The sequence below is a fragment of the Falco biarmicus genome, chromosome 8 (assembly GCF_023638135.1).
Source record: "Falco biarmicus isolate bFalBia1 chromosome 8, bFalBia1.pri, whole genome shotgun sequence".
Classification (NCBI taxonomy): Eukaryota; Metazoa; Chordata; class Aves; order Falconiformes; family Falconidae; genus Falco; species Falco biarmicus.
In genome coordinates this window covers 28,902,498-29,479,213 of record NC_079295.1, presented here as the reverse complement: position 1 = coordinate 29,479,213, position 576,716 = coordinate 28,902,498, and the positions used below count along the sequence as shown (strand labels likewise).

Sequence of the window (576,716 nt, the reverse complement as noted above, 5' to 3'; positions counted from 1 at the left end):
TAATTGCAGGCTGTTGATGTACTTGTAAGGTCTTGTTTAATCAGGGTTAGTTAATGCTAAATTAAATACAATCAAGAAAATATTAAATTGCTTAAGGTTTAGCTTCCCATCTCCTTCATTTACATAAAACTAGCAGAGTAATGTTTAGTCATTATGCAGCATCTGATCTGAAGGAGGGGGAATTCAGCTGGTACTGTGCCTCTTAAAATTTTACTGTCACATTCAAGTTTATTAATGTTTAGCCTACTTAGGGCACATTAATATGGAGTCATAAGATAACTCTGTCTTGTTAACAAATTAATCAAGCACTAAATATGCCTTAATAAAGGATCCACAAAGAATATATGTGAAAGCCTACTAGGGGCATGAGGTTTGTATAACAGACATACAGGTCCTGAGCAAATGAGGACCATGTTATAATTTTACTGTATGCCTCTCCACCTCGTATACCATGGGTGAGTAACACCCAGGAAAACGAGTGAGCAGCTGCAGGTTGATCAGTGCCCCCTGCATGCCTGGGAGAGTGGAGAATGAATGAGTGGAGCCAAGGCACTGGTGGACCCCAAGGCTCCAGTAAAAAGGCAGCAGAGCTTCCTGGGTTATAAGACAAAAGACCACGGGAAGTGGTCTAGCATAGATGACTTCTTTGTTTTGTCGAACAGAAAGTGAGATTGAAGTATGACAGAGTTTCACATTTTGGTCCATTGTTACATTCCCAAAATGGTTAGAAGTCATTGGGGCAAATTCCAAGAAATATGGTCTAAGATAACAAAGGATCTTGAGAGGAAATTTAAAAAAATCAAACACATAGTGTAAGTTTGAAAAGATGAGCTATTCATACATGTTAATTTTTTTAATATTTTTTTTTTTTTTACACCAGGGAATAAATGTGTCTGAGAAATGAAAGAAAAAAAGGAGAAATGAAAGAAAAAAAGGAGAAATGAAAGTAATTACTTCACCTTTTTTTGCCGTTCTAGCCTCAGACCTATTTATTTTGTGTATAATCTAAGCTATTCTTTGAAAAGTCTTTCACACACCTCACCCTGACATCACTGAACATACTGGCTTAGAAAGGGACACAAGATCAATGTCTGAGTAGTATTAACAAATTAAATAGGAGCACTTACATTTTCCTGACATCTTGAGACCACTTCAAGTTTAAGCTATACTGTGATTAGCACAGTAAAAGAAGAATGGAGATAATATCTCAAAAGAATCTATGTATGAATTCTTACCATACACTTGTTCTTAATCCCATAAACTATTATCAAAATGTTGATATGGACTTTTTTGTACATGATACAACTCAAATCATAAAAGATATGAAACCGATTTCAACCAAGCCAAAGTAAACCACCAAATTATGCAACTCACCACTATCAATCGGGAATCTACAATAAGTCTGAATTTTTAGTCAAATTATAAATTATTGTTTCTTTTTTTATTAAACATTTGTTAAAGAGAAATTTCCTGATGTTCACCACAGTGGAAATAGACTAGCAGTATTTTCTGTTTAATTAATATTTAAGAAATAGTGAAAGACTTCGATGTATAAAAAAAGCAGTGATGGAGTATATGGATTAATATTAGGAGCGGTCAGACATATCTGTGTATCCATGGTGTGTGTATATATATATTAATGACATTTTCCATTTATCATAAATACAAGATCTTTTGACTCAAAATTAAAGGTAGATAAATTTAAGAGAATCTTCTAAGTAATGAAAATTATTAACACGGGGATAATGGCTGATCTTCATCAGTAGCAATTTCTAAAAATCACGATCAGACATCTTAGTTTTCATGGCGGAATTTAATTCAAATAATTAATTTCGGGGTAGTATTGCAACTGGGTTTTCAGGAAAATCAGCTTAGATGACCACAGTGGTTTCTTCTGGCCATAGATTGTATGAGTAGCATTCTGTGAATAACGAAAAGTCGCAGGATTTCTTCAGCATTTTTTCTGAACTTTAGGCAGAGTTGCATTGTTTTCACACGCACTCACTCTAATCATTTGCCAAACAATTACCGTGACATGGCACATAGAGCTCTATGATTGAGCTTCACAGCAGCCAGCAACCAAAGATTCCTTTCGCTTCATAGCAGAGTGTGGTAACAAATAAGCAGTACTTACAAGAGGGAGTATTACAACTTCCCATGCTATTAACTATAGCTCAATCATACACAGACTATTGTAAAAAAATCAATGATACTAGTATCATACAGAAACTGTGTATTGATACTCATTTTCCTCTGGAATATGGCTACATTTTTATTATATTTTCATCATAGGCAGCCAGCTCCTTGGCTTGTGCAGCTCAGAACAGTTTCAGTGAAACTGCAGAGTGATATGTATGTATACATATACACGCAGAGGCAAACACATACATATTTTTATTTTTTTTTTACATTTGGCTAGATTTTTTGTCCTATAAAACTTTTGTAAGCTAATGCTATACACCATATAGCAGAATATCTGAAGGGATAATTTGTATTGTTAAGTGTTCCTAGTCTTATTATGGTCACTACTGTTTCTCTGGGCAGCATCTCCCATGGTGTTTTGGGGTTTTTTTCTTTTTTTTTCAAGCCTATCTGTTCCCTAAAAGCAGAATTTTGCACCCAATTGGCTTTTTAAGAATAAGAGTCAAGTACAAAAGGTCTGGTAAAATGTCAGTGTGCTCTTCATAAACTTTCCATCATTCACCTTTTTCCTTTTTATTGCCTTTTCACTTCTCACTTGTCTTTTCCCAATTCACAGCTCTTTGTTTTTCTCTTGATAACTGGGGTTTTCCAGCCAACACCCAATTCACTTGACAGATGGCTGGCAGGCAGAAACCAGATGTGTAGTGAATCCTTATCCAACATTATGACTTTGGCTCAGCTGCATCCATGGCTTTTCTAGGCAAGGGTCCCAGATTTCAAGAACCCTGCCTTCATCCTCTCTTGGCTTCAAGTATGTTGTACCAGAGGGACTGGCACAGAAAACAGGCTAATGGTGACTGATATAGCATATGTAGAAAGACTTTGAATTGAGAAAAGGGCAGTTTCTGACACACTCACCTCAAGTGGAGTCAGGATTCTCTTTAAACACCCTTAGTCCATATTAGATTTAAAATTTAGAAGCATTAACAGCTTTCAGGAATGTCCAAGCTGGTGAACTGTGTGGCCCTCACCAAACTTTTGTTGGAATACACCCATGACCTTCAGTGCTTGCTATATAGGTTGTAATAAATGGTCTAGTTAGTGTCAGAAATTTTTTTGTTTCTCAAAGCTGGTTTGGAAAAAGCCCTCCCCATGGTTCCCTGCTCTGTCTGATAATTGTAAATGAACAAGAAAAAGGACACAGGTATTAGTATCTAAAAGCAAGTTCATGTAATATAGACCACTTTGCACACCCTCCTTGTGGACCAGAGGAATTTGTTTAAGTTTTGTTTTTGTGTGTGTGTGTGTGTCAAAAGATCCCAACTAGCATAAGTGCCTTTTGCAGCTTATATAAATGATTAGAAACCACTGCCTGGTGGAAACTAAGTGTAAATAGATTGAATGAGGTTGCTGTGAAGTGTTTGTTATGATGTGACAACAATCCCAAAAGACTTGAGACTGATTTTTTTTTTAAAATGTAAATGTCAATTTTTATATTTACCATCACAGCTGCCATGAACATATAAGCCACTTATTATAAATAATTTATTATATATTTTCAGATGTCTTAAAGAAGTCTTAGTTAGGTAGGGACTATTTTGTGGGAACTGCCTAATTTTGCATCAATATACAATTTTCCTGGCCTTTGTCTTTGTTATAAAGTGTCCTCCAGAAAATGTGATTTAATTCATCTTTATTCATCTCTAAAGATATCATAGTTTTCATATCACTGTGAAAGATGATCCTGTCTATTGCCTTTGATCATAACTGAATAATGAAGTCTCTGACACCTCAAGGATGGAAACCTTGCAAGTCTGGGTCTGAATTTGGCAAAGCAAGACCTGAAACGTGTTGACTACTATAGTGGTCATTGCAAACTAGTGATCAGCTAGTGTTATAAAAGACAACAGCAAACTGCTATACTAAATCAAATGCAAAAGGAAGCAGAAAGAAAAAGTAATTTCTTTCATGGAATAAATCAGAGAAGCTTCATTCTCTTCATTAAAGCAATATCAGTCTAAAGGAAGTAGATTGAGTCTGGTGAACGGAACAATCTTTAATGTGTTCCTGGCTGCTCACCAGCCCTTGCCCTGGCTGGTAACTCACTGACTTGCAGGCAGCTCTGTCATGCTGACCTAGCAGAGTGAGAAGGGCCCTAATAAGACAAGTTAAAACTGGTGGATTTCATAAACTGGATTATCAGTGCACAGATGTTTCTCTACAATAAAATATCTACTTTGCATCTGCTGTAATGATTTGAAGATGTTCTCTCTTTTCTTCTGTGACTGGAGAAGCTGGTCATGGTGTGCTATACTTTTCTCTTCTTCCTTGTCTTTCATTTCAACATATCCTCATAACATTGTACTGCTTGATTTTATCACTGTTCCTAACAGCTTCTAGCCCATTGTCACAAGCGGAACGTTCCCCACTAACTTCCAAAAGGTATCCTGTGAAGTACCTCATGGGAAACAACACGTCCCCATTACATCCCAATACAAGACTTCAGTGCAGATCGGAGCAGTTGACAGGTTAGGACCCAAGTAGCCAACAGTACGAGAGAGTTTAATAGATGTACAAGAGGAAACTATGCATTTTTTCCAGCTTTCAGGATTCAAAACCTGCTCATCAGCAGATAAACCTTTTTGACAGAGCAGAACATGATGCCTTCGTATGAATCTTAATGGATTGCATTTGCTCCACAGCAGTGTTTATAGCGAGCATGATTTTATACATGATTTGTTAATTAAGCAAATTGCTGTTAACAGCTTTCTCAAAACCCCATTACCTTTATATCAATTGACTTTTTACAAATTAACATGATTAATTTAAAAAGCATGAAAAATGAGAAACAAGGCTTGAGGTCATTCTTCCTGGATGTGGAAACCGTTTCTTATATGAAATTTTTACTAACTTTACACAACAAAAGGAAAAAATACTGAGAGGGAGTAAAATACAGTCAGCTGTCAACTTACAGTCAGATTTCAGTTGGCTTTAAAATCACCTCAGAAAAATTGGTAAAAAGCCAAAGCTGACCGAGGGCTAAGATTTAAGAACCCCTCCCAAAAAGTATAAAGAAACAAACCACAAAAACTACCCCAAAATGACCACCACCAAAAAAAATTAAAAATCAACACACAAACAATGATCATGGATTCAATTGGGAAATTCAAAAGGTGATGAAACCCAGAGCAGCCTGATCTGGCTTTGAGCTTGGTCCTGCTTAGAGCAGGGCAGGTGGACCCAGGTGTTTTGCACAGGTCACTTCTAGCCACTTCTAAGCAACTATATACTCAATGGTGAGAGTTAACCCTGGGAACACACGTGCAAAAGGAATGGGGCTCTCTTGCATAGCTTCAGTTTGGTAAGGGAGGATTCAACCCTCAGGCACAAATCAGTAGGCTGGAAAAGGGGAGTTAGCCAAGCTTCGGTGATTTCAGCTGGAGGAAATAAAGGACAGAATGGGGAGGTTTTAACTGATAGTGTTATATTTTCAGACCAGCAACTAGCGGACTCTCTGCATCAACTTCTGTATACATTTATAATGTATAAAGATCTCTGCCTTGAAGAGTTTACAATTTAAGTAGATGAACCAGAATGGAAGGGAACAATGCCTGTATTGTCCAGATAACAGAAGTGAAGTAACTTCAGGTTAAACAGGAAGTCAAGAGAACTGAGTTTAGTTGGCAGAATCCATGTCCACCATTTGAAACACAAGAGACAGTCTTTCCACTTCAAGTTTCAACAATCCAATGTATAGGTGATACTAGAGAAAAAAACATAGTTCCTCTGTACCTTTCAGTACATTTCCTTTTTCCATTTGACCTTGTGTTCATTCGGTTTTACACATCCTTTTGTATAATTATCCAGACAACATTCTGTTGTTAGTATGGGTATCTCAGGCAGTCATAGAGGAGAGAAAAAAATGTATGTAATATAAATTACGTGCTTGTCAAAAATTGGCTTGGGGACTCTGGAACCAGCACAAATCCTGAAACTACTTTTAACTTTGATTTTTTTCACTGGCAATGTTTCTCTATATGCATATGCAGAATGAACTGTAAAATTTCAATCTGCTCTGGGTGTTTATTTCTCATTTTATTTTTACAGTGTATTAGAGACAAGTTATGATAGAAAATTCAGTACCACAGGTCAGTATGTTTGTGCTGACCCACTCTTCTTTATGATAGAAATGTCTGACAGCTGAAGCTTTTCTATGTCTTTTAAAAGTCAAGCAGTTAACATCTTTGGTAGGATATGGTACATATTCTGAACACCTATAGGACTTTTTACTTTCAGATTCCAGAGGCAAGTATTGACCTTTTAACAGCATGTCAGTCCTATGTCTCCCTTTGGACTTTGGTAATATCCCTAGATTATTGTTAGCAAAGAATGTAATGCAATGTAGCTGGCAAGTAGCCTAATCCTCTTTGGGTCAACTGAAATAATGACAATAGAGTATTAAACAAATGCAGAAATGAAATACAGGTGTTCCAGACTTTGCTAGTCTCAGCTGCAGATGGCTTTAATTCCCTTTCCTATTTCTAGATACCTTAATTATGGCAGTATTCATGATTATGTAATTTTCTGAATTACAAAAATATATTATCAGATGAACTGAAGCTGCTCAGTCACATTTGTGCTCATATTCCTATTTTACCTTTGTCTTTCCTTCTGTCAGACGTGCATTAGCAGTTTGCACTCATAGTTCCTGCAAAGGTCCTGATACCTTTAGTCTTGCAAGGTAGAAGTCTCATTTCCCCAGTAAGAATTCTCATGTGATTGATCTCATGAGTATATGGTCGAGATTTTGTCCTTTATTTTGAAGTACATATTCTTCTGTATAATGACTATAGATTGTGTTCACAATGAGGTCCAAGTTTCAGTACTAATCGAGATAGCATGGTAACACTTAAAAGTGATCCTGGGAGCAGCATCTCACTAATTTGTGTGTTTGTTTGCATCTCTTCAAATCAGTGAAAATTCAGTTCTTACCAAATGAGCTGAGGCAGGGGCTGTTATTGTTCTGTGTTTATAAATTCTTGATGCCAGCTATGGTTTACAATGAAAAGATCATTCATATCAATGCTCATATGGCTACAAGAAGAAAAAGTTTCATCATATACAAGGAAAGATTATTTTAATGAAGAGCTGACAGTATGATCTGAGATGTATTGTCATTGTCATATTGTAAAGCAGAGAAGTGAAAATGACCCCTAAAGTATTTCAAATACCTCTTTATTTTTTTAAAAAGCAGCTAGTCTGACAGAATAATGTGTATTGGGTTAAAGAGAAGGTATCTTGCCTTTTAATAACTATGGAAGAGCTGAGGTTGGATATGAATTTTATTTTATTTTTTCATTGTTTTATTTAGAAGGCTTCAGTGTACATTCAAATACCCATTGGAACCTCCATCCCACCATATAATATCTGAGTGAAACCCCTACTGGGAAATATCAGGGCTATAGCAACTTCTACTGAGATACTACTCATAGTTACGGTGCTAGTAAAACAGAGCTTTATAAATGCAGTAAATTTTCATTTAAGTGTTTGTGGGTCATATCCGATAAAGGAGAGCACAAAGCAGAATAATCAAGCTGGTATCTAAGGTGAGACAGAAGGAAGAGGCTGACTGCAGCATTCAGCCCCCCTGTGGTACATTGCACAGATCCCTGCTTGCAATGCAACTAGAAGGGCTTTAAACTTCCTGTGAAGTAATTCTTTACAAACAAAGCAACGTAGCGTAAGGAGCAGTTGATTTGTAAGCGCTGATGCAATCTTATTCAAACAGAAATATAAAATAGAAGAAAAATGGACATAATACAGACCAAACAAAACCTTTAATTGTTCTGATTTCTTTGCTGTCATTGAAAATGCCAGTCAATCTGTTGCCTTCCTAAGGACTCTTGTGATGTAGGTCTAATTATAATTTTCTGACAGAAACCTGTCATTTTCAAAACCTTTCTTTGACTGCCCTTCGTTGTTATTTCTGTTTGACAATGTGGATGAAAGGCACCACTTCTCTTCCTTCTCATCATTCCCCCACCAGAGGGGGGTGTCTGTGTGTGTTTGCTTAGCATTAATCCCTCTGTAACCTCCAGAAGTGGAGAGAATTAGCTCATACTGAGCGTTGTGCTACTGCAAGGCAACTGACTCTCAGGATCTAACCTAGCTCATTTGAAGCAACCTCAAGTGTATTCACACAACGCTGCAGACTGCAGTACAGTCATATCCTGAGTAAAGTACCAGGAAAGATTTAAAGAGTTTCTTCATATCTTGTGTCTTGGGAGTTATAAAATGAAAAGAAAAAGGGGTGATCCAGAGGGAAGATGTGTTTCTGGGAATTGCAGCCAGCAGTTTTGTCAGTGAAGTTTTATTTTGTTATTCATGTGTCTTTGTTTCAAATAGTAAATCATGCTCTGAGGCAATGGGCCTTTAAAGGACTTGGTTGTGGTGCTTGCTTCTTTTCCCTATGTTGATGAAACAGCCCCTCCAGTTTAAATGCTACACTTGATCATGCAAATCCAGGCAGATAAAAAGGACCGGAGAACTGAAATACATACTGATGCCTCCAGCCGCATTTTGATGACACTACCTGTAGGGAAAAGATCTTTCAGAAAAGCCGTCACTGCACGTGACCACAGCAGAGTGACCTCAGATTTCCAGCAGTGTAGCTAAAAGCAGTTTGTCCTACTAAAGATATCATCCATACAGGCCAAAATCCTCGTCATTTAGGTGTTTTATAGTATGAATCAGTCCCTGGAAGGATTTTTGTTTTGTCTTCGCTTGTCCAGTTGATTTTACAGGGAGCATGGTCCATGACTGTTTATGAGAATCCTACTAGGTGCTTGTGTCCATTTCCAGATACCTAAACACTTCTGAAAATATGTCCTTAGTCTGGCTAGGGGAGTTTTAAGAGCTTATTTGCCCTTTTCCCCATTCCTCTCCCATCTAAAAGCCCCAAGGAATTAAGGCAGGAAGTCCTTCTTGACAAGTTATTATTGCTTTTGCTGTTAATGACTGCCACAGAACTGGCTTAGGAGCTCAACCGAGCTTCACGGGCCGGTGTCTGGAGAACTAGAGGAAGGGGGATTCTGGGGGGCCCCAGCAGAAAAAAGTAGATGTTTGTTCTGTGATTATGCTTTGGTCTTCAGTTCAGCTCTTCCTCACATTAAGGCAAATGCGTAGTGGTCTTGGAATATACATCTTAGTGGCATGACTGGGCTCAGAGTCTGGTTTCTGATACATATTTTCTGAGAGTAGCTTCCAGAGAAATGGAGATAAAGTGCAGCACAAATTTTTAAAGGATAAAGGGAAATGAAAACAAAATTAACTCTTGTTCCAATTCACTTGCTTTTAAGTCTGTGTTTTCCTTTTGGCTCACTTTGTTGCTGGTGACTATGGAAATACTGCAGGACTGTGGGACTTTTGACTTGAACAGGTGGCCAAAGTTATCAACAAGCCTTAACACAGATCACACTCTTAACACCAAAGAAATGCCAGGGTAGCCCTCAAAGGATGAGTAGAAGAGCAGATGAGAGGGAAGCATGTTGTGCAGCTGATCTTAACAAATTGGGAATATGACAAAGTTAGTAGACAATTGCCCTCTGACAGGTGAGTAAAGGAGGGGAATGGCTGCTTAAAAGCCAGAATGTTTTAGTTCTTCAGAAACATCCTTCCAAATAAAGAATGCCAATACCTATGTTGAGCTAAATAGGTAAATACAACAGCATCAGTTGCTCTCTTTTTTATAATGTTTTGACTATTATTTGGCGGGTAAGCAGTAAGGAAATTTGGGTTCCATGTTAGGGGTTGTGAAAGATTTCCTGTATCACCATGGAAAGCAACTTAGGACACATTTTTAAGATCTAATTTTTTTAGGGGCCTCCATTGTGAAAGCTGAATCCAATAAACTGAATCTAGAAAAAAAGGACCAAAATTATCTAACTTTTTTGAAGACCTTGACCTTAATCTCCCTGTGCTATAGTTTTCTTTGAAATATGATATTTCTGTTTTTCTCAGAGCTGGTCTGCAAATAATATAACTGGCATTCAGAAGGAAGTTAGGCCTTAGATGAAACTATAAATCTGTGTTTGGAAACACCAGGTCTGAAGTACATCTCATTGTTTTGCTTTTGCTGTAATATTTTTGGTGTTCCTACTAATGCTTTTCTGTCTACTGAGTTCTAAAATTATTTCACCAACATCCTGTGCTATCTAGTCAGGGTGGGTAAAACTCTTCAGCCACATTAATGAAAAAACATTCATCTAAAACTGAATCTGAAACAACTGGGAGACAGCAGGAATGTTTTATCCTGAGATTTTGCCAGGGCTGTAAGATAGGAAGTATGGTCAACAATTGTCCTCTTTTGCTTCTACCCCTGAATCCTTTCCTGGCCTTTGTTATACATACAGAGCTTTATGATTCAGATTCATCTATCTGACTTTAGACACATTTTAAATAAGGTGGTATTTAAAATTAGTTCAATCACAGTCTAGGGGTATGCATCTCTCATCATGGACTATACAGCTTGCTTCAGGCATCTAGGTTTCACATTTAGTTGCCTTGCTTAAGCATTTAAAGCTAGATGAAGCTGACTACCTGAAGAGAACATTCTCAAGAGGTTTTCATTAGGGTACATGCATTAAAGTTGTGTATTGAACTTCCTAAGAAGGGCAGGATATGATGGATACCATATGTCATTAATTCTTTTCCTTTCCATGCAAAGAAAAAAAGAAAATCATTTGAACGTTACTATGTAATACGTGTAATTATTTTAATGTGGAATTAGGAATGAATTGACAGGCTGATCCAAAATACTTTGGTGTTTAAAAGCAGTAATACCAGCAGCAATTTACATCACATCAAATGCAAACACCTTATGAATATTCCGTTTTGTGGCTTCTTCTGCCTTACTATTTTCAGTGATTCTGCTTTCTGACAAAGAAATATTTGTTCTACTCAGCATTTCAAAGAGACTCAGGAAAGAAGAAGAAATACTGTAGCTGACTTCTATTGTCATTGTCAGTGGAAAAAACAGGTACCATTATAAAGACATCAAACATTTTTGGGCAAAAAAATCCTAACAGCTGTCTGTTGTCAGTGATATGTCAATAGGAACAGTGTCTTACTTCAGAGCGTGCCTTGGCTGGTTGCAGGAAACTTCATGTTTTAAAATACTTCAGATTTACAATACCCCCAGACATGAAGTCTGGCAAAATAACTTAGGAAGAAAACCCAATGTAGTATTTTTTTTGTTTAGTTATTATGATGCAGGACCCGGAAAACATACCCTGTCAGACCTGTGCTGCCTCTGTGCTGGCCTAGGGTAGCCATTTCTGTAAAAGGCTTTTGAAAGCGTGTATGTTTGCATGATAATTTCTTATATACAGTGTATATTTTTTTTAATTCAGTAATACCCTGCTGATGAGACCAGAAATGAAAAAATCTTAAGATTAGGAATGCTAAGTGATCATAGATATCATGTAATAGAAAATCTGTAACAATACGATTCTCCAATGCAAGCAAAATTAAACTTGAGGTTATTTTTTGAAAATTTCCTATTGATAGATACAGGAACCATTTTTTCCTTATTAATAATTTCATTCACTTGATCTACAGGATGATCCCTCACCCCGTTACTCTTCAGTGACCCCAATGTTAGTGCAAGACCATCTCCAAGGGAAACAGAGATAAAAAAGGAAATGAACAATAATATCATTTCAGAAATAGCAATGAGGTACTAACTGTAAACCAACACAGATGATTGCATCCTTCCAGTCTGCAATGGAATTTACTTGTGTTGATATTTCCTGATCTGAAAGGGAATAAAATTTTAGCTTCTCTTGGTTTTACACCTCTTTGTGGCCTAATTTCACATGCAGTCAAGATGTTCATGTGATGTTTTCAGTCCTAGGTAATTTTTTAATTCATTTTCAATGGGATTAGCATAAAGTACGCCATGTCTTACTTTCAGCTATGAAATTTTAAATGCATATTGATTTGTGCTAGCAAGAGTTCAGCCAGCAGGTGGAGGCGAATGATTGATCCCCTCTATTCAGTGCTTGTGAGACCACATCTGGAGTGTTACGTCCAGTTTGGGTCTTCCCAGTACAGAAAAGATGTTGACTAACTGGAGGGACTTCAGAGGAGAATCACCAAGACCGTTAAGGGCCTGAATGTTCTAGGAGAGATGTTTGTTCAGCCTAGAGAGAAGGCCAAGGGGGGAGTATCTTCTGCCCCTACCTTTTCTATAACTATCTGTTAGGAAGTTAAATCAGACTATTCTCAAATTACAAGAATTTGAGAGGAGCTAGACACAAGTTGCAGAAAGGCAAATTCTGGTTGGATGTGAGGGGAAAAAAATCATGATGAGGGTGGTTCAGGCCTAAGGATGCCCAGAGAAGTTGTAGAATTTTCATCCTTAGAAATATATCAAAAAAAATTAAAATTAACTGGATTGTTTCCAAACACCCGAAGAAAGGGAGGTTTACAGTATTTTGGGTTTGCCTGACTAAAGGAGGGATGAAAAGAGAAATGAAAACCACACAAATATTTTCAGCAAAGGGGGGGGGGGAGTTAAATCATTTTCTAGAGTTTTAACAAGGTTTGTGTAGGTTTTCCCTTGTCTATAAGAACAATGCTGATATGTGGTACATCAGCTGCAATGTCTCCTAACACCTTTCCACCCCAAACTTAGGGCACTAACATTTCATGCTACATATAGATGACACCTAGAACAGAGTTTAAATTTTTTGTTCTTTACAGGAAAGAAATGGAATAACAGATGGTTTCAATTAAAAACCAGCAGGATAACTTTTTTTTTAACTGAGCAATCTGGGTCATGAGCAAATCCTTTTTTTTTTTTCCTCTCCTGCTTCAACTTGAAATTGCAATGAATTCTGAAAAAAAGTCATAACTAGAGATCTGTAAGATAAGACATTTAATTAAACCTAGTAGGAGCCAGGCTGCTCTGTAACACCTTTAAACAGATGGAAGGGTAGAATGAGACCTAAGGTGATATCACAATATCCTTTGGAAAACTGAGGAATTATATTCATTCCTCATTGACCACTGTATTCCACTGTTATCCCTAATGATTTGGATAATCTGGCACTAAATGCAACTATTTTGACATGTGTCCCTATAATTTGTCCAATATAAAGACTTGGTGGAAATTACTATCTTCTATTCCTAAGCAGAACACAAATGAGGTTGCAAGATTTATCAGAACACCCCACAAAGTGCAAGCACACACCAAAGCACAATAAGAATAACTTTTTCACTCTCGGAACTACTCACAGAAATAGTCCTATGATTTATTTTATTATTCATTTTAACATTGTATCAAAGGAGTGTTATCATGACCAAGAGGTGGGTGTAGAGGGGGGAAAAAGGATTCCTGGTGCTATTGGCAAAGTCATCCCAGTTTTGAATGGGGCAGAAATCAGTGCCAAGAGACCTGGATTCAAATTTGATCATTGATGCAATTAATTGTAGCAGCTATTGAATATCCAAGACATCTTGGATAATTAGTATCTGTTTCTTCAATCGAGGGGCAGTATTGGTTTACACAGATGACAGAAACTACTTTCTGCTATCACGTAACAGAGCTGCTTTTAAACTCCAAGGGGCTAAGAATTGTGTCTTGGTATCTAAGATGCCAGGCTTGCAGCTGGGGTCAAGCCAGAATAGCAATCAATCTGGTGTATATATCATTTGCTATGTTCTACTTTTAATGAGAAATGACCCGCTTAACACAGGAAAATAAATACATAGATAAAAGTAGTTACTTAAATTATGAGTAGCACTAGCTGTTCAAAAATGGTGCTTTATGTAATTAGACTTCAGCAGCTAATAAATTTCTTTACTAGTAATTAAACACTAATTAAATAATTTCCTCAGGAATGTATTTACTAATAGTATTTCTGGATATTCCTTTTCCTTCTAAATGTTTCATAACTGTTATTGAGTAATTAATGTTCACTAATTAATTTTGAAGTAAGAGTCCTGACCCTTCAAGCAGTCTAGGAACGGAATTCCCTCAGCTGATGAGTATTCATTTAAAGCAATTCACATTAAGACCAAAAAAATAGTATGAATTATAGGGAACAAAATACCTTAGACTCCTGAAACCTATTGATTCTCCATGAGGTTTGAGCTCCTAGAAGCACGTCTGCAAGGATTCAGGCAGTTGGACATGTGGTCGTGCTGTGAGTGAGTTGGTGATGAGCTACGACTCCAGTGCGTGTCTGTGCAGATATTTTTAGGTTGTTGCAGTTCCCAGGTTAAATAAATTACTGAAAGATTACAGTGTTTCTGAGTTAAATCTCTTAATTTCTCCTAAGTTCAATGGAAACCATTTTGTCTTTCTTTCCTCCCTAGATTCTGGCGGAGTGGGAACTTTCATAAAATTTGGGGGCTGGTCAGTCCAAAGGAGTGTTTGTGGTGCTTGCAGCTACAGACAGATAGTGGTGCAAAGGTAAGGTCTCTGCAGGCAGCCTTGGAGGATTGGTGCGTGCATTTTGAAGTGCCCAGCAACAGGTACATTTAAAAGCTCTCTCTGCTTTGTAAATCAGTATGGACAGATATTTAGTGTATGTGGTACCAGTAGCCTCACTTCCTGGAGAGCTCAGCAAGGCTCTCTTAGACATTGCTCTAGGGTTTAGTAAAACCAAGCTGTTTCAAATGAATTATTTCAGACTTAGAGTATTTTTACAATGAAAATTTGCATTGTTTAAAGGTTTCTGAGCATGTCTGTCTCATCAGGCATGTTTCCTCTGTGGGCTACAGCTTATAAACATTATCTCTGGCTGGATTTTTGGCAGTAGGATTATATATGGATGTTTAAATTTTGAAAGCACAAGCTGAAGCTCAAATTTTACCGGGTCAAATCTCATTTCCATTAACAATGGCTGCAGAAGAGTTAAAAAGCTCCAAGTCAATATTACAAGATCATGAGTAGCACAGTGAATGAGTTATAACTGCTTGAATGCACATGACCTGTGCTCAGTGGTAATTGACTTCAGAGTGACGAATATTTGGGCATTAACTCAAAGCATGTTCTTAGCCCATGGATGTTCGCAGTGGCAGAGTGTTCTCTTTAAAGTGTATTTTTAAGTCCATGTATATCTGGAGTGGTCAGCAACTAATGAGCTACTGAAACCATCCTAAATCTTGAAGAAGTATGAAGAAAATATAAAGTAATGATTCCTTCCTACCATTGGATTGAAAAGCTTGGTTCATTATGGCCCATGACAATCACAGGCAAAATCAGAAAAAGAAATAATCTGAACCTGGTTTGAAAAGCCCAATTCTGCTTTTATTCATGCTGTGGTAAACCTGGAGCCACTCATGTACAGCCTGAGGGTGACCTTTATTCTTAATTGCTGCATTTTAGTGCTATTTATCCAGCACAAAAAGGGAAGGAGTCAACCTGGGAAGTAGAGGTGGTGATATCAGCAAGTTAATACTATACTGTGAAAACCTTGTCTTTATAAAAGTAAAGAAAATATTAATGACTTAGTTGGCAAAATAATTAAGGGATATTGGTGAAATTTTTGTCAATTGAAGACATGTATTTTACTCACTTTCAGTTTATGAAACAATGACAAATTTCAGTAATTAATTGCTCTGATGGAGAACTGTATATTTTAAGTTGACATACCCTTTAATTTTACATTATGCTTCATGAACCTAGTAATTTTAAATTAGTATCATTTAATTCTAAGGACAGTGAATGAAATAAAGGAGACCTGGGAAGTTATGATACAATACAGAGGCATTTTTTCCACTCCAATCAAACCTATATTATTATTTTTCTCCTGGTGTTTTTATAATATCCTATTCCTCAAAAGTCACAGCGAGGTCATTTCTACAAAAGCCTACAAAATCCTCAAATTGCTAGTTGGGAAGTACAGTTCTGCTTACTAATCCTGCCTTAGCTTTGAGTCATCTGTGGACGACTACAGCAAACTATGAATGTTAACTATATAACTCTGCAGTGAGGATGGAGGTAGGTCTGTCACAGTGTCGTTGCTTCTCCCCCAAAGCCCTCTCTGGCATTCACAGTGCAGGGCAGGCAAGTTCTCTGTCTGACACAGAAGGAACTCTGTGCAGAAATGACTGACTGTAAAACAGATAAGGTCACAGCAGCACAAGCAGACCTTTGTTGGGGGACCAGGACCAGGCTGTCTGTTGTGACACCACCAAAGGCAAACTGAATGGCAGAGACTCATCAGATGAGACAGGCAGAGCGTAACTAGAGAAACTGAAATAGTGATAGATGAAGTTGCAGCAAAAGCTAATAACACATATTGGATTACAAATACAGGTTTTCTGAGTCTCAGGTGAGTCTGTTAAATCTAAGATTATCTGCTCATCTAGCCCTCATCTAATTTGACCCCAGTGGGATTCTGTGTGAGAACAAGGAGGGAAGCAGGGAAGGGAAGCAGCAGCTGGTACTCGGGCAAATACTTGATTTTCCTTGTGCCATTTACGCAAGTTTTGGAACCAGCACTGAAAATCCCATGGCAGATTTGCCCAGGAAATTAACCCCTATGACATATTTATTCAAGCCGTGAATATTTTTCAGCTAACTTCCCCTTCCAAAAATCAAGAGATAAATATAAATTTGAATATACGTAAAAGTCACGTAAGGATGTTGTGACTGGGCTTTTATATATTCAAATGAAGAACAGCACAATATACAGCTGAAGTTTTGCTGCTTAATGCTGGAGCTGGGCTGTCAAAGTAACTGAGAGCAAAGTGTGTGTGTTTAACATGCTCCCCTGTGGCTTTTAGGTATGTTCATTTACCACTCCTTCAGGTGGTTATGTGCAAATGAGACCTTCAGCAATGAAGAGTGACTGGGTTTATCTGCGAGGTGTTGGGCACACCATAACCCTGGAAGAACTTGTACTTCCAAAGATGTGCTTTGAGTGAGGGGTTATTTTGCCAGAGCATTAGCCTGCTCTCTAGGTGCTGGATTTCTGTTTTGAGACATACTGCACAGGTGGCATGTTTAGGCTGGATCTGTGTGTGTGTTTGCAGTACACAGCATTTGTTCAAAATAAAATTCTCTGCCCAGAACTGGCCTTGCAGAACCTAGCTGGTTTATGTTGTGTAAGACTCCTTGTTACAGGTGCCTTCAAGGAAGTGTCAGAGAATGAGTGCTTTCCAGATAGCCTGAGCAGTACAGAGGACTTGCAGTAGTAGTAGTAATAGTAATAATAATAACAACAACAATTTTTAGTGGTGAAAAGAGATGACACACAGAAAAAAATTAAGTACCTGTACTTCCTAAATTGTATTATTTTTTTTTGCCGTCTTTACCTTTCAAAATAATAAATTTTCATCTCCATCTGCTTCATGGATATGGAAGATAAGATCAGTCTTTAAATTCAAGAACCAACAGAAGGTCAGTTGTCAAAGCAGTTTTCCAGCCAAGAGGTATGATACTTGATGAGCCAAAAATAATTTGGCACTATTATATCAAAAATACTTGAATTCTGTGCATCAGTTAAATACCATGAAGATTTAACTGAGCAGGGAGAGAAGCACTTCTTGGATCTCCCTGTGTCATGATTAAGGGTTGTCAAGCATTAGAACAGGCTGCCTAGGGAGGTGGTTGAGTCACCATCCCTGGAGGTGTTTAGAAGTCATCTAGGTGTGCCACTTAGGGACATGGTTTAGTGGTGGACTTGGTAGTGTTAGGTTAACAATTGGACTCGATGATAAATGTCTTTTCCAACCTAAATGATTCTATGATTAAAGTGGAGATTATATACTTGTATGATATTCCCATTGCTCTTTAAAGTTTGAATGGGATTCATGGGATTCTCAGATTCATGGGACTACAGAGGTGGTTCAAGCAGGCGATCAGTTCACCAAATTCACTCTTCAAATATTGCTTTGGAGAAAGAAATTATAGTCTTGAGCATAAAGTGGAATTTTATGACACCAAGGAAATTGTCTTGGATCTGTTCTCTGCTATTGAATTTCTTTGCTGGGATGTCCACTTAGTTGACTTGTGTCTCTTGTCTGAAATAAGCTGTAGGTAGCACTTCCAAGTTATTTGAATGGGTGTATAAGCTCTCTTTGAAGTTTAGCACTGCCTACTGCTATTGCTTCTTATAGCCTGGTGCTTTCTTTAGGAGTTCTTCAATTTTGTACAATGATGCACTGCCCTGATGGAGAATGGGAAAGATGAAACCATTCTGCTATGGTCAGGTCTGTTCTAATGCCAGCTTTTTCTGCTTCCAAATTGAGGTAATCAGCTTCTTGATGTTTATGTTTTAGAAATAAACTGTACAATAAAGATGGAGTTAATGAGAACAGATAGTAATGAGGGATGAAAAACATGATACAACTCTGCCTCTCTTGGGAGGGGGAGTTACACAGAGGGCACTGTGTTGTTAACGTATGTACATAAGGAGAGTGGTGAAGAGAAGCAGTTTCAAACAATCTGTGGAAGAAATAGGGTTACTTGAAACGCCTTTGATGTCACAGACTGTACTGCAACTCCTGACCTATAAACGCCTCATTTGACCTTGGACTTCTTATGCATGACCTGCATGTCTGGGCTTCGTGTAGTATAAAACCTTAGGTCTGTAGTAGAGGAAAAGAAAATAAATCTTAGCTGGTTACTGTTTGTTACCAAACACTAGCAGAGACTAGAATGTAGATTTCACAGCATTTGAGAGCTGAGCAATGCGTCTCTGTGAAGCATATTTGATGCCAAAACCTCTGGTTTATCAATGTATAAATACTTCTGGCCTCTGTAAGGCCTTTCTTGCTGGAGAAATGTCACTACCATGCTCCAACATTGCCTGTTGCTTGGTAATTAGCGTGCTCTTCTGGCAGGGAAGATGTGTGAATTTGAACCCTTGTTAGGGAAGGAATTGTGCTTATTTCTTACAATTCTTTTTCTAAATAAGTGGATAAATTTAGGAGAAGCCCATGAAATGGGGAAGGTATCAGTGCCAGCTTGTCTGACAAAGTTTTGTACAGAGCTCAACATATGTTCTGGGTGCACTTACCAGAAGGACAGCTTTTGGAAGAGAAACCACATGTTTAATGTTCCTGAGGATATCTGGGCATCTGGTTCATATTCTATTAGGATGAAGACAGTCCTGTTCATGCTCATCAGTAGAAATCTAAACGGCCAAGAGATCTAAAACTGACCTCTGTGTAAGTTTATAGATGACTGCAGGAAGAAGTGGCAGCTGAAATCAGGGATTTTTGAGGGCTGTGATTCTGTAGTTGGAAGCATCTGTTCCGATATGCTGAGGTACACTCACAGGTCCTTGGTTCAACAAGGCTCGGTGCTGGGTCCTGCACATGGGTCACAATAAACCCACGCAACACTGCAGGCCTGGGGCAGAGTGGCTGGAAAGCTGCCAGGTGGAAAAGGACCTGGGGGTGTTCGTCAACAGCCGGCTGAACATGAGCCAGAAGTGTGCCCAGGTGGCCAGACTCATAATATCCTGGCTTGTACCCAAAACAGTGTGGGCAGCAGGACCAGGGTGGCGATTGTCCCCCATACTCTGCACTGGTGAGGATGCACCTTGAAAACTGTACCTCAAATCCTGTGTTCAGTTTAGGACTCCTCACTGGAAGAGGGACATGGAGGTGCTGGAGCATGCCCAGAGATGGGCCATGGAGCTGGTGAAGGGTCCTGGAGCACAAGTCTAATGAGGAGTGGCTGAGGGAACTGGGGTTTTTTAGTCTGGAGAAAAGGAGACTCAGGGGGGAACTTATTGCTCTCTCCAAGTATCTGAAAGGAGCTTGTAGGCAGGTGGGGGTCAATCTCTTCTCCCAGATAACAAGTGACAGGACAAAAGGAAATGGCACCAGGGCAGATTTGGATTGGATATGAGGAAAAAATTCTTCCCTGGAAGTGTGGTCAAGCATTGGAACAGGCTGTCCAGGGAGGTGGTGGATTCGCCATCCCTGGAAGTGTTGAAAAAATGCATAGATGTGGTTGTGTAGGGACATGTTTTAGTGATGGACTTGGCAGTCCTGGGTTAACGGTTGGGCTCGGTGATCTCAACGGTCTTTTCAAACCTAAATGATTCTATGATTCTGTCCAGCCATCAGCCTTTTACCATGAAAGTGCATCAAAGCAAGATCATTTGGGAGGTATCCATACCTTCTAAAGTCATTTAAGTGCATTACTGCTGGTTTCAGCAGAGTGATTTTCCAATAAGTTGTCAAACTTGCTGGGAATATTCAATTTGACTCTAATCAGAGGCCTTTGGTGAGTAATAGAACCTTACAAAGAGAGTGCTAATTATATGAGGGATGAATGAATCCTGAGTGATAAATGAACGTGTCTGTCAGTGATACCCCGGCACATATCAGCTTGAAGTTCATTTAGATTCCTCATTTATTGTGTTCCCTGGACACTGCTGAATTACAATCTCCTTAGGTTCAGATGTTGTACATGCATTGGGTTTGACAGTGTCACTATGGAATCTTTGTATTTTAAATGTTGCTTTAGGCTTAAAAGAAGAAATATGTCAGTATAAGTCTTTGCAGCTTGGCAGGCAGCTCTGGATTAACCTTGTCAGTCAGGTGTTCCTAACGCGCCCTGCTTTGGAGGAGAGTATCTTCTCAAAGACATACTAGTCTGAGCCCTGCAATCGTGATTTCGTGTGAGAATTCTACATTGCAGTGTCTCATGAGTCATAATGATAATTGAGTAACATCTGACGTGAATCACAATGAGCTTTATGCAACTTCAGATTTCCATTTGGTATGAGTAATATACCATTAGGTGTGCCCTGTAATGATCACAGATATTATTGGGTTTTTTTAAACTTGTTAATTTTACCAAGTTGAAGTTTATCATTAAACAACCACTAAAAGTCACTAGGGTTTCTAGTCCATGAAGCTCAAGTTTATTTTTTCCCCTCTTGGCCATTTTTGAACTAAAATGAAATTTTAACAGGCTCTCTTGAGGTGCAGAAGAGCACATAAAGTTCAGCTGCTCCCTCATGTCCAATTCAAGAATCCCCAGAATAATGCTGTTTGGTAAGCAACACAGTAATTCTTATTCCCTAATTGTACCTGTTCCCTCTTCATATGTCTTGAGGGAAGACTAATCCTTGATGAGTGATAAATTTCCTTTCATGGAGTTTTACTGCATGGTTTAAGGTCCCTCTCGGAGACCTGGTTAATTATAAACCACTTACAATTTCTGGCAAAGTTTAAGAATCTTGACTTAATGATAAGTTCTTGACTTCTTTTAAATCAATGAAAAAGTTGGTAATCAAACACTTTGCAAGATAGAATCAGTGGTATTGTTGATGTCTTATGTAGCCTAAAACTAAGTTGACCTTTCTTTTCTGAGAGCTTTTAGGCTGGAGATAATGTGTGGTGTCAATCAGGATCAGGCATGCCATAATGTTTGGTCTTTAAAATATCTATGGTGTTCTGACAGTTCCATGGGATATATATGCTTTAACAAACAAAGAAAACAGTTTCACATTTATCAATCCAAAGGCCATAGGAAGAGATTCCTCTTCCCAGAAAATCAGCCTCCTTGGGGTGAGGGTGGGAAGCTGCAAAAGAATTCTGATCTTTTTATAAAGATACATGAATGTTCCAGTTCCACTTCATTATGAAGAAGTCATTAAAGTTGAAACTGTCATAGCTATGAAAGAATGCTTGGTTTGACATCCGTGTATGAGAAAGGAAGGAGTGCACTTGTAGATTTAGGGGCAACTTGATAAATAATAGGTCTTGCTTTAACAGTGCTTGCATATGGGAGCAAACAGCAAGTGAATAATGATTAAAATATTTGACAAACAAATATTTCTAAACAAATTTATTCTTTAGAGAGAATGTAGTCATGATATGGAAATCTGTGAGGTAGTTTTGCAATTTGTAATGTAATGTGGCCATGATCTTGTTTTGTTTATTTAAAGTTGCAAGAAAGTTGTTTTACATGGTAAGTACAAGAATTATGATAGCAGATTTATACATAGATTCATTCTATGTAGAATATATCTCAAAAACTTAAAAAAAAATTAATCATTGAAAAAGATATTCTTGTTCAGATTGTAGCCCAACACCCATCATTGAGAAAAAGAAAAGATGAATCAAAAGAGCATCATGTTCCTTAAATAATTCAATATATTTTCTGGTTAATATTAACAATAAATTGGTGTCCATTTAGGGAAGTGGAATTAGCAGGCTTCTTGAAGCAATTATAAAAAGTCAATACATTTGAAGAAATTGAGTAAACGTTCTTATCTTATTTGCCTCTTACAGCACAAAATGTCAGACATTTGAAAAACTCATAAAATGCTTCTCATTTCCTCAGACTTTTTTTAACAACATCTTCCTTTTACAAAAATTTGTGAATATGTTAGCTCAGGTAATGAAATGCAAAATAATTTTAATTTCTGATTTTGCTTTTGCTTGTTTCACGAGTGACTGGCATGAACATTTTAAAAGCTTAAATGTGAGCTTCTGCCAGCCTGCAGACTTACAGTTACTCCTTGTGACTCTGATCTGTTGACCGATTTATTCCTCCCCTTCTCACTTTGATGAGAGTTCAGATTCATTCAAACAGAATTATTTGAAAATGATTAAACTCAGTTTCAAGTACTACAGGTAGACTTTCACCATTTTCTGCTTGGTTAAATTACATTACCTTGAAGTAACTGGCGAGAGAACAAGCTTGTACAACCATTTTGCTACAAGAGGTATTTTACTGATGAAAATAACCACATGGCTGGAAGGAGGAATGTACCAATTGTTGATCTCAGGGGAGTGTCACCAGTTTTGATAAGCTATGTACCTCTAGCTATTTTTCTCCACTTAATATTAATCTCTTTGGGACAGTACTATTAGCTGAGTGGCACTAATACGTGTTGGATAGGAACCAGCTGCTGAACCAGAACTGTGGTTTCTAACACTTAAGACACTTGGGAGCAGGGCAAGTTAGAAGCTGGTGGTCTAAATATTGTTTTTGAAAGTGGCCACTTAAATTTTGCTGAGATAATTTTTTTTTTCAGTAAATGTTAATTTACATCTGCTCTGTTGAGTGATTCTAAAAATACTAAGTTTTCCAAACTAACTTGCCATTAGAGCCTCTCATCTCCAAGGAAATTATGTTATTTTGGTTTGGTTCCTGTCAAACTCTTGTTTTGCTGCAGGGCTGTTCAGTTTTACATCCTTCGCATCTCCTGCATTTAGACAGACATATCATCAGCAATAGGCAGGGGGAGGGGATTTCATCCAGTCTATGGGATTTTTTCAGCTTTGCTAAAACAACTCCCATGTAACCATTCACCCTCATCTCCCAGGCTTTTGGAAAACACCTCAATAGATATTTCACCCCCTGCATCAGCTAATCTCCAAGAGCTCAGTTTTGCTGCAACCTGCCTTGTCTTGGCATACATCTGCCTTATGGTATATAATGTTACTTTTATAAGAGATCCAGCTGCAAATTAGCCTGACACAAGGGAATTCTCTGCTAGTGTCTCATTAGTGTAGCTAGAGCAATGCCGGCAAAATTTACCAGCTTCAAGTATAGGACATACTCGGGTTATATCAGCATTCAAGATGGGCTGTACCCTACTACAAAGCCTTGAGTCCCTTCATGGTGAAATTATTTCTTTGAGATCGCTGCAGCCAGAATTATTTGGGAATATAAGCCTGCTAAACCACAGAACCCATTTACAGGGCTATTTGCCGGTTTTCAACAGCGTAAATCACACTGAAAGCACAGCTCTCATGGGAGCCAGCTGTTGGGTTTGGAGCTTGTTTGGAAAACATCTTACCTAAGAGAGAGGAAAGTTGTGTTTTTCCCTGAGTTACAACTCATCTTTCTGTTTACAGGGCATCTCATACTGCAGAGATCTATGCATTAGAAATTATGAAGGCTGCGTTAAAATTGCCAAAATAACATTTCATTTTAAAACTACTTATGTTCTATATGAATACATTATTTGTATATATGATCTCCTCCAGCTGAGTGAATATGGATACTTCCAAATTTTTTTCTCATGATCTCTGCTGGTTTAAAATTTTTCCCACCTTCTTCTTTCCCACAAAAAGCTATTTCCTTTTTTAATCAAGATCATGTGTTATGGGTATAAGGATAGGGCTTATGAGCAACCTTCTATGATCTATGGGAGCAAGGATATAGAGATAGCTTGAAAGGAACAGCCAGAGCTGAAAGGCAAGAATCAATGAGCTAGTGGGTCAGTGACTGTGAGACTCAAGCAGACGAGAGCCGGTGGGGGTGAAGGACCAGTCAAATGGACAGATTAAATTTAAAAAGCCTATTTTTTCCAATGGCTTATCATACCAATGGCCAGATTTCTTTTTGAGCTGCAAGGACAGTGCGCTGGCTGCACACTCTTAAACCCTGTTTATTTTTTACAATTTCAGACTTGAATTTAGTTAACAGGATAGAGAACTGCAGCAAGTCATGAGAATAAGTATCCTGATAGCCAAACACCAAAGCTAGCTCCTGCCCTTCTCCAGTGACTGTGCATTGATGCCTTCTATGTATCACCCTTTATGTGTACTCATCTCTAGAGTAAGACTCCTTCCCACGCTTCAAAATCTCGGGTGTAAATTGTTTGGTCTGGGAGATCTCATCCCTGGTCAAACAATGATCTTGGTGAATCCTCCTCCCAAACAATGTGGAAGAACATCTATCAGCATGTCAGCAGTGGCTTATCCTGTCATTGTTCTACCCTGCAATAGGCCATGGCCTTAAAACAAAAGGGTGTAATGTAGATTATTGCAGTCAAGGTAACACCATGCCTTTAAACTGTTCCCTTGTGCCTGTCAGAGAAGGAATAAAGAAACCCATTCTGCCCAGCTGACTAAGACCTCACTCAAGAAATAAACCTTTTTCACACCCATGAAATCCTATTTTAGGTCTGAAAATAGTGATGCTGCAGTTTAAATAGCTAAAAAAAAGCTGCTTAAATTTCTTTTGTTGGCATCTGCATTGTTAGCGCCCCTTTTCTGTATCCTTTAGAAGTGCTTTGTTAGAATACTGAAGCATTTACTTTTGCACTGCTAGCTGATCAGTGCTGTGCTATGCATAACACAACTAGTAAATACTCGTGGTATTTAAAAGAAAAAAAAAAAGTAGTTTTGTTCTGGGTTTTGCCAGCTTTCTTATTGAATGACAGATTTCTTTTATCTATCATGCCTCTATAGGAAAAGGGCCTAGATTTGTATTGTTCAACTTTCAGGAGAAAAAAATTAGTCCAATGCTGGCTAAAAAAAGGTTTTAACAAGGTTCTGCTTCATAGAACAGTGTCTGCTTTAAGATTTGTGGGAACTTGCTACTTTTCAAATGACCAAGTTGTGATTATTTTTGGAAATGTAGAGAGTAATGTTGAATGTGTTTTTCAGGCTTATGTGTGAGAATTTTATGGCACATGAATAAAAATGTGTAATAAAGATGATAGTTTTCCCATAGTTATGCATGTCAGTCGCAATACTACCAGCTCATGCATGCTGGCTGCAGGGGGTAAACATAGAACTCCTCAGACCGTGTTTGGCCTCCAGGATGAACCAGAGCAATTTGAATACTGGCCTGAGTTAAGGAGCTGTCAACAACTCTATATATTGCAGTGGCATCTGGGAGATGGCAGCAGATGACAGCAGATGTCTCCTGAATGTTGAAAAAAGGAACCTATTCTGTACCCACTAACACCAAACCTCTGGCTGGTCCTAGATTCTTTTTTTTTTGTAATCAAAGACACCAGCTTTGAATCAGCTGTTGGGAAAGCTGCCCTAATCCATAGACTTGCAGCACTAAGTGAACTTTCTTTAGAGAAACTAAAACGTATTTTAGTCATCAGTTAAGTGTATTAATGTTACAGGAAAAATAAAATTGAGTTTTAACTTCCAAATCCAGAAAAACATGTTCCCTGTTTTTCTCTTCTGTTACCCAGAAAGTTGATATGCTTAAGTCTGAAGGGCAGTAAAACAAATTTTGGTTATTAAAAAATAATAATAATGATAATTTAGACAAAAACAAACACACCAACCGAAAAACTGATGTTTATTCCTCTAAAACTTTCTTAGATACTTTCCTGGGATTTTTCTCCTTTTCTTCATGTAATACAGATGAAGACATGGGTATATATAGTACAAAGTAAAAATTTTATTTTCATATATGAAACAATTTAAAACATCTAAACCAACTTTACTTTTTCAATTCTTATTTTGATGGTTTTGTGCTTCAACTACATTTTGCTTTTGAGGGGAAGTGGCAGGCACAGAAAGGAAAAGGAAAGCTTATCTCAAAAAAACCTTCTGTGGTACTTGTCTTCTAACACAGCAACTTCCAAGATATATGTTTAAAGTAGACTCGCAAAAGTACTACTTAACTCTACAGGTCAGAGCATACAACAACTTTCTCAGGAGAAATTCTTGAAGAGTGTGGACAGTCATGCCAGATGCAGTAAAATTTATTTTGAAGCATGAAAAAGCAACAGGGTTTCCTGGATTGAAACAACCTCTGTAAAATGTTAGTGGTTCAGTAAACTTACCTTCTAAACAAACCAGGAGGTTTTCCCACATCCTTTCAGGCAGTTTGAAAAGATACTGATGTTCAAAGCAGTGATTTAAGCCAAAATGTGTGGAATAGGTAACATAATTGGTAGTGTTAAAGGCAGTGACCTTTATCTGACTTTTTATCATCATGTTCTGACACAGCTCCATCTTTGGTAGAGGCTGTGTTTGAAAGGATCTAAAATTTAATGTGCCTAAAGCTGGTGGTGAGCTGTAGAAAATGCAAAGTAAATACCATTCAGATCTTTACGTTGCAGCTGGCTGCCTCCTATGTTGCTAGTGTAATTCTTGGAACATGGTTTTTTTTTCAGTCTTTTGAATGATGATTGCAGATGATGTTTGGAACCCCACAAATGTGCAATATGCAATTGTATCTCCCCAAAGAGGGAGAAAAAACTAGGGTCTGACAACTTTTAAAAAAGGTACAACATAGAGGAGAGAGAATGCAATAAGCTGGAATGGTGTAACCCAAGTGGGGCTATGAATAAATATACGGGGAGTTGGTTGTTTTTTTTAAAAGATGTGATCAATTGTATTGTTCCTCATCGGACAGCTGTCTTTGGTGGCTACTCAAGATTTATAAAAATGGTCATCTATTGACATAAGTATTGCTTAGGCTACATCTATCATCACTTGAGCTATTAATGAAATGCTGGGTGCTGATTACTCCAAATAACATTTGCAGCTTCAAATCTGTTTGATGGCTCAAAGGAAATTTAAAAAAAATGGTATCTGGAATTGTTTCCAAATGTCTTGTATTTTTTTCAGATCAAAACTTGACTTTATAACTTGGGGAAGAGGTGTAGGCTTGGGAGAGACTGTGATACTGAATGCATGGTTCTGGGAGAAAAAAATCAAATCCTAGCTCAAGTGATTCAAAAAACCACTTTAATTCAGTCTGAGAGAAAAGTGTCATCACTGCTGAGGCCATTGCCTCAACCACAAGGGCACATGTACCTTTTTGGTCATTGGTAGAACATTCTGTGTCTCTCCAGTATGTTTATTTTTTTTGGTAAACAAAAGTGCTATTTGACTGCAAAGTACTTCTGCTGACGTGAAACACCACTAGTTGGAACTGCAGTCAGTCTTCTGAGAATGCCATGTCAGGGGCTTCTCACCAGCACGTGCTGTTTCCCAGTGCCGTGTCATTTCACAGCTGGAAGCTGGCAAATATATTGCGTGTCTAACAGGTATACCCTTGCTTTAATGGCTACAGTGTGAATTAGAACATTCAGTGAAGCCACAGAACTGTCCAGCCAGCTGTCCAGCAAATTTGTCTTTAGGAGTAATAAATGTAGATACTTTGTGCAACTGCACAAAGCTTAAACATTTTCTTATTTTACATGGTGCACATCATAGAAATCCCACTGGTGTGGTGCCTGTTCAATCTCATTCAATTTTATAAGGGGTTTTATTTCTTAACTTTTTTATCTGAGGTATATGTAGCTTTTCTAGATCTTAATCTTTTATACCATTTTTGGTTAGACACATTTCCCGAACTGCTGTAAGTCAAATCTGGTTTTGGCTTAAATGACATGTAACTGTCACTAAAGATATAAGCATAAAACATAGGCTTAAAACAAGACATCAAACCTTTTAATTGTGTGGCTTTGAGTCATGTTGATTTACAATATTACTGCTCTTCCAAGCTAACACAATCCTGAAAAGGAGTCTATCGTGGAGAGAACAGATTAACCATCAGTAAAGGCTGCATCAAGGACAGCCTGTTCCTTTTACCTCATGCAAAGCTTTTTCGAACTGTGATGAGGTGGCCTCCCAGATCTTGGAGGGAAGAGGAAATCAATGTGTATCCTAGCTTTCTGCAATGTATTCACAATGACTGAATGGGCTGATGGATCAGGGATAAAAACCTCCACTTGGTTGCAGGGAAGAGGAGCTCGGACTCCCTGGAATATAGCTTTTTGCAGCTTCTAGCCTCTCTATGAGGAATGGAAGTGATCCATAGGATTTCTAAGAAGGCGGCTGTCCACAGGGAAATAGCTGGACCAAACAAGATAATTGAAGCTGGCTGTCATCACATGCCTTGAAGTGGAAGACAGAGGCCTGTCAGTGGGTGCCAGACTAAAAAGCAGAAGGGGAATGGCCCTGTCTCCCAAGCAGGCTGTGACAGGGATGGAGACAGGTGACCTTTTCAGTTAAATATCTATTGCCATCATAAATGGTTGTTGCTGTGGCTGCTTCATACACTTTGAAAATATTAATTGACTATGGAACAAAGTGGAAAATTCTGTGGTTTTCAATTGCAGAAAACTAAGGAAAAAAAATCAACAAAACATTTCACATTTGTTAATGCTATGTTGAATCTTATGGTAAAAGCTAATATGTCCCAAATAACACTCACGGGTGACACTGCAATCTGAGCAAAGTGAATAGAGCTGAATTTCCACAGAGTACATGGCTGTGCTGGTGGCCCAGAAACTTCTCTTTGGCTGGCAGAGTCTCACCACAGCATAGTGGTGGACAGAGTAACCACTTCGTCTTCCTTATGGATATGCTGGCACATCTCCCTTATGGGCTAAAAGCAGGTGAAAAAAAAAAGAATTTATACACAGGGTTTGAGACTTTCCAGCTTTTTAAAATAAATCAGCCTGTGTTACTGTTGCAGAGAATGCACTCCATTCAGGTAGAGTGGAAATGCATCCTGATTGCCTGTGAAAAATGAAACTGCAGTGCCTGACCTTCATCTAAAGAAAACAAACTCAGGAGTCCATGCCCAGATCTGTGTCCTAGCTAGTTTTTTTTATATCTGTTTGTCAGGATGCAGAGTGTTGAGGCATCTATAAAGCATCACCTTGACTCCAGGAGTGCTAGAGACAAATTAAGCACAGGGACAAGTTTTAAGAAAGCAGGAGATTTCTGCATATAATGCTGAGATTGACTAGTTGGGGTTTTGGAGCGTACTTGTCTGCCACATAGGCTGAGGCACTTCTTTGAGACTCTGCTTCTTTCAAAACAACGCAGGTAATGTGGTGGGCAGAGAGAACATGCAAATAGCTCCTTGATGAGACAGCCCTCTAACGAAGCAAATACTGTGACAGTCTAGCCAGCTTCTTTCTACAGCAATCCCTTCTAATTACTGGGAGAAAACAGGCTGTATCAAGGAAGGAAACATGGGAAAGAACATCCTGAAATAGTAAAGGACATAGGGTGGGAAACAGAGGATGAGGCTTGTGAGGAAGAAGTCTAGTACTAACAGCAGCAAGAGGCTTTCCTAGCGTGTGAAGCTAAGGCACTATACTCTTTACTGGAGAATTAACCAGTGGAAAAAATGCTTCTGGTGCACTCATCAGAATTATTGAAATGCTGAAAAATCCTCTGTTGTTATTTGGTTGACTAATAAAAATTATATTTGTTATGAGCACTGCTATATAGCTTTATGGTTTGAAAAAGGATTCTTTTAATCAAGCGATTAGCCTAGCCAGCTTAAACAGAAGACTAAAATATACGGCTGTGACTCTATTTAACAAGTAGTCTTCTGTTTTCATATAGGTATCAGCTGCGTTATGTTCCTATTGCCTATCTCACTCCTTGGAAAGCAAAACAGAGGTTTGTTTTGCACTTTTTGATGTATCAGTTTTATGCTGCCAGATTAATACAGAGAAAATCTAAATTTACCCTGGTAGATATCATGTGAGACTTGCACTCAAAAAGGATTGATAAGAAACACCTTGGAGCAGAGCAGATATTTCTGTCTTGCTTATACTCTTCTGTGACCATGGAGTCTGCCAAAGCAACTGGCACTTCTTCACTGCAGTCTTCTGTATGCAAGATTATTTCCACAATATCTGCTATATCCATCCAGCCCTGACACATCTTGTTAAAAATTAAGACTCTGTAACTCTTTAGTGGTCTTAGTGGATCTGACTCTGCTTGTATGATTTTGCTTTAGGGACCTTACAGAGAGACTGAGCAAATTATCATACTTTTAATAAATGTCTTACATGACTCTGAACAAATAATTCCAAAATCAAGGTACTGTTTTGGTCTTTGTTCAGCAATAGCAACTACACTGCAGGAATGAGAGCTTTTTAAATCTCTGAGTGGGTGGATATACTCTCAACGCAGGTATCTTCAGATGCTATCCTTGAAACTGAGTAAATAGTTATTTATGCTTAAAGGCTTACTCTGGAAAAATCCTGGGGTCATTTTTCTCTGAGCAGCTGAGGGAGGTCAGGGAAGAAGCTGCCTGTTACGACCTGTCTGACTAGCAATCTTGCAAGGTGATCTGACAGGGACACTGCCATGTTTAGCTCTCTCATCTCTGCTTACTGGAGTTCTTGTAACTATTCTGAGCCATTCAGTGGGTCATGCTGGAAAAGAGAATCAAAATCCCAAAGTGATTTGTGATGCCTTTTGGGGAGAGAAGAGGAGATGGAAATCGCTGACAAGAGCAAGAATTAATTATTTGGATGGTCCTGTGTGAAAGCAGAAGTGTGTTAGAACAGTTTCTTCGTGGTTGTTATTCACTGATTGGTACTTCTGGAACTTTAACAAGTTCTTATGCTGGATAAATCCTGGGTGCTCTGACCCCTACCATGTGCACGAAGGAATACAATAAACATTGCTGCTGCTACTATACTACATAACGCAAGAATAAAGATAGCAATAAAGCCTGATACCTTTGGATCACACCATGCAAGCAAGATCAATTGATCACATAAACGCTGTCTCACTCCTGAAATGCAGCCACTGCTAGGAAAGAATACCACAAGTGTTCTCACACTGCAGAAGAGTTTGAGACAGGAAAGGTAAAAATACAACTGCCTCAGAGCATAAATTCATACATTTGTAATAAATTTATCCACTAGATTTTCTTGCTTAGAAAATTCAGGAGCATATCTGATTAAAAAAAAAAAAAAGGTCAAATCAGTGCATGATTATCCCTCTTTTCCCAATCAATACAATCACCCCAGCAGGGTTACTTATTCAGAAGCACTCATCATATCGGCTTTGTGTGTAGAAAGACTCTTATCACCTCTCTGTGATTTTATAGTAGTGAGCATTTTTCTAATGCTCCTTCCATTTCAGGCACTGAGCTGTGGATCAGGGTCACAGATGTGGCCAGAGAAAAACAAGCATAATCTACTACGTGTTTGTGAAACCGAAAACTTTGAAAGCTATTGTTCTCAAGGCTTACAGCAATAAGTTGAGCCTTCCTAATAAATCACAAGCCTGTGTTTGCCAGCTGTGCGAACAGATCCTTGCCTATTGACATTCTCTGTCCTGCGGTAACTCCTGCTTTCTACAGAACACCCCATTTGCATCTCTCTCAATCTAAAGACTGTACTTTTCTGCTGTCGGGGGACCTCTCCTTCTTCATTATCTTTCTTTCAGGGGCTCTGAGTTTGTCTTTGTGTGGCAGACATGCTTACTTAGGCAAAAAGTATCCGCTAGCAGAGCAGGGTAAGCATACATGTGTACTGTCACTTACACATCCAGTCCTACTGCCAAAATCAGATTTGCCATCCACCTACACTGTTATACTTCAAACCTTGCTAACATACTTTTTTCTGAACTCTTAGTCATTTTTGCATAGAGTCCAGACACAGATGGTGTTTTATTTAGTAAGAGTCTTAACTTTGTTGTGGACAGACAGCTGCCTGTAGCGTGGGCCTATTAATGCCTATGTGAATAAAAAAAAAAAATATTTTCATCTCACAGTTTAACTATGATTCTATAAGCATTTCCCCTCTTCCTTATCCTTTGCCCTGGCTGAGAGCAAATCACTGAAGAGCAAACTCAGTGCCCTCCTGCACAGCTGCAGTGGTTGCTGAGGGTGTAATCAAGGTAGTTTGTAACCAGCTCAATAAAACTCTTGAGCAACCTAGTCTGATCTCATAGCTGATCCCATTTTGAACAGGAGGTTGGACTACAGAACTCCTGAGGTCCACTTCATCCCAGATGATCATCCCATGATCCTGTGATCCTATTCTATGGTTGTAGGATCCTATGCCTCTGTATCAGCCACTGTGGCTTTACCACTGCAATATTCTCTGTCCAGGGTACAGGATCTTAAAGAAAAGACATGCAATATATATTTTTGGCATAGATTAGATACACTGTAAAGCCTGCTCTGGGCTACTTAGGCTTTGGTAGTAGGGTCCCTAAGCCTTGCAAGGACTTTGAAGAGAGGAGAGGAACAATGCAGTTACTTGAACTGCTATGATTTTTTTCCTTGCTACATTTTGGGGCATCTCACTTGGTTCTGCAAGCTTGAAAGCAGATCTGTAAGAAGTCATTAGAGAACTACTAGTATCTGAGTGATATAGCTAGTGTGCTCACCCCAAAATCATCCTTAGTGAAATGGCAAACTGAAATTTAGTCCAGACTGCCTCATGTTTCCTAAGAAGCAATTTCCCTACTATTCACTTAACCCATCGACAGTCTGAAACTTCATTGGCTCAACGTCTTACAATAGTGTGATGTTCTGAAGGACTGTGGTGGCCAGGCCATCCGATGGTGGCCTAATCATGCTTTGCTAATTCTAACTCAAGAGCCAGGACTGCTCATAAATACGTTGTGTGTTTATCAGCAAGGAAAGTATTTTGCTTTTTTGCTTTTTCTGTGGCACACATTTATGGTTGAATTCTGTTGAAAATTCCTTTTAAAATGTAATCAAATAGCTCAAAAATATTATCTGTGGTCACTTCTGAGCTATGATATCCTTTCTGGTGCTGAAGTTATTTGAAAACAATGCTTCATCATACTTCATTATTGAATTTGCATGTGCCTGTCTCGAGGGTGAACTGAAAATAACAGCCACTCTACCTCTAGTGAGTGGCTTAGCCAACGTGAAATCTAAAACCAAGCAAGTAAGATCAGATTGAGTATCATTCTAGTCATATCATTGATTGCTTTCTCTGGCAAAAACAATTCAACACCACAGGTATTGACTAACTAATTAGGGAGAGCAAAGAGATACAAGAAGATGTAAAAAGATAAAGGATTTAAGAAATAATTCCATAAAGTATCTTTTTATATACACTCAGCACTGAATCCCTCTTTCAAATATTCTTGTTAACGAAAAAGGGTTAAAATTAATTATCAGTAGAGCAGCACTGCAGTTCTTCCTATGCAGCCTATGGTCTGGACAAATTGTCGTTTTTAAATATGCCTTTACTATCAGAGTGGCAGCCAGGTACCTTAGCAATCAGATGGAATTACACCAAGAATAATAATGACTATTTATTTTTTTATTATGAATTTAATATTGTTGAAATGCTTAGCTGACAAGTATGTTTCCAGCTCCACATGCAGTGAAATCCATTTTCATCAGCCTCTGCTTTGGGAGATCTATGCACTGTAATACCATCTATTAGAATCTATGTGCTGTATCATTGCACATTATGGATTAACTTACAGATTTTCACCTAATGTTTGGGGTGTCATAAAGAAGGAATAGAAATACAGAAAATGCTATAATCTCTTTACCTCCTTAATACACTTCATTTACAAAAAATCATAAAATGGATAGTAAAATATTTACTAGTACTTTGCAGTTCTCAAATGGCAAAAATTGAATTGTATAGTGTCTCACTCCTGCAGAAAGGCAGCCTGAGTCCCGAGAAGGCAGCCGCTGGAAGAAACCAGTGTATTTTGAGGACTAATACAAATCTCCTACCTGTCCCTGCATGACTGGAACTGGGACTTTTGGTACTTACTGTAGCTTCAGATAAGTCCAGCAGATAGGGAGTGGGGTGTCAACTCAGGTGACAGACAAGATATCTGTTTTGATAGCTGCAAATGATCTAATTGAAGTGATACAAGAAAAAGTAAACAACTGAAAGTTTCAGGTAAGTGATTTGATTTTATATTGTAGCAGACAGTTAGCTCACCTGTAGATGCATGCCTATTGCAGCTCGGCTGAGGAATGCTAACCTTTTCTGTGTGTCTATCACAAAGTATTTTATTAGGAAAGGCTTTGATTCAGTAAAGCTCTTGAACCTCATCAGAGCAACATATTTAAGTGAGGTGTGTGTTTCAAGCTCCACAGCTGAAACATCTCCCAACCTTGTAGTTCCATAAAAGGAAAGATTCTAATGGATTTTGCGTCATATTATAATGTAACGTGCTGGAAACACAACATTACAGTCATCAGTCTGCAAAACACTGTTTCACAGACCTTAGAGTTTCTATCCTTCAGATCAGCCCTTTTCTAATTTCACCTCTACCTTACATGAACCAGTCTGTCCAGTCCAAGCTGTTTTAATTTCAGCTGGTTGAAAAGCAACTCCTGCCTTGATTGTACCATCCACAATAGCAGTGCAGGGATAATCCTCTTTCCAGTGTAAATCATAATCTGAACATAGTTAACTCATGCAATCTGTGTGGATTTTATGGATTTTTTCATCCATTTTATGACACTTCATGATGACTTAATACAGACTTAAGCGCATCCCATTGTTCTAGTATTTTACAAATTGTTTTCTGTATCTTTAGGCAGAAAATCTTTTCTAGTGGTGTTTCAGAGGGCTTAAAGATTCTGTGCTTTTCGTCCTAGCATCTTTCACATGTATTATATTTTCTCTATTATCTTTTTGCCACTAGGCAATATGTTCTTTAGGAAGTGTAAATATATACATCCTGACATTTCATACCTGGGATAATAGTCCAGCATTCTCATTCTGGAACCCAACTCCTTATTCATAAAAGTGTAGAAAACCACAAACAGAAATGAAGTTGAAATGCAAATATAGAACTTGGAATTGCCTGCAGCATGCAAAACAGAGAAAGGTTTTATTTTAATCTTCAATAAGACTTTATCTGAAAAACAAGTTTGTTCAGTGAGGGAGAAAAGCCTTCATTAGCTGCACCTCCTTCCTATTGTGTATTAGGCTAATTTTTGCACTAATTCTTGAATAACCATCACCAGCCTGAGCACTTTTAGTCATAATGAATGAATGCATCCTTGTAAGGAAAGAGAAGCAATGTCCCTTTTTTACCAATAGAGGGTTCTGTTCACCAAGGGGTTTCCCTGCCACACTGCCCATTGTTGGCACCTCCATTTCCAATGTTTCACCTATGGATCCCCAGGGATTCAGCTGTGAGTCCCCAGCTCTTGGTGAATGAGGTGGCAGCTCTGTCCTGGTGGGAAAGGTGGGGAGCACGGCATGGTCTGGCCACAGCATGATGGTCTGATTCCTTCTGACTGGGAAGTCACCTTACCAGCCAAACAAATGCTGGAGAGGATGGCGAGTTCTAAACCCTCTTCCCTTTGTGGGAACCAGGCACCTAAATCAGGTGGAGATATAGGGTTCAAAAGACACTCCTGGATCTGCACAGTTAAACATTTCCTTTAAAAAACTGCATCCACAGGGAGGACCCTAAACACCTGAGTACAATACCGTGTAAAGGAGATACGTTTTCTGTCCCTCGTGTTCAGACTGTGACACTGTGCAAGAAGGAAATGAAGCCTTAGTGAGCCAAAGGAGAGGCTGTGAGAGAGATGCTCACTTCAGAGAGTGAGGTTTGGGTCTAGTTCTGGCTCACCACACCAAGCACAAGGCATAGTTTTTTCATTTAAGAGTCAGAAGCCAGGGCTGTCCACTTCTTACATACTGCCAGTCAGCAAACCAGAAGTGATGAAAGGTCATCTGTAAAGTTATAGTCTTGGTGCAGGTTTTTTTGCTGCATATTAGAGTTTTCAACTCCCCTGGACATGGTCAGGTTTTAGTCATTTTTCTGGAATATATATATTTATTTATATAGCACCTGAATCTCCTCTGGCTTTCTCACATTGCCGTTTGGGTTTTGTTAATAGGCACTTGGAGGTCAAATACAATTTTTGCATATAATACATCATTACAGATAAACATTTGCCCATGAAGAAAATTACCATTCCTGTAAGACATGAATATGCAACTGCTTGAAGTGCAATCAGTGATTAACTTTTACTTTTTGTTGTTATTCTTGCAGTTCTGAAAGCATGCACGTGAGCTCATAGAAACTCTGCTATTCTACAATTACAAATAATAAAACTATCTTGTAGCTGGCAACAGTGGAGTGGCCACAGTAGAGTTAGCAAAATAACTCATAAGAGCTTATGGCTCTTTTATGAATTAGAAGGCAGAAAGCAAAAAGGGATGAATGAAAAGATTTCATAACTACTTTGGCTAATTGATAAGAACTCTGTCAAAATTCTTTGATTTTGTGGCATCATGCCAAAAAAATATATATATCTCCACCTGTGCAAACATGGATATATTAAAACTGAGATCTTAACTGTGGTTCTTCAACTAGATCTTCTCCTTCCACACACTGACAGTTCTAGATAAGAATTCAAGAGGAGCCTGAAGTAAGACTATGCATTGGTTGTAATTTAGCCATGGCAAGGGCAGGTTTTTCAGCTTTTGTGTTTGCTACATATTTTAGTTCCACTGACATAGGAAGGTTTTAAATTGATTCCATTGGAGCTATAGTTTTTACCCATGTTTTGCTACATATGTTGAAGATTGCCAGATCTAGATAATGGACTTGGGCAAATGATTTACTTCAAAATAGTGTTTGAACTAAGTTGGCTGAGTTTGCACTGAAACAGATGAAAAGTGCTCCTAAGATTTTTTCCGCTATTTCAGCTCTACATGGTGTGTTTTGTTTTGAGAAGTGACAATGAACAGCAGTAGGGGGATGGAGGGTTAAAGATAACACCTGTGTTGCTGCAGATATCTTGTCTGATGTCTCCCAAAGAATGTTTCAGTAGCAATTAGCAAACCAAGAAAATCAAGGCTGAGACCCTCCTGCTGCAGTTGCCTGTTGGAGATTTGTCTAGGTCTTTCAGTTCCTCCATGTGTTTAGCAGTGTTTAACATGGCCAAAACTCTGGCAAAAAATGGGCATAGAAATTTGTCTAGATCTACTTTGTATTGGTGAGAGATTAAGTTCAGGCAATGACAAAAGTATATTTTTTTTTTGCTTCATGTTACTCTCCCTATGGAAACGGTATTTTCTTTTAAATGACTTTTCTATTGTTAACGTGTGAAGATATCCAACGTTTATGAAATAATATAGCATGAGGGACAATTGCTTGAACTCCTGTTACAAAAAAAATCAGTCATTTATCATTTATCTGCTTCTCTCAGCTGTCAGTCTAATTTTCCTGCCTCCACTGATCATATTTTTGCTGTCTGTTCCTTAACAGATTTTGTTTTGATTGCTTCTGTTCAGATTCTGTCTGTCATCTCAGTGTCTAAGCCAACCATATGTTAGCTTGACCCACTACCAAAAAAACCTCAGTCTGAGTTCACTTGAGAAGTTACTCTTGTTATTATTTGAAGATTTATTAATTTGTCAACGGCATCTGGTTCTTTACCACCTGCCCTGAAATCTGCTCAGTTTTTTTCACGGCTGGCAAAAAATTAATAATTTCTGACATCAAATATATTCAGCAATAACAACTCTTCCAGTCTTTCTTCCTACCATTAGGTGTATAATAACAAAACAGCATATTTTTGCTACTCAGATGCTTTCTATCTAAGAAACACAGTGGGGAAATAGTACCATTGCCATTTTGTTGCTTCAGAAATTGAGGCACAGATGAACAGTCTGATTCAGTTGACATTAGTCAAAAGGATAGTGGTAAAATGAAGACTGCTTCCGAGCTTATCATTGATGTTGGAGAAAGAATTACACTTTCTCCTTAATGGCTGGGCTTGCAGAAGTCACTCAGAAAGCACAGCCAGCCTTCAAACGCTGCCCTTGCTGACACTCTACTCTTGAGAGAACTCACTACTTCATTTGCCTCTCCTGCAAAAGCAAGAGAGGAGATGCTGAGAAAGGTCTGGAGATGCCATTTTGCTTATCTGTCCCTAGCATTGGCCTTGAGTGGAGTGATGAACTGAGCCACTGCCTCCTGACTTTCCAGCTCATGGCATAATGACAGGACTGTTCACTCTCACTGAACGAAAGAGACACCCAGGAATGAGCTTGTAAACAGTGGGGTGCAACTGTTTTCTTCTGCTTTGGCAATGCCCTAGGCTTTGCATTTTTAGTCATTCAGTGTTGTCATAATAAATCCCTCAAAGCTTACATCTGAGCCTTGTCTTTGTGCATGAAAATGAGACCTCTACAGCTTGTGCCCAAAGATGCTTTCTTTGTAAAGAATTGTCCATCTTCCTTCTTTCATTCCCTGCTGAAACACTGCTAAATATTGTGTTGCATTGCGCTTAGACTTTCAAAGCAAAGTGATATACGAGAGTCATAACTGCTGGAAGATACCCATGGGAACACATTAAAGATACCCCCAGGGAGGCAGAAGGAGAATGCTCTGCTAGAAACAAGTAGTTATTATTTGAATAATGCAGAGATGTAATTTTAAAATTCATTCTCACTGTAGTGTTGACCTGGAGAGAAGTCAGGCCATATATCTCTCTCTTGATCAGGGTTCAATATTAGTTCCTATATTTTTTCTTGACTTTATAATTCCTACCTTTTCCCTTCAACTAGCCAAATGATAAGCAGTACATTTGTGAAACAGTTGTGGTGTTTGTGTTATCTCTCCACTCACTCAGAACTATAAGAGGATGTTTATCTACTGAAGAAAAACCTGTCTCTCATTTACTCTGCTGAGCACTCCACTGCCTTCACAGTAGCTGTAGCTGCAATTATCATTGTTGGCATCCAGACACGCTGATATTTCTATTTACATTTCATGCCTGGCCCTTGTGAAGTTTAATAAATGAAGTCAGCAGTTACATTATCATTTGATAGACTCATCGCCCGATAGTAGCTGCTGAAGTATGCAATAAATAAAGGTCCTAGAGAGAAGGAAAAGGGTTAGAAAAAACGTTATATGTTTTTTTCAAAGACAGTTGCATTTTTTTCTTTTACTTTATGTGAAGAAATTTAATTACAGTTTTTCTGTTCTGTTTAGTCTTTACTTTCTTTTGCTGTTTTACAAGAAGTCACCTTGAGGAAATCATTAATCTAAGTGAAATTTAACTCAAGGCGTGGGACATAAAGCAAAAATCAATAATAGGGAGAGTGGCTGGCATTTTTCTGAGATCTTTGCTGGCAGTAGTTGGGTAGAGCTTGTGGTGTGTTGATAGAGACACATTAATTCAAAATATGCCTCCAGCAGCCTCCACTAGTAGGGCTGTTGTGATGCTCCTTTGGTGGGCCTTAAAACTAACCTCTCCACAGAGCAGGAAACAGCCTGGCCAAGATGAGATAGAAAAGATCCAGCCTGAACAGCAAACACAACCAGACCCTCTGGAGGTAACACTGAAGCAGTCCTTTTGATTGTGAAATCAATAGCAAAAATCCCATTTCAGTACAAGGCTGAAGAAAGCTAAATTTTACCAATTAAACCAAGTATTTGCCTTACTAGGTTTCCTTTTTGAGCCAGACAGCAAACACTGTCGTGACTAGTAGTGTTTGCGTGGTAATAAGTGCTGAGCATAAACTCAAATAGACCATTCACCACTAGGCAAATAGTAATACCCACCTACACACATGTATGTTTATCCTGGTAATCTTTTCATGACATTTTTTAAGTAGACAAGTGACAAAGTCATTGGAATAGTTTAGCTCACTGGGTGTGTTATAGGTTCTCCGTAGTGGGAATTCAGAAAATACTGGTTCTAGTCACCATTAAGATTCTGATCTTAATGAGAAGCGCACATAAGCTAGATGAAAATTGGCTTAAAAAATGTTGATCTGTTTCACTACCAGCAGCTGGAATGGTTGCTATAAAAAAGAAGTATAATACATAAGAACTGCTGTTATTAAAGCCACTAATAATGAGGAAGAATGTAAAATCTTTGCGGAGTTTAATTCTGAATAGTGTCCTTCTCAGAGCTGCTTGATCTTTACCTTCTGTAACATATATTTGACCTCCTGGAGACTTCTGGATTATTTGATGGGGTCCTTGCAAAGCTTTCATTTGGGGAGAAACATGAGTGGATGTGTGTTCTTCCTCTCAGCCCTCCACACAAAGCACAGGGTAAAGAGTTTAGGTGCACATGGATTTAGAATTGTCATTTCTGTTCCTTTCCTTTTGAGACTTTATGTTTGTTTTTCTTCTTCATGGTGTTAAGCTTCTTATTTTCTTTTTGTACCTGCTTCAAGGATACAATGATGAGTATCAATCCAGTATTTTGCTCATTCTTTCTTCAGTTGCAGGCAGGAGCAGCCTCTGCCACAGAACAGGGGTGTTTGGTTCTGAACCCAGGAATTCTTCTGGAGGTGCTTCTGCTGGAAAAGCTTTGCTTCTTCAATGCTCTGAGGATAAAAGCTGCAACTGTGGGCTTAAGCCAAAAATGATCAAACCTAAAGGAAAGGCCTTGATGAACTAATAAATCCTAGGAAAAGTATTGTCTCTTTTCCCAACAGCACACTTAGAGATGACAACAAGATTATCTTTGCAGTTGGGACTAGTAATAAATAAAGCGGTGGTCACCTGTCCCTCTAGTTTGTTCTGATTTTTAAAAAAATGCAGAACCCTGCTCTTCACACAGGTGTCTAATCCTCACTCAACTAGTTAGCCTCCTTGTTGGTAGGACCTTGCTGAGTCCCTTCTTCACCAAAGCAATGCACCAGTTGCCAGTGACTACAAATATGGCTTATAAATAGAAATACATATAAAATATACATATCTTAAATAAGACACATATGACTGTATAAAATTAGAAAATAATAGTAAATATAAAAATGGTCCTGCCAGCATAGGCTTATCACACAGTTGTTTCCAAACTGTGAACTACCTCTGTTTTCATTTTTCTCCTTAATGAAATGGAGAAAAGGTGGAAGGTCTCAGAAAATAAATAAATAGTGCATAGCACTGCCCAGTCACCCAGTTTTGTGCTAATTGTGTGACCCAGAAAAAAAAAGACCAAACTGGTCTGTGTTAGTTTGGATTGCCAGAACTAAAAATACACTTAAATAATAACAATTTAAAAAATCTTCTAAGGCAAAATGTTCACAGCCTATCTTGGGTGAAATATACTTGCAGTTCCATAAAACAATTTGCTTTTTAAATATGCTTTTTAAGCAATGATCCCCACAAGGCATTCCCCAGTAATGGTTCTGTCGGTCTCAGATGAGCTGGGAGCAGACCCAAGCTCACAGGTGAAGGCAGGGAGCACATGGAATGGCTTGTCTCACGCATTAGGCAGCTGGGTGCCAGTTCTGCTTCTAGCCCCGCTAGCTGCCAGGCTGCTTCAGCAGCTGTGCTGTGCTGTGCCACAGAATGGTTAACGGCAGGACAAATGCGACTGGTGTACAGAGATGTATGCCCCTCTGGAGCCAAGATTAATGCTTTCCCATGATACAATATCTGCAGAATTTATTAGTTTCAAATTCATTCCTTTTTATTATTTCCCAATGGAAAAGCTGGACAGAGCAAATATACTTGGAACTATCATAATTAAAATTAGATACTTTTTTTTACTACTATCATGCTACGGTATCTTGTGATCACTAAATAACTACTAAACATGTTTCTCTGTAGAATGAAGTAGGTTTGCATTTTTATTAAAGAGAACTGAGCTGTTACGGAGAAGCAGTATAATTCTGAACAGTGGTCATACTGAATTTTGTCAGTCACCAGAAGTCTACCAAAGCCTGTTGTTTTTCTTACATGAATCTGTTCTTTTTCTTCTGTGAGTTTTGGATCAAGTCTGTTACAAAAATTGTCTACTGACACCTCCTTGTTCCACAGAGAAATGGGCTTCGTGATTAAACAGTCGTTTTCTGCCTCTGAACTGAAACATACATTATGGATGATCTGATTGAAAGTCTTAACATGGAATTCTAGTGACTTTTATATCAATACTAAAGCTGCCACTAAACTCAATAGGGTTAAAATTTCTAACTGGATCCTTCAGGGGACTTTGGATCAGATTGGAACGTTAAATCTAGCCCATGGCCAAAAATGACAGAAAAAACTTGAGAACACACACATGCCAGGAAATTCAGAGTTAACATAACTTTGATGCTTAAGTCACCTTTGGAACCTTTATTTTTAGAAACAACCAAGATAAGGAAAAGATGGTGACTCTTGAGCCCTAAGATGTTTTGTCATTTTGCATTGCAAAGTTACTTAGATCTCAGGATTTATATTGTCTATGAATATCAGTTCCAGGTTTGCAATTCTAAATGCTATAGACCAAGAAAAGCTGCTAAAATATTGCCTGTCTGTATGGTGCTGAAACATGCAAGTGTGTTTCTGAGATGTCAAAAGCAACTCAAACAACACACCAAATCCTAATCAACAGAAGTCATCATAGTTATTTTTTTATTGCTCTCTACATCAGCTTGTTTTCATAACACAGACATTTTACTTTATGCAGGAACAGATGTATTTGTGACTATTTGCACTGAAATATCAAAGCATTACAGTAAAGCAGCAATTTACAGTTGGCTGACTGTGTCTCATCTTTAGTATACAATTAGTGAACAATGAAAAACTCATTATCTTCTTATTTCATTACAGCCAGGGAAGCAAACAATTAAATTTGGTGATTTTAAAAAGATACAAACAAACAAAAAGCATCTTGACTTCCCAGAAAGAACAAAGTGCAAGTCTTTCCATCAACAGCACTTGAGTGAAATTCATCAAAGGGGTGTACTCTTAAACAGAGTTGGTCTTAAACACTTTCTCTTAATTTTCAGGCCGAGATAGAGAATGATAGAAAACAAACTTATACATCCATGACCATCAAGATACTTATGCATATATTACAGGGTGGTTCATGTGCATCTCCACACTCTTTTAAAATATCATTCTTTTCTTTTTTCCTTTCGGACTTGGCTAGTGTTTGACTTAGGCCTTGAAGCATGGATCTTTGTTTCTGTCTCAGCATCTCTAACAGTCGCTGTTTCAATGATCTAATAAATGTCAAAATGTTGTCTGAATCTTGAAAAACTCATGTATGCAGAAATTTTCGTGTTGCAGAAATGCATGAAGATTAATTTTAGCATGGAATATTAACCCAATTTTAAGAGTTTTAAAATACACAATTTCTCATAGTTGCTGGGTATCCACTCCTGCTTACGTTACTAAAAAGAAATAAATAAAAAATCCAGCTCGGTGAAATCTGGGCATACCAAACTGTTACTACATGGAAGTCTGACTGTTTTTTCCTCTTATCTTTAGGTTTCCAGTAATCATTTTGTCCATATTTCCCCTGAAGTCTGACTGTTTTTTCCTCTTATCTTTAGGTTTCCAGTAATCATTTTGTCCATCTTTCCCCTGATAAAAATCAAACACCTAGGAAACTTCACTGCCAGTATCTAGACATTCACATTTTGCTTGTGAGGTACAGCAACTGAGATGATTCCCAGATTCAGAGGTCAGTCTGCACCACTTTGTCAAGTGACAGTACTCTGTTTTTCATTTGTTCTCATAAGTTATACCTAGGGTAGCTTGAATTTAGAATCCCCATGATAGACCAAGAACAGATCCTTCTTATGCAGGTCCATCAACACTGAATTCCACTAAGCTATCCACTCATATAGTTCCATGCTGTGGAATGTCTTCACTTTTTTTTTCCCTTCCTTTCTTCTGCACCATCTGAAAAAAGGTTGATTAATTCATGGGTTTCCTACAGTCCAGACTCTTCTGTAGTATACTAAGCAATACATGTCCTAAATTCCTGATTTGTTAAAAGTTGTTTGACCTCACTGGAACTACTTACATGTTTAACATTGAACAGAGCCAGAGGGTACAAACCTGCTGTAGTTTGCAAGATCTTTTCCTCTATGACTCAGGATGGCAGAGAAAAGGATGTTCAAAAGCAGAATGAGTTGTCAGTTCATGTTGATGTTCACAAAGAATCAAGAAGGCTGGAGGGATCTAACTTTCTTTTATGAATTCAGGCTTACTTCTCCCTTTCACACCTGATGTCATTCCTCAGTTATTGTTTCACCACTTAATATTAACCAATCCTGCTTACTTGTTCCCTTCAGCTTTCATGAACATGCTCTTTTAAAACACTAATTCTGTTATCTTAGGAGGCTTTCTTGTGGGTGGACATCTTGTTAGCATTTCATTATGCACAAGGTGATGCAAGATATTTTAATTCCATTGTCTCCTTCTCCCTTAATTGTCCCTTTCATTGATAACATCAGTGGCAAACGGCTGAAAGTTAGTTAAATTTCATGATGCCATTTCTGTTTAATAATTGGTCTAACTAACTATGAAAGAAAGTAATATCTTACTCCCAGTTCAGGGTTATGAAGCACTAAGAAGTTCTCAGGTGAAAGGAGATACAGAAAGGTAAAAGATGCTAATACAGAATGCCACGGTAAAAGTCACTTCATTCTTTAGTACATAAAATCTGCATGTTAGGTGTAGACCTAAGTGAGAATTAATCTCAAGGCAAGCATCTAATCTCATCTACTTTTCCCATGATAATCAGAGGAGAGAACTAGCATTGGGAAAGTGGGTCCATCTGTGTGTTCTGCAATGGATAAATCTTTCTTTGTCAGTGCCTATTGATACTGAGGGAAGATAGACAACTCTTTTTCTGCTGTGATTATTGACAGAGAATGGCTGATTAATTTCAACTAGATGTCTAACTTTCAGATTAGAAAAGATTAAGTGAGGTGAATCCTTCTTTGGTGATGAAAAAGCAGGTATAAATTCTAGGATGATACACCATGACTCTTTCCAGTCTTGGTAAAAGCAGATGGTTGCGAAGAATAATTTCTGATAACAAAACACGTACATCAGGTTTACATGATACTGAGAACAACAGAGTGGATTAACTCATGAGGTCCCTTATTTATCTCCTAATTCCATGGGTCTTTTTTCCTGAATGATAGAAAACCTGCAGCAGTTGTTTTGAGGACAGATACAAACAGCAGAGCAAAAGCTACTGAAAATGACACTGATTAGAGCTGTTCAAAATCCCTGTCCCATGGGAAAAGTTGATATTTTGACATATGTTTTCTTCCCAAAATGGGATGAGCAAGGTTTAAATATCAGCAATTGTCATGATAATATTTCTTCACAAATGCTGAAATGAAGAACAAATATTTCATTTTGAAATAGCTGCACTGTCATGCTTTAACCCCAGCTGGCTACTAAGCACCACACAGCCACTCACTCACTCCCCTTCCTGGCAGGATAGCGAAGAAAATCAGAACAGTAAAAGTCAGAAAACTCATGGGTTGAGATAAAGACAGTTTAATAGGTAAAAAGAGAAGCTGCACATATGAGCAAAGCAAAATAAGGAATTCATTTACTACTCCCCATTGGTAGGCAGGTGTTCAGTCATCTCCAGGGAAGCAGGGCTCTCCATCACACATAACTATTACTTGGGAAGACAATTGTCATCGCTCTAGATGTCTCCCCTTTCTTCTTCTTATCCCAGTTTTATACACTGAGTGTGACACCACACGGTATGGAATATCCCTTGGGTCCATTGGGGTCAACTGTCCTGGCTGTGTCCCCTCCCAGCTCCCCGTGCACCCCCAGCCTCCTTGCTGGTGGGGCTGGGTGAGGAGCAGGAAAGGCCTTGACCCTGTGTAAGCACTGCTCAGCGATAACGAAAACATCCCTGAATTATCAGTGCTGCTTTCAGCACAAATACATAACATATCCCCATACCAGCTACTGTGAAGAAAATTAACTCCACCCCAGCCAAAACCAGCATACTATACATTCAACATTTCAAAACATCATTTGAAAGGTTTCATTTCAGTTGTGTGTTTTCACATTTTACATACATACATTTGTGTGTGCATATATATATATTTCTGTGTGTATGTATATTTGTTATTGACTTTTTCCTTTCAATAAGAAAATAGTGATTTCAAAGCTTCCTGCATTTTTCCAGGAAACTTCTTTGGTCACTACATTTGGTCAGTCATAGTAATAGCACACTACCCCCTTTCCTAAAGGGAGTATGGACTGTCAAGTCAGTCACCACGATAGAAAGAGAGCTGCCTAAGACACAACTCCACCAAGAAACAATTCACAGTTTGGCTGTGAAGTTCTTTATTGTGATTACATATCACCATCTTTCATTTTACCTACCTAGCAGAGTGCAGGGAATAAGCTAATCAATATCTCATGTGAAAACTTGCTAAGGAAATTATCGTGATAGCCAAAGAAATGCAAATAGCAATTTTATTCATACTGTGTTCTAGCACATTCATGGTGCTTTATACTAAAACAAAACTGCCTGTTATTTCAAGGTAGAGGTAAAGATGTATGTATATATATCTGTGTAGTGCATTCTAAAAATGTTTTTGAATCTTAAATACAATCCAAGGTTTTAAAAAGTTAGTGTAAATAAATAGACAACATTATTAAGGCAATTAATGACCCTTTAGAAATTGCTTTAAATGAAGAAATCTTGGAAGTGTTACTTATGAGAGGAGGAAGTTTTACAGGTCTCTGTGCTAGTGTTAAGTACAAGTTAAGGCTGAATGACCTCAGATACCCACATATACAGTTTATGAAATAGTGGCAGCTTTTCTGAATTAATTTATTGGCTGTGCTCTGAGACACGAGACCCATAATTTGCTTCACCAGTGGCCCAGTTGTTTTTTGAAACCATCAAGGATATTGTCTCTAGGTCTTTGTTTGCAGCTCCTGTGTGGAGCTAAATTCTGGGGTTTATACAAACCTACCAAAGTGAAACTTTGAGAAAGCATTTAAGACATTAATAGAAGTTAAAGACCCACGTTCATTGTAAGTATTTTTGGGGTCTGAAATTTTTGAGTCACTATTATGCTTGAGGTTAAAGAACCCAGAAGATACTTTCTAAGCTTCCTGGCTTTATGTCTGCCTTGTTTATTTGGAGCCTGAGTATTTTAGCATACGCTGTTTCTGTGGCTATTCTTAATACCTAGGCTACCAATGGCCCCTATGGTTTAGGCTACTGGCTGCAGTTGCAAAAAATGTCATTAAAAATACAGCAGGAAATCAATTTGATGACTTTACATTGGTTCGTAATGGACATTTTTGCCTCTAGCTGTGGATTACACTAGAATGTTTCTGAATGAAAGAACACCCTGTGAAACCCAAATTGTAACTGATCCAAAGCCCGTGAATGACAATTAAAAAATTCTTACTATTTTTATTGGGACTTTAATCCACATCTCCATACCTCAGCCTTCACAAATACATTAGGGATTTCTTTATGTTACAAAAGGAAAATACTGTTTTAAAAGTGGTAATTTGAAACAAATGGACAACAAAATTTTAGTATCCTAAGTGAGTTCTACACAGTGATATATGCATGTTTTAAATTAATACAGTAGGATGCTAATTTGTTTGATGCAAAAAACATGTGATGGCACATTGTTACTGCAAGTTTATGTCCCTGAAGCAAAGTATTAACCTGCATTGTGACAATGTAAAGATAGCACCACAAAGTAACACCATGTATATTTTTTCAGTACTTTTTTTTTAGAGAAAATATATGTATAAAGTGGGAATGGACTCACTGGATACATGTTCACCCATCCCACCATTTGCACACCCAGCTCTTGCTGGAGAACCAAGATGGCATAGGAGTAGTAGGCATCTCAGTCTTGTTGGACATAGCTGAATAGTTGCGCAGTGACTCAAAGATTCAAAGCAGTCATTCAAAATGACAAAAACATGACAGCAGACATAATCACAGCACTGATCTGACTCATGGAAGTAAGTTTTGACAGGGACCTCTGCCTAAGAAAATTCAGATGCTTAACAAGTATGTGGACATCAATCAAAAGAGCATTAACAAAATAAAAGGGCATTGTCTTGCTTTATCATTCTGATCCTACTGAAAACATCAGTAATCAAAACATAAAAAATAACTTCTTCTATTATTTCATTGACATTAATTTGCTGAGTTGAATAAAAGCTCACTAGACCTCTAAGAATAGTACTTTTGTGGCAAGAACTGTGCTTTCTTATAAAGAACATGGAGACACTAAGCAAAATTACTTCACTAACTGCTGGCAGCTTAGGAGAAAAGAGAGGCTTGTATACATTTTTAAGGGCTGTGAAAGTCCTGATATGACCATGCAGCTGGTATCCACAGTAGAAGCTGGAATCACAGATCCAGGTACTGCCTGTCCTGTCCCATTCTACAGCAAATGTACTGTGAGTGCTTTTCTAGTGCTCACATGGATCATACACAATGTGAAAACTGTTTTTCTTCTATATACACCACTCACTCAAAGTAGCGTAGCATCCTACCTGCAGCCAAGCTTGAACAAATCAAGGACCAGATTCTTCTTACCCACTACAGTGAAGTCATCTGTGGCATAATCTTTTTCTTAAAATCAAAGAAAATTTTGTTTCTGAGATGGATATACAATGTGCCGATGAAAACTTCTTGGAATAGAGAGCAGTAGTGCAATCTGGTGCAAGGATGTAGAGTCTTAGTTTGTTTTGCTGCAAGAAAAATTACCCCTTAATAAGAACAATATCAAGCAAGGTTCATTATACGTGAATATATATGCATACTGCTTGAATTCAGGCTGTGGGTTTCCAGGTTGAAACCTCTGTTCTGTAGACATTAGACACGTACCAGAACATGTGTCTGATGTCTGGCAAAGTGCTATGGAGGGCTATCACAGATCATAGTGTTTTCACTACTGCACAAAAATAAGGATTTTAAATTTTAGAATATTGTTTACACAAACTCTTTTAGCTATCAGCCTTGGAGATAAAAGCCTGTTCCACAATAGAGGACATGCTTCCCACAGACTGTGGATTACATCCTTCCTATCCTACTAGGCCAGCTGCCTTAGGAGCAGAAGGACTTCTTTGCCTATGGAAGTGGCTGTTCAGCCTGCATGGCTTGCCACGTCACCCCCTGCACAGAAACAGTTAGCTGTGCATCAGCTGGGCTGGCGCTTTGCTCAGAGGCCAGTGTTGAAAATCTCTACTTGGTATTGCTATATGTAGATTTGGTGTGAGAACAAAGAAACAAAAAATGGTAGCAAAATGTAAGGCATCTTAGTTAACAGCACAGATTAAAAAAGGCTATCCGCAAACATTAATTTCCTTCTATTTCTGAATGTGTAAAGACAGTCTCTCCAAAATACAGTATGCAGACATGTCAAGGATATTTGCATATTTAAGAAATATATGCATACCTTTGGTTATGTTTACATATAAGCACAGAATTTCAGTAAAAAAATATATATTTTTTACTATTTTTTCTTTTGTTTTTAACATGTTAAACATTCTTTTTCTCACCAAAATAAAAAGATAAAGGAACTGTAGGAGATAAATCAACGCACAGCAGTAACAAGAATTATATTTTTCTTCACTTTGTAACACAGGTTTTGGTTTTGTCTGTAGCACTTTAGCTCTCATGTCAGTGGATGTTGCTAATCATCACTGTGATCTGAATTGTGGTCTGTGAGTACAAGCAAAGCTGGAGAAACCCACAATGCAGCACCAAGCAAACAAGGACTATCGATGTAATTCTTCTACCAATCAAAAGTGCAACTGTGCAAGCACATATATACAGAAACACTGCCACTCTCTCAGCTGTAAATCCAGGGTTTTTATAATACAATCCTTATTTGTAACAATAGTCATTTCCCCTTCCTATGTGTACTGGCTGTTGCAGCTTATCCTGCCCTGTGTTGCTGATAGAGGTGGTTGAACTGCTTCAGCTGAAACTAGAACTGACCTAGATTTTCACCCCAAGCCTGAAATGCATTTTTATCCATGGCTGAAAAAAAACTTCTGGTATTTTCTCTCTTTTTCTATATTTCCAAGTGGTTGAGGGTGGCAGGGGGAAGAATAAAAAAAAGCAGCAAACACAAAACCTCAGAAGGAAAGAAGCAAAAAAATGCTAGATTTGCAAGATTTCACAGGTTTAATCTGAAAAGATTTTCACAGAAGCATTCAGAATAAAGTTCACCTATCTCTGGAGGGATAAAATTCTTTTGAAATGAATGAATTTGCAAACATTTCTTCCAGACATTAAAAACTTTAACAGTCGGCTTTCCAGTAGCTGATGAGTTTTGGGTTAGGTGTTTCTGGAAATCCAAAAACTGACTCTACAAGTGAAAGAGTAAGCATCCAGCTGTTCCAATCTAGGATGTGAAAGCAATACTTTGCAAAAATGCTTATTGTCAGCTGTGATGCACTTATTTTTAGAAACGAACATTGCTACCAAAGGTTGTTCTCATTCCCAACATTCCCCTGCCTGAGGGTATGCTCGTTCCACATTCCCAAGGTATGTTTGAAGCTCAGGTAGTTATATTTGCTTTAGATCTAATTTAGCAAGTGCAGGTAGCAACAAAAATGAAAGAACTGCACAGTCTGAAAATCAGCACTGGGATTCTGGGTACCTTCTTGGCTTGCTACCACACCACAGCCTGTGCTGCTGTATTGCCATAGCTACTGCTACAAACCATGCAATTCTGAACGGCAGCGTAGGTAGACACCTACTTCTCTGTCTCCCTGGTAAAGCCTATGAGTGATAGTTTTCCCCCATTTCAACAGAATCAGAGATTTAGGGTTGTGGGTGGACTGAATGACCAAGAAACCTACTCAAAATGTATTATCTCATAATCTTTTGACCCACCAACGTGAGCCACAAAGCATCAGAATATGTAACCAGTGGCTGAAATGTGAAAAGATGCAGGTTTTTTCCTGAATGACTTGCTGTAATAAACTGATCAAATCGTGGCTTTTCTCTCTAGCTTAAAATCTAGTGATTTTAAAAGATGGTTTCTCAAAGTCAAGCAAGGAGCAGTCATCTTGCCTAAGAAGGATGTGAAAGAGATTGGTTTCGAGTTCCTGTCCCAGCTAATGGCAAGAGAAGAGCTTGAGAGGGAAAGGCATTTTCACATTTGCTCTGCTTCCTGCAGTTTTCTCTCATCTTCTGTGAAGTGGATATCCTTCCCTGAACTTGGTTCTTTGAAGCTTATTTCAGACATTGCTCTGCTTTTACTAGGAAGAGCTGAGAGCCTATTACTGTCGGGAAGGGTTTCCTCCCACACACTATTAACAAATGTTGCTTCCCGTCTTTCCACTTTGAAAGGATGCACACTATGACCATGGAGCTCATGTTCCAGTTCAGCACTTACATTATACCATGGTGTCACTAAAAACTCTGTGCAGCATCACTGGAAATAAGGAGATCACACTGTCACATTTTTCCCTTCATGTTCCCAGGCCAAAATGATGCAGCAGGTTGGGACATTCCTGAAGGCCAGGAGCCCTTTCCTCTGAAAACAATTGCATGACCCGAAGCTAATTCCTGACTCTTCTTGCTTATGCTTTATGGTTCAGCCTTGTTAATTTAGACTGTAACATTTCCACAGCATTAGTTAGCTCTTATGTCTCATTCCTGGGACAGAGCCACAACACATGGATTAGCTAGGGCCTGAAAGCACTACTCTAATTAACACGCCAGCTGTGTAGAAGGGTGCTTTCATGGGGATGGAGGGAGTCAGATGGCTTTTGTGGAAAGAGATGTGATGTGTTCTTCCAGAGGCAAAAGCTTGTATTAAGGTCCTTTTAAAATGAAGTGTCTCCCTCTCTGCAGTCTCCTTCCTCTTTTCATGCACTGCCAGGTGTTCTTCTGTGCTTCAGTGCTGAGTCACGCAGTCTCTGCCTGCTCCAGAGTGCCAAGTGACATCATCTGACAAAATGACACATCAGAGTTGGACTGAAGATGTCTACTTTTTCTGAGAAACTTAAGAGAGATGGGACACTTATGGCCCAGCTTGGTATTTATAATTCTAACTTGCCATTGACTCCTAAGAAATAGAAGTGCCTGCAACTAAAACTCTGCCGTTTTTTGAGGTGTTACTGGGAACGTGAGCATAGCTGCAATGGAAAAGAAGGATATTTTCTATGTTAGTCACTGGCTTGGGAAATCTGCATTGTATTCTTGACCGGAATCAAGTTGCTAGTGTTACCCTGGGCAGGTCATTCAGCCTCTCAGTGGGTCTGCTCCATGTCTGCGAAATGGCTTCCCAAATATGTTCTCTCTTTTTATCCTGTTTTGGCTATTTAGACTGACAGCCCCTCAGTGGGAAGCCAGGCTATGGCTTAATGTTAGCAAGCACCTAGCTCAGCTGAACTTTATTTCCTACTTCTAGCTGGCACTGCAGTATAAAGCAATAATTAGGTGCCCATGCAAAACCTGTATTAAAATGATGGCTTAAAAAATGAGGACATAAAGTGCTCCTTAAGGATTTAAAACGTGCCCTTTGTTGAAATGCATTGACATGCTGCTTTTAGAGTATCTTTTATTCCTAGAAGACTGCTGTTTTCTTTCACACAGAGAATGAAATGAGCTTAAAGAATGACCCAGCTGATCAATATTTTTTCCAGCCATCGAATCAGCGGATGTTGATTTTGTCTTTTATTTTCTTTTTTCCCCCTTGAAGCCTACCCAGAGCTTGCAAAGAATGAGTGATTGATCTCTTCATACAATTATGAAGTTCTAGGGAACTCTTCAGCAAAACATTAAATTCCTCCAAAAACATGAATTAAATAATGTAAGTCTTATATGCCTTAGTATCAACAGAGGGGGCAAACCTAGTTTTCCATATGAGAGAGAGCACTTACGGCATCATGACAGCTACATAGCAAGTCCTTCTACAGCAGGGCAATAAGGTATGAATAGATGCTCTTTAGTGTGATAAGAAGCAGGATGCACAACACTTTATGGAAATTACATATGCTGCTTAGGAGTATGAAACCTAAGTTACTTTTCCTTTAGCTATGGTTTCTTATGAGCTCTCACATCCTGCTTTACAGGTCACTTGTACTCTAATGTCATATTTTGTGTCTTCTTCTCTCAACTTTTAAAAACACAGGAAGGTATTAATTTAAACGATATGCTCCGATCTCTTCTTCCATCTCTGCTTTGGTTAAGGAAGGATTAGTAGATATTATTACTGATTTCTGGAATCTTCCATTTAACTGAATGGGAATATTTTTTCTCTTCAAGGCATGGTCAGTCTTTCTGCAAACTAATCTGCACTGTGGTTTCCCTCACTTGACACTTTGGAGATTTTTGACCTAGTAACAATTTTGCTTCCTTTGCCTTAGTTTCTTTTTGTTTTCCAGTGAAGATTGAAAACAATTACTAAAGTGATAGCTGGATCTCTTTCCTTCCACTCATTTGATTGCCCTCTTCAATCCTTTCTTCAAGGAGTTGCACACTGGAGCCTGCAAAAATCAAAATATTTAGAACAGGCTTTGAAAAGCATGTATTCATACTTCTTTTTTTTCTCCCGTCTGACTTTATACGATACCTATTGCTTACAAAATATCCCTTAATCCAGGTCATAAATCAAGGGATTATACTATCCTTAACAGCCAAAGCTATTTAATGTTTTCCTAAAAGATAAATGAGGAAATAAATAAATGAACAATGCAGTCAAATTCCCCTTGGGAGGGAATCCAAAATATTGATTTAAATACAAGGAAGGAGAAAAGTCTGTGAACCTGCAAACAACTTCTAAAATCATTTACTAAAGGATCTGCAATTTTTAAAAGAATGAAAAAAACCATGGATGAACAGCCAGGGATCCAATCAGAGGGGGAAGTGGTTTCAGATGCTATTGCAGAAAAGATGAGGTGGGAGATGTTAAAAGTGAGATTAAAAAGCAGGTTTTGATGGCAGGATCTGTGGAGAAGATAGCTGTCTCCTCTATAGCGCTGAGTGACCAGGAGCAATGAGAGTGAGCAGATGAGAGAAAAAGGAAAGAAAAACTTGCCAGATAGGTGAAGTCAGGGCAGGAGAGTTGTGCATGGGAAAGCAGTCCACACGCTGTGCCTTGAAATGCTTGAAATGTGTGTGATACTTGAGAGGCTGACCCAAAACCTGCGTAAGCTGCTTGTTGGCTTGTGGCTAACGGGATGCAGGGAAGCAGGTTGTCTGCTGTTCTACCACAGACTTTTTGTGTGACTTTGTCAGACACGTGATGAACTCTGCACTGTACAGCCAGCTCTTAGGGACCATATTTAGTTTAATTCATCATTTGTTATGAACGTGCATTTTTGTGGCTGCCTACACTTGCTTGTTTAGCTCAGCAGTGTCCTCTAATTCTGAAAGGTGTTCAGCTCAGTAAACGTCTATCATTTACCTAAGTTATAATCTCTGCTACATTTTTTCCTGTATAAAAGCTGACAAAAAGTTGTGATTTGACAGGGAAATTTAGATGGCACTTGCCTACCTTTCTGTTGAAAAACTGAAAGTTTTGTTCCCCTTTCAATTCCTATCAATGTCATCTCCTCTTTGTCTACCAGTACTCTTTTCTGCAGTAAGCTAGCCAGATCTTCACAATGTAACCTTGTTGTGGTATTAGTTTCTAACAGAGAATTAGAATAATTTCTACTGATTCCTTTTGGTCCTAAATTCTTTTGTACCTCTTAAGCCTTCCAGAAATCATTTTTTTTTAATATCCAGCTTCCAGAAATTATTTTAATTTCTCCTAAAGAGCTTAGACTGTTTATTTGTGGGTTTTTTTAGTCTTCTTCCTAGCACAGAAAGATTAGATTCCTAAGATGAAAAAGAAAAAAGAAATAACACATTTTGTAAACACTGACATACTGCTTACAGAAATGCCTTTCACAGCAATTACCTCTCAGCTTCTGGGCCTGCAAGCTCAGGTGACTTGCTAATAGAGATTGCAAATATATCCCTCTAAGGTACCATCCAGCTAAGCTAAGACTCCAGTCCTCACATGAGAGCTACATGTCTCCCACAGCCCCTATAATTGGTATAGCGGAGGTTTTCTATGCAGAAGCATCATTATAATTTTAGTGTCAAAAATCTTAGCATAATCTGGCATGACTGAAAAATATTAACTGTTATTGTTTACAGCCACTGACTTCACTGAAAGTGACATGGCTTTTCCCATTGATTTCCCTTTTGTCCTTGCCTCACAACCATTGATGAAACTATGCAGGCATGGGAGAGCAGAACAGGGATGTACAGAACTGTCCTCCGGTTAAAACTGTTGCTAACAGCACACCTATGTCTGTGGTATGTTCTTGAGGGTCTTTAATATTTTACAGGACAGAATAACAGTTTACCATTTTTTACATCTGCTCTAAGCAAGATCATTTTCTGTAGGGATTGGATTCCAGCTTTTACAGCATCAACAGTGTTAAAAAGCAAAATACTGCAACAGTGGTAAACTGGCAGAAAACATTGGGCACATTTCAGTCACTTGACACCATTCTTCTCACTTGGACAAATGCTTTTCTCCTCCTTCTCTTCCATTTCTCTTTTCCTACCTGACTGCGTATGTAATAATCAGCATGTTCCCACCATCTTTTAGTAATCTTAGTGAGCAGAATTCCTGAATAATCTTCTCCTTCCTCTGGAACTGTTATTTTACTCCTTGCATGTGCCTCTTCTTTCTGTTTGATTACTCTTTTCACTACATAGGTCATCCATCCGTTTGCTTCTTTCCCCCCACTCTAAACGTATTTATTGCTAGGTAGCTCACAGCCCTTTGGGTATACATTAATTTGCCTAGGAACACTTTCCATTTCTCCTCTGTGTCCTTTACCTCTGTAGCCTCATTCCATTGATTTCAGCAAACACTTCTTGCACAAATTATATCCACTGAAATTCAGTGTCTTTATTTATTATATTTTTTTACTCTTTTTATGGCCCCTATCACTTATACCATACATTCTCCTCCTTTCATCTATCATCAATTTGTGTTACAGTAAGCTAATCATGAATTGCCTCCCTCTTACAATTCTTTTTGATCATTTACACACTGCACTGTCTATAGAAAACACTCCCAAGAAGCTGCCTACTAACTACTAGCTTTCTTTACACAGAATTAGGATTGGATTGAAAAATTCTTTTAAGAGGAAGTAGTTTTCTAAAAAAATATGATCTGTTTTCAGAATTCACATACTTAATTTAGGAAGTTTTTGTTTTCTCTTAGAAAACTGAAATCCTTTTAGGACAGTTTACACAAAAAATCAGTGTGCTATGGGAATTGTAAAAAAAATTATCTCAACATCGTAGGAAAAACAATTTTCTGACCAATTCAGTCTCCTCAAACATAAATTGCATTTTCCTGAATACACCAAAACATCCTTATTGAGAATGATTTTATATTTTCATTTATTTATATATTTATATAAATATAAATATTTATACATGATATTGAGAATGATTCAGCTTTTCAGGTAGCATAATTACCAGGGAAGATCCTGACCTGGTGTGAATTTGTTCTGTTAAACAAGTGGAGATTTTGATCAGGGAAGTGTCTGGCTTCTGGTAATCCTAACTGTGAATTTTATTATTCTTGGTTAGACTGATTCTGATATTCTGCCTCATGTGATATAAATCTAACTATTGCCAGTAGGGTAGAAATAAAAAGAATTAGCCATGATGGCTATAGATGAAACTCTTAACTGAAGCTTTCAGTATGTTTGTGAAGCTCCACATATTACAAGAATTGTTTCTTCACATCTAGATGAACTGTCAAGTGATAAGACAAAAAAAAAATTACTCTGTTGTGGATTCTGTTACCCAGCTTGGTTTTTAGCTATTGACAGGCAGCAGATAATTTATCATCAGCAAAGACTGGTGAGACACGATGTTTTTAATGAACTCAATTGATTTCATGCTTATGGGGTTTTACATTAGGTGGCGGTTTAGCTCTCTAACTGTACTTCCACTGACTAAAATGGTGTTACTCTGTGTTATCCCTTTGGATCATAACTTGGACTTGCATTATATATGCCAGATTTTGGTTTGTTTTGGTTTTGTTTTACCCAGTATAATCATAACATTGCAGGCCCACAAGAAGCCAAAGGCCTGCTGCTGGCCTGCAGTGGTTCAGGTAGTTCTTGATTCAAAGGGTGGCAAGAAACACACAGAGCTGAAGCCCACAGTAAATTCACACGGGTAGAAAAAGGTAGCACTCTCTTTTATCTTCTTGAATAAATTAGTCACCTCAGTCATGCCTCTCTGATGCCCCTTTCCAGTTTATTGTTGTTTCTTCCACTGCTTACCCACGAGCACATCTTGGTTGCATTTTCTCTGCCTCCTAGCTACAGAGAGTTGCTCACTTTAGTTGCTTTTTTTTGTCTGCCAGCTCTTGTGTAGATTCTCACTGCAGCTGTATTTTTCTTCTCTCTCACTCTTTGCTTGTGTATGGACTCTCCTAAGGATACTATATATTCATTACGAGCTAGAGTTACCCGTACTGTAACTCTCAATTCTCCAAAGCCCAAATGTATGACTCAGGCTTCTGAAATAAGTGAGAGAGACCTAGGGCAAGGTACACAGCAAAAAGAGCGATGGGAATGATGTGAGATTATTAGATACATATATTCTTTTAATTAGAGATGGTCCCAAACCAAATCAGTCATTCCCAACGCACTGAAGTGTTGGGTGAGTTTGATATGAGATCTGAGTTTGAACTCTGCAGTTCAGCCTCACCTCTAATTTCAATATTTATACAGCTTTCTATAACCTCACCTCTGAAGGTCAGAACTGATAGCCAGTTATCTAAGCAGTGTAGGATTTTACAGCCAGCTTTCGTGGAGCACCGAACAGCTATATGGTAAAAATGATCACTATGTTTTATCTCGCTCACCAAACCAATGAGAGTTTTTAATATGAGCCTCTTATTGGGCTAGACAGTAACGCTATGAGATGCCATGATGAAGAGGCAGCACAAACTGCCCGCAGAGTCCCAGGAATCAGTACATCCAGTTGTGACTTAGAAAAAGTCATAATGAAACCTTTATTTTCTTGCCTGTTCTGCCTGTGCTAGCAGTGAGAAAGTGGAGTCAGACGGTGCGGGAGGAAAGGGTATCTGCTCAACATGAAAAGTAAATAAGAAGCATAGAAGGGTAATCTGGCTTTAGGCTATTCAGGCCAAAATAGATATCTGGGCGGAATATTGTGTCCCTTCACTGTCCTCAGTTACAAAGATGTTATACAGCATCTGGAATAGCTAGAAGTGCTGCTTTCAGCCAACCGGGCTGCAATAAAAAATGAATCAAGTAGCAGTGCTCATTTCTGCTATACTTTCACCATGCCAGCATTATCAATCAGTCCCTGCCAAGGCTGCCCATCTTCAGTTATACATTTCCTGAACACATTAGAATGTATCCAGGCTCTGTTGGAATGTGTAAAACAGAAAGCCTTTCTAGGAACCTATTTGCAGATGTGTTGTTTGTCTTCCTGGGGCTGTCTGTGCTTAGGAACAACTGGAGGAGGAGGCCTGTATTCTGGAAGTTGGAGAGGTGTTATGGGATTGTTCACCCACAACTGCTGCAGGCAGAATTCCTTTGCTTGAAAGTTTGAACATGACATTAAGTTTGAAAAATGAAGGAGTGTGGTGAGAAAGCAAGCTTCATCCCCAGAAGCTCAGCTGAATTGATTTGATTGGGAGATACTGCTTACAGGCTTTGATGGCTTGTAGGTGACCTTAAACTTGACTCAGGTAATCAATTTAGACCTGGCTGTGGCCTCTGCTGCTTGTTTTATTTGTATGTGATGAACCTGCACCCCTTTTTCTCAGAAGATATTGAGAAGATGAACATGCTGAAGATTTTGAGGTATTCAGTTCTCTTACCCATAAACGTAACAGAAGTGCTTTCAAAAGCACTCTAACCTTCTCTGTGCCCTTCTATCAAGATTTTAAAATTACTTTGCAAGTATCAGTATTATGCAGTTGGCATGAAACTGTTATATTCTTACTTTGTTAAAACTCCTTTTGTAGGGTGAGGGCTTCAGAACATGGACCATTAATTTTAAGTAATATCTCTGACATTTTATGGCTCGGTGATAGGGTTTCAGTTTGCTTTCACTTTCCATGTGTATATGTATTTGTATTTGTAAAGTATTTGTATGTACTGCTGTGTATTTGTGCACACACGCTTAAGCATGTGTGTGAGCATCCATGTGCACACATTTTCACAGCAGCTCCAGAAGGAGAATGTGTTCAGTACATTAAACAAAATATGGTACTTCAAGCAACATTTCTTCACTTCATTTAATCTCAATATTTTTCAAAGCCCATTTGTAAAATATCCTTTCTCCTTTGCTTGTATATCTTAATTTCTCTCTCCACCTAATACTGGCTTTATAAACTGTTCAAATACTTTAATATGCCCACCTTGTGGTGTATTCCCAAGACTTGTCTGTGGTTTATAACAGAGATTGCTATTTGTTCTGTGTTATTTAAGGACTCTGAGGTCTGTGTGGCAGGAGAGAATGCAGTTCTCCTGAGAAGTGCATGCTGCTGTCAGCTGAAATCACCACTATTTTAGAAAGAGAATGAATAGAATACAAATGTGTTATAACTAATTGGTAGAACTGAGAAGTCATTTTTCCGGTAACCTGATTAGTGGGTAAGGAAGTTCTTGACAGAGGAAGTGCTATCAGATAAGGACTTTATTCTGAACCTTTTTCAGCTGAGTATTGTAATGGTTCTGCTAATTGAAGTCCAGTAGGATGAGGGCTGTAGGGCCAAGTATAACATTTTGCCTGCAATTTAGAAATAGAATAAGTTTTACAAGTTTGAATTAATTGTTAAATGTATTTGTTTAGCCTGCTGCAAAGACTCTTATTGTCCTCTCTTTGTACATAACATGTGCATGAACACATATATGTGCATACTTGGTGTTTTGTCTTCTGCAGCCTGCAGAAGGATTATCCAAATCTCTGCATGCCAGTCATACGTATATAAAGTCTAGCCAGGGCTATAAACCTGGCCCTTTGGTTTATACACCTAATACAGCATCGAAACGAAATTCGCCAGATAGCTGCAATACCACTTGTATGCAACTTACAGGACTTCAGGGGCTTTTTCAGCCAAAGGAGTGTAAGTTCCCTATACACAATTGCACTAGCAACTTCAACAAAAGAATGGAAGGCATGCTTACGTTGAATTGATATAAATAAAAAGGTCTGATTGCTATGTTGCAGTTTGGTAGGTAACAGGAGAATGCATTTGTTATTAAAAGGGTGAAAACAAGCCATTAGGCTCGTAGTGTTTTTTGGGGTTTTTTAGTTGTTGGTTTTTTGGGGTTTTTTTGTTTGGTTTTTTTTTTTGGAAAGTAATTGCAAAAAGCTTAAAGTAAGAATTCTTGAGCCAGCTCTGAGTTGAAGCGAGGTCTTCCAACAGTGACACAACCCAGAAATCAATCCCTTACGGTCATTGCATTTGCACCACTGCCACACCAGCATAAGAAACGTATGACTTCCATAGTTGTAAAAAAGACAGTTCTGAACACATATGTGCAATGAATCCAGCCATATGTGCCACAAATAATTACCTTTTTACCAGTCTGAGTGAGGTGAGAAAATCTTAATATCCCTAGACTCAAACCTTGATATTCTCACTCACAGCTTGCTCAAGATTTTTTCCAAAGGAAAATAGACTGAAGGATTAAACATTCAAGTTACAATGATTCAATCAGAATCATTTATTTGTGAGTCATTTTGCAAAACACTCAGTGTTATTTTTCCCATCTTTTTCCTTGCCTGTACTTTGAGCCTTCTGGTACTGTAAACACTGTGTGAATTATCATTTAGTACAGAGGAATTTGCAGTGGCTTAATAAGGAAATTGGGAACATATTTTATTTTACCTCTCTAAAAAAGCTGCACAGTGTTTAAAATGCTTGTTAATTATATGTGAAGCAAATCAAAAGTTGACATGTATATACAGTGAGAATGTGTCGCCATTCCAGGATGTCCGAATTTACATAGACTATCCTTCTTCTGTGGTTTATTTTAAGTTTATTGTGAAGAATATCTATATTAAGGCTTCTCCAATCATCATCTGCCTTTTTGCCTGTCAGAAACCTCTCCTGATTGCCTGCCAATCTTTCCCTTGATGTCCTTGAGTGACAAGAACAAATAATGATGTAAAAAACCCTTTCTCTGATGCCTGAGCTAGTTCTACCCTCTCCAGGCCAAAGTCTACCAGGCACCATAAATCCATCAGCATAAGCATTCCTGCTGTGCCTGCTTTGTAGATCACCTGCCTTCCATGGATGATGAGTGGGTTCTCTCCACCACTCTGTCAATTGATTTACTTCCCTTGCAACCACATTCACATCCTCAATTTCTGATGTGTCATAAACTTAAGTCAGGTTTGGGCTTGACCTTGAACCTCTCATCTCAGTCAGTTGCAAGTCTAGCCCTAATCATTCAGTTCTGGATCAGAAGCAACCTTCAGATATGGGGAAGAGAAGGGACTGTCTCCCAGGAACGGCTTTAAGGACGTGTCCCTGGAAAGCAATGCTAATGGCCATAGTTCCTGTCCTCAGATACCCTGTGTTCCTCTTCCCACATTTCCTTTTTGCTGTGCCACAGGAACTTCGTATGGGAACAGGCAGAGAAATAAATCATGAAATTGACCCAAGATAAAACTAAACCTTAAAATAAATAAATAAGTAGATAGGTAACTAGCTAACTAACTAGGGAATGAAACAGAGCAAGGTCTTAAAAAGATTGGTCAGGATGAGTTTGGTACAATGCTCTGGGTGATGCTCTGTGTTGAGAACTACTCTGAATAATTAGAAGAGGTTCCACTGATGATGTTAAAGGAATGTACTTTGAAAAGTGCTCTGAATAAGAAAAGGTTTCACTGAGATGTTAAAATAAAGGAATGCACCACTAACAGTGTTAATGTACTCTGAATAATTAGAAAAGATAAGGTGGGGACCTGAAGGAGATAAGGAGAACATCAAGTCAGGAAATCGTTGAACAAAGAAAGTTGAAAGGTTTACTCCACCTAGATCCAACCTATTATGAATAGAATGATTGGGTGTCAAAATCACATGAATATGTATGTAAAGATTTGTAACCTTTCAGGAAAACTGTATACATTACCTAACTTTTCATTGAAAACCTGGGAGCTAGTTTGTCCGGTGCGAATCGGCTAGCTCCCCAACGTTACACAAAATAAATACCTTTGCTGCTTAAAGACAAAATGCATCTCTGAGCAGTTACTCTGTGCTGTTGAGGCATCAGGAAGAGTATTTTTAACGTGTCTCTCACACTGATTCCCTGCCAGCTTCCAAAAACATCTGTATAATGTGTATATAACAGCACAAAGAATGGGTGGTGCAGGGGTGAGAATAAATGCGCATAAAGTTGTAGAGGAGATGGCACAAGATGGGTGTGAAATACTCTTATGAAAAATGCCCTTGGAGTCATGACTGTACATAAAAAGAAATAAAATACAGAGCTCTGCAAATGTCCTTAAAAAAGTATCATTAAAAATGCAAAGAAAGGAGAAAACCAAATGAGGAGAAGAAATCCGTGGAAAATATACAGTAAAACACTTGAACTTCCACACAGCTCAAGCTCCAGCATTGTGCCTCTGTTTTATTAAAGATTGTAACCAGTCCTGGATTTCCTCTATCGCTAACATGTATCCAGTAACTGCATGGTAGACTGCAAGCAAATGCATTATTGCAACAGCGGTTGAAGCTGGGATTCAGTAAAATATTCAAAGACATAGTTATTTTTTCGGTACTACATTGAAAAAAAAAAAGGAATCAAAATGTGAATATTCAACAGAGAACCCCAAACCTGGACTAAGTTACCTAATAGGTAAAGAAACTAATGTCATCTCATCTACACTGTGTTGGGGTATAGCGTGTGTCTGTCCATCTCACAGGATATAAGCACTGTGGCATCAATATTGGAAAAAACTTTTATTTTGTTTCATCTTCAAAGCTTCAGATCTGAGTGCTACTTCCAGGGTTAATTGCACAGTGAGGGCTTTTGGTGCATGTAAAACCTCTAGTGACTTCTCAGTCAAAGCTAAATGGATATTGTTCATTTAAATATAATGCTGACCAACAGAGAGATGTTGTGTGATCTGTTCTGCTACTCCTATTTGATGACTAACTGGAACAAAGTGAGGATCTGTGGATCAGAGAAGGTGTTCTTGTGATAAACGCAGTCATGATTCACGTCAAAAATAGAATGTACTATGATAAGTGTAATTGTTGTACCCTGTGTAAATCTGGGACCTGTATCGCAGCTGTGGTGAGTGGGCCCGTGTGGTTCTCCTTTAAGACAATGTGATGGCTTCCCCTTCCCCTGAGGCAATCGCTGCCTGGAAAAGCCCACAGAAGGAGATAAGGAAAGCAAAACCACTCCAGAGAAGGCCCACCGAAGGCGACAAAGACCTTGAGATTTGAAAAAGCGCGCCAAAGGAGAGCCAATAGGAGGAGAAGGTGTACCCTAATGACCCAATGGGGAAGGAGCAGGACGAACATCCGGCGAGAAGAGATTGGTCAAGATCCGGGCATAAAAGAAGCTGCTTTTAGGACTCAGGTGTGCGTGTGGTGGAACTAATTGAGTTCTCCACGCACCCAGTGCTGTTTTTGCTTATTGTTTCTCAACCTAAATTGATTGAACCCAAAATAAAATTGTTTTAATTGTTATCGTTTATAACATTCTGGTGCAAAAGAAACTTTTCAATTAAGGTCTTGCTTTGCCTTCTCCATTTCTAGTCTTCTAAGCTTATGAACTAATTTCTCTATTCATCTCATTGTTTAAGAATAATCAGCACCTTCTCCAAGTTATATATTTAATTATAGTTATGAAAACAGCAGGAAAGAGATATTGGCATATTACAATAGGACAGTTTCCTTCTGCTCACCTGTGAATGGAAGTAGTATCCCACCATTGTTGTGCTGATACATGGTTCCTCCTCCAGAGCCTTTCCAGAGCCCTGTTTATGCATTTTGCTCCTCTCAGTGCTGCATTTCCAAGATCCCAGCCAGACTTGTCCTTTAAAGGCTGTACGTTGTACTTGCATTACATACATACAAGAATACATATATGAAATTTTGTATTTATATATAGATAGATCATAGATCCACTAAATAAATTAGGTAGGAAGCTGTGAAGCTGGCCCTGCTTTAAGTGGGGTGGAGTGTGCTGAGTTGACCTTGAGTGTTGGTCAAAGTTAAATGAGTTTACTTAGAGGTACGTTTTGTTTGAAATGTACGCATGTATGGGATACACACCATACATATAAACACACAGTTCTACAGACTTATTAGGGTTTTAGCTATGTGAAAACACCTAGTCCCCAATTTGAACTAGAATCTTGCAGTTCGAAGCAGTACAAGAAGATGATATGTATGTGTGCCATTCACAACCCAACTAAGGTCTTTACTACGCACATACTGATTTTGAGTATAACACATAGCTGTATTAGCTTGAAGAGAAACAGAGCTAAGCTGAGGATTGCAATCTAGTGCTTTCTTGTTTAAAATGTTTACCGGGACTTTTCCTTTAGATTTTTTTGAATGCTTGCTACCTGACTTCACCCAGCTCTCTTTTAGATCTCCAGCTGATAGATACGTAGCAAGGAGAAATGATTTTACATAGAGAGCAAGAACTGCTTAGGTTGCTAATGACTGCATTGATCATAGCAGCTGAATAACATATGTTTACAGCTATTCAGACATTGATAGTTCCTTGCCTTTGTATTAAACGATAGTGTTTATGGACAAATAAGTTTTGAGCTATTGAGGCTTGATTCAGATCTCGTTTCCCTCCAGGACTAAACTGGTATATCCCTATTGGTTGCACAGACTTTTTCCACGTTTACCCCTGTGTGTAAGGAGCCAATCCATCCTTTGTGATTTTTACAGCCACCATATATTAATGTGTGCTATACCTAGTTTGCCATTTTCTTTATCCTTCTTTGCTCTCTGAGTTTATGAGTTAGATGTCTGCATAAAATGTAATCATATAACATTGTGTTTTAAAACGCCTGTTACTTATTAAGGAGTGCGAGTTTACTCTGCTGGGGATGTTTTATTTTCCTACCAGGAGAATGAAAATGTCATTGAGGTCTAACCAGACCCCTGAGCTTTTCAGACAGAAGAAAATTGGTTTTAGGATTCCCTGCAGGACCTGTAGCCTTTGTGCACATGCTGTATGTCTGAAATACAATCTCCCCCTCATTTATCCCTCCCTCTCTTCCTAAAGAAGCAATGACATGATATTGCACATTAAGGTTCCCAGTTCCTCTGTATTACTTTGCTCGTGAAAGATGCGACACTGCAGCTATGTAATTATCCTGGCAGAAGCCATCACTACATTTTGTAGCTGTTGCTCTAAGAGCTAGATTGCAACCCCAGGCACAGCCCTGAGAAAGGGATCATGTATAAAAAGTTCCCATTCCCTGTCCTCAGAGTAACTCAGAGGCACATTGTTGAAATTTGCCAGGATTTTCCCACTCTGTCCCATTCCCACATCTGACACAGCTGACTGTGTTGACATGCGAACCCACTCCAGAACTCTACCACTGACTCTATTTTTCATGCTGCATAAGCCTGGAAGTGGATTTACTTTCAAGGCTGGATTCACCCACCATCCTCAAGACTAACCTTGAGTCCTCTGCTCTTAGGCCAGGTTTCCAAGTTCTGCACTCACTGATGGGAAGGAAGCATTTGGCACTTTACAACTGAGCTTTGGTCATAATTATATGCTCTGGAGACAAAGGATGGCCAGGGGGAGACTGTCAGGTCCACTAGATGATAGTCTGAACTTGGATACTATCCTTGGTTCAGCTAAAATGAAAACCTCAGCACGTGAGGTTTTCAAAAGCCACAGTGAAAGCTGTGGAGGTTGCAATGGCTGAAATACGGAGTTCTTCTTTGGTACCTTCACCAGCTTGGGTCAGAAGACCTGACTTCAGAGGAAAGCCCATGAAATAGTTTAGCTTTACCTGTTGCTGTACCTGAGAGACTCACTGCAATGGTAGATCTCTTGGCCACACAAAGGTGCGTGGATTTGTGAACCAGCGGGGGAAGTGCTGCTGTAGTCCTGCTCAATCACTCAGCCATGCTTAAAGCTGTTCCAAAACCAGTAATGAAGGAATAAGCCAGAATTACTGTACCTGCATTGGGGCTTCTCTTTCCTCATTGCTGAAAATGAAGTGGTCAGTGCACACTGTAATTCAGCTCGTCCCCTCTACAACTGAGTGGTTCCTCTGAGAACCTCTGCCACAAATGCTGGCAACATTTCACTTGCTAAAGACTAAATCATGGGAATGGAGAAGTGGCTCACAGGCATCTTTCTTTTCTCTGAATTTGGCACTAAGAACCTATCCTACAGTGGATATTAATTTCAGAATAAAAAGATGGAGATCACCTGAGTTTGAGCTAGGAGTAGTCCTGGACTGAGCATTTTTTAAAATTTAAAAATGCAGTTTTATATAGTTAATTCTCCATAAAAAACTTTGTTTCTTCTTTGTATTTCCTGATTTAATTAAATTGATTATCGACACATACGTATTATTTTTTTGTTGCTGTTGCTTATTTTGTGTGGGTGTGCAGAAACGGAAACAGTTCCGTGGAAAGATTAAAAAGAGTTTAGAAAATTGTTGCTGATGACATTTCCCACAGAAATTCATGCTATTTCTGGGTAGTTCTCATCTGCGTGTTTTGTATATTATATATACATTTATCAGCAATTTTATTTTTAAATTAAATAATTTTTTCCTTAAGATTGAAGTGAATCTAAATTGAAGCTTAAATGCAAGTTATTAATCTCACTCACCAGAACAGTTAATGTTTTCTAGAAAAAGTAAAAATGTGAGAATTTTCTGAGTTATCCTGGCCTTTCAGGTGTCTTACCAAACCTGAGGCATGTTTCCTATGGATCTACTTGAAACACAGGAATGCAGTGCATCTTGGAGCAAGCAGATAGACATAAGCCTCCAGGCTTTTGCATATGAAGCCAGGATTTAGGAAGCCCTAGAAACTTGGGTCAAACCAAAACTGCAAACCATTGGACTGATCCTGAGAACAGCATTAATTCCAATGGGCAGCTGCAGATCTTGCAGTACGTATACACCTGTTTCCTGAATAAACATTTTCACATTGGTTTATGTTTATTCAAAACTAAGTTAAATAATAATTATAATAAGAACAACAAAACCCTCAAAAAGCTGTTTTCCTTTTTGGCTTGCTTTATGGAGGTTAGTTCAGTGTTACACCATTGCTTACATCATTCAACTGCAATGCAAAGTTGGAGGTACAAACTGAAGCCTCATGCTTTTCCTTCTTTCTAATTCATTAGCAGATGCAATGGGCATTAATATTTATATTAAATAATTCTGTGTTTCCTACTGCCCCCAGATTTAAACAAAGACTGACTTTAGGGGATAGGATCAATTGTTTATGAAACAGAAACGATATGTCAGATCATTTGTGATAACGATGAGTAGTTTAGTGGTTTAGATTTTCTGAAGCAATTTATTTTAGGAACATCTAATGTTTTTATCAGTTTTGTTTTCAAGTTTGTTACCTGCAGGCACAGATTTAGCTAAGCTCACAAAAGATATTATTTCATCTCTACCTAACATAACGATTAGAAAGAAGCAGGTTTGTTTTGTCTTTCTCTTTTGAGAGTACCTGTGTAGTGTAGCTTAAACATAATTTACCAAAAGGACTTGATGTGACCTCATCATATCCTGGTGCTGCCTGGGTTGTCTTCATTTTTGTCGGTGTATGGGTTGAAGCAAACTTGAATCATCACAAGCCTTTTACAGTTGTCCACATAATACAAACTGTAATTCACAACCTGCAATCACAGAGTTTGTTCTAGATTTAAGTAAACAAATTAGAGTTCCCACATCAGAAAGCAAATAGATCAGAATACGTTATCTTAAAAAACAATGAAAGCAGCATACTTTGTGAGCTATGTAAAAATCAAAACTTTCCTTATTTGGTATGGCTGAAGACAAAATTCCCAGGTAAGATCACAAAGAGATGGGTAATATAAGTTTAAATAGCTGGCAGAAAGTAGAATTGGTCACCACTAATCAAAAGAGTATTTGGAAGCTTTCTATAAACCATGATCCCAGCTTTCAGCAATGCTGAACATGTAAGGTAGAATGGTGGTACTGGATTTGTGCTCTTGTTGGCTTCAGCTGCAAGTTTCAAAATTCGTACGAGTGAGCGATAGCGACAAATCCTCACTGGCAGTTTGTCATAAACGAATGCCAGGTTAGAGACCACTACTAAAAGGAATTAAAAGATCATATGAAAGCTTTTTTGGACACATCTCAAAACAAATGTGAATAACATATAAAGTTAATAAAAAGAGATTAAAGCAATGTCTGGAACATGGAAGGTGAACTATGAGCAGCTGAAGAAGCATCTTGAAGCAGAAATCCGTTCCAGGCATAGAGAAATAAACCCATTTAAATTACACAGAGATTTGTGGGATTATACACAGAAACTGTTCAAAACTATCTGGCAAAAACAACTAAAGCAACAAATAGGTTGACTTCTGCAGACAACTGTAGGTTTCTTGGAATTATAAGGTATAGGTCTTGTGCAGTGCGGTACAAGAAGAGAAGACAGAAAGATGAGAAAAAACATTTGAGCAAGAAACTCATGAAAATTTATAGACCATCTGTGGGGTTTGCAGACTGGAAATGTAATAGCAAGATGCTAGGGAATATGGCATGGAAATTTGACATGATAAGTCATATTCAGGAGGAAAACCTGGTATTAATTAAAAATTATCCACTGAATTTAGTTAGTGTTTTCAGGTTTTCATCCTTTATTGAATCAGGCATATTATTTTTAGTAAGGGAGTGTTGCCTATTTCAGAGCCTTACCATTTCCAACTGGTGTCCAGTGTTCTCCCTACCAAGGTCTACAGCAGCATCCACATGGCTCTAATGCCCTCTTCACTGCCTGTTAGGATCATGACTGGTTTTGTTCCTGTAAATACTGTAAAAATGTGATAATTTTAAATGGAAATACTATCTGGGAGATACCTCTAACTTCATGTTAACTTTGTATTCCAAATCAAAGATTAGGAAGATGAACAATGAAAGGGGGTTTCTGTGGAAGATAACCTCAGAAAGGAGTCTCAGCTAACCAGGTAACAACACTTTAATTTTGCCCAGAATGGGTAAGGAAGAGGAAATAATGGGCACAGCAACTGAAGGTATTAATAAGGGAAGGTAAAGATACCAGGAAAATAGTTTTGAGCTGGTCTAGCTTGATACACAAAGAGAGAAATTTTTAGCATATTAGGGAAAAAATATTAATCCTTGAGTAAGACTATTATACCTGCCTCTAATAATGTAGTAATTGTCAATACATTAAAAGGAAAGGTGTTCAATAAATATTTGTGTTCACTATCTGGGAGGAAGGAGGATGTACTTTTAGCAGGTGAAAATAATAAAACAACTCGCGGTCTACTAGTAAATAAGAACTTTAAAATAAACTTTTTCCACAAGGAAAAAATATTTTAAAAGAACAAGCTCAGATGAGTTCACTCAGGAATCCCAGGAGGTTTTGTTGAGAAAATCTTTGGTTAGCCATTAAGTTTGATCCCTGGAGAAAAGCCAAAAGCCTGGAAGGGAATGTAACTGATGTGAGTAGCTGTGGACTGTTAGTCTACCAGCAATCCCACGTAAAATGGAGAACTGATACAGTATTCAATTAAAAAACAATTATGGCCTAGGAATGTAATCAATACCGAAGTTATTTTATGGAAGATAAATCTGCTCAAACAATTTCTTTTCTCTGATGACTTTAGAAGTCTGAGGAGTAATAGAAAAGATGAACTGCTCTTAAACTTTTCTGCGACATTTGATTAAGTACTGCAAAATACCCTGGAAAAAAAAATATTAGTACTATATAATGTTAAAAGGGCATATGTTGAATTGATTAAGAACTGGCTAATTGAATTGCCTCACTGCTGGAAGTAGTGGTAGGCCCGATGTTATTCAGTAATTTTGTCAGTAAGTTGCATGTAATATTACTGCTGCTAAAACTGGCACCTGAGGTGAAGGGTGGTAGAATTACAAGTGATGGCAAAAATGGAGTACATAAAATACATTTTAATAAAGACATATTCAGACTTCCACACCTTGTTGCTGTAACTGGAAGCAATTCTATAGAGTGTGTGGAAAGATACCTGAAAAAAAATCTGTAAGCAAGAAATTCTCCTTAAATTTCTGACACAATGCTGAGCCAAAAATAAAAGTACAATATGATCTTTGGATTTATAAACTGGGAAGCAGTAGCTGTAGAGGAGTTGATTTTTAAGTTTGTATGTCATACCAAAAGACTGATAAATTAAAACTGACTGGTTCTGGTCATATTTTTAATGGGATGTTGCAAAACTGGAGCACATGCAGGAAATAATAAAATTTGTACAAAAAAAAAAAAAAAGGAAAATTTCTTACAGTGAAAGAGCTTTGTGGACCTTGATTTAGCATCTGGTTCAGGGTACAGCCTTTCTGCAAAGGATGCACAACACCAATAGGAATGAGTGTAAAAATGTGCCTTGAGTATTGCAACTGGATGCAGAAACTTGCTTTTCTTAACCCTGTAAAAATCTGAAGTCCAGGCTTATGCTAGTTCTCTAAGTTCTTCCCCACAGACAATAGATATTGGCACCTTTTGAGGAGGACTCATCTATCTTACCTGATGCAATGTTTTAGGTTAGGCTTCTGTCATGCTTCCGTATGCTCCATGGGTCACAGAGAGCCTGGGTAATGAGATGTTTAAGTTTTAGAATGCTAAAATTAAATAGAACAAATTTCACCTGTAGTTCTTCCGTTCAGGATGAGAAAGCATAAGCCCCAAATCTGTCATTTATAGAACCATAGAATCAAAGAATGGTTGGAGCTGGAAAGGAACCTTAAAGATCACCTTGTTCCAACTGCCTTGCCATGGGCAGGGACACCTTCCACTAGACTTGGTTGCTCAAAGCCCATCCAATGTGGCTGGATTTATGCTGGATTTATGCCAAAACTGGTTGAAGAATCATGGATCTCTATTAATTCTGCACGCAGCTGTAATCCTGGCTGAGAGCCTGGGCATGTTAGCTAAAGAAAAAGATGCCTTTCACATGGCTGCACAGCTTTTTGACAGGTTACTGTCCACATGGTTCTGTGTTGGAGGGGAGGGAACTTTCTGTATGCATCCATGCAGCCAGATACTTAACAACTCACATTCCTCATTCACGTTCTTCAAACTCTACATATCCAGGCAAGTTTTTGCAGAATTCTCAACTGCCAGGAATTAAACTATGACGCCATAAAATGCCTTTGCCATCTGTGAGGGAATAAGTCATAGTGAAGTTTACTTCCTCAAAATGTGCCTCCTGGTTACTTTTGTATAGTAGCAATACACTCTGAAATTATGCCAGTTTATTTTAATTACTCCAGCTTATTATTCAGACCACTCTCTGAAGGAAGGCAATTATCTGTAGACACTAATGCAATATTGTAGTAGATGAGCCTTCTGTGATTAGAACAGTAAGAACAATATTAATCATATTATGAGATATTACAATTTCTACTTCCTTGGATCAGAAGAAAAGAGAGACACAATTAAATTTATTACTGTATAAATGTGTTGTGTTTATTCAGCAGCTACATAGGAAATCTCTCATTTTAAACCATCCTGGATTGAAATGCATTATTTTTTTTCCTGAAATGCAAAATTTTTTTTCTTAACACTAATCAGAAAGTGTTTGGAGGCCGCTTTCCTGGCAAGTATCAGAGCAATTTCATTTAAGCTACTGCAGCATCTGTTCCTGTGTTGTGAAAACTATATGGACCTTTTCTTCTGAGAAAAGGAAAGTAACTGTATGGTTAGGAGGGATTTTTCTACACCTATTCAATAAAACAATGTGATCCACTGTTATTTATGAATTTATTCTGTTGAGAATGGAACAAATCCTACCTTTTCAGAAAGAGAAGCAGTTGAGATGAAAAGAGAGCCAAGCCAAGCTTTTGAGTGTTCCCTGAATGTTTTAGATCTTTATCCTTCAAGAATATTTATTGATGACTCAATGGGCTGGAGAGAATTCCTGGAAAAGAGAGAGGCAAAATTAAAATCTGAGATCTAAGGAAACCCCTTCAGGTCTGCAGGTGCAGACGTGCTCCTTAATAGATAGTTCCAGCAGGAACAGGATTGTGATTTCGCCATTTCATATGTCCAACTGTGTCAATCATACATTAAAAATTTATAGCACGTATTATTACTTCCTTATGAGTCAAATTAATATTCCATCCCCCTCCCCCCCGGGCAATGAAACACATCACACATTATCTTCTGTTTCTCCAGACCGATAGGAAAGCATGTCTAGATGTCAAGGGTTTTTTTTTATTTTCTCTACTGATAAATTGCATCTTACATGTAATGTGGTTCAGAAATAAACATAGAATTAGATACAAATATACAAAAGCAAATCTTTTTACATCTTCGAACAAAGAAAAGAGTTTTTTTTAATGTTATTACACTTAAGCAATTAATCCACCTCAGGTCCTGTTTTTGACATGGCTAAGCTTAGAAGGCTGTTCCAGGAGTCCTGTCAGAAAATGTAATAGCTTGTGTCTAAAAAAAAAAAAAAAAAAAGTCACAACCTAGTATCTTTTTGGTATCTTTTGGTATCTTGCTTTCTCTGCCCATTCAGTTTGGAGTTCATGCTGGCACTGCACTGTGAGCTCAGTTTGATCTGTAAGCATGTGAGAATGCATGCAGCGGCACAGCTGAGCATTTTCATTGGAGCTCAATGGCTGAAAGGCCCAAGGATCTTATGGTGTTTGTCAAATAATAATATGGATTTAATAACAAGTCACCAACTTCTAGTTACATACCAGCTAGACATTTTGCTTGAGCTGGTTGTCTAGAATACTTCTTCAATCGGTCAATTAGAGAGGCACAAACCACACTATATTCCAAAACCAGGTACGTGTTGACTCTGTTGGCTGAGCACACAAATGGCATTAACCTCTAGGAGGAATGTGAAATTGAGATGGGTCCCACCAAAGGCTCCAAGATCTCCTATTTATATATTGTTAACTCCTAGAACCAGAGACCAACTGGTTTTATGTAAGATCTGATGTCTCAAAGTTTTGGGGTTTGACCTGGACATGTCATTTATGCCATCATAAAAATTAGTAGTATTGGTAACGGTATTTACAATGAGTTTTGCAAATGTGATTTGTGTAATACATTGCCCTGTGTCTTGGGAATCTGATGCAGCACAGTAAATTTGGGTTGTGCGTGTATTTGTGTTAGTAAAACAGAAAATAAAAAACATATGCCACATCAATAGGATTCTTTTTAACAAATATTTGGTCAATCAGACTGTAGGAACAATATGAACCTGAAAACTTAGATGCCAGAGCACTTAAAGGGATGAATAAATTATCCAAGCAAATTTAGTATGTTAATCCCCAGACTGATATGAAGAGCTCAGAAATGAGGGAATGGATGATAGGAGACAGCTGGTGACAGGAGAATCAATGGGAAGGGTACTCTCTGTTTTAGTTCTGCTTTCTGCTGGTGTAAGACTATTGGTGCCATATTGTGCATTGTACTAGCACATGTGAGATCAGAATTTGACTGTTGTAGAATCATGAAGAGGATTAAAAGAATTGTCAAACGGGATGTCCCATCTGGAAAGAATAATTATGGTATGTGATATTTGAGATCATCATAGATGTCTTTGGTTTATTACCATGGATACATGACTCTTGACATTACAGAAAATATCTATTTCATCTTTTCTTTCTCCCCCCCCCCCCTTTTTTTTTTAATAGGATGTTGCTTTTATTACTTTAGTGATGTTGATACAAAGTAACATTTTATTCCTTTTGTTAATGTACATGGGTAATTAGGGGGTTACATTAGACTACTGTGAGTTCTTGTAGTCTTCTGTGGTTATGATCAACCTTGGCAAAATGAAAATTGTGCTTGCAGATGAGACAACATCTAACAGAAGCCAATGAAAAGGAGAGATAAAGTAATTTAACTGACTAATTAAGAGCCCAATCTGTGTAATGATGGAACAACACTTAGCTCAGAACCACTTAGCCTTTCTGTTTTTGTCCACTTAAGAGTCCATTATACCCTATTCAGCATAGAATTATATACTCCAGGGAATGTACTTGGCTGAAGTACCCACATTTCGTATATCTTCAAGGTACATGGCCTTCATTATACCCCTAGAGTATGTAATTATCTTGTAACAGCTACACACCTTGGTGCATTTTATGATCTCCTTAAAATGTTATATTTATTCTTTTCTTCTAAAGCCCCAGGCAGACCAAAAGTTGGTAACAGAATGATTAAAGTATCTTGTTACAAACCTAGAGATTTGAGTTTCAGCCCACTTGAACTTATGTAGAGAGCTTCCTCCAGCTGGCAATGTTTTAAATGAGAATCTGATCCCCTGTCTCAGGGAAGTGGTTAATATTGAGTCTAATGGGGTGATCTGACCTCCTGCACAGGGTCAACCCACAAAAGAAATTGGCTTGCTTCTACCATAATAGCCCAGCAGACTACTTGAGCTCCTGGGAGGCCTTTAACCTGGTATTATTCAGAGCACAAGTCATCAGCAAATGTATTATCCAAATCTGTCTGATCCTATGACTATTAAAGATAATGAAGGTACTTTCTAATATTTTGAGGGGCGAGGGGTTGAAAAAGCACTTACAGGTTTTTGTTGCCTTCACATATAAAAAAGAACTGTACCATCCTCAATTCCCTTTTTTTCTGGGAGTGCTGTAGTTGAAGTCCTCTGTAAAAAAGATGTTCTTCTAGCATTCGTGCCCAAAAATTTAATCTATATGTAGTCTTTTTTACATCCATATTCTTTCTGGAAAAAAAAAACAAAACTCAGAAAATCCTGTTCCAGTGGCTTAAATTAGTGTGTGCTTAAATGCTTTGCTAAGTAACGATATGGAATGCTCTGTCAGACATTAAATAAAATAAAATTAAAACATGCTACATCAGAAAAAAGCCAGTAATTTCCATCATTCAGTTTTCCTCTATCCATAAAAAGAAAATAATTTATATGACCTTAGAACATAGGAACAGAAGTATTTGCTGAGACAAAGATCCATCTGTGACTGGTAAAAGTGAAACCCGTGAAGACTAGAGCAAATATTTCTCAGAATATTCTCCTGCTCCCCCAGAATGTTCAGCTTAGCTGTGCCTGATACCCCTCAACAGATTTCAGATCCATGAAGGTGTTCAATCTCCTTTTAAACTCCTGGAAAAAATGTTTACCATCCAAAATATTCTGTGTAAGGAGGACCACAGCTTATCCATGCACTGTATAAAGAACCACCTGGGTTTTGTTTGGGGTTTTTTTGGAAACCAGTACCCTGACTTTAACAACCTTTAGTTCTTTACTGGCAGCAACAGTGAAAATGTATTCCTATTTGCTCTCTTCAGTTGTAATTTGTAGCCCTTTATCACTTCTCTCCTTAATTATCTCTTTTTTTGTGTTGACAATTGGATGTAGCTCTTCCTTATTTGGTGGCTGTTCAGCAGTTTTGACCATTCTTGTATCATCTTTCTATGCCTTTACAGTACTGCCATATTCTTTCAGAGACAGTAGACCAAACCTTCCTGTTGTAATTGATTTCTAAAATGTCATCATGATACTATGTTCTGTTCTTTATTTATTTGTTGACACTTGGGTTTTGATCACTACTGAGCACTGAGGTGATATTTTCATCATTATCTGTTACAACATCAGAATCTCAATAGTAAGTAGTAATGGTCAGCTCAGAAATGTCTTTTTATTTGTAAACGTAAGATTTATGCCCCTAAGTACATCACTTTACATTTATCTACACTGAATTAATCTGCCATTTTATTTCTTAATCATCCAGTCTCATTAAGTCCTTCTCCATTTTTCACCATCAACCCTCATCTTTCCTATCCTGAAAATTTCTGAACGATGAGCAAACCTTTACAACCTCACAGATACCTCTCTTTCCCAAATCATCAATGGATGTATTTTACAGAACAGACCTCTGCAAAATCCTACCAGTGACATCCTTTCATTTGCATCCAGTGCTAGTGTTACATTAATTTTGCTTTGTTTTCTCAGGGCAGAAGCATCAAACTGACATAAGAACACTTTGTCAATCACAAAATCTCAGGCAAGTCATTGTTTCCTGGCAAGAAGGGTAAAACACAGCAAGGCTGTACTCTTAAATTTACCTTTGGATTTTTTTCTGTTTTGCATTACCCTCGAAGATAATTCTCATTTCCTCTGGCTGTAAATCTATCATGACTTGTATTTAAATGAATATAGGTTTTTTCTGTGCTCAGATGAGAAACTGGAAAACTTCAGCCATTCGCAGAATTATTTTACAAATCCAGCATTTGTACCACACTAAATACAGAGATTTTACAGTGAATTGCATGGAGTTATTCCAGATTTACATCAGGAGGGCATAGAAAAAATGTTATCCAAGCTCCCACAGCTATTGCCATGCTACTTGGAGTTACTGGCTGCTAAACAGAGGTATCTAACACATGTTTACTTTCTGTATATTCATGTGTTTCTTTTACCAGCACATTTATGGTCAGTCACAATAAGTTCTTGCTGTTAAACTACTGCCAGTTGTTGATTTATGAAAGTAAAGGTGTTCACTGTAATAGTAGAAAAAAAATCCTTCAGATTTTATTCAGTGCTTTTAACTTTTTTAAGGAATTTTCTTTTTTTTTTTCTTGCCTTCTGTATGTATTGATTTTGTGTTTTATAGTGATTAACAAATGTACCCACCTGACAGAATTTTAAAAATCAGAAACTAACAAAATCTACAGAAATCAGCCAGTCCTAAAAACTATAGAAAGAAGAAACCAGCTAGAACACTTGTTGCATTTCCATGTCTTCAACTAAATATTGATTGCTCCTTCATCAATATTTCCCTATACTATGCTGAGAGTAGTTTTAAATGATCCATGCAGAATGGAGACTGCTCTCCAGTCTAAGGGATTTGCCATCTCTAACTTTTCTTGTTACTCACCTTAAATGCTCCTTTTCTGTATCTGATTCCATTAACTCCATTCCTAACTTTTATGTGGATTGCCTAGACACCACAGTGAATGTAATTTCAACTTTAGTAACTAGGATAGTGCCAAGTAACCAGCCACTAATTATTCTTGAACCTCATAGATAAATTCTGATTCACCAAAGATGCACAAAAGTGCAGGTTCTGGTCTACTGATTCAGCTGTAGGGGTGTAACAGATCTGCACCGTATCCAAGTTCATTCATGCTGTTTTGACAGTGCAGGAGTAAGACCTGTGTCCCCGTTGTGCAGTTGGTGTGTATGTGTCACATCGCTGATCAAGGTGACAGAGATTGTAAAGAGTGGCCTAGACCAGCTTTGCCTCACCATCTACACAATCTTTTTCACTTGGTGTAAAATGGCATACTTAAAAAAAAAGCAACAGAGCTATGAATATTTATGACTTAGAGAAAGAAGTCAAGCCCGCAGTGAACATGGAAAAGGGAGCACAAGCCTACAGGAAAGGCCTGGTTTGGTTTTAGTGGTAGATCAGCTAAAGAGTTCATTTAAAATTGCTTTTCAGTGTTCCACTGATTTTGCACTGCTCAAATTCAAGCATTCATTCTTACTTGGATATTTAATGCTTAACCTCATGGGGCCAAAGGTCTGAGCTGGGTTGGTGAGATGCTCAGTAAGGGCTAATTGAAGCCTCAGAGGGGTTCACTAGCAAAGTCAAAATTGCAGTCGTTACCTGCTTGCTTTGGGTCTCTAATGGCTTCTGTGCTTCTGTGCTTTGCAATTAACTCCTTCTAACTGTTGCAGGATCTTGGAATTTTTCTATTTCTAAATCTTCCGTGTTTGTATTTCCTCTTTGCATTAAGAGGTGAAGAATTAGTCTAGTTTCTGTGTGATTGGCATGGAGGCTGTATGTCTATCAGATACTAGTAAGAACTATTAATCTTAATAACAAACCAATCAAGATGATACATTATCTAAAGGAATGTGCTGTACCTGTTACCCACTGATGTGAGATTAAAAATAAGCACTGACAGCTCTGTGATTTAACCTCTTTTAAAAATGACAGCTAGGGACTCATTTTGTATTTTCCCACAAATACCATTCTGGTTGTTCATTCGATATAACTCTAGCATCTGAAAGGTGTGGTACTGCAGTCAGGTGCAGGTGTGTTGCCTTGATGTGTCACGTGAAGCCCTTGCTCATGCAAACCAAACAACTGTGGATCCAAGCCAGAATTTTTCCCTCTGCCGATAGCTGTGGCTAAGGTTGGATGTTTTTCTGAGTCAGGGTCTTACTGTCACATCCTTTTTCAGATTATCTTGTTTTGTTTCTTATTGACCTGTTACAAAATTATTTTGTTTCTATTTAACTTTTTCTGTCATGTCTATGTGGATATTTTCCTTCTGAGAATTCCCATCAACTGAGTATGTATGCGTAAATTTGCTTTTCCTCATCTCATTACCTGCATTTGGTCAAGGTGAAGCCTGTGCTGATCCGTGCTTGTTTTTCTAACCTGTCTCTTTCCCTTTGTATAACTTTCCCTTTCGCAATGATGTTTGCAAAACATCTCAATTTAGTTGGATCCACAGACTTTAATTAATGTCCTATTTGTTTCTTCTTTAAGACCATTAATAATGCTGTTAAGTAAAGGCAGGCCTAGCTCCAGCCCCTTTCTTCCTACTGCATACAGCATCTCATCTTAATGCATGATTATTTATTCTTACCTCCTGTTTGTTTCTTTAGCCAGTTCTCAGTCAACATATTGTTCCTTTTTGAGCTATGATATGAATGATTGTGATTCAAACTTAAAACAATTCCTGGAAGAAAATAAAACAAAACCTAATAAAAATATCCATAAACATTGTTACTGCGAGTTTTATTGCAGGCTTGTGTAAGTCTTATGAAGGAAGTTTATTATCTGTTTTTCTAAGTAGTCTTCTATATTGAGGTCCTGTCTCTGGAATTGTTGCACTGGATTCGTGCCCTTGTAATGAAAGCAATGGTAAAACTGGTACAAATAAACAGAACTACTCCTATCAAATACAAAGCAAACCTGAGTCAAGAGCCAAAAGCACAGCTGGTATTATTTGTTATAGCTCTACTGAAATTAATAATTTTAAGTCACTATTTTTACATCAGGAAATTTAAGCTTTGGTATGGCCCAGTGCGGCATTTGGAAGATTTTTATTTGTGTATCTTTTCATCAGGAACTAGGTATCTTCTTAGAATATGTTTCCTTAACATCTAGCTCAGCCAAAAACTATGGGTCTAGTTGCAAGTGTGTAAGGGCCTTTGCCTTGTACTCTGCAGGCAGTCAGTCAAGATTAACATTTATGATTTCTTTTCACCTTGAAAAGTGATTATTTTATGTTTGTTACCATCTAATGTTCTTATGTAAAGTCTTCTTCATAAATCGAATATATACATATAATTAAAATGCAATTTTCTTTTATATCTCAGCATTACTTTTCCACAATTATTTGGATCAATAGCAGTATAATATGTAAGACCACATGGGGAATAATATGAAACAGTCCTTTCCTTGCTAGCTTTGCTCAATTTTGTAGAATCAACTTTCAAAACATTGCTTCAGCCATTGCATGTTTATTGAAGCAGAACAGAATTTGGGTACCATTTCATATTTGTGTACAACTGCAAGCACAACAGAGTCATTCTCTGTCCCTGGGGCACAGCAATGGAGAAGATGAATAGGATTGTTCTCCCCAAGAAAACCTGACACCAAAAGGGGGGAAAAAATGTCTTTCCTCACCAAGGTCAAAGTGGAGCATGATTTAGAGAGGCATACCATGGCAGAGCATCTAAGTCAGTTTATATGAAATTACCTGTATCTAAGCCCAGCATACTAGTGCAGTGCTGCACCTGACCTAATTAGCTCTGAGTCATATCATTCTGTACGTAGATTTGAATGGACTTTTCCTACACTTTGAGTTCCAGGATTACAAAAGCAGAGCTTGCTTTTTACCAATCCCCATTTATCAGCACAGCTCTACCAATAGTGCCCGTGAATAGGGTAAAGTAGCCTTCATACCGGGCTCTAGAAAGATCTGCCTCGGAAGAAGGTATGATTTGCTGTAGCTGTTGCAGTTGTTGGAATACCTCACTCCTTGGACAATATAAACTGCAGGTCACTGTTAGGGCCAAGAGAGATCTCTGCTCTAGTTTTCAAGAGTACAGCCAAGGCACAGCAAGAATACAGTTGTGACTGCCAACATTGGTGCCTGCACGGATCTGTTCTGACTTCCTGATGTTCTGGGATTATTTGTACACTTAATTAGAAGTACAGGTCTGTACTCAGAGCATGGCAAGGGTTGCTTTGAAACCATCAAGTTTTTTGTCCACAGCTTTGTAGCATCCCAGTAGTACTGGGGGTGGGTTTCTTTTTCGCTTTTTTTCTTGTAATGTAGGACGAAAAACGATGAGGTAATTTGCCAGCCTTTATGCAACTGGCAGATGGGTTATATTAATATCATAAGAACATATTGTTCCCGATGGCTGCTTAAAAGGAGAAATGCTATATCAGGCCTGGATTCAGCACAGCACCAAGGCACGTGCCTGTATTTATTCCTCTTTAGCAAAGTAGTTATGTGCATACCTGATTTAATTGAAAAGGGCATTTTAACTGGTTTTCCTCTGAGCTGAGACACTAGCAGTACATGAGAAAGCTGATTTTCTTTTGCTAATGTTCTTCTGATTGTTTAATAACATTCTTTGACCCAGCATGACCAAGTGGTACGCATGACTTTCCTGAGTAACTACAACAACACTGTCTTGATATTTGGGTACATGAAAGATTATTAAATAAGAGCCAGGACTTGCCAGGATGTGGAAGATTTTTTCAGTTGCTGAACTGTGATCTAAAGTATGTGTAAGACATCTAATAAGGTTGGGTATCTCATACACTGAGAACCCAACTCACTGTGAATATCATCTCGGTTTTGTTGATTATACATAATCACTTTACAGATGTCATTATTGCATACTATCCCTCCACACTTCACATTAAGAGGGTTGTAGGTGGTTAATGAAATCTTAAAATCAGGATAGACATTTTGGTATGCAGTTAACGAACAGTCTGACACACCATTAGTTTTCTTGTAACTGCTATCCTATATAGGCACCTCTAGTATTTTCTACAGGTATCGTTACGTTCATCCATATGTGCTAATAGATCTAAGATACCTATAATATGCTTTGATAGTATATTGCTACTGTACGCCCTCACCTCTACTGTTTAGAGGGACTTAGAATCTGCAGATGATCAAAATGTTTCTTACTCTCTTGATGGGGATCTGCAGAACATTTCTCCTTCTCTTCAATGGCCTTGCTCCAAACAGAGCAAGCAAGATTTCTTCTTTTATCTAAAAATCACACTGCCAACAAGGAAAGTACAAAAGGGAATATTTCTAACTAGATTGTATGTTCCTTAACTTTCCTTCCACCTGTGCAGCAGCAAAAGCATTTCTAAGCTTTGAACAAGCTGCATTAAAATTAAAACTGGTTTATTTAAAAACTTGTTATATTTCAGCAACTCTGGTCAGGACACAGATCATAAGGGACGAGGGGAGAGGTGAAGAGCTTTTCTTATCTCCTGTGAATGTCCTGGGTTTAAAACGTTACTTGTATCGCAAGATGACAATTAAACAACAATACATTAACATACACATAAGTACGGGAGTCGCTCTCTTGTTCTCTGTTTCTCTTTTTTTCTGAAGAGAGGGATTTAACTGTGGTAACAGGCCATTTCTAGAGGATTAGCAACCTGTACCTTTAGACAACCTGTCTGTTCACAGGCTCTGCATTCCATTAAACTCTGTAGGTTTGGCTTGCAAAATGGATTGAAACAAGGAAAAAAGAAAACCACTGTTGCTTTGATTTTTCAGATTGCTCTGCATGGGACATTTTATTGACATATATATATATTTATTTACTTATGCACAGGGTTTGAGCACAGAAAGTCTTTGGCTTCATTATGTCAGGCACTGTATTGACATATAACAAAAAAACCACCACAGTACTTGAAAACTTTAAGGTCTAATCAAAGACCTGTTGTGGTTACCTTGTAACTGTGGGGCTGAAGTACACAACTAAGTGCTGATTTTAGGAAATGTAGGATCCTTTTCCTCCAAATAAAACAGTTTAGGTGAAACAGAAAGGCAGGGAGCTGAGCGCTGTAATTTCATTGCTCCTGCCTTTAGGAGACAGCTAACCTTTCAGAGGCAGAGACTGTGGAGAATATATTCATCAGGGAGGGGAAGAACACTGATGGATTTACTAGTATCTTCTTTTTATTTTATTACCAAAACAAACAGCTGTCTTTTTGATATACAATTCCATAGGCTGGCTCATAGAACATGTAAGGTGAAACACTGTCAGGACTGAAATATAATCACCTTTGACTTCAGCAAGGCCAGGATTTCAATCCAGCTTGGGTTTCAGTCAGTGTTTTAGTTTAGATACTCAAAGGCTGTGCTCTCTATTCATACAGTGTTGTTGTTGGTGGTGATTTTGAATAAATCATTAATCCCAATACCTATTCACTTATTGATGAATTTCAACCAAATATGTCAGGCAGGGAGTTCTCCCTCCTACAGCTTCACAGCCTCTGCTCCTAATTGCAGAAAGTCAGTTCAGTCCATTATCTGCTTCAAGAGAAAGAAGCCAGTAAGCAAGTACATACTGGACACTGTGTACAGCTATACACAGACAGCACTTGAATGTGTATGACTCAGGATCAAATGCAGATCAGATCAGAAACAGAACCGCTGTCATTTTTTCAGCTTAATATATAAAGGATGGGGGAAATTAAAAGAGATTAAGGGGTAATACAGGTACCTGACGTGCAGAGTCAGTTTCAGTTCTCACTGACCTTGTGGCTATAGAAGATTAATAATTCCCTATAACATCTAATCTCTTTCACATTCATTTCATTCTACATGACTTTCATTTGGAAGAACTTAAGCCAAGATTAAGAGAGATTTGAGGAAAGCTACATGTATGTCACATCTAAAAGACATGATGGTCTCACTAACAGATTGGTAACAGGATCTGTACTGAGGAGCTGGCCTTGCTCCTTACCTGGCTGTTGCTCCTGTTGCTCTGTTGACCCGTGTAACACTTTCATAGGATTTTATAATGGCATTTTCAAACAAGGCTGTCTGCAGTAAAGGGAACAGCTTACTGCTAACAGTGAAAAAAATTACAGGTAAATCCACAGTTCCTGAGGAGCCACATACTTAGAGGCTTGGTTGCTGAATAGAATACAGAGCCCTCATCAATGTTATCTACATGTCTGTGGAAGCAGTATCTGCTAAGGAACATTTCTGTCAGTGCCAGCACTGGGAGTGGGCAGGCACCAAAAGTAGCCAAGGGGGGATGCTGAGGAGGGAATGTCCTGAGACATGACTCATATGCCTTCTTCTGACCTGTGGGGAGACAGCAACATTAAAAAAGGAACCAGGTCTGTGGTCCATTTCTCATACTGGCACACTTGGACCGACTCTAGTTTATAAAATATGGCCAGAGAGACCTGCAGTGATGGGCACTGGAAAGGTTGGGTAGTACAGCGACCCAGAGGTACTGATTCAAGCTGAAATACTTTTTCTACTGGAGGAAATCTTAGTACATATGTGTTCTCACTTTCCTAGATTAACTCTTAGAACAACTTGTGAGGTACAGGTTATGGCAGCTGACCTGATGGTAGCCGATGGTGCAGTTCGTGTCATTTCAGAGAGAACTGGAGCGACTGCAGATCCCTATCACATCTGAGTGACTCTTTAACTACATAGCAGCATGACAAAAGGGAACACTGACGTGTCCTTCTAAAATACCTTGTGTAGTGGTGTCCAAACTACTAAATAGGTGTGGAAAATGTGTGCTAGCCTGACTTGCTGCTGAAAGGAGTGCCTCACACTGAAAAATACATAGGTCTTCGGTACTGCCAAGTGTTAAACAGTTTGGCCTTGACACCTTTACTAATAATCATTACTTTAAAAATTCAGGATCTGTAGATGCTCTCTATGTTATAGGGCTTGAGGGCTATAACAGTGAGATTTAGGCATGCACTTTATCTGGTTAATCTAATCTATAGCCTTCCTTCTAGACTGCACATTGCTGGAGTGGAGCAAATCCTTGTACGGTTTAAATCATTATTCACTTCCTTAGCTGTAGTAGGATGCTAAATACTCACATGTACTGTGAAAGGATTAACAATTGCTCAGACATAAGGTGGCAAAAGAGCTGTCGATCCTTAAAGATTCTGTAGCAGCTGCCACAAATCTGGAAAAGTTCCTTCAGGTAAAAGCATAACCCAATCTATTGCCTTATTTCTGGGTTTCCTCAGTCAGCTGGGACTAATTAAGATAACCGGGCTATAAAATGGCAGCGGAAAGCATTTCCTGACTCTTTTGGGTAGCTGGTTTATTGGGGTGGGTTTTGATGCCTTATGAGTGGGGAGAGAAATAGAGCATGTTAATGCTACTTGCCAGGGAGAAGGGGAAGTTGTGGAATTCAGTGCTCTGCTAGAAACTTGCCCTCTTAACGAGGTGATCACAAAATGCCAATTCCCCAAAGCTAGCACATATTTTTGTATAGTATCTCTATTTTTATATGAGGTAGGGGTAGCTATTTTTCCACTTTCTCTGACAGCAGGCTGACCAAATGCTACTCAAAGGAGTATTGTGGCTGCTCTATGCTTTCCTCTTTCCTTTGGCTGTACAGTTCTCAATTAGCTTTTAAGTTGCATTATAGATCTGCTAACAGTTGTGCAGTTAAATCATTAATTACCTTCCCAGTCAGTTGGGAACTCAATTTCACTTTGGTTTGCAGTTTGTGCTCCACAGTAGATTACTTAGCTAATCCATAAACATCTTCAGACAGTATAATTTAAAGAAGTTAATGATGAGGAAGTTTAGACAATTTTATCACAAAATAATTCTTAGTTAGGCATGTGAAATAAAGTGTTTATGAGGGAGGGGATATGTAAATAACAGGCCAGCCATGTAGGGAAATGGAATGACAAATTATGTGAGGTTGTGGGGATTTTTGCTCCAGTGAGTAAGAAAAGTATTATTATTTTCTTTCTAAAAGATTAAAGAAGAAATAAGGGTTCAGCTGAATAACTGGACTGGGAGCCGAAACATTTGAGATTATTTCTAGCTCTGTTCTTGACCTGTGTTCTAAGTGAGTCTCTGTGCTTCTGAGTTCTGGTTTATTTTTCACCCTTTATTTTGTCTATTTAAATTAGAAAATATTCAGCACAATCTGTTTCTGTTGCCAATGTATATTTACACCTACCACAGTGCAGTCTTAATTTCAGTTTGCATGCTAAGGAAATTCTCTATTGATACTAATAAATATACATTCAAATGCAGCAAAGCTTCTAGGTATATTGTGGGGTTTGTCTTGGGATGGGGGTGGAGGCAAGGGTTTCTAATGCAAGCTTTTCAAAGGCTTTGATTTCATAATTAATCTAATTCCTCTAGTGTGTTTCAAGGCTGCCTTAGTCCAAACATTATTTGTTTCAGAGTATGAAGGCCTGGACTTTTTTCTCCAGACAGAAGAACAAAGCCATCTAGAGAGGCTGTTATCACCCTGTCTATATCATAATTAAGAGCAGAAAGAAGCAGAGATTTTTAATAGTGCCTGATGGTCATTTAGCAGGGAACAGGAATTCCAAGAGGAAAATTTGGGGGCTAGTATTAAAGGATGTTTTCTAACATAAATTTTAAAAAGAAACATCCACTAGATAATTATTTTCTGAGAATTGCTAAGGTACTACTGCTAGAGGTGTAAAGCATTTTAAACGAAAGCTGTCACTTTGCCATGTGTTCTTAGATAGGGTCAGTCTTAGCTATCCCTCCCAAACAGACTGAAAATCAAATTGTGAACATGCCTTCAACCCATTTTGCTGTGCTAGTGACAGAAATGTTGTCATGGAGGAATAATTTTTCTCATGAGTTATGAAACTGGAGAGGAGATGAGAGTGGAGAAACTGGGAGTTGAATTCCAGTGAATAGAAATATTCTTGCTTATCCAGGAGAAGATGGGTGAGACCATTGCAGATTCAGCCCCTCTAATACAAAATTGAAATGGAAGATTTCATACCTGGGATGAAAACAATGGGAAGAGAAACAGAAGGACAGGCTGAGCCATGTAGAATTGTTGTAGACAAGTTTACAGGATTTCTGACCATCTCCTTTATGGATCTGAGATTTATTCAGACCAAGCCTGAACAGTTAGCAAAGAGCATTTTAAAGAAAATGGTATGGTATATAAAACTGAATGAAAACACAGAAGTTACACAGAGGACTTTGGCTTCTTTGATGCAGTGCTACTTGATTTTGCATTTGACTTCCTGCTGTTCACTGGGACAGGCCAACGTGTAAAGAGTTCTTTATATTCCTTCATTAATAGTTTGCCTCCACTATGTCAAGCTGTCTTGTTCCTCTTGTGCTGTAAGAGGGTGAAAGAGCTCTATTTTGTAATTATAATCATTTTACTATTGTGCTAAAAAGGAAATGTTTTTTAAGAAATACAGAATTTTCTCAATCTTCTACAGTCCAATTTTGGCCATGACTCTAGATTGTTGACTGATTTATTAACAACTGTGCTGGGCTGACCCGGGCTGGGTGCCAGGTGCCCACCGCAGCCGCTCTGTCACTCCCCTCCTCAGCTGGGCTGGGGAGAGAAAATATAACGAAAGGCTCCTGGGTTGAAATAAGAACAAGGAGATCACTCGGCAATTATTGTCTTGGGCAAAACAGACTTAACTTGGGGGGAAAAAATAATTTAATTTATTACCAATTAAATTAGAGTAAGGTAATGAGTAAATAGAAACTAATCTTAAAGCACTTTCCCCCAACTTCTGCCTTCTTCCCAGGCTTAACTTCACTCCTGATTTTCTCTGCCTCAGAGGGAGGGCTCCGTACACTCTTCCTCTGCTCCAGCATGGGGTACCTCCCACAAGAGACAGTCCTTCATGAACTTCCTCAGTGTGAGTCCCTTCCCACAGGCTGCAGTTACTCAGGCACAGGCTGCTCCAGCTGCGGTCCCCTACAGGGTCACTGCCTCCTTCGGGCATCCACCTGCTCTGGAGTAGGGTCCTCCCCGGGCTGCAGGTGGGGATCTGCTCCACCCTGGACCTCCACAGGCTGCAGGGGCACAGCCTGCCTTGGCATGGGCTTCACCACAGGCTGCAGGAGAACCTTTGCTCGGCACCTGGAGCACCTCCTGCCTGTTCTTCTCCACTGCCTTGGTGTCTGCTGAGTTCACACGTTCTCACTCCTTTCTTTGATTGCAATTGCAGTTGTGGGGGTTATTTTCCTCCTTCTTAAATATGTATCATATAAATATGTTAAAGAACTTGTGGACACTTCATCTCTGGAAGCGTTCAAGGCCAGGTTGGATGCAGCTTTGAGCAACTTGGCCTAGTGGGAGGTATCCCTCCCTCTGGCAGGGGGTTTGGAACTAGGTGATCTTTGAGGTCCCTTCCAACCCAAACCATTTTGTGATTCTATGTTATCTCAGAGGTGCTACCACCATCGCTGATGGGCTCAGCCTTGGCCAGTGGTGGGTCTATCTTAGAGCTGGCTGGTATTGGCCCCATTGGACACAGGAGAAGCAGAATTCTAGCAGCTTCTCACCAAAGTTACCCCTGTATCTCCCTCACTACCAAAAGCTTGCTACACAAACCCAATAAAGTAATGAACTATTAGATATAAGTGAATAAAGGAGAAATACATTTTACAGAAACGGTAAGAAAATGCACATTATTTCACACAAAACTTTCTAATTTTTATTACAGTTCAAAGCTGACATTTCAGTACAGGATAGTACTGAAAAACAAAAAGGGAAAACCTGAAACGTTTTATTAATATTTTGAAGTTTAATATTTTTTTTTTCTGAAAATGCAACGACATAATTTGTATCAGTCTCAGTATGCTGATGATGTCAACCTGCTCAGCAATGTATAGGATAGTATCTGACTTTTTTCCTCCTATTTGCAGATACTTTTTTCATTTTTCCTTTTAGGGAAGGATTTGTGATTTTAAAATATTTGCAAAATTGCTTCCATTCTGGCTGGCCAAGCAACTAAAGGAGCATTGCCACCTTTTTTCCTGAAGGCTGAAGGGAATTGATGCACACCAAATTAATTGTCCAAATAATATCTCTATCCCTCAGCCAAAGTGCAGGGACACGATAGGCATCACTCTGGCTACACTAGTAGTTGCACCTCCTGCACACTCCTGGAGATCTATTGTGAATCCTTTCATCTCACTAAAAGTTGTGTCAGGGGAACCATCTGTATATTGTGTCACCTTTTTTACTATAGCTTTTGGCATTTAAGTGTCTTATAATAAGCCTTGTGACCTACGCCACAGTGTGTTATGCTAACAGAACTGGCCTGTGTGATGTTTGTGAATTGTTTGGATCCTTAATATGTGAGGAAGGGAATCACCTTGACAGGTTCTCCAGTTTCTACTTCCTCAGCAAAGAGAGGGAAGAGTGCACTTTGCATAAAGGAGTTTTTATTTTTCTCAGAAACTTCCAAGGAAAGGGAAATAAATGTACACAGCTTCCTGAAGTCTTTACAAGAGGGTTGGTTTAGCACAATAAACCTAGGACAAAGACAGCTTTATATTACACATGGCAAAGATATTAAATCTACTGGCTTTGCTTTCTTCCTTTTTTTTTTTTTTTTTTTCTCAAAGTAGGTTACAGAAATTAAGCTTTAAAAGAATTCAGAAGGTAAATTCAGTCTGTAGTGGATCTCTTAAACAAACAAGCCCTCCTTTCTCAAGGAGGATTTTCTATCTGAATTGTTTCCTCTTGCTGATGAAGAGTATCTGTAGAATTTGGCTCTCCTACAAGTACAACCATGAATAATGCATGGTGACTAGAAAAGAATGGACAGCAAATAACAACAGGAAACAAATACCACACTTTGCAGGACAAATTTCCAGGTGCACAATAATTCCTTCTAAAATCTGTGAACCTCATGGGATTCTCACATATTTTCATGAACACCTGCAAGCAATAAATATCCTGATGCTGCATACTGCAGCTGAATTTGCTGCCTTCATTTGTGGGGGGGAGAAATCATATTCGTACAACTCATCTATCTCCTGTGTCAAGCTCCTCTGCTCTGCTTCACGGTTCTGCAATTCAATGTAAATAGTGGGATAGTTTGCAGCTACCACACATGCTGAATAGCCTCTTGTGGGGATCATGTCTGTAGGTAGGTAAACTATTGCCACAGGACCTAATTAAGTTTATAGGGAGTAACGCACATGTTGTTGATAGGGGTCAGTTAAGGGACCAATCCTTTCTTCTGTCTCCCATTCAGGTTTCCCACATCCAACTGGCGTAAGGAAGGGCGATATGAGTGAGGCTTTTTGTGTTTACCCTGCAGTGAGGATTTATTTCACCAGCTACTGTAATTTCTCACTCTCTGCCAATACTACAGTCTTATGTTGAGATAACATTGACAAGGACATGGCAGCAGTGGTTCTAGGTGTTAAAACTACCCAGGAGATAACAGGATATTTGTGCATTTGTGGACAGGACCCAAGCATTGGCAAAATGTGTTTGGGACACAAAAAAAGCATTCTTTATGAAGAACTAGTGTCATTTGTGATGTGTGATTTTAGTTAATTCATTTGCAACAAAAACTGTGACATTTTTTCTGTTTGAAAACAGCCTTGAACTGAATAAAATATAAAAAAATAAACAAATAAACTGTGACTTGCAGAGAAGTGCTGTGTTAACAGTGGAATCTGATGGGAAAGTCAGAGAAATGCCTTCCAGGATGGCTGAAGCTGACAATTGAGGGAAGAGAGCCAGGGTCATCAGATAAGCGGGTTGTGATCCAACTCAAGCAGTATTGTTTGACTAATATGAAATCACTTCTGTTAATGTTTTCTCATTTTGCACTTTTGTGACTGTGTTTTCCATTTAGTCAATGAAAATACAACCCTTTACTGAGCTCAGGTGAAGCAATAGCAGGAAAATAAAAGAAGACCCCATTGCTTTTACTTGAAGTGTGTTGAAATAGATTCAAGAGAACCTCAAAGGCACAGGTAATGTGTACCTGCAAATAATGGATCCAAGAAAGTGTCCCAAATACAGGAAATATATGTGAATCCTAGGAGATTTCCATCTTTCTGAGGGATAGTCCAAGTCTATGTACCCCCAAGCACCAGCAAAAAATCCCAAACCCATACCTTTCTGGTTTGTATTTTTCAGTGTCCATGGTTACAACAGAAGAGAAAGATTTGGACACAACTGCGGTATTTCAAAGTCTTGAGGAACAGGACAATACACATTTATAAGTCCTTCTCTATTCAGCTTATTCTGCCCAGACCTTCCAGGAAAAAAAAGAAAAAAAAAAAAAAAAAAAAAGCTTCACTTATTCTTGCTGGAATTCCCATTCCCCTCACCCCAAGGCAGATCAATGCCCCAGCTGATCACTGTAAGAAGCATTTCCCATAAGTATTTAATTTCTGGGTTTGTTGATTTACATTTGTGCCAAGGAGTATTTTCATGAGAAAGTGAATGGGTCAAGGTGGCCTTTGCGGCAGGTCCAGATAGAGCATGTTGGGTTTTTTTCCCATTAAACACTTCAATAAAGAGTGTACACACTTGGACAGTGCAGTGGCTTGATAATCTGTAAATGGAAAACCTGAAGTTCATTAATAAGGCTGCAAACAATGAGAAGGTGAGACTCAGCTTATGGCTTGAAGTTTTGGAACTAAAGCTTGTTGTTAAAATAAGTTGTATATTTTGTGTATTTTACTAGCTAAGAAAGCACTGGTATCAGACTAAGGAATAGTACACAGCTTTTCCTTATTTTATATACTATTCTTTAGTCTGATTTCCCAGACTGAGATAGAAGTTATGTATTATTGCAAGAAAGGCAAAAATACCCAGATGTGAGATAATAAATGACTTAAGAGCAAATGATGGTGCCCAGATTTCCACCTATCCGTCTTTTTCAAGCTTAGCCTTGTTTCATATGAAAAGGCTTCCCTGTACAGACTGTCTCCAGTCCTAGCCACTGGGGATGAGAGGAGAAGGTTATTGTTGTCTTGTTGTCTATTCTTTTTTGCCATCAGTTGCATAAACATTGGCCATGAGGACCTCCTACTCCTTGGACACCTTATTGCAGCTTTTAATTATAAAAAAGAGGGCTTGTAAGAGAGATGGAGAAAGTCTTTTTGCCAGGGTCTGCAGTGACGGGACAAAGTGGGAAGGTTTTAAACTGAAAGAGGGTAGATTTAGTTTGGATATAAGGAAGACTTTTTTACGATGAGGGTGATGAGACAATGGAATGGGCTGCCCAGAGTAGTTGTGGATGTCTCATCATTGGAGTTATTCAGTCTGGCTGGATGAAGCTTTGAGGAACCTGATCTAGTGAAAGATGTTGCTGCCCATCACAGAGAGGTCAGAGTAGCTGATCTTTAAAGGTCCCTTCCAACACAAATAATTCTATGATTCCATAATTCACCTGCTGTGCAGAACATCTGGGTGCTGTGTTGAGGGAAAATAACCTTCTCCACAAAGAAGCAACATCCTCCTGGGAGGTGCTGAGAAGGAAAGGTGACAACTTGTTCTTATACCTTTGAAGCCATTCAGTGACATACTGTCTCTCAGCACAGTAGGATGCCATCTATTCTGTAGTTGGTGACTGCTTCTGTCTTAGAGAGTTTGTAGTTAAAAGGAAGGGAGTAGTATGTGGAATAAACAAAGCAGATGTGGAGAAGGGAAGATACTTGGCAATGAAGACAGATTAATACTGACTAGCTGCAAGCACACTTTGTAGCAGAGCAGTGACTATGATCCCAAATATTTTAAAATTTATTTTCCTTTCTGGTTTGGACAGATGAGATATCAGTTTAACAGGGTGAGATGGATTTTCCACAAGGGAGAGGAGTACCATCGACAGAGCAGGAAGGAGGCTGAGAGGACACGAGGATAAGAAGTCATCTATACAAAGAAGATAACCAGAATTCAGGGACATCATTCTGGCTCTAGACTTTTGATTACATTAAGTTGCAGTAGACCTAGGAGCAGTTTTAATGCACATGGGACCAGCTTAAGATTTGTTCCTGGGAAGGATGAAATACCCTGCCTACCTCCCAGCTGGGTGCCTGCTTCACTACCACCATGTTGAAGTGGCAATAAAAACTGGAAGGAGGGTAGGTGTGTAGTGAGCAAGGCCAGGAAAGGCTGGATCTTTCCTTACAAGTGACACAGGGTGAGAAAGTCATAACAATCTAGAGTTTCAGCCTTGGGATCTAAGATGGGTTAGCAGATGCTCAAGGCAAGGCGCTTCTGCCTCAGTAGGGGTCATGTCAAGCTCCCAAGAAAGGTGGTGCTGCGTGCATGGAAAGGGATGAAGGCTGTGGAAGGGCTGGCACAGAGAAGGAATAAACCTGCTTTTTATGCAGAAAATATGAACACATCAGGATTCTAAAATAATGTATTTAACTTCTCCAAGTTAACTTTATTTTGGTCAATTGCAAGGGTCACAACAGAGCATTACCACTACACTGTATATTGCTGACTGCTGCACTGGAAATTCACTGAGCTACTTGCAGGCTAGTGAAACAAATATCAAAAAAAAAAAAAAAACCCCAAACAGATTAAGGGTTTGTAAACATGACTGCCTCATAATTCATGGATGATTTCCCTCAAAGTATATATTCTTCTAATGAGCCTCCTTTAAATGCAATGATTGTAATTTTTGTAAGCATTTTCCTTTTGAGAAAGCAATAAAATGTAAGTGATAACATCCAAAAAATCCTTATTTCAGTTGCAGTGCACAGTATTTCTGACTATAAGTTAATGGTTTACATATTAATTTTCTCATCTGTCTGATGGGCAGAAAATTGCTTTAATATAAATGCAGTTAAATTTGTCATTTTATATCTACACAGCTTAGGTTTAGAAATTTATTACAAGCAGTATCAAATTGTTTCATAGCAATTTAGCAGCTTTTGTGAAAGAAAAATGTGTCAAGTTGGAGGTTGAGCTAAAATTTTTCTCACATAATTAATGAGCTTTTTATGTTTATCGTCTAATCAATTATTTTAAAGGAGACTTGAGGAAGGTAATAAAAGTGTTTGATTCTTGAAAAAGTTAGGCTGGGTTTCTGAGTGTGCAGAGAAATTATTATTTTTTTTACCACCCAAGTAAAAAGATTGAAAATTCACTTTTTATAAGTAAAAATGACAACAATTTTGGTTTAAAAATACTCCCACTGTTCCAACAAGTGAGAGTATAAGAAGGTAAATAACTTATCTATTTTATCAGCTCATTTTTCCATTTGAAAACCATACTTCCGTTCCACCAATACTGCTAGCGACTCACTCAGCAAGGTAACAAAAGATGGTCTTAATTGGAGAATTATATTATCAGCTTCACTGAGGCCAAAGTGAAGAAGAACCATTCCAATGAAGGGATAAAGTCTGATCTTAATGTGGAGTAGTTCTTGGAGTTCATCCCTGATCCAGAAGTAATTGGTCCTGAAAGCTTTTGTAACTTAAATCATCTGTGTAGAACCAATGCTATCCAAAGGTGTACTCGCTCTTAAGCAGCACTTCAAGGACATTTTTGATTTGGGACTTGAATTCTCCTATGTCAGCTGGAATCAATCCTATCCAATAATAACAACAACAACAACAACAATAATAATAATAATAATAATAATAATAATAACAATTATTATTACTACTGCTACTACTACTATTATTATTATTACTATTACTATTATTATTAACTATTTTGCAACAAAAAACGTCCCTATGCAATGCACTATAAAGGACTATAGTTTAATCTCAAGCCTGAGAAAAGGTTATTACAGCAATTTCCCATACTGGGAAAAGGATCCCTAGAAGGAAAATGTGACTTTCTGTCTGTCTCTTCTCCCCACCCCCTTTTTTGGAAATTGTTCATGGATTTTCACTAGGTCTATTCTCTGTAACATCCACTATAACTAAGTGTACCAGTTACATTGATTTGTGTTCTGCCTGCCTGATTCATGGCATGCCAATGTGGTCATTATAATTGAGTTCCAGAATGAAGATAAGCAAGAGGAAGATAAAGCGATAACCTCCAAAAAGCTGGAGATTAATGAGGAGTACTTTAGTCCTGAAAAAAGCAGTGAATGCATGTGTTTGGGAAAGTTAGGTCTGTGTAGGTAGGGGTAGAAGGTAAATGGCTTTTACTATGTACATATTGGGGAAAAAAAAAAAAAAGTGTGCAATTGTACAGCTTAGGTAAGGTTTGGGGAACAAAGTTAAGTTTCTTCCCTTTCTCTTCCCTTCCCATTTTACAACATCGCTTCCATTACATTTCTTTTTCATTCCTTTCCTTTCTGCTGCAGAGTACCAGCTAATTATCAGAACAGAGTGAAGAGATATAACAGCATTTTAAAAGTCTAGACTTGGTTTCTAAATGCCTATATCAATTTCATAAAATATACTCATTGACGTACTGAGTTTATCTTGCCTTAGCATTGATGAGGCACCCAGATTTAACTCCCATCTACAGGAGAATATAACTTTCAGGGGGAAAAAAATCCAATCTGGATTTAGAATTACCGGTGATGGTGAATCTGTTACAAAACTCCTCAATCTGCTCTTAAATATAGTACTGAGTTCTTTGCATCTTTCACTGTAAGACTCCTGTTCCAGTGAACTTGTTCTTCAGCTTTTCAATATCCTCCTTGAATTTCATCTCCAGATTTGCTATAGGATTCCAGTTACAGCGTAGTGTGGATACCCTGGTCTTTCAGAACTCATGTTTTGTCTTTAGCTTCAGGTCTTGCTCCACCTTTTGGCCGTGGTATTTCATTGGTACCTCATGTTCATTTCATTGCCACCAAAAACTAGAGCCTGTCCCAGAAACTATTTTTCTGAGAAAAACTTTTCAAACACATGCGCAGGAACACCACTGTTCCTAGATGTGTGATTTCAGGTCTGGCCATACTGAAACACAAAATTTTTTGTACTCCTTTTCTAAACTTCATGTATTAAAAATGTAACCACTGAATAATTCACCAATCCCCCAATCTTTGCATTATCTGCACTGTGTCGGTGACAGTTGTATGTTTTCTTACAAGTCAGTGTTCCAAAATGATTCCTGCAGGGTCGTGTCGACCCAGGAGGAGCTGGACTGTTTGCTCCTGACCACTGTTGGGAAGGACACAGGACTGCTGGGCTGACCCAGTATTTCCAACATTTTGTGATGTTATTTTACACCATTTAATAATGAATGTTTATAATCATTCATAAATATAAATTAGCACATTGTATATCCACTGAACACATACTGTGTTGATTGCACATCATTCTTAACAAAGTGGTTGCATGGTACCAAGTGAAATGCCTTACCCAAATGCTACATTTATTAATGGAACTCATAATATCATAGAAAGGTATCACATCTATTTTTAATAAAACTGTTCATTGTCATTAATTATTTCAACTTTTGTTAATTCTTTATTGAGTCCTGCACCACTGTTCTAGTAATTTGCACAGGATCAATGTGAACCTGACAGAACTGTAATTATGCAAGTAATCCCATTTACATTTTTTTAATAATGGCATCCTGCCAGTTTTTTCTTAATAATGGCATCCTACCAGTTTTTTCTAAGTTTGTGGAACTTTATGAGAAATAAAGACGTGTTTTAAAAAGTATGGATGTTTCACAAGTTCCCAGTTTTTTCTGTAACTTTAAAAACAGAAATATTAATATTTTTGTTTATCAAATACACAGGATATATTTCCGTTTTTCCAGTTTTTCCTTTCTTGGCTTTCAGTTCTCCTCCACCTTTTTCTGTTCTTTTTCCTTCCTCTTTTACTGAAATGTTTCCCAGTTTATCATAGAGAATGGACTGGGAAAAGAATAAGCAGGAAATAGCAAAACCTGTAGCATGTATATTAAAAAAAGATCTGATGTGTATTTATTTTTCATTATAAAGATCTTGAGGGTTCTGCTTTTTTTTAATTAAAATCTGGAAAATTAAAATATTAAACATTCACAATGTGAATATAATTTTTAAATTAAAAATTGGCATTAAAATGTCAATTTATTTTTTTTTTTTAATATAAACTTAGAGAACTAGACCTTTCTCTGAACACCACTTTTGTCTGCCTTGCACAAAGAAAAGCATAGCTAGTTTAGTCACTGAGTAGGAGAATTTAGCTCAGCAGTTCTGGAAAGCCTAGAAGGAATGTTCTTTCCCTCATCTAATCCCAAATGTAGTCTGGATAATGATATTTGTCTGGCAGAAACGAGTCAGACTGAAAAACATCTGCTACCTCAGCAATCCTAGTCCCCACATTCTTGGGTCTAACAAGTGTGCATACTGGATGAATGCATGCATCAGGAAGGGGAGGCATCCAGCAAAGTGTTTTGAAAGCAGGAAACCACTTGCCCGCAAAATAAACTGTAAATATTTTAAGACACAGAACCACTCAGATTTCATAGAAGAATCACAGAGACCTATTTGTAATATTTATTCACTAATAAAGTGAGACAATTTACAAGGGTGAGTGAGATTTTAGCAGTTGTGGAAATATATTACCTGGCAACAAGCTGTAATACAAAGTATACACGGGTACAGCCTGTCTCAGAGCTTGCTAAATGCTTTGGTTTTTACGCCATCTGTGTGCTGCTATCTTTATCTAGCTGAGGATTTTGTTTATACATCTATATTTAGCACACTGAAAATAAGAAAAAAAAAAAAGATGATGATTTTGTTTTGTTTTTCAAATGAACCTAGGATAAGATCCAAAGCCTACCAGAGCAGAGCTGGGACAGACCTCAGGGTGAGGTTTGCAATGATTTTTGGGTAAGCACCTGATATTCCTTAAATAGATAGCATTGATGAAAAAATCCTAAGTTCTTTTAAGAATGTCTTTCATAGGATGGATTCAGGTTCCTAAACATATGTGCCTAGGAGACCTAAGCATCTGCTGAAGGTTGGCAGGTACAGTAAAAGACCTATGGGAACTGTGCCCAGGGGTACTGAGGGCTGGAATTAAGGAATAGCTGTATTAGGTTGTGTGCAACAGCACTGAATTCAAACACTATGCAGATGAAGTGTGAGAAATGTGCCTGGGTGGAGGCTAGAAGGCCACGGGGTTGAAAGATCCTCGGGCAAGGATGGCCATGGGACTTGTATCTTGAAAGAGTTGAGTACAGAGGGTTAGAAGGGTGGGAAGACCTGACCTCCAAGATCCTCTACAAACTTTCTGTTGACATTGGATAAATAATTTCAGTTCTCTATGCCTGATTTGTTTGGTGGCACTTGGTAGAGGGAGGAGAAAGGCCCAATAAGGCTTTTAAAAGATGCATGGATTGAACTAACATAATTTTTGCATATGTCCCTGTAATTCTAGTGAAGTCAATATGTCAATTTATATTTACCAAGTGAACAACCCCACATTCTTGTCCCTTTGGAATTTGAAATTTCCTTTTTCTTTCTTCATGTCCCTTAAATCTACATTTTGGTCACAGAGTTTGACAGGATGTACACGCGTTTCTTCTCCTAATTAATGAAAACAAGCACAATTTTGGCTTAAATTGTCCAGGAATAACATTAATCTGGAAATAAGAAAAAGGGTTGAAGAGGCAAGATTTGTACTGTAACCCACAGTCACTTGATCAGTGGAAAGCATTTGTTTCTGTTGTGTGGGTAACTTGAATGCTTGACAGCACATGTGATCAGTTGAGTTAGTTTAGCCTTGAGTTAAGTAAAGTCTGGCCTATGCTGGGATTTTCTGGGGATTTCATTAGCAAATCTTTCTTGCAGGCCATGGCTTTCACCAGTTTTCCACGCTTACATTTGTACCTGGGAGAATAAGTCCCAGAAGACCTGGTTTCTTTCTCCTAAAGTATTATATGCCTTTTTCTAGCAGCAGTATAAAGTAAAAGAGCATTTCATTTGTCTCTCCTCAATAGAAAGGTATCACAGAATGCAAAATGAATGGATTTTTAACACTTTATGGTCTTGATTCTTTGGAAGTTTCTCTGGGAGCGTGCTGGTGCGAGTTACGATGGATCATCATGGTAAGAGCCTGGTCTAACTGTGTTGCTAGGACATATCCCATTAGAGATATTAGAGTGCTCAGTTTTAACTCTGCTGATCTTACTGCCTGATACTGGATCCTAAAAGACCCTGGAGTCATGATGACAGTTGGGATAAGAATAAAGAATGTGACCATATGGTGCTTTTCTATGTTATAGGATGCAATTGTGAAACTTGGCACGGCTCACTTTGTGAACCAAGAATGCTGGAGACAGATATATCATTGGGAGATAAGAAATCTTGCATATCCAACACAAGACTGAGGCTCACATCTCTGCTAGAACTGTTTTGATCTTATCTACAAACTTATCCCCATGCAATGCTACAGAGCTGTCAGTTATCTGTGGCATATCTGCAAAAAAGCTGAAATTTGGGGTTTTAGGCCACCATGAAGTAGAATTTTGCCACTGCTGAGCTGAGTGACAGGTGACTTATTTGGTTCTTTCTACACAGCATGTGCTTGTGACCTCCCGTAGCATGGACAGCTGCCTATCTTTTAAAATTACCAGCCTCTCAAATCTATTTTGTGTGCCTCTGTGTAAAATAGGATTAGATGAGTGGGAAATGCAATGTATTATTTTTGAGAGACCATTTTCAGCATTTAGCTTGTAAGCAGAGCCAGTCATATTTCTTGCTTGACAAATCATTCAGGCTGATAGAGGTGAGCCAACCCCTGAGGGCTGGAAAAAAAAAAAAACCAAGAAAAAAGAAAAGTACTTAAAATTGAGGCTTTTGAAACAGCCCCTTCATAATGACAAACAAACCAGGATCCTGACCTGGAATCAATGAACTGACTTGTTCACCATATTAGCCACATACAACAGAAAGGCATCAAAACAACATCCTGATAAATCATTCATACCTTATAAATGCATTTGCATTGCTTTATGCTGATACATAAATGCACGAGCACTTAATTTAGTCTGATGTCACTCCCCAGCCTTAGTTCTGGTCTCCCATGCTCCTGCAGCTACTGTGAGACAGGGCAAATGCCATCAACCAGGGAAGAACGAGTGGCACAGTGAATTTCTAGAGTAGGTGTAATTACCATTTTGTGTGCCAATTAATATTAGATTAAAAAAAAAGACATCCTCCAAAGGAACCTATTTATTATTTAAAAGCCCCTCAGGGTATCTTCTGACATGGATTGGTGCTATAGCAAAGCAGAGGCATGAAAGCAGCTGAAAGCAGACAAACTGTTAAGCAGCATTTAATCCTTTATGCATGTTTTATACATAAACAAATTGGAATGTGTAGATCAATGTCCTCCAGCTGTTTTTCAAACCCCATTCTGCCTTCATTAAAGATTTAGGGAGGAAGTTTCCATACATAGATATGATATTGGGGAAAAAACAGGATAGGAATTTTTTTTTCTTTTTTTCCTGAGAGGTTTTCTTAAAACCACCACTGCCTTTTGCTCGAGTAGCAGTACATAGTAAAGTATTCCTTTGCCACTGCAGCCTGCACATTAAATCCTCCATACAGTCATGTCTTTTAGTGCTGAATCCCATTAATTAGACAAAAGATATAACTCCCTGATAAAGTGTCCTATGAGAGAGCCAATTTGGCCACATCGAGTTCACACGGGAGCCATAAAGTACCAGGCTCAAGTCAATTCCATGTAAACTCAGCCTATTTTCGATGACGTAGTGCTCTATGGTTCCTTGAACATTTATTCTAACAGCCACAGTGAGAATTCATTGATTTAATCGGGAGGAAGGGTTTTCAATTTACTCCTTCTTGTCATTAGAGGTCTTCACTGAAAGGGAAAGATTTGGTCTCAAGACTGAGGTGGAGCAGAGGGGGATGAAACAAGGATGTTGGTGGCCTGGTCAGCTTTGAAGAGATGGGGTTTGCAGGGACACTGCAGTTCTGTCTCTATTCCTTCCTCTGCTGGGGCTGCACTCCTCACATGCGGGTATCAGAGCAAGAGCTGGTGAGGCCAGGTCTCTATTACAGCTACCAGAAGGTTTTTAGGAATAAACAGCTCTCCTGTATCTTTGACTGTGCTGCCATTGGCTTTACAGGCCGCACGCTGACTGTAAGTCTCCAAAGCTGAATCCTTTCCCATCTGATTGCACAAACATAAAAACACAAACGTGGCGACTTGCTAAGACCTCCTGACAGGGCATATAGTTTTGTTTCCTGGATCCTTTGTCCATTAGCACATACCTCTGCCTTCACCACATCCTATTAACAGTAACTTGAGTTTTCTGTATTAGCTTCCTACGTTTGTGTATGTGAAGACACTAAGCATTGTTCTGAAACCACTGTTAGGAAATACAGAGATTTGAGCTTTGTGCAATGTCATCCCTTCCTTCTGTCATGGAGAGCAGCATCTCTGCCACACTTCAAACCTGGCATGAAATTCAGAGTCAGATCCTTCACCTGGCTACTGCCTGCAGTGAGTTAAATGGGCTGCCACAATGCCAGATGGGTTTGTTTCTTGCTTGGTATTACTTGGCTCCCTCAAACATACAGAACAGAAAAATACCACTTCCACAGCAAAAGATGAGCTGGGATTTCCACTCTGTATGCCTTGAATTTAGATTCCTGGGACCTGATTATTTAGAGGTGTTTGCAGCAGCACTATAAAGTCAGCGACTCTTGCAGATGTTCAAAAGCTGTAACAATCACACACACACACAAGCACCTAGAGACCTGCCAGCTTAAAGCCTTCTCAGCAGCTGCTGTTAGATGCAGTTTTCATTTACCCTTTACTCCTACACTAAGGTTATAACTTTTTAGAGTTAATATACAGCTGCTGTGTCACAGACCTGTGGGGGACACACTTTTGGAGTGGGTGGGTCCTCTACGCAGAAGGCTGGCAGGGCACTGTGAGGTGAATGGCACCACATAAATGTAATAGATTATTAGAGCATGCAGCCTGTATTATGTGTTCCCAGTGCATAAGCACTCCAGCCTTCCTAGCTGGAGAAATTAAAATGTAAACACAAGATGCTGCTTTACTACATTCACATCTGGTGTTGTGGCTGGTGTTTTCCTGTGAATATTTTCAAAACAGCCATATTGTTCAGAACAAAATTGCAAATACCACATCTGCTCCCTGAGGCCTCTGAGAGTCTTGCATCCGGAAGAAGGCAAATAAAAGGAAACTTGGCAGCCCTTGACAACATATCAAGAAATCCAGGAAAATATAGTCATAAGCACTTTGGCTGACTTTAGTAAGATGGTTGCTTTCTGACAGCACAGGTTGCATACCTGAAATCTACAAAGTATGAGATTTCATGACCTTTATTGTATTCCACCTGTGTTTTAATAATATCATTTGCATCTCAATTATCTAACTCCATGTGAGATGTAGACCTGAGGATAAATATTAGCTGGAAATTCTGGAAACATTGTCTTTCACTTCAAGTTGCTTCAGAATATTCTGTGGAGCAGAGGAAAGGTGCATTTCTGTGTACATACATATAGATAGCTACAAGTAATCATCACCAAAGTGGTTTCCTGGTCAGATGTTCCCACTGGCTAAGACAGTGATATTAAATGAGGAATTCACCAGCAAAGAGACCTGTCATTTGTCTTGCATCATTTTCTGCTGACATGAAGTCAATAAGTTGATCTGTCTTCCAAATCGCCTGCAAAGTTGGAATTCCTTCTTTCCTTGTCTTCAGCTTGCTTCCAGGCTACAAGACTCAGCCCTAAAGCCAGGTAATTTATAGATGCCTCTTTCCACTCTTTTCTCAGGTCTCTTTGCAGTATCCTAAAGATCCAAGAATGAAAATGTAATTTCTCACAGATCTCCTAGCAGGATTTTAAAAAAAGAAAATAAAAATAGCTGCCTGCAATTTACGTCCCCACTGTGTGAAATCTTCAACCATATTTACCAGTGATATATCTAGATAATGCTGCTTGCTTGCAGGGCTGTTAATAGAAGTTGGCTTTATTTGAACCTTAGTGAGAAAAATGATAATAGAAAAAATTTGATGTCTAAACAGTACAGTCTGTGACTGCAAAGATCCTTATAAACCCATGTGGGGGGGCTTGAATTCTAAACATCCTCTCAGCACCAGCTAGTGTTAAAGTAGTCAACATCATACCAGCTGCAGCTGAACCCAATAGACCAATGTAGAAATCAGGATGACCATGCTAATGAGGACTCCTACCCACAAGTTGTACAGTGCAGCCAACACTCACCTTGTATTGATTCGGTGTCACCAGAGGACCCTCATCCACCAAAGTGACCCTAAGGTATGATGACTTTAGGGACACTGCTCATGACTGTGAGTGGTTTTAAATTTGGTCCTTGAAATCAACTAAAGACCACTTTGGATACAGTGGACTAATTTTATTACAAAGACTCAGGTTTTCAGTCCATTCTCATAACTGATAAAGAGGGCCTTTCTCCAGCTGGAATGGCTGCAGACCTGCCCTTTATGCTGTCTTCTTGACTCGGTTTTTAGTAGAATCCACTTTCTGGAATCCAAATACACTTGAACAAAAAGATAAAGTGAGAGGAGCCAGGACTGAGATGCTCCATTTTTAATAATTAGCTAACTTCCTTCTCTTAAACCAAACCCTCATTTCTAGCTGTAGGTTTCTGTGACTGATAACTTTTGTTATTACATTATTTCCCAGTGTCATGGTAAAAATCTTGACAAAAATTACTTTGATTCTTTTTGGGATTGGATGCTTTTTGTTGCATGCTAGAAGTAGAGTGTAGCTAGTGCAGTTCCCTTTTTAACAGGCACTAGTTTGCACAGGCTGTTAGCTGTCAGTCTGGCTTTCCAAAGAAACAGAAAATGCAGAAAATGAGTACAAATTATGGTCTCAAGCATTTGTTACCTGAGGTAAATAAACACAAAATGACATGCATATACATATATATATATATATATACACACACCTGACTTTAAAGCCTATCAATAATCAATGACTACAAATGGTCCCCCATCATTACCCAAAATCAAATAAACAAGCAAATTAAAACTGGTTTCTGTACTATTGCTGCAGTAATCTATTTTTCTCTTGCTGGGTAAGATGACAGTTTTTCTAATGGTATTAGAGTGTCTCTTGTGGCAATTTCAAGTAATTATGATTTAGTATGAATGAACTTGAAAAATGCATGGAGATGACCACAAAGTTTAAAAATCTTTGCTGAGAGCAAATGTCATGGGAAGGTGAACAGGCAGATTGTCTCTATTCCTTTGTCTTACCTTCTATCTTATTCAGAGAAAAAGAATGTTAATTGTGAGGGGTTTCTTCAGGTAATTTACAGGCCTCTTCCTTGGGCATTGTCTGAAGGGACAGTCTGCATGAATCTAGGAGCGGATGGACAGCTTTGTGTTTCAGCCACCATATCTCTACAGGGAGTCTTTGGACGGCAAGAAGAACCAAATATGTTGGAAGGTGGTGGCATGCAATATGCAGATGTATATGCAGATAGAGCTATCCACAAAAGAAACCTTTCCTGATTAATGATGGCTCTGCGGCCTTAGGTCCTCTGAAGTCATCTATTGAAGCAATAGTTAACACAAAACCAAAGAGGAAAAACAAAAAGCAGTATGACAACTCTGGCAGATTTATGACAAGAAACCCATCTACCTCTCTGTGAGTCCCCATCTAGCCTAGCCATACAGCTGTTCCTTCCATAAAAAGCATCTTCTGAAATTTCATAAGGTAAACTTCAGTTATTAAAGTTTGATTTTTGTTGATTCTTAACTATTGACATGTAAAAGCCTCGTTGCAGACCTGGGGACTGAAAGGAGTATAAGTCATCATCTGAAGTTCCTTCATTTTGCAGTCAGTCACAGATATCTAACCTCCTTTGGCCACAAGAAGCATATTGTTATCTCTGATGTGTAATTCTACAGTTTCTTTCCCCTTTTTCCTCCGATAATTGTAGTTTTTACTATGAAGGTCATTGTTGTTGCACTGTGCTAAGTGACAGCCAGGAATGAAATGAAAACAAAAGTTACATAAACTTTATAAAAGTAAGAAAACACCTGGTATTATCACATCCTGCTGGAGCTTTACATTCTCTGTCAACAATCCATTAAGCTGCTCATAGTCTGAATAGCAGATTTAAGTATAAGCGCCTTTTAAAGTACATTGTCTGGCAAAACAAACCCAAAAATCTGTATTTCCTGGATTGTTGCAAGGACTAAAATTCTGCAGTAAGATGTAAAGCTTAAAAAACAGAATTTAAGAGTCAAGCCTTGTCAGCAATATATTAAGTATATTTATTCAGTAAACTCAGAGATAATCTACCTTTTGAATAACTGCTGTCAGACACAGATGAAGTAATTTAAATTTAACTTGAATGAACCTCAGGTGCAGGTGTTGAAAGAGAATACAAAAAGCAGAGAGATAAGGTCAGCTAATAAAACTAACCTTTATAACAGCTGTAAAGTAACCATTTCAGTGAATCAATACTAAGACCTGGTATTTATGAGAAGATAATAGTTAACATTTTAAGTTCAATGCACTGTACAGTCAGTAACTGATATTTGAAACAAGGAAGGCAGGAAAACACTTGGGTTTGTGAGTTTTGGAGTTTATAATTAAGGATATGAAGAGATGTAATTGAAGTGATTTGCCCAAACCCAAATAACAACAACAACAACAATAATAATAATAATAATAACAATAATGTCAGTGGAAGAACAAGGTCTAAAACCAGGACTTCATGATTTCTACTTTTGTATTTTTTCTCACAGTCATCTTTACTTATCTTTTAATAGAAAAGATATTATACAATATTGAAGTAGATAGTCACTCTACCTATCCTGTCACATGATTCAGCTCTACATATTCCATGGAGTGCAAACAGTTTAATTTGGAATGCTGGCCTCAGGGAATACCCAGAAAAATTCAGAAATAATCTACCACCATACTATCTATATTGGTGCTTAATAGTTAAGGATTAATCTCACAACTTTTCTTAGCTGCAGTTTTTCTTACTCAGGATTCTAAGTGGCATCACTTGAGTGCCTCTAATGATAAGCAGTATGTTATTTTATTTACCTCCAGTATCAGCTTGTTTTGCCCAGAATTCACCTGCTACTAGATACACTGCTACTAAGTGTGACAGACTTAAAAAGTACCCTATAGCCATGCTCGTGGGGCTTCCTTCAGACTGTAGCAATAGCAATCTCTCTTCTGCATCAATCCTTGCAGCTATTGACCAAGTCCAAGAGGGTGTGAATTTCCCTTCTGGAAATCACTGTGAAGCCACTGAAGGTGAGGAGACATGCAAGCAGCACAGAGAGGCTTTCGCTTACACAGCGAACCCATTGCAATGAACACCAAACCATTGCAATGCGATAAAACCTGGACTCATCCTTCCCTCAGCTCTCTTTATGTGGGCTTCATCTTCCCCCAGGAAGCTTTCCCTAACAGATGTAAGTCCTAGCAGGCACAAGGAGAAATGAGGTCTGGCTACATCTGGACACGATGAATCACATCCAGCCTGAGCCAAAGAGTGGGGGGACTAATCTTGTCTGTTTGAAAGATGTCCAGTCCAAGCCTGTCAAACAGGCTCCTGTTGCAGTCAGTGGAAAGAGAAAGGCATTACCGAAAATGAACCATCACATCTTAAGCTAGGTGTCTACCATCAATGAAAAGACTCTCTGCCATGTCTCAGTTCACTTTCTAAACAATCAGCAGAAAGTGACTATTAACCAGTTGTGTTTAGATGGGGTGAATTCCTACTGCAACATTTGCCATACCACAAAAGACTTCAGCGTTTCCAAAAGAAGTAACCAACAAAAAGTGCTTATACTGGCTTTCTCTACTCTTTGAAGATGTCTGTATCATAAAGCAGATCCACCCCATTCAAAAGGCAAAAGAAAGTTTTGACTCTCAATTTTCTCTGTAGCCTTTAAGAAATATAATTTGGAACTAACTTTGTTGTTTCAAAACATACTTAAAAGATCATCCTCACCTTCCTGCCTTCTCATGCAGTGGCCAAGGTGCCTTCATAGCTCCCAGGCACAAAGCAGTCTGCAGCCTAGTTCTCTGCTTCTTTTAGAAAACATCTCAGAAAATTTTTCCTCCAAACTTCAGTAAAAATTGAGCATGTTCTGGAAGAGGATGTAAGTGGTGAATGTAAGTATAGAATAAACCTTTGCACTGTCCAGCTTAATTCAATCCACCTATTTTCTGGAAGAAGTCTGGCACCAGCAAAAAAACATTAGAAAGACAAATAAATAAACCTTGACTTTGCTTGAATTGTGGAATGATTGTTCTTGTTTTTTATTCTACACCTTTACTGTCATTACCAAACAGGCATAAATTGTATTATGAAATCATCTCGTTCACTCAATAGTCTCATCAGCTTAAGCTTTTTCCATAAGCAATTTCTTAAAGCTAGAGATTACATTTTTTTCCCTTTTCTCTCTCCTGTTTCTTCAGCTGCTTTGAAGGATAAACAGGTTTTAAAATTGAATATATTTTGAAGGCAGAGTTAGGAATTTGCATGTTTATTGGTTTTGTTGTTGTTTGTTCCTATGGTTGTTTCTTCTTCTTCATTATAAATGAATAAGTTTCTTTTATGTAGTAAACATGATTTTTTGCCTGGCTAGCCTGGCTTTTGCCATCACAGAAGAAGAATTTGCAACCTCAGGATTATTTTCCTCTTGCTTTGATCTTTGGTCTTCTAACCTGTTGCATATGGAGATTTTGCAAGTGCTGCTCAACGTGAGAAAAGATTTTTCTTTCACTAAAATACTGCAACTACTAATATACATTCTCTTTTTAACTAGTATTCATTCATATTTGATGAGAAAAAGTGGGAGGAAAAGTATTTCGTGTTTCACATAGAAATGCTGGCAATGAATTGAAAAAAACCCAAACACAACAGGAAGGACATCATGTAGTTCTGTTTCCACTTGTTTCCAGATTTACTTATTAAGGGGAGAATAGAAAATGTCCATGATAACAATACTCTTTTTATGAGAGGTTACAGAGAGTTACAGGTTACTTGACTCTGAAGGATACAAACACTTCGGGAATGAGATTTTCTTTCTGTTACAGGCATTAAGGCATTTCCAATGCCTTATGACTCTGATCTTCTTTTCTGACCCAACCGTTGAGAAACATCAGTATTGTTAGCTCAGGGATCCTTCCATAAAACACCACTGTAGGAGCTCAAAATCTTTACCTTCTGATCAATGCAACATTGATAAGTGGAATAAACGATTGGCCTCAGCCTCATTATTTATGGCCAGTATCCTTAGAACTGACATCACCTGAGTCCAGTGCTCAGCTACATTTGGGATTGAGGTCTTTGCTCATCATTGCAAGCAACAGAGTGGTGCAAGGTATTTCTGCAGGCTGTTGGCTTTTGTCTTAATGTGCAGCTGGTGTCAACTGAAGGGACTATCTCAAAAGGCACACGTATGGCCATATGCCTTAGTCTCTGTGACAAGTAACAGGGAGAAGAGGTAATAAAAGAATAAACATGTTGAAATTAACAAATACTAAACTCTCTGGCATAGTGTCAACCTGAAGATTGAGTGTCAAAATTTCCTTTCTTCCATTGCTGTCCAATAGGACACATAAGAAGTTGCACTGTCCAGTGGTTATCAAAGTGAACTGATTTGGACTTAAGTGGACTTTTATTTCCAGCTTTTACTCTGATTTTCTATATGAACTGAGACAAGCGACTCAACTTCTTCTGTCATTATCTTATTTGGACCATAGGTTAATCAAATCTGGGAATGTCTCATCTGATTATATTCTCAGCTGAGATCTCACCTGAATCCATCTGATTCCAACATGCTAGAAAAAGTAGGGGTGAAAGACAAGATTGTTAGAGCCCTGAATTATCTTAAGACTTGTTGTTGTAACTGTCCACAAAATAGTTGCAATGAATCTCTTGATGTTAGGACCCACAACTGAGTATTCTGGAAAGTGCTTAGGTGGCCTTTCTCAGTGCACACAGCATTGTAGGGCTTTTGAATGTCTGCACAAGCATTTCATCCATTTGCAAACTTTCTTTTCAAGGGTCAAACAAGACTCTTACCTTAGAACTTCCTTATCTCCACTGAGCTGAATGGAAATTTTTTTCCTAAGAAATGCAAAACTGCAAACTTCAGAGGGTTAAATCACCAGTCTCATGAGTGATGGTAGAAAGCAAATAAAGGTTTTACTGCTTGATTATCTACATAAAAGTTTTTGAAAATAAATATCCATGACCTTTTAACTTCAACAGAAATACCACCCATTTAAAAGGACTTATTTGCATTACATGATTGTGTATGGACAGTGAGTGGAGAATAGTATTTCAGATTCAAAATGCAGGGAAAATCAGGTAGCCAGAACATTACTGTCTGGATTAGAATTTGATTCTGTTATCAGTTATTAGCTTTCAATGCCACAAGTTTTAAATGTTTTCACGAACACACACACATACGGAAATATATCTGCTACATTATGAGTCATTTCCTTCATTATTCAGTAACAAAATAATGCATTTGTTCCAAATCCTAACTGCAGAAACAGCCACAAAGCTTCATGAATGCTCCCATTCCCACCCAGAAAGTTTGAATAATTCTGCAAGTAAACTTTACATTGTGAAAGTATTGAAAGTTTGCTCATAGCTGCTGAGAAATTAATAGAGGGGAGAGCAGGCAGCAGATTTTCTTTTTTAACAGGGCGAAGACTGAACAGAGAGAATAAGCAGAGTTGCTGTGTTTGCAGTCTCTCTCAAAGTGCAACAGATTCTGTCCTGACAAATGTGCAAAAGCCTGAAAAAAAAGTTTAAAAAGACATTAGAGTAAAATATTTAACAGATCATTTCAGTCTCACTGTAGGAAATCTTTATATGCACCTCTTGTCTCATATTGCTAGCAATATTATGGCTTTGTTTGTGTATGATGTATTTGCTCGGCTTTTGGGTAATTTTTGTATTCCTATTTTGGAATTTATGATATATGGGTTAGAGTAGTGTCATTCTGAGTTCTTTTACTCATTATTGCATAAAGGAGTCCTGAAAGAGCAGTATATCTCTTGCTTAGTATTTGTTATGACTAAAAAAAATAAATTATGACATTTATTGAATTATTAAAATCATGACATTTTAAGAAACTGAATCTGATTTTCTCCAACATTAGGAAACTGCTCAGGACCCTCAAAGGAATTTATGCTTCTAACTTCTGATTTCACTGGCAGAGCTGGCTAGAAGGGTTTATCTAGCCCAGTTTAAATGAGTAACAGGTTCACAATCACTTTAGTAAATCTAAAACATCAATTAAAATTATTTACTGGTTTTGGGTTTAGTGTTTAACATTCCTCTTAATAGAGGCAGTTTCAGTTAGATTCCTTTGTCTTTATGAATCATGTGTGAGTTTCTGAATATAAATGTTGCTAACCATGAGGCATTGAGCTAAATTATTTCTGCCCATGGAAAAGATTAAACTACCTGAAAAGGTTGGAAAAGGACAAATGTTTCTCTTTATAATTTTTAAAACTTTGTATTTTTTTTAATTTGTGTAATGTTTTCTAAGTCAAATGGGTTTATTTCTCTGATATGACACTATATTTAGAAATTCCTTCAACTGCAGTTTTTAAATAAATGGATGTTCAGAATAGGAAAGTTTTCCTCCAGATCAAGCAAAGCACTTCAGTCTACTCAAAATGTGTATGTGGGAGGAAGAACTGGCTTGCTGGCTGTATTAATTAGATTTCTGAAAACTACTGCAAATCTGTGCTCACTAACGTTGCTTCTGAGGAATGTGGGACTGATTTTTAAGTTTTATTTGAGATAGTTATCCACATGTTAGCACAATATTAATAATAGTATAGCTGAAAGAGTGTGGCATATAGCCTGGGCTGTAAAAAGCACTCAGGATCCTGGGTAATTATGTGGATTTCTAGACCATGTTGACTTCCATGGGCTGTATTAATTTCTTCTATTTTTAAGTCCAGTTTGTCCAAGACTAATATTCTATACAAGCTTCTCTCTGATCTTTACATTATAAGCTTGATTTACATGGGTAGAAAAAATGGACTTGCAGAGCTGAGTTTTATATCTCTTTGCAAGAAATCTTTAATGTCTCATTCCAGCTCTTGTTTTGAAGAAAAGTAGTGGTTTAAAATAATAAATTGCTTCCTGAAACAGCTGAAAAATGTAGTATGTCTGCATTAGGGTCAAGCAGCACAACCCTGTAGCTGACAAAATCAGTGCAGATCAGTTGTCTTCAACAGTGTTGTTCAGGTAATGTCTGCCTCAGGGTTCCCTGGTAGACCTCACATGCTGGCTATTTTATAGCTATTTTTCTGTCCTAACTTTCTCTTTCTCTGTCTGCTGTTCATGTTAAAGAATTAGCTGCTTTCCTAGATAGCTTCAAAAGTTTGGTGAAGTTTAGTCAACCCATGAAAGAAACTAGCGATATGACTTGTCTGTACCAATATAAGGCACTTCAGATTCATTGCTTTGCATTTGGCAATGAGTGCAGCTAAATGCCTACTGGTAACTAGCTGCTCACTCACTAACTGCTCTTCCAGTGTGTGCAAATTATCAGTGAGCATACATGTGTTCCCAATTATGTTATCCACAAAGAAAGGGTGAAAAATGAATCTGTGCAGTAACACATAAATCCCAATCTTTTTATGAAGACCAAGAGGTTTTCCTTCTTGGCCGAGACTAGGGCTGAAGCACTTCAGCATGTGAAGTAAGGAAAGGGCTTTTCCCTCCAGCTGCCAAACTGTATTTTATCACCACATAAATTTTTCATGGAACTGAGGTCTTCCTTTTCCAAAACAAGTTTAATATCACAAAATAGGCTCCTGTTGAATTACTAACATATTAGAACCAATGATTAGAAACAGAAGTAAACCAGGCAATAATAAAAATTAAATACCTCTTCCCTATAACGTAAGAAAAGGGAGCAGTTCAAAACAACTTTTCCAGAGTTAAAATACAGATAGAGCCTACAGCATCCTCTGTTTTATGCTATGTGGTTAGAAAACAGAAAAAATCACCAGAGGAGTGATACCATAAAATAGAAGTTTTCTGAATGTTATAAGCAAATCCCATGATTCCTGACTTTTCCTTGCTCCTACACTTCAAATACACAAATTTGTTTACTGCTTCTTCCACTCCCTGTATGGACAGCAAAGCTAAAGGTCTGATTATACCAATAAAAGCAAAATCATATTCATATTTGCAAACAAGGATTCACGTCCCTTGCACCACACCTTCATCTACAAAAACATTGGTTTAAAGTCTTGGTCTGTGTCTTAAAATATGACTTCTATGATGGAACATTCCTAATACCCTCTCACTGATGAAGGAACACATGCAAACTAGTGAGCCAAAATAATAAAATCCTCTTCCTTTCTTATAAAAGGCCAGAAATCATGACCAGAAAAAAACACCTATTACACTGAATAGATGTCATTGCGTAAGTGTACTTCACTTCATGCCAATAAAACATAATTTTATTCTAGAATTTCATGGTGAATCCTGTTTTCCAGAATTTGTGAATGTTTATCATTACAATCATTCAGAATTTGCAACAATGACAGGGATTACCTTGAAGGGAGGGAATGCCACAAAGATGTTCCTTGTTACAGCTTAATAGCTTCACAGGCAGATACTAAATTTGCTAAGATGAACTGTGAATTTTTTATGGTGCTTCTAAGAAGTCACTTGCCAGAAGCATTGTCCTTGGAAACTCCCTTTATTTGCCTGTCATGCGATTGCACTCTTTGTTCTCCACATGTGGCTTTTATAGGGTAACCTGAAACAAGCCAGCACTGAAGCACTCTGACAGTCTCAGTGTAGGTAAAAGAGCTTGTGATGTGGTGGAACTGGAAGCAGAGGAAACAGAGAGAGGGTAGGGAAGCAGCACTTGTCATTCATATTGCAGAGCGCAGCATGTTCTACACTCGGAGGAGGAAAGCCAATGAACAATGGTTATAAATTAATTAATGCTTCATGGACTCCTAATTTTATATCTTTTGCATTAAATAGTCATGGAATGAAATGCATAAACAGTACTTTTACCGAAGATAGAAACCCACATTTCTCTGTTTCCAGGTGAGTGCCTATCACAGGAACATGGAGTCAGGCTCTGCTGCACTCTGCCATTCCCTCCAGTCTTTTCTGCAATGTGGAATAGGTTTTTACAGGAGAAATTGAAAATGCCAACTCACATTAGCCAGTTGATTAGTAGTTATTGCACTTTCTAGAAGAGTGGATCTGCATCTCAAAAAGAAGAGTTACATCCAGGTCCCCTCCTTCTCAGCTGCATGTTCTAACCGGAAAGCACTTTAGATGGGTGCGTACTGTGTATACTGCTGTGGGGTAGATGTGCCCCAACAACATTTGCTGAATTGGGTGTCTCTGTGATACTTGGAGAAATACCTAATGTGTGGACTGTGATACTCCTTGTGTGAGTCAGACAAGAAGCATTTCTTAGCTTAGCATATGGAGAAACAGAACTTGAGGCAACCAAAGCACTTCACCTCCAAATTTTGGTGTCAGCTAAATGGAAGCTTTTAAGACTTTGCACCCAGGTACTTCAGATATTGCAAAAGTTTCACTTCAGTTTCTAAAATTCAATTGTTTTCAGAGGCATGATACTCCAGAGCTGTCCATAGTAGTATCATAGTTATGGTCTAGGAGAATGGTAGGCTGGATATAGGAAGAGCTTATACTGACTGTCAGAGCTGGACTTCATTGAACTCCTTTCCATAGCTTTATAAACTGCCTGCAGTTTACTTGATTAACATACACAAAACAAAACAACAATAAAAAAACAGGGAGAAACCCCCCCATAACATCCAACAGCCCAAATATTAACAGCATCTTTTGTAGTAACTGTGTAGTGGTACTGATTAATTGGTCCCATCATGCCAGCCAGTATACAGAGGGGAGAGTAAGAGTAGTTCCTGCTTAGTAAAGCAGTAATAAACTTGCTAGAACAAGAGGAAAATGTTTTAGTACAGGTCCCAGCAGCTACAGGACAATAACAAGCAATGAACTGAGGTTTTCTGAATCCCAGGGTAGGACATTGGACTTCATTTATGTGTGGAAATACATTTGGCAGTTAGGGACATCAAGATATCAAATCAGTATTAACTTTTCCGAAATGACTGTCAGGACAGCAGCTTCAATAATGTTGACTTTCCATAGCCTTCACAGTTGCCAGCTATAGCCCTTGGTAATAGGTTTATCATTGCTTTGAGAGAAGTACCCTGATCTCTCTAAGGCAACTGTTGTTTTTTACCCAAACAAAGGGCCATTTTTGTGGAGTAACACATAATTTGTTTAGCATTACCCATAACATTTTATGGTTGCTTTCATAAACCTCCCACTTTTTGGCAGCTTTTCTTACCCAATAAAGTGTGTGAAGGAAGGAAATAGAGCCAAGAATAGTTGCTCTAGCCACCATCAGAGCTCTTGGGATGGAGGAAAGGCTTTAAATATGGGGGACCAACACAGAAGTGGGTGGAAGATAATTTGTGTGAATTTTCCTTTAACAATTTTATTTATCCTGGCTTATTTAGGTCTATTTTTATTTCTCTGTCTCTGGAGAGAGCCTTCTCTCAGCCTATTTTTTTCCTTGCTATTCTTTTTGTAATTTTAAGCTATTTTGTGAGTCAAAAATAGAAGAAAACCCCCAAAACTGTCAGAGCTCTGACAGGTGTCCTATGACTTATCTTTCCTGAGCTTGCTCCTTTCTCTCCTCCCCTACACTATGTAGAAGGCTTGACATAATCCAGAAGGACCCTACATGCCACATTCACTAACTGACAGCCTGACTCAAGAGCTTAACCTCATTTCATCAAGTGTTCAACCTAGAAAGTAAGGCTGGGTACTAAAGTTGATAAACCTCCCATTTGCCTTCTGATTCTGCTCTGGAGGTGATCCTGTCTGGCAGGAGAGCAAGCACAATAACATGTTAAATCACTCCAGCAGTCAGACAGAGGGTGCCTGTCTCAGATCTCAGATCCCTCTATCTAGCTCCCTGCCTCACAGCAACTTTCTGGTATTTTAGAATTTTCTTGTTTCATCCACATCCCTCAGGGAGGCTAATTTCATGGCTCAACGCATCTCCGCTGTCCAGATTATTGTTTTTCCCTTCTGGATACTCAGCCTGAATTTTCCTCTTACACTAACCCCATTAGTTACTTGCATGATTGAACTAAGTGGGTGAGCCTGACAGAATGTGAGGTCCTTGAAAACCCTCCAGTTTTGGAGAGTGTGCATTTGCAATCTCTATTTGACTTGGATAATATTCTTTTGATTAAATGCTCTTCCATTATGTTAATGAATCATTAAAGTTAAAAATAATTGAAATGTATATATAAAAGCAACTACTAAGGTAAAAAGGAATCACGCACAGCTCCTTGTGGAAGTGATCTGGCTGTAAATTGTATATCCCTTGAATAAGTGTCTTCACATTTGTAATATAGGCCATCTTCTGGCATTTCAATGATGGTTCAAAGGATTTAAAATGATTTATTGTCTTAAACAGAAACTGTAGTCCCTCCTTAAACTGCCATGGCAAGAAGAATTTAAGGGCAGAAAAATCTGCTGTTTTCTGTACTTCATTGCTGGAAGTGCCCAACCCTTCCTTCTTCATCATAATGCTTCTCTCTTTCTCAGTTATTCAGCATCCTATCTAGTCTTTAACTAGGTGCAGGGAAAAACAAAGAAACCTAAAAACTTCCACTAAACTCTGCAAAATAAGATTGAATTCTCCTATACATATATCATTAGGTGCTTCATGAGAAAAAGAATAAAAACAAATAAATAATTTATGCAGTTATATCAACATATCTGAAAGTAAAAATAAGTAGTCCTGGAAAAAGAGGCTAATAAAAGAGGATTCTTACCGATGCCTGTCATGAGGCTTGTCCTCTGTAAGTGGGCGATCCTTGGGGCCCAATGTGGTTTAAACTCACGATTGGCATCTTTCTGACAGGAGATATTCATAAGTTCTCGGCTGCATATTCCCTCTTTCTCACAAATCCTGTAAGAACTCAGTATGAGATGATGGACGTACCATGTAAGCAATGGATCTAATCAAGGTTAATAAGCTCAGCTTTATAAATGAGCACATTTTTCAGGACATCTATAATTTTTTCTGCATTTAGCCATCTCATTTTAAAAAATGCCAGCACAATGGTTTTAAATACTACAAATTAAATTTACTACCTAAATGAAGATCATTGATATCACAGACAAGCAGGAATAATTTAGACCTTAATTGGACCTCTAAAGTTAATTAATTTTCCAGAGATGTTTGGTATAAATATTCTCGCCTTAATTTATTGAAGCAGAAATCTGAGATGTTCATGCAACCAAGTATACTCCAGTTATAAATAGAAAAGTTAGGAATGTCCAATACTATCTTTATTCTTTTTTTCTCTGCTGTATCAGCAGACTGTGATATGAAAGTGGTACAAATACGGCAATTATGCCTTAAAGGATTTAATAACTGATGCCCTAATCCATAACCACATATCAGTACGTGCTCACATTTAACATAAGTAGTTATATTTGAAACCAAAGTCATTGAGTATGTTTGCTTAATGGGACATAGCATATTTATTCACTGGGACCTAAACCATTTACTGAACTAAAGCCTAAATGAATTAGAATCAAGGACATGAGGGAAGCGGGTCAGTGTTTTTTGTGTAATATTTCCAAGTGGTTAGTAGTTAGGAAAGTCCAGACTGTGGACAGTAGGCTTGCATTAATTGTTGCAGTTCCACTGGAAATACTTAGAAATCTGCAAGTGAAAAAGGTTTAATACTGTAAGCTATTAATTATGACGTTTCCATAGAAATGTCATAATTCCCTCTTCCTGAGAAATGAGCTAACTTCATGTATTGTGAATGGGAGAACGTAGTTATTGAGAGCTAGCTGTAACTTATTTGTATATCTTTGTATAAAATGAAGTCACGAAAGAAGTGAAATGCAATGATGCATATATCTTTCCCTTTTCCAATTATTGTATGGGATTCTTGTTCTTTTCAATACTTCTGTTAAAGTAGGGGCCCATTGGCCTCTTTAAAGAGATGCAACTTTCAGAAGACTGAGAGATACCAAGGTGGGAAAAATTTCTCGTCAGCTCAGGCATAGGATTTAAAGCTTAGGAAAAAAAGAATAAAAGATTATCGAGAATAAAGACATTCATATTCTGTGGTGGAATCTAAGGCTCTGTGGTGGATTCGAGGTTTGCAGCAGTCAGGGTATGTTTCTACCAGTTGTGGTCACCGTTTGAGTAGGGCCTCAATTTCAGCATTTCTCTACCCTTTGATAACTTGAATGTCCTCTCCAAAATGGAAGCATCATATACTACAGTCTATAAATAGATACAATTTTTCTGGTTTTGGTTCTTCCATTACACTGTGACGGTCTGCTCCTCTCCCCTGTCTTGATGCTAATAGCGGACTGACTTCCCGGCCTCCAGGGGCTGCCCAGCTTCTCTAGCCCTCATGAGGCTTGTGGCCAGCTCACCAGAGTTTACCGCTTTGCTCTTAGCTAATTTAAATCTAAGATGCTTTTTTCTGCCCTTCCTGCTTGCATTAGCACTGGAGTATTTTCCAGAAACTGATCTGGTCAAAGATTAGCATGGTCCAAAAAAGCAATTAATTGTCTCTGTAGGTAGTGACATGCAGAGCAATGGTGTGGAGTTATTCAGGGGGTGGGGGCAGGTAGTTACCCAGAGATGCTGCTGTGTGTTGGTGCTGTGCGTTTTGTGAATAGTTGTAAAAATTAAAGTGTTTTTTGATAATTAGTCAAAACAGATTATAATTTCCCCCAAAACTAACATGCTCATAAATGTTGTATGAAAAGACGCTAGTTCTAATTTCACTTAAATTTCCTATAAGAAGAGGATGAAAGCAGCATTTCCCAAAAGCTCTAGTCTAGCGCTTTTTTTTTTTTCTTTCTATTTTCCTTCAGGTTTCCACTAAGTGAATAATAAATGTGTTTTCCTCAGAAATTACATGCCTACAAGTGAACTTCTTTCCCTATAAGCTATGTAAGAAACCATTTCTCCTATTGTACCTGCATGAATAATATCTAACATCACACAAAACCTCATTAAATGTTTTTTTTCCAAGGCAAACCCTAAGCTGTAGAATGTAATGTAAGGGTTTGACTTAATAGGACAATATGCACTTCCTTTAGGCCTCATATTTTACATGCTTAAAAAATAATAAAATGAGATGTTCAAAGTAAAAATCTTTAAGAACGATAAAGTGGGTACTGGGATGACAAGGACTGATTCTTTAAAGGCATAAAACAGGAATATTTTTCTCCTGATATGAGTATTTCATGTTGGCACTACTTTAAAACCTCACTTTTTAAATAAATAGCAATTTGGAGTTATTTGTCAAGCATTAGATTATCAGACACACTTCCGTTAGAAATCAAATTAAATCAAACTGTCAAATGTACTAAACATCAGTCAAAATTACGAAAAAACCCAACAACAAACCAACAAACCAAACCCAAAGCAAAACCCAAACCCCAAAAATGAAATCTTGGTAAAGAATGCAGAAGTCTAGAAAGAAACATATCATGTCATTTACATTTAAATAATCAAAAGAACACTGTTCTGATCGGGTAAATGCTGTAATAGGATGAATTTTGGCTACTTCAGGAAAAATAGCATATACTCAGATACCAGCGACCTGCTGCACCACCTGAGACCCGTCATCCTATGTCACTGAGTCCATGACAGCAAATGTATCAACTACACAGGGCACTGGGTATACACAAACCATTTACTGTCTTTGGGTATAACTTCACATAGTGTCAATAGTGGTGCAGAGCAGGCAGAGGAGGGACAGGGAAGGCTGTATGGTAGCCCGGGCTCGCTGGGTGGGAGAGCCTTTGCATATAGCTCAGACAGTCCTTAGGGTCTGTGTAAGTCACATTATCCTCTCCCCAGGCTGGGGAGGAGGTTAGAACGATGCCTGAGAGGCCCCTGCCTTCAAAATGTTCTCACTTACTGCCATGCCCTTTTGTACACTCAGCCTCTAAGTGTTTACAACCTGGTCTTCAGGCAAAACAGTTCCTTGCCATGGCTTCCAGATTTTTTCCCACATGTCCATGCGCATCTCCGAAGCCACTTCATGCCATGCGGGACCGTGTCAGGGTTACAGCGTGAGGCAGGATCACATTCACTCTGCCTCATTTTCACAGACAGCCAAAGCGATACCTCCTTTCCTCACCCTCTGACAGCTTCATTTAAAATCTTGGCTTCATTGCAAGTCCATGGCAAGTTTCCCACTGGATACTGAGAGAATATGTTGTCACTACCATCTGCAAAATCATTAGATGATGGAGAAAGAGAATTGATCTCAGCCTAATGATGTGCAGCAGTGCAGGTAATGCTCACTGGGATTGCGAAACAGGCTGGGGACCGTTTCGTCTTTCTAGGAATAATTGGCACATGTGAATCTTCTCAATGGAGCCTGTCATATGTCAGAGGAGGCTCCAGTCCTTCATAACCTTTGTGGTGAAAAACAAGCGATCCAGGAGTCTTGACCAAGGTGGAGAATCACTGGATAACCTTAGTGTTAAACAACTCATCCGTACACTTGCTCAGCAAGTTTGCTGCCTTCAAGACACAGGATGTATGGGGATTTTTGTTCTTGATTTGCAACAGAGCAAATTTCCTAATTCACTGATGCCTGAGGAATAGGAAACAGAATTCAGATGTGTTTAAATAAACATGAATGTCAATTATCAATAGCACATCACTTTGAAGAGGGGACAGGCTGCATAAGCTGCTCAGCCTGTTCATGTGGCTGGAAAGTTTGTCTCACTGATGACAGAATTGACACAATTGCTCAGTTTCTTCCTGCATTTTTTAAAGAAATACAGCAAACACAAATATTTAAAATAAAGTACAAATTTTTCTCAGTGCTCATCCCACTGTAATGTAGAGTTTATTCAGTGGCAAGGAGGTATTCCTCTTAGGATCAGCTTATGAGTTCCTTTTGCTTTCTCTCATGAAGTTGTAGCTGCCCTTACTTGTCAGCATAGCTGGGCAGTTCCTTTCATTAATCCAGTCTAATGATCACAAGGCTCAGGGAAAAAAAAAATGACGTACTGAGGCAACTTCAACCCTGGCATGATCACAGCCAAGTAGATTTGATTTCAGGTATTATCACAAAGACACTCTCAGACTGGAAACTGTCCATTTAAATTTTGCTGTTTTCTCAGGGAAAGGACAGATTCTTAATTCAGCATTCTACTTTCTGTAGACTGGAAAGCTTTTTTCAAATTACTTTGATAGGAAGCAAGAACCATAGCTACTTCTATCTAGTTTGTGCTGCAAAACTAGCCTTTAAATATTCTTAAATACATAACAATGAAATGACCCTTACTGAAGCAGAAAACTCAACTCCAGTCTACCAACTTATCTCTCTGCTGTAATCTAATTGTCTCTTGAGACTTTCTAATTTCATTCAACAAATGCAGATACGATGATGGCAACGGCAATGAAAACTGCAGCTTGGTAAATCAATATAAATTACTGCAGCAACAAAAGCTGTTGCAGTTTTGACTTTTGAGATGCCAGAAAACCAGAGAGTTGCAAAAAAAAAAAAAAAAAAAAAAGTAAATAATTACAATGGATTATTGATATTGCCTTATTTTATGGATTGCATCTTTGCTGTAAAGGAATTCTCTTTCCTTCCTGCCTTCTTTCACAAGGGATTTTGATTTATAAAAGTTCAGGACAACAGAAGATATCAAATTGCAGTTATCAGTGTTTGTTTTGCCTAGGTTCTGGACTGATGCTTTCAGAACCATAGGGTATCTGTTTTTGAAACAAAACTGTAGTCTAGAATGTATGTTAATGGCATTTGACTTGGTGTGTTTGAATTAAAGATTAATATGCATCACAAAATACAAAACAGTCAACAAAAAGAATGTACCATTTCCATGTAAAATATGGTTGCATTCTGAGAAGTCATGTTTATCTCTATTAAGAAACTAAGTTAGTGTAAAAATTAAAAAGGGTTGTACTAATTTATTTACAAGTTGTACATTTTGTAAAGGATACAAAAAAATGACATTAGAGATAGATTTAACAAGTATAAAGAGGAAGAAAATACAATAAATTGAATTATTAAAAATAATAGATATTATTTTCAATTTAAATAAATTTTAATGTATTAAGTGTTAAATATGCAGAGCAATGGCATTTACAGCTCTCTGTGGAAGCTGATGGTTTGCTGATAATGCTACTTGTTCTGTAGTATCAAAATGAGTTAATTAAGAATTGCAAGTCTAGTGTTTAGCATGACCTATGGATCAACTATATATATAGCTTCAGGGCTCAGCCATTTGGGTCTAGAAGTGCTCACAAAGTGAAACTTGCTGAGCTTAAGACAGTTCCAACTGGGAATACTATGAACACAAGCATCATTCAGATATTCAACTGCTCTTCTACCTGGAAAACCATTTGCTCATCTTGCTTCAAATCTAACAGAGACGTCTACTTTATTTTCTCCTGGCATTTGCTAGGGCTTTGAAATTAATATATTAACATACACTCAGTTATAGCTTCCAGTAATCATAACTGCAATGTTCAAAAAGATTCCTACCAAATTGATGTGGATGAAACCTTCTTTGACTTCAGAAGAAATTCTGCTTGATTAAGGACTGAGGTAATTTCTGCCCTTACTCAGAACATACAAAAATATAAGGGGAATCTGCAGGCCAGAACCTCATCTGACACAGCCTGACACCGCTCCTTCGGTTTCCTGCAGCTGGAGACAGGACTCTCCTTTTCTCATGGAATTAAAGGAACCTGGGTTATCCATCCACAAAATGGGAAGAAATTTCCTGCTCAGCACAGTTATGTTTGAAAGACACATGGAAGATTACATTAAACTCTCGGTGATCTCCAGTCAAAAAGCAGTGTCATCTCTGTAACAGCAATGAAAAGAAAACTTACTGGTTGCTTCACTTGGTACTCTGTCTCTGTTCTATAGAAATTGCCAAGATGGTCAAAAGTACCAAGCATTTATCCCACACTGTTTCAGGATGATTTGTTTGTTGTCAGTCCAGTTGAAAAGCAGACCCTAACTAAGGATGCTCAATTGTGAAAATAATCTTTGAAATTACACCTTTAATGCCTCTTTTTATTTCTGCAACTGATCTTAACATCTTTGAATTTTGAGATTACATAAACTGTTTTGCTTTCAATTTTGTAGAGTAGCTCAAAAAATATGGTGGTAAAGGAAGTCTTATATTACATTGCACCCCTTCCAATATTAGTTATTTAACTTTGAGTATGCAAAGAGTATAAATGGATGCATTTTATGATGGTAGTTTAGTTTTGATGTGAATCAAGAAAACATTGTTTAAATTAGGGTAATAGTTGTGAATTTAAATTGCCAGCATTCAGATAGCTGTGGGTTTGAAACACAGATAGATACTCCTTCAAATCTGTGGATCTAACAAGATAATAGGTGTCAGTAGACAGCTTCTCTTTGCACAGAGATTGCATGACAAGGTCTGAATGCCACTGATTTTGAGAATCCTGGGACCCGCATGCCATGCTATACCAATCTAGCCATGTATGACATTCACATCTTCCAGAGTTAGGCATCTAAATTAAGGGGTTTTATTAGGATTGAGCTAATTTATATGAGAAATAGAGAAATCCCCTAGTTTTAGCAAACTGAAAGCTCTGTTGTTCAGGTAGGAAGTACAAATGTCTCATTTAGGTATCAAACCCACGTGTTAAGTTTATAGATCTGTCTGTGTAAGAACACTCTGCTCCACCAGAAGCAGTCACAGGTTTCAGTTTGAGCTGTTTCGATCCAAGTTTCTTTTTTACTCATCAGCTAGACAATGTCCATTACCTTCCAAAGAGCTTTACATTTCCATTTGTTTACCAAAGAAAAGAGCTAGGATCTTTGAAAAGCACCTTTGAATATTTGTTTATACAAAAGTTGCTGTAAAGTGCTAGTTATTAAATGCTTGCTGGGCTTAGTAAAACCCAGATCTCTCAGAATTAAGTAGATATGCCACTAGCAAAAAGACATATTGAATAATAAAATACTCAGTATGCCTAGCATTGTTTTGTGTAACTCCAAATTTATTTATAGATTTTGACTTTATAATAGGCTTCAGTATCTCTACTTTATGGTTTGCCAATGCACCCAGAGGGAAGGTTCATTCTAATCAAATTTAGTATCACAAAAATAAGCACAGGAACAAATCAACAAACCCCTGGCATTGTAAACATTGTAAAAAGACAGATGATTATGTTGCTAAGTTTCTTCTACCTTGAAACTAATTCTCCATGGTTCAGCTGTTGCTTCCCTAACCATGTAGTGCTTCTGTCTCTTGCTGCGGTGCTATCCTTCAAGGGAGATAGATATTGCATGTGGGTAGGAGATAACGGCCAGCTGAGACAGCTCTGCATTATGTTTGTGTCTGGAGTCACTCATTAGGAGACAGGCCAGTGAAAGTCTCACATTATTCAGAAATGGCTGAGAAGAAGTTCTGGAAAATAAACCACTCCTCCATTTTTGCTCATCAAAACCTGTTGAGAGGAATCCTTTTGTAGATAAGGATTAGGGCATGGAATTAATGACTGCCTTTAAAAGTATCTTTGGACTGACTATCTCTGTTTCCTGTCGGAACAACCTTTTAATTCTCTTCAGGCTTTTCTAAGCTGTAATAGCATTATAAATTGTTATTTTCAGGAGTTTCTGTTTTCTCATGTTTAGCAATATTACTAAGTGGTTGGGATGCATGCACAGGTTGCTGCCTTTGCCCTTTGCTATATGTCCTCACTGTGGGAAGCTGTGCTGATGACACAGTGCCCCAAAAAAGGAGAGCTGCCATGCTGCTGGTCAGGCACACCCTGGCATTTTGCTGAAACTCTTAAGTTAACCGAGGACTTTTGTATTTCCAGAAGGTGACTGTAAGATGGGACATGTGAGCAACAGAAATCTGTGTGAAGAAAATTGTAACTAGGTCTAGGTCAATTCTTAATTATAGAGTTCCTTGGAAATTATTTGCTATTTTATATGTAGTAATAGATATGCAATATATATATAAAATAAATATATATGTATGTTTTATAATATTTTAATTTTATGTTCTTTTAGAAATATAATTTTTCAGAGTGGTTGGCTCTCTTAAAAAAGCTAAAAAATGCAGAAAGGAAATACTACCTGCAAAAATGTTAGTTTTAATCAAAACCCATTATCCATTGAAAAATTTCAACAGGAAACACTTACCAGGAGTCATAATTAGTTTTCAGTGTTTTCTCATCTACCCTACCCTCTTTGTTTTATGCTTTCTCTGCCATATTATATTATCTGAGTGATAGACTTTATTAAATAATGTGGGAATACGACTACTCCCTGTCTAACCAGCCAAGCCAATCAAACCTGAGCATTTCAAGAGGTCCTTTCCAACCTAAACGATGTTGTGATTTTGCTACCTTTTCTGAGGGGAAAGCTTCAGTCTGTTCTGACAATTTCCCTGACTATTCTGTGTAAATGGCTTTGCAGTAACAGGGCAAATGAGCAGTTCTTGACAGATGAGTAATGCTTGATCCAGGCAAATTTGCAAACTCCTTTATTCACCATTCTTAGGCCTCCTTTTCTGGTTTCTCAGCTGATCTTACACAGCTGTACCCCAAGAGCTGCCAGGTAACTATATTCATTTGAAACAGGTTAGACCACGATTTGTACCAGAGAATTTTGCTGTACTTGATCTTTGGCTTCATGCATCAACGTGTAATGATGCTCTCATTAATTAATATCTCACTTAAGCAACACAGAGTACATAAGCACACAAACAGGTTTTAGTTACCAACAACACCAGATAGTCCTAAAGACACAAAGTTATTCTTCGGAGTTTGTATTTAAAAGATGACAACCAAATCTCCAGATAAGGACACACATCCACAGTTACTGACACTGGACCAAATTGCTCTCCTTGTAACATTTCAACTTCCCATTTTACTTGGGGCTGAAAATTTCCCATCTGAGAATCTGGCCAAAAATATTGCAAAATTTGATACGCAAAAAGAGACTCAGTCTGCTAAGGAGAAAAAATGAAATGGAATGTGTTACTAGAAAAACTTTTTTTCTTTTCCTTCACAAAATAGAAAATCTGCTCATTTAATTTCATTATGTTGTAAGTCCTTTGAGGCCACTTGATGTTTAGACATCAGGATGACTTCCAGCATCTCTTCTTAAGTGCATTTAGTGAATTTAGTATTTCACTTTTGTCACCAAAAAAATGTCACTGGTGTGAGGTATAGCACAAACCCCATAAACTATGGACAAAGTGAATTTGTTTCTGTCATCTTCATGACCATGATCCCTAAGCCTTAAAAAGTTGCAGCTGGCTTTATTTCACCCTGTGCTCAGTATTGACGAAGCAATAAAAGGTGGGTATTAACATCAAAGAACCAATATTCGAATAATTGTTTAGCTGTGTGGGAGACAGCTAGGCTGCAGTCAGAAGTACATAAATTTGAAAACAGCATGCAAGCCCATGGCTGGCATCTATGGAGAGCTGTCAGAAAGGACAAGTTAGGACAAAAAAAAAATCATGTAGTGTAAACAATCAGAAACTATTATTCTTTCCCATGATTTATCTAGTGTTAAAATTGTGTTCAGTGCTTTACAGACAGGTCTGAAGATACAATAAGAAATCAAAGGGTGAAGAGACTTATGCAGTGCTTAATAATGCAGACATCACCATCTAAGCAAGCTCAGTGGGAATATATTTTGCTCATCCTTTGCTTTTCAGTTTAGGTCATGACACTCGTAAGCCTCTGAAGGGGCACCTAACTTAGCAAGCCAGGCTATAAGCAACGGTGTGGTAACTGATCCATATTAAAACTACCATGTTTGTCTGCTGGGCTAAGCAAGGAAGGTGCCTTTGTGCTCATATATGGCTGTGAGCTAGAGCAGATGAAATGTGGACACATATTATTCCTTTCTGCTGCCTTTGCAGTGAACCTGAATCTTCCACGTCCCCAGACACCACCCTGTCACAAGGGAATACTTCACTGAATGCCATTGCATAATGGATAGAAAAGCAAGTGTTTTCTCACTACTGCTTTGCAGGCTTGTCCAAAGCAAGTAAGTACTGTGCTTTATGATATTTCTACAGAAATGTCATTTCCCTGCATACATGTTTCTGTCCCAGAATTACAAAAATTGATTCACTCCAGCAGATTTAGCCTCAGATTATTAAAAAAGTTTCCTGGAGGCAAGCATCATACCGATTTCCCTGATACCCCAACACTCAGATTTCCTAGAGAAAATCTGGGGCAAATGATTACTCCATCATTAAAAGTCAAAGCAAAGCAGAAGATATATCTCAGAAACCATACCAGCATGAAAGGGTGACAGGCTGACTGTGGCAGTGGGGCTTCCTCTCTAATTCCCTAAGATGAATGAAAGCATAGATTCAGAGTCCTGGGAATCCAAAATTATTTCCTTGGGACTGCTGTTTGTCAGGGACATTTCAGTTGCTTACAAGAGCACTGTCCATTTCACACTCTAGATTACATATGCAGCAAGGTCCACATCACAGCACATCATTTCTCTATCTAGTATAAAGCATCACTGGCTGTAGATAGATGTTAACTTACAGGGATGTCCCATAATTCACAGAAAGATTCAGCTGTTCTGTCTAAGAGGGTCAATTCCTCAGTCTACAGCCTCATTTACAATAGCAATTCTAGCCTGGATGTGGATGCTTAATCTTTTTTTCATTATTATTATTCTTTCTGAACAATATTAATTTCTAGGTTGAGGATACACCACACTAATCCCTTCTTTTCTCAAAGGCTGCATGAATTATTAAGGTTGTATCTTGTTTTGCGGGAACCACTACAGCTGATATCTGACTGATTAAAAAAAAAACAACAAATAACAAAAAGCAAATACCGCACCACACCACCCACCCACCCACAACCCATCCTTTTTTAGCTCAGCTTTAGCCCTCTATTAAATGGCATCAGGGAAAAAAAGGAATATATAAATAATTTCCTGTTACATTCAGCTGCTGGAGAATAACAAGAAGAAAAATGTCTACTGTGACAAAATCTGACCACAAATATGTACATTCTTACCTTATTTTGATCTTTTTATAAAAAAATGTGATTTATGATCTTGATTTCTAAACACCATGGGCAGCTGAATAGGCTAGCCAAGGACAAGTCAAACTACTACAGTCTGAAAGACCTGCAGACATGTCTTGAAAGCCCTGAATAATGAGGTAATCTTACCACAAGAGTGGAAAATTTACATTAAGATAATTTGAGATTGACTTTGACTCTTTGGATTAAAAATCTTCCAAGCATCAGTCCTCTTATCAGTAGAAGTGAATTTGACCACTCCAAAAGAGGAGGTGGGATGACCTTCCTGTGGTGGGAGGGGGAAGGAAGGGGGAGAAGAGTCTCATAGGGCTGAGCTTGCTGTTGAGATTGTCTCTATTTCTCCTCTTCCATCTCATTTTATATGTGTGTCTCATCCTCATCCCTGGTTCAATGACTGCAATATTGTAGAAATATTATACCACTAAGTGCAACGTGCCACAGCCTCCCCCATACCTGGCCTGATGGACCTACAGTGAACACTGCAGATGGGAAGTGGGTACAATAAATATGCTGAAAATGCTCTTTTTTTTGCCATCTCTTTTTGAATCTTTCTGAAGGTGATGGCTACTTACCAGGAGTCAGACTAAGTCCGATACTTGTGTGTACATCAAGCTGATGGCAGCTTGGTATTCCCGTTGTACATTTTTCTGGGGCAAAGTTATGTACAAATGAATGCATTAAAGATCAGTTTGAAATGCAACAGTCCACAGATTGTGTAGAAGCAATAAGGCTTTAAAGGAGAGAAATGGATCTAAAAATGCCAAGGTTCAACTTTTGCAACAGTCCCAGCATGAGCACGAGAGGGCTTCTTAATTAAAGGGAGTGGGGGGTGGGGAGCAACCAGCCTGCAGTCACAGTGTGGGGTCTGGAAGTACTCTGAAGATGGCACTTTACGATCGTGAAATGTGCTCATTTGACAAAGATGCCTGCCTGCCTGCCTGGTTTTAAGAGGTGATTATCTAGCTGGCAAAGGATCATATCAGCAAAACTCCTGGATGCAACTCTCTGCTGAAGCCTGCCCAGATCCCAGAGGGACTGCATAAGGGTAGCATGTATTAAAATAAGGTTGCTCTTGTAGTTTTGGTGGAACAGCTCCCTGACATTGCATTTTGGATCACAGCTTACCCAGTGTAGTTAACTTCTCCTAAAACTGCCAGTGTAAGAAAGGAATTTAAAAAGAGTACAGCTTGGGTTGTAAATAAGATCCATTGTGCCATAACTGGCAAGCAGCAACAGCAAAGAGGCCAGGCTGCCTTTTGAGCATCGTGTGACTGCTTTGTACACGTGTAACAGCGTGGGTCTTGGCACGCGTTTTAAACACCTGTGATGATTTTCAGCTGTTGAGAAAGTGAGACAGTTAAAGAGAGACACTGGGAAGGTAACAACTTAATGAAAAAAAGAGCTCTGTGTGGTACAAATAGCTGTCCCAGCCCCTCTGGAAAGCTTTTTATGGTTAAATTAATTTCTAAAAAAGATGTCTTTTTTTGGTTGTTTTTGTCTTTTTTGATTGCCTCCCCCCACCTTGGAAGTTGCGATGATAAGGGAAAGACACTGAAAAATCTGGGCACAGGCAACATATGTGTTGCTACAGAGGAACACAATTGCAGATCATATTAAACAACCTCTTTCCTGAGGACTGCTGATATTCACACTCTGTGGTCTCCCCTCTCAACACATGAACTGTAATTTGCCTTTGCACATCTGGGAAAACTGTCCTCAGTGATCAGTTTGCTAGAAATACCAGGAGTCAGACAGAGACACAGATGCGTTGCTGAGCCCAGTTTCAAGGGTGAGGCTGAAAGACAGCTTCCAAGGTTTTTGTGGTAAGCAGTCCCAATGAGACTGGTTGTTGAGCAAATCAGGTGCACAACCGTTTCCACCTCTGTAGGACTCGCTACAGGAAAGAAGTAATAGGTATAGGCGTATGGAGGGGAGTATGTTTGTGTGAGTATCTGGGTGTTTACACAGAGGACTAGTTGAATCCCAGAGCTTTTACTTAGCAAGAGCATGGTCTTTTTTTTGAGCAATATTTTCTATTCCATGTTTCTGTGTTATATTTTGGTCATTCCAGTGGAAAGCTATTGCTGTGGCCCAGGTTTGGATTCCTCCCTGAAATATTCATGAGGCCTGAAACTCTTTAGAGGTGAAAGGTACCACTATTCTCTTCTCTGATACTGCTCTGATACTTCCCTAACCTGAGCCCAAAGATGTTATGCCTATGTTCTCTATTCTCTCTGAAAAGACAGTGTTTCCTTATCAGAAATATCTTGAAATCAGTACCATGACTCCAACAGTAATTTAAATGAGCAATAAAGAAGTTTGTTCCAAACACCACAGTGTAAAAAAGATCTCAAAGGAGAGCATTTAAAAAGAAGGTACTGCACAGATATACAGAGATGCAGACATACAGAAAATATTTTATGCAACTGTTTAGACACAAGGTGTGGACAGATTGTGTTCAATCTGTCAAATCATATTTTTGCTGTTTCTGATTAGCTTTATTCTTAAAAGAAGTTTTTGATATAAAATGGAATTGTGAGATCCATGTGTTAATAAAACACTAAAACAGGTGTTTAAACTATAAGAAATAGGGATCAGTAGAATGACTCACCTGTTTAATGTTGAGTATTTAAATGGATTGATAGAGTGAGGTACTTTGTTCTCCAAAGAACAGAACTCTTAATTTCTTTGTTAATCAGTGTTATCTCATTCATTACAGTTACAATGAGTACTCACAAACAGCAAATCCTCTCTTTCTTATCTCTGTCAAAGCATATGGTCCTAGCAAAGGAACCAAGATAACAGTAGCAGAATGCAGATGTCCTCTAAATTCAGGATGCTGAGTGGTTACATCCACAGGAGCTGAAGGGAGCCTTAACAAAACTTAACATTTTATGTACTTTGATATTGTCAAGAGGATTTCATTTCAAAGCACATCTATTCATCCATCCTTAGATAACCTATGGGTAAGTGGACCACTCTTTTAAGGCAAGTGACTTCTGGTCCTCAATAATGCATTTATTCCAAAAGCCACCACCTGTAACAAAGGATAGAACTTGTCAGAAATCTTCCTATAAAAGCTTTTTCATTGGAAAATGCTGGTTAGTAGGAAGCAGTACTTTTAGTGAGTTTCTACTTCAGTGGACCTTTTGGTGTAGTATGTTTTAAAAGAAAAAAATAATATTTTCAAACTAAAGCATTTCATTTTGAAACTATTTCCAGATGAAGCCACTTACTGTTTTAAAATATGAGCTATAATGCATCTCAGAAAGATACAAATTATAAGCATTGAAAAATCATGTATTAGTAATATTTCATTTTTATCAGCTATAATTATTATCAGTTTACTTCTTTTTTTGACAAGTTGAATACTGGGCCTGGATATGAGATAGAGAAACGTTTAAGATTCTCAAAAAATTTAGATGGGTGGAATATATTATTCTTTTAGGATAAAAAACTCTCACTCTTTATAAGTGACATCCTGGTATACAGACAGATCAAAATTCAGATCCCAAAAGATCAGTAGATATGTTTCTCTTGTTGATTTCATTGACACATTAAGTGTTTGTCTTTTGCTTGGTCATAGCATCTGCTTCCATAATAGTGTTATGTGGACCTGAGAGTCTAAATTCCTAATTTAAAGTTCCCTTGATCCTTGCACTTTGAACATTGTTAGTTGTGGTGCTATTTATCAAACATACAATTTTTGAAGTTCCTGCTGAAACTGCTTCCCAAGAGAAGTCTTTCCTTCTTCAGCCCTGACAGTACTATAAATTATTTTAAGATGTTATAACCTTCTATATTTACTAGTGAGTTATACTGCTAGTTAAAAATGTCTCTGTTTCTGAAGTCTCCTATCTGATTGTTTGCTGGGAGCAACACAGTGAAGAGAAAACCCAACCATTGGTCTTGAGCTCTGAAATCATCTCGTAACAAATGGTCTCAATTAAAGGCAATTCAGTGAAGTCTATGGGAACATAGTCAATTATCAAAACCTGTGAAATAAATCTTTTGAGAACACAATATGACTTCATTTTACAAGATATAAAAAGCCATGCAATACAAATACAACAGAAAAATGGTCACACCAGGCAGAAAACAGTGGAATATAATACATAGAAGATGTGTTTTTTCCTGTACTTGAAATGCCTTTCCCAACTTTATTAACAATTTGCAAACTCCTTACATAATTATAGGAAGTACTTGAATGAATGTTCATTTAGGTCTACCCAGTCTGTTTTGTTTCTGTAAAAATCTATACTTAATGCCACCTGAGAAAGAAGTTACAGCAAAGTAAAGAACCTGAAAAATTAAACAATTTACGTCATGAAGGGAAACATCCCTCCTGTCAAAACTCAGCTTGTGTTTGAGGCATGGAAACTGAACATTGCTGCAATTATTATCGTAGCTTCTTTCAGCTCCTTAGGAATCATAAGAAAGCAGATATGATGATATAGAATATATGAATAGATATGATGATATAGACATAAAAAGCAATATTTGCTATAGTTGTAGTCATCCACAATTTAATAGCAGTTACTTAAAAGCTACTTCAGAATCAATGCATGTATTTTGGAGAGAAATTAATGTGTTACATCAGAGGCATTCTTCTTCTGAGTTACTATTATTATAAGTTGGTTTGCTGCTTCCTTCTTATCCACTAAATTTCTGCTATCAGAATCATAGGTCCAAAGAGGTACAAGGGATGTGAAGTCTTAAAAATGCATTAATGGATTGGTGGGGTCTTCTGTGAATGGATTGCAGACCATTGGTGCTGCTCAGAAAGAGGAAGTTTTGTATCAAGCGTTTCTTACTACTCAGGCTGAGAATAGAAGTAAATATGTGTAAACACAATATCAAGATCCATCTGCTGGAAATGCCCCTGTAGGAAAACAATCTGTGAATCTCCATCAAATTTTGCTCCCGTTTTCATTACTACCTAAGGGGAAAGCCTATTGTTCAGTGAAAGGCAAAAGGATGCTTCTAGCCATGGGCCACAACCCCTATCCAGCAAAACTCCTCTTAATTCCTTCCCTACCCAGCAAATAACTTCAGCATGTGCTTAACACCTGCCGTGTAGGATTTGGACATATGGTGAAAAGGACTTCTGTGAATCAAGGCCAAAATATTTAGTGTTGTATTTAAGCACTTCACTTTCAAGCTGGCTGGTTTGAAAATGTTTTTTTTTTATTTTCTCCCCAGCCTGCCTGGCATGATTTTGGCTGCTGCAAGCCAATAAATAACAAAAGTAACAATCTTAATAAATAGTAAATATTTAATATCGTAAGAACAACATTGCTGAGTACACAGCATTTTGAGTGACAGATGTGTATTTGTTAGTGATATTAACTAAATGGAGAGTGCCTTGCAGTTTCTTTAATAGTTGCAGAATTAATCACACAGATTAATAATGCTGCCACTCGCAGAGGGAAAATGATTTCTCCTTAGCACTGCCTTTCTTCTTGCTAAGACTGTTTTCAACCAAAATACATGGTGACACATGAACAAGTACACCAACTTCTTAAAACTGGGGGTTTTTTAAAGTTTTTACACATTCACTTCAGAGATTCAGTTTTTCCATTCAAATAGGATGTGGTCCTTGTGCTGGGAAGCCAAAAACAGTTACTCAGCCCCCTGCCTGGTGCAGTGAGGATTGCTCATCTGATGCTGTACAGAAAGTGGGAGTTTCTCCACCCGAACACGTCCTGGAGTATGTGTAAAACAGCAGTATGTGAAAAGGGATTAAATATTTTTCTCTTGCTCAAGAGAAACACCTCTTGAACATGAAGGTGGTTGAGACTCAGGAAGCACAGCATAGAAATGCCTTAGCTGGCTCTGGCAGTAGGCAGAAAGATTAACACAGCAGTTAGCCAAGGCTGACACAACCCGTCCTTGGGAAGGAGCACTGCACACTGTCCTTTCTCCTGTCTGACTATAAAGGAGACAAACTGACCTATACTGAGCTAAAGCCAAGGGCAGTACTACGCTGAATAACCTTTTACAGTTTCTGTGCTATCCCTGCAATAGCAGCTGGATTCCACGTGAAGCTGATGTGCATTGAACGGATAACTTGGTATCCAGTCAGATTCCAAGAAGTAATGGGTTTAGTAGCATGAAAACAGTAGTTTGAAAAGTCAGGTTGTGTGTCCAAACATCTGTATTTGATGCAGCATTTTCTGGGCCATACAAAGGCCAGTTGGAACTGTATCCAGTAACAACGTTGTATCCCTACAGGATCAAAGTACCATGTAACACCAAGTACTAAATAAATTACAGTTAGAGCGCTGGAAGAGAAAGCAACGCTACCTTTCTATAAGAAAGCTTTACTTTGGAGTTAATAGTCTGCAGTAGCTTGAAATGAGGGATGCAACTAGCTAAATTGAAGCTAGTCTTTTATGCATACATTAGGTGCCTGGAGAGTTTTACATCCACTCAGAGAACCTTGCATTGCCTTTTGAAATGAGGAAAACAAAGTAGATTTCCTTTGAAAACAGAAAGTTTTTTAAAAATACCCTCTTATGCTACAGGTATGATATGAAGCAATTGCTTTGCTGATAAGTCCTTCTAACAACTATATTGAATAGCAAGTCACACATCATGCAGCGTTACATCAAAGTAAAATGCCAGAATTCAGTATCATTCAGCCAGCAAGTACTGATACATTTTGAGATGAGATTTGATCACTAATGAAAGACTGCATTATTCCTCTCAGGAAGTCCTATAATAAACCTTGTTTAAAAGGAAAAAAAAAGAGGGTGGAAAAAGAAAAGAAAGAAGAAAAAAGAATGAATGGTAGCATTTTGTTTGTATTATTCTAATTGGGAAATTATTGTCACTTAAAAGCTACTTCTTATGAAGTATTTTCAACCATAATAAAACTGCATTTTCCCCACATGTAACAATATCATTTTGTTGCCTTTATTTTCCTTCACCAAAACCAGCATACAAAATCTTACCAAAATCTGGATGCTTCCTGACAGAATTTTAGGATCTGAGGAGGGAAAGCAAGCAGACAATACTTTCATTAAAATGAAAAGAAAAAATTTCAGTGGAATTAATATCATTTATTTCTCAGACAAAAAGGAAATAGCCTATCTTTCAGTTTTAAATGGAGATTATATATCTGAAGGTTTGACCAGCAGGAAGAGAGGAACCTTATGTTGCTTCCAGGGCTCAGTAGAAATGTAGATAAACTAAAAGCCTGGTAAAGTATCATTGCAGTAAGTCAGATTTCTTTTATAACAAAGACTGACTGAAGTATCTCTGCCCTCTCCTACGTTCCCTAATCCCTAACATACATGAGCTGCTGCCACAGTACATCAGTGCTGTCTGTCGAAGGTGGGTGTGAACCTGCCTTTGAATCAATGAGCTTTGGAAACAGCTGAAACATTAATTTGTCTAATACATTTTAAAGAGCAGGGGAAAAATAGTTGAGCTGTTGATTACTACAACTCTATGAAGGTGTTATATTCTTTTATGTAATTGTGGAAAAGCCTAGCTGAATAAATCAAAATATTGTTATTATGGTGGAGAGCAGGTGAGTCTGCCTCTATTCACAGGAAGAATCAGTCTTAGATTGCACAGGTCAGACAGTTGTCCAAGTGTAATATCTTCAGGTTTTGTTATTATTTTGAAGGAAGGAAACCTTGTTTCATCCCGTTCAGACTCTAAAAGTTGTAAAAAGTACTTTGAATTTAGATCCATGTAATTAGTCTTTATATTCCTGAAGAAAAAGAAATGGGAGGTGGCTGGGTTCATGTTCCTGACAGACCTTCAGAGGGATGGAAGATGTATGCTAACTTCAGTCCTGTAATGCTTCAGTATCTTGTCTCACCTCCCCCTGTAGTCAATGTAAAGCACAGATTAATCACTCCGGGAGTGATTTTTTCCTATCCAGACACTGATGCATATGGTGATTATAAAGTAGGTAGAGCAAAATCTGCATTGTTTCTTCTTTCCTTGGAATATAGGGGGAGACTAGAAAACTAGATTGGCCTGAACACCTCTGGTTTAGATGGCAAATGTCAAATGAGATGAATACAGCTTTTAGGTTATTAAGTTTTTCTCTGGTCAAATGATCCTTATCACAGAGACTGAATGGCTAGTCACCAGATTTTCAGAAGCCTGAGGTGAGAGACTGGTGAGAGACTGGCAGTGTCTTTACGAAACAGTCAGTGTGGAGGGGATATTCTAAAAAGATCTATCAAGTACTCCAAATCAGAAAACTTCATCATATATCCTTTAAGAGCATACCTAGCCAGGAAAACTCCTAGTATTCGCAGCTCTGGAAGGCAGGATTTCTTTAAGGGATAGCTATTGGAGGCAGAGCAAATATCTGGGACATCACCCATAAAATAGGTGGGAACACAGAAAAATTTGTCAGTGTCTCACGTGTTGACTGGGATGAGAAACTAAAAGTTGTGGAAGAAACAACGAAGTTCTTGGGAACTTGCTTAAAGTCATGTTCTCGGGTCAGCAGTACCAACAGGACTTCGGCTATACTTTTCTTCTGGCTTCAGATTCCTTTAATTGCTCCTTTTCAAATAAACAGTTCATCCTGTTGTCCTTATATAAAAACATGTCTGGTCATATTCCCTGAAGAGAAGATGCAAGTGAAAGACTACCTGCTTGGCACCCTTCCGCTAACAGACAGCATTGATCTGCTAAGGTGACAAAAACCAGAACAGCAACCTAAGGAGAAGCGAACAGAATCAGGATGTGATCAGATACAAAGATCAGGGCATTCCCCTCCATCATTAAATGCTCTGTTAGCAAAACATCAATAAAACTGTGGTGCAGTATGAATCTTCTTTTGTCTTCTTTTTTCAGTTCATTACCATGTTCTTCCTTGTCTTAGCCTGTCTGCTCTTGAGAAAGTTATTAACATTATTATCATCAGTACAGTTCTGCATGGATTCACAACCTCTCCCACAAGTCCATAAACAAACAGATTAAGCTGCTGCAGAATTTCCCTAGGTATGTGAAGAGGGAAAATGCCACAGACCTTTTCTGTTTGCTTGAGAACAGACACACAATATTTGGTTGGCACTTTTCTCTCTGATGGCTTGCAAAAATAATGAGCCCCTTCCATGTAATGTATTTTCCCAGACTATGCAGAGGTAGTAGGTTCCAAGTCCTAGCCCACATATGTCCACTGAAACTAATGGATGTGTGAAAATGTATGTGAGGAGAGCTTCTGAATCCATGGAGATTTGTCCTCCCACACTACCTTAGCTCAGTGGAATTAACATGTCCTTTTTTTATGCAAACTTCATGCTGAGGCAACTCATTTTCAAACTTAAAATGCAAGGTGACTCAGGACAATCACCTTCAAAGAAGACATGATTCACATAAAGAAATAACAGGTTCATATGAATGGCCTGATGTAGAAAGGGTTAAGCTAAGCAGTGGGGTAGCTCAGTATCCTGGTTCTGTCTCCAGGTGTGAATACTTGACAAAAAGTAAAAGAAACAGAAAATCCGAAGTTATTCTACCCTTGCCTCTATCCTTCCAGCCTTCATCAATCAACACTTCAAAGACGTTTTAGCAACAGGTTATGTTTAGACCACTGTGTTTAATAGCAGCTGATGAGTTCAACCTCAATGCATCCGTTTAATCTCTGTTTTTAATTTAGGCTTTAATCCAAAACAGCAAGATAAGCACAAGAAAATCATAGATATCCAGACTGGCCCCTAGCATATCATCATGCAGGTGTATCATACATGATCTGCTTTGCTATGTAGCAGCTCCTTTCAGAGGCTCCTCTGCCTTCAGTTAAGCAATGGCTTCAGCAGAGATTTTTTGGAAGTAGGATCAGTCGCTCTCCTTCTTCAGAGCACAAAGATGCTTTTATGGGCCTGCAGCTAGTTCATGTGCTCACCACCTAAGAAACTCTGAAGTATGAGTGAGGAATTCCAGATCAGGGCATACAGATTGCACAAAGCTCCCTGCCACAGTGGGTTCAGAATATGCTGGAAGCAGTCCTATCATCTGATACTGACTCCATTTTTTGCTTTATTCCTATATCTGAGACATTGTTTTGATTGGGATGGGTATAGAGACTGAAACTCAGAGATTTCACTCCACTCCCTTTCCAGTTCTTCAAAGTGTTGTGATAGGCTCCATGGAAACAAATAGTATCAGTGATGCTCTCCAGAGCTGGAACTAAAAGTTTCTTTGGTTTTTACATTTGGCTTAATGGGGGACTGCACTGTCCTTCATACAGATCCAAACCTAGAGTATCTAGGACATTTTAAGTGGAATTACTCCACTCTTACATTTAGGGAAATTATCTGGCACATTATCTAAAAAAATCCAATAGATCCAAACCTAGAGTATCTAGGACATTTTAAGTGGAATTACTCCACTCTCACATTTAGGGAAATTATCTGGCACATTATCTAAAAAAATCCAATAAATACCTGAAACTCTGTTCTAGATGTTTGAATTTTTTGGTTTATGGCAATGTGTCCAGTTTATGCTCCAGTTTTTCCTGGCATTATAGTGGGGAAGGAAGGGACATTTGAAAACATTTTTCTTGACCTTTTTTTTTGAGGGTCATAAGACAACGGAATCACAAAACATCACTGTGTCTTCATGAGCACTGTTGTTAAAAAGCAATATAGCAGCAAGAGTTACTGCAATCAGGCTCTGTATGCTCAACACTGTGCAAATAAATCCCTTAAGAAAGAACTTAGCTGCACAAATAGGTGACAGGAAAAGAAAACACAGACAGATAGTCAGTGAGTGTATAGTAGAGGAATAAGAGAACCAGGCAGAGGGTACAGAAATCCTGTTTCATAGTCTGCCTCATATGATACTGTAATTTGTCCTAAAATACTCATTTAAGCCTAGACAAAAAGGTCTGATTTTTGAGAGAAGTATCCTCCCAGATTTTTAAACCATCTTTCAAATCCATGAAATTATCTCCAATTTTACTTCCAATGTGACTGACACTGCTTTGGTGTATGTTACTTCAAGCTCTGTTTCTTATGATTATGTAACATATGTAAAAATTGAAAATATACAGTTAAATGCCTGAATGTTCCCTTGATTTTAATAGGACCTAGATTAAATGACAGTAATAAGCAGCCCTTTGTACATGATTCTTCCAGAAGAGTTGCAAAAGCGATACTAAAAAGCCCTCTCAAAACCTGTAACTTCAAAGTAAGGTAGCAGGCTCTTGTGGTTTCATCCTCTTCCAAATGCCCTGTGAACTGTATTAAGCTTGAAACCCCAAATCATTCACTGATTCTGTGATCTGACCAGCCAAAATGTTACTTTTTTTGCTGGCTGGCAGGTAGCTGGCAACTGCTTTTTCCTTTTTGCTACAGTTTTTAATTCCATTTAACCAACACAGTTCAGCATAAAGCAGCAGAAACTGAGTCTTCATCTGCTTTGTTCATCGCCTGCAAAATTGTCAGCCAGTTCCCAAAGCCCTTCTGTTTAAACTAGTTCTTTAAAACAAAGAACTACATAAGATATTTTCTACAGTCATATTTGTTGTGGAGTTGCTGCAGGGTCTCCTATGGGGAAATTGTCCTGACAGCTTTGATGCAGAAATACTGTAATAAAGAGATTATAAAGTTGATACTACAGAACATCAGCTTCTTCTCTAGTGATTATAAAATGTACAGTCTACCAAAGCGTGAGGAATTCCAGAATTCTCCAGTGCTCTTCATGATAGACATAAAATAATCCAGACTGACACAACAAAAAAAAAAAAAAAGAAAAACAAAAAAAGACAAAAAAAAAAAAAAAAGAAGGAAAAAAAGGTAGTAAATCTCTTCACACATTTAATAAAGAAGGGATAAGTCATTAGAGGAAAACACAGGGAATCTGCATGTTCAGGTTTCACTTCCTTCTGTACCTCTTTCTGTACCTCTTTTTTGCCTGATATTCATGTCTGACTATTTGCGTCTCCACTATTTTAATTGATCATTTCAGCTATTAAAAATGTATGGTGTACTTAGTTCAGAATAATTATTTAAAATTATTCTGATTATTCTTATTTAAATTTATTATGATTTTTGCATTTTGATATTTTAGTAGACCAAGTAACATTTTTTTAGTGAAATAATATATATATTCTAATAGAAAAATATTTAAGTATTTTAACACTAATAATTAAGTGAATTTGGTATATGTTTTTGACATGGTCTGTATTTTCCTTGTATCTTTGGATCACAAAAAGCAAAACATTCTCCAGCGATATGTCAATTAAATATTTCAGCTAGTGCTACCACCTATAGGTGGTTGAGTTCAGCCCACTATACCCTTCCTTTACTTTTGTCAGGCTTTTTTCCCCATGTTAATCAGTCTTTGCAGGGTTCCTTGAGCTGTTTGCTGAGTGGTTTCACTTCTTCCTTTCCAATCTTTTCTGCAAACTCATTTAGCTACGCTACTCTCTCACTATAGCTGTCTCCATCAGTACTATCTGCTCCTACTCCTCTGCTAAATCAGTAAATAAGTAAATAGTTGAGAGCTGTGTAAAACAAAAGTTATGTGATCAGCTTTCTGTGAAAAAACAATGATCTCTGCTTGTATTTATTCTCACTTCTCTTAGCTCTGAAAGTCCATTATGGATAATGATAGAAGAAATTGAAATAGGTTAATATTGTTAGTTTAGAGAGAAGCAGAGTTAGAAAAATCACGATATAGAGAGACATGTCCAGAGGAAGGTAAATCTGACATTCTTATTTACTCTCCCAGAACAAAGAAATTATTCTGTCCAGATGTAAAATGCAGAGGATGAATTACTGCTCCACAGAGCACACTCTGGGTCTCACTGCCACGAGATATTGAGGGCAAGATAAAAATGCTGCTTACAGAATTAGCCACTATGAATATAATGCCATGAAAAAGGAGAAATATAGTGGTGAGCAGAACAGCCAGTGAATGCAGGGGACCTCCCTTTATTTATTACAAACCCCTCCAGCCCTGGCAGTTCTGCTTTCCCACCATTGGACTCTGTAACTATGACCAGACAGTATTACCCTTAAGCAGCTCAAATTGCCTAAACCAAGGTGAAATTAAACTGCAGTTTATTGTCTTTGGGATCACTGATTTCCCAAAGAGGTGCAGACATATACTTGGAGACTGGTCCCAACAACCAGACCCACCACTTATTTTTCTAAGCCTCTGACTACGTTTTAAGAAATGGGAACATAAGGAGTTGGAAGGACTGAGATCTCTGGATCCATATCACTGAAACCACCACCAAGTTTAGCATGCACGGGTGCTCCATTGGTCAAGAAACCTAAGAAGACACATAGACCAGCTCATGTATTTGCATCCTGAAGGTGCTTTACCAGCTGAGATACAGCGGGCAGTGACAGAGTATAGAAGACTTTATATGTCTTCCTAACAAATACAGGACACCACCCAGAAAACTGATCAGTACGGTGTGTCTTATGACCGTTAAAGCAATCACAGAAGAAAAAGGCTTTGTGACTGAAATCTGTAATTCATGCACCTCTTTTTAAGATCTGAGCTGGAAGACAGGAATGGGGAGCAGAATGAAGCCCCCATGATCCAAGGGGAAATGGTCAGTGACCTGCCACCCCACTTAGACACACACAATTCTATGGGGCCAGATGCATCCACCCAAGGGTCCTGAGCGAACTGGCAAAACCACTCACTGACCCACTTCCCATCATTTATCAGCAGTCCTGGCTCACCGGGGAGGTCCCAGCAGACTGGAGGTTAGCCAGTGTGACGCCCATCTTAAGAAGGGCGGGAAGGAGCATCCAGGGAGCTACAGGCCTGTCAGCCTGGCCTTGATGCTGGGGTAGGTTATGGAGCAGATCATCTTGAGTGCCATCACATGCACATACAAGACAATCCGGGCATCAGGCCCAGCCAGCATGGGTTTATATAGGGCAGGTCCTGCTTGATGAACCTGATTTCCTTCTATGACAAGGTGACCCACCTTGAGGGAAAGGCTGTGGATGTTGTCTACCTAGACTTTGGTAAAATCTTTGACACCATTTCTGAAAGAATTCTTCTGGAGAAACTGGCTGCTCATGGCTTGGGCAGGTGTACTTTACATTGGGTAAAAAGCTGACTGGACAGCCAAGCCCAAAGAGTGGTGGTGACTGGAGTTACACCCCACTGGGGGCTGGTCACAAGTGGTGTTTCCCAGAGCTCAGTATTGGGGCCAGTCCTGGTTAATATCTTTATCAATGATCTGGGCAAAGGGATCAAGTGCACCCTCAGTCAGTTTGGAGACGGCACCAAGGTGGGAGCGGGCGTTGATCTGCTTGAGGGCAGGAAGGCTTTTCAGAGGGATCTGGACAGGCTGGATCCATGGGCCAAGGTCAATTGCGTGAGGTTCAACAAGGCTCAGTGCTGGGTCCTACACTTGGGTCACAGCAACCCCACACAACACTACAGGCTTGAGGAAGAGTGGCTGGAAAGACTATTATTGTTATTAAACTTAGTAATCTTTAGGCTATTTCTTACAATTTCTGCTTTTCATTTTTTTAAGATTCAAGAAATTGCAATGTTTTACATGTTTTGATAATGAAGAAGCACCAACAATGTACATTGGTGAAGGTTTAAGATACCTATCCAAGAACTAGGCACTGACATCTCATTCATTGATTTGTTAAAATTTTCTTGAAGATGTAGGTGGGATACCATCTCAGCATTCAAAATTAAAAAGGGACAAACATATATAATCTTCTTCTGTGTTAATCTCTCTTTTTTTTTCCCCCCCAAAGAAAAGGTGGGTAACAAGAGGTAACTTTGTCTTACCCTGCTGCAAAACCCCTCCAGAATAGATGTTAGTGGTTTGTGCCCAGAACCAACTCTCCCAGCTTCTACCTACACCCCTGGGTATCGTGGGTAAGCTTGAGATCTGCACTCTTTACCCTTAAAACCATACTCAGTCTATTTGATTTCAAAATTCCTAAGTCACAGTTGTTACAGAGTGCTTTTACTGCAAACCTTAGGTTTCCAGCTATATACATTTGCACTGAGACTCAGACTTAACCATTACTCATCTGCCACTTCCTAACGTACCAGATGACTGCTCCAGTACTTAAAATATGAAGTCTCTGCAGAGTTCCAAACTAACACAAGGGATATTGGAAAAGAGCAATGAGGTGCTCACCTGCAGCTATGCAAATGCCAAAGGCAATGTATCCTTTAACTAACTTAAGTTTGGACAGCCTGTAGAGTTTGGCCAAAAGTTTGCTCATTTCTCTTCTTTCTCCTCTTCTGTCTTTTGTCATACTGACATTAACTGTTTTAACACAGTCAGTATTCATTAGCACAGGAATTATCTGAAAGTTTAGAGCTCAGATTAGCAAATACTCTCTAACAACCTTCGACAGGTTCTTGGAAATGACTAACAACACCCACAAAGGTTTTCCACATGCCTGCAGTTTCTCCTAAGGCAAATGCTTCAAGCTTCAGTTTCAAGTCTGACTGCAAAATGCCTGCCATCTAACTCTAGGTCAGATCTCGGAGCAGAACAAACACATAGCCTGAAAGGCCTTGTACTTCAATACTTTCTCTTTATTTCCATCTTTTCTTACACAGGCCGTATCCTTATCTTAGTTACACTTAAATTCTAGAACACCTCTATGTAGTCAGTGGAATAATCAAAGATCAGTATCACCATAACCAAGAACACAATCTAATTTGTTATTTTCTATTGACAGAAGAAGCACCATGAATATTTACAAAACTGAATAAATACATTGCACTTAGGTAGTGCTACCTTGTATTTCTGAAGTGCACTACACATACATAAATGTGCTCAGCATAATAGTTGTAAAGAACTGCATTCAGTTCTAATGCAAAACAACTCAATATATCAGACTGTTTGGAAAACTGCATGAAAAAATGCAGTTGGATTGTTGGAGAATTCTGGTTTATTAACTGATTTGCTAGACGTGTATAAGCAAATGTAGCCAGGACATTTTGAAGATGAAACCTCCCATGAATTAGTCCAAATTCTTTAATAAGCCTAACAATTTCATGGCTGAATTCTCAGACTGCTAAGGTTCACATTCTTATTTGTTTTTATTCTGGGTATTGGCCTCTTCAATTTTATGCAAATATAGATGATTATAAATACAGACACATACACTTGCACAAAGATTCTTAATAAAAGATGGTGAATAAAAGCTTTTATGAAGGTCTGTGTGTACAATTTCTAGCAATATGCCAAATGAGAAACAAAAAACCTGGCAGGAGTTCCTTCCTTTGTATGTTTTACAAGAGCAAAGGAGATAGCAGAAGATTACACACAAAGGAGATTTTAAATGCAGAGTACAATCTCTAAAACAAATCTTAAAATAACAACTCACTTGTACAAAGGAGACAATTCAAACCTGACTTGAATAAGCAGGTGCTCATTTTAAAGAAGGAGATGGGCATCTAATGATCTTTCTTGCCCTAGCAGATTATCTGACCTCTGTGAAGGGTGATCCTTGGGTTTCTCTACCAAGCTCAACAAGTCATTTACAAATTTTGTTTCTGCATCATAGGCTGTCAAACAGTTCGGCACCTGTGAGATTAAATGTAGGTGTGACTACACCAACCCTATTACAGCCAAAGTCAGGTCTTTTTTCATGCAAAGCTGCTTTTTAACAAATTCCCAAACGAAACTTCTTATTTAATATGCAAAATAGAACATTGAATTTTCTGTTGTTCTCTGCAATGGAAACAGAAGTAAAGCTCAATTTCGGGTGGTCCCAAACCAGCCAAGACGCATCCAGGTCAACACCCTTGTTGACACAAGGACAGAACTACTATGTGACAATGCCAAAAAATATAGGCAATTCCTTTTCTGCCCACAATGGGGGAAAAACAAACAAACAAACACTGTTAAGGTAGAGGGAAATGCCTGTAAGGCACAAGGACAGGACTAGAAGGAGGGGCAGCCAGAGGGGACTTCTCCTTAACCATCTGCTCTGCCTCAGCTTGGCTCTGTTGCAGTCCCACCGTTGCATCTGGGTGAGTTCTTTGAACCCACTGAAACCTCCAAGAGGTTTGAATCCTGGAAAGATCCAAAAAAAGCCCAAGTTTGGCTTTTGATAAAAAACACAGAATGTTTCTAGGTGTCACAGCTGACAGAGTTGACAGGTGTTGAAGGCCATTCTTTGTTCCCCCTCATCCTCCTGGCTCCAATCTGCCCAGCCCCAGAGGACACATCCTTCTCATGCCAGCAGAGCTCTCAGTTCTCTCAGCTTGGGAACGCAGCTTCATTTTCAAGTTTCTAAAGCTGGCAAAAATCTGCCACAGGCTTAAAGTCTCTCCAACTACCTGAAAGGAGGTTGTAATGCGGTGTGTATCTGTCTCTCCTCCCAAGTAACAAGCAATAGGACAAGAGGAAATTACTTCAAGTTGTGCCAGGGGAGATTTAGATTGGATATTAAGAAAAATTTCTTCACCAAAAGGGTTGTCAAGCATTGAAACAGGCTGCCGAGGGAGTGGTTGAATCACTGTCCTGGTTTCAGCTGGGACAGAGTTAATTTTCTTCTTAGTAGCTGGTGCGGTGCTGTGTGTTGGATTTGGTGTGAGAACAGTGTTGAAAGCTCACTGATGGTTTTAGTTGTTGCTGGGTAAGGGTTATACTAAGTCAAGGACCTCCCAGTTTCTCAGGCCCTGCCAGCGAGAGGGCTGGAGGGGCACGGGAAATTGGGAGGGGACAGAGCAGGACGGCTGGCCTGAACTAGCCAAAAGGATATTGCATATCATACAACATCATGCTGAGTATCTAAGCTGGGGGAAGAAGAAGGAATGGGGGACATTTGACATTATGGCATTTGTCTTCCCAAATAACCATTATGCATGATGGAGCCCTGCTTTCCTGGGGATGGCTGAACACCTGCCTGCGATGGGAAGTAGTGAATGGATTCCTTGTTTTGCTTTGCTTGTGTGCGCAGCTTTTGTTTTATGTATTAAGCTGTCTTTATCTCAACCCACGAGTTTTCTCACTTTTATTCTTCTGATCCTCTCCCCCATACCACTGTGGGGGAGTGAGTGAGTGGCTGCGTGGGGCTTAGCCGCTGGCTGGGCTTAAACCATTACAATCACCATGCCTGGAAGTGTTTAAAAAATGTGTAGATGTGGCACTTAGGGACACTCTTTCGTGGTGGATTTGGCAGTGCTAAGCTAACAGTTGGACTTTATGTTCTTAAAAGTCTTTTCCAACCTAAATGATTCTATGATTCTGTGAACTTTGTCCCAAGAAACATGTGAGCATGAGGAGATGCTGTTTACTGACATACTGAGACTGTTTAGGGAGGGAAAAGTTGCTGCAACTTGTTATTTGCTTTGCTTTACCGAGTGGGAAGAGTGTTGGGGGTTGGACTAGATGACTTTTAAAGGTCCCTTCCAACTCAAACCATTCTATGATTCTAAAAGAGTTCTTTGAGTGACTGTATTAATATGTTTCCAGATGTAATGGTAATGTTGGAGAGTCTTATGGAAAACCTTGAAAACATATCTGAGTTTAACTGATATCTTTGAAGAAGCTAGTGAGAACCTGAAACAGCAGCTCTGAATGGGGGGAACTGGTTTTATATAAAACTATTCTTGACTAAAGGAGTTTGCCCAACTCTTGGTGAAATTCTGCCTATTGCGGGATGTGCTGCCCACATTGCTCCCAGCACTGGTACAAGGACTCCCAGGATCTGTAGTCCAAGTAGTCAGGGCTAGGCTTTCTGTCCTCCAGTGTTTTCTCCCTCTTTTTGGAAAGTCTCAGTGACCATTAGAAACCTGTCTTATGAAATATGTGTCATGCAGGCTATGCCAGGTACCTCAGTGCCTTAGTACATCCTGTTGTAAAACATGTCCCAAGCTATACAGCTGGGTAAAAAGCCTAAATCACTTGTTTGATCAAAGGATATGTCATGCCTAAGCTTTTTTTTTGGTTTTAATGTGGTCATAAATAAACATGATCTTCCAGATTTTATAGTGATGTTGGAAGGCTTAGTAACCCCAAATCTGTAGGGAATGGATTAGCATTCCCTAATCCGCTTCAGATGAAATGAGTGGGGTAAACTCAATCCACTTTTCTTAATGGTTTAATAAGTCTGTCTGAAGCAGATTAAGGAGAGGTCATGCTACCTCAGTATCTAGCAAAGGGACAGTAAGTAACATTTAATAATGATTTGCAAAATGAGCATCTATTTAAATGCTGTGCTGATCAGTGACTTCTTTCAGTGAAGAGGATTCAGGATTGTAGTAATTCTCATATTAACAGTTTTAACTGTTTAGTTCAAACTTTTAAGTGTGACATAGTTGTCCCTCTTGTAAAGTCCTTTCCAGTCTGCCCTCCATATTGTATCTCTTACCAACTGAGGAGAGGACAACTCACTGTTCCCACTCTGTCTTGGTACCCATTTTACTCACTTGTTAGATTTTCAAGCAAGCACTTACAATTCTCCTGCCATTCTGTTCTGCTGTCTGGGAGACATTTCCCAGGGAACCCACTAAGCCACGTCATTGTCCTCTCTCAGTTCCTCTGTTAAAACATTTTTCAGATACCCACAAAAAATATTGACAACAGGTAAATTGCCAGACTATGACTTATCCTACTGTCAAACATTTTATTGGATTCTGTTTTGCCATTCACCTGTTTTTTCTTATTTTATTTTTTCATGGACTTGGAATGAGTGCTTTTGTTTGGTTCCATATTTTTATATTGTGTTCACAAAGTCCTGCCTCAAGTCTAAAATTTATGAAGACTATGATAATACCACATAATGATCAGGAGAGCATGAAATACTCCATACCATTTATTCTCCATGCATCTGGGATCTTGCCATGGCAATATCAGAACAGTGCATACATTTCACATACTGTTTGTATTTGATGTTCTAGTAGTTTTTTGTAGAAGCTGGACTGTTCAGAAAGCATTTATGGCAGACTACTAAATTATTCACTGGTCTCTTGATCTAATTCAAATGAACATTTGCAAATTGCTTTCCTTCCCAATTCTAGATGTCAGAGAGGAAATAATAGGTGTATACCGCTTTAATATTTGCTGTGCTACTTCTCTTAAAATACTGTGCATGTATGTGCATTGTAAGTGTACTCCAATTATCAACAGTTAAACAAGGAGTGTCTATAGTGTTAAAATACCAGCCTGCTGATATGCAAAAATTAATTCCTGCAAACATTTTAGTTGCAGAGTTTTTGATACAATTGAAGATTTTCCTGAAACATGAGAATTTGGGATTTTCCTGGTCTTGAGCCTGTATTACACAGTATAGCTTTGTGAAAAGGATGCCAATTAGACAGCTGGACCAGGACTGCTGAAGATGAAGCTTTGGAGCAGCCCAGAAGCATGTTCTTGCTAATTATTTCTTGTTCAATGCTTGTCTGGGATCTCTGCAAGTCTCATATGTAGTTTGGTATCATTGTTTTTCAATCAATAAAACTGTTTATATCAAAGAGCCTCTCCATAGGCAGACTTTATGATCTTACTGAGACTGGAACGAGCAATTGAAGACAACCTATCTTATTGATGATCTCTTGATCTCTGTCATAATTACAAAAGAATAGTAATGAACAAGGAAGCTGCTTTACAAGGTAACATCAGCTTCTGTTGTTTGGATTCCTATTTTGTTTTGGTTTTTATCTTTTCTATATACTTTGGGAAATAAAAAGAAAATATGATATATGAAAGATCTATTCAAAGGGTGAATGGAGTTTCAGTGGAATACCTGAGAACATGAATAAATATAAGCTCATAACTAGTCCTGTTGAGTCATATTCCTGAAGTTATCATGTGGTTAAGTACACGCTCTTAAACTGGGGGTCAAAGAGAAGTTTGTAAGGCAGTCAAGCCGCTGAGGTACTAGACTAGGACTCCAAAGTTCATCATCCAGTTTTTCCTGTGAACAGAGACTGTTACTGCAACTCTGTTCTTGCTTGTTCCATCCTGATCCTATTCCTACTGAAGACAAATTGCCATTTCTGTAGATGAATCCATTGTGAGCTGAATCAGGCCCATTTTAACCATATGCTTCAGTTCCCTGCAGGTAAACTTAAAAGCAGTGATGTTCTCTTTTTAGCTGTGAAGGATGGGTGCAAGAGCTGACAAAGACATATTCAGTTAAACCTTTTATAGGAGACTTGTGACCCCTTAAATTTCAAAATTCTCATTCCTGCATCTATTCTTCTGTTGCATGAGTCAGTAGGCATGTAAATAAATAAACAGATACATAAACCTCTGAAGTTCTAAATAAAATGTAAATTGATAGATTAAATTAAGAACAAACTTCAGACATTAATCACAGAGAGATTAGTGAGTGATGTGCAGTTTCTAATTATAAAATAGAGGAATTATTTTACTAAAAACCCTAAAGACTTAAGAGTTATTAGCGTCCCTCTACTTTAATGCTGAACTTTAGCTGTGTGGTATATACCAGAAAGCTATGCTTTATCAGTCGAGACACACTCTGATTTCCTAATGAACAGCTTGCCACATTGGTTAATTGATTTGCTGATCTAATAACCTGGGGCAGATCAGAATTGTCTTGGCCACATCATGCTTTCAAACTCAAGACCAAATCACATACAGGTTATGTCTTGACTCCATCCTTTTTGACAGCTAGTGAGATAACAGGTATGTTCCTCCAGCATCCTGTTGCTGGTGCCACAGATTGAATGGGACAGTTTCGCTATGCCTGATAGGCAAAGATTTAATGGAGGGTATCTTTAGACCAAGAAATAACCTGGCACAGCCAAATTAAGAGTGTGGTCTGTCATCTGTGGGATATCAGGAATCACATCCCGTTCACATACTTCTTGCAACTTCCAGGCTGTTTTCCCCTGTTAAAGCATATCAGCATCTACTGATCCCTGCAGGTTTTTGTATTCAGTGACATCAGACAGACAGCTCAGACACAGCAAGAGCCTTAAGCACAGCGCCACTATCGCTGGTGACTGCCTTCTCCATCTGAAAGGAATAAATTCACTTCCTGTGCTATAATGCTCCTGACAAACTGTGTTCAGAAATATGGCCATCTTGTGGCCACAACAGAGATAGGCTGCTATTATCACAGATGCTGCCTTTCTAAGTCCAGTAACATTTAAAAATTTCTCATTAGGAGCATGTACCTGGCACGAGGATGTGGTTCAGCAGAATTACTCCCCATAACTTGTTTTAAAACAAAGTTTATCACTGGATTCTGCTGGGACATAGAGGCCCAGATCCTTGCTTGATATACATCAGTGTAGCACTCTTTAAATCAATAGAGCTACATCAATAAACACCAGCTGTGGGAGCCATTTGCCTTACACCGGGACGAGAACTGCTCTGAACTGCTGCATTTTTTCTGCACATAAGCAAAATGAAACAAGGGAGATCATAGAAGTTTTTCAAGACTTCAGAAATCCAAATTCCTTTACTGATGTTTAGTTATCCTAAAGTTATTTTAAAGTGATATTTCCCCATAGACTTTCATGTAGAGGAGCATGAGCAGAACTGATAGAGAAAAGGAGAAACATGCAAAAATCATAGCCAGTAGTCCCTACTCTGCTGGTTTTCTCTTTTACCAGAACATGCCCAAAGTGCTCTGAAGGTGATAAAATATGGGGAATTGTTTACTTTTGAGGAGTAGCAAATATGACTAGGATTCAGGCCTTGGCCCTGGATACAAAGTCACAAGTAGGTCAGGGAAGGTCACTAGGGAATGATCGTTTACTGCTTCTCAAAACACAAAATTTGGCGGAATGCAATTACACCTTCAAGTTAGTGCTGGGTTGACCCTGGTTGGGTGCCAGGTGCCACCGCAGCCGCTCTGCCTGTCCCCTCAGCTGGGCCGGGGAGGGAAAATGCAGCGAAAGGTTCCTGGGCCGGGATTAGGGCAGGGGGTCGCTCACCGGGGAGGGAAAATGCAGTGAAAGGTTCCTGGGCCGGGATTAGGGCAGGGGGTCGCTCACCAGTGACCGTCACGGGCAAAGCAGGCTCGGCTTGGGGAAACTCGTTTAACTTACTACCGGTCAGATCAGTGGAGGGTAATGAGAAATACAGCGAAATCTTAAACCACCTACCCCCCTCCCCTCCCCCCCCCCGGGCACAGCCTCCCTCCCGGTGTCTCTCCTGGGGCCGGGGTCAGTCCCTCAGCCCTGGTCTCTGCCCCCCTTCCCCCTCGGGGGGGGCTCCTCACACCCTGCCCTGCCCCAGCCCGGGGTCCCCCCGCGGGGCGCAGCCCCTCAGGCACAGGCTGCTCCAGCCGGGGTCCCCCGCGGGGGCACAGGCCCTGCCAGCGACCCTGCCCCAGCCGGGGCTTCCCTCGGGCTGCGGGCACCCCCTGCCCCCGCGGGGCCCTGCCCGGGCTGCGGGGGGATCTGCTCCCCCGGTGCCCTCCGTGGGCCGAGGGGACAGCCCGCCTCGCCGGGGGCTTCGCTGTGGCTGCCGGGGCATCTGCTCGGGCACACGGAGCCCCTCCTGCCCTCCCTCTGCCCTGGCCTGGGTCTCTGCTGAGTCTTTCTCACATATTCTCACTCCTCTCTCAAAAAAAGAGATTTTTTTCTCCCCCCTTCTTAACTATCCCAGAGGTGCTGCCACTGTCACTGATGGGCTTGGCCTTGGCCAGTGGCGGATCTGTCTTGGAGCCAGCTGGCACGGGCTACATCGCACATGGGAGAAGCTTCTAGCAGCATTTCACAGAAGCTGCCCCTGTAGCCCCCACTACCAAAACCTTTCCATGCAACTCCAATACTTTCCAAACAAAGCAGATCATTCAGTATTTTGCAGGACATGTTTGCATAGCTTGGGCTGTAGAAGGCTGTGCTACACAAAAGCTGTCAGACACCAAGACATCTCTGACTCAGAAAGTTTCTAAGCTGCAGATTACATGAAATCTGGGAAGATGTAGTGAGAAAACATTATTTTCTTGATTGTACCCTTTGTCTTTTGTTACATGCTTTCTCAAGTTACTAGCCCTCCTTGGACACTGGATGCTGAGCTAAATGAACCACAGTCTGACTGGCTGTGTCTATCCTGATGTTCATGGTGTTTATGCTGATATCACATCATTGATTCAGTACTTCACATATTTGAAGGCTTACAGGATTTACCTCTCTGACAGTGCATTAACACCTAAAGCAATGTGTCTGGAGAATGTTCTGCAGCTTGTGAACATGGGCATACTCAAATCTCTCACAAGGGCTAATCTGTAAAAGGTAACAAAGACTCTCCTTCCTTCTAAAAATAGTTCTAAAAAAATTGCTGCACTTGAGGTGACAATAATGGTGTAGCTCAATAGTCAGAAAGAATCTGAATCCTCAGCACCATAAAAAGGAGTCATTTCATAAAATAACTCAGGTTAAGAACAGAAGTGAGCCATAAAAATAAAGCATTAATATTTCATGAGTGAGGGACACTGGTAACAAGTACTAAATGTAGGAAAGTCAGGAAATATAAATAATAATTTCTACATCAATATTTAATCAGCAAATTTATATTTAGTTGTTGTTTCTTCCCATTATTTTTATTATTTGGGCTCGGTTCTGTTGATGGAATATCTATCTGATCAAACATTGCTGCGGTAGTGTGGTACTGATAGGTAATCTCATAATGAACAGTGGCTTGAAGGGCAAATGGGGTTAATTTTCACTTAGTACAATGGTTTTTAAGGTGAAAGCAAGAAGGCCGTATTTGCAGTACTGACAGTTGTTAAAAGGCCACATATTTCAGTCTCTTACTGTGGCTCATTTTGCATAAGAAACCAACAGCAAACATAAAATCGTTGTGGGTTGTTTTGTTTGGGGGTTTTTTGCCTTTTGCTACTGTGATACCACAGCTATTTGCCTTCTTGTTTGTGTGCATCACAGTTTTTAATGGTTTTGTGCTGGCAACATTATCAGGAGGAATTTTGAAGCATGTTTTGAAAATAGAGAAGGTCAAAGAGTAAACATTTTCAAAAGTATTGTGGTAATTAGGGAACCTAACTTCCTTCAGCCTTTAATTAAGACCTTAATTTTATCCTTAGAGTTTTGCCAAGATTAAATAAGAATTTGTGGTCGAGCCGATACTCAAACCAGAATATCTGAACTCATCCATGACTCATCCGTGTCTCATGGACTTGTGCTAAGTCTTTGGGCCCTTTAAAGAATCAGGATTTCCATTACTGGAAACATCAAATATTCATTCTTGGCCAAAAACTCTTTTAACTTAGATAGTGTTTCGAACTTAACTTTTTAGTAGTTTCATTCCCTCCATTTACCCCTTCCGCTCCAGAGCTATAAACAAACATGACCATGTCAAGTCGTGCATGCTTTGCACTAACAATGTGAGTACTAACACATGGTTGGCATTTCAGCTTTACAATGCCACAGCTGACTTGTGATTTTACAGGTGTAATTACCCTACCCTGCTGATAGTCTGTGGGATTTGCAGAGACCTTCAAATGAAGTGGCAGGCCTAGATACGAGGGATGTCATGGAGGAATCCACAGAGTCGCTTCTGGGTGCATTTTGATGAAACAACAGGCTAAGAAACCCCCAAGGTATATTTATTTTTGTTAGCTGGTGACTTTGAATTGAAGTGAAGGAATTGGCTTATTTATCTCTGAATTTCCAAGCATTTGAAATATGGTTCTTCTTTCCTAGTAAGAAACAGAGGAGCAGATGGTCTTTGGAATGGGACCCTACAAGTGATGTTTTTCTTACCAAGATCTTTTAATGTTAGGCATTGGTGGAAGGAAAATGAAATGTAGTCAAGCCAAGCGACTGTATTTTTCACCTAATTCATAAACCTCTCCCATCCACAGTCATTCCTTATCCTGAATTCAGGTTTGCATGATATTGGTAACCAGACTGACTGCTAATATTCACAGAATGATGATGGTGATCATAAAATGAAAGAAATTACACATTTTTTGAAGAAGGGAAATGTATAAGAAAATAAGTGTGCTAGAATAAAAATTACACCAAAAAAAACCCCTTTTTCTTTGCCTTCCTTGATGTCTCTGTTATATGCTAGTTTCAAAAGTGGCGAGTTGCCTGAAATGCAAACCCAAGCAAACACTAATTTTGCTGACTACAGCCATGTGTATTCTAGTAAATTATGGACTGTGCAACTAACAGCTGCTTCTACAGTTCCCAAATTGTGTTTATTTTTTAAACTTTAAAGCCCCTAGCTTTTTTTCTCCCCCAATTTTCTTTTCTTCTGCCTTTGCAGAATAGCAAAGAGAGAAAAAATGTTCCAGAGAAATTTGACAAGAGCTAGCAAAAGGGAAAGGCAGAGAAATAAATAAAGGCAGGCAGAAAGATAGCTGACAGCTCACTGCTCCTGTAGGGAAACTTCACTTTTTATTAGGAAATGCGTTCATGTACTTTATGGTGACTTGAGCTGAATTCTGAATGAGTATCTTGACAGGGAAAAAAAAAAAAAAAAAAGATATGCACTACAAGATACTCTGTTATTTAGCTATGAATGACCCCAAAATATTCTCAAGCATTTTTCATGAGTGTTTCACAGGGAGAGAGGCAACAGTTAAGAGTCTTGGGTGTTTCTAGTTGGGAATATTAACACTGTAACATAGGCCTGCTGTAGTGAGGAGTATTAATGATGCATTACACGTTCCAACTTTAGGTCAGTTGGTGAAAAAGTATTACAAAATCACTGCTTAGTCAACTTTGCCATTTGATTAAAAATTAAATTCCTAGGTAAAGCAAGCAGGGAAAAATTAAAGGTGTCTTTAACCAACAGGTCCGTATTCAGATATATACTCCCCAGGCGTTATATTCCTCTGGTCTGAACAGCTGCCTGCCCCAGCCAGGCACAGGGTTGTGCTGTCACTTATATTGAAGAGGAGAGCAGGGACTGCTGTGAAACACTTTATATGAATCAAGCTCAGACTGTCAGGGGGGTGTCCTTTCCTGGCTTCAACATAAAAAAGCCTTAAAAAAAAAAAAAAGACAACTCAACCAGACAGTGAGCCAAGGAATAGCTTGCTGCTTTCTGACAAAGGCAGCATTAATTCTTTTATTACTCTGTTGTACATGCTGCTCTCTTCTCAAGTGGCTTTATCTTATCAGAATATGCACTATAAGGTACTGAGAAAACTGTAGTACTGATGTACCAAAGAACCAGAGTGCTTAAAAATCTGAGCTGAAGGGGAACAATAAAAAATACGAAGTTTGCACTATAATTCTTAAGACCCTGATCAACCTGCTGCAAGCTGCCTGCATTGACTACTACCAGAGACTGCACAGGCACAAAACTTCCCTCCTTACATGACAGGGAGCTCAGGTTTAGGTTTCCTGACCAGAACGGTTCTCCCTGATTACCTGAATCCTCATGAAAAATGTTGCAAGAAGGCACAAAGCCAGCCAGAGACTGGCCAGTGATCATGGAGCCTGTGGCCCCTGCACTTCCCACCTCCCTTCCCCACATGTGGCTGAATGTTGTCTGCAGACAGCTTCTCCAAGCACATCTGGGAGCTGACTGCTCCATGGAGGGTGCTCAAGAGGGCAGAGGAGCAGAAGCTGCTCATGGTGGAGACCAGGTGTTCAGGCTGCCCAGCCTTGGGGGTGAAACAGATGCTGTCACCATTCCACAGCACTCCTACGCCTTTGGGCTGGTGAGACTCCCAGAGAGCAGCAACAGCGAGCAGTCCCAGCCTTCAACAAGTCAAAAAGCCACAACTGTTGCTCGTGAAAGGGGAGCAGAAGGGAAGTGGGAAATGAGTCCTCAAAACTGGTTCTCATCCACATCTATGCAGCATTAGTTAGCAGCAGACACTAAAGACAGCCCCAGCCAGCTGCCTGAATAATAGGATAGTAGGAGCATCACAGACAATTACAATGTCCACAGCAGACAGGCAGTGCTAATGCAGGAGCTTTAGTGCTCTTAGTCACCCTGGGTAAATCTGCATCTGCATTAGAAAACACAGATCCCCAGCAGTAATTGCAGACATAATGGCAGCCCCATCAAACCACAGCGAGGTCAGTCTAGCTCAATGTGATGTCTATGGCAGTGGGCAATGTGAAAGGTATAAGGAAGGAGCAAGCATGAAGTAGTATAATCTGTATAGTGCTGCCTGCAGGTAAGTGATAATGCAAACCAAACAACAGGAACAGGAGATGAGTCCTAAAAATGAGAGAAAAAGGACTGCATAACAATGTAGGAAGATTATAACCACCCTGCAAATATCAGAAACCATTCACATCAAATTATGGGGGATGGCAAAGAAGATAATGGCAGTTAACTCAACAACTATCTGATAAATGATTTGTAACAGGATGTTATTAGATGTCCCTGACACACTGTGAATTATATAAGGATAAAGGAGGCTGTTGCAAATGTTTAATTGTGCAATTTACATTTTGTTTTTACAATAGCTATGAACAAAAAATGCAACAAAAACTCAAATAATCAGCACAAAAAGGAGAAGATAACCTATTTTTCCACTGGATTTGTAATATTAAACTAGTCCCTGGCTTTTAAACCAGTATTTCCATCCATTTAAAATGACCTTTGAAAAATCTGTTAAAACTGGTTGTAGAACCATAACAGTATTTTCCCACTTCTAGAACAACTTTCAGCAAAGGAACAGAAAATCCTTCAAAATTATTTGCATCTCCTGTCTACTACCTGTCTCTGTGCAGCAGGCAAGTAATCTTTAGATCTGCTGTACAAATGGTTAAACTTCTAATGAGAAAAGCTTTAAGACTGGCCTGAAACAAGGGAGAGAAATTTCTCCAGTTGCTGAATACCTGCAGTCATATCAGTTGGAAGTGACATAAGAAGTGCTCGGGTTTTTTGAAAATTGTGCCTGCCAGGAGTTAAGAGCAGAAGCTAGAGTACACTACTCTGACCTTTGGGTTTTCCCCTGCTGCTGACTTCTCCCTTGAAGAAAAGTACCATAGGGCCCGTGACTGTAAACATGATTAGCTGGTGCCATCCTCTTTTTTTCCAGATGCTGGCTGCACTCACACTTCGGTATCTGTCGTAGATCTTAATAGGCTTTTATTGACTTGTCAGAGCATTTCCCATCAAAAAATGCTGTGCTGCTTACTTCACACTGACTTGAAAAGAATGTTCTAAAATTTTATAAAATTAGTTCAAGAGAAAGAAAATTGTTTTGAAATAGCAAACTTTTCTGTATGAGAACATCCTCAAAAGAGTTTGTATAAATACCATCAATTTAAAACTTTCCAATTTCTGTGTGTTGATATAAAAACCTGCACTTTTTAACTTTCCTTTTTCTTGCAAATGGAAAGCAATATAAATCATGATCTGTTCTGCAGGAAGAGAATTCTAGTTGAGTTATTTTTTAGAACAACTCCTGTGTGCAGTTTAAACAGAAACCTAGAACAGCAATAACTGTTTAGGATTCTAACTGCAAAAGAGACAGACCTAACATTATTGCTTAGTTAGCAACCACCAGGACACCTCTGTGTTCACAGCAAAGGTGGGCTTGTGTCTTGCTCTCTAAGACTCATGCCTTTTGTGCAATTATTCAAAGTGTTTTGTTTCTTAGGATTGTTGTTGTTGTTATTTTATAAAGATTTATTTGATAATAAAGCCTCTTAATTTTCTGGGAAGAAACAGCTTCTCTAGAAGTGTTTAGGTTTTAAATAAGAGGAAACAGGAGGGTGCTCTGAAGAAAAAAGTCTAGGTAAGAGCTGGTGTAAGCAGGGCTGCATCAGCACTTGCCATCTTCCCTGATGAGAAAGCTTGCACCTAGGCATATAGATACACACAAGCACACACACAGCGCTATTACTGAGGCTAGCAAGAGATGTGATTCTTAGTGGAAGTCAATGGAGGACAAAAAGTGCTTGTGAAGCAGCTCTTCGCTTTTTTATGCTTGGTCAAAATCAGAGCATCAAAAACATTTGCACATGCTGTTTTAAGGGTTTGGTTTTCCCTCCTCTTCTGCTAGTATCCTTTTTTGTTTCTGTAAAAAATATCACAGCTTCCTACTCTGACTGCCATCAATTTTGTGTATTGAATCCCATCATTTGATGGTGAATGAACTGGTCCTTCCATTACCTACTTCACCAAAATAACAGCACAGGCTTTCAGAGGACCAAAAGACACCAGGATCTCTGTTTCCCACTCTGCCCTGCAAACAGGTGAATGCTGGTGATGAGCTGTGATCTACTGTAAGGAAACTAATGGGTATATACATTTATGCCAGAAAATATAATCTTCTAAGACCATTTGCATAATGAAAGGCATAGATTTTTGTGAAGTGGCTCTTACGACAAACTGATAACTTCTGGTGTCATTGAACCGCTTTCTGTTAGAAAGGCACCAAACCCCAAGTACAGTTCTCTAGGCAGGTTGCTCCAGTGACTTATTCTAAAGTAGATTGAAATCTTTTCTTTTTATGAGAAATGTTTTTGTTTTACAGTTGTAATAAAAGAGCTCGCAGGAAGGCATGAATTGGCCTTGCTTTAGGGCTCTGTGCAAGTCTTGAAAGATGTCCATCTAGACTCATTAAGAAGCTTAAATGGACAGAAATTAATATGAGTTGTTCAGTTCTATTTTGTTACAGAAGTGCTTTTGAAGTTTCAAAAGTTGTGTTACAAGTCTTATGAGGAGTGTCTGAGGGAACTGGCTTTGTTTCGACTGGAGAAAAGGAGGCTTAGGGGAGACCTTATTGCTCTCTACAGGTCCCTGAAAGGAGGCTGCAGTGAGGTGGGTGTCAGTCTCTTTTTTCCCAAGTAACAAGCAGTAAGACAATAGGAAATGGCCTCAAGTTGCACCAGGGAGGTTTAGATTGGATATTAGGAAAAATTTCTTCACCAAAAGGGTTTCCAAGCATTGGAATAGGCTGCCAGGGAAGCAGCTGAGTCACGCTCCCTGGAGTTATTTAAAAGGTGTGTAGATGTGGCACTTAGGGACATGGTTTAGTGGTGGACTTGGCAGCACTAGGTTAACAGCTGGAGATCTTTTCCAACCTGAATGATTCTATGATTCTAAAAAAATAAAAGCAGGGTTTCCTCAGCATTTTTCCTTGATAAGAGTAGGTTACTGAAAAAGGCTCTCTTCTTCCCCATTAAATGTCTATTATTTTCGTCAGATTTTGCTTTATGGATTTTTTTTTTCAATCAAACTTATTTTAACAGTGTGACAAATGTCAGCATGACACGGAGATGGAGATTTGAAATAATTAAAGCTCCATACACAAAATGCTTGATCAAGATGAGATTTGGTACATAAAACACTAACTCCTTTTCTCTAGCCTTCTCCGTGCTAACTGAACTCCCTCCCAGGCCTATCAATTTCAAATGGTGTAGGTGTAACTCATGGATGCATGCCAAACCTGGAGTCAATTTTCTGGGAATTAAATACAGTTTATATATACCCAGGGCACAGAGTTTGAAATTCATTAGTTAGATCTTATGCCAAAAACAATGAAAGAGAAAATAAGGTGGGGAAGGAGGCATAGCAGAATATACTTAGTTGCCTTGAAGTCTACACTAGCTTTTGGACCGCTGAAGTTACGTCGAGGCTGAAAAAGTGAGGAAAGCTCAAGACGTGTTTGGCTTTGGGTGCTGTGCCAATGCAGAGCTGGGTGTTTGCTGCTGGACTGAGTGCTCCAATATCCTGCTCTATCCAGATCAGATGAAGGAGAGCTTTGGGAGGCACTGAGTATCCTTGGACTCCTTTCTACCAAGAGCTTGTCTTGATTCCATCCCTGAGGAATGATGAGGTTAGAGAGAGGCAGGAGACTTCTCACCCTAACAGCCAGGCTTGGAAAGATGGTGAAGTAACCTCCACAGCTGCTCTCCACTCACTAGCCATGAAATCCTGTAAATAAGTTTTTGCTTTGATTGTGTTAGGCTACCTTGTGCTATCTGCACTCTAACACAGATGGGGGTCTGCCTTTGCATCTTCAAAGCACTGTGCAAGCATTACTACATAATTAAGTTTTACAAAAGTCTTATGAGAGTGATGGATTGCATATGAATTGTTCCCTATGAATCATAAAAAAAGAGGAGGCTATAAAGAACTAATGTCTTGTGCCTATTGATCTTCTGGTGTGAAACCTTTATTATCAGCGTAGTATCTGTATCACTGCATTGCCAAAAAGCTCCAGCCAAGATCTGTGTCTTGTTGTGCCAAGCACAGTCTAGTGTAGTAGATTTTGTCAGCTTCTCCCAGAAGAGCTTTTAGCTTACAAAGAAAAGAGGAGTGAGGAGAGAATCAGAGATAGAAAGCAAAGAAGTTAGTATGTTCCTAAGTAACATAGCTGGCTACCCGGAGGGCTGTGGGCTTTATAACAGACTATGAGCCTCTTCCACTGCTAACTTATTGTTGTTAATAAAATATAACAAAGACATCAACAGCAACCCCAGCTTGTACCGTGAAAAGATTTGACTTTTCCTCTAATATTAACATGATACCCTGAGATATATCCTGCATTTTTTGAGCAGTAGTAGAATTAAGTTGTGTATCATCCTTGAAAACAGGAAAAGACAATAAAGTGTGAAAATGCATTTTAAATATTAAAAAGCAAAATATTTTTAAAATACAGGAAAAGATGAGGGGAAAAAAGACTTTGGGGTGTCTGTTGTTCTTTGGGGTTTTTTCTTCAGATTGCAATAATTGTTTTATGCAAGATCATGTAAATCTAATTTCAATGGCTAACAGACTATTATTGTAATCTTTAATAATCCCTAAGAGCATCCCTGCTCAAGCTCCATTTAGTGTTTTTGGTTTTACATTACTGGTTCATCCTACGTACTATCAGAGCACATATCATGCCTGCAATTTCAAGCCTTATTAAAATAATCATTTTTATCCAGAACAGAGAGCTGTTACTTACCACTGGAAATACATTATTAGCTCATCCTAACTACATCGCTCATTCCTCCCTAGTAGAATTTGGATGCCTGTCAACATTTCATTATTACCTCTAACATTTTGAGACTCTCTATAATTATAGAGAATTTTGTTCATGATTTGTTTTTAAGAAATAATAGGTAGAAAATTCTGTCTTGTCTTTTCCGTGTGGGATATGAAGTCCGTAAAGGGAGGGGAAAGTATATGCCAGAAAAAGGAGGTATAATTCACATTCTAATTTACCCAGCAGAAATATCTTTTTTTTTGTGTGTGAGACAGAAATATGGGTGAGTTCATCACGTTAACCAGCTTAATTCAGTGGAATTACAATGAGTCTCTTTGAAAGAGGTCCTGTGAAAATCCTTTTGCTCCTGCAGTAATAAACAAATGTATGCCAGTGCCAACTTAATGAACACAAGAGACATTACTCTGAAAGGGACTACAACTGATTCAGGAAAAACGTGTAAAAGAAAAAGGTGTGTGTGGGAGCCAGTAGAACAGTAGAAGATTATGCAGAAGATCCATAGTGGTGAGCAGGTATTTCTCAAACTGAGGATTAAGATAACGGAAGTTATAAAGAAGGATGTGGCGGTCCAGCCTGACCTCTATGATGGCTGAATTTACCAGGGCTTTCTGATAAGGCTGCTCTTAATGGTTTATTTTGTTTTATTTCTCTTTTACTTTTTTTTCTGGTTTTCTCTTTTAATATTATGCATGAGTTCACATTTTCACTCGATATTTGTGTTAGGAAAGTATTGCTCTGTTGTATGGGTTTGTTTCTCATTTGCTACAGTTTGTGCCTCCATTTCATTTCTGCACAAGTGTGACTCCTATGACTTCCTGAAAAGCTGCCAGAGGAAGCTTAAGATGGCAAGATAAGGAGAGAGATGCTGTGTTGTTTAGTCACATCCATTTAATATACAGATGCAGTAGGGCATGTGCGGCAGGCTAATGTATACCACAGCAGTATGAGGCATCTGCATGGAGAACATGACCTGTGCAAGCCTCGTACCCTTCTGGAGAGGTAGTAACTGGTCAAACAGGAAACCTTGCACTGTTTAAAATAACACTATACGCCCATACTTAGGCAGCTGAGTCCCACCCAAAGAGCCTTTATGAGAGGGAAAAAAAAACTTCATCAAATACAAAAGAGCGATAGCAAATGCACACAGCAAATAGCAAATACATTTCAACATATATACAGATGAAATATGAAAGCACTAGGCCAGATGAATCTAATCTGTGGTTGCTTCACTGTCATAAAACAGCCATAGATCAAGAAGACGAGGTTGTAGGGAAATCTTGTACAGAAAAGTTTGAGCATTTTAGCCATTGGCTTTAGCCCTGCAGCTTTCTATCAGCAATATTTCCTCCATGCAGTGAGATACATAGCCTGCCCTCCATTTTTTAAATCAAGGGCAGACAGTGACAGGTGAAGATAGTTTGTAAAGGTAGTAATAACAAATAACCATGTAAAACAATGAAAAAGAGTGAGTAGGAAAATTACCCATAGTGGGATAGATGTGCTTCTCCCAAACTGGAAAACAGGAAGCAAAACTACAGATAGCAGAGCTCTCTAAGCCTGGAGGAACACTAATGGAAGAGTCAGAAAGCAGAGATAGAAACAATGAGGAAAGTACAACAGACTTTCAGGGAGGAAAGAAGCAATTAGAGGGAACAGCAGTTTCAATCAGAAAAAAAGCAAAAAGCCCACAAAACCAAACCACATCGTTGATGATTTTGGGAAACATATGAGAGGCCAAGAGATCATGAGGAAGGGCGTCATTTGATGGCACATGACCTGACTGGTCCATGAAGTAATTGAGAAGAAAAAGGGGGTTGATAGAGTGGTGAGAAGAAAGTGAAAGAGAAAGAAGGCGGTGAAAAGGATTCATTCAGGAAAGAAATGGTGTAACGCAAGAGAGTTTTTCAGCCATTTTCTGTCTAGACAAAGGGACAGCAATAACTTGCAGCACGACACAACACTTCCCTGGGATGCAATTTCTGTGACTGCATACCTTCACAATTACAATCTCAGTCGTGATTTCTTTACAAGTGGGAAAATAGCATGGAAGGGAGGCTCTTTACTGCTCTGGGCTTCCTGTGCACCTCAGAAAAAAGCACCATACTGACATCAGCAAAGTAACATTCAAAGTATATAATAAACATGACTATAACCTACCACTGAGACTGCTGCCTACCTTACCACCTACACGAATAACATGCGTGCCACTTGAAATGAAATTCCCCTGATAATTGCAGCTTCTCTTCCAACAGACAAAGAATATATCTGTTTGCTGATTACAAGACTTTTAAAAATTCTCAACAAAGACTTTGTTTGTTTTAAATATTTGCACAGTGGGGTCTCTAAGGACCAAAAATACTCTCTCCCCCCTGAAAAAAGAACTAGCCCAGCATGACACAGTGACAGGAATGACAGAACAGCAAAGCATCATGTCAGGGAGATGGAAGAGTTCAAAAGGAAAAACATAAAGGTACCTTCAGCTTTATCCAAGCCTATTTTTTTCTTTGAAAATTGCAATTACTCAACAGTATAAGATTTCTTCTTGAATGTCTGCAGAGGTGTTTGAGGTTTTTTTTCCTTCCCCTTCTTGACAGCACCTCCTGCTGACATTGGACTGACAGTCATTACACCTTCCTAGTAACGTCAATTAAAAACTTATCAGATATATTTTCATATTGTATAGCTCATCTGGACTTGAATGGAGAAATCTGCAGCCAGCAGAAAGCTCAAGGGCTTCACAATGATTATGCAATCTCCTATTCTATTAAAATAACTGTTTATCTTCAGAAAAGGATACAATAGAGAAGGAAAGCATATAATTTAGTCATTCAGCAGACAAAAAGTCAAATAGTAAAGAGGGTTTGAGGCCAGATGCCAGTCTTTCTTACATTCAGGATATTCTGGAATTGGGGGATGTTTGTTGCCGATCATACTAGTGTGAGAAAATTGGGCCCGATACTTGGGTGAGAAAACATCTCACTAAAAAAGCCATCAAAAAAAAAGCCACTAAAATCAAATCAATGTTTTTTAATGTATTCTGTGGGGTTTAGTTCAGGCTCTTTCAGACCCCTTTGGCATGCAGTGTATCCGTTGTTCAAAACTTTACTGAGGATGTTGATGATGCCTTCTCACCCTAAGACTCTTGATATCAAAAAGACAAATTCTAAGTGTCTTTCTCACCTCTGCTTTGTGGTTTATGCTTTATGATTTGATATCACAGATACAGATTATGGAGAGTAATAAAGATGGGATCTCTAAGAAAAACAGGGCTAGGAATCATGTTTTGATTTCAAATGTTGGTGTCCCTATGGAATTAGACATATATAGAGATGTGTGCATACAGCACTATCCTAACAGGATTATTCCCAGTAAATAGCCTATCGTCTACACTTTAAGAAGAGCTTATGGAATTAAAGAAAAAAAAAAAAAAAGGAAAAACAACTGTGAAGATTAGAGCAGAATTAAAAAAAAATCTATTTGCTTCATGTCCTCTTCATCTGATGTTATCTTCTTTTGTATCAGTGTGAGACAAGCTAATTCAAAATCCCCAGAGCTAAACACTCCTGATTTCTCCAGGTAGCTTAAAATTATATCAGACCTTCAGAATTTGACTTCTACATCTTGTGCTGGCACTATATGGCATCCAGCTGATGTAAGTCAGCATTAAAATTAGGTGGAGCTATGTACAGTTCCGTCAGGGGATGCTCTAACCCAGAAAGTTTAAGAAGTAGTTTTCAAAATAGCAGCTCCCAAGGGTAACATGGTATATTCAGCAGGTTTGTGAATTGTATAATTCTCAGAGAAGAGCTTCTCTGGAAATCTTAGGCACCAGAAGCATAAACTAGAGTCATGGCATATCACCTAACAAGCACAACATCACAGATTTCCTGACTTCATTCAATCGCTGCTGAGGTGATAAAAAAGAGAAGGGATATACCTAGGTAGAGCCAGGTATCTGATCTATTTGCTGGTTGAGCACCCCTTTTTCTCCTGACACAGACAATAATTTAATTCTTAAGAAACACATTTTCTAATTCAGGACCAAAATTATTGTTAAACGGTCCATTCTTTATTTAAAAAGATTCAAAATCTTCAAAGCTGAAACCACGATATTGCTAAAATCGCTGACATGAATTGGTATCAGTTTTTGCAAGATACCTCAATAATGCAATCATCTCAAGTGAATATGTGTCAGCAGACAACTACCCACTTAACAAAATGGATATATCAGTAATGTTAATCCACAGAATGCAGCTCCAGTAACATGTTTTTGTGATAAAGGAATTAACCCTTCATCCTTCTAAGCTCTTTGTGACTTAATTCCTTTTTTTATTGTGACTTTTATGCACCGGTATGGTTGCAGACTTCTGTAATTGTCTCTGTAATGCTTGACCCCTGGTAATACTGCGCAAGCTTCTACAAACTTCATGGTGGGATCAGGACTACAGCACATATACGTATGGACGGGGAAGAAGGCAGCTGTTTCTCAAAGGCTTATGGTCTAAATGGACACAGAAGTAGATACAAAAAGAAGGGAAGTGGAAGGTAATGATTATAGCTGGCTGTAGTCACTGCCTAGCCTTTGTCAAGGAGAACCTGATGGACAGAACAGATCATGTTCATCCGTGATACAGCTTCACTAGTTTTGCAATGTTAGGGATATTTATACTGGGAAATTATTTCACTTGTATCACTTACACATTCATATATCCTTGTCTGACAGCCTTTCAAAGCTTTATTAATCAAAGTTTCATGCAAACAGTTAAAAGCAGCAAAGCTGGAATTATGTGATCATTGTCATAAAGTGAACAGTATATTGCATCTTGTTTATCCATCTGTTATAATTGCACTATGGGAATTGAGTTGCTTATAATAAATGCAATGGCATTAAGTGGTACTAACACATGTAGAGGGTACGTGTCAATACATACTGCTAATTTCCACATTTGCTTCTTCATATTAGGCAATGCTAAAGGTTTCTACAGGGCACATCTGAGTGCCTTTGGCGTTCCTGTCACTGCTGAGATTCTTTGCTGCCTGGATCTGCCTGCAATGAGCATCTTAACCCCTAAGATGGAGAAAAAAAGTCAAGTAAGGTGTTTATGCTGTACTGTGCTGTCTATTTGGATAAGATCTGAGTTGTGTGCTGTTGTCCCAGATGACTATCATCCTCTTGAGCTGTTGCATTTCTGAAACTGATTTGCAAATTGAAGGAGAAATAATAGAGGACAAATACTCCAATGCAGAAAGCAAAGACAACTTGGCCTAGCCTCCTGGCTCTGTCATACAAGTTTGCGGCTTTTTTTTTTTTTTTTCCTATCTTTTGACCCTGAATACATGTCTGCAGCCTTTGAAGGTGAGCCTGAATCCAGTCTCAAGCTTAAACTCACCTCATGTTCAAACTGTGTGGATAACAGGTTAAGGTCTGGGGTTTTGGTGAGCTACAAGGTGTAGTTTGCTGCACTTCACCCCTCCTTCTTCAACTCTGCACACAGCCAGGAAGGGCTCCCTTCATGGGAGCTCAATGAAATTTTTGTTGGTACTGTTTCACATTGTCTGCTTGAACCTCAACTGATTCAACACACATCTCAGAAGAGAAAAGAAAGTTTGACTAGCTGTGATTTTCCCCCCTTGATGATAACCTAGAGGGACTTGTTTGCTCTAGTTTAAATCCTGGGCGTAAAAATTCTCAACGGTGAGTTTGATCTTTTCCTTATCCTGGAACTCACATCATCCGAGTATAGATAATTATCCTTAGAACAAACAAAAAACAGCCCCTGAGAGTCAGAAAAAAAAGTGCATCAAGTAGGATTTTTTTTTTACTTCGTTTTGATAGTGGTTGCTCAAAATCACTAATGATTTTATATTCTTTTTAACAAATGCAAAATACATTGATTGCAAAAGAACCCCTGAATATCCACCCCTCTCCATAGCTACGTTATGTTAATATTCTCATGTTGTCAGCAAATCTTTACCGAGTAGGAGGGATTCATTAACCCCAGTGTAATCTGCAATCCAGACTGGCAGAAAGCAGAGGCTTCCTACACCTCAAGCTGGCTCAAGTCAGAAGTAAGATAAGTGTGCCTGACTCAGGCCTACACATTATGGTATAATCAGCTATCCCTCACGGAGTTAAAATCACTTTGCTTTGAAAAGACAGTGGTAGGTCTACATGGAATTGTTTCATTTTGATGCAAATGCATTCACTTCCTAGAGGAAATAAACATTTTTAGTTGGTAAGTATGAAATAAATGGATCTCCTAGTGAGGGGTGAGTTTACCTTGTTTGATTTCCTGTTTACACATAGTTCTGTGTTTATATCTGCCTGCATATACATATGTACACATATGTGTGTGTGCATATACATATGTATACATATCTCTATGTATACAACGTGACATGTATGGGGATTTTTATAGTTTAGTCCAGACTAACTTCCAGCCCAGCCCTCAGCAAGGACTTTGTCCAGAAGCATCTCAACAACACTGTGATTAAGGAAGCTCTGTTAATGCCATTTTCTGTTCCATGTCCTTCAATGCCTGCATCAAAATATATGACAGTATCAGCCTTAGAAAGGCAGGGTTTTGTACAAGCATGCGCTCCAGACTCAGTCTCCTGTGCCTACACTGAGAAGTAGCACAGGAGTGCTCAGGAGCTGCTCATTCCTGCAGGATTAAACCTAGAAACCCTGATGGCTTCTGAGAGAAGGTATATTCATTTCTTCCTCTTTTTCAGAGGTATCTAAATTACAGTCTTGCCTTCCATTGTTCTCATTTGGCTGCTTCTGTATGATAGTTGCAGCAAAGTTAAAAATGACCTAATAATTGCATTAGTTTCCATGCAACTTTCCTCTTTTAACTCTGCTCCGACCTCTATCCATAACAGAGATTAGCAAAGGACAGGCAGAAAAGCAAAAAGAAGGCCTCAATATAGGCTGTCATTCCAAGACCAGCTGTTGCTAATAATAATTTTCTGAGTGCTAGCACTGGATGAGCCATTTGTCACAAATGATTTATTTGATGAAATTAGCTCTCTTTTTCACTCCTTGCAAAATTTCTTTGCAAAATGATGAAGACATTCGAAGTTGTTCGTTATGTATATAGGCCCAGGTGATTATTCCTCTCCTCAAGCATGAGACTATGGATTAGTGTTACACTGAGATGCAAGTGTTCAATAGAGACTAATGATTTTGGATGCCTCTCCTTTTAACTGTCCTGTTTGGACAGATCATGGCACTGATATTCAGCAGGTAAAGGCCGAAATCATTCTGAAAAATTGCCCCTTAAGGGTTACATTGGTTGTTCATGCAAAATCACTAATTGCTTCTGAAAATCTATCCCAGTGTCTATTCATTATATGTCTTTACTCACGTCAGTGACATGGCAGACCTTGTAATTCCATGACTGAATGACTGAATCTGCAAAATGGAGACTTGATACACACTAATGAATGACAAATAAAGCTGCTTTCTTTACCTATTGGAATAGGCATTCAAGCAGATAACACTGTCTCTCTTCAGATTTTGTTGTTTGAACTGGAATGTCTGTTGAATAGAGATTTTTGCTAAAATGCTTCCCTACATTCTGTCATTTTTCTTTTTGCTTCTCTAGTTTGCCTTGAAGTTTCTAAGTACTGTAGGGCAGACTCTGGGCTTTGACCTCAGCTGGGACTCATAGTTCTTATTACAGTATGTTCCCATTAGTTAGTCAGCTGTTCTCCAAGGATTACATCCATCCTGTGACACCTAACTGTTCAGGGACCTTTTAGGGGTTTCTTCATTCTAATTTGTGTGACTTCAAAACAGGGAGGAGGGGAACTGCATTGTTTAGTTTGTGTATCTTTACATCCCTCTTTAGGGATGTTTGTAGTTGATAAGATCACAGGAATGGCTTTTGCATTTATGCCAACACCTCATGAAGTCCATCCTCTTATGGGACACCGGTAGTCAGCTGCTTCTGGGACAATAAATATGCCAGGATGACACTGCATTTTAGTAAAAATACTGTATCACTCGGGGACAACTGTGGTTGGCCCAGCTGGAGCTCACCACTGTATTTGCTGGGGAACCAGCAGAGAGAGCCGAACATGGACAGCGCCCTCTGTCACACCTGTGACTGTCCTGATCTGCAGCATTCAATGAATTAGACCAGGGAGGAGTGTGTCCCATATAAGGCCCATTGAAGTCCCTAGGTAATTTGTAGCTATAGCCATTTGTACTGTTGCTTAGTTGGGTTATTGATCTTTTGATCTATTAACTCTGGTAGCTGTATCTGGCCATGATTGACACAAGCATCTCCTTTCATAGCAGCAGACAGTGGTAAAATATTATAGGGAAAGGCAGGGGGGAGGAAGAGGTGATTTTAGTTCTTTGTCTTCCAATAATCACTGCACAGCTTAACATCTGATTTCTTTTACCCTAATCTCAGCGTGCATCTCAAAAATGCTACTGGCCATCAGATTATCCCAGCAGATCATTAAATTTTCTTATCCTCTAGACTTACGTATGCTGTGGAACTATCCAAGGATAATGAGCAGCCTGCTGTTAACACTCACCTGGTTGGGGTTGATGTGTTTTATCAAAGCTCCCCATATATTCTCTTCAATGAATGAGTCCTTTCTTTTCATAGAGGGGAACTCTAAGGGAAAAATAAAAATAATTTTAAAACCTTTTTTTTGACATGACCTTTAGTTTTGGGGTTTTTTATGAGAAACATGATCTTCTTCAGATAAATTTCTAGTTATCAACAGGAAATAGCAATATGTGATCCAAAAGCCCTGTACAATAAAGTTTGTGGTAGTATATGCTCTTCAAAATTCATATACATAAAGCTATTCTGCTCCCCTGAAAGCTGTATGGTTGGGGTCAAACACAAATCTTCCAGCTGTACTTACCCAAACAGCTGGATTGATTGAATTCCTGGGCTAAACTGTTATTGCTTCTAGTGGCAAACTCAACACAGGCTATAGCAGTACTAATGCTGTTTACTGACTCTAGGAAAGACAAGTTTATCTGATTACAGATAAACTTACCTCCTCAGATAAACATTTAAATAAAAAAGCTTTCTCCTTCAAAACTGTGTACCCATATTTCCCTGGTGGCAGACAGCTTTTCCTGCTCTTTGTTATTCGTTCATGTGCTTCTGTTGCTCTCCTATTTGCACTCTTATCTCATTCCTGAAAATGTTTCCTTCTGCTCAAATAACAAAGCTCCAAACTGGTAGAACAACTTGGGTAGGACACTGGGGCTGAAAACTTAAATGCTGAATTTCAGCGAGTTGTTGCTTGCACTGTAAAGCCAGTAAGACTGTGATAGGAACAGCTACTGGTCTAACTCTGCTCATCTTCCTCTCCCCATCATGCAGGTCTGTACCGCTTGTGTCCTGAGCAGTATTAATATGGGCTCTCAGCTGCCATTGGGGAGGAGTATAACTGAATGCCCATGTTAGGCTGTCTCACCTAGAACTAATGCCCCTTCTGTACAGTCCCAGATGACATAATCATGATCTATGTTGCCTCTGAAATGATAAAGGTGTTCATACAATCACCATGACTACAGAGTCTGAACATGTGCGAGACATGAGGATATTTGTCCTCCTGCTATCTGTATGAGATGAGACAGTATGTGTTTCCCTTGTTTAACCAACAGGGAGTGAACGTCAAGTAACTGGCAAAAGGCTGTAAAGGAAATGTGTCAAAGAAGGGGCAGGAATTTAAAGGAAAGACCTCGGGGTCTTCACTGTAAAGGTCAGCTTTGCTTTCATCAAGGAGGAGAAAACATGTGCCACAGTGAAGGGGAGAGTTAGAAAGAAGTTATCACTGAGTTAGAAAGGAGTAATCACTACATGCGTAACAAAGCCTTCAGTCATTGCCGAGGCTTGCAATGCCTTCAGTGGCAACCATCACAGTCATTTTGAATAAAGTCCAGACACACTAAAACTAAATCAAGAACTGAATTTTCCCCAAACCCAGGGTACTCAGATCTGCGGCTGAGAACAAGCCACACTTTTTGCCTGAACAGCTTTAATAGTGATTAATAAATTTACTCTAATAAAAATCTTGCTGGCAAAAAGCCCTTAAACATGACATTATTTACATAATTTCCTGCAATGAACAGCTGTGTAGCCCTCCACTCCGGTCATAACTTCTCAGTTGTAGTGCTCCTGCACCCAAACATTCACAAATCTTAAGGCACCTGCCTGGCATTTATGATACAATGGAGCTTATGGCAGTTGTGTGTTTCACAAATGTGATTTGAAAACCAGCAGTGTAACTGGGGTCCAGATCTTGCAGTCAGATCCATATTGGTGACCGCTGGGATGCATTGCAGGACTGGCTTCATATTTACTATAGCTTTTAATTAGTCTACATAGCTCATTTCCACATCTGCTTTCCTATAAACATGACACTAATTAGTTCAGTGAGTCACTTAAAAAGTGTACCAGTGTGCCAGATAATTTAAAGAGACAGTGAAAATATTTGAAATACAGTCCATTTAATTTTAATTAGTTTTTAAAAGGAAAGCATGAAAAAAACCCCACCCCATATCTAATCTCCTCCTGAACTCCCCTGCTAATTTCAGAATACATAGTTGCAAAGTTGTGATCACGCAAAGACTTGTGTGTCTGCCCAGCAAATCCAGTCTGTATTTAAGCTTACTGATAAATTCTGCAGCTTAGCTTTACTCAAGCGCTAGTTCTGGAAGCACTGCTAGCACTTCTAAAGCTTAGTTACTCACCTGAAAAAGTCAAGTTTAATAACATAGTTTTCTTAATACTCTAGCCTCCTGGCCTAATGCAGCAAAGCAATACAATTCTTAGTTTCTGGGCCAGAGTCTCATATATGATCGGTATGGAGAAGATGAGATGTTTCTGACTAGGATCAGGAATCGTGAAGGTGAGACGCTCTCTTTCCCCATCCACCGAGGGAAGTGAGCAGAGCTCACTACCTTCAGAAATGGGCCTGCCCAGAGAAGATGGTTCCTGTGCCCTTACACAAACATCTCCTGGGTGATTAGTTGAACACCTCCTTCAAGGTCTTGGGAAGGGAAGGCAGACACCTCCTGTAGATGCGTTCGCCTTGAACGGTCTCCCACCCTAGTTTCCGAAATCTCATTGGGCTCAGACATAAATGAAGCATAGAGCAACTGGGTCAGATCTTTGCATGAGCAAAGATGAAACCTTGGTGTGTGCAGATGTATTTAAAGCCAAAAATGAAAGACTTTGAGAGCTCATTAGGCTTTTACATTCCTCCTGAGTCTTGGTTTTGTCTGACTAAATCCTTTCTTGACTCTGACTGAAAGTCTCGGTGCTAGGCAGCTATCCTTCCTGTTTAACCTTGTGTCACTTGTGTCACTTGTAACAACAGAAGGTGAAATAATTAGGTCATTTTTTAAAAGTGGACTTCTGCTTTCCTAGCTGAGTACTCCTTTAAAGCTAAGATGTCCCCCTGACACTTCTCTTTGATATAGTACCTAATAGCTAAGCATGATGTCTTTCCTCCACCCTGCTTACTTTTTAATATAAGGCTTACAGCATGCCAGCAATTTAAAACTCCACTCTCCATTGGCAAGTCAGGATGGCTTTGGTGAACAGTCTATTACTTCTGATTATTCCTCACCATTGTGAGGGATTACAGCTGAGGACCAGTGACTTTCCCCCTACAAAGACTTTAATGGTCCAAACACACTCTCCTTGCAGATTACAGCGGAATCACTAATGCAATTTAGACCTGACTTTGATGCAGCACTCTATTGATGTGGGGTGACGCCGCAGCAAAGCAACAAGGTTAGATCTCAGCAGTGATTAAACTAGAGTTCCTGAAAGGGCGTTTGCCTCCCGTGTGTGCAGGCGTGCGGGGAGGCGGCAGGGCACGGCGCACGGTGCCGGCGCAGAGCCCGCGCCTGCCCGCCCGCAGACCGCCAGGGAAGGCTGGATGGTCTTTAAACTGCTTCCCTGTATCCCTTCTCTGGAAGGTAACCCCGGCCTGTTCCGCTGCTGAGCAGTCGGGTCATCAAATCAACCGGTCGGTCATGAGATCCTGTTTTGCGAAGCATCGCCCCGCCGGCGCGGAGGGCGGTGCAGCCCATTGGGCGCAGGTCTGGTCCGGTGCGCAGCGCCGGGGGCCGCCGTCTTCTTGGGGCGGGGGGGCACTAACGAGAGCTCGCCGGGACCCCCGGGGCCACCGCCGCTCGCCTGCCAGGAGGGCTCGGCAGGGAGGCTCCGGGCCAGCCGCCAGCGAGCGGATCCAGCATCAGCCCCGTTCGAGGCTCCATCCCCGCTCCCTGGGGGTGAGGCCGGGCCCCGAGCGGCGGGGCTGGGGCTCGTCGGGATGTGCCAGCGCTGTATATGCCGGGGTATAAATGTATCTTTTATGTATGTGTGTGTAACATATGTATTTATAAGCAAACAAACAACTGAGCTGGGGGCTCTTTAAAACGTTCCAGCCACAGCGGTACCCAAAGGAGCGGGAAGGGAAAAAAAAAAAGAAGAAAAAGGAAGATTTAAATATTTTTTTTTCCTCCAGGCATCTGATGTACTCCGTGACTCTGATGCTTATCAACAAGGCGTGAAGATTGCAATAAGGATCCTCCCTGGCAGGCGAGGAGGAGTGACTTGCGGGGGGCTGGGCGGGGGCGGGGTGCCGCGCGGCTGTCGCCTATAAGGAGGCGCCCAGCGCCCGGCCGCCGCTTCCCGCCGCAGCGCGCGAGGGGCTTCCCGCGGCGCCGGAGCGGGCTGGGCTGGGGCGCGCCGCCGGCCCCGGGAGCGGCTCCTCCGGGGGCGGGGAGGGAGGTTCCCCCCGCCGGCCCCGGCTCCCCTTCCCCCGGAGCGCCTGGATGCTGGATGGAGTAAATGCGCGGAGGAAGAGGGAGCGCGCAGAGGCTGAGAGAGGGACCGGGGGAGACGGGCGGGCGGCTGGCTTCCCCCTCCGGGGCCGAACATGGATTCCCGAGCCCTCGGGGGCGTCACTCTGCTGCTCTTCAGTTTGTGGCACCTGGGATTAACCGCAACAAATTGTGAGTAGCGGGAGCGCAAGGAGTTGCCGGGGGCGGGGGGAGAGGAAGACGTGGGAAAAAAACTCCCCGAGACGGGAGGCTGAGGCAGCATGACCTCTGAGAAAGTTAGCCCGGCTCCGGCTGGCCGATGGAGCCTAGAAATGGCAAGTTGGGGCCCGATGGGGGGGATTGCGCGGCACCGTCCTGCCGGCGTGGACGGGAACGGGAGCCGCCGGAGCCCGCAACAGCCGCTCGCGGGTTTTCCCTCGCGGTTTTCTGCCCCTCCGCTGGCCGCAGTTTTTGCGGCCGGTGTCGCTGCCGCTCGCCCGGCCTCAGCTGCGCGCCGCCGGCTGGGACGGGCCGGGGCCGGGCGCCCCTGCCTGCCGCGCTGGAGGGGCCGCGCCTGCCCGCAGGAGTCCGGGGGTGCCGGGGTTTGGGGGCGCAGCCCCGCTCCGGCTTGGCGGAGCGGCGCTGGTGGCGCCGCGGGTCTTCCCCGGGCCGGCGGGCGCCGTCGGTTCCCACGGGTGCGGCTGGGTCCCGGGGCGTGCTCGCCGTCCCCGCTGCCCCTGCAGCATCCCGGGTGGGAAGCCGCCGCTCGCTCCCCCGTCCTGGGGAGATCCCCGAGCAAGTTTGCCAGGTATCGCCGCCGGCCCTACGGGCGGTGCCAGCCAGCTCCGTCCCCGCAGGCTGGAGCCTCCCTCGCTGTTGGGCTTTGCAGTGCCGCGGCGGGCGGGAACCGGCGGCGGCTCTACGGGCGCTTCGGCGAGCGCGGTGCAGCCGGGGACCTTCGGCGCTGGTGGGTCCGGGAGCCCGGAGATGCTCCGCGTCCTGCCCCCGCACGGAGGCGAGGCGGGGCGGGGACGGGGCGGCCGACCCCGCTCCCCGCGGTGCGCAGCCTCCCCCGCGGACGCGGCCCGTCGGCGGAGCTGGGGCGGCGGCGCCGTGGGAGCGCAGCGGGCGCTAGAGGGCGCTGTTGCCCCGCCGGCGGCGCGGGGCCGCGGCTCCGTCCTGCCGCCGGCGGCCCGGCCCGATGCGGGTGCGGGATGCGCGGTGCTGGGTGCCGCCCGCCTCATCGCTCCCCAGCCAGCTGCTGCGCTGCAGGCCGTGACCTTTTTTCTTCCCCTTACTCCCCCTCCCTCCCTTTTTTTTTAAATTCCCAGTCAATTAAATTACGGTTAATATGTTTTAATAATGTTCACGAATACTAAATGGCAGGCGATTTAAAGCTGAGGCTTGCCATTACTGATGCAGTCATAAAGTTAATTCCTAACACTTAAAAAGAAACTCTGCATTAATGAGTTTTACTATTTCATGGGTGACAGTTTAATTTCCCAGTGCCAATAAACATTTCCATTGAATACACACTGCTTCCTAAATATTTAGGAGTCAATCTTTTTAAAGCGTAATGATCAATGGTTTTATTATACTGTACAGATTTTACTTATTCATTGAGCAATGAATTAGCATGGAATCAGCTGTAAGTGCTTTCTTAGGAGCTGAGTGAAGGAGCCTGTGAATCTGTAATAGCGGCAAGTTCCCTAGAAACCTCGTTAGATTCGCATGTGAAGATACCTGTGTGCGCATATGGACCTCAATAATTGCATCCAGTATGAAAATTCATCACCTTCTTAAATAAATCATCTCTGTGTGTTGGAGCTCAGGGAGGCTTCCTCAGTTTCGGGCTAAGAAAGATTATACATGGGCAAAAATATTGAGTATTATGTGCCTGTAAGTAGTATCCTGAAGTATATTTAAATAGCTATATGAAAGTGCCGTGGCTTTTAAGGATTACTGTGCTCCCAGGTACCCAGTAAACTTTCCAAAAGAAGTTACCAAATTCTGCAAATGGAAAGCTTCAGCACAGGCTGCCGAGGTCCTTCTTTTCGAAAAGCAAAGTGTAAATGGAAAAGGATTGCTCCTGTGCCTCCTCAGTTTGAACAGTTTGGCCAAGGGAATCGCATTCAGATGCCTGTACTGGTGTATTTACAGTGGCTTCCGTAGGCTTGTTTCTGACAGGTTTTGTGAACAAGAGCAGAACTGGGGACAGTATTTACAGTGGAATAGGAGTATGCTTCTGGGAGGAAGAATGCAACTTACTTTTCTTATTAATATCTAATGTGGCATTAATCCAGTCTGGGTTTTTTCCTTCTAAATTAGGAAACTCTTAAAATTATTCTTCTGGTTTATTTAGTTTCTGTAAAGTAAAAAATCCTGAATAAGTGAAAATCTTCCCTACCACTGAGGTATTTGATCTCAATTCCCTCTTTGGTAATAGTTTTTAATTAAACAAAGAATTGCTAAAGAAACTGCTTTGAAACGCAGCTACAGGCTAGGGGTCAGTAGACATCATTAGAAAGATCAAAATTAGCAAATGCTAGTAAAATATAAGACATTCCTCCCACTTTGCTTTTTGCAGTATTTTATTACATTAGGTAAATAGAGTGGCAATAGAATTTCTCCCCAGGATACTAATTGCTAGAAAATGAATAAACAGCCACATATGTAACACTGGAAATGTGTTGCACACGATATCAGGGGGAACAGACTTCTACATTTATCAGGTAGACAAGGAGACAGAAAGCCTTGCCTGCCATATAACAAATTAGTTGCCCTTTAGCAGCATATTCTGTGATATGGAAACATTAGTAGCTTTGTTAAGTCTAGATTTCCAGTCTTGAGTGCAGATTCTCTTCTCCTTTTTCTTCTTCATTTTTACAGTTGAAGGGAGAGGGAAACAGGAAAAATACAAAATGAGAAATGAACTTATGTGTTCCCCAACCACTTAGACATAGCAATTCAGGGCTAGCCTGCAGCTGCAGAAAAGAATCACAGGAGCATTCCTCATTAGTGATCCTCCACCTACCTGGTTTGGTGTTGGGTATCTTAGAATTTTTCCCTACTGTTATTTTACACATTATGCCCCCTGGCCCCTTATTTATATCTTTCTTGGCTGACTTTTTCTCATATGGCCAGAAAGATGTGGCAGATTAAAACACCTCCTGGAGAAGTGGCACCTTCTTACTCCTGTTGCAAAAGTTATTCTCAAAATGATTACGTGTTTCCATTCCTGAACACAGCCTCCTCTTCCTCCCACAGAATCACTAGCACTTATTATCCCAGTTCGCAAGCACTTATTACCTGGTCACGAGACTTTCAAAACCTTTCACTTGGGCTTGGTCATAACTGTCAGTTGAAGCTGCAGAAATTCATTCTGTGGTAGAATCGGATCTATTGAAATTCTTATTGAAGTACATGGTCACAGTATGGTCTGCTACTCTGCAGTACATTTAAATGTGGCTTTACAGGAGATGTCTTAAATAACTCTATTCAGTTAAAAGATAGGTAGTGTGTGTCTATTTCGTTTTATCCTGAAATAATAATAAAAAATAATTGAAGAGAGCATACATTTTGTTCATTGAGGAAACTTTTTTATTTTTTTAGGCAACAAAAATGCTCATTGTGATTTTAGTCATTCTCTGCAATGATGTAAATTATTTTAACTGCAGGAGTCAAACAAGAGTATGTGAAAACTTATGGGAGGCAAATTGATTCTGGATACTTGAGGCCATCAAAATCAGTTGGTGTATTTGGGACTTGTAACAGCATGAATGAGAGCTGCTGGGTCAACAGTGGTAAAGGCAAGAGGTCTCTTAACCGGTGACCTTTCTATCCATGTCATCAGAAATGCTAAGTTTTTAAGAGATCTGCTGAAATAAGTAGAATATTGATCATCTGATTTCAGTTTACTCAGCCTGCAAGCAGATGAGCTGCAAAGAGGATCAGACACACATCTCTGGCTTTTCCTCTGACTCCAGCACTTAAATAGTCTTTACAAAAGACTAGTATTCAGACATGCTTTCTTCCTTTTAGTTCCATACAGGGAGAAAAAAACATATACATATAGCTTTTTCATGCCTTCAGATGCAACAATGAAGAGATGGAACAGAATAATGAGATTTCCTGAGAAAGGCTGTGAATGACCCACTGCTGATCAATGCCTTTCTTGCATGTCTGTCATTATCTAGTTTTCAATCAGTTTGACTCAACTAGCACTCCTTGGCTTTGAATCAGTCTTAAAGACAGTCTTACCATGGACTACAGTGGTCCTTGGATTCTACATCCACTAGACAGATGGCATCACCAGCCTGGGAATCTATCCAGGGTTATTATCCTCTCAGTATCAAATACTTTGTCTTCTTGGACATTTATTTTTTCTTTTTTTTTTTTTTTCTTCCCCCCCTCTTAATGTCATGCCAATGCAGTGGGATTTTTTGTATAAATTAACAGCAAGAACAAATTGTTTTCAAATGTGCTTGGTACATTTGTACAAAGTATAGGCTTCAAGTGGAAAAATATGATTATTCTGGGTAGAACAACACACTTGTGAAGTTCTCCCAGCACATATCATGTACAGGCTTCTGCCAGCACCCCAGTGAGGACTGATGAATATTTTTTAATCACTGCAATAATTCTTTTACCAATGGGAAACTGAGGCAGAGTATCGCAAGCAAGCCTGGAGATAGATTCTCGCATTGATTGTACATATCTAAAATCAGTTCTTTGGGGTCAATTGAGTTGATCTCATATGGTGCAATCATGCCCTGTGCTCTGTTAATCATGTTCATATGTGCCCTCCTATATGTAGTAATTTGTAAATTCATGGATTGCTCTCTGTTTCCTGTTCCCCTCCCTCCCCTTCCTCTGCTGCTATTTGAAGCAAGTGGAGTTTGGATAGCTTAATACAGAAATGATTAAGAATCCAAAGGCAGTGAGAGTGTGGGATGGCATTTATTTATTTTTAGCCCCCCAAATGCATTTTCTATAGATATGTCAGGTTTCAGCTCACTTGGTAAACTTGAATTACTGTCTTACCCCACTCCCTGCTCTGAAAGAGTCGAGAACGGGAGAAACACAGAACTGCAGGTATATCTGCCAGCATCACACATGACAGGGGCTTGCTATATGCATCTGCTTTCCTTGAGCCTAGCAGCCTCCAGAGTAGTATCAAGTGCTCAAGGGAGTGGGTTGCCTATATAGAGCACCAGGTTGCCCACTGTGCGTTTGGCTTTTTTTTTTTTTTTTTTAAAAAGGACTCTGCTAGGTTTTCCCATCCCCAGAATTGGGGGGAAAGGTATTCTGGTTCTGTAGCATTCACTTTTTCAGGCTGGTGCGGCCTTACTGATAGAAGGGCTACATTTGCATCCCATTGGTAGGACGTGGATGTGATTCTTTCTGGACATCTTTCTTCTGGGTCTATGCAGAAAGGGAGGGTGAAAAAGAGAAAAAAACCTGGTAGAAATGTGTGACTGTTTTCTTTCTGCTGTCACTAAAGTGTCTTTAAGAGACATGGTCTCCCCCCCCCCCCCCCCCCCCCCCATTCCTAACTAAACTCCCTCTACTCAAACCAATAAAGAGGGGAAAGAATAGTACAATCCTGATGTAATGAAGGTTTAAAATTCCAGGCAGTTCCTGGAGACTCTGAAAGCATCACTTGGTAAAGCAGAAAGCATCAGTAGACCTATTAGCATGTCTCTGTAGAGTCAGAGGAAAATAAGAATTTTTGTATACAGTGCTGGACTGATATCATTGAAAATTAATTTCCTTGTATTAATCTTGTCTCTGAATTTTCTAATCGCCCTGTGCAGATTCTTGTGGGCTGATAATTCCATCTGTTCACTGGATCAGTGCAACTGATGATGTTTTAAATTATGAAAACAATGCAGTATAGAATCTAGAGGAAAAAAAGATATGTCAAAACATTGATTTATTTATTTTTAATTATCCACTCTGTTAAGCAGTTAAAAAAAATTGCTAGTTCATAGTGTTGTGATATAACTGCTCTTCTAAATATATATATATGCAGAAAATATTTCATATTTTAGCTGGTATTTGCTGCAAAAATAAAGTAGCCTAGTAAAAGAGAGAGCATGAAGCCATTTGTAAATGCCATGAAGGATCTTGCCTGATCTGTATTCCAGGAGAGGAAACCACATTTTTCTAGCTGTTTTGCCTCTGCATGGTACTAGCTCTTTCTCTACGTTCTTACAAATGCATACTGGAACATGGGTAACTTGGTCCATTTCCTACAGAAGTTTGTGCTCAGAGATATCAACACAGGTTCTGAATAAAGCAGTGGAAATCTGTATGAACCTACCTATTTATATATAAATGGGTATTAGAATACTGGTTGTTTCAATTATTTTATTTTATAACCTGTGAATTAAAAGCCTGCTAAGTTGACTTTTTTGAATGTACAATTGTAGTACTTTGAGCTCTGTATCTTATTTTCAGTTAGAGAGACAAAGTGGTCTTCTAGGTAATGGTAGCTCTTATTTTCTCCAGTGTTTCTCTACCATAATAAAGACCTCACCAGTGTTCAACCTCTCTAGTGCAACCCTAGAGGTCTCAACCTGCATAGGCATTGAATAACCCTAAAATAACAGAAGTGTGCTACAGGCAGGGCAGGGCAACAGGATGTGATGAGTTTGTGGGCACCTGGGACAAAAGGTTTCTTTCTTCCATGGCAGAAGTTGTCAGTGCAAATAATTTTGGAAGAGAGACGCTTGTTCAACTTATTATTTTTTTTTAGATGCTGTATATGTATTTGGGGATTTTTCTGACTGAGAAGAAGGTTTTAGTGTTAGAAAGAAATATCAAACATGAAGTAATGATTCACGTGGCAGAAGTGACACTAGTTCCTTAGTCTCCTCTGTATCAGTGCCAGCATACCAGTGTAACTCTTGTCCTCATCCTATGCGTGTGGCAAATCATAGAGAGGAGACAGGCTTGGAATCGGACCCCTGTGTGGCAGTGTGTTGTGGATGGGAGGAAGTTTCTAGGGAACTAGGGTGCAAATGGGCTTTTAAGTGAACTAGTAGATTTTTCCCTCAGTTTGACTCTGTTTGAAACTGGCTTTGGATAATGGCAGCTCAACAGTTTCTATTCTGTCATGAGTGTTGATTACTTAAGTGTAGAGGAATGAAGCTGGGCTAATTAACATTAATAATATACAGCTGTGGGCTGGCTTGGGGGGTGGTGTGGCTGATGTAGATAAGGTGCAGCTGTGGCTGGTTCTGTTAAGAGGTTGGGCAGCCAACAAAGAGAGAGCAGCTGAGGAAGGAGCAGAAAGAGAGTGCCTGCCCTGTGTGAGGAGAAGGCAGCAGAGGGACTGGCATGAAGCTGGTAAAAGACCTCGTTGCAGCTGGCTAGTTTGGAGAGTGCTGCGACAGTTCAGTAACTAATTTTAAAGTAACATTCATCAACATCACTGTGATTTGACATATGGAGGCATTTCAGCTCCAGGATTCTGTTGGTGTGCTTGTATTGGGCAGGGAAGTCCAGATTCCTGACCATGGAAGTTGGGTTACTGATCAGTTGGACGTAGGTCTTGGGGGCTTCCTGGGAAAAGTCTCTGTGACTTCCTTTTGTCATAGTCATCACTGGTGCAATGTGTCTGATTTTTAGCTTATAATATGCCAACACTGTTTCCATGCTGGACAACACAACTCCAGATTTGAGGTTAGAGGGTATTCTTGATGAGTATCACTGTTACATGGATTCCTAAGAGCAATAACAACGAAAAGCTAACTTTGTAATTGCTCATTCAATGCCATTCTAGACTATAAAAGGTTTTTAGTGTCTGGTGTTAATGTACTCTTTTGCAAACTGTTAATTGCCTGGGATCTGTGTGATCTTTATAGGATGAAAGAGCACAGAATTGTAGTGGGACACACTGTACTCCTTTCAGCCCGGTACCCAGAAATACTCAAGATATTCAGCAACAACCACAGCAGTGGAAACTGCAGAGAATAACTGTGGTATCATTCTGGGGAATGCTTCCCTTTTGACATTGGCAATTGGAGTTTAGCATAGAGCTCCAACGCTTGAAACAGAATAGTATTCAATACTAACCATTGTGGCACAGCAGCGGTTGGACTAGAAAGGAAATAAATGTGTTTTCATTCTCTATTTTATTGTGTGTATTGAGAAGGATTGAGTGTTGGCCCTTAGGAATTCTGGAGCATAAATTTTTCTTCTAAAACTATTCAGTGCACTGTGTTGCCAATATAGTAGTAAATAATAATAATAATTTTAAAATGGGTAGAATCCTCTCTTTGTTCCCAGCTGGGCAATAAGGAGTTGATAAATGCTGTACTGCCTGGATTAGAATTGGCAAGTTCCATTTACTTCTGCTCTAAGTGGTGAGGCATTGTTCCTTGATGACAATGGTTCTTCACTGATGACAGCTTGTCAGCAGTCCAGGAACAGAGACAAATACCTTGTGATCGATGTCACCAGTGACATAGCTGTAGTCGTTCCCATATTAGTTCTGTGATGTCTCTATATGTCTGGGCCTAAATTGCCCCCACTTCTGATGTAGATACCATAAGCCATTGCTCTCTGTCCTCCTAGGTCATAAAAACAACCTACTGAACATTAATAAGGCCATTTTCTTCCTTCCCTCCATTCAAACTTATCACTGGAGCAAGAGGGGAAACTGCTTTTTTTTTTTTTGTACTGCAGAATAGGTGGGGTGTCTATAAAATTATAGATAAGGAAAAGAGCAGGAGATTTAGTCTATTCTTTGTAGGGAAAAGAGGGGAGGTCGCAATGGATCTTCTCCCAGTTTCCCATTGCTAGTGACAGCTTCCTAAGGCACTCAGTGAGGAGGTCTGAATGAATGGTCCAAGTGAGTTATCAGTGCACCATTAAGAGTAACACATTCATTTATAACCAGAATTGATTATGAAGAGGACAAAAGGAACTAAATATGCTATGAAAATGCATGTTGTAGATTTTTTTCCCCTTGATGAATAATTCATCCTCTTCTAGTATCCATGAAAACAAAACCACTGTGCACATAAGAACCCATTAAAAAAGTTAATCCCACAAATGGCTGAACACGGAGAAAATCAGCTTTTGTTTTAAAAGGTAGATTTACTCAAATCTTCTCTAATTTGATTTGCCAGTGGGGTATAATTTAAGTCAAACAAGTTAGCAGCATTACTTGCTATATGAAGGTCTAAATATTTAATAGATTATGAGAAATGCTTGCCCCACAGGATTATAAGCTAAGGAGCACTCATTCTCTGTGGTGCAGAGGGTAAGCTAAACCCAATTGGAATAGCAAGCAAAATGGAGAGGGAGCTTCTGTTCACAGGATATGGTGCTCTAAAGCTGGCCTTGGGAGCACGTCATGTACCCGCTATTCTAAATAATCCTGGGGAAATTACCTCTATGAGTAATTATAGATACTTTTTTTAGTAGCTGTAAGGGTTCATGATTTTCCTGTGGTCTCTACATGTCTGTGAAGATGACCACAGTGAACCTCTCCTAGCCAGAGCACATGTGGAACATGCAGGATGCTGTGTGTTCAGATAATCCCGATGGGCATCTGCCTGTCTGCTCCTGGATGATCATGTCAGCAGGAGGGGTAGAATCAGCACCTCTACAGAGACTGGTGCTTCAGAGGAGCTAAAGAGTTTTGTTTGAAGCTATCTAGGAAGTTCTCTGAAAAAAAACAGAATATGAACTTGGATGTGTTGGATTCTAGGTGGGCTTTTCACCCATCGGCTGCCCTACCCTTGGTGCAACTGCTTATGTGGACGCTAAGCAGAGCAGCAGAGAGAAGGGAGAAGAGAAACCTTACACAGACAGAACAGTACCATTGGATTTCCTCCTACCTGCCCCCCAAAATTCAGAGGGATTGGTTCATGGGTATTTTATTATTTTTAAATTTTGTATCAAAATAGTTTGTGTTGTAATTTTAGAGGAAGAACCTCCTTCAGCAGCCCTGAGCAAGATTAAGCAGCTATGGCATTTTTCAGAGACACTTTGTTTGGAAAAGAAGATGAACATTTGATGAATTTCAATCAGATGTAGCTGCAGCATTCAAATATTTATAGATTATCAAATTCCCTTTTCCCCAGCTCTGCCTCTTAACTGCAGTACTCATCTTATATGCAATATTAATTCTCATTATTCTTGGACAGTTATTCACTGAATTCTTATGCATATTCAGTTCATATGGAACCTGGTCTAAACTTCCTGAGAATGGAGTCACTCCAACTTGAATTTCAAATAATCTTTTCCCCAGAAATCAGTTCATCCAGTGTACAAATCCTTGTTACTGTTCTCCTGTGAAGTTTATTTTCCTCAAAAGCTGTCCAGCAATGTATGCGATACAAGATGTTTGTACCTGTCAGTACAAAGAACCGTTCGTTTCCCCGATTGTTGCTGCTCCTTTTGAGTATATCATATGAGAGTGTGTTGGCCTGCTCTTTTGTCATATTCTATGCCAACCATATATCCAACTTATTGACAATATAATAAGTTAAAGTTGCACACCCTTTTGCATTTTTTTTTACCAACAGTTGTTCTGTTTCCTGGGTCCTCCTGTTCTCTTGAGGTGAGTCTAGCTGCTATAACACATAGGATTACACTGAGATAATAATTTCTTACAAACATTACAGAAGGTATTTTAAATGTTCTGAAAAGCTGATAGTCCAAAGGTATTCTTGGTTGTCTGTCTCCTAGGCAGGTATGAGCTCACACTGCTGGTGCTTCTGGCTGGACAGATGAAAGCTTATTCCAGCCTGGAAAAAATACAGCTAGCTTTTTGTTAGTAGCATTTGATACGTGAGGTTGCTCATAACAATGTATAAAAGTCCACACCGATACCTTTAAAGAAACTAAATCCCACATTTTTTCCCATCCCTATTTCTCTGCTCTAACAAAATGCATTGGAGTAATTTAATTTGTTTTCTGGCCCAGTTTCCTGGTGGTGAGCTACTGTATGATTTCTGTGCTCTAGGAAAGCCATAAAAAAATTTAACAGTTGACTTTGCCATTCATGTGAAGCGTATAGGCTGGAACCAGGTGTTATGGGGAGAAAAGGGTGAACTGAATCAGGCTGAAAAGTAGTATTGTCAGTCATTCCTGAATTCTAAATTTCCCTAAGACCGACTAACATTAGACACTTTAACTACAACATTAACTTTTTTCTTGCAAATTATAAGCTTTTCTCCTTTTGAAATCTGCTGCGCATGCCTCGAAGCAGCCTATTTACTGCATCATTATGAGTTTGGATTACAAACGCCTTTACACACCCACATTCATCAGCGAGTCATTGCAAAAGCCCAGACTGTTTTTCAGATAACCAATGGAGATACGCTTTTCATCTGTACTTTTGCTCAGGAGCTGTGGTTGGCTTTGTTGGGCGAGGTCAACCAATATGAAAGAAGCTGCCTACTTTCTTGAGACCTTAGCAGGATAGAAAAAAGCTGGTCACTAAATCATAAGTAATTTTCCACTTTAGCTTATGGAAGGAGGTATCAACTGCCATGACTCATCCCATTCACAGGAAATGCAAGTTACTTCACTTGCTCTGACAGGCTTGATCCAAATCTCACCAATTCTGTCACTGGGTCTGGACATCAATGACTTCTGTGAATTAAATAAGGAAGTCCCAATTTGACAACCTTTCTTTGATTACAAGCAGACAGTGAGTCAGAGCTGTAACAGAACAGATTTTCCTCCTACCCTTTATTTCTCTCACACACTCCTCCCTCCCACCTTCCTTAGTGGCATCTGATTTATAGTGCCTCTTTTTCTGCAACTTCATCTAATTAGCACAGGCACTGGGGTCAGTATTCTAACACCTGACAGACTTTACAAGGGAACACCACAATTACAAGTGCAATTATCTGTTTTTCTGCTGCACTGAAAAATGTAGCATATGAAAATTAACATAAAACCCTAAGTGTTAGGATGAAAGTGTGGGTGTTAGGGGAGAGGCACCATCTTCAAATTTGAAAGGCTTGGGTTTGATGCTTGACTTTTGGAAAGTTTTCCTAGGCACCATCAGGTGATGTGTTTAATTGCTTTGAGCTTGAGTTTACCAGGTTTGTCTCATGAGGGCTAAATGTTCATATCTACTAGTGTATACAGACTTACCCCTAACAACAGGGGTTAAAGAAAGAGGCCCTTATGCTAGGCAGTAACTTAATGTAAGTGATAATGCTATTAACACACTTCTTTCAAAAGTACTGACTGCATCAATAAATAATGGAGTTTCTAAACCATTGTGATTGTGTTGGTTCTCCCTGGTGCTTTTTGTAGGGGTCTGTATGCGACAACTTTTAGGATCATTGTGTAAATCTACGACTATGAAGTCTTCAGTGGGAGAACTAGGGGCTGGTTGGCTGTGACCCAGGAAAACAAAACACTTCTTGAACACTGTAACATTCCAGTCATTTCTATAGGACATGTGGGTAGAGCTATCTGGCATCTCCCTACAAAGATATGTGAGTTTGCACCAAGCTGCCTGCACTGGTGCTAAACTATAATTGCGTGATGGAAATGGTACATTCATGTTAAGTTGAAGAATAACAACCAGCTAAATATGACTATAAACAAGTGTCCTGAGATAGCCAAAAGAACTGCACAGGAGAAGGGTTATTCCTTTTTATTTCTTACATTAAGGGAAACTATAATCTTAGCTTAGAGGAAATTTAGAGCGAATCTATAAAGTCATGATCAGCCTAAGCTTTGTGAATTCCAAGACAGGCACTTAATTCACTGTTCAGGCAGGGAGAAAAACAGTTCACAGCTGGAAATGCCTGTTCATCCCTTCCACGAGATGCACAGAGAAGGGTAATTGATTTAGACTCCTTCAGGATAGGAACGGGTTTTCTGTGTTAGTAAGCGTGAAGTACAAGGTCTTCATCCTAGTGGGAGGATCTCTTCATGCCAGTGATGAAAACAGCCAAGTCTCAGCTCTGAGGAATACATACAAGTGCAAATGCATCTTCTGCTGCTTCAGCATGTTTGTAGGCATGTCAATGACTAGTGGAGTCTTTGATGACTTTGCAGAAACAGTTTGATGAGAACAGGCAGACTGTCCTAGTCTGAGACTAGTAAACCAATCCCTCAGCCCCCAAGGAATGAAAAGGTTTTTTTTAGCCCTAAACTAAGAAATAGGACACTCACTTAAGCTGATACTGAAGGTAGCAAAGTTTAATTCTTAGATATCCATGATCTATGTATATCTGTAGATTTTCTTCAACTAGGAAGTAATAGTGATGGAAAACTCCTCCTCCTTCCCATGTCCATAACCTACTTTTGAGCATAAGTATATGAAAAAAGGTAGCAGTCATTCATGATACTCCAGAGCACTGCATTAATCAGTAAGTCCGTTTATTTCATTAAGGCAGAGTACCAAAGAAAAAGTCTGAGGCTAGTACTAGTATGTTTAAAGCCAAGTGCAATCAGGATTATCCCACTCCATGATAGAATTTGTCAGTGATTAAAAACTGCTTCCTGTAACATTCTTGCATACAGTAGCAAATAAATCTTATGCTTATACTCAGTGTAAGAATTATGAATAAACAGCACATAATGCATAGCCTCACTTCATTCACTGAAGTGACCAAGAAGATCAAACCAAAGTGAAACAGTCATCAGCTATGCAAATGAACAAGGCTTAGAGCAAATCTGCCTGTGTTAAGTCAGTGATTTGATGGGTTGTATTTTTGATTAAGCTTCCCTGGGGGGAAGGAAAGGTTTAATTAAAAGATTCAAGGGTAATTCAGAATAGGAAGTCATGTCTATTTCATCTCTGCCAGAGCTTTGGAAAATTGGTGGCTGCTGATGGAGCAGGTTGAGGTGCAAACAGGCAAGAAATAGGAACATCTCCTTTGTGAGTTTGGACCTTCCCATCTGCACTAACTACTGTTTTCAGTCTTCCCTCTCCTCATAGCAACAGAGTCAGTAGTGGCTGCTCTCTGCTGCTCTTCTCTAGCTTTGCCCTTTACTTCTTTTTTCTGAATAAAGCAACTTCAGTAACACAAAGTGAAGCTGCTTCAGTGTTGTGGTATCATTTCAGATAGGTTAAAAGCTGAGCCTCTCAAATATTGAAATGCTGGCAGAATCAAGTGTCTCAAATAAGTAAGGTAATAAAAAAGACCTTTCTGAATAGAGAAGAACATTGGTATTTTACAGGTCAGTAAAGGATTTGTCTCAGGTGAATGTCTCCTAGAAATGGCTGAATAGTTTTCTAAGGTTGTTGGTCAGTTTTGATGAAAGAACAAGAGAGAAAGCACTTTTAGTGCTGTTTCTAAGAATCTGTGGGGAAATTATCTTCATTTTTCAGATCACATTATGTTTCTGTACCTGATGCTCTGTTTATTTAACATTTAAATACTGCTTTTGTAATTGAAAAGCAAATGGCTACAGAATCTCATTAGGACTATTGAGGTTAGGTTTTACAGTATAAACATGTTTCAGTTGAGTCCAGAGGATTTAATTCTTAGCATATTGTTCAGAAAAGCAATAGCACACTTAAGCAATGTAAACAGTGAACATACAGAGTACTCATTTCAGAAGCCAAACGTTCCAGTATACAATACCACAAGCCAGAATGGTTCAACTAGAAGAAAAATATTTATACCTCTTAATAGACTCCTCTTAATTGAAAAGTATATAGAGCTGATGAAAATAAATTCTCCCCTTTCCTCTTCTTTTAGGGGAATTTAACTTTTTTTTTCTTTCCAAGGTGGAGGAAATAACATTTAGATGATGGAATAAAATCAAATAAAGAATGCTCAGCCCTGACGATGAGACATCAAATCCTCAAAATAGTCTGCTCCTCAATTCTGCTGACTACTCAGTTCACAATTTCCTGTTGTAAATGCAACACTTGAAATCTAATTTTCAATAGGTGTGTCCAGATCTTTCTACTGACTTATGTGTGTGTGTTTACCTATATATGACATCTTAACAGAAAAAAAATTTGTGTGCCTATTTTCAGCTCTTTGTACAGGGCATGGTATTTTAGATGTTGTTGCTTTTGTAGAAACCCATTTCTTTACAATTACTAAAATAAAACCAAAAATGAGGTGGTAGAATCAAACAGTTTCCCAATGAAGTCCATTCATTTCCACTTTCATGTTTTATTATTGCCTTTATTGTACTCTTTTTTTTTTTTTTTTTTTTTGTTTTGTGGAGGGAATAATTTTCTAAGATTGCATAACTTCAATATTCTGTTTAATCTGCTTATAAAATGTTTTTAAGATGTCATTAGGAATTTGACTCTTGCATGCAATCTTTTCCAAGAATTTCTCTACTTTGTGACTTTCTATCATTTGTCATTTAATGATGGCTAGTGAGACCCTGGTGCTCTGCAATACCTTCAGCTCATCACAGTGTCTTTTTATTGGTATCTGCTATGATTAAAATCTCCCTGTTTTATTATAAATTTCATGCAAAGAAATTTTTCTGTGGTGTAAGGAGGGGTAGACTCTCTACTGATTATATTCCATTTTAAGAACACCAAAGTAGTTGCCTATAAAGGGACATGATTAGTTACCCTTACACCTTTTGAGCCCTCTGCTCAAGAGCTTGCTGCTGTTTCTGGTAGAAGAAAGATTACATCCAGAAGGACCTTTTCACACAGGCCATGTGCCCTGATTTCTGTCTCCACCATTTAGTCAGTTTGCTCACTAGCTTTCAACTAGTCTTCAGTCACACTGTACTGACCTCCTTTTTTTTTTTTTTTTTTTCTTCCCCTTTCCTCTTGCTTATTCTGTTCAACCCTCTGATTCAATGACTAATTTGTGTCTCCAAGTCAAAGAATCCAAAAGGTGAGCTTATCTTCCTCCCACCATTGCTCTTATTCTCATCACTTTTAAGTGCTGTATCGCTGTCCTCTGAGTCCTTCAGACTTCCCACTATAGACTCCCCTGGCTTTCTGCAGTCCAGCCTGTGTCCAAATCTTGTTACTCTTCCTCAAGGTTAAATACAGCCTTCAACCACTCTATTTCATGCTGATAAATACAATCCTGCCTCTCTTCTATTAGAGGTGGTTGACCAGATGGGAAATGTTTGTTTATGGTAAAAATCTACATAAAGCAGAAAGAGAAGGGATACTGAGGTGAGGGTCTTTTGATATAAGACTAATAATGGGAAACACTGGAAGTACTCCTGATTTCAGGAGAATCACCTTCCGAACAGACACAGCCCCCGTTAAAAGAAAGAAAATACATAATTTCATCTGGAACTGCAGATCAGTTTTGCTTATGCTCGGGCTGAATGAGCAGCTCAGACAGCAGAATTTGGTTTTATCTGCTTCAGCCTGGCACCTCTCCTCTATATCTATTGCTTATTTGTCTCTGGGAAATCCTTTCTTCCAAGCCATGAGGTCCAAAATCTTGTAGAACCTGGCATCCAAAGGTGATTCATGTTTCCTTTGAATGCTTTTATATTTGCACACAAGTATAAGTGTGTATATGTATATAAACATTTCTGTGTACATATCTGTGTTTATATACAAACATGTACCTACAAATGAATATAGGTTTTTATATATATGTGGGTTATGTGACAGCTTTCAGATGTTCATGCTCAAAAATATATTAAAAACTTCTACAGAACTAGTAGAATATAATGTGTTTTTCTGGACTTTTGAGAGTTGTTTACATCTCTTCTACTGACTCTTTATGAAGCAGGGCCTGAGCTTGTCTGTGAGACTTGCTGCATTTAACACTTCATCTGAAAAAAGTCAGATACTAAATTTTGAACTCATGGAATTAGAATGTTTTAGAAGAATTTGCAGTTAAATCTAAGGCATACATATGCTGTCTACAGACTTCTCTCTGTGAAAACTTTATGGTTGTCTTACGCAGTAGTAAGGATTTTAAATTACTGCAGCTAGTAAGCCAGCTGGACAAGGACATCATTAAGAAGAAAAGAGAGATTTCTTGTCTGGGCTTGAACAAATTACCGACTTGCTTCGTGCCCCAGCTTCTGTTGGATCTTCCTGCATACTTTTCAGAAGTAGGAAGAATGGCTTGTACTGCTTTAATTGCATTTTTCCTGCTCAAAAATGCTGACTCAGTCAAGCCACAGAAAGTTGTCAAAGGATGTTTTGACATAACATTGAAGATATTCAGTTTATTGAATTAATATTTTAATTGTTCCTTTTATCTTCCAATGATCTGAATCAAAACCTATCTTATTTTGCAAACTTTTTATTTATTACTTCAATTTATGTTCTGTTTTGGAGTGGAGTGGGAGAGGAATGGAATGATAATAAACAAGCATTCAAGGTTAAAATTTTCACAAGATACAAGGACATGTTTTTTGGTTCTCCTTAGATGTAACTAGTTTCTTTTAGAAAATATGCTAGGTTTTTTTGTTTTTAAGGAGGAATTGTTGTAGGATAAAATATTTAGCATATTGTATCATATTTATAAAAATTAATATATAAATCAGTTCTGATAATTAAGAATGGCTACAAATGTACAATTGCCTAGAATACAATTAACTATTAAGGAAAATAAACAGATACAAATGTTTGTCAAAAATCCGTGTAACTTTCTTCCTGCTGGGTGGGAAAGTTACTACAGCAGAATAGGAAACAAGCAGATTCGTATGAATATTTATAAGCACACACATGCCTACCCCAACACGTTGACACACTGTATGTCAAAGAACAAGCAAAAGCCCTGAAACAGCACTTTGGAGGCACTGCAACCAGAGCCCTTCTGTGTGCTATATACACATATATATTGGTTGTAAATATCCCACAGCTTACTTTGCTCATTCTTGTTGGCAAACACAGGGCTTAGTGAAATCATCCACAACTACCCTCAGGTGTCTCTCATGCTTTCTGCATTTATACAGTATCTTATTTTTCATCCCTAATCTTGTTATCTTGCATTCTCTACAGAGAGCTGCACAAGACTCTGATCTGCCAATAAGACAAATCCACTTGGATTATTTTGATTTTGATTGTAGCATCTCCTCCAGTGGTTTGTGTGCGTATGTGTCACCAAGAGAAATACTGGCACAGGATGAACTGTGAAATACTTCTCAAATGGTATCTGAAGTTACTGCTATAAATCTTTCCTATTACAGTAGTCTTTCATACATGCTTTTTTTCAGCATTTCTAATATAACCTTGCCTCGTCCCATCTCCATTCCCATATCATGTGTCTTGGCAGACTGACCATACTGGGAATGCCACAGAAGTATGACACTTGGTTAGCCATTACTTTTCATTTCTGGGAAGAAGAAAACAGAATGGTGGCAGGACTTCCAAAACTTTTTCTCTAAGTCAGTTGGTGATACAGGCCATCACAGAGGAGCTCAGCTGTTTGCCATCTGAATTATAGAAAGCAATAAGAAACCTGGAATATTTTTTCCCCTGTATATCATTTAACCTCTGGTTTCAGTATAAAACTCAAACTAAGACTTTAGTGTCTCCTGGGGAGTAAGGGATGGAGGTTGATGTTAGTATAAAGTGTGTAGAGTTGTAGGTCTGGGAGATGTTACTCTAGATATGGGTCCTGGATTCTGAGTCCATGACTGGAGCTGAAGATACCCATTGTACCCATGGGTCTCAGAGCGGTATTCATTCTGGTAGAAAACTGAGAAGAATGATGTTTACATGTGAATGCTAGATGTTGTTTGAAAACAGAATGTGGATTTGTGTGACCCCTTGCTGAGAACTCTCTCGGAGGTAATCAGAGATACGAAGACAGAGGGGACAGTTTTAAATTCCCTTTAAATCTTTCATAAGGATATGGACTCCAAAAGTCATTAAAAAGGGAATGTATGCAGAGAAAAAGCTGCAGAAAATAATTATTGCTGTAGTGCACAGAGTCCCACTGGAGAAATAGGTTAAGCATGTCTCAAAGTATTTTTATATATGCAAAGGTTTGATAGTTCAAATGAAGAGTTTTGTTACTGAGAAATGAGTTTGATTTGTTAATAAAAAGGAGGCTTCTCATTTAGTTTTATTATTAGTTCAAAGAGCCAAAACAGTTAGGCTTCCTCTTCTATCCCCTTTATTTCCTTGCTTTCCCTCCCTTCCCTTTTTTCATTTCTTATCTTTGTAATTTTCTCAGAGCCGGAGTAGTTTAAAAAGAAAATTAGTTTCTCCATTTGGAGGGAGAGAAATAGAGAAGCAGGAAAGACAGACTTGATCATTGTTTTTCACTTCAAAACCTGATTCCATTTTATTAACATAAAAATGAAAATTACGATTCAAATGGAAATGCACCATTCAAAAACTTGGGAAAATGAGGCAGATTTTTTCCCTCCTCTTTTTTCACATTTACTTTATTGTCTCTGTAATGCACATAATCGTGCTAGGAGTCTCTGCCATTTCAGCCTGCTAACAGCAGTGGACTTAAACCCCTTTTATCAGGTAGCGGTTCTAGCTTTGTATCACTGAAGTGACTGGAGATTTGTCAGCATCATTTTAGCATGCTGGCTTGATCAGGTGATGCTATAGAGGTTCCTGTTGGTGCTTTATATTATCTTTCATGTCTTGCAATTTGTGCTATTCATACGAATTGGTCCCAATGATGGTATTCAAAGCCAGATTAAAACATACCACTAAACCATGGGAACATAGCACATACGAAGCTACAATGAAAACCAAGAAATACTGGATTGTATGATAACCTCTGGCTCAAAAATACCTAATGAATGGTAAAAGCAGTTCAGCTAGATGTTAAATAATTAGCTCAAACAATGATGAAAGCAAGTTCATCTGATGAAAGGGTGGCAGCACAGTAAGTGAGGAATAAATGTGGGAGTTCTTAAAGGCATGTCTCCTGAAACTTTGGAGCCACGATTTAGGCTTGCTGCAAAGGAACAGCTTAGGCAAAAGTAGTATGCCGCCAGAAGAAAGCAAGCCGTGAGATAGAAGATGTGTTTACTTGGACTTCTGCAGTGGTGAACTGAGAATTTCCCTTCAGAGGTTGGAACAATTACTGAAGTGTGAGACATAAGTTAATCTCAGATTTTGCCTCACAGATTTTATCTGTATCAATAGGGGGAAGGGGAGCTGTCAGTCAGGTTAATGAAGAGTTATAGCACCTTCCTTGGGAGAGAGAGCAGAATCATCACTAATTGTGTGTTGTGGGTCTCAGGGTAGCTCATAACCCTCCAGTTAGTACCGCCTATGAGCATGGAATGGAGTGGGTCACTGCTCAGCTCTTCCACCCTTCCTCGCAGCCCAATGTAGGCATATCTCCTGTTACGCCTTTTTCTAACAGCAGTGTGGGCAGTACCTGTGTGCTTCCCACCTTTGCTGCCTGGCCCTCTCCCACCCAGGTGGGGGAATGCTGCTTGATCCAAAAGCTGAAGCCCAGCTCTCCCAGCATGCAGAAAACCTCCCAACAGGGCAGAGACTGGTCTCTCACTGGTCATACAGCAGGCTAGAAAAGCTGGGGGAAACGGTAATGAGCTTCCACACCTGACAAAGGAAAAATTTATTTTGGGCAGTTATTGACATTGAGTTGGCTTAATTTATGCATCTGGTTCAGCCTCATCCAAATGATCTGGACCCGATATACCCATGACACTTTGTTGTCTGAATAATACGGGTTACAATTCTCTCCCCATTTTTTCTTCCCTTCTTTTCCTTTCTCCCCAAAACGGGGGTGGGGTGCGTGTGTGGAAAAGAAGCTTTTTAGTCAGTGGGAAGTTTTGATATTTCCATTTGGGATGAGATGTTTAAAAATATGTTGTTGTTCTAAAAGGAGATTTATTTTTTTTCCTTGGGAACTTTCTAAACAATGTTTGGTCAAAATTATTATTTCTGTGAAAGGCTTTTGACCAGTTCTACTTTCATTACAACTTTCTTCAGTGAAGCATTTTCAGTTAAAGTCTTTTTAATTGTCAGGCATGAAAATACAACCAAACATGCTGTGCTCTGCTGAATGTTGTATAGGCAGGATCAACTCGGTGGATGCAAAACACTAACACATCAACACTTGACATTCATTTATTTTCTGGTGCCTGCACAGGGGACCTGCTTACAGAACTGTACCAAGTGTGCAGATTCTCTGTTTCCTGTTTAATCTCAAGAATACAGAAGTGGAGAAGGAAAAGGAAGGTTGGAAATCATAGACGTGGGGAGTTGATGAAGCAGTCTAAATTATATTAGAAACGGTAGTAGGGAAGGCAGAAGCAAAGAATGAATGGTAGTTGGGGGGGGGGGGGGAGAAGTAACATAAGAATCTCTTTGCTGTGTTTCTCTCCTTCCTTATACTCTGATCCTATGTTATGTCTCTGAGAGGATTCCTTATGGAAAACTATGTTTGCTGTATGGTCTGATTAATGCTACTTCAACACTCGCTTTCTTTGAGAAACATGTGCATCTCCATTCAGTCTGCTAGAGGCTTCAACGTACCTTCGGTGAAGTAACGTGCTCTTGGCAAGGGCTAAACAAGGCACATGCAGAGTAGCACTGTTTGTCAGCCCCAATGTGCTCTGTAAGCAATGTCTTTAGAAGCTTTAAACTGAGAAAAACACAGCTCTATATTAGCGATCCTTTCCTTCCTTTTCTTTCACTGCAGTCTCTTGCTTGTCTTGTAAGTGAATTAACTGCAAGCAAAAATGCTGTCCACCTAAAATATAATTTGCTCTGCATGGTGCTGAACGAATAATTTATTGAGCTAACTGAGTACAGCATGTTCAAGCACCTGATCAGATATCCTTGACTGCTTGGATGGGTGACAGGGAAAGCAGAATGAACTTTTTTCTGTCAGCTTTTATGGTGGTATACACCTACAAATAGTGAAACTATTAGACCTTCTAGCCCTGCATAGTCTCTTACGTGAGCCAGGATGCAGAGAAAATGACAGTGTTTGGCAAAGAATTTATTTACTCAGTCTTCGGATGACTTTATTTTAAACCTTTTTTTTGGTCTGAGATATACTTAAAGCTGCTTTCTGCGTGTGGGATTGCAAGTAGTTATTGAAATTTTTAAAAAAATGTTATGTGGAAGCTTCTGACGTTATTTGATGTGTTATATTTATCAGTGCAGGGGTAGTGTTTTTGTCAGTGATGCTGTGTGTTCTAAAATGCACGGCACACAAAAATTATTGATCCTTTCAAGAAGCCCAAATGATTTTTAGCTTTGCCTCAGGCTCTATTAGCAATGTGGAAAATTGAAAAAGGGCTCTCAAGAAAAAACTAGCATAAGATTGAAACTGCAACTGAAGAGCTGTCAAGTGGAGAAGTACTTATGAATTATAATGAGCATGATCTAAAGATGACATTATCCTTTAGGAGGTCGGTTAAATCTTCCCTCCTGTCATGTGTCTCAAAAAGGGTCCTTTAGAACAAACAAAACCAAAATAAGAGCAGTTTTAGGGAATGTTTTTAGAGGTGGTGCACATTAAATACAGAAGGGATTACAGTATGATGTGCAGCAGGGACAGGGTTGGAAGAGTTGCCAAAGGGAAGCCTCAAATTATGAGGCCATCAGTGGGGTCTAAGGTACCTTCAGCAGAAATTCTCTTATATGGCTGCAAAAATATTATCTTTTTCCCTTCACACTTGTTTTTAATGTACATTGGACATTGCCTCCAAAATGTTGCAAGACTTTAGACATTAGACGCCTTCTTCATGTAGGCGTTTAACTCCGATTCATATTTTTGATGAAAAGAGAGACAATTTCTGACACTGGCTTTGGTTGTCTATTGAGTTCTATGTCACATGCCATCTGGGGTGAGAGAAGAAACCGGTTCTTTTCTGAAGGTTTCTCAAAAACCTTTCATAGGGCAGCACACTGAGAGGTATGTTAGCATTCACTGGTAATAATATAAAGGAAGATACTATTACTGTGAACTGTATGACTGGAGTAGAGGGCCACAGCTGGCCACAGGCCACTGCTTCCAGGAACTTTGCCATAAATACTACTCAGCAGTATTTCAGGTGGAGGGAATTATTTTTTTTTCTTCAGGCTGCAGATATTTTTCCCTGTATTCAACTCTTTCATATAAATTTTACTTTCAAAAAACCCTCAAAAACCAGAAACCCCACCCAAAACCCAAATCAACTTTAAACCCTGGCAGGACATTTAGAAAACAGATTTTCATTTACCTTGATACCTAGAAGGAATGTGCTCACCTTTGACAAAACAAGTTTCAGTTGCTATCGACACAGCAGATGAGAAACACCATGAACAGCAGGTTCAAAAGCATTTCTAGGATCAGAAGAATGATTCCATCAGACCTGTACTTTGGTGCTACTTATATCACTTTCCTGGATATCTTCCAGGTTATATCTGTTTTAGGTTTGCTGCCAAAGGAAACTATTTGGTTTTACCGTTGTCAGCACTGTGGAGACTGTGTGGACACAGAAAGGCACACTGGATTTTTTCTCAGCTTCCACGCATTTCAGAATATATGTATACACAAGAAAATGACTGGCAATGAGCTATATGAAGCAAGAGAGGTCTAGCCCTTTCCAGATTCAAAATCAGTATGTGAGCAGCCAGTTAGAAAAATCTTACCTTAACTTGCAAGGTGTCATGCAGTGCACTGAGGAAAAATAAATGTAGAAAAAGGAGCAGCCTTTACAGCCGCCTCTCTGGATACATCTCAAGTACTGACCCAGCCTTCTAACACAATTTAGTATTTCCTGGTGGTTTTTTCCTCTCCTCATACAAACATACACTTCATTCATGACTAATACATGAACTCAAGAAGCACCCATAATTAGACAGCTATAAACTGAATTAATTGAAACGTGATCTGTAAAAGCTTGCCCAGAGAGATGATATTACTAATTAAACTGTGATGCATTAGAAATACTGCAAATCAGTTTCATTTTACATCATTAAGTATCCCAGTCAAGACATCCAAGTAGTGACTGATTGGAGCTGGGATTCCTGTACAATCTCCATTGGCTTTATGTGGAAGAAGGATGGGGTCTGGCTCTGGGTGTTTGCCTGCAAGGGAGACTTGGCAGGGATTTGGTGTTTGATTTTCCTCTGTGCCATCTTATTTGGTGCTTCTTTGCCACACGGGGAGTAGGAGGTATCTGAGGAGGGGTCTAGCAGTCAGGTGCGGCTGTTATCAGGCACCCTGCCCTGCCTTGCCCTTCTCTTGAGGGGCCTGAACCTCATGTCATATGAACATAGCAGCCTCATGGTGCTCTCTGTGTGCACACACAAATGCATATTATTATAAAAATAAATATTTGGGTATGAATTTCAGAGTCAATGTCCTAGTAGGAGTGATGAAAATGAATTGCTTCCTTTTCTGCTTTATTTGAAGAGGGTCTTCAAGAAAATACCTTGTATTTCCATGTTTCTTGTTAGATGTCTGCGAGCAGTATTCACTCTGACAAGTTGTAATATCGAAGAAATGTGGTTAATAACTAGCATTTGTCTAATTACCAAAACTTAAGACAGATGCCTTGTTTAAAGAACATTTTTAGATGGCTGAGATCATACGAATGAAACAATTTTTTAAATTTTAATTATTGTAACTATTCTTAAATTTAAGTTAATGTTCCTGCAGACTTGAATATATTGAATACTTGAATACATTGTCTATGAGGTAAAACCTTTCATTTTGTTGAGATAAGAAGTGCATTCAAAATGCTGCCTTTCAGCACAGCATTTCACCCCTCACATTACTCTTCATGCCCTGATCCAGACTAAATCCCATTGTTCTAAAATACACAGTTTCCTTTCCAGAGGGCGACAGGGCTCCAGTCTCCTATTCAGAAAGGTTAGTGAAGCATCTTCTTTAGGCATTAAATTCCACATAGGATCATAGAATGGTTTGGGTTGGAAGAGACCTTAAAGATTGTCCAGTTCCGCCACCCCTGCCGTGGCAGGGACACCTTCCACTAGACCAGGTTGCTCAAAGCGCCATCCAGCCTGGCCTTGAACACTTCCAGGGATGGGGTATCCACAGCTTCTCTGGGCAACTTGTTCCAGTGCTTCAGCACCCTCATATTAGAGAATTTCTTCCTTGCATCTCATCTAAATCTACCCTCTTTCTGTTTAAAGCCCTTCTCCCTTGTCATTGTCAGCCTCCAGCTTTCTTGCTGGCCCCCTTTAGGTACTGGAAGGCTGCAAATAGGGTCTTCCCAGTGCCGCCTTTTCTCCAGGCTGAATAACCGCAACCCTCTCAGCCTGTCTTTGTAGGAAAGGTGCTCCAGCCCTCTGACCATCTTCTCAGCTCTCTTCTGGACTCGCTCCAACAGGTCCACATAAGGACATAAACTCAAACTCAGGAAAATTGTCTTGCCAGGAGGTTGTCTTGCCAGGTGGTATCTTATCGCTTGGGAAGCCTTTATAAGGGTAAATCGATAGTGTGGTAATTACATTTCTGAGACCTTTCCCCAGTAGAAAATTATTTTTCCCTGATTAAAAAATAATTTTGGAGCAGCTGCCAGCAGTTGTATCAATCTTTCATTTTCAAGGCCACTTTAAATCATGTTCATTTTTAGGACTTCTTCAAATTGTACTGTGTTCCCCAAAACCAACAAACTTCTGTATCTTGAAGGAGCAATATGGATGATTTTCTTGTTGTCTTGACTCGGCACTTTGGAGGAGGAAAGAGAGGGGATGGCTCCTCCTTGCAGCACAGCTGAGCCGGCTGGCACAAAGGGAAGGAGAGGGACAGGCAGGTGGAGAAAACTGCAGGGGAAGCACAATTGTATATCTGCAAATATCACAGGCCCCTATTACAGTTGTATCAGGCACACAGCCATGCTCTAATAGGAATACAGTTTTTTTTTCTAGGGATCTAGAGAAAATACTGAAAAAATGTTTGTAACACAGAGGTTGCTGAAGTTTTAGTTATGTGTTGGACTGACAACGGACCTGAAGAAATAACCTGTCTGTTTAGCACACTGTGGAAACGGGGATATTTGTTAGCTGCTTTTTCTGTTTTCTTGAAAAAGATCTTTGTTCCAGTTTATCTGCAAACACAAAGTTTTTCAGGCTGGAAGCCCATCTAGGGTTGTGGAGGTGCTTCAAGGAGAAGACATAGACATGCTGCCAGGTCCGCCCTGGTCTTGCCATGTGTTGTGGTTTAACGCCAGCTGGCAACTAAGCACCACACAGCTGCTCACTCGCTCCCCAGCATCAGGATGGAGGAGAGAGTCTGAAGAGGAAAAGTGAGAAAGCTCAGGCGTTGAAATAAAGACAGTTTAACAGGTAAAGCAAAAGCCACACATGCAGACAAGCAAAGCAAAACAAGGAATTCATTCATTACTTCCCATTGCAGGCAGGTGTTCAGCCATCTCCAGGGAAGCAGGGCTCCATCGCACCTGTTACTTGGGAAGACAATATGCCATCACTCTGAATATCTCCCCTTCCTTCTTCCCTCAGCTGTATATGCTGAGCATGACACCACATGGTATGGAATATCCCTTGGGTCTGTTGGGGTCAGCTGTCCCAGCTGTGTCCCCTCCCAGCTCCCCGTGCACCCCCAGCCTCCTCGCTGGTGGGGCTGGGTGAGGAGCAGGGAAGGCCTTGACCCTGTGTAAGCACTGCTCAGCGATAACGAAAACATCCCTGAATTATCAGCGCTGCTTTCAGCACAAATCCAAACCCCAGCCCCATGCCAGCTACTGTGAAGAAAATTAACTCTATCCCAGCCAAAACCAGCACACCGTGGTGGGATCCTGTCTGTGTAGCTTTACCAAGGCTGTACATGAAGACTTTGACCTTGCATGGATTTAAAAGCCTCATGGGCCTACGTCGTTGTGTGTTTGTCATAATCCTCCTTTGCATCCCTGTGTGTTTCGTCCAGCTGCTACATCTTTTCAGCAGTCAGGATCAAACTTGGGAAGATGGGCCCTGCCCTTGTCTGCAGAGACCCATGGAGGGTGGATGGCCATGCCAATGAAGGGCTGGGGCACCGGGGTGGCCCAGCTGGCTGCTGTCACGCTGCTCCCTGGTAATTTCCTTGTGGAAAAGTTCACGCATCACAGAAATCAGCGTCAGCTTTGCCCCCGGGAATCCATGTCAGCTTGTCGTTTCTGCCAAAGTGAAGCTTGTTCTTTCTAGCTGCAGAAATTGTTTCAAGATATGAATTTTCTTTTGTGCAGCTTTGTCACTAATGGGTGTTGAACATGCACACACCGAGGAATGATCGGAGAAGTACAGAGGGGTTTCTCCTGTTGGAATATATGCTGGCTTTTATTTTCCAGTACATTCCCCATGTCTTTATCTCTGTTCATACCTATTTTTCATTCACGCATCTCCTTTGGTATGAATGTAAACAATATAATAAGAATATTCATAATAATGTGAACAGATGTAGTCAGAGGTACTGTACCTACTTTCCCTCAGTATTAGAGAAAAGTTTAAGCACTATTAGAATTTAAAAGAAGTTTAGGTCAGAAATTGGCCTTCAGGTAGGAGACAGAGGCATTACATGTGTTAAGATTCAGTGAAATCCACTCAGCAAAGTGTATGGGGAAAACACCAAGTTGTTAAGATTTCATGGGTGACGCTGCACTTCAATGGCTGATCTTTCCAGTGGCTTGATTTTAAGGTCAAGGAAGCAGAATTTCCTGGTTCTACACTTGATGTCCCCCATTGCATTGTAGTTAGTTTGACAGACCTTAAAGCACAAATAAAATTTTGCAGATTTCCAATGTGAATTAAAGGTTCTGCCCCAACGTGAAATACTAATGCAGGTAAAAGTTCATTAATATAAACCCCAGCATGTTCCTAGCTCTGCTCTTAGCCTTTGCTTTTGTGGCTATGTGAGGAAATCTACCTTTAAGAATAAATAAATAAAATGCAATGGCAAGAAGATACTTAAATTCAGTTTTATCTTAATGAGATTTAAAAGCTTTGATCCAGTAGTTTTAAAACACAAAGGGGAAAAAAGGACACTAGAGGACACCACTAACCGATGCCATGCTTTGATGCGGTTGCTCTTGGGACCGTTTTCTCCCACTTTCTCAACATCCTGCATTTCAAAATGTAATGGGAAAACAAAGTGTGTGTGTGGGAAATTTCATGTTGCATTTTTGTTAATTTGGAAAGGCCAAAGTCTAACTAATATACATTTTGTGCTACAATGCCGCAGCAAGTTCATGGGGCTGTTCACTTGAAAGGCTCATTAGGGACCGAATCCATCTCTCATGCTGCTGTTGTAATGAAAGGAAGAATTACAAGGACAATGAGATTTTCTTCATTTAGGGGAAAGAGGTGCAGGGCTATTAAAACTCTCACCATCCTAATTAAGTTGTGGAAAAAATATGGGTAGGATCTTCATGGCATTTACATTGATTGCACTTAGGCTGTGGCTAGTCATAATGGTTTCATTAATGCAAAAGTAGTTTTGGAACAATATATAGGAAGCTTCCATTAAATGGAAGGCTACTGCATTATATTTATTTATTAATTAGCTGGTTAGCCATAAAATGAGTCCTATAATGATGGCACATAGACGAAGGTTGACTTTAGGCAAGTTCACCAACATTCTATGCAATACAAAACTTGAATTTAATTTCTCCCTTCTTTCTGTGCGTGTGTGTTGGCGGGCCGGATGGATGGACAGGACAGACAGGATGGGACTTTCCAAGTGAAATAATGAGACGTACAGGAGGAAAAATGTGTCTTTGGTATGATGAAATTAGTGGTTATAGCCCCAAAAATATTATGTTATTTTCTTCCTTCCTCTCAAACTGTATTATAAGAGCAGCAAATTTCATGAAGATTCCTGCTTGAGTGTATCAAGTTTTGCTTCATTGCCTGTATTTGCAGGCTTTGTATGTCTGCCAGTAAGGGCTTTTCAAGAATCCATCTGGCTTCCTCTGGACAAATGGGAGTGATTTATGAAGGAAGCTTTAAAATGTTAAATACATATTTCATACATTACAGGTGGGTGTGAGCTGCCTCTTGATGGAGGTGGGAAGCATACTTAGTCTTTATTGCCCATTTGACATATTCACATTACCACACAGACATTAACTAATCATTTCCGTAACTCTAAGGTAAATTAATAAATGTTGTTAATCCCATTTTTATACAGGAGGAAATGGATGAATTGCCTTGACCCTCGTGAAAAAGAAGGGGCAGAACCAGGAACAGAATCTCAGTTATTACTCACACATAACCTCCTGTCAGTTTTTTTCAGTTCATCATTGCCATCTAATGCACTGAACAGACATTCATAAGGTAAACAGCTGTGCCAGCTGGAGACATCAGCACCTTTCTATTTTTTATGAGCCCCTGTGCCGGATGCTGCCTTTCTCCCTGTGTTGCTGGAGGGTTTTGTGAAGGCTTTTCCTTCACTACACTGGGACAGACCGCCTGGGCTCACTGAGCTGCTCAGAGCAGGACCAGCTGACATGGTCTGGAGGAGACAACAGGGGAGGTGCAAGATCCTTTTTGCCCAGTATGGAAGAGGTGACATCAGATGGCAAGTGCTGACAGGTTGTGGGGATGAATGAGAATGACATTTTCAGCCAATGAGGCTTGGAAGAGGAATTTGTCTACAGCATAAGAAATTAACCCTGTGGGTAAAATGCATAATTCGGGAGAACCTGGGTTTTTTCGATTAAACTAGCAGAGTTTTTTGATATATGAATGATTGTCTTCTAGTCATATGCATTAAAAATACATAAGGATCACATACAAGGAAAAAAAAAAAGGCCATAATTACCACACTGGCCAAATGTCATCTTGTTTATTTATCTCTGAGAAGTAATGGGTGTCCTCAGGTTATCCTAAGGGACATGCTCTGAAGCACAGCCTTTGTACCCCTGCGCAAGGGATTGCCATCCAATGAATAGGCCCTTTATATGTGTTTTGCTGTAGCCAAGCAATAAATATGACTCTGCTTTCATGACTGTTTGACTTCAGCTTATTTTTGGGAAACCTGCACATTCAAAATTGTTGGATAAGAGCAATACTTTTCTCATGAGTTCTTAAAAAAATTCACATCACCTGTAATTAACAAACCTATTAACAGATACTGTTGTTCCAACACTCAGTCTATTAAGTGTGAAAAGTATCAATGCACTGAGTATCTGTTTTAATTTCTCTTTCTAGGTTTATAGTGACACAACATCCTCCATTTGCTTTGTTTGGTTTTGACCGCATTAATGTGAGTTACTGTTCCTAGGAAGAATGGATGGTATATTTTTAAGATAGACTCATAACAGTTCAGTAGCAGTGAGTTTTGGGATGATATAGAGATTAACTTCTGCTCCAGTTACATCCATCTTTAGGTTAAGAGCAAGCTCACTTAGCTGGAAAGTTGTGAACATATTTACTAAGTTTAGTTTGTAAATTTTGCAAATGAGATGGTCAGCATGAAGGCAGGGAAAGCCACACCTGACACTGTTAGACTTCTGAGTGGCTTTCAGGGTAGACTGCGTATATAGCAATTTGAGAAAACCAGTGTGTAAATACACAGTAAATTAACTACATGCTCAGAAGACCATAGCATTCTACTGGCCTCTAGAGAAGTCTCCGCTTAGTTTGGTTATATATTTACTGATACTGAGAGCCTTTGAGGGGTCTTACCACCTGTTATTAATGATCTCATGGGGTTTGCTTTTGTATTACCACCAAAGGCAAGGAGAGAGATCAAACAATGACAAACATCTCTTCTCTGTTATTCAGGTCTTTTATATTTGTAATTACCATTCTTTAGTCATTTTAATGTTATGGAGTAGGTGTCTGAAGGAGCTACAGTTATGTCTGGAATTGACAATAAATTGTTAATTGAAGAACATCCATGCAAGATGTCCCAAATACCTTCTCTCATACTGCTCTAACTGTAAATAGGCAGGTGCATTCCAGGGTTTCTGTATTTCCTTTGGATTTCAGCTGTGGATGTGGAACTGCAACAAAGCACAGGACTATTTGCTTTCTGCTGCCTTTCTTCCCCTTTTATTTTCTTAGTGGCTGCTCGGTACTCTACTGCAGCTCATATAATTTTCTTTTTTTAGAAAATTAAAATATATCAAACAGCAATAAGTTGACCCTACCAATACTATCAATAAGGAAATAAACCTTAAAATAAAGGAGGGTCTTAAGAAAAGTGTATCTCCTCTTCACTTGGGTAGCTATTTATTAGATGTTTGTGTTTTTAAGACCTCAAACCTCCTGCTTCCTGCTGCCTTGTTTAGGGCTGGTTCAGATCCTGAGGGAGGCTATGCTGCTGGGATGTCCAATGACACTGATGGCTTGAGCTATCCAGGGGACATTCTCTTTCAGAGGCATTTTCAGTTTTGACCTGTGTTTCCTCCTGTACTGGGATCTCATAATTAATACCTCCCATGCACCCTTTCAGGGTTTTTTTGGTCATGCACATTTCAGGTAATTGTACGTGTAACTTTGAGATAGACAAAAGGACTGACAAGTACCTCTAGTGTGGGAGTTGCCTTTCTTCCCTAATCTCATTTCCTCTTTCCTGAACACAGTTATTCAAGCTGCATGGTAAGGATTAAATTTATCCTTTTGATATTTTCATGTCCTACAGCGACATAATTAAGATGGTATTGCTATATTCATGGTTTATTCAGTGGAAAATCCACCATGATCTTGAACAGTATGTTATGTGTGGGCTGACTTCAGGGAATTTAAATTGGATCCATTTCACATAACTGCATATGGCAAATAATTCAATGTAAAAAATAAACATCTTGTCCATGTAAATACCACTTATTTCAACTGACTTTTACTTCCATGTTTCTTTAGAGCAATTACTGCCTGTCAAGTTGTTGTATATATATTTCCTGCTGTCTTGGAAAAAAACCCAGTGTATTTCTTAGCTTTAATTTCCATTGCACTTTTAGCAGGGAAGAGTCTCTACATGTTATAGCAATAGATAAGGACTAGCCATAAAATGAAAATATATTTTATAATTCAGATTTATTAATAAAACCAGGTTAATTAGCAATATGCAGAGCTCATTAAAAAGACTAGAAAGTTTTGAAGCTTAATAGGGTGTTATTAATCTGTATTGTTCCTTCTATAAGATATCAGAGGGAGGAAGAGTAGAAAATGCACACCAGGAAAATAATTGCACGGAGTCCATTTGAATGACTGTACACTATGAAAATTATTAGTGTGGAAGTCGTATGGGGTTTATTAAGAAATAGTGCCAAAAATCAAGAAGAAGGTGCAATTTCTGAACCAAGGACAACAGCAAAATGATCTGAAATTTCCACATCACCTTCTTATAGGAGTTTTGCCACTGCCAACCTATTACTGAATTTCCTGGATTATAAATACGGGAATTCCCTTTTGAAGTTGCAACTATCCTGCTCCACGAAACAAACAGAACCACAGATGATCCAGCAGAGCCACATTTGTACTTTCAACTGTGCTCTTTCAGTGTGTCAATAGGCTATTCACTTTTTTTCCCCCCAGTTACTTGTTCTTTTCTTAGTGGGTATCATAACTGAGAATTAATTCACCGTGGCTACGTTTCTTCTGTATTTTCGGTCGAAATTACCTTCTGTGCACTAAAAAAACCCCACTATTTTCTTGAGTGAAGTAAATAACTTTTTTAAAAAAAATACTTTTTCTTCCTTACACTGTGTTACATCTCTTTACAGTGATCATACTGAAGTGAGTGTAAAATAGTTTAATTCCACTTGCAATCAGACTTGTCAGTTAAGATCCCAAAAGGCATGACCTTTTATAAATTTCGGTGATGTTTATATTCTGCTTATAGTCTTATTAAATATGAATCTTTAGAGTATTATGTCAGATCAAAGATGGATCTTCTGAAAGAGGCTGATCATCAGAAACTAGACACAGCTTTGTAGCTGTTAGAACTTAGGGACAAATCTATGAGTAGAGCTATCTTTGACCTGCCTAGCTATCGTACATAAAATCAGTTTGAGACACCATAGTAAGTACAGAGGAATTAGCAGATCCACAAAATTCAAAAGTACGTAATGAGAGAGAAATTGCCAGGGAGATATTTCTGTGTTATCAAGAGAAAAATTTACAGGAGTTAAAGGCCATATGATAATTTCCATTATCTCTACATGATTAGGTACACATTTGAACATACTATGAATACATCTGTCAGTGTCACCAAGAAGAACATAACATATTTTTACAGTGAAATATATAGCTAGTCATGCACTGACTTCGGTGGAGCTAAAGGAACCAACTCAAGTTTGGAATATTATCATTTTGCTCTATAAATAATCAAATGCCATGTTCCACTGCCAAAATGGACCACTGCAGGAGTGTGGCATTTTCTTGCCCTATACCTATTAACACATGTGTGTTTCAGGAGCATTACTCAGACAGGACAGGTTATGGAACTACAAGAATCCGTAGCTCAACCTAAGAAAGCATGTGTGAGCATTGTATTTCTACAGAAGTATCTGCTAACTGAGAATGACTTAATTTGCATGCAGACCTCAAACTACATGGTTGCTTGTATTAGAAAAGGAAGACAATGAAAGTAAGAGGGAAAGAATGGAAAATCCTGAACGTTCTTAGGAATAAGTGCAAGTGAAAGAAGCATAAAGTTAAAAACTTCAAAAAATGCTGAACATCTCCAGCCAACAGCAGTCTCCTCAACAAGATCTCAGTTGTCGGAAAGAGACCACTTTTGGTGCCTCAGAAAGTAGAGGGGATAGGAACTTACAGAATGATAAGACATGGAGTGAATAATTACAGTTGGAAATTTCCTCTTAAAAATGGTGGTTTTGGTCATCTGAAACTGTAAATGTCTTTTCCCTTTGCTCCAATACCAGATGTAATATTTGGGAGCCTGGCAAGCTAAGAAGTACTTGTATGATCATGTACATGGGGTTAATTACCATAATTTCTATATAAATTAGGTAAAAATAGGGAAAAATTATTATAGCACATGTATAGAACAAGTTGGGAACAACCAAACATACTACAGATGAAATGCATTTTGGATATCCTTCTTGTAGCCTGTTGACAATATCACATAGCATCTCAGCCTTTGTTATTCTTTTAAGTGGATTAATTTTTTTCACCTCGTTCTCATTATTATAAAATTGATTGAATGGACTTCTTTATATTCTGTGCTGGTTTTTGTATTCTGTACATTCAAAATATTTTCAGACTGAAATACCTTTGAGAGTTTTCTTCAATGGAAAGCAAGGTTTCCCAGAAGCTTAACTTTGTAATTTTCTTTCTGCAGGAACTCTTAAGTGAAACATTTTGTTCAAAATACTCTACATCTATTACTTGGATAGGACATGCTTTGCTGCATCACAAACTTTGATTTTTCATGTGTGATTATTTTAGTGTGCTTATTCTCTTACTTGGATCAGGGTTTCTGTGTCAGTTTTGTCCCTCATCATGTACTATTGTGTCCCTCCTTTCTGATCCTACTACAGAGCATCATGAACAGGGACTGGCTCTGAGAAGGACGGGGACAAAAAAAGAATCTGACAACAGTGGTATAGTTTGATGTAGAGGTGAGAAAATAAGCCAGTATTTCTCTAAGTTTGATGTTTCCTGTTATGTCAAAAATCTTGGGTTCTGGGTTATATTTATTTAGAATGGAATAACAAAATTTTAGAATCTCAAGACGGAGTAAGTTTTCATTTTGCTTTAAAATTTCATAAAAACAAGTAGGAAAAAGACAGGACTTTGCTGGATATCTGGTGTTCTGAAAAATTAGATGTATGCTCTATTTCACTGGCTGCAATTGGACCACTTGTGTCCTTCACGTTTCAAGTATGCCTAAGTGTAGTTTTGGATTGAATCCAGGGGGAAATGTCCTTTCTCAAATCTTGTAAGTAGTAAGGCAGAAATAAGAAAAGTCTAGAAAAATGGATTATGACTGGATGGGGAAAAATGAAGGCAAGACAACTGTTGTAAAATCTCACTGAATATGCAAAGACATGGAGAACAAGCAGAAACATTCACCTGGAAGGTTTCATGTTACTGCATGACCCAAATTTCTGTGTTTTTTTCCTGTGGCACAGTAGCTTCTTGAGGTGTTTGGTGGTTTGTGTTCAAGGCTTAAGTTTGCTGTTGCAATATTGGCTGCAAATAGGACAGTGCAGAGCAGAAACAGACTGCTGCTCTCCAGTGCTGCATTGCAGTCCAAAACATGGAAGTTTATTTTCAGGTAATGCTTGCTGGAATCATATGGGACATAACAGAAACAAGCCTTGTTAATACTGTCATTGCCCAATGCTTTAGAGAGATAAACTACTAATAAATTTTCTTCACAGTCCCATACTGCTTCACTCAATTCCTAGGTGGCCATAGCCTGGTTAGTCCTTCAAAGCTGGACAAGAGCTCGTAGTTCCATTCTGCCCATTCCTGTGATAGCAGTATGGTTTGTAATGTGATGGTTGGCTCATTACTTGAAGGCTATGTAAAACTTTGCAAGAGGAAACATATACAAGTACCCCTCAAAGAACAAACTGGAGTGGATTAAATTACTTATTTATATTTATAAATACATATATTACTTATATATATTTATATTGCCCCATACTGCTCAGATGGACTGTAGCAGTTTTTTTAAGAAACAGAGAAATGGAAGTCAGGTCAAAACTTAGAAAACTTGCTCTGTAACAATGGAAAGTTGGCCTTTGTGGTCTGGTCCATGCTGATGGGCTTGCAAGACTGACCCAGTTCCCTGTGCTCAGCTGTGACCAGGTGGTCATTTACACCTGGGCATGGGCAGCAGAGACCCAGGCCTCCAAAGGGGTTTCACCCCACGGTGGGATAGGTTTCAGGTGGAGTTTTGGAGAGGAAGTTGCTGAGATGTAGTAGTGAGACACAGACTGAGAAACCAGTGAGAAAGTGGAACAACCTGCCATTGTAGAATTTCAGGAGGAGGCTTGAACCTGTACAAGGTTAGTGTTGTACTTCTTCCCTTCTGAGTGGGTCTACCTGGTGGGAAAAGTGGTGGTTTTCAGAAGTAAAAAGCTCCAGGTGGCAACAGCTGCTGGCTGGGAAGTGTTTTATAAAGTCTCTTAGTGCAATTCTGTGATACCCCGCGGCATCTTGGAAATGCCCTCTTAATCCTGGAATGATTTCGACTTAAGTCTGGTAATGCTAGGATGACTCAAGTGGCAGACATCTTCATCAAAAACTTTTGTGGGGTGGTGTTTGGAGCATCCTTCAATAGCTGGTTGTTTAGTCAAAGTCTCTGATGTTCCTGGAAAATTAGCTTTGAACTGCTTAAGTCTGACTTGAGCGTGGAAGCACGTTATTAAATGTGTGGAGCTTGTGCAGCTTCTGTGAAGTGTTGGTCTCTGAATCATAACATACAGTAACCATGTGCGTTTGGAGGTGATTTTTCAGGGAAATAAAGATCATCTAAGTATAGAATCTTACTAAGCCCATCCTGCGTGAATGCTTAGTACAGTAACTTTTAATGGGATCTGTGTGAAAACCAGTCAAGTTATGTAGAGAATAGCTAGACAAAAAGGACAATGGTGCTCAGAAAGCAATGGGGTAAGCTGTTAACTTCTGTGTTCTTGTCTTCAGCCTCAAATAGGCTACCAGCCTTAATTTGCAAAAGAATAAAAGGTTAAAAGAACTCTAGTGTTTTAAAAGTCTTTTTCAGGAGGAGGAAAGGAAAGCTGGTACTTCTTTTATGGGGTGTCAGACAAAGTATATTTGAAACTAAGTAATGGGGAAGCTGTGGCCCTTATTGAGCAACAAGAAAGGTATGAGACTGAGCTGAATCTGGGAAGAGGCTGGCTAACAGAGGCAGTTCCATTTGGGTGCAAGAAGCCAAAGCAGGGCTCAAGTCAGAATGGTGACTGACCAAAATGTGCTCTGCAGGCACGGCTGACAGCTGTAGGTGGGAGCCTGAACACAGTGCAGGTGAAAGCTGAGACAACCACGATGTGTTAGTGTTCTGTCTTTGCTCTTTTTTTCACTGTAAATGTAAATCAAAGCATGAGCATCTTTATCTCTGCCCACTTCTTGCCCAGAGAGCAGTGCCACCGTATCAGCGCTCAAAGAATAAGGCACAGCCTCAGTAATGTACATGTTTCAAGACACAAATGAATCTGTTCTGGTGCTGTAGCTTTGTCTACTCACTAAAAGATGATGTTCTTTAATCATAAATTGATAAATTGGCAGTCGGAGTTTGTGTGCAAATGAATCTCTGGGGGAATCAAGGAGGCTAGATGCTCATGTGGGTCTGTTCTGCCCTCCATTTTTTATTACAATTTCTTATCTCAAAAAACCCACCCCAAAAAAACGAAAACCCACTCCAAAACCAAACGAACCCCCCCAAACAAAACAAACCCAAAACCCAAACCAAAAATAATTCCCTGCCTTTCTTCCAGAACTACTATGTTAGTAACATGGTCACTCAAAACAATATATACCAATGCCTAGCTGAGGATGTTGAGGTAGGGAGGAGGCATTTGTGTAGGTTTTTTTTAAATAATGCAAAATTACTGGTTGATCTCTGGATTTGAACTGAATGTAGACACTGGCAGTGAATTTGCGGTGGTGGCAAAGCAGGGAATTGACAAGCTGTGACCAAAGCTTTGTTCCAGAACCCTGTGCTTAAGGTTAATATGAAACAATTTCCCTCTTTATGCTGCAGGGTTTGTAAATTTGTATTGTACCGAATACAAGAAAATCCTATTTCCTTTTGACAGCATACTTTGCACTTGGCATTCTGGCTGTACCTCCGTTTTGTTGGCTGCAGAGATTCTGTGTTCCCTTTATGAAATGTTTAAATAATAAAATGCATTTTTAATAATTAAATTGTTCAAGCTGTCTTCTTTAATTACTTGGGGCCAGGGGCTTTTAAAACGTTTGCAACAAGCTGGACAAACAGCAGATATTTCTTTGCCCATGTGTCTACTTCTTCTTTTGATTTTTTTTTTATTTATTAATTTTTCAGAGGTTGCAGTGTAAGTACCACAGCCAGAGAGGCTTCAAATAAATAGTGCTGAAAACAAAAACAGCAGGGGCATGGACTTGCGGAGTTTATGCCACTGAGTAGGACGGGTGTCAAAAATAATGAGACAAACTAAGATGATATTCTCTTTGCAGCCCCCAGAAAAAGGGGGAATTATGCCTATTAATAAAGGGAACTGGGAGTAGAAATGAATTATGGAAGCCTCGGCTATAATAAAATTTAAGCGATAAGTGAGTTTTATCAGTAGAGAGAGAAGCACAGAGTTGTTGCAGTATTTGCTAGTAGAAGGGAAGTTACAAAGATTAAAGGGTAAATGACTAGTTTTTTTTAGTATCTGAATTTGTTTCTTGCAGCAGAAACTCATTGAACAATGAAAAAAAGAAGTGATGTCCATGAAATAAGTTGTGTGGTTTTTTTTTTTCTTTTTCCTCTTATTATTTCAGCTGAAATGTCAGAGTGTAATTAGGTTAGTTTTCTTCTGAGAAGTCAGGGTAATGACTGATTTATATAGTTCTTGATGTGCTTGGAACCTAAACTGAGTGCTTGTTAGAGTGGTCCTTGTTAGCTAATTTGCCAGCTGAAAGTAGTTGCATTGTGGTGGAAATGTAGAAAAATCCTTCCTTGGCTTCAAATACTGTTTAATTAGGTAAATGGAAAATCGAGTAACTGCTAATATTCCTTCCATCCCTTTATTTTCCACCTAAGTTATTCTTATGCTAGATGTAGTTCCTTTAGCTTTGGTAGGATTGCTCATTGCTAGCGTTTTTTATTGCTAAGATGTTACTGAAGGACCTTATGTGCTGTTTGGAGGAGGAGGTATGTGTAGATCTTCCAGTAATACAGATCTACACCTGGGTCATGGAAGTGCCATCACCAGATGTCATAGTGTTCTATGCATGTCTTTGGCTGCTTGCAGCTGCAGTTTGGTCGATGCATGCAGACAAGCTAACTGGTGGAAAATTGTATGCGATGGCATTGAGTCATGATTTATTAAAGTAGTGGATGAAAGGAATCTAGACTATAAAGTCAGAACAAGAACTTCCACCTTTAGTGGGGAAGTTTAAAGTCTCATTTTATTCCTCTGTAGCAGGGAGGCAGGAAAACATCAGGAAATGTTTTGAAAGGGATAATTGACGGGGTTTCCTCTGTTCAACACAATTGTTTATTTAAGTATATGTTGCTTCTTGAGCCTTTAAACACTTCACAGCCCATCTAATGCTTGCTTGTGGAGAGAGACCACTGGTTATTGTGTTTATTCCTTGATAGGGTGGAGTGCTTGCTCTAGTAAAAAAAATCTGCTTCTTCACCCAAATTCATCCAGCTATATGGGGCAAGAGAATCACCAGCTAATCTTGCAAAGTAAAAGATATATGACATATGGTGCAGCATCTTTTTTGTGCTATGGTGGAGAACGTAGGTTTTTTGTTCTTTCTTTTTTAGATATGGTCATAATATAACTTGCATTTCTTTCTTCCAGATTCAGTTCTTACACCAAGCTAGGTCCTTAGCACAGTGAATTTTTGATTATATCCTATTGGTGTTTCACATACTTAATTTCTTTCAATCTCAAACTCTGTTGATGGGACAAGATGTACTAAGTAAAGCCTTGCTCCATTTGTGACTTACTGAGAATATCCTATTCCAAGAAATCATAAGGATGATCATCAAAAGATCTACAGAGAATATAATCAGGTGCTTCTTTTTCTGAAAAAGGGTAAAGTGGGATCAAAACCCATCTCGCTGATATGGAATTATCAACTTGCAAAATGAAAGGAGATGCAAAGAGGAAAATCACTTGTGAAATCCTCGAAGCACAATACTCTTTAATTCTAAACTGTTGTAGTTAGTGTCTTGATACTGTAGTGTAAGACACTCTCAAAATAATGAGGGTGCCACACAGGACTTGCAAAAAATATTAAGTGAATTTCATTGTTGCTCATTTTTAAGCATTATAAATCATAGAAGCTGACTCTCAATAGATTTTTATGTTCCTTAAATTATAGTTACTGGGTCTTTATTCAAAGCATTTGAACACGTATCACTTCTGTAATGCTTCTCTTCCTTGGTGAAGCATGATTATTTTACCATTGTACCTTTCTATTAAGCTGTTGTCTTTTAGCAGGACAATGCCTCAAGAGCAAACGCAAGATTTTAATATACTTTAAAAATAGCTGCTATCTCCTTCCACTGTGTAGGAAAAAATCACTTCTTTTTAGTATGTTGAACACTCTCTGGGCTGTCTCAGAAGCTGTTACAAGTGCTATCTTACTGTGTGTGTTTTTCAAAGCAGTTTGGGGGTTTTGGCTGAATTGTTGACAGTCTGCACAGTTGAGACTTAAGGTTTTGCTTTGTGGCTCGGGTTTTTTTATGTTCTTTTTTTCCCCAAAATCTAGAGAAAGGAGAGGTTCTTTTTCTGTTGATTTTAATAAATTATTTGCATTGTAATTATTAGGGAATTGTCAGTGAGGGGAAAAGTTTTTGTTTCCTAATTTGTCAATAGCAACTTCTGCCAGTGTTATGTAAGTGGGTTGCATATCTCGCAAACCAGAATGAAACCTTTTTGAAAACACTTCTTTCTTGTTCGTATAGCAGCGTTGAGAAAACTTCTGCCAAACTTTGATTTTGGTATCCTGTTTGTGATCAAGTCTTCTATATTGTTGTGCACATGCTTCAACTAGAATTAAGCTTCTCTTTAAGGGCATTTCATTAGGGAACTACCTGTGCCTCTTCTCTGCCTTCCAGTGCTAGATGATATTTGAGGTTTCTTTCCCAGAAAGCTGGGTGCTTGTGGAGAGGATATGATGTTCCGTCAGTCTGGAGATTTAGGGCTGGAAGGATAAAGCTAAGATGGTTCCTGTTTTACTTGTTTCTTATTGCCTTGTCCTTGTCAAAGGAGGTTCAGATGCTCCAGAATCTGGAAATCAAGTGGTAAAGAAAAGCTTGGATTATTAGTGGTGCCAGTTACTTGTGGTAGAGTTCAGTGCGTGCAAGAATAGAGGTTGAAAAGTGTGTTTGAGGAGAAACCACAAGGATTGGTTCCCTTGAATTCTATTTTCTGTTCATATATTTTTAACAGAAAACACATGCTCTCTGAATTATGCAGTAGAAAATCTGCTGTGTTGGACACTCATGTTCTTACTCACATTGACTGTCAGTAGTGGTTGTGCTTCTTTAGTACGGTTGCAGCAAGAAGTCAAGCATGTTTCCAAGCTTAGCTTTTCCCTTCTACAGTAACCAGCTGCTGTGATGCAAATAATAAACATTCACGCAGTCTCCCTTTTAAAATCCTGACAGCTGTAGGCACCCTCATTCTGCATTGTTCATTTCTGGCATGTTTAAATACATTATAGCCTGTTTGTTTAATCCTAAATCATTCAAAACAGCCATTAAGTTCATTCCAGAGTTATGCTTAGTGCAGTACAGTGTCTCTGGGGAAGCTGAGGTGGGTCTACAGGATGAGTTGACTCGAGAATGTCTCTCCTGATGTCTCTGAACACCAGGAAGAACCCAGAGTGAAGGTAGGGCTCTGTGAATAGAAGAAAGCCATCTTGCACTGTGTCCACCATCCACAACCCAGATGCATTTGAGGAGTTTTTAGTGGGAGGTTCGCTACCTGGGTTGAGGCTAGTAGCTCAGCAGCTTTGTGACTCCGAGGTGGGTAAGCTGGTGGATTTCTATCTCCAGTGCAGTTCTGTGTAGAAACCTCTCTTCAGTCTGGCTCCTTGTTTTCAGCTTCCAGTGTGGGAGAAAAAAGGGGTAAGATGCATATCCTATATCAATGTATGACCTTTTAGAATAACAAAAAAGTAAAGCAATTTTAGGGAGGGAGGTGAAAGAAAGAAAGTAAAATATGTTTTACCAGTAATGTTTTGGAGGCTGCTGCTTAGATGTAGAAACTATCAGTTACAATTTTTTTCTCTTCTGAGTCAGAGCTTTCAATAAAAAAAAAAAAAATTAATTAAAACAAAACCCACCAAAACCTGATACACCAAAATCAAGTCTCTGAAACATAATGGTATTTTTTTCACCAGTCGCATTATTGCTTTTTCAAAATTGCTATGTAAATGAATTTCTCATTTTAAAACCTCTCTCGCAGATTCAACTTTCTTTGCCTGAAACTTTAAGCTGAAGAAGAGTCCCCTACAGCTTCAGATTTCCTTTCCAAGGAAAAACCTTTAAATGAGCATGGGAAAAAATCCTAACAAACCTACTAAGTTTAGGTGGCATATCTGTGGATACCACCTTGGAAAGCTCTGTATCCCTGGGGAAGGAAGGGCAGAACCATTGGAAAAAAGCCAACGTCCCTTGAACGTCACCTATGTTGGACTGTTAGGAATTGTTTTTTTCCTCTTACTCTAAACTCTAGTTTTAGACATGCTAGAGCTTTAAAGTTAAAAGCATATAAGGAAGCATTTATCCATGTAAAGATTTCTTTTTTTTTTTTTTTAATCAGTTAATCTTTTTAAAAAAACTTTGAAATTTCCATATTTCATCTGACAGTTAAGCTGGGAGGGAAATATCAGTCATTCCTCCTATGTGTTTGTGGGGGTAGGCATTTTTTATGTCCTCCTTAACGATATTTTTGGGTTTTTCAGATGAAACAGGATATGTCATAAGCCCTACTAAAATAAGCTCCTAGCATGAAAAGAGGTTTTATTTTACATTAGCCTGCTGCTTGTCATGTAATCATCTGAAAATGCAGAGGGGAGGGAAAGATTTTGAGAACTCAGCTACTTAGCCTTCCTGTGATGAAATAGACTTTAATTTACTTTTAAATGCCAGCGAGGAGTATGTGGGTTTTTTTTAAATAAAATGATAATGTTCTGTTGATGCCATTTTCAAGTGAGGGGCTTGATGAGGGGTACACTGGGTTCAAGCTTGAACATACGGGTTTACAGAGAGGGGAAGCATCAACCCTGTCAAGGTTTGCGTCCCTGAATGGCCAGAGCCTTGCAGAGCAAAGTCTAGCTCTAGTTGAAGCCACTTTGGCGTGACCCTGCTACAGGGGAAGGACTGTTCTGCATGGCTTCTCTGGTAGCTCTTGTTTTTTTGGTTTGTTTGGGTTTTTTTGGTGGTGGTTGTTCTGTGTGTTTTGGGTTTGGTTTGTCTTTGAATACAGGTCCTACTTTATCAGTGCTTCTAGCGTCCAGATTTTTCTAGAAAGCATGGCAGCTTTGGCCTGCACCTCAGGAGATCCTGTCTTGGTTTTCACTCATTCAAAGTTCCCTGAATCTATAGGAGTCGTTGGAACTGATTGTGCCGGCTTGGTCTGTTCAGTGATACCATGCTTTAGTGAGAACAGTATCTTCCCCAGCTCCTTACATAGCAGTAGCATTTCATTGTGTGTCATGCTTAGACTTTACACTTCAGAGCTCTGTACTTTGCAGGATTTGTTTGCTGCAGGACACTATTAGCAGTGGAAACTAAAACTGTACCTGGACCATGTGAAATTATTGCTTGCCTTTATTATTTTCACCCATCGCCTGTTAAATGACTGTGAGGAACTGGTTTCAGACTTGTGCAGTGGTGTAGAAGAATAACAGCTTTCCTGGAGCTTTACATGTGGGATGAAAAGTAAATTTGTATTTAGAAATAGCTGAAGCTCTTCATAAAGACCAGTCAACACAGTCCATATTGGGCGGTTGATTTATGTACTCCCAAGTTAAAATAGATGCAGGAAAAAAACACTGGGACTGTAAATGGTGTCCTCAGTGTGGAAGCACAAAAGATCTGTAAAGAGTTGAATGGAGCCCTCCTGGCTTCATTTCAGTGTTCAAAAAAGTAGTTGACACCATAAATAGGGGTACCAAGCAGTTCTGTAACTGGCTTATTATATATCTGTGCGAGGCACAAGTATGAACCCGTCCAACACGTTGGCAGCTGTTGAACTGTACACTGGGCATGGATTACATTACACGCCCTATTGTTCAGTTTAAAATTAACATGCCATAATCCTCATTAAAACATCATATGTGATATTTCATTGTGGTTATTATACAGTTCTCATTAAGGCAAATTGTATTACTAAGTTACATTTAATAATGCAGTGCACTGTAACAGTTGCATATATTTCAATTAGAAATAAGATTATGCCTGTAGGACAACTTAGCATTTTGTTTCAGCCTCTATGAAGTAAAATTTTATAGGGATAGGGCTTGTGTGGCTTTTTTGTTTGTTTCTTTTTAATAGTTGTGGATTAGCTGAGGTTTTTATTCTTTTTCACTTATCTTTGCCACCTCATCCATAGTCTTTCAGTTTTGAGGCTAAAGATCTGGGCGAAGGTGGAAATAACTAATGTGAGCAGGACAAGCTCTGTGAGGGGAAAATTAGTCCTGCTCTGACTACCTTTTATCTCTTTCTCTAAGTATACAGAGAAATTCATTTTCACTGCAGCCAATCTCTCTCCTTCTGCCAGCTTTAAATTTACCATAGCTCTAGAAATTTAAATTTAGTGGGTCATATTCTTATCTTAGTCAGAAGAACCATAGGCTCCCTTTTGCTGAGGAAGTGGCTTGATAAGTAGTTGTCATCATCACCCCCCTCCGAGTATCACCTGGGATTTGATTAAGAACAATTTTCCTCAGTGCTGCTGTCATCAAATGTTGCTGATGTAAAACGCCAGACAGGTTCAATTCTGGTCTTGCTGCTGTTTCCAGCGTTCACCCTTAGCCTGGCACTGTTACGCATTTCAATGTGAATCTGCCACAGAACCCCATATATGAGTTGTCTGTGGAATTTGTACGTGAACAACAGCTGCATAAAATGCAATGCGGGTAAATGATTATGGGTTCAGGTGCTTTTGTTTTTTTCTGCTGTTATGGAAGTGCCTTTGTTCTACAGAATAACATAGTAAAATCTGAATTTAATTCTAGTTGTGGAAGCCAGAGAAAAATGTGTGTGGGCTTGCGTTGCAGTTGAGGTGCAAGTGAACAGCAGCTGCTTGTAAACCTGTGTTCTTGCTACAGATAGGTTGACAGTCCTGCTAGCATTCAAATTACAGACCTGCGAGGTAGGTGTACAATACTGTAAATGAAGTTGTATTTGTAAATCTCTTATGTAACAAGTAGCATTTGGTGATAAATACAAGAATGAAAAAGTATATCTACTTTACCGGCACGTACTTTGGACAGCTGTGCATATGCAATTAATATATTGATACCCAAGAACTATTTGAAGTGGGGTCAAGTCCTCCATATCTGCCTGGTGTTTGTTATTGTAGGTTAAGGAAAATTCAGGTACCTTTGTGTCCTCTCTGCTTTTCACTTCCTTGACCAAGGCAGACCAAATTATTTCACTGAATGTTTTTTACTTCTAATGTATTAAGAATATTATGTTCTTTACGATGATCTATAAGCCTTATGGGGCTATAATGCTCTAATGGACAATGTCACCATGTCAATATTGAAGGGCGTACTTGTGCTCAGTTACACAAAAGCCCAGGGGCAATTTTTGAAAAATCCAGCTGAAGACTCTGACCAGGTACTTCTGCTCTATTTAATAAGGAGTGTATTTATGGTGAAATTAACAAGCTCATCTGGAAAGAAAAGGGCTCTTGATATAATCTCAAACTCTATAACTGCAAGCTAGAAGTCATGTCCTTTAGTCCTTACTTATTAAATTTATACCAAAATAGCTAAGTGCAAACTGGGTATAAAGTAAGGGTCAATTTGGCTTTCTGAGTTTTGAATTTAGTGTGCTGAATAAGAAAACGTGGACAAAAGAGCTGGCTTGAGTTTAAATAATACAGCCAGATTTCACTTTGGTTTTTGATCAGAGAAAACGTACTCCATGGAAGACTCAGATTCTGTAGAAACTGTTTTTGATGAGCAGGAAATCATGACAGAAGATTTCCAGACAGCTCTAGAAATGTAGAAAGGTGATCTTAGTTTCCATTCACTGGTGTTAGACTTTAAAGGAATTGGCTACAAAGAAGAAAAAAATATTTTATCTTTGGTATTATTGACTTGAAGTGTTGCACTGAACTTAATGACATGTTTGCAGTATCCCTTATTATCTCGTTCATAGTTCAGGACTTTTCCTTGTTTGCTTGCTGAGCATTAAAGAAAAATCTTTCCTAAACATGTCATGTCAGTCTTTTGACTGAAGAAATTGGCATGAGGATGGAAATGTGTCAATCTGGATTCCCAGAAAGACAGCTAGTCTTTGAAGGAGATGTGGAAATATATTGCTATTTTGTATGTGATCCACACAAAAGCATCATTACTTAAAATGAGTTAAAGACATATTCAGAAGAAATAACTATACGCTTTACTGTATACTCTTGCTTATTTCTAGCTTTATCTATCTTGGATGGTTCAAGGTGCTGGTTGAAACTGGAAATAAAATACAATACGTTTTTTTTGTACAGTAGCATGACAGAATGTCATCCTTCTGTAGTGAGAGCTAAGAACAGAAGCTACAGACATCTGATTTGTTTATCTCTGCATAATTTATTGTTTAACAGAAGAAATTAAAATTCTCAAGTCGTATTTCTCACTGCAAAGGTGAATTGCAATCTGGAAGAAAATGCAGCCATGCTTCTGATGCTGAATGCCACACATATTTATTAGTCTTCACTTAAAAGTTTACTTTAAATCAGTATCAGGCTTGTAAAGTTAGCACAGAATTTTACTAATATGAAGTTATAAAATCAGTTGACTTCCAGTTGTCCTTGTGCTTATAATATTTGCTTAAATTATAAAAAGTGTTTTGGGACCTTGGTAGTGAGTGGCAATAGAAGCTAAGATAACATTTTGATTCTGATAATCTAAGACCAGCTAAGCAGAGGAGAATATTTTCTGTCCTTATTTGTTTGAAGGCAGGAGTGCTCCAATTTCCTTTCACCACAACCATCCTAAAACCTTCGTGGCTTTTGGAGGTTTAACAGAACTTCAGTGCATCTTTGAGAAATTTGATTTTTAGTTCTCAGCACCTGGTACTTCACCTCAGAGTGACTGCGCTCTTCTTTCCTCCTAGAGATTTGCATATTAGAATATTCATTTTAAGATCTTCATCCAGGTCAGGTAGATCTTGTTAGAGAAATTAAAATGTTATCTTTTTGTTGTTGTTGTTCCTACTGTGATTTCTTGAGAACGCAAGCTTTAAATTTTTTGATGAAAGTTTTCTGCAGCAATTAAGCTGGAAAGTGATGTAGAAAAAATAATTAAATTTCTTGTATCCAAAGAGATATTTAAAACTAAAGTAATCAATAACATCCTTTTTTTTTTCTCTCGTCTAATCTATGCCTTTAAACTAATAAATAACTTAATGCCTTGTACACCGGAGACTGAAAATAGGAATAAATCAGAGCTGACACTGGTCTGTATTCCATCTTCACCTTGTGAAGTCCCAAAGTGGTTAATTAAGCTACATCTGTGATTACTTTGCTCAACAGCTGGATGAAAAGAGCTCCAGGGTGGTGAAGACACCAAGTGTTTTCAGGACTGAGCCCTTAAAGCTTGGATTTTGCGGTACTAGCACTGATACTCACAAGCAAAAGTTAATATATTATGATGTTATTTCAGATTTGTTTAGTGAACTGGTGACAGCATGGGAGGCTGGTCAGTGGAAAGGGAGGGGATGAGGGCAGAAACTACCTTTGTGTGCTCTGAACTGAGGAAACCCCTTGCTGACCATCAGTTGTGTGAAGATCAGCCGTCTCAACCCCCTAGGCTTCTCATCGTGGTGCTAAGCCTCTCTCTGCAGATAACAGGCAAATTTGTGTAAGCTTTAATGCTTCCATGCAGGAATACCTGTTAGAAATTGTCTTGCTACTTTTTCAGCCAGCTACAAGATCTCCTGGGCAAAGGTGAGGGTTGAAACTGCCTTTCTCTTCTGTTTTCTACTGTACCTAGTGCATATTTTCAAACATGAGCAAAGAGGAGTGGTCCTGTAGAAAAACTCGTGAGGACGATGACCCTTTGGACCCATTCACCCTATGGACTTTATTACACAGGCTTTGATTTTTGTGTTGTGTGCTAAGTAGGAGCCCCACTGTAGCCAGCGATCCTAGGACTGTGTCACGAAAGACTTCAGATTCAAGGGGGTCCAACCAGCATTTCACAAACATCATTCATTCTGGCACTTCTGAGACTTTGGGACCTTTTTTTTATTTGTAAAAAAATGCACTAGCTGTTGATTATAGCACCTTTAAATAGCTCTGAACATGTTCCCGAATTTACTTACTTCTCTACAGCAATGAATCGCGTGAAAGTGCTCTCCAGTGAAATAGCTCACTGCTTGTAGTCCATGTGTGCTTTGATTGCTATCATTATCTGTGTGAAGCTCCACTTCGCCACTTAGTGTTCACTATGGAAATGTTCACTGCTGTGTTGACAGTGATTAAGTACCTTTAATTCCAGCTTGGACCTAAAAGGTTTTTGTTTTCTGCAATGAAGCTCTCTTTAAAAGAGATGAAATAAGGTAACTACCTTAGTGTGCAAATCTAATTTAGCTGCTATGTTACTTCATTCTTTTTTTAATTTTTTTTTTCTCTCCTTAACTCTTTGTTCAGTTCTGTCTTCAGCTAAAACAAGCTTTAAAATAATCGAGATCCCTGTTACTTTTCCGCAGAAATATCTGTGGTGGCAAATACATTTTAAACTAGCTGGAGTTACAGAGAGGACGCTATTTCCTGCGTGCGTGATAACTTTCGGTACTACCAAGAGACAGTTTAATTTTATTTTTTAATAGGTAATATCTGGTGGGCAGAGGTAAATTAGCAGTCAAAAGCAGCCGGCGTTATGAAAAGGTGATTGCCAAGGTATGCAGGTGAATTTGATGAAGATGAAGGGTTCTGTCTGTTACTTCACAGTGAATGAGTGGCTTTCAGGGGGGAAATTGGGTTTTCTGTTCTCCTACTTAATGCCTGAATAAATTAAAGCAACATACAAATAAAAGCCACACTGGAGTTTGCACCAGAAATATATTGAGATCGATAGGTCTTACTTTTTACTGAAAGATATTCCAAAAAAAAGACTTTGTGCACAACCCTGTAGAAGTATTTTGACATAAATGTAGTCTGTTCAATATATGACCACAGTAAAAATGCTTCTTGTGCTGAGGTTATTGTCCAGTCATGTGATCTGAAGAACAAAGACTTTCAGAAAAATGTTAACCAGGGTAGCTGCCCTTTGCAGCACCTCTGTTTCTAGAACTGGGTTAAATATAGTAACAGAAAGAAACCTAAAGAAAAACATTGTCTCATATGCTCTTAGGGGAGGGTGTTTTTCTTCTTCCCCTACCCCCTCACATTTTGGGCTGGACTGGATTTTTTTCTATCATATTTCAGCTTAAAATTACATATTCCCAAGGCGATAAGATGACATTCTAATGAATGAAGACTTGTTAAGATACAGATTTTGATAGGCTTAGTTGTAGAGCAGTGAAGGGTAAATGCTTACCTTTTGAGACATCTGTTATGAAAGCAAGTCAGAAAGGCACCTCAGGATATATGAATCTGACTATTGCCAGTAAAGTTTGTACTGAAAGATCACCTTGTTTTGGTGAACTCAATAAGTAAGATCTGTTTTGCCGAGTGACCAAGAATGTTAGCATATGTTAGTTACAAATGTGTGGCTTTTCCTTAGAACTTCTGTCTAGTGAGCTTCTCCTTGTACATGAATCACATCCTTCACCAAGACATGCTTGCTTAGCCTCATGGAACTGAAAGAAGTTTGAACAGTGGAAAAGAGAGGTATATTTTTCTCTGTAGAGCTGTATTCATTGGGACTTCAACACCTTCATGATTTCCTGATCGTAGCAGCTGTATAGTTTCTATTTCCAGCATTGTTTCAAGCAATCTTGGAATGAACCTGAATGGTCTGTGTTTTGTTCACATTCCCTGAGGCATTGCTTTTCCTGAGCCTACCCAAATGTAAATATCAATAAAACTGGGCCTGGCATCTTCTCTACAATTATGATCAATTTTTCCCATCATCTCTAAGTATGATGTGCTCTGTGTAGGCAGGACTGTGCTGTGTTTTACTGTGTGCTATGCATCATCCCTGCGTAAATTGATAATCACAATGAAGTAGCAATTAGAGATGCCTGTTTCTGAGCTGCTACCATAAACCACATGAAAGTAGGTCTTATTTTCATCCATTGAGGCTTATTTTAGGAGCAGAACTGATTTCTGCTTGGGGAAAAAGGGTACGCCTCTGCTCCAGGAAGGTACAGGACCTTGAAACCCTCCTGCCTCTTCCTCTATGAGCTAATTGCTCTCCCTGGCACTCAGAGGGTTTTCAGTAGGTCTTCTTCAGCCCTAAACATGTATTGAAAGCAGTGTAATAAAAGGTAAAGTGAGATCTTTTGAAAGGGGAAAATGATATTAATTTACAAAATGTTTAAGCAAGTTGATTTTAAGTGTTCATGCTCTGCACTCATAGACTTCGCTTGCATCTGTGTAGACACCAGCCAACGACAACTCATCATGTCTGAGAGGTACCTCTTGCCAACAGTGACAAAGGAGTTTCCAGAGAGGTCCTTTATGGTATTTAGGGGTCATCAGCTCTTGCAGGACCTTGCTCACTGCAGCTTCCATAAATCTTCATCTGGATTGCTGCCTACTGTCTTTTTTCCTTATTTTGAATATGGAGGAGGTCTGGCCTCCTTTCTGTTAACAAGAAAAGGATTGGTATACATGATACGCTGCAACCTTCTTGCTGTCCTCCTGCTGAAAGGATACAGGATCTTCTGCTGATGAACCATCATGCTGTGGTCTCCTCAGAGGTAGGCTTTGTCATGCCATAAGCAAGGTGTTCCTCTTGTTCCTGCTGGAACCATGTCCTGGGAATGGGGTCCTTATCAATGTAGGCGTTTTTCCTTTGCCTTTGTGCTGCTTTCTGATGCTTCACATGCATTTCTATTCATACTTCTTTCACAGCAATCTCTAGGTAACATTTCTGTCACAGAAGTATATGGTCATTGGGTAGAACACTTGGTACAGGTGTACCCTTTGCTTAAGTTTTATAGAAGTAAAGTAACCTCCTCCTACAAATTACTTTTTGAAAAGGATGTTCTTTTGCTTTTACCTTAAGCACCCAGAATGCATATTAGTATCTGAAAACTTGGAAGAAGCCCAAGAAAATAAAAATAAAAATAAACCCATATGTATTTTGGCCAAGCATGCAGTGAGTTACTGCTTCTGAAAAATCTTTTGGGATTGTTATAATTTCCTGTTGGTAGCATAAACCCCCTTAAATTCAATGTGCAACATTAAAATATAAACCGATAGAGAAAAAACATTTACTTTCTTCCCTGTACTAAGCTGTGTTAAACTGGTTGAAAGGGAAGACATTGCTATAAGATTAACCTTTGAGGGGTTATTGCTAGGAGTACACTAACGCAGAATTGTGGTTGTAGCTGCACAGGCAAGAGTCTTCTAGGACAGGGGTATATCCTCTATTTTAATCCCACATTACAATCTCCACCACGGTATTGGGTTTTGTTTGTTTGTTTTCTCCAGGACCATTTTTTCAATATTTCTTATTTAAGCCTCAGTGTGGCACTTGTTTTAAGACCCAACAGCTGAAATAGCAGAGCAATTAAAAATAACAGAAGGATTCTTGGCAGGATAGAGTGGTGGTGGAAATAGGTACTGTGATGTTGTTAAACCTCTTTACACTGTTCTCATTTAAAATCGGAGGTAGAAACTTGTGTGAGTTCTATAGGCAGTTTTACAGGGCTTGAATAACACTTGGGGCTATGTGTAATTTGTTGGGAGTGATGGATGATTGATTTTGTGCTAAGAGAGAGTGGATTGTTTCATTTGTGTGTGTTTGAGTTAAAAAAATCCAGAAGTTATGTATGTGGAAAGAAAACATTATGATGAAGAGTTGCATTTTGGTGAATACAAAATAAAGGGGAGGGTGTATCTAACCAGTAATTAGTTTGTGGGCTGTGCTTTTTTGCCTTTTCTAAAGTCATTTGTAGTTCTCTGTGAAAGGTACTAAAACAAAATTTGCTACCTTCTCCTACATCTTGCTATTTCAGTCTGAGGAACCTTTGCATCTCTATTTGAAATAGTCAAGAGGAAATAACTAGGAAAGATTAATGACCTAGAGTTTTTATTGGTTGGTTGTAGTCTCTGTTTTGGCCAGGTGAATAGGTGTTTGCAAGTTGATGACAGAGTCAAAGGGCAAACCAGCTTTTTCAGTTGTTTGAAGTATTCTAAAATGTGCGTTGGTTTCTTGTTTCTGTTGGTGTGTTAATTTTTTTCATTTTAATGGCTTAAAATCTTTAGTCCTTGAAAGAGTCAGGTTTTGGTATTTTCCTAATTTGCTTTCTTGATTTCTTTTCTCAGTCTCATTCCTTGCAGAGAAGTGAGGTGAGGAGCTGGAAGGAAAAAATACTGATCAAGAAAAGCAGATGATCTGTACACTTCACACCGGAGAGCATGTTTTGCTGTTGTTGTTGTTAAGTGAAAATTGTTAGGTTTTTTCCTTTTTTTTTTATGCCTTTTTTGTGAAGTGGGAAAATAATCTAGATGTTGCCGTACTTCTAATGCAGTTATCTATTTTGTTGGGCTTAAAAATTCTGCATATTGCAGTCCTATTCAGGGAGTGCTGAGAGACCATTGCTTAGCTTCCTCTCATCACCGGACTCCATGTCTGCAGTTCTCTGATAGTTGTGTGGCCAGTGGAAGCATTTCTGAAGGAAGAAGGTTGCTTTGTAGACAGCTGTTCTGTCTATTTACTGCTTGTTCTCTGGTCTGTAAGACTGGGAACGAAACAATGCTCTGTGGGTTAATGAAGTGATAGTAGTCTAAAAAGTACTTTCCCTGTGTTTTTTACAATCAAGAGTGGTCTCTCTGATGTGACTTACTGATGGTTTCAGCTTTGTGTGGCATCAGCACCAAGGTTGTTTGTTGGGGTTTGGTTTTCTTTACCCCCTTTCCTAAAATAGCAACCAAATAAAATGAGATTCATTTTAATATTAAAAATCTTTAACTTAATCCATCTCTTTGTGTCCCCTTTTTCATGGTAGTTTGAGTAGTAGTCCGGAGTCTGCAATGTGACATAGGAGTGTCAGTGTTTGGAGATCTCAGCTGATGTGGATTGTAACAAAGAGGTTTAAGGGGGTTTGCAGGGATGAGCATTTGCCCTTCCCGTGAAAAATCTAAGGGGCCAAATCAGAAGCCTGTGGTGGTGTTTGATTTTGTGGCTTTTTGTTGTTGTTTTGATTGTTTTGATTTTTTTTCCCCTTGTCACCTTATCAGCACAGCTTTACTTTTCTGTTTACAGAGCAATGCCATTCAGTGGCTTGGAGAGATCTTTATATAACACCTTTGTTAAGGTTCTTATGCAGGAAAAATGCAGGAAGGAACATTTTCAGAATTGCCTTTGGGGAGCTGGATATAGTCAGTGCTGACCCTGCAAATGTTCGGAGATGAAAATAATGGTTAGATTACAGTAATTCACAGTGCAGGAAGGAAGCACAAGATTGCACACACAAAAAAATCCTCATGCATTTTAAAAAAATACTATAAATTCTGTCTTTTGTCTTCTTTGTGATTTGCTCCTTTAAAAAACCACCTATATCCATTTAAGAAAAAAACCCAAATCAACCAACCAAACATCCCCCTCCACCCCCCCTCAAATAAGTTTTCCAGAACTTTATCTGACAACAGTCTGTTGTGTTTGGTCCAAGAATGAGTATGCAAAGTTGTAGAGCCAGAGTTATGCTCAAGGTTAAACAAGTTAAGGTAACAGTCCCTTTAAGTCTCAGAAATGTATAGGTCTAGATACAGAGTGAGACTGCATGAGATGTATTACTGGGAGTTTCTTTCCATACCACCCACACACAATAGCCTGCTGGGACTACTCCCAAGTATAAATGAATCCTCTGGGATTTGTATTCATGTGTTTTGAATTGCTAATGAAATTAAGCCTGCAGTGAAATGCCTTGGTGGAAAAAGTCAGTGAGAGCATTTGGTGCATCTAGTGCAGCAAATCAGAGACCTGTGATTCTTTTCCTTTGCATTTTGATGAAATCATCTGCAAAATCTTGAAGAAACAGCCTAAAGGCAAAGTTACTTGGGATATTATGTGATGGTCTCTTTTCTAGCAAGTCTAGCAAAAACCTAGGAGTGAAACATTAGAGGACTAGAAGATAAAGCAAAATAGCAGTGGCTTGGAGCACGTTGTCACAGTGCAAGATGTGTCTCGCTGCACTGCAATATCACATTATAGAGACACATATCGAGGTCCTAAAAATGGTTATGTTACGGGCTTCTCCATAACATGGATGTAACGTGACTGATATTACAGTCACTGATAGCTGATTCCCAGTGGCAGCCAAGGTACCTTGCTGTACAGCACCATGCGAGGTGCTTCCATTGCTGCTTTCCAGAAGGGAGGAAGGGATGAACCAGAAGCAGTAGTAGCAGGGCTTGCTTTAGACTAGCGGAGGTTCCAGCTTGTCTGAGAAGCTTTCATTGTGCAGCCAGCTGTTCCCTGATCCTTTTGGGAAGAAAGGAGGAAGGAGCTCTTGGGTAGGACCTGCTCTGCAGGCTGTCATTGCTCACCTGAGACCATGCTGAGGTGTGGCTGGACCATCAAGAGCTTCAGGAAAACATGTCGTAAATGAACTTTGGGTCCCAGAGGTTGGTGGGACCTGTAGTTTAATACAAAAAAGGGATGAAGGCTGTTGACTCTAAATGTTAATAGCCATAAAGAACAGTAACAAGCATCTTCAAATATAAACAACAAGAAGTAATAAAAAATTAGTAGGTGTTAAATATGGCCCAGTCCTGGAGAACTTGTAAGAACAATGCAAATAATATTGCTTGGTTAAGTTTCAGAAAAAGAAAAATGTGTTATGTTTAAAAATTAAACTTTGTTTTATGGAGTGCCAGGTTGTTCCAGGTCTGAGCTAAAATTAAGTTCCAGTCCATACTTTGAGTGAGACGGCAAAATGAGAAATGTAACCTTTACTCACATCAAACACGTAAATAGCAGGTCTACTATAGAGCTGCGTGAAATAATTCAGATTTCCAGTGTAAGCTTTTAAAATGAGAAATTTAAAAAAACATTTTTCTATGGAAATCTCTGTTTAAAATATAGTCCTCAAGTGGAAATTCCTTCTAAATCCATGGGATATAAATACACACATCTTCCAGTCTTTCCCCCAAGAGGGGAATGGAGATAAAACACCTAAAGTTTGTTAGAACAAGTGTTGGATATTTCTAGTTTATTGCATTACTTTTCTATCTTAGTTCTTGATCACAGTTTTCTCGATACCCAATCTGTTGAATTATAGAGAGATAAGTACAGCTCATTTCACAAGCCAAGTTGATAGGAAAGTATAACAATGTTTGAGTTTTTTTTTAAACTAGATGTTACTGAGGTGGCATGTAAAAAAAAAAAATGACAGAATGAATTGGGAAATGACTGATTTGCAAGATTGGAAATGAACTAGTTTTCAAAATAAAAACAGCTCTAAAATCATGAAAGTTTTCCACTTGTCCAAATTACCTATATTTTTATGGGGTATTTGTTGAGCTATGGAAAACTATTCAGTTAAAGGAAGAAGTTTAACCCCTAGTAAACAGTTTTTGTTTTAACAGTAACATAAAATATGAGAGCAGGAGATAAAGACCTCATCCCTACTTGTGTGACCAAAAGGCACTTTTCCTTACTGAGATCTTTACTACTAAGAGAAGTGTTATGATAGTAAACATTGCCAGAAATCTGTTTGGACTGTGTAAGGTGTGAAAAGCTTAATTATGAATGAGTAAGCACACTCTGGTTGGCATGGAAATACAGAAGCTAATTTTGCACCTGTCATATTTTCACGCTGCAGTTGCTTGGTTTATTAGCTATTACTTTTCCACTAGCTCCAAATCCCAACCTCCTCCCTTTCCACTTCTAAAAATAATCAAGTTGTGCTTTCAGTAAGGGACATGGCAAAAATGCTTCCTCATGAGAAGTGGAAGTGCATGCAAGACTTTGTGCCTTGTTTCTGAAAAATGTACTTTGTTTGAACACAGGTAACTCACCTTTTTACTTCTGTCCTTGGCCCATTGAAATGAAAGGTTTCCAGATGATATAATAAACAGGGCTGAGAAGTAAACAGACCTCCTGAAGTACTCTAGATTGTTTTTTGTATACCAAATTTTCTGAAGCATTGCCTCTCCTCCAACCCTAGCTCAGGAGTCCTGGCCTGTATGATTTTTTTTATGTAGAAACTATTTTCGAGAGCAGGCTTGAGTTGCACTGATCTGGATGGTCCTGTGCAGAACCAGTGGCTTGGGCAAATGGAGTACACAGGGGAATCTGAGCCGTAAATAAATCTGGCCGTAGACTGGTGCTATACCTCTCCATTGGGTCTGTAAGGCAGAGTTGGCTACAAGCTTGAAAAGGAAAAGAGCTGATGCCTCTTCCAATTGGAAAAAATATAATACTTTGGCTTCATAATGTACCAAAAGAGGTAATTTCTCCTTTGAAAGAAATGTAAGTAGTTGAACATGAACTCTCAAGTAGACAGATATTCTTGAGACACATGTGACCACCTATATTTTGACAAGTGGAACCAATCCAATTGATATCTGGGATGCTGTTATAGCTTACAAAAAATTTTACTTTCAGGGCATAATTACATGTCTGTCTTGTTTTACTACATGAACAGTATGAGTCAAGTTTCTAAAGGTTGCCAATGACATGAATTACTATGAAGCTGAGAAGGAGCATGTGCAGTGACAATTTCTATTTAAAAAAAAAAAAAAAAAAAAGCAAGCGGTTTCCAAGAAATGAAAGTGAAGCGCCTTTGACTTACATGGAATTTTCATGAATTTATGCATATCTTGAAACAAGGAAACTTAATGAGTGGCTTTGATTTTTAAAAAGTAGAAGTCATTCTAAGTATGGAAGTTGTCCATATTGTACATTTATTGTGCAGCGATGAAATTTTCCAGATGAAGTCTTATTCAGCTTGAACTTCCCAGACCAACGATGTGAGAACATGCTTTCCTCTGATGTTTGTTGAGTTTCAGATTTGGGGAGGGGGCAGGAAGCTGGAGGTTGGGCCAGTGCGTAGGGGATTTGACACCAAATAACAAGATTCTGTTGAATGGCTTGCATATGGCTTAATGCAACTCCACAAGGTCTTATTCAGATCAGTGAAGCTACATGATACCACAAGTTGGGCGTCATGATTATTCTTACAGGATTAATGTTGTAGCCCCTGAATTCAGAGCGCTTTGCAGCTACCCATATGTGCTTTGTCCGTACTGCTTGGTAGGCAGGTCTAGTGACAGGGAAAAGCAGTGCTATTTAATATGTTTCTCCCCTGTGAATTTTCTTGATTCTACAATCTGTTAATAAAATTAAAAAGAGTATTTTCAAGCTAATTGTCATTAAATCTTTCAAATTTCAGTGAGGAGGCTCTGAGTCTTCAGCAGATGGTTGGCAATGAAATGCACATTGGGGGGAACAGAGGCTCTGCCAAATCTGGACCTTGAACAGATCTAGTCAAATAAACAGAAGTGAGGCACAGCAGGGATGGTCTGGAATAGGCTTTATTATGGCCAGAAAGCTTCAGGCTGTGAATGACCTAATCAACCTAAGCTTCAGACATGTTACCTAAATTAGCTTCTACTTTACCATCCTCTTAGCACTTCATTTTGTTTCATTCAAATACTATACTAACAAACCTGAACTCTTTTCAAAGTGGAAGATTATAACTGTTCTGACTTGTCCTCTTCTCATTGTATTTGTCCTGTTCAGCTCTCGTAATGCCTGTACTCTTAATTTTTTCCTTTAGTTTCCCCACCCTCTTCCCAGATGCAATTCTAGCACTTTTCATGCATTTGACAAGTTTCAAGTGGCTTGTTCTTGTGGTTCTACCAGGACAACAAAAAGGAGTAATGGAGACAGAGCTGTTCAATTTTGGGGGAGTCCAGAGGGCAGTTCAGTTTCCACTTATCCCCCAAAAATTTCTGTGTGACCTTATCTCCTGTCTCATTTCCATGTTTGTAACATGTCCTGTCAGAGAAAGTGAGGGCATGCTTTGCGTTCTAGAAAGCACCATTCCAAAGTGGTCTCCTACTGTATGCATTTCCTACACTGCATGATCCCTACTGCAGTTAGGGCTGCTGCATGTTACTTGAATAACAAACAAGCTTGGACTTGCTTCAGTTCGTTTAACTAGGCTTGGCATGATTTCATATGTGCTACCCACAGACATTACTGTGCATAGCCCTGCTAGGGCAACTGTCTGCAGAGTGTCTGTGAACGTCACAGGGACACGGACTTGTTCTGAAAACACTTGTGTAGTCAGGAAACAAAAATGAAATAACGTGACTATGATTATATTTAAACATTATCCAAGGCAATGACAAAAGGCGGTGAGCATCCTCCAGTTAATAATTAAGTAACTGCTAAGTAGCATCATATTGGCAACCAGTGTATAAAGAATGGTTCAATGTGAAGTTCTGTATGCCAACAGCTTGACTGTCACTGTGCTGTGAATTTGGTTAGCAAACTGGCCTAGCTTTATTTAAAAAATAAGGTGATATATGGCCATATAAACCTTTTGCACTCAATACTTTTTATTCATAAAAGATATAGTATCATGGCCTTTGAATCAGTCTCTGCTTTATAACAATAGACATGAACTTGCAAATTTTTTTTGTGAAAAGTAGATTACCTTTGAGAGTGAGAGAGGCTATTTAGGGTTTTGATTTGAGTACATAAAAAGTCACTTGGATTTATGAGGAATTCTTTCTCTGGAATTCAAGGGGACAAGAATTAATCTGGTGTACTAGGTGATGGTTTGCATTGCCTGAGGTGGTATTCCTAAGTTCTGGGACAACATTATCATGGTTTTGGCATGAATTCAATGATTCACACAGTGATATGCAAGGGATCATGTAATTTCCTTTTGTCATTCTGGTTTCAAGTGTCCATAGTTGGAATGATTTACTGGGATTCTAATTCCCTTTGCTATTAGTAGGCATGCTTGAGCCCACTGGGTTTTATTCAGAACCCATTGAAGCTAATGGAGGGGAAAAAAATCCCTTTGACCTCATTTGGCATTGGCTCAAGCTCTTTGTGGCTGAAGCTGATGGCTTCATCAAAATCCACTTAACCTTCCAGGGATGAATGTGGCAGGGACTGCTCAGGTCATTCTGGAGCTTCATGGGTTTGCTGGGAGGGACTTGACCACTTTATTTCATTATTCTTTTTATTACTAATCTAGGTGAAAGGAGCAATTTGAAAAGTAGCAAAAGCCAATGTGAACTCTTGTGTCATCTCTAGTAATATGTGCTGCAACCTCAGCATCTCTTGGGTAACACGATTCACAGTTAAAAATGAGTGTAATGGAGAAATGTGTCTTAGAATTAACTTTCTGACATGTTTCTTTTCTTTTTTTCATAATTTTGAAAAGTCCCCAGGATTAAAAAGCAAATGACACCCCCACCCCATGTTATTATTCAAGCATATTCCTGATTTTTTCCATATTTTAGATGCATCTCAGATGAACAAACCTACCCAAATAAACACCTAAATATAAGCAATTACATTTACTGATTTGGAACTGTTGTTTTTTTTTTTTTTTTTTTTTTTAAGAAAACAGGAAAACAAATAGGAAGAATAGAGATGAAAAGAGAAAAATTATTTGCATTCGTTAACCCTTCATCAAAAACCTGTGGCGGATTCCATATCATCATCTCTTTTGTTTATGTGATAATGCAGAACATTGGACTAAAATTTTAAGATGTTATTATAAGATTATTTTTTTTTAATATTCTGACAAATTAATTTATCTGAAGCTCTCCCACTCCCATTCAGCTTAGCAGGACACAGAAGGTGGGTTTTCATATTTTCTCCAGGCTACAGTCCATCAGGACACCCTAAGAGCTTCTTTATTGCTGAATGGCGTATTCCAATGTAAGATAGATTTAAAGTACCTACAAAGTGGACCTTGCTTCTCTGCCCCTAGAGGTTAGGGAAAAGCCTTACTGGCACCAACATGAGTCTGGACATGGTCCTGGGCAATCTGCTGTAGGGAACCATGCTTGAGCAAGTGGACTGGACAAGATGACCTTGCGGGAACCCTCCCAACCTCAACCATTCTTCCATTTGGAGTTTCATGAGTGATCCTGTTCCATGGTAAGGAAAGGAGTAAGAGCTGGTTGTTGACTCCTCCAGGGCAAAAATTAAAGGGAACAGATCTCTTACACCCTTTTCGTTGGGCTGACGGTACTGAGTTAGGATGCTGCAAATAGCAAGTGCTTGTGAGACAAGCACTTTGCATTTCTTGGGTGGGAGGCCTTGGCCATGGATCTTCTGAAGATGTATCCTGGTCCTTTTGATTAGCACTAGTAGCAAGGACAACTGCTTCCACCATGGAGGGGTAAGTTTTCAAAGCAATGTGCGTGCAGGGCTTTGGTGTGTGACACCATTAAATGTTAACGTGGATTTTCAAACAAGGATCCTCAAGGCTAGATGTAACTCTTTGATCCTTAAAAAGCTTGCCACATAGAGGAGCGAGTTTGAATATATACTTATATCTGTGAACACTTGCAGGTAATTAGATTTTAGTTTCAGGGCTGCAGGACTTTGCAGAAATGATTCAGATTTCAAAAGGCTCAAAATAAACATCAAATCCTATTTATCTCAAGGGATTTAGAAGGGCATAAACCAAACCTTTAATGGCTTAAGCTACACTTTATTAATTGCTTTGTTGAAGAGATAAAACCTGTGGGAGTTTGTGAATTAAAATGGGATGTGAACCAGCAGAAATCTAAGCAGGATCTGAGTTTGGTTTAAAAAGAGTAAGAAAATACACAGGTGAGCCTTCCTTTGCATTTAAAAGATTATTATCGTAATATATACACTTTGTTTTTGAAGAAACATGAGTGGATTGAGCCATAATTATATGTGAAAGCGTTTGAGCTAGTCATTCAATATCACAGGAGTAGGATCTGTCTAAACAAACTGACAAGCAATTAGAGAGCCTGGGGGAGTTGTCTGTTTGTCATATCTGAAAAAAAAAAAAAAATTATCAAATTATTACTGAAATTGTTTCACATCTGACAGTTGTATCTCCAAAGGCTCCTTAGAGTAACTTTACAAAGATGGCTCAGTTTTGTATACTGTTTTTGACAGGGGGCAGTGGAACGTAGTTTTTTTGTGTTTGGAGGTTTGTTTGTTTTTTTTTAATTAAGGCTTTTTAATTTTCTATCTGCAAAGTTCATCACATAAGGACTACTGATAGAAGGTGAACCTTTTTTCTTGTTGGGTGAAAAAATGGCCTCTTTCGGCAAAGTTAAAGGTAGCTGACTGCTAGAGTTCTGCTGGCTTTAAAACTGATACGTTAATAATACTTTAAATCAAAAATGCTGTCTTGTTGAATTTTGCTTTTTTATTTTTTAGTTGCTTGAATTTTCACTGTGGTTTTTTTAAAATTAAGAATGCCTGGTTTTATTTAATCCCACGTGAAAGAAATACTGCACTGCAAACCTTAGTGTATTTTGCCTCTCTATTCTGTTACTAATATTTGTGAGCTTGTTGTAGAACAAATCTTGTAAAACCCTAGCATGAATAGTCTTGCTATGTTTTGGTTATGTCCTTTTCCCTTCTTTTTTATTAACTTGTACTTGCATAAGTTATGGGAGTTTTCTCCCCCAGCCTCCAGTCCTCTTGTATTCTGTGTTAAATCCAGGAGAGCTACTGGTGGTGATCCGTATCTTTGAAAAACTTTGTAGAAAATACTGGACGGGTTTGAAATATCATGAGAATTAGCAGATATGTTTGTATCAAGTCTTTATCTTTACATGTAAATCTTAAAGTTGACTTTGATCAGGACTGGGAAGTGAGCTACTAAACAGGTGTGACAAGTGTGGCTTTGACACCACCAGCCTAGCTGGCTTCTGAGATTTCCTCTAAGGAAAAAAAAACTCTCATTCTCTGGGATTGTCAAAGGCATTCCAGGGTTCGTACAGATTTTCCTGGATACTGAATTGAAAAACATCGTTAATGTATGTGAAGGGAAAATGTATGCTGAATCTATTAATAATAGATAATATAAATAATATATAAATAGTATCCATTTTTAATGGATCCCTTGGGGCATATATGCTTTCGAAAGAATCTTTAGTATTGGCTGAGAAGAATACTATTTCTTCATGCAAATAAAGTTCAAATTTTGGTAGTCCCTGTTGGTCCTGAGTAGGTAGCTAGTAGTAGATTCACTTTCATAGAATCATAGAATTTTTTATGTTGGAGAAGACCTTTGAGATGATCAAGTCCAACTGTTAACCCAGGACTGCCAAGCCCATCTCTAAACCATGTCACTAAGCACCGCTTCTACATGTTTTTTAAGTGCCTCCAGGGATGGTGATTCCACCACCTCCCTGGGCAGCCTGTTCCAATGCTTGACCACCCTTTCAGGGAAGACATTTTTCCTAATATCCAACCTAAACCTCCCCTGGTGCAACTTGAGGCCATTTCCTCTTGTCCTGTCACTTGTTATCTGGGAGAAGAGACTGACCCCCACCTGCCTACAGCCTCCTTGCAGGTAGTGGTAGACAGCGATAAGGTCCCCCCTGAGCCTCCTTTCCTCCAGACTAAACAACCCCAGTTCCCTCAGCTGCTCCTCATAAGACTCGTGCTCCAGACCCTTCACCAGGTTCCTTGCCCTTCTCTGGGCATGCTACAGCACCTCTGTGTCCTTGTTGAAGTGAGGGGCCCAAAACCAAACACAGTATCAAGGTGCATCCTCACCAGTGCCAAGTATCCATGTTTGATGTATAGGGCATCACTGGAAAAGATGCTGCTGCCATCGCCCTCTTGGTGTGCCTCTGTCTTCTGGCATCTTGCTGGGGAGTCCTCTGTCCTTGGCATTTGCTACCATCTTCTAGTATAATTGCATAATGTCAGTGGGTGGTGGATGTTTCTCAGAGGGTCAGGAAATACCTTCCACTTACAAGAAAATTCAGTGACACAGATGCTGAAGGGAGTCTGAAGACATGGGCTAGAACCATAACGATGTGGAGGCTGAGAACAGTGATCATTTAGTGCCATCGGTCTTGTTCAGAGCATGGGATTGGAGCCTAACATAGTATAAGATTGTAGCAAAGACTATAGCATAAGGGTCTCAATACTGATTCCCAAAATAATCATGGTTAGTTAGAAAAATCAAAATTTTTGTAAAACTTTCTTGCTTATTTGACAGTGTGTTCAGTCTAAGAGATCTATAGGCTTCTTTTCTCCCGTGGCACTAAAAATGCCACTGTGACTGATGAAGAGAGAACACACTACCCTAAGAAATGCCTGGCAGAAAATTTACATCTTTAAACTGATACCAAAGCTGCATTCACCTTGCTTAAGAATGGGAATTTTTAACTTCCTTCAGTCCGGTCCCTTATCTAAACCATTAACTTGCATAGAAGAGTCTTAAAAATTGGTGTTTTGGGGCTAAATAAGGCATTTTTCTTGGAGGTTATTGAGACATGAAATGATTACTTATCATTCCTTGAAATGACATTACATTTAAATGCAATGGTACATGGGCACTTACTACTACCTTCATCTCTGTTAATCCTTGCTTACAGCCTGCAAATTGAACATTCTCTCAGCCTTATGGGATGCACTGAAATTCTCAGAGTTGTAATTGCCTTTCAGTATGCTATCCTGCATGTTACATGATTTGAACAAGTTCTTTTCCAAACAGAAGACATTTAGTGAGCCCCATACTGTGTATTTTTTCCCTTTAATCAGTTTTATCCATGAGTTCACAAAGATTCAAAGGAAAAATAGAAATTGAATTCACTTGACCATGATTGATCTGAAAATTCAAAGGACAACCTCGTGGTTATTGATGGCTTTTAAATTGCTGTGCATTGTTACCTGGGTATGCCTCTGAAATTCATCAGCATTCCACGCCTTTCTAGCTGCTTCTGTTGTTTGCTTAGAGTTAGCAGCTGTGAATTTGTGCACAAAACAACCTTACCAGACAAAGGTATGGCACCATCTGAAAGTCTTTGCAATACTGCCTGTATAAATGAGCCCTTCTCTGGAGAGGCCTGTAGGAAAACCAGAGCCAAAAAATTGTGTTTGAGCATGAGGATGCCAAGGTCTGATCAAGTTTCCCACATAACGGAGATTGCCCAACTTCATTGTCCTTCTGAAGCGGTGGTTGGATCAAAAAGAGAGAGAATGGGAATGGGACATCACACATGCAGATACTAAAGGGTCTTGCTCAAAGGACGGATGAAACTGTAGCACTGCAAAGAAACTGAGAGTATATGAACTGTAGTACTGTGCTGGGGAAGCAGAAGGAGATGACAACTTATGAAGGGCTAATTTTCCCTTAACTTCCCTTCTTACATTCATCCCTGAACTCATGGGGATCAGGGTCAAGTGCTGAATCCTCAAAAGGAAATCCACCATGGGAACTGGATTCTTGTTTTTATTCTCTAAGGTACTCCTACTAACACTGTGCACCTCTGCAGAGGCAGAGTAAGGTAATAGGATTCTTTACTAAAGGGTCTGATTTTGTGTCTGTGGTCACAGGAGAGATGTTGGTAAGCAGCTGGTGTTGGGATGCTCCACTGAAGTTTGCAGCACTGCTGCTGCGAGCGTGGTGAATTTTAAGGTCACTCAAGGTGTGAGGAATATCACAGATGTCTATCTGTAGGAAAGACCTAGTTTGGAGAAGTAATCAGAACTATACTTCTGTCTCATTGGGCTGAATATTAGGTGGTAGAAAGTGGCATGGCTTTACTTAGATTGCTGAAGCTATTCTATTTCACATTGGACTGGAAAACGGATTTCTTTTTCCCCAGTGGTGTTAGTTACCTGAGATGGTCCATTCTCCCTACCCCCGCAAATGAAGCGCTCCCGTTTCCCAAATTGGTTTTCATGTTCCAGTCAGCATGGTAACCTATTTGATGCTGCTGTTGTTCAGAAAGTTTTTCTTTATTTCTGTCCTGGTGGGGTTTTTTTGTTGTTTATTTTTTGTTGGGTTTGTTTGTTGTTTTTTTTTTTTTTTTTAATAAACATTATTCTCATTGAAACAAGTATTTGCATTCCTATTTAAAATATCATATTTAGACAACTTGGAAAAATTGTTTCACTGATGAATTCCTGAACAATCTTAACACTGAGTAACATCAGGAGAAAATCTGCCTCATCCCCTCTGCATTTTAATTTTATGTTTGTGAATGCCTGTACTGAACTTGGTCCGGCTGCCTCTGATTATTCTTGTATTTTTCTTCTAACAGTGAGTCTTGCAGCCTTGCTGATGGGTGCAGATACATTAACAATTTTTTGTCCTGCAAATTCAGTGTTGTACATATTATAATATTTTAAGGTAAATGCTGTTCTGTTTTTTGTAATCCACAGTTTAATTGATGGAGTCCCAAACTCCTTCAGTGATGACCTCTAGTGAACAGAGCATGCTTGCTGCAGGTCTGAAGCTTTTGAAGGGCATCAAGTTTGGTTTTGTGAGTGCTGCTAAAACCTCTGAGACTTTAAAAGGTGGCCTTCATCTTTGAACTGTATCAACTGCTTTGTTTGAAATGCACAAGTAAGGAGCCTTGTATAGGCCAGGATAAAAAGGATGCTTGTGATACTGTGTGGCCATTTTGAAGGACCTCTGTGTTCTTGGATTGTATTTTTCATAACATAGAAAAAACTGCCCTGTGCTGACAAAATCACTTGCCTGTGTTTTCCTGTACAGAAAGGCAATCTCTGGATATATTGCCTTACCATGTATTGAAGGGATTTATGCTGTCTGTCCACTAAAGAGTGTTAATGTCAAAAAGGCAAACTTCAGATATAAAAGCTTTCCATCCCCTGGGTCAGCTTTGTAGCTTTCTGATCTCAGGCCAAAGATCAGAGCACTCTCAAATTAACAGGATCTCACAAATGTGGAAGAAAAAGGCAGATATTTACAAGAAGCTTTATATTCTGAGTAGAAAGTTCTAAGAACACTTGAGAACTGCTGTTACACCTGCTGAGAGTAAATCACAGCTTTGGACAATGGTACGCTTTCACAGGTTTGTTCATTGGAATATAAATGTTGACAAGCTGAGTCACCACATCCTTTTGATGTGGTCTTCTTTTCTATATGGAAATAGCAATGTTTTCAGTAATTATTGAAATCTCAGGCTATCCTCTTATTCAGTGGATTTCTGTGACAGATTTGCTGTTCATTGGCACCAGCGCATTCTTGTAACAAAAAAAAAAACCCCACCAACAACCCACCACCAAAAAAATCACCTGTGATTTAAAGAAAAATGTATACTATAAGATATAGTGATGGATACCTTCACTTTCTAGATGCAAACGTTATGACTCGCCTAAATGGCATGGACTATGACAAAGCCAGAATCTGGGAACATTCATTCCTTAAGCATAAGACCATTTTTCTTTACCTAATTTTTGTTGGTAATTGGCTTTGTCTGATGTTCTTTGATGCTCTTGAAACAAGTATTGCTTGTGTATATTAGTTTACTGGAGCTGCAGTATTTGAAATTCATGTTATGGCTTCATGAGCCCAGGCGTCACGTCATCACTCTGTTCCTCAAATTTGACTCCTACTGCATTATTGTGAATAGGAGCTAATGGCAGACATGCTTGTTTCAGGAAAAAAAAAAGGACCCACTATTGAATTGGAGTTTCCTGAGAGCCCCTTGTGTTACTCAGAATCAGACTTGACCACTCTTTGTGAGACAAGGTTACATGTGCAGACTGTATCATAAAAGGAAGCTCTATAAATACACTGATTGAGTAATACTTTTATGTCAAGGTTTACAGACATAAGAAAGAACACTTACGTAGTTTACAGTCATTTAAGAAGAGTTCATGGTTAGCTTAACTATTGATGTTTATTTGCAGTATACCAAGGAAAGAAAAAGGAACCTTGTGCGGTTAAGTACTTTCTCTAGCGTCTTATATCTTGAAAAATATGCCATGCCTCCATGCCTTTCAGCTGACAGATGGAGTTCACAGCTGTGCATGTGAATGTAGCTAGTCTCTAGGAAAAAGAAGAAGAAAAAAAGGAGGGAAAAAAAAAAAGAAAAAAGCATGTATTTTTACAGATAAATGGTTCATCTTTCTAAGAATCACTTACTAAGATATTCGTGGTAGTGGAACCTAGTAGTGCGTGGTAGTCCCGGTGAGATGCTGTGTGTAGAAACTCTTGATATGGACATATTCTCTATCTCTTCCAAATCTGTAGCCATACTCTGCATTACTACATTTCTTGTGGTTGTTTGTTTGTTTGTTTGTTTGGGGGGGGGGGGGGGGGGGGGATGTGGAGAGGGTGTTGGGGTTTTTTTCCCCTCGCAGAAGCTCCTCCTTCTCCCATACGCAAGCATCTTATTGAACTTTAAAGGTGGAAGGTTAATTTCCACAGTAAGTCTAAATATTTTTTTTTCCTCTTTGCAAAGGAGAATTGTAGCTACAGAAGGCAGGGGAAAAACAGATGAAGTGGAAGGCATCAGTTGTCACTCCTGAGCACTGTTAGAGGCATGGTACAAAATGCATGGTTTACGTCTTTAAAACAAAGTACGCCATTAAGTGGATAATGCGAAGAGGACTTTTATCTAGCCTATAAATACCAGTGAATCTTCTCAACTTCAAATCCCTGTACGAAGACAATTTACAATTGCAATCAAAATGATGCACACAATTTAACTTCAGCACCATCTGTAACTCGGCTGGTATTTTAATAATGAATAAAATTATGTCTTGGCAACAAAAGTCCCATTTAAATAAAATACCTTTAAGTTCCAAGTGAGGCCTCCAACAGCAAGCTACAAGGCCCCTAATTTACCCTGAAATTTCCTTCATGTTTACTATAAAATAGATATATCTACACTTAAATAGCAAGCTGTGGCCAAAGGGTCTGTGTAATTCTGTGAAGCCCTTTGTTAAACTACCTCTGAAGCTCAGGGATGTGGTTCAGGCAGGGGTCTGCACAGCTGCTCGCAAGCCCTCCTGCCCTTGTTGTACAACTTGTATCTCGTTCAGCAGAGACCTGTGAGCAAGGTCTGATCTGGGAGCTCTTTGCTATTGTACCAGGCCCTGTGTACTTGAAGAGCAGGAGGCAGTTATCTTCCCTTAAAAAGCCTTTTATTACTGTGGGATGATGCAGGAGGCATGTCACTTATCCTGTTTTGAATTCATCTTTTGGACTCTGTTATGAGACCAACGTATACCAGTTTCTGGGTTATAATTTTCTCTTCTTTTTTACCTTTTCCAATGTGTATATTTTGCAAAGAGGAGGTTATTTTTGCTCTGTTAATAGTTTGTGTGCTAAGAACTGTTCCCTAACCTTCCTTCAGTTGCATTGTTGAGCGATACTAGTTCCATGATCCTAATCTGGGTGCTGCAGTCTTCTGGTATTTATAACTATTTTACGATGCTTATGGTTGCTAATAGAGTAGCTGCAGCATAGACCACAGTCTTACTGGGGCCTGTCAAATACTGTCCACATACAGTGATATGAGATCATTAGTGTTAAGTATGATACTACTTATCATACTGATCAGTGATCTTAACTAACAATATACCACCACATAGAGGTGAGCGAGCTTCACAGTCAAATATTTTCTGTACATTTTTCTCTGTGAGGGTACAGTGCTACTAAAAACAGTTCAAATCTGATATATGGGAGATCTGTGGAGCTCAAGGATTGGTGATTTTTCATTCATTGCATCCTCTTTTCAAAGCTTTCATTAAGAAAACATTAGTGACCTTTATGGATGGCCTTCAGAAGTGGAAATCAATGTGTTTTGTCCCACTGATCCTTCCACTAGAGAAGGGAAATAGCAGCAGGACAGGTTTATTAACGCATCTCAGTCATGGCTGATAAGGACCATGCCTGTGTTCCAGGGACTGATCCTCTTCAAAGGACAGGGTGAAAGAAACACTAGTGTGATCACAATGGGTTTTGGGGGTTTGTGGTTTTCTAAATACCTTCGAATTCCACTAATCGGAAATCTAAATTTATGTTGGTTGCTGCCACTGAATGTTGCCTCAAGCTTGAAGAAAGCTATAAACTGGATCATGCGATGCCTAACAACACTGATGTAAAACATGTATTAGAAGAATTAGGAAAGTTGGGCTGAATCTCTTAAGTTCGATGCAAACTCAATTTTGGCAATATTTTAGCTGTGTTTCAGAAGCCTTCCATGCTTCAGAAGAATTTGGAATCCCGTCTCTCTAGGACTTGGATACGTTTTTCTCAGTTATTTTTTTCGTACTTGTCACAGGTACTGAAGGTCTTCACAAAATACAGAGCTTAATTAAATACATGGGCGAAAGGCCTTTTGTGAAGTTCCCTTTTTTTTTTTTAACTATTAGCTAAAGCTGGTATCTGGCATGTTTTGAAGGAACCCAATAGTTCTAGTGTATAAATCTCACTTAGATGTTTTTGCATGAACAATTATATTTGTGTTTTTAAATAAAATGTCTTGGAGAAAATTAAAATACACAGGGAAAGGGGGAGAGAAAATTTCCGTTTTTACTTGGAGGGCAATTAAAGCTACAAGAAAAGAATCAAAACCAATAAACCAAATGATTTCATAATAGTGAGTTTCTCATTTCTTTTTTGTTAATTTATAATTTTTTCTAAAAATAAAAGATGAAGAAAAATCCAGTTGATTCGAGTAAATAATGTGTGACACTGTAAATGCTATCCATAATTGCCTGTTTCTCAGAAGTCAGCTTAGTCAAGGTCAGCATCCATTTCTCAAATGCAAGTCAACATCTGTATTGTTACGTGATTTGCATGAAGTAGGTGGTTTATAGATACAATTAGACACACTTTTTTTGTGCTAGTTATCTGGTCATCAAGGAAACAGGAGAAAATGACTGGCTAGTGAATGCTTTTCTTTGTGAGTGTCCTGTTGTTTTAAGTGATTCTGTAGTATAGAATTTTTATTTGTTAAATGCAATGTTCTTAATAGACATATAATGCAGTTGACTTAAAGAAACAAAGTTCTTGTTCTGACAGGCAAACAGCCAAAGCAAAAGGAGTAGGGCCAGGAACTAGAAACATGGAGCACTTGCAATAAACGTCTGTTTCTGTCACACCGAGTGGGGGATGTGAAACCTTTTGAAATGTGTGTGCTGGGATTGTATAGTGGGAATCAGGATACACACAGGTTTTGCTTTTGCTTGTACTGTAGGTCTTCTCTGACATTGTATAAGCACAAAATGTTTCATCTCTTTTCTGGTCAGCACCTAGCACAAAAAGAAATATGATAATATCCTTTCTTAGAGAGTTTTGTAAGCTGGAGAGGTGTGTGTTGAGTGGTTGGTTTGGTTTGTTTGGTTGGTTTGGGAGGGATTATGATTATTTTTTCTAATTCTGCCTTCTCATGGAAGCAGAGCGTATGGGATGTTTGTCGCTGTATGTGCACATCCTACCTTTTTGAATACTGTGGCCTATTTCAGTTCAATTTTACAAACAGATATCAATCTCACATCTGTACAGTTTGTGTGTAGTGTCTCTGACAAGGGATGCATCACAGCTGTTCTACATATGATCTGGATTGTTGTGCATATACAAGTTGACTAATACATCCCAAGCACTTTACTGTACTTTGAAATTTCATTTGGCGTGTAAAGGCTGTGCCGCGTCCTGCACTGTAGGTCTGTGAATGTAGAGCTGTTAGGTGCAACCTCCAATCTTGCAAAGTTAGTTTTGACTGAGGGAAAAGCAGAAGAGTGACCTTGCATCTCATAAAAATATCCATTCAAAAACCAGCTTCACTTGGAGGAAATTCCTGCTTGCACTCTAATCAGTCATTAACACTCTTATCCATTGGAAGTTGGACTGTGCTCTCAGAACTATCTTCAAATTGTTAATGCAGTCCTAAATCCTTATAATTACATGCTTTTGTAGTTAGATATGAATTCAGGGAAGGGTTCCTGGCAGTAAGTGGGCTTTTTGTAGAGCAAACCAAGTAAGGACCCCAGAATTTGGTGTGAAAATGATGTCGTAGTGCTGTAGCAGCAGAGATCTATGTGAGTATGTCTGGGAACAAAAGCAAAGGATGTGGAAATGTAGGCAAAGCATCTGGTAGTTATTGCTAATTGTCACTTCCCAGGCTGGAGCCTACAGAGATTCCAGGGAAAACCTTTCATGCATTGCTCTGAAATAGGTTACACTTGCTGCTGTGCTGAGACACTTGGTGTCCCGTAGGTATCCAATCTTGCCCTTGGGCTACAGTGAGAACCCAGAGATTGTCACTGTGACTCTTGTCATGGACAACTTGTGCATCACAAACTGGTGCGCTGTGTTCTCTTGTGGTCCAGGAGCAACCACAAGGAACTGAAGACAGCCAGTATCTAGACACTATTTACATTGAAATCTTTGCATTCATTTATTTCCGCCTTTGGGTTTTAAGTGGTGCTAAATAGTCATGCAGAGCTGCCACTAAGAGCTTGAGCGTCTCTTTGAGAGGTTCCCAGCCCCTCCACTGCTTTTTATAGAATGCAGAAGTTTGTGTTTGGTGCCCTGATGAACTTACCATTTGAGATCTTTATTTAAATCACTGCTCAGGTCACAAGTGACAGTAAATTTAAGAGCCTTGTTTTAATTTACAGATTTTTTTTTTTAAAGTCCAGACAGAGCAATTGTGGCCTGACCTCATGCCGTGCTAGGTGGCACAGTGCCCCACAGACCCTTATGCATTGCAGTCAGCAGTTCTCTTTGAGACTCAAAGGCAGTAAGTGATAAATAATCTGCTCAGAACCTTGGTAACTTGCTTTGTTGGCTGCTTATCCTCATGGTTAAAACATCAGTAGCATACTTGTCCTTAATTTTTCTAACTTGCAGATCTTGTCAGGCCTTTTTGCTGATGGTAACTGAAGAGTTGGAAAATATTTTGTACTGAAGGTTGCTTTTTGAGATACATCAATTAATGCACTGATATGACATACACTGATTACACTTTTTTTTTCACATAGAGCTGGATTTTGGTTACAGAAGTATCTGTGCTGTTCTAGAGAGTCATTTTGGAATGAGACGAAAAATATTTTGATGTAATCTGGCTTGCTATGGGAAAGGCAGCACCCAGTTTTGAACATTTAAATTTGCTGTCATCACTACAAAGTAATTTTCTGTTTTATTACTTGTCTTTTGTAGCCCTGAAGTAACTACTTCCTCCCTACCCCCCACCGTCCTTGCAAGCTGTATATTTACTCTGTGAATGTGAGAATACTGTGTGCCTGAGATCCTGCTAACCTGCAGGACTCTTCCAATAACTGCATCCATTTTTGCTCCATGGGAGATTCCATTAAAAATGAGAGGGGGTGGTGGTGGTATTGTTATTATTATGCCCTACTGAAACCCTGCATTATGTTTTTGAGCGTGTATGTGACAGCACTGTAATGAGCAAACTTACTTTACCTAATTCTATCCTTACTCAAACATTATGGGATCAAAAATTTAACTTGTTAGTCTAGTCCATCTGTCCTCAGATGAAGATATGAAAGTCAAAGGGGAAAGACATAGCAGACTACTCATTTGAGTGAACAAAAGTAATTTGACTGCATATATGTGTGTGAGCTTGGGGAAGAAATGAAGGAAGTGTTCAGGTTTTGTAATCAAAAGGCAGCATAGGACTCTTGTAAAGCACAAGACATGCTTTTGCATGTTGCAGAAGCCCAGGTGGCATATCCCTGTGTGTCACTTCCCTATAGAAGTATGAAATTGTTACTCCTATATTACATATCTACTCTGTGGAGAGACTTTACCAAACGTACCACCTGGGGTGTTCTCTAAAGTCTGCCAGGGCATTGCTACGTTCTTCCAGTGGCATTTGCAGGAGTCATTATCCTCTTTAACTGGAGGATAGATCATCAAATTCCATTCACTGAAAGGAAAACATTTTCCAGCTTTTCAAGTATTTGATGTCTTAACAACAGTTCCCATCCAGTTGCCATCCCATCAGACTGTCATTCTGGAGGGTCAATACCAGGCACACATGTGAATTCAAGTACAAGTATGCTCTTCCTCCAATCTCTGTCTACTAAGTAAAAACAAACATCACCTCAAGATAGCACAGATTGGTGTATTTGTTGCTCATGTGATGATCTCTGTATGTTCTGTTTTTTTTTGCTTTTTTTTAGATAATTGTGATGATGCATTGGTATCTCCCTTACCTTCAACAGCCCTTACCAGTTCCTCTGAGCTCTTCAGTTCTCACAGTCCCAGCTTTGCAAAGCTCAACAGGCGAGATGGTAAGGTTGCAGTATGAAATGCTTTAAACTGTTCTTTTTAATCACATTTACAAAGAATAACTTCTTATGCTGTTTGTATGCAGTGCGTTCAGAGCCAAGTTGAACAGAGCTGTTAATTTATGCTTCTGAGAGCGCTCCATTTAGGAGCAATTCCTTCCTTTATTATAGAAAACTATTAAATTTTAAGTTCTCCTCTTGTAGAAATATGTTCAGATAGCCTTTTTGCTTTTGAAGAGTTCCCATAATCTTTAGAGCTTGAATATCATTAGGATTGAGGCCCTATTCTAAAATGTAGATGTTTTTTAAAGCTACTAACAACTGGATATTAAAGTCCCAGTGGAATTCAGTGATTACACAACTCTGCAGAAATAGTGAAAATGAATGAAAAAATTTTGCAGACGTTTGCTGAGAAGAATGTTTGAGGCCCAGATAATGAATGCACACATGGGGTGAAACTATTAAGTAGTTGGCAGTTTCTAGGACATCATTTGACACTGCGTTGTAAATTTGGGTTGCTGGCTCCCATCTTATTCCCAAGTAAGAACCTTTAAAAGAGGATAGCCCTGTATTATTACATTACATATGACTTTCATTATAAGAAACACTAGAAAGTATACTACTAGAAAAAAGATTTTACTAAAAAAGAAATTAGTTTTCCTACTTAAACAATCTCTGAAATGCCTGTTTTCGTCAAAGACTGATAAATCTATAGAAAGACAGTAAAGGGCACTCTCTTAGATGCCTGACATAAATGATAAGATTTTGCTAGGTCATTCAAGTGTTAGATAGAAGTTACTATATCATGTTTAAGTTCCTGAACCAGTTTCTTAGCAAATAAAAGGTCATACAGTGTCTGCTCAACATAAAGTTGTAAACATTGAGCATGATGTTTGAGTTTGTCCTGCCTTTGTCTCCATCTGCTAGCTGGGTCGGTGAATAGACATGCTTATGTGATCTTGCAAATTGCTTTAATGACTAATTTTATATGCAGAAAAGAGGAAGAGACTCAAAGACAATATTATTGCAAGTCAAGCTCTGGCTGTATTGTATTTTAAAGTGATATTAACAGTATCTAAAATAAATTGACAATGATTGCAATTTAAGGACAGAAAATGAAACAGGTCTTATTTAGCTGTGCTAAAGTAGATTTCCCATGCACTGGGGGATAAGGTATTCTAGTTCTTTAGACATATAGTAGTGCGTTGCTAAGATCCATTTTGTCCTTAGGCACAAATCACAGGAACAAGAAGACAGAGTAGAAAAACTGAGCTCTGAGCTAGAAAGTTTTTTCACCAGCTTTTATTTCATGTTTTGAAGGTTTCTGTGATAACTGTTGAACTAAGCCCAACACAGAGACCTAGTACCTAAATTCTACTTTGCTTAATTCTTTTGTTGCACAGACTTTTGTAGAAAGGTGCAGATGTAGTGCCAGCAGAATTCATATGGGTACTTCATCTTGGAGGAGCAAGCAGTGGTAGATGGTGTTGAAGGAACTTGTTTTGACTGGCACTTGAATGCAGTGCCAGTAGATACCTTTACAAGAAATAATATTCACTGACAAGGACTGTGCCTTGGCTTTCTAATAATGTTGGAGTGTTTTGATGAGTTGGCTTAGCTTTGTTTGTAATGATAAGACAGTGCTTCAAGTAACAGTGCCTCCAGGTGGAAAGCCAGATAAATATATTTGCTAATGTAAACATGAGTGCAACAGATGAAAATGAATTTAGAAAATACAATCCAGAGCTACATCAATAGAAAGTTCTAATTTATCAAGTTGATTCAGTAATAGATAATAACTAAAAGGCTGTTGTTTAAAACAAGGCCTGCAGCAGAAATGTGCCACTAAAAAAACAAACCACGCGAACTTACCATGAGCAAAGCTTTGTGTGAACTGCTTAGAGTGCTCAATTAAAATGCTGATAAATCTGTACTGGTAATAGTAAAGCAGTTAGTATAGTTCTGATAAATATGATTCTGAGGTATGAAATACAATACCCATGAGAGGGATTAATCGGCTTTTTGTTTACAGTAAATAAATAATGGAAAAGAATAAGAAAATTGCTACAATGTGACTGTATCAACTAAGCAAGCTTTTTCAGTTCTCTATTAACTCTCAGCCTGAGTACTCACTATAGGCAATTATGTCGAGGAATACAAAACATATATAACGTCAAAAAGAATTGGGTTTATGGCCAAGAAGTGTTTGATCTAGGCATTAAAGTAAAATTTTGCAGCAGGGAAGCACTTAGTTGCTGCAGGAAGTCCAAGAGTTTGTAGCACAATATAAAGCCAGTTGAGCTGTTTGGAAGGCACTGTAGGGTGGAAACAAGCATTTCCTTTGCTTCGTATTAATAAGCTACGAATAAGTACAGGCATCCTGAGCAGCCCTGTAGAACATCAAGGAGCACTGACTGCATAACACTGGGCTTAAATGCAGTTTTTTGGAACAACTATGGCAAAATGTACAAATGGTCTGAAAATAATAATAATAAAAAAAAGTATTTGATCATATTTCTCGGAGTCATATGGGTCTCCAACTGAGAAACCATCTGATCTTTGTTCTCCTCATATTTCTAGCACTATGATTTGTTGCCATGGAGAATATGAGCAATATATCAGATTCCTGTTGTACTGTTTCTCTACTAGGGCATTTTGTCCATACCATGTTGAACCTCTCCTTTGAAATGATCCACAGAAAATGTGAAATCTGTGAACTGGGGAATGACGGTGTAGCACGATGCACAGAATCCTGTCTATACCAGTGGGAATCTGCTGGGCAGAATGGGAAAATTGTATGTTCCTCAGACATGATGTTATACAGTGCCAAATGAGTTGACTATTGAGCATCCTCTCTTTCTCTTATTTTCTTGCAAGTGGCAATGTGGTGTCTTCATACATTAGTTCTTTCCAGGCTATGTAAAAACAAGTGTGGGTGTAATCAGAGCCACATTTTGTCTGTTTTATGTTTATGCTACGCTGTTTAATAAAAGATGTATGGTCCTCTTCAACTTCCTTGTGCCCAACTGCGGGAAAATAGTGTCAGGGTTGTGGTTGTTATCTGTTCAAAGGAATTGATGTCATGGAAATTGTCTCTTCAGTAGCCCTTGCTGCCTGTTAAAGCCTTCACATGCTACCTTCTTGTCCCTTGTCTTGGGTCTGCCCTCACAACTGTTCCCCAGGGTGAGCACCACTGGTGGGTAGAGGAGAAAATGGCTGTAAAAGAGTTGTTACACTGTGGATGTGTTTTTTTGTTGCTTAGAAAAGTATGGGGTAGGGTGTTGACACATTCTAAGGAATGATGTGCATGAAAGCAATGTGCACAGATTGCTCTGGAAGAAGCTGCCAGTATCCCTTGTGCCACCTGCTCAGTACCACAGAGCAAATATGGAGGAAAAAGAACATCTATTGATTTCTGGCACTCACAGAAGTATTTGTTGAGAATTTGGGATACCCATAAATTAAGCAGAAGTTATGTGTTTGCTTTACTAGGAAAAGTGAGAGAGGCTAAATGGCAAAAGCTTTAGTTCTGCCCTCAGTCACACAGCCAATGTTGCTTTTCTGTTGCAGGGATTTTAACTGCTGTTCTTACAAGTCAGTAGAATTACTGTCCATCTGTGGAAGTGGTAATAGTGGAAGGTTTGGAAGAAGGAAATACAGTGGGTTTTTCCCACATGGGAAAAGGTGTATGAAGCAGCTGCTGTTCTGTAAAGACATGGTCTGTTACCAATAACATCTTTCTTGCAAGACCAGCTTCTGGAGAGGTGATGTTACGAGCAGGTGTCACTGCTGTGTCATGCAGTGCTTACAACTAAAGAGTGACATTCCCAACAGACGAATGTGCTCATGTGAAGAGATATGCACTTCAGAGATGCTGTGTAATTTGCAATTTGAGAGCTCAAGGTCACTATAGAACTCCTAAATTTCCATTTAGTATGTATTGTTTATTAGACTTACTTCAAAAATACAAGCCTGTTGTGTCATACTCAAACTGGAAAACAGCAGTGCATAGTAAAGCCAAATACTTTTGTGGAAAACTCATCACCTTTCTGCCACTTCTAGCAGCAGAAGGGACAGAGCATAAAGTAGATACAGTGGGTGCTAGTTAATGGTGTTTTAACAAACTGCTGGCAAGTACCTGTGGTAATAAGCTTGGCTTAAGATCTTTATGTATAAACTAGAACAGAGAAAGCAAAGATTTTTTTTCTTTTTTCCTTTTTTAAATGGGAAACTCATCAAACAAATTTCTTGTTTTAACTGATTTTCCTTCATCTGTTTGTTGCTGTTTATGTTGTAGAAAGGCAATAAAGGAAAGACTAAAATGCCCACCTTTTAATATTTACTGAAAACCTACAGAATGAGCTCTTTGGAGTGTTGAAGGGAACAACTTTATGCCACAGACCTGCCAGAACTTCTATGTCCTGCCAGTTCCTGGAATGAAACTGTAAACAAAGCAGCAACTTGTGTTCAGAGTCTATTTCAGAAAATAGATACTACAGTCCAAAGGAAGTTTTCCTTTAGCTCCCATCTACATTAGTCACAGTTCCATGTAGGAGGCATATGCAGCTTGTTGTCTTTGAATACAGTTATATAGCTTGTATCTTAAAAGCCAGACAGAAATATATTTTATATGGTACTTGGGGAAGAAGAAACATTGTTAGGATTTTTAATGGGAAGTCTTATACAACCTTTATGTAAGTATGGATTTACAAGAGAGCTATGAAGTAGTCGGAGAAGAATTGAGTGATGAAATTCCTAATATTCTCATTAGGTCTTTCATGGCATGCTTATAGGGGAGAGTGTTCTAATTAAGGCAGGTAAAATAATCACAACAAACATGTAGGCTTCTGTTGTAATTGAAAAAGGTAAAGCAAAGCACGGCACTAGCAAGCAGTATGCGTTGGTTTGGTTCCAGTTGGTTTGCTTTCCCTCGAGAGTTCTCGTCGAGGAATGAAAACTGAGTCATCCAGGGGAGCGGGGACAATACTCATTTCAAGCTACAGAATAAACACACTTCTGTTTCAGGAATTAGGACTCAGTCCTGTCTTAATGAACTGTAAATAATGAAAAGTCTAATACCTGTTCTTAGAGAAAGGAATTTCAGTTGTGAGTTGAAAAAGACAATGCATTCCAGTTTTTGTTTGTTTTTTTTTTTTTTTTTTTTTTTTAAGTTATTGAAATTGAGTGCTTTGATATAAACCACATTTATTGATTTTTCAACTTCAGTTTAATTCAATAAACTCTTCATGGAGCAGTTTGGAGAGAGAGCAGTTAATAAGATTAAAATATTAAGGTAAATCTAGCTGTTTATAACTAAAGTTTAGTGATGCTTTTTGTTTGGAAACAATTTGGAATTACTCTTGTGGTTTACATGAGGAATTGTTAATGCTTTGCTCTCAGCTCTGTATTTCCCCTTCCTTCCCGATGTAATTATGTTCACTGTAATCACACAGAAGTACTTCAGTAAACTTTACTAATAATGGTAAAGCAAACAAGATGATGGGTTGCAGAAGCAGTGACAGCATGAAAATTTGCTGCTTTGGAGACTTAGTAACAGGCTTCCGTGTTCTTCATAGCTGCGTTATAAGGCTAAAGTGAATGCTGAATGTATACAGAGATTAAATGTGTGCAAGTAGAAACAAGTTAAAATAAACACAGCCTATAATTTAAGGGTATAAAAGAAAGCAAGAGAACATAAAATAATATATTTCAGCCTGGAAGGATTTGCCTTTAAGCATAAGCTCACATTTACTGTAGTGAGTGAAGTGAAACTCAAGCAGTGGTTGCTGTTCTGTGTTTCATCGCCTTAACTCCGAAAGAATTCAAGGGATCGTACATATACTTGTCCTTTAAAAGTAAAGATGAGTTACAAGCTACCAGCTTCCTTGTGATTATGACTTCTGAAGTCTCTATTCCTGAATGGAGAAGTGGATCAAGGAAGTGGATAGCTTGCGACTTCTATCTGTCCTTACAAAGAGCTTGTTTGTTCTTTTGTTCGAGATAAAATACATGTTCACTTAACAAGCATCTTGTGTAAGGAAGAGACTACTTTCCAGTGTGAAGGCAGTCCTTTTAGTTGTTCGGTCAAATGGTCTCTAGCTTTACAATGTATTATCTGAAGTGCGTTTACAACCTGTAATTAAACTGTTCTTCCAAATACTTAATAGAGCTCAAACCAAGATAATATTTTTGCATGTCTTTCAAAACGTAATAAAAAAGAAAATGTCAAAGCCAATTAGAAATTAGAAATCAGTATTCCCAGATTTGCACGAGCATGTGAGTAGGGGATAGATATGACATTTTTTTGTGACTGAAGATGTGCCAACCTCACTGACATTTGTCCAGCTGATAAAGAATAAATTTCTTTAAAATTTCATAGAAATTCAATATTTCTTATGAACTTCAGGTTGATTAAGAAAACCTAAAGGAAGCACACCTCATGTACCATACTTCCTAATACAAAAATGTGAACAATCAGCTTTATGTATGGGAAGTAGACTCCTCTGTGATGACCTGAAATATCATCATGGCTCTTTCTGAAGTATAATTTCTTGTACTGTCATTGTCACCTAAATTATCTTTACCTAATCTTTCAGGAGCTGGTGGCTGGTCCCCGCTGGACTCAAATGAGCAGCAGTGGCTCCAGGTTGATCTGGGAGATAGAGTGGAGATTGTTGCGGTTGCCACCCAGGGCAGGTATGGGAGCTCTGACTGGGTAACCAGCTATATGTTGATGTTCAGCGACACCGGCCGCAACTGGAAACAGTACAGACAAGATGACACCATCTGGGTAGGTCTGAATTGTGCGTGGTCCCAGATCTTTCTCGTTTGGGTTTATTTTGGCATTTGGAGAAACAGCTTTGGTTTCAGATTAGAGGAGTGCTGTAGTGGTGAGAGTGGATCAGAGTGACTCTACAGGGTGTTTTGATCTAAATGGGTTATGTCATTGACTGTCTGTAATACAAGTTTAGGCCCTCAGGACTACATTGTTTTTCAGACTATGAGGATGCTCAGGGCACTCAAAATGACCTGCATGCTTCTGTGCCTTGGTTGGCTTTGATTCAGGCACACCAGGGTAAATGGGGCTAATCACCTACATACTTTCCTCAGGAAATACAGAAATGAACTGTCTTACGCACACATGCTGGCCAGAACAACAGAACTCGTGCTGGGGGAGGTGGGTGGTAAATTGCTCCTTGGCTGGAGAAGGCTGGAGCTGCAGCAGGAGTTGTGGGATGACTTAGCAGATACACTAAAAGTGCTCAAGGCTTCTCCTAAAATTTTAATGCAGACTTGATGCTTGCTGTGTTGCAAGTTCAATGTGTGGCCGTGCCAGGTGCTGTCAGTAGGACTGTGCGTGGTAGCGGTGCCACCTCAGGTGTGGATGCAGAAGTTTAAAAGTCTTCATTTCACATGGAAAATGTGAATTGTTAGTGAATTGTAAACTGTGCTACGTTTTGTAGTTCTGAGGATCAATAGTCATGGTAGTATAACAGTATGTGGTGGTAAATGAAACATTTCCTTTATGAAAACAAAAGGGAATGTTTTAAGGGTGACCAAGTAGTCTCTGGGTTTGTCTTAAATTTTTCTGTCATTAACACCCAGGTTAAATGCTGTCTTGCAAAAGCAGATTTTGCTTCTGGAACATAATGACTGCAGATGAGGAGAGTAGTGGTGCAGCAGGATGAGGGGAGGAGGGCTGCTTAATTTTTCTCCTGAGCGTGTTGCAGGCAGTGGGGTTGCATGTACAGAGAGGTTAACTTCTACAGTTTCAAAATCCATTGCATTGCTACTGTCTTTGTTTTAGCATGGTTTGATTTAGGGAAAGCAAATTAAATCCCTCTTCCATTAGAGAGACAACTTTTCCCTGAAAACACTATGTGCTTTGTTAAAATATTATATTAAGACAAATTAATTTATTACATGTCTAACTTTTCAGACCTTTTCCATTCTGTAAACTGTTGACATTTTATTTTCTTTAGTAAATTTTTCTTCTTAAAGGGAAACTTGAAAAGTAGAATTTACCATAGCAAATCTTTATGCCCTAAGGATCCATTTTTGTGAGTTTCTGATCTGGCACCTAATATTGTGCACTAGAGTAAGAACAAACCTAGCAGGCATTTAACATGTAATGAGGATTTATGAAGACCCTGAACTCATCTTGTTATACTAAGTGGTCAGGCATGAAGTTGAGTCAGAGCAGACCCTGACCCAACTTCTAAAGCTTCAGTAGGTCTAGAAGCTTGCTTTCTGCAGGGGTGATTTTTCTACATTTTTCTAATGGAAATAGTCATAGGCTACAGAGGATGGTTTAGTATGTAATTAAGGAAAAATGAAACAGAATTTGGATGTGCAAAAGGTAATACTGAGGAAAGGTTTGAATATTTTTCCCCTCAGATTAGTTTCTAAAAGCCACACTGATCATGTGAGCTAGTAACATAATTCCAGTCCAGAAGAAAGATTTGCTCCATGTTCCCTGACAGAGGACTTGAAGGGATTGTTAGGATGCATCACCATACTTTGCTGTTGGGAGTATGTAATAGTGAAAATCCAGAGTTGGCTTACTTGACATTTCATTACACTCTACAGTCTGCCTAAACTGGCAAGTCTCATTAACACCTAGGAGCTTATATGTCTGCCCATGGAATTAATAAATTTCAAGAATTCCTCCTGTACAATTTTTATTCTGACGAAAGAGAAAGTTGATTCTTTATTCTTGGTTCTTTTGGATTTATTTCATGGAATTAAATTAAATCTTGAGAACCATTCAGAGCACAAAGAGGCAAGTCAAAGAGGCTTTCAGAAGTGTGTACAGAATTATAATTTCAAATGTTGCAGTGTTTCTGTTTTATTGGCAGTTATCTTTTCCTTAGGTTTTCTTTTTATAACACAAAATTAAAATAGAAGTGGGCTGTTGTGGTGGTTTGACCTGGGCTGGTGCTGGGTGCCACCGCAGCCGCTCTGCCTGTCCCCTCAGCTGGGCCGGGGAGGGAAAATGCAGCGAAAGGTTCCTGGGCCGGGATTAGGGCAGGGGGTCGCTCACCAGTGACCGTCATGGGCAAAGCAGGCTCGGCTTGGGGAAACTAGTTTAACTTACTACCAATCAAATCACTGGGGGGTAATAAATAAAACCAAATCTTAAAATCACCTTCCCCCACCTCTCCCTTCTTCCCGGGCTGCTGGGGGGGGGATCAGCTCCCCCGGTGCCCTCCATGGGCTGAGGGGACAGCCCGCCTCGCCGGGGGGCTTCACCGCGGGCTGCCGGGGCATCTGCTCCAGCACATGGAGCCACTCCTGATAAGACCAGTTTAATAATTGGAATAAAATACTACTGCTACCAACAATAATGATAAATTGTAATGAAAAGGAAAATAACAAATAACAAAGAGAAACAGAACCCCAGAAAGACAAGTGATGCAAATGAAAACAATTGCTCAGCACCAACTGACCAATGCCCAGCCAGTCCCCCAGTAGCAGCCACACGGCCAACCTTCTCCCTACTTCATTGCTAAGTGTGATGCCACATGGTATGGAATGTCCCTTGGGTCCATTGGGTTCAGCTGTCCTGGCTGTGTCCCCTCCCAGCTCCCGGGCACCCCCAGCCTCCTCGCTGGTGGGGCTGGGTGAGGAGCAGGGAAGGCCTTGACCCTGTGTAAGCACTGCTCAGCGATAACGAAAACATCCCTGAATTATCAGCGCTGCTTTCAGCACAAATACATAAGATATCCCCATACCAGCTACTGTGAAGAAAATTGACACTACCTCAGCCAGAACCAACATTTCTTCCCGTTCTTTTTTTGTGATGGCTGGGTGGTCTTTCAAAGCAGGTTTCAAGGTCAGAGTCTCCTATGTCAGGGCAAGGTAGCAAGTTACCATCTTCTCTCTCGTGCACAGGGTGTGGAGGTGTTAAAATTCAGGTTATTGTGGAAAATGTTCAGAAATCTCAGATGGCTGGGTGGGGAACACATCCCCCCACCTCCACAGACTTTAACTTTGAATCTTTTTTTCGCTGTCTTTAGGGACACGATTTTAGTACTTCTGTGTCCGTCAGGACTTTGAGCTTTTTTAAGATGTCCTTTTAAATGTTTGTGTACAGCTAAAAGGAGTAGCATTTTACCCACTTTATTGCTTTTTGTTTCAGAAAGCTGTGCCATTTCTAACTTAAGAGGTGGTCAACACTGACTCATATAGCTCAGATGAGACTGTGAAACCTAAATCGTTATTGCCTGGAGATCATTAGATGCTGTCTACTGTATCAATACAACATATTGATATGCACTGGACCTGTAAAGTTTGCTGATACAGCTTCCACTTCAGTAAAACTAGCTGGAAGTTTGTGCTTTACTATATGGATATTACTGAGCATCTCACACTGATTGCTCGCTGGTGACAACATTCACTTGCAGCTGTTGAAAGGGGAGTACGTACCAGTATAAAGGACCTAGACAGTCTGGTGAATCTGTTTGTTTTCTGAAGGCAATATAACTATGTGGAGAACCATTTGACAGAATAACATGTACGGAATATACGAAAAGAAGAGTGCAAGAAGCACCTGGGTTTCAAGGCAAGCATTTGATTTCAAGTAGAAATTTGAGGTTTCACTTCTGTTTTAATTTCTCTGCGTTCCAGCAAAGGAAAATAGTCTTGAAATGTCTTCTCCACTATGTCTGTTAAACTAAAACTGGCAGAAATCCTTAATCTCTACTCAATCCAAGTCAGATTTGAACCGTAGTTTCTCCCAGCCTATCTGCATGACCCAGAGACAAAGTTAAGGCATATTCCTAGCTGGCTGCACTTCAGGGCTCCCCTGGAGGAGGATGTAGTGGCACAGCTTTTCCCTGCTGCATTTCATGGGCCACCAGCCACATTTGGTGGAGACAGCAGGAAGGCAATAAGTAGTTCCTTTCATAATCCCTGAGTAAATCCACCCAGATGAAACTTTTCCTAATCATGTCTTCACAAATGTCTGATGCTCCATATTGCAAGTGGTGCTCCTGAGGAGTTCTTTCCAGCCATCTGGGTATAGATTTTGTCCACCCATATGGCATATGTGTCCTTCAGTGCATCTGAGACCTGCGTACATAAATTCTTTATTGGGCTGCCGATAAGACAGATGTTTGCACACCAGTATATATGACATATCACTAGTAAAAATCCCTTTCTCTTTATAGAGATTACAAGGCTTATTAGCCTCCTCTCATGGCATGCATGCAGCTCCCATCAACTTCACCATTAATGAGAGCTGCATAGACAGATCGCGAGGAGAATCAGAAAACCTCTTACATTTTCACTCAGCCTGTGTTTATGATGTTAGTAAATTCTGCAGCTGGAGTTGAAGACAAGACAGATTAGCCATTTAAAACCAATTTTCCAACCCCATTTGTATTTAAATAATCTTGTTACAAAAGGACTTTGTGGTTCAGAGCAAACTAGACTTATAATTATATTTTCAATATGGATAAATCAGCTGTGTGTGGACACACTAGCTATTGATTGGAAGACATAAAATATAAATCTTATTGCTTGTAACAAGTAAATGATTTTCCAGTGTTTTTAAGTGTTGAATAATTCAGAATTTACTTTACCTGCCTACACGCTACAGCTTGAGTCGGTCCAAATTTAGTATATTACTGGGACAAAAGTCTGGGCTGTGATACAATGCTATTTCATTTTAGACAGCAATTTTTGTGCTATCTGTATCGAAGAGTATTTTACAAAGCTGGAAAATGCAATTATGCAGAAAGACACAAAGGAAAGAGGATGGAGCAAGCATAGATGTATGCAACAAAAGGAAAAAAAGACATGTTATTTAGTCAAAGTTTTGAAAGGAGAAGGGGAAGTTATGGAATTGGAGATAAAGGGAGACTGTTCTGATAGTGGTAGAGAAGGCTTTTACATTAGAGCAATGAACCTGTGCAGAAAGGCAATGAAGGGGAAAAGTGGTACAGCAAGGACATAGTTCATATGCTGTGCAAACACATGCACATGCTTGCACTTACTAAGCAGAAGTTTGGAGCTGGCTGTTGATGAAGCTTCTTACACATCTGCTGTCCAGCTCCTCATGGAAGAGAGAAGATAGCTTCAGGTGGAAGGCGGGCTGTGAACCCTAACCCCAAAGCTGGATCACAAGATAGGAAGTGCATCTCTGGTGTTGGATCATGGTATCTGGATCATGCAAGGTATGGAGCAGAGCTTTCCCCATGGAGAAGTGCCACAATGTCAATCCCTCTTGCAGGCGCGAGGGTGTTGTGCAAGGGCTGGAGAGTGGACAGGAGGCTGAAGATGCATTGGGAATATGCAGTTATCAAGGGAGCAGGAAAAGTGTTTAACAGAGGTGATGAAGATCCTTTGCATCCCCTTTCCTTGGGAAAATTCTTACTTGCATGTGTGAGCTTTTGCCGGACCAGAGGCTTTTCTAATGAAATCTAGAGGGTTGCTCTTAATTGGCTTATAAATCTACAGGAGTGCTGTAAACTTATCCCATTTCTACCCTAGCTGGATAATGATTGTGGAATTGTTTTGGTGAGTTAATTATCGTGAACATAGTTAGAATATTAATCTTCTTGACAGATCTATAGTTGTGCTAATTTATTCTAAAGCATCTTTTAGCTCCTAGTCCTAACGCCCTCCAAGCAAGGCCAGAGCAAAAATCTACCTGTAGCAATGAGAAGACCTACATTTTTTGTTCGGATTAGAGAATGAGTTTCTGCTTGTCTTGTTATAGTACTTCCTGCTGTACTAGTATTCAGATATATTTAGTCTCTTCTATGCACCTTAATTATTGCCAGGCAAATAGGTGTTAAACAGCAAGTATTTATGGATTATTTCCTTTTCCATGACCTTTGCCCTAAGAAGCAAAGAAGGAAAACCCCAGATTGCTACTTTCAAGTAGGAACGCAGGAACCAATTCAGCCTTGCTGCAGGGAAACAAGGTTTTTCAAAGGTTCTCCTTGCTTCTCCTGTAAGAGCTATGCTATTACAGGTTTTGAAGAGGCAGCCATTATCCGTTTGTTGTGTGTAGAACTGTTCCAATTTAAGACTGCCTGATTCCAAGATGCTGTTTGGATATAACTGATTTGCTTCTAGCTCTGGTTTAACTTACTGAGCTGGCTGCAAACCTGGCCTCTTGAGCATGTTCTCAGGAAATCTGTCTTTCTTGCTATCACCAGGACAGTTCTCCCATTGGGAGGATAATTCAAAGTGTCAGTATATCTGTTTTTGTTAAGTGCGCTCTGTATGGATTTATGCCTGAATAAAATGGATATACTTAGATTGCAAATTACCCTCTAGTGTTGAGATACTTGAGTTAGCCTTAAGCTAACTGAATTTTGTATGAAATCTGTGACCTTACAATGTGCTTTTTTAGTTGGTTAACTGTAAAGTGATATTAAGGTGGAGTCTAGAGAATTTAATGCTGATATTAACATGATATCCATCAGCAATGTCTTCAGTAATACTCCATGCTTGGTATTTGGCAGCAGTTCACCCTGACCCAGGAAACTACAAGAAATATGATTATTTGCCATCTGTGCCATCATCACTGACCTTCTACTCTTATTCCTTTGCAAGCTGCCTGAAATGTACCTTTTCTGTAACCATTTAGGACAGGAAGGCTGTGACATGTTCCTTGATTTCTCGTTCCTACATCCTAGATCTTCTGTACGATCTTGACTCTCCACTGCTTCATGCTAGGGACTATAGGGTATGGCTCCATAGTGTTGGCTCTAATGGATTGGAGTGGAAAGAGTGGATGGCGTGGTTCTGGTTGGTGAAGTCTGGCCCTAAAACATGTCTTCCAACTGTCTCCAGCAGATCTGTCTGCTACCACCAGAAAGCTATTGTTTTCCCTTCCAGGCATCTACTAAGAGAGTAAATGTTAGTGGCAGCATGCTGAGATGACTGATGTGGAAAACAGGGGACATTTCCTCTCAGATGGGGATTTTAGCCAACAACTCCTTTATATGAGTAGACCAAGTTTTATTATTCTTGTTTGCAAATCACGTTCTATGGTATGTGAAGCTATAAATAAATGCCTTTACAAATTATAAATCCATCTGGAACAAATAGTGCTTCAGTCCATATGCTTCCAGAGCTCAGGTCTTAGTGAGTTTATTTGCAGTTGTGTGGTACATTTTGTAACAACTGAGAATGGCTCTAGCTGTCTTAACAGCCAATTCTTTTGGGAAACTGACTGACATGAGCACTCTTACTGTACTATCATGTACTATAAAATAAGACAGCTTGTCCTGCTGCTGAAAAGTGTATCACTTCTACTAAATCACTCTTAGATTAGGTTAATCTGAATAAATAACTAGGTTATCAGCTCTGCTGGTTTTACTTGCAGTGTTCAGGTCTTGAGCAACTGTTACAAGTTTGTACCTATTTTGCTCTGAGTCCTTTCTAAACTTTGTATTATTCCTTTAGTGAAAAGGTCATGAAGAGACAAGTAGAAACCTGTTGCTTATGGCTAGCAGAAATGGCACATACAAAGAAGAGGCGAGCTGTAAACAAATCATTGCAAACCACTTTATGACTGAGATTTTAAGATAATAAACATTGATAGCGTTTTGTTATATAGACACCAGATTTAGTGGTAAGATGTGCTAGTAAACTGGTGAGCACCTTGAAAGGAGAAGAGGAGAAAGGACAGAATTACCGTGATACCTGAAATGGAGATGAGGACACAGAGAAGGAGACAGACAGACAAAGAGAGATAAAGCTATAGGTAGTGACCTATAATGCCTAAGCTGGAATAAAGGCCTTTTTCATTACATCTTCAGTATCAGCAGAAACCAAGGAGCTCTTATTTCTGCTCATCCCCTTCTTGTATCCTTGGTTAGCAGATTTCTGTCTCACTTCCATTTAACACACTTGGTGTTTCCTACTACTAGACACCGATCAGCTGCAAAGAGGCCCCTACAAACTATTTCTGAGATTCTTTCTTGGGAAAGGGTTGTCTTTACAGAAACTTTTCTTCAACATTAAGCTTGGATCTTCACACAGTGGCAGAGCAGGGGTGGGGAGATGGAAAATCTCAGGTATCACGCAAGGGCCTGGATGATAGGTAGAGGACCCTGATGTATTTAAATTTTCTTAGGCTGTTAGAAGTCCCATGTTCTGTAAGTCTCTTCAGTTATGTGGGTATTCTGCTGCATGTCTTTATGTTCTGATTGGGAGTCTACTGCTGTTGCTGGGGCCTTCTTTGGGCATCCCAGAACTGTAAAGGTAAGAAAATGTACTGGCTAGAAGTCTACCTCACAGTTCTTCCTTGAATGAAGACAGGGACCAATTACTTTTTCTACTTAACTGATGTATAAAGTAGAAACTGAGGTCACCTTGTTCTATATTTTAAAAAATAAATAAGATAATACAAAGAGCACAAAGAGCCATGCAGTTAGAATTGTCTGATAAGTAAAATTTTCTTGTCTTTGTGCTAACCCAGAAATTCTGTAGTGACATAATCTTTACAGTGTTGGAAATACGCCTTTTCCTCCCTCCCAACCTCCTCAGTAATTTCAGCATAATATGGATTTATTTTTCAGAGGATGAAAAAAAAAAAAAAAGAAAAATAGGAGATTCTTTTTACCTTGCAGAAAGAACTTTTTTTCATTTTGTTCTTATTATTTCATTTCATTCTCATTTAGAAGCAAGTTTTATCTGATATTTTATCTGATTTTATCTGATATTTTTAGATGCCTGTACTGAAATATGCCAAGTCTGGAAACACTGTTCCTTTAATGTCTAATACAGAGAAAATAGAAATATTTAATGTTTTTTATTAGATATGTTGCCTAATTAAAAAGAAAGAATATTTAGTGAGATTCCTGATAATTTAAAAAATGAATACAAGTAGTATTCTTAGTATGGAGGACCTCTTCTAATACATTGCCTTTCCAAATGTGTGATGTATATTTTGTGTTCTTTCAGTGGCTTCCAAGTTTTAATGCATGTGAATTTATAAAACACTTGTATAATCATTAAATCACAGAATCATTTAGGTCGGAAAAGACCTTTAATATTCACAAGTCCAACCGTTAACCCAGGACTGCCAAGTCTTGAAGGCCATTATACCAGTTGTACTTTTGATTCTCAAAGCTGTTTGTCGGGAGAATGGAGAAGGACAGAAATCCTTAGACCAGGGGTCGTTAAACTTTTTAACCAGGGGGCCGGCGCGCGGATGAAGTGGCAGGCAGTCATCTGCGCCTGCTTGGTTTCCCCTCCAACCCCCAGTAAGGGGGTGTGTTGGGGGGGGTTCTGTAAATACCGGGGCCTGGATTGAGGACCCTGGGGGCCGTATCCAGCCCACGGGCCGTAGTTTGAGGGACCCCTGCCTTAGACGATCCCTTGAGGTACCAAAAAAATGTAGGAACAAAAATGAGTATCTGCAGAATAAATAAGTGTGTCCATGTTTCTTTGAAATTTAACTTAGTTGTGAAACTTCTTAATATGTATCTGACACTTTTGGGGAGCTGCATACACCTGTTCTGCGGGATTCAGCTTACGGTTGTGGAGTCAGTAATCAAAGATAAAATGAAGTGTTAGCAAAACAAGATAGAGGGTAAATCCTGAAGTAGTATTACTTGAAGAACTTTCATTCTTCAGGGAATGTGTGCATGAGCTCGGGGTAGAAAGGCAGTCCTGGAAACATGACAAAAAGTGCCACGTATATACACCTTTACGGCTTGGAGGAGAGATGAGTTTTGCCTCAAATAAAAACTAGTTAAGCTGTTTTACTTGGCAAAAATCTAATGTGAGTCACTTCTTTTTACTTTAAGTATGGAGACTCCCACATCAGTGATAAGAATGGACAAATCTTCTCTGGAGAAGAATCTTGCTTTCCTGAGATGAGATTTGGTAGACTTGGGAGAATTTATATGGAAAGACTGACTGCCTTGGAGTATTTCCTGTTTAGGTTCAGCTCTCAAAAATAATGATTTCATTTATAGTAGCTTCCATTTGGAAATTACACCTATCCATTTAAAATATGTGTCATAGTTGCCTCAGGAGGGTCTATGTCTCGATAGAAAGTCAAGAAAGCATCTGAACTTGTGGCAGTTTATTTAAGAAAGCTGATCCGAAAGAACTTTACAACTTCCACTTGGGAACTGTTTTGAGGACTAAAGCAATTCTGGCAATGCCTAGCAATTCTATATAATCTCCTTCAATAAATCCCCACAAATCCAAGAGGCGCGGGTCCTTTTGGCTCTGGGATGATAGCCAATTTCAGCTGATGCTTTCAAGTATTTTCTTTGTGTGGTGTTGGGGAAGAATTGAGATTACGAGGTAGGAGTTTTATAGTAGTAACAAAAGAAAACTGCAGTCTGAGTTCTGGATCCAGGATTTCTAATTCTATTTTACGTTCTGTTGTCATTGGGAGTCTTCCTAAACATCTAAAGTGTCCCCTACATCCTCTGTCAGACCCAAATCTCTGATTTCCTGGTAGCCGCCGGACACAGATGCTCACGCTGCACTACAGAGCTGGTCCACAGTTGCTCAGCTCTCCTTGTCGAGTTCTTTAGACCAACAAAATTTGTATGCCACACATAATATATGTGTGCCCTGTGAACTAGATCTTTCTGTTAGCAGTGTCCATTAATGGCTATATTTGCAAGCTGTGTATGCTCAAGAGATGCTTCTTGGTGCTTTCTCATTTGGACTTCAGTTAAAAAAAAAAATAGGACAAGGAAAGAAAAAATGTTGGAAAAAAATGCCTTCTGAAAAGACTTCTGTGGTCTATTACTTGGTGAATAAATACAGATAAGAGTATAGCAAGGAGAGCAGATACCAAGAGTTATCCTCTTTGAAGGATATCTTTCAGTTACTGCTTTTTTCCATCGTCTGGTGCTTCAGGGAAAAGAATTTTCTTTCCAAGGGAGAGGGCACACTTCAGTATTTTTCCCATAAAGCAATCTCTGGAAAAAACTATTCTTTAGAAATTTAGGAAATATTTCAACCTCATGGCTTCAGAGTTCTTTTACTATGGAACCATTGGTTAAGCATCTTTCACTGTGTTCATTACATGTCTTTAAAATAGGTAGTTTTCCTTGCTTCTTATTTGTGTCCCAGGTGCATATATTCAGGCTTTTATGTGTATGCAATATGTGGTCCCTTTATAAACACTCTCTTATCTCTTTAAACTTTCTAATTTCAGCTTGTTCATTGTTACAAGATTGCAAGCACACAAACAAAACATAAATAATTTATGCTGAAGAAGGTTTGGAGCTCGTGGACTGATTTATGTAGCCCTTTCTTGATTTTGTTTTCTCTAGAAGGAAAAATCAAAATTTGGAGGGTTTTTTTGTGTAGAGAACAGTTTTGTAATGTCTAACCAGAATTAGACCCTTTCCCAAGTTTCTTAGTTCTTTACGTCAGCACAGAGAGCTGAAGCATGCAGCTGACTTCTGTAGAGAGCACATTGTGTTAACAAATTACACCCAGCAAACCATAACAAAGTTCATTCAGCCAAAGCATAAGCTATGCCTGCAGAATGATTCTGAAAATTTCAAGTAGTTGTGATTTATATAGCAGTTACATAATTTGTGATTGACATGTCTACAGGCAGCAGCTTCTTCTTGGCAGTAAATATCAAGATTAGGTAGTACAGTAAGCAGGAAGCATTCAAATGTGCTCTCCCATTCCATCTGCGGAGCCTGTGGGGCTCAAACATGCACAAAGAAAGGGAAAGACAGTCACCCTTTGAGAAACTGATGCTTTGAAATCTGATGGCCATGGAGGTCATGTCTAGTAGCTTCTGGATGTGCTGCTGAATTTTCTTGTAGGAGGAGGGGAATTTTGTGTACTGCAGGAATGAAAAAGGCATCTTTCAACTCCTCCCTTCATGCTCTTCCCCGTCCTTCTCTGCAAACCCACTACCTACAGCCCTTTTTTTTCTCTTTTTTTTTTTTTTTCCCCCCCCTTCATTTTACTTTTTCCCTTACCAACTCATCTGTCCCATTAGACTGAATCACATTAGACCTTAGACTGCTTTTGTTTTGGTTACGTCCCCAACTTGAGTATGTATTATAGTGGAAAGTATAGCAAAGATTAAAGCCTAAATAGTCTATACTTTCCTATAGATTTCAGAGGGCTGTTTATTTTTTTGGTGGAAATTAGCAAGTGGAAAAAGATCTAAAGACAGTTATTGAGGTTTTGGAAGTTCTCAGTATCTCCTGTTTAGTGGGACCACTTTCTGTTACCTCTACTTAAAGCAAGTAGTAACTGACTTTGAACAATGCTTTCTAAAATCTGTGAGGTTATTCAGGTGCAAGTAACTACTTATCTGAATAAGGATTTTAGCCCGTGATCTGGCAAACATATGGGCACTTAACTCATGCATTTATGTTTGCAGAATGAGCCATGAAGCATAACAATTTAGAAATGAGGAAATCTGAAATGTTGATTCCAAATAACTAATAAAATTTCCATTGATGCCAGGATTTCATCCCACACCTGTAATTAGGTACTGAACATAACATATTGTAGAGTAAGGGCTATGCAATTATACACTTGCTGATCTTGAAAGTTACTCACTTAGTTTTCTCATTTGCTATTCCCCCCCCCCCCCCCCGGAAAACTCCTTCTCAGCCTACTTTTTCATCTTGAGGGGCTTTCTTCCTGCCTATGTTTTGTGATTAGCCAGAGTTGTTAGAAGTAAATGCATACCTGCAGTCTGATTTTTAAAACAAGCTGCAACAGCACATTGCTATGAAATAAGGCCTTGACTTCTCACTACCTTCACCTAACTTTTGTTTCTTTTTTCCCCCTTTACTAAGCTGGAGGTCAGCTTTTAGTGTTTAGCCTTAGGTACCTTTATAAGCCTTCAAACTGTGTTTATAATCCATGGACATTATTTGGTTATAGCCTTGTAAAATATGTGCACTATTTCAGTCTAAGAAATATGTGTACGTGGCAATGCATACATCATTATAAAGGTTAACAGAAATTGTGATCTGACAAGGAATAATCTTCTGAAATTAAAGATTCACAGATAGTTAAGGCAGGTTTGAAGAGTTATTGGCAAACATGCAGAGCAGTTGTGTGTGTAAAAATAAATTCATAGGACAGCGGAGAAGCAAATTTGAGACACAGAGGGAAGGCAGAGTTTCAGGTGGCATTCATCCAGCCATATCTGCAAGAATGCCGTGATGATGATTTATAATTACTGTGATGAAAATAACGATGATTCTGCTGCCACATTTTACCATAGCCTCAGGAGTATAAGTAATTATGTGATGATCAGTTGATTCTACATATTCACAAATTTAGCTATTTATCATAATTGGTTTAGTCCTTTGGACTTAGTCCAGGTTCTTATTTCATACAGTTGGTTGTAAAAAGGAGGTGGAAGGAAGCAAATTTCCTCTAGCTGCATACACCAAATCAAAGTTGGTTTTACACTAACAGAATCGTTGTCATCGATTGAAATGGTTGTTTATTCTTCCAGGTTTAAAAAAAGCAACAACCAAACCAACCCTCACATGGAAGACACCTACAGTTCCTCTTTGGAGATGCTTTCAGTAGGTATCTAAAAATAAGCCTATTCACACTTCAGAGCACACCTTTTCTGCATTTTACTTGTGTAAAAGCTGGATGGTTAATGCTAAAATTAGGCTGAATTTGGGGGCTCCAGGTTTCATATTTGCTTCCAAGCCCACCAAAGCCTTTCCTTGGTAGTTCCCATCCCAGTATTGTCATTCAAAGAAAACTTTTGCTGATTTCATGGCCTCCAAAGCCCGTGCTACTTAAAAAGCTATTTTATCCTAGACTATGTTTTTGATAACTTTGCAGCTGCCACAAAACTTATCCTACCTTTCTACCATCCCCAAAAAGACTCTACCAAAATTGAAAATGCCATTGGCTTTGAGGTGTGAAAAGAAAGAGGCATGCTAAAGGGTAGCTGGTGGATGTCCAGGTATATATAGCCAAATTTTTGGATATTACCACACAATTGCACAGTTGTATGCCAATTTTGCTGCTGTTTTCTGTAACATTATCTAATAACTAGAGCCCTCTTGCTGCCTTCTAGGGACCCTTATGCATTCAGGCACAAAACTTGATGCAGCACCAAATGGTCTCAGAGGGTTTCTTTGTCTGGAGAGCAGCAGGCACAGTGATAAACAAAGCATCACAATGCCACAGATCAAGTAGCAGTGCAGTCAGTTCTAGATGTCTAGCAGCCCTAGATAGTGACCTGTGGCTTGTCTTTTATCAATTTGTCTTAAATCTACTGATTAGACATATTTCTTTATCATATTTTAATCATTACCTTCCTGGTCCAATTACACTTGTTTTCTTTCAAGCCCATAGTTGTATAAATGGGTTCACTGTAATTCAGATTTGGCAAATAGGCTGAAGTTCCCTAATGTTCTTTATAGCTGATTAAAAGCTGAAATCCCAGCATTTGTATTGTTCAGTTCACACAGATCTTTCATCTTTATGCAGCCATACACTTCCTGCAACCTTAGGCTATTTTAGGTTTTGGTATGCCTTGGACCTCCTTCAGGGGTGAAAGCAACCCAATTGAGATGAAATGCTTCATCTCCTGAGGTTTTCCCATGATAAGGTGAGTGGCTTTGGCCCAGAGCTGCATTCAGGTTCTCTGTTGTTTTCTGGTCTTCAGGCTCAGTAAGCCAGAATTAAATAGCTTTTTTAGTAGTTGCAAACAACAGGAGAAATTATGGCTCTATGGTGAGGCTTCCTTTAGAGAAGAGGCAGAGCTGAATCCAGGTCCTTGACTTGCAAGTGAGCAGAGATGTTTCATTCCCAAGGTACCTGTTTCTTGTTATCACAGAATTGTCAGGGTTGCAAAGGACCTCTGGAGATCGTCTAACCCCCTGTTAAAGCCCGTTCTCCTAAAGCAGGTTGCACAGAAGCATGTCCAGGCGGGCTTCAAATGCCTGCAGAGTAGGAGACTCCACAGTTGTCTCTGGCCAGCTGTTCCAGTGCTCTGTCACCCTTGAGGTAAAGAAGTTCTTCATATTCAGATGGAACTTCTTGTGTTTCAGCTTGTGCCCATTGCCCCTTGTCCTGTTACTGGGCACCACTGAAAAGAACCTGGCCCCATCCTCTTGACACTCACCCTTAAGATGCTTGTATGCATTGATAAGATCCCCTGTTGTCTTCTCTTCTGCAGGCTAAACAGGCCCAGCTCCCTCAGCCTTTGCTCAGAAGACAGATGCTCCAGTCCCTTCACCATCTTAGTAGCCCTCCGCTGGACCCTCCCCTGTCTCTCTTGAACCGGGGAGCCCAGAACTGGACACAGCGCTCCAGATGTGGCCTCACCAGGGCAGAGCAGAGGGGGAGGATCACCTCCCTCCACCTGCTGACCGCGGTCCTGTCATGTTCTTTTCTTTAGGCCATTTCTGTTTGTAACGGCACCAAAGACACTGCTAGCGTCAGAGAACGCTGTTCAGTAGGTCCACCTTTACTAGGTCCAATGTTAGGCAGCAGCAAAATATCTGACTGCATAGACTTACAGTCCTGGACATCCAGAGAAAGAGACCTATAGGAAATTGGGGAACCTTCATGTTAAATGGTCAGAGTTTAGAAATCTCCTGGGTCAACTAGATGCTTTGCTGAGAGGTTTAGAATCACAGTTTTGAACTTCAAAGGCTTTAATCTGCTCAAGTCCTTTTGTGAATCTTTAGATGACTCTAGTTTTATGGTTACATAAATTTTGGGCAGTGGTAGAAGGGACTCTGTTCCATCATGAAGGAATAGTAATAAAATCACAGTAGACTTGGGCAGATCAATATCTCTCTTATGTGCAACTTTTAAAAACCAAAGTTGCAGCCGGAAAGCCAGTTATTGCAGTGCTGCCTAATTCGTTTGGTAATAGAGTGCATTGACTGATATTGTCATAAATAACAAAATGCTTCATCTGTGCCTCCTCACCACCCTGTCATATTATGCATACAGGCTAAGATGAAAAAAATAGCTACAGCCCTTCTGAGCCTCAAGCTAACAAGCCTTATTGATTGCACTTGTCATGAGTAATCTAAAGCTAAAAGATAGCAACCCATAGGATTTGTATATAACCATCTCAGGCCAGGTTTGAACCCACCGTATTTTCTGTGTGGGTAATTCCTGCAGAAGATATGCCGATGTCTAGGCAGCTGACATGTTTTACTGGAAACCAAGTGCAAACAGAAGACTCGTGTTCTGAGCCAGGGGTTGGCAAAATCAGTCTTAATTAGGCTGCAGATATGCAAGGCCACTTCAAAACCTGAGCCTTTTCTTGATCCCCTTTTATTATGTATTCAGATCAAAATGACATCCTGAGCCATTATCGTGCTTGTTAAACCCACTCAGTCACTTGTTGTCTGAGCAAATGTACCTGTGTTTTACTAAGTGGCATAAATAGTCTCCTCTGCCAGTCTTCTCACTGTGGGAGCTACAGCGGTGCCCTTCAGTGTCTTGGTTTCCAGAGCTCACTACAAAACTTCAGAGCTATTTTGTGCAAGTTGCTTTTGCACTCAGGCCATCCTGAATTGTCATTTGGCTTTTTCCCCTGCTGGGGTCCAGAGACACCTCCTCACTGCATGGTAGATCAGAACCTTTTGGAAGTATGCATAAGGGAACAAAGAAATATTTCCTGTCTTTGCTTGTTTGTTCTCACCTCAACTATGCGTTGCCAGTCATACGGCTCATTCCCTCACACTTCCCAGGAAGAGGCAGAGAAAAGCATGTTAGGGGTGGGAGCTTAGTTGCTTGTGTTTACTATTTAGTAGGGCTGACATTCCGGAGCAAGAGAGGAGAAAAGGCTGCTTAGTCAGTGTGCATTTTGAGGCCAATTCAGTGTTGTACACATAACCTTTAAAAATCTGCAGCAGGCACTGATTTCTTGGGTCTCTGTGGCATACCGAGGTGTGAGGTGGTCAGTGACACTGAGCAGAACACCTAAACTAGCATAAAATCTCAATTTTCGTATGGGTGAAATAGCTGGTGGAATGGGAAGGTAACAAATCTGTTAAAACAATATTTCTCATGTATTGGGGGGTGTTGTTTGGATGGTTTTGGTTTGTGTTTTTCTAAAGAGGGATGAGCAGAATATTGTGAGGCAAGGCACCATACTCTGGAGGCTGCTTATTCAGTAAAAAGCTAAACTATGGGTGAAAATAAAAGCTAGAAAAATGGCAGGTGTTAAAACAGGTGCTGTTGGGGGGCATGGTGGACGTTATGCCAATGAAGCTGTTTGCTTCACATGGAGATCAGCATATTTCAGTGTTTATTTAGACCACTCACTCACCTGCTTATAGAGACTGTTGGGCAGAGCTCCTGTAGAACCCCTTCCTCTTTCTTTCACCTTTCATTCCTGATTCTTTTTATTCCCTTCGGTGTAGTTTTGCTGCTTCTATTATTTCATCTTTCAAGGTTGTGCTGGATGTAATTTCCATATGTACTATTTGTTGTAATGTTTTCATTAACTTCTGTAGCACGTTTTGTTGCCACATAGCTACTAAACATTAGTAGTGAAGACAAAAAGATATACTTTACTACTTACTTTGATAAGTAGCTAAGGGAATATTTTGGTGCCAGTCCCATAAGAAACAGCATGAACTCAAGTCTTCTGGAATAAAAGCAAAGGGGAAAAAAAATAATCTTGATTTCATCAAACTTAGTTCTCTGAAAGTCACGGCATCCTAATTTTGCTAGAGGACCTAATCATATGTCTAGAGAGGAGGTTTTTTCATTTTCCTTTGACTTTAGGATACAACTGAAAATTCTGGTCCACTACTCAAAAAGAAAGCTTTAAGTAAAGCTTTCATTTCTGTCTGTTATACTGGACCTTGCGATTCATTCTGTGATCGCAAAGCTCATTTCCAGGGTTCATTGGTCCTTGTGTGCTGCAGTTTTTTACTAATGTTTGATGTTCCTGTGAACCTGCTACGCAGCAAGCAAAACTTTAGAGAACTTTTTGGAAGTACATATAGAATGATGCTATTCATGTGCTAGTATGCCATAGTTCAGTCTGAATTTGCTTTATTCAAGCTTTGGTAATAGCTTGGGTTTGGTTGCTCCAATATGAGTTCTGACCCCAGGTGATTTTGTCACTATTATCAACTAGCACCAATGTTGTCCAATTTTTAAGCCGCTCTCATTGAAAACATTTGTACAAGAGTGAGACATACCATGAATTTCCCGAAGGATGTTCTGACAAGCATCCTGGCCAAAGAAGCAGGACTTGGAGAAAGAAGGGAGTTGTACTTTGAACAATGCACTGTTGGCTGATGAGAACACAGGCCCCAAAGGATCCTATTGTGTACATAGATGCTTGTAAGATCCTTAAAATCTTATCATATATTGGTATTGACTTCTACTCTTTTTCATCTTTTGATCAGAGAGGAAATTTTTTTTAATAGATAATATAATTTAGTAAACGTTTGGGGAGGGGCCTGCAAACATTGCAGATGAGGTTTTTTTTCTCTCTTTTTTCTTCTTTTTATATTTAAAACTAAATGGAGAAGAAAAGGTCTGTTAAGCTGATAAAATGTTATGGCTACAAAATTGGGAGGATCCTAAATTGCACGCTGCCTCTTAAGTTCATTACTATATTGATGAATATACCTTATCATCAATTCTCAACATGTCACCCTGCAGTGCTGTTAGTGAATTATGAATCCAGTTATTGCTCACTTTAAAAAATAAACATTGCAAACTGTAGCAGTAGTACAAAAATATCTTTGTCTTTTCTTATAATTTATTTGTGATTCTTGCCATTTTTTGTTTAAGTTTTGACATGTCCTGGAGTTTCCTAGAGAGAGAGAGGCTTTTAATGTGGTTTTGTGTGTGTGATTTTTTTTATTTTTGCCTTCTGGGCAAAACCATGACCTTCAACTTTCCTACATCACTGCTGGCTAATCATCAATTTGCAAATTAATATTCTTCTGTGTGATTACTGCAGCATGACTTCACAAAGTTTGCTTGAATTTTAGCCCAGATTCATGTAGGTCTAGATTTATATTGCATTCTTGCCAGGTGTCCAAGTGGGATGTTTCCTCTTCCTGAGGCTATCAGATACCCTCTGAAGTAATGCTGTAATGTTTTTCTTAGTTTTCATGATCTGAGTGGCCTGGAAGCATTAAGAAATATGTAATGATTCTTGGGATCAGGGCTGGATCTGACCTTTTAGGTCCCATGACAAAACAATGGGTAAACAAATCCTTTCAGAAAGGAGCTAGCGTTAATTCCACCCCACCTCCCCAAACATGCCAAAGGTTACTTATGCATCTGGGCTATTAAAATACTGGTGTTTGCAGAGTCCAAGAAAAATACCAGCTCCTGGCAGAACAATTCTTTCACCCACCATTAGAAATTTGTTTATAAAGTCTCTTCTGCCCGCTGTCTCCAGATTATATTAATGAAAGTCATGTTTTGCAATGATAGCTTGGTGGGGCACTGAATCCTTATTCAAGATAATTAGCTACTCTGTCTTTGATATGCACTTTACATTTGTTTTTTTACAGTATACCATTATCTTTTCCAGAAGTATTGTGTTCTGTTTCAAGGCAGACTGACTTGCCATCTACACTACGAGCAATTGTTTGCACTAACACAAATACTTTTGTTTTAAACTGATGTGCTAGAGTTGTTATTGTAAAGCTCAACACTTCGTTACCATTGCTACCCAGTTAATAGATAGGCAAGAACCAAACTTGGAGAAACTGGACCATGAACACGGAAAAAAAAAAAAAAAAAGCGCTTACCTGAAGATTTACAGAAAGCTGAAGTCAAATATAAGAAAATAACTCATTTTTTCTTAACAGTATTTTACGCATCAGGTATCATTTCATGTCTAATCACAGTTTAGCTGGATGAATGCACAAAGCCTAAATCTGTTTTCTCTTGGCTGTTTTTTTTTTTTGTTTGTTTGTTTGTTTGTTCAGGAAGTGAAGTGAAACACTCCCATCAGTGTTCTTAAAAATAGATTAGACCTTTATGATGAAAGAAACTGATGGGGTGATGAAAGAAACTGATGGGGTTTTTTTGTGGTGGTTGTGTTTTTTGTTTTTTTTTTTTTTTTTTGGGGTGGTGGTGGTGGTGGTGTTTCTTTGTTTGTTTGTTTGTTTTGAGAGAAAGAGAGAGAGGGACATAAGCTAAGAGATTACATAAGGTTGTCCAACCACCCTAAATACAGGACTTTGGACAAACTATAGAGCACATCCACCCATGCACTCTCACCTTGCCTAGCCTGAACATCAGCATGAGCCATATCATCCTCCTCCCTGCCATCTTTCCTGGCTTGCCTATTGCCACTGGAAATCTGGGTATATTTGCCTGGAGAGGCACACGACAACGTCCCAAAAGACCCCACAGTGGGCACAAACAGAGGGCCAGAACAGTGAGGATGCCTCTGAGGTTCATTTGTTCTGCAGTTCAGACAGAGTCTGTACTTACATTTTCAGACTCCAGCAGGGATTTCTGTAAAAAGAGTCTACTAGTAGTCATGCTAGTAACTTCAAAAATATACTTTCCTTATTGTGGGCTTATGTGCATGTGCAAACTGTAGAGTCAAGCACAAGATTTACAACAGTGAAATGTGCTGCTGACACACTACAAGATTTTGATTTGCTATAGGAACTAACTCTGGGTCTCATCAGCATTTTATGTAAATAGGATGCTTTGTTTTCTGCCACAGACAGTAAAAATAAGAATGCGATCAATGTTCTTGATAAAATATATTAGAAAAAAAAATCCAAAAATGTGGTTTGGTTGTGATTTATTTTTTTTTTTTTTTCGACTGAGGGGAGCAGTTAGAGATGACAGAACAAGAAAATTGTCCCTTGAATGCTTAATTTTCTTCCTGTTACTACCTCTAAGTTAAAGCTGCACAGGACAAACTAATGGTAATCTTTTATTCCTGAGATACATGTGTAGTTCAATGACATAAAACTGCTGAGCAAAATCCGTATGTTAGCAATGCATGTGGTATCAGAAGAAACTAAGTATTACATCAGGCAGCCTGCCTAAGGACAGCCTGTGTGTGCATCTCTCATAATTTCTCTTCTTTGCTCTTACTGCAAAATGTGCAACTTGGTGTTTTCTTTCTCCCACAAAACTTTCCATTCAGCAGAATTTTTTTTCATTATGAAGCATTTGGAGGTTTACATTACTTGACCTATGGGTGGGAATTTTATGTTCATGTTTAATCAACTTGAGGTACTGAGTCCTTGCCTCGGACTGGGGCATCTTCAGAGAAATTGTAGACTAGCGTTTCCCCTATTGACATGACAGGGCAAATCTCTGGCATTGGCACCACACTGCATCAAGCAGTTCTGCAGTTCAGTTATTATGTTCCTCCTCTGTTTTCTGCTCCTGTTTTCCATATCTCAGTTTATCATGGCAATTCTGTTCCTTCACCCCATTCTTCTCACCCCATATTCTCTGCCATATATATTGCTGATGGGATTATATGCAGACATTGAGGTTCTGGAGTGTGTTCAGAGAAGGGCAGTGAAGCTGGTGAAGGGTCTGGAGCACAAGTCTAAGGAGAATTGGCTGAGGGAACTGGGGTTGTTTAGTCTGGCGGAGACTCGTAGGGGGATCTTACTGCTCTTTACAAGTACCTGAAGGTAGGCTGTAGAGAGGTGGGCGTCAATCTCTTTTCCCAAGTAACAAGTGATAAGACAAGAGGAATTGACCTCAGGCTGCACCAGGGAGGTTTAGATTGGATATTAGGAAAGATTTCTTCACTGAAAGGATTGTCAAGTGTTGGGAACAGGCTGCCCAGGGATGTGGTTGAGTGACCGTACTCTGGAGGAATTTAAAAAAATGTGTGTATGTCGTGCTTAGGGACATGGTTCAGTGGTGGACTTGGCAGTGGTGGGTTAACAGTTGGCCTCGGTGGTCTTGTTGGGAAATAGCAGAACTAGTTGCCTGGGCAACATTAGTCTGGTTCCTTTAACTATATGCATTTTGATCTAGGACCTAAGGGCCAAATTTTTTATTACTTGATATTTCCCCTGCATGGGGGATTCCTGGAGGGGAAAAAAAATAGCTGCAAGTTTACTAACTGTCGTATGAAGTGTGGTATAACTGTAATAAGAGGCTCTCACAGAACTCCTGTAATAAACTTTATCTTTATTGCATAGGTGGAAGGAAAGGTCAAGCTCTGTTCAACTAGTATCTTTGTGTGATAGACTTAGTGTTAGTTCCATGCTTTATATACATAATGTGTCCTCAGAGATTGCAAGGAAAGCAAACAGACCTCATCAATTTCTCTAATGATTCCTCTGAAAGATACTTTTTTTTTTTTCTCCTTTGGTTTATATTTTTAGCTCACTTTAACAACACCTCTATTACCAGGCTGTCAAAGACCTCATACATAGAATTTATGTTGGCTTTCATAAAGAAAAATTAGATGCTATCTCAAGGACAGGCTCTACTCTTAATGTCATTAAAACTAAATGAGTTATTGTTGATATTCACTGAGGATATATTGCAAATAGGATTAGATAGAGAAAAATTTTAGTGATAAGATGTGGTGGCTTTAACTGTCCACTGCAGAGAAATGAAATTTATAAGCATTGCTTTCTTTAATGTATACGGAACCTTTACTTTGTGCTGTGGTGGTTGGTTCTATTAATTCTAGGGGAGGGATGGAGATTATGAAGAGGAGATGTGGGTTTTAGTTTTAATCCTCTGTATTTCTCCAGTAGCACTGAATGCATGGCTGGGTGATTTGGCCCCAGGCATCCTCAGCACCTCCAAATGTGGCAGAGGAAAAGGCAGGGTGTCTGGGCCCGTTGGCTGCAGGTACCTGTTCCCTGCCAGAGTGTCTGGAGGAAAGCTGAGCTCATGAGAAGAGGGAGGACTTTAAGTACGGTATTGAAAGGTAGTGTTCGTCAGCACAAGACTAAGTGATACCTCGGTTTTGAGGTCTGTATCCTCATGTTTCTTAGGGTGTAATTGGGTATGACTGAATGCTTTTCAAGTCTCAGTAAGAAAAACTTCACTCTTCATTAGGATAAAGAACTAAAGTGTGGCAGGAGTGTTTCACACACTATTCTGTGTGAATAGGGATTCCCACATCTGCATCTTTACATTTAAATTTATGTTCTTGGCTTTAAATGTCTGGCTCTGTAAAAGAGGAAGGAAAAAAGCAAAGCAGGGTTAAAGATTTCCCGGTTCTTACATGGCTTGCCCAGGCTCATGGGAAAAGGCGAGTGCTCTAAAGAGAAGAGAGAGTTTTAGAAAAGTCTGGGAAATGGCCGTTTTCTATGGAAATCCCACCTGTCTGTACATCTGTGGTACTGATGCCATCAACCTTGTTTCTTGTGTATCTGAGAGCTCTTTGGCTGTTAACTCCAGAGCTGGAGTGAAGATGGATATGGAGATCCCACAGTATATTCTAAGGGCTCAAAGTGTCTGGGGAAAAAATGAGGTATTGAATTTCCAGGTAGGCAAGAAAATGTTACATATTTCATTTTATGCCTGTGGTATAAAGACTGAGAAATTCTTCTAAAAAAAGATCAAAAGTAGATGCATTTATATATGACACCTTAATGTATAAGTGTTTTGTTGGGGCATTGTAGAGAGCTATTGCAAATGGAGAATAATGTTAAAAGAACATTATTAAGCTGCGAAGTTAAAAACCTGAAGGATAGAAAATGTCATTGCATACTTAATTAGACCCCCTAATGTGTATGCAGTAGGAAGGGCTTTAATTACCTGATCACAAACTATTTTTTGCACAGCATCCTCCACTCCTTTCAGCATAGAAACCGGATAGTCTTTAATTAATGAGCAACTATTCAGTATTTTGTTTTCCCCTCAATATGCAGCCTTAAGTTTTATTCATTGTATACTCTTCAAACCTGGCTCCAAAAACATAATTATTCATTTCTTGATGGAAAATTCTGAAGTACACTTCACAAGAAAATGTATTTCACAAATATTTGCTTATTTTCACACCATCCAAAAGGGATAATGGGTTATTATGTTTTTTCAGACAGTGAATTGTGTCACAAAGAAAAGGCACACATTAATTTGGAAACTTAGTTTAAGGCAAAGAAAACTGTCTTTCAACAGTTTAGACACATTTGAAAAATAGTTTCAGTTTACATCAGTTGCATATACTACCTGGCGGAGCAAATCAGATCACAGTATTTTAAATACTTTTATTTTTTACATATTTTTTAGTTTAATTTTTTTATTTTTTTAAATATTTTTTTAATACCCACCTAGCATAGGCTGAAAACAAGACTTTGACCTCTTTAAAGAAAAAAAACAAGTGAGGGCAAGAACGTGCCTTGTGCCAGAGAGAGATGTTGCCTCCCTAGCCATGTCATTAAGTCACCAAACCTATCTCAGAGATGGTAGACAGCCATATTTAGAATTGTTGCTATGAATCAGAAAGACCAGCCCTGGTGGTGGTGAGAGGTAGCTATCAAAATAAACCTACCTTCTGCGTTCCTAGGAATAGATACTTTCTCTGCATTTAAAATTTACTGGTTGGTATACAAGCACACTCCTGAGAGCTGGGGCCTGAACCTTTTACTGATGAGGAGAGTCATGCTTGCTCCTTCTTGGCATTTCCGTCTGCATGGTTTTCCTACAATTGTACGCTTCCCACAAGGTGACTGCACCCAAATAATTTATGGCAAAGTAGTATAGGTAGTTGCCTGAGAGGCAGAAGTGACCTGTCATCGGGAACACTGAGCCACTGTCTCCCGCTTCCAGATGAATCTCTTAATAACAGGATTAATGTTTAAAGCACAGGGATGGAGGCAACAGCATTCAACGAAGTGAGTCAGCTCTCTATCCCTCAAGGCACAGTTCAAAACAGGGTTCCAGATGGTCCTTCAGTTTCCATTTAATAAACGCCCACATTCCAGGAGTAGATCAGGATATGAGTCTAAAATTCTCAAATTTTGGTTGAAAGCCCTAAACTATCAGTTATTCTGACTTGCTGTTATAGTAGACTGTACAAACTCTTCCCATGAATCAGCATTTTTTGATTAAACAGTATTTTAGAACAAAACTCTTTGTTGCCTTTTACATTTAGTTTCTCTCCATAACCTGATATCTCATAACTGGTGGTTTGTACTGTCTAAGGTGCAGGTGGGATTAAAAAGTGTCTTCTCCCAGGCCTTAAGAACAAAACTGTTATTTTGTTTCTGGCTTCTCCTCCTCTTGCTCATCTACTGCTGACCCCTCAAGTTCTGCAAGGATGAAGGTGTTAGATGCAACACCTGCTTTACTGAGAAACTGCATCTAACAGTAAAGCTTTCTAGGAACATTCTCCACTGCTGATTGAAACCAGAGTCCTGCAGAAAGAATAAATGACCACCTAATACAGAGGAGAGGGGGAGCCCACAGTAGTGTCTATGGCACTGAATACTGGTATTTCCTAGATTTTTAAGTATCTGCTTGGCTGCCTTCATATTTTTGACAAAGGATGGTGGATGGATGGGTGTGCATGTGTTGGTGTGCAAGCATGTAGATATCTGTATGTCCATGGTTTTTAAAAGAAAAAAAAAAAAAGGTTGGAATAAACAAGCCCTGTTGTGTAGTGTCATTGAATCTTGCATGGCTCAAAACTAGGGTGAGAGGCCTTATCTGCTGCTTTTAAACAGCTGCAAGGAGCAGGAGCACCTGGATTTTCCTTGTCCATGGTCCTGAAAAAACGAGATCAGAAGTTTTTCTCAAAGGCCGCAGGAGCCAGGTGATAATTTTGAAATGAGAATGGTCACAGTAAAATGACCTTGTCAGCTCTATGAACTCTGCAGTCTTTTGGGTTGGATAAACCATTTGAATAACCCGCTCTTTATCTATGGGCAAGGTCTAGGAGAACAGATCCAAAGGGGAACGTAATCCTCAGAAATGCTCTTGCTTATTGTCCCTAGGATGCCTCCATACATAAGTAAATTCTGTCCATTGGGGAGGGAAAAGAGGGAATTTATTTATATGAATTGCTAGCAGTTTTGCCTTCAATTAAAACTGCACAGGGCAGCTAAAGGGAAGAACACTTTTCACTTAAAACAACTGCAATATGCCACACCCACTTGTGTCAGTAATTTCAATTTATAGCATGTAAGCAGCAGATTTATCATGCCAAAGAAATAAAAATTACCCCAGGTTAAAATGAGGTTTTTATGTCATTTGAACCCAGTATATTTATTTTATATAGTCTTACCAAAATTAGCTGAAGTCTCTTTTCTAAAATTAGTAATTATAAATTATATTATAATTTAAAAAAATAAAGTCTGTACCTCTTAGGTGATATGCTGGAGTCTGGGCCTGTTTGGTCAATTCTTCTAACTCTTCATATGACAGGAGATAACAAAGCATTGCTGCAGCATTGTGGGATTATCAATGCTGATTCACTTTATTTATAGGTGAGAGACTCCCCCTATAATATCCTATATGAAAAGATTATGCAACATCCAAGAGCATTCCAGAAGTAGAAATTTATCTTTATTAATCTGTGGGGGGTTTGTTTGGTTTGGTTTGGTTTTGGTTTTGTTGGTTTTCTCTTCAGGGGTGATGGTGGGATGGCTGTTACAAAGTCTGTCCAGTCCATTAGTTTCCTTTTACAAGCTGTTATATTCTTCAAGCTTAGTAGCCTCACAACTCCTCTGTCTAGTCTTTCCTCCACTGTTTAGCCATTGTAGGTTCTGTATACCTTGGAAAGCATTTGTGCATTTAATTATGGAGTATTTCCTCAATTTTTAGCACTTTTCAGTGATCTCGGCTTTCTTGACGTCTACAATTAGTGATAATTTCTTGGTGGACTGTGGATAATGGTTTTCTAGCGAGAGAGAGAATATATTTTTACATTACTATTACTTCAGAGTATTTTCACAGAAGTATATAAAGAGTTCTCAGCTAAGATCAGAACTGTGTGCTGCCATGCATAACAGACGTTGCTCAAGTGAGATGATTTTTGCTTAAAAGAAGTTGTAAGTAGGTGAAAAAGACTCACGAAGTATTACTGCCCCTGTTTGACAGATGCGGACCCAGGCCCCAGGGACTGTCTGGATTAAGTGGCAAAAAAATAATGTGTTGCTTTTTGGGTCCTGATGTCCTGTATTGTTCAATGCAAGGGCCTGGATCTGGAGCGTGCTAGAAATTTCTTATGGTTGATGTAGTTAAGTTTCTTTGTCATGGAAAGTGGGATGCATAAGCAGGGGAAAGATGGGTAAGCAGTCAGCATAGCATTGTGAGGCAAGGCCAAGGTATTCACAGGTCCAAGGAGCTTGGTAAGTGCACTTCAGATGTCATCAGAGAGACTGCCCAGTTTGTGAGCAGCCCACGTATGTTAAACTGCAGGCTGCTGAACTTTCCTTCTAGCGTTGCTAAATGCCTGTAATGGTTAGTTCTGAAGTATTTCAGTCTGGTTGTATATTGCACCTTAACTGGCAAATGCCAAAGCTAATAATATATAGAATCTATTATAAAATGCTTTTTCTCACTGTCAGTGGAAATCAAGTAGTTTTAATTTCAAATTTCAGGAAAAAGAGAAAACATAATGCTATTTGGTAGGAATAACATGATGCTTTTGGAAGAGACACAGCCAAATTTCTTCAGTTCTCTACACACTGGAGGTTCATGTGCACTTTTCCTCACTTTGGTGGGATCACAATGGCTTCAACTTGCCTAGAGATGCGACAGCCAAACATGTTACTTTGTGGCATTCATTAGGAAGGACACTACACAAGAATGCTGAATAAACCCTCCTCCTGTGTGACCTGGAATGAGCTGGAGTTGAGTGATTGTGGTGTCAGAATGAGAAGTAGCTCCATGGCTGTGGAGGTTTGACCCGGGCTGGGTGCCAGGTGCCCACCAAGGCTGCTCTATCACTTCCCTCCTCAAGCAGACACGGGAGAGAGAATATAAGGAATGGCTCCTGGGTCAGGATAAGGGCAGAGGATCACTCACCAGTTATTGTCACGGGCAAAACAGACACAGCTTGGGGGAAAGTTGTTGAATTTATTACTATTCAAATCTTAAAACCACCTTGCCCCCTCCCTCCCCCCCGGGCACAGCCTCCCTCCCGGTGTCTCTCCTGGGGCCGGGGTCAGTCCCTCAGCCCTGGTCTCTGCCCCCCTTCCCCCTCGGGGGGGGCTCCTCACACCCTGCCCTGCCCCAGCCCGGGGTCCCCCCGCGGGGCGCAGCCCCTCAGGCACAGGCTGCTCCAGCCGGGGTCCCCCGCGGGGGCACAGGCCCTGTCAGCGACCCTGCCCCAGCCGGGGCTTCCCTCGGGCTGCGGGCACCCCCTGCCCCTGCGGGGCCCTGCCCGGGCTGCGGGGGGATCTGCTCCCCCGGTGCCCTCCGTGGGCTGAGGGGACAGCCCGCCTCGCCGGGGGCTTCGCTGTGGCTGCCGGGGCATCTGCTCGGGCACACGGAGCCCCTCCTGCCCTCCCTCTGCCCTGGCCTGGGTCTCTGCTGAGTTGTCTTTCTCACATATTCTCACTCCTCCCTTCCACTGCAGTTGTCTCCCACTTCTTAAATATGCTGTCGCAGAAGTGCTGCCACCATGGCCAGTGGGCTTGGCCTTGGCCAGCAGTAGGTCCATCTTGAAGCTGGCTGGCACGGGCTCCATTGGCTATGGGGGAAGCTTCTGGCAACTTCTCACAGAAGCCGCCCCTGTGGCCCCCCTGCTACCACAACCTTGCCGTGCAAACACAGTCCAATGGCATATAAGGGGTGTAATTTCTGTGGGTACCTCAGGACTTGCACAGCACAGGCTGGGCTGTTAGTGGAGATCACTTGTGAGAGGAAATACTCCTGCCTATCCATAATAATATAAAATCTAATTCATGTTTTCAGGTGCATTGGTGAGCATTGTGCAGGCTTGGTAAGTCATTAAGGACAAAACCGAGTTACTTTAAGATACAGTGAGCAGTGAAAAACAAGAAATTGAGACTGCAGGTTTAAAAATGTAGATACCAGGGTGATAAGCAGGAAGTTTGTGGGACAGATGAGATGAGCACACTGCAATCTTGGAAATTTTCGTGCCAGGTTGTAGCCTGAGAGAGTCTTTCTACTTTAGCTGCTGTTCAGTGTAAAGTGTCATGTTACTGCAATAAATTAGATATGTTTTCTTGTGCACTATTTCAAAGGACAATGGAGGGTAGAGCAAATGTGGAAAAACTTGTATTAGCTGTCTGCCTTTCTGTGCGTTATGGAGTTTAAGCTGTCCCATTTTTTTTCAAATGTTTGCTGTCCATCTCCTCTGCCTACCTGAATGCATTTTAATACACCTATTCACCACTAAAACCAATTCCAGCAGTATTGCTGCTTTTCTAAAAATAGACTCCAAGAGCATCTTTATTATCTGCCATGTGAATTGTTTGTTTTAATAGGAAGGTACTTTGTTACAGTACCATTTCGTAAATTGCATGTTACTTCAACAACCACATCTGCCCAAAACATAACGTTTGTGACTGAAGAAATACAGTTCTGAATCATGAAGTGGAAGGCACAAGAGTTTAGTTGTGAGTGAAATGAGTTTTAATTTTGCATACACACACACACAAACCATTGAGGACTGTCATTAAAACATGCAGTGTCTTTTGTTTGCAGCAATACTGCACTTCAAATGTAGATTAAAATATGTCCCAGTGAAATGAGCAGTATTTCAGTGATGAAGAAAGGTATTCTGAGAATCATTTTAATGATGTTCTTTAATCATGTTCTCTGAAGGTGATACTTTATACGCATTTAGCAGTTGTAGCGCGTGTCTGTGAGTGTTGTCATCCAGAGCAGCGTAAACCTTGAGGAGGTGAGCTTGCTTTGTGCATTTGTAGCAGTATGTTAGATACTGCTTCTTGCTGAATAGAGTCCCTTGCTCCTTCTCAATGAATCTTGCCTTGCAAATCCAAGTTGGTCGCAGTAGCCTCCTGCAGCAAACAGGCTGAAGGCCAAGGACTGGCAGAGCCTTCACAAGGGAGAACATTGAATCAGCATGCTTGAGATAAGTCAGCATAAATTAGATGCATAAACAGCTTTGCCAGTGGTTGTTGCAAACACCTATGATATGGCTTCTGTACTTCCAGCACTTGATAATGGCAGAGTCAGACATCAGCAGAGTCAGAAGGGCAGAAGTTTCATTGGCCTAAAAGAACACTGCAGATAGTCAGTAAGGCAGACTTTCACTCCTTGGTACAGTTTTTTTTACTCCTCAATATAGGTTTGGTATGCTTCTCAAAGGTAGGAATTTTGGAGTTTTGATGCCAGCTACATCACTCCCCCATCCTGCCCCCCCCCCCCAAAAAAAAAAAAAAAAAAGAAAAGAAGAAAAAAAAAAGGGGGGGGGGGGGGAAGAGCTGAAGTTTTTGGAACTTCCTTGTCCTCTTGTATTCCTCTTTTGAGAATCAGTATCAGGACCTTGATTTATTTAGTCTGGGTCATGTTTCAGGCCCTGTAAGATCCATATCCCTGTAAGCAAGCATACAGAAGGTTATTTATGAGACTGAGATCGGGGGCAACCTGCAGATCCTTTACAATATTATGGTGTCATTCCTATCAAGGAGAATACAGTGCAGTTTGTCATACAAGAAGTGACTGTCCCTCTAGGAGCTCTTGAAATAGATAAGAGACTTCTATTCCGCTCACATATCTAGGCAATGCAGCAAAGCATAGAAAGGAATTAAAAGGTAGTTATAATACCCTAAAAAGGACAATAAGCTCATAGTTCCATGTTGACAACTATGTTTTGATGAGTTCATAGTGGGGCAGTTACTGACAGTAAGGGGTTTAAAAACCAAGATATTTTCTTTTATACCACAATGTGGTATTTTTGGCTTTAAGTAGTTGTGATAGCCACTGATGGAGGCTTTGTTCTAAGGTTCACACAGTGTATAGTTTCTTCTTCTTAAAATCAAAGAATATACATTTAAATTCCTGGTATTGTGTTACTTCAAATCCCAAGGTGTTGGTGAGACTCTTAAGTATTTCAGAGGCAGAGGATGTCTCTACCCTGTGAATATTAACGTGTATTTCAGTATTCATCTTCAGGTTTCAGTGGAGTTGTGAAACTCCTACAATCAATTGCAAGGACCCTCATCAGTACCTTCAGCAGAAATAGGTTGTGTACCACTGTTCTAGAAGCAATTGCTGCTAATGGTGCTTTAAGTGGTAGGCAAGTGTAAATAGCAAATACAGGACTCAAGAATATCAGTGTTTTCCTAAACTTTCCCCTGTGTTTGAATTATAAGTGAATTAAAATTTACTGGCATCCCCACTGGTAAGCTGACATAAAGAGATGCTACTTGTTAGATTTCACTAGAGCTGGAATTTGAGGCAAACTTCAGGTCCTTACTCCACTGCCTGACAACTTCCTGCTTCTGGAGGCGAGGAGCCTGATCAGAGATACTAGGTAGATTTTCTCAGTTTCCAAAATGTTTAGTTTTGAATTTTGGTTCTCTCAAGATGTTTAAAAATATGCTCTGCTTTTTATTTTTATTTAAGTAAGTAGGTTGTGATTTGAGATAAAGGATTGATTTTTACATGCTGCTACAGGCTCCTGTCCTCACCTTGGGCAAGTTTCTTTGTGGTTCATTGACCCATTATAACAAAATAGGGATAAGAACTGTCTTCAGTCAAGCTTTTGTCTTGTCTGTGTGGACTGGGAGCATTTTGTTGGGGAAGGATTGTCCCTTGAAATTTCTAGTAGAATGCAACCTGATTTCTGGTTTAGAGGTTTCTGTTTTCTAGGTAAGTACTTAACTAGTGTGCTGTCATATCATCTGGGATAAATGGTTGAATAGCTAGAAACTTGGTATTCTTTCTCCAACATCAGTTTCCTTATTTCATTTTTTGTTTTATAATTTTTTTCTTCTTCATCCAATATTTAAAACTAAGAGGCACAAGCAAACACAGAAAAAGCTTGAAAGGCTAAAAATCAAACAAATGAAAAACCTTGCCATTAATATAATTCAATTAAACACAGTTTTCCCATGATGCATTGAAGAAATGTATTATTACAGACACAGATCACTTTGTAGTGTTGTATTATTAACTGCTTCTGGGGCGGGATGATTTTTCTGCTGGATTAGGAGGAGTGAGCAATAGGATGTAATGTCACTTATCCTAATTGTTATGGGTGTTTCAACACTAGGGCTTATGTGAGTTCCCAGAAAGAGGGTGCAAAAGTGCAGGTGTCACCTTCCTGGGTAAGCCCGGAATGGAAGAATTAAAAATGTCAGATCTTTGTACCAAGGCGACATGGGATAGTTCAAATATCTGTAGAGTTCATTAAATTGCCTCGTAAAATCATCACAGTATGGGAAAAAAATGGTGGGCAAAGGATTAGGTGATTCAAAACAACCGCAACTTGTTGGGCTCAGGCAGGAGACAGAGGTGGGTACTGCCTGTGCTGCAACCGCCGCTTAGGCGTGTTTAGTGATGTCTGACAGAATATCACACTTCGAGAAATTAGTGATGAGAAGAAGCCATTTTTTTAGCGCATGTCCTTTTATTCTGGAGCCACCTCTTTCCCAGTATTCTTTCCTAGATATTTATGCCAGGTTTTTTTTAAAACGTCTTAAATTTAAAATTTTCTAGATCTTTGGAGAGAGTTTAAAACGCCCTGGATATCTCCCTGGTGATAGCTGTGCACACATCTGCCTGACTATTAAAAATAGACTATTTTTATTTAATTGGATGGTGGAAAGCTAGAGATTTCTCACATCACTGATGTCAGATTCAAGATTTTATGTATGTCAAAACAATGCCATCTGTGTTTGTTTATATTGCAGTTAGCCTTTTGCAGGAGTCCAAGTGGCTATTTGAAAACCACTATAGCGTCAACCTAACAAGTAAACAGTAAGTCGTGCTACAGCCCCTTCCAGTTTCTTGGGCCAACGTGGAGAACTCTTTGCTTACACAAGTGCTGGATGAGCGTGTGTTAGTCAAAGCTGTGGAAATGAAGACAATGTAATAAAACCCCCTAGGAGGACATACAGAATCATATGAATTAAGGCAACTGAAACTGGGACTCAGTCTTTTATCTTTTCTCTTTGACCCATTCACCTCTCAGTCCCTTTGGATTATATAGGTGTAAATTTCATATTGCATTTATAATTACAAGTTTATCCAACAGAAGATTTATTTTTTTAAGGGTGTTTCACGTAACTAAAGCATTTTACTTCTGTCACACCCCCCCCCCCCAACTGAAACCAGACATCCCTGCTTGAAATAACAGAAATCTGGTTTAATTGATTGAAGGTAATTAACAAGATTGATTGCTCACCCCCCCTCCAATCTAGTTTAGAATTGTAGATTGTAGGAGTGGTAAATTTGGATGTTTTGCAAAGTTCTGGTGGATCTCTGATTTGAGATTAGGGTTTTGGAATGAATCAGGAAATGGAGTGCTAGAACAAAGCTAACAGATGGTACTGTCTCTCCTTTAAAGAGACCTTCAGCTCAGCTTGCAAAACTTACAGTCTGTCTGTCTAGGAGGCTAGCAGTCTCTTATTTTTTATGGTAGTTTGGGAGAGGAATGGTTTAATAAAGCTCACAGAACCCATACAAAAGAAATTAATACATAATGAATGGGATCTCTAGGGCACAGATAAGGTTAGTCTCTAGTAAGTTTGTAACATTTGATAGTCAATGAGACCCAAAGTCCTTCCAGCTCAATTTAATTTTCTTTTTGGTATGGCAGAGCTCACAGGCAGGTCTCCCTGGCTCTGTGCTCTCATTTGCTTTGTCTAGATTGGGGTCATGTATCAGCTCATGCGTTGTCCTAAACACCAGGCTTGGAACTTGCTAGTTGCAACATCTGAAGGTGCTTGAAGAAGTTTTTATTCACCATGATCTGATTGTGCCATGGGTGGATATGGTAAGCAAGTGCATGCTTTGTGATATTTGACCCAACTGGGTGAAAACTAATGCCAAGGGTGACCATACAAATAAACCGTCTTTTCTATGTAACTTTACAGTAAAAAAACATGGAAGAAGAGTTCATCCATTTAGAAAATAGCTACTGATGCTTCATAACTGTGGTATGGTTTGCAAGGATGCTCAGCTAGGAAGGAGTAGAAGGAAACCAATGGGCTTGCGGTGCAAAGTCTATATTTGATTTCCAAATAACTTTGCAGTTACAGTCCCAGGTTCTGACTACTCAGTTTATGGAGAAATTTTCCTTTTGATAAATGACCTGTGTCAGTACCATTTTTTTGTTCAAGGGAAAGGAATACTTTCAGTGACATTTTTCAAAGAGAAACTTTGAAATCAAATCAGATTTATATTATTTTTCAGATTTCTTCTGTTCAGTGTAGTTGTTGGAAAATAAGCCAATGAATAAATAGCACAGAAATAAAATTGGTTTGTTTTGGGGTTTTTTAATGCACAATTTCCTGTGAAATGTCACTAGCTCCAAAGAAAGAAATTTCTTCATCTTTTTCACTGGGGGAAATGAAGTAGATGTTTTTTAACTTTTTATCAGTAAATATTTTGAGACACTGAATAATTATGAATCTTAATGTACCTGTCTTTATCTAAGACCTTACACGTTTCATTACTTTTGTAGTTTCTGTGCTCTTTTTTTTTTCTTTTTTTTTTTCTTTGTAGTGGTGGTGAAGAGATCAGCAAAATTTAGCAGTAGATTTGACATTTCATGTAGGGAGACCTAAAAATCTGACCAGAAGAAGCCTATCCAGAAATCCCTAGCAAAAGAAAAGCTGCTGGGTCCACAAGATGTCTGAAAATGGTGTTAGTTGTTTAGCTTTCTATGTGCTAGTAAATAATACTTCCCCAATCTCCTGCAATGTCTGTCATTCATTGTTTTATAGCTCTGTGTTGTATTCTACTTCAGGTATTTTTTTACATTGAAAATCCTGGTCTGCTTAATATTTCTAGATTGCAAAGACGTTTTATACTATATTGCTGTATCTTTGTCAGACAGTTTTCAAGTTGCTGTCACATACCTGCTTAATATATAATGTCATTTTGGTGCTTTCTGTTTTGCTTGTTCTCTACTTCAAGTAGTTCCTAAAAAACTCTTTGTTTTTTTGGCCATGATTGAGTTCAGAACAGATGCTTGCATCAAACAGTTTACAAGATTTCAAAATTCCTGAATGGTGGTAGTGGATTTACAACCCATTTCAGAGGGGGTGTGTGGTGAGGATGATTTTGTCTGTGTGCTGTGATACTTTTTACTGTGATTCTATACTTTACATTTGCTGATGCTATTCATTTTCCATTTTACTGCCAAATCATTTTGTATCATCAGATCCTTGTACAGCTTTTCATAGCCGGTCTTTATTTTTACAAGCTACCAGATTTCATGTTATCATAACATGGTGTCAGTTCTCTATATTCTGCATTTTCTTCAATATGGCATTTATGAAGTTAAGAAATAGCATAGATCAGACTAGATTCCCCTAGTGTCCACTGATCATTTTCTTCCCAACTCATCTTTCTTTCCTATTCTTTAATAAATTACTAATCCATAAAGGCACATTCCTGCTGTCATATATCAGCGTGGTTTGTTTACTTTTTTCTTTCAGTGATTTTCAACAAAAATTTGATGAAAGTCCAAGCGCATGTATCAATCATACCATCCTTATCAATACATAAACTGATCCCTTTGAAGACTTCTAATAAATTTGTGAGATCTGTCTTCCCTCTGAAAAAACAAGGCATCTTTTAGTGATCATATAATTACCCGCTTGGTTGCTTATACTGATTTTTAAAATAATTTCTACTGATTTTTACATTTATTTGTATGTGGGTGCCCAGACCTGACTTAAAGCCCTTTAAAACATACTCCTGCATCTGCCACTTTCTGTTTCTCTGGTAATTAAGTACATTTCCTTGATGGGATAGACATTGTAGCTTATAGGTGAGCAATTTTATATAGCATTTCCTTGTGGAAAAATACTAACGGAACTTAGTGGATTTCTTCTGTTCATTTTATATGTTAACTCAGTATTTCAATTCAAAATGCTTTCTCACCTGTTCCTCCAAAAGAAAGAGCTTAGAGCTGGAAGTAACCTAAGCTGTATCCTGCTTGGTTCTGATGCAAAGAATCAATTTAACATCTCAGATATGGCCTTGTCTTCTTCAAGGCGGTCTTGCAGACTTTTTCTCAGGTTTTCTTCCTTCACATGTTTAAAAAGGTATTTATTGCTAGCTTTCATGCAGTATATCAAATGACTTACTATTTTTTTGAGTTGTACGTTATGCTGTTATTCTGTAATTACAGAGCTCATCCTGATTTAGATTTTCATAATTTAATTGTGACTTCTTCTTTAAAAGGAAGTCTTTCTACTTCAAAGAACTTCTTTTATTCTCTCATTTTTACCAGATTCTTTTTTTCTTTCCTTTTAAATAAATTTGTTTTCAGAGTAAGTGACACGTATTTAATTTGAATCTCTAATATGATTACTTTAAAATACCTCTATGGTGCTGTTATCTGAAAACTAGGACTTATTAGTTAGAAATTAAAAGTGTTTCCTCTTTTTGAAATTAAGCTTTGCCTTAAAGGAATATTTTTTCCCTCTGTGTGTGTAGTGCTGCAATTGGATGTGTTGAATTTCAGTGTAGTGTGGCCAGTGTTGCAGAGTAGCTCAATAGCAGTGTTTTCATCCTGAGTGCTGCTTGTCTAAAGCAAGCATTGTGTCTGCATGGTGGGTACCTTGCCCACCAGCTCCAGCAATTGTGCATTTCTATTTTCTAAATTTTAGTGTTTAGGTCACTATGACAGTTACCCTCTCTATTCAAAGGCAACAGAGATCTCACTCGTTTTCTCTAGTCATGGATCTCTTCTTACTGCCTTATCTACCATTGTGTGAAATAACATTGCCTCATCATGCTCTTGATCACCCAGATCTAACACTCTAATGTGGAAGAATTTCAATCCACATAGATATTGGGATGATCAGTCCTAACTCATTGTTCTTAGTGAGTTCTAACCTTTCTTTAAGGCATAGCACCTTTCTTTTATCAGTGTTTCCCACTCCATTCTTACATAATTTGTAGCCTGCAACTGCACTGCCTTCTTCATTGGCTTTCCACTAATATGTCGTCTGGGATGTATTTTCAAGTACACAGGGCATTCACCCAAGTTAGTTAGACTTCCAGAATTAGCACGTGTACATTTAACATAACCCTAGAGACCTGTATTGACATGTTTTGCTTAAATGGGACTTGATTTCCTGAGACCGTACATTACTGGTTTAAAATGTGTGCATTTTGTCCATTTCTGTCCTGTTCTGTAATCAAGAATAATGAATTTTGCTTAATTCATTCCTCAGTAAGTTATATGAACACCAACACAGAGGGAAATTGGACTCTCTGAAAATGCCAATCTGACACTCTCCAAGGATATCATATAATAAAATAACTGGAAGCCTACAGAATTGTTGCATATTCTTTTAGTCATAATGTATTTTTTTAGTGGTGCTTTAAATAACTGTTATCTTAATGTTGTGTTTTCTGTGCATGGGCACTGTTTCAGGTGTTCATTAATACTATACTGCAGAAACCTGATGAGTTCAAACATGCGTGTGACTACATAGTATTGATGCAGATGCAGTTGAGGGCATATCAGTGTCCTTCTTTATTAGAAGTTAAATTTGTATATTTGAGCAGTCTTCTTCCGTTTGGCAGAAAATGAACTCATCTTTTCTAAGACTGAACAGTGAACATATGTCTTAGCACAGCTTATTATGCTGGCCTCACAGTATGCAGAAGTTTTGAAAGGAAATCCTGTAATAGGTTAATTTTCTTCTCTGTGGGTTGCATTGTCTAAAACACTTATTTCTTCCTTCCCTTCTTTGTTACCTTTCAAGGTGTAGCTACTCATACTGCTTTCAGGAAAAGAATGTTAAACACAATGTCTTCATCTTAATATTGTCAAAAAATGTTAGGTGTTTCTATTTCTTGTCAAAAGGAAAGCTCTTTCATGGATCCAACTCATGGGTCCTTTCTTTCATTTACTATCATGAGATTAAAAAGAATAAAAGAGCCCTGTATGCTAGATTTCACACCTCAGGAGACGGGCTTGTTAAGCAGCTACTGATACACACACACACTCCCACCCACCCCTTTTTTTCTGTATTTAAATAGGAAATATTGGTACCATTGGGAGAGACTCCTAAGATTTCTAGTGTTTAAGTGTTTGCCTGGTTATGATTTAGGGGAAAACTGTACGGAAGTGAAAGGAGAAAGGGCAGCTTACAAGATGTGTGCTAAAAGAACACTCTGGGAACGCAAACTATGCAATTAGTATTAAGAGGCATTATACTAAAATTATTGACATGGTATTTTAAGATATCATTCTAATTTTTCCTTCACTTAAACCTATTCTCTTCACTTAAGCCATAGGTCTAATGTGATCTCTTTAAAAAAGTATCCATTAAGGTAAATGTTGGGCTGTAGGTTCATACAGAAAAAAACTAGATTTCTTAATGTTCTTACATTTCTGAAATGGTGTGTGAGGCTCCTGAACCTCGTGCCACAGAGTGCAAGGCTTAGGAATATTTTCACACCTCATTCTTTGTACCTTGCCTAAATGGAGGTGTACAGCAGGGGATGACAACTAGCAGTCTTGCCTTCCTATTGGCAATCTATTACACCTACTTAAAAAGTGGTGATTTTTTTTCAATAAATCAGTGTCACATATCTTGCTGTTAGAGGGTGTGAAGACATAGTTTCTCTAAGATGAACCTCCATGGGGAAAGAACAAGAATGGAGCTCCTATCGAAGGTCCTAGAGACAGTCCAGCATAATGCAACCCATTTTACGTATTTACAGAAACCTCTGTTGTGTAGAAACTCCTCTTGTTGCAGGAAACGATTTCCATGTTCTTTCCCTTATGCTTAGCAACACAGTGATCTTATTCATTTTGAAATAAGTTTCTTACAAGACCTGGAACTTGCAACTTGCTGAGCAGTTCCCGTCCTCTTTCTATTTTCAAAACAAAAGTTATGGATCAATTTTTATTTATGGCCTAATGTGGTCTTGGACCTGCCAAATCTATCAGGATTTCATTTAATGTCCTACCATAAAAACAGTTACAGGCCTTTTGCATATACAGGCAAAATTTACACCTCAGAGTCAGAATGTGAAACCACCTCCTTCTTGGATCACTAACAGAAAGTTACTTTATTTGTGCTGTAGTTTAGAGAACATTGTGAGCTTCAAAGCCTACTGATGATGATTTTTTGGTGTGGTTGGAAACTTAATGGGCAGACATGCATTTGGAAAACTTTGCAGATATGCCTGCAGAGATGTTGCAAAAGCTTGTCTTACTCTATTTCGGGAGGAAGAGAAGTGGTTTCTTTAAGTTGCTTTAGTGTCCTGAAGATTAACTTAATGTGGTTCAACGATGGACCCAAATATGAAAGTGGAATGACAAGACTCAAATATAGGATGCTGCAAGTATTACAGTAATGGTCTTGTAGGAGGAAGCTATGTCAATTAGATTTAACCCTCCTGTGGTAAGAGAGAGGTCTGTGTGACTCACTAGGCCAAGACTATGGCAGATGCACACGAACATGGTTTCACTGCCCTGCAGGGTGCGGTAATGTTTTATACCGATACAGGGTGTAACTCATGGTGTATCAACACAGCAGAATTTGCAGTTTAACAAGGCATGGTTGAAAAAGTCTACAGAACTATATGGGCAAAAACATGTAATTTTTTTTCCTAATTTGCAATTACCTGGTGTTTTTGTAAGCACAGTATATCAAACCTTAGAAACAATCACTGCTGTTAGTATTTTTTGTAGCCTTATGTTTGTGTACTTTATGATGATGGTATTGCTGAGAGAAGAACTTGAGCAAGGTAAACTGCACAGTGAGATCAGTCTGCAGTGCCTTTTTATGATGTAAACTTTATCTTGGCTATGATGTCAATGTTCTCCTATTCAAAGGAGAAAAAAATACAGAATTGTAGAATAGTTTGGGTTGGAAGGGACCTTTAAAGGTCATCTAGTCCAACCCCCCTGCAATAAGCAGGGACATTTCAACTACGTCAGGGTGCTCAGAGCCCCATCTAACCTGACCCTGAACGTTTCCAAGGACAGGGCATCTACCACCTCTATGAGCAATCTGTTCCAGTGTTTCACCACGCTCATGGTAAAAAAAAAATATTCTTTGTATTATCTAGTCTGAATCTGCCCTCTTAGTTTAAAACCATTCCTTCTTGTCCTATTGCAGCAGGCCCTGCTAAAAAAGTCTGCTTCCATCTTTCTTATAAGCCCTGTTCAAGCATTGAAAGGCTTAAGGTCTCCCTGGCGCCTTCTATTATACCCCAACTCTCTCAGCCTTCCCTTACAGAAGAGGTGTCCCATTCCTCTGATAATTTTTGTGGCTCTCCTCTGGACCCACTCCAACAGGCTCACAGCTTTCCTGTGCTGAGGGCTCCAGAGATGAGCACAGTACTGCAGGTGGTATCTTACCGGAGCAGAGCAGAGGGGCAGAATCACCTCCCTTAGCCTGCTGGCCATGCTGCTTTTTATGCAGCCCAGGATACGGTTGGCTTTCTGTGCTGCGAGCACACATTGTCAACTCATGTCCAGCTGTTCATCCACCAGGATCCTCAAGTCCTTCTTGGCAGGGCTGCTCTCAATGCCTTCATCCCCCAGCCTGTATTGATATCAGAGGTTGCCCCAACCCAGGTGCAGCACTGTGCAGTTAGCCTTGTTGAACTTCATGAAGTTCACATGGACCCACTCCTTGAGCTTTCCAGGGTCCCCCTGCATGACATCCCATCCCTCAGACGCATCAATCACACCACTCAGCTTGGTGTTGTCTGCAAACAACTGATGGTGCACTCGATTCTGCAGTCTTTTTCATTGATGGAGTTTTTAAACAATACAGAAGGACCCTTGAGGGACACCACTTGCCACTGATATCTCCATCTAGACATGGAGCCATTGACCAATACTCTCTGTATATGGCTATCCAACCAATTCCCCATCCACCGAACGGTCCAGCCATCAAATTGATATCTCCAATACAGAGAGAAGGATGTTGTGGGGGACCATGTCAAAGGCCTTGCAGAAGTCCAGATAGATGTCATCTATCGTCTTTCCCTTGTGCACTGACGTAACAGCTGCATCATAGAAGGTTACTAGGTTGGTCAGGCAGAACCTGCTTCTGGTTGAAGCCATGCTGGCTGTCTTGAATCACCTCCCTGTCCTCCATATGCCTTAGTATAGCTTCTAGGACAATCCGTTCCATTATCTTCCGAGCCACAGAGATGAGGCTGGCAGGTCAGTAGTTCCCAGGGTCCTCCTTTCCATCCTTTTTAAAAATGGGTGCAACTTCACCTGACTGCCATGACTTTTCAAATATCATGGAGAAATTCCCTTAGGACTCTTGAGATGCATTGCACCAGGTCCCATACACATATGTATGTTCAGGTTCCTCAGGTGGTCACGTACCTGATCTTTTCTTACAGTGGGAGGGACTTAACTCCTCCAGTCCCCCAAGAGGTGTGGGAGGAAAGGGTAGCAGTGAAGACTGAGAAAAAAAGTTGAATACCTCATCCTTCTCCTCATCTGTAGTCACAGTTTGCCAGCCTTGCTTATTGAGGGAGGTGCGCTTTCTTTGACCTTCCTTTTCTGGCTGACATACCTGTAGAAGCCTTTATTATTTCTTCATTGCATCCCTTGCCAAGTTCAGCTCCACCTGTGCCTTGGTCTTCCTGACCCCATCCCTACACAACCGGGCAATGTCCCTATACTCTTCCCAGGATACCTGTCCCTGCTTCCACTGCCCGTGCATTTCCCTCTTGCCCTTTAGTTTCACCAGCAGGTCTTGACTCATCCACGTTGGCCTCTTGCCTTGCTTTCCTGATTTTTCTACACCTGGGGATTGAGAGCTCTTGCACTCTATGGAAAGAATCCTTAAAGATCTGCCAGCTCTGTTCTGCTCCCTTGTCCCTGAGGGCAGTTTCCCTGGGAGTCCTATCGATCAATTTCTTGAATAGCTGGAAGTTTGCTTTCCTAAAATTCAGGGTCCTGACCCATATCCCACAGGACTGCCAACTCCGGCAGTGCATTATCACTTCAGCCCAGGCTGCCTCCAAGCTTAATGTCACCAAATATCTGACTTGCATAGGTGACCAACAGGTCCAGTATTGCATCCCCTCTGGTAGGGCTGTGTACTGTCTGGCTTAAGAAGTTATCCTCAATTATTCCATGAGTCTCCTGGATTGCCTACAGCTTGCCGTGCTACTTTTCCAGCAGATGTCAGGATGGTTGAAGTTGGGCTTCATTGCCACCCACATGGAAGAGCAGTAATGAGTAACAGTCTGAGGGCCATACAAGGCTAGGAAGCTCCCTGATGATGTTTTTAACCTGGCCCCCAGGGAGGCAGCAGGCTTCCCTAAGAGGAGGGTCTGTCTGGCATATTGGAGCCTCTGTTCCCCTCAGAAGGGGGTCACCAACAACAAGAGCCTGCCTTTTTCTTTCTTTTGGAGGTCATTGTGATACTGGAGGTAGGCCTTTCTGACTTCAGCAACACCTCTGGTGTAGATGGACCATGATCCATATGACTGGCCTTCCACATGCAGAGCCTCATACCTGCTGTACAGAGGCACCTGGGAAGGAAAAATGCGCAAGGACAGGGTTCACCTGCTGCCCCAAGTGTGGACTTGCCTCCATTCACTCCTTTCCTTTAAGCCACTGCCTTCAGCCTGGTGGGGGGAGAATACAGGGTCCCCTTGATCTTGATCTTGTTTTTTTTTCTGGTCCCTGTTCCCGTTTCTGCCTCAGGGAGGGCAAAGCACGGTTCCACCAGTCTTTCTCCTGCTCAGTCTCCCTGATGGTCTTTAACTTTTCTACTTCCTCTCGTAGTTCTGCCACAGGCTGAGCAGATTGTCCACCTGGTCATACCTCACACAGCGGTTCTCACTATTGCCATTTGGTTCCAGTGAAAGGCTCTGGCACACCCTGCAGCCCAGGACCTGGATGGCTGCACGTTTTTGTGGGAGCTCTGTCTGGGTTGCCACATCCATTCTGGTGAATGCAGATGACATAGATGTGTGGTGCAGAAGAGGGTATATAGCAAAAAATATGTGTGTATGCATGTGCATTTCAGTGCATTAGAAGACACTGGAGGAAATCAAGCCTACCTATTAATCTTCTTCCACAGGATATTACTTTACTGATCCAGATGAAAATGCCGTCAAACTTCATAACAGGGAAATAATGTAAGATAATGAAGCACAATATTCATCTGATGTCACTGTTGCATGGAAAAACTAACACCTCTCTGGTGTCATCTTGCTGGATCTGTCTGGCAAGTTATAACCAGAGAAATACCAAGTGTACAGCACTAGCTATTTAAACACACTTTGATGTAGCTAAATACAGGGAAGGTTCCCAGAGTTCCCCAACATTGCCAGACAAAAACACATTCGCTGCATTGTTAATCCCACTAATTTAATGTAAAGCATGAAGGTCTGCATGAGGTTTATGTGGAACAGTTGAAATCTGTGAGTAGAGTTGGCAGTGGAAAGAGCAGTTTCAGTCTGTTGGCTAAGGTTAATCTAGTCAAGGTACTGGGGAAATATTTATCCTTGCTGTGATACAGCTTAAAATACTATCTATATGTAGGATTGCCTTTAAGATAAAGTGCAGAAGGCTGAGCAGAAACAGGAATTAGCTGCTGACTTTTAGCTTAGACTTGTAATTTACGGGTTTAATTTTGCTGCTTCTTGCTTCCATTATTATTAATTTATGTAGCAGTGATGATAATAACAGTGATAATAGCTTCACCTCCAGGTTCTCCAAAGACAGAGCTGACTCTAAAAACTAAAGATGGGGATCAATTCTCCATCACTGAGATGCAACTGTGTGAGATGCAATATCACATATGCATGCAAAGAATGTCTCGGTAGGGTAAGGAAATTGCACTTGTTTCATTGCTGGGAAGAAGAAGGGCAGCCTGCCCAACTACAGATTGGATCAGACACCTGGATTACATCTGAATGAGTAAACAGAAGAAGATGGGGATCATTTTCTAGTCCTGAGGTCGAGTGATGTAGCTTGTACATTATCCATTTGGTAAATTCTCCTTTCTTCAAAAGAGATCACCATAGCCAAGTTGCCTTGGTCTCTGATGGATAGAATATTTCAGACTTTGCCAAGGTATAGTCTGGCAGACCTTGGAAACAGATTAACGCTAATTCAAGCTGTTTGAAGATCAACTGTCCATTCCAGTGTAGAAAGCCAGCATTTTGGAGGGGCTGCTGACCAAAACAAGAAAATAATTTACAATATTTTAAAGGTAAATTGGAACAGGAGAAAAAGAAAAAAGAAGCACAAAGAATGCAAAAGTTCTGCAGTATTTTGCTTCATTTGCTTTGATCTAAATAAATATGTTTCATTGTCCTGAAGGGACCCAAGAAGCTTCATGTTTTTAATGTCATCGTCATTAAACTGATTTGTTCTGGATTGATAGAGACCTGTTTAAAACAAAATATTACATAGATTTTCTTAATGGATTTTCTTTATTTTTTTTAAATGTTTTCTTTTGCAAAATATTTTTATAGTGTAAAAATTATGGGTTTATTGGAAAATCTGTGAATAGTTCCACTAACTGTTAGCAGAAGGTTAATAAACAACATCCTTCATGTAAATGTGGTTTACCTTAGGCAGTCATCTATCTGAGGCTAATGATTTTGTTAACAGTATTTGTTCCTGTATTTGGAAAGTAACTAACCAGAGAGAAAGGTGTACGTTCAGGGTAATGGTGTAGATTAGAAACAAGTAACCTTCCCACTTGAGTACATCATTCAAAGAAGTGATGAAGTAGACCCTGTCACATTACTGCATCTTATCTTCCCTGGACTACCGTGCTGCACAGAGAAACTGCCAGTAGCTCGGAGGTGACTTAACTAATGCTCAGGAGCCCAGGTGGACATTGGATTGCTGAGGCACAGCAGGGAGCCCCTCTATAGGTCACAAATGTAATGCATATTTCCCAGTAGGACTCCTGCTTTATAACCCATACTGCAGCCATTCATTTTAATTCTTATTGTATAGGGAAGTTAAACTACCTCTTTGTAGACCATTTTTTTTTTCTTTTTTTCTTAATTTCCCCCCATTGTGGGTAGAGGAATGAGAAGGGAAGTTGTCACTTTCTCAGATAATACGTTATGGGAGGATAATTTTGACAGGTACCTCTTGTATTCTTTTTCCCCCTGCTCCTCCCTAATAACAGCTCTGACACTGTGCCAGGGGATGTTGGTTTTGAGGTGCTTGTCAAGAATGGGTGTTTCAAAGACAAAAATGTAGCTTCTGTTAGGAAGGAAGAAAAGAAACAATCAGAATAGAGGCTTCTCTTTCTGAAGGTAGGATACGCTTTAGACTAGCTAGAGTCAAAGTGTTCAACCTGGAAGGGAAAACATGAGCCTGGAAACAAGCTCATCAGCTCAGAAGGTTGTTAACCAGAAATGACTGGTTACCTTTTGTCATGAAGACCATGGTGCATTAACAGGAAAGGCAGACATGAAGTAGGAAGAGATGCTCAGAGGCAAGTGATGTCCTAAGAGGACACATCCTGCCCTCCAGCTTCTAGTCACTGGACCAGGCTGGCAGCTGTTTCCTCTTGGGCTCAGACTGAAATCTTAAATCGGTGGAAAAGGCTCCCATTAACTCTCCAGAGCAGGCAAGTTTCTTGTACTTGAAGTAAAAAATTTACTTCATTTTTAGAGATTGAAAGAAAACTGAAAGAAGATTTAACTTGCCTCTTGAGAAAGACAAGGGAGAAAACACAATGCATAGGTTTGTCGTCCATATGTCTAATGTGGCTGCACGGTAGGTGAGAACAAAGTTCTAAACCACAGCTCTTTAAGGAGCTGAGCAGTTCTCCTTGTCATCCTTTCCTTCTCCCTGTGGTCTGACACCCTCTAATAGCAAAAGGATTTTTAAGGCCACATGCTGAAAGAGGGCAAGTCCCAGGGGCTAGCTCTTAATGTGAACCCCTGTGCCGGAGAGCTGCTCTTAACGCACCCACCAAGTCAGGTGGAGCTTTTAGCAGCTCCCAGTATGGATATGGGGCGACTGAGATGACAGCAAAGCCATTTCACTCTGTTTCTTTATGACAAGTTATTAACAGTTCCAGTTTGATGTGCTGGGCAGGACTTCCATTACATCAGCAAAACAACACTTTTCACTGTTGACATGCACAGTATGTGGGAAAGGTGAAATGTAAAAAGAACATTTAGATTTTGAAGTTGTATTTTTTCTTCCACATTTCTTTCTCTCTTGTGCTTTTTTTTGTTACATCTTTGTTTAACCTCTTGTGTGTGTGTGTGCGGGGGGGTTAATGTCCCTTTATATTTTAAAGCCAGGCTGAGATGAAGGGGGGATTTTCTAGAATTGCCTGAACTGACAGTTGCTTTTGTTTCACAGCTGAAACTAAATGGATTTTTTAATTTTCACTGTTACAAAAAGTCACGAAAAGCCCATCCAGGCCCAAGGTGTTGCTAGCAGGCACTGGTGCGGTATAATCAGTCTGTGAAAAAAACACGTTGTAGCATCCCATTAAAATCAGAAGCTGCTGAATTTCCATATGGTGCATTTGTGGCTGTATTGTGTCCTTGTCATGGTAGCATTCAGTTTCTTTCCACACATACAAGCAGAGGTGCAGGACCCCTACCATAACTTAGTTCTGACTGGTTTCCCCCAAACCTGAATTTAACACCTACACTCGGTAGCCCTACTGAGTTGCATCCCAGGTAACGCAAACTTGAGCAGAACTGAAATTTTATTGCCTTTGGAGAAGATAAAAACTATGGTCGAGTCAGAGTTTATTTCAACCTAGAAAATGTGAAAAGGTAGGCAGTATTTTCTCTTTCCTGTTTCAGATTTTCATGTTGTTTCTTAGCTGGAAATTCATGTTTTCTTTAAAGTGCATGTACACTCAAATATTTGAGGTGATCCTGGGAGGCATACACCAGGAAGCATGTTCTGTACCACAGTGCTAGCTCCTAGCCTTGTGATCTTTCGTATTCTAGTAAGGAAGTTTAAAAAGGAGAATTATATTGTTTTACTGTAAGTATTACAGTTTTGGGATTTATGACAGGCTTAGCTGCTTTTTATCTCACTTTTTTTCCTTCACTAAGCTGCTGGATAGCTTGAATTAAGTGCGCTCCCGTCCTTATTTCTTTAGGCACTGGAGGCAGCATACTGTGATGTCATGGGTAAGATTTGAAGGTGGAGTGCTCTCTTCTGTGCTTGTATTTCTTTCGGTGAAGGTTGAAATGTTGTACATTGCTAACATCTGTGTTATGTGCCCTCTGCACATTTATAATCTGATATTTTTTTTCCCTCAGCTCAGTTCATCACAGTGACTTTGGCAGAAACGAGTATTCAATACTTCTTAAAATATCTCCCCTAGAAGGCAGTTAACCTCAGGTCTGCCTGCCCACCGTTCAGGACTGATTGTGCTTATGCTGCCGCTTGCATGCTCGTTTTGAACCCATCCCATTACCTGCCTAACAAAGTGGGAGACCAAAATATATTCAGGAGAGTCGTTATAGGAACCGCCTTCTGCAGCTCTGTAAATAAGTTGCCATTTGCTGTGCAGAGTGTGCATGCAGGGGAGGCCGAGATAAAGTCCGGTGTTTGATGCTATCTGTTGAATTGATTAGGCTTTCATGAGCAGACACTTTTCTTGCACCCGATTTCCACTTGACTGTCTAAAGGTGGAGACCAGTCTAAGAGTTTGGCTGCAGGGTATCTAAAGTTTAGCACATCAGATCTTACTGGTATGATCTGGCATAGATCTGAATTAATAAATGAGGTAGAGAAACAAATGTGTGTCTGCAGGGTTATTAAACAAGTGTCATATTTTGCCACATTTGTGTGACATTTTTCTGAACTGCCCTTGAACATCTTTTGTGTTTCCCCTGAATGGGAGTTGTATAAACAGGCCATTCATTGAATTGTTGTTTCTCCTGAGGGAGTCATACATCCAAATTCCCCAAATTCCAGGTAATGACCATGGTTTTGAGATTTAAATTTCTTTTGAAAGTTGTATTTCTCATCTAAATAGGAATTCTATTTTGTTTCACCTCGTTATAACCCATGAACCAGGTGGGTTGAGCATTGGGAAAAGCATTGCATCCTCTGGCTCTTACTCTTCCCTTCAAAGAGGCAGCACTGGGCTGGTCACACCCTGCCTCAAACCAGTGCTGCTGTTCTCACCTCACCTCTTTGCACCAGTGGGGACCTGCCTTTGCTGGCTCATTAAAAAAAGAAGTCATAAAGTATTACTGTGGTGCCATGGTGTGTGTCACAGCAGGGCACCACATAGCCAGGCGTCATGAAACGAGGTTGGTCTGAGAGGCTGCCCTGCCTGTGGCAAGCTGTTAACCTTGCAGTCAATGGCACTAGGGAAAAGCTTGTGCCTTCAAGAAGCTGGTGGCAATATTTGGCGCTAATGGAGCTTTTTGATTTATAAGCCCCATAGAATGCCAGAAGCAGAATTTCCCAGGTAAATCATCAGTCTGTTGTGTTCACAGGGCTTGTAAGAAACCGCAGATTTCAGTGCTAAGATCCCTCCCAGAGCAACTGTGTAGCATGGGAAATGGCATGCTGGTGCTTTGTTTTCTTTGTTAGTTTGTCGTTTTGTTCCTGCAAATTAATCCTTATCAACAACAACTTGTAATAGAGGCTGTTTCTCAAGAGGAAGTATTTCTGCCATTCTCACCAGTAAGTTTACTGTTAATCAATATTTGAACCTCCAGGGCTATGAAATTTGGTACTGCATCCTTGTTTCATCTTCTTTAATGGATGGATTATTTCTGTGTCAGCTGTGGATCTAAGTTTTCAAGTGACCATCCATGGCAATTGGTGTTATTCAATCAATGGTCTACAGCCCACAGGTGGTCCATAAGACATCAGAAGGTGATCTGCACAGCAGTGAGAGTTGGAAGCGAAAATCAAAGCAATCCTAAAGGCATACACAGTGACACCCCACAGTTAACAGCAAACAGTGATGTGCCAGCTGCATGCTAGATCATTTCGTAGGCAAGATTGATGGGCCTGTGGGGTTTTTTTGCCAAAAAAACCCCCAACTTTATTGGGTATTTGGTTATCTGAAAAGCCTGAGAAACACTGCTGTAAGGGCTGTATTAGACTTTTGAAGGGTTTATTTTTACCAATATGACTGTTTCAATGTGGGAAGGATGTTTTTACATATTTGCACATCAGGTTTGGAGCCAACTGATTTGGAGGCTGTATGGTAGGTAATTCTGGCTCTTCCTTGAGGTGTCATGAAAGAAATTATCTAGCACAGATGCTTGCGGGTGGGCATCTGGGTTTGCTTGCGGACAGTGGGGTACAGCCGTCTGTTTTACCTGGCAAACCCACAAAGCTCTGTTGACTGCACAGGCAGACCCTGAAGCATGCTGTGCACACCCTGTGCCTGGAGGCAGAGGACTGCCTCTGTGCGTGTGAGCAGCAGTGATGCTCCCGTGTGCTGTGCTTGGGCATGCAGCTTGCACAAGCTTTGCGAAAAACGGCTTTACAGGTTTGCTCTGCAAGAGAGGTGTCAAGACTCCCCTTACCAACAGTTACAGGTAGTTGTGAACTGCCTCTACAGTTTTCCATCAGCCGTGAGGGCCCACGGATCACAGCATGCCACTGTGTGCCAGTGTGGGCTGCGTTCCTACCTGCTTTCCAAGCAGGAATGTGTGGGCAGCTTAGCACACAGCTGTATTCACAAATCACGAAGTTCCCATTACTTTGTAATTGCAAGGAGATATTTCTAGAGGTGCTGTGCTTTTCAGCTTGGTCTTTCTCCCAAAATGTTCTCTTTTTTTTATAAACCAAGAAATGATTACCTTGTGGGCCTGTGATGCAATGCACAGTACTGAGAGCCTTGTGTATGAGAGCTTTGTGAGAAAACGCCACCACCGACCCTTATTTCTCACAGTATTGCTGTATTAAAGGCTACTTTTTCTTTTGTATCTTAATTTTCACCTTTCGCTTGCATTCTAAGTCACTGTGTTTTAAGCTTTTCTTTGCGATTGGGAGGACTGGGAACTCTTTGCTCCCCCTCTGTTCTTTTTCTTCTTTCTTCCTTATTTCTTTCTTCTCTTATGAAAGGTGAAATTTTTACGTAATCACAAGATTCCACGAAGATGAGCTTTTTAAGAAAACAATCAGAAAACAACAGTCCCCTTTATCCGTCTTGTATATCCTGAGTCTCTTAATAAAAATGTGAGCAGTACCGCAGCTCTGTGAGACTTACCCTCTCCTGACAGTTTCATTACTGAGAAGAACAGGATTTTTCATTTGTAATATAGAAGGAAAAAACCTCTGAAATACTCTGCTGGAATTTGAATTTGGCTCCTATCTGGAGAGCAGCATGAGTAAGCCCAGGACATCTTGAAGTGCTACTTGTGGCACTCCTCAAAACATATCTGAAGGGCAAGACTGCTGAAGTGCTCTATGTGGTTAACTTTGAATTCAGATCAACAAGAATCTCCATACAAAAAAATGTAATTATATAATATAGGTGAATTAGAGAGAGGTTAGTTAAGCATTGCATAATACTTGTAAAAAACAACATATTGCGCATAAAAATTTCAGAAGAAGAGATACAGGACAGAAAAAGCTTTGTGGACAGTTGGGATAGCCAAATTATATACCTTTTCCAGCCTGATAAGCTCCTAATAAAAATAATTTTACAGATGACATGTTTTGAAAGGTGGTGCTTCGCTTCACTGAAGTAACTGGAGTTGTAAGAAATTGTTTCAGTAAATTTGTTCATTTTCAGGGGCAAGCAATGCCGTCAATGAAATACACTTGCAAAGCATGTCTTAGGAATTGAGATATATGCTGTCTTTTGCAATCGTGACTGGGTGGAATATAAGGCTTATTTCATATAAGAGAGTTCGCCCAGGTTAGAGTGAAATGAAGTTTCACCAGTTTAAGGTGAAATGAAATAAGCAATTATATGGTTTCAAAGTATTGTGCCTTAGAAAAGTTCAAGAATATTTTTTATTCAATATAGTTCTAATAAAACAATAGCATGGTAGGTTTAGTAAAATAAGACGACACTGAATTTGAAGTTTTACACCATTTTTAATAACATTGGGGAAAAAGTTGGAATGCTTGCATTTAGGTAAAAAACAGTTGCTAATTAGTCCTTTTTTTTTCAGAGTGGAGATGAAACCTCCAATCTCTTTAGCACCTTGTTTGGCCATCGGGAAAAAATTGTAGATCTGCTGTACTGGGATTATTCCAATTTCTGCTTGCAGTTTACATTGTGTAGGTAAATGCTGCCAGCTTTTGAATTCCAGAAGCATTTAAAACTGATACAACTTTTTGTGATGAGATTTTATACTTACAGAGAGAAGGACATCTTTTACAAATATGACCTTACTGTGTAATTTTTTTTTGTGAGTTCGGTGTTTGATTTTCATGTTTTACAAAACTATTAGCTTCAAATTTAAATCCTAGCTGAGTTATTCAAATGTTCTGAAGATTGCAGGAAGCCTATGATATTCCTAGTTTGATATACAGACTAAGGGTGTAAAGATGAATTGAAAAATTTTCAGGCAGGGTCATAGCTTGGATAGTTGTCTAAATGTTTATCTTTGAAATCCTGCAGTCATTCTTCACCCATGAAAGAATTTGCTTTTGTTAAGTGATAGTTCTGAGTGGGGCCGTTAATTTTGGCTTGCAGTTGCAGGCTATTAATCAAATAGGCAAGAAAAGAAAACCTTAAATTATTATTGTGTGCAAGCTTTCACTGTCTTGGGTGCAAACATGGCCAAAATGTTGGCTCTCCCATGTACTGACTCAGGTTTTTGTCTCTTCCTGTGTCTTTCTCACTTGAGTTTTTTGTGGCGTATCTAGATCTACACTTTCCTGTTCATTTTTCAGGCACTGGCCAAACCTCGGTGCCTTGTGACTATCTTTTTCTCCTACCCTGAATGCACCAAAGGCTAAACTGGTCCCCATCCTTCACTGCACTGAAGGGACGGTGTGTATGTTAGGGGCTGATGGAATATTGTGGTGCACAGGAATATCCTTGGATTGAAGAAATTACATAGCATCTTCTGTAACATCCCCATCTATGGTCTGCTTTTGTAACTCCCTGTATACATCTCTGTGCTATGTGGAGGTGCTCTGCGTGCTGCTGTCTCCCTCCTCTCCCTCCATAAGAGACACAGCACTTAGAAGAAAACTTCAAAATCAATTTATATTATTTTGAGTAATTTATGAGACTGAGTATCAGGGAGAGGGGTAGCAGTTCACAGCCTTAATTCAGAGTGCTGCATTCACCTCTCGGTGCTAAATGTCTCACCAAGGTTCTCTTTCCTTCCAGGTTTTCACAGGGAACAGCAATGCTGATAGTGTGGTTCACCACAAATTTCTGCACTCCATGAAAGCCCGCTTCTTGCGCTTCATCCCTCTGAAGTGGAATGTTGGTGGGCGGATAGGACTGAGAGTTGAGGTCTTCGGCTGCTCCTATAGTAAGTGGCTACATCTTAACCCACATATTTTCACAGAGCTTATTGTTGATGCTGTCAGTGCTGTGGGAGAGGTCCAGCAGAAGTTTTACAAGTTCAATTGTAACGTGAAATACATAGCCATCATTTATTTTTTCAGTAGTTATTCTTGTCTTTCTGTTCAGGGATGTGCAGGCCCACCTAGCTCAGCTAGTGAAGCTTTTTCAGAGCTGAGCCTACCACAGACTGATTTACTGCTTCTTCCCAGTGCAAAGCAGTCAGATGTTGTAAAAACTCCTGCCCGGCTGGAGGGCACAGAGCTACTTCAGACCTTTTGTAGGGCTTTATTTAGGAATGGTACCACCTTTTGCTTAAATAGTTCATTTTTGGCTTTAAGTCAAATTAAATAGTTGTTGGGGGAAGTGCTGCAGATTATGCAGCTAGTACTTCTATTTGAGGCTCATGACTTCAAAGCTCGGGAAAGCAGAGAACTTGTTTGCTGCTTTAACTGCTTTTGCAGGACTGTTTTCTTTGGCGCTTGTCTTCATAACACATGGTGATGATCCTCTAAGACATGGTCTGCAGCATTTTGTCACATGGGCTTTGGAGCAGCCTATAAACATTGTTGCCTTGGGACATTTCAGCCACATGGTTGCCCTGGTGTACTGCTGCAGATATATGACCTATCACCATGGAAGAGTGCAAGCGTAAAGAAAAAGGACCGATGTTGCTCTCTCGCACTAAACAGAAATAAATCCACAAATGAGGAAACATAAGTCTGGTATTTGTTTCTCAGGTGGCTGTGGGTTTATTTCTGAAATGGTGAAACGTGACTTGAGACACTGCTGGAGAAAGGTGAGATTTTGCTGGGGAGAGTACAAGGGATTAACAGCATTTTACCAGTAAATTCAACATGGTATGGCAGAAGTCACCATTGTGTGACACTGCTGTACTTTTACATCTCCCCATTTGGCTTAGGTCCTCATCCACTCCTGCTGGGTGCAGAAAAGAGATTTTAAGATAATAAGCTGAAAACCTCTTATTTGGGAGACTCCTTCAATTCATCTGAGCAGAATCAGGGTGTCTTAAACATTTTGATTCACACTATACCATTGAACAGAGTGCTCCAGCACTCTTAGTGCCCTCATCAGTACGCTTGGGTCTTAGGATGGATTCACGTGGTTTCACAGGAAGGTCCTTGTTATGGTCTGTGTGTAGCTATGTGTAGATATAATCCATTCATGTTTTTTTAAATGCTGCGTTTCCACCTGCTTTGGTGCTCAGGCACTGTGGACTATCATTTGCTTAAGTACAGACCTGCAACAGCCTGGTCTGAATGGAACCATTTCCAGTCCTACTAGTAGACATGGAAACTGAAACCTATGAATCAAAACTGCTCTTGATGACATCATTCCAAAGCAGGTGTTTAATCTGCTTTCAAAGAGCTTTCTTCTATTAATGATGACCAGACCTCTGCAGTGAAGAGTATAGTCCAAACAGATGTGCAACAAACAGAACTTGAACTGAAGGCTGAAACTTTTGTGGCTGAATGTGTTTTGGTGCTAGTCAATGTGAAATACTATATGAACACTCATGTCAGGTGGTGATTGTATCTTCTGTGATACGAAGAAGACTTCAGAGTCACTTGCAGGCTGAATTTCCTTGCACTAATATCATCTAGGTCTTCATCTTTGTCCTGTACCCTGCAGCTCCAAGAAATAAAAATGGTTATGCAGAATTGAGGTATGAGATTGAAGCAAGCTAGAAAAGAAATAAAGGGATTCATAAAAGTTTTACAGAGTGTTGAAATATTCATTCCGTTTATATAAATGTGCCATTCAAATTTCTCTCTGGCAAATTGCATATGCCAAGCAATACCTTCCTACAAGTTTTGCTTGTATAGTTTCACATTCTTGGCTACTGCTAACCCAAGCATTCCAGCACCATACAAAAGATGTTTGATCATTTCTAAAATGTCATCTTTGCTGTTATACTGACACGATATCTGCAGCAGATCCTGAGCTGGTGTACACCTACATAACTGCACTTTGTAATGTTTGACAGCATACAGACTCATCCACCATATTAATTTATGGCACAAGAAATATATCAATAATTTGAAAAGCATTAAAAAAAAAAAAAAGATTGTTAGTGACAGGCTGTTGGGCAAACCAGGAAGGAAAACTGAGCTAGAAGAAGAACAAACGTCCCAAATATGCACCATCTCTAAAAGATGACCCTTCATACAAGTGTCTGCGTGTATATGAAAGGAGGGATATGAGTCTGGAAGTAGGAACAGCATTATAGTCACCTACCTGTACCAAAGGCTTCAGCTGATATAATTCATCTGTAACAAGCCTAATTCCAGTTATGCCCAATCCTCTTTAAGTTGCTGGAATGACTTAAAGGATTCTATAGGTAAACAAACCCAGAGTATTTGATCTTAAGTCCACTGAAGTTAAAGAAAGGATTTCCACTGGCATTTTAGATTTGGATCCAACCCTGAAGTATAGTATAAAAAGAGAACATCGGTATGGGGAACCCTATGAGCCAAATCCTGTGCAAATGTACATGTGTGACTGCAGGGTCATTTCTACCAGGTAATGGACCACTGGCTGTCCATTCCATCTTTCAGGCAAATGTTGCCCCAGAAATGCAGCACTTGATCTGAAAACAGAGTTGCTTTAATATTGATATCCAGGGCAGAAAACTGCAGAAGCGAGGTTTTCATTTACAGGCAGGCTGGAGATCCTGTTTGTGTGAGTGGCAGCATTTGTTGGATGGCTGAAACATAAGTCTGGGGACACTGACAGCTTAGGCCATCTGAATTTCATGTGCTGATGCACACCTGCTAAAACCCTGGGACTACTGCCAAACATGCAGCTGAGCACCTTGCTGTGATACATGAGAGCATGCAAAATAGCCTGTGGTTCCTTGGATGGTCTCTGCTCACATCAACTCCTTTTTAACCTTGCGTATTTGAGCAGAAGATGACAGCTATAGGAGAGGTTTGTGGCTTCATTGCTGCTTAAGCATTTTTGTCAAGGCAAAGTTAGGTGAATGTGACACTCTTGTGCCAGCTCAAGGCTCTGATCTCTCATTTTTTGGGTATGACCGTCCTGTGCAACATACTCTGCTGAAGAGGTCCCAGTGATATGGAGAAATAATGTGAAATGGGGATAATGGACATGGATTGTGATTGTATGTGTCTGCTTAAGGAATGTGGGTATGGTGACTAGTCATGGGTGCGGTGACAACCACAGTTTTGAGGAGACGCCTGCCCCTCTTCCTCTAACAAAGGGGCTATTTAAAAGAGAATAACCTTGCGCTAACTTTTGGCAAATGCAGCTTTCAGTGATGGCTGTTTAGTAGGGAGCATGTGAAAGGCATCCGGTCTTGTAGGTCACCAGATGCTCTGCCAGGACACAGTAACAAAAAATACTGAAGAATCATCTGAGAGATTAACTGCAACATGCAGTGGATGCCAAAGTGGCTAACTTAACATGGGAGTGCACTGCGGTTCGAAATGGCATTCGCTGTTTTTTATTGCTCCTGCTAGAAGTAATTTACTACTATGAATTTACCTCAAAAACTTATCTGTCAAATGAGAGCTTTCTGCTTTGTCCTGTGCCCTCCCCTGCCACCCCTACCCTCCTGCTCTCTTTTCTTTGCACCCTCTAATTCGCTGCTAGTTGACATTGTTTGTCTTGAATATAGAAACACGTTTTTAACAGTAAAGCTGTTGAGTGTGCTTGACCTTATCCCATACAGATCGAAGTTCCTGTGCAACAAAGCATTCCAAGGCCATCGGTTCAGCTGGAATTCATAGATAACATGTGCTAATTTTTGTTTACTTTCTTACAAAGAAAGTATGTATTTAAATGAAAATTATTTACATTTATTTGAAATTCCTGTAAAGATTCCACCTCATGTGCTCAGAAGAGGTACTGAAATAGGAAGGAGATGATACTGATCTGAAAACATACATTGATGTTTCCTGTTCAGAAAAGGATTTATGATGAGTTAAATGGAAATTTCCATGCAGAAGTATGTGTAAGGTCTCAGTGTTCCTTTGCAGCAGTGGCTCCAGAAGCAGTGCGATTATCATGGATAACCAGAGCTGCAACAGAGGATGTGCCCAGAGAAATGGCAAATCAAATGCTTTTGATGCTGGGGGCAGTGAGTGGGGAATGGGTACGTCTTTATATTTGGGAAAAGTCTTGTTAGCTCAGCACATGAAAAAAATCTGCTGACACAATTGCTTTTATAGGATAAGATTTATAGCTTCATTGAAGATGCTGATCATGTTCTGTAACTGGTTAATGGCCCAAAATGCATCAGCAGAATCAGGTGTATGTGCAGTTAACAGGCTGGGAAATCACAGGAGGAACAATGATAGGGTGTGAGACAGGGTATCTTCTGCTTTTGAGAGGTGAGTTATTAATTTGCAGTTCTCATCCGTTGCTGTCATTACTTCAATGAATATGATCTGATATTGTGATTTTTGATTAAATGGTATTTTTACTGGATTTGTTTTTCTCTCTTCCCCCTCCCCCCCCCATCTTCTTCTCTCCGCTCTTTTGTCTTCCTATGAGATAGAAAAGAATGCATTGCAGAGAACCATCTGATGGTCATTGAGCAGTAGTGTTTGTAACCAACTGCATAAGATAAATACCCAAACAATTGCTTACCAAGAGGCAGATAGAGATTTGTGATACAGCTGCATAGCAGAACAGTCACCTCTGAAGTGCCCATCCACATTCATCCCTTGGACTGAATGTCTGAGAGGGGTATGGAGGGGGAAGTTGGATTGCTTTAGTTTCACTCAAGCCAGTAAAGCATGACTGGCCAGAAGAGACAGCTGCTCAGACCAGGAACAGTCGTTTTTCCTCCTGCAGGGAGTTAAAGCTCCCTGTTTATTGAGGCAAGTGCAAACCCAAAAAAGTTCCTGCCTCAAATTGCAACTGTTTCTAGGGAATATTTTTGTATTTTGGAATAACTTTGCCAAGTGTTTACTTTGCCCAAAATCACTGGGAGAACTGTCTTTGTAAGTATGAATGTATGTCCTCTCTGCTGCTAGGAGCAGATTGCTGCACAAGTAAACTCCATGCTTTCACATTGCTCCCAGTCTGGCTCCTCTCGGCATAGCTGGTCCTACAGGCTAAAACCTGTGGTCACATGCTCCTTTAAAAAAAAAAAATAAAAAAAATCCCCCCCAAAACAATGACAAATGCTGAATTAACCTGATAATCCACCTTCAACTCACTGTCTGTATTTCCACCCACCCCCAAGTGACTTTGATGATTGGATCTGTGTTGGGGAAGGAAATTCAAATGGAATGATGTAACCAGCACCCCTGAGGCCAGAACCTCTATTGAATTTCAAAAACAGCATGATGAATAATTCCTGTTTCATGGGAACTTCATCACCTGTGAGCAGGAGTGTCAATCTCTTTTTTCCCCGATATAGAAGTGATAGGATGAGAGTAAATGGCCTCAAGTTGCACCAGGGGAGGTTTGGATTGGATATTAGGAAAAATCTCTTCACCAAAAGGGTGGTCAAGCATTGGAACAGGCTGCCCATGGAAGTGGTTGAATCACCGTCACTAGAGGGGTTTAAAAGATGTGTAGCTGTGGTACTGAGGGACGTGGTTTAGTGGTGAACTTGGCAGTGCTAGGTTAACGGTTGGACTCGATGATCTTGAAGTTCTTTTTCAAACTAAATAATTTTGTGATTACGTATGTATTCACAACAGAGACATCTGTTTGAATTGTTGGTCTGTGGAGAATAACATGAAAGAAGCAGTTTTTGCCTGATCTCACTTTTGATGAGTTTTATAGCCTTGTTGATGAGGACAGTGTAGAAAAGTACCCAGGCTGAATAAAGTCTATGCGTAAGTAAACCAACAGGCAGTGCAGGACAAAACAACACGTTGTGTTTTAGTTTGTTATTCCTACAGGTTTTTTGAGACTTAGACATTTCTGATCTTTGTTTTCTTGCTGCAAGTGGATTATGGACATACGTGGACTCAATAAACACTAAGCAAACAGGCAGGTTTTCTGGAATGACTGTATTAGAACTGTGCTGTATCTTTCAGTTTTTAATGGGAAGTCAACGATTTGTTGTCACACAAACTGACACTAATGACTTTTGGCTGCCAGTGTTAGCATTCATTTGACATATTTCCACTTTGTTTAGGGCTATTTATTGGCCGATGTACTCACAACCGATAATTAGTGAAGCAGAACTTTTCAGAAACAGGTTTTCCTTTGTGTTATACTCTGTAAATGTCAGTGGTAGAGCTGTTCAAGAAATCAAGAAACTGTGTTATGCTGTGACTTAGTGGAGAGTTAAGAATAAGGACTGAAGTGTGAATTCAGACTGGTTGAAGGCTTGGATCTTAAGAAGAAGAAGAAAAAGGACCACTATTATGACAACATTGAATCATTGCTTTCTTAGGGTATGTTTGGTTTTGAGAGGTAGAAGTGAAACCAAGTTTAACTGCAAAATCCACTGGAAATCAGACTGTAGCTTCTTTATAAGCTATTTCCTAATCTCTGCCTGTGTTAAAATGAAACCATTTTTATGACACAATTGCAATTTACTTTAAACAAATTGAAGTATTTAATGTAGCTGGGGAAATTCATAAGAATTAAACTATTAATTTAATTCCCTTTATAGAAACGGGCAGTCAAGGTGTCAATAGAGAGAAAGAAGCTATTCTGAAGGAGCTTTTTCTAAATGTCTAAATCAGAACTAAAAAATAGTAAAAGCAGATGGTGTGAATACTTTTGTATCCATGATACTTCCTAAACTACAACTGTTCGCATATGATGTTAAAGAGCGTGTTATAATTCTGACATCACAGATAAGAAATTGGTCTTACTTTATTCTGGAGTGATTTTTTTCCTAGGGTTGAATTTCTTTGTAGTTTTATTCTCATAAGAAATAATCAATTGCCTTATGATTTGGAATGGAATCTGGTTTGGTGTGACAGAATTTCTTGTAGAATTTAAATTTTGAGCTCCCTGCAAGTTTGTGAGTGTGCCATCAAACTTCTGTAGATACTGTCATACTGACATGCAGAAGCTATCGATGGTAGTTTCCATGGTAAAAAGAGGTCTTTTATTTTATGAGCTTACAATAGTTTTTAATTGCAATCCTCTTTGAATCTTGGTTCAATTTAAAAAAGTAAAAAAAAAAAAAAAAAAAGAAGAAGAAAACCCTAATCCCTATTATTTCCCTTTTTAAGGAGGAACAAATGAAACTACCATTAATGCTCAAAAGGATAGAACTCTCAAGGGAACATAGGTGACTTAAATCACCAGCTTCATAATGCAGTTACTGACCTGGAAATCTTGATTATTTTGCATATGGACCTTGCAATTATTTTTCAAAAGAAAATGGAAAACTGATAGCTTTGGATTATCATTAAAACATGTTGTTTGCAAACAAAGATAGTTTATGCTCTTTCTTCTTGGTTACTATGAAGGTATTCTTTGTCTTTATGCATGTATCCCAGTGGTTATGTAGCTTAGTAAACCCTTGTTCAGATGCTTCATTTTCTGGTGGTCTTAAATTTTAGTATTTTTCTTAAAAACAGGAAATATGGATTAACAGGTTTATTATTGGCAAGTAGATATGTCCATAATTTGTGCCAAATTGTCTTTAGATAGAAATAAAATTGAATTCATGTATGACAGTCACATGTTTGAATACAATCTATTAGTTAAAAGTATTTAAAGCTACCTGAAATGCTCTGTTTATATATATATATATATATATATATGAAATCTAAAAAAGTTTATGAAAAATACATTTTGCTTTAAATACTACTTTATAAAGCAAAGACAGTACTGCAGGCTGCTGCTGCCAAAGGAAATATTAATTGCAATTGAAGAATTGAAAGCTTGTTTTCTATCACAGTGATTGAGTTTTAGAGGCTGACTGAAGAGGAAAATATGCTTCTAACAGGATTTTCAAAGGTGTGTAATCAGTTTAGATGCCCAGTTGCCATGAAATCCCTTCAAAAGCTTTTTGAATTGATATTTGACTATTCCTGCCAACCTAGTCAATTTGCATGCAGAAACATAGCTGATAAATGCCCATCACAAACAAACAGCCAACCCTCAGAGGGTAAAATGATACTTATTTGGATGCAAAGGTGGATGCAGGCATGGCTGACATGCAGAAACAGCTCAACAGACTGTTGTGACGCTACAAAAAGTGGAGTGAGAACTGTAGTGTTCAAAGTAATGAAACAGCATCCTGGGTGTGTTTGAGACAAACAGCAAATGTGGCAAGGGATGTTCGGCAGATCTGAATATGATGGAAGGCACCTGTTCTGTTCTAAAAAATTCAGTGAGAAAAGAGTCTTTGATGAGAGAGAGGACAAGTCCAGAGGAGTTCTGTTTTTATCTTAGTGTTCCCCTTCCCCAGACAGAGGGAGAGGACTGGAAATGGGTGAAATGTGGTTGCCCAAATGTCACGCATGTCATATGGATGTATGCTTCTGAGAATACCTGGCTCCAAGTGATATTTGGAAAGATTCTGAAAAAATATGGTCCCTCTCCTGATGCTGCCTCTCCTTTTCATTTTGCCATTTTCTTTCTCCCAGAGTCAGATATTGCAGACTTCGATGGCAGAAGCTCACTCCTCTACAGGTTCAATCAGAAACTTATGAGCACATTCAAGGATGTGGTTTCCTTGAAGTTCAAGAGCATGCAGGGGGATGGAGTCTTATTCCATGGAGAAGGACAGCGTGGAGACTATATTACCTTGGAACTGCAGAAAGGAAAACTCTCCTTGCACATCAACCTGGGTAAGGGTAATTAATCCTAATTGGTTCACATATTATTGTAACAAGGATTGTCTAGGTTTGCTTTTATAAATCTATTGTTTATATTAAGTCATATCTAGAAACTCCAGCTGAGAGAAGGTGGGAGGGGAAGCAAAAGAAAATAGACTTGACTGATGTCACACAAGACATGATAGCTGAGCCAAGAAGAGATCTTGATTCTTCTAACTAGTTCTGACCAAGGCTGAGCTGCTGAATGACTACTTTTGAAGTTTTGACCTTTGCTTGATGATGCTTCCAAACAGTGATTTTTTTGAAAAAAAACACCACAAAACCAGTTCTGTTTCTTCCCCTTCCTCCTTTTTTATTTTTATTGTTACTATTTTTAAGAAGAGCATTCTCAGGAGGTTTGGTTTGGAGTGCAAACGCTTATTTTTGGTTTGTGTCTTATTTTTTCCATTCCATGATCAGAACTGAGATGAGAATACAGAAATTAAATGAAAACATTTTTGTCAAAACATTGTGCACGTTGGTATTGTTTTGTTTCTGAGATTATTTCAGTTGAAAACTGTGTATATCTGGAAAGCCATCACTGTGTTATTGTGTTGTATCAGAGGGACAAATGAAAGGCTGGCTTAATTTCTTTCCATAGAAGGATGCTTGTTTTTTTTCCTGGTGAATATGCTAAAGCATTTTGATAATGCCAGGAGCTACTGTATTAGGAGTGATCATACCCCCTCCCCCAGCCTTACTGCAAAACCTTCATTAGCTTCAGCTGTGGGTGACCAATGGTACTGGACTCGGCAGTCTCAACTGACTCACATTTCTCATACTGAGGTTTTGAGTTGGCCAGAAGTTTCCACACCTGTATTGCTGTACTTTGGTCAGCACAGGAGCTCCACTTACCTTGTTCAGGTATTTAACTTGGTCTGAAAGCCCCAGCAGCCCATTCGGACAGAAAACTGCAACAAAGCCTCTTCCTCTGTTAACCGTGAGGGTGTGGGCAAGGAGGGGAGAGATTTAAGGTCCAAGTTTTTCACTGCCATTCTCAATCCTAATAACTTTGATGAATTAAGTAATCTGAATCATTGCATGTACTAATGTACATCGCGCTTAGACTGCCAAAGGTGATTTTAATAAAAATGGGAGACGTAGTATCTAATGATGTATAGTATTAACAGGGGCAGATCCCAGACTAGCAGTTCCAAGACACTTAAAGAAATTTGTCTAGAGCAGATAAAGCAGGCAACAGTGCAGTGTCTCAGTCCCCTGTTTATGACTTGGGGAATTGTAAGAAATCATAAACTAGTGGGAGAAAACTGGAGGCACTAAAACAGAATTCATAGGTAAATCTTTTTTGCATTTTTCCCCTAGTGCTTAATTACGTTTGTTTTAAATGTCAGTAACAATTTTCCACAGGTCTTGGATTTCATTTTTACATAAGCTCATTAATTGTTTAGTCTCCAACGAGCATTTCCTTCATTTCTTTCTTTCTTTTTATTTATTTAATGCATCAGAGAGTAGGAATGATAATGCAGCATTTTTCCAGTTTGGTATTTGGATGTTACTTGGACCAAGTAACTACATCACAAGCCTCTGAATGTGAGATTCTTTGACTCCATTGATTTGTTCTCCTCTTACAGATGTTTCATACTAAGATAAGAATATAGTATAGTTAAATATATTCTGTTACTTCTTCCAGAGGAGATGCTGTTGTGAATATGTAGTCTAAGATAAGGGGTTTTTTTTCTTTCAGCAGTAGCCCCAAATGCACAGATTCTAGCCATTTCAAGTCTCCTCTGTGCATTCATATGTCATGGTCAAGGGTTTTGATGTCTGCTCTTGAACCCGCTTGCATCTTCCCTGACAGTTTTGGAGCATGTGTTCTCTCCATTCTGCTGGAATATAAAAAAGGACACACAGTCTCTTTCAATGAGAGGCTCTGAAGTGTTCAGATATATAGCCAGCTGGAAAACAGAAGAGTGCTTGAATTCACCAGGGTTAGGGCCTAAATATTTTTATGACTCTTGATCTAAAGTTTTGGAGATCTAGGCCAGGTGTAAGGATCTGTTTGAGCTGAGCAAAACACTTGCGTTCATGTTACTTCACTGACTTGTGGGGTTTTTTTCTCTGAAAATGGACAGGTGCAATTTCTGGTGAAAATACAAAAAGCACATAGTTGAAACTGTGAAGTCTCAGGAGTGGTCTGTTAATGTGAACAGACAGGAGATTATTGTGCAGCCTGAAGGGAGCTCTTAAAACACCAGGGCCTGGAATGCACAGCAGAGCCAAGGGCACAGGCGCAGTGGTGATCCTCTGTGTGCTGCAGTGGGTGGGTGCAGCACTGGGACAATCTTCTGGTTTATCACAAGGATTTCAGGGGAAAAAAATGTGTGTGTGCATATACACACACATATATGAATAAGAGGCGAGGCCCAAAGGCTCTCAGGCAAGTTTTGACAAGGGTCTGATTCTGATGGGCAGAGCTCCTGTTTGCACCCAGGAGGACTGTTCTGTGCTCCCCTTGAGTCCCCATGCTTCACTTAAGGGCCTGGGGGTAACCCTGGTGTCTTCTGCCTGTCTCTGCCCCTCCAGGAGACTCCAACCTGCACTTCAGTAACAGCCACACATCCGTCACCCTGGGCAGCCTCCTGGATGATCAGCACTGGCACTCGGTTCTCATAGAGCGCTTCAACAAGCAAGTGAACTTCACGGTGGACAAGCACACCCAACATTTCCGAACGAAGGGCGATTCAGATCACTTGGATATTGATTATGAGGTGTGTGAAGCCTTTTAGGTTATAAGCTGGGAGGTGAGGCTGAGCTGGTATAAAATGAATGTGATGGAAAACAACCACCCTAAGAGCTGTTTCTTTCCAGCAAAGATCTTTTCTCTATTTAATATTTCCATCCTAGAGAGCTCCTTTCATAGTTAACTGTCTATGTCAGTGCAGCTCTGTATACAACAGTCCCAGGAAATGGCCGGTCTCTGGGCAAATATGCATTGGATTATGCTTACAGTTCAAAGTAAGGCAAGCTTTGAGCTAAATTAAAAGGTATAGCCTGGGTTCTAGTCAAATCTTCAGGGAGAAAATGATCTTATCTGTAGGGAGAGGTGCTGTGTCATCATCTCCAATGCGATTTTAATGCAAGCATTGAGCACCATCCCTGTATCTGATTGGCATGACCTCTCATGATACCAGCTCTGAGTTGTGCCTCTATCCAGCCACCACTTTTTTGGATTACAGGTGCCCACATAGAGATGAGTAGATAAATACCGTTGTCTTCTCACTAGGAATTAAAGACCCTAAGCATGACTGTCAAGATAAACAGTTCTGACCCAGGTCCCTTCACATATGGGGTTGTGATGCAGAGCATCCTGGTCTAGGAAGCCAGAGCAGCTCCGCCGAGGAAGGACTGAACAGAGGAAACATCCTGCCTGCCCATTAAACTCGAGGCTGGTGTGCTCCCCTGTCATGAGGCCAAGGTGCTACAGAGTGTAGTTTATATCACTCCAGCAGTTCAGTGCTTATGACTGATAGTAAATAATACCTTAAAAACTTTCATATCATCCCCTATCTATATGCAAGGCAGTTCTTCATCTGTTCCCGTCACCAGTGCACACCTGTGTGCAAATTACCCACGTTCATTTTTATCCCCATGCACTTGCGTACTGAGTTTTGCTAGCCCACAAGGCACAGGGTCATGCTTGCACAGTCAGAACCATCACCCCGTCTGGATGCACTGAGCTGGCATGGTTCGTTGCTTAAGAGACCACAAGTTTCCCCTCTGCACTTTGAAATCATTTCTCTAGAAAGGATAAATTCCCAGCACACCCAAGGGACAAAAGCAGATGGCTTGGAAGTGTCAGGTGCCTGCTCTCCCTGCTCTCTGTTCCTCTCATGTTCCAGCTGAAATTCCCTTCTTTGTATTTCACAAAGCAGGGTGAAGTGAGTGGTACCTGTACTCTAGTACTGCGGTACCAAATCACAAGCACATTTATTGGGAACAACACATTTGAGCTTTGAGATTCTGGAACAGCTTCAGACCGAACTAGCAAGGGCCAAAGCTGTAACTACTTTCACGGTGGAGTTGAGAAAAGCCAAATGATTGAGTCTTCCATTTTCCTAATTTCAAAATATTAAAATTACTTGCTTCCTACTACAAATTGATGCCAATTAGGGAACGCTCAGGCTCCAATGTAATTTGCAGAACATTTTTCTGGATGTTCCAAAACAGGGAGCATGGTAGAGATCTTCAGCTGATGTAAGTCAGCATCACTGCTGATTCTGTGGCACTCAGTCCTGGCCCCTGGTGCTTAGTTTTCCACACTGTGTTTTCTTTCCATTTTCACTGAGACGATCAGCTGAACGTTACAGCAATACAGTCTATTGAAAGTTTATCTCAGCACACTTTAGGGATGAAAGACCTTACTGAGGGTAATAAAACCATTAGTTTGGTAATTAAAATTATTACCAATCACAAAGGAAACTTTTCTTAATAATGCAGTGGTATAATTGCTATTGATTTTTCTTCTGGTTTTGAAATCCAATACATAGTCCCTAAGCAGGGGACTTAAAGAGAACATGAAAAAAGGAAATTCTGGTGTTCTAAGGAAGAACTAATGATTCTTACTGGAAAAAAACCCCAAAACATTGCCAGCACATAAGCGCTCATGCCAATAATGAACCTGCAAGTGATGTAAAGTAGCAGTCTGCTCACTCTTTGTTTCTCTGAAGTGATCAGTTAAATTCAGCTGAGGTGCAAGTTCATTAAGGACTTGTTTTCAAAGAAGTACTTTCAAGGTTGTCCAGGGAGGTTTTATTTGTTTATGTATCCCAGCTTGCTAGGTGGAGTGGGAGGAAAAATAGCCTCCAAATTTCCCTTTACTTTTGTGATACTGAGCTGAGGTGAGCGGGTAGGAATTATGACAGAAAATAAGGCTGCCCAGGTTCCAGCAGCCGTCAGCATGTAAGTGTTGCCACACAGCAGTGCATGCCCTTGATGCAGTGGATGCAGCAGGATTGCAGCACAGCTCCCGATGTGCTGGAAGCACTGTGAAGTACGGTGGCTGCAGGATCTGCATTATATCACTCACGATGCTGCTGGCTGCGATGGGAAAAATTAATAAAAACCCAGTGGTACCAACAGTAAGACTTAGCAAAAAAAGCTGGTAGAGTTAATTAGAAATGAGCCATGTCATCTGGAAAATGAAAATAGAATTATATTTTTTTTGAGTTGTGGGGTTTAGGGGTGTGGTTTTTTCCTTTTTTTTTTTTTTTTTTTCTTTTGCCTTCTCTCCATCTTCTTTCTCCCCTATTATGCTTCAAGGATTATGGAAGCTTTATTTTCTTAGGGTCTTTGTCCTTCCAGGGCTTTCAGCCTTCCAGTTAAGTGATGAGTTGTAATCTGCACAATGCTGATTAGACAACATTACAGCAGAAGTTTTGTTTAAAAGTAAAACCTCAAACTTTCTCCATTACACTGCTCAAGTCCCAAATACCACGTGCGAGTATTGTAAAGACCAAACAACAGTGATATTTAGGGAAAACAGCTGCAAGGTGCAAATGGGGTAGTTCGTGTGTGGGATACTACCCCTCACTGGCTGAAAACGGAACTGTTCAGAGATGTGCTTGGTGAAAAGGGGTGACTCCAGCTTGCAGGTGAACCCGATGCTTTGAGGTTTATTCCTCCATTGCTCAGTGGTTCCTGGCCACTGTGGTCTGCTGCTGGGTGACAGCCTCCAGGCCAGTGGGGGCTGTGGGCTGGAGACCATTTAAATGTTATCTTGTGCGTTGGGTGTTCCTGGGTGGGGGGCTGGTGGTGCTATGTTGGTGAAGTGGTGTGTCAAGGCTCTTCACTGCTGTTTCCAAAACAGTGAGCTGTCTGTGACAGCAGCGTTTCTCCAACAGCTGTAATGCTATGCAGCTTGTAGTCTTGTAATGTAATTGGGCAGCCAGATCCTGCTTTGTGTTCTGAGGTGATACTGTTTGTGTGACTTGGTTCTTAGATAATATCCTGGCTGGCTGCATGGTGTGGGGCTTTGCCCTTTTGCTTTTGGGGTGATAACCAAATACCATTTTTATTCTTTCCAAAAGCTCAGTTTCGGAGGGATTCCTGTTCCAGGGAAGCCAGGAACCTTTCAGAGGAAAAATTTCCACGGGTGCATTGAGAACCTTTATTACAACGGAGTCAATATAATTGACCTCGCAAAAAGGCGCAAACCTCAGATCTATACTGTGGTAAGAGACAATAATGTACGCTTTCCTTCTCTACTTCCATGCTGTTGGTGTTCCCAGCTGCACTGAATGAGTGGAATTTAGATTTAGATAGCCATGGGCGTAATTAGCTTGTTAAAATTATATTGCTGAGGCTAACACCAGTCAGCACTGGCTGCTCTGGTAAGAGTTAATGAAAGACATGTGTGGAAATTAATACATTTCACTGACTTTCCAGGTGTATGAGAAATTGTTTGGACAAACTTCTAAATTCCTTTTCCAAGAGTAAAATGTCTCTTTTTGATGGCATAATAGAAGTCATAAAGACATTTTTTTTCTGGTTAACTCAGATAAAATCTTATTTTCTGAACCATTCGCCATCACTGTGGTGGAGTACAGTAGTAGCAAAATTTTATTCTTCTATTTGAGTTGGTATTATAAAGAAGAATAGATGTTTATTTTATTACTGGAAATATTTTTGTTTGTGCTTCCCCTTATATTTAGTGTATTGGCAGTTCTGAGAACCATTGACCTGGTAATAGTGTCTCTAAGTATGGTACAGTAGAGGTAAAGCAAAAGGTTCTATGGTCTTATCCAGCCTGCTAACATAAAACATAAATGTAACATCACACCTAATACAGTCCAAAATTACAGATATATTTAGATATATAATGAGCAAATAAAGAACATTTTATTTTGTAAGAAGAGGGAATAGTACACTCCCATGCAGCTTTGACAAATTGTAAATAATTCAGTTTGCTTATCTTGTGCCTCACTCCTGCACCATGCTTTGATATGCGCCTTTTGGCTAAGGCTGTGTATTTGCAGAATGTAGAGGTGAAACTGCTTTTGGCTCTCATGACATCTTGTGCTTTGTAGTAATGTGTATAAACAGACCGAAGCTAAAACAAAGCAAGCCAAAAGATCACAAGAAGTCCTTCCTTTCCCCACTTTCCCTGCCTAGGGCGAGGCTGAATACACAGGGAATGTCAAAATGGAAAGGTGATGGTTAAGAAGTCCTGCACTTTCTCGCTGGCAGTCAAGACTTGCCTCCAGGATATTCCCTTAGCCTGGGACTGAGAGACTTTGCTTTAATAAGCTCAAATCTGATTGCTCTGACTCAGGACTCTAAGGCAGAGATCTTATGAACTGTGTTAAATTTCTCTTCCCCTCAGATTACTTTCTAAGGGGAGCAAAGAGCCCTGGTCTGCTTCTTAGGACATTAAACAGCTGGTTGTTTTGCCAACTGGGTGATGGGAAGGCCTTCCTAAAGGGGAGAAGAAAAACTTTGTAATGTGCTTTTTCTCTGAAGGCTTTTGTCTGGGTATAGCCTGGCCCCAGGCAATGAAACTCTGTTATCACAATACTTGGTTTAGACAAAACTAGATCTAATCCTGCTCCCTTTGTCAATTTAAGGTAGCAGCGATGTGCCCCCACCTTTCAGTGTCCCTCCCAGAAACAATGATTTTAATGCAATAGTTTTCAAAGGCTGGCTGCTGTACAGCTTTCTGTGAGATGTATGATCTGCTATGTGCTGTGCCTGTGACACTTGCATATGCAAAGTGCATGGAAAGGTTGCCACACTCGCAGTGCCAAATAATCTTAGATGAACATCCTTCTATAGGAACCAGCTCCAGCAGATCTGTTTTTTTTCCAACATCCTTTCCATCGCAGCTATCCATCTCTGGCAACTCTCAGGTACTTATAGCTTTCACAGGATAATCTCCCTCTCCCGTCTTTCTGCTCTTTCCCACTCCTTAGCAATTTACTTACTCAAATTAAAATGACTTGTTCTTGCTGAATGTAGTTTTTTTGCTTGCCGGATTTCCTCTGCACTAAATGCTTTTACTCAAAGTTCATTGAGGTTTTCAAGCAACAATCTGTATCCCCAGAGAGCTGCAAGCTTCTCTGCTTTGCATTCTTGTAGTTGCTAAGGTGGTCTGGAGTGGAAATGTGATGAAAGGAACATCACAGAAGAATAATTAAATATAGCAGGGACTTGGAATCGCTTCTTCCAACAATGCGTCATATGCTTGTGTTGCCTCCGCACAAGCTGGATATCACCAGAGATGGTTCTGTGTTGTTAGCCTTCAAAATACCTTTATCTCCTAACAAATGACATTTGAGGACAAACCAGTCTAGGATTAGAAAGCCATAAATGCTCAGAGACACTAGGTTTTGCCTCCAAAAGGGAAGCAGACTTCAATACTCAGGCTCCACTTCATTGTCTGTGCCTTTGTGAATGATGACACAGTCAGTGAGCCAAACTTGTGGGTTTTTGTACCGATCAACTTTGGTGTTTTTACTGTTGACATCTTTCACACAAGCAGGAAAATGATACAACAGCTTTGGAGGTATAGATTTCCTCTTATGAAGTAGTTCCTCCTCTATGTAAATAATGGTCCCAAATCAGCTACATTTAAAGTCAGAGGAAGAAACTACAGGTTGTCAATAACAGCATACTGTACTATGTATTGTACTCTTGGGTGATGGCTGTGATTATCATTCTGCCTGTTCTTTTCTGTAGCTCATTTGCAGTTGTCAGACTTGCAATAAATCCCCTTGAGAAGACATCTCAAGATAACGAGGCAGCCTGTCTCTTTGAACTGGAACTTGCCTTCAGAATTCCATTTTTATATTGTGTGATACTTAACCTCTCTACATGGTAGCCCTATCTATTTGGACAAGCTATCTATCTTCCCTCTGGGGTTTCTTCTGTCCCTGATGGCATGTTGTAAGGCTTTTTGTTGTGGTGGGGTTTTTTTATCCCCTAGGTCATTGAGTGTGGAGAAGTGATAGGGCATCTTTTATTTGCTCTCTGAAGGGATTACGGGTTTTAATTGCAAGAGGTTAAGAGAAGTCAAATTTCTGTAATTACCATTGTCACGGTGGTAGGGCTGGACCCTTGGGAAACCTCAGAAAGCACTTTAAAATAATGATCTAAAGATCTACCCTATTTACTAGCTGTCTTCTCAGCACAAAAGAAGTGCAGACTGCCCATTATGCGAAATTGTACAACAGTTACTCAGGCTTCTTGGGCAAGTAGTTAGGAGGAGGAAAATACGCTAGTTGGAGCCACATTTACAAGAAGCACAGAGGGAATTGTCCTTCAAAGAAGGTTATTTGAGCTGTTGCTGTCTGAGATGGTGAAGTCCTTGTTGAAGGATTTTGTGCTTGTTAAGGGTGTATGTAGATGCAGGAGGAGACGGGACAAGTTCTGTGAAGAGAAATCCTTTGAGAATTACTAAATATGTCTGGCTGAGGGAGTAGTTAAGAGAAAAATAGCTATAGTATCCTGAAAATAGCTATAGTATCCTGGCCACCAGTGGTTACCTACTGCTAGATTTAGGTTGCACCCTTAGAAACTGCTCTGATGTCACCTGTGGCCTGGATCTTAAGTCTTCTTGTGTTGCTGATTTGTGATGCCAAAATAAGAAGCTGTCTAGCTGAAGAAATGGAGTGAAGAGGTCATGAAAAGATGCTGTGTTTAATCTTCTCAATGCTTTACCCTGCGTACTCACTGACACTGAGGAACACCCTATCCCCCTTTCCCTTCCAATACCTTTAGGTAATAGGAATTGGAGTAGTAGTTTTATTTAGCAGAGCAAACCCTCCGCTGACTTGAGAGGAGTGTAGGATATTTGTAAGGCAGAAGTTGTCAGCCCCTCAGATATGCTTGAATTTCTACATTGGCCTGCCATATTGGATCTGAGAGTGACAATTCAGCACAGCAAGGGATTTGGTGACATGTAAATGCATAACTGTGGTGCTTCAGGGAAATAACCAACTGCCAGCATCAAAGAGCAGGGAAGGATACCTAGTGACAGGAGAATGTAAACTAATAATTCATTCCCTTTATAGAGAATCTGAACATGCTGTTTTATTAAGCTGATTTGAGATACCTTCATCTTGAGAAGAATTTACCTGTCTATGCATGTCTCGTTCTACTGAAGTGCTAGTGCAAGTCAGCCTGGTGATTTGTGAAGGACCCTACAAAGGTTTGGAGAACCAGGAGTTAAGTGTATCTTCCCCCCCCCCCCCTTAGTTTTTGCACTGCAATCAGATTATAGGAATGATAAATAAAAAATGTTGGAACTATTTAGTGACGTTTTACACAATGCTTTACAGGACTAGGTTAACTTTATTAAAAAAAATAAATTTATGCAATTATTTAATGAAAAAATGAGTAGTAAATGCTTATTAAAAAAATAACTCAGTTTGCTGTTCTTTAGGTAAGACAGGTGAACTCAGATTCCAGAAATATTTGGTTCCTGTAAAACCAACTTTTTATGGTTTCTTCTATTCCTGCCTGTTTTCTGGGTCTTCAGATGAGTGTCCTTCACATCCTACCTGTGGTGTGGAATAGTAAGAAAGTCTATATAAATAGTATTCATTTTAAGTTTCTGTTTTATTGTTGCTGAATAGTTTAACAGGATTGTTTTGAAAGAAAGTAAGTGTATCACCTCAATCAAGGTCTTGAAATAAAGTCTATTTAAATGATAGCTTTCCCATTGATTTAAGTTGGCTTTGTCTACTATTCTAAAGACTTTCAGTCTGTAAATATTTAATCCATCATGTAGGTACCACAATAAATTCTCCTATTTTTGATATAAAAGTTTTTGTCTTACAATTTTGATAGTTGTGATGGCCACAAGTGAAGAAAGTCTTTCAGGGAGAGACAGACCATATTTTTTTGTAAGACTAGTTGATACATGCAGAAAAAAAATGGCAAGTTTTTGAGCAAACAAGGCCTTTTTGAGAGTCATCAGCCTTCAGCAAATTGGAGGTTAGAAACAGTTGTTCAGAGTTTAATTTATTACATTATCTGGATAGTCAAATTGACTGAATAGGGCAGTTAGCACCTGCTGAGCAGAGGAGGATGTTTCAAGGCGGGAGGTGTTAAAGCTGTTAGTCCCTGTAGGAGAGCAAGAAAGATGGCTAATTATTGTCATAGGAGTTAGCAGGGGATAAGGAAAATAGGGAACATGTAATTTGCTGTAAAGCCAAGGCTTAAATGTCCTTTTTCGTAAGGTCTTATTCCAGTAGGTAAGGTCTTGGGAATTGCTTGGTTACTTGGCTGCCCAGCGTAACAGAAAGGGGCAAACTGACCCCATCATAGTCAAGAGCCTGGAGCAAGTGCAGTTCATACCAACCCTGTAGGCTGGTGCTGTGCTGTGATACACGGATGCCTGGAATTTAAAAAAAGAAAATCTAATAAAGAAAACTAATACATTAAAAAAAAAAAAAAAGCTGGTAAGAATTGCTTTCTGTGTACTTCTTATTTTAAGGTACATGTGGATCTGTTTTCATAATAATAATAATAAATCTCCTTGCTGCTGTGTTTTGTCCCAGGTAATATAACCTAATAAGCTGTAGATCAGTTTGCCTTGAACTGGAACAAAAATTGGTCTTGGATTGTGCAAATTTGCCAGTTTGATCTAAGACATTTATCTTATTCACTTTGGCAAGACGAATTTGAAAGGCTGGCTTCATTCCTGCTTGTTGTTCAAAGCAAGGTGTGTTGGATCTGGCTGAAACCTAGTTACTTTTCCCCATAGCAGCCCTCATGTGCTGCCTTTGTATTGGCAGCTAGAAAGGTGTTTGGTAGCACAGCAGTGTTTTGGCTACTGCTGAGCAGTGCTGGTAGAGCATCAAGGCTGTCTCTGCAACGTTCCCCCCTCACCGGTACGCTGGGGGTGGGCAAGATCTTGGGAGGGGACATGGCCAGCACAGCTGACCCAAACTGACCAAAGGCATATTCCATACTATATGGCATCTGCTCAGCAATAAAAACTGAGAGAATGCCTGGGGTGTGTGTGTATATGAGGACAGGCATTTGTTATTGCAGTGTTTGTCTTCTGGAGCAACTGCTATGGGTACTGAAACCCTACGTCCTGGGAAGTGGTTGAACATTCACCTCCTGATGAGAAGTAGAGAACAAATTATTTGTTTGCGTTTGCTTCCATGCTCAACCTTTGCTTCTGCTTTATTAAACTGCCTTTTCCTTGACCCATGAGGGTTTTTTCCATCTTATTTTCTCCTCCCCTGTCCCGCTGAGGAGGGGAGTGATAGAGCAGCTTGGTGGGTACTTGGCATCCAGCCACGGTCCACCCACCACAGAGGGAAAATATTAAGTATTCTGTATTTTTGTGTGTGTGTGTTTTTCCTCCTGTGCTCTTTTCCTCATTTTTCTGTCTCTCTAAGGGAAATGATGTATGGTTTTTCCAAAATAGTTCTATATTTGCTCTCATCTTTTGTCAGCAACTCGTAGCTATTGTACCATATAATGGAACAATAATGTACAGTTACTGTGGGCATCAAAATGGTAAAATCCCATGTTCCACTTCTGGCCAGTGACATAGCTTAGGAGTCTGAGACAAAGAACATCTAGAAATACCTAGCCAAGCATTTCATCCTTAATTCTGTCACAGTTACAGTGTTCAAGGTTTTTTTTGATGCTTTCCTTTTCGTTTAATGCTACGTTTTCCACATAGGAACTTAAACTTAATATAAACAACTTAAATCAATGTGATAAACAATTAACATTTTATTGACATGCTTGATGCCTACAGTGAGTAGGCAGTTCCCTATGACAGGGTTGGTTATCACAAAGATGTGTTAGTTTCAATGAAACTTGGATCAGGAAAGCTTTCAGAGTTCCATCATGAAATTTTGCTTGGAAAAAGAGAAACCCACCTCAGTATAAGAATTTCCCTTAAGGTATGAGCCACGCTATTGCTCACTCAGTGGACTAGTCCTAACTTAAGTAACACCGTGTGCCTTGGTACTCTCACATCCTGTTTGAAGACAGTTTGCACCAGTATTTCAGAAGGTTGGAGCTGGCATCTTGCTTTGATCTGCTTTTCATTCAGTGCTTAGCAATGTCTTGGTTTGAGAAGTACTTGAAATCTATGTGGGTCTGCTGACATCTGTTCTGCTTGAGATAGTTAATTTAAAAACAGGATTTGAAGGGACCTCCCCCATTCTTGAAATCTAATTGCTCAGAGTTGAATCACAATCTTTAATCCTATCCTTTTAAAACTGCATCAGAGGTCATCTCTTTTCCTCTGTTAACTCTCTTTGCAAAGTCTTCCACAACCTCAGTCTCTTCACAGTTAGAAGTAGTCCTCCAGTTTCCAAGCTAGAGACATTCTTTCCAGTTCGTCCACATTTGTATCTCAGCCAGGCCTGGGATTTTAGTCCCTTTACCTGTCATATGAAATCTTTCTTTCTAATTCTCTGCAGAAAACAAGAAATTCTTTTTATTTAATAGTATCCATAGTGATTAATAAGGAAGGTAAATGCCCATTTGATGCTCTAAACTGCAGGTAGAATGAGAGCTCAGAAAATACTTATTTATTGTTCTTACTGTTCAAGTTGTGATCTTGACATGTATCTTTTGGTAGGCTAGATGTTGAGGATCTCAATTCAGCTGGCAGTTTGAATAATTTCCCAATTACATACTACTTTTGATTAATATTCGCTGAGAGCAAAGGGGATGTATGAGAAACTCGTCAACAATTGCCCTGACTGTGGTGTTACAGCAGTTTCCTCTCTTCATTCAGCAGTACATAATACTACATGAAGAAAGGTCAGAAAAGACTGAAGTGATTCATTAAAGTTTTGCAGGTGTCATTGAAGTCCTGCAGAAGTCACTGGAAATACTCCAGTCAGTTTTGGATGAGTCTATGGCTCAGAAGGTCTTCTATGTAATCCACTTTTATCCTCATCACTGAGCAACTGTGTTCTTCCATTCTCTTTTTAATAAGAAAGTCTCTGATTCTTCCTTAAAATGTTGTAACAGGCTGTCTGTCACCTGTTCATTCAACATCTTACTTGAACAAGAACCACTCTGTAACCATACCCTGCTTGTAGAAATCTGGGGTGCTTGCACTCTTGAGACAAGTGTCATGGCAGCCAGTGAACAATTTGCAAATATCTCCATTACATTTCTAGATTCAAAAGGTTTATCTTGTAAGAACAATAAGAACTCTCTTCAAAAGATTTCACTGTTTATTAGGGAAGTCATTAATCGGTCTGGAGATGATAGACTCAATGGAATTCTCAAACACCACATGATAGCTGAAGTTTCCAGCGGCTTGGTAGAGCTGAGAATCTCCTTTATTTTCTCTAGGGATTGGACTCTTCTTATCCCATTTCTTACCCAATGAGCTTTTACTTTTCAGTTAAACTGGGTTCAATTATAAAATCAAGTGTCTGCCAGAAGTCTTGCACGTACCCTTGAGAGTTCCAGAACTGCTGCCAATTAAAGCAAAATGCTCCTGATCAGATGCAGGTTTAGGGGGAGCTCTTTACCTTTCTGACTTAGGCTTGCTAGAGTAATTTGAGAATAACATTCAGAGCAAATATAACAGTTTTTGTAATATGAACCTATGCCACTTCAGTAGTGTTTATTTCTTTATCCAAATTTTCATGTTATTGTCTCTAAGTAGATGGCATTGGTCAGTGTGAGGACATCAGCAGTTATTGTTCGTGTATATTCACTATATAGTCTGGTTTTGCTCTGTAATGCTGCTTAAGATGTTTCCCTCCTAAATGAGTCAGTTGAACTGATTTAAGTTTCCATAGCATCTGTTGGTTTATTTAACATGGTTTTCCAAATCTCCTAGCTAGTTTTTAGCTCTGATTAAAATTAGTTTATGTCCCTTACATCATGGAGATCTCAACTCTTGAATAAAAGTAACAAAAAAATACCTTGTTAAAAGAACGCCCCCAAAAGGCAAGCATGCCTCTTTTCTATCCCCCAGATTTATTTTTAGTCCCAGAACACAGAATACTTCAGCACTGCCTTTATGCGTTCCCACCTGATTGCTCTTGTGGAAGGTGGGATCGCACCTTCTCTCCTTCAGTGTGGTCCATGAAGAGTCTACAGAGCTTGAAGTCTCACCAGGTGAAGCATGGGAGGAGACTCATAGGTCCTGCCCATGTGTCCCAGCATTGGCTGTGGGGTCAGTCAGTGCTCTTTGCTGCTCCTGTCCCAGTACAAGACTTCTATGCAGAACTTGAATGGCGTGAATTATTAGCTGGTGTGACTGACTGAAGTATTGCTGAATTTTTCAAGGGGTCACAGTAATCCATGAGTTCAGGACTAGTTGCACGTGCTGAGAACACAGACAAAATATATCAAAATCAGGCAGAAAATTGACCTTATATTTGGGCCCACACATATGTATCAGAGGTACTTTGAAATGGTGCTGCTGCAAACAGCTGAAACCATATTGACTATGCAAGGTCTTCACTGCCTCATTTTAAGGTCATCTGAAGGTTTGTTGTGCATTGTAAACATGTTTTTTTCATCTTAACATTCACCTTCTCTGGCACCATTAAGTCAGTCTAGGCATAGCTTATTCTTCTGGTGGGTAAAATCTGCAAAGAGCTTTGAGACAGAAATCCTATCCAAAAGTTGCAAATCTTCCCCTCTACAGTCTTGCATTTTGTTACAGCCTCCCACTGCCAGTGAAGAAAATTAGATACTTGAATGCAGACTCATAATGTTTGAACGTTCCTCCAAGCTTCAGTGTTATATATGTATAAGGTCTGTAAATGTCTTACTGCTTTGTATGGAATTACTTGAATCACTGTAAATGTCTAGAATTGCAAAGAAAATTTGTCATCGGCATTTTAAATGTCTAAACCTTTAAAAAGCTCTAGAGTAAGTTAACTGTATTTGTTTATATCGCTGCAGTTGACAGTTTTCTATAATTTGTCATTAATTCAGATGAAAATGGAGACAGAAATATAACAACAGTAACAAAAAACCCCACACAACCAAACCTATGGCATCTCTTTTATGCAGAAAACTCCCAACAATTAGTAGAAAAGTTTTAAAATTTGAGAGCAAATTTCATCATACTTTCCACCTGACTAATCTTCAGGTGACTTTGGATAAACTTTGGATTATATCTCAAAATTTATTCTAACATGATATACCCATGGATAACCTTTTGCCATTGTTAAATGTGGTATGTAGCATTCTGCGCCTAACAGGGCAAGGAATACAGAAATAACTTGATATAGATATAAATCTATCAAGGGTTGTTTCATTCAGTGATAGCTTGGTCTCTTTCTGGAACTTTTTTTTTTTTTTCCCCTGTTTTAATATAAAGACAAGAAAGACGTTTGAAAGTGATAGGGAACAGTTCCATCAGCTGTCTGAGATTTGAAAGAGGAATTCCCCAAGCACTGTGCAAGTTCCTATACATCCATCAAGTGCTGTTATTATAATTATCCTGTTAGTGAGGTACCAGCTCTGATGAAAAGTGGTACCATGGAGAAAGCCTTTTACCCAGATGTTTTTATCAGATTCCAGTTGGTATTTTACAAAGCAATTTAGTTCAAAGCAACAATCTCCTGGATTGGCTTTGAAAGACGTGGCTGTTTAAATGCGTCCTGGCTTTATACATTGTTACAGTTTTATTACGTGGCTTGATTGACCTGGCTGGCTAATCTACGATGGCTGAACAAAACGGTTGAGTCATTTCTTCTACAAACTACAGTGGTACATGCTGGTACAGATTCTGCTGACTGCTTTGAGAAAATGTGCTGCTTTTCTGGGTAAATAACACCATTGATTTCAGGGCTGGATGACTGAGGTGATCAACTAAGTTTGGCAGTAAGCAGTGTTAGATTTCACCATGCTTGCTGTGTATCTAATGTTTTAATAATTCCTCAAAATATCTGATCAAAAGCATGGGACCTAGCACTGGCAAGGAAATCTCACTTGTTTCATCCCACTATAAGTACTGTATTCAAATTACTATTTCCTTGAGTTTCCTTATGAATTTTGAAATAATTTCGGAGTAATTATTTTAAACTATTTGTGATATTATCATCATTAGGTTGACTTTCATTATTTGGAGCAGCACAGGGCTGTGTCACTCAGGGTAAAAGAAAACATAACCAGTACTGCAATTGCAAATTATATTTTGTATATTTGAAATAAACCCAGAAAATTTGCCTCATATTTTGCCCCGTGTACTAGATTTTAGGAGATGAGGGAGATTTTACTTTTAAAATTATCTAACATTGGTGTAAATGGGCAGAAAAAGCACTCTCACTGCATTTTGGCTTATGTAGAATAAATCTAGTCTGCTTGGTAGGATCGCTATGCATTGGAGGATGCTTTGTTTTCTCAATTGCAGCTTGCCTAATTCACACCCCTGTAGTCCCATCGGTGCAGAGCCAACGCAGGACATTTGTATCACATCCCACAGCACGTGAAAGTGCAAGCGGACTTACTGTTCCTTTGATGCCAGTTCCTGAAATTAGCATAGATCTAAATGAGTTTGATTTTCTTAACATAAAGCTAAACTTTACCTTGAAATGGGAGGTGCTGGGAAACACAAAGCAGGTGTGGCCATGTGGAGGTGGTCTGTCTGGGCTAGCAAATAAGCACTTCTGCACCTAGTCATGGTCTTGATATGGGACATTTGGAAACATTTAGATTCTAAGAACTGAGGTTTTGATTTTTGATCCCATCCCCGACCCCCCAGTTAGGGTGAAAGTAAAATTTTTAAATCCAATGTGTTTTCCTAGAATGGACGGATACATTTGCTAATGAGTTCCAAAGATTCGTACCTGAATAACAATACCTATTTCAGCCTTGCGGGCCATTAGAAATCCAATTTACTGGATTTGAGCTTATTTAACTATGGATGTTTTGAGATGACCGATAAAAATTGTCATGTTGATTACGTTTGTTTGTTATTATTTGTAGGGGAACGTGACCTTTTCTTGCTCAGAACCACAAATCGTTCCTATCACCTTTGTCAGCACCAGTCGAAGCTACTTGCTACTACCTGGGACTCCTCAAATTGATGGTTTGTCAGTCAGCTTCCAGTTTCGAACATGGAATAAAGACGGCTTACTTCTGTTCACTGAATTGTCTGAAAATTCGGGACCCCTCTTGGTTTACCTCCATGGTGGGAGATTGACACTACTTATTCAGAAAGAGACAGAGAACCCAGTGGAAATCAGTGAAGGTACTTAATCTTTGTTTATTCTCACCTGTCTCCCTTTAAAAAACTAAGGTCCAACCCCACAGGATGAAAGGATGGTGAAATAAGGAAGCACACAATTGTCTTTATCTTTTTAAATTTTCTCTTGCTTCCCAGTGGTAGAGGTGCTCTGTGCAGCTTGAAGTAGATCTATGCATAAAAAGCTGGCATCCTGAGATCTCCAGTCTCAATCTACCTGACAATTAGCTCAGCCTCTGTGTTCTTAAACAATTACAATATTATTTTTTTTTCAGTCAGGTCACCTGAAGACCTCCCTGTTTCCCATGCTCAGATTGTGCTGAAGTCAGCTGGGAGCCAGCTTAGGTGCTGCACTGTTCCCCAGCCCAAGTCACGGCAGTGTCAGAGCTGATTTTCTTCCCCTAACTGTAGCTTTACACTCACCCTTTATGCTATGCTCAGAAAAGAGGCTGACCACGGGCTTCCTCTCCTCACACCGCTTCACTGTGCTCCTTAGCCAGTTTGCAAGTTGCTTTGTGTACGGCTGATGGGATGCAAGAATGTGAAAGGGTTGCCTTTCTGACTTAAAATTCAGGGGAAATTGCTTGTAAACACTTACCAGAACAGCTACACATTGGCTCCCAGAGACAACAGGGAAACAGTTCAGACTCTGCAACAGAGGCATGACCAGAACAGCCCAGCTGCTATCCCAGTGTGACCTGTATAAGCTGTGCTGGCATCCCAAACTGAAATGTTCTAAGACCGGGGCCCTCTGCACATACTCCACTGCTATGCAGCAGTGCTGGGTGGGAGACTGGGAAATTAATTTTCTGCATAGGTTAAATACCCAGTTTCCAAAGGTGGATGAGTAATAGTGATGGAACTCAGAAGGAACTGAATAATAATAATGATATTTTCAAGAGCAGCTGTTTAAAAATATGTAATATTAAAATATTCCCAGTACTGACTAAAAGAGGGCAGATGTGTCTATTAAAAGAAGCAGAGATAAAATCTGACGGTTGTCAAAGCAGAGCTGTTCCGTATGCGTGTTTTGTTCCCCTTTATGATAGAAAATGAGGCAGCCGTGCATCTATCCTTATTCATGTAGATTGCTACCGCCTTAGCTTGCTGCTATTGAATGCTGTAAACTGAGTTTCCAGCCTTTATTGCAGTCCTAATTAAATTGTCGACAATGCTGAGACAATGTCAATATTTGGTTGGTGTATTTGTTTTTATGTAGTTCTGAAATCATGAACCCGAGCCCAGCCTTTGGTGCTATCCAAAACATTTCTAAACTGCCTACTTGCAATTTCTGCATATTTTCCATGTGTAAGTGCCATGTTCTGCAGATGTCAGGTACTCACAATAAACTCATGCTTGCTCAAGAATGGACCTATTTTTGCCCCAAATGGGACCTGTTTTGTTTTGACATCTTTTCAAACTTCAGCAGCATATTTCACTTCAAAATGGACTTGTTCTAGTGAAAAATTACCCATTTCTGCTGGGAAACCAGCCTCTTATTCTATGGAAATTGTACATGCGTTAACAGCCATTACTGTGGAAATTGTCTCATTTTCAAATTCATAATGAAATGGCTTTTCATACGTGTAACACCCACAATTTTTTTATTTTGTTTTGAACTGTTCTCACACCTCTTTGTGTCACTAAGTGCTCGTTTGTTTCTTCTGAAAGCTACATCAATGAAAAATATTCCATTAGGGAGGGGAGTAAACACTAGTTGTCTGTGCTCGATCTCAGTGACTCCAGCCTGACAGTAGAGTATTTTGAACTGTAATTAGGTTACTTTTGATCTGCACCACTGTGTGTGAGCTCAGAAGCTTGCCCGCTGATTTTCATGGCTGTCAGAATGGATGTGGGGTTTCTTTGTAGCTATGTGGTGTTATTTCAAAAGCCATGAGATGCAACACTGATTTTCAGAATAAGGAAACAGAGAGATTATTTCCCACTTTGCACAAGTGTCGAGAAGAGAAAGAGGCTACCCAGTACTATAATCTCTCACAGCTTCATAGGTTCCTGGTCAGAGCAACAATTGCAGCTCTCACAAGACCCATGACAAAATCCAATATAGAAGGGCTTTGGTACATCCATCAGTAAGACTGTGTGCTAACCTAGTGCTGAAGGGCTTTAAGAAACACAAATCCTACTGATACCCACTGGAGTTTGTCATGTTTCATATTGGAGCCTGAGACAGGGTATGACCATCTCACTGAACCTAATCCTCTGCAGTCTCAGGCATGTGTTTAGTACCAGAAGCTCAACAGAGATCTTTGCATGCTCCCATGAGCCACAAGCATTTCCCAACAGACTGAAGATGGACAGACATAAATACCCACAACATGGTAGTAATGTGCTGCCAGAAAGGTGAAGGGACTGGACAGCTCCATGAGTGCCTGTGGTATCAGAAGCAATTAGCTTAAAATGTGAGGTCACCTACTTAAATCTCTCAAAACCTTTCAATTTCTTGGGCCTTTTCTTCTATCTGGTTTGTTTCCAGAAGTGAGTTCTTTTCAGCTGGCGGTTCTGCATTTTTGGGGATCAGCTGCACATTTGTGGTCACTAGCTGGAAGCAAAAGGAGGTTTGAAGAACATGGTTGTCTCCCGCACCTCTTTTTTTCACTTTTTATACTTGTTTTTTGCCAGGCACCAACCTCCACGATGGGCTTTGGCATTCTGTTAACATCAATGCTAGAAGACATCGCATTACCCTGACACTGGATAACAACGCTGCCACTGCTAGCCATGCAACCACTGTCTCAAGGATCTACTCTGGAAACAGCTACTATTTTGGAGGTAGGTTGATTCAGACAGATGCAGGACAGGTTTTCTTAATGAAGACCTTCAGGTGCTCACCATTGAAGTCTCCCCATGTGCACAGTTTTTGCAGCCAAGAGTGTATGTTATACTAACTGATTTTAGGCCCCCTGTTGAGCTGCAGAGCACTTGTGGGAAGATGGAAGAGTCTTCTTGGTCAGTCCTTAAGAGGGAGAAAGGTCAGAACCCCTAACAGTAGCCAATGTGTACCTGCATCTAGCTGACAAAACATACAAAAGCTACATAGCTGTATTAGCCACAAGGGTTTTCTTTCTAGTTAAAAATCCCGAGGACTACTAGTATTATTGATATTCCTGTAAATATCACTGTCCTCAGTAACTTTAAACTTCAGAGCTTAATTGACATACAGCTCAGATCTACAAAGGTATTTAGATACTGTGCTCATGGAAATGAATGTAAGCTCTGCTCAATTTTGAAAATGGAAAGAACAGTCTTGAAAAATACTACCTTCTGTTTTCTGGAGTGCAAGCATTAATTTAGGAAAAGGAAGTGTCATCAACTGTCTTTTTACCTATTTCTGTGCACTGCTTACTGTAGTGAGGCTGTGATGTTGATGAACCCTCTGCGCTGCCCTATACAGCACTACGTGAGGATGCACAGGAGGCTTTGGATCTTAGAGCTGACCAAATACTGAGAAAGCTCAGATATAAATGGTTTTCTTGCTTGCTGTCCACAGGATTTCATCCTTTTACTCTGTGTGTTGCTGCAGCAGAAGAATTTAACCCATTTGCACCGTTTTTTTTATGGGAGTCAGTTGCTATCAGCTGTGGAGTATAAATAAGATGGGAACCCCCCACATTCTGTTTTCGCTTAACACATGTGAAAACCTCATACTCTGATATTTCCAGTTGCTGAGTGCACTTCACTTTTTCTTTTTATTCCCCCCCCCCCCTGTCTCCTTACTGAAGGATTTATAACACAAGATGTTGCACGGCACAAGGAGTGAGAACTGAATAGTGAGCCTCTGAGTTCTTGCATCAGGAAATCCCAGCAGAAATAGATGAAAATTCCAATATTCTTCTCTGCCTCTTCTCTTTTTCCCACAGGGTGCCCTGACAATTTCACTGATTCCCAATGTTTAAATCCCATTACTGCTTTTCAAGGCTGTATGAGGCTCATCTTTATTGATAACCAGCCCAAGGACCTCATTTTAGTTCAGCAAGGCTCCCTGGGGAATTTTAGTGATTTACACATTGATCTGTGTGGCATCAAAGACAGGTAATTATTGTTTCTTTTTTCATGTATTTGTTCTTTTTTCATCCTAGTGCTTTATAAATACAGGTTGTATTAAGTGAAAATTGTAATCTGCCAACATTACAGATATTAGGCATAATAGAACTACTAATAGAAAATATTACAGCAAAGGTAGGACTGGAGGGGAAATGGTTTCAATTACATGATGCTCTCTTCACGTTGACTTGCGGGAAATAGAGTATGCAAATTCAATCAAATTACAGATTGGTGAAAGGATTAAATTTTATGCATAAACAACATTTGATTGCTTTGAAGTTTTAAAGGGAAATGAAAGAGAAAAAAATTATTTGATTCATCAGAACATGTCATCCCCTTAATATATTAGCTGGTTTTGCTTAAGTAGATCATTTACAGTTTTTCTTGTTAGTCATTAGAGCACAGCACATTTATAATACAGATATGGTACACCTCATGCGACATACTGGCCATTCAGTAGGACAATATAATGATGAAATGTCTGTATCTACCAGAGACACATTTCAGTTTAACTACTGCTCTGAATCCCTCCTAAGCTGAAACCTGACAGGAAACCCAGATTTTCTCATAAAGAATAGAGAGGAAATAAGAAACCAATTATTTTTTTTTTAAGTATTTCCTAATTTCTCCTTTGCTTCCTATGGATTTTTAGTGTCTAAATGTTACTGAATTATTTCTGCAACTATGTACTTTGAAGTTAATACATGGAATAATAGGCTTTGATGTTATTTTATTTTATTTTTTTCAGTCTAGCAAAGTTCTGAAAAATACTGCTGGAAATTTCATGTGCTTCAAATAGTTAAGGGGGTAGTAAAGGATGCTTTGGAAATGCGTTAGGAGCTTAAGCATTTAACATGATTTTTTCAGACATTGCTTAGGGAGGTAGAGCTGAAGGCTGATCTCCATTATTGCTTACTGCAGGAGGAATCAGGCTGCTGGAGCTGCAGTCCTTTGAAAAGTGGGCAAAAGCTCTGTTATGTGAGACCTTTGTGCTCACCTTTGTATGTTCATGTTTGTTAACTTATACAGAGAAAATGCTGACTCTGCTGATCAAATCTGTTTCCATGTTGAACGATGACTGAATTCAGGGGGATACGAATTTCACACCTGGTGTGCCTGAAATGGTAGATGGAATTAACAAGATGCAGCTGACTTAACAGAAGGAAGGAAAATATAAATTTTCCTGAGAATTAAGAGAAAGTATTTTGTTGTTTTCTTGGAAAAAGATTTTTTAAGATTGAGTGGACCATTCAAAGGCAACTTGTATGTTTGTGTATTGAAACAGAAGAGAACTCTTCTGTTCTGATGTAGAGGTGCTGTGGGATGTCTCCAGTGCCTTCATTATCACCAAGTCCGGGATGCAGTGGGCATCTGTGGTACTACTGTGAGTGTCTTGCTTACCTTCAGTATCCCAAGGATGACCACCCTCAGTCTGTGCTCATCCCACACAATCATTCAGGCCAAGGATCCAAACGTAGTAAGAATGATGGCACTTAACATAATATTACCTTGAATATATCACACATGTAAACAAAAGTTACATGTGAACTAGTGAAGATGAAAGTACCATCTTCCAATGAGGGTCTCTGGACAGCCTTAAATTTATGTGTCTGTACTATATGATATAGGTAGATCTATAGTAGGTATGACCTATAGTAGATCGTATTGCAGATGTGATATACCTAGATCATAAGGTAGATTTGATCACAAAACCAAGGCAGACTTAAAAGAAGGGGGAAAAAAAGGATTTGATTTACAATTGCCAAAAGTGATTCTCTTACGGCTGGATTTAGTGTATGAGTGGAGGTGCCCTGAAGGGGGAGAGAGAATCCTGTGGTGTGGGAAGGTGTTGGGCTGAAGTTCAGAAATTCCCCACATCACAGAAGGGTGCAAGCCTCACTGGAGCCATGGAGATTGCAGCCTTCTCATTGAGTGAAACACCCAGCGCCCTCTCCCCCCGCCTGGCAATTCCAGTAACTGCTGAATTTGTTTTGCAGGGAATAAGAAAGGATTTTTTTTTTCTAAATCATATTACACATTTTACACATCTGGGGCACAATTTTGAGAGAGGCTAAATTTACAGAACTGATTTCAGGAAGTTAAAAAAGTTGTTCAAAAATTCACAGGATGAAGTACTGCTGGTGCAGTACAGAACTCAAGAATAGTCATAGCAGCTAGGGACAGCTGGAAAGAGGGATGAAATTCAAAGAAAATAAATAAGGAAAATACAGACAAGAGCAAATCCTTGGTGTTATTTTATCAACACAATTATTTCTAAGCCTGGGGGTGAGCTGGGGAAAGGCTGAACAACAAAGTATTCATGGAGTCTGTTACCATTTTTGAAAATTCTAGGTTCTGCAAGCCTATATTACGGCATAATTGGTTACTACAAACTATAGATGGAAAGTTCGGGAGAATAAGAGGTTTGAATTCAAATCTAAAGACTGCATTGCACTGTAGTCTGCATGGCATATGCTTGAGTTTGTTTTCAAATCTTGTGCAAATTGGTTCATTGCACAAAATGTCAGACCCTTCCTGTCACTGTAAGTTCAGCTAGTCACGGTAGCTGACCTAGTGCTCTGTACCACAGCAGCTCTGGGCTGTAGGAAAGTTGGGATCTGGCTCCAGGCGTACAGTATCCAGCTGCTCATTCTCTCTATATAAGGAGTGTTAAAACTGTGTAAAAGCATCTTCTTCAAGAAATGTGGTCTTTCCTTTCTTAATTATAAGATTTATTGCTGTGTACACTGTAAAGTACGTGTTTTTGTAATTTTAGTGCATGTGGGAATTGTGTACCTTAATTAACATGTAAATGGGACATTTATCTTGGTTATCTAAGCAAAAAAAAACCTCTTTTGAGGAATATGCCTCTATTTAGAAAGTAGTTTAATTGTTACAGGTTTGTAGGCCAAGTTCATTCCAGCCTGGGCTCTGAAAGCGGTGGGTAGGCAGCTCACTACATCTTGTGCCTCCTCTTAAAAAGAGAATTAATGCCTTTGTTTTGAAAGATGATAAACCAGGGCTATTATTGGTGCCAGAAGTATGTTTTCACGAGAAAATCTAGTTGTGTAAGCATATTACAGATACACACACCCCCACCCCCATGATTCCCTGTATAAAGTGACCAGCCTTAATTAATTTAAATGGAGCCATCTGAGGAACTAAGCCTTAATATCTCATTATTTCTCTAGTATTTGGACTATATGTCTGCTCAAGTGAACTTGGCATGAATGCCTTCTGACTCCCTGTATTTGTTATTTCCATCCTTTAGTAGCTATTTATCTGGAAATAAATGCCTTGTCACTAGCTGAGGTATCAGAGTACACACAAAAAATGGCAATGTCCATAGAAATATAAAGAGTTCTGCCTTCTTTCAGTTTGATGTCTGGGGAGACAGTGCTAAGTTAAGGTGCTTTTGGAGACACAAGTGAACTTGACCCTCTTGCTGACCCTGCTTTGAGCAGGCAGCTTTTGCTGGAGACCTCCAGAGGCTCCTTGCAGCCTCAGCGATCCTGTGAATGAGGCCACTCTGTAGCTGCTCTGGTCTTGGCTGAGTGGGATGTGTCTGTGGGGGCTGAGATCAGCAGATAACACACAGCAAACTCATATTTTATGTGCTTTCAGTAGGGCATTGAGACATTGTAGAGTCTGGGGTTGAACACACCAGTATGGGTTGTCCCAATGATGGAAAAAAAGCTAGTTAGCATCATCTGCTATTAAAAGACTGCTTTTTCTAGGCCTCAGCTGCAGTGCCAGCATCATTAATGTTCCTACTGCTGCATATCAAGTTGCTCTGATTTGCCATCCCCTTGTATAGTACCTACATGTTGTCCTTAGGTGACAGATCTGTGCAAAGAGAGGCATCCCCAATCTATTCTTATCAAAGCTATGTCTGCTCCACAAGCCCTGCAAAGTAGTGCTGTATTCCCTTCTTCACCTCCTTCAAGATAAAACTGTTTCTGCAAACTGTTCCTAGTGCCTTGTGGAACAGGAAAGTATAGATTCATAGAATTATTTAGGTTGGAAAAGACCTTTGAGATCATTAAGTCCAACTGTTAACCCAGGACTGCCAAGTCCGTCTCTAAACCATGTCCCTAAGCGCTGCTCCTGCATGTTTTCTAAGCACCTCCAGGGATGGTGATTCCACCACCTCCCTGGGCAGTCTGTTCCAGTGCTTAACCACCCTTTCAGTGAAGAATTTTTTCCTAATATCCAACCTAAACCTCCCCTGGTGCAACTTGAGGCCATTTCCTCTTGTCCTGTCACTTGTTATCTGGGAGAAGAGACTGATCCCCACCTTGCTACAAGCTCCTTTCAGGTAGTTGGAGAAAGCAATATCCCCCCTGAGTCTCCTCCAGACTAAACAACGCCATTTCCCTCAGCTGCTCCTCATAAGACTTGTACTCTAGACCCTTCACCAGGTTTGTTGCCCTTCTCTGGACATTCTCTAGCAGTTCTACATCCTTCCTGAAGTGAGAGACCCAAAACCAAACCCAGTATTCAAGGTGCAGCCTCACCAGTGCCGAGTACAGGGAGACGATCATTTCCCTTGTTCCACTGGCCATGTTGTTTTGGATACAAGCCAGGATGCTGTTGGCCGCCTTGGCCACCTGGGCACACTGCTGGCTCACGTCCAGCCGGCTGTCGACCAGCACCCCCAGGCCCTTTTCCTCCAGGCACTCCCAGCCCCCTGCCCCCAGCCCGTAGCGCTGTGGGGGGGTTGCTGTGACCCACGGGCAGGACCCGGCACTGAGCCCTGTTGAACCTCATACAACTGACCTGGGCCCATCGGTCCAGCCTGTCCCGATCCTCTGCAGAGCCTCCTGCCCTCTGCACATCAACACTCCCTGCCAGCTTTGTGTTGTCTGCAAATTTGCTGAGGGTGCTCTCAGTCCTCTTGTCCATATCATCGATAAAGATATTAGAAAGAACTGGCCCCAATACTGAGCCAAAAGTGGAATCTGTAGAAGGAAGCATTTTTTCTTGTAGCAATGTGTGTGTAGGACTCTTGGCATTATCCCTACTGCCTGCCTAGTGTAAATCCAGCTTCTTTTTTTTTTTCTTCTTCTTTTTTTTCTGTTGTTTGTAGTATGTATATGTGCTGTGGTTGTCCAAATACACAGATTGCTTAGTCTTTTCTGAGGAGGTTGCAAAGTGTGGTGCTTACACTGCTCCTGTTATGAAGTGTTAGAGGTCATGGCTGCCTGCAATGTATTTATTCCTATTCCAATGAGAGGTAAAGAAGAAATGAGGCAATATCCTGCTAAGCCATAGAAGTCTGCTCTGTATTTAAAAGAAAGTAGATATCATTTTATCCCTCTTTGTTGTTGCCTTTTCAGGATTTCTGCTTGGTTAGGAATGCAGGTGCACATCAGGGGTTGTTTGCCTTATGCTGAATTAATAAGTTGGAAAATACACTTCCTTACAGCCTGCTGGCATTTCCCCTCTATGGCATGGTACGGAGCAGAAAGTAATAACCAAGAGATGTTGGAAAGTGAAGGTGCTATGAAGTCCTTGAACTCAGAGACTTTTTGTTGGGGAGGAAAAGAGCACCTTGAGTATCTATGCAGTCTTTTGCAGTAGTACATGTAATATATTGACCGTCTATGACGAAAAGCTATCTGGCATAGACCCAAACAAATAAACGCAGACTCTCTTTGAATTTATTTTCAGTTCAGAGTGATATAGATTAAGTTCATGACTACAGGGACCATACAGCCCTCAGTTCTGGTGTCTTGCACTATAAGTTTTTTTGGGGAAGGGAGGCATTTTCGGGGGGGTGTGACATATTAAGCTTAAAAGCTGCCGGGGGAAAGCCTGAGCAATAAGAAAGTCTAATGAGAACAGAATAATGCTTTCTGTCTTTGGCCCTTAATTTGTAGGGAGGACGTAAATGTGAAGGGATGGGTAGGTGACAAGCAGCATAAAAAATTAATTTACTTCTCACAGATGCTGTAAATCAGAAGGGATCCACTCCCTTCTCTTGGGCCCCACTAAGTCTTTAGTTTTAAGTGGATGGCCAAGCTCCATGTCCTTCACCTGAAGGTAGTGTGTTACAGATCCAAGCTGGAAAGACTTTGCTAAGTACTTCTGGTTAGACAAAAGAAAAGAAAAAAATACCCAAAACCCAAACAAAAAACCCACAAACCACAACAGGATGTCTTTTTCCTATGGTGTCTTCACTTATGCATTTCCCTCCTCAGTATTTTACAGCATTTGCAAAGACTGCTTGACCCTATCAAACAGCCTTCTGGAAATGGGTTAAGGATGTGGTTACAGAAACTTCTCACTCAGCTGGGTAAGAAATCACAGCTGCATCTAGCGCAGCAGCCAGTTGGGCAGAGCGTGGCTGCTGCAGAGCTCTTCTTTCAGTCTTTTTAACATTGATGAAAGGCACGAGGCTGCTGTCCCCACAGATGCCAGTGCTTCCCTTCCCTGGCTAGCATGTGCCTGTGGCAGAACAGAGGGTTGAGTCTTCTTGTGCCTTCTCAGACTGACAAACCCTGAACTGTTTCTTCAGAAGAGTGGTAACGAAAGTATTGGTTTCTCTAGCGCTAATAAGGATTCTCAAACCTGAGGTTTATTTAGAGCTGTGATGGGCCATAAACTTAGATCAGTTGCCCATTTCTTCATGTGTTTTCTCTTGTTAGCTTAAAAAGAAAACATGCTTGCTGCCATTCCCCTGATCTAAGCGGGACCCCTGAGCCATAACACTGATGCCAAAATACCCAGCTCTTAACATCTACAGCCTTCATTTTGAAATTTGGGATAACTGGCAACTCTACAAATCTTGAAATACAAAACAGAGCCAGTGAGAAAAACAGGTGGGCAACTGTGTCTGACTGAGGAGCAGCAGTGGGTTGAGCAAACCCTGTGAGGTAAACACTAGTCAGGGTTGCCACTTGGTGATTAACTGTCCTGGGTTCATTAGCAGTCATGCTTCCAAATTTCTGTTCTCTGTAAACATACAGAGAGCCAAAACTGTTTCTTGAATGGCCCTGTCTATATGAAAAAACATGAAATAGGTCTAGAAAACATCCCATGCAAAGAAAGATTAAGTCTGGTTCTTTAATCAGAAGAGATTGCTGAGGGGAGGCAGCATAATGGTCTCCAGGTACTAAAAGCCTGCTGCAGCACAGAAGGGAATAATGATCTTTTCTGACCAGGATGTATAGGAGAGCAGCCATAGCATAGACTGCCTGAGGAGACTGTCAAGTCTCTGTCACTGGAAGGCTTTATGAATAGGTTAGATGAGTCTGTGAGAAATAACAAACGCGGGTATGAGTGATCCTGCCTTGGGGTGTGAGCATGGACTAAGTGATCTTCTAAATTCCCTCCAGCTCTGTGCAATTCTGTTGCATTCACTCAGGCTTCTCCTCTAGCTGGAACAGCTGTGTCTTGTTCTTGCTTTAAGGGTTCTGAAATGTCAACAACAACACTGCTTAAGGAAGAAAAAAGAAAAAAAATAAAACGAAAAAAAACCCCACCTGAAATACCCCAATCCAAACATGTGGGAATTCAGCTCGGCATTTCTCACAGCTGTGAGAAAGCTGATATGGTAGGTGTATCTCTCAGACACTCTAGGGCAGTGCTGTGGCGGCAAGTAGGGACTGTGTAGCCCATAGGTATGGTTTGATGGCTTTTCTTTAACATGAAGTGTATATGTTAAGCTTGGAGTATGAGGAAGTGGGGGAGAAGAAGCCACACTTATTTGTCACTTCCCTGATTTGGTTTTTGATTCTAAAAATGTGTGATTCATTTTTGCAACTGCAAGATGAAGCTCTGTGATTGCAGAATTTAATGCCCTGGTTTTTCTTGGGATTCCTTCTCTGCAGATTCCATGATGTCTAGAATGACAATTCAGCTCAATCTGTGTATCTTTCTTTGATGAACAGTAACTTGGTTCCCTTCTGCTTGGCTCTCTATTTTAACAAGATCCTCTGACTTCTTGGAATTCAGGTGTCTGTCGCTCTTTCAGGTGTGGTCAAAATGAGAGTGAGAAGTTTGTAAGCTGTTAGGAGAAAGCAGAGACTGTAACTAGGAACATCTTCCCTAGTAAATCAAGCTAACAACTGTGTGCTGATTCCTTTGCAATCTCTATTTCAGTTGCTAAAAGATTAAATGCAAATCCAGTTGGATGTATTCACTGACTTCAACCTTGGCCTGACCAGCCTTTCCCAAGAAGTATGTCCTCTCTGGGCCACTCAGAGGTGGTGCTGTGTGCAGCTCTGACTATAAGAGTCTGTCATTCAGACCTCTCGGCTGTTTCTAAAACTGACACGGTTCTTTTGTGTGCCACAAACTGTTCTCTACTAGGAGAGATTAAATAGGCTAAGACTCTTCAGCCTGGAGAAGAGAGAGCTAGGCAGGGTTGTACGATGAGGAGCAGCATGAAGGAGGTGAATAATAAACAAGAGTTTGCTGTTTCTTACAAATTCGAATCTTACACAGCATCAAATTGGATGTTGTTAGATGCTGCAGAGGTCAAGTATAAAGGAGAAAGCCAATAAAGCATACATGAATCCATAAGCCACAGATTGCTGGAAGCTGGCAAAGTGTTCAGTGGGATGCTCTTAAAATTATTTCATCAGCATCTTTGCTGTGACACTGTCAGATTAAGGAAATTGGAGGAGAGGCACTGTTGACCTGAAGTGAAATCCAGAGGGAGATGATAATTTTTGGACTAGTAAACCCACATTCCTTACTTTTTTAAAAACATCATTTTCATTATGAGCAGCTTTTTGTACCTTCATTGTTCAAAACCAAAATATACCCTGTCATAGCTGTACTAATCTCAAAATACATTGGTATCTGACTGTGAATTCTGCTACATACCAATACTTTCTGCACTGTGTTTTCTCTTTCTACATGGCAGTGGAATAGTAGGGGTGTGAGTCTGTCTGTGTGTGGGCAAACAATAGAAGGCATAGCCTGGAGGGAATTCAGGCAGCCTCTCATTTAAAAATAAATGAAATGGGTAGGAAAACAAATATGCAGATGCTGAGAATTTGGCCACACTGTTGAGAAGCTTTGGGATTTCCCGTTCAGCAATTGGCTGGAATCATGTTTTGGGACTAGAAATACTAGCTTCAGTCCTGAAGCTGAGTTGGGTGTTTGCTGTGGTTGGCATCCTGTTCAGAGAATAGATGTAGGAATTTGGGCTCAAGAGATACTGCAGCACAAGAGTTGCCATGGATATTAGGAAAATGTGCCAGAAAATCATTAAACCTCAGTCCAGAAACACTGTGGATTTCCAGCCCTTCATCATACGGCACAGATGCTCCCTTTGAGCCAAGCAAGGCTGTCTGCTCCTATAGCAGATGTACCCCCTTGGAATATAGCAGCAAGGGCTGTGGTGTTGCCTGCAGCCTGAAGGCATGAGCTGATTAATCTCATCCACCTCCTGCATGCAGTGGGACAAACTGGTGTGCGATGTTAGTTACAAAGAAGAAAATTCCATTTCCAGGAGTTCTTGCACTCCATGTGTACACAAAGAAGTAAGATCTGGTGTGGCTTCTCCTACCAGTTCCCCTAACTCTGTAAAGAAGAAGTGCTTAGGAGGCGTTCCAGTTGGGATAGCTTGTGCCAAACAGCTGTCATAAGGGGAAAACCGGCGTAATTTTCCTCTGACTTGACACCTCTCATGGAAATAGTCTCCTTTGCCCCTCAGGATGGTGCTAGACAAATGATTGCTTCCACCAGGCTTTTGAGGCGCATCCTTAAATGTGTCACATCCTCTTGAGACACATCCTTAACAATGGTGCTGGTTACATAAATGCTTTTGAACTCCTCAACCCCCATCGAAAAGAATGTGGTATATAAGTTGGCCAGTGACAGAGAAATGTCTGTTTAGAAGCCTGAAATTTCATATGATTCTGCTATTCCTTCCATGGCTGAAAGAAGTTGAAATTATTGACTTTTTGGTAGCAAAGTTTACCCGGACAGAGGTAGAGCTAAGGCAGATGCAGAAGCACAAGGTGGTGTACACCCATAGTTATATTGTCGTAAGTTCTATATACTATTTGTGCTTGAGTATATGACCAGGTATTATTGGGATTAAGGAGGCCATTTATATGTTGAACATGTCATTATTCAAAAATGAACTATGAGGATAGTCAGAGCCTGCTTTCCTTTAGGCTCAGATTCACGTGAAGACATAGATAAATGCATGTGTTGCTCTCCCTGTCTACAGCTGCTAGGGTACTTTAATCTGATTGCTGCAGTTCATGTTGATTTTGTGCTGATGAAGCTTTGACTGAGTTGTCCTATTTTTACTTGGCTGGCACCCTGCCCTTGCTATAGCAAATACTGACAGTACTTGTCAAGGACAACACTGGGAACTTCAGTTCCCTGAAGTGACCTGGGGGAGGGGGGAGGAAGGGAAAAAAAAAAAAAAAGATTCACGTTGAATCCACCTTGGCGGATGGATGGATAGCGCATCTTGCAGGACATCGTGGGAATTCCAGAGATCTGCAATGAGGAACACAAACCTGACCTCAGATATTTTCTTATAAATCCTGGCGATGTTTCATCTCTAACATCAGCGGGCAGACACAAACACACACTGATATTGCTGTCCTTATTAAACCAAGATTCATCTGCATATTCCAGTTCTCCTAGCAAATACAAATGGAGGGAGCAGCATGTGGTATACATAATAATCGCTGCAGTGGGATTGGCGTTAACAGCTTACCTCATTAGGGAGAAGAATACTGAGTTGATTCATGAGTTTGTTTCTCTGTACTACTTGAGTTACGGAGCACAAATAACATCCTTAGTCTCTATCCTTTTATCCCTACCCATGTTTTAACTGAGAAACTTCTTCGGATATTTTCTAAATATTTTAGAAATAAATTAGCTTAAAGTGTTCTTTTTTCTTGCTAATAGAGCTGACCTTTTAAATCCTGCTTTATGCCTATTTCCTTTGTAGATTCCATTAGATTTTACAATCAATTTTTGCTCATAAGAACTAATAAATTTTTACTTTTTACTCCTTTCCTTTTAGTATGGAACTTAACATTGCTTCATGTGTTGTACTGTCAAAATAGGCCTTTGGGAAATTAATTACTATTGCAGGTGAAAGGTGTTAGGATAAATCTGATGAAAGCAGTCTCTTTTCGCATTTCCCCAATCTCCTCTAAGATTTAATGTATGCCCTGCAGCAGAAGCCAAACTTCATATGTTGTTTTTTTTTTCCCTCAAAGTTGGCCATGCAAATGAAAAAATACCTTGGCTAATTATGCCCAGTGAGTTTTAATTTTAATTATTACAGTCCCAGGCTGGGATTGAAAAAGCAAACACTTAATATTGCATTCACCTCCACATAAATACCTGCAGTGCATTGCAGAAAGAATGATAATAATAGAAAAAAAACCCACACCACCCACAATTTGGCATCCATTCTTTTCATTTTCTCTAATATCCCTATTTTCAGTATTTAATGTCTTCTCTGCAAAAATTGTAATTATTTCATAGTCCAGATTATATTTTTTTTCCCCAGGAAATCCTCTTATGATTCCCTTCTTGGTTTTATAGCAATGAGTTGGATGTTTTTAGATCACACTCCTTGAATTTGGATGCTGATCAAAGCTGGGATGAATTGAAGACATAAAAAGGGCTATCATCTGTCCTTTTTTAAAACATTTCTGATTTGGGGTAAATCTCAAAGTAGATTAGAATATTGCCTACCAATATGTCCATCATCCAAAACAAAGCATTTAATCTGCACACCTTCAGGTGCTGGAATATCTGGATCTTTTTCTAGAATTGTTCCATTAAATGCTACATACATGAGAGGCTGTCCTGCCTAGTTAGAAGGAGCTGATGGTCCAGGTTATAGTTCTTCTGATCTTTTATGTCACCTTAAAAAGATCACTTCAGTGCTGTAAGTATTTTCCTCCTCACCTTTTGTGTCTCTTGCTGGTTTCAAGTGTAGGCTCCAGTGGACATGTTTACAAATAGCACAGGGCACACTGAAGCTTCATGTCTCCTTTCAGTTTCTATTTTAATTAAGGAAATTATGGACAGATTTTCAAAAAGTTTCCCTTTCTTATGCTTGTGTTGGTACTTTGCAAAACACTGACAATTTGGTTTGTGTTTATGCAGCAACAATTACAATATTTTTAGAAATGTCTCTCTCTTTTTCATCAAATTTTCCTTACAGAGTTTATCTTTTCCCTCTTTCTCTGTAGTAAAACTGAAGTGAAATAGTGACGTGGAAACGGAAGGGGCAAAATATCTTAAATCCGAACTATGTTACATGACAGGGAAGGAAAAGGTGGAAAAGGCTTCTTAATGACTTAATCCCTTGTAAAGATCAATATACAGTGTGGAAAAAATAGTCTTAAAATATAGAGGGATACATAACGTTCTATGAGAGTTGAAGAACCCCTTGGGTCCTTCCCAAAAGTATGCACCTGCATCACCAATTAGACCTGCTAACTAATGTAATTAAACCATTGCAGGTAGCTAATTTTGGAGTGTGAGTCTTGGAAACCTGTCAATAATACCACACAAATTTTGGAGTGGAAGGGCAGGATGCAGAAAAACTGAGCATGATTTTAAAAATCCAAACCCACAAACACCTAAACCCTAGATGCTGGAATTAAAGTCTGAAGACCATCCTCCCTTATCTGTTCTAATGTTTAAACCTAGCTGGGTAATGCAGGTAGTGACAGAGCTTCCCTCTCTGACAGTTTAAGAGCTCACTGACAATGGAGGGTAATAAAACCACGTAGAAGAATTCCCTGCTCTTGGACTGGTATATGAGCTTTGTGCTGTCAGGTGGGCATGGTCTGTGGTGGTTATAAAATAAGAATATGTTTGTAGAAAGCAGTCTCTGTAAAAACAGGCAGTTACAGTGGAAGATGCTACCTTTGAACAAGGAGTTTTCTGTCCTTTGTGATTTTTTTAGTGTGAATGAAAAGGAATGTTTAAGATTATTTGGACAGTGCCATGAGTTGGTTTTGCCTGCCCTGCCTTAATTTAAACAGTTTTGTTTTCCCTGACTTTGTTTCATACATGCAAGACCAGCTGTGGAAAACAAAAATTCAGGCCCATGAAGGGTGCACTGGTCTTTAGAAATACTGTTGCAGAGGAAAATAAAGATGGATTCATCTGCCACACTCACATCACCGCATATGGATTGGAGACAGATCATGTTTTAATTTAGTCTTGTTCTTTTCCAGATAAATCTCCTTTACCTGATGGCACTGCAAAGTGAATAAGAACAGTGCTGATCTGGTCCTTAAAACTGTGTTTAGTAAATGCTGTAAGGGGTAACTACAGAACTGGTTTGAGCAGGGTGGACTCCTTCCTGTAACTGCAGTGACTTGTGCATGTGGGAAGATGCTGGAGCTGGAGATAGTTTTTGTCTTTGATACAGGGTGGAGGAGCTTCCCACTAGCGTTGGAGAGGGGATTTGCCCTGCATGAGATCCCTGTGGAGGAAAAGGGCAGTTTGAAGGTTGGTAGAGGGCTATTTAAGTGGCTTTTGGAATCTAGCTTGAATGTGGAATTGAATTTCTGGGGGGACCTGAATAGAGTTCACCTCCATTGCTATTCCTTTAGAGTCAAAATTCATGGGATGTGCAACCCCATGGTAAATTAAAGGCCTGCTACAGGGATGCATGTAGGATATAATATCCTGTCCTTGTTTGTTTGTTTGATTTTTGCAGATGGCTTTTCTGCTTTTGTTTTGTAAAACGATGAATTCTAAATGGAACAGCTGTCTGTACAGGATGGTTTATTTGTTTTTTTTATTTTCAAATTTATTTATATAAAATCCTTTCTGTTGATGCCAAACCAAACTGTCAGCACATTTACCTCTATTAAAAATGTAGGTGTTCTAACAACAAAGCAATCAAACCTTTAAAAAATGCCTTTTATCTAAGGCATAGATAACAGGCTCTTTTCCCTTCACTTGTGCTAATCCCAGCACAACCTCCTCCCACAGTTCTGTCCCAGCCACAAGCTGGAGAGCAGTTGGTATCGATGGTCAGATCTTCTGAATGTTGGTCGCACAGTGGTGTGCAAGTAAAGAGTCTGAGGAGCAAGGTGTCCAACAACAGAAATAATACAATATTTTAAAGGTTTAGACATCAAGTTGTGCAAATCACAGAAAGAAGAAAAACTTATCTTTGTAACAAATTCCTTTCCATCGTGGAAAAGAATAACAGTCTTTCTTGATGTTACTCTTGTTCTGTTAGTACTCCATGACTTCACAGAATGTAATAAAATTAGGGAAGAAAATGTAAATGACTTAAAGACCCAAAGAAACTAAAGTGTACCACAACACTTTTTTAAAAGTTGTTGAGTATTCTAAACTTGCAAGAGGAGAGAGAAGTTGAGAGGTGTGGTGATGAGGAGGGAATGTGTGTTGAGGAAAACCAAAGATGTGGAGAGCATTAACCCTTTTGCCACCTATCTTAACATTGGGTTTACTCTCTCCCTTCCTCCCTCTGGTTCTGGTAAGTTCTCTTTTCTCTTTTTTGTTAAGGATACCTAGCCCACTATCTTGCCACAAATGGACATCCAGGGGAAAATAAGAGTGGGTTGTGCTCCTGTGGTTCTTTCTTTTCCAGTGTTCTCTGATCTTTATTTGTTTTCCCATTCGTAAATCCCTGAAGTTGTTACAAGTTGTCTATGTAGTAATTTTAGTGGATTTCTTTTCAAAACACTTGTATGGTCTCCCCTTGAACTCACTTCTTGTATCTAAAATAACATTTGGCGAGGAATCTCACAGATTTATCGCTCAGCAGAGCAGGGGAAAAATCCATGATGTTGCAGTTGGCCTCAATCTGTTGAATTTAGTGGAAAGACATCATTTTACTGAAGCAAAGTACAGGCTGTTACAGTAACACCATGAGTTTCATCATATATGTATATATATGAAGTCATCCATGTTAATGTTATATTTTGTTAATTATACCTGAACTAGCTGCAGCCCATAAATAGGAAAACATGCTGAAATAAAATGAATTTGAGGTAATATTTAGGCAAATTCTTTCTTGATAGAAAAACTTCCAAATTTCATGTGTTTTCTTATTTTGGCATTGTTGAATTTTAGGGACGTAGTGGTTGTCTCAAAATTATGTGTATTGACAGTGTTATTATTCAGGGTGTGTGCTTCTTTTTTCTTTCTCTCATAGTTCCTATTCTTCCTAAATAAAGAGGAAAAAAAGAGGAGTGGTGCAAGGCAGGATGTGTTGTGCTGACTATAACAAAATCTGAGAGGTGCTTACTGAAAGTACTGGGTTTATTTCCAGTCAAGTGTAACATCAAATGTGCAGAAGTCTGTCAGTGTTCCTACTCAAGTAACTTTGTCATTGTTATTTCTTCATCATTCCCATCAAAGGGCCAAATTTTGCCCTCTAACTTCTATGCAGTTTGTCCTTTGAATTCAAAGGAAGTACATGCACAATTTTGGAGGTGAAGATTTTGTCATCTAAGGACAGTGAATGCTTTTGTGCAGGCTCTGCGTATTGCTCACTTAGATGGCTAAGGTGTGTGTTTTCCAGCTTGGCTAAAGGAGGCAAAAATTTATTTGCTTCATTTATTTTTTTATAGGGTTCATTCACCAAGATATATTCTGTAAATTAATCTGGAATCTGGAAGATAGAGTCCCTGGTCTGTCACAAACTGTCTTAGGCAAATCATTACATTTCAAAGTGTCCCATTTATGATACTTGCAAAAAAATGAATTGATCTGTTTGTTCATTTCCATTGCAAATAGGTCAGGAGTTGCCTGCTGCAGATTTCTAGCTACGAAACCTGCTATGATACCACTGCTTTTTTTGGTAAAATTGCTTGATTCTACTAGAATGCAAATATTAATCTATATTTTAAATTTAGAGGTATTTAAATCCTTCAACATGAGGATCCGGGACAGTTAGCAAACGGAACAACCCGTGATCTATCCATATGTTGATTTATTTTCATCATAGCTATTTCTTAATTTTGAGTTCTCTGACAGGGTAAATTTTGCTTCTAATGAAGACACAACTGCTCAGTTAGAATGGGATTATGGTAATTACTAGAGTTGCAAAGAAATTTGTTTCATAAGCTCTTAGAAAGGTTAGTTATCTGACCAAAAACAAGATCAATGTGGTTGGTGCTAATTAAAGCAAATAGACTAAGGAATAAAAAAGGTTTAATTCTGAATTTATGAATATCATTAAAAGCTTAGGTAGCTTGTTTGACTTGCGTTTTGTGCATTATTGGGGGACGAAAAAGTGTCTGTATTTGTAAGACAAGTAGAAATGAAAAGTGACCTTCAACTCTGTAAAGCCTTTAAAAGGAAACTGTTTTAAGGGAATAAATGTGGCTAAGCCTTTGATGCAGGCCTTTGGCAAACCACAGATGACTAATAATTAGCTCTACTGCACTGGGTTAATTAATAAAAGGTAGCTGAAAATAGGCAGAAAGCATATTTGTCCATTACAGTGATGATGTAAGTTATGTTAATAACACAGTGCTGTTCTTTTTACTTCTCCAAAGAGCTTTTCTAACATCAGATGTTTCTTGTCGCAAGCACCTCTGTGGTGTAAATATAACTACTGCTGTTGTACAGGTGATATGAATGAACATTTATCACTAAATAGTAGATAAAAGTAAAGGTGATGTGCTGTGGGCAAGGACAGGCATGATGAAAGCACAAATATGAGCAAATCCACTCATACAGGCAAAATTCATATATACTGCCATAGAGCTGTTGAAACACCGTGCTGCTTCTGCAGCCTCTGGGACCAAAGCTGTTGGGGAGTTCTGGTTTGAGGGACATGGCACGGTCCTGTAGAGAGTAGCTGGGCGTAGATGATGCAACAGCCAGTCCTTTGTGCCATCCTGTAGGCTGGTCTTGTTTTCTTCAGCATCAGCCCAAAGCCTCTAAATCTCTCTTCACTATTGCCACGAGTATGTGATGGCAAGAGGGGCTGGCTGGGTTGTCACTTGTACCAGCAGGGTGTTAGGCTCTGGCAGATGATTTCTGACTGTACCATTAAAGCCCAAAATCTCATCCCTTCTCAGACTTCCTGCCTTGTAAATACAGAGCAAAAGCAACAGGTTTGGCCCTCCCCTGTGTGTCTTTCTTGCTTTTAGAAACAAAGTGTTCTCTGCAGCACTGGAAAAAGCTCCCTGATGAGATAGAAAACCAAGCGTGTCTTTCCCATTGTCTTTCCTCATTTTGTATTTGAACCCAATCATTAATAGAAGCCATAACAATTATTTTTATCGGACCAATACATGTTATAATTGTTTTAAAAGGTGTTACAGATATTTATCAATAACCTAGTTTCTTCTTTAATTCCATATGTCTCTAGTATTTGAATAATTAATATAATAACTGAGTAAGCATTAATAAAAATAGTATTTTATATGATCTTTATAATTTTGTGCACAATGGTATAAATAGAGATCAAGTAGACCTGAGTTCTAGAACAAGCCCCAGACTCACAGTTATACAGGTGACTGTGTATGTATGCACTTCCTTGCAATACAGCAGGCTGAGGACACAGGAGACTGATTGGCCTCTATGTGCATAAACAGGTTTCTTGAGTTATCAGTGTTTGGCAGCTCTAAACAGCCTTGGTCACAAGTTAGTTTATGAATGCTTGGCTGATAGTGCTCAGGAGGCTGGTGAAGATGATGGTTGTTAGTGACATACAGGTTTTCTGCTTACATGCATGAAATGTGTTTTAATTGTAAGGATCCTTGGAGAAGCAGGTTGAAAGCCATAGTTGAAGGCAATATGCACACTTAAGTGCAAGAACATTTTCTAGGGATAAGATGAACTACAATAATACCATGTCTTCAGCGAGTACAAATCTAGGTAGCATCAGTGACTTCACCACTAGCACCACTGACAGATCTGGGCCATAAAAAGGATTTTGAAGCTCAATTTACCACAAAGCAAAGCCTAATGGAGTGCTGGTGTGTAAGATACAAATTGATTGCCTGCTTTCTATCCACCCACCCATCACATAAACAAGTTACTCATTTTTCAAAAGTCAAACATAAAGTGTAAAAGAGATTATCTAATATTCAGTAAGGGGGGGAGAAAGTTCAGGGAGAAAAGGCAAAAAATGGAACAATGTCTGTTTCCATTTAGGCTGATGTAACTCCTTTGCACTGCCTGCGTTTACAGCAGCGTAGTTCAGATCAGAATTCACTTGTTGTCCTGGAGATTGAATTTATGTCTCACGGCTTTTGTTTCTGTTCACTTCCCAAGCTGCGTGATGTTATGCCTCTTTCTTCTTTTAATAATTTGCTTCACGATAATACTTCATAGGCATACCAACTAAAATGAGGGAAAGAAGAGAGGGTACAGAACTCATAACTGAAGCATACTTTTCCCCTCACTTCTGAGATTGTCATGCTGTTTGTGTTATCACAAATGTAACTTAGACTAAATCTGATAGCAATGATGCCTGTTTCATCAGAAAACAGAGGACTATCCTTTGAAACAAGATTTCAAAAGCATTTTCACCTGCTCCTTGTCCCTGTCTGTGCTCAGAAAGTTTCTGACACCTTAATTGCTAACAATGGAGGAGCAGTGGGGTGTTGACTGAGAGCAGCTTTACCTACGCGCAGGGTACATTGATGTGGCTGTCCACAGGTGCTGATATTGGAAGTGAATCACATAGCAGAAGAATAAATAATTATTTTGGGTATTACACAGTGATTCAGCCCTAGGAAGCTCTTGCCTGAATGTGGAGTTGAGACAGTTATATAATTATTTTTTCAAGCACATATTTTTTACATAAATGTTTATAATTAATTGGTATTATTTTTTAAAAAACTCTCTCCAAATAGATGTTTACCCAACTACTGTGAGCACGGAGGAAAATGTTTTCAGTCCTGGACCACCTTTTACTGTGATTGTAATGATACAGGCTACATGGGAGCTACCTGTCATAACTGTAAGTAAACCCACATGTACAGTGTTTTGTACTACAACTGGTACATCAAGGTGCACATAAACTAGAGAGGAGCTTTGAGAGAGTTCATATCATATTATAGGACGTAGCATGTCCTGACATGAACCTTGTCATGAACAAGTCAGGAATTGGGTTGGAAATACACAGAAATCCATTTGCAAATATGTATGTTTCTTGACAAATATTATAGAGAAAACAAAACCAGATTATTGTAACTTATTTTCCACATTTTTGGAGAATCTTTAATTCATTTATGTTACATACACATTGTAGATACCATTGGTCATTAAACATTTAGTTGGAGCTGAGCTGGGTGATTTTAATATCTGTTTGGGGCTGTATGCTAATTTTGGTACCATGGGTTTCTTTGGGTTTAGATTATCTGAAAGTTCATGTTGCCAGAACCCAGTTTTCAACAATTTATATTTTTGGAATTTTTCTTGGCTATTATTTAGTCTGCTGCTATTAGCAAGGATACAGTATCTGAAACAGTGGCAGTACAGGAACGATTCAGCTACTGAAATCCACAGTAAAAGGAATATTAAGGTGGTTAAAAGTTTGTTTTAAAGTGTCACAGTAGAGGGACAACATGCTGGGGATTCTAATGAAAAACAGAGGAGAGAAAGGGGAAGCCATAATCAAGCCTGTTTGTATAGCTGACTAAAAGGGAAAATAGTTAGAAAATGAAGGCAAACTTCCTGTTCTATCACTTGAAATAAAGAGAAAAAAAAAAAAAAGAGTGAGTAAGAATAACAATTCCAGGAAGACAACTATAACCACTCCAGGTATTTGATGAGCACTTGGGCCACAGCTAGGATCAGATTGGTGAGAGATGCTTTTTTTTCCCAGCTAAAAAGCAGGAAAGAAGAAAAGGTACTTAGTGGTTTGAAGCTGAGAATATTCGCAACCCTACTGCAATTCTGGAGACTTTAATGGTTTGCTAATTAATGGTGAAATCATTTGTGGTGTGGGGTCTGCAGCTGACAGGCTGTTGAGAGGTCTATTCATAGATTCATCACCTGAACTCTACATTGTAAGCACAAAGGAAGCTAAGGGTTTGGTGCAGAAGTTGTGCCAAGCCAGATGAAGGATGGAAAGGAAAATGCTGAGTCTATAGTTTTGAAAAGAAGTTTTACTTTTTCTGTAATGTTTTTGTCATTCTAAAAGGCATCACCCCTCCTCAAAACCTCCAAATCCAACCCAGAGTACATGCAATGATTGAGATCATAGCAGAGTATTTACACCAGCTGATGGTAGGTACAAAACTAGGTGGCTAAATCAATTGGTGAGAAGGGAGAGGCTCCCTGGGGAAGGAAGAGGCATATTGTTATTGACCATCAAAGGCAATTGGGGACGCTGACCTCTAGGCCACATCTGCCCTGTCATATTAGCTTAGGGCCTGAGGCTCACTATGTACGTGCCAGCTCAGTGTGGTTAGTGTCCAAAGGAGACCATCTCATCACTATGGAGGACTGGTTCACGACTAGTTTTCACCATAGACATTTGCAGGGAGCTAGTGAAGCCTCCTGATTCTGTGTACTCGTGTCTGTACTCTCAAAGGCATGTTCATAGCTACAGTTATTTAAGGTCCATTGACATAAAAACTACTCTGAAACTTTCTCATGTAGATCTTGTGTTAAGACTTCCCAGCAGATCAAGCTGTGCACACATGTGATGTACAGCTATTCAGCTGCTCAGCTTATTTACAACCATATAATCAACAGCTAATTTGATTCCAGCTAGATTGTAGAGTCAGCTGCCCTGTAAGCCAAGCAACACTGATAAACAGCAACATTAGTTTGGAGGAGTGCATTCATGTGCTTGAAATGTGTGATGAAACCATTTCAAAGCTAGCAGGCAAATGCAGACTCTTGATAAGAAACATACAGAACAAGAGACGTTATCACTTTCAGGTGATAGCGGTTGACGTACAGGAGTACCTTGTACCAGGTGAATGAAAGCAGCAGATTTGATCACAGCATAACTCGAGAATATCCTCGATGTACAGGCAACTCTTCCAATCATTTAATTCAGTGTAGTTCTATCAAAGTAAAAGATCTAATTTCTTAAGGTTTGAAATATTATCTCAACAGATTTTGATTTTTACTAGAACACTCAGGCTGACAGGCCTGAAACAGAACTCATACCATTTTGGAGAGGCCATTTATTTTATTAAACTGCCCTTCAGACCCAAGTCCATGCAGCCACAGTGGAAAGATTTAACTGGCAATCTACTGCAAGTCAAACATAGTGTGAATAGTTTCATTGTCAGCTGGACTTCTTTTCTGTCTGAGTTGCATCAGTGTATTTTTCACCTCTTTTTGGTGTGGTGGTTATAAGACATGGGTGCCACTGGTTGAACAATATAAAAAGATCCATTCTTTGTCTTGCTTTCAGGAAGAACTACATAACATACATCTACAAAACAGAATTGATTTATGTTTTACCAGCTGAGACTGGGTGACCTTACCATTCTAAGAACTGAGATCTGAAGATACACTGTCCCTAACTTACTGTCATAATCTGTAAAGTGTTGAAATAAATTTTGTGTTTGATACATAAGCAATCTTACTGGTTTCTTCCAAGTATTCATGGACCACACTAGATCCTGCTGTGAGGAGCAACTAACAACACAGACTGTCCTTTCTCCAAAGAGTTTGCAGTTAAGTTTCTGAGGGGGGAAAAAACAGGCTGGCACAGGTGATGTAGTGCCAGAAAGTCTTTAACAGCATCATAGTTGGCAGTTTCAGTCTACCAGGTACATAGTTATTGCTAGGCTTTCTTGTAGGCAAAAATCATAAGGCAGAGATAAATAAGTGGAAGAAATTGAATGCTTGCATGCATGAAGGGATGACATGGGAGAACACAATCATTTGCTTGTTTTAAAAGTATAAGGCTATGGCCAAAGGAATTTGACATTTTTGACAAGGCAAATGCCAGAATCATAACAAGTAGATAGGTTGGGAATATGCCGTAAAAGCAAAAATACATAGTTTACATTTGATGCAACAGAGACGAAGTAGACAGTGGCAGGGCAGAACAGTAAGCTGATAGAAGAAACAGCTGGGACAGTGTTTGTGTGAATGTGTCAGATATGTGGGACAAGATTTTGTCTGTTATGACTGAAAATGGGTATAGTTGAAATTCAAGATGTGTGGATGAAGCAAACAGGTACATCTCAAGACACATACAAAGAACTAGCTAGATCTAAAGATGGTCTTAATATAATTTTCCTAGAGGCAGTCAGTTTTCTGCAAACCTCAGCTACCCTTCTGGTTGCTCAAAGTCCCTTCTAATCTTGAAAGCTCCTAAACTGTCACAGGAGGTGAGGCAATCTACCTGATTCAGATGAAGGTCCACCACTGAAAGGGGAGGGGCGGGGGGGCATGTCCCACTAAATAGCTATTCTGTGGCAGACAAGTTTCACCCTGAGGTCTCATCTGGTCCTGCTTCTGTTCTCCTCTGAACATAGCTGTAAATACAGGCAAAATCGTGCTAAAACCCGCTGGTGTTTCCTGGGTTTCAATAACATATGGAAGAGCCTGAATGTTTTCTAAACGGGTTATTTCTTGCAAAGCTTATTGCCAGATGCATAAGTCCATTTCTCTGTTTAGTCATGGCTAATCCTCCTTCACAAGCTGACACAATGGAATGTTATCAATATCTTCCAAGTCTTTTTTTGGATTTTTAGGATTTTTGGTTGATTGGTTGGTTTGGGTTTTGGGGTTTTTTTAATTTTGTTTGTTTGTTTTTATTTTTCTTCCAGTGTGGAAAGTGGATTTGGATTTATCTGTCATCATTCCAGCTTCCAGTGCAATTACCATCATCTTGCTGGCTAGTCACAGCACTGTTGAGCAGTTGTGTTTTCATCTGTGTACTATTTGTAACTGTGAAACTCCAAAGCATGTATTAGCGCCTTGCTATCACAAATGCATGTGAACATGCAATTTGGTAGGAAATTTAGAACTTGTGCTGATTGTCCCTGGGTACCCATTTCAGTACCTGCATTTTGGGAAATCTAGGAGTCATGGAATAACCCTGTATGATATTAAGCCAATGGTAGGTGAGTTACATTTGCTCGTGTATGACTTTTTTGTGCTTTAGTTTCTCCACTTCTTTTGGGAATAAGATCCAATTTGTAAGTATATGATCTATAGCATCTATTGAAATGGTACGGGTTCTTTCCTTTGAAACTACTGTTTGCTTACTGCTACTTGAGCTGGTAGCTAAGACAGTGCTTTGAGGATACAATCTTATCTCAAGTCTGTAAAATGCATGGTTTTGCTTTTTGGTTTATCTTTTAAATGTGCTTCACACAGCTTGCATTTAAATAGGTTGGAAGATTAGCTTGGCTGAAGCCTTTTTAATGATAAAAACTTTCCCCTTTTCTGCAGTGTGGTGGGTAGCCTACTGATCCAGCAGGTACTGGAGTAGTCTGATATAATGTAGATAGATAGGAAAGGATAATTTATGTAATCACATGTGTGAACCATAGCAAAATAGATAATAATGTATTTGTTTTCTGTTTTCTTTTCTGGATAGAAAAACTGATGTTGGTACACAGCTTGGGAAAAAGGCCTGGGTGGGATTCAGCTCTTTTTTTTTTTTTTCTCTCTGATACTGTGACATCTATTCTAAGATAGTGGTCTGCTCTTTCTCTATATATATAGCAGAGTGTGAGCTATTTTCAGAACTTGGCAAATCTTACTGTGAGGTGTGTTGTCCATGGTAAGTTCATGGACCACCTCTGAAACATGCCAGTGTCTGTCATCTATAGAGGGAGGCTGTCTTAGCTTAGACATACAGTAGGCAACTGAAGCTAGATCAGAATTATAGGGTGAGAGAGAAAGAGAAACAGAGGGACAAGAGTTACAGGTTATATTTATACAAAATATTTTTAATTGAAAGTTCGTAGTTTAAATCCTGCATAGTCATCTCTCTCATAGTGTTTGTAATTATCATCTCATAGTGAAAGCAGTAGACCAGTGTAAAATGGCCCTGAGATACAGAATGTTATAACTTTATTGCAAGGTAATGATTAGTAATCTTCTCTATGAGTTATGTTAGTCCCTTAGAAAGCCACATCTTCCCCTTCTGTATTTCTATTATTTTTATATATATGATAGTTTTCAGATGCCCTTCAGTCTTGGGTATATTTTTTTGTTCTAAAGAGGGCTGAACATTGATGTAAAAGATGATGAGAAATATAAAATAATGGTTTTATTCTTCATGTTCAGGGGAAGTCAACATGTCCCAAAGCCTTACAAGCTGATAATTAGAAGAATGTAATTTAATTCTGGATATTTGCTTTGGTGTGTGATCTGTCTTGCACATACAGGCATGTGTCTTATGGGCCTAGGTAATTGCTGGAGGAAAGAACCATCCAATAATAGAAGTGTCATATAGTCAATGATATGACATAAACTTAACATAACTTCAGGCTTTGAAAACTTACTTTTTAATATTAATACGCTTATTGCATATATCATTTTTGATCTGAAAAGCTTAATATAGCTTCAGCCAGATTGTTAGCAGTACTGGAGCTGCATCTTAAGCACCAGCCATGGTTTTGGTAATTCTCTCCTCCTGTGTTCCAGTGTGGGGGGATGTGTACACAGTTTGCTGGTTGAGCAAATGGGGTTCTGAGAGTTTGTCTTGCCAGATGTCTAACAGTGATTCTGGTCATGTAATTTGCATGTCCTGAGTAGCCAATTTTCCTGTCTGAGATTCTTGGAATAAGTTATTTCCATGTGTATTTAAACACAATGGTATTCTTTGACTAAACAAAACATGTTTAATATTCATCAAGCCTTCAGTGCCGTACTTGGTGTTCCTGCATATTTTTGTTCGCACCATGCTTCTGGCATATGAATTTTCATTTTTTATTTTGTAATAAGTTACTGCCTTATTAATGCTTTCCCTTCAATTTGTGTATCTGTAAATTGTACATCTGCATTTCTCAATGGTGTTTATTTTAAAAAATCTTTTCCCTTTGCCTGACATTTCCTTATAAACAATGCAGAGAATATTCCACTTTGGGACTTCACTGCAGAACAGAGTATGTGGGGACTGAATTTTTGAAGCCTACCTGTGTCAGGTGTGACCATCACCAGAGGGACACCAGTACTTTCAAAAGCAAGGCTGAAATACCATGCTTTGCATGGTGTCCTTCAAGCTTTGATTTCTCCTTTCTCTCCAACACTGCTCTTAAAATAGCATAGGTCTCCCTGACTGCTTCCTTACACCAGCAGGACTTGCAGGTCACCCAGCACCAGCACCGGGCAGGGGCTGCTGGGGTACGTGACTGACGCAGCCGCCTTCAAACCTCAGCAGGGAAGCGGCAGGGGAGGACGGGCTGACATGACCTTTCATACCTCAGCTGGGGGAAGCCTCAGCTTGGATGGTAGGAAATTTTCTAATCCCCATGTGTAATGGAAGGATCTCTCCCAAACATCCATTTAGGTGACATTGCGGTAAAAGTAATTTTAAAGCTAGCTATGGAAATAACACGTTCTTTATCAGATGAGTAAATACATATTTTAAAAAGGAAAAATAAGCCATCTGTCATCTAGGCACATCACAGCAGAGACTGCATTACTCTGTCAACAGCAGAGTTGTCAAAATCCAGTTTTCGAAAGTACAGATTTCATTTTCTGGCATTTAACAAGACAATTGTATTATAAGGGTGAGAATGAAAATCATTCCCAGAGTTCATTGCCTGTACTAATCCCTCTGCTGTTGGAATAAGAAAAGAAGAAACCTCCTGTTGCATATCACTTTATTTGTTATTTAGAAAAATCCTTGATTGAACACTCATTACTCCAAGTCTGTCGGAACAAATCTGTCAGGCCTGAGGTATAGAAGTAGAGGGTGAAGCAGTCATCTCCAGTCTGTTTCCAGGAACTCTGAGCATTTTGGTGGGAATGTTTAATTCAGTCTGTGTCGGCGTTTGTCTCTATTGATTTGTCCAAGGTCAGTCCAGGGCTGATTGTAGATCCCAACGGAATCCCCAGCTCTTACTGGCCTTTCCAGTCCAACCAGTACATAAGTTTTCACCTCAGAATACAATAAAAATAATAATTACTATAGGGGTTGCTATTATTATTCTTTGCATCTACAGTGCAAAGAATTACAAAACACTTAAATGAGTCCCAAACGATCTGACAGTAAGTGTTCTGCCTACAAGTTTTCATGACTGTGCAATTATTTCAAGGTTGTAAAAGCAACATGTATCTCATGGCTACATTTTAACTGGGGAGTGGAGAGTGTCAACACCTCCCAGTGAAATCAAGAATTAAAGTTTTTAGGTCTCTAATGTATTTTATTTATTATATCATTGTAAAATGTTATCTCCCCTGAGAAATTAAAAATTATCAGCTACTTTTATTAGATTATGAGAATCCAATCTAGAAACAGCAATACTACAGTAATTATTTTGGTAATCATAACTAGCGCAGCTCAAATTCTGAGTCTCCAGCTCAGATTATTTGCAATGAAATATGTGTGACCAATTTCCAGAGTAATCAGAAGTACAGTAGGAAAGAAATCTTGAGAATGTTAAGGTTTATTTTTATTTAATATGAATTTTTTGAGGAAGGTTATCTTGGCGTCCATTAAATTTGAAAAGCACTGAGTTTGCAGATAAAACAAACAAACTATTGCTTTTGATTTGCAGTTTATGCTCCTTGTTGTAAGTAACGCACTGCTGGGTGGACAGGAGAGAGCTTTACCTTGCCTGGTCTCCCAGTAGTGAAGCTGAAGTCTGGGTATCCCTGTAACCTTTGCATTGAGTCCAATAGCCAGTGCTATTTTAAATATAGGTAAGGGATGTGTCTTACTGGGTGGCTAGCAAGTTCATTTATCCATTAAAGAGAGAGGGCTTTGAATATGTTGCTCCCTGGGGATTATTCACATAAGTTCAATTCTTTGCATAAAGCACACTAATTTTTTTTTATTTTTATTTTTTTTTTAGCAGAAATAGAACTGGAGGTGAAAATTTAAAATTAAAGTAGTCTGAGAGAGAGGAGAGGTTTTATAAGTTAGGAACATGGGGGCAAAGGAAACAGAGTTATGTACTTGGGAAAACTGAGGCCAGCTGAAGGCTTATCTTCCAGGGAGCTCACCAATAACAAAGTAAGAGTGAGCTTAGCAAAGGCTATGATGGAGACTGCAGGTGAACTGGTTAGGGCAAAGGTATGATTGGAAGCCAAAAGCCAATATAGTAACTGGTAGTCAGTGAAAAACTGAATATAAAGATGTTTAATTGGAAACAATGGAAGTTTGACCTTGCAAATGTTTGTGCTCAGCCATGTGCTGTTAAAGATTTCAGCTGTGGCAGGGATACAATCTCTTCTGGTTTAAGGACTGTAGTTAAAACAGCTGGATTAACAGCTTCAAGATACTTCATAGAGCTGAACAGTGATGAAACTGCTCATATTTAAAACTTTTCAGGCTCTTGTAGCATATTGAATCAAGGCTGAAGTTCCGATCAGCCAAGCTAAGAGGGATCCCAGCCCTGTCGGACTGGACTGTTGGGTGCAGAGAGCTACTGTATGTGCTCTGGCTGAGCAACCACGAGGGTCATGGTGCAGAAATTGCAAAATGAAATTCTGTAGTTGATTTTACACAAAAGGTCAAAATTGGTTATTATAATGATATTAAAATCTCTCGATGCCTTTCTAGCACTGAAGTCTGTATCATGGATCTATAGCTTGAACCTTGATCAGTCGAAGTGCATATGTATAGTTTTGCTACAATGCTTCTGTAGGGACATAGTGTGCGTGGCTTGAAAAAATATGGGATGTGTATGTTTCAGATCCATAATTTTGATTTTTGAGTTTCTGAATCTTTATATCCCAGGAGATGTAAGAGAACATGTAGAATTGGATGATGTTGATCTGTCTCTGGGGATTAAGTGTTTATTTTATAAATGCTGATCAAAGTTTGACAAACCATTTCTTAAGCGCCTGGGAAGATGAGAAGTGAGAGCTAAAGGAAAAGATGGCCATTATGATCCGTGAGTAAAGCAGTGTTCAAAATGAATGCTCTGATGGGATGACGAGTTGATCTGAAAAGCTGGTTTAATCTGAGATACTTAAGGCTGAAAGAGATACCTGAAGGAGAAATTGGCTATCTGTTTTTCACAGAGGATTATAAGGGGTTGGGAGACAGATTTCTTGAACTCTGTCAGTATTGTGCATGCCTGAGCACCACCAGCACAGCCCATCCTAGCGGGGAGGCAGGAGCACGTGGCATATTTAGGGAAGCAGCTCTTGGTATGAAGAACGGGGCGCTCAGGCTGCATCAGTTTCAGTAGCTAGCTCTGGCAGGATTTAAAATTTCTTTGCGAAGCACAGCTGTAGCCTTTAAAAAAATTCCTTAAAGGGCACTACAAAAATGTCAGCACAGGGTCCAATGTTAAAGCTTAAAAGTGATGGGGGGAAGAAAAGAAAGAAGGGGGAGGGGGGGAGAAAAAAGGCAATAAAAGACAAAGAAATTTCTGATGTCCAGTTTCCATTACTAAATCTAGGACCTTGGAGTCAAGCTGTTTCTTGTTTTGTCTTCCTGGGTCAGCCACTGTTCCCAGAAATAGCCCATCAGCCAAACTGTGCCCCTGTGACAGATTTTACACTTTGGATTTTGCCTTGTGCTGTAGTTTACTGTAATGCTTTTACCTGCCATACCTGACTGTGAGGTCCAAGACATACTTGCAGAGGGGTAGGATGGATTCACATGCACTACTGACATCTCTTTCTGTTGAGCACTAGCGCAATGCAACTCTGTGAGGAAAACAGTTTCATCCTGATGGGAACTTGGTGGCAGGAACTGCAGAGCTATTGCTGCATGGCAGTGCAGCTCGTTCCCAAAAGGGCTTGAGGAAATGGACCAGGGCTGGACGTTGTAAACTGTGATTTTTGGTGTTTCTAGCTCAGTGAAACAAATCTTGCTGGAAACTATCATTTTTTTTTCAGTGGCTGGTATAAGTAAAAACTAGTCCCAAAAAGCTGTGGGAGGGTTAAAAGAAGGAAAACTGATATTTCTTCTTTGAGACAAAAGATAACTTAGAGGTTTCATTTTTAAAATTGTTTTCAAAAAGTGCTTGAGTAAGTATTTTATTAAGAAAACAGGCTTTGTATGTACAGCCTATAAAGAACATTATTTTTGTTGTTTTGTTCCCATTTTAGTGAACACTTTAAAATTTGACAACAAACTTGAAGGAGTGAAAGTATAAACAGTTTTAAAATTCTTCACAGAAAGGAATAAAATCACTATTTTTATATGCATTTTTTATTTTTTAATTTTAAAATAATGCTTGAAAGTTGTCGATGTGTTCTACTCTGAATGAACTGACAAATGCCTCTCCTTTATTAAAAAAGCGTAGCTACTGCAAGTGTTGACATTAAGATGTATGCATTTGTCAACAGTTCTGTAATTGCACATGCTGCTTGGTTTTTGAGAGTGAAGCCCTATTACATGCATAAATGGTTCATGACCCATTAATGATGACTACAATAACAGTTTCATACAGCTCCATCTACATCAGAGAAGTCTGGCACAAAATAGAACATAAATATGAAGGTGGTTTTCAAAGTTAAGGCTCTGGGGTCTTCAGAGTCACAGTTGACTGTTGGCTTTTACTTTTGTATGATATTTCTGATTGCATAAAGAAAAGAATGACTGCAAAGACATCTTGTCTTTCATTGAACCATAAAGACAGCTTCAGGTTGTTGTCACTGGAGTAATAGGGCCTTTTCCAGTGAATGGAATTACATAACGTTATTCTGAAACAAGGAATCGGCTCAGCCTGAAAATACGTTGAGCAGAGCTGGGAATGGATGGTGCACTTGAAACGTCTCGGGGAGCATCTGCCAGTGACTGGAAAATAAATATAATTTTCTCCTGGATATATTATACAGCATAAAATATCAAAAAAGAGAACTAAAAGCAATGATCCATCTAGTCTAGAAGTATACAGTACCAAATGCTTAAGATACAGGTATGTGAAACTTTCAGCATGCAGCTACAGAATAAACTGTCCACCAAAACAGATTTTCTCTAAGTCATGTTAGTTAGAATATGTTTTATGTGCTAGAGCTGGAGGTTTGTAGCCTTTCCCCACTTACTCTGATACTCACTAGTATTTACTGCTAGAATTCTCACCTAACCAAAAGGAAAACATACCAGGATGGATTTTCTTCTTGCAGACATAAGTGTAGTTTCACTGAAGCTTGTACATCCTTTCAGATTTATACTAGTTGAGCACTCCTAGCCTGATTTCCAGCCCTACACATCCTTTTTTTTTTTCTAAACATGCAATGACAAAGGGGCCATCTAAAGGCGAGTAGATCATCCTTCTTTGAATCTGCCCACATTATTAATGGCTGAATCTTGACATCTTTCCTTATTAATTCGAGAATAGTAGATCTGGGCTCCAGCCAAAATGACAGTCAAGAAGCATAACACTGAGTAAGAAAAAGTTTGTGATGAAGAACGAGTTTCTGACTGTGCCAGTTCACTGACAACATGCTAGTTTTAAGTCTCTACCCTTTGCACCATCCTTTGTCTTCAAAAATACTCAGCAAACAATTCAGGGGAAGCAACTGGCATATTCCCTAATGAGACAAGATGAAGTGCCCTATTATGATGATGACAGCAAATTGACTAAGTGAACTGCTGTTTGAGAAGTTTGCAAATTGATCAAACCGTGATTCCTTGATTGCTTACTTAATCGCCTGTTACAGTCCCTCTCCTCACCCTCCATACCCCAGTTACTTTTGTCAGCACTTCAGCAACTGAGGGACTCTGTTAGACCCTCAGGCTGTGAACAGTGGAATAATAGGTTCCGGTTTAGGGGATTTCATTTTATTTGCATTAGTATGTACTCTTGGCCAGCTATCAGAGCGGGAATTTAGAGATCTTCTGGACTCCTACAGTGCTTTCTACATCAGGCTAAGGACTGTAAAGAAGAAGCTTTCTTAACTCTAATTATTAAAGGATGGATGCTAATTAAAGTGCTGCCTCACTAGGTGCTGAATACCTTAAGCAGCTTCTTAACTCTGGGAAGGGTAATGCTGTGCACATTTAGTACTTAGTGATGTTTTGCCTGCTAAAGATGTCTGGTCAGGAAAGAAATGTACAAGGGAAAAGCGTATTCTGGTGAGTGGTACAAGCGATTGTCTGGCAAAACTCTTAATTCATAGTCAGTTTGGAATCGGAGCCCCTAGAACTGTGGTTCTATTTTGCTGGCAGAAGTGAAGAAATGTCCAAATTTCATTATAATCTGCATGATAAACTGTCTTACAGCATTCTTCAGAGTAATAGTCAGACAAGGCTACTTCAGGCTGGCCATTTAAGCCTTTCTGAAATTTGTTTCATTACAGAAACTACTTTTAGGGAATGAGGGAAAAGGAGGGATATGAGTCCATCCCTGCACAGGAGTGGGAATGAGGAAGTATTCCTGCTGGTGCAGAGCAGTCGCTGGCTTCTGCTGGCAACACTGGGACTGCATTTCAGAAGTGGCAAGGAAGTGCTATCCCTGCACTCAGCTTGCAAATCTCCAGTTCCTTCCAGATTAAAAGCACTGGGAACTTTGCAGTTGTATTTACAATCTAGACACAGCAGATACTATGCCATGTCAAGTTTCATTGTGCTGCTCTGCTGCCTGAAGAGTTGAGGGTACCTGGAAGAAAGATTTGCAGTGATTAACATATGGGTTATTCACAAGTTCCCCTGAATATCTCCCAGTCTGTGTAAGTCCTGTGTTTGCTGTATAATGATGTCTGAATGTGCAAATAGCAGCTAAATCTGCTTTCAAAATTAGGGGATAAGAAAAAGATAGATTTGGCCTCCCAGTAGCCAGATGTTGTCCAAATATATTGGTGTTTTCTGCTACTGGTAGCACCGAAAAGCTTACTTAAAGATTAGGGGTAATAACTCCAAATAACTCCATCTCATAGGAAGAAAAAAGGAAGTCTTGATCTATCTGCTAAGTGATTCTGTGTCTTTTATTGTATTTGCTGACAATTAGTTGAACAATCATAAGCTCTTACGGAGAATAACCTTGTCAGTATAATCAAGTAAGTGTTTAAGCAGGTGGAAAAAAAATCAATCCTCCTGCAATGGGATTTAAGGTTACTGTTGTTCAAGACCCAGGATCACACTTGTAACTTTCTGATACCTCTTAACTGCCTTCTTGTGGGAGTTTTCTCTTTGCCCTGTGTGAAGTGACACTTATGATATCTTGCCTGAAAACATGCCTCAAATACAAGGAATTGCACTGGCACGTGGGAGTTTTTCCTCTTGTTCTTAGTGGCTGGCTGTGCTTGTTTTATTTACCACTTGGATTTTCACAGGCACTGATCCTCCAAAAGATGAATATTGATAAGCAGAGAGAAAAAGATGATTGTATAAAAATAGGTCTGAAGCATAAAGATATCACCCAGGATGGAGGCCATATCTGAGCCTGAGCTTTTCTGCTAGGGACAAGGGCTTGTTTTCATTTGGGTGGTAGATGGTGGTAGGGGTCTATAGATGCCTGTTAAAAGGATCCTGCAGGGAAGCTGAGGACAGGCAAAGCTATCTGTCATTTGTGTTGACAAGACTTGAGCAGATGCCTAGGTAGTGATCATGTATACTTGGGTGTGTGTATGTATGTCTTTGAAATACCATTATGTGGATGCATATATGTATCACTCCACAACTAGATGGTGGTACATTTGAAAGTTCACATCCAGTTACGTAAGTAGTTAAAGACATGCCAACTTTTGAGCATGGACTCCAGTCCAAATGCAGTAAACTTTTTCACATGCCAATCAGTAGCAAACCAACAGTTTATGTTATGACAGTGATTAAAGCAGTACTCATGTATAAAGAGCCTGTCTGTTTTCTTCTTCTTTGTGATACGATCACTTTCTCTCTTTTAAAGCTATCTATGAACAATCTTGTGAGGCTTACCGACACCAAGGGAAGACGTCAGGTTTCTTCTACATCGATTCTGATGGTAGTGGACCACTTGAACCACTCCGCGTTTTTTGCAATATAACAGGTAATGACCTAACTTTGTCTTCGGTGCTTTAGGTTGGCTCTAATATGATTGTGTGGTCTTCTTAGTAGTACAATGATAGACATGTCACTAATACTGCTCAGTAGCAGGGAAAAAGCAAAGAACTCGTAGCAGCTGAGGTTCAACCCTGAGATGTTTCCTTATATAGGATCCATGTAAAAGTGATTTTTAAACTGAGTTTGAAGTATTCACCTTGTACTGTTGCTGAGTGATATTCAGAGTGGTATCCACACCTTATAAAGGGCACTGCTGAGGTATTTCATGCTATCATAACTTTTAATGAGACGTTTATGTTTTTTACTAAAGATGTAGAAACTTAGAATTCAAACCTTTTGTAACTGAAAGGTTTCTCTGTTTTATTAGAGCAGTACATCTGGGAATGTTTATTAAGCTCCTTGCACTGAGATGTCTGTAAGCCCTTCCAGTCTGACTTAAGCAGGAATACCTCCCCTCATAGGAGTGTGTTGCCTTTGATGTCCCAGAGAATATAAACCTTGATTGTCCTGGGTATCTGTATGGAGGAGAAGGTATGATGCTCTTAGGAGGAGGGACTCTATTTGGTGTCAGGTAATGGAGCAAGAGTCTGGCCAGGTGACCTATTGGTTGAGGCTTTTCAACCTTAAAGTTTTGTAGTATTAAAATAAAAATGTTTCACATGAATATACCTGTCTGGCAACTTTTCCCCTTAAGTGAGTCCTATTTTGTATATAGGGCTGTCATGCAAGGTTACATTGCCCATATTGCAGATTGGGGTAAATGGTACAAGTGTCCTTTCTGCTTTTTATTTTTAAAGTGGAGAGGAAATTTCCTAGACTGTCTCCTGTTTGGCATTATTTGCTTTCTGTGGCCAGGTGCAGATGGAAGAATATTTTATTACCCATTCTAAATTGCTAATTCTGGTTGAGCTACTTTGTCACATATCACCTCAACACTCGGTCCTGAAAACTAAGGACTCAGGATATTCGTATTTTATCCTTAATCTCCTTGTACATTAAATGTCTCAAATTAAATTTTCATTTTTATTTAATTGTTCAATCATTATGTTAATTAAATGCACACCAGTTAATTATTAAGCGTGGTTTTTTATTCAAGTGTAACAAATATTTAATAAAATGTGTCTCCTTCACTGTTGTTGAATCTCATAAGAATTGAAATGGAGTTTCACCTTTCTGTCTGAATATCCTTCCTTGATCTCCAGTATGGGAAATGTGCTCATTTTTATTATTTATCATATAAATATGTGTGATCAAAACATTGTCAGTGCTTTTTATCTCTGCTGAAGAAGTAGGATTTTTGACAAACTCCTTGCAGAAAGCATCTGCTTTCTTCTAATAAATTTTATCTGGCAGAAATGCAGGAGGCATATACCTGATTTTCTCTCAATCTATAATGAACTTGCTGACATTCTTATTTTATTTTGGTTAGAAAAGTGGAGGTGGGGAAAACTGGCAGAACCTCCTAGCTTGGAAAACTTTTATATTCCTTCTTTTCCCCTAGATGTCTCATTTGAGGCAGGGGAAGGTCATTTGTCATTCCTATTATTCCTATCACATAAAAGAGGACCAAGACACAGAAAGAAATTACTATTTTACAGTTGTCCAGAGAATTTGAGGTACAATTGGGTTATGCTTCTGTATCATCTAAATATGGTTTGGGTGCCTTAATCACAAGAACTTCTTTTCTCTCTGGGAACATACGTTATTGTTATGCTGATAAAAATTGTTTACAGTAATAGATTAAGTGCAGAGTATGGGAAAAATAACTCAACCTTATGTACACAGGGATGGATTCTGAATTTCTTACTCTTCTCAGGTAACGCTTCTGCATAGTTTTCTGAAAGTATCAATATTCAGGGAAAGTAAAAAACTGAAATTCTATGTTGTTACATTAGGAACATGGAAGGAACAGAGACAAAAAAAGTCTCATTACTGTTCAGTGACAGAAATCCATAGCACACCTCCTGTGAATGGAGAAACATAGATGGTCAGAAGTGTGGATTGCTTCCAGGTATGGGAAGATGGTGGATGGAACTGTCACAGGAAAGCATGGAGGTCATGTGTGGCATAGAAAAAGCAAATAAGGGTTGATTCTTGTCCATTATATAGGAGCTAAGGGAAAGTTAAATTTATCGATAGCAGGTTTTGTTTGGGTGGGGGTGGGGGTGGGGTGGGGTTGTTTTGTTTTCTTTTTCCTGATGCAATGAATAATTCAACTTGAAAGTTACTACCACAGACATGAAGGAGGCCAGTGTATTAACAGAGGGGAAAAAACAGGCTGGAAAAAGCCCCAGTCTTGTCTGATAGATTCAGATGGTGCAATTAAATGTGGAGTTTAGTTGCAGTTCCCAACACAGGCAGCTGCAAGGCAAAGATCACTGGGAAATGGGAATGAGTTTCAGGAACACCTTTTGCCTTCCCTTACTTCCCTGGGTATCTGTTTGCCCTCAAAGGCAAAGATGGGTTCCTGGGCTAAATGAAACTTTGCTTTTACTCAGGCTGGCAGGTTTTTTTGCATACAGTTCGAAAAGTGGTAATCTCTTTATGCCTAAATCGTGTCCAGGCTGAAGAATTTGAAGGTGGAATGGAAAATCTGGGGAAATGACTCATTTAGTGCTTTTAAAAGTAGAGGTGCAGTTGAGCTAATGGCTTCTGGGAATTACAGTGTGTTGAGTCTGTGAAGGTTGAATTCAAGGAAGGAATCAGTTCATCAGAAATGAGCACCATCGTGGCATTTAGAGAAGAGTGTTGTTCCTTAATGTTCATTTACATTTGTCTAAAATCCTTTCTAGTTTTTACCTGTTTAATTGAACAGATAGGAATCTTGTTTGTAGCCAGTTATTAACCATGGCAGATTAACATCAGGTTTCTTGCATACTGCTGTCTGATCCTAGGCATCCAATATGTGGTGCGGATATAGGAAGTATCAACATCACAAGTTAATTTGTTGTGTCGATGGTCTCAGTGACTTCTCTGCAGCCTGTCAAATATAACAGCCCACTTGCTGAAGAAAAATTCTGAAGGAACAAAGACATTGCAGTTGTGTGTTGAAAGGGAGTTGGACAATCATAGAAAGACAAAGAGGCAGAGAGAAATAAGGGAAGGGAAACTTTGCGGGGAGAAAAAAAGAGGGGAAATATTTTAAAATAGTAACCCAATTTTCAGCATGGCAAGAAATTTAACAGTAGAGTGCCACAGGATGTCTGCTGATACTGGAGTGGGTAGACATTTATTCATTGTCTGGAGAAGTGGCTGAAAAAGCAAGGTGGCAAAATTTGTAGATGACATACTATTATTGAAGTTGGTGAAGAAGAGGGAAGTGTGTGTGAAGCACTATAAAAGGATCTTATCTCGAAAGATGTTTATTTCTAGTAAAAGTAAAATAAGTTGTTGAAAAAGGAGGTTGTCAGGAACAGTCATGTACCTAATTAAAGACATAGAAAGATATCTTCACAAAAAGAGGTTAAAAGTAAATAATCCAGAGCTATTTAGGTTGGGAAGACCCAAAGTGAATAGGCCACATTGAAGGAAGAGGATGTTAATTTGCATTTTCTTACAATAGGAATAAAGAGACAACTCAATGACAGTCAAAGACAACAAACTGAAAACTAGATTAAAAAAATAAGATAGCACCTTATTAACATAATGTTTTCTTCACCTTATATGCCCATTATACACAAAGCAAAGTCACTTTCACAGGGAAACTCACCAGTTTTAGGAAACAATGAGGAATCTGCACTGAATGTGCATGTGTGTGATGGAAGTGAACTAGTCGTATGTGCCCAAACCATGATCACATGTAGCTGAATGCTGGGAGAAACACCATGAAGTTTTGTGTGGGTCTGCAGGGATTATTAATTTAGGATGACTGTGTTAAGCGCCATGGGAACATAGCCTGTTTCCAGGGCCACCTGCACAGGAATGTGAACCTTGTTTGGATGGAGATGCAAGGTCTCCTTGCTTTACCTGGGTACTCTATACCCGCACTGTTTTGCATAAAGTACAGAGAAAATGTATCCTATCATGTTTCGGGGTAATGAACAACCAACAGTGGTAGGAAAGAAATTTTTCCTGTAGGCTGATTGTTTGATAATGAGCCCAGTTTAATTAATCTTCACTTCCTGCTGAAGTGACTTATAACAATCAATACAGAAAATGGCTAATGGACCCTCTGAAACTCTGGTCTGGCAGTCTTTCTATCATTGTGAGGTTCATTCTCTTTGTTGTTGTTGTTGCTTAGAAATCTATTGATCTGTCTGGAGTACTACTTAAATGCTAATAATCATATTCTCCAGTGTAAAGTCTATAGACATGCAATCTACATCTATGTACTTGTTTTGCTACCCTGTACAGAAAGTGTTTGTAATGACCTTTCCTCATCTCCTCCAGAGTAAATTTTACCCTTGATATTTGAAAGATTTGCTTACAATACAGTTGAGTCATTCTGTTACTGTACTTTACTGATGCTGTTTTACTGTATGCAGACCCTAGGCTATCAAATCAATAATGCTTAGAAATTGCCATGACTAAGATCAATGTTTAATTTTATCTTAGATATTTATCCAGTCCTCACACAGTTTCCCTTTTTTTTCTTCCAGAGGTGCAGATTAGGGAAAAATGAGTCCTTGTCCCAGGTCTTGCTGCTATTCCAAGATCTGGTTTTGAAACTACCATAGTGAAAAAATAAATAATGAACAAAATATATGTCTCTCCTTGTTGTGGATCATCTCTGGTTTGCAGTCTCCTCTCAAAATGAAAATAATGCCTATTGTTCCGATGCAAAAAAAGTAAAGCTTTATTTTCTCTATCTCAAATAACTGTATAGAAATTGTATTTAGATCTCAGGCAAAGTAAGGGATTCTAAGATGTGAAGGAGATTGCCAAAATTATACTTGCAATTTTTTATAAATTGCCTCTAGCCTATTTGTTCATTCAGCTAACAATGACCAAGATTTTATTCTTTCATATAGTACCTATTCCATGGCATGTAAAGAGGGTTGAATTCAGGAAGATACAAGTTGTGTTTGTAGCTGAAGTACCTAAATACATTAAGTGTCTGAATAGTCCCACTTGCAGTATGATATTTGGTCAGCTATTTGAGGAAAATGCTGTAGCGGTTCAGCTTTACTTTTCTGTGAACAGGAGCAGACCAGAGTAACAGAGATGGACTACTGCAAAGCAGAGCTGGCTGGACCTCAATATTTGCAGTAGGGATCCCCAGTGACGTTCCCCAAATAATTGTGGAACTGGTGGTTTTACTTGTCCACACAGCATCCACCTTTCCCTTTGTTTGCACACAAGTATCTCAGTTCATCTTCTTATATAATTTATTCATCCAATTTCCCACAAGGAATCATCTCCTCTTATTTTGTATAGCAATTCCACTGATAGAGAAGCCATCGTGTGATTCATCCCTTGTCACGGTTCCTGTGGAGCTGGCAGACCCCCGGGTGAAGAGGGCTGCCGTTGGTTAGGCTGAGACAATCACAGAGAGGAGAAGGAGGCGGCGGCGGTCATGCCCTTAATTCTGGTGTTACTACCTGCAACTATGTAATTGTGCACAAGAACTTGAGGGGTGAAACTCCCTGAGATTCTTAGAATGAGCTAGAGAAGATTTTACAGCTTTGAACTTCTTAAGGAAATGTTTGGAGTGCCTTCTTTGTTTGTTATTTGATTATTATTTTTTTTTTTTCTCTTAAAGAGTCTACCTTGCAACTTCCTCTCTGTAACTGATTGACTGTATCACTGGAGAAAGCAATGCATGGGAATCCTTTACATATTATATCCTACTGTTTACATTAAAGACAGCTCTAAAAGACTTATAGTTTATCCCGTCAAGCACTACAGGTCTTTTGGCACGCTACAGTTCTGGCAATTTATACTTTTCTGGTTTGAATTGTCATTAAATATTCCAGAACTTTATAAAATGAAAAACAAGTGCTTATATTGTGCCAAAAGCATTGCACTGTCAACAGCTGCCTTGCTGTTTTCAGGGAAATGGTTGTGTTTCTGATAAGCATCACAGCAGAAGTCCTGCAGATCTTCTTCACTGTCACACTTGCAGGAGGCCCCCAAGGAAGTTTTATCACAGAAGAACCTGACAGTAGGTACTTTCCTCTAGCCTTTACCTTTTAACCAAGGGTTACTTCAACTTAACCACTCTCCTGCCACACTTGCAGTGCTCAGAAGTTAGAAGTCAGTTGTGGTTCTCTGTAAGTTACTCCATCTATCTCAGTTACAAGGGGTGGATCCATTTTGCCCCAGAACTGGGTGTCTAGTGCCTTGCTGGAAACCTGCAGGTGTCCTGCCCAGCCTCCTGGTGTGGCACCAGAAGAATGGCAGGTCTTCTCTGGGCTCCGTTTCTTGTCTGGCAGGCTCGTGCAGATGTCTGAGCTGTCACAAGGCATATGAAAAGTGATTATGTTGAGTGTCTCAAAACTCACCTTAGATGAAGGACACTGAGTCAGAGAGGACTGCACTGTTGTCACAAGTGAGGTGTGAGCACAGTAAATGAGTGTTCATTTTGCACTAGGAAGTAGTTCAGAGACTGCTGCTTCAATTTTTGCAGAGGAATATTTCTCACTGTTTGTTGTGGATACTCTGTGTGAGAGGAAATGCAGAAATGGAGGATCACCAAGAAGTAGGCTGGCAGGATAATAGTTTACCATCTCTGGGCTTCAGCACAGCCCAGGGAATGAGGGTACAAGGGATCATAGAAGAGGTATTTCGTTCTCATCCATCAGAGCTGCCTGGCACTGTCATTCTGCTGACAGAGACACCTCAAACATTGGGCTCAGTGGGCAAACTTCATGCCTGGAGGGTAAGAGAGTTGGGAACCCAGCTTTACCTTCTCTGCCGGACCTGGGGCATCATGTCTGTGGAGCTGGGTATGTGGTGCTTTCCTGGTGCCAGCTACTGACTACCAGGGAGGATGTACAGACAGAGAACAATACCAGGTATGGGCATCTCTGAGGAATGCACGCTGGCAGGTGCAATCTGCCAGTGCCACCAGAGAGTGGGCTGTGTGCAGGGCTGGGGGGACAGGAACCCCCCAGACTTGTTTCCATGGAAATGCATCGTGGTACTTCTGCACTGGCTGGAAGTGGCTGAATCAGGAGGAGGCTGATGAGCACAAACCAAAAGCATGTATTGCTCGGTCAGCCAGCAGGGGAAAAAAAAAAGCTAGATAGGAAACAACAACAACAACAATAATAATAATATTAATAATAATAAAATAATGGGTGGATTTCACAGGATACTTGGAAAACATTTCCTTGGAGTCAGTGAGTTAAAGCTGTGTGCGATAGGAAATTGTCTTCATATTCTTTGAGGGGTGTATGTTTAGAGCAGCTGAGTTAAACTGTCACTGCAGCTTAAAACAATAGAGTGTTCAAGGAAGAGAGTCTGTCTTTTGTGTGGTTGTTCCTGTAGTTACAGGTTTAGATTTCAGGACAATATTTGGCATTCAGTGTAGAGCACCATGAAACAAATGCATCATATGAGCTCTCAGAGCGATTTTTCTCTCTCTCATGTAGCATTTACCGTATGTTTGGCTTGTCGGCAATTTAATCATTCTGAATAATCTTGTTCTGTGACAAACCTAAATCACAAAGGAGTGATGCAGTTTGTATAGGTGAAATGTGCTCCACAGAGATATTTCAAACTGAAGAATAAAAATGAGAATTAGACAATACAGAACTCATAGAAAGCCAGTTTTCCAGCTGCTCTAATTTCCCACAATTTAATTTGTGTGCCATCAAAAGCAACTTGAAGGCTTCCAGTAAGGTGATAGAACTATGGGTGAGGCTAAACAGAGGGTCTAAAATGCTGAATGCATTGCAGTCCCATGCTGTAAAAACATCTCCTAGGACCAAATACAGGCAGCATAATATCCTAGAAAATTGGACCATTAAATAAAACTGCAAAGTCATAAAGCTGTAGCATTACCCTGAAATTAAAGCATTGTCACCTTTGAATTATAGAACAATTTAACAGGCATTTAGGAAATCTGCTTTCAAAGGCTGCATTTAACTGTTCCGGGTTATACAGTAAAAGAAATGGCTGCACTCTCCTACTGGGTTTTGAATGACTTTCAGCTTGTGTGTGGTTTGAAATTTTACCAAGCTGAGAAAGTAATAAAATAATAAAGTGGAATAATGGAAGGTAAAAATAAACGGTGACCTTTGCCTGGAGAACAGTTTTTTCACTCTCATTGTAAATTCACAAGTGCAGGGAGAGCTCATTAAATTGAGTAAACAGGAAAAAACCACATAGTATGGGCAGACGTAAAAAGATAATGATAACTTCTTTGTTCAAATAAAGGAAAGGAGGGCCTTGTCTGCCTAGTTTAACAGCTTTCAGATATGGAAATGGCTAGAAGGAGCTAGTGGCACTCAACTTTTGGTTGGATCTGTGTTTACAGTGTCACTATCTAAAAATATGATGAAAAGAAAACAAAAAGAATACATATTGAAAAAACCAACCCCAAACCAAAACCAAAACAGCAATCCTCTTATTGTAAAATAAGAACATTATTTGAAACCCCATTTTCAAAAGCCACAGGCATCTTCCGTGCAGAGGTGCGCCTCTGCAAAGAGCGATGTGAGTCATGGAGCTAAGCTGCAGACAGCCGTTGCACCGCTTTATAGCTGTAGTGGTCTGTTCATGTCCAGATTGCAACAGCATTTCTTACATAGGTCCGGAAGCACAGCTGCAATGCAAGCTCCCGGGTTGTTGTCAGTAGGCTTCAGAGTACACACTGATTGAACGGTAAGGGTATAATTCCTTGCCCTCATTCTGAGGCAGGCAGCCATATTCTGGGAGCAGGCTTAGGTAAACTTGTGCATGTGAATTTAAGAAACTAGTATGATCTTTTTCTAAATGCTGCTGGGTTTGAGGCGGAGAAAATGGTGTTTGAATAAAGCCCAGGAGTTGACCTGAACAGTGAGGGTTTCAGAAGAAAGGCTAAGATTATTTTTGTGTCGTTTTCTGACCTACAGAAGCAGTCTTGCGTCTGCTGTGCATTGGGCCACCCTCCTAATCTGAAGACTTCCTTTCAGACTCCAAGTTTTTTAAGCCTATTTCATCACCGTTGTTGTTGTTGTTAAAAAAGGTAGCACAGGATGTGTTTCTCTGTGCTTTTTCTACACCAGCTGTGTATAGGGAAAAGAAACAAAGTTTTGAGTGTCAGTAGCTTTTGCCATCCAAGAGGTATACTTACTGGTGGCTGTGACTTTCCTTTCACTAGATCCGTGAGCCACACGTCTATATTTTCTGAGAAGCTTTATGGGTGGTTATCTTTACTTCAAAGATGGAGCATGGAGGGAATCTTTGAAGTGATGAGCAAAGCACAGGTCTGACCTGTAAAAGTAATAAGCATAACAGATCAGGCATGTGTGGATTAGGAAATGTCTGAAATGTAACTCTGAAGTTCTTCCCTTCTGCTATTACTTTTTTTAATTCTCTGTTCTGTTGTACTTGCTAAATGACAATTGCTTTGAGTACAGAAAGAAAGATGTTTGGTTTTCCTTTATCTTTGCAAACTAGAGGATGGAAAATATGCATTTAGCTTCTTGTATCTAAAAGATCCTGTGGAGAAAAGCAAGAACTTCTTGAATGTCGAAGTTCAGATCTGAGGGGGACAGCTAAGTGCAGCTGTAATGATAGCAAGACCATTGAAAATTAATGAACAATCACAAGGAAGATCTGTTGAATTCTGTCCAACATGCTTGTTAATGATTGCTTGTTGCTGAAAGTATGTTTGCTGATGTCTTGCCCAACCTCATTTCAAACATGTAAATTAATTACATTTCCAACACTTCTTGGGGAGACTGTTTTATGCTATGCTACTTTTAATAACTTTTTCCTAGTAACCCTTCATTGCTACTAAATTACTAGATCTTGATGCTTCTGGCTTTTCAGGTACCCACACAGCACCTTTCCTGGTGTGTAAGTACAGAGCCTGGAAAGCACAGAAGTGTTAGTAACCACTCTGAAACTCTAGTGTTAGGCTGTTGTACATCCTGAGCAACACTGTAGCCATTCTGTGAGCACTGATTTTATTGCGATTTCTCAAAATTATGTTAATAACTCTCTGTGGGGAGGAGCTTATAACTGCCCATCCAGAATTTCAGCAACCAGTTTGTTCAATCATCTCTTGGTTTTACAGCTCGCTTAACAATTTGATATTTGTCTTTTTAGTAGATTTTTCAGTGAAGACAGGGGTTAAACTTCTACCAGCTTCCATGAGAGGAAGGTTATCTCAGTTGCAACTGCTTCTGAAAACCCCATTCTGTTCATGTTAATCCTTGAGAGAACAAAACACAGACAGAGACTCCGGCTGATAAAAATCGCTACTTTCAGATGTACAGGATGTGTGTTATGAAGTCATTGAATTATGTTGTGTTGAAAGCAATATGGATGCAGGACTGTGCAGGGTATTGTGCTACCGTGTTGACTGTGACTACAACCACTGGGGCAAATTCTACAAGCAATACGTTTGTAGTTTTTCTTGTAATTTTAATCTAGCTTTTGTTTAATACACATTGCAGGAATGTTTCTTTGAGCTCCAACTCAAAGGATCCACAAGCAGTATCCTGCACTCAGTAAGAACTACAGAATTGCAGATCTATGAGCAAACTCTTTCTGTCTGCCATCACAGAAATGATGAGAGTGTTGCAAGTGAATGTATGGTTTTCTAAGTAAACTGTCCTTACAGTTAATGCCATACATTACTGGGAGAATAATTTCTCTGTAACTTGCAGCCAGGTCTTGGAACAGACCTCTTTAAATAATCTCCAGATGGTGGTTGTTACTTGCCTGTCACCTGAATGCCTCCATAATGACAATCCATTAAATCATCTGAGTGTTTTTGCACAGACAGTCCTTTTCAGACTAGCTAACCTATCAGAGTTCTGGTGAAGTTGTCTGTGGGATATCTGTAGCTCAATGACAAATACTTCAACTGCAATGCATTGCAGTGGCTGCAAAGCTACTGTCCTCGTCATGCCACTCTGTTGCAGAGTAGCTGGAAAGCTCATGCTCTGCAAGAATTCAGACCAGGTAATCTGGTAAAACCAGAATACTTACATGCATAGTTTTTAAGCTTGGTTTAGAAAAGATCTGATTCAACATTATCTAAGGTTTTTCTGTTAAAGCATGACTAGAGAAAATAGGAATCTGTTTTCTAGGTCTTGACTCTTTCTCTGTAACGGTCAGTAGGTTTCTGCAAGTGAGATTGAAATCTTCCTCTCATCAAATGGTTAACATTTACTTCCTTACATTTTTGCCCTGTCAGCATCTTATATCCTCCCTAGGCAAGCAGGGTCTTTGATAAAGAGGGAATTTACTGGATGTGGCTCTTTACATCGTGAAGCACATGCAGGGCTCACTTCTGTGAATCCTCATTAAAGAGTTTGCCTTTTACTCCAGGTCAGCTTGGCAGATTGGCCATTCAGGCTGTCCTTTTTATCTTGCCTGTTGCTATCTCACCAGAACCAGCTGGGAAACAGCCTCCCTGCTGAGATAATTGCTTCTAATTGTGATGTTCTCCTCGTCATGCCAACTCCAATGCTGGTCATGAGCTGAGTTGTTATGATGCAGGTTGTGCTTAAGCTCAGGTTCTGCTTTCTGTCACCTATGAAATCCCTTGCTCTGCCAGTAAATGCAATGAAGGAGATGAGAATGGGCTCCCCAGCGTGGAAAAGCAACAACATTCACAGGTACTAGAGATGCTGCATCTTATGTTGTTCTGCACCATCATCCAAACCAGACATCACTCAACTTATATGTAGAAAAATCTGAGAACTGAGTAAAATGAGTGATCTGACTTCCAACTGGTCAGTAAGAACATACTCTCAGTTTTAACTTTCTGGCAAGAGTTTGTGGTGAGTTTGTACAAGCTCATCAGCCACAGTTCTCCACTACCGTTTGTTGTTACAACAGTGTGGGCTGTGCTCTCCCAAAGAGCTATGCTTGCAAAAAACCCATGAACCATATTATTATGTCTTTTCTCTCTGGGCCAAAGCCAGCTGAAATGTAAATCTTCTTTAGATACCTGGCAATAGAAGATGCCAAAGATCTCCCATGTTTCCCAGGAAGCTTGCAGTTTCTGTCTTGCTCAGCAGCCTCTGTAGTGTTTGCTAGAGGTGGTTCAGGGAGAAACATCTCTGTGTTACACCGACTTGTAATAAGTCATCATCACAGAGTGACCACTTCAGAGCCCGGGGTCCTGCTGATGCTCTCTCCCATGCGGTTTTCGTTCCCTGCTTGTTGCAAGTTTTTTGCTCTTAACTTCCTGTTCAATCCTTTTTCATTTAACAGAAGACAAGATCTGGACTGCAGTGCAGCACAACAACACAGGGCTAACCAGAGTCCAAGGAGCTGATCCGGAGAAGCCGTACACCATGTCCTTTAACTACAACAGCAGTGCAGAGCAGCTTGAAGCCATGATAAACAGTGCAGAGTACTGCGAACAGGAGGCAGCCTACCACTGCAAAAAGGCACGTCTCCTGAATACCCCAAGTAAGTGCCATGATCCCAAATCTTGTCTTGTTAACTCTTAATGATTATACAGCAGATACAGGCTGCCCTGTGACTGGGGAGAAAAAGACCCAAAATTAACAGTAGTAATACAGAATAGAGTGAAAAGCCTTTTACCCTCTTGGATACCACTGTGCAGTGCCTGTCCTCTAATATAAAATGTCTAGAGCTCTGTGGGGGAATATCTGTAAGTTCATGCATACAAAGGCTCTGAAAGCTTCTACTATGGAAAGTACTACTTAGAAACCACAAAAGCTGTATTTAGCTGATGGTAAATGGATATGTTTAATTGTACGTTAAAGATAGAAATCATCTAGATTTCTCCAGACCTATGGTGTTTCTGGAGAGAGGAGGGGTGTACCCTGAATATGATGTTTAAGTTGCTTGGTAGTACAGTTTCTGGGGCAAAACTAATTTTCCCCTCGTGATAGAAGGAAAAAGTGTTTTGCCCTGACTTAATGTAGCAGCAACAAGAAAGCAGACGGTCTGATAGATTTATATCTCTTTGAGGTACCAAATTTCCAGTGGCTACTCAGAGTCGCTGTCTTCCACTTGATTCTCTCTTGGCGTCAGGATTTTGTGTTTGCTTATCCAGAGGGATGAATGACATTAACAGCAGCAGGCTTCTGGATCTCTTCAAGGTCTCATCTGGTTATTTGAAATGTCTGGATGGCCCTAGTGATTCTTTGATGTTAACAACTCCTAAATTTGTTGGTAGGTTAGAAGAAATCTCGTGGAAAGCCTTAAGGGGAGCTTGCAATGGGAGTTCCTATTGTGTCAAAAATACATTGCCTAATGAGATGTATCAAAAACCTGCCTGGTTCCAGCAACATTACTGTAGCACTGAATATTTATGGAAGCAGTAATCAGATGCCTTATAGTCAGTTGTTTTTTAAAACCTGTGAATTACGTCTTTTGTTATCATCAGAATTTACCAACCAAAACCTGCTTGTATTGCTAATATTTTTTTAAAGAATGAAATGTTAGTATCAGCATCCAGGGTAGAGCACAAAGGGAAAACAAAACGCAGGCATAAGTGCTCATAAAGAAGGGGAACTAATGTCTTAAAAATACTTCCAGTGTTTCTGGCTTCTGCACCCCACACCATACTTGACATGTTTTAAGGATATAATCACACAGCGATTATTTCCAAATTGTGTTTTTGAGGATGAAGGCCACAATGGTAGAGCAGGCCTGCATGTGTTTACACAATTCTGTGAGGTACTTGGTCACGCATATCCAGAGAAGTAGACTATGTGTACATTTTGAGATACCTGTTGTACGTGGTGCCTTTATAAAGCATGGGATGCTTCTAAAGGTTCCAAACACATTTGTCCATTAATAAAAAGAAATGAAAAAATAGTGATAATCTTGTGTATATTGGAAGTATATAAACTATCCGTCTTCAGGGTGAAAGCTATCTACCAACTGGAAGACTGGCTAATGCAATTCCTGACAGGCAGCTTCTCCATTTGTCCAGGACCTAAGTTGTGAGACTGACTGCTCAAGGGGGAGGACACAGGGGCAGTGTCCAGCAGCTCAGCTTGCTCCCTTGCAGCTGCTGCAGTGCCACTGTAGTCCTGACAGTTGACCACACAATAATTGCACAACTCATAACTCTTTAGTACAACTCCAGCTGTTAAATCGGGGGCGGGGGGGCGGGAATTGCCATCCAGTGCTCTGTGTGTGGCAGATAACATCAGTTTTTCCTCTTTTTTTCTTCCTTTTATATGATTTTTAATTACACTTTCAATTTTTTCATCCTGAACTTTTTCAATAGCCTAAGGCTGTAAGTTTGGCAAGATGTGGAACATGCTTAAAAATAAATCATTTGAGTTCTTGAAATGGCAAGATATGGGTAACAATTTGTTCTTAGCTGAATATTAAGTGTTTTTAAACGATAGAAGAACATCTTTTCCCCCAAAGCCTTAAATAACTCAATTGATATTCGTTTGAGGTGAAGTGCTGCTGTATTAGAGAAGAGCCTAGAGACCCAGTGGTGACGAACACTGTAGGTGTCTTGAAGAGCTCTAAGATCTGAAGAATTTACATTCCTAAACATGAAGACGAACCACAAGTGACAGTAACCCTAGGGTGTTTTTCTGGACACACCATGGAAGATTCTCACCTGTGGTGTTTATGTGCAGAAGCAACGGGATGGAGAATTGGGGCCAGAGAACAAAAATTGGAACTTTTGCATTTTGTTTCTTGATTCGGCCTAGGCTTTTGGATGTCTGAAGCACAGTGTACTCTCTCTGTTGCCAGGGTATCATAATGTGTAATTACGGTTAATGAACCACACTGTGGATCTCCTTCAGAAGTCAGTATACAATGCACATGTATTGATGACAATGCCGCATTCATAGGCCAGCAGGAAACATTGCAACCTAATCCAGCTTGCTGCCTACCACCACTCCTTAATACTTCTGGACTGAGGCCAGTGGTGAATGCTTGATAGAACAGCATCTCCCAGAGATATACCTGATCTTGATAGAGCTATAAAAGTTCCCCTTCTGGCAAGGAATCTAATCCATTTCTGAGCTTCCTCTTGCTCTGGGCTTTGTTGTTGGTTTTTTGTTTGTTTGTTTGTTTGCTTTTGTTTTTTTTCTTTTTCCACAAGGAGATGGAACCCATGATTAGGATATCTCAGCTGGTAGCACCAAAAGCCCAAACCCTTGTCTTCAGGATCTAAACACTCTCACATTTCACATAGAAGTAATAAAAAGATTTCTCTTTCCTTTCGCAATCATAATGTTACTCTCCAGCAAAGATACATGTTGTTACACAGCAATTTTGGCTTTCACAGCTTTGACGTGTAGAGAAAAAAAAACAAAAAACATGTGCTTGGGCAAAGGGACAAGCATGGCACTCTGGGGGGATGCCTCAGAGAGAAATCAAGGGAGGCTTCTGGCTTGCATAAAATTGTTCCAGTTTATATCAAGGAATTTGTCTTTCCTCTCTTCCTACTACCTCTTGCCCTGAAGACACAGACACATCCCCAGCGGGTGTGATTCAGCATAGTTTCCCCATTGAGTTACTTGGATTTACATCTGCAACGTGTCAGACATGCAATCTGGCAGTTGGCAAAGGAGTTTACTCATCTCCACCTCCTGCTGTCTGGAACAGCCTTATCGGTTCTCACTGTCATTCTGCAGTTTAGCTGCAAGCATGTCTTTGAAAACTAAAATTAAATTGCTCTGAACTGCATTTTTTGTACATCTCTGCCATCAGATATATTTTTAGGAGGTTTGTGAACATCAGCATAGATGTCTGCTCATCAAAGGAATACCTGGCTTTCTCATGATGCTAGCAAATGAAACTTGTAATTTATGACCAGTAATTGCAAGTCTCTTGTGACTTCTCTGTGCCTGTTGGAGAGACACACACATAACTGGAGCAAATCTGACAGTTGGCATTAATTAAGGCAGCCATCCACACTCTTAGCAAGATTGCAGACTTTACTGCTGTCTCATCCTTAGAAGCACAGACCAACACAAGCTAGCAGGGGAGGAGGAGGGTGGGTGGGAAGCCTGGGTTGCCTCTAAATGTGCTCTCTGTATTTTGGGAATCTGAAAAGAAATTCAAGCCCCTGGGGCTCTGATTTCCTTTCTTTGTGGAGCATCTCAGGTAACACCTGGGAAAAGGGTAAGTGTACAAGGATAGGTGCATGTGTGCACATGTATGTTTAATTAAACTGTAAACATGTGTGAAGGTATGTAAACACTTTATTACTGAACAAACTCTCAGCTCTGACTGAATTTGCTCCGTTTTCTAGAAGTGGTGGGTGGACTCAAAAACTTAACATTTGGGAAGCTGCCTCACATCCACCTTATCAAGGACTTAACACAGTGATGGCTGTATCAGTTGCAGGGTAGCTCACTTTATGATACTTGCCTGACAGTCTGTCAAGTTCATAGCGCATTTGTGTAGGCAGGGACTGAGAAAAGATCAGTCCTAGAGCAAAATCAAAGAAAAAGGAACGTCTTTAGGTGGTATTTTTTTCCTGACTTCTTCCTCACTTTTCTCTTTCCAGTAGGGTTCCCATACCACATCATCTCAAGCACTGATTTCAAACACCCATTCTAAACTATGTGCCTCTTCCCTGAACTTTCTGCTTCTCCCTCTTAAGATCAGTCTAGTCCTAGTATTATATGACTTGCACCCAGGTTTCTACCTCCTCTTCTTCCCTCTGCCTCCCAGCTAGACCTGAATCTTGGTGCCGATCTGCACCACGTGCACATCCAGATCTGTAACTCCTTATGTCAGACAGCTGTTTGCCCTCCCTTGTGAACCACTGCATTTGCATTTTGTACCTCCATTATTGGAGGAAAAGACATAGTGCCACCTCACAGCAGGGCTTTCTGTGTTTAAAATTTCTGTGTTTAAAATTTCTGTGTTTAGACTTCGGTTTAGACTTAATTCTGCTGCTGAGACAGGTTGGTAGCATTTTATCTGTGCCCTGTGTGTTGGTAGAGCTCTTCATCTGTGCAGGGTCCCTCTAGTTCTGGATGAGGCCTCCAGTGATGTCAGAGCACAAGATGCTAAGAAATGTCCTGCAGGGTCCTGTTTCCAGTGGCTGCTGGAGAAGATGCAGCTTAGAATGAGTACACAACTCTGTACGTCTTCAGCACATCCCTCAGTATGTTCCCAACACCCACAGCTGCTCTATTAAGAGCATTAGAGTTTATGCCATTGCCAATCCCTTTTAGTATCCACTATGGATCTGGTGTTTATAAATTTATCTAATAACTTTTTGAACTTTATTATATTGCCTGCCTCGGCAGCCTCCTAGAAAAGGAAATTCCAGGAGTTCCCTGCTTGTTGTGTGCAGAACTACTTTTTTTTTTTAATATAATGTGTTTTAAATTAATGTTTTACTTAGTGCACCAAGTTCTGGTATTGCAGGATGCAGTGAATCACAGTTCCGCACTTATCCAGTGCATTTATGGTCCTTTTAGCTGCCCTTCTTGGACCTTCACTAGCTCTAGTCTTTTTTTCACCAGAAGTTATCCACGGCGTTTGAGGCATGGCTTGCACCAAGATTTCATATAGTGGGGACACCACTTTTTAGAGCAGTGTAAATCTTTATGGAGAAAAGAGTGTGAAATCTGGGTTCCGATGAAGTTTTTTACATAGATGTACCATGAGGTGATATAAAATGACCCATAATAATTGGATCTTTGCTCACTATTATATTTTTCAAATATAATTTCCATTTTATCATTCCAGGTACTTTTAAATTGTTATTGCATTACCAGGAGACTATTTGTCATTGCACAAACTAACTTCAAATTTTTATTGCATTAGCAGGGGAGTATTTGTCATTGCACAAAATAGCATGGAACAGGGCAATCCACTCTCAAAAAGTGGTTTATATTGAAGGGAGCGGTGGATAGGTGGCAGGTCTAGATTGTATGTTGGAATTATTCTTGGGTAATTAGGATCCCTTTCTTGAGAATGATTGAATTGCCATCTGTGTTTCCACCACCGTACCTTGTCTCTCCCCTCCAAAGTGGCGATGCTGGCAGCTTCTCACAAGCACAGTTTTAGACTCGTGCTGTATTTAGAGACTTCTGAACAGAGTTCACCACAGTAACGCAACATGCCCCCTTATTTGTGGGCAGAGATTTAGAGGCCATTTTTACAGATGCTAGTGTGCAGCTGATTAGGATGCAGGTGGTCTAAACAGAGTAAAAAAAACCCTGCTGCATGGGAGAGGTAGCTTGGCATCTAGCATGCATGCAGCTGTGAGTAATGGAAATACCACTATCCCAATTTCTGAGCCTTTACTTCCCTCGCCATATACAATCCCTCCTGACTGACAGTGAGGTAAAGTGTGCTATAGCTGCCGAGGAAGGAACGGCAGCTGCTTGTGCTACTTCTCCTCTAGTCCCATTGTCTTTCTCCGAGATTGCAATATGGCCAAGAGGCCAAGTGATGGGAAAGACATGGGAAGAAATCCTTGCTCAGTCATACACTGAGTGGTTTTTAACCCAGAGGGAGGAAAGCATGCTCCCTCCTTGCTCCTTGTACCCCACTGCACGAGCAGACAGGCTTAATGCTACCTGGCATACTTCTGGAGTGACACTAGAAGGGCATGAGCCTCCTGGGATTACTCCAGTGGATACCGGAGCACCACTATCTATGCTTGCTTTACACACAGTATATCAGGTGGGTATGAAAACAGTTCTCAAAGTGGGGACTTGATAGAGTAGCGAGGAAGAGGCTTCTATGGGTAACTCTTGGTTGCTTCTGCAGAATATGTTCTTCATACTTCTACTGTCACTGGATATTTCTGGGTTGGTTTTTTTTTTTATTGTGGCAGGAGAAATTCTGGATTTTTTTTTTTAATTAAGTGACCTTTTACAGTTTACCTAGACAACAAATTTGTTACTCCAAACTGTGTTTTATTGACATAGAAAGTATCTCTTCTGATATACTGGAAGCTTGCACCAAGGGTATTAATGAAGACACAGAGGACAGGTAAATGAAATGTAAACCTAGACAACAGATTTTGAGCCTGGAATCTGGAAGTCATTGCATGAACTATTATTGGTGCTGCTGTAAGGAAGTCAGTGCTGTGAACTGATGCTGCAAGATGTTTACTTAACCTTTGTAATTCATTAGGTTGGGCCTTTTGTTCCCAAAGAACCTCTGGTTTGGAGTAAAGTTGATATATTTTGCTCGACCTGTGAAACCTATGGGATGGTATAAATGCTTGTAGTTCAGTAATGGACTTTGAGTTCAGAGAATTCTGCAGTCCAAATAAAAGTTTGGAAATGGATAGTTTTAGGAGACATACATGTGTGTCAGAAACAAGCATGTCCTAATAATACTTCTGACTTGAGAGACCCAGTTGTATAAGCTATTTGTACATACAATGCAAAGAAAAGTTGTACACAAAATTCAAAGAAAAAACCTGCATTTTTTTCAGGCTATCTCAGCCAGCATTCCCTTAATCACAAGCAGTGATAGTCTGTCTTTTTTTTTTTTAATTTGCAGGACTCAGCATATTATTAACAGTAAATAAGTAATGGTGATTAGAAACAAACAGCTAATCTATGGCTTGTTATATTAATGCATCATTATCTATGACTGCAAACTGTCCACCATTCAAGAAAGAGAAAAGCACTGCTGCTGAGCAGAAGAGTGTGCATTCTCCCTCATTAGAGCCACAGCAGGGAGTGTGTTTTCATCACACTTCCATTTGTCTGCTTCATTCAGCTGTCCTACTTTGAACATCTTGGGCTCCAGACCCAGACTGTCTTACTGACATTAAACTAATTTCTCTGTCAAATTTGGCCCAGTGCAGAGAGTGATGTTTTCTGATTCTGGAGAACAGAAGATGTAAGTCATAGCCGTGGAAGAGTTCACAGCTGACCTATTCTACCAAGAATCACATGAGTAGAGTAATAGTAGTTTATATTTCTATTCACATTATCTTTGAGGATAGCAAAGCATTTGGGGCTGTAATACCTGTTTTTTATATGTTTTGGGTTCATTTAACTCTTGCTTTAAAAAAAGTATGTGCAAAGCAAGAGGTTTGCTGAAAATCAGATGGGATGGAGCAAGTGAATGGGACAGAGCCCATATGCTTTGATTGTGCTTTAATTGGTCTGACCTGTCCAGGAAGACAGAGGTTTCAAGAGGCTATACACAAAATGAACAATGGCAGAATTTAATTATATAGTGTAATTATGAGAAAATAAAATATAAGCCTATGGATAAAAGAGTCAAGTTTTTACGCCATATAGGTTGGGCTAGACTCATATTCATTGCTTGTAAATCTCAAGTCCAGGAATTTAACCCCTGTTACAGTGTGAAGACAGCCTATGGGAAATGTATTTTCTATTTTTGAAAGTGTGAAGGCAGAGATGGGAAAAGAAACAATGAGGATCAGCTGAAGGGTGTATTTTCATATTACTTTGTGCTTAGTGTTCAAACAACAGAGTAAGAGCCTTCCCTAAGAATATTTATTTCAGTGTTTTGTTTATGTGAAGCATCTAATGTTAAGGGGAACATAAAAGTAGCTTTTCTAATTGTCTGCTACTCTCTTTTGTAAAAAAAAACACAAACCAAACCAACACCAAAGTATATGGGGTAAGAAAGCATGTTTGGAGAATACATTTCCAGGCCTTTGGGGAAAAAAGCTGTGTACTACTTACACTCCCAAGAAACATCTAACAACAATTGAGGATTATTTACCTCCCCCAAACCCAGATTGGTGTGGGGAGGATCAGATCTGGTTGAGAGTTGACAAGTAGCTAGAAAGATATGGTGATCTCAAAGAAAATCCTTTTAAAACTTTCTTTAGAGAAGCTTTTTTTCATATCTACTGGGCCAGAAAGATTGAGAACAAAAATGAAAAACCTTTTGAGCCTGAATTTGTTCCAAGCCTCTTTGGTAGGAGGAAGGCTCAGACTTTAATGGGAACTGGTTTAGCCAAGGGGTGTGCTCCTGCCTGGGCTGTCCAGGACTCAAAGCCACATCAAGAGCCTTCTTCCTTCGCTGAATTCAAAGGTCCCAGAAGAAAACTTTTTTTTTTTAACATTTGCATTTAGAAAGCTTAACCAATTAATCTGTGCAGTCCTCCTCTAAAGGTAGTTTTCTTACCTTGTTTAGCAGAAAAGAAAATTGAGGCATCAGGCTGTTACTGATGGCAATTTTGCTGGAAACCAGTATGGGCCATTAGATCTATTTGAAAGTACCACCCTAAAACCAATGGCCAGTTTTGTGCAGCCACAAAAAAGAACCATAAGAACAGTGATTCCTCCAAGATCAACATCTCTGAAGTCTTGCACTCTAAGCGTGAAGTTTTTGTGGGTACCTTGTGCCTTGCCCCAGTGCTGCTAATGGAAGAATGAATATGTCATCCTTTAGAGGTACATTTGTTCTTTCTAGTAAACTGATTAACACAGACACAGTGATTTAACAAGGAAGACGTGATTCTGTGATTTTTTATGAACCTACCAAATTGCAAGGGAGGTAATGGTATGTTCAGGTGGGGTATAATGTTCTTTTTCTCAATTTTGTATTACTGAACCTAATTCAGGTCTGACAGGCTTTTACAGATGAGTCCAAGCCTAGGCTGGGATGTTTTAAAAAATTAGCAGAGATCTGAAAAGTGGTTTTGAAGAAAAAGTAACATCAATTAAGTTATGTGTTTATTTTAACTAGTAACTTTTTCTTTTAGTTGCTGACTCAAATGGTCAGTACTGTCTATAAAATTATCTGTTGATGTAGACAGATTGCTCTCTTTTGGGGAAAGAATGTGTGTGCATATTTATGTAGATATGTACAAATAGGTTAGGAAGAAAATAAGAGCGAAGGTTGACTGTACTTAACTGCTTGGGATAGATGGATCATTGTCAGGCCTGAAACAAGACAGGTTAGTGTTGGTTACTCTTCTCCCCATTGAGCTAAAGGCTTTCTGTATATTAGAATTTGTTCACCTCTCATTGTCACCATGATTTCAATCTCTCAGATCTGATCCAGATGAAACTATTTTGATGTTTGGCAGTTTAGAGGCTGTTCCTTAGAGAGGGATCTTCATGACTGAATGCTAACATAACAGCAGAGAGTGGGATTTTTAGGGCAAGTTGTCTTCTCTTGAAGTAGTATCTGCTTCAGCTCCCTTTAGCTTTTTCTCTGGCTATGAAAAGTCAGTTTGGTCCATTTGTTTTGCCATTTTAGTATATATTGGAGAAGGTCCTCCTGACCATAAGCATTTTTCAGGTTCTGTTTTCGAGTTTTGTTTCCCAGAGCCTCCAGGTTCAAAGCAGTGCCAGCTTTCTGGGTCACTTCTTTCCCAGTGCACGTTCATGTTCTGGATTCAGCCAGAGATTGTGTTGCATTTTGTTTACTGCCTCTGTGAGACATGCTAGGGCCACCAGTCAATCTGCAGAGCATTAGAAGTACCTACTTAATAGTGGCTGAATTTTATTGAGTGAATAATTATGTCCTATTACTGCTGAAGTAATCATCTTAGATACAACCAATGCCTCCAGAGGGAGGTGTGTTCTTTCCAAAATGCCACCCTGGACAATTCTTTTTACTTCTGTACAAAGCTCCAGAATCTCTCTGACCATATTGTACTACAGGTTGTCATGTTTTCAGAGGGTGAAATTTATGTTCCATGAAATATGCCATAGCCAAAATTAATAGGTAAATCAACAAAGTGAAACAGACCATTAGAACCATTGTAATACTGTAGTTGTTTCCTTGTGGCACAAAAGCAGAAACTAATGGGTAAACATAATCGTATTATAGTGACAAAAGCTATCAATGCATAGTACACAACTGTGGTCACACAATGGAAGGCAGTCAACCGTTATGAAATATGATTTAGCAGACAGGCCAGTTGCAGGTAATCTTGCTTAGAACAGTACTTTCCTTGGCTAGTTTGTTTTAGCTGACGGAAAATGATAAATGACAGCTATTTCTTTCCTATCCTACTGGAATTTTATTTCAATTTCACTTTGATAATTTTCACAATCCTTTTTTTATATTATTCTGGACCATAATACTAAGATGTTTATGTTTGCAGGAATGTTCCTGAGGCATGAACAAATTGTTCCTGATTATTCATGCAAATAGGAATTCAGCCAAAGGCCTTCAGAGTAAATGTTAACTCTAACACCTTGAAGCCTTTTCCATGCCCTTGTCTTTTTTTCTGCTCTAAAACAGTGCTTCGCAATTTTAAGTGAACACTTGAACAATATCTAATCAAGATAAACATTTCGTAGGCTGAACTGTGTTTGTATAACATAATTAAAAAGCTTTGAATAGCTAACATCATCATAAAATTCTATTAATGGACAGCTTGAGAGAAGCTACAATATCAAGTGATTCAACTAAAAAAATACAAAGCTCAAAGATATGCAGGATCATTTCCATTGGATTTGGTATATTTATACTGATTTAGGCAACTGAGATGGTGGATTAAGTCCTTAGTTACTGCATCTTTCATTAAATTCAAGTTTAGTGTAAAACAAACTCCAAAATACAAAAACATTGTAAAAATTCAGATACGTAGAGAAGCTAAGGAGCTCATCCATGGCTTGTTAATGCAGGATCTGCATTCAGAGCCTAAACACTTCAACACTGTTAGATTGAAAAAGCCACTACAGTGTTTCCATGCAGGTAAACCCTGCACATCAGAAGTAGAGGGAGGTGGAGAAGCATCTTGAACTCTGGTTGCTGGAGTGGTGCAAGTATAAATTAGAATACCATCTCTGGCCATTTTTCAGAGCCAGAAAAGAGATTGAGGCAGGAGCTCCTTCAGATTGCTGTGCCACTCAAGAGTTCCCCAGTGCAGGAGGACTTTGTCAGTGGCTGACTAAAATAAATTCAGAGCTGCTTTATTCTGAAAAAGTGGTTCTAAGTAATTAGATCACAGGTGAGACTTGGGTGCTCAACTGTTTACCTTTCTCTCTCAGAAATTTTCCCTCCATGAATATGCAAAAACATATATATAATCAGTTAGTTTGGTCTTCACTGAGCAACATCTTTTGAGGCAGTATGTAGTGGGGAATTGAGTCCTAGTAATCTCTTACAGGGAGGGCTGAAATGGTTCAAAGCTATCCTGGGCAGCAGCCAGCACTGCTAATTGAATTCCTGGATGTCAGGCCAACCAAGGGTTTCTCTACACAGTAAAAGAAAACACTGTTAGAAGTACCTGAGCTAGTTTATATCATGGAATTCAATACATGTGTTTTAGCATACCTTTCAACAGCACATAAGTGTTACCGCTGAACAGTATGTGAATTTATATAGGTACCTGCTACCCGGTATATTAGCTGTACCGGAGTTTTGACCTGACACTGGTTTTTACTGAATAGACACATTTTATTGCTTTTACTCACAGAAAAAACAAGCACAGCCAACTGAGGTTGCAAATACAGAGGTAAATCTTGAAACTTTAGTCCTTAAAATCCTGCTTCCATTTATCCAGGGAATGCTGTCTTACTGTTGTACCATGCTACTTAATGTGAGATATTGCTATGATAAGTGTAACCCATGACAAAACAGTGAAAACTTGAATGCACTAAATGCAGAATTAGGTGACTAGTTGAGTGATAATATATTGCCTAACCTAATGAAAAGACATTACCTTTAAATAATGGACCACATCATAGATTTAATTATCCCAAGGCAAGGTAGTAGGTGCTTAATGCAGACAAGGTCAATTACCTTATCCAGGAGAGCCTGTTTGAAGTGTATTATGAATAATTCACAGACATAGAAATTAGCTTTGAAAAAGTGTCCCAGCTATAATGTGCTGAAAGCATTCAATTTCTTTTTTAATGTATTTAAGATAACACCCAAAGGACAATTATGGCTGCTTAACTGTAAGACTACTTAAATGACAAGAAATGACAATTGTGTGGTCAAATTCACATTAATGTATTATACAGAGGGAAGCATCGTCATCATGGCATAATCGTATCAGGCCACAAGAAACTGATTTCAAACTTTATCTTGTTTTAAATGCTGAATGAAATTCGATCAAAGATTGATTCATTTAGTAACCTTTCTCAATAGAGAAGACACAGTTGTTCCTGTACTAGCTTTGTTTATTTTGTTTATTCAGGGCTTTCAGTTCTTGGGCTTTCTGGTGTGAAAACGATGGTCCAGAGCGATTGACTGACTTGTATGATTTTGGAGAGGCTGACAAACCCAAAGGTGGAAGCAGAATATTTAATTTTCCATCTTTATCTGCTAGAAGTACTAAATTGTGCTGTTTCTAAGCCAGTATTGTTCCAGTCTAGGACTACTTAGTATTAGAGTTAAAATGATGACAGTAGCCATGGTAGCAGAATGCATAGTCACTTGACATATGGTGACCTTAGGTGTGAAATAGAAACACAATAAACCTCTAAGTCTGGGGAATAACATGCGCTCTCAGCATATTTTGATTCCACAGGCAAAACAATAACCTTAGCTTTCTCTCTTTGACTTTGCAATAAGTGGTAACGGCCAGGGTAGATCCCCTGGGGGCTGCAGTTTTCCAAGATGCCTAGCAAGACGAGGGCTAATTCATTAGGTACCTTAGTTTAAGTGTTGAAATGTAATAGTGACATTTCATGGCCTTTGAGTTTACCTGCTTTATTTGCTTGAAAGGGAGAGTTCAGCAGAATTTTAGAGGCTGCTATAGAATCGCGTATCTAATGAGGCGTGCAGCCAGCCTAGTCCTGTTTCTGTTCACGTCAATGTCAAGAATCCCATTTAGTTCAGCAGGAGCAGGCCTGGGTTCCCTGGCACTTTCAAAAGATGATTTGAATAAATGGGAATAAAAATTTGACACAATGTCCATTTATATAACAAGCTCTTAAAATATGTGATGAAGTAGGAAACCACCACAAAGAGATAGGAAAGAAAACTTCCATTACAGCAAACATACTGAAAAACAGAAAGCATGGGAATTGATGTTTTTGGCATTCTCCATCATCCATCTTTTTCTTTAAGGGTCGGTTCTCCAAAAAAAGCTTAAGAATTCCCTTTCCTCCCCCTTCACACACTTGTTGACCTCCACCCCGGTGGTTTCTGGGAGGACTTGATAAAGACTAATCTGAGCCTAAGAGACTTGCTAGCTGATGTACTTATTTGCATGCATGAATGTGAACAGATGTTTACATAGTAGTGTTAAGTAGACCAGCTGCTTGGGAGTCATTTATGTATTTCATTTAAAAGTAAAGCTGTATGGTTAAAACTTTTACTCACAATGTGGAATAGAAAAGAAACTCAAATTCAGACAAATACATTTTTTCCTGTACTGAGGGGTTGCTGCTTTTATGCATGTCAGTTTTCCATACCTCTGAATTTACAGCATAATACAGCTACATCTACCTGACTCTCTGGACATCTGCACCTTACCTTGACCAGTTGCATGTGAGTGTAATGAAATACACAGCATAGTGTCAACATTACCAAATGTCATTTGTCGGAGGGTGAGTGGGGAAAAAAAGCAATGCTGAGATGAGAGAGGGGTGGAAAGTTGTCAGTTTTCTTTAGAAGAAGTTGCATATTGCTGATTGTTTCTGCAGTCTGTTCTGTAATGAAGCATACATCAGGGTAATGTTTTCCTTTGCGTTCGTTCTGCTCTTTAGATGTGAGAAAAAGCATAATCCTTAGGAGTGTATTACAGCCATAAATGTGTAACTTACATTTATTAATTGCTTAATGTAAATGTGAGTGGAAAAGCTTCCATTATGGAGGTGTACATATGAATGGAGGCATATGTATGGAGAGAAGAGGTTGGAGAAAGGGGCTCTCGTATATTTTTAAAAGTAGTTTGCCCCTCACTGATTCCCATTTTGCCCAGTGTGGGACTGGCTCTAAAATGTGAGTCTTAGGTCTGATCTTGTCCATGACTTCATTTCCTCTGACCACTGGTCCCGTGGGGCTCTGAGTCCTGAAAAGAAAGCGGGCAAATGATTAGACAGGACTCTTAACAATATATATACACATATATATATATATATGTACACCTTCCCAAAATTCTATGCCAGTCTTAGACAGTCCTACCTGTCTCAGTTGTATTGCTTCCACCCCGAGCATCACTACATGAGGGGAGATGCCTATGTCCCTCCAAACCAGTAGCAGACAGGATTTGTCGGAGGCTGTACTGGTCTTGAGGAAGGTACGTTCAATTTAGGAGCCTTACTATTGGAAGGAAAGATGGTGATGTATGTGATGATCTTGTGGGATTTTGATTCAAAGCCTTGATAACAGTCCACAGGAAAGGTTTGTTTTTCATCAGCTGTGATGAAAATCCTACAGTAGAAAGTTGTGTTGTGTGTAAAGATCTCAATCCTTATTTTGTGAAGCTTGTAGGTTGACTGAATGGCTCCGATGGTGGTTCTTTCTTTAGTCATTAAATACAGAAGGCACATAGATGTAGCCACCTCATTTAAGTACTGCAAATTAGATTAGATGAGTGGAAGATCAATTACCCTGCACATAAGGACTGTAACCTTGTTGACTGTATTCCATGGGAAGAAAGAAAATTTTTAAAATGTATTTGATGTGCCTATTGCAGCCTATGTGATACTCACAAGTGATGTGGCAACTAGAGCTGTCTCAAGAGTCAAGAGCTGTGCTCTAGTACTGCCAAGAAATCAATGATTGAGGACAGGTCATCTTATGTTGGATTGGGATAAGATGCCCTGATCTTGCCCAGAGGGCAGGAGGTGCTGTCTCTGGAAAGTGTTGAGCTTTGTGGCTGACTTTTTGATACTGGGCGTATGCTAATACATTTCCTAGAGCTGCTGAAGTTCCCAGCCTCACTCTGCAATGTATGCATATGTGTGTGGGCATGTGGTGGGGGAAGGAGTCTGTGTCTCCACATGGTTCTGTTCAGCATCAGAAGATGGTGGCTTCTTGTGGTTGCACGGTCGTTGTTGGTCTGCAGCCTCTGCCCATTTGAGTATTCACTGCAGTGGCGAAGCTATAGCTGAGCTCTTTCTTCTGCTCCAGGAGCAAAAAACTGCCTCTTGAGCTGAATAATAATCCCTGTTAGTGACAGTAGAGCTATGGAGCATAGCTGAGCAGTTCATGTTCTATTCAGTACAGTCTGTGCACGAACGTATATACACACCCATGTATATATCCTTCTGTTTGCTACAGCTGTGTAGAGATACATACAGGAACCTGAGAGCAATTAAACAACCAAAACTAAATAGAAGGTCTGTTTGAAAGATGTAAACTCATTGCTAACAGAGTGAAGAAAAAAGAGCTGCAAATTGATTAAGCTATTCCACAGAGAAGACAGATTGTTGTCATCCTGACCTTTAAAGCTGGTCAGGATATATCAATAGGAGCATCTTCTGAGTACAATATTCTATGAATTTTTTCATTTATATTCTCTTGTTTTTCTCCTTATATGCTGGCTTGGAGCCAGTTCATTTCATGGTCTTGCCTATACATGTGTTCTGCTACAGCTGCATTTTTCCAAAGTGCCCAATTTCACAGCACTCCAGCCTTCCTTAGGATGACAAATGATGCCCCTGCTGCTCAGACCAACAGAACTGTAATTACAGCCTGAGACGGGGACAGGTGAACCAACACCATGCTGCAGTTTGGCTGTATCCTTAAGTTGAGACTTGACTGCATTTGTTTATTGTAGTCGCATTTCCGATTCCACTACTTAAGGCGTTAACTGCTGACATTAATTGTAACATTGAGGAAAGCAGAATTGCTCAGCAGTTGAAAGCAGTGTCAAATCAGCAGTTATTTATTTACCATTGCTCTGTAATGTGTTGTAACACATTGGACTATAAAGAAGTTTAATGAGTTGCAGTAATGCTTGTAGCTTTCCAGAGATGCTGGGATGCAGTTTGATGAGTTGAGGGGTTCTTTTGATAAAGCACTTAAACCCAGACTTCATCCACTGCTGTGCTGGACATCCAGATGAATGCTGTTATGATCATAGTAAGTACAGCTGAGTGTTCTCTTTTGCCACCTAACATGTTTTGGGAACAAAAAATAAACAATCCAGGTCAACTGGCCATGTGAGACTTCAATTCAGTAGGAATGTGACAGAAGAGTAGGAGGAGAGGCTTAGAGTGTGGTTTTCACTCTTCTTGTCCAAGCTGCCTTGTTGGCTTATAATTAGCGTGAGACTCAGAACTGTGCCTGGATTAGTCTCTAAACTCTTTTCCGGGTGTTGGTTTCATTTTTTGGTTGTTTACAATTGTTGTCTTTCAGAGTGCAGCAAATATATTGCATGCTCTGCACAGGGACTGTTTCAGCTGTTTAACATAAATTTAAATATGCTGCTTTTTTGCCTTTAAAAAAAAAAAAAAACAAACAAAAAATCTTTGGCTTTTTGTATAAAGCTGCATGGGGAATGATACTGGATTTCCCTCTTACCAAAGATGCTCATTTGCCCAATTAATTTTACAGGGAGCTTGAGATGCTCACATCTCATTTTCCAAAGGATTCTTTTCAAAACAGAAGTATCATCCCAGTAGTAACTGTGAGTGCTATTATCAGTTTTAAGAAAATCCACTCATTTATTTAATTAGGGATTGCAGCTTCAAAGTGATGGACTGTATGTTATTACCTCTTCTAATTTATGTTTTATTAAGACTGTTTTTGTTTTTATTCCAGTTCAGAAATTCAGCATATTTGCTTATTTTATTTTTAAATTTCTTTAAGATTAATCTAAACCATGAAATTCAGTAGTTATTTTCAGATACTTACAGGAATCAGTTAATGGTTACACTTCAAAAAGGCACTTTGTGGAAATGACATTGTCCCGATGACTTACTGATCAGATTCAATCTGTGTAAATAGATGTTATTGTCTGTCAGCCATGCTGTATTAACCTGGGAGCTGAAAGACAAGGTGTGTTCTCGTTGCCTTGTGAATCAATATTGCTAATAAAGATTCTCTAGACCCAAATCTAGTTTTTACTATTTCTAGAAACTGCCATTGCAAGTACAGTGGGAACAAAACTAATCTGTCTTTTGTGGAGGGTTGTGAAATCAGAAGACAGGCCATTTTGGTCACTACTGACTGTATTGATGCAATGTGAGCAGGAAGGAAAAAAAGTAATAATAAGGATACTTTTTCTCATTATTAATGCTGGTAGTTAAAACTTCATATACAGGAAACAGTTCTGTTGAGTAAGGTAATTCCATTTTTACTCTGACACTTTTCAAACTAAAGGTCGGGGAGAAGAACTGTTATTAGTGTATGTAGTTTCTCCCAAAGGACCAAGCAAAGACTGCTTTCCACAGCATATTTTTCTCTAACTTATCCAGTCTGCTATTAAATGTCCCAAATGTCCCCATTGTATCTATTTTCTTTTTCTAGTTTTTCAAATTGTATTTTGCTGTGGGCATGATCCAACAAACCTTTCATGGGTTCCTGCAAGAAATGGATTAAACCTTGTATTAATTCCACTTGACTTTACTCCAGTTGACTTCTGTCCATAAACTTGTGCAGCCTGCTCTGAGTTATGCCCTGGCTTCCAGACTACCATTAGGCTAGGCTGTAGAGCTGGCTTTTTGTGGAATCTGTCGATGGAAGGGCTCAGGCTGGTAAGCAGGTGAGGGTATGTGAGCCTGGGAGCAGTGCAGACCTAGGGGCTCCACCCTGCACCACACTGAGTGCATGAAGTGCAAGTGCTGCAGGTAGGGTCCCTTGGTTTCTCTTCATCCACGCTGTATCCCAAGATCCTGAGCTGTCATGATGGATCTTTCAAGAGTATATTGATCAAATATAGAATTACTTTTCCTTTTTTTGCACCCTTTAAAAATAGTTCCTTCAGGCCTTTATTTCAGTCACTGCATACCTGCAGATGGTGCTTTTATCTGTCCCAGTGACAGCCACAGAGTTTTATTTAAGGAATTCTTACAACACAAATTTGTTTCAGGACAGTTTGGAGCAGAAGGCTAGACTAGACAGTCTCCAGAGGTCCCCTCCAGCCTCAACCATTCTGGCCTTCTGTGAAAAGCCTGTGCAGTGAGTGAAAATCAGCATGATTACCCTGATTTTGCTGGAGCCAGATGCTTTTATACCACTTGCTGGATATGGCCTTTTTTATCCCTGGTAAATAATAGTGAATGAATGAGCTTCAAAGTGTTTTTTTCCTGGCACTCTTTCCTGGGACAGTTGCTCTTAATGTAGTTTTTACAGTTCCGTAATAGTTGTTGTTTCACTTTGACATTTCAGTGAATAAAAGTTGAATACTTAGTTTTCTTGTGGGGAGATGTTTGGTCTACAGTTTGATACACCATTCATAGTCTTCATAGTCTTCAACTATTTCCCTCTGTCCTCAGTGATGTTATTTCTCAGCTCTGAAATTACTTCCCTCTATGAAAAGTGAAATAGCATTTAAGAACAAAAACTTCTGTGATTAAACTACTCTTTTCACCTTACGGTAGTTTATAAAGTGCATTAGTTCAGCAGTCTACCCTGTAGGCCTTTCACATCTCTTATAAAACACTTTAAAAAGAAATTACTGAAGAAGAGCATATGATGTGTCTAAACTTACAAACTCACTCATCGCTCCCATGCTTTCCTCCAGTCCATGTGGTATTTGATGATCTAAAACAAGGCCACCTCGACCAGTGAGGCTGTAATGTAGTGTGGATAACACTTCAGCAGGGCGTGGGTGGATGGGGCTGTGGTACTAGCTGCGCGCAGGTTGGCTGCACATGTCACTCTTGCTGTCCTTCTCAGTCCCCAGAGAGCCACTGAGGAGTGTTGGTCTGCTGCAGATGCAGAGAATCCCGGGACTTAATTATGTATGATCCTTCAGCATCCCATGGCATTTTCTCAAGAACTGGAATGACATGATCTGGTTTATCTTCTGTTTATGAATCCATTACTTCAACACTTGCTACTATTTACTGTCACAAACTATTTTTATATTTACACAGAAGAACTGATTAAGAACAAAAGTCCATTGTCGTGTGCACTGTATTGAGCCACTGCAGGAGATGACCTTCCAGTGGAAATGGGTGAGATGGTACTGGTGAGAGGATAAGAATGAACACATAGGAGCTTCATGAGCAGTGTGGGTTCAACAAATGATGGCATCGTCTTACTGCCATCACTCTAACTGGCTATACCTATGACACAGCAAAAAATGTCCAGACATCTGCTGAGCAGGACCTGCTCCTTTGGCCCAGGCAGGGTCATGCTGGAGACTACTGTGGCTTATCCATGATTATCGTTCACTTGCAATTCAATCCAGGCCACTGATAAGTTTCTGGTCCCAGAACAGAGCAAGGATGTGGCAGAACACACGTCAATGCCATAGACCTAACTGCTAAGGCAATGCAGGGCTTGTTTAACTGAATTTACCTGGAGGAGTTAGGTTAAACAGAGAAAATGGGAAAGGTTGGAATGAGGGAAAGGAGTTGAACACAAGAGGGACATATTTGGAGTGAAGCTAGGCTGGAATGCAGGAGATAAAGGAAATAAGCTACCTTTTTTTGTTTCAACAGAGTAGGATACCCAGTCCATCTTCAGCAAAACTCCTGAGGATTCAAAGATGATATTTTCTCTGTTCAGTCATTCGTCCTTAAAAGCTGTAATCTTCTTTGCATTTTTGGGTTTTGGGTCGGTTTGTTGTTGTTGCTTTTTCTTTCTAACCTGCATGTCTTCAGCTGTTCCCATAGTTTCTGTTGTTGGCTGGAGTCCCACTTGCATCTTTCAGGAAACTTGTCACTTGGCCAGAAATTTATTGAGAAAACAACCCAGCCTGAGCTGGCAGAGGAGAATGCAAGTACTCATAATTTTTTCAGCCTTCTTTGGCCTTCAGCAAAGACATTCATGAGGCATAAAATTTTAGTTTGCATGTAGATTTAAATTTCCTCAGTGTATAGAAGTGTTTGGGTCTGAAATCCTTATGCCCATCCTCAAATCTGTCTCACAAAGGGTTGATGCTGCTTTTGCTGTTAGTGCGCGATAGCACAACTGTCATTGCAGCTCAGCAGTTCTGCTCATTACCCTCCTGTTAAGCCTAGAAGAAGAGAAGTTCCATGTTTATTTCCCTCTTTCTGCCCATTCTCATTTGTGAGAATATCTTAGCAACTTCAGGAAGACCAAAGCACACCATGATAACAGCTGCTTCAGTGGGAGATGCAGTTTCTTTGCTTAAGAGGAAGAGATGCAGACAAATGCTGCTGCATGTTTTTGTCTTGTCTTTTTTTAAGCAATTACTTCAGCTAGAGACCCTGTACAAAAGCACTGCACCTTGGCAGCAAAGCTGAGTAATGAGAAAGAAAGTGTCAGCAAAGTACTGTCTGTCTTTACCCTTTTCCTAACCACACTTAACAAAATAATTTTGAAATGAGGGACAGACTTTGTGACTAAGTAACATTTTCCCAGGGAGTAGGTTCACTGGCATTAGCAGAAGTACTTCACTTTTGGCTAACAGCTCTGAATAAGGGTTACAGGATCTGACCAGAAATTGAAATCAATTTCAGTGCAAATCTTAATAACACTGACCGGCACCATTGCTGCTCTGTACTCCTGTCTTGCTGCAGCATTTGACCAGCTTGATTTTCAACACAGTCATGTTTGTCATCTCAAAAAACAGGGCAGCGGTGTGTGGGCTACAGTTTTAAGAAAGAAAAAAAGACAACAAAACTGAGTTGCACGATTGCCGTAGGGAACGTATTGAGTAAAAGGCAGGAAGTGTTAGATGGTCATTATAGCTGTACTGAAAAGAGAAGAGCCAGGCATAAAACAAGTGTGTCCGCATGGAAGCAGAGTAGTATGGTACAAAAACAACTGGATGACTTGGTGGCTCAGTCAATGAATAATGTTCAAAGGAACTGTGCCACTGGGGATTCTCATTTTTTCCCCTGGTCCATATTACATGTATTAATTTTTTTCAAGGTAACCTGATCTTGAGCTAAAAGCAGGGGTTTTTTTGCGAAGTGCAGAGAGCCTGCCACCTTGGAGGGTGGGTGTGACTTTCCTCTGGCTGGGGCAGAACCGTGAGACCCTTGCTGGGGGCTGTAAACTGAAGAACAACTTTTTTTCACTGATAAATCTCAGCATCCACTTCAAAAAATGGGTAGCACAAACTGGTTAATGCAGCACAGCCTGAGTTCACCCTGCTTTGCTAGCGTATTCTCCCGGAGGTGTGAGCTGTCGTTTAAACCAATACAAATTCCACGTCATTGATACCATAGACCTCTTCACTGAGCAAACAGACTCTAGCAATATATTAAATTTTTGTTATCCACTAAACATGGAATATTTCTCCAGTTTGTCCAAAATTTTGTTCAGAACAATTGTAAACACTTTGATTTATCAAAAGTAGATTTTTTTTTCCTGTTGAAAAGGAGGGGTAAACATTTGGTTTTACTTCAGTTTAATGTTTAAAATTCTTATTAAAATGGGTAGAAAAATGTTGTGATGGAAAAAAAAAATCAAGCATGAGAAAACAAAACCTTGGGAAACTCTTACAAAGAAATACTGAGTCACAGTTTTCCCTTGTTCTCAGTCTCTTATGCCTTTCTCCACTTCTTCAAGAGCCTTTTAACAATGAGTTAGCTGAGATCATAATTTGTACTCTGAATTGGCCTCCAGAGTCATTCAGGTTGAAATTGCCTCATATACCTGTGTGTGTGTGTGTATGTACAGATACATGTATAAAAAAAATCTGCCAACTGCTTGTTTCACATAATGAGCAACGTATCAGGTGAGCCATCTGCAGGATTTGATATTGCTGATGTGGTGAGTGCAAACAGATATTTTACATTTTTGAGTGCAGTAGCAAAGAATTGGCTTCAATTGCTTTGTGCAATTCTACAATCAATATTTTCCCACTTTTCGCTATCTCTTGATATGTGAATCCTTTTAAGAGTAAACAGCATAGGTGTAAATTAATCTACATTTTCATCAGTAAGATGTATAGATGTAATATTTAATAAATTCAGTTCTGCTTAACTCTGATTTTGGAGAAAACCTGAACATGAAGACTGCCAAGAGGATGCTGTTTCAATGCAATATGGTTTCAAGAGTTTCAACAGACCGATACAAATAAATAGACTTGCTGTGGTGCTGGAAAAGACCTGTAATTGACCTGTTTCGGTACTTGGGCACCCCAAAAGCCTTACTTGTTTTATGGGTGTGTAATTACTGGGTTAGACTTCAGGTTTATACAGCACAGGAGTTTTAACAAGGGATCCAGTTGATCTTGTTATACTTCCATCATTAGATTTTTGTTTGTTACATAACAAGAACCACCTAGGAAATTATGCAGGAAAATCTTGACAAATCTTTTAACTCTAATACTGTTAAAAATGCATGCCTTTGTTTTAACTCGTTGTATAAATGCCAAAGCCAGTGCTAAGAATTTCTGCCTATATAAAGGTAAACTGAGTCCAAAGAAGTTGTCTGGCATTTATATACATAGTAATTTAGGCCTAAATGCTGTTGGGGTATGCGGCTTCTCCCCCTCCTCCAGCTTCTGAGTGCCTATACAAATAATCTTTGAAAAAAATATCTGCCCTTTAAAACATGAACAAGCCTAAAACCTTTAAATATAACTTGTATTGCTAGCAACGTCAATGCCTTCTAATACAGAAAATGAGAGAACTATCAGTACAAGGGAGATTTAAGAGGACAGACATTTTCTTGTAAGCAGGTAGAGGGACACTGAATAAATCTTCAGCCATTCTTGTCACTAGAAGAGCCAGATATGCATTGCAGGTGAATTTGATCTCAGTCTGCATCACGTCCTACGGATCGCTGGAAACAACCTCTCTGTGTCTGCTATTCTCTTCATAGTCCTCAGCCTCTGTGCTTGCGAACTGCGCGGTCTGTGCCAGCCTTGCTTCTGTTGAAACAGATTTCATACTGAGAGCTAACGATGAGCAGTTCAGTTGTGCCCATTGATAGAGCAGCTATTGGAGATCTGCTGGAGAACTGTCATCTGAAAGGAGCCTACTTTTCTGTGCTGGATGGGGAAAAACTGAGTTCTTGTCCATATTATATTGTATATGCTAGGTTTTCCAAAGTCTTACTTGGCTATGCACGGTAGCTTTTGAAGAGACCAGTCAGACCAGAAAAGCCTAGCCTGTGGAGACAGTAGAGGGAAACATCATCAGGTGAAGATGAGACCCCTTATTTATTCCTTTCAAGACACTTGTGCCACCCTTCCTTTCTGCAGCCTGTGCCTGGTAGTGTGAACGAGTAGCAGTACTTGGTTTGATATAAAATACTCTCTGCCTGCTCGGTTCTTTTATTTGAGAACATATTAAATTATAGTGAAAAAAGTGATGTAAATATCACAGCTGTTTCTAGAGGCTTCCAGACAGCATCATCACAGAAAGGGTTATTATCCTCTGCAAAAAGTAAAAAGAATTTGCTTTTTTGGGGGATTTTATTATCAAAATTAAAACCTTCCAAAGGCTTCACAGTACAGGAGAAAATTACTTGAAAGAAACCAGTCTCTCTTCTTTTACTGGTGAATTCAGTCACTTGGGGCTTGTTTGCTTTGCTTGCTTTGGGATTTTTTTCACACATATTGTCCTTCGGAACCATAATATGAAGTTCAAAGACAACTTTAATATTATAGTGGTTTGGTTTTTTTTTTTCCAGTTCTAAATAGACAAAACTGCATGGAAAATAATACTTTTATTTGTACGCTGTTTGACTAAATAATGTATTATTAGGTACAGTGTAAGCACAAACTGAAGAATTACTAGCACTTTTTATTAAATGGCATTTTAGCTTAGAAATTTTAAAGAGGAATTCCACTGACCTGTGTAAGCATTAGTTTATTGGGCCATGTTAATTCCTTGATTAACGTAATTGACTCTGTGGCTTTGCCACAGAAAGGAAATTAATTTATTTTCAGGTGGTAGAGAATTGATAATGCTTTGAAAAAATGATAATACCATGATTACCAAAGTGAAGATAATGCAACAGATCTACAGGCTTAGAAGAAAGGATCTTAATCAATAGCTGTTGGCCAAACTTGGTCTCGGTGCAAGACACCCTCCCACTCTGCCAGTGTATGACAATGTAAACTTTATGGAAAGAACTCAGGGATAGACTGATTGGCACTGGTAGTGAAATATTGAATTACTTCAGCATTACAGATATATGACATACAATATATGTTTCAGTAATTCCTAAACACTTCAGACATTGCTGAAGTACCTTAGATTTAAGAGCTTTGCTGAGTAGCTCTGTGATTTCTCATGTGTTAAAAATTAAGCACGTGGAAAACAGTTGAAGAATCAGGGCATAATTTTCCTTAATACTACAATTGATTTCTAAGGGACTAGTTAGGGAGAAAAATTCGGTCATCTTGAGTAAAGGGTGGCAGAACTCTGCCTAATAAATAGAATTTTTGAAATGACACTCTTTTTTTATAGTCTGTTCCCTTGACAATCTAAGATTGCTTCTTATAATGTTGAATGCTCTATTTTTTAGCACTGTATTTAATTTAGTTGTAAATGACTCAAACTGTGGTGCTTCTACCACTTCCCCAGTCTATATCATAAATCTGAATGTGTATGTGTTTGCTTGGTATTGCTCGATAAAACAAATAACAACAGATCTGAAAAAGACATCAGAAAACTACTTACTCTTAATTCATGTGAATGATTGCTTATTTCACTGTTATGTTTAAGTGTATAATGATTTCTGCCAAAAGAATCTGACACAGGTTGAATTTGATTAATGAATACCATTAACTGCTGATGGCCCGAAGGATTTGTCTTTATCTAAATATTTTTTCCAGAATGGGCACTTTTAAAATTAGATTAAGCACTTCTGTATAATATCTATTTCAACTCCTAGACAAATCACCCTTTTATTCAATTAACATTACTATTCCAAGCTTTACCAAGTAATTTCCCAATAATATAGTATAGACTGGTTTCACTGGCTGCAGCAATCTTCTGCAAGAAAATCAGCTGAAAAGAAAACATAAATGTGTTGACAATAATATGACAGCTAAAATGATTGCGTACATTTTTGTAAGATGAATCCTTAGATGGTCTTGAATTGTGTTTTTCTAATGAGTACCACTGGGTATTGGCCAAATTCGTCACGTCTTAATTGTTGGCATCATGAGAATGGAGTTACTCTTCCTATTTTTATTTTCCTTTTTTCATGAATTTACAGTTAAGCAGTCTAAGCTTAGAAGGAAAACAAATATGAATTAATTTTGGCAAGTGATTCTAAAACTAATTTTAATTAGTCCCTCACACTCTACAGTTAACCTTGATTACATTTTACATTTTAGACTTCCTTCTTTGTGTAATGAGGAGTACTCCCTACTAATAATGTTAGTAAAGCAGAAGAATAAATTGATACATTTTTCTACGTTAGCAGTGCAGTTTATTTTTCCAAGCTCCTTTGATTAAAAGTCATGATATGTCGATTTTGCTAAATCTTACCATCTACCTGTGTGTGTAAGTGATTACATTTCAAAGGATTAAGAAGTCAATGAAAAAGTTATCTAAGCTGGAAGACAAAGTCAGTCTTGGCAAAATGTTAATCCGTGGATTTCATTACATCTGAATATGCTTATTGTATCTGACTGTTAATATTTAATGCTTGATGTATAACAGATTATGAAATGTAAACAAAACCTATCTTGGTTTATATATAGATCTTAAAGCTCCTGTAGACAGAAAATAACTTCAAAGAGACAAATTAATTCCCAAGTAGGGAAATCTTTTTCCCCACTTATGCCCTACCTGAATCGTTACACTTGGATGGTTTAGTATCTTATGGAGCTTTGCATTTGCAAATTCCACACTTGCAGAACACATTAAAATCCGTGGTCCTGCTCCCTTAGAAACTGATGTCAATTCTGGTCAGTTTTGAGAGGAACTGTATTAAGCCCTTAGTAATAGGTGTGTCCACGAGTTGTTTTTGAAGATTTTTCTGTTGAGTCTTAAGGTAAAAAATCCTGATGTAAGATTTAGAGTCTCCTTCATAACTGGTTGCCCGTGCAAGAGGTCCTTGGCCAACACTTGATGGTTCAAGACAGCTGTGCAGTACAAGTCGTGGCAGGAGAACTGTTTTTAAACTCCTTCAGTGATCAGGTCTCCTCTCTAGCATCATACAAAAACACTGGACACAGCTGGTGCAGACAGTGGGGCTGGTTTCATATGTCAAATGTCTTTGCAGCTGAAATGCACCAAAGTTCTGATGGGTGATTGGCATGTGATCCCTATGGGGAAAACATCTGTTCCTCAAACCAAATGGGATTACCATAGAGCTGTTGCTTTCTCAATGTGTATTCCATAAAATAGACCTTGGGCAAAGTTTATGGATTGTTACTTGGTCTGTAGTTCACCTTTTTTCTTTCAGTATTATTTAACATGTCCACCTCCATTCTCTGTCTCATTCTCAGGAAAATCCAATTTGCTTATCAAGTTCTCTTTCTCTCTCTTTTTCTCTTCTTTCCCCCTCTTTTTCCCTTTCATCCAGATGGAATGCCATTTGCTTGGTGGGTTGGCCGTGCCAATGAAAAGCATCTTTACTGGGGAGGATCTCTTCCGGGCATTCAACAGTGTGCGTGTGGACTGGAAGAAAGTTGTCTGGATATGAGATATTTTTGCAACTGTGACGCAGATAGAGAAGAATGGTAATAATTTTAACATGTGTATAGTAGTGCCTGTGTGAGAGCTGGGGATAGAAAGTAGGGCAAGGAGGCTTAAATCTTTTCCTGATGCACAGCTCCGGAAGCTTGAATGGCTTGAGTATGATCAAATGAGAATGAAAGTCAAACTAGAATTTGGACTCCTGATTTCGTCTTACATTTCTTATTTGAACCAAAGACAACATATCTGGCCGAAGAAGGTTGCTGGGATGGGTTGTGTTCAAAAATTCTTTGTTGTCGAATGCCAAATTAAGTCATTTTATTTGTTTTAAAATTTCCATTGATTCAATTGGAGCATTGCATGAATAAAGGCTCTAGGAGGTTGGTGCATGAGTATACATCAGACAGAAAATTCAGGCATAGACAGCAAAATTCAGGTACAGACAGCTTAAGAACAAGAAATATGTACTATGAGAAAGACTTGTGGGTTTATTGTGAAACAATATATCTGTATGTGCCTTAATTTTCTTTTACGTTGGGTCTCAAGCTTTTTGAAGTCAATGGAAAGACTTCCTTTGGCTTCTGTAGATGTTGGTTTGGTCGCCATAGGAAGTTTTAAACTTAGAGCATGAACGTTCAGAGCCTTCCTTGGGCTCTGACACCCCATGAATTTGTGCCCCAACACCCCATGAATTTGTGAAGGCCACCTTACAACCTTCGCTCATTCTCTGCACCTTCAGAGACTCAGCTAAGACTAGCTGGTGAACATTCCAATTAATTCCATACTTGTGTTGGAGGGAATAGGAACACCAGCTAGAGTTGTTGAAAGTACAGTTTGAAACACTGTGAAAATATATGTGAAAACTCTGCTTCACCCTCTCTCCCTTCTGGACCATTCACTGATAGGAGCTGCTGCCCTTTCTCCAAAAGAAGATACCATAACCTTGAGTAGTTCAGAAATTAGGAATAATGGAAGTAGACAAGAAATGTATCGCTGTAATAGGCTACTGTGTTTGAAATAGTGTCCAAATTATCCCTGTGAAACCTTCACTTAAAAGAGAATGAGTAGAAAGGAGGTGTAAGGGGTCTTGAAACAAATAAAAAATTCAGAAATTCAGGCTTTTCTGGTTGCTTGATTTCCAGACAGTGCGATCGCTTGCTTGGACCCTTTATATCCCTGGGGTCACTATTCACTTTCAAAAATCATAGCTGTAAGGGGATATCTTTGGGAAGATATTTATGTAAGTATTGGTTTATGAATGTGATTAGTATAGCAGGGCCTGGCTGTGCATGTTAATCTCTCTTTTCCTTAATGTTTGGTTATCAGGTGCACTTGGGTGAGGTTCGCACAGGAGCAGCAAAAGCATCTGGTTTTACTGGTGCTTGGCTCTTTTCATAATCTACATTTTGCTTTTTGGTGAGCTACTACTGAAGCGGAACAGGGTGTGTTATGTGGTGGGCCACTGGTGGTGTAGTTTGAGACGGCAGGGCGGTGCACCACTAGGTTGTGCAAACCAGCGCAGGGTGGAAGCTGAATGAAGTTTTAGAATATTTCAGCTGAGTCTCCTAAGGAAATGAGACCTAAGCAAGTTATGTTGTATGTGTTTAACTCCATTTTCCCCCCACACCCAATGATTTTGGACAAGCAGACGCATTTCAAACATCTTTAACTGAAGGAGAAATCTCAAAAGTATTAGAAATTACACATTCTATGAAAATTTATGCCGAGCTGAGGGGAAAAAGCCAATTAAAACTCACAAGAAGGAAGTTAAGGAAGCGTACACTTTTATTAGATTTTGGAAAACCCTCATGGGAGAGTGATGTTGGAAATCATGCTTCATTAGCTTGGCAGCTCACAGAGCTACTTTCTCATAATTTCATTATAATAACAGGACATGCATAGAAGTTTCCGCAGCTAAGCTGCCTACTGTTTGCTGGTTTGGGGGTTCAGGTGTTCTGTTTTGTTTTTTAATGTTTGAAATTTGGACTTTGATAGTATTCTAAATTGCAGGTTGCCTTTTTAAAAGCTAGAACCCCCCTGACCTTTAAAATGTTTTTAAACATAAGAAATTTTATGCCTTTTGAAGATTGTTTTTGTGATTCTCTGCTAAAACACCGACCCCCTGATATATAATGAGCATTTGAATCTGAAACCTGCTGATACCTGAACTGTGACTTTAACCTGCTATACATTATAGTGGAAGGAGCAAGACAGCAGTAGATGCATTTATTTGCCTTAGCATGAAATAAAATGGGTGCTACAGAGTGGAAAACCAGAAAATCATTTTCGTTCCTGTTAAATAAATCAGACTGCTCACTGCAGCTCCGAGGTGGGAACTCAGGACAATAGCTGGAGCGTCCTTCTGAAGAGGAGACAGGCTTAGGATTTTGCTTTGATTTGGTTTCCCTAGACTAAGTCTTGGGTGCAGAAGCAGCTACTAATTTGTCAGAGTAGCAAAAGAAATGGAAAACAAGATAAAACAGGCCTAAAAAAAGTCCTGAGCCAGGTGTTTGGCAGCATACAATATGCACTTCTGGGCATGCTGACCTTTAAATGATATCTAAGCAGACGCTTGAGCCAGCTGCTGTCTCTGGGTTGTTGCTTGATGCCAAGTTAGTCCCCCTGAAGTTATGCTGGCCAGATGAACAGGAATATAATTGGTTGCATGCTATATGGGGAAGGCTTTTGTATTTTTCACCTTTATTTTTATTAAAGCGTTCTGGTGAAAAGTATCCTTTCGACCCAGCTCCTCACCATAGTTCCAAACTCTGCAGTGTGATGACAGTGAATTCTGTCTGCAGAATTCATGGAATTTGCTGGAGAATGGGAGAAGACCTCTGCTGAGGGAGCAGAGGCATAAGTTGTCACCCTGGCCTAAGCAAGGGATCTGGAAAGGTGTTAAATGTGACTTGCCTGTAGGTTAGTTATGCATGCCTCCAAAAAAGAGGGATTTCCTGGCTGTTGAAAGCCCTTGCCTAGTGGGTGGGACATTGGTAGAAATCCAGTGGCTGCAAGCTGAAGCTAAATCTCGTTCAGAAAATGTTTTCTTTCTCTCTCTTTCCCTTCCCCAACACTGATAACTGTTAACTGTTGGGACAAGTTATGTATAGATGAGACAGGTTTGCAATTGTCTTTCAAAAGATATGTCCTGTTTCAAACAGAAGGTGCATTCCTGATGCAGGTGTTACTGGGGAAAGGTATTACAGTGATCTAGAGAATAAAGCATTTCTGAAATGCAGAAAGGGTTGCATTATTTTAAGCCCATTGTAGAAATCCTTTGGATCCTTAAATACCTGTTCCAGGTTGTCTTTCACTTCAAGCAAAATTTTCTTGCCTTGGCAATGACAGTCTTGCTGCTCACCAAACCTTTCATTTAAATGGGAGGAACCTCTTTCATGCCATGGTGGCACATGACTGTCCTGAAGTCCGTTTGCTGCTTTGGTCTCTCTGGAATCCATTTCCCACTTCAAATGTAAACACGTAATTGAAGTCAATCATCAAACCAAACCTATTTCTTACTGATTGCATTCACCAAGAAAATCTGTGAATTTGGAGAAATCTACAGCTTTTTATTTTGTGCAGAAATAACAGCATCGCTGGAAGTCATTTTGTACAGGAAGCTCAGGCATCTCAGCAGTGTGGTGGACAGTGTTGCCTCCAAGCAGTAGCTGATTGGCCATCTTTTATTTCTATTCTCCTGTCTTACTATTCAGACTTTAAGAGTATCCCCTTCTTTCATCTTCCAGAACAGCCTTCTTCAGTGGGGAACTGAGCCTTTGAGTTTTTCCATTGCCAGAGTAATACGCATCCACCTCTTTCCTGTGCCTTTGGGGTACTGCAAGCAACAAGGAAGCCCCAGGACATGAAAAGAAGGGGAAGAGGGGAAAGGGAGGGGGGATGTTACTATTGTCAGACCCACTTTGGCTCCCAGAGATATACTGAGTACATCAGCTTTGTTCAAGGAGAAGCAAAGCCGCGCAGAAGTGAGTGAAGCCCTCTTTGGACAAACTATATTTATGCCAAGCTGTGTCAGAGCCAGGATGCTAAAACTGGAGTGGCTAGGAGAGCAGGGCAGAGAAACCCAGCCACTGACGAGCCCAGATCTGACAGGTTCTGTTTGCTCAGCCACTATCCTGCACAGAATCCATTCCCCCAGAAGCAGCGTAGACAACTCCACAGAGCCTGTGAGCTCATAAATAAACCCTGCCGGAGGTGACCTGGCCTGTATAGAGCTGTCTTAGATATCTGCCTTCGTGACTGCATTTGTCAACAAACTGGAAAAGCTGCCTGCAGAGACCTGACTGTAGCAGGCCCCTGAGGTGTCAAGAATCAGTTCATTACTATCATTACCAAACTCTTTCTTTTACATCTTCTTTAATTCAGCAAAAAATAGCCACCACATCTTGCCTTCAACTAGTAGGTGTGTCCCCTTCTGCTGCTGGTTTTTTTTTCTTTATTGTGAGTTTATATTATTGTAGCCAGTAAAGCACTTTTGGATGCAGCTGGTGGGTAAGATGGCAATTAAAATGTATTCCTTTGGATTATTCGTGGTATGTCCTACACAAGGCTCAAAACTTTCTGATGGAAGCCTGTTTCACTGACCGCTTCCTCATGCAGTTCATTGACATCTGATGATGATAGTAATCTTTTCCCCAAATGTACTGTATTCATGAAAATCCATACTGAATATCTGAGCTACTGAGGCTCAGACCCCACCAGAGTACCCCATTAATGTACAAGAAGAAAACATACCAATAGGGGATCATATGAGAAGAAATTATGTTTAATGGCACCAGTGCTCTACCATCTGTTAGAAAAAATATGGAAAGAGCTACCTAGAGATTACCAGTTTATGATGCCTTACACTGTTAGGATACCATAGAGTGAGATTTTTTTGAGCATGCTTTTATTAGTAGCCAGGAGGAAGAAAAATAGCCTCATGTTACAATGTTACAAAATAGTTGTCATTTACAAGTAAGGTACCTGTGCTACATGTTAAAATATCTAGTTGCTGCACTATCACCTTTAGCATTGCTGCACTTGCAGCAAATTTTTTTCTTCTTTTTCTCCTTTGCCCCCTACTCCCATACATAGAGCATTTCTTTGATGTGCAACATGAGTCAAAGTTTATTGAGGAAGTCTTTTGGGTAGATACAGACATTAATCTTCAGACATGGGTAAACAGATGACATCCAACTGTATTTAATACCCATAACTAAAAATGTTGCAGTGATTTAATTTAAAAGGCATTATTGGATTTGTTTTGTTTCGCTTTTGCTTGTGGGAAGTACAAATTGATGCTACCCTGTATGCAGAGCTCAGAGAAACATCTCTGTTGAAGGTGCTTTCCACCCTCTGAAAAGCGTTCAGACTTTCACCTGAATTTGTGATGAATTGGGTGCCAAGTCAGGTAAGCAGAAGGTCTGTTTCCCGAGATTATTAATTTATTTATACAGTTTCTACAGGACTCCTTTCAGGAAAGAGATAAAACCTGCTTTGATTTTTGTGAAATCTGGACTTAACTTACATTCCTGGCCAAGAAGCATCATCCCTCAGGGCCCACCCCTAGTTCTCAGTGCTGAAAAGCAGAGTATAGAGTGGTACCCAAGGCATGCTTGGCTGGAAGTGGTCACAGAGTGCTATGTGAAACCTGCTAGGAGACATAAGGTAGTGGTTTTGGCTAACCTGAGAAGCAGCTGTGGAAAACCAAATATAATTTGGTTTTAAGTGTATGTGAACTGCTAAATTAAAATACATATAAGTAAAAACTAGCTCCAGGAACAAATGCAAAACCAATGAATCTAACAAGGTTTTATTTTTGCTTAAAAGACAAAATCATGTATGTGCACATCATAGTGCAGATGCTTTCTATCAAAAAATAGCACTGTTTATTTGAAAACTTTTGTACATTAAAAGTGATCCGTAAGCCCCCTTCAGGCAAAATTCCAAACGTTTTGTCCAAAGCCCGATATATTTGGATTTTGTAGTGCCACAGCATTGCCTCCAGGAAATTATTGTACAGGTACATGAAACTCTCTTGCTCCTCTCTGAGGCATAATATGCTCTATTTGAGAGGCTGCCATGGTGTACCACATAACGAGAAGAGGAATCATGGTGATTTGTGAGAAATTGAGTTTGAAATAAGTTCATCTTAAAGAATACAAGGAATTCAAGACACTCAAACTTTAGCTCCCATGAGGGCCTGCATAGAGTCTTCAAATCTCTCTTTTGCTTTTCGTAGCTGAAACATCTGAGGTGTTGACTTTTCACCAAAACCTTGGTTTCCCACCATGAAATAATGCTAATAAACTGTGACAATAGGTATGTTGTTCCTGCCTTTAACACATTTTCTGAAGGGCAGAATGTTTTTCTAATAGGTTTTATTTCAGTGTTTGCCTCCATGAGAATACATATCCTTACGTAAGACTTTTTTTCCCATGTGTGAGAGAATAAAATACATAAAATGTGCTGTTTGAGCTTCAAGGGAAACTTGATTGAGTTTTCAAGGCATTAACATAAAAGTGAAGATTTTTATTAGTTCTGGAATATTTTTCTTTCTCTACTGTTGAGCTATGCTTCTAAAGTTCTCTGTGACACTGGCATATAACTAGTAAAAACTCAGTCATAAAATTCATTATAAAAGAACTTCATGCAATATAACAGAATATCTAATAAGCAATGCAGTTTTCAGAGACGTGGAATAGATATCTTTAAAATGTCACCATTTCATTTTTTTTGTAGATATCTTCAGTGGTAGGTGCAGGAAGATACTGATTTTTATTTTAATGCTGATCATAGCTAGTCAAAAGACTGCACTATTTTTTGAATGAAAATAGATTTTCAGGAAACCTCCCTAAATATTTTGTGATCTTTTTTAAATTTTATTTTTAAAAAAGTAAATGCAAGCTTAGTTATTCATAACTATATTGCATAATTTATGTCTTCTTTCTGTGCATCTCTCTGCCTTTCATTCATTCTGCCTACTCATCTTCCTCCCATCCACTGAAACACCTTATTTAATTATCTTCCTAAGAAATACTCAGATAGTTCAGCTTTTGTTATAACTGTTTCAAAATCTGTTGAGACCATTTACACTAACTTTTGAAGATTGATACAATAAGCTCGATGAGTATGCTGCTGAGAGACCTCCGTGAAGAGATTTGGAGACCATGTACTTTTCATTCATACATGGTATTTTTCCTTCTGAGTCTGCATTGAAGGCATCACTCTGTCTCATGCCTGGGAATTTCATTTTACTGAACTTTGTCTGTAATTATCTGCATGTCAGACACCCACTGAAGCAAAAAAAAAAAAGTTAGGGTTGGAGAAGGTACCTCTCCTTTTCTCCTTGGAATTATGAGACAATTAACTGTGCTGCATGCAATTAGAAACAACGAAAAATAAATGAAATGTATGCAGCCTTTATCAAAAAGATCAAAATACTCCTTCTGGTTTTTTTTCTAACGTTAATCAGAGTAGAGCACTTAGTCAAGCAAATATCCGAGGTTATGTATCGGGGTACGACTGTGGTGTTCATCCTGATTATTATTTCTGCTGAGGTCCCATGTCCCTTACCACAACTGGAACTATGATGAGAGGTATGTTTGTGGAAGCAGCACATAGGTAGTCTGGGATCCTGCTTGGGATGTCAGACTCTTTGGCATTGGTATCACTCAAAAAGTGATACCTGTCTCCTGAGGCTTTGTGTCATACCTGCTTGAAAAACCAGGGGGTGTTAATTTAGGATTATTGGCATTTTTGGATACAGTCATAGTTGCCATCCCCGTGTGCAGCAGGTAGTCTTTCACCTCTGAGCAGACAAAGTTGAGTTCAGACCCTACATGCAGATTGCTCAGAGGTAGGGATCTTTTTCTCCAAAACTATTGAGATTCAGCTCCATGAAGGATGCTTTGCTAGCCTTATGTACCTAGATGCACAGCAAACCTCAACCCTCAGAAAAAGAGCCAAGAGTAGCACTTGCCTCTCTATAATCAGTCAATAAACACCTTGAAAGGGCAGTTTGGCTCTAGTAAGGTCAGGGTTGGACGCCTGAGGGACTCAGTTCAGTTCGTGAAGTACCATGGGATGAATACACATCTGTATACACTGCCAGAGTCAAAGGCATGAGTTGTCTGAGGGGCCAGAAGGTTGCCGTGAAATGCCATGCTGCATTGTGAGGACAATAATTTGCCCAGCACGCTCAGAGTAAAGACAAATAAATGATCCTTTAGGAATCTTTCTTTTCTTTTCCTTCCTAGCAGCCATGTGTAAGTTAGTCGCAGCTGAAGGATAAGCCCAACTGATACAAACGAGACTGTAGTTCGATGCAGTAGACCAGCTTTCGGTGTTTCGGTTGCTGAACTAAAATTTCCACAGCCATGTAATGCAAAGGGCTGATTCAGTGCAAACTCATTCCGCCAATTCAACTGCCTTCACGGCCTGAGCCAGTTGTGTACCAGCCACCTTGAAGCTGGATCAGGCGTTGCCTGGCTGCCCCGTGCTTAGCAGGATGCTGGATCAGGTGTCGCGTCTCCTCTTCCTGTTCAGATAAAGCTTAAAGCCAGTATAAATGCCGTTGTCTGTCTCCAGCTAACTTAACAGAAATGCAAACTTGAACTTACACCTGTTCCACATCGAATTCATCCCACTGAGGAAAACCAGTAGAGCCCAGGTTACATCAGTGCCCATCTGGCAGAGTGGCAGCACTCTGCCTTGGCTTTGCAATCACTCTGCACAGCTGCACAGTTACCATACCAGACAGTATCATATAACCAAATACAGCATCTTCAGTGATCAATACTATGTATAAGCATAAAGCATACATGTGCACATATGTATCTTAAGCAGTATGTACTGGTCACAGCTCTTGTAGGCATTTCTGCAAAAGACCTTTCATCTTTAAGTGAGCATCTTCAAATATTGCTTCGCATAAGGAATGCTGGGGATCCTGTCTGTGGTTAATCTGTCTCTTTTTGGTTTGTTTATTATAATCCAGGGCAAATGATACCGGCCTCCTTGCTTTCAAAGACCATTTGCCTGTAACTCAGATAGTCATCACTGACACGAACAGATCAAATTCTGAGGCTGCTTGGAAAATCGGCCCTTTGCGTTGCTATGGAGACAGTGAGTACCAGCTCTTCTCAATTTCCATAGGTACAGAATGTTCCCTCTTTCTTTTTGTTTGGGGAGTGTGTGTGTCTTTTTTAATTATTATGATTATTTTTACTTTTATTTTTTTAAATGTATTTATCTGATGAAGGTAGCTCTCCATGTGCAGCTTGCAGCTGCTCTCCTGTGCCAATTAACTATAGAGAAGGGGGTTGTGTTTGCAGGGCAGTTCTGGAACGCTGCTTCCTTCAACACGGAGGCTTCCTACCTGCACTTCCCCACCTTCCACGCCGAGGTCAGCGCAGACATCTCCTTCTTCTTCAAAACTTCCGCTGTCTCTGGGGTATTCTTGGAAAACCTTGGGATTAAAGACTTCATACGAGTTGAAATTAACTGTAAGTTTCACTGCCGAGGAATCTTTGGTGATTTGACAGGTGCAGGGAGGTGGGAAGGACATATTTTCTTCTGTCTTGAGATGGTTGGAGATGCCTGAAAAGGATAAGGTGGAGACATAAAGAATCATTAATGTAGACTTACCTACCTCTCCTCTCAGTTTCCCTGTACAGCCTTGGTCATTACACTTAATCTTGTTATGGCTAGGTTTATCTTTCACAAACAAACAGGTGAGTGAATTCACTTTTTCAACGCTGATATCAATGTAATTTTTTTTCCCTTTAGAGAAAAAGCTATGGGTTAGGTGTACATGTAGACTGTAATTTTAGTTGGAAGATGAAAAATTTAATACAACCACTCTGATGGTTACCTTTATTTCTGTATCAGTACATACCCAGTCTGATGCAGCCCTAGTGTTTCAGAGGAACTCTTGTGTATGGTACAGCTATGAGGTGACTCTACGAAGAACAGGATGCTAATGCAAGATAAGTCAGTCACAGTTGTAATAGGCCTTGAATACTTCAAAATCTTGTAAGCGACTGCTGTGTAACTGCTACTCCGTATATAAAGGAAAGTACCAGGGAAATTAATTAGTGAGGTTTTACCTCACTCCTGATGACTTCAAATATTTATTAGTGACAAAAGAGTACTGTGGCTTTGACATGAAATATGACTTCTGTATTCCCAATTCTGTCAAGCTTAGGAAAAACAAACTGAATGCTATGCATGTTGTAATATGCTTATAATAACCCCAACATAAAATTTAATAAAACAGGGCCCCAAGGCCCTTTGATTCATTAAACCAATGGTAAATGTCATGGTGCATTATCACAAGGTAATGAAGTATGATTTACTGTTAATTGCACATCAAAGTCCAATTTGGTTGTACTTGAGTGTACTGCATTTCAGTCTTAGGGAAACAGAAGTAAAAATGGCATTTTGAGTACAACAAATACTGCAAACCGTGAAGAGGATTGTTGTGAAAGCTTTTGTGCGTGTGTTAAATCTTTACTCCTAGAGAAACGAGTTATTTAGAAGTTTGGGAAGGTCTTGTCTTTTAAACTTTAGGCTTCTCATTAGTAGTTTGGTGTTGTGTTTCTTGCTGCCAGATGGAACTTGCAGCCTAAAGGCCTTGTATCAAGGAAGCTCTGCAGACCAGCTGCTTCGAAGGGAAGCAGCCTTTTAGCAGATGCAGGGGCTCAGAATAGATCTTTGTCTATCCCTATGGAGTGTTTCCTATCTTAACTGTCTAAGAAGCAGCTTCCAAAACCAGACCTATCCAATTTGTTGGGTTTGAAATAACAGGTTTTTTATGAATTTTCAATCCACAACCTTCTGGTTGTATGGTCTGCGGACCTTGTTCTTAGCCTTTCTGCTGTATTTAGCATTTTAGAAAGAGGAATAATAATCAGTAGCAGGAATATTAAAAGTTCTGGCCCCCTTCAGGCTTCCAGCAGAGCAAGATGGACTCCTTTATATGGCGGTTTGCCGATTATCATCCTGTTTCTAGGAGCCCTATTATCTCCGGACATTTGTTACATATGCCTCTTTAGTTTCGGATCACCAGTGAACTAGTTTTGCTCATCTGTTTTTCCTTGCTTCTTGGGTCAGGCTTGTTCAGGCAAATGAATGCTTGTAGGATCCTCTCCTACCACATGCAGCCGAATTCTGTAATTGTGAAGTACGTACATTTTGAAAGATTTAGTCAGAAAGAGCTCTTTCACCCTTTCTCCTGTCTTGGCATTATTTGTCCAAAACCTTTTGCTGCCATTGTATGACTTTTGTACAGTATTAGGCACTCTTACTTCAAAAAGAGAACTGCTGTTTCTAGATCACTGTAATTGCTATACCAAAAAAAGGATGGGTACCCACAGCCAAGCATAATCACAGCAGAGATCAAAGAGTGAGGCTGCAGGCTTAGATTTATGTATAAGCTGCTGTGCAGGAGATGGGAGGTAAATGATGCTGTACTATTTGCTGACATAAAAGTTAATGGACCCTGTATTTATGTAAGATTTCTTGATGTCAAAACCACAATTTAATTCAGACCTTCACTTCTTCTTCACATCTGTTTATTCCAGCCCCCAAAGAGATCACCTTCTCCATAGATGTTGGGAATGGCCCCACAAAAGCCACCGTGCAGTCTCCCACACCCCTGAATGACAACCAGTGGCACTACGTGCGAGCGGAGAGGAACCTCAAGCAAACCTCCCTCCAGGTGGACAACCTCCCTAAGAAGGTTCTGGAGGCACCTGCGGAGGGGCACTTCCGCTTACAGCTCAACAGCCAGCTCTTTGTAGGTAAGGACCATATAAGAGTTTCTGTAGATACATACAGTATTTCTATGTCCGTACCTTGGTAATGCTATTGTTTCATCATTGAGCTTGCATATGGTGAAGTAATTCTGCTCTCTCCTCCTCCACTTCTGCACAGGCAACATAAAGTTAACCCAAACTACTGCCTTTACACTCAAAGCGCTAACCATAGTTTAACCATACTATACTAGATGGTGGTTTTAGGGTCTGACATTGCTTGAAACATATTTATTGCTGACGAATTCATAGTATTTCTTCTTGTGCAGTTCTGGCTGTGTAATTTGCTGTAGGAAATGTGATCTCTCTTTTTAGATGGAATGTAAAAGGCACAAATTTGTCATATAAGTTTCTGGGGCAAAGCCTGATGACAATATGGTCTTAAAGTCTGTTCCTTCAGGCATGTCTGCCAAGACCCTTATTTGGCCATGGAGTGCATGTGTGAGAGAACTATGAACACAGTCAAAGCAAATACAATTATTTTAACTGACAGTGATCTTTCAAAGGGAAAAAAATTTAAAAAAGAAAAAAAAATTAAAAATCTCTGTTTGCATATAGTTTGTTTCCCCATCTCCCTTGCAAATGAAATCTAAATTGGGACCAGCTTGTATTTGAGAATATAATCAGGGATTACCAAGGGACTTCTCCCTTGTCTATATTCAAACACTGTCTTTCTGAGTAATCTGCTCAGTGATGGAGTGGGTTGTAACCTGCTTCTTATTCAGGGTCGCTCAGGTAACTACCAATTCTTTCCTTAAAATGGATTCTCTTACTTAGTTGAAATGCTGTAGCAAACCTCAATCTGTCAATTCATTTTAATAAAGTTTATCTGTGTATCTACACCCTTTGATTTAAGAAGGTTTTGGGGTATTTATTATATGAGCTTTTTATAGTGTTTGTGTGCAGTAATTACTGGGCTCTGTACATAAGGAATGAATCTAATAAATAGATATAGCTGCATCAATGGCTAGGAGTCCTTCCCGCATAGCTGTTGATTTATACGTAAAATGATCTCTGATAGACTCAGCCAGCGGAAGTTTCAGTGAAGAACTCACAGAAGGGAGGCTTAACACTCACAGTGCAAGGTTTCTGTCTTCTGGTATGAAGCATGCTGCTGATCGCTTGTTTCTCAATATGCTAATATGATCCTAAGAACATGTTCTACAGGAGGCCAGGCCTGAAGGCAGTGGGGTTGGGCTGCTAGACACCTTAGAAACATCAGAGAAATCTAGCCAAGGTACTGTTTCCATTTAGAAAAAAATTACTGAATTTAATGACTGGATAGACTTTTGCAAATTTTTGGTTGTGTCTTTTTAAAGGAGTAAAAACGATGGATTTATCATAAGTCATCTATATCTACTGCTTACCATCTCACATCTGCCTATAAGCTTGCTTCTCTGCCTCAGAAAAATAAACAGGTTACATCCACGAACTTCATGATGGTTTTGAAGTGACATAATCGATGAATTGCATCATGGAAATTCATGGTACTTAAGGACCACAACAGAGAAATGTGCCAACAGGAACCCTTGTCAGCAAAGACAAATGCAAAGCCTTGCACCTGGAACAGATTAGCATCATGTATCTATACAAGCTAAGGACTGAGTGGATGGGTAGCAGCTGTGCAGAAAAGGTCAAGTTGCTTTTGGTGGATAAGTGAATCTGTACCTCGTCTAAATATAGCAGGGCTTTGAGGAACAGGTTGGACCAGTTGATCCCTGCAGTGACTTCCAACCTAAATTTTTCTCTGCTTATACTTAATATATACACTGAACTCTAGGACATAGTTACTTTATCTCAGCCAAGGGGTGAAAAGTTCTCATTGTGCAGTAAATAGATGCATTCAGTTGTCCATCCACACTTTTACTGAACCCTGAACAAAAGGGACTGAAAACCTAATTTTTTAGGAGTGTTTTTTCAGCCCATGCCTTTACCACAGTGAAGGCCAAAACTGTCTGTGACTTCCTGACTTTTCCTCAGAGCAGCAGAAGAGATGGAAACCTGGGCAGCCTCCTGATTATGACACTGTTTGTCCCTGGGTGTGCTCCAGGAAAAGGTGGCAGAAGTCCAGCAACACAGAGATGTGGCATTAGTTGTCTCTGCTGAAGGTCTCATTCCATTCTCTAATAGGAAGCAACTGATTTAATACCTCAGCCATGCAGAGTGAATTTTATCCCATCTGAAAAATAAATGCATAAACGACATTGTAAAAAGGAAAGAAGCATCAGCACATAATATTATTCACCACTCCCCCTATAATCCACAAGATATTTGTTTCTGCAGCGTTCTGCATGCTGACAGTGATTAAGGGGTTTCCAACCTAAATGATTCTATGTGGCAGGCTCCTGTGGTAGCTTTCTCTGTGGGCAAAGTGGAGGGGAGAAATGACTTTTCATTGCCAGTACACTCAAAATCAAACAAGCTTGGATTTTAAAGCAGCCTAAAAGAGTTCGAAAACCGTTTCTCTGGGGGTTTTTTTTGTGGGTCTTGGGTATCTGGCTGCTTTAGGCTGGTTTGTAATCTTCAGTCACAGCATGGTTATCCTTACACCTGGCTATGTTTCTTCTGTTAATTAAAAATATTACAGCTGAAGGAGCAAACTCCAAACAAATGTACAGGCTAGATAATATCAGCTGCACTGAACTGCCCAGCAACATGCTCGTTTGGCATGTTACTTGCTTTGAAGGGACAGACAAAAATCATTCTTTCCAATGGACAGTTACTTTCACCATTCAAGATGAGTGACATCCTTTTGGGTGGTGCAGCTGGCTCCTGGTATATCCCTGTGGTCCTGGAGGAGGTGTGCCGTCATCTCTTCTCATGGTGTAGTCTGAGCTGAAACTGTCTTATCTAGTGGAGGAGGCATGACCATAACACTCCAGTGTGGGAAGGGGAGGGAAAAGAGTCCTTGCAGACCTCCTTGAGAACAAGGTTTGCAGTCAGACTGGTAACACCAGAGAAGCAAAATAAAAAGCTAAGAAGTTAATTTGATGCATAAAGCCTTGATCAGAAGTTTTTGTGCCTCATTTGGTACGTTAAGACTAGCAAAGTTAAGTCCTTCGGTTCCTGATTTTGTCTTCAGAGCAAAGTGAGGAATTCTTGGGTGAAACTCCTCTGTCTTGTTGTAGACAGTCCAAATGCAACATACTCCAGAATCAATATCTGAGAAACTTCCTTGGGAAACAGAGAAAAGGAAGGAGAGGAAAAGAAGACACATAATTTGTTTACTGTTACTGTATTTAAAGGAACCTGTAGACACTTTGGAATATTCTGGAGGCCAGGAGGAGGAAATAATGCTTGTGTACCCTGACTGCTTTGTACAAATTTCAGTTTGAGACCAACAAGTGTGACTTGGATTTTTTCTGAGGAATACCATAGCAAGTTCTACTTCTGAATAATAATAATTATGATTTTCATGCTCCCGTGCCCTTTCCTGTTCTTTGTATATAGTTACATAAAGCAAGAATGCTCCTAATACTTATTCACATTGCTTTAAGCCTCCCTAATCCAGCTCTTACCAACAAAAAGTCCTTTGCTTTTTAAAGCAAATCCTCAATTCATTGATAGAATGTTAATTATTTAGCCAATTGTGTTACCAGGCTACACTATGTGTACTCAGTTGTAAGAATCTTGCCCCCTCCTCTCAGACTTTCTCTTCCTCGCCACAAGGCTTCTCAGTAAAATTCAGCTGCGTAAATACCTTGCTGAACACAACATGTCTCATTTGACTGTCACTTCCACTCAACAACGAACACCTTTAACCTTGGTGTTTACGGTCCTGAGCTTTATCCTAAAACCTGTTTTCCTGATCAAAACATTTAGGTCACATCCATGAAATTGCCTAGTCACACAGGCCTCTTAGAATAGGAAGAATCTGTGATGCTTAATTTGGGGAAGAGCTTTGTTTGTTTGTTTTCAGGTTTTCTCTGTTTTGCAGGAATGTATTCGAAGATTAGGTCTAGTCATTTGAATGACGCTGCCCAAATAAATGCCCAGCTAATAAACAGATTTGCTTAATTGATACTCTGTGGATCTAGGACCATATAGATGGTCTTTGTTAACCTCTATACTCTCCAGGCACTAGAAGAGGAGAAGAGTGAGAAATTTACTTTATATGGCTTTCCAAAGTGCTTTAGAGAGCAAGCAGTAAGAATATGGGTATTCAATAAATATGACATCTGTGGGATAGTTAGCAATAGTTTGTACTCATTCTTTAAATGTTACAGGTGGGATTTGTATGTGTGCAGGGAGAAGAGGCAAGGGAACTGTCATTTATCCTTGTAATATTTGTGATTCCCTCCCATGCAAAAAAAAAAAAAAACAACAACAGAGTAACCAGTAACCCTAGAGGGAGAAATCACATTTCTACTTATTTGGACATTACTGGAAATTCTGTATGGAATGTTTGGGTTTGGGGCAAAACCTCCAAAGAAAAGGATTGTGTGCACAGTGCAGCAAATGCAGAAGGCCTGATTCTTGTGCTCAGATGACCTTCAAAATAAGTAAGCTAACATTTGCTCACCTCAAAAAAAGAGCGGGTTAAAGAAGGATTTGAAAATATTTGTTTCTCTGAGAAAGGCATCATAAAATTAGCATGAAATAAACTTGTCTCACACATACTATCTATAGTTCAATTACTCTAATTCAAATCCACTATTTTTGCTATCAGTGTACCAGAAAGAAAAATATGCTAGAATAGTATCACGGAACAGTAGGGTTTTGGTGAGATTGCTTTTAATGCTGTTGCTTCATTCTCTTAGTTTGCAGAAGTCTTGCTTTAATTAATTTATGAAAAAACAGATGATCTTCTGTAGGTACTTATCGAAAGATGTAATCTCTTATCTCATGCACTTTGATATAGAACAAACTTCTACAGAAGAATAATTTGGAAAGGTTACTTCATACTGCTTTTGCGAGAGAGTCACCAATGAAGCTAGCATTTCAGGGCCTACAAAGGCTGGTAACTCATGAACTAGAATGAGGTTTCTTAGCAGCAATCAAAATTGCAGTATCTTCAAAAGCAAAACATTGGCAACTGCCAAACGAAACCTACAATAAGAAAACTGGTGATGTTTTCACAAAGTACTCAAACATTTGTCATTATTATTCTCAGAGACTACCTCTCATGGGAAAAGCGTCTTTGTTGTAATACTGTTAGCTATTTCATTGGGCAGATAAAGTAGTTAGCTGGTGGTGACTGAACTGCCTTCTTGCATATATCCATACAGGCCTGGTCTTTAGAAAGAAATGCAGTTATTTTTAACAATTGTAATAAATAACACAACTGTGACGTGAACTCATGTTTCTTGCCTACAACAAATGTTCACATGCAACATCAGGTTGGGCAGTCATGCATAAATTCCGACTCAAGCCATTTTCCTTCAGCCAGCAGGTCTGGTGCTGAACATGATTCATCCCTGCTATCTGGACCCATCAGCATCTGTAACTCACCTGCTGTTGGGATTAGGGTGTTATTTATACTTTGTACTATGGCAACAAATAGAAAAAAGAACATTTTAGGTTTGGGTTTCTCATGTATTAGATGATATGCAGACGTACGATAACAAAGCTAATCTTCTTCCCAAATGAATTTGCAGTTTAAATGCCAGACAGGGCAGTAGATAAGGCGGGAAAGAGAAGAATGACAAGAAGAAAAGTGTCACATACAGCTTTTTAGTCCTTTCGTAAAGATAAATAGAGACCTCTAGTTTCCAGGGCTGTCCATCTGTCATCTTTTACCACTGTATGCATTGATGTAATAGATAATATTTAAAAAAAATCATGGATTCATGTTTGTATCTCTGGATTGGACTTCAGGACTTTGATTACTGTGCACACTCACCAAAGAATGAATGTCCTTTTTTCTCTTTTTCAGGGGGAACAGCTTCCAGACAAAAGGGCTTTTTGGGGTGCATTCGATCTCTGCATTTAAATGGGCAGAAACTTGACCTTGAAGAGAGAGCTAAAATGACACCTGGTGTTAAACCTGGATGTCCAGGACATTGCAGCAGTTACGGTAACCTGTGCCATAATGGAGGAAAGTGTGTGGAGAAGTATAATGGTTACTCCTGTGACTGTACCAGCTCAGCCTACGAAGGACCTTTCTGCAAGGAAGGTGGGCCAAAGTCCCTAGGGGTCTCTGAATTACAGCACAGTTTCATCTTTGTCAGCTTTGTGTCCCCCACATTACAAGAAGTTCTAATATCAGCTGTCCCTTTAGCATTACTAAGCACTTCTCTTAAGCAGGCTGTAACACCTCCTTTTGTGGATTTCAGTGATGGCCCCAGAAATTAAAATGCTGATAGTTGTACTATTAAAGTTACCAACTATATCCCACTATGATTCCTGTATTCAATTGCATATAAGTTGGGTAAGTCATTAACAAATAGGGCTGAAATTTTTCATAACAGTTGCCTGCCCATGTCTGAATGTTTAGTTTGCCTGTTTTTAAACTTCATCCACGTTAACAAAATCTTCAGAGCTTTTCTTTACAGAGTTTTGGGGCAATGGTGTGACAAAAAGAGGTAGTCATCTTATGGGTTTTTGCCATTCCTGTGACAACCCATCCAAATGTTAAGAGATTTTAAAAATAAGCATGAAATATTCAGGAGAAAAATGGTTCACATGGTTTGGTCTCTGGTGAATGTGTCCTCACTGAACCTTTCTGGTGGCTCACAGGAGATGTTGCCAAGACCAGAAAAAGGAGCAGGGCAAATAAAGATCCAATGTAGATACAGCATGCTCTTTGGGAGTGGAAGGAACTGGCAAAACTCCTGCTCCATAACAACAAGGTGCAATGTGAGTGTTTTAATTTCCATGGCTGCCCCTCACCTCACAAACGCAGCAGGGTTACTGAGTGGGACACATCATCTGCCAGTGTAAATCCACTTAGTTGTACCGGAGCTGTGCTCACTAGCAGGAGCTGAGGGTTTGACACCAGTGCCATTAGAGGTGTAACAAATAACCACACAGTGCCCTGTTAGGGGATGCTGCTGTGGAGGTGGAGCTGCTTTACTGGGGAAAGTACTTGCAGTTGGTCTGTAGCTGAAGATATCACCATCCTGACTTCACTATGCCTCACATTAGAAAAAATTGCTTTTATCACACCTGTATTTCATGGCCAGACTATGCCGTGATTATTGAAGACACAAGTTCTTGGGATCTGAGCATGCACAGGTAGATGTTTTTCTTCTTCTGGAGCTACCAAAGACAGCTTCCCGGACTGGCTTTCTTTGAGTCAATGTGTTGCTTTAATAATGACTTTGTTTAAACAGGAGACTGGAAAGCACAAATATGTTGTCTTTTGCGGGGGCAAGACAAAATACTGCCTTACCTGTTGGCTGTCAGAAGATGGTGAACTGGGCATTTGTTTGGCTGACAGACATTTTGGCCTGTTCCATGTTGTGGAGATCTGATTCCAGCACTTAAATAGCTGAATTTAGAGGCCTGTGCCCATACACTGTCCTTCTCTGTGCCAGACAGACAGACTGTAAGGAAGGACATGCTGCTTGTCCAAACCAAGGAACAGTGATGTCAGCTGGGTCAGGAGCAGTTGTCTGCTTCCAAGACAGTCACCTCATGTCCATGCCTGTCTGGGGGATCTGAAAATGCAGTAACTGAAATTATTCCCTTGGTGTATATCTGCTTTCAGAGGTTTCTGCAGTATTTGAAGCCGGCACTTCCATTACCTATATTTTCCAAGAACCTTATCCTGTCACAAAAAATGCAAGTACCCCAAGCTCTGCCATTTATGCGGATGCTGTCATGTCCAAGGAAAATATTGCATTTAGCTTTCTCACAGCGCATACTCCAAGCCTTCTGCTGTACATCAACACCTACTTTCATGAATATTTGGCTGTGATCCTCTCCAAGAATGGTAAGTGCTCTTGATTTGCTACCAAAGGGACACCAGTATAACTGTGTTAAGTGTTTTTTTGGGAGAATAATATAGAATTCTGCACTGATTTAAGTTCATTTCTGTGTCTGCAACTTTATCAACTTCATGGTATTCAGTTCATGCAAATGGCCATCACTCTTATTTATATCCCTTTATTTGGCATTCGGTGCCACACTTGCCTATTCAGTCTTTGAATAATCATGTTGTTGGGGCTTAAAATGTGCTTTGACTTTCATTTGGTAAGACCGTACAATAGCAATTCCTTGCTATTTATTCCACACTGAGATTCATTAGGCCTCCAAGGTAAGGGAATGAGAAATACCATGAATGTACAAGAGCACTCGGTGCAGAAATATAGTACAGTTTAACCTTTTGCATTGCTCTTCACTGGGTTGTTTCAATGGAGTATGGCTAGCACACCTGAATATTAAAGCGCCAGAAAATGTCAACATTTTCTAGGTTCACTGACCAAAACACGACCTGTAAATCTGTTTTCTGTTAAAAGGCACATGGTGTGGGGAGTTCTTGAAATCATGTAAAGATTTTAGGGGTTTAGTCCCTATGTCTTCTCAGTAAGATTCTGGCTCCTGAGTTCTTGCAATGCTTTCAGAAAACTCACTCCAGACAAACATCATCCTAGACAAATGGGGATGTTTGAATTATTCAAGAGTTATCAGGCACTGGAGCACTGGAAGTGATGAGTAAGCGTATTGGTGAGTCTCTAGCCTGTGGCAGAACAATAGAAAGTTAATGCTATGTGGTTGAATATGTACTTTTGACCCAATGACCCAGACCACTCTGAAAGTGTGTGAATTCCAAAGTAGGTAAGCTTTCAAGTACCATCAAATGAAACTATAAGGGGGAAACAAAAAAAAGAAGTTTTATTATCTGTATGGGCTTCGCACTGGTTTATCTCCTAGTTATGTCATGCAGCTAGCATTCAGGCTGGTATGGGATGAGTATCCAAATCCCTGGGAGGAGCAGCTGGGACAGTATCAGTCTGGACCCATCTCCCCTAACCAAAGGTGCAGCAGTGCGGTGGGACTACTACGGAAACCCTCTTTCCTCTCCCACCCAGTCCCAGACTTCCATCTCTGCTTTGCTCTCAGAGGGAAGTGATTATGATTTTCAGAAATATGAATATTCCAATGTGTAGCTCCAGGGTGGCAGAGGTTTGCTCCTGCTGAGGGTGAAACCTTGGAATCTGCTTCTCAGTTACACTTGGGTCTCTTGATGCCACTGAGGCAATCAAAAGTAGCCCTAAAGTGAGTGAAATGTAATATCAATTTAAAGCGCCTTCATTGCTGCCAGAGTAGTGTAAAATGACCTTAGAAACATGAGCCAATTGACTTTTATTGATGGAGTACAATCATAAGCAGGCTATAATTGTGAAGTTCTGGAAGGGGAGACTCTAATGGTGATTGCGAAAGGGGTTGGGATTAGGACACTGGGATCATCTCTTGTAGCAGCTCAGTGGGAGCAGAGATAAGCCTTGCGTTGTGGCTGCACCATCTGCAGGTCTCCGCTTTGGTTCAGATAGAGATAGAAACTCAGTGCTTCTGGAAATTAGGTAGAGCAGCTCTCAGCACACTCAGGCAAATGAAACGGTGGTTTTCTCAGACTTGTATCTCTATTTACTTGCTTGTAAAATGAAGATAACAGTAGTTTAGAGGGTTGGTGAGATGTCAGGCTCCAAAACTCTGCACTATGAATGTGCAAAGAATTATTAAGAGAACTAGCTGACCTTGATTAACTCCTGAGCTGACCTTAGTTAACTCCTGAAAGTCACTTTCAGGGTTGATCTGTGCATGCTACTGTGTCATTTTTACAAGACAATCATTTCAGCATGTATATTCCTTCCCTTTTGTCCCAAATGTAATAATTTTTAAAAATCTCTTATCCTCTTATTTTTTGGTCTTGTTGGAATTGAAATTATTCCAATGAAAATAATGTTGAGATATGTTACTCTTTCTTCCTCCAAGAGGTTTATGCTTGCCATAAAGTTACTGGACTATGAATAACAATGTCCTTTGTAGCATTAAAAGGGAGTGCGATTCCGTCTCTTTTATTGGCTCATTTTCAAGGAAGCTTGCTGAGTCTGGCAGTGTGTAGTAGGACCTGAGCAGGTCCCTGCTGGATAACTGATAGGCTAAATAAAGGTTAGGCTCCTGGTGAAATGGGAATGGGCATTCTCACTTGAGAGGTGAACAGGAGTATTCTTTGCCATAAACCCCAAGACCCTTTCCACTTGTTAAGAAATTATGCTGGAACAACCTATGTTAATGCTTCACCTTTTGTAAGTATTTTTCAAGCTACTACTTGTGTATCTTGTTATTTCTTTTTTCTATTAGCCACAAAATAATTAGGCAAATTATTAGTTAATAAGAGTGACAATGAGAAGAATATTTCTGGTACTTCAGACTTCTAGCGTTAAATATTTAACATAAAAGAAGTGAAAGTGTCTGCAAGGGTTATTCGTAGTTAGACTGTATTAAAAGGGGTTTATATGAAAGTGAACTTGTATAGGCAGCTATGGTCTAATGCAGTCAGGTGTGAAATATTACCTGTAAAATCAATTGGGTTTGGTAAAATTAATTTAATCATATTTAATGCCAATACACTTTGTACTGAGAGTCTGTAAAGAAGTTCCTATCATCAGAACATACAGTACGTATTGATTGAGACACTAGAATTGTGGTAGTAAAATGATTCATTTAGAGATCAAACAGGCCAGTGTCAGGTCGGGGAAAGGAAATAAAATCTCCACATGCCCACTTGTGGCTTCACCCATCCAGATCAATGCTGTCCACACACAAGGTCCCTGCAGTGCTTGGAGCCTTAGAGGGCAGGTGGTTCATGAAGGAGATAAAAGTTATGACAGATGTTGGGTACCACCATACGTCAATGTAGAAGATACAACTCTAGACCTATACTGATTACCTCCTTCTATAAAACGAGATGCTCAACAGGATCTAGCAGCTAATATTTCTAGAAATGGTTCCCACCCAAAGAACTTATCTATATCACAAGGTTGTTCTTGCCTCTGATCAATTGGCTCATGTCCTGGCAGCTTATGGGTAAGTTTTCAAAAGCTGATGTTTTTAAAGATGACTTAGGGATTCTTTCTGCCATTAGTTAATAGTTATGCTTCTAAATCTTTGACAATTGCAGGCAATAACTTAGCATTGTCCTCCCCAGTCTTAATATTGTACCCATGGAGTTTCAAATTACACATGTACATTGATGTGTATGCATTGTATATAGATGGGTATGTGTACATGTATATAGATGGGCATTTATATGTGTATATAGATATATACATATGTGGTATGTAAAGCTCACATAGTCCCATTGATCCCACATCCAAAAGATTAGCAGTACTGTAATAATTGATAGTGCTTTTTTAATATCAGTGCTGCAGAAAATTCAAGTTATAGTGCTCATTACTAAGCTACAGAAAATGGGTAAACATCTCTAATTAGCCTTTTCAGTGGGTCAGTCCACAGAAGGTTTTGATATCATGAGAAGCTACGGCAAAGAAAGTAGTATTTTTTTCTTTCCCAGGCTAAATTTTCACTGTACATTTTTGCATCTACAGAGATTTCAGCAAGTTACCAGTACCTTAGCACTATTATCTTTGTCTTAATCCCTAAAGACAATAATTGATGGGGGAGAAAAACTGTTGCTGCTTCTCCATGCTCTGTTCTTCCTCCCCCCCTGCAAATAATTAAATATTATATGAATATGATGAAGTATATTGTCTAGAAAATGTTTTCCCAAGTCTTTGATTCTCCATGTTGTTGGCTTTCTCTGTGGAAACAATACAATACCTGATCCAGAAAAACAGCAGATAGCCAGATGGAAGAAAAGAGATAGAATCTCAAACAGCGATTGAAAATTTATCTGTATTTATTATCTGATCTCATAAGAAACTAAAAAATTTCAGTATTTTTTTCTTTGTTTCTATCCAGTACCTATTGCCATCACAGTGAGCTCTGTTCTCAAAATCTTTTGTAAAGCAGGACTCTGAAATCGCATAGGAAAGATTAAAGAGAAGGAAAAAACATAGTTAAAAAAAAAAAGTACAAATGAAAGCAGCTTGAGTAATTCTTCTGTTAAGTTTCTGATACTCACTAAATAGCAGGACCTAGATCAAGTCCTATCTGCCCTGTCCTATAAGGTCTTGAAATCAGTTGACACATGAAGTAAATGCGAAAAGAAAACAAAATCTGTAATAGAGCTAAGCTGAATTAATACCGTACAAAAAATAAGCCAATGTCATCAGTGAGAAGCTACTGGGTGGGTTGTTGTTTTTTTTTCAATAAACTAGAAATCTACTGTAAGCTCCTCCTGTCTCTAAGTCAGAAGTAGCCTTTCTGTTGAAGACATGTAAATTCTCCTTGCTGTTTCTGCTTTACAAGTCTGTTGAGCTGCATTTCCAGCAACTTTTCTCAAGCAAACCCCAAACTATTGTCATTCATTGGAAAGAAAGGTAAAAAATCTAGTTCAATCTTCGAGACAAAGAATCTTTTGATTCCATTCACGCTGTGTGCTCTGGAGTTCAGTGGGGCAAAACTAAAATAATTGTGGAAAACTTCCTGAAACACTGAGGTGGGTTTTGGAGGTGATTTTTCTGGTTCTTTAGCTTTACTACCTTGCGGGTTTATGTTTTGGGATGTGGGTACCACGTAGCTAACATAACTGTGGCAGAAAGACCCTCAAGGCTATACTATTGCTAGCACTATTGTCTTTTTTTGAGAGCACCTTCTGGCTCATAGACTTCGAACACCCATTAAACAACCTGCACAATTTATGTGACTGAAGTGGAAAATAGTGCCAAGCTTCAGGTACAGTTATTTTTAACAGATCAGAAGTGCAGAAGACAGCTTTGTTGAGGAGACTAGTTTTCAAGCAACTGTCTGTGAGTGACTGAGGGGCAACCCCAGTCTATTCACAGCCATTACGTGATTTCATATGGCAGATAGGACTATATATCTTCTAAATACAACTTCAAGCAATTGTTGTAGTTGGCCCTGAAAGCTTATGTTATTTACTGAGTGAGGGGCCGGTGAGAGTCTGAGTGGGAATGGTGAATGTAAAAGAAATCTTCCCCATGGCCTGTAAATGGGAAGCTGGCTGTGGCACTGTGAGTAAATAGGGTTGGGATGGCAGATCTCCCAACCAGTGTCTTTATGTAAACAGAGAAACTCCTGTGGGTATAAACAGCTCTGGTGCCTTGGGTGATTCTCTGCTTGTAAGCACACGTCACAGAAAATAGGAATGCTGCTTAGAGTTCTCAGTTCAAATCCAACACTAAAAAGTCTTTGCAGGAAGAGGTGAACTTGGCACCCAAACCCAGCTCTTTTTGTTTGTTTTAGCATATGGCACTAAATCTCTTAAGTATGCAAAACTAACTGGAAAGGAGAAGCAGCGACAACATTCAGCCAAGGACCGGCAGATTTCTTTATCTGCTTTCCAAGAGGAGAGAACTGAAAGATCTGCCTCATTAGCTGAATTCATGGACATGTTTGTACTTATGAAGATTATTTTGCCATACTGAAGGGTCAAGAGATGTTCTAGAGACCCACAAGGGAAAAACAAGGGAACTATAATTGAATTACATTGAGCAGGAAAGGTTGAGCGTGCAATTAATAATTGATCTGTGCTCTGCATGTATATAGACTGTCTTTGAACTCACCGGTATCTGGCATAAAACCCCAGACCACTGGCTGCAAATAATCAGCTAGGAAGAAGGCACACATTCCCATTTGCTTGGAGGAGGTGTTCATTTCCTAGAGGACATCAGTTCCTAGCTCACTTTTTGCAGTTGAAAAGTCATTTTTGTTGTTGGATTTCTGTGGAGCTGTCCTGAAAAGGGTGGGGAGGAAGGACAGAAGGTCGCAAACTTCTATGTTTAAATAGATGCTTGATACATATATGCTCTTCAATAATTCTGAAATTACAGTCTTAGAACTATTTTTGCCAAAATGTTTAGCCCTGAGAATTGATAGTAGCAACTTTTCAGTTATTCTTAAATTGTGAATTATCTGTGTTGTGGACATGAGAGCTGTGTAGTGAGAGCTGTAGCCCAGTAGGACTGCTGGCTCAGGTGTTGCCTTGGAGCACTGTAGCTGTTTCCAAACAGCACAAAGCCCAAGATAATACTACTTGAAAAAAACCTGAGTCCAAGGAAACTTTCTTCTCTATCTTGCTCGTAGTGTCCCTATTAGCATGTGTTTTTTTCTCATAACACACAAGTTATGCCGGCTGGATAATGAAAAGGTGACTTTGTCCCTCTCTGATGAAATTGGGCGTTTGTGCCTTAATCCTTATGACTGAGATTTGCCTTCAGGAATCCTAGGTTGAGACCAGGGGAAAAGTCTGGAGCAAGGAAGATGTACACTTGGTGGAAGAGGATCAGATCAGGGAATGCTTAAGCAAACTGGGCATACATAAATCCATGGGCCCTGGCAGGGTGCACCCAGGAGTGCTGAGGGAGCCGACAGATGGCTTTTCAAGGCCAATCAAGAAGCAATGGGCACAAACTGAAACACATGAGGTTTTGTCTGCAGGTCAGGAAACTTTTTTTTACTATGGGGATGACTGAGCACTGACACAACTTGTAGCAAATTATGAAGTCTCCATCCTTGGAAATACTCAAAAGCCATCTGAACATGGCCCTGGGCAGCCAGCTCTAAGTGTCCCTGCCTGAGTGGGGGGCAGGGGGTGGATGGCATGACCTCAGAGGTCTCTTCCAACATCAGCCGTTCTATGATACTGTGACAGATCGCAGAAGTATGATGCATTTGAAGGTGAAGTAGTGAAAGTATATGTATATAAGCACATATTTTGCTGCAGAAAAATTCATCATAATGCTACCATTATATGGTTCTTGTACTAGGATTGTTACTAAGCAAATGTTTCATCCTTCCTCTAATTTTTCCATTAGATGACTTAAGAACATAAGTCAGTTCTTTGTATGCCAATGGTTATGGCTTTTTATGAAACTCAAAGATTTCCCTTGAGAGTTTGCTATAATCAGGAGGGGATCACTGATTAAAGGATCCAACTTCTCCAGTGACAGAGCTGACATAACCTATGAAACAGGCTGTGCTTAGATGGACTTACTGGTCAGAGGAGCAGAACATTTCCCAGAGATTTGTGACCAGCCAGGCAGTGTCTGTAAAGCTCAACACAAACAAGGATCATTAACCTCAGAAAACCATTAACCCACAAATTCTGTGATGTCTTTATTACGAGTCAAGAACAAAAAGGAGGTTTGAGAAGAGAAGCGTATGATTATTCTTCTCTAGTTTTATTTAAAACAGTATTGCTAGCTCTTCTCTTCCACAGACATCATGTAGTGTTCAAATTGATTGCTTTTTTTTTTTCTGTTCAGTCTGCTTTTTCCATGTTCTTATTCTGAACATTATGGTTATTTGTTAGGTCAGTGTGAAACAAGTCCTTGCTTGAACAGGTATTTGTACTGCCAAAACCCAAACAGGAACAGTTGAAAGATATTAGGAAAAGAATGGAATCTATGAGCCAGGATCTCGGTGAGGGCAGGTTAGTGTGAATTCCTCGGGGTATCACAACAGAGGATCTCAGTCTTTTCTGCCTGCAAGCTGTTCACACAGTTAGTGAAGATGCATAATTTGCAAAGCCAGGTTGAACTTTTGGGATAAAATTCATAGGATGATACTCTTTATTTCATTCACTGGCTAAAGAATAAAAACTCTTCCTGCCAGCCTGGCTGCTACACTACTCTTAAATGAAAAGTACAGTGTGAGATGAAAGCCAGGTAAGATTCTTCCACATACAAAGGTGAGTAAACCATAGGGCCTACTGAATGTAGCCTACCATGAGTAGGCTAATGGTATCCAGTGTGTGTTAAAAGACAGGGGGAGAGATCTGAGCAGCAGACTGAAGAGTATCATACAGATAGCTTTTGTTAATTAAGGGTCTTGAGGTGACTTTCAAAATTCCATAAAATGTGTAAAAAAGGTACAGATTAAAATTTACCAGAATAAATCTCACCATCAGAAAGCAAGTAATTTCAGGGAGATTTAACTGCATCTGATGCCCTCAGCTCCTTCCTTCATCTTCCCCCTTCGGGGGGAAAAAAGATAATTAATGTAGCATCACTTTGTAAAAGAAACAGCAATCAGTTCCTTCACCAGAAAGAAGTAACTAGGAATAAAGCAATAATGATAATGACTAATATTTTTTAAAATCACTGAAACCCAGAGGTTTTATGTAATTTTCCAAAGGATGCTGACATTCATCTATTTCACCAACAGATAAACTGTGACACAATGAAGGAAGACAATTTGTCAGCTGTCATCAAGCTGGTAGATCCCAGATTGTGGCAGGGCTCTGTCCATCACCTGCAGGGTACACAAATACACCAGCGTGTATGCTTACCCATAAGCTAAACTGGAGAGACAGTGTTTAGTATTGTCCCACATCCATGAGTTAGTTCTATTCCCGTTTTAGGCCCAGCCACTTCGGCATGGACGTGGGCTGTTTTGTTTAGATGAGTTTCCCTTTAAAATCGCTGGAATAAGCCCTGTCTTTAAGCCACTCGGTATGTGCATGGTAGCTCTATGACTTTGGTCCTCTGGGTCATCTTTTAGACTTGCAACATTTTCTAGCTTTGGAGCAAGAAGCATCTGCCAGTTCCTTTTTAATTGCTGGTCAGCCTATGTTAAGCCAACTGGCTGCTGGTGGGAATGAGATGTCTACGAATGTTAAACACATTTGTCAGTCATGCGGGAGCTGGCTACACTTGTTGATGTTTAAGTGACATTCTCAATCTGGCTCCAGCTGACTAGCAGGATTGTAAAGTGAACTGAGGTTATGTGCTTCCAGATAGGCTCCTTTAGGGCCTTTTGGGGGTGTGGGTTTTTTCCAAGTTGAAGAAATGCAACATAAAAGTGGTTTTTGTTAGTACAGAATGGCCTGCATGTAATTCTTAAGTCCTGAATGTCTCAAGCATTAGAGTGGGAGGCATTCAAATTGGGGGGATTGACTTTTTTTTTAAACCCTATTAAACAGTGTCACCTAAGCAAATGCAATAGCTGAGTAATCATATCAGCAAACATGTTCAACAGCTTCACCTTTTTGTTTTCTTCATGCAAAACAAATAGCAAGAGTCACCTCTGAAAAATGTGCAAGTACTTCCTTAGTTAAACACCACTGAACACTGGAGAGATGGGCCCTGTTCATTCAAATCACCAGCGGCACTTCCACTGAAGAGTAAATTTACTGAGTAAATATCCCTGGGGAGAAGCTGCTAATTAAGGAGCAGGTTTCTTAGCCAGCTGCTCCTAACCGAGGAAACAGAGATTCATTTTTATGTATCTAGGCTATGAAGAGGGACAGTGTCACGCTGAAGCTGTGCAAGTTGCCAGAGAGGTATTTTGTGGTAGAGATGACTGAAAACTGTCATGTGCTGTTCTGCAATCAGGAATGAGAAAACATTTCCACTATATGAGCTTAAAATTACTTTCTGGGATATTTTTTTTTTCTCATAATAGCAACATCAGTAGCCTCGCTGATATATTCCATCCTTTTTTTAATTGGTGCCTTCCTTAATTATTTTCCCTTTTAGCTATAGCCCAGGTGAGTGTTGAGGGTGGATGCAGTGGTGTAGTTAACACCTTACAGTCTGATGACGGTGACTGCTGGTTTGTGACAGCTGTAAGATGTTCTGTTGTTTCTAAACTCCTTTGTTTCTTCGTGCCTCTGAGGCAATGGGAAATCCACAGGTAGTCCAAGGCCCTTTTCCTGATGCAGTGTTCTGTTATTTTATATGTACACATTTCTTCCAAATCAAGAGTTGTCAGCTGCCCTGATTTAAATTATCTTTCCTATTGTTACGTGGTCGTGATAAAGTTGTATGTTTTATGTGTGCCACTCACATGTGCTCCCTGAATGAATCTCAGCTTCTCTGAGCAGTGCAAAGTGTCTTGCCAGCTGGTCCAGCCAGTTTAAGTCATTAGAAAGTGCTGCTGAAGTTGGTGGAGGTGTTTGGTTCAGTCTGGGCTCATTTAAAACCAGCTTCTGTAAATGAAGGTCCTGCAGAGAAGTGTCAGACTCCAAGGACATATTCCCTTGCTTGCTGTTTGGTTCTTGAAGACTAAATGACACCAGACTTGTGGTCCTGGTGACATGTGACAAGAACCTTGCTTATGCATGATGGATTTACAGACCAAGTTCCTGGTATCCAAGTTTTTTGTTTTCTGCAGAGCTGCTTTAACCTTTTTGCCAAATACCTAGTGCTGGGTGAGATCTTTCAAGCCAGGAAGTCTTTTTCTGAGCTAGAGCACTCTCTGTAATATTTTCCCATGCTCCCTTTTCCAGCTGGTGATTTAAAAATTGCTATTTTATTTTCAACACAAGCTTTGACAGTCCAGAATGAATGTAAAGTTAGTGGGCTTAGGCCACAAAGCCACCAGATGTTTCTGACATTCCACTCAGGCACTGCTGTAGACACAGGCAAAAGAAAGACAGCCCTCCTGTTGACGTGTTCAGTCAGAAAAGGGTCTGGACATAGAACATGCAACATCATGGCCAAGGTGTTTCTCATGCTGTTGAGTTTAAGAATATATTTTTGGTCCTAAGGCTGAACATTTTGAAACCTCTAACTAGTTTAATGTCCTTGTTACCACTATACTTAAGAGCTGCTACCTCATCTTTCTTGTCCTCAGCAAAAAGACAGAAGCAGTTTGAGAACACCATGCTGTTCCTGTAGCTGCCTGGAAGCTGGTTTTGCTGATGCTGGTCATTAGTGTACTCCTAGCAAGTACTAACCCTGGCCTCCATCGCCACTGAAAGAGTGTCTCTGGAGTGTTTTGTTTCAGGAAATTATCCCCAACCTAGTCACCAGCATGGGATGGCATAAATACTGCCCTTCGGTCTGTTTCCCAGAACTTCCCTCTGCACAAGGGGAACCTCTGTTAAAATGTAGCTGTTGACCCCAGTAGAGAGACGTGGTTCAGCCCTAAGTCATGGACTATAGTACTGCAGGTTACACACCGAAGACCACAGTAATGTAGCAAGCCAGCTTTGATACTGGTAGTGGTCTCATCACAGTAGCACAGCAGCCCGTGTGGACTCATTTCGCCCAGAAGTGGTGAAAAGAGGCCACGCTGCACTGTGTGACACTGTGGCTATAGTGTGCCTGCTCCCCTCTTGGGCTGTTCTGGAGCCAGCACAGCATATCTGCATGCTGATCTGCAGTCTGCAGAATTTGAAGCTGAAAGGGATGACTATAATAATCAAGTGTGAATCTACTCTTACCTAACACTGCTGAGGTAATATGCACAAAATTATGCTGGTAAAGTTTTCCAGCCTAAGGCCAAAAGCATGATACCTCTTTCTTTCCTTCCCTCCCTCTTTTATGTGCTTAATAGAAATTACCTTCAGCAATTCCACATACATTAGAGAAGGAAGAAAACACAACAGGTAGTGCATTGCTTGAGCATTATGGCACTCCAGGTGTGCATGCTCAGACACGGGGAGCTGAAAAGAGGATGACAGGCATGACTGCAACAAGTCTACCAGAAATTACACTGCTCATGATTAGCGAGAATCCCTATTGTGAGGCAAAAATGATGCAAAATCGAAAGACTAGAGAGCTGGGAGAATAGAGCTGGTTGATGCACATATTTTTATTTGCAGTTAGTGATGCTGGGCTGATGTAGATAGAGAAAGTCAGTGGACCAGATAATGAAAATCCAAAGGATAAAAAAAATTCTTAATAATAATCTTAATTAATAATCCATTTATTTTGCCTGTCAAGTAGCAAAATGGCAATGTAATCTGCTGTACTCTGAAAACAGAAGAAGTTTTGGTACTGAATGCTATCCAAAATCTGCTCTCAGCTATGGTGGTGCAAATTCAAAAACACCTCTGGAGAGATGAGCTCATGTTCTTCTGGTTAATATTAATGTAAATCTCCCCCTTGCAAAATGCCAACTTTAATTCAATAGTTTTGAAGAGTAGCCATCCAAAAAAAGTTGCCATTGGAATTTAAAGCAATTTGGTAAAATCAGATGCTATTTACTGATCTCTTCAAAACATTTAAAGTAAAATCGTACCACTAGAAAAAAGTAAGATCTGTTCTTAATGGATGTCAAGGACTTCCTCCATTGACTCCCAAAAAATGTTAAGGATAGTTTCTGGTTTAAAATCAGTGCTACTCTCATGAAGTCAATGGGTAGATCCCTGCTCGCAGCACCTGAGAGCCTAGATAGATTGCATATCTTGCTGGCTCTCTGAACACAAACGTGCTGGTTGCTACATTGATCACCTGAATATAGCAGTACTATTTATATACTGGTGTGTTCATAGCATTTGAAAAGAGTTGAGAAAGTTTTTTTGCATTTACAAACTAAGCAACTAGTACAAGGTCACAAGCGAAATCTGGGCCCTCTTCCATTTTTTGCATTGCTTCCCTTTCAAAGGCTCCAGGTAAGAGGCAGCATACAAAATACTTCTGCTGGGACGTGATTTAGTTTGGACCAATCTGTTACACTATCACATCTTAGTTTCAGCTTCTTCTGTGTGATCTTCTGTTTCTCAGCTGCCGTGTGCAGGGTCAGGCAAGTTTTCCATTTTTTATCAACTCTCCCACTGCCCTAACAAACAAGTCTGAAGAAGGTCCCATAGCTTCCTTGTGTATGGACTTCTTTTCTCAGGTCTTTCTAAAGTGGTTTATAAAATGTTTTACATTGTTATTCCCTGTTGATGTATCTTTCATTGAAAATGAGATTGTGGTGTCATTTTGGACCTTAAATGTGACATTGATGGTGATGGACAGTAGCTCTTTGTCCTGGCTATGCATTGAGGGGATGGGAGCTTTGCAATATGATTCAGGGCAGCTGAATCAGGACCTATAATATCACACTGAATAATTTAGCAGTTGTTACTGACCTTGATCTTTTCACAAATTCTCCTCTAACATCCATGACTACGTGTGAAAAAGTAAATGCCTTTTATCTCCTTTTTTTTGATTTTTCACTTTAAAAGCTCACCTGATCCAGCCGCCCTCTCTAATCAGCTAAAAAGCCTTCATCCCAGTAGTTCATTATTATTTTCCCCTTCATTTTTGGAAGCTGTTTCTATCCTCCAAAGCTCAGAAAGCAGCAGTGCTCACCTGGGATATACTGAATGTTACAAAAAGTGCAGCTCTTAGGAGCCCGAGAAGCCAAACATGCTGGTGAGGGAAAAGGAGGGATGATCTTAAACTGGACTCTGGGTCCAGCTGGAAGGACTATCAACTTCACTGTGAGTTGTGTAGAGGTGGCAAAATTCCCCTGCTGCAGGAAATTTGCACCTTATTCTAAGCTCGCTATTAAGTGGTTTTACAGTAGCTTGCAGGACAACAGAGCTGACCTTACTGAGGCAGGACTTGGAAGACTGAAGGGAGCAGATGCATCCACGCTATGTAGTGATGGAGAACTGCCCCATGTCCTCTCTCACTAACTCTGGACCTGTGAGCAGTCTTCCAGCATTAATACAGCTGAATACAGGAGCCAGGCAGGACTGCCCATTCGCCTTGTTGAACAGCCAGACTGCTTCTGGGGTCAGAGGTGCCTCTGAATAACGTGTCAGCGCACCACGCACATGCAGCAGCTTGTGCAGGTGTACCATGGGCTTTTCTGACATGGCGCTGCATCATGATGTGCACGCAAGTGTTGCTTCTGCAAACACTGAAACTGGTCCTAGAGCTAAAACAGTGTGAACACATCCTTAGTGACAGTCAGGCAGTCCCTGCTGTTCAGCACAGGAAACATTTGCCTGCAGCCTTCTACAGAACGTAGTCATACTTGGAATGGTTTGAACTCGCGCTAACAGAAGAGCTGAAATGGAAAGGGACAAAAGGCTTTTTTGTGATGATTTTCAGAACGAAATAAATGAAGGACCCTTTGCTCAAGGTTGTGGTGTTGTCAGTGTTCTTTTTCTCCTTGGAGACAGTAACTAAGTAGCCCCTGAAAGCTTTTTAACTCTATGGTACCACTGTTCCCTGTATTTTGGTTGCTGATTCATAAAAAGAGCTTGAAAAGTTCAGAGATTTTTTTTTCTCCCTGCTACTTAATTCCCAGAAAAGTAAGCTTGAAAGCATTTTATCAGAATTGGTTCTTTTAAATTATATATATGTGTGCATATGCATTTTTATCCCTGTAGTCATTTGTGAAAGGATTAAAATTCATATTGGATTCCTTGTTTTCTTGTGCATTTGATTTGTTATGGTAATGTTATTTATCAGAAGTCACAATGCTATTTTGATACAAAGACTGAAAGAGAAGTTTGGCATTCATTTTTATATGAATTATATTTATTTCCTCAAATATGTTAGAACACCAAAGTAAAAATATTTTTTACGTATAATCATTTACAATATATCTTTGCTTGTATTGCCTATAAATTATAATGAGTCTGGGCCTTTAACTGTTTGAAATTAAGTAGTAATTCTCACAGTTGTCACTGTCTTCTGCATTGTCTGTTGCATCTTGATGAAAAGGAGTAGTAAGATCCACCAATATTAGTTTAATAGAACAGTGTAAGACCTGCATGCCCTCTGGTGGAAGCGATCCTTAGCCGACTAGTGTAGATCAGCTTTTGTGGCAGTGCTAAATGCCTGACCTGCAGACAGACACACTCTCCTTTGATATAGTTAGTTACTCAATTAAATTATGGTCTCCATAGCAGACTTTGTTAGCTAGTAGGAAGGAAAACTCTTCTAGTGCATTTTTTTTTCACACTTCATTACAGTTTGAACTTTTTCATTTCTCTTCAACCTCTTTCTTGACTTTTTAGCCTTCTTACTCCACTGTAATAAAAAGAAAACGAGTTACATATTGTGTAAAGGTATTGAACAGTATCTCATTATTGACACAGGTTTTATACGTAGGATTTTGCTCTGCTTTTAAGGAAGTTTACAGGTCCGATACAAGCTGAGTAAGGATGGGCTCCTCATTTTCACCATTGACTCTGGAAATTTTGCCAACCGAGAGATGCACCATTTGAAGATTAACAGAGAAGGCAGAGAGCTCACCATTCAGGTATGCCATGGCTTATGTTGGGTGTTAAATAATACTTCACGCAACAAAGAGACCCACTAATTTCAATACCTGATTGTCACCTGAGGCAAAGGTTTCACATTGGTCTGGTGCAACCAAAGCTGGTCCAGCAGCTGGTCCAGGGCTGCAGCTAAAACCAAAGCTCCACCCAGACCAGCTTCAAAGCGTGCCCAGCTGTGTTGTTTTCCACTGAGTGATCCTTCCTTTGTCTCTGACAATCAGTGAATTAGGAAACACCGCTGGCCAGAAGTTCTTCTGGACCACTGGCATGGTTCTGGAGCTTAGGCCTGCCTGTGTGAGCTATAGTCCCAGAGGAAGCACACAGTATGGATCATTAAAAAGCTGTCAAAGAGAGAAAAACAGCTGGGGAATGAGCACCTGGGAATGTAATTTCATTTAGGGGTATGTGCCCCGAGTGAGAACATGACCCCAGCTGCCTTATCCTCTCACAGAGAAGGAAAAGCTGAGGGAGCGCAGGGTGCAGCCACCATGTGCGTGACGATACCCTGTCCCTTTGCTAGAAGCAAGCCATGCTGACTGTGACAGCCTCACGAGAGACAAGCACCCTCCTCTGTCTTGTTTCCCTGCATCGCCTATTTTTCCAAGGCAGGGAGAAGAGGACCATCTTACTGCTCCTTTTGAGGCTAATTATAGCAGTTCATATTACAAAACAAATCGCTAGATCTGGACAGCAGCCATTTAACAGGGAAGGGTGGCAGAATCTACAGAGAAGCCATGTGTTAAGGAATAGAGTGAGGAGACAGAAACACAGGGAGCGTCACAGTTTTTCTTTACAGTTTCCATGTCTCAGTGGTAAAATGCTAACACAGTAGGCACGCAACTAGGGTGGGTAGGCCTGATTATCTAGGAAGGAGGCTTATGCTAAAAGCCAGGGTTTTCCTCAAGTACCACTCATCTATTGTCTGCTGCACTGTGTTTTTCTTCTATGCAGAACTAATTCTTCACAATACAGTTCTAGAGAGGCCTCCTTCGAGTGTATTCTGAAGTGACTAGACATGGATTTCGGGAAGCAGGGGGGGTTCAGTGTCAAATATTTTAAGCTTTTCTGCAAGGGAAGTTTCTTCGAAGCCCTTTATATGACTATTCTGGTTTATCTTGCAGCTTCTCATGATAAAATCAAAGCACATTCACTTTGCTATCTTTAGAAACTGAATCACACTTGGGGGCAGAATTAACTGATTTGCAGCTGAGAGCCTTCCAGAAGTTTGCAGTACAGAGAGATCTAGGGGTGTCTGCATGCTGTTGTAATGAACTGATTTTATTGACCTCTTCCAGGTTGACCAAGTTCTCAAACTCAAACACAACTTTTCTGAGATTGATTTTAAGGCCATTAAATCACTCACACTGGGCAAGGTCACAGGTAGGTTTTACTGAAAATATTCCCGATTCATCAGTTGTTATAGTACTGGAGTTAACCTGTGCTGTGTGTTGGATTTTTAGTAAGATTGGGGTTTTGTTTGACTGGTTTAGCGGGAAAAGCTGGCCTGAGCATCCTGGTACTCCTGTTGGTATATCTCATCAATGCAAAAATTTGGCAGCTTTACTTGTTTGCACTGATAGCAATATTAACTTCTGCTATTGCTCCCTCCAGTAAAGTGATTCATACTGCCCATGTGGCTGCACAGGGTGGCTTCTTGGCTAATGATATTATTTTGCTGACTACAGCTTGCTCCTCTCAAACCATCCCTGTTTCCTAACAATAAGAACAGCACTGTGAGCCTTCATCCTTTCTATCCTTTTTTTCACTCCCAGTCCTTTTCCATTTGAGTTCTACAAGGAATATTTATATTACATCTAGCACCAAGGCCACAGTTCTGCATATTCTATGCACGGAACTTCTTGATTTTTACCCCTCCACACTACAAAGCCATTACAAGACCAGAAAAACTCTACCTGAAATTTTGAAAGTAGAACTCCTCTATTTTGCTGTCAGATACGTTATATTACTTTATGTAAGAGTATTCTTTATTCCCAGTAACATTCTAAAAGCTTCCTTGGTTATAGGTATTTTAGTCGTTTGTTAGAATTGGACCTCCATATCAAGCCTGACATCTGTTTCACTATTACAATTTCATATGTTTTATCAGTAGCACCCAAGGTCTACAGGACTGGTAGTCGGACAGGAATTGTAGACATCCTCTAGTGTCTACTTGTGTGATATAATTGTATATACAGATATTAGTGCATTCTGCATCATGTTTTTCTAAGTAAATTAAGGGCAGGAACTGATTTTCCCCTTAATTATATTTAATGTTTGTTCAGAATGCAGCAGTCTTCCAAGACTTTATGAACAGGTCTGGAGACCTGACACTTTTCAACCCAAGTCAGAGCTAAGCTAAAAATCTCATTTTGTCAACAGTCAGTTATAGTGCCCAAAATCTAAAACAGGGGTCCTCAAACTTTTTAACCAGGGGGTCGGCTTGCGGATGAAGTGGCAGGCAGTCATCTGCGGCTGCTTGGTTTCTCCCCCAACCCCCAGCGGGGGGGGGTCTGTAAATACCGGGGGCCAGATTGAGGACCCTGGGGGGCCGTATCCGGCCTGCGGGCTGTAGTTTGAGGACCTCTGATCTGAAAGAATATTGTTCATCATGGCTTCTACTTAAAGCTCCAGCTATAGATACCAAACCAATAAGCCAAGGTTTTTCTAACCAGCAAGATGGAACATAGAAAGACCTTCAAACATGTAGTCAGCAAACTGATCAGGTGCAGCTCAGCATCATGGAGATAAAGTAGATTTGGTCACAAAAATCTGATTAACTTTACAACTACAATGTTATTGCAAAGCCAAAAAAGCTCGGATGTATCTCCAGAAGTCTGACGTTCAGTTCCACTGAACATCATGGACTTGTCTCCAGACAGCTTTTAATGGACATATCCCTCTGTTTTTTCTCTCTTGCCTCAAAGTGTATTAGGATTTTGTTTCAGTAATAATAATAATAATACCAGTAGTTCATGTTCTGTAATGACACTAACACCATAAACTTGGCCATCCAGGTTGCAGGTGATCTTATTGATGTACCAGGAATCACACAATGCATCCTCGTAAGTCACTTTAATTCCAGCCTAGTCCTAATTTGGCTTCTTCTTCATATGTTAAGTGAATTTCTGCAGACTTTTTCCTTTATGTCAGGATTTAATTTTCCAAGTTTTATCCTAGAGCTGCAGCTGTTCTGAGTAGAGTCCTTGTGCTCCCACAGAACCACAAATCCCCCTGAGTCTTCTCTCCATGATGAACAGTCCCAGCTCTATCAAGCCTCTCCTCATATGAAAGGTGCTCCAGTCCCTTAATTATCTTTGCAGCTCTTCACTGGACTCACTCCAGTAAGTCCATGCCTGTCTTCTGCTGAGAAGCCCAGAACTGGACCCAGCAGTCCAGCGGTGTTTCACTCACGCAGAGTAGGGGGTAAGGGTCACTTTGTCTGCTGGCAGTGCTCTTCCCAATGCAACCCTTGATACCAGGATGTCGTTGACTGCCTTTGCTGCAAGGACACATTTCTGGCTCATGTTCAGCTTGCTGTCCACCAGGACCCCCATGTCTTTCTCAGCAAAGCTGCTTTCCAGCTGGTCAGCCCCAAACAGTGTCAGTGAATGGGGTTATTAACCTAAGTGCAGATCTTTGCATTTACTTTGTTCAACTTCATGAGGTTCCTGTTTCCCAATTTCTCCAGCCTGCCAATGTCTCTCTGAATGGTGGCACAATCATCTGGTCTACCAACTGCTCTCCCCAGTTTTGTATCATCTCCGAACTTACCCAGGTTTTGCACTGCCCCATACTGGCAAAAAAACCCCCACCAAACCCAAATCCATACAGCTACAAACCAAGAGTATTGCCTTTTTGTATTAAAAGGAGAGCTGGGCCTTGTCATCTTAGGAACGTAGAACTTAGATAAATATGTCCATATAGAATTTATATTATTATATAAATAAAATTTCAACTATACTATCTTTTAATAATGACTCACCAGAAGGTGAATACTGGTGACCTAAACCAATATCCTGCAAGTTCTTCCTTGTCATTGTTCACCCCCTCAGCAAAGCATAGTCTTCCAGAGGTATGTGATGTTTTGAAATAGTCCTAGACTTCCTGTAGTGTTTGGTTTGGATGCCGCTAGGATTTAGGTACCTAAAGGCATTCGTTAGGAACATTTCAGTGTCCGCTGAGATAGAACCATATAAAAAAATGTTCTTCGTGTCCTACATACACATGCTATAGTCTTCTGAAAAACTGTCTCTCTTCTGCTTCCCTGTCACATCACTACTCATTTGCCTGCTCTAACGGCCTGATCCTGGCTGCTTAACCAGATGATTATACCACCTCCTTTCTTGACTACGCCATTCATTTCCCACTGGCTGATAAATCTCCAAGAGAGCTTCCAGCAAGACATCATAAAAGCTTGAAACCTCTTCCTCACCAGATTTTCTTATGATAATCATTGTAACACAGCTGGAACTTTCGAAAAGTGCACTTTTCTACAGTCACCAGTTTTCAAATAATAGTGCTTCCCGCCTCCTACCCCTCCCCCCCAGCCCCATTACACTTTTTTATTTTTGGTCAGAAGCTACTTAAACACTGATACTTCTTCCTGCTTTTCAAATCTGCTGTATTTTCCAATGGCTGCCCTATACCCAACTCTGAATTCCAGGGGAAAAAAACCTCCATTTAAGGCAGAGGAGGCTTACCTGGAATTCAAAACACAGGGACGCACACTCTGCTACAGACTGCTTGAATGACCTTGGGCAAGCCATTTATGTGCAGATATAAAGGTAAGCAGGCATTTTATTCCCCCTGGAACCAGTCTGAGCTTTACTATCTCTGTTCTCTATCAGTAAAGCATGGATAATAGAGCTTCCCTACATCAGAGGGGTGCTAGGAGGATAAAAGCATTAAAGGCTGTGAGCTGTTGAGATCCACAGTAATGGGGCCATATAGCTGCCTTAGAAAGATCAATCTAAATATAAGTGTGGCTTTGAAGACAAGGGAGTAAAAAGAAGCAGCATTCAAGTAACCAACAGACATTTGTTGGATTCATCCTCACAGCAGCCAACAGTAATAGAAAACTATTATTATCCTGTAGTTTGTTGTCATTTTTACTTCACAAATGTAGAGGCAAGACACAAAAGGACCTGTCCAAAGCTCATCAGTATCAATGGGAATTTTTCCATGGACTTTAGTGAGTACTGGATTCAGGCCCCAAGTGGGTGATAGAGTTTATGGCAAAGCCTCAGTGAAATCTTAACCAGAGTCCCAGTTCATTTACTTTAAGTACTCCTTGAAGAGATCGTACTGCTGTATTTAACCACATGAGCTCTATTGGCTATCTGACCTAGCTGTGAAGCTGGCTGTACTTTGAGCAAGGGATTGAACTCCATAACCTTCAGAGGTGTCTTTCAACTTAAATTATTGTGTAATTCTCTGATCTCAGAGACATATTCACATATGTTTAGGTCTTGTCTAGGAAGAACTACTATCCCAATGGAAAATATGATTTATTTATTTTGGAGTTGACTTTAATGAATCTTTGAAAACTTCTTATTGTTCCCCCAGCACGTCTAAACCTTTCACCATTATAGTCCCTGGAAAAATAATCATTAATGCAGAGAAGTGAATCTCATTGTCTGCATATTTGCTTCTGTGCAACTCGGTGTACCAGCTGTGTAGTAATACAAGAGTAAAAGGGCAACACTGAAAAGGATTCAAGAGTATTCTGAAGAAAAAGGTTCCAAAGCTTTCTTTAACACCTATTAATATTGACCTAATTTACTTGTATCTTCAAAGTGATGAATCAGCAGACCTTCTCACACTGGCAATGTAAAGAACTGTGTAGTCTAGCACATGATCATGATATCTTTTATCTCTAAAACCCTGAGCTAAAACACACTCAAGTTGTAGGAGTCTTTCCACTGAAGCATTCAGCTTTGATATAAAGTGTATGTAGAAGAAAATTTCTCTAAAGTCATTTAATTAAAATCATTATGTAGGTTCAGTACAATCCTTATGATTTCTACAATAGCTTTTCTTATTAAAATTTCACAAGAAGAAAATGCAATCTATACACTAAACAATTCATTCAAGAGTGATATTATGTTGGGGGAGATGATAACAGGATAATTAAATCAGAAGGGGTAAGTTGGCATTAATTCTTAGATACAAAAGCTTCCCTAAGAAACACCTCTTTCTAGAGAGTTTTTATGGAAAAGACTTAAGTTCAGGGTTTTTTTGGTGGAATGTCATTCCCTTTTTTAAGCTCACAAGATCACACAATTTGCTTGAGAAATTTAAAGACGCAGTCTCAGAATATTGTGGTCTAGCATTGTAAACAATACACCAATGGGTGTAAGAGATACTGGCTGGACTCTTCTGGTCACTGCAAAACTCTTTGCTGCACTCTTCTTACCCTAAATACCTATTTTTTAGCAGGACCATACCTCAGAAAAACATCTCTTGGGTGCATGATGGGGCACTTTCAAAAGTTTTTCCTCCAAGTAGCTTAGTAAAACATTAAGAAAATGGAAATGGCCACTTTAGGATGAAAGTGGAAGACATTTGGGACCAAGATGGCAGTAGTTAAAATAAGGAAAGTTTTGCAACCCCAGGCACTTTAAACAATCCAAGCTCTAAGCCAATAATGCCATCATGTCTATCAAAAGGAGACCAAATCTTTTCAGACTTTTTGCGCAGCAATATCATTTACCATATGATCATAACACCATGCTTACATCCCCATTTTCTTGATAATAATACTGTGTCCAAGGTCATCTACTTCTATCCAGGAATTCTATTTTTAGTCTGAATTCTTGCTACTTGAATAGATTTTAGCTGTCTGCTCCTGAGAAAAGCATGTATTCTTTTGCACATTCTCTCTCCATATTCTTGCATATTTTCTTCTTTTTATAGATTATATTTTGAGCCCCTGCAAAATCACATAGGGCTGCCTGTGTTGTGACAGATTAGGATTTAAATGTCAAAAACTGTGACATGTAAAAAATTTTACAATACAACTCCAAGCAGTGCTTCATTTTTGATGACAAGCTGTCTTAAGAAAACATACTAAATGAACGCCTGAAATTATCTCTGCTAAGCCTAATGAAACAAAAATTCTCAAATGTTCCACTTGGCACAAAGTGTTCAGTTGCTGGCAAGCAAATCCTGGTCCATTCTGCTCATTCCGGGGAAAACTTGTGAGAAAAAGTACTTTTACTTTGCTCTTGCTGTCCCTTGCTTTTTTGGAAGTGTCTTGGAGGTGGATTGAATGCCTGAAGCCTGTCTCCTGTTCAAACTCATCCTTTTCTTAAGCAAGAGCTTAAGAAAGGTTCTAACCAGGAAAAAAAATCTGTGTTTTTCACTCCACTGTCTTTGTGGCAAGCTCCACCAGGAAATGAGATTATTCCAAAGATGCCTTTTTGTGGGTTCTTCTCTAATCAAAGGGATGCTTTCTGCCCTTTCTAAATTAATGGTTAGGATCAGCAAAGTTTACTGAGGTTGTTGAAGGACATAGCAGCACATTTTTCAAGGTAACTACACAGTACCTGCTAGTCAACTTTTCTGAGACAGGTGCAGTGTGGAGACTACAGGTCTTTAACTTCAAGGTCATGGGCTCAAATCTAGCTATAACATCCAAGAAGTAATCTTGCCTGTGCTGTTTAGCACCTTGTCAAAATGAAATGAAGGATAAACATTAACTCCCACAAAAATCATCTCTCTCAGATTCAAAAAAAGAACCAGTGCTTCAGTTTACAGAGTGAATTACCCTTTGCCTTCTACCAGCAATTCACTTAGAATAATTAATTAGGGCATAGACATTTAAAACAGGCTGTGTCTGCTCTCACTGATGTTAAAAATAATTTTTGATTAAGGAAATCCATGATGGGCCTTCCTGGATGTAAATGAGTACACAAGTAAACTTCAGGCTCAGATTTAAGTTTCGGAGTGACATGAAATTTTTGTTTATAAGAACAAAAAGATATTGAATAATGTTTATAGTCCCATTTTCCACAGTGGTATCTTTAGAAAGAAGGTCTTTTGAGCTACTCTCCCTGCATGCAAAGAATGCTTCTGATTTCCCTTTGATTCCAGTTATCTGTCATATTAGTTATCGTTTACTGTATCAATTTGCTGATACATTGCTGAGCAGCTTAATGCTGGGTCCTTGAGAATTTCGGCAGAGTTCTATTTATGGTGAAAATTAATTCTCCATTACTGAGGTATTGAGACTTAAAATTGCTGTATTTAAGATCTTAAAACAAGTGTGCTGTATATGGCACAGGTGCACAAAGAAACAGCAGTGGAACAGGATATCTGTTTTGGTGAATAGGAATGAATCAGCAGATAAATTATGTTGATACAATCAATAAAGCTTATAAAATAGAACTACATGTTAGGCTTAATCCTCATTAACATGGAAAGCGATTGCAAGTACATGGAAAATAGGAAAGCAAAACTGACACAAAGCTTACTGAGCTGTGACATTGGAGACAGCTTCTAGGGAGCAGCTAGAAGGCCCAGCAAGAAGCCAGGCCAACTTATGCACAACTCGGCAGACAAAGCTTAAAAATTATTTCCTAAAAACATTGGTAAAATTAACTTATGGGGAATTAATAGTTAAATTACTCAAAAGCCAAAAAAGATTGCGGCCTTGGCCCCATATAGAAATCATCCAAAGTAATTTGGTCTCCAGTACCAAGAACAGAAATGCAATGCTAAAATATCAGAAGATCAAACCAAGTCATCAGCACCAATTCAGTGTGATTTTCCAGGCCATTCAAATGCATGGAAAGATTTACGGTGTAATGAGGTCAGAGGAAGGCCACTGATGTTACATATGACCTTGTTTCAACATAGATCTTGGAACTTCACGGAGTTGTGTCTCTTACTGAGCACTGTGTCATGTAGTGAAAATATCTTTCGGAAAAATATTTTATCATGATTTAAAGACTTCAAGACACAGAATGGCCTTTAATAAGCTTTTCACAGAGGTAACCATGTCGTAACTACAGATTTATACCATCCATTCAGGAATTCAGAGGGCAGCACAAGTTGTTCACTTCCAAGTTACGCCAGTCTCTTGTTGAGAACAGTGAAAGCCCCACTTCTGAAAGACAGAAGGCATGCACCTAAAGCCATGTTATAAAGCAAACTGTAGCTGTGCGCATGGGATTTTTTCCAGAGGACTCTGAAGTTGGTTTTGGTTTGTTCTTTGTTTTCTTTTCTTTTTTTTTTTTTTTCAAATTTCAAAGCCTTTCAATAACAAATCTCCTAGGTCTCATTCATGCAAAGCTTACTTTGACAAAAGACTCCTGGAATTGGCCCTTAATTTGACTTTTTGAAAAAGCCACCAAAAATGCTGTATCTTAGATTTTTCAGACTACTGTACCATGAAAAAGGAATTCATTATTTCTTAGGCTTTACCTTCTGTACATTGGGGCAGAACAGAGCAATTTAGATTGCCTGATGTCTAAAAGATACCAACAAATCCACCTTTTGTGACAGAGCTAAAAAAAAAAAAAAAAAGGAAAAGCTGAGAGTAGAAATGTTTACAACGGGTTTTATAAATTCAACAAAGATGGCAAATACTGTAAATCAGTCTTTTAGTTTTATATAACCCTTCTTGCAGAAACTTGGAAACAATTCTTTGTCTGTTTTATAACACCCCTACCAAATCTCATTAAAAACCTGAATGCAGTGAATCTCTACACGCTCTGAGAAGAGTAAATGTGAACCGCTGCAAGGCTACAGGTTTTTTCAGTGGCAAAGCCTCGCTGTTTCCCTTCCAATCTCTCTCTCTTGCAGTTACTCACAGCCCAGAGGCTGTCCCCATGACAACTCTGCAGAGTGAGTATTTCTCCTGTAAGACCCCTTGCAGAGCAAGCTCACACCATAGCTTGCTTTGCTGAGAAGCAGCCAAACTCTTCCACGTTATACTTCCATGAAGACATTCAAACAAGATTAGAAATCTTTCTTGGCTAATTCCGTCTGATTGCATGACAGAATGGTCACAGATCTTGAGCATCACAATAATGTGTGATTTGGGCTACTTTTGAGGCTTCTCTGTGTTTTCTTATACATAGAAAGAGTTTCTGTAATTTAGGTAGCAATGTCAGTTGTAGAAGGTCTGCTTTTTTCTGAAATCTTTTTGGCTAAGAGCTTGTAGAATCATTGTATTTGAGTGATGGTGGAAAAATTTGACCTTATTTTGAAGTTTACTATCTTACTTTTCAAGCTTTGGAAAAAAACAACTTAAAAAGCTGGGAATCCTTATTGTCCAATGTCATCAGACATATTTCTAAAACCTTTAATGCTAGAAGCTTTTTTCATTAACAGATAATTTTTAAGACTTTGAGTAAGTTTTGGTAATATATATGTGTGCATTTGTGTTTGGGGTTTTTTTTCTTGTTTGATTGACCTCGATATAAGGTGCATCATGTTGTAGTCCTCTGAGCAGTATGAATTTCAGTTTCTGAAAAGTAAATAAATGACAGCTTGGAGGAAAGAGAAGATGGCTTCACCATCCTTCACTGATTTTCCCAAACAATCTTTGATATTAAAACTTTAGGAACTAAATTAAAAAAACTTACCTTTTAATTTGCTTTCTGTTTGTGTAATTTATATGAGCACAGACCAACAGATAAATTAATTGTGTTATCTCACTTTAGACTGGAAAAGAGCATGGAGATACCAGTTTTGGTTTTGATTTAGTAAAGGAGAGGTATAGTTTTGCTTTTTATTTTATTAGTGGAATAGGGCTAGCAAAGTGAGAGCCTGGCTTATAACTAGGAGGATTCCTAGAAGCTCTGGTTTTAAAATGTAGTAACGTGATTAGGTACATCAACAAAGTAAGGTGAAAAATGAACTCTTCAAGAAGGGTGGAAGCCTGTATTAGCAAGCGATTCAATATTTGGCCATATGAAGCATTGTATAATAGACAACAGAGAGCAGGCTCCTTCGTTAAAAGAGTGGAGGAGATAGAATGCCTTGAAGATATGGTCCATATCTGTGAAACTGACATTTTTAATGGGTGCAGAAACAGAGCATCATCCCCAGGATTCTGTGATATTCAGTGTTGCTGGTTTTACTGTTTATTGTTATTATTGTTATTGCCATAGTTAGCACCAATGATGTGCTAGATATTGTCCAGATACTAGAGGAAATGGATGAGGAAAGAAGCACGATGCAGGCTTTTATGTCGGAGCCAACTTGGTTCGAAGTAAGTAGTGTTGTAGAGGAAGGATGGGAACCTCATGGTTCAGGCCAGGGACAACTTGTCTGCTGAAATAAAACCTGAACAATTGAGATTGCATGAGGAGAAGTAAAAGGGGTGGGTAAGGCAAAAAAAGGATACATTTTTTTAATGCCTTCCTAAAATAGATAATTCCTGGAGTGTTTTTCTGTTGTACTGCAGATAGTTTGTCACTGGATCCTGAAGTCGCAAAGGCAAATGCCTATGGTTTCACTGGCTGCCTGTCCTCTGTTCAGTACAACCACATTGCTCCCCTGAAAGCTGCCTTACGCCATCCCAGCATTGCTCCAGTCACTGTCAAAGGCTCCTTGACTGAATCCAGCTGTTCGTCCATAATGGAAGCTGATGTGAACACGGTAACCACGATATATTCCTCATCAGGTATGTCCTGCCTAGAGGGGAATGGGGAATTTAAAGGATATTGTAGAGTGAGGTTTCCTTCCTTTTTGCTGTAATGCAATTGTGATAGTATTAGTGTTGGATTTGGAAGTTGCCTTTTCTCTCAATTAGGCATGTTGAGGATGGGCATTAGGATTAGCCAAGGCCACTTCAAAAGTCCTTGTAGTGAACCAAAGTTTTCAGACTAAGTTCCTAGATCACGTAAAACATGCCTAGAACAAACAAAAAGGTCCCAAAGCCATAGTGAAACAGCATTGGAAGTATGGTTATGCACCTGGTTTGCTGTTCCTGTCCACTCCAGATAGCTCCAGTGTGCAGATCTCAAAGAAGCACATACATGTTGCACAGAATCTGTATTGTAGTGGTGATGAAGCAACAGGAGTCATACAATAAAGAAGTCAATTTTTTTTCCCACCCTAGCAGAAACAAACAAAAATTCCTTGTACAAACCCCTCGACACATGTGTGTGACTTCTATTGAATGCTTGTACTTTATTCTCTCAAGCTAAAGAGAAGGAGCACTACTTGAGCAGTACCAGTAACATGATGCCAATAGTTCGTTTATCTTTTGCAATTCTGAAACTGTCCTCTGGGAATCTTAAGTATTTTGCATATGTGAATTTGTATGCAGAGAAGGAAACTCAGAGCAGCTGGAACTGTTGTCACCAGGAACAGGGGCAATCAAGTTGCTGCTTTAGTCACCAGTGGATGTGGCAGAATTCTTAATGACCAGAAAGGGGTACAAATTAAGGGCTATTTTTTGCCCCTTGACCTATGAAGCCACTTTCTTTTTTTCTGATTACTAATAAAACTCTAGTTTAGATCATAATATGATTCCTTTGACATTTGCACTTGCATCAAATCCCCATTTCCTGCAGCTTCTGCCTAAGATATTCAGCAGAAAACAAATGATGCTATTAGCATTCTGCATAGGGAAAAAGGCTGCTGATTACTCTGTGGAGAATGGCTGCCAGTGCTTCTCCCCAGCCCCCAGCTTTCTTCTCACCGCCCAGAGTTGTCTAAGGTACCTGCTCTGACGCACAGAAGAAATGTGTCTTGTAAATACCAAATGGGCAATGATACTGAAAATATGAACTCCTTGCCCTGTGATCTGTCACCTTGATGATCTAATTTTTCTAAAGAGTTTAGAAAGCGGTAAAACCTGAGGCTCAGAACTGCAGGACAGAACCCAGAGCAGAATGTAGCATCTTTGGACTTTAATGTTTAAAGCTTACAATCAGTTGCACTCTATTGTCAAGATTAAACACTGTTACATCAGAAAGTCAGAATTATTATAAAAGCTTATTCCTGTCTTTGCCACTCTGTGCTTTAAAATACGATTTCCTCTCAATACGTTAAATTAACTGATACTACTGCCTCACTATTCACACTGGATTTCATTAAAGCCTGAATAAGATCTTTAGAACAAGTTACTTCTGAAGACTTCATGTCTTTATATGCTAAAGTAAGAGCACTGGGCGGTATATTCTTGTTAAAAAAAAATCCAATTTTTAGCAAATTATACTTTGTATTGATGTACTTGAGATTTACATTTTTGCATGGAATATACATTTTAAGAAATAAAAAGAAGACAGAATTAAGGATTAACTTTCAGATTTACTGCTCATATCTCAATTAATCCCAATTTCTCATTATTGAGTGTCTGAGAAGAAAACTATAACTTTGAGGTTAACTGTGTAAGTCTGTGTCGATTTTCTAATGTATAGATACAACAAAAAACTCTAAACATCCTGATACACAAATATGGAATTGTTGCTTGTTTCAATAAAAAACATCTTGTACAGTGAAGTACCAAAATGTACTACAGCTACCAAGGCAAGGATATTAAATTACAACAAACCTTAGAAGACTGAATTTCTCAGTTAGGCTTTCACCTCTTGCATTGGAAAGACTAGTTTGGCAAAGCAGTATAATATATAGCAAAGTCATCCATAAGTCTCATGTACATCCTCTGTGCGATAGCCTGGAGACTTGTAAAGGAGAGAAACACAGATAGGAATCTCATCAAAGGAGAGGGTAAGCTGAAAGAAAAAAAAAAAAAAAGTGAAGGTGCGGAAAAGCTGGATTCTGCTAGCAGTAGAAAACACAGCATTTCCGAAACAGCAAGGAGTACAGTAAGTACACTGGGTGTAGTGGCCCGTAGTACAGTGGGCTGGAGCTCCACCGGCTTCAGGGAGAGCTTGACCTCTCAGGTTTGGGTCTGAATTTGAAACTACCAGCGTATAGATTGTTTAGACATATGTTTCGACAGTAGTCATGTATAGATTGGGTACAAGAAAGCTGCAACATCAAGATGCTTTTAATATAGGAATTAATTTCTGACCACTCCCTGTTTTGAATCCAATTTGAGCACTACGTTTCTGCAGTGGGGAGAAAAACACGCCTTCCAAGAAGCTGTCCCAAGCAGAGGCTGCTTCTTTTAATGGGATTGAATTTGACTGCTATATATGCATCTACAAACATAGGTCAGGTCTAAATCTATTTAGCCTTGCTTTCCTTTTTCTTCTGATACTGTTTCTTAGTTATAAAAAAAAAGCCAACCAACCAAATAAACAAACAAAAAAAACCAAAACAAAAAACAACCTCCCCCCATAACAGAAAAGCTCTGACTGAGGAAAGTTCCCAAAGCTCCCAGTGAGCTATTTGGTTCAAACATCTCTCTGATTCTTCTACTGATAAACTGAGACAAGACTTTCAGATGTTAGTGTAAGCCTTTCTGTTTCCTTTTAAATATACTGTTAACAGACTTTGTTCCTGAAGATGTAGAAGAAAATTGCCCTGCAAGGTCACTTCCCCTCCCCCCCCCCCCCCCCCCGCCCCGAGAGCTTTCTGGTTTGATTCTCCAATCCTCCAAATCACATCTTTTGAAAACAGATTAGAATTCATGAGGCTAGGAGGATGCTTCTGTCTAAACCACAGAGAAAATGAATATAGTTGATACAGAAAATAAGTCCTGTTTTGTTTCACCAACTGCAGATCCTTTTGGGAAGACAGATGAAAAAGAGCCTCTCACCAATGCAGTCAGAAGCGATTCAGCAGTGATTGGAGGTAACTTCATTTTTAAAGATTGCAATTGAAGAATAATTCTGTCAAGGCAAACATCTAGGATACTTTAAATCTGGGACCCATAAAATCCAGTTCAAGTCTTTTGTAATCTAATGCAGTTCTAGTATTTGCTGTATTTATTAGCACATACCTCTATCAAGCTACTTAGATAGGGGTTTGCATTATGTATGAAGCCAATAGTGGCAGCACGGGATGTTGGATATCACCCAGAAAAAAGACATTATGGATTGTCAAGAACCCGGGTTTTCTAAAGTACAACCAAAGTCTGTCTGTATGCCTGCTAGAGCAGGAGATTTGGACAAGGTGACCTTCAGAGGTCCCTTCCAAGCTCAGCCATGCTCTGGTTCCATGTGATTCTGTGATCTAAGACCCAGCTAACAAGTAATTCTTTTACACACCACTGACGAGAGCCTCAACACCGTATTCACATATCCTGTATTTCTTGAGTTGTCTCTTTGCAAGCTGGTGGCATAGTGGAACTCACTTGGTCATATGGAAGCATTTATATACTAGGGAAAGTTGTCCCATAGATTCATGTATGGTTTTCATTTTCCTTTAACAACATGGAAGGCAATTTATCTCGGTTTATTTTCTAGGATGCCCTGTAGGGAGCTGCCTTTGATATATCTAGAAGCTATAAACCAAAGTGTACAAGGCTCATGCAAGGTTTCCAGAGATAACACAGAAGAAAATATGACAGAGCAAGAATTTGAATGAGCATACAGATCTAGTTTTTAAAAAACAAACACACTGACTCCACTTCCAGTGAAAGCAGAATTTGACTGAATTTAGAAGGTCAATTATGTCAATGCTTGCTGATTTAAGTCTTATGTAAGGTGACAAAATAGAAATAAAAACTACCAGGGAGGCTGTGATAGAGGCAGATGATTGGGTACAGACTGAGATGAACTATCCATCATATCCACTAGGTGTTGTGCATTGGTAATGTATTTTTTGAGGTATATTGGTTTGGGTTTGTTTCATTTTGGTTTTTACTTTTTCTATCCTTCCTTATTTTACCCCTCTTCAGGTGTAATTGCAGTTGTGATATTCATCATCTTTTGCATCATTGCCATCATGAGCAGATTCCTCTATCAACACAAACAAGCACATCGAAGTAGCCAGACAAAGGAGAAGGAATACCCAGAAAACCTTGAGAGCTCCCTTAAAGCTGATATTGACTTGCAAAACACAGTGACCGAGTGTAAACGGGAATATTTCATCTGATGGACAGCGCAATTTCTTCTTAATCTTACTCCCCTAACCTTCCTTCCTTTATCCCCTTCTTCCTTCCTTTTTTCTTTTTGTAATTTTTTTTTTTAACATTCATTTTTTGCTAACTTCTTTTTCATTTGGAAAAGACCGCCCTGCACAGGAAACACTGAAAACAGTCACAGTGCCTCATTCTCTGCACAAGAACCTGGCAGTCACAGTTTACTTCTGCAGTTCAAGAGACCTGTTATCCCACCCTACACAAAACAATATCCACATACACACCTAGTTTCTGCTGTAGGTTCGTGGATGTTTCAAAGTCCCTACATTTATTTATGTTTTAGTTTGGAGCCCTTTAGTTCATCACTTTTACACTAGAGCTGGACTATGTAAACTAGAGGTAAAGTAGCTGAACACATAGCTCTACAGATACTGGGACAGGATAGAGGGAAAGAATGAGACCACAACGCCTGATGTATTTTACAGGCTCATTTACAACAATCATAAAGAACTGGCCAAATTCTCAAATGATATGAATTGATAGATATCTATTGATTTCAGTAGTGTTACATTAATTTATACCAGTTGAGAAGCTGGTATGAGATAAGGAAATATAAACCTGTCCTCATTAAGCTCCTTCCCCCAACCTCCTGTTGTTTTACTGTAACTTTTAGGCTTATCAGTACTTTTCCAACAATATATGTATCAACAATAAATGTCATTCCCGTGCACCTCTTTCACCTCCATCTCATAAGGCTGGCTATGTAGACCCAAGGTACTCTAGCATAACTCTAGCTGAAGCATGGAAAATAGTAGCTTGAATCTCCAAGGGTTTTAGGAAGCTGCTAGGACTTAGGTGCTCTATATTTGTCTGAAATGTTAGAAATGCAGCATATACCTGTTCATGCCATATGGAGGATTATCTCACACTGAGGTTAAACACTGTTGCTGCTGTGGCAAAGAAAAAGTACATAGGCAAGAAAAAACAAAAATAGTTTAAACATGAGTCACACCTTCCGCCAGTTCTTCTAAAAAAAAATAATATCCAACTACTCACACCGCCCCAAAAAAAACCCCTAACACAAACAACAACAACCCAACCAAAAAAACCTGCATGAAAGTTTGATTGGTATTTCCTGCTTGTAGAAATTGGAATATTTTTGCCAAATCTAGAGAGGTCTGATGTCATGATGTCATGTCCTGATGTCATGTCTGAAAAGGTTAATATTTAATCATCCCTGTTTACAAGGAAGAGCAACAAGGAAGAGCATTAGGGAAACAGATTAAAAAATATCTCAAATACTATACTTCAAATTAATCTTCTCTCCTGTTTTTCTAAAGTCTTCTGTCCTTTCCTGATTAGGAACAATACTGAAGACTCAGACCCTGCCCATTTCACTTGTGCTGCACGGTTTCAGTGTGAGGCTGAAAAACCTTGTTTTCCCTCACAGACATCCCGTGGGTGAGAAGTGGAGAAGTCCCACCGAGGGAGGTTTCCACACCCTGCTTGTGTCCGTGTGACATGCTGCCTTCGCAGGGCTTCTGAGGACTGTAGAATTTGCTGTCAGTCTTGGAGGTTTCTGACAGGAGTTAAATCAGTCCAACAGCTAAGAAAAAGAAATAGTTATTGGAGTACTCTTAATAAGGTATAATTCAAGATAATTAATTGTGCAGCTGAATTTCTTTCTTTGCCCTCTACATCCTTCTGCAGTCATCCTGGGGTTTCCGCATGGTGAGCCTTTTTACATAGACTAAAATCAAAGAATCGCAGTATGAGTTAGTAACCCACAGCAAACTAGAGATGAAGTTACACATGCAACAGATGCTATTTTTCCAGGCAGTGCATCACAAAGGTACGTAGCTGGTTATTTTTATGATGGGAGGAGGGGACAGAGACAGACAAGGAAGAATAGATAAATGACAGTTTGGGTATGGTGTTTCTTCACTACTTCTTTTGGAAGACTTCAGAAGTAACAACCCGTGAAGAGAAAGCAATCTTGGAATGATATTGCTCTCAAGTGAAGAGGAATATGTGAGGCCAGCCCTATAACCGGAACTCTAACCAAACAATTTTATAAAACCATTTATGCTGAAATTATATTGCTGCCATTCTTCCCTGATCGTGGTCAGCAGCAGCTCTTTTGCCTCATGCTGGCTGTTTGCATGATACCTGATTACTTGAGAGTGTTTCTGCATGATGAGGTGTGTAATGATGGACTCATTAGCTGTGTTCCTTTTACGTTGCTTTATCTTTTGCAGTGAAATCCTAGCAAAGCAATTTTCCTCGCCTTCTTTCCTTCCTTCCCCCAGAAAAAGCTGCTTTGTTTGGCATGGCATGAGGGGAGGAATACATGAGTGCGTGGGCTCCTCTGCCCGTGTTTGAGTCATCTGATCTGAAATGGCCTCTGCATGAAAGATCTCTGAAGTCCTAATGTACTTAATTGGCTTTATGAAGAACGGAATAGGAAGGAATGGGAAGTCCACAGGTCTGTATTTTCCTCTTGCCAAACTAACAGATGCAAATCACCCTTCTGCTTTCCTACGTGTTAGTTCCCAGGACTAACATTTCTGTAAAGGGCAACAATAAAGCTCAAAGCAGCTCCAGCAGTGGAGTAGCTGGAAAAGGGAGACGGAGCAATGAAGCAAAGTCCTCTCATTTCTCAAGTGACTAAATTACTTTCAGTCATCTTAGGGCCTGATTCAGCAAGATGCTGAGCTTTTTCAAGGACGCTCGAGTTCCCTTCCCCAAATATAGATACTAGAGTTGCAGCAAACATTTCAGATACAGCTCAGTGGCTCAGTCCTGGGTGGAAGCCCAGACCTGGAAAAACAGTGTAAGTGGTTGGTTTGTCCATTTTTTCTTATCCTCATTTAATCTCGCCCAGACTAGTAAAACTCCTTGAAAATGCAGCTACGTCGGTATGCATCCATGAAAAGAAAGAACTGCACATACATAAATGCATGCGTGAGTATACAGAAACACATGCATCTATACTGATGGATGTAATGAGATATGAATGGTTATATGCTACAGGGCTGGACAAATGAACACATTTGTATGGACTTGCCATTTTAAAATCCTATGTTCTAAATCAGGATATCAATATTCTTATTAAAAAGTAGCTAAAAGATACCATATGAAGTACCCTAATACTCTTTTATCCCCCCCCCGTTGTTTTTTTTTTTGTTGTTGTTGTTATAATGCTCTCTTTAGTGAGGGAATAATCTGGTTTATTTCAGTACCAGTTAACAGCAATTAAAAATATTTTTTTAAAAAAAAAAAGAGAAAAATGCAATTACAAAAAAAAAATCTACCAGCGTTCAAATTACTTTCATTTTCTATAGTTCAAATTATAATTTTTTCCCATCTATTACAAACCATTTCTGCTATTTTTGTTAAAATTGCTCTTTGAATGGTGGGTGGGGGTGAGGGTTGTCTTTTCTTTTTTCTTTTAGCTATCATTCTAGATAACATTTTTCAGTAAACGTAGGGGATAATACTTTTCATATGTAAAACGTCAGGATTTATTTTAATGGAAAACCTGAGAATATCAAAGAATTGTTTGGGGTTTCTTCCTTCTATTAAGACAAGTTTCATAACAAAAGTTAAGGGGTTGGTAGAAGGGTGCTAGGTCTGGTTTTTTACTCCTGGTGATAATAGTGTGTAACCTCTGAAAATTGTTATTGCTATGCAGGGATTTTTAGGCTATGAAATGTCTAAGTCACTTAAATATGGATTTAGGCACTGCAAATTCTTGTTTTCCAGAAATTAATTGGCCAATAACAACCATGCTTATAAAAATATTTAGTTATGCAAAATCTGAGTTGGATGCCTAGAAGGTCTGTTTGAGAGCCCTGGTGGCTGGCTATAGAAAAAAATAAAGGCTGTCTGTCAAAAAACAAAATCCCACTAATGTTCCATGAGACATAAGCTGTCACCTGAGTGAAGTGTGGCCATTCAAAGGAATTTAGTTGCCTGAGGATATGGATCAATTCTAAGTGACTAAACAAGATGAGCACTTAAATTAATTTCGGTTGGATTTCTGCTTCTCCGTTGCTGTGAAATGTTTTGAAATAATTTTCAAAAATATTTAAATATTTTATACTAAGTCCCATTTCTCTTCTGGAAATAAAATGCTGGTCCTAAGTCAGTCACCTGTGTAATTTGCACTAAGTGTTTCATCTGTTGTTATTCACTTACCAGAGATAGGACAGTGTATATTTTGAGTAAATTTTTAAAACTTTTTTTAATTTTCTTCTTCTTGCCTGGCACAGCACTTAGATTATGTCTGCAGTGAAAACAAAGCCAAACAAGAGACAGGCTTTTAACTCACATTGGCTAAACCAGGATTCTCATCTGGGTGAACATAGTTGTGAAAACAAGCCATTTAGGGCTGTCCTGTTATCAGGTTGTATTCAGCCATGAGACTTCTCTGACATTTAAGTTAAAACTGATTGCCAAATACAAACATGAGATGCTTGCTTTCTGTTTTATTTTAACCTGTTCTAGCTAGACGTAACCCATCCGATTTAGCAATTGCTTAGTTTTTACAGTCTAAGCCAAGCCCTTATTTTAATGAGATGTTTGTCTATATTAGCATTTAGCTGATCACATATTTCACATATTGGGTGAGAAACAATCGATACATCATATAGTTTCACCATGGTGAGGGGATATGAATCTTCTTCTAATGAAGTCAGCTATTGATTTTGCTGAGCATAAGATTGAGTCCTAGACCTACGGAAGCACTAAAGATTGCTATTATCTGAGTCTTTTGGGTTTGTTTCATTTTGCATTTGGTTTTACAGGCTACCTGTTTTACACTTGTCATCCAGTCCTGTCCTGTGGTCAGTGAGGACAGAGCAAATGTCTCAGACATCTTGTAAGATTAAGTGTATCACTCTCTAGAGGTGCATCTTTCTCTCCATTGATTACAGAGACAGGGTTGGGCTCCTGGCAATAGGTTAACTACTTCTAGCTGAATTTGCCTACGTATAGGAATCTATACTAATCTTGCAGCTCCAGTAGATACATCTGCTGTCTTCAGGTCTTAAAAGAAACCTTCTTTTTATTGAGATGCCAGCTGGGATTAAGGAAGGACACCTCCTTGCATCTGAAATTACACTAAGCATCTCTGCTTAGGAAATGCATGCATCTACTTATAGCTGAATATATGAAAATCAGGTATCAAAGCACACGTTTGAGTCAGTGGCCACCTGATTAGTAATTTATGGGGCTTGGGAGAGGATAACTCTGTTCTAGACCCAAGATCCATTCATTCTCTCGTGTAGGAGCTTTGGCAGATAGCATACATGTACACAGATCTACACAAATTTCATAATCCAAAGCTAACTCAGACCCCTAAGATGCCTCTCTAGCCCTATGTGTCTGGTGCCATTTGAGATGAGTTTCTCTCATGTCTCACACCTGCTAGCCCCAAGCAGGTATGTCTGATACTATAATTTGAAAAAGCCAACAGGTAAGTGGCCATCCAGAACCCCTAAGTTCTTGATAAATGAGTTGTGTGGTTTAGGTCTCTTGAAGAATCACCATCAAACATATTAACGAAATCATTCTAATATGAATTTGTGGGAGTGTGACTTCAAAGTTCAGTGGCAGTGTTCACTCCATTACTTACTACATAGATAAATCACAGAGAGAATCAAATTAAAATTAAGCTGGAATGATTTACACAGAGACTAAAAATGTAAAAGGCTAAGGGAGACCCTCCTATTGAGTCACAAGGTTCAGAGACACCTTTGCTTTCTAAACTCTTAACAGAGCTTACGTGTGGCTAGATCCAATCTTATTCTCAGATTTGGACAATGGTTTATATCTAAAAGATGTGTAATATTTGTTCACAGTTTAAGGTTGATCACAAGATTTTAGCAACACTTAATCAGTAACTAATTTATTATTTACAAAGTGGATCAATAGGATTTACTTAAATAACAAAAGTGGTTTAACTATGGATTTAAAATGGTAATACACTATACTTCCTATGCGGTACCTAAATCAATTCACACACACATGCACACAGTCACAAATGAATAAGATGTATTAAGTTATACATACAAATGTATAAAGGTATACATGTTAAAAGTTCCCCTCCAGTCCAGTGAAATATTCATGTTGCATGCCTTTGCATTTCTCAATGGGCAAAAGGCTGAGCCTCAAGGAGTGGGGGTATCAGCTGAGGCCCCAGCTTTAGCTTTTAGTGATGGTCCTCCTAATTTTACAGACTTTGGAGTTTGCAAGCTGAGAGGTATTCCACTCAGAGCGAGATGCTGTTTGCAGCTACTGCAGTCCCGGATAGCTCAATAGGGCCTCACTGTTTATAGGGTTGGAGATGGCTTTAGTCAACAGTATATTTCCATCCTGGCTACAGTCTAAGTAGATAATTACTGGAATTTTTCAGAAGTCCAGTGACAGTGGTACTGTACCACTCGGATAAGGAATGTTCCAAGCCTTGTTAGGATATGTTAGGATTCAGATAAGGAATGTTTCCAGTACAGCCAGTGCCATTTTCCCCCTCAGCCCTGCAAGACTTGCTGGTACGGTCAAGGGACGCATAACTGCCCAACTCATTTCACAGAGGCCAAGGCCAAATGGGGATTCCTGAGATTGTAGAGCAGTCCAGGGGAGGGTGCAAGATAATCCTGTCTTCAAAACAAAATCAGTCTTCCTTTCCATCCATGAAAACCAATCAGCTAGTGTCCCCTTCACCTCAGCTTAAGAAGAGTGTCACAGGAGACAGAATGTGACTTTGTGCTCCACCATCTCATGGCATTGTTTGTTACCATCACCTACACGACGCTTACACTGAAGAAGATCAGTTTCAAGCGTTGTTCTACACTGACAGCTTTTCACAGACACAAAGGTTTTTTGTTCGGAGTATTTTTAAATTATTTTTCAGAAAGCAACACTTTGTAAAAAACAAGCAAAAACTGGGACCTTGTGAAGCTTTGTAAGACAAGTGCTATTTCAAAGCTTTCATTCAGTTTTGTAATGCCTACTTACCAAACGAGCCAAGTGATAGTTATATCCCTGCCGAACCAAGGGCCTTATTCAGAGTCTTTTGGGGGTTGATGAGAAACCTCTTGGTTGACTGCAGTTAAGAGTTGCCCTTGGGGGTTTTGTTGTTGGGTTATTTTTTCCCACAAGTTACTATCACAGTTTCAAAGCACGATTTGTTCCCTTGGTTCTGCGCTTTGCTGCACTTCCTTTCCCAATGAAAATTTCTTCGCATCCCCTTTTGGTGTGGGCGGCCCTCTCCTCCATGCTCCTTTTGTTGTGAAACTTCTAAACACACTCTCATTTTGGGTCTGAAGTAGCTTTTTTCTTTGGTTGTTTATTTTGAGTCATGCATATAGGCGGTTGGGTATTTCTGTATATTGGTACTTATTTTTGTGATCTTTTGCACTAAGTTACTCTGACAAAAACTGGGGGGAAAAAAGCACACTTTCTGGTGAACTATTGTAATCTGTAAGCTCGTTGTTTGTTGTTTGTAATGTACTGAGTCTACAAGCCCAGCTAAGGAAGGATTAAGGCAACAGTTTGTGTTGATAGTGTCACTCCATGTCTAGTTCACCTCTGTTTTCTTTTTCTCTCCTTTTTTCTTTAACAGGTGAGACAATCAAATTGATGGTAGGAGGCAGAGGAACTTGTGTTACAGTTCTAAGATTATGATTTTTGTCCTGGCAGTCACAGAAACCAGAAATTCGAAGAAATTACATGATTCTCAGAATGTCAGCCAGGTGTTCAACCAGAAGGGAGGCTGCACTCCAGCATGGAGATGTAGTCACCTAGAGGTGGTGACCTGTAAGGGGGAGTGGGGACATAACACTCCAAATTACAACTGCAATGAGGCAGTGCAAGATCAAAAGCTCTCAGAAAGGTTATGCTGTTGGAAACAAGGCATGGTAACCATCAGGTTTCAGGTCTTTTGCCACAATTCATTTTTGCCATTGAATGAATTACTAGTTAGCCTGCTAAAACATAGCCTCAATTGTCCTGATGATCTGTAAAGTACCAGAGATGTGCTTCAACCATGGGAGAGGATTTCAAACCTCTGGCTGACTAATCTGCATCTCTCCAGTTACATCCCTGGTGCTCTCCCCGATACCCCAAAGAAGAACTGTGGATGGTTTCCCTCAAACAAGTGTAACGTTTAATGAAATGTTGGGTACAACAGCTGACCCAAAGAATGGTGTTTACTTAAAGGCTCTCCTCTCCCCATCCCTCCCTCACTTAAGATGTTTGTGGAAACTTTTTTCTAAACTGCTGACTGCTGTTCATGTTGCAACACCATTTGCTTCTTTATATTCTTGGTCATTACTTTTCATGGATTCCAAGCCCACAATCTTAAGGAGAATCCATCTGATACAATTTCTGCATGGGAAATTATTTACTCACTTTTGCATGCCCTTTACAGTTCCTTCTTGCATCATTTAGGCAAACCATTTTCTGATGTGTTTTGCCATTGCTGCCAATGCTGAGCACGTGTATCGTTAAGAAAGAAAACTGATTGCTTCTGAGGTAAAGCTTAGATACAGCCAGTTGCAGCCTCACATCCCATTCATGGCACAGAGGAGTACTCGGACACCCAAGCCCACTCCATGAAATTTCAAATAAAGGTTAGGAGAGCAAGCAGCTACATGCTTTTTCAGGCATCTAGCCATAAAAATCTCTACTCTGTGAGTTTTGCAAATGAAATATTTAACATAGACCATTATATCCAAATGATAGCAAGAAGCTAAACATTTTAGTACTTGACTTGCTTTGAAACCCACTTTGTGAAAGAAACAGATCCAGCTTCAGACCTAGTTGTAATCCTGTTGAGGTCAATGCAGATACATCATAGATGAATTTAGCCTTGGATTACCCTAGGCAAGGGCAGTGATGATCTACTGCAAACTGGGGCTGACATATATGAATTCAAGTCAGGACCTTATATTCGTCATCCCCTACTGCTGTCAACAAGAGTTGCATTCACTGCAACTGTGTGTGTCTTCTAGCAGAACTGTGGATAAAACTTGGGATAAGGCACTGAACTTCAGCTCTATTTAAGCCCCTGACATGGCTTAAATCACCTTCAGGAGTTTCTGGAAATGTGCGTAGGAGGCAGGGTGGTCTGTGGGTGGTGTGTTGTTAACCAACTTGGGAGCCCACCCACAGACTTTGGAAGGATTTTAAGGGATTTGAATAGAGTCCACCCCTGGGTGGCCTGTGGGGACCTGCATCCTGCCTGAAAATATGAAGACACCCTAAAAAGAAAAAAAAAAAAAAAAATAAATGCAAAAAGAGCAGCTTCACAGTCTGTGAAAGCTAGCTGATATTAAGTGCTTGTAATAATAAAAAAATTGGTTCTTTCTACAGATGAGCCCTTCATCATTCATTTTACTTTGTTCTACTAAAATTACAATAAATAAATCTCTCAGAATAGTGCTCATTTCAGTAGCAAAGCAAAAAAAAGTACTTTTTTTTCCTTCTTCTTTTAATGGTTCATCCAAGGGTAATGCAAGAGTCTTTCAGTTACAGTAAAAAGCAAAATGGAGATTTAGATTATTCCCCTTTCACTATCTGGTTTTCTAAAGAGAATTCCACAGGACGTTGCCTCAGTCCAAGTCAGTTTTGTAGACAATGTAAAATGTCTTAATACACTGTTCGGGGACTGAATAAATTTAGCCTTAGCTTCTTTTGTTTTCTATGGTTACTGTTGTACAGAAGAAAGACTTAAACTGTAACTAATGTATATTTAATAAAAAGAGACTTTTTGTATGATTTTGTGTGGAAGACAAATGCCTCCTCCTGTGTTTTTATTTTAGCTTCTAGCTGAATGGACATTAAGAAGTGCGGATTATAGAAAAACTAATTTTCAGACATTTACATGTTAACTCTAAACCAACAGATCTCACTGGACAGTAATAAAAGCTGATGTGCCCACAACCTGGATTTATTGATTTCAGCTATGGCTGAAAATTATTGTCAGAGGATATCTGGTCATCACCCACGTCCCTGACAGAATTCATTAATGCTGGCTTGCAGAACCTTGCCCGGAGTGCATAAGGGCACAGGTGCCTAAGGGGTTAAAAGTCACTTCTGGAAACGTGCTTTAGTTCTGGTTAGAGAACATGCTTAGTCGTAGCTCTATCACTTTCCAGGTACTGACACACACATGTGCGCACACAAATACTCTCTCCCCAGCCTGCCATGCATAAATGACACATGTCCTGCTTCATCCACGTCCCCTGGTGCAACAGCTGCACATCTGGCTGCCGCAAGGGTCACACTTGCCCACTGCCCCCTCGACACTTGTCCCTAGCATGAGAAACTGGGCCTGGCTCAGGCTCCGTGATTCTGCCTTGGCTTTATGCCTTCAGTCTCACCGATTATTTTTCCACCCTCCGTGGAAACCGAAAGCACAAATCTCTTAGTATCAAAGACTGTGAGTTTCAAAGGAGACTATCTACCAAGAAGCTGTAAACAGTGACTTAGAAAATAGCAAATCATAGTAAGTACCAAGAGGAGGACTCTTTCAAGAGTTTCACATGCTTGGATTTGGTGCAATCCCCATCCTAAACTTTGAGTGCTTACACATTCTGTGTTTCAATTAGCCAGAGACATATATTGGCAGGAGAGATGTAGTCTCCTTATCTTAGGAACTTCTCTATGAGTTTTATTTTTTTCCCCTTCATTTCTGGATGGACTGCCAGCCAGAAAACAGGATTAATAAGTGTTTCCAGTCCTGTGTGGAGGTGTGCTATCTGGCAGGACAGATTTGTGGCACCTGCCTTGGGTTTCTGCAGGCAATGGTGCAAAAGTGCCCATCTGACAGGGCTGAGCCAGCCTACCACAGGTGTCCCAGTCCACAACCAGCCACACAGCTCACAGGCACAAAAGCCATCCTACTCAATAGCAGGGTCCTGGCCTTCTTTTGCTCCTGGTGGGTGCAGGAGGTGGGTGTAGGTATCACTTGACTTTGCAGAAACTTCATGTTACAGTGAATCCCATCCCAAGTTACTTTTCTCAGAAAAAAATGAGCACAGCAGACCAATACATATATAAATCTTCCAGCCTTCTTTTTTTTTTATAGCTAATATAGTGGGGGCAGTAACCTTTCTAAGGCTTGTAAGGACAGTACTGAGTCCAATTTTATTTTTAATTCAACCCTTGGAAATTAAGTTTGTGTAGCTTACCAGCTGGAAATGTCACTGTGACATGTTTTCTGTTTTTCTGAGTGGAGAGAGATTATATTTTCTTCTTTAACACCTTAGGTAACTGCTTTAGCCTCCCCCACACCTTTTTTTTTTTTTTTTTTTTTTTAATTCATTATGTTTTTTTTCTTCCCGAACTTTTGTATGATGAGTTCACGGCATTTTTCAGAAGGATGCATTAATTACACTAGTGTAATGGAAATGCATATACCTCTTTGACAGCCTGGCAAGGTATCATTAGTTGCAGTTTATGGCTAGTTCGCAATGTCTGGAAGAGGGGACAAGACATCATGATACGTTGTTGTCAAATCTCCCTCTTCCTCGGCACCTGCTCTCCTTTTCTGTCAGACTAATAACAAAAAACCCCACCTCTCTTCTTTTGCAGCATCTGCATGACTAGCAAGTGTTTTATGTTAAAGCTTTACTCCTTCAAACAAAGGTCCATTGGCAAAATGTATATAGGCAAATACCATTAAGTGAGCACTGCTGTGAAAGAAACGCAGGATAGCCCTGCTATAGTTAGCTGTGGGTTTGTTGGTTTTTTTTGCTTTTTCCCCACAGCACGAGTACTAGGCTGCTGCAGTCAGTGCCTATTTTTCTATACCTGTTAGCCTAGCAAGAAATCATGAAACGCAGCCATACAGGGTCATATTGTTCCTCCAGCCCCCCACGGCAGTGATGTCTGTATTTAACTCTTCTTAGCTTGAGACCATTGCTCTTTCCGTCTCTAAAGCTGAAGCCAAAGAGAGTTTGCCTCAATTTAAACCCATTACAGCTTGTTCTGTTCCCAAGGGAATGAAGAGAACAGCTCAATCCCTTCCTGTCATGCAGCAGCCTTTTTTCGCTGTTTAACAGCTGTCTTATCCCTCCAGCTCCCCACACTCTTCAGCCTTCCTTGTTTTCAGACAAACCAAACCCACTTCTCTTAGAACTTTTCCTGCAGTTTTTTTTAACCCTATACAATCACAGAAAACAGCCTGATAGATCTTTTACCAGCTGGGGTGTCAGCATTCACTATAGCATAATTAATCTAAAGAAGTTTTGCTGGTTTTTTTGTTTTCCCTCCCCTCCATTTATTTTCCTCCACCTTACTCCCTGCACCCATCACTAACAAAATGACCTCTGCAGTGATGGGGACCAAGCCATGCTGCAAAAAGAAAACAGTGATGGGGCACCAATAGCATGATTTAGACTACCACAAGCAGCTCTCACACCGCAAGTATTACTGGGATAAGAAATCCACCATGTGGTGTATTACAGTCCTTCTGCCTCACTAGGAGGTACAAATGAGCGGCCAGCTGTCCAAAAGACCAGTTCTCAGTTAATTCCCACTTTGCCAGGTGTTGGGCAATAGGAAACTGGGAACAGAGATCTGGCAGAAGAGCTCTGCTTTACCCTTCACTCAATTAGGAGACCACGTCAAAGTACAAGTTGACTGCTGGGTCTGTGCTATTGCTAAGCTACAGCTACAGCTGCAGGGAAAAAAATCTTTACTATGGAAGGGAATATTTTGTATGTTACAAGCTTCACTGTAACATAATGTGTAATAAACAGGACAAGAACAGGAAACGAACAGCATCTGATGGAGAGAATGTGCGGATGATAAATGTATAAAAGACAACAAGATGCTACATAACAAATGAAGGATTCAGCATGAAATAGTTCAGCTTCAATAACCTAAGCTAGCAGTCTACTAGATTGTTTATATGGTTAAAATGAAGCATTTTCTTCCTGAGTGAAGGATTGCCCACTTGAGCAGAGTATTGGCTTTGGGGTAGGAATATGTGATAACAAGAGAAGTGAAATGTACAATGGACTTTTTACTTCCATACGGAAATCAGTGCTAGGCAGTATCTCAGGAGCTGATGCCTAAAATATCATAGTTTCCATGACAAGACAACTACTGGAAATGGAAAGACAAAAAAAATATTCTTTTTTTTTCCTTCTTTTTTTTCTTTTTTAGCTGGCAGCTGAGAAATTTGGTATTTCTTTTAATTTTTGGACCCCATCCTAAGTCTTGCTTAGGACCTTCTATTCTTTAAGGTCATCCCTCACTTGAATTTGATTAAGGAGTGAGAAAAGCAGGAACAGTTTTCCTACTGATTTCTCTCAGTTATAATAAGGCATGGGAAATAGTGACATGGGCAGGACTTCTCTGCCCCAGGATACATCTGAACCCATATATGTGTGCTGTCTTCCACGAGTAGGATATGCCTAAGCTGTATGCAAAAGACTGATTAAGACCGACAATTAAAACCTGTTTTTAGTAAAACACACACCCCAGAATTCCCTGTTCATACCAAGTATAGTCAAGGACTAGACTGTGCCTTTCACGCTATTCCTCTGCTCATGCAACAGAGAGTAGATGCCCTGCACAGACATCAGCTTTGTCTCTTACTGCTGCTGGTGCCCAGGATGGAGAAGCACCTCAACACCATATGGTTAAACAAAAATCTCCCTTCGATAGTTCTCCCTGTCCTCTTAAAAGGCTGCAAGCTGATGTGGAGACAGAAAGATGTCTGCTTCCCACTCAGAGGAGACTATTTAAAAAGTGATAGGGAAAAGATGATACTGTGTCTCTGTCCCCTCCACCAACACTGCCAAAAGTTCACTAAATATTGCAATTAAATGTTACTGCAGAAGGAAATTACTTTTATTTCCCAGAGCAGACTGCTGTGCAGGACCCTTACAGTCTGATGCAGGGGCTCCTCAACACCATCAAGTTAAAGAAACTCTGTAGCTGAAAAGGAGAGGCTATTAGAGGGACTCCTCCTATCCATCAGGGCAGGTGATGATCCTGGGGTCTGAAACCCAGCACATCACCTTGAGACACTACTGTGAGAAGCAGAGAGAATCGCTCACTCCTCAAGGTCAATATTGTTGTATATACACCACACACCCCATACATATACACACATATTCACACGGAAAAAATACATACACCTAAATATATGTGTGCATGTATACAGGAGTGTGTGTATATATATGTATGTATATATAAATATGTATTTATACGTATATTATAAGCCCCCTCCTGGCATAGGTTTCCACTTCTCAGCCAATGAAAAGCCCCCAGTCCCTATTTCCATGGAATAAGATTCCTTCTTTCACAGCAGGAAGACCTGGCTTCGCTGAGGCAAAAAAAGTGGTGTGCTGCTCCTTGCCTCTTATCCCAGGAGGTATTTAAAAGCCTAAATCCCACTTGCTAACCGGCACCAATACCCACAAGGCTTGTGTGTCTGGGACCACAGCTCACACGCTGAGCTGCTGACTCCAAGTGCAGAGAGGTGGAGAGAGAGAGACTGACTTTGGATCTAAGTACACCCAGGATTAGTACGGTGGGTGCCCAAAGAAACTGAAAATCATTCTTATGATGGCAATAATGAGGACAATTAGTTAATATATTACGATCCACTAAAACAGACAGGAGATAAAAAGCCACAAATTGGCTAATACATAAATTTCATGATTTTTTTTAAAGGCTCCTTTATATTTGCCTCAGTTGCTCTCCTTCCTGTATCTGTCACATCCTAGCATTGTTGCTGCCAACTGCTGAGATTACATGTTGATGTAATTAAAATAAATAAAAGACAATAATTAATTACAACATTCCTTTTCATTATGAGGGATTACTATTTTAAAAAAACAAACAACTGATCATCTTTGAGCAAAAAGTCAAACACCTCAAGGAAAAGAAGAATGAAACTGCAACTACATTACAAAATGGTTTGCGACTGATTTTTTTTTTTCGTGCTTCATGAAGCTTTTTCATTAAGTGGGAAGCTCCATGAGAAAGCCTGTGGAAACGCTCTTCATAGAACAGCAGCAGCTTTCTGAAACATATCGAGTAAGATCTGCAGAGCAGGTTCCTGCTGCTGTCTGAGCTGGTGGGTCCAGCACTGACAGCCCTTTGTAGCTAAGGGAACTGTGTTTGAAAGGGAGCCTAACTGGAGGAGAGCTGGCTGCTCCTGAGCTAGGCATGCTGTGATTTGTGAGGGACAACAGGTCTTCAGAGCTCCATGGGGTCTGCTGTTCCATCCCAGTAATGGCAGGCTTGGGTTTGGAGTAGTGCCTGCAAAAATTATTTCCCAGGATGGAAAAATGGGAAACATTCACAGCAGCAGTATTTATCTGTACCACAGAAATGGTTTCTGGATCTGGAGCCATACTCAAAGAGCATTTTCTGGGCAAGGATTATGTTTCAGGCCCAGTCTATCAATGTATTCACGTAAACTAAACAACAGAGAGGTTTGCTGCCCTGGTAGGGAATTAATTCGCTTTAAATTTGCATTAGACATTTGACAGGACTCTCATAAAATGCTAAAAACTTGTTTAAAGACTGGTGATTAACTGAATATTTTTAAGGCTTTATGCATTTGGGGCCTAAATCTCCATGACATTGTCTTATCTATCAACATTCGCCATCCTGCATTAAAAACCCGTCAATGTTTACTTGTCTCAGACTAGAGCTTCTGTTATCAAATTCCTATTTGGTCCTTGTCTTAGAGTCTAGTACAAGAAAATGTCTCTGTAGAAATACTGGGAAGAGCTAACTTGTAGGCTGCCAAAATACAAAGCTGTAACAAGTTTGCTCTTGCCTCCAGCCATAAATTCTATGTTGCATACACTATGGAAAGAGATCCAGAACCAGAACTAAAAAGAAATGTTCAGTCACAAGAGCCTGTATCAGGGCAACTTCCATCAATGTTCAGAAGAGTTTAAATTTCAAGTGTCAATATTGCACTAATTTAATTGGTTTGGGCATGATAAGTGGGCCAGAAACACACAAACCTGCCATTTACTTCCACGGGCTTTTGAGTTCTCAGCACCACAAAAGAGCCTGATGCTCAATATGCAAAAACTTTAGTGTCATTGTCAGTATTACTTTGCAGGTTTAACATTATGCACAATTGGAGAAAATCAGCTTTCACAGCTCAAAACCCATATCACATGTGTTTTGAAAGTCTAGTTCTCATACTCATGCACTATCTCTGCTACTGTCCCACAAGATGTATCAGAATACCCAACTGAGAGTCCAAACACAAATTTACAGCATTTGTAGAGCTGTAAGGATGGGCAACACAGCCAAGACCAGAAAGGGCTTACGACTATTGAGAAGATCACAGAGTACCAGTGCTTATTGAGCATAGCTAAAAAGGCCAGCAACAGAGTCTTTCTAATGATTAAACATAAATTAGTGTCTTTGCAAGGTTAGACACTATCCTTCTCTATTTGTCAAACTAAAGATGTGAATGTGAGGTTGAAATCTATCCTGACTTTGACAAGGTAGGGATTCAGCTTCAGGTTGAGGTACCTAATTTAGGGGTTCGATTCACTTTCTTAACATACAGTTCTAGTGCCATTTGCGATATCCAACACAAACATATGGTTGACAGACACGATAGAGGACTTCTTATGAGAGACAAGAGAAGTACTGTATCCAAAAATGTCTACAATGGCACCAGATGCCAGTATTTAGGCAACCAAATTTCACTCTTAACTCACTTGTCAATACATAAATGTAGGTGTGTCCTACTTTGCAAGCCGAATCCCACAACGTCAAGCTGCAACAACTACATCCATGTGTGAGTGCACATGTGCACGCACGCACACATGGAGCATATGCATTACAAGCTTAAATACACCACTTTGCACCCCTTCAAAACATGATCTCCTGCAGCGTGCAGAGCTTTGCAGTCCAAGTGCCCATTTTAATCAGATCTGTACATCTACACACACAGGCACAAAACCCAGTGAACTCAAGTCTGCCAGATAAGCCTTTGACTTCTCGAACAACATGAAATCTGGATGAAGTTTCCTTTTGTATTCTCCGTGGAAAAGGCTGAGAAGGGAGGAAAACAGGCTTGCTGCTAAGCATCTGCACCTTATGGGCAAAAAGCAAATTTCAAAGGGAAACTGCCAGAAGGCAGATTTCTCAGAGGTATGCTGATAAGGGAGAAGTTCAGGTCTAAAGAGGCATTGAACTAAAAATAATCAGCATAGTTAAAAAAATATTGAACAGCTGTTTTTCACTGCTAATGTTCACCACATACAGACAGGCTGGAGCTATTGACATTCAGGTGAAACAGTGAAGCTGACTGCTTTTCAAAAGACTTGCATCTGGGCTGTCAGGACACGCTGACATTTCAGCTCAAAACCGTCCCCTGCCTTCCTTCCTGCTCCACCCCGTCACTACTCATGGGCTTCAGGAGGCTTTAAGCAGTTCATCAGTACCCAAGTTGAAGTCCCTAGAAAATCAGCAGGAATGTTTCTGATGACTCCAACAGGTCAAAACTATCTTCTGAGTGAGTCAGAGGGGAGCTCTACTTTTCCCATCTCTATTGTTCCAGCAGCTTTCCTATCGTTAGACAGAATCGTCAAACAGCCCAGCTTCTCTCTTTCAGTATCTTCACATTTTTACAGCTTACCCCCATTCAAAATACTTGAACACCGTTTTTCTGGAGACATTATTTTTGAATATTTATTTTTATAATACTTATGTTTGCTAGTGGTGTGGGGCTTTTTGTTGTTGTTGTTGGTTTAGTTTTTTAACTATTTATATATAAATAATAACATCTACTGCTAAGTAGGTGTCTTAACTTTCTCCACCCAACCAAAAGGTCTTTCCACTAGTTTGCACTACAGACCAAGCTATCCAGAACAAACAAATTACACCATAATGAATTCCTTCATAGTTCATTGGAATTATGCTAGCAAAGAATTACCTACTTACTCTTCACCTTATTAGCATCTTTATAGTACAGTTAACTAATGCAACGTGTGGGCCAAATTCACCAGTAACTATTAAGGACTAGATCACCTTGAGAGCTCTATATTTATATCATTATAAACCAAATGAAATTTAGTGCTACTCAGAAATGAATCAAGCTCAAATTTTCCACTGATTAAAGCTGAGTTGCACTTTGTAGCCCTGTGACAAAGTTCTGGCTGAAATAAAATAACATAAAATAATAAATGATTTTCTGCCTCCTGCATTTCCTTATCCCTGGGGATCTGGGAGAAAACTGGTTTGGTTTTGTGTTTTTAGTTGTGGGTGGTTGTTTTTTTGTTTTGTTTTGTTTTGCTGTTATTGGTTTTTTCTTCCCCCTAAGTCCCCAAAGCATTAATTAACTGCTTATATTTTCCTTCAGCAAATAATAGATAGTGACGCAGTTTGTTAACTCAGCTAGGGCATTTATCCCAGAACTAACATCCCCTGTTATTAATACACAGCTTCTGTGGGATTACAGTTACTGTATTACCTTCTAAACCATTACCACAATATCTCAGTGGGAATTTCCCTGACAATTTCTTAGCTTCCCCACGGGTTTGTTTTGTTGGTTTTTGTTTTTTTTTTTTTTTTTAAGTATTAGCACTTTTTCAGCTTTGTATAGTCTCTGGTTTTGCTGAATGGTAGTCAGGTGTCCTCTGAATACTGAGAACCGTCTTGCATCAAAGCATGCATATATTCTTGCCCTCAACCTCCAAAAAGATGTCCAATTCACTCTGTTTGCTTATTTCTGCAATTATTATTTTTTCTTCATCTATTCAATCTATGCTGAAGGGTCAACTAGACCTAAATAAGTTCTCACTACCTTTCTCTCCCTCACCCCTCTCTCTTCATCTACCTTTTCACCTCTCTGCAAGAAGGCGGCTCTAAATCTTATAAAATATTTTAGGGTTTATTGTGGGAGGTTAATGGATTGTTTGATCTCTCTTCAGAATTTAAACTACAGGAATGCAGGAACAGGTGATAGTGTAGCATAACCCTTGAAATCTGTTCCACTGAAACTGACTCACTGTGCAACTTGGGCAAAACGTTTAGTACCTGCTCCAACACAAGATGAAGCCAGCAGGAACATTGTTGCAGCTTCAAGCAGTAGAAAACCAGCTCCTTCACCCCTAAGGGTCTCTGTGTGAGCTTGATTCATGGAAAGATTCTCACTGCTCTAACTGTCTGAACAAATACTCTAAGGCATCACAAATTCAGATTTGGGCCACCAAGACTGGCTGAAGGGTTTAATGACTTAGTATTTCTGAAGCCACCTTGCAGGAAAAGGTTTACAGAAAACAAGTGTAAATCTTGGTAATAACAAGAATGCTGGAGGCAGTTTTGATGAAAAAACTGATTGATTTGCATATAAACAATTTGCAGAAATACAAAGATTTTTCAATGTTTTCATGAGTAAGTTATTCAAAATCTTCTACACAATATGAAATATGCCATATTAATAAAGCTAGAAAGGGGTGCTCAGTTCCATTATATTATGCGGCAATGGAATAAAGGTGAAATTGTTTGCAACTATGCAAAAGAAAACCAAAACCCTTCTTAAAACCACTGTGCATTTGCTTCATGATAAGTTGTCAAAAACATTATTCAGGTGCTTATTTGGGATGAAAAGGCCCTTTGCAATGCCAGCTTTTCCAGGGGACAAAATTGCATAATTTTGCCCATTACTCTAGCAAAGTGCTAACAGAATTCCTCTCTCACATTAAGGCATGCTGTTTGCCTCCATCTACAGCTTTGATGTCCCTTGTGGTAGAGTTGCTAGGAAAACAGTAAGTCATATCTATGAAAAATTACATAAATTCCACACACACACACCTGATATCCCCCCCCCCCGCCGTCACAATAAACAACTCCTGCCAAGCCTTTGCCATACAAAGGAATAACTGGGTATGGCACATTTAACTTACTAGACTTCAATAGTGCAGAAATAACATGAAAAGGAAATAATTAAGGAAGCTAACTTAAAGGCCTTTCAACATCACAGCACTGGTGGCAGAGCTTTGAACAAAGTGTGGGGACTGGGTCAACAAGGCCAGCAAACTCTTTGCCACCCTTCCCTTACAACAAGCAACTCGGAGCAGTAAAATAGAGCATTACCTCTCCCCGCAGCAGGCGCTCCTCGAGCAGCCACCAAAGCATCGCCCCCACGTGCGGCACCGCAGGAATTTGCACTTGCTACGTGTGTGCCTGCCCGCCTGGCAAAGCACAGCTGTGCTCCCCCACTCAGAGCAGCTCAGCTTTTAGCATGCAGAAGGAAACACCACAGCTGTGAGCACAAGCAGTGCCCCCCAACAGGATCACCGTGTCTGCGCCCACCCCAGCTGCAGGTGATTCTGAACTGCCAGGCGCAGCTGCCTCCGGCAGCCAGGAGGTTCCCATGAGGGGGCTGCTGTTGGAGATGTTGCAAAACGATCGACGGACAAAACCCCGCCGGGGTGCCCAGGGAAGGATTTATCACCCGACCGACCCCCGCAGCAGCGCGGCGTGCTCTCAAGCGCCATCTGCTGGGGTTTTAGCCGGAACTACTCGCAGGTGTACCAACACCCTCTGTTCCGGCGTTTGGGAGGGTGTGCCTTTACCAGTTCTGTGCTCCTACGAGCTTCGAGAAAACACTCAGCCGTGTACAAGCCAGGCGAACAGAGCCCCTTCGCCGGCGCCTGGGGAAGGCAGGTGTCTCCAGGAAAAGCTTCCGCCCGGTCCTCATGAGATAAGAGCTGAGAAATCAATCTGAATGTCCAAAGCCATGTGAAACTGGACTTCATTGGTTCTTCTGGTTGTGGAACTGCTTGATTCTATTTCTTCAGCCTTGTAAGGAAAAGTCTTGAAAAAATACAAGCGTATTCAGTAAACCTCCTAGATGATATGACTAAACCCCCCAGAGCCTGCAAGATTGTTTTCTAGAAAAGCTCTCAGGATGTTGTATTTCTGTGAACATTGACAGTGGAGCAAAACACCGTTTGCTTTGTTATTTATAATTTTCATTGGCAAAACTAATTCAAAGGATAGATATTATTCAGTTTCACTCAAAACTTTGTGGGGTTTTTTTTGTTGTTTTTGTTTTCTAATTATCTTGCCTCCTTTTTAAAGTTAGCTAGTTTTAGAAAAGAACCTTTTCTTATTTTCTGTCAAAACTTTGTTGAATTTCAAGGACACTTGCTAGATTTTTTTATATCTAAGCAAAGGATAACTACTTACTAGGAAAAGCATAGCTTAAAGATATCTTCAAGGTACCTTTGGATATTCTGAGCTCTGAAAAAGTTCTTTGAAGATATCATCCCAGCTCTTTCACCTCAAGACTTTCATACCCTGAAGTAACTCAGAGCATCTACTAAAGAGTTCAGAGCCTCTGTAGCAGGTGTCTCAGATGTCATTAAAATAATGCATTTCTAATTTCTGAAGACTAATGGCTTCCTGGCAGAAACCATCTCACATGACGTTACTGACCCATACGGAATGTGTTAGTGGTGTTGACCACCATTACCAATTCACAATGGCCCTTAGTAGGGGGGCAACACTGAATACGTTTCATACACCCGCAGCTTCCACACATTGATCAGGAGACTGTCTCCTTCAGAGGACCAAAAATACTATACGTTCATATATACATTCATCTCCCCTCAGTAATAATAGACTTGGAAGTATTTTAAAATAGAAAGGCATAACTCCCTACCCAGTAGTCAAAATATCTACAGGCACTATCTGCAAAACATAGTTTGAAGCACTCCTTTGTATATTCTCACACAGCGAGCCAGATACTTATCAAAAGAAAAAGGTAGTTTTCAAATAATTTTAAAGATGTTAGGACTTGAAATAAACCTTGGTAGTGAGTGTGACTGGATTCTTTGATACAAACTCCCCAAATCTGGTGAGCTTTCTATGCAGAAACTTTCCCCTATTCAAGAAGTCAAATGTCTGCAAAACAGTCTGGACACATCTGAACACGTGATTTTTGCACCAGACCTATAAAAAATTGATGCCATTTCCCATGAAGGAAAAGAATAAATCACAAAGCAGGAAAAAGTGTCCCAAATAACAGACTCAGGAACCAAATTCCCCATCGAGGGGACAGACCTCAGTGCAAGTCACCTTCAAAGGTTCAGCAGCACCCTTCCACAGTACCCTGCCCAAAGCAAAGCTCCCATGTGCTTTGTCACTTGTGAGAAAATCCAGCTATTACTAAGAGACAAAAAAAAATTAAAAATAATAAATAGTTACGTGGCCCTTTAGCTCTTGCCCCTTGAAATTAATACTAACCCTCCCTTTTATCATGAGCCCTGTAGGCAGTGGGGGCTTGGCCTGCGGCTAACCACATTTCCAGTTTACGATTTGAGGTAGGCTGGGTCATGGCCCAGGTTTATCAGAGGTGTGGCATCTTTCTGCAGACAAATTAGACTTTCTGACTTTTGGTCTGGCCTTTGAAAAGAATTTGACGGCTGTCCCATCTTGATACAGCTTTTTGGGTCCTGATGATTGTAAAACCAGAAAATTGGTTTTATGTTGTGCAGAGATGGTGCTACTTGTAGAGGTCTTAATTTTATATTGCATTTCAATATTTCAAATTCAAATTCAAAGGAACTTCCTGTAATGTTGTTGTGCTACTCAAACCAGCTGCTCTCTGTTCCCTAGACCCCAAACAAAACTAATTGCCACAGCATCCCTCAGTACCCCAGTTATGTCCCCATACATTAATTATAATGAAAATGACCTTTTAATATTGATAATCTGCATCTTTGTTCAGCTGCATTTCCCCTCATATTGGAGACTAGTGAGTTGCACATAAAAGGGCTGGATGAAGGTTAATTTGCTTCTCCTGTTTACTGGCTAATCCCAAAATCTGGGACATCGGAAGAAGAAAAGAACAATTTCAAATGCAATCATTTTACTGAGAACTCACTGGATACTTTTTAATTATTATTGCTCCATAGAAATGTTGTGCAGAGAAGTTATTATGACCAATGAAGAATCGCAACAGCACATCTGTGCACCAAAGGTCAGGTAAGATTAAAAAAGCTAGTCCTATTACAATGTTTTGTTAATACATGATTCTGGGTCCCAGGGAAGACAGAATGAAACTGTTGAGCCTCAGAGACCTCATACTTTAGCTTACCTAAAAATACCAGGAATAAGCCAGAACCTTTGCGAGTCATCAGGGATTCTTTTTCCTTCTCAGCTGATTACTAGAGCAAGCTTCCTCTAGAATAATCAATGCACCCTATGCCCAGCAGAATTTGTACCAAGCAGCGGTCAAATATGCTTAAAGAATAGTCAACACCTGAGGTAAATGTCTTCTAGTTCCTCTGAGATCCGAAACATCAAGTCTTTCATACAGGTAGTTTAAGACTTTTATGTAAAGCAAGCCTATCCCTTTGTCTAAAACCAGCTGAGCTCCTTCTCACAGAGATTCTTAAAACCACCAGCCTCTCCTCAGAGAGGATGCCAGTACCAAACACCTTTTGCAAAAACCTAATTCAACACCGAACACTCTGTATGTATATGAGGGCTAGAGTGACTTCTAGTTATGTCCTCTTTTTAATACATTTTTATCTTTGCTATTGTTAGGCCTCGTTTGTCTTTAATTTGCTTGTTCCTAGTTGCCATTTTCACCTATACTTCTACCTAGATTTCTTTGTCCTATCCCCAGCCACCCTCATAATTACCCCTTATCATTAAAATTAGGCAGAATTGGAATGACATTTAGTGCCTACCTCCTGCCAATGCAAACATCTTCTGCTGCCTTACAAAAATAGCAGCCTTCTTACTGCAAAAGACGAATTCTCTTGGATACTTCAGGTGCAGCATCTGTGTGGCTGGACCCAACTTATGAAACATATACTAACTCATGGGCAGCTAGATCTAGCTGAGTCTGTCTGAAACAATAAGGAAAGGGGTTTTGTTTTGTTTAAATTTTGTTTGGTTTAGGTTTTTAGGTTTTTTGTTCATTTATTCTAAAAAACCTGACCTGGAAATAGTTGCAGTTGACATTTTGGACATTCAGAGAGCTGTTTGGATAAGCTGTATTGTACAACAACATTATATGCAGCACAGGCTCAGCAGTTAGCTAAAACACTGCATGCATTTTATTTATAGATATACATATATACACACACACATGCATATGTTGCATCTGCAAAGATAGCCCAAGTGTGGTCATGTCTCCTTTATGTATGATGCATCATTAAAGCAGCAACGGAGTTCAGTGTATTGCAGCAATTCCTATCTGCATATAACACTGAGCTTTCCCAAAAGCCTTGGCTTACTGGGCTGCTTGGCATCAGTCCCATGACTTTTCTAACCAATTCCAGATGCAAATGGTTATGATTAGCTACACTGCTGGCTGAGGTGTGCTTGCCCTCCATGCAAAGGCTTTCACTTTAACAAGTTTCACAGCTCTCAGCCATTGCATCACACTGTTAACACCATTCACCCATCTTTTATCACAGGAAAATCTACATATGTTTTCACAACATGCTGGCCATTCCATAAAAGCAACTGTGGAGTGGCTGATGTCTGTAAATCCTTGCCCTCACTTGTGATATTTTGTTCATGTCCCCATACACCTTGTTAGAACCAGCCTCCGTGTTAGATCACAGGCCAATGAAGCCTCCCTTTACAATTCTCAGCAATGCTCTACTAATGTTTCTGCTCGTTAACCCCTGTAAGCCTTAATGAGCTTAACTTCTATTTGTCCTTAGTCATTTAATCCATAGACTACCACCAGTTGTCACAACAGCCTGGATATTTGTTAGGGCTTTTTTTAATTAGCAGCAGCTAATTAAAAGGATAGTTGCTGGATAAAAATGGAAAGTGATTGTGGAAGTAAATGCATGGGACTGCTATGTTGTACCAAGTTAGCTGAAATGTAAAAACTTACAATAGCCTGGTAAGAAAAGCAGCACTTTTACAAACTGTATAAACATACTTGTGTGTATCTGTGTATACTTACACCAGCTAACATAATTCAGCCACCTTTGTCCACCAGGCAGGAGGAGAATACTATCTTTCCTGTACAACATATCCATCACCTTCATCCCCAGTGCCTATGAGCATTTGTGTATGAACATAAATGTTGTCTGGGAGTTATTTCAGCCACCACACAGATGAATGCAGCCACCTGTAGGGCAGAAGAAAACAACCACTCATCAGCACAGTAAATATTTGAAGGGGCAAGAAAGCAACTGAAAAAAAAAAAAAAAAGAGAGTGAAGCATCTCAATGAAGATATAGGAAGACTGGACAACTAGGTGCCCTATAAAGGGATGAGGACAACTCATCTGCATGGACAAGACACAGTGCTAAGGTCTGTGGCTAGGCAGCATTTGATGATATTCACTGGGTCCCCCAGGAGCCAGCAGACAGCCACTGAAAGATTTCTGTATTTTGAACAGGTGTCCTTTACTAGGATGTTGACAGTGGCTCAGTTCCATGACTTCTCAAATACAACAATTTCAATCCACAGTTGAATGTTTTGATTTGGGGTACTGCCTTAGCTGTATTGACAGAGATAAGTTTCAGTTAATAGTGAAAACTACTTTATACTTATAATTTGAGTTTTATTTTTATTAATTGCTATAAATGCCATTGTAGTTAAGAGACTATATCCAGATTCTCAAAATTATTTAAAAGTCTAATGCCAATTTAAGTCCCTAATCCACACTGATTTAACTGGGAATTAGAAAGTAAAATACCTTTAAGAAGCTGGGCTCCAGTTCTTGTAAGAAAATTAACATATACCCTCAAGATAGATTATAAATTATTTGCTATGAGATATTCCAAAGTCAATGGCTTTAGGATGCATTATGTTTTATAAGTGGCTGATTTGTTTCAATATCCTGAAAACTTTTAAAGTGAGACATATTTTCTGCAGACATTATCATATTATTTCTCAGACAGCTTCAGAAAAAGTCACGTACATACACACACACATGCACACACAAAGAGACGCTTATATGTATGTATATATGTACAAAAATATATGTCTTTATATGCAGGCTGTTAACACTACTTCATATTTCAGGATAATTTTTTAAAGTATGTATCCAGTTCAATAGACCAGGTCTACAAGACTCATCTGTATACTTCTGTAGCTGTAACATATTGTTTAAAATTTACTCTGGTTACCATATTTAGTATTAACCCCAGATCCTATACAACAGCCTTGCAGGTCACAGAATCACAGAATGGTCAGGGTTAGAAGGGACCTCTGGAGATCATCTAGTCCAACCCCTGCTAAAGCAGGTTCACTTGGAGCAGGTTGCGCAGAATTGCATCCGGGGGGGGGGGGGGGGGGGGGCGGGGGGAGTTTGAATATCTCCAGAGGAGACTCCACAGCATCTCTGGGCAGCCTGTTCCAGTGCTCTGTCACCCTCAAAATAAGGAAGTTTTCCTCATATTCAGACGGAACTTCTTGTGTTGCAGTTTGTGCCTGTTGCCCCTTGTCCTGTCGCTGGTGAACACTGAAAAGAGCCTGGCCCCATCCTTTTGACACTCACCCTTAAGATATTTGTAAACATTTATAAGATAAGATCAGAGTAACTCTGATCATTTAGAATACATTCAACATTATACCTGTTGATTTTAAGGACACCAAAATATGTCAGTTTGACATGACCACAGAAAAACATTATCCTCTAGAACTACCAAATTAGGGAAAAGGAGAAAAAACAAAAAGCAAAAAAAAAAAAAGCACAAAGTTTTTTTTCCTCTCTCTGTTTTTTGTTCAGAAAAATTCAGTTTTCTGTAAAGTGGATGATCTGTACATTTTTGATAGAAAAATAAAGAAAAGAACATAACCCCCAAAGTCTGGCATATGTTGTGAGTGAGCAGCAACTGAGTGAAGTTTTTTTGTGCAAAGAATATCTTAGTGTTTCAATTACAAAGCTCCTCAAGTTTCAAAAGCAGCTAAGTATCTGCTTCTAACTGCTGGGAAAAAAACCTTCTGTGTGAAACATCAGTGGAAAAAATTGCCTGTACTGTGTTAATTCAAGCAAAGGGAACAGACTCCCAAAGGGAGAGTCACAGTCCCTTGTTGCTGGAATTTAAAGGTGAACTGGTTAGAAAAATTTAGGTCATTGAGTTATTTCTTTCTGTGGTCAGATTCCTGCTGATTGCTTCTGTGCTATGAAACCCAGAAGTCTGAGGGAACAAAAGTGTTGAAGGTAGCCCATAGAAAGTTGAAGATCAAGTCTTGACTTCCAGGCTTTGTGACAGTCTCTGCCCTTTGCTGCTTTTAGTATAATACATGTAATAAAAGCAATTAAAAAGACATATCACTAGTTATGATCTTTGAAAACAGACTCCAGCCATGCTGCTAAGCATTCCTGAAACAGTCCCCTGATTGTCCTACTTTTGGCTGGGACAGAGTTAATTTTCTTATTAGTGACTGGTACAATGCTGTGTTTTGGATTTAGAATAAGAATTGGTAACATTTTAGTTGTTGCTAAGTAGCGCTTACTCTAAATCAAGGACTTTTCAGTTTCCCGTGCTCTGCCAGTGAGCAGGTGTGCAAGAAGCCGGGAGGGAGCAGAGCCAGGACAGCTGACCTGAACCAGCCCAAGGGATATTCCACACCACAGAGCATCATCCTCAGTATATAAACTAGGGGTACATGGCTGGGGCCTGCCAGGGACTGGCTGGGCATTGTTCAGTGTGTGGTGAGCAATTGTATGGTGCATCACTTGGGGTTGTTTTTTTTTGAGTTTTGTTCCTCTCTCCCTCTCTCTCCTTTTCATTACAATTTTTGTAGTCATTATTATATTATATTACATTACGTTGTATTATATTATATCATAACATATTGTATTATATTATATTTCAATTGTGAAATTGTTCTTATCTCAGCCCTCAAGTTTTGCCTTTTTCCTGATTCTCCTCCCCATCCTGCAGGGCATGGGAGTGGGGAGTGAGCCAGTTGCTGTGTGGTACTTAGTTGCCAGCTGGGGTTAAACCAGAACACTGATGGAAAGCAGCACAGTCACCATTTGTAAGCAATTTTTCCAAGTATTTTGTCCCTACTGTCTTTCCAGTTGACTCACATTCTCTCCCTCAGGTCTTCCTGAGGACAAGTTTGCCATGCTTTCAGCAGAAATGGTTTGCTCTGCCCTTTGCATTCGTCCTCTCCATTCCTAAGGATGCCCAAAGAAGAGCAACAAGGCTGATGAAGGGGCTAGAGAACAAGTCCTGTGAGGAGCAGCTGAGAGAACTGGGGTTGTTTTGCCTGGAGAAATGAATGCTGAGGAGAGACCTCATCGCTCTTTATAGCTACCTGAAAGAAGGTTGTGGTGAGGTGAATGTCAATCTCTTTTCCCAAATAACAAGTGATAAGACAAGAGGAAACAGCCTTGAGTTATGCTGAAGAAGGTTTATATTGGATATTAGGAAAAATTTCTTCAGCGAAAGGGTTCTCAAGCATTGGAACAGGCTGCCCAGGGAAGCGGTGGAATCACCATCCCTGGAGGTATTTAAAAGATGTGTAGACATAGTGCTTAGGGGTATAGTTTAGTGATAGTCTTCGGAGTATAAGGTTTATAGTTGAACTCAGTGATCTTAAAGGTCTTTTCCAACCTAAATGATTCTGTGAATCTATGATTCTAAGTCCATGCACACCCCATGGTGCTTTCCAGTAAGCAACCTGAACCTGGGTTCAGTCTAACAGTGGATTACAGAGCCATACACCACACGGTCAGTCTGCAACCCACCAAATGACTGAAGCCATGCCACAGCATGCAGAAAGAAATCGGTCTAAATGCCACCTCCAGCTGGCTAGCCCCCTTGAAGATAGTAATAGGAGAAGTGGTGAGTAAGGAGCCTTTCAGTTCATAAAAATCCTCATTCTCTTCATTTGGGGAAAAATCTGTGCTACACACAATCCAAAGCATTGAAGGGAGGTGTGGCAAATCAGTCCATGTCTTCACCTCACCCACAAGACTTTCACAATGATGTTCTTTTTGTCTGGGCTGAGTAGTACACGGCAACTCTCTCTAGGCAAGATAGTAGTTTGGAGATCTTGGTTTTCATTAAAAAGCAAGAAATCCCATGTTTTCCAGACTAGCTGTCATTCAACATTCACTACATAGATCTGACAGAGATATGTTTCTCCACATCTTTTTCCTTGCTAAGTGGACTTTATGGAATTGAGTTTGATGAAAATTATGTAGAAGATAAAAATTGTTACGGGTTTAATTTCCATTTAGAAAAAAAATTCTATATTTTTTTTTTATCTGAACTATTACAACCTTACATTTACTGAGATACAATTTTAATTAAAGCTTATTATTTAAACCCTCAAAATTAATTTAGTTATGTCAGTATTTATATGACATATCTCTTTGTCTTAAAAGCATGTTTTAAAATGAGAAGACTGTTTTCTTTTCATTGAATTATGCCTGTTTCATTAAGTTCCAGCAAAAAACAGTGCCTATCTGTTCCTTCCTTCCTTCTAAGAAATAATCTAGAAGGTCAGTGTTTGACTTCATCTTAGACTGGTTCAGCAAATGCATTACTGAACTATTGCTTTAATCATGGCTGTTTTCTCAGTATTCTGGCTAAACTTTTACTTTTTTGTTAAGTGCCTTTGCTCTCAAAGACACGAAAAGTACAGGGCTTCTGTGCCCACAGCATTCTTTATGTGAAATAAAAGCAGTCAAGTTGGAAGTATATAGCCCCAAGGTGGAGTTTGAACTCACTGGGGAACCTTCAGTGAACTAAGTTCCTAAAGTCCTTCATTTGGGCATGTTCCTCCATAAGAAATGTGTCCCACATAGATCCAGCCAGGATCTCTAGCCAAGATCTCAGGTTCCCCACTGGTGAGGTCCAACCTTATGTTTTTCACTGCTGTGAAAGTAGTGTCTCAGCTGCTAAGCATTTTTGGACAGAGTATGGTGACTTCTGTATTGGTGATGCAAAAACCAGTAGGTATCGAAGAAAAGCGATAGCAGCCAGGGCACTTACACAACAAAGTCCCAGCAGGTAAGGTGAAAGCAGCGCAGTGCAGTGCAACAGCATGGCCTATAACTCAAAGGAAAGAAGGAGATGAGACCAAAATAGTTGGGAACTACTGCTCTAGGTCCTTGCAAATTTTTTGAAGGAGCCAGTTGGAGCTCACATAGTAGAGTTGAGGTTACCTTGCAAGCTCTAGCAATTAAAGACCCCATCCAGTAAGACATCCAGGTTTAATTCCATCTTGAGTAAACAGCTTTGAAGTTCCCATCTTTCACCAGCTGGAATATGTCAGCTATTAAACAACTTGTTCTCACCCCTCTTATCTTACTGAACGGCAAGAATAAGGTAAAAAGGAAACAGGAGAAAAGAACTAGGGCATGATACTGGATAATCTAGCTACTAGCCAATTTATTTTATCTGCATGAGGTCGGAAAGTTCTGGGTAATGGCATCCCAAACTAATTTTGACTGATACAAAATAAAACAAAAGAGGTAGTTAACAAAGGATGTACACACTTCTAGTGCTTCCCTGAGTCATATGAGCACCCAAATGTTTGGAGTTACTTTGATAACCACCAGTAGAAGACAGCAGCTAAACGTATTAGAAAATGTAATTTCCATTTAACTACAAAGATAACTACTGACCTATCAGAATTTGCAGATTATATTTATATCATTCAATTACCTGATTTTTCTGAAGAGAACATATTTTCCCATCCAGAGCCACAGTTCATATGAACTCCATTGCCTACCAACTAATTTATGGATATGAAGCTTTCAAGTGTTTAATTGGGAATATCTTCTCTTCTGCTAGCACTATATTACATTGATAGAGGAACTTCATACCAAATGCTTTCCATGAAAACAATTTCTAAATCAAATTATTTTTAATGTTGTGAGTTTTTGCACATGAATAAGTACCTCAATTGAGATGTATAAAACCAATTAGACCCCTATTTATCTCTGCTTAGCAACTTGGCTCCACTAATTTCTTTGGTCACTGTGTTTCACTTCGGAGCTCACTCTGTTCATACATTCTGATGATTGAATTGCTCATCATTTCTTTTAGAATGCATTTCTTTAGTGTCCTTTCCAAACTGCTTCCTTCTTATCTGATCCTAAAAGCTCTACAATATTCTTGTGTGACTGTCATGGTTCAACCCCAGCCAGCAACTAAGTACCACACAGCTGCTCACTCACTGCCCCCCATCCCCTCATGGAATGGGGATGAGAATTGAGGAAGGGGAAGAAAAAAAGGTAAAAAACATGGGTTGAGGTAAGAACAGTTCAACAATTGATATAAATTAAAATATAATACTAATTTTTGTAGTACTAATACTAATAACTAATAATTGTAACAGAATAGGAGATAACAAAAAGAGAAAGAGAAATAAAATTCAAGGGGAAAAAAAACCAAACAAAACAAGTGATGCACAATTGCTCACCACCTGCTGATGATGCCCAGCCAGTACAAAAGCAGCAATCTGCTGCCCCCAGCCAGCTCCCCCCCAGTTTATATACTGAACGTGACATCCTATGGTATGGAATACCCCTTGAGCCAGATTGGGTCAGCTGTCCTGGCTGTGTCCCCTCCCAATTTCCCATGCCCCTCCAGCCCTCTCTCTGGCAGGGCCTGAGAAACTGAAAAGTCCTTGATTTAGAGGAAGTGTCACTGAAATCGGGAATCAAACCTCTTAACACCAATGTAGCATTAAGAAGCAGGCACTCCTTTAGTGCAGCGCTGGGTGCTCGGTGGCATTTACCGTTACATTTATACATAAAATTACAAGGTCGTACACTTCCAATTACAATGATTGGTTAGTAATTTGCATATAATTGTAATATTTGCGGTGTCATCCTTTTCTGTTACTATACTTGCGCAGGGGAAGGGTCTTCACCTGGGCAAGGGTCTTCTTGACCTGTGGGTGTGATTTTCAGTATTATAATGAAGGTAGTTCACTTCAGGACACCTTAAAAGTTAGTTTTGTTGCCAAGTTGGGCGGCTAGATACTGGCCTTGCCAAGCTGTCCAATAACTCATCCTATACACAGTAGAACCTAGGTGCTCTGGTTATGGTCTGGAGAATAAGGACTAAGGATATTATGGTCTATAGCATAGGGACTTCAAGTAACAGTCTCGGATAACAAGCAGTACAGCAATTCATACGTCATTGGTTAATAAGTGCTAACAAAATTCTATCATGAACGTTAACTCCTTAAAATCAAAATGCTCTTATAACTAGCTGTTACATAAACACAAAATATAGGAGGATTCAGTAAAATTTTAAGATAATCTGCAACAGAAGCACTACTACATTTAGCAACTTTAGCAACTACTAAAACATCAATGTTTTATCAACATTATTCTCATCCTAAATCCAAAACACAGCACTGTACCAGCTACTAGGAAAAAAATTAACTCTATCCCAGCCGAAATCAGGACAGATTGCTATAAAGAAGATGCATTAGTTACCCTTTAGGTGTCTGTGTAAAAAGAATTCTGCACAATAAACCTGTAATTGTCAGAGAGAGAGAGGAACATTGCTTAGTTTCCCGTTGTCATATAAAACTTACATTCTGTGAAACATTGAATTACTAGCACAAAAACACCCGGTTATTTGGCTTTTTTTTTTTTTTTCCCTGCCACCTCCCCCCCTCCTTCTGTCTTGGAAGTGGTGACCACTTTTAAATTTTATTCCACTTCCATAACACGCTGTTTCTTAAGCCTCTGTGTTCTATTAAGTCATATGGATACAACCTGCAAAGACTTACTCTGCTAGACAGAAAAGCATGGTCTTCATTAGATAACTCTCACCTTTTTTTTTTTTAACAGACATATCCAGAGAAAGGAAAGACTTTGTCCTTTCAGTGCTGCACCAGTTTGGTTAAATGCAGTACTGATGTTCACAGTTTAAAAGTCTAAGAGGATATAGAATCCTAGGGCTGGAAGGATGCTGAAAAGAAATCTAGTCTTAAGGGTAAAATACAGCTATATCATGAGTAGCAGATGTTTGTCCAGCCTGTTCAAACTCGGTTTTGGCAATGTATGTAAACTACTATGTTCCATATGATCCGTGAGCGTAAACGTTAGTATTTTTCCCAATGTCTAACTTATGGAGCTGCATTTTGAGCCTATTCCATCTTGAGCTACTTTTCTAGGAACATGGAGAATGGGTTATTTGAGTTTTACATATATAATATATAAAATATATAAATAAGTGTGTATATATATATAAAAAATACATGTTAGTGCATTCTAAAATTTCCATTTTGCATATACATTCTATATATAAACATACATATATATGCCTATATGCATGCCATACATTTTGAACATATGTATATGTATACTACATATATTATATATAATTTATATATACACAATATCATTATATAATAAATAATTTCTTACATAATATTTATTATTTATTTAGATTTTATTTACTCAAAGTTCTTTCTTTCTTTCTTTTCCCCTGCCTTCTGTGTTGACTGTTATTCATTGTTACTTGAACCATGAACAATAAGCCGACTAAATGTGTGTTTGTAGCTTTTATGAATTACAGTTCAGCTGTGAAGTCAACACATCTATGCATCATGGTTTCATACCTCACTTACTTAGAACAAAGATGTCCTGTTGGAGGTCTAATTTGTCACCTTAATCTTGCTGGTCAGTTGCTCTTAGCTTCTTACCTCAGTCTGAATATCGCATTCTGCTGGTGAGCAGGTTTCAAAGACATCTAATCTTGTTGATCTCATGGTAGAGTGGGCATAGTGATGAGGCGTGAAGAGGATAAAAACATCAAAAGGAACATTAATCTCATCTTAATTTTCCAGTCAGTATTTTCCAGATGTCCTAAAGAGCGTTAATATTTGATACCACATTGTGAATCATCATTACTGAACTACAGAACATGTGTCTCATCCAGTTTGTAAAAAAAAAAAAAAAAAAAGATATTTTCTCCTCCTGGTGAAGTGAAGTATATACAGAATCTCAGCGACAGTGAGCTTGCAGGAAGGGCTCACATGGCAGAGGTCTCGCCTCCTTTAACTTAAAAAATTTGCAGTATTATCAGCTTTCAATAATTAATTTTGATTCTTGCAGTATTTGTAGTATCTTTGTTCACAGAAATGCTCAGCTTTTGTTTCTTAAAGAAAGTAAGTGCCTGCACGTTGAGGCTGTTTGTTTTGTTTAACATTATTATTATTCCAAACACAGAAACCAGAAGAAAAAAAGAAAAAAAGAAAAAAGAAAAAAAGGACACAATGCCTTTTTTTCTTTTAGTAGTCTCATAGATTCCCTAAATATTGAATTCCACTGCCTGAGTCAGTTCTTTTACATGTTTGGCTGGCAAGAATCCTTGTTTATACCTCCACCGTGGATGCATCTGAATTTGGTGCTTTGATCAGCCAGACTGGGGACTGCAGCACTGTGGGCAGCCCCCTTGCTACCCACGTCCCCAGGTTTACTTCAAAAGGCTGTGACCCACTCACACAACTGCAAAACATGACTCAGGGGCACACACAGCGCTACAGAAACAGAAACTGCATTCTTATGTGTTAGCTGCACCTCAACCTCTCGTTATTCTAAATCAGATCCCTTAAGAGATTTGGGGGTTTTTTTTCTGTTTCTCCTATGAGCTGGATTTAAAAAAAATAAAAATAATCAAGCTTTTTTTCATTTTTTTTTCCTGTTTACTTTAACACACTTTACTATCTCCTAATATTGATATATCTTTAGAGCTCTTAAGAGTAATTGCTATAAAAATTAATAGAACATGACCCACTTTCTGTAGCTCTGTTCCTTTGTTAATTTGGTGTTTTTAAGGGTTCTACAGAAATCTATTCCAGAGGGAGTATATTTTTCAGTTGTGTTATTGGTATGTATATATAACATCAATAAAACCGAATACTATTGCTTTTGACCAAGACCTGTGAAAATTCCCACAGAGGATATTCTGTCTGTTTCCAATCTCCAAATTCAGCTTTTAAGCTCTATTAAGAAATAGAGTCATTCTTTGAAATCTGGGCACACAATGCCTTGCAGATTTGATGCCAGAACTTGCGAATGCCACCTGGGAGAACACCATATTCCACTGCTACACAAACAAACTGAAACATGGCAAATCATCTCAAAACAAACATCCTGGAATTATTGCGGTTAAGATTGTGCTTTCTCGCCTAGCAAATTCTCCTTAGCCATTCATAAAAAGGGAGCACAAATACATTTTTGGAAGCTGTTAGAAAGGAAGAGAATAGCAAAGCTAAGGTTAGCTTAATTGACTGTGTATTTCTACCTGAAGGACACTTCTAGCAAAGTCTTAATTATTTATATCACAGCACTGTTAAAAAAGATCAAGCCAGACTCTGCTGTCCTTGAGGGCTGAACTTTCAGGAGAGTTTACCAGGAGTCTACCTTTGTTTCCATGGAGTTTGCACCTATTTTATCTTGTCTTACATTTAAGTAATAGGATATCTGGTGTCAGAAGAGCACTCTTTCTGTTTGTATAGCATTCAGCACAATAGGGTCTAGATAAAACCGTTTGGATTCCTGTTTCTGTGGCAGTAAGGTTTTCTGTTTGTTAATTCCCTTCTGGCCTGATAAATCCTAAGGTTGGGAACCACTGTGCTACTTAGTCCATTAATAAAAATAATTATGAAAACAGTAGAAATCATACATTGTTTGAGATTGCAAGATTTTTGGGCAAGGACCTAAGTAGATACACTCAACAGAGTAAAAAGGCTTCTGGATTATGGCAAAAGCACCTACTATTATAGCAGAATTCTTCTAGGGACATCTGGATCTAAGTGAGCTGTAAATTAAAAACAATCCCCTTTCTATGGACTTCTAGATGTCACCTTTTAAAGGGAGAACCACCTGTGTGCAGTTAGTACTGCTAAGTTAAATGGAAATGAACCAAAGCAGTACAGCTCCATTTGAAGCCAGAATCATATATTAACACAGGCTTTTTTTCTTTTTTTTTTTTTTTTTTGTTTGTTTGTTGTGATTCTGTAATAAGGGAAAGTATATCTTGGAGCCATGCAGAGAACAGCAAATTTACTATAACTGCCACAGACAAGTGGGCATGAAAAATGATCAGTTCCTAAAAGCTTTTAAAGCAGCAATGTTTGTCCTTCTTGGCTTTATGAAGGTCATAAGTCTCTCTGGTATGATCTAAGAAATGCTATAACAAGGTTCACTTAAATGCAGCTGTGTCCTGAATCTGTGCTCAGAGAGACAAAATTCCTTTACAGAAATAGCCACTAAACTTTTATCTGTGGGAGACAATATTCTGCAGTGGACTTGTTCAGAGATGCTGCCAATTCCAGACCAGGGTCCAGTGACAGAATGATATATAGGACTTTTCGTGCCAGGAAAGCACTGTCCAAAACTAACATCATCTTCATTTATTATTTACTTGGCTTAGACATCTCTTTACTGTGGCTTCACTGGTTATACATAGTGTGTACATAGATAAGCAGACAGAAAGATGCACCCATATTTTTGTATGTAGACATACATATTATATGTACATACATGTATATACACACACACAGAGGCATATATATATGTACAGTAGATATTGTGTAGGGCATCCTACAGCCTGGCCTAAGCAAGGGAGCAGGCAAGATTTTGCAACTCCCCAACACAAGGGAATGACCAAGTTAAAGTTGACTTTTCCTTCAGGGAACGCAGACACAGCTGGTCTTTCTCTGCCATAGCTAAGCTCTGTGTCAGCGGTGACTTAGCTGTGCGGGACACAACATGAGGAAAATGAAGAACTGAGGCTCCACCCAGGCCCAATTGCATGGTGTGAGGAACTGGCAGCTCTAGGTGCCCACATACTCCTGCTTACAGCACATTCAGTCCCATACATCACTGTACATTCAGAGCCATACAACTAGTCTTGTGCAAAGCCTAATAAAAGATCTTGGCAACTGAGAGGAGTGGCTTTCCCTGATGGGTTTTTATCTAGATCCTTTGTAATTGCCTTGTACCTCGTGAGCAGCAGTAGAGCAGACACCCGGTATAGTAACTGATGATCCGGTTCCCTGCCATTAGGTATAGACTGTGGAGTCACCCCTTGCAATGCTAGGTTATTCCACAGGAACAGCTGCCATCAAATATTTCCCAAATGTTGGAAGTGATACCAGCTAGAATAACACATTTGATCATCAGAATGGTCGTGGTTATAGAACTGCTGTTATTTTGCCTCAAGATAGTTTTGGAATCAACTAAAAAAATGGTCCCCGTTAAGGAGGGACCTCAACTTGCTCTTTACTCTGCTGCCTGTTCCCAATGAAAGTGGTTTCCTTCCTGATGAATGTTTCTCTGACCTCTTCTTCAATATGCTCAATGATGGAAAATTCACCACTTTTCTAAACAGTCTGTTCAAGGACATCGTCAGTGTCAGCGCTCCTTATCTTCTTATCCTTACTGTTAAAATATGCGTGTTGAAGTCAGTACAAGGTGAGATTCAGAAGGTGGCTTTATCCAACTGAGTTATTGGGCTCAGAAGACACAAATAGGTAACACAATGTCAAAGAAAAATGAAAACAAACAGGAATTTCTGCAATACCTCTTTTACCTAACTCTTCCATAGCACTTTTCCCTCAATAGTTTTCCAGGAACTTTATAGAAAAGATCTGTCCTATAACTCCTTGTTATAATGTTATAATGGATGAGAGAAGAAGGGCAACAATCAGAGTAATTTGCACAATTCCTGCATCACTTCACTGAAAAGAGGGGAAAAGGGAACACAAACATTTGACTAAACAACATCTTTTTTTATACTTCATTCTTTTGAGTCAGTTTTGAAGATGCTGCCCAAAATCACCAAGGAAAGGTGAATTACGCTAGATAAAGATTCTGATTCAAGGAGCATGTATATCAAGACATACCTTTCCATCAATTTCAATGGGGGTCAGACAAGATCCAGAAACCTTAAAGTGGGTATTTATAGCGCTGGCTATTTATTAGTACCCTAGAATAAAAATCTATTTACTCTATCATGAATAATGATATGAGTTCAACCTTTCAAAATAATATGTAAAACAACTCTTTTTATCACACATCACATTTATGCTAATACTTAAGTCAGTTATGGGGTTGTGAAGTATATTATATAGTCCTGAACTAAAGTTTGACAATTAACCTTTCAAAGAAGTTCCGTAACAAGAAGCCTTAGAGAAATGTAACGTGAGCAATTTATTATGAGTTCCTCAATCTGGATAGCCTGGGATGCAAAAAAGAAATTCAAGTTAACTCATCAATGCCAAAGCCCCAACCGTTGTTTCATGTTTTGCCTTTGCTTTAAAGGTACCGTGATTCCTTATCGTCACACACTCACTGCAAGAAGTGATGGATTCATAATAATATGTCATTTTTAGAGTGAGATACGAAACAAATCATCAGCATGCTGTCCCTTTGAAGATAGATGATTTCAATTTTAAGCTTATAGAAACAAGGATGATGAGGATATTGTGTCGGCTCAAGAAACCAGACCAGAATTTCTGGCTGCTTTATATCCCACAACCATACTTAGAGATTGGAATTTAGCCTAGGCATTCCAGGTAGAATATACTGTATAAACATAATCTGTTCAGTGATAAAGAAGGTAAACTTAAAGGTTTTCCTAAAGTCTGATCATTTCCCTTTCTCTATAATCCTTAGTTTTCCCCATAACAGCTCACCACCCCAAAATGTAGTGACATTTTTTAGTTCCACATCTGAGGGAGATTTAAGCCCCACACTTACCTGAGCTTAGCTTTTTCCACAATGTTTTTCACATTTATAGAGAAGTGGAAGCATCAGGCAGAGGAAGCCTGCTGGAAACAACCCAAAATTCCTGGTCCTGAATTCCAGGTTTCATCTACCACTCCCTTGTTCCTCTTTATCTTCTGTAAGTAAAACTAGGTATTATGGTGCAATGAACCAAGGGCACATTCCAGCATGCAGCCCAGTAAGAGAAGACCTGTTCCATGGGCTTGGTCACAGAGAAGCTGAAGTCTCCTATATGTTCACCCTTCAATCAATGCTGATGAAATGATGTGCGGAATTGCAATAGTTACTGTGGAGTTAAAAGACAAAATGTAAGAAAAAAAAACACCTTGTCCTGTAGATCAGGCTGGAAAATCACCTCAAGACACCAAAAGGCCTATAGACATTAAACCCCAGCTTTTTCCTCCTCCATTTTTTTTTTAATTCACACTCTATACGAAAGGTATAAAGTATCACTTGGAATCTGAAACCAAATCCAAAACACAATAACAGTCACAGTTAGCTTAGGGGAAGTGTGAGGAACAAGAACAAAATCACACTTTGTGATGATATGGAATCAGAAATCAATGGAGGCAGGAAAGAAAGCAGCACCAGGCTTGCTTTGGAATTGGAAGTCTGTGCTGCGGTTTGACAACAGGGAGGATGGCTCATCATTTAGCTGTTTCTCCAGCTGTAGTAAACTTTGAAGGACTGCAGAATCACTAGCTATGTGAAATGCCACTGTGGCTACATTTCACAAAATAAAGCATGAACCGACAAATAACACCTCACAAGTTTCGAGTTCTAATCCAATATAAAGGAATTCCTGGCAGCTCTGAATAAAGAAGAATAGGGCAGGTTTTCACGGAGTCTTCCCCAGCACATACATATGTTAGAAAGGATCAGCTTGAAAAATTGCTTTGGAGAACAACATACAGAGACAGCTGAACTCTGAAGAAAGGTTGAAAAAATATACATAATTCAACTGCTGGCCCCTTCAGTAGCGTGTCTGAGCATATTTGCAAGGAAGGTCACAACCCTTGGTTCCAGTGAGTCCTTTCTTGACCAAAGAAAGTTGTTAGGTGAGACAAGGAGGACAGGACACCTTTCTGCATAAATTCATTCTAGAATCACAGTCCTCAAGTCTGCTAGTAAAATTGCCTTTTGCCACCGAATGCAACAAGAGCTTTCCCAGGTTTTTCCATGGATGTCAGCTTGTGCACATGAAGTAAGGGTAGCAAACCAGCCCTTCTTCTGCCTCAGAAGAAAAAGACAAATCAAATTTACAGATGTGAATAAACTTCATTCTTGCTGAACAACTATCTTCAGCTCTAAGGAAAGCAATGCAAGTCAGGCGGTTGGCAGACTGGCCTCTACAGAGAGAAAAGAAACGTGGTTCTTTGGCTTCCTTGATATATTCCTAATACTGGTGCATGGCGTGACGTAGTGGCAAAGCAGCCACCATTCTATAAACATGGAGTACAACTAAGATACTTCAATGCATTTTCTGCATAAGAGAAAAATATAATATTATTTAACATAATCTGTAGTTACACGGTTGGGATTTCTTAAGAAGAATATGAAGGCTAAATTTAAGACTGCAGGGACACCTTTAGGTTACCTTTTTAGGTTACTGTCATAGTTTCTTACTGTCATAGAGTACTTATTCAGAGAGACACGATCTCACATCTCATTGAATTTTAAGAAGCATTCGGGTCCTTTGCACTTATCAAGTCTTTTCAAAAGTACAAACTAAAGAGAACGGATGACGTAATTTATCTAACTTAGATCAGCCCATCCATACTAACAACTTGATTTTATCAGTAGCAAAATACATAAATTTTGATGATTAAGGAGTAACTGAGGCACACATCAAATGTCAGTGGTAGGAAATATACCAGCATGAGACAAAATTATATTTTGAACTATGAAGTGTACTCAGAAGAGAACAGAAAAATACCTTAAGTTTATCTTTTAATCTTTGACATGCCTAGGTGTTGATATAAAGATACAAGTAGCCTGGCCACTTCTTTCTTTTCCCTAAACACAAGAGCAATAAATCTAATGATCTCTACAATGTACTTTCAATACCTCACAGATAAGCAATTCTGCAATTACAACAACTGTAATAATAAAAGAAACAAAAAAGATTCTGATTTTCTTTCTTGAAGCAGAGGAGCTGGGCAGTAAACAGCAATTTACTCTTGTAAAAGAGGTCTTATGAAGAGGATGTTAACTAAATATGTGCCCAATTTATACTAGCCACAAGCCAATGTTTGTTCACTCTTGCTTACTTGTACACAAACACATACACATACTATATATTGCTCAAGATGCTATGAAACTAGGGGGGAAAGAAAGAGTCAAATAAGGTTTCTTTCCACATAACGTCCCCTTTCCTGTTGTTGAGATAAACAAGAACCAGTGCCGCAGTTCAGATTTTGGAGCCTTCTGCTGTCAGCTCGGGAGAAGTTGCTTGCAGGCAGGAGAGCCCATTGTGCCACCTCACCAAGGAATATCTTGGTATGGGAGTAAAGACAAACACTGACAGAAGACAAACGTGCATTTGTTTGCTTTAGAGCTCACATAGCAGTTTATAGCAGCAGAAGGCCAAATGCTTAGAATTCCAGGCACCAACACCATGCCCGATGAGATGAAAACTTCTCGTCGGGTAAGTGCATAAGTGAGACAACTTGGTTTTATTTCTACTTTCTAGAGCATGCAGTGAGAGATGGCTGGTGCCCCCAGTGCAAGCTGCCACTGAAAGTCAGCACATCAGGTAAATTCACCCTGGCAGTTGAGCTATTTCCTTGGATTAGAATAGGAAATCCTGCTAGAATGGCTGCAACAGTAGCCACCGTGGAGATGATAAGCAGGGTGGATTGTAATTGCAGGGCATGTTGGAATTACATCACTTTACACCTGTTAAGAATACCTGCTTTCTTGTTGTAGAAACCTTTTCTTTTGCTGTCCCTCCCACCCCCACCCCAGCTGTTTGATACACACCTGAAGAAACAGCTTTAGTGACAGAGAAGGGAAGATCCCCAATTTCCAGCAGAGATCCCTGAAATCAAGTGTTAGTTCCTTGTGTTTCACAGAATCACAGAATCATAGAATGGGTTTTATTGGAAAAGACCTTGAAGATCACCTCGTTCCACCCCCCTGCCATGGACAGGGACACATTCCACTAGACCAGGTTTCTCAAAGCCCCATCCAACCTGGCCTTGAACACTTCCAGGGATGGGACATCCACAACTTCTTTTGTTTGTTAGAAAGATATTAGCCTTACATACTTCAAAAAAGTTTTGGCTCACAGAATACCCAGAAGCTGCTAAAATCTACCTCCTGAAAAGGTTTAGAGTATATCAAAGCTATGTGCTTTGGGGTTTCGTCTATATATCCAAGAACATGGGAAGACGGTTAACCCTCATATTAGTTTCAGTTGATCAGAAAATCTCTTTCATCTCAGACATATTCTAAATGCTTTTATCATTAAGAAATGATTGGAGTAGATACTTTGGTGTAAGCCTGTCACCTGTTCCTCGCCACACTTTTTTGCTTCGACGATAAATACAAATTAGCACCCAAACACGTGCAAAGTTATATTAACGATTTTGACATTTCAAGTACTGTGGCTCATTTTACCTATGTGAATCCACTATTTGAGTGTGAAAAATATTCACTATGCTCTGGCTCATGTACATTATATAACATATTGCTGGAATCTAGCTAATTTGAAAGGGTACACTAGGATAAACTCCAGAATGGCCTGTAGACAAGTCATCCTACATCCTACATGTTTAGCAAAGTTCACAGCCAAACCCCTCTGGCTACCTAGTATTTAGCAGCTGTTTTGACATCCCACAGTCATGCATTCATTTTTCTTCACAACATTCCCTGTGAGCTGAGCCACGTTCCTCAGTCAAAAAAAGAAATTTCTAAACTATTCAGAGTACTTTTGAAAAGGGATTCTTTTAAAACAAGTCAGGTATTCTAAACGCTATCCAGCTACTTGAAGGGAGTGGTAGGTATTTATCCCTCTGGAGGTCAGAAACCATCATCCAATTTTTATTATGGATGTATCCATAGCTAATATATGCCCTTTTTTAATAATATTAAAATGCCCGGTGTTCCTTTGTGCCTTCTGCCCCACCTCCTTTTTCTTTACCTTCCTTCCCCCCCGCCCCGCCCCCCCCCCCCCCCCAAGCTGAACAAATTAAGAATGATTGTTTTCTGTGAGGAAATAGTCATTTCCTCTTCCTTCTTCCTCATGTCTGTAGTGTCAGGGAGTTGAAAGCTTTTGTCTGTGCTGCCTTTTGTAGCTATGTTTGAGGTTGCAGACCAAATGCATAGAGCCAGCTGCACCCTGCACCCATACTGCTGGTTGGGATGGAGCCAGCAAGCACATGGGTCATCTCACTGTTGGGATGGTCGAGACTGGAGCCACAGTTTATGGGGTGTGGCTGATGGGACAGTGAGGCATAGCATCTGAGCTAATCTGTTCATACAGACCTTATCTGGAACTGGAACTGAATGACCAGCCTGAGCTACTGGTGGAAATCTGTAGCAAAACAAATGAGCATCCTTTCTACAACACTAAGCCCTAACTACACAGGTTAATTTTTGTGGTTTATAACACTCACATTAGACTACATATGCTAATAATTTATAATTGAACTTAAAAACATTTTTTTTTTGCATGAAGGTGTGACTAGAGCTTTTCTCTGTTTGTTAAAATCAAATAAAACCTCTAGCTGTGTCCAGCAGTAGCATTACAAAACCAAAGAAGTCAAAACCAGGTGAGAAAGAACACAGTAAGAAACATCTTACTTTATGTGTACCTGGATTAAGCTGTTATTTGGAAGGCAGTGGAGTGAAATTCAGTGCAGTCCCATTCAGACCTCAACTCTGCAGACAGTATGTGCATGACCTTGGGTGAATTACCCCCCCAAAAAAAACTTCACAAGGATTTTAAGTACCTAATTCCCAGGAAAAGAAAAGAGCCTAGGGCACCTAACTCTCTGTGAGGATCTCGGACTAAATTAAAACGTGTCTAGATCCTCCATGTGTTAAGAATAAACTAAATTAATTTTCTTCTGTTTTCCACTGCTTTTCTATCTTCTCATATCCTAACCTCTGTAGGGCCAGGACTTTCTGCTCCTATATGTGGATGGAGTCTCACATGAAGACAAACTCGATCTCCATCTCCTAAGGCCTGTGGATACTGCTTGAATAAAATCATTATTATTAATGCTTTACTGAGAAATGTGGGACTGGATTTCATGCCTTATCTGCAATAGACTCTGTCCACACATATTTCTCTGTGCTTATGGATAGTTAAGAAATAACTGTTCTTCACCAGTTCCTTTCTGTCCTGCTTTCTTAAGACATAGAAAGTTCCTGTGATAATCTGACACTTTTGTGCCCATCTGCCTTGACTGTACTGGCCATTCTCAGCCAAATTTATCACAGGCTTAAAGGTACAATGTTCCTACAAGTTTAATGATAAGTGAGAGAGATAAAAAAAATATAATTCTACCTTCTTCCTGAAGCTAATTTATCTTTACCATTAATACTGTCTCAATCATGTGTCAGGACCCTCAAACACAGACCAGATTCCTCATCCTGGTCAACAAATGATAGATCTATCATTATGATAGATAATCTACAAATACATAAGTCTCAGTCCCAGGCACTTTGCAGTGTAAATGAAACCAATCACCTTCCAACCAAATGAAACCTTCATGATATCAGAATGTTTCTATTCTATCCTTAGTTAGAACCAGAACTGGCAGATCCTGCTGTACAAGAACAAACTGAATGAAACAAACAAAATTCTATTAAGAGGTCTGGAAAAAAAAACATTTTTAAATTCAGGGTTTTTGAAACAAAAGAAAACCAAAATAAGCTAGGTGAGAAAACCATTTATCTAAGCCAGTCCAATCTTGCAAGAAATAGAAAGTCCAAAAGGCATTAATTCCACTTCTGTGTCATTATCCCCAAAATACATCACTGCAATTTGGACTTCAACAAGCTTGGAGAGTAACATGTTGACAAAGAAATACGTGTTATTAGTTTGAGCTGCTAGGTGACCCACAGGACAGCAGTACAAACAACCTGGCTAACATAGCCAAAAAATAAGCAAGTGGTTAAGACTGTAGGCAAGAGTAGGAGGAGAAAAAAAGAATCACTAATGTAATGAAGAAGGACAGAAAATGAATACCAGGTTGAGAAGAAACATGTTTGTGGAATAGGTGTGTCAAAAGAGAAAGCCGCATAGTTTATCTAAACGACAATATGAATGTTCTCTCCTCAGGCTTTGTTTCTTTCTCTGTCTTGTATATTTATTTTTTTCAGTTGTTCTTGCTTACAGCAAGTTGCTGGAAGAGAAACAATGTGAACCAATGATTACTATCTCACTAGTGTTTTAAGTCTTCAGACTTGTCCCCTTCTCCAGAGGCAACCTAGAAAGAAACAAATAATCAGTTTTGGGAATGTGGTAGCATGGTGAAGAAAAAAATGCAGCACACGTATGAATGTGATTTTGATTCAACCCTTGTTAACAGATAGTTTAAAAAGTGAAATGTATTACTTATGCAGCTGCAGGTAAGTCATGTGCTTCAGCTATACCCAGTTGGTTATTGTTTTTTGCTATTTCTCAGTGACCTGCCAACTCTCTAAGGAATCATATATATCTTATTTCAGCTCCATCAAACTGTACCCTGATGTTTATTTTAGTCAGAATTGTGACAACAAGGAGTGCACCTGAGGGGGAAAAGTGCAGGAAATCTTTCAGTGTTTCTGTTCAAGAGAAAAGCACTCAGAAACATGGAAATACTGGGATCCAGCTGTGAGGAGTTAGGGCCTGCCAGGACTGGAAGGAGCCTAGAAGACATGCTGGGAAAGAAAAGCTGTGCCTTCAAATGCTAAAATGTCTTGACAGTGTTCTAACTTTAGCAGTTTCACAAGTCAGTACCCAGAGCAGTCCTTCAGTGGTTTTAAAACTACAGATCTACAATAATTTCAGTGAATCATTACAGGAGCTGAGGACATGGTTGAAGGGACTCTCACTTCCAGGAACATAGCAATAGGGAAACTTGGACTTGGAAGGGACCTCCAGAGGTCTGCAGTCCAGCCTCCTACCCCAGCAAAGTTGTGTTCAAAATTAAGGCTGCTACAACTAGCTCAGGCTGCATGTTTAGCTCAAGCAGAACAATTACATGCTCCAAAGCTTGCCAGGGTTAGGAAACACTGTGATGTGCATTTGACATCAGACCTGCATTGCACATAATAATGCCCAGATACAGCACATGCTGATACTTCTCATCTGTTCTTCAAAGAAAATCAAGTGAGTCTTTGTAAGGTTTTGTTTCCTCTTTCCAAGACAGATCAAACTCGGGTGTTTCGAATGTAGGCTCTTTACTACCCTTCCACTGTCAGGTAGAGCTAAGCATAACAAAGGCAGGGATCCACAAAAGTAGCACTGATGGATTTATTAGGATGATCTTATTCCAAAAGTCAATCACGCAAGAGGACCCTTGAGGGAATGGGACAGCTGGCCCTAAAACAGGTTCAGCAGTGATCCAAAATGCTTGCAAAAACATGGGGTTCCTTGATAGGTTTTCAAATACTATGAAATAAAACTGCATATTTGCAGCCTGGAGCCTGCAAACACATCTAATTTCAGGAAAATTTGTCTTTGAGTTGCTGGGTATTTTAATAAAGAACTGAAGATTCAGCTTATAAAACCAGAGACAAATCCTGGGATATTCACAATGTGCTGAATGCTGACTGAACACTATTACCACTTAAATAGAAAGAGCAGATTGACTGCTTTTGAAAATCTAATCCCCAAAGCCAGACAGAGTGTTTAATCTACCCCTCAAGTCCAATACAAGTTCATGTTCCAATGGATATATTGTACTGTCCAATTTTAAATGACCCACAGCGTAAAATTCAATACTCTAGTTTTATCAACTTTCTCCTTAGAAACATTTTCCTCACCTTCAGCTCATTTCTAACTATTCTCCTCCTAGTTTTATTTCTTGGTGTCTGTGAACAAGAGGCATTTGAAAATCTTCAACAGGATTCCCTGCAAGGCATTAAGTACTATCACAGAAACAAGCTGCCCACTGTGCTGAAAAAAGTAGAGATCAAAACATAAACTTTCCTTTCAACATGACACAATGAATAGAGACAAAATGCTGAGAGGGAGTGGCAACATAAAATTATAAAATATATCCATACTTGGAACTTCCATTTTTTTACATCCTCTCTGATGAGTTAAAAGAAGTTCAATGGGAATCTTGCCCAGTAAATTAAGAACGCAAGGTGAGGTTTTGCAAATATTTCTCCTAGGTTCTTGCTTGATTTTCACTTATTGTTTCCAGATTTGCTCCTCTTTGGTGTTGCCTCTTTCCCTTTCTCCCAAAACAAGACAGAAATCCAAGGTCTGAGTTGATTCACGTCTACATTACATGCCTGCTGGAAATTAGTAACCATACATTGGCAAGATTACATTTACTTTAAATGTAATTAGTAACCATACATAGGCTCAGATTTCCAGCCCAATATCCCTTCATTGACAGTTACAATAGAATTTACCTCCTCCAAAACTGGTCAGGGAACACCAAGGGAAGAATTGCAAAGCCAGCTAGGAGTCTGTGGCCCCCTTCATCTCCCAAGAAAGGCAGGACAAGGTCTGCAGCACATATGCTGTAAGCTACTACACTGCTGAAAAGACCACGGGCTGTGGAAGAGGGAAGATGACTAAGCGCAGCTGCCCCTAAGAAAAGCAGGTGATGCTGTATACCTAAGAACATGGGATGTGCAGCAAGACATTCCTTCCTGCCATGTATTTCCAGGGACATATTGGAACTGGGAAAGATTCAGAGAAGAGCAACAATGCTTAGTAAATGTACTATAGAAAATCCTGCAGATGAGGAAACCTTGGAAACTGGAGCACTGTGGAGAGTATGGATGGGAACTAATTGTTCGTCTCTTCATGAGTACAAGAATTAAGGTATGCTATGTGAAGCTATTAGTTGCCAAGTTCAAAACAAAGAGAAAAAATTGGGTTATTTGCCCAATAGGGTATAGAAGACTTGTAGATCATGAAGCTAAATGATGTAGATGTTAATAGTTTATATGCATTCAATAGTAGAATGAGATCATAACAGAGAATCCATTGACAATTATTATTGACATGGCATTTTGGAGCGTACTGGGCAAAGTGTCATATATACTTGTGCCATTCTTAAACTTTTTGAGACATTTGTTTGTGATCACTAAAGTTGGAGACTGGGCTAGAAGGGATTTTTTTTTTTTTTTAAATCTGATCCACTGCATCTTTCCTTAGATTTAAGGAGGGTGATCATAACTAAGATAACTTTAGAGCACTAGCATTCAGCTTCCCTGTGAGAAAATGCTAGCAGAGCTGTACTGACCAGCACAAGCCACTGCACTCGGAAAGTCTGACAAATAGTGAGATTAAATCCCCTTCCTCCACGCCAGTGAGCTCAACCTAGAGTGGATCTGGTGAGGTTTCCTCATCACTGGCAAAGCAAGTTCAGATATTTCTTGCTGTCATGCTTTCAAGTTGGCATGTAATCTCTGTGCTCTCTTTCAAATGACTTTTTAAAACATTGTTTTGCAGCCTTTGTTTCAGACCCAGCCACTTGGCAAAAGCGAACACCGGAGCTGGAGTAAGAAGCTGCAAATGGATTGGGAAGTATCGCTCTTACTGAGATTTCTGGAGAAGGCTTTTTCTGTTTGGGGGGAGGGGGGGGGGGTGTTGGTTGTGGTTTGTTTTGGGTTTTTTTCTCCCCCCAGGTTGTTGACAGCAAACACTGTCTGTAATAATTCTGTGCCTAATTTTAGTTTCAAGCTGTTAGAGACCTGGCACAAGCACAGCATATTTTGTCAGTGCTGAAGGATTTTTCATCTGAGAGACTGAATTAACTCTGTCTTTTTTTTTGCAGTTTCCTGAACAATACTGAAAAACGTGAAGCAAAGGCAAAAAAAAACCAACCCAAAAACCAACAACCAAAACCAAACAACCAAAGACCCAAAGGTCTGACCACGCAGAGGAAGATGAACAATTAGATCTTCACTCTAACCTCACCACTGGGATTAGTAACCCTTAGGGTGAGATACAAAGTGAGATACCTGAAACAAAGGTGAGACAGCCTGGTAGTTTTTTTGCTGAACTCTTCATTATCTGACACTCACAAAGAATTCATCCGGAACAGAAAGTATTAAATCATCACTCATAATAAACCATGGCTTAGAGAAAATTAAATAAATGCATGCACTTATAGTTCTGCTCCTGCTGAGACACAAATGCCAAAATTCAGAGCCTTATAGTTAGCTATACTTCAGTAGCATAAAAGAAGTGATGAACTCATAGGCATTACTCAAAGAGATTTACCGTACCTTTGGATAACCAAGTAAACTGAAGATATTTCATAAATTATGTCAGACATGCTGCACAGGAGGCCAAATGCCATGGGAAATTCTGCCTTTTTCTGAATCTTTCTGAATGTCTTGGTCAGGGATGAGCTCTGCTCAGAGCTTGCTAAGCACCAGACGCTGCTATAAAGATGCTACAGTGACTACTATATAAGCACTGCCTGTTATGGTTAAAGACAAACTGTAATGAAAGTGCTTCAGCTTTTAGTTACAACAGTAGTCCATAATAGATAACGAGCAGCATGCTTAATAAAGCCTTGGAGGGTGTATGTAGAAGAGGAAATAGAGATAAAAACACTGTTCCGAGGCTGAAGGGATCTGACTTCAGATCCTGGTGCTTCCACGGGACTTTTGCCAGACCATGGACAAGAGGCTTTGTCACCATTTGGCTTTCCTTAGAACAGGAGGATCCTAGCTGAAGGGAGAGCCAGGTCAGCTTTTGGGAGGCCAGGCATGGCCGGTCTGCACTAGCATGTGCTCAGCTCACCACTCCATGACTCAGTTTACCATATTTGAAAAGGACTGATAGCTGTTTCCACTTGCCTAAGTGGCTTATAAACCACCTTGAAGACTTTGAAAATAGCAACTGCAGCAGTCTGAAGCCTGAAATTTCACAGTTTTTCATCCTTGTTCACTGGTGAGCTGGATTTCCTAGCAGGTCTTGGATTTTGTGAGATGCCTCACTTGAACATATTTTGGCCTGTGTTTTTGTGGTGGGAGTCTTGTTTCCTAAGCCATCAAAGACCAAACATTTAGTGCAATGCTAAGAAAGGGTAGAGATGAAGTGATTAGGTCTTTGACATGCAGGGACACTAATTGCTATAGAGAACAAGCTTTTGAATAGCTTTGACATTTTCCCTGAATGCACACCTGTGGATGCTGTATTTTGCTTACCTCATTCCATTTCCAGGAACTGCCTACAGTTAGGAATACTGTAGGAAAGGGGGAGACAAGGCCCTTTTTCAGAGCTCTGACCTTTAGAGTGAAATGGAAGGAGGGAATTTGGGTCCCCATGCATTTACATAAAGGTTATAAATCAAATCTTCTGCTGCAGAGGGAGCACACGTAGGGGGTCCTCTGCACACTAGGAAGGAGAGGTTTAGAGACAAGCGCTATGGTGCATATACCTTTTATCAGGCAGCCTAATAAATGGCACATTCAGGAAATTAAGTGGCTGTGATTTTGTCTACAGTGGACTTTATTTCCTCCTTCCTACATTCATTTCTGAATGGAAAGGCAAGGAAAAGGGCCTTGGTATTTATCCATCTGTAGCAGGGATCAAACTTGTAACTGGTTTTATAAAGTGCAAGTCAAGTCACTACTGAACTGAACATTCAGTTTCTAGGTTAAGCCATGTGAAAATCACTAAGTTTTCAAACACAATCCTGACCCAGGAGTGGCTTCCTGAGGAAGAAAATGAAGATAAGGAGTGCGATGGAGACTCACCCTCCTGTGTTTTGACCTTTTCTGGTGTTGCACTCAGCTGAGCAGTGGGTGCAGCATCCTCCTGCCTCACAGCCAGACAGCTGCTAGCCTCAGCTCTTTGCCTGTCTAGTCAACAGGAGCCACTCCATTTATTGCACCAAAGGGTAAATCAAACCGCCCATGCCAAAAAATGGTATGTTGGACATCGTGTGAGAAGACTGAAATCTAGAATTTCCTGCACTGGGACATAAGCAAATTTCAATTCATTCAAACCTGGACTGAATGTAAGGGGCAGTTTCATAGCCTTCATAGTTCAGGGTTGTTTTAATGCAAGGTAATTGCTTGGAAAAAGAATAAATTATTAATTCAAAGGCCAATTATTAATACATATAACTATAAATTCAAATGCAGTCAAACACACCAGCCAAAAGCAATGTACATTTCCAAAACCTGAAGGCAGCCGTGTGTGTGTAAGCAGGGTAACTAACTGCATTTGTCTGCACTGAAATGGAAGGATAAAAAGAGCCAGGAACCAACATCCTCACCCTCCTCACTTTCACACACCAGCCAGAGGAAAATAATTCATGTGACAATTAATAAAATATTGGCTTTCTAAAGAAAAGACTGATTTTTCCCCATTTAATTGATTTTGCTTTCACTTCCTTTTCTACTTCCTCTCCTGGAACAAAGTGCCAGAGGCAGTAGAAATACAAAAATTACCCTGAAAAGTAAGTTTAATCACACACCTCAAGGTTTTCAGAAAAGAGAGTGTAAAGTATAGAATACTTTGGCACTTGCAAGGAAGAAATAGAATAGTTCAAAACATTTTTTTAGAATTTACTTTTTTATTTTTTTAATTTTATTTTACTTTCTAGGTGGGCTATCCTTCCTGTGTTATGACTTTGCTTGTACATCATTCTAAACATCCCACAGACCAGTTTAAGGACAGGGTAGCACTGCAGTTTTTACCTCAGTCACAAGGCAATGCTGAGGAGTGGGGCGATGAGATGAATGCCCAAGTACTCACACGTTTTGCCCTGCTCTCCCCAGAGTTCATTTGTTCCCACAGTGAATGGGAAGGCTCCTTGGTACAGAATACAACCCACTGCTGATGCAGTGCAAAAGCACAACCTGCACACCTGAGCCCCATTTCAATCCCTTCTTTACTCCCATGCTTCTTGAAACCTCAAGCATTTGTGTTCAAGACAGAGATGAGGGAGAGGCAGCTCAGCTGATCTGCCAGCTTTCAAAAAGCACTCAAGGACCAAGCTGATAGAGAAAAAACAACAACAAAAAAAAACCAACCCAAAAAAACCAACCCCAAAAACCCCAAAACCCAAACCAGCTGATAAAAGCATAACTCAAAGATTTGAAAGCAGCCAGGAAAGAGCATTAGAGCATTGCAAAGTGATTGACAGAGGTTTCTATTTCACATACTGTCATTCTAATCTTGCAGTCCCAGTTCCAACATGTCAGGCTGGATCCCTCATACAAGGAGGAATAAAAAAGAGCAAAAGGGGAGAAATAACTACACAGCCCAGGGTATGAAACACAGAAGGGAGTGGGGGTGTCTGTTTCAGTGTTTAGCAATTTGCAACACAAAGAATTTCGATTCACAAACTGATGGTAACGGCAAAAAGGCAAGCTGAAAACAGAAAGTGTTTTTTGGCATAGTTTGAGGAAAAGTTCTGTCGGCAGGTATAACTGACACAGTTTAAATTCCAAAAGTACAAATGCCAATAAACTCACAGGACTGTCAGAAAATCAGAGGATACTTTTATGACTCACCCTAATCCTCTGAGATAGTTGCCTGTACTATATGAAGAGCCTGGGCCCTTCAGTGAAGAGGACGACGACCTAGTAAAGACCTTTGCAGCTCTGCTTTTAGGAGCCTTCATAAAAATGCACAGAATGAGAAAATTTCAATTTTAGTCTACCCACAGAGGCACTATTGAGAAAACACGAGAGCTGAAATCCTCCTAAAAAGTCATTGAGAGCCTCATCACGAATGGAAGCAAAAGCCTTTTGAAGGAGCAGGTGCCACAGAGAGCTGTTGGTGGCTGAAAAAATAAAATCAAGAGCAAAGGATGAGGAAGGGTCTGGATCTCTGATTTTTCATAGAAGAAACAGAGAATACAGAGAAAGGTAGGAAGGGATGCAATTCAAAGAAAAGAACTGAGTCAGCAGAAGTAAGAAGAAAAGTTACACCATATGGCCAAGATCTATCCCAGTGCTTCCACCTAACTATTTGTAAAAAAATGTGAAAACTATAGGACAAGACATTATGGAGAGGCTAAAAGAGAAGATAGCGATGCAGATATCAAAAATGATGAGACATGGAACAGAAAGAACAGATGACAGGACAGTGGGCAGAGTAAAGGCTAAATTAAGTAACTGTTCATTTGGGTTCTGATTTCTGCTTTTGATCTCCAGCAGGAAGATGCAGCATTCACGTGTATCTTACTCCCTAAAAGCTCCCCACTCTTTTTCTTGTTATAGTCTTAAAAAATGCAACTTTAAACTGATGATAATTCACAAAATACTCATGCCAGACTTAATTTCATCTCAAGACATCACTGAACTGGAATAGAAAACCTTAATTTTCTTAGGAAAACTTTGCACCTCATAAAGGTTTTATCTGTTGCTATGGCAAAGGCTTTACCCAAAGGAGTTTCTTGTAGAACACCACAAGAAGGGGGAATTTTTCAGTTCCTTTCACATACACATTTTCATACCCCAGACATTTTAATTTAATCATATTTTCTCTTCGTCCTTCAGAGAGTTTCTTTTATTCCCAAATAAGCTGCATTTCTACAACAGCAGTATGGAAGGAACCATTCTTATCACCTTCCCCACTGTAAATCAAAATCTACTGTTAATTATAGAATATCAGCTATTTCTCTTTAATGACATTCAACTGCTTAATCAAAATTGAAAGAGCAATAGAGCAACTGCCATGGTATTTTCATACGTAGAGCAATGACCTTTTTAATATGATTTCATGGAAACAATGGAGTTACATTCATCAGGTTATACAGTAACTTGCTGTTTCTTTTTTCAGATATTCTACTTTCAATTCACAATGACATTTGATAGGAGACATAAAAATGTCAGTAGATCAGGGTTTTTTCAGCCACCTCATCTGACAAGACTTCCACTCTCCCCGTCTCTTTTTACAGTGTTATGTTGTTCACTCATTTGGGCCTACTTCAATTTGCTTATTAAATATGTAAGAACTTCATATGCAGCCAGGAGCTGAATCATGTAAGATTAACACAAAGCCCTTGTGAGAGGATTTTTTTAAAATGTTATTAATATTAATAGTATGTGCAGCTCACATATTTTTGTACTTTCAAAACCCAAATGTCAATACAGTGGATAAATTGTGCTTTCCTTCCTTGTCTTCTTTGTCTTCCTCAAAGAAAGGATGACATTCAACTTAACTAAAAGCAAAACTTCATACATTTTCAGCTAAGTTTCATTTTTGCATCCCAAAGAGTCATGGTTATAATGGACTGTCTTGCCTGGCCATGGATACAAGACAAAAGATAACCCAAGGAAACAGATAAGCGGCATAAAGGTTTTATTCTTAGTGTTGACTTACACAATGTCAGAAATCACACAGGTCTTAAGTAAAGGACTTCACTAGCGACCTAATGAGAAATGCCCTAATACCTAAGGAATAAGGAATAAGAAGGAAGCTGGATTTGAACCTTGCACAGAACTGAAGGAAAATTCAAATGCTCAGGTGGGATCCAAGGCAGACAGCATGTTGAGGAAGAACATCTTCGATCTAATCAGTAGGTAATGTGAGGGAAGAAAAAGCCATCTTCCATCCCTCTTCCTGTCAGACTGAAGCTGGCTTACAGGATCTTTTTTTTCAAAGAACTTAGCATACCTCATTCCTTTCTTTCCATACTTAACTATAGGAGGAAGCATCACATACTTGCCCTGTATACTCAGAGACTTAGCAGATAAAGGTTCACTTAAAAATGGCTTCAATTCTCTATGTCTGACATGACTCAATTTTACATCTCAGAGAAATTCTACAGTGAAACATTTTGACAATTGTGTTATTATCTTGCCACTTCCCCATCTCCACTTCTGACTTTTTGGTGCTGTGTTTGGATCCTGCTAGCACAGACTACAGCAGAACCGCTGCACCTGTTCCTCAAAGGCAATGGCAGAAAGCACTGAGGCTTGGCTGCCACTTCACCAGCCTTGGGCTGTGCCCCTGCATGCGAGACTATCCTGAGGACCACATTGTTGGATCACTTTATTGCCAATGCACAAACAACCCTGTTGCTCCTTTTAAAAAGGGTCCTGCTATTCCCTTCTCCAGGATTGTCATTTCTTTTACCACCAGCTAAAATACAGAAGCAATTGTTAAAGCATCTCCTTCTAAAAGCAGACATCCTTTCTCACAAAAGACGACACCTGTTAATTTTCAGGCAAAATCCTTCTTTCTCTCTCTCTCACCTTGTGTTTCATGATCAAGCAATAATAATATTTTCTTCTACATGGAGACAGCTTCAAAAGTGAAAGACCACCCTATAGTCTGCTATTTTTATCACTTTATGGAGGGAAGAAATATGGAAAAGCAACAGATAGAGGCTGAATGAATCGCAGTCTTTGGTTATTTCAAAATTTCTATAAAAGAGAGGAAGTAATCATTATCACCTCCTTCTTCAGCTACATCTTGAAAGAAACCAGCAATTTATTCTAATCTCTGGAGGGTTCACTCCATATTCACAAGCTATTCTGTGTGATTGCTAATAAAATCCACTAACATTGAAATTTATATTTTAAGACCACAGACCAGCAAGAGAGAATGAAAGTTCACTATCATCATGCTGTATGGCACTGAAGCTGTAAAAGAATAAAAATACTTTGCAGTATTATAGAGCTAATCCTAAACCTGTCAGATAGGTCAGGATGAGACAGTTCTCTTCATTCATACTGATACCAAATGACAGCTTGTGCATAGCTTCTACATTGAGAAATGATCACTGTGATTGTCTATTCAGACATATTGTTTAACACAGGACAGACAATTCTTCCAAGTTTAATGTTTTTAAATATTGGAATTTTTTTTGTTTCCTTCTTTCTTGATCTTCCTACATCTTTTCTGCTTCTGATATATTGCAGGACCTGAAACCGGAAGCTTTAAACTGAAAAAGAAGTAAAAAATATTCTAGTCTAGAAAAAAATATGACATGATTGGAAGCAAGACGTGTTGGAGTTGTAAGGAAGGAGCTTATTCATGTTAGAATTTCAGTCTCATTCCTCAGGCTGAGGACGCCCCCAAAATTTTTTAAGAACTGCCCTAAAGTAAAACATTAAAAAATTGATTTCTCTTAACCACACACAGTGGAATGGACCTTGAAAGATGTAACCCACGGGGACACCTCCTGATTTGAGGTTGTTGTGGCTTAAGCTTGGAGTCAGTAAACAATGAGCAGCTCTCTCTTCTCTTATGATTATAAAAACCTTACGTTTGCATATACAAGTAAATTAATCTGTGTTCTGGGAATGAGTAGAAGAAAATGAAATCAATCACATTTATAAGCATCTCGTGACCTTTACCCATTTCTCTAGAAGAGAAATAAAATGAAGACAATTGTACTTTGGTTTCCACAGAGTTGTCTGGGTGTTTGATAGGAATCTGACTGGGAAATGATACCAACAGTGAGATAACAAGAAAATCCATTTATCACTGTGACAGGTGCTCGGTTTTATATGAGTTTAAATTACCAGTGATGGAGTAGGGTTGTCTTTCTCTCATCTCAACCTCATAACCAATGTTTAGACTCAACTAAAGTTTCCATTTCATAGTAATCAAGTTACATGGAGTCAAATTGTTATTCATGAATTTAAGGAGGTTAAGACTTGAGATTCATTAATGCAATGTTGTCAGCCACAGTGAGCAGGTCCATGGCCTAGAACGGTGTGGTAATTGGTAAATCTGAATGCTTGGTGGTTAATGGCTGTTTATTAGCCTCTAATACATTCTGTGTTATGTAGTCTTACAAGATTTGACACTAGATATTTCTACTGAGTCACAACACCCTGACAGTTCACCTTTCTTGTACATCAGTGGATGTGTGCTAGAGCTTAACTGTGCTATTGAGGAAAAGAAATACAAATCACCACTTCTTATACCTGCTGCCGTGCAGTGTGATATTCCCCATTTGGACACCTGGGGACATAAGGAGCTGTCTTGAAACCGGAGGCATCATTTTTAGATAAGGCAGTGTCAGCCACCTCATTTCTATGTGTGTATTGAGTAACCCAAATTGCTTTAGGCCTAAATCAAAATTAGCCGTTTGTTCCTTTTTTAGAGAAAATATACTTTACTGTTTTTTCTAAGGAAAAATCAAATCCAATCCCCATCCCCCCCCCCCCCCCCCCAAATTCTTAAGATTTCTCTGGTTCTTACAGTTTTCTCCAACAAGAGCAATCTCTTCCGTTTACTTTTGAAGCACAAAATTTTACAAGGCATCCAGTCTGTAACAGAAATATCCCTTTTTACATCTCATTTTGATGGTAACATAGATTGCTAATAGGAAAGTTTGCAAGAGTATGTCATATTCACAGCATGACATTCGGCTAGGTAGGTAAAGAGGCATGTGTAAGGCGAGACAGAATTCAGCTGAGTCATCAGGTCCATCACAGGCTATCAAAGTCTTGTCAACAGTTGCCACCTCATATAAATCCTTCCATTAACACAGCTGTGTGCTTATCTGTGCTTGCATAAGCAGGTTTCTTATCGTTCAGTACAGGATAACCTATCATAGCTCTGACAATGAGGTGTTGTTTTTTTCTAATTTCCAAACTAAATTCATTTATACATACTTTATAAGGACATGCTTTGTCTACCTTGCCTTTTATCTCATACTCATCCTGCAGGTTCTCTTTTCTGAGGAATTTAGAAAGAGCAGTTAATAGCTTTGAGTTTATTATATAAAAAAATATGACAAAAATCTCATTCTCTTATATGTTGTCTCTAGTTCCTTGATTGTCCTCTGTGCCTGGTTCAGTTTGAATTCATTCTCCAACATAGATGAGCAGAAAAATATACAGGGAATTGTTCTGGCTGGCCCGGGCTGGGTGCCGGGTGCCACCGCAGCCGCTCTGCCTGTCCCCTCAGCTGGGCCGGGGAGGGAAAATGCAGCGAAAGGTTCCTGGGCCGGGATTAGGGCAGGGGGTCGCTCACCAGTGACCGTCACGGGCAAAGCAGGCTCGGCTTGGGGAAACTTACTACCAGTCAAATCAGTGGAGGGTAATAAATAAAACCGAATCTTAAAATCACCTTCCCCCACCTCTCCCTTCTTCCCGGGCTGCTGGGGGGGGGATCAGCTTCCCCCGGTGCCCTCCATGGGCCGAGGGGACAGCCCGCCTCGCCGGGGGCTTCGCTGTGGCTGCCGGGGCATCTGCTCCAGCACATGGAGCCCCTCCTGCCCTCCCTCTGCCCTGGCCTGGGAGCTGTGGAGTTGTTTCTCTCACATATTTTGACTCCTGTCTTTGGCTGCAGGAGTGCAATTTTCTTTTTTGCCTTTTTAACTGTGTTACCCCAGAGGCGCTGCCACTGTCACTGATGTGTTTGGCCTTGGCCAGCAGCAGGTCCATCTCAGAGCCGGCTGGCACTGGCTCCATTGGATATGGGGGAAGCTTCTGGCAACTTCTCACTGAAGCCACGCCTGTAGCCTTCTACTACCAAAACCTTGCCATGAAAACCTAATACAGGAATAAAAATAAGAACTATACAGGCTTTACATAGGGTTGTTCATACTTTTTTATCTCTGTTTTTTTTTTTTTTATCTTGTCTGACACAAGGCAGAGCAATATTTGCTTTTTTTCCATAGGCATTCTATAGTCATACCATGATCGACCAAAACACCCAGACTATTTTCTTTCCCTCCTAGTGCTAAATATTGACAGTGCCCAATATTTTGTGTTAGTTCTGTTATGCATGACCTTCTGCTTCCATTGTTCCAGGAACTCAACGTCACTCAGTAAATTCTGTGTTGTACCTGAATCCTTCTTCTTTACTGGCATCTTTTCACCTTTGAAATTTTAGTGCATTTCAAAAGCATTGTTTAACATGTTACTCATTATGACTAGTGTGATAGACAATATTAACCAAGATGGAGGTTTGAGGATCTCTGCTACAAAGCTCCCTTCAGCCTAATATTTTCCCTTGTGGCATTTCAGTTTCTTATGCACCTTACAGGCTTCCTGCTAATTCTGTTCCTTTTCATCTTAATAATATCTCTTGTGGTGAAATATGACAAACTTCACAGAAGTCTAACTGGGTTAGATCTATGAAAGTTAAGACTGACAGGGAGTTTCTCATGGTATAATGCTATTGAGATGTTTTTAATCAAAATTCATAGGAACATGTTAAATGAAACAACCCAGTCAGAAACTCTCTGGCTTTTATGCTTTAGACCATGTGCTGGAGTCCTCCTAGTTTCTCCAGAGGTTACAAATATGCTTTTGGGTTAAGGTTTTGGTGAAATTCACAGTACTACAAGGCTTTGAGAGAAAAGCAGCAAACCCAGGCAGCTCAATTCAAATTGCCTTTCATTTGGAACAAGGGCTGTTCAGATGCAAACTCCAGTCACAGCTCTGTGGGCGCATATCCTGAGCCAGTGCTGATTGAAGGTCTTGGAAGGAAGCTCTGTAGCATCTATCTTGTGCAAAGCTCAAAAGCCTAACTACAAGAAAATTAGTTTCCATGTATATTATAAACCGAACTGCTCCTTATGAAGGGTATGTAACAAAGGTGTTATGCATATAAATTAACATTTCAAAAACATGATCACATCTCGGAAATATGAACTGAGACTGAGCCTATGAAAAGACACTGAGATCTTATTGGGAGGGGGTGGGGGGGTGGTGTTGCTCTTAAATTGCGTACCATCAAAAGAACAACAACAACAATAAAATAAACAATCCAGGCTTGATAGGTTTCATATTGTGATGCAGTGTCATGCATATTAATCACCATAATGAAACTTATCCCAAATAATTCACATACTGCATAAACAGCTTTGTAAAGTGATGCATTTAAATTGTTGGCAAGAACAAATTGTTCAAATCTGTGACAATTAGAGAAAAAAACCTGTGTCTTCGAACTATATTCTTTGGACTGATTCTCTTCCATCCAAATAATAGAATCTAAAGATGGACCCTTAAGAAAAAGTATGAAAATCCTTTTTTTCCTCGGCAAACAATGGACTTACAGAAGAGTGCTAGACCATGGCAGAAAGCTCCCACACCTGGTAGGTTAAGCCTGCCACACATGGTGGGTTGTTGAATCCTTCCAAAATTATCGCAGCAGCTTCTATTCATCCACGTACACTGGTGGTATAGACAATGAAAGTGACACAGTTGTTTTCATTATTAACTTCATTATCTCATCTGTAACATTTATTAGCAGCAAGACTGCAAGTACAGAAGGCAAGCTGTTAATGTAATCAGCATAAGACAAAACCTGAAAAATGTGAATAACATGCTATTTACATAAAAACAGCCTCTTATTAAAATCACAGCCAGGGCAAAGAGCTCAAAGGCAAATCCAGAAGTTTTTCAGTAGCAACTACAATAAATTTTACAGAATCTGGAATAGGGAAGGTATTTTCAGAAGTATTTTTGGCAGTATGTGATCTTAATTAATAAGGCTCATTAGTATTACCGTTTTCATTCATACTGCAGTTGCTTCAAGTAGCCACAATCAAGAACCAGAATTCTGCTGAGGTGAACTGTTTGCCCAAGTGTAAAAATTGTGTTTGTCCCATGGAGATGATGAGCTAAATTCAGTGGGACAAATGCTTAGATGGTTTGCTGAATTGCAATTGATTTTAATCTGTGCTTCAAGTTAGTATGTACTAAATGGTCTTTCTCTTATTGGGTGGTGTTTTGTTTTGGGGTTTTTTTGTGGTTTTTTTTTTTTCCACCTAAGCTTTCTTTTTGGTTATAAATGCTTCTGGAAATTATCACTTCTATATTGAATTATACACGGTACCTAGAAAAATGACATGCCATGCATGGTTGGAGGTTTAAGTGACTATTATAATATAAATACCAAGGCTGCAATGTGGATTTGTTCAGTCAAGTTATTTACGCAAAATGGATCTTTAAAGCAAGATGTCTATAGAAGTCAGGTCTTTTGCCTTTCGATCTTTAACCACTTAATTCCTCTGGATCACAAGAAAGGAACAAAAACTTTGATTTTCAAAAAAGGTTTAATAATGTGTAAAAACTTAGTCTGTCCCTCTGAAGCCTAAACTATGACAAATCTGAGACCCAAAAGCCCAACTATTGTTCTCTGCCTTGGTTGTCTAGGTCCCACAGGTCTAACTTCAGCTCCATTCCAAGGAAAGATCTGTGTTCATTTAATTGCCATAAGGCATGCTTAAGCCCAGACCTACCCTAACCCCATTCAAGTCATTGTGATGAGTCCTTGTAGTTATAGCAATGCAAAAACATACTCCATGAGTTCTGGCCACAACCAGTTAACATACTCCATGAGTTCTGCCCACAACCAGTTACTCTAAACTCCATTTCATACAAATGTTGATGCTTGCCATGCAAAAGAACCACCATGGGCCGAGATCCATGAAGGTGTTCAGAACTTGATCCTCTGTGAGATGGACCTAGATAACTCTGTTCTCTTCCTGGCTTTACTTAGAACTTGCTGCATCCTCTAGGTATTTGTGGTGTTTCTAAACCAGTGGCTTTAATCACAGTACGGCCTCCATCTCAGTCATTAAAGATGAATTCTTAAACACTGTATATGTCTGATTTTACCTATGTCATCATCAGAAGCTAAGTTAAGGTCCTTGAGGATGTGATGACAGTTTTTTTAACTGCAGTCAGGGATGGGTTAATTTTAATGAGAAATCTGAAGCACTGGAGGCCTCTGTAATTTGCTGTAGCACTTGTTCCTCAGGGGAAGTGATTCTTAACTAAAATTCAAAAAATTCATCATAAAAATATTACCATAGAACAGGATAAGACATAAAAGTCCCTCTTCAAGAAAATAAATAAAACATCGGGTTTTATCGCTCTCCTTTAATTAACATGCCAACCTTTCTATTCCTTCCTGGAACCTCCAGGGCAAATGATGTCAGGTGGTGACACGATGCAAACACCCTGGTGAAAAAAGGAAGCAGCTGGTGTGTGTTTGAAAAGGGAGTTATTTCCTAGCAATGCAGACTCCTTTGGAACTCATCTCACACCTTTTGCAAATAAATAACTTACACATGCTGACAGTATGTCACCTTTGGAGAAATTACTGTACATATAGTATGCAAATTTTATACAGTCACTGTGCATTTTGATTTCTCCCAATTTGTAAAAATGAAAAAGGTATACAAGAATATAAAGGGAAACACAAAAGACTGGGTAGCCACAGGCAGAGTAAACTTTCATTTGTAAGTGAAGTCCTCATGTGGTACAGGAAGACTCCCACACCTAACATTTTGATAACACCGTTGCAGAGGTGAGAAAGTTAAGTCTCCTTTTATCCCAAATCCACATATGTACAGCTTAAGAAATAGTTTTAATGATAAACACATGTATGACTATATCACCTGCATTATAAGAAGGGTTAGATAGCAGGATCAAAACAACTTATTTGGGCCTTAAAATCTGTAATACTTATTCTACATCTTAATGTGACAGAGACGGAACACACCAGGAATTGAGCAGAGAATGTGGGCCTTTCCGCCCACTTCCTGACTAAATGGCTGGAGTCTGTCCCCAGGCTTCTCCCCTAAGGCAAGTTCAGCAGCCTGCATTTTGTTCCTGTTAAAATCTACAGAGAACAGCAACATAGCAAATGATCCTCAATACATTATGTCAACAGAAAAGCTTTGGTGGTTATTTCTTCAGCTGGGCTTAGGCAGAGATCTGATCCAAAGGTTAATGCGATAGGATTCTTTCCCTGAAGTTCAACTCTGCCTACATCACAGGAATTATTCTAAATGGCTCTTGACTTGTTTGCCAGGTTAGTCGTTAGGTAGCTGTTGTGGTTTAACCCCAACCAGAAACTCAGTACCACACAGCCACTTGCTCTCTCCAGAGGGATGGGGAGAGTTGAAAGAGTATGTAATAGTCAAGGGTTGAGATAAGAACAGTTTAATAAATAAAATATAATAGAGGGGAAAAAACAAACCACCACCACTAATAATAAAAGCAATTTGAATAAAAAGGAGGAATAAGGGAAGAGGAATAAAATCCAAATTGAAGGAAGAAAAAAACAAAAAAGTGATGCACAGTACAGTTGCTCACCATCCACTGACCAATGCCCAGCCAGTTCTCAAGTAGTGATCGGCTGTCCCCGGCCAACTCCCTTCGGTTTATATACTGAGCATGACATCTTATGGTATGGAATATCCATTTGGCTAGTTCAGGTCAGCTGTCCTGGGTCTGCTCCCTTCCAGCCTTCTTGTTGGCAGGGTCTGAGAAGCCAAAAAGTCCTTGACTTAGTGTAAACATTGCCTAGCAACAACTACAAGCATCAGTGCGTTACGAACATTGTCCTCACACCAAATCCAAAACACAGCACTGCACCAGCTACTAAGAAGAAAATTATCCCAGCTGAAACCAGGGCAGTGGCAAACAATCCAGTATTCATGGTCAACACCTTCTGGTAAGAGCCCTCTGAAGCTTCAAAACCTGCCTAAGCAGGAGCACATGTAGACTGCAGACCCTGAGGTAGTTGTACAGTGCAGTGATAGCTACACTTGTGTAGTATTCTCACACTGATAACAATATTTTGAGGAGAAGGACAGCTGGTGACAGAAGCCTGACTGCAGCTGAGGAGTACAGGGCATTCACCACATAAGGCTAGTCAAAGGAGATCAAAATGCTGCGTGTAATGGTCCTTCTTAGTTTTCATTCCCAGGCATTTTGCCATTGGACTGGCAGCCACAGGGCTCTGATAGCATGGGGATGCACTAACAAGTGAGGGCTGAGGCCATATAGTTCAGGCATACCACTGATAACACATCCAGGGAAAGCGGGCAGTGAAGGCAGACTGACACCAGATCTAGCTGTGGAGGCAGGTCCTACCATACATCCTACAGCAATATGTGTAGTTGAATAATAATGAGTGTGCAATATCGCTGCCCCTTATTAGCTTATGGTCTTGTTTGCTTGGGAACCATTACAAAAGGTAAAGAGGTCGTAATTAGTAGACAACAGATAATGATGACAGTGGTAAGGAAAACGTAGCTGCTTTCTGGATATTATACATGGCAAGGCACAAATTGCTGTGCAAACTAGGAGACAAGCAATAAGACAATAAAAATTTCTCCATGTGAGAACTTTTGAAGTCACTGGTGACCACAGAAAATTTCTGCCTTTACAAAAAAAAAAAAAAAAAAAAATCATCCAAAGAGAAAAGGTAACAATACCTGAAAGCATAGCTAGATTAGAGGAATGACTGTACCTCTACTGGAGTATGTCTTTTGGATGTGCAACAGAGAAAACAGAACACCACCACACCACTTCTGTGCGGAGGAGGATCTAGCCTGAAAACATGTAGCAGAAACTGCTGATTCAAAGGGGATTTTTGCAAAAGGCCAGATATTTGCAACAGTATAACAAATTGTATGTAACAAATAATCAATGAGCTGAGGCACTGATAACAAATAAAGAACAAAAGAAAAATAGCCTACTGGGCAAATAATTGATGGTTCATGACCTAATCCAATAAAAAATGTAATAAATAAATAAAGGTCTTTGCGATGACATGCAAGTCCATTTATCCTATTTCAATGGCAATCCCAGAGAATTTAATTTCATCCATTTACCATCATGGAGTGATGAGATAGCATCTCAGCAAATGGTTAATTTAAAAGACTACCTCAGAGTATGTTATTACTTGTTTTACAGAGTAAAGAAACATAGCTTAAAATGGAACTTGATACAGGATCTGTGTTTTTTTCTGATTTAATCAGAATTGTCTGTCTGCATGAAATGGTGATTTTCAGGAAAAACAACGACAGCAGCAAATAGCAAGTCATATTAGCATTCTGACTTTGATGGACTATTTAAGGAGCATATGTCCCTGGTTGCCAAGATGCTTGTTTTAAATGACCTGAAGTATTCTATGTGAATTCAACTACAGGACACACATGGCAGAAGGGTGAATACTCTTTTTTTTTTTTTTTTTTTTTTCTTTCCCAAAGAAAGCAGCACTGGAACAGATTGTAAGTGACACTTGAACTTCATTCACATCCAAAGAGTTCTAGTTTGTTGAAAGATATAACATCAAACGTCATATCAGCTCCTTGCCATTCTGACACAGAGCAGATTACTGTCTGAACTGATGCAGAATTAGCAAGCCAGTTGTGCTATCAGCCTAATAAAAAACAGTTTATAACTACAACTAGCTGCAGATTTCACAGTGACAAAAAGAGTAACCACAAGAACTCAGTTCTTTGAGTACTAAATGGCGAACTGTGGATCACTCTTCTCATCCCTTCACTCCAAAAATATGTCCTGAAGCTTTTTCCTTCTTCAGATCCAGAGCAGTCATTCTTCAAGTTGTTCCTGCAATGTCAGTCATGTATAGTCCCTTCACATACTTGTATACAAAATGAGGAGTGTAGCCTACATGCAAAAGATTATTTGTGTGGAATCAAGTAGGCTATTGTATTAAGAATGGTATTTACAGGGTACATTTAACAATCTGGACATGATTACTTTGAAGATTGATCTACAAAGAGACTTTCAAATGAAACAAACCAAATGAGAAAATAGTTGTGTTCTTCTTCATCTAACTGGAAAAAAAAATAGGCTAAATTTTGTTACAAAATTAATGGTGTATTCCATGCCAGCTGGATATATTAAATATGTCAGGTCTATAAATATGTCCATAAATAGATGAACTATCTATTCAGCCAGTCCCTGTTTCTACTACGAATGACTTTTGGCGCCAAGAAGGTATTACTAATACAGTAAGGGCAGAAAGTTCCAACACTTTTCCAGCTCTGGTGTGAAGCCTTGGAGACACTTTCCAGAGACTGAAATTTCCATAACATATGTGTGCCCTTTCACTCTGAAGAAAGGGAACATGCACAGTACAAAATTGGGTGATATCTTTTTCTGTAGTTTATAGTTGCAGGTCTGTTGCAGGTGATGACCTACAGAAACAGCCCCTCTGCCTTTGCACTTAACATTCATGGCTGTTTGAAACTTGAGCACAATGATGTTTTCTCACCATTTTGTTGATGTTAATCAGAGCAAAGAATGTTAAGAATGAAAATGTGAAAACTTCACCTTTGAAACCAAGTTAATTCCTCCCAAAAGGAAAGAAGGATGTAGAAAGTAGTATAAAATTACTTTCCCCCCTTCTCTCATTGCTATAAATGAGAAAGAAGCATCCCTGACATTGTTTTAGCACTTTTTTGCAATATAGGAATAAATCTGGAACTTCCAAGTAAGACTACTTTGACAACTGCACTAGAGACCTAAAGACACAGAGACTGAAAGCAAGAAGTCCAATAGATTCACTATACATTTACACCCAGGGATTGTAATTTAACAAATAACAATCTCAGTGGGATTCTGACAGCATCAGAAAATTGCAACATCATTGCAAATGCAACAAAGACAATCCTGGTGTAAAACAACAATAACTGAAAATAGGAGATCAATAGTTTTTTAGAAGGATGATAGAAGAGCCAATGAAATAATTTGGGCAGAATAATATAAGACACATTAAAATAGCCTTATTGATGCATGTTTAGGTGCCAATACTGTCATTTAAGGTGTACCTAAGTTTAAGCATTCTGATTCTGATCAATATGCTCTCCTTTCTGCAAAAGAGATTAAACCCTAGTGATATATGACTACTTTTTATCCATGTTCAATACAATCACTGATCCACCATTTTCAATCAGCATTTCCAAGGATGTAGTAGAGGTCCCTATTTAATCATTCGTCAGACTCAGAAAGGTCAAAGAGGACAGTCAATAAATTCTTGTCAATTAATACTCTAGAGGCTGAGCTAGAGTCATGTTTAATTTCCCACTGGGAGAACTGATTGTCCATACCTTGTCCTGAAATGACAGAGCGAAGTGTGTTGGCTCTCCAGATGTTTGTATATAAACCAAGAAATGTAGACTGTATACAGAAGATGTCTTCAGAGCACCAGGAGGTGGGCCTGGCTGCAAAACCCCATGGTTAAAATCCTTCCCAGAATGAGTAATGGATTCTGTGGACCTGGCAGCTCTTGGCTGCAATCAACAAAGTGGTCTGATCTTCAGCCTGACTCTGATCTCAGCTCCTGGACTTGCCATCATATGAGAACTAAATAAAACTATCTAGTTTTCAAAGACAAGATGTCTTGGTATTAATGAAAGAGCACTACACACTAACTGATTGCTGCTGTATTAACTTGTGCTTCTCCTCATTGCTCATCGCAGCGGTTTCTAAGGTTCTTCACTCAATACAAATCAAACACATTTGTGAACTCCTCAGGCTATTCATGCACACATAACCAAACAGAACCCTGCTGCTATCACACAGAACAGCAAGCACTCTTATAAGTTTTTCAACCCTGAAAATATCTGGTGGAACAAGCACGCCTTATATAAAATCAGAGCAGACCTATGGCTTGTGTTGTTATTTAAATATTATCAAGAATGGTATGTGCATCTGGTGTTATAGAAAACTTAAAGGTACACAAGGTCCCTGCCACAGGGAATGTATGCTGTCAGTACACGTGCTGGTGTGTGACTGTGGGTAGTAATTGTTTAGCTCAGTATCTCTTTAATGCTTTATATGGCACTCAGATGTAGAATGCACTGAGGCTTCCAGTGTTATCAGTGCTCAAGAAGTTCTGGAAAAATTCATCGAGAACTCTTCTCCTCACATTAGCATTTTACTTGCGGAATGCTTTATGTTACCAAAATCAGTGCTGGTATGAGATAGTGAATGAGTACAGCTAGGAGCTAGAATATGTTGGAGTATTTGTGTTAGCATTTCAATGTGTTCAAGTGGTCCTTTCCAGGTGTACATTTGCCTCACATTTATACTAGAATGAACAGGGTACTGGCTGAACGGTACCACACTGCTCAAGCAGTCTCCCCATCAGCCGAAGCCACATGCCAGGTTGCCACCGAGACCCATTTGTGAGGTGGCTGCACCATCACCTGCCAGGCAGAGACATGGGGTGTGCGGCAGTCTCAGCAACCTGCACCAGCCCCTTTGCTGGCACAGACACAATGCAGATGTGCCATTTGAGAGCCGTAATGGATTGTATCCCATCACACACACACACAATTTTTTTTTTTTTTTTTTTTTGCACTGCACTGGTTGATAATATAGACAGACCTGGGAATCCTACCTTTCATGTACTACTGATTGATGCAGTAATCACAGGCAAGGCTTATGCTCAGATGTCAGTGGATAATACACCTTAACACATGTGACCCTTAAATAAGCAGCCTCAGTTTAACTGCTGCTTATCTCTGAGATTTCCCAGTAGCATCTTTATACCATAAGCAAGGTGTTATCAGCACTTGCTAGAGACCATACCAATGTGTCACACGTTTGCAAGGATCACAGGGGCCTGGAAAGAGTCTGAAGTAAAGATGGCAGTGCCATCATTTCTGTTTCATCTAGACACCACTGTGCTTTTGCGTTCCCTTTCCCTTAACATGCAGCACACAATTGGTTGCGGAATATTTTTGGAAGTGACACAGTGTGACTTAACGCAAGAAAAACTGAAGGAGGCTTCTGCAAAGGTCTATCTTACCCAGCAGTCCTGTTTGGGTTGTAGCTGGTGGTAGTTACTAGCAGGTAGATATAATTGCACAATAAGTTCACTCTGCAGAACAAATAATAATGCTGAAAACTTAACAACAATGCACCTCTGCTCCAAGGACTGGAAAAAAAAGAAGAGGCAGGTTTGTTTCAGAATACATCTATGAAGAGTCAAATATTTCAAGGTCAGTCACAGCAGTGTTGTTCCTAAGAAAATGGATTTAAAAATTCAATTCTAAAATTAGAATGTATTTTATACTGAATTTGGCTTCCAGTAGAGTTGAAAGGATCATCCTGCAAGGTCATCATTTCTGTTTCCCATGCTTGGAGGCAATAAAGGAGATAACTATGGCATTCTGAAATCCTCATGTTATTACTTTGCTTAAGTCACACATTTTATTTTCATTTGGTTGCTTGGTCTGTGATAGATCCCAACTTCTCTTACGTACAAATGCTCTCCTAAGGATTTTTTTAGTGATTTAGCGACAGATCTCAGAAGACTACGAGTTGGATAGAATTTATTATACTTAGCACAAACAGCAATTTTGGCAGTATCTGTCAAAGAGTACAAGTGATAGCTTATTATGAAAAAATATGTAGAGTGAAGGAAGTATGAAGTTTCAGTGCACTGCTTTTCAAGGGAAATGACCTGCCTGACCATATTTTGGCTCATTTTTCTATGGTGGTTCTCAGCTGTTGAGTTGCCAGGTTTAGATAATCTGATGTGAGCGCATGTCACTACTGGGTTGGATTCCTAGGAGGTGTAAATCAGGTTTCAGCCTCTGAAATGTCACATCAGGAATCAGAATATTCTTTTTTAGAGACCCAACTCCCATAAACTATGCTCAGGTGTTTTTACTTAAATAAAACAATTTAATTAAAAATACATTTCTTATTTCTTTGTAATTATAAAGCAAAAATGAACATGACCAGAAAATGGGGACACACACACACACACAGAAGGGGCAAGCTGTACAATAAAAGAAGATTGACATGAAAGAATTCTAGATGAAATCTGATAGTTTATATGTTAATAAAGACAAACCAGGATGTAAATAGCAATTCAGATTAACTATTTTAAAAGACTGAGGTTTCAGCTGATCATTTCTTCTAGCACCCTCCATAGCACAGGCTAAATATCTTTGGCTAGTTTACTTTTTGTTTTTAATTTGTGCTTTGGAGGATCTGTGACAACTATTATGTGATTTCTACATCAAGACTATGATTCTGATTTGACCTGGTTTTCAACAGCTTCCAGCCTTTGATTTCCAGGGGTGGAGAATTCAACATATCTCTAGATAAGTTACTCCAACAATTAAACTACCTTGCATCTGAAAGGAGCATCCTGCCCTTGGTATGAAATAGTCTTCAACTTCCATCAAGTAGTTTTCTGATGCAAAACATCATTGTACTTTCAGAAACCTTTCTGCTTTGTCAGTATTTGTTGACCTTATCCAAATCATATCCTAATCCCTTCCAAGCCTATAACCCCAAAACAGCTACACTATCCTGATTCTTCTGCTCATATCAGGTCTGCTGTACACAGGAACATTTTTGAAGGTCAATTTTGAACCTTGCCAGGGTTACTGGAACTTCCCGCACCCCAAAAGTCCTGTCCTTCCTCAACAAAAATGAAGAATGCACCAAAACCTTTTTAGTCAGCTAGACCCTGTCAGACTTTGAAACTACAAACACATTGGTTTTATATCAGATCACACCCACATGGAAAGTTTGTTTCCTAGCAGTCAGTATTACATTTCTGAACCAGTGCTTGGTGATATGTATACTGCCCTCCAAAGAGTTACAACATTCATAAACTGAAATGGAAAAATAGCTGCATCTTCATCTTTTTCCCTTTGGTATTCCTTTTTCATTTTTTTAAAATGAAAAATACTTGCTCACATTCATGTTATGTTTAGTAAGTTCCTTGACCCCTGCACTGAATTAAGACCTAGTAGTGATCTGTAAATATAACCATATTTCCAATCATAGTTTCTGAGACTTCACTCAGCAGTGAGACAGTACTGGGGAATCTGAGACCAGAGCCCTTATTTTCAAGGTGGCATCACATGATAATCTCAGCTGAGAACCTGTGAGTACTCTGGGAATTATCTTCTATCAGGAAAAAGAAAAATTCCCAACAAAAAGAAGTGTAAGATATGAATTTTTCTCCATCCTTAGATTTAAATATTGTCACCAAATATACACATGAAAAAGGAAACAACAAAAAGAAAAAAAGAAAACAGAAAAAAAAAAAGTCCCAACAATAAGAATGCTTGATTTGAAATTCAGTATTTACTGTCGTGATGGTCTTGTTCATTACCCTGGATTAATTAACCTTCTTAGAGAAGTACTAGAGAATATGCTTGAAGTTTCATTGTCTGCCTTTATGCTCAACTTTGAATTTTTGTCAAAACGTAAGATGAAACGATTTCCTGAAACAGGAAGCATTTAAATACACGCTTAACTGACTTGTCAGTTATGGTATAATTTCAGGTCAAAAAGGATCCTAACTTTACCTAACTTACTATTGGCTTTGAATTTCTGCTTTGGAGGATCTGAGACAACTATTGTTTGCATAAAGCATTAAAAACTTGAATTCAGAACAAATCATATGTGTGATAGATTTAAAATATCTAGCAATATCTAAGATACTGAAGAAAAATATTAATTTTGCTATCTTGTTACTGTGATAATTTAAGGCATTCAACACAGCCTGGTTTTATTAGGAAACATTAGATACCGTAATACTTTTTGAGTTTGCATAATGCAAGAGTGTGGGACAAATATTCATGTTGGCTGATAATAGCTTCAAGAGCATATTTTTTCCCTTTTTCTTTAATTTTTTCCCCTCTCCTTTCCTTAAAGAGGATTAATCTTACTTTTTCTGGTGCTTAGTAGCCAAAGACAATAATGTGTATGAAATTAAATGGGAATTACTTTAGAATTTTAAAAGAAAAATTGTTTTAGGAGTAAAGTTGTAAAAATAAGGTCAACTGTCTGCACTGAACAGCAATACAACCAAATCCAAAAATGACAAGCTAGTAAGTTCAGCAAGACAAGGATCACAAAATTGCTTTTATAAAATCAGTATTTTTCCAAATTTGCAGTGTGAATACTTAATAAAAAGGAGATCTGGGATTTGTGCCCGGATTAAAAACAAAAAATGGAAAATGGGTAAAGGTTACTTTGAGTTAATGAGGATTCAAATCACCTGCAACACACAGGCAGTCATGGAACTGAGTATAGAAGATGAACACAAGCATAATAAGTGAAAAATATTTAAAATTCAGGGGTCTTGGTAGGTGGTAGATAATTAATGCTCAAAAGAACACTATGTTTCAAGCCATTAGATATAACTAGTTTCATTTTGAGGCAAAGAGAAGTAACACAGAAGGATTGGCTCTACTGAACTCTCCTCTGACAGATGCTTGTCTAACATTTTTGGGTCCTGCGTGTCCCTTGGCAATCCCTCACTGCTTCCTGCTTCTCACTTCTATAAAGCTTTTCTGAGTGTCTAACCTGCATGTACCTTGACTCAGTATAAGTTAATGGCTTCCCAACCTATCCTCAGAAATCTGTTTATTCTCTTTGCCTTGTCAGTGACCTTTTTCATATTTGAGCAACACCACAGCAACTTCCTATGCTTTTTCTTTCTCTGATTTCTTTCATCTTTCCTCATTTTATAGCTTTGGACATTCTTGTCCTCTTCTGGACACTGCTCACTGCACATCTTGTTATGGCTTGGTTAAGGAAAAAAAGTGTTATCCCTATCATTGTTTTACTGAGACATTAAATGTTTTGCTTTTAAAAGTTTTGAGGTAGGAACAAGGGAAACTGGAACGTGAAGGAGATCTGAGCACTTTTGGAGAGTAATGCATGTTTTAGAACTTTCCTAAGCAAGTTTAAGTTTTACAAAGAATTTGCCATTCCCCCTTCAATACTCATTTCAGATGATACAACATCCACTGAATTTATTAAGTTCTTTTAATTGATTTTGTGGGGCTTTCAGAATACTTCCTCCACCCACTCACCCAGTAGGCAGCTGATGGTTGTTGTGAGTGATTAGGGAAGAAGTACTAATGAAACTTTTCTATTTCTAGAGTTCTTTCATTCTAAGTGAAGGTATTAGTCATCTTTGTGCTTTCAAAAGATGAAGACTTTTTGAAATATATTGGCCATTTATACAAACCCTTCTTCCCATTGTAATCACCTCAAACTGCACTATTTATCACATCTACATTATCCTTTTATGTATTACATTCACTGCAAAACTGTAAGAAAACTCTTTGACCTAAATATAAATACAGAGTAACATATCTTTCTGAATAACATAGTGATATGGAGCACACATAACCAAAACTGGTTTGTATCTGGCTGTGCATGATAACTACAGATCAGGTAGAGAGTGTGAAAAGAGGAAAACCAAAAGCTCCAAATGTTACAGCATCATTTTTCAGGGAGAAAACTTCCAGAGGCATTTTTCCTTGTAGGCATGACTAGAAATGTCCTAACTTTCCTTAGGAAATATTTTAACACTCCAACTTCTAATGACATTTGTGTCGGTTTTTCTACTTGCTTCTGTAGGATCTGGATTTTCATTTCACCGTTAATCCCCATGAACACATCCAGCATACATCCTACATATCAGGTAAGCCCTTTAGCTCTTATAAATGCAACTCTAATCCAAATTTTGGGCCTGACAAGGGGCTCATAGAAGTCACAGTAAAAGTAATTACTGGGAGATCCAATTCTTTGTTTGTGAAGGGAGTGTCAGACAGCTGGTAATCTGTGTTTGACTTGTCTTGATGGGAGAAAATGCAACCTCAAATAGCAGCTGGAATGAGATCCTGTTGCTCATATATTCTGCCACTAGACACTCAGCTTTCTAGCCACAGATGATAACAACGTGTTAAAAGCAAGTCCTTCTTATGTCACCTCACGCATAATTTTTATTTGATTTTTTTTTAAAGTCACAGCTAGTGATTCCCATGACACTGTTTGTAAAAGGAATAATTGATTTTGGTCATCTTTATGTTGTAAACCATGCCAGTATAATAACCAACAAGCCAACAAAATATCATCTTTTGTACAGGGAAGCCTCTTACCTCTTTGCTACCCACTGAGACAGCAGCTGAACAGGGATCAAAAATACACATATAGACTGGGTATTGCAGTTACTACGGGAACAAAAAAAATGTACAGATGAAGGGTAGATAATGTGATGGTCAAGTGTGAACAGGAGAGATGTTTTCTGAACTGAAACAAATTATTTAAAAATAATAAAAAGTAACATTCCTTTTATTTCTGTAATTTGTAACCAAGAAGGATCAATTATTCAACTTTTAAAATGTTCAAGTTCAAGATAATATACAGGTCTGGCACAGTGCTTTCCAAACCATGGACTTAAAAGTTTTTAAGTTTTGGTATTTGCAGTATTTGCAAAGAGGGAAAAAACAACACACTACATTTGGGAAGCTAGGGAAACTGAGATATGTGGTAACAGTGTTTGGCATGAGGTCATTGGGGTGTTCTTACACTTTGCTTTACTGTATTTTATTCTGCTGCCCCCCCAGGTGCATTTGTTCTTCTACACAGGAATATACTTTTCAGCTGAATTATAGTAGTGTGGAAAAATGATCACCTTTGCTCACAAACAAGCAAACTCAGAAATCTATAATCTTTTTTGTTGGAAAGCTAGTGAGATGGAGAATTACGAAATCAAGACCAAAAATCAGAATAAAAAAACCTAACACCTTTTTGTTCAATATTTCCTCTGCCTAAACACTAGTTCTGCAGATGGGTGGATAGTAAACCAAGATAGATAAAAAGAACCATTTTTTCCAAAACATAATGCAGTCAAAATAATAGAGGGCAGGATAATAGTCACAAAGAAACCTAAGTTCTCTTATAGCATTTTTGCTCTCTAAAGCAAAACAAGTTAACAAACAAGGCATCATTCTTTTCATTTTTCAGTCAAAAATCAGCTGCATGAAAAAGAATTAAAAAACAACTGCGTACCAAGAAACATACATACTTGCAATCCCAGCTATACTGCCTTGGTAACTATAGAAAACTATGAGACTACTGTATTACCAAAGAAAAAGCGTGAGTTGCACTGGGATAAGTTCAACACTAAGTGCACGAGGGGTGGGAATGGATAACGGAGAGCTTTAAATAAAAGCTATGATGGGACAGATTTGCTGCTGTGGAGGTGTCTCTGGTTCCTTTGTTAAATGCTGACTGCAGTCAAATGTGAGAATAGTCTGGATAAGAGGGCGCTTGGTCAGGCACAGACATCTCACTGGATAAATACGTGAAGGCTGTGGCGGGTTTTGGAAGGGGCACAAAATATTGTGTGGTTCATAGGAAGAGGCAGGACTGATAAAACATGCTACTGACTGGCCTAGTGGATTTACAGTTTGCATGGGCTGGCATACTGCTCTTTTAGTGTAATCTATTTCAAGTAGAAAAAAGTCTAGTATATTTGTTTATGTATACTCATACCGTACTAAGTAATTCAAATTGCACATTATCATTGGAGCCCCACATTAGTTATTATGTTACTGTGGCAGAGATGGTAGCATAGAATAAGCAACAGCATTTTTTTGTGCATATCACTGTAATGATTATACTGATTGGATATAACAGCCCACAAATCTGAAGTCCAAGAACATCAAATTATCCAGCTCTGCTTTCTTTAATGCAAATCTGGACTAGAGTGACTCAGCTGTTAGGCTTTAAAGGGTACCACAGACTTGCAGAGCTCAGGTTCTTCTGAGGTCTCTTAAAATTTACTCCAAGTGTCAGATTTAAAACTGCTATACCATAAAGCCTTAGCCTTTAAGTTAGAAAGTTTAAAAAGTAAAAGGTTTAGAGAGACTGTAAGGGCTTTTTTTTTTTTTTTTTTTTTTTTAGGTAAATCAATACTCTGAATTCGACCTCTTCTAGAGAGATATAAATGCAAACGATTAGCTAAAGGTGTTTCTTTTTGACAAGTCTTCAGTTTAAAAAGTCACAAAGTTCAAAACACTTTTATTAATGACAAATAACATTTTGTTTTAAATCCTCAATTTATATGAATAAGACTATTTTTTTTTTCTATACTTTAAGAAAGACTTACAATTCTGCACTCTGTGCACCTCTATGATATTCTTTTATTGGTAATCAGCTTTTTATCTCCTGGGTAAATATATGTTTAACTACTTCTGTCAGTTCTCAAAAATAACTTTTACTAAGAATATAGAGATCTGAAAATATTGACATCTAAACACGTTCTGTGAAAAAGCTACTCTGTCCACAGAGACTTTTGGTCAGAAAAATGTTTAATCATAGCTTTTTGATCAGTAATTTTACTCTAGTATTTCACTCACAGATCTATGAATGAAACACTAAAGTATCACAGTTTCTTTATCTGCTATTTCTAACATATCTTTGAGTCTCATACAATTAAAAGACTTTTAATGGAAAAACTCTGCTCATCTGTAATTTGGACACCTTGAAGAAAGCAAAAACCAACCAGCAAGCTCAGTTTTCTCTTGTTTATGAAAAGCCGTATTTCCCACCATGTAGAAACTCTCCAAACATTTTGAGATGAGAAATTTTGCAGCAAAAAGTAGCAGTAATTTGGGACGCAAATGGCTTAGAAAATTCAGTTAATGCTGGAATATAGCCTTTTGCTCTTTTCCCCTTCCAACACCCTCCTTTCTGAAGGTTCCTACTGTAAAATGAGTCATCTGAAAGTCATTGCAAATGATTGAAGATTTTCATGAACACGGAATAGTTTCCACTGACTAGGAATGGCCAGCCAAGACTTATAAGGTTTGTCAGAAGTTTAGGTGAGAATTAAAAAAAGCTGGTTGACTACTTGGCTAGGTTCCTGCCCTTCATTCAGCTGCCTTCCTGTACTAACTTTCCTCCTAGGGTGCAAGCTTCATTGCCTCTCCAAAGAGCAGTTTGCTGGACCCAGCCAACATTTTCTAGGGTAGGGTAGGCCTACAGCTGAAGAGGTCAAAAGATCTAACTGACATGCTGGCAGGGAGCAAGGTGGAAACAAATCTCATTTTTGTCTTTAAGAGTAGAATTTTTCTTGGGACTCCTCTATGAAAAATACATAGTTTTTAAAATGTTACTTAAACTTCAGGGTTTTTTTCCTCTGTTCTCACTGCCAAAAAATATAAGATTTCTGATGCATTTTTATTTCTCAGCTCTTCTAGAACTCTCTCTATGGAAATTACTTTGAACTTTGCTTATGTGAGAGGAACAGCTGAATAGTTATCACTATCTGGGTCTAACTGTATTTGGAAAATGTTTCAGATATATGGTACTTATGTCCATAGGACATATGTCCCAAACAAATAACAGTAGATATCTTAGGTATTATACTTTTATATTGACTTTTTCTTATAATTTTATTTATTTTGCTTAAAACAAATGCATGCAAACATACACCATTCCAATTGTAAAAATATCTCTTGTCACCTACCAGTACCATCCTATTTACCATCAGGGCACCATGCAGTGGTTACACAGCTACCCAGCATGGGGAATAGGGCAGAATCCAGCCTTTCTGTAACAAATGAATCCCAAGAAGGCAGAAGAACCACAGTTTCACATAAAACTATTTCATGTGGAAAACAGAGAGGAGAGTGGATCAAGCCTTAAAGCTAATGGAAGTTATATATTCTTCCAACACGTAGAGTCCTCCTTCTACCCAGGGTATTTTCATTTTTATCAGTGATGTCTCATCCCTGAAATGAGTTTCAGAATAGTGTTTGAGTTCGGTATTATTTCTGTTTGTTCACACTTGTAATAGTCTTAAGAAGTCTATCGAGGATTGATAAATGAAGCTTCCAGTTTAGAGTTGAAATTTCCATACATATTAAACATTCTTTCCTGCCTTTTAGTAGCTAAATACAGAAGTCAAGATATGTGACTTTTTATTACTCTATACAGCCTAAATTTTCTATGTTTATTTATATCCTGTAGTCCTGGACAAGACAGATATAACCTGAACCTCACAAGCTTTTCTGATCCAGTTGTATGAGCTTATAAATCATAAAGCTTATTGAAGACTGACTGCTTGTCAAGGGCAGTGACTTAGAAACAAAGACAGAAGAAAACCAAACCAAAATGAAATGTAGAGAAAAAGTTTTGAAGTCTAAAATTATGTACCTTTTTGTTACATTGTTAAAATAAAGATAGAGATGGGTTCAACAGAGAAAAGATGAAAACTGAAACAGGGTTTCCAGTAACTGAAATCAGAAGTCATAGTACAACAAGTATGCATTTTTTGCTGCAGCCTAATTTGTCAAATTACCACACATAAGTACCAGGAAAACACTGACTAATTTTTAAGGTCCCTTTAGGTTAAACACAATCGTTTAACAAAAGCAGTATATATGAAAAAAACCCACATTCTTTCCAATAAAAACAAAGAAATAATCACATGCAACTGAAATTATAATGGTTAATTAATATTAATTATTTCTTTCTTGAATGAATGCTAATTTTTTGAAAATAAAGTGTTACATTTCTATTATTCAATGGGATTACTATTTTCCAAAGTGACCAGTGTACCATTTGTAGCTTTCATTACTCATACTTCAAAATATTTGCTATTTTAAGCCCGACAGTATAGAAACAGTTGAGACTTCTGCCTTTATTTTGCTTTTCTTGCTTTTTCACTGCTTTTAAGTAGATTTTATTCCTTGTAATTCTGGAGAAAAGACAGAAAATCTGACTTAAGTGCAAATTGAATACTTTGGAATGATAAAAAAAATCCATAAAAATCAAAATAGGTTTTTATTGCTATTAAAAGAACTTGCACATTTCTCTGATTTCTCTTGGGATCTGAGAACTTCTGCAGTATTTTGCAGTGGACTCTACAGTTGATCCTTAATAAAATTATTTACTTTAAGAAGCATAAATATATGTAGTAGCACACAGCTGAAATGTAGTATAATAAAATATCAATGTCTTGAATAATATTTAACTTAGCTAGGTTTTTAGTCAGTGGAATAGTTGCAGCACCCAGGGGATGGGAAAGACATGTCATTTCCATATGACCGCACTAAATAAAGCTCCCTGTTTGCATAGCAGGGAGTTTGAGAGCTTTCTGCCAGCGGTAGGAGGGTATTCTAGTTGCAGATATAAACCAATGCATTCAAATTGCTCACCAAGCCCATCCTGGAGGGCCAGGAGAAGCTGCCAACCCATTGCTGTCATGACTCACTCAAGCAGTCTTCCTATCTGGGAGGCACTCAGCACAAACCATACGTCAAGCTTCAGCCTTGACCTTTTGTCGCAAGTGGTTTTGCAGGGGTCTTGTCCACACTGTTCATGGAAAGAAGCTGCAGGGTCTGGCCTTCCACCAGGGGTTCTGTGGGTGGTGGGAAGAGACCACTGTCCGCTGCCGAGAGCAGGGGAAAAAAAAAAAAATCTCCTCTCTGGACCTCAGGGTAAAGATTAGTCCTGGGTCAGGCAGGGGCCATCATAAGCAACACCTAAACCAGAGGTGCTGGCCGCCTTTTTTGTCTGACTGCCTAGCTGGTGAGAAATGGAGACATGTTGATATCTCACTCTCTTCAGTCTTCCGAAAGTGAGTATTTTCACTTGGAAACCTCCTACGTAACCAATTGCTTTCTGTTCTTTAATGTTTGCTTCTTAAACTGCTGAATTTTTATGCTTTTTAAATGTTATTTACTAGCGTACAGATGAAACAACCTAATGCATAAAAGCCTACAGATTATTGAGACTTCAAAGCAGGATTAGAGTGCACTTGAGTGATACACTGATACACACTACTCTTTGATACCTGTCAGATATATAAAGATTACTAAGGATCTTCCCACCCACTCCCCTTAACAGGTCCTTAAGAACCTGGATTTATTGTGACAAGCTTCTATCACCTTTTCTTTTAATGCTCTGAGATTCAACTCTTCTAGCTCTTCTTTACAAAACCTTAATCGTTTAGCCCTTGGAGTCACTGAGCTCATTGCACACTGCCAAAGACAGGTAAGACGGGAAAGTTTTTCTTCACATTACTCTGAAATACCGGATGGCAACATATTCTTTTAAAACCCATGCTTAATGTAATCACAAATTTACGCAGAATCACTTGAAACTAATTTAAGTAAGAGATGTCACAAGCTGAAATGTCATTTGTCACGAGTTAATGCTGTGCTATTTCTGGAGAAAACGAATTTAGTAAATAGCTTGATTTAAAAAAAAAAAAATGTCAGCACATAAATAAATGAAGTCAAAGAAATCAATTGTATGTTTTTTATATGGGCAGTGAGATTTCCCTAGGGCAAGAAGAAAAAGTATCAGCCATGTGGACAGCAAAAAAGGGGCAGAGATATTCTGGTTGCCAGGCCTGTTTCCAAGTTGGCTCCCAGGGCAAGAGTCAGCAGAGAAGCATCCTAACAACTTCAAGTCACAAATCACACTCTGTTTGGTGAAAGCCAACACAAAATACCCACTATTTTCAGCCTTTTCAAAGAGAACTTTCTCTGAGCAAAGAGAGAGTAAGAGACATCGGAACAGCATAATTTGTTCTCTAGATCTGCTCTTTTTTTCAGAACAAATCTACACTTCAGATATCTGCAGAACTGGCCAGCAAATCTGATGGGAACCATATTAGCAACATCCCAAGTGGAAAGCACCAACAAGGGAGTTCCAGAGCTGCTTTTCCTCACAGCTAAGTAAATCAAAATGATTTTTTTCTCAGGGAGATGGACTAAACCTGAGAATCAGATTGTTTGAGGATGAATAGTCTTTTGAATCTTTTTGCTTCTATATGACTTTTTGGAATGTGGTTTGTTTTTTTTTTGGTTTGTTTTTTTTTTTTAATGAGACCCGCTTCCACTGAAATTTTTTTCCTCCTAAGGTTTCAGTAAAGAAAAACTATACCAAAAAATTCAGGGAAATGTCAACAAGAAAAAAATTCTCATTGCCCTCTACTCCTCTCATGGGAAATAAAAAGTCATCTAGTTTTAACTGCAAGTTGGAATTCTTTTATTCCTGTTCTGAAGAACCCAAGAAGCTTGTGTGGCTGCAGTGAAAATTAGAATCAAAGGGACTGATCAAGTTCTTAGACTAGCAAGCAGCAAGAATTCACCAATTCCAGCTGGTACAAAATGGCAAAGTTCTTATGATAGCAATGGAGTTGGCAGGTTTAAGTTATTTCTACAAAAGTTGCTATGTGCATCTGCAGTGTGAAGATATCTGCCCACATCACTTCCCACAGAACAGTGTTCAGTGAATTCCCAAGAGTGTCTGATCAAATTTACCTTTTATTTTTGCTCATCTTTAGGGAGGGTAGAGGTCTTCAAACATGTTCATTATCTAGAATTCTACATTGATTTCTTTGCTTCAAATATTAAGCTTATGGATTTCTATGAGCTATTTGAGCTATCATTTCGTTCAAAGGGTCAAAGGAATTGGATGACACTGTTTTCACAGTCTCTTTGATGGGGTGCTAGCTTAAAATCCTGTTTCCATCACTACACGCATGGCTATGAAATTCTCTTTCTGTGATTGTTCATGCTAATGAAACTTGATTGGTGTGATGTTAATAGCAGCTGAAGTTTCTGTTGATTGTAGCAGGCTGCTGCATCATTTCAGTCCTTAAGCACTTAATACACATTTTGTCTGTAGAGGAAAAAGATACATGGTCCCTTTCCTAAACGTTTTAGAATCGTGGAATCATATTTTGTCCTATGCTGAGTTTATGTCATGCAGAGCCGTAGGTATATATGATTATATATAGTAATTAGTATAGAGATGGTAAGATTTTGACTCAAATAATGAATGTGTATAGATTTTATTTTTCCTTATAGCTTTGTTCTAGCTGTGCTAATCAATAAGTTCCTGAGTATCCAGTGATCGTAAGAAAAAAGACAACAATTCTCAGAGCACAGTGACAGGGCTGCTTTTAATTACTTCCCTTAAGCAAATATGCAGCTCTGTCTTGGAACAGAGGGAGATGTTACAACCCTCCTTAAAACCCCATTGGATGAACTGCGATTTTGTTGCTGCTTTTGCTGTGCAAAGATGAAAGAAAGCCAGAGAATGACTGGAAGGGAGCTGGTGGCCAGCTTCCTTTGCTGGAAAAGTTACCAAGGATTGTTAAACCAGCTGAATATTGGCTAGAGTGTTGATCTTCAGGGGAGGCCAAAACTACACTGTTGTGTATAAACAATAAAAAAATAAATTAAAAAAAAAAAACACCAAATTTGCTGTCATAGGAGACTGGAGGCAGAACCCAACAGCAGCTTCAAAACAGATAAGATAAATTGTGGTCAACAGGTCCCCCCAGATACTGATGGGAGTAGGCAAGGATGTGTCTTCTCACATTGCTAATCTGCTAACTGCAAATGCAGGGGAAACAGGAGGAGAATGCCTGCAGACAGCGCTTAGGCTAACACAGTCTCCCTGACCCTTTGGTGACAGTCCCAGGCACAACAGATCTTTGGTCCAACCCAGCAGGTCACTTCTGACGCTATTAAAAAGTCTAGGATGTTTCCCACTTCCTCAGCAAAAAATGGATCTTCTATTGAGAAGTTTCTTAGCCTGAAACACGCTTGTCAGCTGGACATACTGATTTATTTATGTATTGTGCAGGCTGCGAGTACCAGAGGCAAGCCTGAGCATGGATGTATAGCATGTTAGCTGGCTGTGACCCTGCTCAGCACACAGTGAGAAACACAGTGAGCTGCTTTGCATTTACTGATGGGAACAGCGAGCGCTCAGGCAGTGACCACAGGATTACTTGCTGTACATTCACACACCTGTTTACCTCAGATTAACCAGTTCGTGCAGCTACATCCTCGGGCTGCAGCACTGAATATGAAATCTATCTTCTTTTTTTCTTTTGCCTTGCAAAATGCCCCACCAACGTGTTCTTGCCTAGGGTGTCTACCTATAGCATAATTGATTCCTACCTGTCCTGTAAATTACTCATGCATGTTTATGCCATTAACAAATTTTAGAAATTATGTAAAAGATGCTGATGTTCTTTCCTTTGGATAGAGGCTGGGTGAGATCTCCCAGCTTCTGGCCTCCTGGTGGAGGCAGGGAAGAGACAGGTACAATTCCCTGCCCCAAAACAGTGTGCCCCATGGGACAGGCAGGATCTATTTCTAAGTGTAATAACCTATGCTAGGAACCATAACATGTCCTGGTGAGACACAAGGTAATCTGACCATCAGGTAAATTATGGTCACATCATCTTACCCATCACATGAATCTGACCACCAGGAACTGAATGTAATATGCTCCAAATTTAGCAACTACAGAGACATTGATTTGAGACCTCTCTTGATATTGGCACATTGCTCAAGCCCTGCACAGAGCTGCCTGTGTGTCCTACTCTTATGACCATTTACACGCAAAGAAGGACATGTCAGTGAACCATGGCTGGTGACCACAGTACTCAGGTTAGTCATAACAGGATTTATATTCCAAGCTGCCTTGGCATCCAAATACCTCAAAAGACAAGAGAAAAACTTTTTAACTGTGAAGGTGAACTAGGACTAGAACAGGTTGCCAAGAGAGGTTGTGGAGTCTCTATCCCTGGAGATATCTAAAACCAACTGGACATGGCTGTGGACAACCTGCTCTAGTTATTCTTCCTTTGAGGAGGGGATTTGGACGAGATGATTTCCAGAGGTGCCTTCCAACCTCAGCAATGCCATGATTCCATAAAAAGATATTAATGTCATTCCAGAGATATAGGATATGCTGAGTGACATCCAGCTGCTCCTTTAAAGAGGTTCTGGTACCCTGCAGGTCCTGTATCCCCTAAGCTCACTGCACGCAGGCACTTGGGTATGCTAAGGCAGTCCAAATGGCAGCACACCCCTGTGTGCTAAGGGCTCAGTCTCACACTGCGCCCCAGCCTCCCCCTGTTAGTTCTGAAAGCAGTTTTCAAACAAAGACCACAGGCATATGAAAGAGTTCTGAGTTTAAGTCCTTGGGAAAGGAGGTGAGGGTTATGGAGGCAGCACAGACTGCCTCTCTGAGCTCCATACCTCTTCTCAAATAGATTTGGGAAATCTAATTACCGATACTACCAATAGCAGACTGACTCCTGATTAGTTTTTGGGTTTGTTCCCTCAGCATCTGAAAATTAAAGAAACATTCATTTAATGAATAAACCAGGGATTAGCCTGGAAAAAAAATATGTTGTGCACTAATTTCAGCAAACATTTAAATAAGTTTCTTAAGATATACTCATAAACCTCTAGAAGTCACATTACCCAATTCTTACAAATGCATGTACGGGCTTAAACTTTTACTCAAAAATTCAATTGTGAGTTTTTCAGATTTGATGTAGAGAGCAATTATTTTTTAAAAAAGCTCTGCTGCCGAGTCCTGATTGCTTACCATTCAAACAGGAGAAACAAAGCCTTGAAGTTAAAGAATCTAATGCAAACAGCTTGAAATTTGAATCTCAGTGCTCAGTAAACATCATCCCTGAAGAAGCTATATACAGCCAGCGAATCATCCTTCCTTTTCCATTTTCCCCTCAAACTTCATGCTTCAATGTCCCTAATTATTCTCATACTGAATAACTTTGAGAAAACGGCGATCTGTTCACCAGCAGTCCACGAATAGAAGGGGAAAAAAACCTCTCATTTTCAAAAAAAAAAAAAAAAAAAAAAAAGTTATACATTGTACCCAGCCCTGCAAGATAGCTAATACTAAATGTGGCAGATAGAATTCGAGCCGCTATGGAACAAAAAGGAAATAGGGGGAAAACTATATTTAACCATATTTATATTCACAGCCTTCTACATAGTGGGAGAAATAAGCACTTAAAATCAAGAGAGTAGGCACAGATATCATGGTCTCTTGTAAACTTACTCCAGGTAGGATAAATAGTAGGCACTGAACACAGCTTAAGTAGGCATAATTTTAGTGCTGCAGACAAAGAACTACAGTCTAATCTTAGGCACACTTCTCTAAACCCTGGCCATACCGCTGTGCTGGGGTGCAGGTGGCCAATGTATTTGCAACAACTTTCTGTTGGGAAAATGTTCGTACACTTCACATGCAGTTCCCACACTTCTCCATTAGCCTATGAATAAGTACAAATGACTGTAAGTCTCCCATAAATTTACAATATCTCAAATTTTCTAGATTATCTGCCATTGGGTATGTGTGGGATTGTATTAATATTTTAAATCACACAGGAAAGCATAAAGCAGACTTATACATACCTCCTTCAAAAATGGAGGAATTCTGGTATAGCGGGATCATTCTTGCCAGACGTAGCAGCGTCTACATTTTTCCAGTATCCAGCTGCTCTTGTATGAAAGGATTTTGGAGTTTAAAAATAGCAAGATAGTTCCCATTACATTCCCATTCTTTTTGCCCAGCAGCTGTTTGGCTGGAAAGCATCACCAGTACACAAGGAAAAAAGAATAAGGGAGCAGCTTCAATACCTCATAACAAAGCCTTGTAACTGGTCTCTGGTGGTGACCAATAGGAGATGCCTAGTGAAGAATATAAAACTAGAGCAAACACATTTCTTAACCTCCAGCCATGTTCAGTTCAGGGATTTTTCTGGAGACAGTTTTGAACCTGACTCTGAAAGAAAACCTAACTCTAGAAACCAGTAGAAATTATGCCTAGAATGAAAAGTAACAAAACTAATGCGCTTCAAACCTTTTTAATATATACCCTGACAATCAGATGTAGCCTGTTACAGTGAGGCCAATAAATGAGTGGTCTAGTTTCCATGATCCCCACTGGAAAACCCAGTGGAACCCAAAGGAAAACCCTAGCGTGCAACAGCTCTAGAAAAAAAAAGTAAACGAACAAACCAGTGTTAAACTCTTAATATATGAGTTCAAATCGGTTGACATAAATATCTGGAAAGCTGTGCTATACCTAGTGGAGCCATGCATCAGAGGGCAGCTGAGAAACTTGCTCCTTCCCCGATGAATAATCATCCATAAAAAAAGATGCCTTCGCTATCTGGGAGGAGCACTCTGCCCCCTTTCTTATGTGAGATTAATAAGAAAACCAGTTCCACATAATTTCTGCAGTCTGCTTTGTCTTGGGGAAGGAGTTCTGTTTCCTGTCAAAGCTGCCGTGAGATGGTCTCTATCTCTAAGACACACTTTTTTTTTAATTTTATTTTTTCTTTAAATGCCAGCACACTTGCCAAAAGGCATTACTGTTGCAGAAAAACTCATCTCTAATATCTGCATCTTATTCCTAAAACAGTTTAGCTTTTTATTGCCACTGTTTATAGAAAGCCTACAGTAATATAAACGGCTTTCATAAAAGTTGCCAGGTTTTTAGCAGCATGCTGTGCCTCCACAGCATTTACAATTCTGCTGCTACGAAATAGTATCCAATTGCAGTATCTACTGGCAGAAGCACAAATTGTTCTCTTAGGTTGGACATTGCTGGAATAAGATCACATTTGCTAACACCTTTTTTGTTGTTTTTGTTTTTTTGGCAGGATGAAATGTTTCTCTTTCTTTTGCCGCGTAAAAAAGAAGGAACAGGGAGTTGTTTGGTTTTGTGCCCTGTTAGGAGAATGATTTGTTCTTCTTATGATATGGGGCTTAATTATACTTCCCTGCTTGATGCTGGTATTAGAAATTCAGCTTTCCACAACTGTATTCTCCATGGAAGGCACACAGTATTCAGAAATCTGAACTCCCCTCGTTACATGATGCCAAGACTTCGGACAAAACCACTTACTCTCAAGCACGCTAAAAGGATGCCCGTAAATCAGGATTAAGTCTGTTTTCTCTGTAAGCCAAACCATATCCAAAGCAGCTACCATGCAGTAAAAGCTATATGGTAAAAGAACACTGATAAACCCTTGTCCCAAGAGCAAATATACAGACTAGAAATTTACATTAGGTTTGACCTGCAGAATGCATTTTACTGTATAATCAGAAAGCTATGAAACTACAGCCAGACATCCCAAAACTGGAAAAATTCCCTTTCCTAGTGCTGACTAAAGATAATCTCCATGCAGACAACACAAAGCTGGCAGGGAGTGTTGATGTGCAGAGGGCAGGAGGCTCTGCAGAGGATCGGGACAGGCTGGACCGATGGGCCCAGGTCAGTTGTATGAGGTTCAACAGGGCTCAGTGCCGGGTCCTGCCCGTGGGTCACAGCAACCCCCCGCAGCGCTACGGGCTGGGGGCAGGGGGCTGGGAGTGCCTGGAGGAAAAGGGCCTGGGGGTGCTGGTCGACAGCCGGCTGGACGTGAGCCAGCAGTGTGCCCAGGTGGCCAAGGCGGCCAACAGCATCCTGGCTTGTATCCAAAACAACATGGCCAGTGGAACAAGGGAAATGATCGTCTCCCTGTACTCGGCACTGGTGAGGCTGCACCTTGAATACTGGGTTTGGTTTTGGGTCTCTCACTTCAGGAAGGATGTAGAACTGCTAGAGAATGTCCAGAGAAGGGCAACAAACCTGGTGAAGGGTCTAGAGTACAAGTCTTATGAGGAGCAGCTGAGGGAAATGGCGTTGTTTAGTCTGGAGGAGACTCGGGGGGAGATCTTATTGCTCTCTACAGTTACCTGAAAGGACCTTGCAGCAAGGTGGAAGTAGGTCTCTTCTGCCAGAAAACAAGTGACAGGACAAGAGGAGATGGCCATAAGTTACAGCAGGAGACGTTTAGATAGGATATTAGGAAAAAGTTCTTCACTGAAAGGGTGGTCAAGCACTGGAACAGGCTGCCCAGGGAGGTGGTCAAGTCATCATCCCTGGAGGCATTAAATAACTGCATAGATGCAGTGCTTAGGGTCATGGTTTAGTGATGGACTTGGCAGTCCTGGGTTAACAGTTGAACTTGATCTCAAATGCCTTTTGCAATCTAAATGGTTCTATGGTCCTGTGACCATTTCATGTTCTGCACTGATTTGTTTCTAGGCAGTATATCGTGGTCCCTCACACACGTGTATGTGGGGTAACATAACTGATTCCATGACACAATGGCAATCCCGTTGCCAGTCTTGTCTAGGCCTTACCACAAAGCTTTTGAAAACTTCTGTCACTGATTTAGAGCTTTTGTGCATTTCTGACCTCTCTCCATCTTTCAAGAAAAAGCACCACTTACTAAAGCTTACCAAACCACAGCTGTGCAGTACAGTATCGAAAGTTGAACTGAGCTTTCCCTTTAGGATTGAGATTAGGGTTTGCTGGGAAAAGATCTCACTACCTTAAAAGGACGCATATTTTTCTCAGGTTCACACACACTGTTTATGATGGCCTGCCTGGCATCTGGCTGTACTGTAGAATTTCAAATTTGTTTTTCCTCCAGGGAGCCAGAGTACTAATCTACAGTAACACAGGCTGTAGGAATCTAATCATTGTACCATGACCCCAAATGATCTTGTTATGCATTCAGCTTCTGCCCAGTCTATCTCATGGATTGACAAAAGTTTCTGCAGTCTGGAGATAAGGAATGTGGTCGCATCCATTTATTCTTGCTTTACTAGCCTGGAGACAGCAATATATTCCAGTCATTCAGATGAGAGACTTGCTGATGAACATGTAGCAATAAATGGGAACCAGTGAATTCTGTGCAAAACCACTACGTGGCTATAGTGAAGGGTAAAGCATGCCGCTACAGAGGTGTGCTGCTGAGAGAATCAAAAAGGCAGAGAAGGTGGCAGATTTGTCTTCTTGGAACAGGTTGGACTTCAATAACAAAAGGCAGCACCATCACTCTCAAGGACATTTCCAATCAGATTTGGAAACTTTCTTGAAAGCAGAAACTGGTTTATCCACTATTTTCCTTCTTTTATCCCATGGAAATTGCTTCCTGTAGACTTGGAGGAAACAAGTAAGTATGTCAGCTGCTTGCCCTGACATCATTACCTTCCCCAAAATGATGGATCTGCAATGAATAATCAATGCATGTAGACACATACTTTGACCTCACTAACATCTCTGTCCCATGCTGGGGGAGTCAGTTCTACCATAGCTTTTATGGGCACAACACTACGAGGCACCTGAAAGAGGCAAAAACCTGCCTCCATCTCCTTCCTTGCTTAGGACCTCTTCATGTGTTTGGCTGAGGTGATGGTACTGAACTTTCAGGATATAAACATGGCCTCACTGCATAACATTCAGTGAGGACTGAAGGAATGGTCTGGAAATTAAACATGTTAAATTCCTGGGAAATCAGTTTACCCTCCTTGTTTTGAAAGGACTCTGCCACTGCTCTCCGCAGCTCCAAGAGGCCAAGCATGTCAACTAGTCACCCCTGCAACCAAACTACTCCATGCTCAGCTCATAAAAGTGACAGCAAGTGACATCACTCATTTAATACAATCTGGATGCATGTCTCTCAAGTACCATAGCCAGTGTTTCCCTATCAGCGCAGCAACGTTTGTCACAATAAAGGTCCATTTAAGTAATTTCCAAAGTCACAGTAACCGGCCACAGTTTTCCTTTGCACTTCCTGGTACATTTCCATATTGCTTCCCCAGTGACTCCTGACTGTATTGCCTGCCTTTTCCACTCAACAAGTATCTCAGAAAAGCAAATCATCTGCCCTTTCCCATCTATCCCCTCATCACTATCCTACCTGCCCACAGATCTGCTAGGATACAGCACAAACAAGGAGATGAATCAGCGTTCAGCTTCACTAAGTTACTGCAGGTAATCTGACATATCTTCAGGAGACAAGTCTAATACAGTATGAACTGAGTTACTTTGATTCTGGCTTGGTGCACTGCCAATGAAATAATTATCATTTAAAGGTTAATTAAAGAATCTGCCTTTGCAGGTTGTGAGGAAGGCACTTAACAGCAGGAACTGAGCTCAGAAATTGTCGGGTTGTGTGCATAATACATAATGTTACAGGCACTAAAATACATACATATTCCAGCCTCACTTTGATCTCGCCTGCAGTAGAGTAAATGCCATCCATCTCTGGATTTGGTGGAGCTGTTCTGAATTTACATGTTATGCAGTACAGTAGGCCCAGGAAAAAAAAAATACTTTGAAGAAATCACTTCCATCATGTCTTTTTATCTGCAGCTCCACACACACATCTGCTCCTGCCACACACACAGTTGCACCACATTTAAGGCTTCCAAAACTTACTAATTATTCAGCACCCAAAAATGCAATTCCTGGTGATGTTCAGCTTTCAAGACCTGGTCGACAACTGGAGGACTGAGACTTTACATTTTGGAATAATGGGGTTTACTCAGTCACTGCTACAAGTGATGAAGCTAGTTCTCCAGCCAGCCACGGCTCTCTGAGCCTCCCCTGTCTCCCTAGGCTGGCAGTTAGCCCTTCAGTCTTCAACGGCATGGGGAAGCTGTATTGCCTGCCTATAGTACTTCCTTTTATTCCTCCACTTGATATGGAGAAATAGTGTGAAATGGGGATAATGGACAGGGATTGTGATTGTATGTGTCTGCTTAAGGAATGTGGGTATGGTGACTAGTCATGGGTGCGGTGACAACTACAGTTTTGAGGAGACGCCTGTCCCTCCTCCTCCAACAAAGGGGAGACGCCTGCCCCTCTTCCTCTAACAAAGGGGCTATTTAAAAGAGAATGAGAAAAGATGAGAGACATTCAAATGCTATCTAGAGGGAGGGAGTGCTAAGTCTCCTTGCTGGAAAAGATTGGGTGGTCACAATCACCTGAAGAAGATCGGGTGGTCACGAGGACATGAATCACCTGAAGAAGATCGGATGGTCACAAGAACATGAATCACCTACAAACCTGCAAGACCACCACATTCCAGGAAACGGACTGATAAGCTAATTAACATACGAAGCGGGGTTTAGGTAACGAATATGTATAGGCGTTAATTGAATATTCATTTGTTCATTGTATAAATGTGAGATGGTTCGTCACTTCGGGTATGCACGCTTGTGGAGGAGCGATCCCCCGTGCATCTGCGCGCAATAAACATACCTACTTTATAACTTTCGAGTTATAGAGTCTAATTCCGCACGTCACACTGACATACATCATTGTTGCTGCAGCTCTTCTGAGTGCTTGTCTACACTACACCAAGAAGGATAACACTTTTCAAAGGGTTTTTTGCTTGGCCTCAATACAACTCCTACATGACCTAAAGTACCAAGTCCATGTGGGGCCCAAGGCTTCACTCCATCCTCATTACGTAGATATACCTTACACATTTTGTCCCTCTTGTTTTGGCCTGTTCTATTGGAACAATAAAATATCCATGATGATTGTGATTATTTTAGCTCACGTAGGTTATGCACTACCGAGAGTGATATACCTTGCTGCGTCTGTATTAATTTTTTTCCTTAAAAGCTATTGGTTTCATGAAAGAAGATATAATGATGACAGCGGGATCCATCATTTCTTCCTTATTTCCACGTAGATTAAAGTAACATCATTTTAAGATGTGCATGTGTTTCACATCAAGAGCACAGAACAAGTTACCAAAAATTCAGAATATGACAAACCTGTCAAAGGTGGAGGGAGAGACTCGTCAGACAACTTGAGAGTTGGAATAAGGGCTTGCCTGAGTTGTCAGCAGCCATTTCACCCCTAACAAGGCCAACATCTAGCATGCTTTTCCACCAGCAATTCCCAGTGCATTTCTCCTGCAGCCACACACACACATAGTGTCATTCAAGACTCACAGCAGCCACGCTTTGAACAGAAGATGGAAGCTGATGTGCAAGTGCTACCGTCTTTCAGAAATTTTGCATCAGATACCAGTGTCACCCCTCCCACTAATGGCAGTTTGCAAATAGGAAATAATTAGCTGAAAATGCTGTGAAACTGGTAATCTCAACATGCAGCCTGTGTGTGAAAAGGAGAAGGGGGAGCTGATGAGAAAGCAGATCTGTTAAGGGATGAGATAAGAGAAATAGCGTCAATTAAGAGAAGAACAAATCAAAAGAAGGAAGTCCCAAGAGTTAATACTAAATAAAGGAAGAAGGGAGAAAAAGCAGCAGGCAAGGAAGGGTCCCAAAACAAACTGAAAATGGAGAGGTAACGTTTATGAGACCCACATCTCTGGGGCAGCCACTCAGTGCTTTTCCCTGCTTAACTTCCACTCTTGTGTCCTTCGATTTCCTTTGCACACACCTCATTTTATCTCCAGCAGGCTGAAGGTGAGAACTTTAAAAAAATGCTGTCACCAATTTGGAAACAAAGCAGCAACTCTAATGAGCTATACCTGAGATATATTTTTACAAAGTCAGACCTCAAAAGGTGGTTTTTTTAATGTGGTGAAAAGCAAACAGAACAGCTGTGAAACAGGAAAAATGATAAACAGCAACAAAACCAAAACTATTAAAAAATCTGTGGTATAATTTTATATATATATATATACATATACACATATATATATTTAAAAACAAGGCAGCCTGTATCTTTCTGATAAATAGCTACTGTCTACTGCGACAGACTTTCCTGTACCAGCTACCTACTATTTTCTTATTTTTATTTTCCTGCTGGGAACCAGCATCAAGGATGTGATGCCCTTACATTTAGCAAACATTTAACCAATACATGTTTAATCATTTAAGAAAAAGCATCATAAATAAAATGCTTTGTGAATGAGAATCGTCAGGGAGTAATTAGGACTCAATGCCTACAGAATAAATATGACATCCTCCTGTCTCAGAATCACTCTTTAACTCTCCCACAGAGCAGAAATACACAGGAAGCAATTAAGCAAGCAAAAAAAGAAAAGGGAAAAGAAAAATAATAATAAAAAAAAAGGTACATTGAGGGGAAACACTTCTGAAGTTCAATGAACAAATTTCATTGTATCTTGGGACTCTGAGATCCCCTAGTGAGCAATAGACCTTTTATTATAATTGATCTTATTTCAAGTAAAGTATTCTACTTGGACATCTTTTGGCAATAAACAGTTTCAGCTTTGGATTGTAGAAGTTATCTCAGCTGGTGTAAGAAAAGGAAAAAAGTGTGTGTATGTGGGGGGTGGGGTGGAGAAGGAAAAGGAGTATGACAGGAAAGGGAAAACATTTCCCGTGTGTCCATAAGGGTTTGGTTGCTTATTGCCATGACAGAGTCTGTGTGCAACCAACTGGGTGCTCACCAGAAGCTGTTGGAGAAAACACCAAACTAGAAAGCAGAGACAAGATGTGCCCAGGATTTGAACACAGAGAAAACTGAGTCATTCCAGTGTCATTCTGCATGACTAGTAATGTCATTTGTTGTCGCTTGTTGATTATTAAGGAGAAGTTCGTCAAAATCTTACAGGACTTTTAATAAAACCAAAACCAACCAGATTTTATCTGGAAAGAGACACCAAAGGGTCTGGGTAATTTTCCCAAATTGTTCTCTTTTATTTCATAAAATGTAACTAGAAAGCCAAGCTTCATAGATAGCATCATTTTTAAAAGTCATTGCCAACATTCCCCCAGGATTTTTTAAGACCATTTTGGACAAAACTAAAGAGACTACACTTGCAGAGGCCACAGAATGAAATGCCCTTCTTGGACAGATCTACTCCATTTCAGATCTCCTTGCCAGTGTGACAAAACAATATTTCATACACAACACATCCTGCTCAGCACTACAACCGACCATGAGGGAGTTATGTAAAGAGATTATGGGCTGTTACCATACATTTCTTTTTTCACAAGTAATTCAACTAGTGAATACTTTGAAGTTGTAGGCAGAACATCAAAACACATCATAGAAAATCTATAGAATTTGTCAGTCTGCACATTCCATTTCTGTAATATTTAAATTAAAATACAAACATAAAAGACTGTCTGAGTGCAAGTATGTTCTTTATAGATGGAAGTGAATGGTCAACCTGTTTTTTTTCTGTAAAAATGGATAATACCAGATGCTTCTAAAGAGATCAGCAGTATAACCCCTAGTCTTTTTTCAAGAATTAAGTATGAAATACTGTGAAAGGCTTCCTCTCAGCTCAAGCCAGGAGAAACAAAGTTGTCACACACCTATAAACAAAGCCACCTGGTTCAGAAAAAAGCTCAGTACATCTCCTTTTCTACGGAGGAAATGGGGTATATTTGACCTCCACTGCCTTGTGTTGGATTAGTTCATGAAAATAGGGGATGCAGAGAACCAGTATTGAGGAGCCTTCTACCTGTTGTAACCACAGGTAAATCATCTCTTTTGTGCCTCAGTTTCTCAGTGGCACAAGACTGCTGTGAAGCTAAAGCTCTTAAAAACCTGAACTCTTGTTTCTTTGCTACAGCAGACTCCATATTCTTCCAGTGACTTTAGAAAACCCTTTACCATTGTTATGGGGAAGAACCAGAGAGAAGATGACATGAACATCTTGACTTTTCAAATAATTTCTCTTCTGTTCTGAAGCCTGATAAGTTTTTTTTGATCATCCCATTCCAAACCTTTAATTTGATGTGGCTGCCTGTTCTTTATATTGGTGAAATCAAAAGGAGTTTCAAAGGAATAATGAGAAAACAAATAGAATAAAGTCTTGCCAATCATCCTCCCTGTTTTGTAGGAGTCTACTTTGTGACTAAACCTGGTAAAATTCCCACTAGAGAAAATGCAAAATGAATCCTTCTACTTTTATCTGTGGTGATGCAGACGGTGGTCTCTGACTATATCAGGCAGGTTATTTTCTTTAAGTAATCCCTTCACATAGATTCAGCAGACTCCAGTGATTCAGTGCTTGCATTTTGCCCTCTCTAACTAAGCAGAGGCTGAACCAAGCTAACGTCTAGTGCTCTGTACTGATGTTAATTTTCACATCTGTTCTAAGAACAAAAAAAACATAACCAAGGGTTCATAAACTAATTACCACTGTGCTTTAATATAATGTAATGAATAAAATGGAAAGGGTCTATCTGGATTACTTAATGAAATAACATTCCGGAAGGAGGAACAAACTTCACATTATTTAAATGCACAGGTGATTTAAATTTAGGTGAAGCTGTAAACACCACTGAAGACAGAAATAACAAAGGGCTCTAAAGAGATTGTGAAGAAGACCAAAAGAAAATGCAATGAAATTCAGCACAAGAAATAACATCAGAGGCTGATAATACATGCAGAAAACTTATCCACCAGGTAAACAGAGAGAAGGAAGGAACTGCAATAAGAATTTTCAGTGTTACAGGAGGGTGACAAAAGAAATTCCACTTGTACCTTTAGTACAGAAGCAAAGGATAAAAAAACCTTATCGATTTCATTAGCAGCACCATCAAACAGAGCAGTAGCCCTATATTGGTTCCTGGTTGGTTCAGGGAAACCTCACTGTGCAGGGCATTGTACAAATGCCCTCCACAAAGACCAGCATCCTCTTCCACTCAACCACCTGCCCCATTCCCCTATGCCTTCTCCCTTTCTTTACTCTGCTGTTTATTTCTTTTCTCTATTTCATCAGTATAACCTCACACCTGACAGTGTTATATCTACTGAGAACAGCCTGGCAACAAGACAGCTCATAAAGCTGCAGACCTAGTTGGTGACCCAGTAAAACATTTGGTGCCTGGGAATCTGTATAAACTCTAAGTCAATAAACCACAATCACAAGAAAAAGCTGGGTGGGGGGTGGTGCGCATGGAGGAGGAAGAGAGAGAGATACTGTACCGATTTTTTTTTTCTTTTTTTACAGGAAAGGAGAGTGATATGGAAGGAGTGGGACAAAAAATGGGAACATTTCCAATATTTTTTTAATCATGTTTTCCCATTTTGAACTCCAAAGCTACTTGTGAACAGCTTTGAACATCCCCATCTCTCACCCTAACCTCACTATTTTCTTTTTTTGAAAGGAAATAAAAGGAGAAAATTAATTTCACAGGCTGATGATTTAACCCCAACCCCATGCCTCAGTCTCTGTTCTGACATGCTGCTCTAACAGCTAAACCACTCTCAGGCACCTGGTGGTCAAGGGATCCAGGAACCAGAACAAATTATTCAGCCCTGTTTCTTCAGGAGACATTATCAATACTGCCTGTGCATGTGACTGTGCTTCTTTAATAATTTTTTTAGGTCCTTGGCAACTATCAATCAGATTTGACAGCAGGAGATTAGACTGAATGATATTAAGCTCTCACATAAAAATAAGCAGTAACCAGCTATAGGAAAAAAAACCTCTGTAATTATCTCACAAGAAAAAATAAAACAAACAGAAAAACACCAACCCCCAAACCCAGAAAACTGCACTAAGAATTGAAACATTATCAGATGGCACCAGATCCACAAAGGAGAGAAAAAGGGATGTTGCAAATAGCCCTTGTGCTGAAAAATACTTAATTAGACCTCAAGGCTTATTAGAGACTGAGAAGTTGAACACCATAACCAAACCTATGGAAATCTGCCTTTAGTAGTGCTGCCCCTTGCTTGGCATACCTGGCAGTTTTGAGATTTTCATTCAGACAGAGCTTGTTTGTGGTCATTAGCTCCGCTGGGGAAACACAAAAGCCACTGCTCAAGTTTCATCAGTTGAAAAGCTCATTGCTTCCCATTAAAAATACATACGCAGCATTTTGTCTCACATGTTCTCAAGAAAAAGAAAAAAAGGCACCTCAAGCAGCTGTTTTTAAGAATATTTCTGCTGTGCTGTAAAATGCGGACTAGTATGTAGCTCAGGTTCTATAGATTTTGCTTGCAATAGTAGGAGGCTTAGTGCTTAACTAACAGAAGAGGTCTTTTCCTATTACTACTACAGCTGTTTATTACACCAAAGCCCTCAGATCTTCTGCAGGCATTAATTTTTCAGTAATCCCTTACTGATCAAGCAGAATAGATTTGTAACAGGCATGCGGAGTTGTCTGAGCTATACCTTTCTTGGACTTGTGACGCAAACTATACTCTACTGAGGAGATTTCTCTCATTGTCTCTATGAGTGCTGATGATATGCCCAGTACTGAAGGAAAGAAGTTGCCATGGGAGAGGATGCATCACATCTCCAGCTTCAGGGACTGTTGATTAGGACACGTATAATTTCACCAGCTGAGCTGATAATTCCTTCCTCCTCTTCAATCATAGGGCTTTTCTCAGAACTAACTTACTAGCTAAATATTTTGTAGTGATATATTTCTTGGTCCAAAAATGACACAGAAAAGGTAATAATATTCCACTGTTAGTAAAAAAAAAAAAAAAAAGATAGACAACAAGCCACATTATTTTTCACGTATGACCTGTGATTTTCTTGTCCCTGCACACCTTGAATTTTCAGTATCCTTTCAACAAATGATTTCCCAAATGGAGCTTTTAAGAACGGTGTAATTCTGGAAATATGCCCATAATTTTTTTTTTTTTTTTTTTTTTTGTTAGACAGATATGAGTGTGCCGGTACGATGTCACGTCAATTTATTTCATTTTGAGAGGTAACTGATTACAGCACCATCCTTCCAAATTAAATATCTCAATATACTTTCTGAGGGTGGGCTTTTTCCAGTCAGAAGCAGCTTTGCATGCAATCATTGACTCCTGTAGGTGCGAAGTATGAAAGATAATCACATCCTTATAAATCAGCTATACTTTGTCAGTATAAATAAAGGCTAGCTTTCAGCACAGGGTTATTTTGGCTTTTTGTTGGATATTTGTGTGGGGGTGATGTTTTTATTTTTTTTCTTTTTTTTTTCCAAGGTAATGAGCAAGAAAATACAAACTCTCATTGCATTCTGAGTAGTACTTTGTGAGAGACATTAAAAGAGAAAACATCTTTTAGCAAGAAGATTACACAGTAGCAAATCCCATGGAATATAATAATTCTTGAGATCCTTGGTTACCCAGCACAACAAATTAGAGTTTGGAACCTCTGAAATCTCTTTAACCCCAGCCAGGTCTGGGGAAGGGAGCTGCTATATAATTTTTGAATAGAAGTATTTCAGACATAGCCAACTACACCATGACATTCATTGAATGATTCCAATGCTTGTTTAGCTTTCTGTGCCAGCATATAATTTGGGGGAAATAGCTTTCACTTGATTTACCCCCCAAAACATTCACAAACACTCATCTTTTGATTTGAAAACATAAAGCACTGTATAATTGCAACATAATATATCCAGCACAATATTGATTTGTGGATAAATCATCTCCTTAGATGAAAACGTAAATCTGAATTGTGTGTTCTGCTGGGCATGAGTTACCCAAGCACTCGTCTGAAGTCATGCCTTGGAGTACACTGCTTTCTTCAACCCCATTTAACATTATCTTTGTAGCTCAGAGTGAGAGACAGAGAGATGAGAGTGATCAGTTAAGTCTGGTCTTCTGCACCCATCATATGTTGCTTTATCACCTCATTAGACCTGACAACTTTTGCTTGAAGAATGATTTTTTTTTAAATAATTCAAAATGGTGAAGCTACCACCACCCCCTCTCGGAAGGTTCATCCAATAGTGAATCTGACAGGCTTCAATGTAATGAAGAGTAACTGGAGGTACCGAAACAAAGTATATCTTGCATTACCTGAAATCTAATCCTCCCACAATCCATTACAAGCGCTTTTTTTCTAGTTATGCATATAAAAAAAGACCATGTCATTTTCTCTAAGCTTTTCAGAGGCTTGATCCAAATCAACAGGTTTAGCACAGTTTGCCTCTAAATTTCATGGTACAGTGGGAAAATGTGGGTACAGAACAGATTTTGGATAAAAACTGTGCATTCATCTGTAAGACTGCATTAAAAGATTTGGCAATGCTGCCAAAAACATACAAGCCATGTGGCTTTCTGTTATTTTTTAAGTGCCTCAAAGGACTGGAAAATAAGATTGAGTAAAAAACAGCCCAAGGTCATCACAGTGGATGAATGTCTGAAGTTCAAAATACAAGGCAAGGATGTGATTCCTAGAAGTGAACTTTGCTTCACCTGCCTTATCACAAGCAAATTTGGAAATGGAATAATTTTTATACCATAGGAAATGTTGCCTTTCTGAGGTAAAAATGCCTATGGAAGGTATGCATCATGCTCCAGGTATATAAATTTTACCTCCCTGTTTGTGGAACCATAGTAAAATGATATCAAGAAAACAAAACAACAGCATCAGACTCTGCAAAATGAAACTAAAATCCTGAAATTTCAGGTCAAATCATATTTCTGGTCCCTCTCTTCCAGGGTCAAGAGATTAAATTCTTCCATTTAAACATTTCTAACTGCTAAAAGGTTTAAAAACTCCAAAGATAATAAGCACAGAAGGCATTAACTGCTCAATAAAAGCTTCAGCATTCCTTCCTTCATTTCTTAAAGAAACATCCAATTTCCATACATTATTTATCGTACTGCTATTTTCTTGAGCAACTAAATTTACTATCATTTCCTTCTTTATTCAAAGTGATTTTTACTGCTAGTAAACCGCCCAGCTAGGCATGGCTGCACTGCCAATATGCAGTGCCTAGAGATGTCTCGATCAAAAGCACCACTCTAAAAGATGCAAGGAAGAGCTGGAGGCAGCATCACACCACATATCCCACACAGAGTGCATTATTGCCTAGTGTCCTGGGGGAATAGACACGACAACCCAGGATATCTTTTGGGTCTTCCACTTCCTAGGAAGTTATCTTGGTGGCAGTAAATTGTGGGAGTTGTCAGTCAGCCTCCCTCCAACAAAGACTGAATGGAGTGCAAGAAAATTGTCCCCATGATGCACCCCTCATATATAAATTTTGGTATGTGAATTTTTTTCAATCCCTCCTCTGAGGCCACTGCAGCAGTAACAAGATCTCCTGACATGTTTTCTTTTTTAGGTAAGCTTACAATAATGGCACACTGCTCATTAGGGACACAATCTCTCCCAAGAGAGCACCCAACTATACACCCTCATTTGCCAAATAATGGGATAGGATACAGCTGCCTGTAGCAGATGGTATTTCAAACATCTTCCCAGATTGCAACCTTACATGCAAAATCGAATACACTAGCATAAAATACTCATGCTGGGGACTGTCCTCTCCTCATTTTGAGGCACATAAGTATGAGCTGATCACTACAGTCTGGAATATAGCAAAGCTGCTTGGTTAGTAATTTTTTTCTGAACTGTGGCCATGTTTTGTGCTGTTTATCCTGGTCTTAAAAACTCAGAGCTAAAATTCTAACTGCTTTTTGGGGAAGCAGATCCAAGAAGATGTTACAAAGACTACCAAACCCCTCCCCTGGTGTTAATTCACATTTTTCAGAATGAAAGCTGGAGCTAAACGTGCCACAACCAAAATGAGAAACAGAATGAGGATTTCCCTCAGTGTTAATCGTGCTAATTGATCTTCAACTCCAAGATACACTATTTTTTGTAATGGCAGCTTAACAAGCCTTTCAGATCCCCAGCATGCTTAGTAAAGAAACAGAGTATTTCCCCCTTTATTTCATGTTATAACCTCACTATGAAATGTAATTTTTAACTTCTTATTGACTTCCACTTGTTTGCTTCAAAACTACCAGACCAGGTTTTCAAAACGCACATTATCTGACTCCTGCTCCCCAGACCTGCCATGAGACATTGAATTCACCCACAAGCAGCACAACGGCAGGCATTTTTTATTTCCAGTTGCTGCAGTTCTGCTTCTCCCTGATACAGCAAGGCTAGATACTCCTGAAAACTTCACCTGATTGTACTGGCCTATTTACACAGCTCACAGAGGCAGTCTGTGCCTGGCAAGCCTATTCCTGTGAAACTGGGTGGCGTCTCCTCTGCGCTTGGATTCTCTGAAGTCAGAGAAGACAGCTGAGGAGCTGCAAACCAGTTATTTCACCCAAGTCAGGATTCAGCAAGGTAATTTGGGAATCCTTCTCTCCACCCCACTTATTCTGTGCAGAGCTGGTGACTGGATTTGAAAACAGTCTGCAGCAGGCAGTAGTACTCATCCATCGGCTTTAACATTTTACGATCATGAATGAAAAAAAAAAAAGAAAAAAAAAAAGAAAAGCATTTTAGCCTAACTTACAAAGAAAAAGCAAATAAGGCCATTAATTTTTTACAGAACCAAATGCACTCAATTATCTTGCTTTTGTACAGGAAGGAGAAATTTCAGTATGAATTGATTTGAGGTGGCTGCTAGAAGAACAAAAGGGAAGAATCTCAAACATAGTTGTTTCCCACTATTTTTTCCTCCCTTTATGCACTTTAATCCCCTGCTGCAAAGAGTTTTAATAGCGATGGGGCTGCGGTGCTAATATTGATAACTGTATAGTGCTGTGCCTATTTGTCAGTTTAATGATTATGTACATGAGAAAAATTGTTGCCTTCCTTCAGAAGCTGATGAGCTCTTCAACACATTATTACCAGAATAACTGTGAAAAGTAAAGTAAGAATTTTCAGTGGAGGGAGTAATTAAACAACCTTACCACTGAATTTTAATTAGTGGTACAAGGACTATTTCATTGCTCAGCTCTAAATGTGCTTTCTGAAGAGGGCATAATATCTAAATAGATCTTGTGTAATGTTCTTTTTGGAAGACAGAGGAAGCACTCTGGTTTGAAGCAAGAGGACCGTTCTCTCCAAGTCAAAGTCCTGCCCAAGACGAGGTGACTCACAGTGGTAGCACTATCAGGACATACTGCTTTTTTACTATTTTTAGAAAACAGCGTAAAAGGGAGTGATATGGCTGGATCTGCCTCTGCAAAGGCTTCAGGGTCACACAAGCTGGATGCTCTGAACTATTTAGAAGAAATGTCAAGTCCAAGTCAAGATTTTGCTATGCACTGCTGGTATCCATAGCAAGGGGTGCAAAAAACAGGAGTGCTCTTGAAGAATGCCAAAGTGCTAGGAACATTCAAGAGCTTTAGTGGAGTAGCAGCTTGTAAGAGATGTCCCAAATATTTGAAATCTGAAGATGGAAGAAAATATGACAAAATTTTAAAGCAGCAGGAGAGTAGGGAGGAAAGAAATTGAGAAAATTCTAACATACAGACTTTTAAATACTGTTGGTTACTAATGGAACAATTTAAATTGTGATCAATTGACTGACCGCCACTTGAATTTTGAAAACTATGTCCAGATTGTCTTCCAAAAAGATTAAAAAGAAGCTATAGGTTTACTGGAGGAAAGTGAAATAAGGACTACCATCAGTATTATACAGAGACGAGGGTGAGACTAAATGACAAAATATTAGCCTTGCATCCTTAGAAATTCAGAGCAGATTATCTGATCTTAGACTAACTCTTCGTAACAAAAAGGAAAAAAACGTAGTTTATGGCAACATTCAAACTCCTCTGAAGGCTGGATAGCTCTAACATTTTCCTAATTATTTTGCTGTCAACAGAAAGCAAGGTAGACTGTTCAACTGGGTGTTTTAACCCAGTGCTTATTAAAATTTCTGCCCCACAAATCACTGTCAACCTTTGAAATTTCCCACAAAGCTCCTTGTCCGTGTTTTTAAATCACACTTTAAAATACCCTCGCAGCAATATTGTTATGTAAGGTGTACTTTTACCATGACCTCAGCGATCACCAATGCCTGTGCACCATGCCTAGCAATCACTACTGTTGTCTTCTCTTGTATGTTGTTGAGCTGGTATCCTACTGATTTATGATGGCATTAGATCTTTTTGTTACGTGGAGAACATTTTGAATGTGCAATGATCTTACTTTAAATAATTGCTCAAGTAAATTCAAAATAGTGTTTCATAGCCTTGCATTCACCTGCTTAAGATTTGTATGTAAAAGTATGTTTCTGTCTCTGTATATACATGTGTGAGCACAAGCCCATGATTTTACACAGTACTAATGGACACAAGACCACAGGCTGCAGCAATATGCAAAAGCCATTAAGCTCCTGAGCACAGCGCTATGATGAAACCCCTAATAGGATGCAGACTGCTGAATTAATAACATTCATTGTGATTATAGTGAGGTGCCAAGACTAATTGGAAAAGCTATTTGATCATAAAAATAACTATCAGGAATCTTTTTTTCCTAATTTTTTTCCATAATGGATTTAAAAATGCAATGAATAGAGAGGAAAAGCAGGGGAGGTTAAAAAAATTATGCCTGGTATTGTGTACGTTAGAAACACAAGTTAAATTAATTGCACATTTATTTCAACAATCTTTTGTGTTTTGTCAAATTTCTGTTTTTAAAGCCCCAGTCTAGATCAATCTTTGTGTAAGAACAATGCTCTTAATAGAGTTGCAGACCTGAGCAAATCTATTCAGAGGTGCTTTACCTCTATGGTTGATATGCATGTAGGGAAAAAAACAGGCAATTAAACTTTACATCAGAGTAAGTTCTTTGTTCTCCCAACTGCTTACTACCTTGCAGCTTCCCTGCCTCTCAAATGCATGCCTTTGAAAGCAGACTCCGATACATTTTCTTGTTTAAAGAATTGGCAATATAAAACATGCTCCTGATTTCATACATGAGATGGCTGATACTGTCAAAAATGTTCATGAACAAAAGACCAGAGTAAGTATATCAACACTGGGCTATTTTCAGTGTAACTGTTTAGTATTTTGAACCACAAGTAATTTATGCTAAATAGAAGTCAAATTAATTTCAACAGGTTTTCCCTTTTTCTGTTTTTGGTAGAGGAAATTATTTTAAATTGTCCTTTCCTAAAGAACACTTTCAGGAAAAGGTCTTGAAACTAACTGAGACAGGTGGAGAAATCCTTGTGGACATTATTACTTCTGATATACGAACAGCAGCTGCAGATGGGATCAGTAGTCTTCCTCATCTGGTAGCCAGACTTGAGTCCTTCATAGACACTTCTGTACGTCTATGGAGTAAACAAAACATCTTCCTAACCTGAGCTGACTGAAAGTTTAGTCCTGAAAACTAAAAATTTAATCATTTTAGGAGAGATTTGTGTACAAAGAAAGTGGTATAAATTATTCAGATAAAAGCTTCCTTCCCTCTCTCTCTCCAGGATAGCATTCAAAAAGTTTGTTATCCAGTGCTTAATATAATAGAACAAAACAGAAGACACACATTTCCCTTAGTCTTTTTAGTATGCTGCCGGAGAGCTTAATTATTTCTCAATTAGGTAATACAAAAAAATGGAAACATGAGCAATTGGGTAACCTTCCTTCAGAACCATTGTTCCTCAGTTGTTGTTTTTTATCTTCACTTCTCCAATGCTTTCAGTCTCCTTTTGTCCTGAATCTTTCTCATACTTCCTATCCTTTTTATTTCCTTATTCTTACCTCTTACCTCTGCAACAGCCTTAGAAAAGCAACTGGAAATGCACAGGTAATATATGAGGCAGGGGTCTTTTCCAGTCCATTTTATCTTGCTGACCTGTGTCAGCTTACGCTATATGGGCTGCATCTTCTCCAGGGATACAACCCTGCACTCAGGAGGAGGCAAATCTAAGACTTAAGTCTGTTTGAATGCACTGCAGATGTTAAACCTATTCTCTACTGTGTCTTGAGCAGTCCAGCTTCAGTCGTGCAGGAGCATTTATTCAGTAATATAGGTCAGAATCAGAGTATCAAATGATGGGTCACCAATATAGTTTTATTTTCCTGCTTATATTCTTTCATTTTTCAGCTGACTTAGAGTCCTTTGAATATGTAGATATTTGAAAATATGTCACAGAGACCCTACACCTCATGAAATTGGAGTCAGAATGTTGCAGAAGGAAAGAGAGTAGTTCACGAAGAAGTCAGAGATGAAGCTCTCAAGAAGGAATGAAACTCTGGGTTAAACTTCCTATTGCATGGCAGACACTGTCATTCTTTGCTGTTGAAACATGATGAGAAGATTGGTGAGAGGATTGTTTTAAAGCACCAATTGCCCAAATTATATGTATTGAAACATATATACAAGTACATATTCACATGCCTCTGATGTCTCCCAAGAGCAACTTGTATCTCTAGATTAGATCTTATTAGATTCTTATCAGTTGTGACAAGGTCACAGTCTAAACGTTGGACAGTTCCAGGAAACACCTTCTAACTGTGGCAAAGTTTAAATTAGTTGTCGTTATTTGAAGCTTAGCAGTTTCAGAAATAACTTTAAAAATATAAATGATACATTTTTTAGAAGTTAATAAAAGCTGTGTTGTGTGAAATTCAAGAGGGTCTTTGGTACACAGACCCTGAGTAGAAATACGCAAGTTCTATAAATTGTAGATACTAAAAAACCCCCTACCACTTAAGAATTTGCAAACACATACTACTTAGAAATTAATAAAAAAGGGATTTTCATAAGTAAATACTTCTGAAATAGTCTAATATTGCAAATGGGATGGGGATCATTTTTTTATATATTTGTAGCAGAAACACTGGCATTTTTTTAGTGGCTGAAATTCTTCATTTCATCTTTAAATGGACTGTTTATTACATTAAAACTATACCATAATACAAAAGTCAAAATGAAACCTGGAAATAAAATGTTTTAACCTTATCAGGAAGGGAGAGCTTACTAAGGTATTTTCAAAATCAAATAAGATAAAATAAATTAAATTAAATAAAATAAAATTTCTTCCCTTCCTTCATAAATTCTATGGTAATATAACTTTTTGTTTTATTCAGTACCAAAAGGAATTTGCAAATGGTGAAATCACCTACAGCGAAAAATCCAAGTTTAAGACAAAAAGTCCAGGCTCAGCACTTTTTACATCATCTTGCATTGAAGACCAGTGCACTTTAAATAGGGAATTTCTGAGATAAAATTGGTTCAACTTCATTAGATTACCTTCTCATGCAAATACGTGCAACGTTGCTTTTCTGATTCATTTATAAACATTGCATATTAGGCAGAGCCTGAAGTCATCAGTCATTGTTCAATAGAAAGATGATATATCAAAAGAAGAACATCAAGAGCACGAGAAAAAAAAAATGATGCTCTTGAATCAGACACTTCAAAATAAAATACATGAGGTTGAGTTCAAGAAAGATAGCCTTACTATTTCACTGTTCTCTTCGCAAAAAACCAGATGCAAATAGAAAGCAGCACAGCTCCCAGAGGAAAGAGACACTTGCTAAGCCTAAAGACTTCCTCAGGCTCCACAGATGCTTATTGCAGATCGTAACAAGGATTATTTTACAGAATTTTCAGTCCCTTACACACCCTCCCCACATTCCTGGTACAGAAGAATCCATGTACAGCAAGATGGAAAAGGAAAGTCTTCACAGATGTTCAACAAATTACATCAAATAAGGACACCAAACTTAAAATAGAAGCATATGAGAATATACCTGGTGGGGCAGCTGCAAATAGGATGTTCTGGGGGATGTTGCTTTGTCAGCACACATTGCTCACATAACGGTAATAGATCACTGGACAAAGAACAAGCAACCTCTTAATGAATACCACTCAATGTAAAGATTGCAATCATAAGATGCATATTTTAGTTGACTCCACAACATCCCTTTAAGATGAAGACATACTGGAAATAACCACGGCAAAGAAAAGCATAGGCAGTGAGAGATGCTTAAATACACTGAGCTGACGTGAAGCCAGAATTGGGAGCCAGGAGAAAAGAGATATTCAGGTCAGTGCCAAAGCAGAATCCTCTTCCTCACATGAGTTTATCACAGACAATTTCTATTCAAAAATCAGCATTGAAAATTATTTTTAAACCCCCTGTAATTTAGTGCTGACAATGTCTATGTAAGTGGTATTTTAATCTATGCATTTGCATACTCTATTCTTTTTTCTCCTCGTGCCTTTGCAAGAGGAAGTTGTTTCATTCACTTTAGTAGTATTTGGACCATTCTGGGTTTAAACACGCATCTTGGTCCTTGTAACTCATATTTATAAGTCATGCCAATGTAGTGCCTAATTTAATTCTACACAGGAAGAAAAACTGCGCTTTAGGGCAGTGATGCTCCTCAGCCGCTAGTGCTAAGGTGGGGAAAGGGATCTCTCTTACCTAGGAGTACTACACGTAACAAATCCAGAAAGTTTTTTCAGATGGTGGTACATAACAATAGATTTTTTACTACCCAATGCAAACATATTGAAGGAAGCTTATAAGGCACATGAAGTTATTGAAAATTTAATCCATGCTGTATTGCCTTTGGAGTCCTGCTGCAATCACAAATGCTGAAAGCATAACAAAAAATTAGTAGATTTTGGGGTGTTTTTTTAATGTTTAACTTTGAAAGAAAGAGGGAGAAGGAGAGAGAGAAATGCTTTGGGAATGATTTTCATTCTGGCAGAGTTTTCACTGCTTGTTTAATTTGGTTCCCATACTCTGTCCCCTTTTAATTCCCTTGTCAGCCAGAATCTATTACAGGGAGCTAATGCCCTCATGGCACCATCTGGCATTATTTAATATCTAACACCACCTTATAAATCAAATTATAATTTATAATTAATCAGACAATTTGTATTTTTAATAATCAAAAACTCTATTAGAAAAAAACCTGAATATATTAATGTATCATAACATTGTAAAAATATTTATGATCTGTGGTTGCTCTTTTCTCTCTTTCCCTGCTTGAAGACAAAGGGTTTCTTTTCAAAAGCAGACATTAATTAAAATGCATTTTACAATATAGCACAGGAGTTTTTCTAAAGTTTTGTAGAAATATGCTATCCCAAATAATGGATGCTTTAGCAAATTTTAGAAAGGAGTACAGACAATTAAACTGAAAATGGTTTTCCACTATACTCACTGCCTGTATCTGTTATTATAGACACTGCGCTATGTTCTGCCTCATTGGGATCCCCAGCAGTTTAAGCATCTCAGCCTTAGCCTCTTGTGTGTCCAGCTATATCCAAGGACAAATGTTTTTACTAATTAGATACTGCCTATGCCTATTCAATATTTAGTCTTTCTTTCATCCCACCACACAAAAGACAAATGGCGATTGGCATGGTAATAGGGGGAAAACCGGATATGAGTGTTTTACTACAAAATGGAGTAAAATACCCTCTTTATATATATTTTTTTCCCTTCAATATAAATTATTGCATAGTTACTAAATCAATGGTTGTTGTTGTTTTTTCATTCTGAGATAATTCAGTTTAACAAGAGAGCTAGATAGAAAAGGCTGAAGAAGAAAAATTAGTAATATCTGCATCATGGTGCTTCACATTACTGTCCGAACTCTGGGTGCCACAATATCAAGTGCACAAGTAGTGCACCAATATACATAAATGACATAGCTAAAGATATTTGTGGCCTGAACAAGCCACAGCTATAAAACTTCTTTCTAAGACAGTAAGCTTCACTTCAGGGGACTCCTGCTTCCACCCTCCATGAAGTGCTGCCAGCGGCTGCCAGACAAAACAGGGCTTTCGTCAAATTAATGAGAACTGCAGAAATGGTAATGGGAGCAGCAAGCATCTTGCAGCAAATCCTGCTAATCTTCTTGTGTTCAAAAAGCCCAGGGGAGAGGAGAAGGAGGAGACGAAAGACTGGCTGGAGATATGCTTTAGCTCCCTTCAGCAGAGGACGACTGGAGCAGACGTCTGAGGCCTCTTGCCTGCACGTGTGTCACAACCACGGCCTTAACTCCGCAGGGAGCCACACCTGAGCTGAGCTTAACGCCAGATGCATGTTGACAGGTACAGTTGGGAGGCAAAGTGATGAAAAGGATGGAAAATGTGAGGAAGTGCTGTGAACCTTATAGATGTCCCCATCCATACCAGGTCATATGCCACCTGAGCCCAGGGACAGGGAAGCAGGTACTGCACCAGCAGGCAGGATGCCCAGGTCAGTCTGGCTGACCACTGGAAAAACAGCACTGAAAAAACCCTATACATTGTACATCTGCTTTCTCATTCTAGCCTCAAACCTATGTTTTTTATCTAAAACTTCCTTCAAAGTCCAAAAACTTTCAATGAGACATTCCTAACCAGATTTTCAAAGCAGCAATATTAATTTGCTTGATGGCTTTGCATGGTAACAAGAAGATTTTAGGGAGCCTTCAAAAAGCACCTTGTAAGTACTAACTTCTACTTATCTCTGAAATTCTCATTCTTCAGCCTTCCATAGATCTTTATTAGTAATATACAGAAGAAACAGGAACTTCAAGGAGTCGTTAAAGCATGCTTTCCTCTGCTACCTCTTCACTGCATGCAAGCTTAATCCTCTGCTTGTAGTGTCACAGTTAGTGCTTGCGCACATTAAAGATTAATTTGTCAGAAACAGAGGATTACACATTTAACAGGAACACAGACAGGTGAGCAGGGCATACCCCCGGGAAGAGAGCTTCACTGATGTGCAGATCTAACCCAGCAGCTCCTCATTCACTGAGATTATACAAGAGAAGAATTGGGATAACCAATGTAAAGAAAAAACACCAGATATAATATTAAGCTTGCCAATATAATTTAGCTTTAAAAGCATACACTGAGGTTACTGTGGAGAAAAGATGAGTGATTTGGGAAAGCAGGACCTGAGCTACCACATCTACACTGCGCAGTACCACACAGATACAGTATTTAAACTCCCTGTCCCTCAGCCCTGCTTGCCCTTGCCCTCACTTGCTAAGGAGTGACATTGCACAGTTCCTTAACTGTAAGGAAAGAGAGAGAAATACCACTGGTTGGCCACAGCAAGGAATAAAGCAGGTGAGATCCATGGGACCACGAGTGAAATGCCCATGAAAGGCAGCAGCTCCCAGACATGAAGGAACTGGCAGCTGCCACCTCTGGTAAGAAGTACAGAGCCCTAAAGAGTTAACAGGTAGCACTTGGCTTCTTTGAGAAGCAAAACTTCTCTGTTCCTTCTTAGCACACTCTGGGAAAGCCTAACTCAGATCACATTAGATGGGGGTAGGGATGTTGGGGTGGGGTGTGGAATCACTGTAGAAAAAAGATTTCTGCATAAAAACAAAAGCCTCTTTCCATGCTTTGTCAGCGTAACAAGGATTTTAGTAAAGAGCATTGCTTGTGACCTATTTACATTCAAATCTATCTGTATTTTCCTCACCCAGCTTCTACTTACTGTGCAGCAAGTCAACTAAGGAGCTAAAATAATACACACAGCTTACCTTTTGCAAGGCCTTTTACAAATGCTACTCAGACACAGAAGAGTCCCTTGTCTGTTGCAATACACGTACGGTCCCTGGTTGCCAGAACACCCACAACAGCAACCCTGAGAGCCAGCAGCATGGCAATAGGGGCTCTTCTGTGCACTCAATCCCCTTGTGCTTTCAGGCTTCCTTGATCAGCAAATGTAATGCATTAAGCAGGAGATTGTGGAAATGGGCTCATGTATAGTGAGGTAAATCCTTCCACTTTTTTCTGGTCTTTATGATTCATGATGTATATCACATTCAGGACATTCGAGTCTTCATGAATTTTGACTCAGTCACACTGAAGTCTCATTTTAGTATTTCAGGGAGCAGAACTTGCATCACTTAAGCCAAGTAGCTACACCAGTTTTGTACCAGGTGAACACATAGCTGAGCTTACAGAAAGAAGCTCAAGAGCGGATGGATGAATTAGAGCAGGAACTTGTGCACTGCAGAGCTGTGTAAAGCAAACTGCTGGCAACTCTTCTGGCCTCAGCTACAGGTGTGTGTTGCCTCTTTCATACTTGAGCACTGACTGGGGAACAAACCAGGCTTCAGGCTTTGTAATATGGCCAAAGGGAAGGATAATTCACCGGCAGTGCCGTTAGCAGAAAATGTAGGCACTGGCTGCTAACAACATTGAGCCCCTGGTGGAAGCCACATGGCTCAATGGGAAATTCTATTGAGGAGTCTGGAATGCACTTGAACTCTGAATGCAAAGTACAGTGTGTCCTATATTAAACGCCATGCTTAAATTTGCAGTGAACACTATGCTCACGTGTAATAAACACTCACTTCTGTATTTAACTGAAGCTCTTCTGCTCTTTTAGTTCAGGAACTCATAAAGGATGTGGCCTTATGAGCTCCCAGACTTCCCAAGGAAGCTTCACTCTGTGCTTAAAATACATACATAAAGCCTCTTCCAGTTTGGATAACTGGAGCACTTCGCTGTTCAAATCATGTGCATGAGTTCTTCTGGAATTGGGATCTATAGGAGTATGTATATCGCTGCTAACAATGACATACTGTATATTATTGCAGGAAGAGAATGCCTACAAACTTGCAGGTTAGCCTGCCACTAATTTACTGCTGCTGGCACCACTTTCTGCCTTAAATATTATACAAATTTACTTTTCAAATACTCTTTGAGTAAATATATGTCTAAAGGGGAATATTTTATCAGATGGACATTTCAATGAAATATTTTATTTCTAAGGTAGGACAAATGGAAAGTAGCTAAAGAAATATGCTGATAATAAAATATGCAGTCAAAGAAAGCACTTTCATAGCGGCGGCAGCAGCTGCACGAATAACTTGCAAAAAAGAATAAGTTGTGTTTATAAATAAGCACATGAAGATAACATTAATAGAAGTGTTTAATTGAAACCTGTAAAGCCAGTGAGATTTTTATCTCCTATGATTTAGCATTTTTGTTGTTCCTGTTCAAAGAATTGGGAAGAGAATAAGGGGGAATATGTGCAAACATGGTGTTGAGTAAAAGACATAAAAGCCAGCCTGCTTCACGTTTACCTATTTGCTTTCAGAAGCATGGGCATAACTCTCAAGAAATGCACCTGATCTTTGTATGCACAAGCAAGAGCAGGATCCTGTCACTGTCACTCACAGGATCTGAACCTTACAGAGAGTAGCAGCTCAAGGTGATGACAACAGAATGTTGCATAGGAAATGCTGTAGAGTTGGGCAGGTCTGTGACCCACCAGAGAATAGGTTTTATTAGTCCCTGTTCTACCATCATGACCCACCAGAGAATAGGTTTTGTTAGTCCCTGTTCTACCATCATGCAAGAGAATTTCACTCTAAAGTCACAATTCATGTGCTGGGATTTCTGTATTTAGTCTGAAGCGGGCAAAAAGCAATTTCACAATATGCCTAGGAGAGCAACTGGCACCACAACTGTCAGTGATCACTAGGTCTGGTCCAGGTTGGCTTTTATCCATTTCTCCCACTTACCTGAATTAGCAGTTTCTGTGCCAGACCCAGGAGTGGTCTCAGCCTCTCTGCACCTTCTGGAACCTCCATCAGACCCTTAGGGGTGTGCGTCCCCTTCCTAGGTTGCACTGCACACATTGCCCGATGCCTCCCCCATGGGGAAGGTGAACCCCAACTGTTCCCCTTCACCTGCACAGAGTGGCAGCAGTGGGGAGCACAGATTACTTTGCTGGGAAGCAAGACTGAGGATAAAGGGAAAAGCAAGACACGGGCAAAGAACCTAACTTGTCCCAGTTCTCACCAGTTCCTGTAATGACATGAAAGAATTATGAAGAGAAACTAGATGGTAGAGCTTAAATGGCCTGTACGTTTCAGCTCTGCACTACCTTCTCTTACATGGTTTACTTGTCCTGGAAATTTGACTGCATTTTCATTTTATTGTAGTTGGTAATGATTTCTCCAGGGATAATTTCAACATCCCTGTTTTCGTGCCTTTTTTTTTTTTTAAAAAAAAAACCAACAACTTACGAATTCTTGATATATCCTAAGCCCTAACTTGATCTAACATTTATATGCTGGGTGCAAATTAATACAAAAGCATTCATCTCCAGCTGCCTGCAATCTAAAGCAGTGTTGTGTTTAATGGATACACAATTTGCATGTGTCCAGTTTGTGCTGTAAATAAGATCTGCTTAATCACCCTAAGGAAGTGATTCCCCCCTTTCTCTTATATCTCCCATAAACCTCTATCACCCTTATACTGTGGCACACTGTCTGAAAATGTTATATGCTTTCAATCCTCCAATGTTACTTCATAAATATATTCTGAACCTAGCAGAAAAAATGTTTCATCAGATGGTCAGCTTGGTAAAATATTTTACTTCTAAGAGGGGATGAACATCAGGCAACAAAAGAAATACAGCTATAATAAAAGACACAGGCAGTGAAAAGGCTGTGGTAAAATCAGCATAAATGTCACGCCCCAACCAGAATAAATTTTCTTTATAAATAAATACTGTGAGAATAACATTAATATCTTTAGCTGAGAGTGGGAAAGTGTAAGAACAGTAAAAACCGCTTTTGTATAAACATACTTTTCTAGTGCAGGAGATATGGGATAAGAGTTATGGTACTTATTTAATTCCAGCTTGTTCCATGATGGGTTGTTCAAGTGAGGCCAAGGATGGCCACCATCACACGACTCAGGCAAGACAGGGCCAAACACTGACTGCCAAGTAGCTGGTTTGGTAGGTAGCAGGCTTCATTGTAGTCTTTCCTGACAACTGACCTCATGCGTGGTACCATCTGGCTTTATTCACATCTTTAGACCCTCATTTGCCTCCTGACTCTGTTTTGTTTGTGAGAGTGTTTGCAATTTAGAGCCTTAATTAAACGTATGTGCAGCACCTCTCCTACTAGGCACTTCCAAAAGCTGCTATATCACAAATCAAAGTGAAGAGTATTTGCGCTCTGCATCACATTTGGTGGTGAAACTAAGTCTGAGATAACAGGAATATTCTCAGCTCTGTGCCTCTTTCTCACTCTCCCCATTTTCATAAAGTATATTCTTTTTTTTAATTTATTTTTGACGTCTTTACAAGTAACAAACACACCATTAGCAGAGTAGGACAGGAGTATGATTAAGTGGAAAGAGAATGAATATAAATGAGGTTGATAAGATGAAAAACACAGCAGAAAAGCAAGCATAGACAATACCTATCTGTACTAGCAAACAGACATTAAAACACCTGTTCTAATAAGACTAGTGATGGCCTTAGATGGGAAGATATTTGTAGGACACTGCTGATGTAAAAGTAATCTAGTGCTTTCTGGTACTAGAAGATAAGGTAAGGAAAGAAAGAATAAAAGCTGAAAAGCTGGAGCAAGCATCATGAAGAGTCTTTCTGACCAGACTGGTTGCTGTATTAGCTTCTTTGAGGGACAGGGAAGTTAAAGTGCCTTTTAAGACTGGGAAGACCTGCATTCAATTCCCTGAGGGAATCCCAAACCCTCCTGTCACTCTGAAAAAATTAATTTGGCTCAGACCTTGAAAGATACTTCAAATTTCCAAATATCACTGATTTCAAGAAATTATTGACTTGAAAATCAGATAAAATTAAAATGAAATTAAGGTTGCCGAAGCAAACAGAGTGGAATAACAACCAAATTAGAACGAGCAAGTGCAAAGACAAAAATCAACCTTAGGCAGTTTTGCTTGTTATGTATAAGAAAAGAAAGGGGATTGGAGAGGTGGGGTGGGGGTGGGCAGGATAATTCTTGAAAAGAAGAAAAGAAGGACTCAGGTTTACAGATATTTTTCAAGCTTTTTGTTGGCTCCTGATCATCTGCATTTTAGATGGACTTGCTCATTTCATTTAATTTCCAATTTGCTTCGTCACCTGCACTGCAGCAGCACAGAGGGAATGCCATACCAGGATCCCAAGGGACCTGGGGGGGTTGGTCCTATGGCAAGGACAGCAGTCTCAGATTCAGGGAGACTATTTAGATACCGGTCACAGTCCAGCCACGCTAACTTGAAACATCGTACAGACATACTCTCTTCCCACACCCTTCACGGACACACAGCTGCACCCACAGTAAAATGTCCACACCTTCAGTCTCACTCTGTGACATGCTCTAGCTTTTGACTTGCATTACACGGACTGCTGACAGATCCACACGATAACATTAGAACAGAACATGAAAAACACCCTGAGGTCTTTATTTGAAAACACAAACCCTCAGTCACTAGTCACCTGAGCCAAGAACAATGGCACAGACAGAAGAGTCATTGCTTCAGTTCCCATTTTTCATCAGAAATGTGGAAGAATATTATTTTACCCCCTCATCTAGAGGTTTCCTCACCAAATGTTACAGGAACATCTGCTGCTGTTACAACAGGAACGTTAAGGCAAATAATGTGAGTATCATCAAAGCATTCAGCTGGGTCTGCAGAGTCCTGGCCTTCCTTCTGAACTTGTTCATCTTCTCAGCACAGATCAGTGAGAAGGGAAGGGGAGCAGAGGAAGGGAGGTGTTGCAGTAGCAGGGGACACAGGGGAGAGGCTAAGATTAAAGAGAGATTTGGAAGCTTCTTTTCAGGGAGTAATTCCTCTTATTGCATGATTCTCCCCCCTCCCTTCCCTCCCTTCTCCCCCGCCATTTTTAATTTACACAATTTCTCTCACACCCACAACGACGCAATAATCCTTCACATGAGAAAACTGATTAAAAAATGCATCCACCAAAACATGTTTGGCCTGTTAATTCTTTGGATGCTTTGCAACTGCCCTAGAATTTGTGACTTCCCATTTGCATTTTGGTTTTGACCTACCTCTGTACGTCCAACTTAGGAGAAACAGCCCCTGGGCTCATTGCTTTCAGCTACCTCCTTTATCAGGCGTGCACGCAGCCCTGCCACGTGCTGTAAGAATCTGTTCTGGGGACCTAACGCCTTTAATCTGCCCTATAGATTTCTTCCGCCCTTTTTGGCACATGGCTTCCGTAGCAGCCAACGTCCTCTTGAACACCCCTAAGGGCCAGGCTCTCCAGGTTCATAGCATGACAGGAGTCACGCTCAACATCTGCAGACCTATTCATCACTGAACACTGAACCTTGTACATGCAATCTTCTGAGGATTTGTAGCCAACTTTCTACAAAAATAAATAATGTACAAACAGTGCTTTTAAGATCATTATAACTTGGCCTAGGTTTTAGTATTTTTCTCTCTAAAAACAGAGAGACTGGATTGACACAGTGCTGTCATCCCGTAGAATTACAGGAGGGTGAATTTGTGGAGAAAGTGCTGGTCTTGCTACCTTCCTCAGCATGGTGAGGAGACTTTTGGCTTGTCATTGCTAGAAAAAAAACCAACCACTTTTCCCCTCTTTACATATAATAACAGTTACACTTCCCTCCCTTTGCTCCCCCAAAGCTTTAACAGATCAGCCTAGAGCAGACATTATTTGGCATTGTAAAGGTCATGTTTTATAAAGTAGATGGAGAGAACAGGATCATATATGAGAAAGTCTTTAGCAAACATCACTGTTGAGACATTTAGACAAACTCCACACACAGAAGAGAGACAGAAATGAGACAAGCACATGTCAAAAGCAAGGAGTTTATACTAAACATCTCCCTCCATCTATTTTCCCTTCCCATTCCCTTGTTCTCACAGCTTACAAGGTAAAAGAAAAATCAGAAAATTCAAAGAAAATAATAAAGAAATCTAACTCCGGCTCCTGTTGTTGAATATGTTTCCTTACATTCACAGAATAGAAGCTTGTTCTGGGCATATTTGTGTGCCACAGCACATTAGACCACGCATGAATCCTTTGGTGGTGTTTATTCATATGGTCTATGTTAGAAAGAAAGCCAACAATGCAAGCTAATATTTCAGGCTGTGTCCTGATGGGATACACAAAGCAATTTCTTTCAGCCAGCTTGCAGAACAGAAGCAGATGGGTAATCTCAAATTGTTTCAGAGGTAAAACATGGGAAGTTCAGTGTGCTAACCACAGCACTACTGTCTATTCCAGTGCATATGGAATATTCTCAACATATATTCTTCTACATCTTCTTACATTAATAATAATTATATTTACAGATCTATCATTATGTATCTGCTTTCCCCGTAAAGGAAGCTGCCTTAAACTCCTCTGTGCCTAGCTCATATGAATACACATCCCAACTTTGGTTCTCCAGATGACATTTATGTCTTCAGTGTGTTTCTGAGAGCCAGGTCAGTCCTCAGTCTTGCCCTGGCTGCTACGCTCAAAGGCAAATCAACACAGCAAGAGTTACCAATCCACAAGCACACAATTCATCTCAACCATAGTCTTGTTTCTGTCCATGCCCACATGCCAGATGCTTCTTTTTTTTTCTTTAACATTATTTGAAAGAGTCAATAACTTTGCAATACAATTATTTCTGAATAATTGTCTTTAAAAACCTTTTCATAACTGGTTAATTTAAAATACAAAAAGCAGCCTGTTTTCCAAGTCAGTGCTGTTGCTTGCAAACAGAGCCAACTGTGTGTCAAAAAGCCAGGTCGCAAGACATGCAACAGCCATACAGTTCATCTTTACTACAGACTTTGTCAGATAAGTGATCAATATGAACTACTGTTATTTTATGCATACTCACCATTTTTCAGGGATGCACAGTTTGCTCACCCCTTCACAATACCTCTGTCACACTCCATTTTCATTACTTTCTGCTGGGCCAGAGCTGCTTCTCTGGGTTTGCCCAAGTTGTTACACCACCACCACTACCCCCTGCCCCCCCACAAGGTCAAATTAGATGGTATGACCAAATAGCTCAGCTCTGGGGGTTCACATCCAGACACCCCAGGGGAACCATAGCAATGCCCATTTGTACCAGTTTTACTTAGAGCAATGGAATTTCCACACCATCTCTTCTAAAGTTGCTAATCTAAAGACAAACCCATTCCCACTATAGTTGCAGGGAAAGAGGATCCAGACTGGAAACACAGCCTTCTCTGTCAAATCCAGCAGCCCACCCATGCAGGGACAACATCCCCACCTGATGACCCCTGGAGAATTATCCTTTCCAACACCCTCCATAGATGTTGATGATGAGTCATCCAATGGATCATCACAAGGCAAAATAATCTGCCCACCCATGATCTGAGGACCTTTATGGCTCCAGTCATGCATTTCTTCTGCATCCTGTGTTACACAGACGGATGGAGAGAACACAAATCTGACTGCATCGACTTGGGTGGCCGTGCCATCTGAGATACCACTTGCTTCTCTTCCTGTACGTCACCAATACAGTTTTATTGGAGGATCTCTGCTGTCAGTTGCCTGCAAAGCCAACATAAACCATTTGCTAAGCCACATCATGCTTACAGCTATTGTGCCAAATTAGACCATGGTGATGGTGTAAGCACATGCGACTCACAGCCATGGTTGGCTGTAATCCATTGTGCCTACAAAGAAACATTCATTATACTCCCAGTGATACTTTTATACTGTTACCTTAGTAAAGACTACAGTTAGTGTAAATCAGCACATTTTCATTGCTGTCAGTGGATCTATAGTGACATAATTCTTTTTCATCTTTATTTCCCATCATACTTGTGATTCTGCTCCTGTATTTCCTGCTTAGTTACATTGTCCCTGCCTGTGTCAGCTCTGTATATCAAAACTAGATTATTTTTTTATAAAGGTTTTACAAATAAGGTGGACATAAGAATTGCACTGGGGTGGAGCTGAGCCCACAGAGTTCAGCCTCCCAGCTCTGTCTATAGATGATCAAGGAACAGAATAATGAAGACATAGTGAGAGTGAGTTTTTCCTCACTCCAGTTTCCTGATTGATTGTAATTTGTGGTACAGAGACATCTGGAGTTGAAAGTAACAACCAGGCTACTATTAAGAGACATGAATTCGTCTAACCCTTCGGTGAACCCATTTGTACTTTTAACATTAGAAAAAAAAATATTTTGCTTGCTTCTGCCAGTAAGATGTGCAGAAATCTT

At 39.5% G+C, this 576,716-nt stretch overlaps 1 protein-coding gene across 2 annotated transcripts; it reads left to right on the top strand.

Annotated features, from left to right (window-relative positions):
* The first annotated feature begins 171,989 nt into the window (after positions 1-171,989).
* CNTNAP5 (contactin associated protein family member 5) lies at positions 171,990-468,853 on the top strand. 2 transcript variants are annotated; one of them, XR_008823617.1, is made up of 25 exons: positions 172,151-172,461; positions 245,186-245,296; positions 251,890-252,083; positions 304,549-304,696; positions 313,290-313,493; positions 316,065-316,249; positions 319,568-319,711; positions 331,425-331,689; positions 334,324-334,473; positions 335,562-335,733; positions 354,555-354,661; positions 368,604-368,723; positions 381,059-381,259; positions 408,206-408,362; positions 417,314-417,441; positions 417,651-417,821; positions 419,901-420,119; positions 426,007-426,246; positions 427,783-428,007; positions 442,969-443,099; positions 444,414-444,498; positions 454,535-454,753; positions 457,768-457,839; positions 458,888-461,555; positions 466,698-468,853. XR_008823617.1 is itself a non-coding variant. In XM_056349942.1 (24 exons), the coding sequence occupies exons 1-24, from the start codon at positions 172,386-172,388 to the stop codon at positions 459,082-459,084; spliced, it is 3,921 nt and encodes a 1,306-aa protein (XP_056205917.1). In that variant the 5' UTR covers positions 171,990-172,385; the 3' UTR covers positions 459,085-468,853. The 2 variants fall into 2 exon arrangements, 1 of the variants encoding a protein (XP_056205917.1); XM_056349942.1 differs by having other exon boundaries at positions 171,990-172,461; positions 458,888-468,853.
* The last annotated feature ends 107,863 nt before the right edge of the window (positions 468,854-576,716 follow it).

Bases quoted from the DNA above. Each gene is read 5' to 3' on its own strand.
- CNTNAP5 (XM_056349942.1), top strand. From the start codon at position 172,386: ATGGATTCCCGAGCCCTCGGGGGCGTCACTCTGCTGCTCTTCAGTTTG. The intron at 172,462-245,185 runs GTGAGTAGCGGG...GCTTTTTTTTAG, and splicing joins GGGATTAACCGCAACAAATT to ATAATTGTGATGATGCATTG. The intron at 408,363-417,313 runs GTAATAATTTTA...ATTATAATCCAG, and splicing joins GACGCAGATAGAGAAGAATG to GGCAAATGATACCGGCCTCC.